At 35.4% G+C, this 576,716-nt stretch overlaps 1 protein-coding gene, 1 non-coding gene and 2 pseudogenes across 2 annotated transcripts; 1 reads left to right on the top strand and 3 right to left on the bottom strand.

Annotated features, from left to right (window-relative positions):
- Window positions 1-91,607: 91,607 nt before the first annotated feature.
- On the bottom strand, window positions 91,608-118,490 carry LOC130705516 (transforming acidic coiled-coil-containing protein 3-like; annotated as a pseudogene).
- A 39,285-nt stretch (window positions 118,491-157,775) lies between these two features.
- Window positions 157,776-562,406, top strand: CNBD1 (cyclic nucleotide binding domain containing 1). The gene is given in 10 exon segments (XM_057531908.1): window positions 157,776-157,863; window positions 177,671-177,743; window positions 223,975-224,133; window positions 450,878-451,023; window positions 459,314-459,507; window positions 502,577-502,714; window positions 503,946-504,078; window positions 559,132-559,241; window positions 560,826-561,035; window positions 562,305-562,406. Coding segments are annotated over 10 exon segments (1,353 nt in total).
- On the bottom strand, window positions 212,503-212,629 carry LOC114236945 (small nucleolar RNA SNORA40). The gene has a single exon (XR_003622788.1). It is a non-coding gene; the product is annotated as a small nucleolar RNA SNORA40 (small nucleolar RNA).
- On the bottom strand, window positions 415,722-416,618 carry LOC103012866 (ornithine decarboxylase-like; annotated as a pseudogene).
- Window positions 562,407-576,716: the final 14,310 nt, after the last annotated feature.

The raw sequence follows: 576,716 nt of genomic DNA, 5'->3' as shown, positions 1-576,716 counted from the left end.
AATTTTCCCCTTTTCCTTTTTTTGTGAGTGTATATGTATATGCCTCTGGGTGAGATTTTGTCTGTATAGCTTTGCTTTATAATAGCTTTATTTTACCTCACTATATTATATCCTCTTTCTTTGTTTCTTTCTATTTTTTCTCCCTTTTACTCTGAGCTGTGTGGATGAAAGGCTCTTGGTGCTCCAGCCAGGCATCAGGGCCGTGCCTCTGAGGTGGGAGAGCCAACGTTAGGACACTGGTCCAAAAGAGACCTCCCAGCTCCACATAATACCAAATGGCAAAAATCTCTCAGAGATCTCCATCTCAACATCAAGACCCAGCTTCACTCAACGACCAGCAAGCTACAGTGCTGGACACCCTATGCCAAACAACTAGCAAGACAGGAACACAGCCCCATCCATTAGCAGAGAGGCCGCCTAAAATCATAAGGCCACAGACACCCCAAAATACACCACCAGACGTGGACGTGCCCACCAGAAAGACAAGATCCAGCCTCATCCACCAGAACTCAGGCACTAGTTCCCTCCACCAGGAAGCCTACACAACCCACTGAACCAACCTTAGCCACTGGGAACAGATACCAAAAACAACGGGAACTACAAACCTGCAGCCTGTGAAAAGGAGACCCCAAACACAGTAAGATAAGCAAAATGAGACGACAGAAAAACACACAGCAGATGAAGGAGCAGGGTCAAAACACACCAGACCTAACAAATGAAGAGGAAATACACAGTCTACCTGAAAAAGAATTCAGAATAATGATAGTAAGGATGATTCAAAATCTTGGAAATAGAATAGACAAAATGCAAGAAACATTTAACAAAGACATAGAAGAAGTAAAGAGTAACCAAGCAATGATGAAAAACACAGTAAATGAAACTAAAAATACTCTAGAAGGGATCAATAGCAGAATAACTGAGGCAGAAGAAAGGATAAGTGACCTGGAAGATAAAATGGTGGAAATAACTACTGCAGAGCAGGATAAAGAAAAAAGAATGAAAAGAACTGAGGACAGTCTCAGAGACCTCTGGGACAACATTAAACGCACCAACATTCGAATTATAGGGGTCCCAGAAGAAGAACAGAAAAAGAAAGGGACTGAGAAAATATTTGAAGAGATTATAGTTGAAAACTTCCCTAATATGGGAAAGGAAATAGTTAATCAAGTCCTGGAAGCACAGAGAGTCCCATACAGGATAAATCCGAGGAGAAACACACCAAGACACATATTAATCAAACTGTCAAAAATTAAATATAAAGAAAACATATTAAAAGCAGCAAGGGAAAAACAACAAATAACACACAAGGGAATCCCCATAAGGTTAACAGCTGATCTTTCAGCAGAAATTCCGAAAGCCAGAAGGGAGTGGCAGGATATAATTAAAGTGATGAAGTAGAAAAACCTACAGCCAAGATTACTCTACCCAGCAAGGATTTCATTCAGATGTGATGGAGAAATTAAAACCTTTACAGATAAGCAAAAGTTAAGAGAGTTCAGCACCACCAAACCAGCTTTACAACAAATGCTAAAGGAACTTCTCTAGGCAAGAAACACAAGAGAAGGAAAACACCTACAATAACAAACCCAAAACATTTAAGAAAATGGGAATAGGAACATACATATCAATAATTACCTTGAATGTAAATGGATTAAATGCTCCCACCAAAAGACACAGACTGGCTGAATGGATACAAAAACAAGACCCATATATATGCTGTCTACAAGAGATCCACCTCAGACCTAGAGACACATACAGACTGAAAGTGAGGGGATGGAAAAAGGTATTCCATGCAAATGGAAATCAAAAGAAAGCTGGAGTAGCAATTCTCATATCAGACAAAATAGACTTTAAAATAAAGACTATTACAAGAGACAAAGAAGGACACTATATAATGATCAAGGGATCGATCCAAGAGGAAGGTATAACAATTGTAAATATTTATGCACCCAACATAGGAGCACCTCAATACATAAGGCAAATACTAACAGCTATAAAAGGGGAAATCGACAGCAACACAATCATAGCAGGGGACTTTAACACCTCAGTTTCACCAATGGACAGATCATCCAAAATGAAAATAAATAAGGAAACACAAGCTTTAAATGATGCATTAAACAAGATGGACTTAATTAATATTTATAGGACATTCCACCCCAAAACAACAGAATACACATTTTTCTCAAGTGCTCATGGAACATTCTCCAGGATAGATCATATCTTGGGTCACAAATCAAGCCTTGGTAAATTTAAGAAAATTGAAATCGTATCAAGTATCTTTTCCAACCACAATGCCTTGAGACTAGATATCAATTACAGGAAAAGATCTGTAAAAAATACAAACACATGAAGGCTACACAATACACTACTTAATAACGAAGGGATCACTGAAGAAATCAAAGGGGAAATCAAAAAAATACCTAGAAACAAATGACAATGGAGGCATGGCGACCCAAAACCTATGGGATGCAGCAAAAGCAGTGCTAAGAGGGAAGTTTATAGCAATACAAGCCTACCTCAAGAAACAGGAAACATCTCGAATAAACAACCTAACCTTGCACCTAAAGCAATTAGAGAAAGAAGAACAAAAAAACCCCAAAGCTAGCAGAAGGAAAGAAATCATAAAGATCAGGTCAGAAATAAATGAAAAAGAAATGAAGGAAACAATAACAAAAATCAATGAAACTAAAAGCTGGTTCTTTGAGAAGATAAACAAAATTGATAAACCATTAGCCAGACTCATCAAGAGAAAAAGGGAGAAGACTCAAATCAATAGAATTAGAAATGAAAAAGGAGAAGTAACCACTGACACTGCAGAAATACAAACGATCATGAGAGATTACTACAAGCAACTCTATGCCAAGAAAATGGACAATTTGAAAGAAATGGACAGATTCTTAGAAATGCACAACCTGCCGAGACTGAACCAGGAAGAAATAGAAAATATGAACAGACCAATCACAAGTAATGAAATTGAAACTGTGATTAAGAACCTTCCAAGAAACAAAAGCCCGGGACCTGATGGCTTCACAGGTGAATTCTATCAAACATTTAGAGAAGAGCTAATACCTATCTTTCTCAAACTCTTCCAAAATATTGCAGAGGGAGGAACACTCCCAAACTCATTCTACGAGGCCACCATCACCCTGATACCAAAACCAGACAAAGATGTCACAAAGAAAGAAAACTACAGGCCAATATCACTGATGAACATAGATGCAAAAATCCTCAACAAAATACTAGGAAACAGAATCCAACAGCACATTAAGAGGATCATACACCATGATCAAGTGGGGTTTATCCCAGGAATGCAAGGATTCTTCAATATACGCAAATCAATCAACGTGATACACCATATTAACAAATTGAAGGAGAAAAACCATATGATCATCTCAATAGATGCAGAGAAAGCTTTCGACAAAATTCAACACCCATTTATGATAAAAGCCCTGCAGAAAGTAGGCATAGAGGGAACTTTCCTCAACATAATAAAGGCCACATATGACAAACCCACAGCCAACATTGTCCTCAATGGTGAAAAACTGAAACCATTTCCACTAAGATCAGGAACAAGACAAGGTTGCCCACTCTCACCACTATTATTCAACATAGTTTTGGAAGTGTTAGCCACAGCAATCAGAGAAAAAAAGAAATAAAAGGAATCCAAATCGGAAAAGAAGAAGTAAAGCTGTCACTGTTTGCAGATGACATGATACTAAACATAGAGAATCCTAAAGATGCTACCAGAAAACTCCTAGAGCTAATCAATGAATTTGGTAAAGTAGCAGGATACAAAATTAATGCACAGAAATTTCTTGCATTTCTATACACTAATGATGAAAAATCTGAAAGTGAAATTAAGAAAACACTCCTGTTTACCATTGCAACAAAAAGAATAAAATATCTAGGATAAACCTACCTAAGGAGACAAAAGACCTGTATGCAGAAAATTATAAGACACTGATGAAAGAAATTAAAGATGATACAAATAGATGGAGAGATATACCATGTTCTTGGATTGGAAGAATCAATGTTGTGAAAATGACTCTACTACCCAAAGCAATCTACAGATTCAATGCAATCCCTATCAAACTACCACTGGCATTTTTCACAGAACTAGAACAAAAAAATTTCACAATTTGTATGGATACTGGAAAGACTCCGAAGAGCCAAATCAATCTTGAGAAAGAAAAATGGAGCTGGAGGAATCAGGCTCCCTGACTTCGGACTATACTACAAAGCTACAGTAATCAAGACAGTATGGTACTGGCACAAAAACAGAAATATAGATCAATGGAACAGGATAGAAAGCCCAGAGATAAACCCATGCACGTATGGTCACCTTATCTTTGATAAAGGAGACAAGAATATACATTGGAGAAAAGACAGCCTCTTCAATAAGTGGTGCTGGGAAACCTGGATAGCTACACATAAAAGAATGATATTAGAACACTCCCTAACACCATACACAAAAATAAACTCAAAATGGATTAAAGACCTAAATGTAAGGCCAGACACTGTCAAACTCTTAGAGGAAAACATAGGCAGAACACTCTATGACATAAATCACAACAAGATCCTTTTTGACCCACCTCCTAGAGAAATGGAAATAAAAACAAAAATTAACAAATTGGACCTCATGAAACTTAAAAGCTTTTGCACAAGAAAGGAAGCCATAAACAAGACGAAAAGACAACCGTCAGAATGGGAGAAAATATTTGCAAATGAACAACTGACAAAGGATTAATCTCCAAAATTTACAGGCAGCTCATGCAGCTCAGTATCAAAAAAACAAACAACCCAATCCAAAAATGGGCAGAAGACCTAAATGGACATTTCTCCAAAGAAATTATACAGACTGCCAACAAACACATGAAAGAATGCTCAACATCATTAATCATTAGAGAACTGCAAATCAAAACTACCATGCAATATCATCTCACACCGGTCATAATGGCTATCATCAAAAAATCTACGAATGGTAAATGATGGAGAGGGTGGGACGAAAAGGGAGCTCTCTTGCACTGTTGGTGGGAATGTAAATTGGTACCACCACTATGGAGAACAGTATGGAGGTTCCTTAAAAAACTAAAAATAGAACTACCATACGACACAGCAATCCCATTATTGGGCATTTACCCTGAGAAAACCATAATTCAAAAAGAGTCATGTATTACAATGTTCATTGCAGCTCTTGTTACAGTAGCCAGGATTTGGAAGCAGCCTAAGTGTCCATCAACAGATGAATGGATAAATAAGATGTGGCACATATATACAGTGGAGTATTATTACCCAGCCATAAAAAGAAAGAAATTGAGTTATTTTTAGTGAGGTGGATGGACCTAGAGTCTGTCATACAGAGTGAAGTAAGTCAGAAAGAGAAAAACAAATACCGTATGCTAACACATATATATGGAATCTAAAAAAAAAAAAAAAAAAAATGGTCATGAAGAACATAGGGGCAAGACGGGAATAAAGACGCAGACCTAGTAGAGAATGGACTTGAGGACACGGGGAGGGGGAAGGGTAAGCTGGGACAAAGTGAGAGAGTGGTAGTGTATATGTGGACATATATATACTACCAAATGTAAAATAGATAGCTAGTGGGAAGCAGTCACATAGCACAGGGAGATCAGCTCAGTTCTTTTTGACCAGCCAAAAGGGTGGGATAGGGAGGGTGGGAGGGAGGGAGACAGAAGAGGGAAGAGATATGGGGATATATATATACGTATAACTGATTCATTTTGTTATAAAGGAGAAACTAACACACCATTGTAAAGCAATTATACTCCAATAAAAATGTTAATAAAAAAAGAAAAACCAATGCAGCCAAAATAAATAAATAAATAAATAAATTTATTAAAAAAAAAAAATTGGGGCTTCCCTGGTGGCGCAGTGGTTGAGAATCTGCCTGCTAATGCAGGGCACACGGGTTCGAGCCCTGGTCTGGGAAGATCCCACATGCTGCGGAGCAACTAGGCCCGTGACCCACAATTACTGAGCCTGCGTGTCTGGAGCCTGTGCTCCACAAGAAGAGAGGCCGCGATAGCGAGAGGCCCGCGCACCGCGATGAAGAGTGGCCCCTGCTTGCCACAACTAGAGAAAGCCCATGCACAGCAATGAAGACCCAACACAGCCATAAATAAATAAATAAAATAAAATAAAATAAAAAATTAAAAAAAAAAATTGTCATGCCTCTTCAGTCTCTTTAAATCTGGAATGAGTCCTCTGTCTTTTCCTGTCTTTCATGGCCTTGACAATTTAAAAAAGTACCAGCCTGTCCTTCTATAGAATGGCACCATCTATTTTATACAACACTGTCCAATTAATATTTCTAAAAAGTTTAATCAAATCTCTCAGATAGTATCAGTCCAAATCAAAACACTGCCTCTCTTATGCTTACAGTTGAGTTTGGACGTCAAGGAGTTTCCAAATGTTGCTTTTGTAACTCATGTCATTTATTAGATATCGCCACAAATTATGCTTGTGTTCATCCATTTGTTGATTTATGGATTCATTTATTCAGTCATTAAATGATTCAGTAAATGCAATAGAGACAATGAAGGCCAGTCACTTTACATGTGTTATTTTACTTAATGTTCAGGATACCTTATCAGATAGTTTTTATTATTGGCCCCAATAATCAGATAAAAAAATAAAAAACGAAACTTACAAGAATCAAGTAATTTGCCAAAAGTCACATAGTTAATAAACAGTAAAGCTGGGACTCTGATGCCAAAGCTATAATGCTTTCAAGAGCTTATTTACTGAGCATTGGAGTTGTAGAAATTGAGACACACTGTTCTCCAAAAACTTGCAGCTTAGTGGAGGACACAGGCATGCAGATGAATAATGTAAGTATTTAGATGCGGGGAATATAATTCATCCATTTTGAGCCCTGGCAGTACTCTCTAATATGAAGGCATGCAGTATACCCAGCTAAATAAATAAATGCATTAATGGGAAGGGGTTAAAAAACATCCTGTTTAGTTACTTAATTATACCTAAGATTTGCAAATCCATTTTAATGTGAAGTATATTTTAATTTCAATATTCAGTGAAAATAGCCTACATTTAAAACTGTATGTAATTTTGAAACAATTGACACTTTTATGAGTAGTTGCAAACTGTGTCTACACAGGCAGACAAAAATGTAGAGAATTTTGATTGTTACTAGTAAATTTGTATAATAAATTATTAAATTAATCCTCTTGTGGGAGTCTATATTGAGTTAAATTATTGTATTTAATTCATAAAATACTTTCCAAATTCTACTCCTCACTCTATTTCTATACAGTAATACTAGCTATGTAATTTCAGTTATGTAAAGTTATGTAAAGTTTCTGTTATGCCCATTTCTGATTTCACAGAATAGTTGTAACTAAAGGGTTTATGAATGTCAATTAGTCTATTCCTTTCTTCCTAGGCTGCATCCCCAAAAGAAACTTGTCTGTATTATTGTGGAAATCTGTAAATCTATCCCGCTTTCTCTTAACATTTTGATATTTAGTACATATTATTTTCATAAAGTTGAAACATCATCATGAATCATTAGAAAGAGGCAAACTGACCTAGCAGGAAAAATAGAGTATTTGAAGTTAGAGAACGTGGATTGAAGAGCCAGTTCCAGCACTTACTGTGTGGATTTTGGCAACTCACAGCTTACATGAACTGTAATTTTCTCCTGTGTACAAAGGAGATAAGTGTGCCTCCTTCACAATATTTCCATTCATAATTAAATATTTTGATATTTAATTAAATAATATGTTTGTGATAGTAATCTGCAACTTTGAAAATGCTTGACAATAGAAGTTTTAATGGTAATTGTAAACAATAGGTTAAAAATAGAAATTAGCACAATATTGAGCACCTTATATCAGGAACACTAAAAATAGGTTATTCTGGTATACATATATATATACTGATTAATGGATAATCTTGTTAACCCTTGTTATTAAAGTACATCAAGATAATTACTTTAACATCATTTTCACCAAGATTTGCTCAGTATTTATTGAAGACCAGTAGCTTATTCTACAAACACATATTGAGACCACAGTGAGTTACCACTACATATTCACCAGAATTGCTGTGAAGCTGTGGAAACTCATATATTACTGATGGGAGTGTAAATGTTACAACCACTTTAGAAAACTGTTTGATTTACATATCTACTCTGCCTCAGCAAGTCTACTCCTAGAAACACACCCAAGAGAAGTGAGTGCTCTTGTCCACATAAAGACTTGTGTGGTAACGTTCAGAGCCCCTTTATTCATAATTAGCTCAAAACTGGAAATAACTCAAATGTCCATTGAGAAAATAGCTAAAATTATGGCCTAGTCATACAAAAAAATATCTCAAAGCAGTCAAAAGGAACAGACAACTGATGTATACAATAACACGAATGTATCTTAAAACCATTGTATTCAAAATAATAACGTAATTAATGATTTCATTTATATGAAGTGAAAGAAGAGACAAAGCTAATCTATGCTGATACAAATTAGAATAGCAGTTGCCTTTAGGTGGCGGGGTGGGATTGGGGGTTGGGGGGAAGTTGACCGGAAAGGAGCAGGAGGGAGTTTTCTGGGGTGACAGAAACGTTCTATATCTTGATCTGGGTGATGCTTACATGAGGTTATTGTATTTGTCAAAATTTAGCTGTCCACTTTTAATATATATGCATTTTATTATATATTAATTATAGTTCAATAAAGTACTATGAGCTACATTTATATCTATATTGAGTTCTGCTTTCTTTAAGGCAACATTTCTGTCTGGATTAATCAGATAAACTCCTGGACTCTGGTCACATCCTAGTGGAGGTGGAGAGTGAGGGAGCAGCTGTAGATATTCAATTATACTAATCCTTCAATGGAGGGATGTATACTGTACAGGGACAGCACAAAGGATGGAACAATTTACTTATTTGTTGCATGAAGTTTTCAGAAGTTTTCCCAGAAGCTGATTCTAGATGGCTGAATACAAACTTGTGGGGAAGTCAAGTAGGGGCAAGGAATAGACGTAAAGAGGGACTCTGTTGTATGGAGGTATTGAGGGGGAGCATTCCAGGCAGAAGAGGAATGATTATGAATTGTGAGGGACTGAGCTGAATATAAATGAAGATTAGACCAAGCTACCCTCTAGAATTTGCATTTCTGGGCTAAATTTCCTATTTGTTTTTTGGTCCTATTAAGGAAAGCAGATTAAATCTCTGAATTAGTTACCTTTTTAAGGTGATACAAAAATCACCTTAGCACTTAATGCCTTAAAACCACAATCATTTAATTTATCTCACAATTCTGTGGGCTGATTTGACTGATCTCTGGGCTCTTTCATGCATCTGTGGTCAACAGGTGGTCAGCTGGCCCTGGCAGCTGGTGGATTTAGTCTGATGGTTGGTAAGATGTTGATCTGGCTCCCTTGATTCTCTTGCATGTGCCCTGTCATTCTCCAGTTTCACTCTGTGTGTCTCTTTAGCTCTGGAGTGAACTTCTTGTAAGCAGCATATAGTTAGGTCTTGTTTTTTCATCCAGTCGGCCACCATATGTCTTTTGACTGGACCATTTAGTTCATTGATATTTAAAGTGATTACCAATAGGTATGTATTTACTGACATTTTGTTATTTGTTTTCTGTTTGCTTTTGTAGTTCTTCTCTGTTTTTATTCTTCTTTTAGCTTCTTCCCTTATGTTTTGAGGATTTTCTTTAGTGGTATGCTTATGTTTCTTTCTGTCTAGTTTTTGTTTATTTGTTGTAGGTTTTTGATTTGTTGTTACCATGGGGTTAATCTATGTTGACTTATAACTATATCTACTCATTTTAAATTGATAGTCATTTAAGTTTAAACACATTCTAAGAGATCTACATATTTTACTTCCCTCTCCCACATTTTGTGTTTTCGATGTCATATTTCACATCTTCGTATTTATCCCTTAATTGTTTATTGTAGTTATATTTGGTTTTATATTTTTTTGTCTTTTAATCTTTGTACTATTTTATTTAAGTGGTTGATTAACAACCTTTACTATATATTTGCCTTTACTAGTAGGATTTTTCCTTTCCTATAGATTCTTACTTCTGGTTGTATCTTTTTCTTTTCTTAGAGAAACTCTTTAACATTTCTTTTAGGGTCAGTTTAGTATTGATGAACTCTTTATTTTTGCTTGTCTGTGAAATTGTTGATCTCTCCTTCAATTCTGAATGATGATCTTCCTGGGTAGAGTATCCTAGTTGGTAGATTTTTCACTTTCAGCACTTCATATATATGATGCCAATCCTTTCTGGCCTGCAAAGTTTCTGCAGAAAAATCAGCTGATAGCCTTATAGGACTTCCTTTGTATGTGACTGTTTTTCTCTTGCTGCCTTTAGAATCCTTTCTTTATATTTAACTTTTGCAGTTATTATTATGATATGTCTTCATGTGGGTCTTTTGGGGTTCATCTTGTGTGGGACCCTCTGTGCTTCCTGCACCTGGGTATTTGTTTCCTTATTCAGGTTCAAGAATTTTTCAGCCATAATTTCATCAAATATTTTGAACCCTTTTTATCTCTCTTCTCCTTCTGGGACCCCTATAATGTTAATGTTGGTATGCTTGATGTTGTTCCAGAAGTCCCTTAAACTGTTCTCATTTTTAAAAATTTGTTTTTCTTTTTGCTGTTCTGATTGGGTGGTTTCCATTCTTCTATCTTCCAGATCACTTATGCATTCTTCTATATCACCTAGTCTGCTGTTAATTCTTTCTAGCATGTTTTTCATTTCAGTTATCTTATTCTTCAGCTCTGACTGGTTCTATTTTGTATTTTCTATTTCCTTGTTAAAATTCTCAATGCATTCATCTATTGTTTTCCCTAGTTCAGTTAGCATTCTTATTTACTAAGGCTTTGAACTCTTTATATGGTAAATTATTTATCTCTTGTTTCATTAGTTTTTTCCCCACGTTTTTTGTTGTTTTGAAACAAATTCCTCTGTCTTCTCATTTTGCTTAATTTTTTCTGTTTTGGTGAGATTAGGTGAAACCATTACCTATCCTGGTCTCGGAGGATTGTCCTTGTTTGGGAGCATCTTTATGCATTCTGCATGTGCCCATTGGCTTTGGTGGGAGAGCTGGATCTGATGTGAGCATCAGTCATGTCTTCCCCCAGGGTGTGCTGACAGCTATCTTCTAGGCAGGCAATGGGGCTAGAGATAGAGTGGCTAGAGCCAGAGCTAGGTATGAGCCTGGGCTTCTTCTTTGCTCAGTGGCAACACCATCCTGTCAGGGGTGAGGTCAGGTCCCAAGCTGCTGGAGCAGAAGCTCTGAAGGTTGAGTCTGAGCTGACTTTGCTCCCTCTAAGTTGTGTGTTTCCCCCCCTCCCAGCATTGGCACCTTCGCCCCAGCGTAGAGTAGTGCTGGAGCAAGAGAGGCCAGAGCAGGTGCCCTATACAGGCTGCGGTGCATGTTGGGGTATTCCTAGAACACCAGTCAGAATTCCAGACTGCTCCCTGTCTGCTGCTTCCATGAGCACCAGTGATGTCTGTCCTTGTCCCATTTGGATGCTATGCCAGGTCCAAGATGGCTCTGTCCCTCACAACTGTGCACTCTCTTTGTCCATGGTAGCCTTCACCCTAGTGTGGAGTTGCATTGTGGAGGGGCCAGAGTAAATGCTTGCCTTGGGCTAGGGTGGGTGCTAGGGCAATTGCAGGAAACTGCTCAGGGCCACAGAGCAGTTTTAGTCTGTTTCCTCTGCATTTTTTGGGGGGAGTAAGTCAGCACGTGTGTACTCTTCATGAGTGTAGCCTAGGTTTTCTAAAGCCCCACTGTCAGTCCCACTGGTTTTTAAACCAGCTAAGAGGACTCATCCTCCTGGCGTTGGACCCCAGGACCCCAACCCAATATGTGGTTCAAACTGCTCACTCCCAGGGAATCTCTGATCCCATGTAATCCCCCTCCTCTTCTGTGTCCACTTCTAGGGACACAGGTCCTGACCTGATCATTTCTCTTCTCTTCCTACCTGACTCTGTGTGGATCTTCTTATAGCCTTGGTTGTTAAGAGTCTTTCTGCCAGTCTCCCATTTTTTTTTTTCAGTGAGAATTGATCCACATGGAGATGTCTGTTTGATGTGTCCATGGTGGGGAAGGTGAGCTCAGCATCTTCCTATTCTGCCATCTTGATCTCCTCTCCTCTTTTCTCCACTTTCTTTTTTTCTTTTTTTTTGCTTTGCATAATATATATTTTCCTTTCTTATACTTCCAACTATCTGTATCATTATGTTTTAGATGTGTCTCCCATAAACAGCATATACAGTAGCTGGATATTATTTTTTATCCAGTCTTAACAATTTTTATCTGAACCATTTAGTGTATTTATATTTAATGTAAATTAGCAATATACTAGTTTGAAATGCACCATCTTATTTTGTGCTTTCTATTTGTCCTATTTTGTTTATTTACCTATTTCTTTGCCATGGAGAAGGAGAGTAGCAAGAGCAGTTTCTCTGCTGGTGAGGACTTTATTTTATTATAGATTGTTATTTAGCATTGTCAGTATATGATAAAAATAAAATTATTATTTTTTTAATTATCTAAAGACAATACAGCCCTCTTGTTGCCCACAAGAGCCTGTCAACTCGTATCACCCCTTCCTCCTTGATACCTCCATTTACCTTGTAATATTTTTTAGTACTATTTTTAAATTATATTCTTCTCCTTCTTTCTTTTTTCTTCCACTAATGGTTTGGATGATATTCACTCTGTTTCTATTCATTTTATGGTTACCCTAAACATTCCTTCATTTATCCTCAATCTACCAAACTTTGTTACACAATGCTTTCATTCCTCTCTAAGACAATACAACGACCTTAGAATATTTAACTACACTTACTCTCTTCATGACATAAATGTTATTGTTGTTTTATCTCTCATCTTTTTATTAAAACCCCATGAAACATTATTCATATTATTATTTTGCATAGTCAAAGTTCTTTTTAATTTACACACATTATTTATCATGTTTGGCCCTTCAATTTTTCCTGCATCTTAGACTTTTCATCTGACATAATTTTCTTTTTCCTGAAGTACATTTATTGAAGTTCCTTTCATGAGAGTTTGCTAAAGGCAAGTTCTCTCATTTATTTGAAAATGTCTTTATTTCACCTTCATTTTTGAGAAAAATTTTTCCTAGATATATTCTTTCAGCACATTGACAGGTTGTTATCCCCTGGCTTCCAGTGTTGCTTCTGAGAAGTAAACACTTACTCTAAATCTTGCCCTTTGAAGATAATCTTTAAAGATCTTCTATCTCGTATTGTTATTCTGCAGCTTCACAATGTGGTATCTAGGTGCACCTTTTTATTTATTTTTATGAGATTGTTTGGGCATCTTGAAACTATGGATTAGTGTCTGTGACAGACAGCCTCCAAGATGACTCCTGGTGGTCCCTGCCTCCTCGTATTCATGCCCTTATTTAGTCCTCTACCACATTTACCAAGTTGGCTTGTGTTGGCCAATAGAATATGGCAGAAGTGATGGAATGTTACTTCTGAGATTATGCCTTAGCCCCTCTCTCCATATCATTCTTTCTCTCTCTTGGATCATTTTCTCTGGGGAAGTCAGCTACCATATTGTGAGTAGCCCTCCTGATAGACCTATGTGATGAAGAATTGAAGCCTTTCATCAACAGCCATGCTGATGATCTTGGAAGCAGAGTCTCCACCCCAATCAAGCTTTCAGATGCCTGCAGCTCCAACAGACACCTTGATTATAACCTCATGACATGTTGTGAGCCAGAACTACCCATCTAAGACACTTCTGGATTCCTGATCTTGTCTTTGTGACATAGTAAATGTTTGTTGTTTAAGCCACCAAATTTTGGAGTAATTTGTTATGCAGCAATAGATAACTAGTACAGTGTTTTTCATAATTTCTGGAAAATTCCCAACTATATCTCTTCTAATATTCCTGCTTTGCTCTGCTCTCTTGCCTCTTTTGATCCTCTCATTTAAAAATCTATTTCTTTCCCTCTTTATCTTCCATTTTGTTTTGTCTCATTGTGCTGCATTCTAGATAATTTCTTCTGACTTACTGGACCTCATGAAATCTGACACCATTGATTTTAAAAGAAAGTCTGACAAAATGTTTTCTTATTACATTGATGAAATGTGTATACAATTTCAAAGATATTGAAGTGGAAAATATTTCTTTTAAAATTAACCTATAATTTTCTCTTTGATGAATATACATGCAAAATTCTCAACAAAATATTAGCAAACCAAATCCAACAACACATAAAAAAGATCATACACCATGATCAAGTGGGATTCATCCCAAGTTCACAAGTATGGTTCAACATATGCAAATCAATCAACGTGATAAACAACATCAACAAAAGAAAAGACAAAAACCACATGATCACCTCAATAGAAATTTTGTCAAATGCAGAAAAAGCATTTGACAAAATTCAACATCCATTCATGATAAAAACTTTTAGGAAAATGGGTGCAAAGGGAACATATCTCAACATAATAAAAGCTAATTTATGACAACCCCACAGCCAATATAATACTCAATGGTGAAAAGCTGAAAGCCTTTCTGCTAAAATCTGGAACAAAAGTGCCCATTCTCACTATGGGGCTCCTCAGAAAGCTAAAAATAGAATTCCTATATGATTGAGCAATTCCACTCCCCTGCATATATCTGGACAAAACTACAATCCAAAAAGATACATGCACCCCTATGTTCATAGAAGCACTATTCATAATAGCCAAGACATGGAAACAACCTAAATGTCCATTGACAGATTAATGGTACATATATACAATGGAATACTACTCAGCCACAAAAAAGAATGAAATAATGCCATTTGCAGCAACATAGATGCAACTAGAGATTATAATACTAAGTGAAGTAAGTCAGAAAGAGAAAGACAAATATCATGTATGTATAACTGAATCACTTTGATGTACAGCAGAAATTAATACAATATTGTAAATCAACTATACTTCAATAAAAAAATAAAACATAACTCCATTAAAAAAATAAAGTATGTTAACATTCAGTTCACAAATTCCATTTTCGGCTGTGTTTCATCTGTTTTTAAACTGAATGATCAAAATATTAATTTTGTTAATTAAATTTTAATTTTAGAAGTTTTATATTATTCTATTTTCAAGTATCCTAGGTCACTTGTTATATTTCCTTTTTTTCTGTAGATATCTTTAATTTTGTATTTTATTTGTGCTATTAGTATATATGTATTATTATAAGCAAAACTATTTTATAGTCTGTGTTGGAGGTTCATTGAACTACCCCCAGGTTCAGTAATTCACTAGAAGGACTCTCAGAACTCATCATATAGTTGTATTCATAGCTAATATTTATTACACTAAAAAGATACAAAGCAAAATCAGCAAAGGGAAAAGATGCATGGGGTAGTCTGGAGACAAACGAGCTCAAGCTTCCATGGATCCTCTCCCAGTGGAGAAACACAAGACGAGATTAATTCTCCCAACAATGAGTTGTGACAACACTTGTGAAACTGGCCAACCAGGGAGGCTCATTAAGGATTCCGTGCCCAGGGCTTTTATTGGGGGCTGATCATACGGGCACCTTCTGTTGGCAAATACTGACACTCCTAGAAAGAACAGGAGTTTGGCATAAGCCATATTGTTTACACAAACAGTTTAGGCACAGTGAGTTCTTCTTATAAATTAATGGTGGTGGGAACCCTTCTAAAATCCAAATTTCTGGACAGGATCCAAAAGCCAACCTTCTAAGCAGGTCTTCAGAGAATTGCACTCAGGCCTGCTATGTTAACTATTTTTTGCATGTACTCAATGTCTGAAGACTTTGTGCATTGTTTTAGGTACACTGTTTCTTGATTTTGCTGCTTCTTGCTCATGGGATCTAGTTTCCTGGTTATCTTTGTGCTGTTCCTGGTTATCTGTGAGTTTCTTATTGTTTTTGAAGAGTACTTTGTAGGACTAATTTGAGGCCCATGATGAAATTACTTCTTTTAGAAAAGACTTGCTTTTGCTTTGCTTCTGTCCTGGACCATCTTAAACTAAACTCAAACCTTGAATTCTTTGGATGCCTCTGGTGACTGGAACCTGAGAAGAAGAGCTATTCTACTTCTCGTACTGACAAAGATTCTCTCCTTGACCAAATTTTAGTCAGGCTCCTTTGAGCTCTTTTTTAAGTAGGCCTTGGCCTTAGGCACGTTCTCAAGAGCCCAATTTTAGCAAGAATCCTGCTAAGTCAGTTTAGCCAGAATCCCCCGCCTCCAATATCTGATTATCTTTATATCTGATCATCTTCCTCTCCCTCACTGTCCTCCAGGTAGTATCTGATCACTCTGGCCTTCCTTCACCAATAATCCTGTTAGATCAGTTAGCAAGAATTATCCTACCCTCTTAGTAATTTTCCATCCATTGACTCCCCCAGCCTGTTCCTTGACTATACAATCCCCACTTTTCCTTGTTATATTTGGAACTGAGCCCAATGTCTCTCCCCTACTGCAAAACTCTACCTATCATGACAGTTCCTTTGAACAAAGTCTGCTTTACAATTTTAACAGTGTCATGAATAAATTTTTTCTCTAACAGTTCACCTTTACGCCAAGGCATGGTCTCTGTGTCCCAGTTTATTGTGGTTCCTGGGTTCTGATCTTGACCACCCAGAGAAGCCATCCAAATGAAATTTCAAATTTTCTTGCATAGACAAATACCTTCAAGGTAAAGGTATCTTCTGAGTTTGTTTACTCTTCTAGATTCCCATTTTCTCCTCAACCTTGGCCTGACAATTTCCCACTATTTGTCAGCTATTTTTCAATACTTCCAAGAGAGTACTTTTCATATGCTAATCAGCATCCCTGGTCAAATTCATTTGGTAGGGTTTGCTCGCTTACCTTCAGTTTTCTCTCATATAAAATGAGAGCTATAATAGCACTTTTACAATGTTGTAACAATTATGAGATAACATATTAATAAAAAAAATATTTTTCAAGCTTTTGGACTAATTCTTCTTAGTGTAGACCCCCAAATGTAACCCCTGCCATTTGTTAACTTAGCTACAGTTCAGATGCATAAGAAGGTGCGTAAGGGGTTTTATTTTTTAACTGAATAAAGACAGAAGAGATTTTGGTTGAGAGAAAGTGCTCCCCCTACCTCCACTCTGCAATTATAAAAGGGAAAGGAAAAGTAGAAAAATGGGGAAGTTGTGGAAATGCCTCTTGGTCTGGCCATATGAAGTAGAGATGATCATCTGTGGTTGGCTGGGAGGGACAGAACCTGCTCTGTGCAGGAGGTTCTGTGGGACCGGCACAAAGAGGGCTATGCTGGGGCCCAGGGAACAAAGTCTGCATGATTCCACATATGAGCTCTCTCACCTTGAGAATCTAGAGTCCATCCATGTCTGAGGCATGGACAATGCAGTTGTCATGAAATGCAATGGCAGAGTGAAGCAGTAAGAAGAAATAGGCAGTTTTTGTAACAGTGCACAGGGATAAGGGCGAGCCAGAGCAGGGGATAACTTATAAGGAGTAGGCTGAATTACTTCTGTTGACAGTCTTTATTATGATGTACCACTTTTGGGACAATCAGAGATCAAGGAAAGGCCTTTGAGAGAGGCTGAGATGCTGCTGTGACACTAGAGGGGGCACTTGAGTGTTATACAGTTGAGATACTACTAATAGCAAATGTTTATGTGGCATTTGCCACATGCGAGGGGCTGCCCTAGATGCGTTATATGTATTTGAACCCATATAATCTCTGAGCCACTTTATGAGGTAGGTGTTATTTTACAGATGAGGCATGTATGAGGAAAAGGGAGGCTGAAGTGGGGTCTGAGTCTATGCTGTTAACCACCGCGCTGCAGTGAGATTCATGAATTCACATAAAGAACTCAGGAACCTCAAAGTCATTTATCAATGCAGCATCCGGTGATGGACTACATGCAGGTATTGAGCTAGGTCCATCACTGTTGCCCAAACTCTGCAAACTGAGCTTTCATTAAAAAAAGGTTAAAGAAAACTTAAAAAGTATGAAAGATGGGACTTCCCTTGTGATCCAGTGGTTAAGAATCTGTCTTCCAATGCAGGGGACACGGGTTCGATCCCTGGTCAGGGAACTAAGATCCCACATGCTGCGGGGCAACACGCCACAATTAGAGAGAAACCCACACACCGCAACTAGAGAGAAGCCTGCGTGCTGCAACTAAGACCCAATGCAGCCAAAAATAAATTTAAAAAAAAACGTATGAAAGATGAGACTCCGTCTCTCAGAAATCATGATTTAGTTAGTTTGGGGTACTTCCCAGGAAATCTAGTTTTCAAGATTTCCCCAGAGGATTCCAATTTGCAGTCAGTGTTCACAAGTGCTGTCTTAACAAGACTTTTTCCACTAAGTTAAATATACCTTGAATGATTAAGTCAGTGGTTCTCAAAGTATGGACCACCGACTGCATCAGCAGTACTGGAAACTTGCTAGAAATGGAAATCCTTTGACCCTACGCAGGCTTACTAAATCAGAAACTCCTGAATGGGGCCCAGTAATCTGTGTTTCAATTGGTAATTCTCTTGGTAATTCTGATGCATGTTAAAGTTTGAGAACCACTGATCTTAGGCAATTACCAAAACTCACTTGTATATAAGTTTTATTTTGAAGTCATTGATGTTAAATATTAGTTTGCCCAAATGATTTTCCCCCTTTTTGAAAAGTAGTATTGTTAGGTTACATTTTGTATTTATTTCTGCATTTTACCCATCTAATTTTCTACATTATTAGATAAGTTCTCAATATGTCCCTTGTAAATTCATGCTAATAGATTTGGTTTGTACAAGACTGCATCGTCTTAAGTGTTATACTGCATTTTCCCTTGATGAGACACACATAGGAATTATGAATAATTAATCATCTACCAATAGGCTGATAATATTTTAGTTAATTAACCTAAAATGTAGGAAAACAGAATAGCTTTTGATTAAGAAAATACCTCTGGGGAGGTAAAAACTAGTATATAAAATCTAGTCTCCTGTTACTTTTCTGACATTTTTTGTTATGTGAATTATAGTAATTGTTGCAGTTAGGAAGATAAACACTTGGGAATTTAGCTGGTGGCTTAGACAAGGTTGGAATCATTATTTGATAAGGTCACCACATTACCAGGTCTGGTTCTTAGCTCTGCAGGCTGAGAAATTAATTTTTCAAGCCTGCCCTTTGGTGACATCCTCTGGGCATTCTTACCACACCAAACTCCTAAGAGACTAGTGTGTTGTCCAGAGTTCTAACTTATTAACTTATCATTTTAAATATTTAACTTTCAGATAGGGTAGAGTGAATTCTCTTTCCTCTCAGCAAAGCTACAAGAAAAGACAAATTATAATTAAAAGGATGCTTGCAAGGAGCAAGTCCAGAGGGAATGAATTGAATGATAAATGTCTATTATATCTTTCTTTCACTTGGGGTATGTTTATGAGGTGAACTGGTACTTATTTCTAAAATCAGGATATTCCCTTCTCTGGATCATCCTGGTTTCTTCCTCTTTAGAGTCCCCATCCTCTTCTGCCTTTTGATCATTCACTTTTTATTAATATATTTTCTCTTCTTAATGGAGACAATGAAATTTGTTTGATTATATGTTCTAATAGTCCTTGTCTGCTGAGGCTATATACTAATCTCAATGAATACAATCTGAAATTTATCTAATTCCCCAGTCACCAGTTTATAGGCTGTTTTTTAGGGTGGATGATGATGATGATGATTTTTACAGAAAACTATTCTAATTTATTGCATGTTGATTTTCTATACTTTCATTTTATGTTCAAAGTATACTTTGAATGTGCATGTGTGTGTGTGCACGCTTGCTTGTGGAAATGGAGGTGAATAAGATATTTGACTGTCATTATGCTGTGTTTTATCAAATCTAGGACACTGTTATCGAGAAAAAATGTACTGTACTACTAAGGAAAAAGCCCTGCCAGTCATGACACAATGCTTTAGCACTTAGACCCTTTATTTTATATTTATAGAAAGAGCAATTTTAGACTCATTTAAACATAATTGAAAAATATCATATATAACTTCTTTCTGTACTTGAAATAATATAAAACATAAATTGATTAAAATATTTTAAAATGAGCTCAGTAATAGAATCCTATTCTTCTCAATCATTTTCCAACTTAGAGCCATTGACAGGTGTGTTTTCAATACAATATCATCATCAGTGCCATCAAAAACATCGATAATGCAATGTTTATTTAAAAGGTGCTCCATTGGTAGTCATTTTATGTTTTTTTAAAAAATTTATTTTGTTGAAGTATAATTGATTTGCAATGTTGCATTAGTTTCTGCTGTACAAGAAAGTGATTCAGTTATACATATACATATTTTTTTCATATTCTGTTTAATTATGGTTTATTATGGGATATTGAATATAGTTCCCTGTGATATACAGTAGGACCCTGTTGTTCATTTTATAAGTTTTGATGCTGATCTTTTTCTATCTGACTACTCATAATTATACTTTTTTTCCTCCATTGAATCACAAGTAGCTGGAAGGTAAGAGCTTATCGTCAAAGACAGCAGGAAGTTTTGTTTTTCTTCCAGTTTTATTAACATATAATTGACATGTAGCACTGTGTAAGTTTAAGGTACATAGCAAAATGATTTGACTTACATACATCATGAAATTACTACAGTAAGTTTACATGCATCATCTCATATGGATAAAAAATTAAAGAAATAGAAACAAAATTTTCCTTGTCATGAGAACTCTTAAGATTTACTCTCTTAATAACTTTCATATACAATGTACAGCAGTATTAATTATATTTATTATGTTGTACATTACATTCCTAGCACTTATTTATCTTATAACTGGAAATTGGTACCTTTTCACTGCCTTCGTCTAATTCTCCCTCCCTTTAGCCCCTGCCTCTGGTAGGACAAATCTGATCTCTTTTGCTATGTTTGTTTATTTGTTTTTGAAGTATAATTAACTACAACACTATGTTAGTTCCTGTTAAACAACATAGTGATTTGATATTTCTATACATTTCAAAGTGATCCCCATTATAAGTCTAGTTATCATATGTCACCAAAGATGTTACATAGTTAATAGTTATACTACATACTGTACATTTTATGCCCAGGACATTTATTTTGCAACTGGAAGTTTATACCTCTTAATCTTTCTCACCTATTTCTTCCCTTCCCCCACCCCCTTCCCACTGGGAAGAATCTGTTTGTTCTTTGTATCTATAACTCTGTTTTATTATGTTTGCTCATTTGTTTTGTTTTTTGATTCCACATATAATTGAAATCATACAGTATTTGTCTCAGCAGGAAGCTTTTGACCAATGATAGTCTTATGCAACATATAAATTGATCACACCACCTTTCTTTCATTGCTTTGAATTTTTTCCATTTACTTGGAGGGAACTGGCGATTTACCCCGCCTTCAGTTGCACTGCATGGTATGGAGAGGGAATATAGCACTTTTCAACATCAGCATCACCTGTGAGCTCATTAGCAATGTAGAATATCTGGCCCCACCCAGACTCACTGAATTAGAACCTCCATGTTTAACAAGATGCCTAGATGATTCAAGTTAGCCATGCATTGCAATGCATTACAACTTTATCCATCTGTGGGACTCTTCCTTTCTTAATTTCTGTAATGTTCTTGATTGCTCCTTTGCAAGAAAATATGGATTTGCAGTAATTCCTCTGACAATGATTATTATTTACTTAATCATTTCACCCACTCCTCTATTTCTATGTCTTTCTGCACATTTAATAAGTTAGTTTTAGTGATAAATCATAGTCTAGTTTTTTTAAGACATTTTATTTTATTTTATTTTTTTTAACATCTTTATTGGAGTATAATCACTTTACATTGTTGTGTTAGTTTCTGCTGTATAACACAGTGAATCAGCTATACATGTACATATATCACAATATCCCCTCCCTCTTGTGTCTTCCCCACCGCACCTGGCATCCCACCCCTCTAGGTGGTCACAAAGCATGGAGCTCATCTCCCTGTGTTTTGCGGCTGCTTCCCACTAGCTACCTATTTTACATTTGGTAGTATATGTAAGTCCATGCCAATCTCTCACTTCGTCCCAGCTTACCCTTCCCCCTCCCCATGTCCTCAAGTCCATTTTCTAGGTTTGAGTCTTTAATCATGTCCTGCCCCTAGGTTCTTCAGAACCATTTATTTTTTTTAGATTCCATATATAAGTGTTAGCTTACGGTATTTGTTTTTCTCTTTCTGACTTACTTCACTCTTTATGACAGTCTCTAGATCCATCCACCTGACTACAAATAACTCAATTTTGTTTCTTTTCATGGCTGAGTAATATTTCATTGTATATATGTGCCACATCTTCTTTATCCATTCAACTGTTGATGGACACTTAGGTGGCTTCCATGTTCTGTCTATTGTAAATAGTGCTGCAATAAACATTGTGGTAAATGACTTTTTTTGAATTATGGTTTTCTCAGGGTATATGCCCAGTAGTGGGATTGCTGGGTCATATGGTAGTTCTATTTGTATTTTTCTGAGGAACCTCCATAATGTTTTCCATCGTGGTGCTATCAATTTACATTCCCACAAACTGTGCAAGAGGGTTCCCTTTTCTCCACACCCTCTGCAATATTTATTGTTTGTAGATTTTTGGCTGATGGCCATTCTGACCAGTGTGCATGGGTTTATCTCTGGGCTTTCTATCCTGTTCCATTGATCTATATTTCTGTTTTTGTGCCAGTACCATACTGTATAGATTACTGTAGCTTTGTAGTATAGTCTGAAGTCTGGGAGCCTGATTCCTCCAGCTCCGGTTTTCTTTCTCAAGATTGCTTTGGCTATTTGGGGTCTTTTGTGATACCTCATTGTAGTTTTGATTTGCATTTCTCTAATGATTAGTGATGTTGAGCATCCTTTCATGTGTTTGTTGTCAATATGTATATCTGTTTTGGAGAAACGTCTATTTAGGTCTACTGCCCATTTTTGGACTGGGTTATTCTTTTTTTGATATTGAGCTGCATGAGCTGCTTGGAAATTTTGGATATTAATCCTTTGTCAGTTGCTTCATTTGCAAAAATTTTCTCCCATTCTGAGGGTTGTCTTTTCATCTCGTTTATGGTTTCCTTTGCTGTGCATAGGCTTTTAAGTTTCACTAGGCCCCATTTATTTTATTTTTATTTTTTTAAATTATTTATTTATTTATGGCTGTGTTGGGTCTTCGTTTCCGTGCAAGGGCTTTCTCCAGTTGCGGCAAGCGGGGGCCACTCTTCATCGCGGTGCGCTGGCCTCTCACTGTCGCAGCCTCTCTTGTTGCGGAGCACAGGCTCCAGATGCGCAGGCTCAGTTAGTTGTGGCTCACGGGCCCAGTCGCTCCGCGGCATGTGGGATCTTCCCAGACCAGGGCTCGAACCCGTGTCGCCTACATTGGCAGGCAGATTCTCAACCACTGCGCCACCAGGGAAGCCCTAGGCCCCATTTATTTATTCTTGTTTTTATTTCCATTTCTCTAGGAGGCGGGTCAAAAAGGATTGTGATTTATGTCATAGAGTGTTCTGCCTATGTTTTCCTCTAAGAGTTTGATAGTGTCTGCCTTATAATTATTTACAGGATATTGAATATAGTTCCCTGTGCTATAGAGTAGGACCTTGTTGTTTGTCTGTTTTATTTTATTTTATTTTTTTAAACATCTTCATTGGAGTATAATTGCTTTACAATGGTGTGTTAGTTTCTGCTTTATAACAAAGTGAATCAGTTATACATATACTTATGCCCCCATATCTCTTCCCTCTTGTGTCTCCCTCACTCCCACCCTCCCTATCCCACCCCTCTATGTGGTCACAAAGCACCGAGCTGATCTCCCAATGCTATGCGGCTGCTTCACACTAGCTATCTATTTTATGTTTGGTAGTGTATATATGTCCATGTCACTCTCTCACTTTGTCCCAGCTCACACTTGCCCCTCCCTGTTTCCTCAAGTCCATTCTCTAGTAGGTCTGGGTCTTTATTCCCATCTTGCCCTTAGGTTCTTCATGACCTTTTTTTTTTTTAGATTCCATATATATCTGTTAGCATACAGTATTTGTTTTTCTCTTTCTGACTTACTTTACTCTGTATGACAGACTCTAGGTCTATCCACCTCATTACAAATAACTCAATTTCGTTTCTTTTTATGGCTGAATAATATTCCATTGTATATATGTGCCACATCTTCTTTATCCATTCACATGTTGATGGACACTTGGGTTGCTTCCACGTCCTGGCTATTGTAAATAGAGCTGCAATGAACATTTTGGTACATGACTCTTTTTGATTTATGGTTTTCTCAGGGTATATGCCCAGGAGTGGGATTGCTGTGTCATATGGTAGTTCTATTTTTAGTTTTCTAAGGAAGCTCCATACTGTTCTTCATAGTGGCTGTGTCAATTTACATTCCCACCAACAGTGCAAGAGGGTTCCCTTTTCTCCACACCCTCTAGAGCATTTATTGCTTGTAGAGTTTTTGATGATGACCATTCTGACTGGTGTGAGATGATATCTCATTGTAGCTTTGATTTGCATTTCTCTAATGATTAATGACGTTGAACATTCTTTCATGAGTTTGTGCCAATCTGTATATCTTCTTTGGAGAAATGTCTATTTAGGTCTTCTGCCCATTTTTGGATTGGGTTTTTTGTTTTTTGGATATTGAGCTGTATGTGCTGCTTGGAAAGTTTGGAGATTATTCCTTTGTCAGTTACTTCATTTGCAAAAATTTTCTCCCATTCTGAGGGTTGTCTTTCCATCTTGTTTATGGTTTCCTTTGCTGTGCAAAAGTGTTTAAGTTTCATTAGGTCCCATTTGTTTATTTTTGTTTTTATTCAAATTTCCCTAGGAAGCGGGTCAAAAAGGATCTTGCTGTGATTTATGTCATAGAGTGTTCTGCCTAGGTTTTCCTCTAGAGTTTGATAGTGTCTGCCCTTACATTTTGGTTTTTAATCCATTTTGAGTTTATTTTTGTGTATGGTGTTAGGGAGTATCCTAATTTCATTCTTCTACATGTAGCTCTCCAGTTTTCTCAGCACCACTTATTGAAGAGGCTGTATTTTCTCCACTGTGTATTCTTGCCTCCTTTATCAAAGATAAGGTGACCATACGTGCATGGGTTTATCTCTTGGCTTTCTATCCTGTTCCATTGATCAATATTTCTGTTTTTGTGCCAGTACCATACTGTCTTGATTACTGTAGCTTTGTAGTATAGTCTGAAGTCAGGAAGCATGATTTCTCCAACTCCGTTTTTATTTCTCAAGATTGCTTTGGCTATTCGGGGTTTTTGTGTTTCCATACAAATTGTGAAAATTTTTGTTCAAGTTCTGTGAAAAATGCCATTGGTAAGTTGATAGGGATTGCATTGAATCTGTAGATTGCTTTGGGTAGTAGAGTCATTTTCACAATGTTGATTCTTCCAATCCAAGAACATGGTATATCTCTCCATCTATTTGTATCATCTTTAATTTCTTTCATCAGTGTCTTATAATTTTCTGCCTAGAGATCTTTTGTCCCCTTAGTTAGGTTTATCCTAGATATTTTCTTCTTTTTGTTGCAATGGTAAATGGGAGTGGTTTCTTAATTTCACATTTAGATTTTTCATCATTAGAGTATAGGAATGCAAGGGATTTCAGCCTTAATTTTGGAACCTGCTACTTTACCAAATTCATTGATGAGCTCTAGTAGTTTTCTGGTAGCATCTTTAGGATTCTCTGTGTATAGTATCATGTCATCAGCAAACAGTGACAGCTTTACTTCTTCTTTTCTGATTTGGATTCCTTTTATTTCTTTTTCTTCTCTGATTGCTGTGACTAAAAGTTCCAAATCTATTTTGAATAATAGTGGTGAGAGTGGGCAACCTTGACTTGTTCCTGATCTTAGTGGAAATGGTTTCAGTTTTTCACCATTGAGGACAATGTTGGCTGTGGGTTTGTCATATATGGCCTTTATTATGTTGAGGAAAGTTCCCTCTATGCCTACTTTCTGCAGGGCTTTTATCATAAATGGGTGTTGAATTTTGTCGAAAGCTTTCTCTGCATCTATTGAGATGATCATATGGTTTTTCTCCTTCAATTTGTTAATATAGTGTATTACATTGATTGATTTGCATATATTGAAGAATCTTTGCATTCCTGGGATAAACCTCACTTAATCATGGTGTATGATCGTTTTAATGTGTCGTTGGATTCTGTTTGCTAGTATTTTGTTGAGGATTTTTGCATCTATGCTCATTAGTGATATTGGCCTGCAGTTTTCTTTCTTTGTGACATCTTTGTCTGGTTTTGATATCAGGGTGATGGAAATGAGTTTGGGAATGTTCCTCCCTCTGCTATATTTTGGAAGCGTTTGAGAAAGATAGGTATTAGCTCTTCTCTAAATGTTTGATAGAATTCACCTGTGAAGCCATCAGGTCCTGGGCTTTTGTTTGTTGGAAGGTTTTTAATCACAGTTTCAATTTCAGTGCTCGTGATTGGTCTGTTCATATTTTTTATTTCTTCCTGGTTCAGTCGGAAGGTGGTGCCTTTCTAAGAATTTGTCCATTTCTTCCAGGTTGTCCATTTTATTGGTATATATTTGCTTGTAGTAATCTCTCATGATCCTTTGTGTTTCTGCAGGGTCAGTTGTTACTTCTCCTTTTTCATTTATAATTCTATTGACTTGAGTCTCCTCCCTTTTTTTTTCTTGATGAGTCTGGTTAATATTTTATCATTTTTGTTTATCTTCTCAAAGAACCAGGTTTTGGTTTTATTGATCTTTGTTATCGTTTCCTTCATTTCTTTTTCATTTATTTCTTATCTGATCTTTATGATTTCTTTCCTTCTGCTAATTTTGTGGTTTTTTGGTTCTTCTTTCTCTAATTGCTTTAGGTGTAAGGTTAGGTTGTTTATTTGAGATGTTTCTTGTTTCTGAAGGTAGGATTGTATTGCTATAAACTTCCCTGTTAGAACTGCTTTTGCTGCATCCCATAGGTTTTGGGTCATTGTGTTTTCATTGTCATTTGTTTCTAGGTAGTTTTTTATTTCCTCTTTGAATTTTTCAGTGATCTCTTGGTTATTAGGTAGTGTATTGTTTAGCCTCCATGTGTTTGTATTTTTTACAGATTTTTTCCTGTAATTGATATCTAGTCTCATAGCGTTGTGGTTGGAAAAGATACTTGATAGGATTTCAATTTTCTTAAATTTACCAAGGTTTGATTTGTGACCCAAGATATGATCTATCCTGGAGAATGTTCCATGAGCACTTGAGAAGAAAGTGTATTCTGTTGTTTTTGAATGGAATGCCCTATAAATATAAATTAAGTCCATATTGTTTAATGTATCATTTAAAGCTTGTGCTTCCTTATTTATTTTCATTTTGCATGATCTGTCCATTGGTGAAAATGAGGTGTTAATGTCCACTGCTATGATTGTGTTACTGCCTATTTTCCCTTTTATGGCTGTTAGTATTCGCCTTATGTATTGAAGTGCTCCTATGTTGGGTGCATAAATATTTACAATTGTTATATCTTCTTCTTGAATTGATCCCTTGATCATTATGTAGTGTCCTTCCTTGTCTCTTTTAATAGTTTTTGTTTTAAAGTCTATTTTGTCTGATATGAGAATTGCTACTCCAGCTTTCTTTTGATTTCCATTTGCATGGAATATCTTTTTCCATCCCCTCAGTTTCAGTCTGTATGTGTCCCTAGGTCTGAGGTGTTTCCCTTGTAGACAGCATATATATGGGTCTTGTTTTTGTATTCATTCAGCCAGTCTATGTCTTTTTGTTGGAACGCTTAATCCATTTACATTTAAGGTAATTATCGATATGTATGTTCCTATTATCATTTTGTTAATTGTTTTGGGTTTGTTATTGTAGGTGTTTTCCTTCTCTTATGTTTCCTGCCTGGAGAAGTTCCTTTAGCATTTGTTATAAAGCTGGTTTGGTTGTGCTGAATTCTCTTAGCTTTTGCTTGTCTGTAATGGCTTTAATTTCTCTGTCAATTCTGAATGAGGTCCTTGCTGGGTAGAGTAATCTTGATTGTAGGTGTTTCTCCTTCATCATTTTACATACGTCCTGCCACACCCTTCTGGCTTGCAGAGTTTCTGCTGAAAGATCAGCTGTTAACCTTATGGGGATTCCCTTGTGTGTTATTTGTTGTTTTTCCCTTGCTGCTTTTAATATTTCTTAGTTGTGTTTAATTTTTGATAGTTTGATTATATGTGTCTTAGCATGTTTCTCCTTGGATTTATCCTGTATGGGACTCTCTGTGCTTCCTGGACTTGATTAACTATTTCCTTTCCCTTATTAGGGAAGTTTTCAACTATAACCTCTTGAAATATTTTCCCAGTCCCTTTCTTTTTCTCTTCTTCTTCTGAGACCCCTATAATTTGAGTGTTGTTGCATTTAATGCTGTCCCAGAAGTCTCTGAGACTGTCCTCAGTTCTTTTCATTCTTTTTTCTTTATTCTGCTCTGCAGTAGTTATTTCCACTATTTTATCTTCCAGGTCACTTATCCTTTCTTCTGCCTCAGTTATTCTGCTATTAATCTCCTCTAGGGAATTTTTAATTTCGTTTATTGTGTTGTTCATTACCGTTTGTTTGCTCTTCAGTTCTTCTAGGTCCTTGTTAAAGGTTTCTTGTAGTTTTTCCATTGTATCTCCAAGATTTTGGATCATCTTTACTATCATTATTCTGAATTCTTTTTCACGTAGACTGCCTATTTCCTCTTCATTTGTTAGGTCTGGTGGGTTTTTGCCTTGCTCCTTCATCTGCTGTGTGTTTCTCTGTCTTCTCATTTAACTTAACTTACTGTGTTTGGGGTCTCGTTTTTGCAGCCTGCAGGTTCCTAGTTCCCATTGTTTTTGGTGTCTTTCCCCAGAGGCTAAGGTTGTTTCAGAGGTTGTGTAGGGTTTCTGGTGGAGGGGACTAGTGCCTGTGCTCTGGTGGATGAGGCTGGATCTTATCTTTCTGGTGGGCATGTCCACGTCTTGTGTTGTGTTTTGGCATGTCTGTGGCCTTATTATGATTTTAGGCAGCCTCTCTGCTAGTGAATGGTGTTGTGTTCCTGTTTGGCATAGGGTGTCCAGCACTGTAGCTTGCTGGTCGTTGAGTGGAGCTGGGTCTTGGTGTTGAGATGGAAATCTCTGGGAGATTTTCACCATTTGATATTATGTGGAGCTGGGAGGTCTCTTGTGGACCAGTGTCCAGAACTTGGCTCTCATCCCTCAGAGGCACAGCCCTGACGCCTGGCTGGAGCACCAAGAACCTGTCATCCAGATGGCTCAGAATAAAATGGAGAATAAAAAGAAAGAAGAAAGAAGAAGATAAAATAAAATAAAATAATCAAAATAAAAAGTAAAAATAATTATTAAAAATTTTTTAATAAGTAATAAAAAAAAGAAAGAAGAGAGCAACCAAACCAAAAACAAATCAACAAATCCACCAATGATAACTAGTGCTAAAAACTATACTAAGAAAAAACCCCCAAAAAACCCTAAAAACAAACAAAAACAAAAAAAAATGGACAGACAGAACCGTAGGACAAATGGTAAAAGCAAAGCTATACAGACAAAATCACACACAGTAGCATACACATACACACTCACAAAAAGAGAAAAAGGGGGAAAAATATATATATCATTGCTCCCAAAGTCCACCTCCTCAATTTGGGATGATTCATTCTCTATTCAGGCATTCCATAGATGCAGGGTACATCAAGTTCATTGTGGAGATTTAATCCTGTGCTCCTGAAACTGCTGAGAGATATTTCCCTTTCTCTTCTTTGGTCACACAGCTCCTGGGGTTCAGCTTTGGATCTGGCCCCTCCTCTGCATGCAGGTCCCCTGAGGGCATCTGTTCTTCGCTCAGACAGGACAGGGTTAAAAGTGAAGCTGCTTTGTGGGCTCTGGCTCTCTCAGGCCAAGGGGAGGGAGGGGTACGGAATGCGGGGCGAGCCTGGGGTGGCAGAGGTCGGCGTGATGTTGCACCAGCCTGAGGTGCGCCATGTGTTCTCCCGGGGAAGTTGTCCCTGGATCACGGGACCCTGGCAGTGGCAGGATGCACAGGCTCCCAGGAGAGGTGGTGTGGATAGTGACCTGTGCTTGTACACAGACTTCTTGGTGGCTGCAGTAGCAGCCTTAGCATCTCATGCCAGTCTCTGGGGTCCGCCCTGATAGCCGTGGCTCGCGCCCGTCTCTGGAGATCCTTTAAGCAGCGCTTGGAATCCCTTCTCCTCGTGCACCAGGAAACAAAGATGCAAGAAAAATTCTCTTGCCTCTTTGGCAGCTCTAGACTTTTTCCTGGACTCCCTCTGGGCTAGCTGTGGTGCACTCGCCCCCTTCAGGCTGTGTTCACACAGCCAACGCCAGTCCTCTCCCTGGGATCTGACTTCCGAACCTGAAGCCTCAGCTCCCAGCTCTCACCCTTCCCAGCGGGTGAGCAGACAAGCCTATTGGGCTGGTGAGTGCTGGTCTGCACAGATCCTCTGTGCAGGAATCTCTCCGCTTTTCCTTCTGCACCCCTGTTGCTGTGCTCTCCTCTGTGGTTCTGAAGTTTCCCCACTCCGCCACCTGCAAACTCTGCCCATGGAGGGACTTCTTAGTGTGTGGAAACTTTGCCTCCTTCACAGCTCCCTCCCACTGGTGCAAGTCCTTTCCCTATTCTTTTGTCTCTGTTTTTTCTTTTTTCTTTTGCCCTACCCAGGTACATGGGTAGTTTCTTGCCTTTTGGGAGGTCTGAGGTCTTCTGCCAGTGTTCAGTAGGCGTTCTGTAAGGGTTGTTCCACATGTACATGTATTTCTTATGTATTTGTGGGGAGGAAGGTGATCTCCACGTCTTACTCTTCCATCATCGTGAAGCTCTGTTCGGGAGCGCTCTAATTTCATTTTTTTACATGTAGCTGTCCAGTTTTCCCAGCACCACTTAGTGAAGGGGCTGTCTTTTCTCCATTGTATATTCCTGCCTCCTTTATCAAATATAAGATGACAGTGTGTGCATGGGTTTATCTCTGGGCTTTCTATCCTGTTCCATTGATCTATATTTCTGTTTTTGTGCCAGTATCATACTGTCTTGATTACTGTAACTTTGTAGTATTGTCTGAAGTCAGGGAACCTGATTCCTTCAGCTCGTTTTTCTTTCTTAAATTGCTGTGGCTATTCAGGGTCTTTTGTGTTTCCATACAAATTGTGAAATTTTTTGTTCAAGTTCTGTGAAAAATGCCATTGGTAGTTTGATAGGGATTGCATTGAATCTGTAGATTGCTTTGGGTAGTATAGTAAATTTCACAATGTTGATTCTTCCAAACCAAGGGTATGGTATATCTCTCCATCTGTTTGTATCATCTTTAATTCCTTTCATCAGTGTCTTATAGTTTCCTGCATACAGGTCTTTTGTCTCCTTAGGTAGGTTTATTCTTATGTATTTTCTTCTTTTTGTTGCAATGGTAAATGGGAGTGTTTCCGTAATTTCTCTTTCAGATTTTTCATCATTAGTGTGTAGGAATGCAAGGGATTTTGTGCATTAATTTTATATCCTGCTACTTTACCAAATTCATTGATGAGCTCTAGTAGTTTTCTGGTAGCATCTTTAGGGTTCTCTATGTATAGTATCATGTCATCTGCAACCAGTGACAGTTTTACTTCTTCTTTTCTGATTTGGATTCTTTTTATTCTTTTTTTGTCTCTGATTGCTGTGTCTAAACTTCCAAAACTATGTGAATAATAATGGTGAGAGTGGGCAACCTTGTCTTGTTCCAGATCTTAGTGACAATGGTTTCAGTTTTTCACCATTGAGAACCATGTTGGCTGTGGGTTTGATATACATTGCCTTTATTATGTTGAGGTAAATTCCCTCTGCCTACTTTCTGGAGGGTTTTTATCATAAATGGGTGTTTAATTTTGTCAAAAGCTTTTTCTGCATCTATTGAGACTATCATATGCTTTTTACCCTTCATTTTGTTAATATGGTATATCACATTGATTTGCATATATTGAGGAATCCTTGCATCCTGGGGTAAACACCACTTCCATCACGGTGTATGATCCTTTTAATATGCTGCTGTATTCTGTTTGCTAGTATTTTGTTGAGGATTTTTGCATCTATGTTCATCAGTGATATTGGCCTGTAGTTTTTTTGTGACATCTTTGTCTGGTTTTGGTACCACGGTGATGGTGGCCTTGTAGAATGAGTCTGGGAGTGGTCCTCCCTCTGCTATATTTTGGGAGAGTTTGAGAAGGATAGGTGTTAGCTCTTCTCTAAATGTTTGATAGAATTTGCCTGTGAAGCCATCTGGTCCTGGGGTTTTGTTTGTTGGAAGATTTTAAATCACAGTTTCAATTTCAGGGCTTGTGATTTGTCTGTTTATATTTTCTATTTCTTCCTGGTTCAGTCTCAGAAAGTTGTGCATTTCTAAGAATTTGTCCATTTCTTCCAGTTTGTCCATTTTATTGGCGTATAGTTGCTTGTAGTAATGTCTCACAATCCTTTGTATTTCTGCAGTGTCAGTAGTTACTTCTTTTACATTTCTAAGTCTGTTGATTTGAGTCTACTCCCTTTTTTTCTTGATGAGTCTGGCTAATGGTTTATCAACTTTTTTTATCTTCTCAGAGAACCAGCTTTCAGTTTTATTGATCTTTGTTATCATTTCCTTCATTTGTTTTTCATTTATTTCTGATCTGCGCTTTATGATCTTTCTTTCTGTTAAATTTGGGGTTTTTTTTTGTTCTTCTTTCTCTAATTGCTTTAGGCATAAGGTTAGGTTGTTTATTTGAGATTTTTCTTGTTTCCTGTGGTAGGATTGTAGTGCTATCATCTTCCCTCTTAGAACTGCTTTTGCTGCATCCCATAGGTTTGGCACCATTTTGTTTTCATTGTCATTTTTTCTAGGTATTTTTAAATTTCTTCTTTCGTTTCTTAAGTGATCTCTTGGTTATTTAGTAGCATATTGTTTAGCCTCCATGTGTTTGTAATTTTTCTAGTTTTTTTCCTGTAATTGATATCTAGTCTCATAGCGTTGTGTTTGGAAAAGATACTTGATAAGATTTCAATTTTCTTCAATTTATCAAGGCTTGATTTGTGATCCAAGATATGATCTATCCTGGAGAATGTTCCATGGGCACTTGAGAAGAAAGTGTATTCTGTTGTTTTTGGGTGGAATGTCCTATAAATATCAATTAAGTCCATCTTGTTTAATGTATCATTTAAAGCTTGTGTTTCCTTATTTATTTTCATTTTGCATGATCTGTCCATTGGTGAAAGTGGGGTGTTAAAATCCCCTACTATGATTGTGTTACTGTTGATATCCCCTTTTATGGTTATTAGCATTTGCCTTATGTATTGAGGTGCTCCTATATTGGGTGCATAAATATTTACAATTGTTATATCTTCTTGGATTGATCCCTTGATCATTATGTAGTGTCTTTCTTTGTCTCTTGTAATAGTCTTTATTTTAAAGTCTGTTTTGTCTGATATAAGTATTGCTACTCCAGCTTTCTTTTCATTTCCATTTGCATGGAATATCTTTTTCCATCCCCTCACTTTCAGTCCGCATGTGTCCCTAGGTCTGAAGTGGGTCTCTTGTGGACAGCATATATATGGGTCTTTTTTTGTATCAATTCAGCCAGACTATGTCTCTTGTTGAAGCATTTAATCCATTTACATTTAAGGTAATTATCAATATGTATGTTCCTATTACCATTTTTAAAAATTGTTTTGGGTTTGTTGTTGTAGGTCTTTTCCTTCTCTTGTGTTTCCTGCCTAGAGAAGTTCCTTTCCCATTTGTTGTAAAGCTGCTTTGGTGCTTCTGAATTCTCTTAGCTTTTGCTTGTCTGTAAAATATTAATTTCTCTGTTGAATCTGAATGAGGTCCTTGCTGCTTAGAGTCATATTGGTTGTAGGTTTTTCCCTTTCATCACTTTAAATATATCCTGCCACTCACTTCTGGCTTGCAGAGGTTCTTCTGAAAGATCTGCTGTTAACCTTATGGGGATTCCCTTGTATGTTATTTGTTGTTTTTCCCTTGCTGCTTTTAATATTTTTTCTTTGTATTTAATTTTTGACAGTTTGATTAATATGTGTCTTGCTGTGTTTCTCCTTGGATTTATCCTGTTCGGGACTCTCTCTGCTTCCTGGACTTGATTAACTATTTCCTTTCCCATATTTGGGAAGTTTTCAACTATAATCTCTTCAAATATTTTCTCAGTCCCTTTCTTTTTCTTTTCTTCTTCTGGGACCCCTATAATTTGAGTGTTGTTGCGTTTAATGTTGTCCTGGATGTCTCTTAGACTGTCCTCAATTCTTTTCATTCTTTTTTCTTTATTCTGCTCTGTGGTAGTTATTTCTACTATTTTATCTTCTAGGTTACTTCTCTGTTCTTCTGCTTCAGTTATTCTGCTATTGATTCCTTCTACAGAATTTTTAATTTCATTTATTGTGTTGTTCATCATTGTTTGTTTACTCTTTAGTTCTTCTAGGTTCTTTTTAAACGTTTCTTGTATTTTCTCCATTCTATTTCCAAGATTTTGGATCATCTTTACTATCATTACTCTGAATTCTTTTTCAGGTAGACTGCCTATTTCCTTTTTATATGTTTTGTCTGGTGGGTTTTTACCTTGCTCCTTCATCTGCTGCATATTTCTCTGTCTTGTCATTTTGCTTAACTTACTGTGTTTGGGGTCTCCTTTTTGCAGGTGGCAAGTTTTACTTCCCATTGTTTTTGGTGTCTGCCCCCAGTGGGTAAGGTTGTTTCAGTGGGTTGTGTAGGTTTTCTGTTGGATGGTACAGGTGCCTCTGTTCTTGTGTATGAGGCTGAATCTTGTCTTCCTGGTGGGCAGGATCGTGTCCAGTGATGTGTTTTAGGGTGTCTTTGAACTTAACATTATTTTAGGGAGCCTCTCTGCTAATGCTTTGAGTTGTGTTCCTGTCTTGCTAGTTGTTTGGAATGGGGTGTCCAGTACTGGAGCTTGCTGGTTGTTGCGTGGAGCTGCATCTGAGTGAGACAGAAATCTCCAGAAGAACTCTCACCGATTGATATTACGTGGTTCTAGGATGTCTCTGGTGGTCCAATGTCCTGAACTCGGGTCTTCCACCTGCGAGGCTCAGGCTTGACAGCCAGCCAGAGCAGCAAGACCCTGTCAGCCATACAGCTGCTAGTGCTGGAGGATCTCCTGCAGAGGTGGGAGGTGGCTGTGGCTCACCGTGGGGACAAGAACACTGATAGCAGAAGTTCTGGGAAGTACTCCTTGGTGTGAGCCTTCTGGGAGTCTGCCATTAGCCCCAGTCTAAGACGTTTTAAATTCCACTCCTAGTACCAATAGTGCACATAATTCAGTTGAAACAATAACAATATGCACAATTATGTTTATTATCTCTGGCCTAGAGTGATTTTAAAATGATGTAACTCACTTTCAGAATGTTAAAATATGAACAAAATGTGTGTGCATTAAGGTTAATGAAATATGGTAATTATTTCATTAAATTCTAGGTTTTTCCTACCCTTTGCTTTTTCACTCTTTTATCCTGAAAGAAAGGAGATGGCAGTGGAGTTGAGATTATAAGTTAAGTGTTATGTTTAGATGATGAGAGTTCTTGGACTCTGCAGAGATAGGAATACGGAAGACTGGGAGAAGACTTCCGGATGGCAGATCAAGCCTATGTCTTCAGAGCCAGTTTGTGAAAATAATTTTAGCATTCATTCTCAACACAGCAATAACAATTTCCTGTACTCTCTTGTAGTCATAGGTCTCACTTCTCCAGAATCTCCATGGCTCTTTGGATGGGCTTCTTACATTTGATATTTGCACTGCCATCAATGCCATCAGGTAGAGTCAGTTGCTAGTCCCACAGAGTGGCTCAGGGTCTAAGGCCAGAGATAAAATGCTCATCAAATTAATTTGGCTGGAGTAAAACAGGGATGTGGATTCAGTTTAGTGTGGAAATGTTAGATTGCTTACTTCATATTTTTTTCTGGGCAGATTCTCAAGTGGTTTGTGGCTACAGTATAGTCAAAACACTAAAAAGTTGGAATATTGAGCATAGGAAAATTCAAGTTCATCCACATGAAAGCTTCTAGATCTTAAATGCCTCTTTAATTTTCATACAATCATTTTTCCCCCTTTGTGTTACCAAATGCCTTGCTCATTGAAATTCTGTAACATTTCTGGGCAAATTTGACCTGTATGTCATGCATTGATGAAAAATGTATCCTTCTGAACTTTACTATGTCTTTCAAAATCTTTAGGATAATATTCGTGCTGAAAGGTAACCCATATAATATCTACTAGATTTAATTTTCTCAAATTGACTGGATAATCCTTGTTAATTTATTTTTCTATTCAGATATTTTTATATTTAGAGTCAGCAATTACTGGGGGAAAAATACACATCCATTTTGTGGACAAGGTCCTGTAAGCCTCAGGGCTCTTACACATCAAAGAAAGAAAAATAATGTATTTTTCTTTCCGTAGAGAATGAAAATAGGAGACCTGTTGTTTGCATCGACCTTTAGTAACCTGTAGCTCCCTGGGAATCTAAAATGTGCCATGTTATCAAAGAGATGTATTCTTTAACTCTCTCTCGTTGTCTGCACTTCGCCAATACTTCTTTATTCTGCATTGACACTGACTCCAGTTCTTTTATTGTGAATATTTAAAGCTTGCCACTATAAAAATCACATTAGCTAGTTATAGGTGGTACTTGGTTGTCAAAGGGTGGAACAGGAATAGTCAAAATTAAAAAAAAAAAACAAATAATCAGGTGGTCATTTACATATGAAATTCAAAATTTGAAAACAGTGTGGGTTTATTGTAATTACATTATTAAAGAGTTAGGCAGCTTTATTTTAGCCCAAATCATTACCTTTTTGAAACATTTGGATGGAAACTTATCTGTGCATCAACTGGGACCCTACTTGGATATTATTTGCTTACCTTAATGTGTAATGTTACACTACTGCATTCAACTGGTTCTCTTGAAAGATGTCTGTGAAGCTTGTCTGTTGTATAATTACAAGGTTACAGGACAGCAGGTCTTTTTGAGATTTTAGCAAAAAGCCAATAATATACTTTTACTTCCGTTTCATTGCTGTATTTTGGAACTAAATTAACACAAAAATTTGATAGTTATTTACAAGGTATAAAGCAGGCAGCTTTGCAATATGGCTTCTTAAATAAATAGCATTTAAGGTGAATTCAAAACCATGTTTAGTGCATAAATACACGTGAATATTAGAAACACAAGCAAGTTGAAAGGGCTATAACTAACTCAGGCTTCTACCCTTCAGAGCTAATTCCTGTAAAAACCTTAGTTATCAATCTCTCTCTCTCTTCATATGGGTAGATATGAATATAGATATCAATTGATAAATAGATGTAATATTTGGGATTATACAGTACATGCTTTATACTTTTTTATTTAGTAATAACACATCATGAACATCATTGTGTCAGTAAATATTACACTACAACCTTATTTCCAATGTTGTAATAATTGTATGAATTTAACAAATTAATTAAATTCCTTAATGTTGAACAATTTACAATGAAATGAAAACTTACTAAAACTGGTCCTAGTTACCTTGAACTTTGATTATTAGACTGTGTTTACACAAACAGGGAATTAAAATGTGTGGAAAAAGAAAAGTTTCAGGGGTTAATTATATGTTGCTTGTATGCAAGATATACTAGAAAATAAAGTGTGCTATCTTTCAGGTTAAAGAATGAAGATGATAATAATATATAATGGGATACAGTTTTCTTCACCACTCATACAGATTTAAGGAAAAGAACCACAAGGACCCTTGTCACTGACTTGTTCTTAAGCAAGACTCTGAAACATACCCACTGTGTATTTTTCTGCCTTTTGGAAATCTGGAGCTATTAATCATTCTAGAGAACTTTAGACTCAAACAGATTGTGTAAGGACAAAAGAATAAAGATCAGATTTTGAAAGTTGTTTAATCTTGAGTCTATATAATCATATGGAATTGTTGACAAGTAAGTAGTTCATACCATTCATGAACTAGAACTAGTTTGTAAACTAGAACTAGAACTAGTTTATGCAACCATGATATACCATAAGTAGATGGTAAAATGCTTTTTTTCATTTTCTTTTTTTAAATTGAAATATAGGTGACTTCTCTTTCTTTCTGAACTTCCACACTTACTGAAGGATATAATTTTTCTCCAAATGATAATTTCTACCTTTAATAAATATTCTTCATTTTTTATTTTAATAATATATCTTGAAATGACTAGATTTAAATATTCTATGAAATAATTCCCCACTTAAAGGTGTATAGATGTTTCTTGCAAGCTGTTCATGATGATTTTATATATAATTATATATATTTTATATATATATAAGATTTCTCATTTAGCATCTTGTAAGAATGAAGCTTTTAGTAAGCTGTTGTTCTCTTCAATTAAACATACCCTCCTACCTATTTATCCCCTACTATCTACACATTCTTCATCTTGTTGCTTTAATATAAATAGGAACAGAACAGAGTTATTTTCCTGCTGGGTCTTATAATTTATGCACTAAAGTTATACCCATGTAGATATAACAAATGCTAGTAAAAAAGCAGTTTATGACAAGGAAAAGTTTTAAGAAAGTTTTCTGGGAGCATTGAGAGGATAAGATGAATTTAGTTTTGATAAGGAAAGGTTTTTTGGGTAAGTCAAGATTTGAGTTACATCTTAAAGGAAGAGAAAAATCCAATAGGCAGATAAGAGGAGTATCAGGAGGAGAGGTCTTATAGCATAAGATTAAGTGTGAGGATGTTGGATTTAGACAGACTAGTTTCAAATTTGGGTTTTCTCAATTCTGACCATGATCTAAGTTCATAAACTCTTTAAATCTCAATTTCCTTTTCTAAATAATAGAAAAATACTATGAATACTATACAGATTTTGGGGAAGACTAGTGGGATAACATTTGTGCCAAATAGACTTTCAATAAATTTCCATGATAATTATTACTACAATCTAAGCTCCAGCACCTGGGATACAGTGTTTGGCATATGAAAAGGACTAAATAAATATTTCTTAAATGAAGGAAATTTCAACTTGAGCAAAGATATTGAGACATGTATGTAGGACAAGCTAGGGGAATGGTGACAAAATTTGTATGATTGTCCATAGGGAAAGCATTGATAGTGTTGATCAGATGAGTTTGTTTGTATGAGTGAGTGGCACTGAGAGAGGTAACAAGGGCATAAACTATGGCAATGTCAGTGAAGTCAGATGGAGGAGGTGGATTGAGACTGTAGAATATTTAAAGAATTTTATGATGGTTTGATGCAGTGTGAGGGAGGGGAAAGTATGAAAATGACTCTGATATTCATAGGAGAAATATTTCAAAGGTGGACTTAATACATTCTACTTATATATAATAAGTCTGTTCCTCTTAAGGGGCAATCTATCTATCATAGAATAATGGCATAAACACTGATTTTGGAGACAGAAAACTTATGCTTATTACTTGGTTATTCTACTTAATAAATTGTTACTTTAGGGAAGTTACTACACCTGTTAAAGCTTCAGTTTCTTAATTTCTAAAATAAGGATGAGAATATTCATATACATACATATATATGCATATATATATAGTAAACAGCAAAATACTTTACAGAATTAATTACTTTTGCTTGGTTTTGGTCCAGAGATTTTGAAAAAGGTAAAGACTAGAGGCAGATTTGGGAATATGTTACAATAATTGATTTTGCAATGGATGTTCTTAGAAGAAAAAAGTTGAAAGATCTATGTAGTACACCTACATTTAGATGAAGAAGCAAATCCAGAGACCAAATGGAGAAGAGATCAGATAATTGGAAGAATGTAGTCTCCACTGGGTAGCACAATAGCTGTTTCCTTTGTTGCTGTATTTCTAATATCTAGAACAGTACTAGGCATATAGTAGGTACTCAATAAATATTCACTGTAAGGATAAATAAATAATAACCAGGAGGGGCTTCCCTGGTGGCGCAGTGGTTGAGAATCTGCCTGCCAATGCAGGGGACACGGGTTCGAGCCCTGGGCTGGGGGGATCCCACATGCCGCGGAGCAACTAAGCTCGTGAGCCACAACTACTGAGCCTGCGCGTCTGGAGCCTCTGCTCCGCAACAAGAGAGGCCGCGACGGTGAGAGGCCCGCGCACCGCGATGAAGAGCGGCCCCCGCTTGCCGCAACTAGAGAAAGCCCTCACAAAGAAAAGAAGACCCAACACAGCCAAAAAAAAAAAAAAATATATATATATATATATATATATATATATATATATATATATATATATATATAAAATAACCAGGAGATTGTAGATTTGAAATAGAAAAAAAGAAAGCTTAGTTTGTATCCTAAAAAAAGGTTTATATGATTGGAAATAAATAGAACGTTGGTTATCCTCCAATATGACAGTTTTATTTAGCCTAAGGTGGAAGAAAGCACAGAAAATGAGGCAGAATAAACAAGTACTGACTAGTCATCTATCAGGTTTGTAGAAAATGGAAAGTGAGTACTAGGACTGGTAGCTCAGGGCGAAGAAGTTAGTGTTGGCCCTGTGCTCTTCTCATTCTGTACACTTTTCCTGGGTGAGAGCATCCATCCCATGATTTTAATGAATGTCTATTGGACATTCATTAAAATGCGACTCCAAAACCTTTTCCCCCAGCTTAAGTTTTTTCTTGAGGTCTAGACCTATATATCTACTGACCTACTCTTACATATTTCTATTTGGATTTCATAAAGAAAACACAAACTCGATCATAAAAAGTTGAACTAGTTTTCTTTCCCCAAATTACTTCTTCTATATATTTTCTATTGGAGGGACCAGAACCCTCCTTTACCTACTGCCCAAGTCAGAAGATTACCATTTCTCACCCCAGTAAAACATCTGTCTATTCACTGTGGTTATGAGAGACAGAATCAATGTAGCTTCAAAACATTATGGGGCTTATCATATGAACAAAGAACATATTTGTTGAATACAGGAAAATTAACAAGAATTCAAATGTTTTCTTAGAAATAAGATATTTAAGAAAAGATAGCTGGTGCTCTTCCTGAGATGTTATAGATTTAACACTTAGAGAGCAAGAACTCTGCTGATCCTTTACACTATTATTTCTCCAGTTCTTAGCATGGCGCCTGGCATATAGTAAGGGCTCACTGAATCTCACTGGGGATCAGAAGATACTTGGTAAGAACAGAAGAAAAAGAAAGTAGATAAACCAGTGAAATATTTTATTGAGCCTATTGTAAGAAGAACTATCCTATAAAAGCTAGTGGCCCTACTGACCAAAATTCTAATAATATCTCAGAGTCAGCATCTATCTTGCCTCCAGCTTGCTTCTCTCCCCACTTAGCCACCAACATAGATGGGTTAACCTAAGCAGTTCATGATTTTCCATTCTCTACTTCATGTTTTTCCATACCTTACATTAATGATATCTGACTGTTAATGATGAGCTGTCTGGAGGTATCCTGCACTTTCAACCCCTGACTGGCACATTCTCTAACCAGAGGCGAGCTCCACATGGAGTCACATTATACCATTCTTCCCCCTATGTGAAATAGTTAAAGCAGCTCTAGGGAGTGGGTGATTTATAGCTTTAAAAATTTTATCAGAAAATGAGAAAGATTGAAAACAAACCAGCTAAGCATTCAGCTCATGAAGTTAGAAATAGAGCAATAGAGCAAACCCAAATAAGCAAGAAGGAAAGAAATAATAAGGGGCAGACATCCGTGAAATACAGTACAAAAATAACACCAGCAAAAACAATAAAGAAGATTTCAAAATGGATCTTTGAAATGATTAATAAGATATGGAGATCTCTAGCAAGATTGATAAAGAAAAAAAAAAAAGAAAATGACATGCAGATAGACAAAATACAGAACGAAAAAGGGAAAAGTTAGAATAACACAGAGATTGAAACTAAAAGAAAATTAAAACAACTATAGCTAATTTAAAATTCAATGTGAAATATATACATACTTGAAAAAATATAAAAGGACACAAAATTGGAAGAAATGGAAAATCAAATAGACTAATAAACATGTAAATAAATTGAAATGGTAATCAAAGACTCCTCTTTCTGAAACCTGGGCCAAAATTCTACCAAACTTTCAAGAAGCTGTTAATTCAAAACTTATAAAAGTTTTTCCAAAATATAAAAAGTAGAAAAAGATGCCAAGCCTATTTTATATAGTTAGCTTAAGCTTGATTCTAAAACTGGGAATGATAGCACAAGAAAAGATGCCCACTTTACTTACTAACACAGATGTGAAATTCCTTAATAAAAAAGCATTAGCCAACTCAACTCAAAAGTGTATAAAAATAATACATTATGAAACAGATTTTATCTAGAAATGCATGGATGTCTGAATATATTAAAACACCTAAGAATTTAATTTATCCATTAATTGACCAAAGGTAAAAAATCATAGTTATCTTAAAATTGCAGAAAGATACATTTGATAAATTCTATATATTATAATACTCTTAAGGAACAAGGAATAGAAGAGAAAGTCCTTAATTTGGAGAGGTTATATATAAATTCTTATTGCAAGCACACTTGATGGAAAAAATAAACATAGTCTTTTGAAGATCAGGAATAAGATGAGAATTTCTACTCTCACTGTCACTGTTTTACACAATATTTGATGTTCGGACCAATACCATGAATAAAGAAAAAAAAAAAAGAGAGATGAGTCGTAAGCATTGGTAGGAGAGAAACTCATGTCATTATTTACAGATATATGATTATTTATTGTATTATTTTCCTGGAGCTGGCATAACAAATCAACACAAGCTGGTTGGCTTAAAGCAACAAAAACTTATTCTTTCACAGTTCAATAGGCCAGAAGTCCAAAATCAAGGTCCAAAATCAGCAGGGTTGATTCTCTCTGGACATTTTAATGGAGAATCTGTTCCATGCCCCTCTCCTAGCTTCTGTTGGTTGCCTTGACATCCCTGGGCTTATAGCTGCATTGCTCCAAAATCTGCCTCCATCATCACATGGCCTTTTCTTCATCTGTGTGTCTTCACGTGGCTTTTATAGAAGGACAACAATCATTGGATTTTGGGCACTCTTTAATTCAGTATGACCTCATCTCAACTAATTACATATGCACCGACCTTATTTCTAAATGAGGTCACATTCTGACGTTCTAAGTGAATATGAATTTTTTGAGAACACTAATTCAATACGTCTGAATAGAATAAAAAATCCAACAGAATCAAAAGATGAATTTAGAATGAATATAAAATTTCAGCAACATTGTCAGACACAAAAATCAATATTTAATAATCAGTGACATTCTTCTACACTGTATCTAGAAAATACAATCAGAGGTAAAATATTCACAATAGCAACAAAATTCATCAAGCTTATAGAAATAAATATATCAAAGAATACACAAGACATCTAAGAAGGAAACTTAAATATTCTTTTAAAGTATGCGAAAAAGATCAGAATAAAAAGAAAGATTTCCATATCCTTAATGGGGTGGCTTAACATTAAAAATGCATGTATTTTCTCATTAAAGTATAAATTCAATATAATCATAATAAAAATTCATCTAGTTTTTTTTTTTGAGGAACATGATAAACTAATTCTAAAATTTATGTGGAAGAATAGAGATCTAGGAATAGGAAAGCTAATTGTCAGAGAAAAAAGATGGGACATTTTATATTTTACACATACAAATAAAAAGGTATGCATTAATTAAACATATTAGATTGGATACTTATGCGAATTTAGGGAAATAGGATTGAGAAAGGCAATAAATACACAAATGAATGAAGAGGGACATTGTTCAGACAGATGTGTAAATAAACTGAGGCTTAAAATAAATTACTTTGTGAGCATAGAGTCAGAACAATGGCATACTTAAGGGGATTTCACTCTCTATAGAAGGGATAATACTTTTGTCATCATTTCCATGTATTAAGTATCTGTGCCAAGTCTGTACATCTCTGCAAAGTTTCTTCCTCCCTCCCTTCGTTCGTTCGTTCCTTCCTCCCTCCCTTCCTTCCTTCCATCATATCTATCTATCTACCTACCTACCTATCTATTTATCTATCTATCTATCTATCTATCTATCATCTATCTATCTATCTATTAATCTATCTATCATCTCTGTCTCTATCATCTATCATCTTTATTTCAACTTTAGGTGCCACAGCGTCCCTATTTGGTAAGTATTCTTTTCCAGCATTTAATAGATGACTAACTGTTGCTCAGGGAAATCTTGTGTCTTTCTCCCTCCTCACCTAGTGTGATCTGATTTCTGCTTCCTTTATTCTCCTGCAGTTCTTAGTTGCCTTGTCTGGTGTGTATTTTTCAGCCTTATCATTACTGGGTATATTTGCACTCTTTATGTTTTTTCCCTCTAATTGCTTACTTCTTTAGGCCAGGATCACCTACTTGTCCTCAGAGCTCTCTGAGTGCTGCTTATTTGTGTCCCTTGCTATTCCTTCACCTTAACTGTTCTCATTCTTTTCACACTTTTCATACTCTCCTCTTGGATTTGAACATATTCTCCTGAACTACTAGCTGTCTGGATAGATATAGAGATCTGGTAGTTATACTTCTTCTCACAGGGTCCACTCTTTCTCACCTTCCTGATATTGCTTATCCTCTCTCAGCCTGGACTGCCTTTCCTTTCAAACCCTCTGCTTCGTGACCTTTCTGTCCCCACTCTATGCACTCTCCTCCTGCTCCCAGGCAAACTCCTGGTTCAAAGAAAGCATTCCATAAATACAGTCAAATGAGGGAAGGGAAGGAACAGAAAGGAAAGGAGGAAGGAAGGGAGGTTGTCCCAGCAGACCACACAAGTAGGAAATGGCAGAGTTCAAATTCAAATCTAGAACTTTCAACTGCAAAGATTGGCCTCTCCAGTATGTTATTTGTTTTCCAGTACAAACAGCAAGACCTGCACAAGCCATTTTAGGGACTGGGTAAGGGTGAGGTGGGGCCATGCCTTGCTTCTATATATGTCTAACATATGTATATGTATAGTCTAGTGTGTAGATATGTGTCCAGTATTTGTTCATTATTGACTTTAGCTTTGTAGAGTGACATTTTCTATACTTATCCTGAAAGTCTGAGATTAATTCTTACTTGAAACCTATAATCTGTTGTCAATTGAATAGATTGGGTACCTCAACAAATCATGGCTATGTCTCTTAATCCTAACAAATATGTCTTCCTGTGACTCTAGCCAGTTTGGTTAGTTTTTTATGCTTCAAAATAGTCACTTATCTTCTCTTTCACATTCATTCATTGAACAAATATTGTGTATTTGCTGAGTGCCAGGGAGTCACTGGACACTGGGGATATTGCAGGGAACAAAACAGACCAAATGTCAACATTTAAGTAGTTAATGTGGGGAATTGCTGGGGAAGTCAGACAATAAATTAAAAATACAATGTAATATCCAATAGTGGTAACTGTCATGGAGAGAACTAGATCAGAGGATGGGGATGAGGGTAGAGTAGGAGGCTGCTAGTTTAGATGGCATAGCAGAAGACTCCTCTGAAGGTAACATTTGAATTGATACCTGAGTGAATTGATGGAGTGAAGTCTGCAGCTCTCGACAAGTAGGAGGAATAGCAAGTGTGGGTAGGAGTGTGCTTGGTGTGTTTGAAGGTGCTGAAAGAGGCCAGGTTTACCGGAATAGAGTGAGTGAAGGAGAGCAGTAGGAGATATATTTGAAGGAATAGCCAGATCAAGCAGTAAATTGTAGGTCCGGTAAGGGCTTTGAGCTTAAACTTCAAAGGGAGTATAATTTAAGGAGTCACTCTGTGTTAGGTTCCTGCACCTGATACCTCACTAGCCTCATCCCAGACCTGGCCCTGCCAGATTGTGTCTCCAGCCTCATCTTCTGTGTCTTTCCCTTGTGCTCACTCCACTCAAGCCACACTGGCCAATCTGTTGATTCTTGAGCATGCCAGACACAGTCCTGCTTTAGTGCCTTTGTACTTGCTATTGCTCCATAGCTCTGGAACATTCTTCACCTAGATATTGGAATGGCCTAATTCCTCACTTCATTAAATCTCTGGTCAAATGTCACCCTCTCTGAACAGCCTTCCTGATGATCCTAGTTGAAATATCAGCCTCCATCACTTTTTATCCCCTTCTTACCCTTACTGTTTTATTTTTTCCTCCTAGTGCTTACCACTCTTGACATCACATTATTGTTCATTTGTTTTCTACTTTTTCTGCTAGAATGGCAGAGTCTTTGACTTCAATACCATTTACCACCAGGTGTAGAAGTGTCTGGCATAACAAAGATGCTCAATATACACTTGTTAAATGAAAGGATCCTAGGAAAGACTTGGCGAATTTACTTCTATGAATCACACAGGAAACATTGATCAAATACTTTCTATGAGCCAGACATTATTCTAAAAACTCTAAGTATATTAACTCATTTCATCCTCTCTATATTTGCAGATGAGAAAACTGAGGCGGGGGAGGCCATGTAACTTGCCAAACTCACACAACTAGTAGCATCAGAACTGGTCTGAATCTAGATAATGTGGCTTCAGAAGCTGACACTCATCCACGTTTAATCTCACATTGTATTTTTATTTTTTTAATGCTTATTGAAGGATGTTAAAAATTACTATACACTATAGTATGCTATTAAATTTTAAAATTTACTACTGCTCTAAACATGATAACAAATTGTTTACTTAAATGAACTTTAATATTATTGAAAGTTTTATTAGGAGTTTCTGGATAAAATTATGGGAGAGGGAAAATTTACTGAGCATGTATTAATTGTTAGAGAAGTTAAATATTGTTTCCTTTCTGGTGTATTCATTAGAAAAGAATATTCATTTTTAACTTGATTATTCTTTTTTTCCAGTAAGTCCAGAATGAGAGAAAAGAAGGGAGTAACTCTCATGTGGATAAGCTTCATACGGTGGCACAGAATGAGAAACAGGATAAGGGCTAGTTTTATAAATTTCTAAAAATATGAACTTGGAAAAATTATTCTTAATAAGCAAGAGTGTTGACATTTAAGAAATGTGTGCCAGATGGTCTGATGGAAACTCAACACCATTTTTCCCCTCCTACGCTTTCTCCTGAATTCTTGGTAATAACATTTTTCCAAATTTATGCCAACAGGGATTCGATTCCACTGATGAGAGGATCTTGTGCAAGATTTGGAAGGTGGAAGAGCAGCAGAAGCCATTAATGCTCCTGCAGGCAAGTTCATGGGCTTCAGCAGAGGGGCATATGTGAAACCCTGCCAGCCGCTTTCCAGCATCCTCCTGTGAATCACCCACTTTGAGGTTGTGGGCAGTTGAGCTCACTGGTGGTGGTAAGTCTGCACTTCCTCACCTCCTGAAAATCAACAGAGGCTTTTCCTGACCTGCACTGCCCCAACCCTCTAATGGTTTTGTAAACCTCATTTTATTAAATTTATTTCTGCATGAACTACTTTAGACTGGCTTCTGATTTTCTGACCTGACTCCTAATTGCTCTACACACGTTTTCTCAGGAAGAATATTTTATTTGATATGGGTTTTATAATTTGTTTCCTTGCACAAGATATTTAATGGTTAGAAAATGAATGAAGACATTAGTGTCAATTACTGTCTTAAAATGTTTCATTTGGGTCATTAAAATGGGTAAGTCAAACCAGTTATTCAATAATTTATACTTATATAATATTTATAACTTTTTTAGTACTCTTACAGTTTTTAGAATAAAGTAGTTGGAGATTTCCTTGGTAAGTAAGCACTGGCAGATTTTCAATACAAAGAAGTGGAAGAGCTTTTCATATACAGTTAAAATTAGTTGGATGCAACTAATCTCTTCTTCAAAGGAAGATATTTGCACTATCTCTTGATTCTTCTGGCCGCTCCTACTTTCAACCATGTTCTATGTCATTAAACTAAGGACAGAAATAAAATGACTCATCCTTATACAGGGCTTTTAGTTTACAAAGCACATTCCATATATAGTAACAAACATTGGATCCCCACACGTTTAAGCTCACTTCCTCTATGTTTCCACAAATGTATTGCATTTACATTTTTATGCCTCTTTCACTACTTCTGTATTTCAAACTTTTTGAGAACAGGAATCATGTGCTAATGATCAATGTTTTCCTGATGATTAGCCCGGGGCCAACCTCTGAGCAGATACTCAGAAGAGGTATATTTAATGGATGGATGAAAGAGGTTGAGTTTGAGTTGATCCAAGGCATTTTGGATTCTGAAATCCATGACCTTTATATGATGTCACTTTACTTCTCATTCAGAGTATATTTATGATACCAAATAAATTGGTAAAATAATTGAAAAAAACCTCCCACCAAACCCCACAGCATATTTCAAGGAAACTACTATAAAAAGAGAAGGCGGTATTTGGCTTTATTGCTATTTTTAACTTGTATTAACCCCAATTTACCTTTTCACATATGTCTCCCTGATCCTTCCAACATAAATATTCCATGCCATCCAATAGCTGTGAATGACAGGGAGATGGTTAACAAAAATAATTCACGTATGTGCCTAGAAAACTTGACAAATGCTTCAATGTCTGAGAAATTCAGGGAAGCAGAGAAAAAGAAGTGACAGATGGGGTGGTTTATTTTGAGCCAAGTTTTAGGCAATCTTTATGTTGATGAAGAGTTATTCATTCTGGAACACTACTATATGCAAAGAGTTATACAAGTGCTTAGGAGAAGAACATGTGTTAGGCATGGTGTCTATCCTCAAGGAATGTAAGACCTTGTGGAAATGCCAGGTATTCAACAGGTACAATAGGGTGTGACAAGGGCTGAGTAGAAGACTTTATGATGGGACTTTATATTAAAGGATGCTCTTCACACTCGGATTATGCTGGAAGAAGTATCCACATGATGCCAAGTCAACAGACACAGAATCAAGGAGTAGGAAGGACTGATATTACCTCTACCAATCACCTGCTTCCAAGTATAAAGTACAGTCTACCCTAGAGGGCATTACCTTGGTTTAGAACAATTGGTTGGGAACAAAGTGTTCCAAGCACAGAAAAAAATTATTACTAATGCTTTTACTACTACTTTTTAAGGAAAAGAGAACTTACCCAACTACTTTTTAAGGAAAAGAGAAATTAATGTAAGTCTTTTCTTCTTCTTGCATGTCAGGGTGAAGTCATATAAAAACTGTGTATCTTCATTAAAATGTTTAATTTGCAGGAATAGTGCCCAAGAACAGGCTTTGGAGTGAGTGGGAAAAGTAGTTAAAGTGAAAGTGGACTTGGATTAAAGAATGGGGTTCCTTCATGAATGCAAGGCAATTTCACACTTCTATTTTGCACTGAATTGAATTCTTGCAGGTGTGTATACTAATGTTACATATTTTGGCTTGTATATCCATAGTAGGAAATTTTTAAAAATTATACATAATCTTGATTATAGCCAAAAGATTTCACATGATTTAATCCACTAATTTTTTTTTTTTTTCCAAAGCAGAGTGACTTTTTATTTTGGTAGACATTTCTTACCAGATAAAGCACACATTCATCAAGAATTGCTGTGATTGCCTAACAGAGAGGAAGAAAACCCAATCCTAAATTAAAAATGACTCATCTACTTTAATTATAAAGTGAGAATGATTACTACTATTACTGATTAATTAAATATTCATGAGAAAAAGTCTCTAAATTTAGATGGCTGTATTTAAAGATAAGGTATGTTCACATTTCTTATAAAGGGAATAGTTAATCTTTTTCCCCATGGTGTAGCTCTGGCAGAGCTATGGAATATGTCTTTCTTGCTTTCTGTACATTTAAAAGGTAGTGAGTGGCAGTGAGGGAGTTTTTCTCCTGAGTCAAATGGAATGGATCAGGATGCTTTGGCCTTCAATGCACAAAAATAATTTATTCTCTTATTCCTTTTGATTGCACATAATGCTTCAAATATTGAATATCTGAATTTTGAAATTTGACATATCTATTTTTAAAATATCCACATAGAGTGAATGGAATACTGCCTGGTGCCCAGGGGAATTCTGTGACTACCTGGAAAATACTGGAAGATCCCACACACCCTGGATAAACTGTTGTTCCAATGCTTAAATGTTAGAGCTGGAATTGACTCTAGGAATAATCCAGTCCAGGCCATAATTTTAGTGATAATGAGTTGAAGAGATAAAAAGTCAGATTTAGTGGCAGAAATGAGATCAAAATCCAGGCTTCCAGGGAACCTGTTTAATGCCATTTCTGATGTTTTGCAATCTTTGGGCTTTCTTAGACTTCAGGGATAAGCATTTCAATCCCTACATCTGACTTTTCCTCCAAGCAAGATTATCGATTAGGAAATGTGTCTCTGCCCACAGTATCTCTCCCTGTGACCTTTTTCCCAGTCCACTTTCTTACTCTGTTCCTTGTGCTTTGCCTTGTTCCTCTTTGCCTTTAGAAAATCTGTTATGCCATTAAAGGCTTACCTTTGAGACTGCCATCTAGTTAATTTGCTGATAAGATGGGATGGGATGAAATGGTATGGATGAGTAAAAAGACATTCGATGTCTTTTCCTTGACATTTTCTGAATGTTCTGTCTTGTTTTGATCAATATTTTTAATGAATACTACTATTACTTCCCCTACTAGGTTTTGTGCATCTGGAGGGCAAGGGCCTCAGCATTTTCTCATTTTTCTGTTATTTGGCAGGAAAAGATGAGCCCAACAAACATAGCAAGTGTCCATACATATGTATTTAAGTGGTACTTCAATCGAAGCAGCAGAAGAACACATAACACCACCCACAAGCTCAGTACCAAAGCTTTGTGACATAATCAAATGTGATATGAATGATATAAGGCTAAGGACACATTCCATTAATTTTTTTTGAACTTATAAAATCTGCTAACAAGCCATATGTCATCTCAGAAAAGTATAGCATACGTTGTCCAAAGTTTGGTCATGAAAACAAAAACCACTCAAGATATTTCAATCAGAAAAGTATTCTATAAATCAGATGATGAATTGAATTAAATTAGACACATTTAATTTAATAGATTAGACTAGATAATGAAGGTAATTAGATGCTTACAAAACCATTAGCAGAGCTGGAAGAGTGAAAGTCAGAACAGGACCATTTACTCTCAGGTGTTGTAGTTTTCAGAAAATCTCTGGAATTACAGGAAACTACAGGTTATGTTCACAGCTGCTTCCAGAGCTGACTCGGTGATTCCCAGGAAAATACCCAAAGGCAGATGTAAAGTATCCCATCTACTGAAGCTCTGTGGCTTTGTCTGCCTCCAGTGGATAAACAATAACATGGTTTCTGCTTTTCTTTTGCCTCTCAAATTTTATGCAAGTGCTCCTGGCTGGCACTCTCTAGCTTGCAATCCTGCTCACAGGAATTTTGAGAAATGTAGCTTCCGGGCTTCTAGCTTTGCAAAACCAAGGAGAGCATGGGGCAGGTGGGCAGAAATGGTGCCAGGAGTCTAACGACAATCTAATACATAACAATTTCCACAGCTTTTAATTCCTTTGCTTTCACCAATTATTTTAGATTGCATTAATTTAAAAAAATCCTCCCGGGTGTTTTTATTCATCTGGTGATTTGACTATGTAACTCATCTATGCATAATACAGTTCTGATTTTGCCAAGAACAGTAGTTTGAGTAATTATTCATTAGACTATCCTGTAGGAGAGAACATGATATTCGAGCCATTGAAAGAATTCTTCAAATGAAAAAAATGGTGTGGCTATACTCTGACAAAAACTCACCTCAGGGAAATATTTTGGCTTGAAAGAGTTTTATTTTTGAAAGGAAGGTATGATGAATACAAATCATTTTTAAAACTATTCCTTTTGCTTTAGGGAGAGACTATAACTTTGGGATCAGAACGTTGAAATAACTTACTAGTGTTACTTACAGGCATATGATTCTTCTTTGCTTGTACCAATGATGGTTTTCCAAGTATGACACATACCTCAAGAACTTTCACGGTAACATACAGAACTGCTGATACTTGGGGGATAATAAAGTTCCTTTTGTAGAAAAAAATACTATTTCCCTGACACTGACCATTATTTAAATAATTAATAATTTACAAATATTTAATAATTTACACTTGTCAAAGCTATCAACATATGGAAGTTAAATATATTTTATTTCCCAGAGAAAATATTATTTCCTAATGGATTTAGAAAGAGAGTCACAAAAAAAGATGATAGAATACCTGTATGAATAATAGCTATCTATAAACAGATCTTCCCACTATTGTTCTTGGAGGGAAAATTGTACTTTTGTGAGTGTGATAGGCTAAAATTTGTTGATGTTGTACCGATCATAGTTTATTAGCTTTGCTGACCCTGAAATTGTCAGTAACAGGATAGGGAGAAGATATTTGTAAACACTACATAGGCAGTCTAGGTAGAAGACAGAGTAGGGAAGTGTTTGGGAGAGAGAGGAATTGACAAACAGGAGTCTCTGGAGAGTGTGTGGGGAGGGTGAAAAATGTTGGAAGAAAAAGGATTAGTGAGTGATATGACCTGTGTTCCTTTAATGCCTTTGGAGAGACACGAGGGAGACTGAAATTCTGCTTTATTAATTATTGATATTAGTAATGTTATTATTTGCATCTTTGGACTGTACTTCTTTATTTATTTATTTATTTATTTATTTTTGGCTGTGTTGGGTCTTCGGTTCGTGCGAGGGCTTTCTCCAGTTGCGGCAAGCGGGGGCCACTCTTCATCGCGGTGCGGGGACCGCTCTTCATCGCGGTGCGCGGGCCTTTCTCTATCGCGGCCCCTCCCGTCGCGGGGCACAGGCTCCAGACGCGCAGGCTCAGCAATTGTGGCTCACGGGCCCAGCTGCTCCGTGGCATGTGGGATCTTCCCAGACCAGGGCTCGAACCCGTGTCCCCTGCATTAGCAGGCAGATTCTCAACCACTGCGCCACCAGGGAAGCCCTGTACTTCTTTAAATGTAATATTGATCCTGAATTGAACCACAGGGGTTATGGCTCAAACAAGTTTTATGAGTATGTGAGGTTTATAATTGGAAGACCACACGTGGACAGGAGTGAGCCTAAGAGAGCAAGATAATTTCTGCTCCCTACCTACTCGGCTGGTCAACTGCTATGCATCCTGACACTGGGGTCAGATTTTGGGGGCTATGTGCTCATGCAATGAACAAGTCTTCCTTGTGGTATGAAACTTCAAGGGCTGCTCATCTCATGTTTCATGGTTGGATAGTCCCACAAAGAGGAGACTGACTTCCGTAAATATCAAGCTCGTCAGTCAGGTAGCTCAAGAAAACCTAGCTTTTTGTTCAGCCATCCTCTTTACTTTGTGTGTTTGAACTTGTGTTTGAATACCCCATGAGTGTGATATCCTGGATACAGGGTCTCATTGTCTTGGCCTTAAGGGCCATCCTTACTCTTAGACACTTTTCATATGTATCAAGAAGTATGCTCAGTTTTGGACATACAATAGAGAAAAAGAAAGGTGAGGTCCCAATCTTCATGGAGCTTTCATTCAAGAGGGAGATATAGACATTTAACAAGTAAAAAAGCTAAAGATACTCACAGACACTGATAAGTACATTGTGGGCAATAAGTAAGGTGATGAGGTACAATAGGAGAGGACACCATAGGCCAAGAAAAAACTCTCTCTGAAAAGACATTCCCCAATAATGAGGAAGATGTATCTGTGGGAAAAGCTTACTGGAGAATATTTTAGGCCAAGGGATCAGCCAGTATAAAATTCCAGCAGCTAGAAAGAGGGGACCAGAATTTGTCAATATGGCTCCCAGTTTGCAAAGATTTACTTTGGAGACTCTCTTCCTTCTTTCTCTTCCATTTTGTAACTTTGGGAAATTTTACTTAATCTTTCTAAGCCTCAGTGTCCCTATCTTCATTGCAGAATGATAACATATTTTAAGATTGTTATGTAAATTAAATGAGACAATAAAACACCTAGCTTGGTCTCCAGCACCTAATAGGTGCTAAGTAAATGATCACTTTTATCATCATCATCACCATTATTATTAGAAAAATAAAAATATAAACTAAAGGTGATGATAAGTCTTCCAGCATTCTGTCTATATCCTTTTGGTTTTATCTAGCTTTTAGAATGGCTTAGGTTGCAACTGATGTTGATTGGAAGTGATCTTAGAGCTGTGTAACTGGGAAAACATCTGGGCAGAAACATTACAGTTGTTGCTATGAACCTCTCCCTGCTCAATCATGTGTACTGTATTCATTGAAGAAGTTTTAGAAAATCACTGCATGAGAGGGAAACACTTTTATCCCAAACCCCCGGCTGCCCAAATCCACATGCCATAAAAAAACCCAAACTGACTCTTTACCAATGGTTTGGGAAATTGGGGTCAAGATTTGTAAACATAGATATAGAAAACTTAATAGTACCCTATAAATAAATAATTAATTACCAGTATTTTCAGTTTGATTGTCTAGACTGCAATGACTAAACTGAGGACAGACTTTATACTTGGCATGTTGCCCTGAATATTTCCATGAACTCCAAAACAACTCCCCACTCAAATCAGCTTCACTGGAGTGTGCAGTTAGATAAGCTGATTTCTTCAACTGTGAAGTGTGGATTTCTTCTTATTCATTTCGCTCATGAGACACACTTGTGGAATTCTCACTTATTATTTAAGAAGTACTTTGTAAGAAAAGTAAAATGTACCAAGTTTGTATTTAAAACCCATATGTATGCAAGCCCTGCCTTACCTATCTATCCTTCTTTGAATATATCTATCCTTCTAAAGATAGCAATACTAAGATAGCAATACTAAATAAAGGAAATATATTTTAAAAGAGAATTTTCCTGAAAAAAGGCAAGAGTTTCCATATGGCTACTGGAAGCGGTTGCTGCAAACAGTATTGACTTCTGCATCAGATGAAAGCTTCAGTCAGTTTTCTTTTGCAAAAGGCAAAGGATGCCAGATATAAACTTGGAATAATAATAGTTTACCTAATTTGTGGAGTTATTGGAGGGTTAAATGTATGTGAAGTGATGGCACATAGCAAATAAAACCACCATGACAGACCAGGAGAGAAACTATGGAAGAAAGAGAAAGGTTTATGTTTCAGTACCTTTAATGACACATTTTCCCTGCTTTTTTGGACACATGACCCCACATTTTCATTTAGCACTGGGACCCTCAACCCTGTTCATCTCCATTCTTTCCTTTCTATTGCTATTACCAGTATCTCTCCTACCCAGGCCTTTGAAGTAAACTTCCAGCTGGTCTTTCTTACCATCATATTACTTTCTTCTCTCCATCATAGATACCATTTGCCATTAATATCAGTAGATGATTATCATAACTATTAATAGGACTTTCAACAATATGATAAAATACATAACATTAATAATGTGAACTGACTTGTATAAATTATAGCTTTAGTAAAAATAAGTTAAATATTGTTATGCTAATATACTAATGAGGGGTTTAGAATGAATGACTTTCTGTGCAAGTTGGTATATACATGTAAAAATGTATAAATCGAGATTGCTCTGAACAAGAGCTTCAATATTAAGAGAGTGCTTTGAATGTTGCTTAGGTGCAAGGTCTCTGAACTCAAGACATAAACTGAGAAGATAACTTGGCATCCAAGGAGCTGCAGTATAATATAGTAAGAAACTAACAGGCTTTGGTATTGGAAAGATGGGAGTTTGAATCCCCTGCTGCACCATTACTAGCAGAGTGACATTGAAAGAGTTACTTAACCTCTGAATGTTAATTCCTTCCTAAAAATTCTTTTCCTAAAAAAGGTGTCCTAAAAATTCTTACTCTCTCTCTCTCTCAGGAGGCTGTATCAGTTATCACATACAAATTTACAAATATGTTGTTAGGGAAGAAGAGAGTCAATAAACCATGGTTATTAACACAGCAATGACATGATATGAATGATATAAAGAATAACTGGTAAAGTTTTGACATTTTCCTGGACGTTGAGATGCATCAATATGGAATCATTTGTTAAAAACTGCTAGTTGCATCTGGGTAGAGGGAGAGCTGGATTACAAAAGAGATGGAAGAAAATTTAGAGAGAGAGAAATAATTGTGAACTTGATTATGGTGATAGCTTCATGGGTGTATACATTTGTCAAACTGACAGAACTGTACAATTTACATATGTGCACTTCACTGTAGTTCAATCATACCTCAGTTAAGTTGTAAAATTAATACATTTTGTCTAAGAAAAAACAAAACAGAACACTGCTAAGCAAAGGAAATCTTTTCGAAAAGCAGGTAATCTCTGTGTGCAAAAAGGAAGGTATGTCACATCTCTGGATTATGAACAATGGAAATGGAATTTCATGAGAGCATGCTATTGAAACTACAACTGGGACATTCTTTCCTTTCTCTTTCTAAAATACCCAGCCATTTCAGTGCATCCACCAATCTGTGGTAATTTATGAATTGAATGTATGAACTGTGTGACTAGGAAGGGGTGTGTGAGTTTATGTGTGTTTGTGAACATTAGTATTTCTCCATTTGGCCCTTCCCCTCCCCCTCGTGATTCTCTACTCTTCTCTGTTGGACCTGCAATCCTTGTAGACTGAACTCTAAGCACCACATTGCCTGACCTCCTTTGTCCTTTAGCTTTTATTTGGTTCAACCAGCGGTCACCTACTGGCAGGAGACGGAAGAGTGGGTGAGAACAAGATTGAAGTATTGATGTTCTCCCCACCCCGTTCTCTTCTTGCAGAGTCCCTGTTTGTCTGGGCCTCTCTTCCTTTACCTATGGACACCGCTCTTGTTAAGCTCCATTCCTATGGTGATAGATCTCACCAAGTTCAAATAACCCGAATTCTCCTTTTGCTCCTTCAGGACTCTGCGGATAATGCCTTTCTTCTGTTGCTGGTCCCTGGGTTCCCTTAACCTTGCCTACACTCTGGCAAACAGTCCCTTTGAGGACTATCTATACTCTTTGAATGTGTCATCTGTGGAACCTGACTGATATATTGTTTGCGTGTGTTTATGTAGGTGAATTTCAGAGAAGAAGAGAGAGGAAAAAGGTGATGATTAACTCCTCCATAAACGAAAGTCTGTGGACTACTGCAATTTGCCTTGATCACTTCTTACCAATATGTCATATTGCAAAGAAGATCAATGAGGGAACAGGGAAGAAAAAAAGATATAGGAAAGAGAAAAAAATAAATAAATGGAGGAAAGAAAGAAGTTTTAAATTCTAATTAAATTAAAAAGCACAATTTTTAGAGTGGATTCACTAATGGTTAAAGTAGTAATGAGAGGATAATAGATGGAAGAAACACTAGCTCTATTCATTGTTAGAGGAGTCCCAAGAAGTAGAATTTGTGAATTGCTATCTTTTTCTAGAGATTACCATTAGTAAATATTATCTTAAAAAAAAGAGTTCAGCCTTTTCATGATTGGTACAGAAATTCCATGGTTGAAGAGTTGTGAGTGAAAATGACAGTAATCTTTAGTTGTTTAGTTTTTAGAAACAGCAGCAAAAATCTGGACTTAACTCTTCAAACCAAAGTTGAATTTATTTGTTCTAGAGACACATTAGCTCAGATAAAAGAGCATGGATTAATAAGGGACTTTTAAATAATAGGAGCTCCATTTGTTAAGAGGATCATGTGGAAACAAAAATGATCTGTAATGTATTGTACCTACACCCTGCTGCTAGTGGTTGATTAGAAAAAACTGTGTATATATAAACAGGAAGTGAATATTATAATACTTTGCCTACTTAGCTTACATTTGATGAGGGAAAAAAATATATATTTTGCGTAGGGATACCCTTCTTCAAAGACAGACTCTAAGAGAATTCAAGTAAACAGAATCAGATTTCTCTTTTAGCACACTAAAAAAGAGATAGATTTATATAAAAATATTTTGAGCCCAAGATAAAAGATATTTTAAAATACTGATTTAGAATAATTTATAATATATAAATGTTGTGCAGAAATTATTTTGAGTCTAGATGTTTTGGATAAGGAAATGAAACTCTGGGTTTGTAAGATCTTTTATAATCAAACTTCAGCTCTTTGTAAATGCTCCCTAACCTTTAAATACTTCTGTTTGAAAGTATGAAATGTTTATTTTAAATGATATTTTCTAAATTATGAACCTACTTAACAGTCCTGGATAAGGTTATTCAGTGACTAGTGATATATTTTGATTTCATCTTTGATAAAGGCTGACTTAGAGAAGGAGAAAGGATATTGTTGAAAGGAGAGAGATATTTGTCACCAAAGACACTTTGTTGAGAGGATTTTGTTTTTTTCAGTAGGAAGGTAAGGTTTTTGCTCCAGACACTCTTCATTCTGCTTAACATCCATGAAGATTTAGCCTTTAGATTCATGTTGATCAAATTTTAGATCAAATTTTGGTGGAAATGGGTTCATCAATATGACACTTGATTAACAATTTTTTAAAAGCTTTTTCTTTCAGTCTTGAGGTGGAGGTTGGTGGAGCAGAATTTACTGAGGCTGGAGTACATCAGAATTTGGTGAAAAAGTTAACAATTACCCTACCTATTCCCTTTAAGATTTTACAGATTTTGATCACACTTTTAAAAATCATTAATTATTAAAATTAACTTTTTGGTCTCCAATTGTCCAAATTCAAAGTACTCAATTTTTTGGGAAACAAAATTTTTATGGAGTGATTTTTATTATTGACTTGAAGGTCTTAGTAGATCTTCTCTTAATTTTATCTAATTTATTAACATCCTAGCTATGTAGTAGTATAGGGTGTTATAATATATTTCCTTCTGATTATTACAGTTTTAGAAAGCTTGGATGTCTGGTTTGTTGGTTTCTTGTGATTGGAAGAATATTTCTATATGAGATATTTTTCACCAGGGGTTAATTGAATATTATTTGCTGTGTATATTTCTAAAGTATTGAACACTTCAATAATATAGTGATGTATATTTTATATCATAATCTATTAAAAATCAGGAAATATTTATTTAGCTCTAGTATACTGTTTTTTGCAAGTATATATTCTAACTACATGTTAAATAGGCAGCTATTTTGCATGGCAGGATTATGTTGTAACATCAGTGTGAAGGTCTATTTATTTGTATAAAGGAAAAGAGTCAATTTAAAGAACTTTTCTAAAATAATTCAGCTCGAGATTTACTTCTAGTTTGATTGTTTAAAAAAATCTCTTGCATATTTCTTCAGTTTTGTCTGTGCAAACGTAGATTCAGTTTGAGAATTTTGCTTCTACCTTTCTTCTAAGTCCTTCCATAATTTATATACTTACAGCAATACAAAGAAGTTACAAAAATATTTTCTCCTTATGTGCCTAGTGATGAAAAAATAGAAATAATCACAAGAGACTGATTTTCAGAGACTGTGTTGTACAATATTTTTTTCTTATTTGGATATAAATCAGTTTGTGCGTGAAAAAGCTTTTCTAAACCTCTATTCATTACTTGTTTTGTTTCTAGAAATGTTTGTTTGTTTTCCTAATTTCAGACACTTTAAGACTACTTACCAAACTATATGAGCATTTTCTAAAAATTATGATATTTACAAAGGCCAAATCTTGAAAATATTGCAAACCAAATTTATAAGCATAGGCACTTTAAAGATGAGTTGTTCTATCACATCCTTTGAAAAAGAAACTTTTAGTTTCTAAATAATTGTTCCAGAAGAACTTAGCAACCATTTGAAAACTTTCAGTTAATCCCAATTATCTTATTTTTCACATTATTTCACATGAAATTAAAATCATAAAACCACTTTAATTAAATGCTTAGTTACATTTAACAACATAAATTATAATTCATATTAGATGAATCATGTAGCATTAATTTTATTTATTTTACAACTTTTTTCATTAAAATAATACACATTCATTGTAGAAAATTTGGAAATAAAGGATACTGAAAAAATACAAAATGAAAAATTAATATCAATTAAAGATATTTTAATTGAACATTTATTTTAAGGAAAAATGTTTATGCTGTGGGTTAGAGTTCAGCTTTTTGAGATGAATGAGCATTACCAGGCATAAGAACACCAGTGGCCTTTTTAATTTTCTATTGTTCCTCATGTGTTTTATTATAATGGCAATAACAAAAATCAAATGTTTCTGCCTTAGTTTGATGCAACTATAAATTAGTAAACTTAGTTTGAGAAAAGGTATGTAATGAAAGAAAAGGACTGCATAGCACAGGGAGATCAGCTCGGTGCTTTGTGACCACCTAGAGGGGTAGGATAGGGAGACACAAGAGGGAGGAGATATGGGGATATATGTATATGTATAGCTGATTCTCTTTGTTATAAAGCAGAAACTAACACACCATGATAAAGCAATTATACTCCAATAAGGATGTTAAAAAATAAAAAATACAAATATTAGGAAAAAAAAAAAACCCAAAAAAGAAAAACAACCTTTATTATGTTGGTAAAGAAATCATGGACTTTACATGTTCAAGACGTTAGATGTTCTAAAATTAAAGAAACATTTTAATTCTATCATTCATAGAGGATTATGTAAGTGTAAGTAAATATTTTGTGTTAAGTTTTTAGAGAGGAGATGAGGACAAATATTAACAAGAGGAATTTTTTTTTTTTTCCTAAATGACCAAAACCATACAGTTCCCAAGTTCATTAAAGAAAGAACGGGGAGGAGGAACGAAGATGGCGGAGTACAAGGATGTGCTCTCACTCCCTCTTGCAAAAACACCAGAATCACAACTAGCTGCTGGACAATCATCAACAGGAAGACACTGCACCTCACCAAAAAAGACACCCCACATCCAAAGACAAGGGAGAAGCCACAGTGAGATGGTAGGAGGGGTGCAATCACAGTAAAATCAAATCCCATAACTGTTGTGTGGGTGACTCACAGACTGGAGAACACTTATACCACAGAAGTCCACCCACTGGAGTGAAGGTTCTGAGCCCCACGTCAGGCTTCCCAACCTGGGGGTTCGACAACGGGAGGAGGAATTCATAGAGAATCAGACTTAGAAGCCTAGTGGGAATTGATTGCAGGACTTCAACAGGACTGGGGGAAACAGAGACTCCACTCTAGGAGGGCACACACAAAGTAGTGTGCTCATCAGGACCCAGGGATAGGAGCAGTGACCCCAAGGGAGACTGAACCAGCCTTACCTGCTAGTGTTGGAAGGTCTTCTGCAGAGGCGGGGGTGAGGGGAGAGTGAGCTGTGGCTCACCGTGGGGGCAAGGACACTGACAGCAGAAGTTCTGGGAAGTACTCCGTGGCGTGAGCCCTCCCAGAGACTGTCATTAGCCCCACCAAAGAGCCCAGGTAGGCTCCAGTGTTGGGTTGCCTCAGGCAAAACAACCAACAGGGAGGGAACCCAGTCCCACCTATCAACAGTGGGTTAAAGTTTTACTGAGCTCTTCCCACCAGAGCAACAGTCAGCTCTACCCACCACCAGTCCCTCCCATCAAGCCTCTTAGATAGCCTCATCTACCAGAGTGCAGAGAGCAGAAACAAGAAGAACTACAATCCTGCAGCCTGTGGAACAAAAACCACATTCATAGAAAGATAGACAAGATGAAAAGGCAGAGGGCTATGTACCAGATGAAGAAACAAGATAAAACCCCAGAAAAACAACTAAATGAAGTGGAGATAGGCAACCTTCCAGAAAAAGAATTCAAAATAATGATAGTGAAGATGATACAGGGCCCTGGAAAAACAATGGAGGCAAAGATCAAGAAGATGCAAGAAATGTTTCACAAAGACCTAGAAGAATTAAAGAACAAACAAACAGAGATGAACAATACAATAACTGAAATGAAAACTACACTAGAAGGAATCAATAGCAGAATAACTGAGGCAGAAGAACGGATAAGTGACCTGGAAGACAGAATGGTGGAATTCACTGCTGCAGAACAGAATAAACAAAAAAGAATGAAAAGAAATGAAGACAGCCTAAGAGACCTCTGGGACAACATTAAATGCAACAACATTTGCATTATAGGGGTCCTAGAAGGAGAAGAGAGAAAGAAAGGACCAGAAAAAATATTTGAAGAGATTATAGTTGAAAACTTCCCTAACATGGGAAAGCAAATAGCCACCCAAGTCCAGGAAGCGCAGCAAGTCCCATACAGGACAAACCCAATGAGAAACACACAGAGACACACAGCAATCAAATTGGCAAAAATTAAACACAAAGAAAAATTATTGAAAGCAGCAAGGGAAAAACGAAAATTAACATACAAGGGAACTCCCATAAGGTTAACAGCTGATTTCTCAGCAGAAGCTCTACAAGCCAGAAGGGAGTGGCATGATATACTTAAAGAGATGAAAGGGAAGAACCTACAATGAAGATTACTCTACACGGAAAGGATCTCATTTAGATTCGATGGAGAAATCAAAAGCTTTACAGACAAGCAAAAGCTAAGAGAATTCAGCATCTCCAAACCAGCTCTACAACAAATGCTAAAGGAACTTCTCTAAGTGGGAAACACAAGAGAAGAAAAGGATCTACAAAAACAAACCCAAAACAATTAAGAAAATGGTCACAGGAACATACATATCGATAATTACCTTAAACGTGAATGGATTAAATGCTCCAACCAAAAGACACAGCCTTGCTGAATGGATACAAAAACAAGACCCATATATATGCTGTCTACAAGAGACACACTTCAGACCTAGGGACACATACAGACTGAAAGTGAGGGGATGGAAAAAGATATTCCATGCAAATGGAAATCAAAAGAAAGCTGAAGTAGCTATACTTGTATCACATAAAATAGACGTTAAAATTAAGAATGTTAGAAGAGACAAGGAAGGACACTACATAGTGATCAAGGGATCAATCCAAGAAGAAGATAGAACAATTATAAATATATATGCACCCAACATAGGAGCACTTCAATACATATGGCAACTGCTAAGAGCTAAAAAAGAGGAAATCGGCAGTGACACAATAATAGTGGGGGACTTTAACACCTCACTTACATCAATGGAGAGATCATACAAAATGAAAATACATAAGGAAACAGAAGCTTTAAATGACACAATAGACCAGATAGATTTAATTCATATTTATAGGACATTCAATCCAAAAACAGCAGATTACACTTTCAAGTGTGCAAAGAACACTCTCCAGGATAGATCACATCTTGGGTTACAAATCAAGCCTCAGTAAATTTAAGAAAATTGAAATCATATCAAGCATCTTATCTGACCGCAATGCTATGAGATTAGAAATAAATTACAGGGAAAAAAATGTAAAAAAACACAAACACATGGAGGGTAAACAATATGCTACTAAATAACCAAGAGATCACTGAAGAAATCAAAGAGGAAATCAAAAAATACCTAGAGACAAATGATAATGAAAACACGACAATCCAAAACCTGTGGGATGCAGCAAAAGCAGTTCTAAGAAGGAAGTTTATACCTATACAGGCCTACTTCAAGAAACAAGAAAATCTCAAATAAACAACCTAACCTTACACCTAAAGGAACTAAAGAAAGAAGAACAAACAAAACCCAAAGTTAGCAGAAGGAAAGAAATCATAGAGATAAGAGAAGAAATAAATGAAATAGAAATAAATAAAACAAAAGCAAAGATCAATAAAACTAAAAGCTGGTTCTTTGAGAAGATAAACAAAATTGATAAACCATTAGTCAGACTCATCAAGAAAAAGAGGGAGAGGACTCAAATCAATATAATCAGAAGTGAAAAAGGAGAAGTTACAACAGACACTGCAGAAATACAAAGCATCCTAAGAGACTACTACAAGCAACTCTATGCCAATAAAATGGACAACCTGGAAGAAATGGACAAATTCTTAGAACGGTATAACCTACCAAGACTGAACCAGGAAGAAACAGAAAATATGAACAGACCAATCACAAGTAATGAAATTGAAACTGTGATTAAAAATCTTCCAACAAACAAAAGTCCAGGACCAGATGGTTTCACTGGTGAATTCTATCAAACATTTAGAGAAGAGCTAACACCCATCCTTCTCAAACTCTTCCAAAAAACTGCAGAGGAAAGAACACTCTGAAACTCATTCTATGAGGCCACCATTACCCTGATACCAAAACCAAACAGATACTACAAAAGAAAAAAAAAGAAAATTACAGACCAATATCACTGATGAATATAGATGTAAAAATCCTCAACAAAATACTAGCAAACAGAATCCAACAACACATTAAAAGGATCATACACCATGATCAATTGGGATTTATCTCAGGGATGCAAGTATTCTTCAATATATGCAAATCAATCAATGTGATACACCATATTAACAAACTGAAGAATAAAAACCATATGATCATCTCAATAGATGCAGAAAAAGCTTTTGACAAAATTCAACACCCATTTATGATAAAAACTCTCCAGAAAGTGGGCATAGAGAGAACCTACCTCAACATAATAAAGGCCATATATGACAAACCCACAGCAAACATCATTCTCAATGGTGAAAAATTGAAAGCATTTCCTCTACGATCAGGAATGAGAAAAAGATGTCCACTCTCACCACTGTTATTCAACATCGCTTTGGAAGTCCTAGCCATGGCAATCAGAGAAGAAAAAGAAATAAAAGGAATACAAATTGGAAAAGAAGAAGTAAAACTGTCACTGTTTGCAGATGACATGATACTATACATAGAGAATCCTAAAAATGCCACCAGGAAACTACTAGAGCTAATCAATGAATTTGGTAAAATAGCAGGATACAAAATTAATGCACAGAAATCTTTTGCATTCCTATACACTAATGATGAAAAATCTGAAAGGGAAATTATGGAAACACTCCCGTTTACCATTGCAAGAAAAAGAATAAAATACCTAGGAATAAACCTACCTAGGGAAACAAAAGACCTGTATGCAGAAAACTATAAGACACTGATGAAGGAAATTAAAGATTACACCAACAGATGGAGAGATATACCATGTTCTTTGATTGGAAGAATCAATACTGTGAAAATGACTATACTACCAAAAGCGGTCTACAGATTCAATGCAATGCCTATCAAATTACCAATGGCATTTTTCACAGAACTAGAACAAATCATCTTAAAATTTCTATGGAGACACAAAAGACCCCAAATAGCCAAAGCAGTCTTGAGGGAAAAAAACGGAGCTGGAGGAATCAGACTCCCTGACTTCAGACTATACTACAAAGCTACAGTAATCAAGACAATATGGTACTGGCACAAAAACAGAAACATAGATCAATGGAACAAGATAGAAAGCCCAGAGATAAACCCACGCACCTATGGTCAACTAATCTATGAGAAAGGAGGCAAAGAGATACAATGGAGAAAGGACAGTCTCTTCAATAAATGGTGCTGGGAAAACTGGACAGCTACATGTAAAAGAATGAAATTAGAACACTCCCTAACACTGTACACAAAAATAAACTCAAAATGGATTGGAGACCTAAATGTAAGATCGGACACTATAAAACTCTTAGAGGAAAACATAGGAAGAACACTTTTTGACATAAATCACAGCAAGATCTTGTTTGATCTACCTCCTAGAGTAATGGAAATAAAAACAAAAATAAGCAAATGGGACCTAATGAAACTTCAAAGCTTTTGCACAGCGAAGGAAACCATAAACAAGATGAAAAGACAACCCTCAGAATGGGAGAAAATATTCATAAATGAATCAACGGACAAAGGATTAACTTCCAAAATATATAAACAACTCATGCAGCTCAATATTAAAGAAACAAACACCCCAATCCAAAAATGGGCAGAAGACCTAAATAGACATTTCTCCAAAGAAGACATACAGATGGCCAAGAAGCACATGAAAAGATGCTCAACATCACTAATTATTAGAGAAATGCAAATCAAAACTACAATGAGGTATCACCTCACACCAGTTAGAATGGGCATCATCAGAAAATCTACAAACAACAAGTGCTGGAGAGGGTGTGGAGAAAAGGGAACACTTATGCATTGTCAGTGGGAATATAAATTGATACAGCCACTATGGAGAACAGTATGGAGGTTCCTTAAAAAACTAAAAATACAATTACCATATGATCCAGCAATTCCACTACTGGGCATATACACAGAGAAAACCATAATTCAAAAAAACACATGCACCCAATGTTCATTGCAACACTATTTACAGTAGCCAGGTCATGGAAGCATCATAAATGCCCATCAACAGACGAATGGATAAAGAAGATGGGGTACATATATACAATGGAATATTACTCAGCCATAAAAAGGAACGAAATTGAGTCATTTGTTGAGAGGTGGATAGATCTAGACACTGTCATACAGAGTGAAGTAAGTCAGAAAGAGAAAAACAAATATCGTATATTAACGCATGTATGTGGAACCTAGAAAAATGGTACAGATGAACTGGTTTGCAGGGCAGAAGTTGAGACACCGATGTAGAGAACAAACATATGGACACCAAGGCGGGAAAATCACGGTGGGCTGGGGATGGTGGTGTGCAGATTTGGGCTATTGGGATTGACATGTATACACTGATGTGCATTAAATTGATGACTAATAAGAACCTGCAGTATAAACAAACAAACAAACAAACAAACAAAAACTGATACTAAACTTTCTTTGGATCATTTGTAGGAAATATGTTAATATAAATGTTTCAGACATTACATGAAATTTCTAAAAATCTTATATGTTCTGGTATAATGTTATGTCATAATTCTAGTTATTACTTTAGAATGTATATCTCAGAAATAACTAAATTTCCTTGTCAATTGCATTATTATGAACTTTCATCAAATCTTTAACCGTGGTCATTTTTAAGTCTTTTGTCATTTACAGACAGTTCTGGGTGTACTCTGATGCTTTTGCAAAAATGTTCCTATAAAAGAGTTTCATCTTCAAGGAATTCATGGAAAAGACTCTGACAAGTACAGGTTTCTGGTAATTGACTATACTGCTGAACTGAATGAAAAAGCATTTTCAGAACTCTAATGGGAAACTAATGAATTCATAAAAGTGCTAACAAACGATCAAGATAAAAAATTAATTACATGGGACTGAGTGAACTGATGAGGATGATTATAGTTTTTGTGACTTTCTGTTTGAATAAACATAAATAAATAAATAAATAAATAAATAAATAAATAAATCTCACAAGGACTCAGAGGCAAAAAATATACAAATCAATTTTCACTGCAAAGTAAAGGAGCTGTTACAGTGGGGGATTACTGGACTGAATGTGAATATTATGACATAGTACGAGTGTGTTTCGTGTTTTGTAATTGCAATCATTGTTGCTTTTGTTGTGCTCATCCATTTACAATGCTTGGTGTCAGTTTATTTATCTCTTGTAAAAGTAAAATACTGTGTGTGTGTGTGCGTGTGTGAAAAAAAATCTACAAACAATAAATGCTCTAGAGGGTGTGGAGAAAAGGGAACCCTTATGCATTGTTGGTGGGAATGTAAATTGATACAGCCTCTATGGAGAACAGAATGGAGGTTCCTTAAAAAACTAAAAGTAGAACTACCATATGACCCAGCAATCCCACTACTGGGCATATACCCAGAGAAACCCATAATTCAAAAAGACACATGCATCCCAATGTTCACTGCAGCATTATTTACAATAGCCAGGACATGGAAGCAATCTAAATGCCCATCGACAGAGGAATGGATAAACAAGATTTGGTACATATATACAATGGAATTACTCAGCCATAAAAAGGAATGAAATTGGGTCATTTGTAGAGACATGGATGAACCCAGAGACTGTCATACTGAGTGAAGTAAGAAAGGGAAACACAAATATTGTATATAAACGCACATATGTGGAATCTGAAAAAATTAGTATAGACGATCTTATTTACAAAGCAGAAACAGAGAAACAGACGTAGAGAACAAACGTATGGATACCAGGGGGGTGCGGTGGGAAAAAAAAAAAAAAGAACTGGACATTTCTTATGTTGTAGATTTTGGTGGGTTTGTGCTCAAGGTTTAAATCTTCATTAAAAAATAAAAAAATTCTAAGTCAATCTTGAAAAGGTACATAAAAAGAAGTTAATTCACAACTAAAATTAATATGGAACAATGGAACTTTGCTATCAAGACTCCATCTATTAATATTTATCAAGATAAATCATTTCTATATAGAAATGTGTATATAGCTAGCAAGATGTTTAATAAGTTTTTTTTTAAAGTTGCCTATGAAGATAGTTAGAAAAATTAAACTCATATATAAGCTCAACAAAGTTTTCCCTGGTAATAATCAAAGGCAATGAATGAAAGACTGAAATTATGGTCAGTAACATATTAGCTAATGTGTTGTAAATGTTCAACATGGTGCTAAAGAACAAACTATGAAGATACTATATTCTATTAAAAACTCAAGAAAAACTATATAAGCAGAATATAGCTATATTGTTACCGATGTTGATTTCCCTCTTGAGTTATCTTCACCATGGAGAAACAGAAAAAGAATATTTTCTTGAGCAGAAAATAAAGAGCAAGTTAAAGGACTATATATGGTCATCAATAATTGTGGTTATCTACAAGGGGATTAAAGGTGAATTTTCACAAAATGTAAAGACAAATTTTCAATAACTTCCAAATATATTTTTGTTACAATGGTTACTGTGGGATATTTCTTGAATTTTCTTTGTTAATCTTACAAGGACACTGTGAAATGTCAAACCAAAGAATTATACAGTAAATGTAAACATTTTTAGTAGTAGCCCATCTAGAATGTAAAATCTTTGATTTCCTTTCCTTTCCCTGTTTGATTAATTTGGAGTTAGTGGAGAAATTTGTTGTTTCCCATTACAAATTTAAAAAAAGCAAGATTCTCTATTTTGTTAATGGCGAACATTGAGTGTGTATTTTTTTCACATTATGGTTGTAATATTTTTCCTAGTTTTGATCTGTCACTTTACCTCTAAAGATTAGTTTTGGTCTTTTTTTATTGTGTAAGTTTCAGGTGTAAAGCATTATAATTTGATATCTGCATACACTACAAAGTGATCACCCCCTAAACTCTAGTTATCATCCGTCATAGTTTTGGTCTTTTTTTTCTTCAGAGATTCATCAGAGGCAAAATAACTCTATAATAATCTTCATAGGAAATCACAGATATATAAATTTTTAGAATTGGATACAGAAGTACTACTATGCTAGTCATCAAATATATAAATCCTTTTCAAATGTTCACTTTAATTCATATAGTCATTCAAAAATATTTATTAAATACCTCTTCTGACCCAGGCACTTGTGAGCCAGTTAAGATATGATCTGGTCCTCAATGGGTTTACAGTCAAGTGGGAGGATGGCTATACTTGCATATATAATAAAATGTGCAGAGAACAATGATAACATTAGTTTTAGGGTATTATGATAACATTTAGAAAGTTACCTAATTCCCATGCTTCTGTTGATGGAGAGGCCACTTCATTGTATAATAGTTTCATCTTCAGGCAGCTCTTATAACCAGAAATGTCTTCCTAATTTAATTTAATTTAAGTAATTTATTTTGGGTACCTGCATGTTTGTTCTCAACATTTTCCCCTTTCTTATTATTCTTGAAGTACACTGTCCGTTTCCATTAATAAAAATTATTTCATTAGTACTCAATGGGAAGAGATAGGAGCATATATCAAATAGAGGGTGGGCAACTTGTGTACTTTGTATCAGGCTACTTTCCCCACTTAAGGTGAAACCCATAATGTCAGACAACTTAGGGCTCTACAGTACCAGGAGAGGAAGAGATCCAATATTCACCCATTACCTGATACCCCTTGATTGAAGAAAGCTAATTGATGTTCTTTCTTTCCACCAGAGAGGGTTACAGGACCTGTTATGGGCAAAGATAAGGGGCCTATTGTCTGAGTTATAGGTACGTGACCCCTACTCCAGTGATTCTGATATGTCTCCTAAAAAGTGAGGTTCACTGGCTTATCTATTTATGGTACTATGTTAGGTGATACAGAAAAAAATACAAGACTATAAAAATGCCTTTTAAATATCCTAAAGAGTATTGAATGTTAACTATCAGTTGTGAGATAACTTGCCAGTGGCTTGTGATTGATATTACTTAGACTAATGACATCTCAAATTACTTAAAATATCAGGGTAAACTAAACTTAATTCAGTTCAATTCTCTACCTTTTTTCCCTGCATCTCAATTTGTTTTCTTGAGTGGGAGAGAAAGAAATAGAATGACAGAGCACAATGACATAGTATTGCACATGTGAACATCATCTGTTTATAATTGTTAAGTAATAAAATGGTGATAACCCACTGTGACAATGAGAGAAGACAAAACTATAGATGGGTATAATTTAAGGCTAAATGTTTCAGGAGACAGGAGTGAAGTTAGAACAGAGGAAAATGGAGTTCCTTATAAAAAAGCAATCACATTGTGTTGAGTAATGGGGGAGTTGAGAGAATCCAGAAGAGCTTTAGGAAAGGAAAAGAGGAAAAAATTCAAGATGCATCTTAAATATTGATAGGACTTAGACAGTTGAGGTAATGTGGGCATGCTGTAGGATGGTGAACCAGTTTGCAGGAGGCACAGACAACATAATAAATTGCAAGATAAAATCGAAAACGGAAGCTGAAGCCTGATCAGGGTGGAAGAAATCGTTTAGATTTTGCAGTCTTAACAATAGATAATCATTGAGGATTTTGGATTTAGGGAGCAGCTTGATTATAACTGGAAATCACCTGAATTTCAGCCTTATTTCTGCCATCTACCCCTTTCTCATGTCCCAATCTTTATTCTTTAATTTGATAAATATTTACCAAAGTCCTGCTATATACTGGATATGTTCTAGGCATTGTGACAATTCAGCAAACAAAACAGACAACAATCTCTACCTTCCTGAAGCTTACATTCTTTCCTTTCCCCGTGGATCCCTTCTTTGCATTGTTAACTTTGTTCCCTGAACACACCTCACAATTAAAAACCTCTTTAGGAATTTAGGAGTAAGAGAGAGCTGGGAAGAAAAGAGATGAGAAATGGCAAGCAATTGGTGGAATGCTGGAGATTGAGTAGGTAGGTAGAAGTGACTGAAGGGCGTCGTTTTGTTTCCTTGTTAAGAACAGAAAAATTTAGTCTTTACTCTTCAGTCATTCAGGTTGCCATAGCGTAAGCTCCCTACATTTCTGCTAACGTTCAGGAAGGCACATGCAGACAACGACAAAGGAAAAATAACAAATGCTTAACTGCAAACCTTTAAGGCAGCTGAGTTTTTCATACCCCGCCAAAGCACTAGTGAGGTTGTAGGTTTTAATTGTCAGTGCCTGACAATTCTATTGCCAGGAGCAATAGAATTTATAAAGTTTTGGATATACTGGATGTGAAAGAAAGGAACTTCAAATAAAAGCAGTTGACGGACTCTGCCACCACTGTAAATACTCTAAAATGCTGTGAGAAGACGTCAATGTTTCAAATACTAATCTTTGAGAGAAGTGACAGGATGCATAGTAAATATAGCATTGTAAATATTTAAAGTCTAAATTAAACTTCTGCTGAGAGCTTTTTCCAATTGAATGTAAGTTCACAGTCCTTAGATTCTGAATGATTGGCTTAAACTGACTGGCATGCTGCTGTGTCTGCTATGGCCTTTGGCAAAAGTAATGACTGTATCTTGGACATATTCTGCCTGATATAATCGTCTAGGGCTTGGGGACTGGTTACTTTCTAAATTTCCAGGATGGGGCCTTTGCAAAATGTGTTGTAGTAACTTGCTGGATTTTTTTAAAGTAAAGCATGTTAGTGACTTGGTGTTGAATGGATTCAACTGCCAATATCCTGAGGGTAATACACTGAGATGAGTTTCCTTAATTTATGTTCTCCTAGAACATCATCTATTTCATACAGGCTTTTGAATACATATGAGGGAAGTAACCTCTAATCTTGTCTTTTAGTCTTTTCTGATTAATGACTTCTCATTTTGTGCTTTTGCGTGCTCCTTTTCTTTTCTCCTTTCCCCTTGATTAGTTTATCTAACGACCTGTCTGCTAAAATTTTTTTTTCAAAAAGTTATTTCTTGCAATCATTTTCATTAATTTATATTTTAATTTTTATCAATTATTTTTTCTGCTATCATTGTATTGGTTTTCTTTATTTTTTTCAGCTTCTTGAATTGGATGCTTATTTGTTTTTCTTTTCTTTTTTCAAATGTAAGTATCAATATTTGAGGCTGTGACTGTTCCTCTCAGCACAAACTTTATCACATTGCTTCCAATACAAATTAGTTTTCTTATTATTTTCCAGATGTCTTTTAGTAGATTTTTTATTTCCATTTTGAATCAACAGTTTTTTTTAAACCAGGTGGTATGTTTTTCTTTTTTTCATTTTGTTATTAATTTCTAGTTTTATTGTTTTGTGATCCAAAGTATGTTGCCTTCATTGTTTCTACTTTTTGGAATTTGGTTGGGTTCTTTTTGCCTACTAAATGGACAAATTTTGTTAATGTTCCATGGACATGTAAGAAATAGGTATAGTTTTTCTTTTTGTTATGTAAGGGTTCAAAGCACAGTGATTACACGCTACATTATTAATTATGCTCTTTAGGATTTCTACAGTTTTACTTATTACTTCTCCACTTGATATGTCAAGGATGAGAGAGGTAAATTAATATTTCTTACTACTAATGCATTTGGCTGTTTCTCCTTGTATATCCTATATAGGCACACCTCAAAGATATTGTGGGTTCATTTCTAGACCACCACAATAAAGTGCATATCTCAATATAGAGTTAGACGAATCTTTTGGTTCTCCAGTCCATAAAAAGGTTATGTTTATACTATACTGTAGCTTATTAGGTGTGCACTAGCTTTATATCTAAAAATTGTATATACCTTAATTAAATAACACATTATTGCTAAAAATTTCTAACCATCATCTGAGCTTTCAGTGAGTAGATATTTTTGCTGGCGGAGTGTCTTCCCTGATGCTGATGACTGCTGACTGATCAGAGTGGTGATTGCTGAAGGGTGGGGTGACTGTGGCAATTTCTTAAAAGAAGATGACAATAAAGCTTGCTGTATCGAAAAACTCTTCCTTTCATGAATGGTTTCTCTGTAGCATGCAATGCTGTTTGACAGCATTTTACCCACAGTAGAACTTCTTTCAAAATAGGAGTCAATCCTCTCACACCCTGCCTCTGTTTTATCAATAGAGTTTATGTAATATTCTAAATCCTTTGTTATCATTTCAGCAATCTTCACAGCATCCTCACCAGTAGTAGATTCCATCTCAAGAAACCACTTTCTTTGCTCATCCATAAGGAGTAACTCCTCATCCATTAACATTTTATTATGAGATTGCAGCAATTCAGTCATATCTTCAGGCTCCTCTTCTAGCTATCTTGCTATTTTCACCACATCTGTAGTTACTTCCTCCACTGAAGTCTTGAGCCCCTCAAAATCATTCATGATGGTTGGAATCTGCTTCTTCCAAACTCATGTTAACATTGATATTTTGAATTTCTCTCATGAATCACAAATGTTCTTAATGGCATTTAGAATGGTGAATCATTTCCAGAAGGATTTCAATTTACTTTGTCCAGATCCATCAGAGGAATCACTATCTATGGTAGCTGTAGCCTTATAAAATGTATTTCTTAAATAATAAGTCATAATTCCTCCTTAATCCATGGGCTGCAGAATGGATGTCGTGCTAGTAGGCATGAAAACAACATTAATCTCATTATTATCTCCATCAGAGTTCTTGGGTGACCAGGTGCACTGTCAATGAGCAATAATACTTTGAAAAGAATCTTTTTTTCTGAGCACTAGGTCTCAATAGTGGGCTTACAATATCCAGTAAACCATACTTTGTTGTTCAATTTACAGAGCACAGGCAGAGTAGATTTAGCATAATTCTGAAGGACTGTAGGATTTTTGGAATAGTACATGAGCACTGGCTTCAACTTAAAGTCACCAGCTGCATTAGCCCCTAACAAGTCAGCCTGTTCTTTGAAGCTCTGAAGCCAGGCATTGACTTCTCCTCTCTAGCTAACAAAGTCCTAGGTGGTATCTTCTTCCAATATATGGTTGTTTTATCTACATTGAAAATCTATTGCTTTGTGTAGCCACCTTCATTAATTATCCTAGCTAGAGCTTCTAGATAGTTTGCTGACATTTCTGCATTAGCACTTAATGCTTCACCTTGCACTTTTATATTGTGAAGACAGCTTCTTCCTTAAACCTCATGAACCAACCTCTGTTAGCTTCAAACTTTTCTTATGCTGCTTCCTCACCTCTCTCAGCCTTCACAGAACGGAAGAGAGTTAGGGCCTTGCTCTGGATTAGGCCTTGGCTTAAGGGAATGTTGTGGCTGATTTGATCTTCTATCCAGACCACTAAAACTTTCTCCATATCAACAATAAACCTGTTATGCTTTCTTATCATGTGCATGTTCACTGGAGTAGTGCTTTTAATTTCCTTCAATAACTTTTTCTTTACATTCACTACTTGGCTAACTGTTTGGTCCAAAAGGCCTAGCTTTCAGCTTTTCCCAGCTTTAGACATGCCTTCCTCACTAAGCTTAATCAGTTATAGTTTTTGACAAAGTGAGAGCCTCTTTCTTTCACTTAAACTTTTAAAGACCATTGTATGGTTATTAACTGCCCTGATTTCAATATTGTTGCATCTCAGGGAATAGGGAGGTCTGAGGAGAGGGAAAGAGACGGAGAACAGCTGGTCAGTGGAGCGGTCAGAACACACATAACATTTATCGATTAAATTTACTGTCTTATATGAGGGCAGTTCAGGGCACACCAAAACAATTGCGACAGTAACATCAAAGATCACTGATCACAGATTACAAATATATTAATAATAATAATGAAAAAGTTTGAAATCTTGTGAGAGTTATCAAAATGTGACACAGAGACAGGAAGTGAGCAAATGCTGTTGGAAAATTGGCACTGATAAACTTGGTCTACGCAGTTACCAAAAACCTTCAATTTGTGAAAAATGTAGCATAATAAAATGTAGCAAAGTACAATAAAATAAAGTGCAATAAAATGAGGTACGCCTGTACTTTTAATTTTGTGAATATTACTGCTATGTTATTTGATCATAACTGTAATTCTGAATTTTGGATTGTACACATTTTCTTTTAGAACATGCTTCTTCATGTAGTTCATCCTTCTCAATGTGTGTACTTCAATTAAAAATGGTTATGGCATCTCTTTCCTTTTTGTTTTCATTTGCCTTGTATATATATATGTCCATCTTTTTATTTTTATCTTTTTGATTTGCTTTAGAAGTCTCCATGGTCAAGCTAATAGGTGAATTTAGCCCACTAGTATAAAAGACATGTTTGGTGTTTTGTATTTTATCCTATTACTGCAATTTTTTTGTTTTTACATTTTTATATTTTTGTTGGTTTTTGAAACCTGCAATATAGTTTGAATTTGTTTTGCTGCTTTCTTGTTTCATGTAGTTTATAACTAATTTGTAATTATTTATTTGTAATTATTGTGATTTTTTTCTAAAAATTATATTTCTAACTGTAACTTTATATAAGAACTTAGTTCTCTATTTTTGTATATCTTCTTTGGAGAAATGTCTATTTAGATCTTCTGCCCATTTTTGGATTGGGTTGTTCGTTTTTTTGTTATTGAGCTGCATGAGCTGCTTGTAAATCTTGGAGATTAATCCTTTGTCAGTTGCTTCATTTGCAAATATTTTCTCCCATTCTGAGGGTTGTCTTTTGGTCTTGTTTATGGTTTCCTTTGCTGTGCAAAAGCTTTTAAGTTTCATTAGGTCCCATTTGTTTATTTGTGTTCTTATTTCCATTTCTCTGGGAGCTGGGTCAAAAAGAATCTTGCTGTGATGTATGTCATAGAGTGTTCTGCCTATGTTTTCCTCTAAGAGTTTGATAGTGTCTGCCCTTACACTTAGGTCTTTAATCCATTTTGAGTTTATTTTTGAGCATGGTGTCAGGGAGTGTTCTAATTTCATACTTTTACATGTTCCTGTCCAATTTTCCCAGCACCACTTATTGAAGAGGCTGTCTTTTCTCCACTGTATATGCTTGCCTCCTTTATCAAAGATAAGTTGACCATATGTGTGTGGGTTTATCTCTGGGCTTTCTATCCTGTTCCATTGATCTATATTTCTGTTTTGGTGCCAGTACCAAACTGTCTTGATTACTGAAGCTTTGTAATATAGTCTGAAGTCAGGGAGCCTGATTCCCCCAGCTCCATTTTTCGTTCTCAAGATGGCTTTGGCTATTCGGGGTCTTTTGTGTTTCCATACAAATTGTGAAATTTTTTGTTCTAGTTCTGTGAAAAATGCCAGTGGTAGTTTGATAGGGATTGCATTGAATCTGTAGATTGCTTTGGGAAGTAGAGTCATTTTCACAATGTTGATTCTTCCAATCCAGGAACATGGTATATCTCTCCATCTATTTGTATCATCTTTAATTTCTTTCATCAGTGTCTTATAATTTTCTGCATACAGGTCTTTTGTCTCCTTAGGTAGGTTTATGCCTAGATATTTTATTCTTTTTGTTGCAATGGTAAATGGGAGTGTTTTCTTAATTTCAATTTCAGATTTTTCGTCATTAGTGTATAGAAATGCAAGAGATTTCTGTGCATTAATTTTGTATCCTGCTACTTTACCAACTTCATTGATTAGCTCTAAGAGTTTTCTGGTAGCATCTTTAGGATTCTCTATGTATAGTATCATGTCATCTGCAAATAGTGACAGCTTTACTTCTTCTTTTCCGGTTTGGATTCCTTTTATTTCTTTGTCTTCTCTGATTGCTGTGGCTAGGACTTCCAGAACTATGTTGAATAATAGTGGTGAGAGTGGGCAACCTTGTCTTGTTCCTGATCTTAGTGGAAATGGTTTCAGTTTTTCACCATTGAGGACAATGTTGGCTGTGGGTTTGTCATATATGGCCTTTATTATGTTGAGGAAAGTTCCCTCTATGCCTACTTTCTGCAGGGCTTTTATCATAAATGGGTGTTGAATTTTGTCAAAAGCTTTCTCTGCATCTATTGAGATGATCATATGGTTTTTCTCCTTTAATTTGTTAATATGGTGTATCACATTGATTGATTTGCGTATATTGAAGAATCCTTGCATTCCTGGGATAAACCCCACTTGATCATGGTGTATGATCCTTTTAATGTGCTGTTGGATTCTGTTTGCTAGTATTTTGTTGAGGATTTTTGCATCTATGTTCATCAGTGATATTGGCCTGTAGTTTTCTTTCTTTGTGACATCTTTGTCTGGTTTTGGTATCAGGGTGATGGTGGCCTCGTAGAATGAGTTTGGGAGTGTTCCTCCCTCTGCAATATTTTGGAAGAGTTTGAGAAGGATAGGTGTTAGCTCTTCGCTAAATGTTTGATAGAATTCACCTGTGAAGCCATCTGGTCCTGGGCTTTTGTTTGTTGGAAGGTTTTTAATCACAGTTTCAATTTCAGTGCTTGTGATTGGTCTGTTCATATTTTCTATTTCTTCCTGGTTCAGTCTCGGCAGTTTGTGCATTTCTAAGAATCTGTCCATTTCTTCCAGGTTGTCCATTTTATTGGCATAGAGTTGCTTGTAGTAATCTCTCATGATCGTTTGTATTTCTGCAGTGTCAGTGGTTACTTCTCCTTTTTCATTTCTAATTCTATTGATATGGGTCTTCTCCCTTTTTTTCTTGATGAGTCTGGCTAATGGTTTATCAATTTTGTTTATCTTCTCAAAGAACCAGCTTTTAGTTTCATTGATTTTTGCTATTGTTTCCTTCATTTCTTTTTCATTTATTTCTGACCTGATCTTTATAATTTCTTTCCTTCTGCTGGCTTTGGGGTTTTTTTGTTCTTCTTTCTCTAATTGCTTTAGGTGCAAGGTTAGGTTGTTTATTCGAGATGTTTCCTGTTTCTTGAGGTTGGCTTGTATTGCTATAAACTTCCCTCTTAGCACTGCTTTTGCTGCGTCCCATAGGTTTTGGGTCGTCGTGTCTCCGTTGTCATTTGTTTCTAGGTATTTTTTGATTTCCCCTTTGATTTCTTCAGTAATCACTTCGTTATTAAGTAATGTATTGTGTAGCCTCCATGTGTTTGTATTTTTTACAGATTTTTTCCTGTAATTGATATCTAGTCTCATAGCGTTGTGGTCGGAAAAGATACTTGATATGATTTCAATTTTCTTAAATTTACCAAGGCTTGATTTGTGACCCAAGATATGATCTATCCTGGAGAATGTTCCATGAGCACTTGAGAAAAATGTGTATTCTGTTGTTTTTGGGTGGAATGTCCTATAAATATCAATTAAGTCCATCTTGTTTAATGTATCATTTAAAGCTTGTGTTTCCTTATTTATTTTCATTTTGGATGATCTGTCCATTGGTGAAAGTGGGGTGTTAAAGTCTCCTACTATGATTGTATTGCTGTCAATTTCCCCTTTTATGGCTGTTAGTATTTGCCTTATGTATTGAGGTGCTCCTATGTTGGGTGCATAAATATTTACAATTGTTATACCTTCCTCTTGGATCGATCCCTTGATCATTATATAGTGTCCTTCTTTGTCTCTTGTAATAGTCTTTATTTTAAAGTCTATTTTGTCTGATATGAGAATTGCTACTCCAGCTTTCTTTTGATTTCCATTTGCATGGAATATCTTTTTCCATCCCCTCACTTTCAATCTGTATGTGTCTCTAGGTCTGAAGTGGGTCTCTTGTAGACAGCATATATATGGGTCTTGTTTTTGTATCCATTCAGCCAGCCTGTGTCTTTTGGTGGGAGCATTTAATCCATTTACATTCAAGGTAATTATCGATATGTATGTTTCTATTCCCATTTTCTTAAATGTATTGGGTTTGTTATTGTAGGTGTTTTCCTTCTCTTGTGTTTCTTGCCTAGAGAAGTTCCTTTAGCATTTGTTGTAAAGCTGATTTGGTGGTGCTGAACTCTCTCAGCTTTTGCTTGTCTGTAAAGGTTTTAATTTCTCCATCGAATCTGAATGAGATCCTTGCTGGGTAGAGTAATCTTGGTTGTAGTTTTTTGTCCTTCATCACTTTAAGTATATCCTGCCACTCCCTTCTGGCTTGCAGAGTTTCTGCTGATAGATCAGATGTTAACCTTATGGGGATTCCCTTGTGTGTTATTTGTTTTTTTTCCCTTGCTGCCTTTAATATGTTTTCCTTATATTTAATTTTTGACAGTTTGATTAATATGTGTCTTGGCGTGTTCCTCCTTGGGTTTATCCTGTATGGGACTCTCTGTGCTTCCAGGACTTGATTAACTATTTCCTTTCCCATATTAGGGAAGTTTTCAACTATAATCTCTTCAAAAATTTTCTCAGTCCCTTTCTTTTTCTCTTCTTCCTCTGGTACCCCTATAATTCGAATGTTGGAGCGTTTAATGTTGTCCCAGAGGTCCCTGAGACTGTCCTCAGTTCTTTTCATTCTTTTTTCTTTATCCTGCTCTGTAGTAGTTATTTCCACCATTTTATCTTCCAGGTCACTTATCCTTTCTTCTGCCTCAGTTATTCTACTATTGATCCCATCTAGAGTATTTTTAATTTCATTTATTGTGTTCTTCATCATTGCTTGGTTCCTTTTAGTTCTTCTACATCCTTGTTAAATGTTTCTTGCATTTTGTCTATTCTATTTCCAAGATTTTGGATCATCCTTACTATCATTATTCTGAATTCTTTTTCAGGTAGACTACCTATTTCCTCTTCATTTGTTAAGTCCAGTGTGTTTTGAGCCTGCTCCTTCATCTGCTGTGTGTTTTTCTGTCGTCTCATTTTGCCTATCTTACTGTGTTTGGGGTCTCCTTTTCACAGGCTGCAGGTTCGTAGTTCCCGTTGTTTTTGGTATCTGTCCCCAGTGGCTAAGGTTGGTTCAGTGGGTTGTGTAGGCTTCCTGGTGGAGGGAACTAGTGCCTGAGTTCTGGTGGATGAGGCTAGATCTTGTCTTTCTGGTGGGCACGTCCACGTCTGGTGGTGTATTTTGGTGTGTCTGTGGCCTTATTATGATTTTAGGCAGCCTCTCTGCTAATGGATGGGGTTGTGTTCCTGTCTAGCTAGTTGTTTGGCATAGGGTGTCCAGCACTGTAGCTTGCTGGTCGTTTAGTGAAGCTGGGTCTTGATGTTGAGATGGAGATCTCAGGGATATTTTTGCCGTTTGGTATTACGTGGAGCTGGGAGGTCTCTTGTGGACCAGTGTCCTGAAGTTGGCTCTCCCACCTCAGAGGCACGGCCCTGATGCCTGGCTGGAGCACCAAGAGCCTTTCGTCCACACGGCTCAGAGTAAAAGGGAGAAAAAATAGAAAGAAAGAAAGAAAGAGGCTATAATATAGTGAAGTAAAATAAAGCTATTGTAAAGCAAAGCTATACAGACAAAATCTCACCCAGAAGCCTATACATATACACTCACAAAAAAAAGGAAAAGGGGAAAAATTAATATCTCCTGCTCCCAGAGTCCACCTCCTGAATTTGGGCTGATTCGTTGTCTATTCAGGTATTCCACAGATGCAGGCACATCAAGTTGATTGTGGAGCTTTAATCCGCTGCTCCCGAGGCTGCTGGGAGAGATTTCCCCTTCTCTTCCCTGTTCGCACAGCTCCTGGGGTTCAGCTTTGGATTTGGACCCGCCTCTGCGTGTAGGTCGCCTGAGGGCGTCTGTTCCCCGCCCAGACAGGACGGGGTTAAAGGAGCAGCTGCTTCGGGGGCTCTGGCTCACCCAGGCCGCGGGGAGGGAGGGGTACAGAGGAGGCGGGGCGAGCCTGCGGCGGCCGAGGCCGGCGTGACGTTGCACCAGCCTGAGGCGCGCAGTGCGTTCTCCCGGTGATGTTGTCCCCGGATCCCGGGACCCTGGCAGTGGCGGGCTGCACAGGCCACCGGGAGGGGCGGTGTGGAGAGTGACCTGTGCTCACACACAGGCTTTTTGGAGGCGGCAGCAGCAGCCCCAGCGTCTCACGCCCGTCTCTGGGGTCCGCGCTGATCGCCGTGGCTCGCGCCCTTCTCTGGAGTTCGTTTAGGCGGCGCTCTGAATCCCCTCTCCTTGTGCGCCGCGAAACAAAGAGGCAAGAAAAAGTCTCTTGCCTCTTTGGCAGCTGCAGACCTTTTCCCGGTCTCCCTCCCGGCTAGCCGTGGTGCGCCAACCCCTTCAGGCTGTGTTCACGCTGCCAGCCCCAGTCCTTTCCCTGCGATCCGACCGAAGCCGAGCCTCAGCTCCCAGCTCCGCGCGCCCCGGCGGGTGAGCAGACAAGCCTCTCGGGCTGGTGAGCGCTGCTCGGCGCCGAGCCTCCATGCGGGAACCTCTCCGCTTTGCCCTCCGCACCCCTGTGGCTGCGCTCTCCTCCGTGGCTCCGAAGCTTCCCCCCTCCGCCCCCCGCAGTCTCCGCCCGCGAAGGGGCTCCTAGTGCGTGGAAACCTTTCCTCCTTCACGGCTCCCTCCCACTGGTGCAGGTGCCGTCCCTATTCTTTTGTCTCTGTTATTTCTTTTTTCTTTTGCCCTACCCAAGTACGGGGGGAGTTTCTTGCCTTTTTGGAGGTCGGACGTTTTCTGCCAGCGTTCAGTGGGTGTTCTGTAGGAGCAGTTCCACGTGTAGATGTATTTCTACTGTATCTGTGGGAAGGAAGGTGATCTCCGCGTCTTACTCTTCCGCCATCTTCTCCCTCCTCTAGTGAGTCCTCCCCTTGGCGCCCTGCGGCATAATCCTAGTTCTCTATTTTTAAATGGAAAGTCTATTGACTAGTTACTGTCTTTAATAATAAAATTATTATATTTTAATGTTTTATCACCTTAGATCTTTCCTTTCTGTACTTGATCTTCATTAATAGAAACACTTTTCTTAGTTTTTACACTTATCCTTTTTATTATTTTCAGACTTCAAGTATCAGCTTTAAATGATTCCTCTTTCCCTTATCCCAGATACAAAAGATATGAAAATAAGAACTTAACTCATAAATACCTTGGTGTTGGAAGTTTTGTCTGCATTTTTCCCCTGAGATATCCTATGTCCTGTGAATCCATAGATTTAGTATTTTTAAATTTCGGGATAATTTTATTAAACCAAAGCTTTTTATTTTTCTCTAATATTATGTTGGATTTCTTTTTTATCAACATCAATTTTGCATATAATGGAATCTCATTTCTCTTCCATATGTATGATTTTCTCTAATCAACTTGCTCATTTTTATCTTTTTTTCTTCCTTTTCCCAGTCCTGCCTTCCATATCTTTACTGTGTTTGCAGCAATATTTACTTTCTAAGTCTGCTTCCCACATGGACATCATTTCTATGATGGCACCATGAATTTTTTTCCCCCACTTCTTTTCTAAGTTCAACCATGCCATGTTTTACCTTATTCTGTTTTCCTACTATTTTTCTCCGGAGCTCATGTCTCTTTGTTTTGAGATTTTATTTTTTGGGGAGCAATTTATTCATTACTTTTAAAAAATTCATGGTGACATTGATGGTCACAATTTTCATTTGCTTCTTTTTTATTTAGGTATATTTGTTTTACAATATTATATTAGTTTCAGGTGTACAACACAGTAATTCAATACTTTTATAGATTATACACCATTTAAAGTTATTTGCTTCTTTATCAGTATTTTTCTAGTGAGTTACTAATTTCTCCTGTTTTTTCACTCCTCTTATTGTCTTTTGATATGTTAGTAAAGACTTGTACAAAGTCCTTGCATGCTATTACTCATTTTGTTTGACGAGGTGTGTTCTACCTGGACTACATGTTTTCCTTGAGAAAAAGGTCAAGGTAGTCTTCCAAGCTGGTAGAAGTTCTCGTTATAACATCAGCATGTGTATGAGTGAGGTATTTATAGGGTTTACTTCCTCCCAGTCATCTAAGATTGGCAGCTCCAGGGCTATCAATGATTCAGTCTCTTTCTTTCAAACTGTCTCACCAACAGACTGCTTCCTGACAATGCAGTCTGCTTGCATGAGTCCTCATCCATCTCTGCTGCCAGCTTATGTTTGAGGACAAGACATTTTGGAGATGCTCCCATAGCTAACCTGTGTGCTCTGTTCCTGTTACCTCCTAGTTATCTCCTACTTTAAGACATAAGGGGTTGTTTTTCAGGTTTTTCTTCCTCCTTGTTTTGGGTAATTTCTGAGATGAGAAGTGGTCAGCACTATTTTAAAATTAGAAGTCTCATGTTCACTATGGATCTTGCTTACCTAAATCTCTTCTTTATTTTCTGTAAATATGACACCATGATTAGTTGTCTGCATTTATTAATCCATTGGTGTATGCACGGTGTTGTATTTTAAAGCAGTTAGTCCTCTTTGTTCAAGGTTGGAGAAGTAGTGTGAGGGAGTCATCATTTTGCTTCTAAGACAGAAGCAGAAATTAATAATGTTATAATTAGCATAATGGCTTTAATGTAAGTTTTGGGGCCTCACTAGTAGGATTAGAAACGGGGTCCTATTTCTCACTGGTTATGAAATCTATGTGCCTCAGTTTCCTCATGTATAAAATGGTTTTTAAAAAAAGTCTTTCTCATACAATTGTTGTGGGGATTAAATTACCTAATACATATAATGTACTTATAACTGTGCCTGAACATAATCAGTATGTGATAAGTGTAGCTCTTATCACATCATCATCATCATCATTGTTATTTTCACTATTGTTATGCATGCTTGTTTCATTAAAAATAAGTTTAAATACTTATAGGAACCTCTGTTCACTAGGAAAACTTTTGAAGTCAGTTAAGAAGGAGGTGACCAAATTATAAATTTATAACATTCTAAGTGGTTAATATGAATCTTTTTTGGAAATATTTCACAGTCTTCACAACTCTGCATAAAAAATAATGCAGAGATCCTTGTGCTTCATACTTTGTCTAGTTCTAGTGCTTATATCTGACAGCCAGTGCTTCTTTATTGTCTTCTGTATATTGTTTTAGAAAAAGTCATAGATACATGTGGAAATCTGAGACAACAAGTGAGAGGTATATAATTTAAAAAATTATATGAAGGCATCTTGTTTTGGAGAACTATTTCATAACTGCAACAGAAGTTGAGTCTAAACTTGTCATATTGCACTTTAAAATCTAATTCTTCCTAGCAGCTTCCCTTCCTTTAAAAATGCTAATTCACAAAAGTGGTGCAAGATGTAATTGAGGTGTAATTAAAATCAAGTCTTAATGTAAGGTTTTGAAGAAATGATGTGAATACTAATTTGATATAGACTATGTTGAGCATTTATAAGATGTTTAAGAAAGCCAAATGCTTCAAATATCCCCTTGATTTGATAATGTCGAAGTGAAATAATCAACAAAGGACTTTTCAGGTAAGAACTGGTAGGAAAACTTTAGGAATAATATGATCAATGAAAAGACCAACAATATTAGTTGAACATCCAATCATTATAGAGTAGAGGTCATATTATCTGTTATCTTTTGGAATTATTTTACTGCACATATCTTTGTGCAGGGATCATCAATATTTATTGTTAGTTAAGTAATCATATTACGTATAGAAGAAAATCAAGATTTAACTGACTTAAAGTTAAAAGGAATTTAGAGGTCATCCAGTGCAAGAATTCTCTTTACAATACTCTAGGCAGGCAGTAATTCAGCCTTTGCTTAAATTTTACCTGAAAAGCAGGCCTGTCTAATTTGGGACATTTGTAATTGTTACAGAAACTATTGGACTAACATTTGTGTCTCTATTACTTAAGCCCTTGGAACCAATCTTTCCTCTTCTGCCACATTAAGTACGATCACTTTTCCACTGTGAACATGAGCTTTGGGTTACCCAGCACTGAATTAATATGCTCTCTGTTCTGTTCACTAATGGTATGACAGGTTGTTAATTTTTCTCAGTCTCATATGAATCAGAGTATCTTTGATTAAAGTCTGTTACCCTAAATGCCAGAGGTGGAAACATGGCTATTTTTCTCACAGTTAAATCCTGAGTGATGAACATAGTACTTGGAAAAAATTAGGGGCCTTTATGATGTCTGTCCACAGTAGATCATCAATTATAACTCATAATTAATTCATGAGAATCATTTGAAGTCACCTGATGCACAACTTGGCTTACGACTCAAAGTCTTTATTTAGAGATATTTTCCAGTGTATGCAATCCACATTCATGATGAGACAACCTTATTCTTGCCATTTTCTAATCGTAATAATCTTCTCTCTACCTTCTCAGATACTGTCTATTCTTCAAGGTCCAATTCAAATTCCACCATTTTCTTAAGCCTGTCTTGTCATGTACAGAGTCAGTAAGGACTGAGCAATTGAAGTAGGGTGACTGTTTCTTGGTGCACTAGACTCTTCTCTAGTAGTGGGCATTCTTCCTTTTTAGGCAGCTTCTTTGGGATAAGTGCTGTGATTTATGGTGTCCCATTGAGTAAGCCCCCAAACTTACTCCTTTTCCTTTCAGATTCTTTTCCTTACATCTTCTTGATCACTCTATTTCTTTCCCCAGTTCCCCATCACTACAATCATTCCATTCTCTTTTTATTTTTTCTTAGTAGATACTGAAGACCCATTAAGCTTGAATTATTAGCAAATGAAAACTAGAGGTCAAAAATGGCAAAATCTTCCAACTCTATCAGAAAGTGAGGGGAAATAATTGTATTCTATTTTTTTAATGCAATAGATAGAAGAAAAACTAAAACAGTTAAGTTTCCAGTAAAAACAAGATGAATGTTCATACCCCATCACGATTCTTGATATGTTTATATATTTTTAAAAAATTTAAATTCATGAGTGATATATACCTGTCTGTTTATCTCTCTGTCTCTCTACCTATCAATCATCTATCATCATCATCGTTTACTCTACCTATATAACTTGCCATCTTTTAGTAGCTATCCCTCACTTATGCAACATAAAAGAGTTTATTATATATATTTTGGGAATGGAAAATTTAGATTATTTTGACTAGCATTTTTAGCTTCTGTTAATCAAGGAACCTGGGAATTTTGGAATAAGAAAATATCTTAGGAAGCCCATTATAACATTTTTACATGCATAATCCATGTTGGTAACAACTGTTCCAACTGCCATCCAGAGTAATTTGGGTCATTTCTGTAAAATTGTAATGAAACAGGCGTTGTTTTTAAAGAATGCAGTCTGTTCATATCTCCTTGAATCATCTTGATTCCATAAGATTGTATATATGTGATCCAAAGAATTTTTTTTGTTTCAGTTATGAATCTTGAGCACATCTTCAACTCCTAAATATCAATTATTGCAACAACATGAACCCTGATTTTATATTTTGACTTTGCTGATAGTGGTCTGCTCAAAGTGAGTGATGCTCTTGTTATGCTGAAGTTCCTCTTTCCATCCATATGTACCTAAGCAAGGAGGACCAGTCCCTATGTAGTCATCAGCTCCATTGACACATTTCAGGAAACTGAAAAGACAGGCTTTCTGTGGTCAGGTCACAGTTTTCCAACTTTCTCTGACCTCAACTAAAATATCCCTTCATGAACTTCTGAACATGGAGGAAAACACAATAATAATATATATTTTTTCACTTTGGCATTTAGTCATGGTAGATTAGAATTCTGTTGTTTGGGATTTAGATTTTATGATTTCTTTTGATTTTTCATTTTTCCTGAGTTTTTCATCAGTGAAGTTTAGAAATAAAATTTGTATTCAAGTTTAAGCAAAGACCCTGATACATATTTTTTAAAAGTTCTAAATGTCACATTTGAATGACCCAATCTGCTTTTTTTTTTTCTGAAAAGAGTTTATGTAAGAATATCTAACATTAAATAACTAGGGAAAAGGAAGTAATATCTTCTAAGCTCAAAGAAGGTGTTTCCTTTTGCTTTTTACAAATGAGAACTGTTTTATTATGTAAGTATGGTGAGTTTGGGGACATAGAACTCAAAATGCACTTTTTTCCTTTTTCTTGGTAAAGATCAAAAGGCAATACTGTTTCTGAAAACATCAAAACTCTAGGAGTAGACTGATAATGTATTACCAGAAAGCTTTTCTTCCTGAATGTGTCTATGTGCTTTCTTGGGCAGCAAATCTCCGAGAATGTCTCCTAATGTTCATTGACACACTGGTTCTCAACAGTGCAGGCAGATCTATCAGGTTTTCTGTGTAAACTCTTTCTTTTATAATTACCTAAAACTATGTATATGTCCTCATGACAGCATGCAGTGGCTTGTGTATAATGATTGTAATTTTTTTGGTAAAATATATTCTTTTAAATCACAAAAAAGATTTCATTTGCTCATACATGTAGATATTATTATTTAAAGATGAGAAAAGTGAGTCTTTGAACGTTAAGTAACTTGCACAATCTCCCCCTGTAGAAAGCAGCAGAACTACTGAGTCTTTTCATTCTAGTGACAGGCTCTTTCCATCAAACCATTGCTGGTGCTTTGGGAAACTGAACCCAAAGGATACTCTAAATCCACCCTTGCTGTGATTGAAAGCTCTCTTTCTCTTTGACTTCTTTTCCCTCTTTTCCAAAGTGAATATTCCATTGTGAAGAACTTCTAGCTCCCATGGTGATCTCTAAATGCAGTGTCTGCTGCAGGGGATGGATGCACACAAGATAGAGAATGTTTCAAGAGCTCATGAAACCCTTTCTAGGAATAAAGAAAAAATATAAGCTTCTGGGGATATCACCAAGAAATTCTGCCAAAGCAGGGAATTAGGTCATTGATGAAGAATAGATTTTGCCAAGACACAGATTATTCAAGAGGGGTACTGATGACAATATTCTAAAAGTTTATAAACTCTTTTCCCTAGAAAAGAACTGTATATTTTAACAGATTGTTGGAGCAGATGGAGATTTGACATTCACTACCATAATTTACATTAACATGCTACAAGACAGATTTGCCTTGATAAGAAAAAAAGCCCAAGCCACTTCAAAGACTCAGGAACAGCTTTTCATCAGTTCATTTCATCTCATTGAAACTTGATTTGATTTAGTTGATTTTGAAAAGAGGGATGTCATAAATTTACACCAGGTATGATGATATACTGTAGCAGAATGCTTTAAAATGTCCCACCTTCAAAAAAGTAATGCATAAAAATGATGATCTCTTATTGCCAAATGTGTCTGTTTCATTATGATGTTCCCTGTTTACTGAAATAGAACAGTGAATGATGCATCTGTTCAAGGAAGCAGAGTAACATTTAAACATCTGTCCAGTATCGTCACATATGTTTAAACCTATACTGAAAATTCCTTTCTTTAATCTTGTAGGCTCACTTTAATGGAGTTAAAATTCTTTGTTTTAGATTTTTGTCAGACAACTTAACATTAGAATTCCTTGTACTTGACACGGATAATGTACTCAATCTAATTCAAGCTATTCTGTTATTAACAGTGTTTCAATTATTGAGAGGATTGCAGGAGTAGAAACATGATAGGGTCAAACAGATGGGATCTAATCATAATCAAAGTGTGAAATAATGTCTGTTCCTGAGAGGAAAATTATCTGGCAAGTCTCTATAGTCTGTTCAGATCATATTTAGATGTCCTATATAGGTGACTTTCTTACAGCACATGCTCAGTATCTTAGGTGATTTTGGTTTACTTCATAATGATTGGACATGTTTCCTAAAACTTAGGTAAACTAAAATTTTCTGGGCTTCAAGGTTAAAGATGGGCAAATATTACTCTCCTGAGTTTAAACTTAATACAAACAATGTTTGGAGTCTTAAAAATATGGGGCTGTTCCATAGCATAGTTCTAATTGCTGTTTCACAGTGGCCTTGTCTTAATTTACACAATAATGAGCTACTGGAATTTATTAAATTGAAACATGAAAATCCATTTGTAGTAGTTTATTACCATCAAAAGAAAATGTATATACCAAAATCACATGCATTTTTGTTTTTTACTATATTGTATACAAGCTCATTTTTTATTCAATCAGTTGAGACTTATATATGAATCATCTTTTCCAAAGCAAAGCAAGATTTATGAACTTTGACGCAAACAATTACGTGTGATGAGTCAGAATAAGATCAAATAAATTAGTCAGTATGTTCAAGTCAGTTTCACACATGGTCTGGGCTTTTCTGAAGCTGTGCCTAACTCCTGGGTAATATGAAAGAGCTTACAGCACTCTATATAAGGAAGCTATTAATTATCACCAACTACAAGAAAATGTTTTCATGAAATAAAGAATTTATACTCAGTGAGATGACAAAGCTCACAACTCCTTCAAGGACTTTAGTAGGAAATAAGGTATACTGTGGATAATCTTTAGGAGAGAAAGAAACACAGAGACTGAATATAGCTTTACTTGTTGCCTCTTTATTGGCATCTGTGCCATTTCCCCAGATATCATTTTTATATAGACTCCAATGATGGGTATGATAAAACTTTGTGAAATGCTCTCCCTGCAACAGAAATGCATAATTCAAAACTGGGCATATGTCACTTAGCCAGGAATTGTTTCTAACTCACAACTAAATACAGGCTGATTACTACTTCTTTGAAATGTCTGTCACAGCACTTAAAAGATCTCAATTGTTATTTATTCTATCGCATTGGTAAGCGTTCTGAATTTTTATCCTCTGGCCTGAAATATTCAGCTTAGTCCTCGATAGTTGGATTCTCATCCAAAGATGCTAATATTATATTCATTGGTTATCAAAGTGAAGATCTTTCTGCTTGTCTATCACCTAAATGTGAATAAATACATATAAAGGTCACTATAAAGAATTGTATGAGCTATGCCTGATGAGGAATATTGATGCTGATCCACAGGAAAATGGTAATCAGACCTTCCTGTATTCAACTAATAAGGAACTTTTTGTTTTTGGGAAAACCACTTACCTTTGCAGGCTTTAGTTTTCAGAGGGTGAGTGGGTACAGGACAGGGGGATCATGATGGTGAGGAAATGGGAAAAAGGTGACTTTAAGTAAAGGTTGATAGACTTGACTTGATAGAATTTAAAGACATTGGCAAAGGAATGTTTCAGGGATGTGTGTGTGTGTGTGTGTGTATGTGTATTTGTATGTGAGCATGGATATGGTGGGCATGAAGAAGAGGCTCCTGGAGGGGGGACATTATAATTGTCTTCAAATATTTAAAAGACTAATGCTTGGATGAGGGATTAGGTGGTTTGGCATAGGCAGAAAAAATACTCCTCAATAGGTAGAATTAACAGAGAGAGAACTAAATTTTGTTGTTTTTTTTAACATAAAGAAAAGATGACAAGCTTATCCTTATTCTAGGATAGAAGGTTCAAATATAAGTTTGAAAAACACTTGAATCATTAATGGTGGGAGAGTTATGAGCATGAACAATGATATTAGGCAGACATTGATTTGAATACTACCTTTACCACTTAACTAGTTTCGTGACCTTTGACAAATTCCTTAGCAGTTCTCAGCTTGCTTCACTTTCCTGCTTCATAACATAGGGGTAACATGGATTAACCACTGGACTTCTTATGAGGATTAAAAGAGGTAATACATGTGAAATTCTTCAACATTGTTAAGTCCTTGATACTTTTTTGTATTATAGGAAAGAGTGAATTAAGTATCACATGGGCGTGGTTGGATATCACACAGAAAATCATGACTAACAAAACCAAAAAATAGCCTATTTCAGCACCCAGATAAGTCCTGTCATTATTTAAAAAAAAAGTAATTGGTGTATATTGTTAGATACTTTAAATAATACAATAAAGTATAAGATTAAAAACTAAAGCTTCCCTCTTCCTGAGTTATTTTATCCATGGTAGCCACTGATGTGAGTCTTTCCCGAAAAATTTTTGGCTTATGCATAGAAAGCTTAGGATGTTTTTGGTTGTAAGCAAGGTAAAGCTCTACTCAAACTGGCTTGAATAATAAAGGGAATTTACCAATGTATAAAGCTAAAATATCCAGAAGGTCAAATTTAAGACAAGGGCTTCATCTAAAAGTTTATATTGTCATCAGGACCCCAGGTCTGAGTTTTGGGGGTTCTCAACTCTGTTCTTTTCCATGTGTTGAACTTATTTGCAAATTGGCTTCCCTCATAGTTAAAAAAAACAAATGATTTTAGCAGCTCCAAATTGTCCAGACAAAGAAAACACTTTTTACAGAAAATTCCAAGCAAAATTTGTAATATTCGCATGGAATATTAGAGTCTGGCTTAGTTCATGTGCACCTGCATGAACTAGTCTCTGCGACTAGGGGAAAACATTGACAATTAGATTACCCTATATCACTTCTCCTACCCTTGGAGCTGGGGGACGACTTGGTAGTCCCAGAGCGACATGGACTTCAAAGGAAATGGGGACATTTGGAAAGTGGAAAATGGGATATGCAAGATGGCGAGGCATTCTGGTTGTCTATTATTGTATTCCAAGCCACCTCCAAATTCTGTGGTTTAAAACAACTATCATTGCAACATGCTCACTGGCTCTGTGTATCAGGAATCTGGACAAGTCATGGTGAGAACAGCTTGTCTTCATAATGTCTAATGTGTCAGCTGGTAATATTTGAAAATTTGGGGACTGAAATCTTTTTGAGACTTCTTTACTCATGTTTCTGGAAGCTGAGCTGGAATGACATACAGGCTGGTCTCAGCTAAGACTGTTAACCAGAGCACTGCATAGAACCCCTCTCTCACTTTTTCTCTCTTTTGTTAACTTAAGGGAAATTTTACTGTCTTCTTTTTAAAGCAATCTAGTTCAAAAAGAAGTTGAGGTTAAGAGAAGAAAGAACAGGAAACCTTCTAATAACAGAGTAAGACAGACAGGAGGGAGGATAGCACGAGTCAGGGACCTCCATATCAGATCTTTTCCATCTTGGAAATGAAGTTGTCACAGATTCTGATCAGTTCATTGTTTTCGTTAGTCTTCTGCGCAATGTTCTTCTCCAGTGAGTGGATGTGTGTCTGCTTCTTCCTTAGGTTTTCCTGGAAGGCCCAGGAAAAGCTGGACCTGGGCAATTTCCTCATTTGCCAGCTTGCGCTTCTCTTCTGTGTGGGCCTTCAGTGCTGGATATCTTTGGCCTTCCTTTTCAATTCTTCCTATGTAATCCTCAACACACTTCTTCAGTGATTCATCATGTGTGTGGTAGCCTTCAATCACCTTCTGTTTCTCAAACTGCTTGAAGATGTCAGAGAAGATTTTTCCACAAAGTTCAAGTCTGTGGTAAGTTGGTCCTTTTCCTTCAGAACCTTCTGGATTTGGGGATGTACCAGTTCAAGACGGCCATGTAAGAGAATCCTGGGCTCAATTCCCCCCACAGGCGCACCAAATCCGCAGCTACATATGGAACAACTTCCTCTGAAAAAAACCTAAAAATTGTCTGAGCAACCCCTATTCATCTGGCAAGCAAGAGAAGGCCCACGTCAAAACGAGTAAGAGATGCTAGGACACAGTCTCACCATAAACTCTATCACTAGCACAGCGACCCACCATAGGGAGGGGACTCACAACCTAGAGACTCTCCCTGAGGAGCAAAGTGTTGGAACCTCACATTGGACACTCCAACTTTTAAGACCTGCACCTGAGAGATGAGACTCCAAAAGATCTAATTTTGAAAACTAATGGGGTTCATGTCCAAAAGAACCACAAGACTATAATGATCTGAAATGGCTCTTAAAGGGCTCCGGTGCTTGGATTCACCTGCCCCAGGGCTTAGCTCAGAGGCAGCCTATCGAGAGAGGCCCAGACTTTATGTGACTGCGGCTCATTTGCTAATCTTAAAGTGGCAGCCAGAGTGGCAGGCATCTAAATTAGGACATATCTAGGGGTCTGCTGGTCAGTGGGCACCATCTTGACACTCTTCCTCTATTTCATTCTAGCCAGCAGACACCATCTTTTCATCTTTTTTTGGTCTTTGTTATTGTTATCCTCTCTTTTCCTCGAGTGCCATCTATATGTCCCCCCTCTGCCTCATTCTAACCTGTAGGTGCTATCTTTGCACTCCAGCTGGTGGGCACCCTTTTTTTTCTTTCCTTTTATTTTCCTTTTCCCCAGTCCATCTACATGCATCTATATGCTCATCTTCTGCCACATCCCAGCCAGTGGATGGGGTCTTTGCTCTCTCCCTCTGCTGCACTCCAGAGTGTGATTATCTCCTAGTGGGGAGTTTTTACACATGTCTGGTACACTGGTTTTTGAAGCTGCCACCCAGAGGACACCCTCTGGATCGCCTGGCTCTGGAGGCCAGGGGAGTTTACAATCCTGGGTCCCAGGAGACTGTAACAATCTGAGAGACAGTTCTTGGCAGATTACCAACCCAGCGGACTGCACAGATAGCAGTCTGAAACACACCCCCAGTCTTTCTATGAAAGACATCTATTTGCTTATCCAAGAACTTCAGTCTGAGGGACAGGATTCTGGTTTTCCATATAATTAGGGGCCTATGGAGGTGCTCTCAAGGAATGGAGGCCTGTGGATGAATTCTTTGTGCTCTCCCTCTGCCTTGCTCAAGCTCACCTGTTTCTCCCAGAAAGGAGCTCATATCCATGTCTGGCACCCTCATTTTTGCAGATGCCACCAGGGGACACCTCTACATCACCTGTCTCTGGTGGCCAGTGGAGCTTATGAGCAGGGGTCCCACAGGACGGTAATGAAAAAATAGTTTTTAAATGGCTACCCCCTGCCCCCCAGGGCACAACAAGAGGCAACAGACCCAAGAGCTGTCTTTCTATGAAAGTGACCTATTAGACTAGCATCATAACTACAACCTGATGAGAAGGCTTCTAATTAAACACACATCTAAGGGATGACTGTAATCCTTTCCAGAGACCTCAAAGAGTGGGCACTATCTTCACACTCTCCCCCAGCCATGCTCCACAGCACCAGTACCTCCAGGAGGGGAGATTTTACATGCATCTGGTACTCTGGTTTTTACATAGGGTGCCCTGGTTTTTGCAGCTGTCATCCAGGGGACACCTTTTGATCACCTGACTCTGGAGGACAGGGGGGCTGTGTTCTTGGGTTCCATGGGGTTGTAATAATCAAAGAGACAGTCCTTGGCATGTTACCACCCCAGAGCACTGCAGAGATATCCAACTGAAACATATCCTCAGTCTTTCTGTAAAAGAGACCTATTTGCTTGTCCTAGAGTTTTGGCCTGAGGACCAGGCTTCAGGTCTGACACACAACTAGGAGGTGCTCTCAGGGAATGCAGTCTGATCGATGCCATTTTTTCACTCTCCCTTTGCCTCACTATAGCTTGCTGATCTCTTCCAGAAAGGAGCTGTCCAGAGCCCAAATTTTTGCAACTCCAATGGAGGGGATACCTCCAGATTGCATGGCTCTGTTGGCCAGAAGGGTTTATGCTTGCAGTCTCACAGAGCTATATATATTTGCATACTTTAAAAACTCTTGGGCTTCCCTGGTGGCACAGTGGTTGAGAATCTGCCTGCTAATGCAGGGGACACGGGTTTGAGCCCTGGTCTGGGAAGATCCCACATGCCGTGGAGCAACTAGGCCCGTGAGCCACAACTACTGAGCCTGCGTGTCTGGAGCCTGTGCCCCGCAACAAGAGAGGCCACGATAATGAGAGGCCCACGCACCGTGATGAAGAGTGGCCCCCACTTGCCACAACTAGAGAAAGCCCTCGCACAGAAACAAAGACCCAACACAGCCAAAAATAAATAAATAAATTTATTAAAAAAAAAAAAAACAACTCTTGTCTGAGGGTCTGGCTTCCACTCATCCTGAATCTAGGCGCTGAATGAGATCCTCCCCTTTGGGGCACTGGCAGGTCTTGGCACACCCCCAACTACTGAAAGTTACTAAAAATAAAAGGTTGCTTGGACAATTACAAAGGTTTCAGAAACAACTGAGAGTTAGGGCAGAGCTGAATGATAAGGTTCATCTCCTACACAAGGCCACTCCTTCAAGAATATGAGAGGTGGCTGTTTTATCTAACACATAGAAACCAACATGGAGAGTCAAGAAATATGAAGAAACAGAGAATTATGTTCCAAATGAAAGAACAAAATAAAACCTCAGAAAAAATCTTAACCTTATTGAAATGGAGATAAGTAATTTACCTGACAAAGAGTTTAAAGTAATGGTCATAAAGATGTTCACTGAACTAGAGAAGAGAATGAACACAATGAAAACTCCAACAAAGAGATAGAAAACAGATGAAAATACCAAATAAAAATCACATTGAAGAATGCAATAACTGAACCAAAAAGTACACCAGAGGAGTTCAACAGCAGACTAGATGAGGCAGAAAAAAGGATCAGTGAAATCGAGGACAGAGCAGTGGAACTCACCCAATCAGAACAGCAAAAAGAAAAAAGGAATGAAAAAATGTGAGGATAGCTTACGAGAATTAGAGAATAACATCAAACAGATTAACATTCACATTATAGGGGACCCAGAAGGAAAAGAGAAAGAGAAAGGGGCAGACCATTTATTTGAAGAAATAATGGCTGAAAACTTCCCCAACTTGGTAAAGGAAATAGACGTCTATATACAGGAAGCCCAAATACCTCCAAATAAGATAAACCAGAAGAGACTCACACAAAGAGGCATTATATATAAAATGTCAAAAGTTAAAGACAAGAAAATAATCTTACAGCAGCAAGAGAAGAACAACTTACTACCTACAAGGGAATCTCTCATAAGACTACCAGAAGATTTTTTAGCAGAAATTTCCAGGCCAGAAGGGAGTGGCACAATATATTTAAAGTACTGAAAGGAAAAATTTCCAACCAAAAACTAACAGGCAACAGTATCATTTAAAATTGAATGAAAGATACAGTTTTCCAGACAGACAAAACCTAAATGACTTCATCACCACTAAACTGGCCTTACAAGAAATGTTGAAGGGAATTCTTTAAGCTGAAAAGAAAGGGTGTTAATCAGTAACAAGAAAACATATGAGGGGAGAGCTTCAAGATGGTGGAAGAGTAAGACGCGGAGATCACCTTCCTCCCCACAAATACATCAGAAATACATCTACGTGTGGAACAACTCCTACAGAATACCTACTGAACGCTGGCAGAAGACCTCAGACTTCCCAAAAGGCAAGAAACTCCCCACATACCTGGGCAGGGCAAAAGAAAAAAGAAAAAACAGAGACAAAAGAACAGGGATGGGAATTGCACCTCGGGGAGGAAGCTGTGAAGGAGGAAAGGTTTCCACACATTAGGAAGCCCCTTCACGGGTGGAGACTGCAGGGGGCAGAGGGGGGAAGCTTCGGAGCCACGGAGGAGAGCACAGCAACAGGGGAGCAGAGCACAAAGCGGAGAGATTCCCGCACAGAGGAGTGGTGCCAACCAGCACTCACCAGCCCGAGAGGCTTGTCTGCTCCCCCGTTGGGGTGGGCGGGGGCTGGGAGCTGGGAGCTGAGGCTCGGGCTTCCGTCAGATCCCAGGGAGAGGACTGGGGTTGGCAGCACAAACACAGCCTGAAGGGACTACTGCGCTACAGCTAGCCAGGAGGGAGTCTGGGAAAAAGTCTGGAGCAGCCGAAGAGGCAAGAGACTTTTTATTGCCTCTTTGTTTCCTGGTGCATGAGGAGAGGGGATTCAGAGCGCCGCCTAAATGAACTCCAGAGATGGGAGTGAGCCGCGGCTATCAGCGCGGACCCCAGAGACGGGCATGAGATGCTAAGACTGCTGCTGCCCCCACCAAGAAGCCTGTGTGCAAGCACAGGTCACTATCCACACCGCCCCGCCTGGGAGCCTGTGCAGCTCGCCACTGCCAGGCTCCCGTGATCCAGGGACAACTTCCCCTGGAGAACAAACGGCGCGTCTCAGGCTGGTGCAACATCACACTGGCCTCTGCCACCACAGGCTTGCCCAGCATCTGTACCACTCCCTCCCCCTAGCCTGAGTGAGCCAGAGCCCCTGAAGCAGCTGATCCTTTAACCCCGTCCTGTGTGAGCAAAGAAGAGAAGCCCTCAGGCGACCTACTCGCACAGATGGGTCCAAATCCAAAGCTGAACCCTGGGAGCTGTACGAACAAAGAAGAGAAAGGGAAATTTCTCCCAGAAGCTTCAGAAGCAGCATATTAAAGCTCCACAAACAACTTGATGTACCTGCATCTGTTGAATACCTGAATAGACAACTAATCATCCCAAATTGAGGAGGTGGACTTTGGGAGCAAGATATATTATTTTTTCCCCTTTTCCTCTTTTTGTGAGTGTGTATGTGTATGCTTCTGTGTGAGATTTTGTCTGTATAGCTTTGCTTTCACCATTTGTCCTAAGGTTCTGTCCGTCTGTTGTTCTTTTTTTTTTTACATAAAAAATTTTTTTTTCTTAATAATTATTTTTTATTTTAATAACTTTATTTTATTTTATCTTACTTTATTTTATTTTATCCTCTTTCTTTCTTTCTTTCTTTCTATTTTTTCTCCCTTTTATTCTAAGCTGTGTGGATGAAAGGCTCTTGGTGCTCCAACAAGGCATCAGGGCTGTGCCTCTGAGGTGGGAGAGCCAACTTCAGGACACTGGTCCACAAGAGACCTCCCAGCTCCACGTAATACCAAATGGTGAAAATCTCTCAGAGATCTCCATCTCAACATCAAGACCCAGCTTCACGCAACAACCAGCAAGCTACAGTGCTGGACACCCTATGCCAAACAACAAGCAAGACAGGAACACAGCCTCATCCATTAGCAGAGAGGCTGCCTAAAATCATAATAAGGCCACAGACACCCCCAATCACACCACCAGACATGGACGTGCCCACCAGAAAGACAAGATCCAGCCTCATCCACCAGAACACAGGCACTAGTCCCCTCCACCAGGAAGCCTACACAACCCACTGAACCAAACTTAGCCACTGGCACAGATACCAAAAACAACGGGAACTACGAACCTGCAGGCTGCGAAAAGGAGATCCCGAACACAGTAAGTTAAGCAATATGAGAAGACAGAGAAACACACAGAAGATGAAGGAGCAAGGCAAAAACCCACCAGACCTAACAAATGAAGAGGAAATACGCAGACTACCTGAAAAATAATTCAGAATAATGATAGTAAAGATGATTCAAATTCTGGGAAATAGAATGGACAAAATACAAGAAACATTTAACAAACACCCAGAAGAACTAAAGAGCAAACAAACAGTGATGAACAACAGAATAAATGAATTTAAAGTTCTCTAGAAGGGATCAATAGCCAAATAACTGAGGCAGAAAAACGGATAAGTGACCTGGAAGATAAAATAGTGGAAACAACTACTGCACAGCAGAATAAAGAAAAAAGAATGAAAAGAATTGAGGAGAGTCTCAGAGACCTCTGGGACAACATTAAACACACCAACATTCGAATTATAGGGGTCCCAGAAGAAGAACAGAAAAAGAAAGGGACTGAGAAAATATTTGTAGAGATTATAGTTGAAAACTTCCCTAATATGGGAAAAGAAATAGTTAATCAAGTCCAGGAAGCACAGAGAGTCCCATACAGGATAAATCCAAGAGGAAACACACCAAACACATATTAATCAAACTATCAAAAATTAAATATAAAGAATACATATTAAAAGCAGCAAGAGAAAAAAAACATATAACACATAAGGGAATCTCCATAAGGTTAGCAGCTGATCTTTCCACAGAAACTCTGCAAGCCTGAAGGGCGTGGTGGAACATATTTAAGGTGATGAAGGAGAAAAACCTACAACCAAGATTACTCTACCCAGCAAGGATCTCATTCAGGTTTTACAGAGAAATTAAAACCTTTACAGACAAGCAAAAGCTAAGAGAATTCAGCACCACCAAACCAGCTTTATAACAAATGTTAAAGGAACTTCTCTAGGCCGCAAACACAAGAGAAGGAAAACACATACAATAATAAACCCAAAACAATTAAGAAAATGGTAATAGGAACATACATATTGACAATTACCTTAAAAGTAAATGAATTCAATGCTCCAACCAAAAGACATAGTCTGGTTGAATCGATACAAAAACAAGACCTGTATATATGCTGTCTACAAGAGAAACACCTCAGACCTAGGGACACATACAGCCTGAAAGTGAGGGGATGGAAAAAGATATTCCATGCAAATGGAAATCAAAAGAAAGCTGGAGTAGCAATTCTCATATCAGACAAAATAAACTTTAAAACAAAGACTATTACAAAAGACAAGGCAATACATAATGATCAAGGGATCAATCCAAGAAGAAGATATAACAATTATAAATATTTATGCACCCAACATAGGAGCACCTCAATACATAAGGCAAATACTAACAAACATAAAAGGGGAAATCGACAGTAACACAATCATAGTAGGGGATTTAACACTCCACTTTCACCAATGAACAGATCATGCAAAATGAAAATAAATAAGGAAACACAAGCTTTAAATGATACATTAAACAAGATGGAATTAATTCATCTTTATAGGACATTCCATCCAAAAACAGCAGAATACATACATCCTTCTCAAGTGCTCATGTAACATTCTCCAGGATAGATCATATCTTGTGTCACAAAGCAAGCCTTGGTAAATTTAAGAAAATTGAAATTGTATCAAGTATCTTTTCTGACCACAACGTTATGAGAGTAGATATCAATTACAGGAAAAAAATCTGTAAGAAATACAAACACATGGAGGCTAAACAACACACTACTTAATAACCAAGTGATCACTGAAGAAATCAAAGGGGAAATCAAAAAATACCTAGAAACAAATGACAATGAAAACACGACGACCCAAAACCTATGGGATGCAGCAAAAGCAGTTCTAAGAGGGAAGTTTATAGCAATACAATCCTACCTTAAGAAACAAGAAACATCTCAAATAAACAATGTAACCTTACACCTAAAGCAATTAGAGAATGAAGAACAAAAAACCCCCAAAATTAGCAGAAGGAAAGAAATCATAAAGATCAGATCAGAAGTAAATGAAAAAGAAATGAAAGAAACAATAGCAAAAATCAATAAAACTAAAAGCTGGTTCTTTGAGAAGATAAACAAAATTGATAAACCATTAGCCAGACTTATCAAGAAAATAAGGGAGAAGACTCAAATCAATAGAATTACAAATGAAAAAGGAGAAGTAACAACTGACACTGCAGAAATACAAACGATCATGAGAGATTACTACAAGCAACTCTATGCCAATAAAATGGACAACCTGGAAGAAATGGACAAATTCTTAGAAATGCACAACCTTCTGAGACTGAACCACGAAGAAACAGAAAATATGAACAGACCAATCACAAGCACTGAAATTGAAACTGTGATTAAAAATCTTCCAACAAACAAAAGCCCAGGACCAGATGGCTTCACAGGCAACTTCTTCCAAATATTTAGAGAAGAGCTAACACCTATCCTTCTCAAACTCTTCCAAAATATTGCAGAGGGAAGAACACTCCCCAACTCATTCTACGAGGCCACCATCACCGTGATACCAAAACCAGACAAAGATGTCACAAAGAAAGAAAACTACAGGCCAATATCACTGATGAACATAGATGCAAAAATCCTCAACAAAATACTAGCAAACAGAATCCTGCAACACATTAAAGGATCATACACTATGATCAAGTGGGGTTTATCCCAAGAATGCAAGGATTCTTCAATATATGCAAATCAACCAATGTAATACACCATATTAACAAATTGAAGGAGAAAAAGCATATGATCATCTCAATAGATGCAGAGAAAGCTTTTGACAAAATTCAACACCCACTTATGGTAAAAACCTTCCAGAAAGTAGGCATAGAGGGAACTTTCCTCAACATAATAAAAGCCATATGTGACAAACCCACAGCCAACATCGTCCTCAATGGTGAAAAACTGAAACCATTTCCACTAAGATCAGGGACAAGACAAGGTTGCCCACTCTCACCACTATTATTCAACATAGTTCTGGAAGTCCTAGCCACGGCCATCAGAGAAGAAAAAGAAATAAAAGGAATACAAATTGGAAAAGAAGAAGTAAAGCTGTCACTGTTTGCTGATGACATGATACTATCCATAGAGAATCCTAAAGATGTTACCAGAAAACTACTAGAGTTAATCAATGAATTTGGTAAAGTAGCAGGATACAAATTAATGTACAGATATCTCTTGCATTCCTATACACTAATGATGAAAACTCTGTAAGTGAAATTAAGAAAACACTCCCATTTACCATTGCAACAAAATGAACCAAATATCTAGGAATAAACCTGCCTAAAGAGACAAAAGACCTGTATGCAGAAAATTATAAGACACTGATGAAAGAAATTAAAGATGATATAAATAGATGGAGAGATATACCATGCTCTTGGATTGGAAGAATCAACATTGTGAAAATGACTCTACTACCCAAAGCAATCTACAGATTCAATGCAATCCCTATCAAACTACCACTGGCATTTTTCACAGAACTAGAACAAAAAATTTCACAATTTGTATGGAAACACAAAAGACCCTGAATAGCCAAAGCAATCTTGAGAAAGAAAAACGGAGCTGGTGGAATCAGGCTCCCTGACTTCAGACTATATTACAAAGCTACAGTAATCAAGACAGTATGGTACTGGCACAGAAACAGAAATATAGATCAATGGAACAGGATAGAAAGCCCAGAGGTAAACCCACACACATATGGTCACCTTACCTTTGATAAAGGAGGGAAGAACATATAGTGGAGAAAAGACAGTCTCTTCAATAAATGGTGCTGGTAAAACTGGATAGCTACATGTAAGAGAATGAAATTAGAACATTCCTTAACACCATACACGAAAATAAACTCAAAATATATTAATGACCTAAATGTAAGGTCAAACACTATCAAACTCTTAGAGGAAAACATAGGCAGAACACTCTATGACATAAATCACAGCAAGATCCTTTTTGACCCACCTCCTAGAGAAATGGAAATAAAAACAAAAATAAACAAATGGGACGTAATGAATCTGCAAAGCTTTTTCACAGCAAAGGAAACCATAAACAAGATGAAAAGACAACTCTCAGAATGGGAGAAAATATTTGCAAATGAAGCAACTGACAAAGGATTAATCTCCAAGATTTACAAGCACCTCATGCAGCTCAACATTAAAAAAACAAACAACCCAATCCAAAAGTGGGCAGAAGACCTAAATAGACATTTCTCCAAAGAAGATATACAGATTGCCAACAGACACATGAAAGAATGCTCAACATCATTAATCATTAGAGAAATGCAAGTCAAAACTACAATGAGATATCATCTCACACTGGTCAGAATGACCATCATCAAAAAATCTACAAACAATAAATGCTGGAGAGGGTGTGGAGAAAAGGGAACCCTCTTGCACTGTTGGTGGGAATGTAAACTGATATAGCCACTATGGAGAACAGTATGGACGTTCCTTAAAAACTAAAAGTAGAACTATCATGCAACCCAGCAATCTCACTACTGGGTATATACCCTGAGAAAACCATAATTCAAAAAGAGTCATGTACCAAAATGTTCATTACATCTGTATTTACAATAGACAGGACATGGAAGCAACTGAAGTGTCCATCAGCAGATGAATGGATAAGGAAGATGTGGCACATATATACAATGGAATATTACTCAGCCATAAAAAGAAACGAAATGGAGTTATTTGTAGTGAGGTAGATGGACCCAGAGACTGTCGCACAGTGTGAAGTAAGTTGGAAAGCGAAAAACAAATACTGTATGATAACAAATATATATGGAATCTAAAAAGAAAAAAAAGAAAGTCATAAAGAACCTAGGGGCAAGATGGGAATAAAGATGAAGACCTACTAGAGAATGGACTTGAGGATATGGGGAAGGAGAAGGGTAAGCTGGGACAAAGTGAGAGAGTGGCATGGACATATATACACTACCAAACGTAAAACAGATAGCTAGTGGGTAGCAGCCACATAGCACAGGGAGATCAGCTTGGTGCTTTGTGACCACCTAGATGGGTGAGATAGGAAGAGTGGGAGGGAGGGAGATGCAAGAGGGAAGAGATATGGGCACATATGTATACATATAACAGATTTACTTTGTTATAAAGCAGAAACTAACACACCATTGTAAAGCAATTATACTCCAATAAAGATATTAAAAAAAAAAAAAAAAGAAAACGTGAAATATATATTTCACTGGTAAGGGTAAATATATAGTAAATATAATATAATAATCACTTATATAGCTAGTATGAAGGTTAAAAGACAAGTGTAATAAAAATAACTGTAACTACAACAATTAGTTAAGAGGTAAACACAAAAAAATTGAAATGTGACATCAAAAACAAAATTTTGGGGTAGAGTAAAAATGTAGAGCTTTAGAATGTGTTCAAACTTAGTTGTTATCTATTTAAGTAGACTGTTTTAAATCTAAGTTTATATATGTAAGCAGCATAGTAACTACAGTGCAAAACCTATAGTACATACACAAAAGTTAAAGAGAAAGGAATCTAAGCATAACATAACAAGTCATCAAATAACAAATTAAGAGAGCAAGAGAAGAAGAAAGGTATAGAGAGAAACTACTAAGTGACCAGAGAACAATTAATGAAATGGCAATAAGTATATACCTCTCAATAATTACCTTAAGTGTAAATGAACTAAATTCCCCAATCAAAAGACTGAGTGGTTAAATGGATTTTAAAAAAAGACCCATCTCTGTACTGTTAAAAGAGACTCACTTCAGATCTAAGGGCACAAACTGAAAGTGAAGAGCTGGAGAAGATATTCCATGCAAATGGAAACCAAAAGAAAGCTGGAGTAGCAATAGTTTTATCAGACAAAATAGACTTTAAAACATGGACCATGATCAGAAACAAAGGAGGGCATTATGTAATGATATATGGGTCAATCCAATGAGTCTATAACATTTGCAAATATTTATGTCCTAATATAGAAGAACCTATGTATTTAAAACAAATATTAACAGGCTTAAAGGGAGAAATAGACAGCAATACAATAAATAGGGAACTTATATCAATGAATGGATCATGCAAACAGAAAATCAAAATGGAAATATCATCCCTAAATGACACGTTAGACCACATTGGCTTCCTCTCTCTCTCAAACATTCCATCCAAAAGAAACAGAATGAAAATTTTTTCTCAAGTGTGCATGGAATATTCTCCAGGATAGGTCGTATCTTAGGCCACAAAACAAGTCTTAATAAATTTAAGAAGATTGAACTCATATTAAGCATTTTCTCCAACCACAACACTAGAAATAAATAAGAAGAAAACTAGAAAATTTAAAATATGTGAAGATTAAACAACATGCTATTGAACAACCAGTCAGAAAAGAAATCAAAAGAAGAATCAAAAAATACCTTGAGACAAATGAAGACGGAAATGGAACATACCAAATATTATGGGATATGGCAAATGCAGTTCTAAGAGGAAAGTTAATAGCAACATACACCTATCTCAGGAAAAAAGAAAAATCTCAAATAAACAACCTATCTTTACAGCTCAAGGAATTAGAAAAAGAAGAAGAAATCAAACCCAAAGTTAGTAGAAGGATAAAAACAACAAATATCAGAGTGTAAATAAATGAAATAGAGAAAACTTCTTAACCAGAAACCTCTTAAGAAAAAAGAGTTCAGGACTAGATGGCTTCACTAGTGAATTTTACCAAAGATTCAAAGAATAATTAGTATCAATCTTTCTCAAACTCTTCCAAAATAACAGAAGAGAAGGAAACACTTATGAAATCATTTTATGAAGCCAGCATTACCCTGATAGCAAAACCAGAGAGGACACCACAAGAAAAGAAAATTACAGGCTGATATCACTGATGAATATAGATGCAGAAATCAACAAAATATTAGCAAACCAAACGCAACAATATGGTAAAAGGATCATACACCATGATCAAGTGGGATTCATTCCAGGGATGCAAGGATGGTTCAACATCTGCAAATCAATCAATATGATACACCATGTTAAAAAAATGAAGGATAGAACTCATATGATCAATTTGATAGATGAAGGAAAAGCTTTTGACAAAATTCAACATCCATTCATGATAAAAACTCTCAACAAAGTGTGTATAGAGGGAACGTATCTCAACATAATAAAGACCATATATGACAAACCAACAGCTAACATCATAGTCAATGGTGAAAAGGTTTAAGCTTTCCTCTAATATCAGGAATAAGACAAGTATGCCCACTTTTATTTAGCATATTATTAGAAGACCTAGCCAGGGCAATTAGACGAGAAAAAGAAATAAAAGGCATCCAAACTGGAAAGGAAGGTGTAAAACTGTCACCGTTTGCAGATGACATGATATTATATATAGAAAACCCTAGAGACTCCACCAAAATACTGTTAGAACTAATAAATGAATTCAACAAAGTTGCAGGATACAAAAATCAATATACAAAAATCTGATGCATTTGTATATACTAATAATGAACTATCAGAAAAAGAAACTAAGAGAACAATCCCATTTAGAACTGCATCAAAAAAAAAAAGTACCTAGGAATAAATTTAACCAAGGAGGTGAAAGTCTTCTGCACTGAAAACTGTAAGGCATTGATAAAAGCAAATGAAGAGGACACAAAGAAATGGAAAGATATTCCATGTTAATGGATTTAAAGAATTAGTATTGTTAAAATGTCCACACTACCCAAAGTAATCTACAGATCAAATGTGATACTTATCAATATGCCAATGGCATTAAAAAAAAAAAGAAATAGAGCAAACGATCTTAAAATTTGTATGTAACCATGAAAAACCCCAAAATGACTAAATAAATCTTGAAAATGAGGAATAAACCTGGAGACATTGTGTGTCTTGATTTTAAACTGTATTACAAAGCTATACTAATTAAAACCATATGGTATTGGCATAAAAACAGACATAGAGATAAATGGAACTGAATAGAGAGTCCAGAGATAAACTCGTGCATGTATGGACAATTACTTTATGACAAAAGAGCCAAGAATATACAATGGGGAAAGGTCAGTCTCTTCAATAAATGGAGTTGGGAAAACTGAATAGACACATACAAAAGAATGAAACTTGATCACTATCTTACCCCATAGACAAAAATTAACTTTAGTTGAATTAAAGAATTTAATGTAAGACCTAAAACCATGACACTCCTAGAAAAAAAACATAGGTGGTAAGCTTCTTGACATCAGTCTTGTTGATGATTTTTTAGATCTGACACCAAAAGCAAAGGCAACAACAACAAAAAATAAATAGGTGGGACCGCATCAAACTAAAATCTTTTTAGACAACAAAGGAAACCAGCAACAAAATGAAAAGGTAACCTATGAATTGGAGAAAATATTTTCAAACTGTATATCTGATAAGGGGTTAATATCCAAAGTATATAAAGAAATCAAACAACTCAATAGCAAAAAAAAGAAACAATTTACTTAAAAAGTGGGCAGAGGATTTGAATAGACATTTTTCTGAAGAAGATATACAAATGGCCAACAGGTACATGAAGTGATGCTCAACATCACTAATTATCAGGAAAATTCAAATCAAAGCCATAAGATATAATCTCACACCTGTTAGAATGGCTATTATAAAAAAGACAAGAAATTGCATTAATTGCAAGACCTTAAATGATGAAACTCTCAGAAGTAAACATAGGAGAAAATACTTGACATAAGCCTTAGTAATAAATTTTGGAAATCACATCTAAAGTACAAGCAACAAAATAAAAAATAAATGAGTGGGTCTACATCAAACTAAAAAGCTTCTGCACAGCAAAAGAAACTATCAAGAAAATAAAAAGGTAACCTATGGAAGGGGAAAAATATTTGCAAACCATATATTTAACAAAGTTTTAATATCCAAAATATATAAAAACTCATATACCTCAATAGTAAAATAAATAATCCAATTTAAAATGGGCAAAAGACCTGAATAGACATTTTTCCAAATAAGTTCTAAGAATAGCCAAGAGGTACATGAAAAAATGTTCTAAACTACTAGTCATTAGGGAAATCCAAATTAAAACCACAATGTTATATCACCTCATACCTGTTGGAATGGCCATGATCAAAAATACAAGAGATAGCAAATGCTGGTGTAGATATGGAGAAAGAGAAACAGTTGTGCACTGTTGGTGGGATTCTAAATTGGTAAAACATGGAGGTACCTCAAAAAATTAAAAATAGAACTACACTATGATCCAGTAGTTCCACTTGTGGGTATATATCCAAAGGAAATGAAAACACTAACTTGAAAAATTACCTGCACACCCATATTCATAGCAGCATTGTTTACAACAGCCAAGACATGAAAACAACCTAAGTGTCTATCAATGGATAGATGAATAAAGAAGTTGTGGTATATATTTAAAATGGTATATTATTCAGCCATAAAAAAAAGGAATTCCTACCATTTGTGACAACATGGATGGATCTGGAAGGCATTAGGCTAAGTGAAATAAGTCAGATAGAGAAAGATAAATACCATAAGATCTCACTTATTTGTGGAATCTAAAAACAAAACACCAAAAAACACCTCCTCCCCCAAAAATGGAGTTCATGGATATAGAGAATTGATTGGTGGTTGCCTATGGTGTTTGGGAGGGTGAAATGGGTGAAGGGGGTAAAATGGTACAAATTTCCAGTTATGAAGTGAATGTCATAGGTGATTATAGTTAACAATACTGTATTGCATATTTAAAAGTAGCTATGAGAATGAGAGTGGATCTTGAAAGTTTTCATCACAAGAAAAAAATTTTGTAACCATGTATGGTGATGGAAAACTGGACTTATTGTGGTGATCATTTTGCAATATACACCTGACCCTTGAACAATGCAGGGGTTAGGGGTGCCAATCCTACACAGTTGAAAATCTGAGTATAACATTACACTTGGTTCCCCTGTGTTGTGGGTCTTGTTTTGTGGATTCACCCAACTGCAGATTGTGTAGTACTGCAGTATGTAATTATTGAAAAAAATCTGGGTATAAGTAGACCTGTGAAGTTCAAATCCATGTTGTTCAAAGTTCAATTGTATACAAATATTGAATTATGTTGCATACCTGAAACTAATATAACATTATAAATCAATTATACTGAAATAAAAAAATAATAAATTCAGTTAAGAATGGAAAAAAAAAAAAGAATTAACTTTAGAGGTACTTATTTGTAAAAAAAAAGTAAGTAACATATTATTTAGCTATAAGTTTACCTTAAGTTTTCTCTTGTTTTGGACATGCTTGTGAATGCTCAAGTTGAAGAAATATTTCCCTCAGTGGAGAGGTGGTACAGGTTTGACTCAGGGGACATGATTAGCCTCACCATTATTTGGAGACTGAAGATACTTCCTGGACCCAAGGGGACAGTTTTAACCTTACCTGAGACACTTGAAAGACCATGGTGGGACCTTGTATAACAGCCTCAGAGTCCTTTGAGTTAGAGGTCTACAGGCACTTATATTGAAACACACTCATTTACTTTAACAAAGATAAACGAATTGAATGGAACTTTCATAAAAAAAACAGCAAATAAAGCAAGGTTTGAATGGTTTTAAGAAAAGAAAAGAGCCTTCTGGATTTACGCTTTAGCAAGTTCCTTCTGTTTCTGAACCTCCTCCATCCCCTAAAACCCATTTATGATTTTCCCCATTTCCTGGGTCTTCATGTGGAGCCCCTCACACTGGCTTTTCATCAACAGGTTCTCCTTTTATGTTGTTTCCACCACTGCATCCAGATCTTTCTGGCAGTCTGCAGCACATCCATGATGGGCCTCATAGGAAGTGGCAGACCCCCAGGCCTGAGGACACATGCACAGGGTGAACATGCACAGGAACAGCTGGAGCTCCTAATAAATCATGTTCCACCAGTTTTGCCTCAGGCAGAATTCTCGGGGAAGATGTGTCATCAGGGTACAAACTGCTTGTCTCAGGGAAATACCTTAGCTGATTTTCATGCAAAGGCAGCAGCAAGAGAATCTATAAAAATTATAGCACATGTAGATGAAGTCCATTCTGCCCCTTTAAAGATAATTTTTATAGATTCTCCTAGGAGGGGGTCAAGATGGTGGAGTAGGAGGATATGGAGCTCATCTCTCCTCACAAGTACATCAAAAATACATCTACATGTGGAGCTATTTTCACTGAAAGTGACTTGAGACTGGCAGAAAGATTCTTATATAACCAAGGCTGTAAGAAAGAACCACACAGAGTTGGGTAGGAAGGGAAGAGAAGCAATCAAGTTGGGACCTGTGCTCTTACGAGGGGACCCAGCAGAGGAGGGAGGTATCACAGGCTTGGAGATACTCCCTGGGGAGTGAGAATTTAGAACTACATATTGAGCACCCCAGCCCTGGGGAACACCAGGAGAACAAGTCCTCTTAGCTGGTTTGAAAACCAGTGGGACTACAGCAGTACTGTAAGAAACCTAGACTCTGCTCATGAAGGTTGCCACACATTTGCTTACTCCTGAAACAAGGTGGAGGAAGCAGATTGAAACTTCCTGGGACTCTGGCTGGTTTCCCATGACCAACTCAGGCACACTTCAGCCTGACCAAGGCACTTATCATGTCCTCGCTTGTCCCATGGTGCAGCTCCACACCAGGGCAAAGCCTGCAGTGGCTGAGGAGAGGGTACAATTGTAAGGGACAGAGCCAGGTCAGACCCAGCACAGTATCCAAACAGGGCAAGGGCAACCATTACTGGTCCATGGGGCAGCATATTGAGAGTGGTCTGGTATTTTGACTAGTGCCAGGACCTCTCCAGCTCATGCCCTGACCCAAACTGAATACCCACTCTGGCCCCTCTTCCTCATGGCATAGCTCCACACTAGAGTGAGTGCTGCAATAGCCATGGAGAGTGAGCAGTTGTGAGGGTTTTTGAAAACATAAACAACATCGATATACACATAGCCAGGCTCATCAAGAAAAAAAGAAATAAATAAATAAAATAAGAAATGGAAGAGAAGCAATGACAGCCAATATCACATAGATACAAAAAATCATAAGATAATTTTATGAACGATGATATGCCAACAAACTGGAAAACCTAGAAGAAAAGGATAAATTTCTATAAACATACACTCTTTCAAGACTGAATCGGGAAGAAATAGACCATCAGAACAGGCTGATCACTAGTAGTGAAATTGAACGTAGTATTTGTATTCCTTTTATTTATTTATCTTCCCTGATTTTATGTATGTTCTCTTTGTCAGAAATTCTGTATTCTCCAATCTTTGCCAGTTGAAATCTTATCTACCATTTGAGGCTCATCCAAAATCCCATTTTTTCTATGTTTCTTTCTCAGATTCCTTAATAAGTTGTCTCCCTCCTATGAACTGAGTTTTGAAAACTGCTTTTTGTAGAAACAAGTTATCTGGGCAAAATATTCCTTCTAATGCAATTACTTTCTTCTGCATAAGTTTATTAACGTACAAAATATTTGTGGCAACAGCCTAACTACATTTGGCTAGACTCAGAGAAAGTTCGGTTGTAAATGGAATATTTTGGACCTTATCAACATTGATCTACACAAGATCCCTTCTTTTTTATTTGTTCCCCTTCACACCCATTCCATATTTCCATTTCCCTGTGCTCATTCAACAAGATCAAATAAAACATACCCTTTTTTATATGTTCTTATAAGATGTTTGCTGGTGCTTGTGTGCAAATATATTTAATTTAAATGATATTCTGCTCTACATCTCATTTTATTTGTTATTTTCTTGATCTATATTGCTGTGTGAACATGTAGTCCACTTATACTAACTAAAGCATAGTACTCCACACAGGGCTGTTTTTCAGTCGGTATGCAGGTGTACGCTCATACAAGTTGTTAAAATATAGAAATGCTTTAACATGAATTGATGAATAGTCTCTATTTAGGGTCTCCTGAGGGCTCCTCTGATAGATGAATGGATTTCTCCACAATCCATCATTTACAGGGTTAACACCAAGCTATTTTGTGGGGAGGGGACTTGGGAGGTCTCCAGGACCCTGCTCCAGTGCTAAGGCTGGTATTCATTTTGACTGACTGAGACTGATGCCATAACATTTGTCACATATTTTGAGCATCAACCTGATTGGTATGAATCCACCACACTTTGCTTATCTGTTCTTCCAGTGACAGACAACTCGATTGCTTCCAAATTGCTGCTGCCTCAAACAATGGTTGATGAACATATTTGTAAATGCCCCCTTATGGACGTGTGTGAGAATTTCTTGGAATATATTGTCAGTTGCAGAATTTCTGGGTCATAGGTTGAGGCTGAGTTGCAGAGCCATCATCTTTCTCACAGGAATGAACAAACAAAGAAAGCCCGAGGAAAGCAATTTCCTTTTAAGCAATGGTGTGATTTTCATATAAACTGTTGGGGAGAAGTTGGCCACATAGTCATGATTAGCTGCAAGAAAAGATGGGAAACATTGTTTCTAACTGTCTTGCCATGTGCACAGAAAAAATTATTACAGTATAAGGAAAGGGAATAGATTTTATATAAAAAAGAGCAATCTGGAGGGAACTTCAAGATGGCGGAGGAGTAGGATGTAGAGATCACCATCCTCCCTACAAATACATTAAAAATACATCTATATGTGGAACAACTCCTACATAACACCTACTGAACACTGGCAGAAGACGTCAGACTTCCCAAAAGGCAAGGAACTCCCCAGGTACCTGGGTAGGGCAAAAGAAAAAAGAAAAAACAGAGACAAAAAATAGGGATGGGACCTGCACTTGTGGGAAGCAGCTGTGAAGGGGGAAAAGTTTCCACACATTAGGAAGCCACTTCACTGGCAGAGACAGGGGGTGGGTGGGTGGGTGGGAGCTTTGAAGCCATGGAGAAGAGCACAGCAACAAGGGTGCAGAAGGCAAAGCGGAGACATTCCCACACAGAGGATTGGTGCCGACCAGCACTCACCAGCCTGAGAGGCTTGTCTGTTCACCCTCTGGGCCGGGTTGGGGTTGGGAGCTGAGGCTTGGGCTTCGGAGGTCAGATCCCAGGGAGAGGACTGGGGTTGGCTGTGTGAACACAGCCTGAAGGGGGCTAGTGCACCACAGCTAGTCTGGAGGGAGTCTGGGAAGAAGCCTGGAACTGCCTAAGAGGCAAGGGTCCATTGTTTCGGGGTGCATGAGGAGAGGGGATTCAGAGCACTGCCTAAACAAGCTCCAGAGACAGGTGTGAGCCTCAGCTATCAGCGTGGACAACAGAAGCAGGCATGAAATGCTAAGGCTGCTGCAGCAGCCACCAAGAAGCCTGTGTGCAAGCACAGGTCACTATCCACACTTCCCCTCCCAGGAGCCTGTGCAGCCCGCCACTGACAGGGTCCCGTGATCCAGGGACAACTTCCCCGGGAGAACACATGGCACATCTCAGGCTGTTGCAATGTCATGCCTGCGTCTGCCGCCACAGGCTCGCCCCGGATTCTGTACCCCTACTTCCCAGTGACCTGCATGAGCCAGAGCCCCCTAATCAGCTGCTCCTTTAACCCCATCCAGTCTGGGCAGGGAACAGATGCACTCAGGTGATCTACATGCAGAAGTGGGGCCAACTCCAAAGCTGAACCACAAGAGCTGTGCAAACAAAGAAGAGAAAGGGAAATTAATCCCAGTAGCCTCAGGAGTAGTGGATTAAATCTCCACAATCAACTTGATGTACCCTGCATCTGTGGAATACCTGAAGAGACAATGAATCATCCTGAAATTGAGACAGTGGATGTTGGGAGCAACTGTAGACTTGGGGTTTGCTTTCTGCATCTAATTTGTTTCTGGTTTTATGTTTATTTTACTTTAGTATTTAGAGTTTATATCATTGGTAGATTTGTTTACTGATTTGGTTGTTCCCTTCCTTTATTTTTTATTTTTTGTATAGTTTTTAGCACTTGTTATCATTGGTGGATTTGTTTTTTAGTTTGGTTGTCCTCTTCTTTCATTCCTTTTTTTTAAATTAGTTTTTTATTTTTAATAATATTGTTTTATTTTAATAACTTTATTTTATTTTATTTTTTACTTTTTTCTCTCTCTCTTGTTTTTTTTTCTCCCTTTTCTTCTGAGCCGAGTGGCTGACAGGGACTTGGTACTCTGTCCAGGTGTCAGGCATGAGCCTCTGAGTTGGGAAAGCCGAGTTCAGGACATTGGTCCACCAGAGACCTCCTGGCCCCATATAATATCAAATGGCGAAAGCTCTTCTAGAGATCTCCATCTCATGCTGAGAAACAGCTCCACTCAGCAACCAGCAAGTTACAGTGCTGGACACCCTATGCCAAAAAACTAGCAATACAGGAACACAACCCAACACATTAGCAGAGGGGTTGCCTAAAATCATAATAAGTCCACAGACACCCCAAAACACACCACCAGATGCAGTCCTGCCCACAAGAAAGACAAGATCCAGCCTCATCCACCAGAACACAGGCACCAGTGCCATCCAACAGGAAGCCTACACAACTCACTGAATCAACCTTACACACTGGGGGCAGACACCAAAAACAATGGGAGCTAAGAACCTGCCACTTGCTAAAAGGAGACCCCAAACACAGTAAGTTAAGCAAAATGAGAAGACAGACAAATACACAGCAGATGAAGGAGCAAGGTAAAAACTCACCAGACCAAACAAATAAAGAGGAAATAGGCAGTCTACCTGAAAAAGAATTCAGAATAATTATAGTGCAGATGATACAAAATCTTGGAAATAGAAAGGAGAAAATACAAGAAACATTTAACAAGAACCTAAGAGAACTAAAGAGCAAACAAACAATGATGAACAACACAATAAATGAAATTTAAAATTTCCAGAAGGAATCAACAGCAGAAAAACTGAGGCAGAAGAGCAGATAAGTGACCTGGAAGACAAAAAACTGGAAATAACTACCACAGAGCAGAATAAGGAGAATAGAATGAAAAGAACTGAGGACAGTCTTAGACACCTCTGAGACAACATTAAATGCAGCAACATTTGAATTATAGGGGCCCCAGAAGAAGAAGAGAAAAAGAAAGGGACTGAGAAAATATTTGAGGAGATTATAGTTGAAAACTTCCCTAATATGGGAAAGGAAATAATCAATCAAGTCCAGGAAGTGCAGAGAGCCCCACACAGGATAAATCCAAGGAGAAACATGCTAAGACCTATATTAATCAAACTACCAAAAATTAAATACAAAGAAAAAATATTAAAAGCAGTAAGGGAAAAGCAACAAATAACATACAAGGGAATTCCATAAGGTTAACAGCTGTTCTTTCAGCACAAACTCTGCAAGCCAGTAGGGAGTGGCAGGGCATATTGATAGCGATGAAAGAGAAAAACCTACAACCAAGATTACTCTACCCAGCAAAGATCTCATTCAGATTTGATGGAGAAATTAAAACCTTTACAGACAAGCAAAAACTAAGAGAATTCAGCACCACTAAGTCAGCTTTAGAACAAATGCTAAAGGAACTTCTCTAGGCAGGAAACACAAGAGAAAGAAAACACCAACAATAACAAACCCAAAACAATTAACAAAATGATAATAGGAACATACATATCGATAATTACCTTAAATGTAAATGGATTAAATGCTCCAAACAAAATAGATAGACTGGCTGAATGGGTACAAAAACAAGACACATATATATGCAGTCTACAAGACACCCACTTCAGACCTAGGGACACACACAGAATGAAAGTGAGGGGAGAGAAAAAGATATTCCATGCAAATGGAAATCAAAAGAAAGCTGGAGTAGCAATTCTCATATCAGACAAAATAGTCTTTAAAATAAAGACTATTACAAGAGACAAAGAAGGACACAACATAATGATCAAGGGATCAATCCAAGAAGAAGATATAACATTGTGAATATTTATGAACTTAACATAGGAGCACCTCAATACATAAAGCAAATGCTAACAACCATAAAAGGGAAATTCAACAGTAACACAGTAACAGCAGGGTATTTTAACACCCCACTTTCACCAATGGACAGATCATGCAAAATGAAAATAAATAAGGAAACACAAGCTTTAAATGATACATAAAACAAGATGGACTTAATTGATATTTATAGGACATTCCATCCAAAAACAAAGGAATACACTTTCTTCTCAAGTGCTTATGGAACATTCTCCAGGATAGATCATATCTTTGGTCACAAATCAAGCCTTGGTAAACTTAAGAAAATTGAAATCATATCGAATGTCTTTTCTGACCACAATGCTATGAGACTAGATATCAATTACAGGAAAAAAATCTGTAAAAAATACAAACACATGGAGGCTAAACAATACACTACTTAGTAACCAAGAGATCACTGAAGAAATCAAAGAAGAAATCAAAAAATACATAGAAACAAATGACAAGGAAAACATGTGAAACAAATCCTATGGGATGCAGCAAAAGCAGTTTTAAGAGGGAAGTTTATAGCAATACAATCCTACCTTAAGAAACAAGAAAGATCTCAAATAAACAACCTAACCTCACACCTAAAGCAATTAGGGAAGGAAGAACAAAAAAAAGCTCAAAGTTAGCAGAAGGAAAGAAATCATAAAGGTCAGATCAGAAATAAATGAAAGAGAAATGAAGGAAATGATAGCAAAGATCAATAAAACTAAAAGCTGGTTCTTTGAGAAGATAAACAAAATTGATAAACCATTAGCCAGACTCATCAAGAAAAAAAGGGAGAAGACTCAAATCAACAGAATTAAAAATGAATAAGGAGAAGTAACAACTGACAATGCAGAAATACAATGAATCATGAGAGATTACTGCAAGCAACTATATGCCAATAAAATGGACAATCTGGAAGAAATGGACAAATTCTTAGAAATGCACAACCTGCCGAGACTGAACCACGAAGAAACAGAAAATATAAACAGACCAGTCACAAGCACTGAAATTGAGACTGTGACTAAAAATCTTCCAACAAACAAAAGCCCAGGACCAGATGGTTTCACAGGCAAATTCTATCAAACATTTAGAGAAGAGCTAACACCTATCCTTCTCGCACTCTTCCAAAATATAGCAGAGGGAGGAACACTCCCAAACTCATTCTACAAGGCCATCACCACCCTGATACCAAAACTAGACAAAGATGTTACACAAAAAAGAACACTACAGGCAATATCACTGATGAACATAGATGTAAAAATCCTCAACAATAAACTAGCAAACAGAATCCTACAGCACATTAAAAGGATCATACCCCCAATCAAGTAGGGTTTATCCCTGGAATGCAAGGATTCTTCAATATATGCAAATCAATCAATGAGATAAACCACAGTAACAAACTGAAGGAGAAAAAGCATATGATCATCTCAATAGATGTAGAAAAAGCTTTTGACAAAATTCAACAACGATTTATGAGAAAAACCCTCCAGAAAGTAAGCATAGAGATAACTTACCTCAACTTATTATGTTGACATAATGACAAACCCACAGCCAACATCATTCTCAATGGTGAAAAATTGAAAACTTTTCCACTAAGATCAGGAACAAGACAAGGTTGCCCACTGTCACCACTATTATTCAGCATAGTTTTGGAAGTTTTAGCCACAGCCATCAGAGAAGAAAAAGAAATAATACGAATCCAAATCAGAAAAGAAGAAGTAAAGCTGTCACTGTTTGCAGATGACATGATACTATACATAGAGAACCCTAAAGATGCTACCAGAAAATTACTAGAGCTAATCAATGAATTTGGTAAAGTAGCAGGGTACAAAATTAATGCACAGAAATCTCTTGCATTCCTATACACTAATGATGAAAAATCTGAAAGAGAAATTAAGGAAGCCCTCCCATTTACCATTGCAACAAACATAAAAATATACCTAGGATAAACCGACCTAAGGAGACAAAAGACCTGTATGCAGAAAACTAAAAGACACTGATGAAAGAGATTAAAGATGATACAAACAGATGGAGATATATATCATGTTCTTGGATTGGAAGAATCAACATTGTGAAAATGACTATACTACTCAAAGCAATCCACAGATTCATTGTAATTCTTATTGGTGTTTTTCACAGAACTAGAACAAAACATTTCACAATTTGTATGGAAACACAAAAGACCCTGAATAGCCAAAGCAATCTTCAGGAATATAAATGGAGTTGGAGGAATCAGGGTTCCCAACTTCAAACTATACTACAAAGCTACAGTAATCAAGACAGTATGGTACTGGCACAAAAACAGAAATATAGATCAATGGAACAGGATAGAAATCCCAGAGAAATACCCATGCATATATGATCACCTTATGTTTGATAAAGGAGGCAAGAATATACAATGGAGAAAAGACAGCCTCTTCAATAAGTGGTGCTGGGGCAACTGGACAGCTACATGTAAAAGAATGATATTAGAACACTTCCTAACACCATACACAAAAATAAACTCAAAATGGATTAGAGACCTAAATGTAAGGCTATACACTATAAAACTCTTACAGGAAAACATAGGCAGAACACTCTATGACATAAATCACAGCAATGTCCTTTTTGACCCACCTCTAGAGAAATGAAATAAAAACAAAAATAAACAAATGGGACCTAATGAAACGTAAAAGCTTTTGAACAGCCAAGGAAACCATTAATAAGACAAAAAGACAACCCTCAGAATGGGAGAAAATATTTGCAAACAAAGCAACTGACAAAGGGGTAATCTCCAAAATATACAAGCAGCTCATGCAGCTCAATATCAAAAAAACAAACAGTCCAATCCAAAAATGGGCAGAAAACGTAAAGAGACATTTCTCCAAAGAAGATATACAGATTGCCAACAAACACAGGAAAGGATGCTCAAAATCACTAATCATTAGAGAAATGAAAATCAAAATTATGAGGTATCACCTCACACCAGTCAGAATGGCCATCATTAAAAAAATCTACAAACAATAAATGTTGGAGAGGGTGTGGAGAAAAGGGAACCCTCTTGCACTGTTGTTGTGAATATAAATTGATAGAGCCACTATGAAGAACAGTATGGAGGTTCCTTAAAAAACTAAAAATAGAACTACCATATGACACAGCAATCTCACTACTGGGCATATACCGTGAGAAAACCATAATTCAAAAAGAGTCATGTACCAAAATGTTCATTGCAGCACTATTTACGATAGCTAGGACATGGAAGCAACCTAAGTGTCCATCGACAGTTGAATGGATAAGGAAGATGTGGCACATGTATATAATAGAATATTACTCAGTCGTTAAAAGAAATGAAATTGAGTTATTTGTATGAAGTGGATGGACATAGAGACTGTTATACAGAGTGATGAAAGTCCTAAAGAGAAAAACAAATACTGTATGCTAAAATGTATATATGGAATCAAAAATAAAATATGGTTCTGAAGAACCTAAGGGTAGGACAGGAATAAAGACACAGATGTAAAGAATGGACTTGAGGACACTGGGAAGGGAGAGGGTAATGTGGGAAGAAGTGAGAGAGTGGCATGGACATATATACATTAGTAAATGTAAAATAGATAGCTAGTGGGAAGCAGCTGCATGGCACAGGGAGATCAGCTCAGTGCTTTGTGTCCACCTAGAGGAGTGGAATAAGGAGGGTGGGAGGGAGATGCAAGAGGGAGGAGAAATGGGGATATATGTGTATGTATAGCTGATTCACTTTGTGATACAGCAGAAACTAACACACTATTGTAAAGCAATCATACTCCAATAAAGATGTTAAAAAAAAATAAAAAGGGCAATCTGCCATGCAGGGAAGTGTTAACCCAGCAGGCCAACATTGCTCAAATCCTGCACACTCCCAAGAAAAGGTTGTCTTCAGGACTGACCCTTGTCCAGCTCTTGGGAGATAAGCTCTGCATCCTTGGAATACTTACCTGATAAGAGAGTGTATCCCTAAGGCTGTAGGCCATGAGGTACCAGCTTGATCAGATAAATTATGTAAACAATATGATTTACGGTGAACATTTGTTTTTGCTCTGTGAGGGGCTACAGTCTGAGTAGCTGAGGTCACTCTTGCAAGCAAGCACCACATGCATGTGTTATTGAGCCCCCACTAAAACCCCTGGACTTCAGTGAACTTCTCTGGTTGACAATATTTGCATATTTCATCACACATTGTTGCTCAGAGACTTAAATGTATCCATGCCACTCCTCTGAGAGAGAACACCTGAAAACTTGTGTCTTGTTTTTCCTGGAGTTTGCCTCATAAAACCCTTTTCCCCTCACTGATTTTAATTGGTATCTTTTGTAATAATAACCCATAAATGTAAGTTTAACAGATTTTCTGAGTCTGGTGATCTTTCCAGTGAATCATTGAGCATGGGTGCAGTCTTGGTGATCCCTGACACAGACCCAAATGTCATCCTTAAAATACTGAAAAAAAAAAAAAGAAATTCAGTAATTTAGAATAGTTGCAACCAAATGCATAAATATATAAAATTTTAAGAAAGAGGTCCTCCTTTCCCCCTTTTTAAAGTTTCTGAGAACATATTGGGTATGTGAGAAGTTGTGTTAACTCTATCACAAGTCACAAGGATACTCTGTAGCTCAGTGACTCTGGCATTGAATCACATTAGAGAGTTTTACAGCATCAAATATATCCATCCAACTCAGTTAAAGTCAAGTTGATCAGGTCTCAGCAACTGAGGTTGGAAGGGGGCGGACAGGCATTGTCAAGCACCACTTTACCATACTTGATAAGGTTCATTGCATGAGAGAGCTATCTCAAGGAGAGAGGTGGAATAATAACACCATTTTACTACTCATCATTTGAGTTGGCATGGAAACATTGTTTCAACAAGTTGGCATGATAACCATCTTCTCCATGATCCTGAAGAACCAGAAGGGTAAGGCTTAAAGTTTTGGTACATAATTTAGAAGGTTGCTGATACTTGATACAATGCAATACTTATCTGATGTGGATTCTTACTTTTTCTTCTATTTATAGTTATGTACTTTTCTTGAAAATAAATACTTCCTGCTTACTATTCTGGATATATTACTCTAACTTGAGCACCTAACACAATCATTTTTCATGATAATTGCCTTTGTAAGCCATTCAGTTTACTATGTACCAGTCATAGAAAATTCTCCCTTGGGCTTATTCCCATTGGCCAAATAGTTCACTTTCTATTCTCCATGTTTATTTGCACCCTTTAAAATGTACTCATTTTAATAATATCAGATATAAAACATGCCTTAAAGTTATTTTGTTCTGAGTCTTCAGATGCCACTGAGAAAGGTAAAATAATAAAGGTGAATGCTTGAGTAAATAGAGGCCAATGCTGACAAACACACTATGCACACTCAGTTTATCATAACTACTATAAACTTAGGAAGGAAGGTTATAGGAATAAAAACTGAATATAAGCTGCCTATTGACTCTCAAGATTTGGTAATTTGATGGTTTATTATCTGTTTAGCCTACATTTTAGGTTGAACTGTGTGAAATTGTCATTTAGTTCAATCTTTTCAAGCTATAGTAATACAATGTGGTTCCAAAGCAACTATTTCCTCTGAGACTGTAAGTTTCTTAATGGCAGGATTCATATCCATTTCATCTTCTGCATCTCTACATTTTTTGAAAATAGCTTTGTATATAATATAAAACATATTTGTAAGGAATATTTATAACTTTTCTGACTGGATGACATCAATTTCGTTTCCTAATTGCACCCTGCTTTTGTTATGTAGAGTTGCCTCTCTTCCATCATATACAGTCTTGGTGGGCAGTGACACTGGTGACAATCTCCCCCTATGAAAGCAGAGGTATTGAGGACCTCCCTCTCTCTGCTAGGTGATGGGCTCATGAACCTAAGCCAGGTCAATTGACCACCTGGAGAACTTTAATACTCAAGCAAATAATACCAGAATGGGAAGAGTGTGAAGTAATAGTGGAGTAATCACCAGAATGTTTTACCTTCAAGGTTTGCTCCTTGGTTTCTGCTGCCTGTTCTCTGCAGCCCTTTGGCTCCTGCCCACCTCCCTTTGTGAGCCTCCAGCCTCTAGCCAATTCTGTGATCCTCCTAATACTCTTCCTAACAACTCTTTTTCTTTTAAGTTACAATTTATTTCTATTGCCTCTAACGAAGAACACTACTGATAGGGTATTTGTGGTTTTACTCATTGACTCATATTCATGAGTCATGAATGAATAAATATGAGTAAATAAATACATAAATAAAGTTCTATGAAAAGTGAAGAAAATACTGATTATCTAATAAGACTCCAAAAATATTTAATTTACCTGTAAATTAATCCTTACGGGAAAAATTTTAGCAATCCTTACAGAAAAAATTTTAGAGCAATAATCTCTTACTCAGATGTGTTGAAGAATGTTTTTTTCTTCAGTTTTTACAGCTTCTTCTTTTCTGCTATTTATTTCAGTCAGAAGAATATAGGCAAGGGAAAGATTAAATATAATCCAAAGCAGCTGAATGATTAACTATACTCCTACTTCCTAACATTCAATCAATTGATCATTCAGCAGACATTTATTGAGTTCTTAATATGTCTCAGGCATTATATTTTGCCTTGTAGGTACAAGGTTGAATAAAGACAAGATGATGACAATATACCTATCCTAAGGAAGAATCAGTCCATTAGTGGAGGGAGAAGTATATGAGATGAAATAGCATAAGCTCTGTGTTGGATTTCTGTTCAAATGTCATGGAGGCCTAATGAGAGAGCACCTAACTGGGAAGAAGGAAAGTAAGTATGTCAAAGCAGAAAAGATGATGCTTGTGTTCAATATTGAAAGAGGGAAGAGATTTTTACAGGTGGAAGGAACAAAGGTTAAGGGGATAACATTGATTAGTCATAAGGGGTATATCATGGAGAAGTAATATAGGCATTTTAAAATGGATGAGTGGATTGATGAATGACAGTGTGCAGGTTACACCAATATTTTGAGTTAACTGTGGTTTTTAAAGATTCTTACTCTCTCTTTTATTAATCCACATAAGTAAATTGTAAATTCAAGTTCAGGTATTTCCCTGACCATGTTACACAAAAGTAATGTAAATACATCATACATTTGCAGCATAAATCTGCAAATTTTCTGTAGAAACTCAGAACTTTATCTGAAAATGGAATTATCCTCTATGAACAAAACTGAATTTGAACACTAACCATGTTACGTGCTTATTCATTTTTATCCAACAAGGCATACTCCTTCCCATACTTTTAGCCATTAGGCCAGCTAACATCAATTTTATATAGCTTCCACATCCATCTCCAACATACTTGAGCCGTAGAGGTGAAGTTTAAGATGAAATTCTCTGGACTCAGCCTTGAGTATATGTGATTTTGGAGAGTGTGGAAGGGAACTAAGAAGCATTGATTGAGAGATTTTGCTATGCTGTCATCATGATGCTGCTAATGATCTTATGTTCACAGGCAATCAGAAAATGTCTTTCTCCTTAGATGTCTTTCTCCCTTATTCAATTCATTTGTGTTAAACATGTACAAGAACTTGTAATGATATTCTTTATTATGTACATCACACACTCACTTTCTCTATCCATGTTCTTTTCTGTCTTCTATTTATGATGTGGGAGGTTTTGTTTAGCCAAAACCATTTACTACTTTATCAGTCCTGTTTAAAAAGGTTTGTAAAATGTATGCAAATTACAGTTGACCTTTGAACAGCACTTGGCTTGAAGTGGGCACATCAGCTTATACATGGATTTTTTTCAGCAAATATATACTACAGTACCACATGATTTGCAGTTGGTTGAATAAGCAGATGTGGAATCTTGAAGACCACCTGTAAAGTTATATGGGGACTTTTGACCTCGTGAAAGGTGGGGACCCCTAACACCTGCTTGTTCAAAGGTCAACTGTGTATGAAAACATTGTAAGATTATCGTCACTAAGAGTTGAAGGCTTTAGTTACTATAACTATAATTGAATATGGCTGCTTACCTTAGGACAGAAGGAATGAAATGAGGTAGTGGTCAAAGGGACAACTCATGCTATAATTTCCAGATTATTTGTATTTGCACTCTAGGAATACAGGACACCTATTCTCTCAATTATGGGTAACATTGGAATAAAGCCACTGACTTGAATGCTATGTTTATTGCTGGTATGACTGGTTGTTATTCCTACTGTTAAGAGTGTGTTGTGGATCCTGCCTAAGATGTGGTAATTGAGCTACCTATGTCCAGCCATGGAGAACAGAATGGGATGATTTACACCAAGAGTTGTGGGTTGAGGCAGAAGAAAATACTTGAACAAATAGCCACCCTGCAATTTATTGATTGCCAGAAAAAAGACAGTAGTTTGCCCAGACACACCAGCTTTATTTGGTTGAATTTAACATTCTGAAATTAAGCTATCCTTCTACCCAAATGTTATAAGAGTGCTAATAACCCTAGCAAAAAGAGGAGTTCCTTATTGGGTACAGGAGCAGTGAGAACAGAACTTCTCTGAGAAAGAAGTAGTCATAGTGTGGTCTTTTGGGGACAAACCATCTGGGGGAGTATCACTCAGCTTACATATTTGCCTCCAGGGTGGAGTTTCATGTGTGTAATATTACCCAAGGTAGGTGTTTGGTGAACATGCCCTAGTGAAAAGGCAGCTGGAGTTTCAGTTGCCCAGAGAACTAAGTCTTAAGTGAAGACAATCTGGATTTATGTTTAAATAGATGTTGCTACCCCAGGCACTAACAAAGACAGAGGAAATATCAAAAGGACTATGTGCTCTGGGTTTGACTATATGTTGGGGGAATGGGAGAGATACTAGAACTTCCCCATTCTGAAGCAAAGATACCTCTCTATTCTCCCCTGGAGGCATAGAACACATTTTCACTGAACATCTTACAGAGAAAAACAACTCTAAAAAGATTTCTCACTTTTCTATGAAAAGTTTCAATTTGTTTTGAAATTTAGACAACCTGTCTCAATTTGTTCTGGAATTTAGATAGCCATCTTCATACAGTATTTTGCTACAATCTTCTTTTTGAGCTCAGAATCAGGAAGAAAGAATCTAATTATAAAAAGTTTCTTTTTTTAAAAAATTTCTGGTCAAAATAGTCTTTTACATTTTACTAACAACTCAGTTCTTTAAAAAAGTTATTTTTAATGCTCTTCTACTTTTAATTTTCTTCTGTCATGTTGTAATGAAAGGTATAATATCAGGAAATTGAATAGTTTTTCATAAGTAGGATTTCTGCACCTTAGGTTAGCAAATAAATGGTTTCTTGTTTGCTTCTCTCTCACTCATTTTTCTAGGATACATGTTATATATTTATATCTTATTTTTTATCTGAGATTAAATTCGTCTTTTATTTTCTTCTACGATTCATTTTAGCAAATGCCTATATTCATTTAACATTCTGCCTCCTTTTTAAAATTGAAATGTAGTTGACATACAATATTATGATGTTAGTTTCAGGTGTCCTACATAGTGATGTCATTTGCATACATTATGAAATGATCACCATAAGTCTAGTAACGATCTGTCCCCATAAAAATTTATTACAATATTATTGACCATATTTCTTATGCTATATATTATATCCATGTGACTTACTTATCATTTAACTGGAGGTTTGTACCTCTTAATCCCTTTCACCTATTTCATCCACCCTTCACCCCCTTCCCCTTTGAACTACGCATTTGTTCTCTATATCTATAGCCTGATTTTGTTTTGTTTGTTTTTTTAGATTCCACATATAAGTGAGATCATATGGTATTTCTCTTTCTCTGACTATTTCACTTCCATTTAGATCCACCCATGTTCTCACAAAGGACAAGATTTCATTGTTTATGGCTGATCAATATTCCATTGAATATATATATATATATATATATATATATATATATATATATATATATATACACATATATACACCACACCTTCTTTATCCATTCCTCTGTTGATGGACACTTAGGTTGCTTTTATATCTTGATATTGTAAATAATACTTCAAGAACATAGGGTTGCATATGTCTTTTCCAATTAGTGTTGTTGTTTTCTTTGGGTAAATACCCAGCTGTAAAATTGCTGAGTTATATGGAAGTTATATTTTTAATTTTTTGAGGAAACTTCATACTGTTTTCCACAGTGGCTGAACCAATTTATATTCACACCAACAGTGTACGAGGGTTCCCTTTCCTCCATATCTTCACCAACATTTTTTATTTGTTGTCTTTTCAGTGATAGGCACTCTGACAGGTGTGAGGTGGTATCTCACTGTGGTTTTGTTTTGGAGTTCCCTGATGATTGCTGATGTTGAGCATATTTTTGCGTGTCTGTTGGCCATTTGTATGTCTTCTTTGGAAAAATGTTTATTCATCTCCTCTGCCCATTTTTTTTTACTTGATTTTATTTATTTATTTATTTATTTTTGGCTGTGTTGGGTCTTCGGTTCGTGCGAGGGCTTTCTCCAGTTGCGGCAAGCGGGGGCCACTCTTCATCGCGGTGCGGGGACCGCTCTTCATCGCGGTGCGCGGGCCTTTCTCTATCGCGGCCCCTCCCGTCGCGGGGCACAGGCTCCAGACGCGCAGGCTCAGCAATTGTGGCTCACGGGCCCAGCCGCTCCGTGGCATGTGGGATCTTCCCAGACCAGGGCTCGAACCCGTGTCCCCTGCATTAGCAGGCAGACTCCCAACCACTGCGCCACCAGGGAAGCCCTCCTCTGCCCATTTTTAAATCAGGTTGTTTGGGGGTTTTTTTGATGTTGAGTTGTATGAGTTCTTTGTATATTTTGGATATTAACCCATTATTGGATATATTGTTTGCAAATATCTTTTTCCATTCATTAAGCTGTCTTTTTGTTTTGCTGATAGTTTCCTTCACTGTGAAAAACCTTTTTAGTTTGATGTAGTCCCTTTTGTTTATTTTTGCTTTTGTTTCTCCTGCCTGGGGAAAGATCCCCAAAAATATTGCTAAGACCAATGTCAAAGAGTATATTGCCTATGTTTTATTATATGAGTTTTATGGTTTCAGGTCTTATAATTAAGTCTTTAACCAATTTTGAGTTTACTTTTGTATATGGTGTGAGAAAGTAGTCTAGTTTTATTCTTTTGTATGACTGTACAGTTTTCCCAGGACCACCTATTGAAGAGACTCTTTTCTCCATTGCTTCCTATGTTGTAGGTTAATTGACTATATAATTGTGGGTTTATTTCTGGGCTCTCCGTTCTGTTCCATTGATATATGTGTTTGTTTTGCGTCAGAGCAATTCTGTTTTGATTACTGTAGCTTTATCGTGGAGTTTGGAATCAGGGAGTGTGATATATCCAGCTTTGTTCTTCTTTCTCAAGATTGCTTTCATTATTTGGGGTCTTTTGTGTTTCCCTATAGAGTTTAGAACTATTCGTACTACTTCTGCAAAAAATGTCTTTGGTGTTTTGATAGGGATTACATTGAATCTGAAGATTGCCTTGGGTTGTGTGATCATTTTAACAATATTAATTCTTCCAATCCATAGACACAGTGTATCTTTCCATTTGTTTGTGTCACCTTCAATTTCTTTCATCAATGTCTTATAGTTTCCAAAGTATAAGTCTTTCAACTATTTGTTTATTGTGTTTATGATTTTCTCTATATAGTATACTATTATGTCATGTGCAAACAGTTACACTTAAACTTCTTTCTTTCCAATTTGGATTCCTTATATTTCTTTTTCTTGTCTGATTGTTATGGCTAGTACTTCCAATACTATGTTGAATGAAAGTGGCAAGAGTGGGCATCCTTATTTTATTCCTGATCTTAGAGGAAATGCTTTCAACATTCTGCCTCTTTTTGCTAAACATCTTATTTGTGCTCTGCATTGTATTTGATGTTGGGCTGAAGATGTGGCCTATATTTGAGAAGAATTTGCAGGAGGTTAGATATATGTTTTCCTTTCTCAGCCAACAGAAGGGAAAAATCAATGGGATTTTTTTTTCTAACTTTGAACAATAGAGCTCTACCATGAGAGAAAAGGACTTAGATCCAAGAAATCTAATTTCTGATATTAATTCCTCTATTTACTGTAAGTCTGTTGGAAAAGTTACTGAATCTCTGAGTCTCAGTTTTTCACATCAATAGAATGATGATTATAGTTAATATTTACTTCAGAATGGCTTTGAAGTTCAAATGGGATAATACTGGTGGAAGTACTTCATGAAATGTAGTGTTATATACAGGTGAAACAGTATTGCTGTATTAGTTAATAAATGTCCATTAACAATTTTGAACCCATGAAAACATAGATACCTTTAATGAGTTATTGGTGTATTAAGTAAAAATATTTATTGTCTACTATGTACCAGACACATTTTTATGGACTGGGGATATAACAAGAAATAAAATATGCTCTCCAAGAGTTAGGCAAGATGATGTAGCCATAATTGCCTTTAAAGGATTAGAAATGATTTTCTTTTCCCATAGGGATTCTTCAGCAAAAGAGTGGATTTGTCCAATTAGGTTTAGTCTTCTGAACATAAAGGTCATAGTCTGTCCTCAACAATTCAGACTGGCTATTCTCCTGGAAAACAAGCCAACATTCTACATTTTTCCTGTGACCCTTTTTGTACCTGACTTGGGTTTTTTGGGTTGCAGTGAACTTTGTTCTCTTGACTTCAATACTAGCTTTTTCCACATGTCTTATCTGCTTTTGACTTTTTCTGATGTCACTTGTGTGTTTTTATCTACTAGTTGTCTGACTTCAATTAACAACTATGTAAGTCATTTGTTCTAACTTATGCTACAACTCAATTTCACAGCCTTGCCCTACCCCAATAATCCCAAGGACTTAACCTGTTCCCAATTTTGGAGTAATGAGGGGGTTGCAAGTTCACTATTGTTTCTTCCTTAAGGGTATTTATTTCAGCAGTTCAATTTTTGACATAAAGCACCAGATCACCTTAAGAACTATTGCAATTGCAGGGTTAACATACACTCATGCATTGAGGAGGAGGTAGTTAATGATTTCTTGAATACTCACAGTTTGATGTTTTCCATTTTCTCTGTACAAAAGTTGTATCATTATAATTTTTAAAGGCACAAATAGTAACAGGAGCCAGGATTATTTGTGGGAAAGAGTGATGGTATATCTTCTATTAAATTACATTTTTCTGAAAACTCAGATATTTATTTATGTTTCTCTATGTTTATATTTACCTATGAGAAAAATCATAAAGTAATTGGCTTAAGAAATACTTTCTTTATCAGATTCTTTGGGGACATGCCTAACCACCGATGAAAAATAGCGTCTTTATCTTAACAAATTTATTCCCAACCTTTCCTCCTATGTGAAGAATGTTGTATGGAATTGGAGGAAGGCTTGTCTCTCTTCCAAGATCAGAATTGTATGTTGCAAACACTGTCAAAGACACAGAAGAAGAAAGAGTGTCCACATAGTTAAAGTGATGGGTGTAACAGATACTTAGAGGTAATTAGAACTATCACTCTCTTGGAACTTTTCATTTATTGCAGTAGTAGCCATAGATGGTATCACCAAACCAAATATTTTTCGGTATTGCATTTACACAGAGGGTCAGGAATCATGTCAATGTGTAAGCCTGCCCTAGTTGGGCTGGCATTAAGTACACAGAAACCAGTGAAGACTTGGTTGTAATAAGTTCCTTCAGAAGTTTTGAGTTCAATTTTTGTTACTGATGCATTGTACTGGTTAAAAATTTTCTTTGACTTGCTTGAATCCTTATTATGTAGACTCTTGTCTGGACCCCCATTCTCTTGTGGCCTGCTTATCCTGTAAGTTCCAAGGTTCCTCTATGTCACTTAATAGCTAAGACTTCTGATGACTATTCTCCTTACTTTGGGACTCTTATGCTATAATGCTCCCTGAATTGAACTGCTGAAAAGAAAATTATTTATCAGAGTTGGTATTTTACCTCTTCTGCATAGTTTCTATTCAAAGTTAGTTACTTCTTTGGTATATTTTTATTCTCAAGATATTCTAGTGCTGAAAAGCTCTTCAGTGCCTCTTAAGTCAATTGGTCCATAAGTAGTAATTCTAAAACTGTAAGTCTTATGATTTTTTAAAGTTAAAATCGTATATTGGTTGACTTCTTAGTTGTTTCAGGTATCTGTTCTAATGTTTGAACTTATTCTGAAATTTGCTTTTATTGTAGAGCGTGTAATTCAGTCAATTCACTAAAAGGGTAAATGATCTTAGGAAAGAAAAAAATACACAACAACTTCTCTTTGACGAGAATACAAATTCAAAGGCCAAAGTTTATTGGTAGTTTTTTGATTTTTTAGCTTTTCGTGAATAGACAGATATGGCTGGAACCTAATAGCAATTCCAGACAGATTTGACAATTTACCAGGAGACTGCAGAATGACTTTGATGCTTTTGAAAATACAGCTAGCAGGCATCTCAACTAGGGTCATCATCAGTCAACTGTTCAGCTTGACAGTCTTTTTCAATGTTTAGTCAAGACTGTACTGGAGTATTTTTTTTTTTCTTTGAAGAATCTTTATGATATTTTCCCTAGAGCATCTGCTTTTAAAACTTACAAATAGATACGGCATTCTAAATTTGGGGCACAAAACCATGTCTTAAACTTGATGCCAGTCCAATAAGTATAATTTAATATGAAATAAGTGAGTAAAATATTGAGAAGCTTTTTAAGGTTTTTAAATAGTTCATGTACTGCCAGTACATGCTTAACAATGACTGATGCAAATATAGTCCTACTTATTTTCTCTTTGCCATGTAGCTCTCTCAAAATACTTTGACCATCATTATCATCATCATCATGATCAAAAAACTTTAAGACCAAATTACATGCATTGTATGTAGAATTTTTTAAAGCAAGTGATTTTTTTTTGAGCAGTGGACAATCTAATAAAAATATTATTGGCACAGGTTATTTCAAAATATCTTCATTGCAATATGATGATAGTGATGGGTACCAAGTTTCTTTCTCTATTCCATTGTGAAGCCACAACATGGCTAAGTAGAGGCAGCAAGTTTTCAGTACACAATTCATTTTAATTACTCAAGAAAGAAGTACACTCAAGTTCAAAGATGAATTTCATAACCTTAATTACCAGTTATAAAGACATAATAGAAAAATTATCTAAATCAGTTGTATTTGCTCAGAAGCACCTGATATAAAACTCCAATTGTGATGAAAGTCCTTTTAATTAAATTGCCAGTTAAGTAAACAGTAAAATTATTATTTATTCAAGAACCAACACATTTATATAAATTACAATGAAAATCATTAATAACTAAAAACTTTAAAAATAAAATCTGTTAGTGCTAAAAAATTTTAGAAAATCAATGTGGTATGTTCAGAACACAAAATAGTAATGCTTTGATAAGATAGGTTTCATCAAATATAATTAAATACAGCAAGTGTTGTGGTGATGTCTTAGGATATTTAGGTAAACTTTTCTCAAATAACCAATCAACCACCTGAAATGATGATATATCGTATATCATCTCTCTCTCACACACACACATATATGTACATACATACATACATATATCTATATATTTATCAGTTATTGGACACAAGCTTCCTTGGGAAGGGAGTACCCTTGTGAGTAGCAGCTTTCTCTGTAGCTGAGACTAAACCTGTTGCTGGGGCAATGAGTCCTCCATTGAAGGAACATTCTGACAGCTCATCTCCATGTTCATAAATACAATTCTATAAGCCAGTTTAACTGATATCCTTGGACAGTGCTGGTTAGAAGGAAAAAGTTAGAAGGGGAGAAGTTGTCACACTAACAGAAATAACTTTAAACATGTTAAAATTGGGAAGAATTCTCTGAAATTAAAAAATGAGTCCATTTAATAGTCTGGCAGATTTAACAACTTAACAGCTTCCAAAGACACTATTATAGTACTCTAGAATAATAATTGAAGGTTCTTACTGATAATCCTGAATCAACAAGCCAAAAAATCTATTCATCAGCTTCTGTTATTTTTTGTAAAATATTTTGGTGCTTTAAAGTTTAAGTTCAGTTATCTAGAAACATTTTTATTGGTATTTCTATCACCTTATGTTAGAGCTTTCAAATCTGGCTGTGGGCAAGGTGAAGAGCAGCAAGAATGGGCGGTGTTGCAGTGAATCAGTGAACCACACTGTGTGGCCTGTTCTCAAGAGAGGAAATAAAGGACAGAGTCCAGAACTGAGCTACTTGTTAAAGGGGCCAAACTGAGTGTGGGAATCAGTTTGGAAATGAAAAAAAAGAGCAAGAGTGGGTGGAATGGATGAACAAATATTGTTAGAGCATACACATACAGGGCAAATCTGAAGGAATTTGCAAGGCAGAGGGTGGGTGCCCATGGGGGCTTTTAGTACAGTTTACACAAAAACCTGAAGAGGGTGACCTAGAATGAAGAATATGTTAAAAGTTCTGGCATTTTCAGGAACCAAGATGGCGGAGTAGAAGGACATGCTCTCACTCCCTCTTGAGAGAACACCAGAATCACAACTAGCTGCTAGACAATCATCGACAGGAAGACACTGGAACTCACCAAAAAAGATACCCCACATCCAACGACAAAGGAGAAGCCACAATGAGACGGTAGGAGGGGCACAATCAGACTAAAATAAAATCCCATAACTGCTAGATGGGTGACTCAAAGACTGGCGAACACTTATACCACAGAAATCTACCCACTGGAGTGAAGGTTCTGAGCCGCACGTCAGGCTTCCCAACCTGGAGGTCTGGCAACGGGAGGAGGAATTCATAGTTAATCAGACTTTGAAGCCTAGTGGGAATTGATTGCAGGACTTCAACAGAACTGGGGGAAACAGAGACCCCACTCTTGGAGGGCGCACACAAAATAGTGTGTGCATTGGGAATGAGGGGAAGGAGCAGTAACCCTGGGGGAGACTGAACCAGACCTACCTCCTAGTGTTGGAAGGTCTCCTGCAGAGGTGGGGGGTGGCTCTGTTTCACTGTGGGGACAAGGACACTGGCAGCAGAAGTTCTGGGAGGTACTCCTGTGTGTAAGCCCTCCCAGAGTCTGTCATTAGCCCCACCAAAGAGCCGAGGTAGGCTCCAGTTTTGGATTGCCTCAGGCAAAACAACCAACAGGGAGGGAACCCAGCCCCACCCATCAACAGTCAAGTGGATTAAAGTTTTACTGAGCTCTGACCACCACAGCAACAGTCAGCTCTACCCAACACCAGCCTCCCATCAAGCCTCTTAGATAGCCTCACCCACCAGAGGGCAGACAGCAGAGGCAAGAAAGATTACAATCCTGCAGCCTGTGGAACATAAACCACATTCACAGAAAGATAGACAAGATGAAAAGGCAGAGGGCTATATACCAGATGAAGGAACAAGATAAGACCCCAGGAAAACAACTAAATGAAGTGGAGATAGGCAACCTTCCAGAAAAAGATTTCAGAATAATGATAGTGAAGATGATCCAGGACCTCGGAATAAGAATGGAGGCAAAGATTGAGAAGATGCAAGAAATGATAAACAAAGACCTAGAAGAATTAAAGAACAAACAAACAGAGATGAACAACACAATAACTGAAATGAAAACTACACTAGAAGGAATCAGTAGCAGAATAACTGAGGCAGAAGAACGGATAAGTGACCTAGAAGACAGAATGGTGGAATTCACTTCTATAGAACAGACTAAAGAAAAAAGAATTAAAAGAAATGAATACAACCTAAGAGACCTCTGGGACAACATTAAATGCAACAACATTCGCATTATAGGGGTCCCAGAAGGAGAAGAGAGAGAGAAAGGACCAGAGAAAATATTTGAAGAGATTAGAGTCGAAAACTTCCCTAACATGGGAAAGGAAACAGCCACCCAAGTCCAGGAAGCGCAGGGAGTCCCATACAGGATAAACCCAAGGAGAAACACACTGAGACACATAGTAATCAAATTGGCAAAAATTAAAGACAAAGAAAAATTATTGAAAGCAGCAAGAGAAAAATGACAAATAACATACAAGGGAACTCCCATAAGGTTAACAGCTGATTTCTCAGCAGAAACTCTACAAGCCAGAAGGGAGTGGCATGATATATTTAAAGTGATGAAAGGGAAGAACCTAAAACCAAGATGACTCTACCCGGCAAGGATCTCATTTAGATTTGATGGAGAAATCAAAAGCTTTACAGACAAGCAAAAGCTAAGAGAATTCAGCACCACCAAACCAGCTCTACAACAAATGCTAAAGGAACTTCTCTAAGTGGGAAGCACAAGAGAAGAAAAGGACCTACAAAAACAAACTCAAAACAATTAAGAAAATGGTCATAGGAACATACATATCGATAATTACCTAAAACGTGAATGGATTAAATGCTCCAACCAAAAGACACAGGTTTGCTGAATGGAAACAAAAACAAGACCCATATATATCTTGTCTACAAGAGACCCACTGCAGACCTAGGGACACATACAAACTGAAAGTGAGGGGATGGAAAAAGATATTCCATGTAAACGGAAATCAAAAGAAAGCTGGAGTAGCTATACTCATATCAGATAAAATAGACTTTAAAATAAAGAATGTTACAAGAGACAAGGAAGGACACTACATAATGATCAAGGGATCAATCCAAGAAGAAGATATAACAATTATAAATATACATGCACCCAACATAGGAGCACCTCAATACATAAGGCAACTGCTAACAGCTATAAAAGAGGAAATCAACAGTAACACAGTAATAGTGGGGGACTTTAACACCTCACTTACACCAATGGCCAGATCATCCAAAAGGAAAATAAATAAGGAAACGGAAGCTTTAAATGACACAATAGACCAGATAGATTTAATTGACATTTATAGGACATTCCATCCTAAAACAGCAGATTACACTTTCTTCTAAAGTGCGCATGGAACATTCTTCAGGATAGATCATATCTTGGGTCACAAATCAAGCCTCAGTAAATTTAAGAAAATTGAAACCATATCAAGCATCTTTTCTCACCACAATGCTATGAGATTAGAAATGAATTACAGGGAAAAAAACGTGAAAAGCACAAACACATGGAGGCTAAACAATACGTTACTAAATAACCAAGAGATCACTGAAAAAATCAAAGAGGAAATCAAAAAATACCTAGAGACAAATGACAGTGAAAACACAATGATCAAAAACCTATGGGATGCAGCAAAAGTGGTTCTAAGAGGGAAGTTTATAGCTATACAAGCCTACCTAAAGAAACAAGAAAAATCTCAAGTAAACAATCTAAACTTACACCTAAAGGAACTGGAGAAAGAAGAACAAACAAAACCCAATGGTAGCAGAAGGAAAGAAATCATAAAGATCAGAGCAGAAATAAATGAAGTAGAAACAAAGAAAACAATAGCAAAGATCAATAAAAGTAAAAGCTGGTTCTTTGAGAAGATAAACAAAATTGATAAGCCATTAGCCACACTCATCAAGAAAAAGAAGGAGAGGACTCAAATCAATAAAATTAGAAGTGAAAAAGGAGAAGTTACAACAGACACTGCAGAAATACAAAGCATCCTAAGAGACTACTACAAGCAACTCTATGCCAATAAAATGGACAACCTGGAAGAAATGGACAAATTCTTAGAAAGGTAGAACCTTCCAAGACTGAACCAGGAAGAAACAGAAAATATGAACAGACCAATCACAAGTAATGAAATTGAACCTGTGATTAAAAATCTTCCAACAAACAAAAGTCCAGGACTAGATGGCTTCACAGGTGAATTCTATCAAACATTTAGAGAAGAGCTAACACCAATCCTTCTCAAACTCTTCCAAAAATTTCAGAGGAAGGAACACTCCCAAACTCATTCTATGAGGCCACCATCACCCCGATACCAAAACCAGACAAAGACACTACAAAAAAAGAAAATTACAGACCAATATCACTGATGAACATAGATGCAAAAATCCTCAACAAAATACTAGCAAACAGAATTCAACAACACATTAAAAGGATCATACACCACGATCAAGTGGGGTTTATCCCAGGGATGCAAGGATTCTTCAATATACGCAAATCAATCAATGTGATACACCATATTAAAAAATTGAAGAATAAAAACCATATGATCATCTCAATAGATGCAGAAAAAGCTTTTGACAAAATTCAACACCCATTTATGATAAAAACTCTCCAGAGAGTGGGCAATGAGGGAACCTGCCTCAACATAATAAAGGCCATATACGACAAACGCACAGCACACATCATTCTCAATGGTGAAAAACTGAAAGCATTTCCTCTGAGATCAGGAACGAGATAAGGATGTCCACTCTCACCACTATTATTCAACATAGTTTTGGAAGTCCTAGTCACGGCAATCAGAGAAGAAAAAGAAATAAAAGGGATACAAATTGGAAAAGAATAAGTAAAACTGTCACTGTTTGCAGATGACATGATACTATACATAGAGAATCCTAGAAATGCCACCAGAAAACTACTAGAGTTAATTAATGAATTTGGTAAAGTAGCAGGATACAAAATTAATGCACAGAAATCTCTTGCATTCCTATACAATAATGATGAAAAATCTGAAAAAGAAATTATGGAAACACTCCCATTTACCATTGCAACAAAAAGAATAAAATACCTAGGAATAAAGCTACCTAGGGAGACAAAAAACCTGTATGCAGAAAACTATAAGACACTGATGAAAGAAATTAAAGATGATACCAGCAGATGGAGAGATATACCATTTTCTTGGATTGGAACAATCAATATTGTGAAAATGACTCTACTACCCAAAGCAATCTACACATTCAATGCAATCCCTATCAAATTACCAATGGCATTTTTTACGGAACTAGAACAAATCATCCTAAAATTTGTATGGAGACACAAAAGACACCGAATAGCCAAAGCAGTCTTGAGGGAAAAAATCGGAGCTGGAGGAATCAGACTCCCTGACTTCAGACTATACTACAAAGCTACAGTAATCAAGACAATATGGTACTGGCACAAAAACAGAAACATAGATCAATGGAACAAGATAGAAAGGCCAGAGATTAACCCACGCACCTATGGTCAACTAATCTATGACAAAGGAGGCAAAGATATACAATGGAGAAAAGAGAGTCTCTTCAATAAGTGGTGCTGGGGAAACTGGGACTGGGACAACTACATGTAAAAGAATGAAATTAGAATACTCCCTGACACCATACACAAAAATACACTCAAAATGGATTAGACACCTAAATGTAAGACTGGACACTATAAAACTCTTAGAGGAAAACATAGGAAGAACACTCTTTGACATAAATCACAGCAAGATCTTTTTTGATCCACCTCCTAGAGTAATGGAAATAAAAACAAAAACAAACAAATGGGACCTAATGAAACTTAAAAGCTTTTGCACAGCAAAGGAAACCATAAACAAGACGAAAAGACAACTCTCAGAATGGAGAAAATATTTGCAAACGAATCAATGGACAACGGGTTAATCTCCAAAATATATAAACAGCTCATTCAGCTCAATATTAAAGAAACAAACACCCCAATCCAAAAATGGGCAGAAGACCTAAATAGACATTTCTCCTAAGAAGACATACAGATGGCCACGAAGCACATGAAAATCTGCTCAACATCACTAATTATTAGAGAAATGCAAATCAACACTACAATGAGTTATCACCTCACACCAGTTAGAATGGTCATCATCAGAGAATCTACAAACAACAAATGCTGGAGAGGGTGTGGAGAAAAGGGAACCCTCTTGCACTGTTGGTGGGAATGTAAATTGATACAGCCACTATGGAAAACAATATGGAGGTTCCTTAAAAAAACTAAAAATAGAATTACCATATGATCCAGCAATCCCACTACTGGGCATATACCCAGAGAAAACTATAATTCAAAAAGACACATGCACCCCAATGTTCATTGCAGCACTATTTACAATAGCCAGGTCGTGGAAGCAACCTAAATGCCCATCGACAGACGAATGGATAAAGAAGATGGGGTACATATACACAATGGAATATTACTCAGCCATAAAAAGGAATGAAATTGAGTCATTTGTTGAGACGTGGATGGATCTAGAGACTGTCATCCAGAGTGAAGTAAGTCAGAAAGAGAAAAAGAAATATCGTATATTAATGTAGGTATGTGGAACCTAGAAAAATGGTACAGATGAACTAGTTTGCAGGGCAGAAGTTGAGACACCGATGTAGAGAACAAATGTATGGACACCAAGGGGGGAAAACCGTGGTGGGATGGGGATGGTGGTGTGCTGAATCGGGCGATTGGGATTGACATGTATACACTGATGTGTATTAAACTGATGACTGATTTAAAAAAAAATAGTGTTAAAAACAAAATTTCTGGCATAGGGCCATATTATGAATTATGCCGTGTGAGGAAGCATTGTTAGTGTATTAGATTCCTGGGGCTGCTGTAACAAAGTACCAAAAACTAGGTGGCATAAAACAACAGAAATTTGTTGTCTCACAGTTCTTGAGGCTAAAGTCAGAAACCAAGATGTGAGCAGGGCTATACTCTCTCTGACAGCTCTAGAAGAGAATCCTTCCTTACCTTTTCTAGCTTCTGGTGTTTTCTGGCAATCCTTAGAATTCCTTGGCTTGTAGATGCATCAATCCTGTTACCTGGCATCTTCTTACTTTGTTTTCACATTGTTTCCCCTCTGTGAATGTCCAAATTACCCCTCTTCATAAGGACAACAGTCATATTGGAGTTGGGGCCACCCTAATGACTTCATTTTAACTTGATTATCTCTGTAAAGACTCCATATACAAATAAGGCCATATTCTGAGGTACTGGAGATTAGGATTTGTTGAAATAAATTTCTAGGCCTAAAATGGAGCCACTCCTGGTGGGATGCCATGTCAGCAAACCAAAACTTAGATAACTTTCGTGTTCCTGTAAATACTCCCCTTTACCAGAAACACAGTATGTCCAGCTAGGCAATCCCCAACTGCCAAGAATCTGTAATGATTTCTTTGTTCTAAATAAGGTCAGATATGCAATTCCAGCCAACTAATTTAAGCCAAATACTCTTCTCTTATTCCCTGATTGCCTTCTTTTATTATAAAAGCTCACAGCCCTGTTCCTTGCCTTGTAGTTCTCTTGACTCTTGAGAGGGGAGACTGTCTATTTCATGAAGCAAAAAAATAAAACTTGCTTAGATCAGTTAAATTGTACTCTCTGAATATTTTAACAGATTTAAGCATATCATTTTGAGGGAACACATTTCAACCCATAACAGGTAGATTCTCATTAATCTTACTCCACATGCTTTAAAATTTCATAGCGTTCATTCAGATTTTGTCATCATGTTGTCTATCCCTTTTAATTTTTGATTTTATACACTTTGTCTTTTATGGAATTTTTATGACTTTTACTGAAAGCTTGGAAGCGTTATCCTGGAGTTGGTATCCAGATACCATTTTGAACAATGCTGTTGTTCTGCCTTCTTGAATGTGTACTGCTTGGTGATTTGGCAGTTTCTCTTAATATTTTTAGGAAAATGTTTAGAGGAAAAATGGAAATCAGATAAATTAAAAGTTGAGCCATGATTTGGTGAGGTGGATTTGGATTGTGTCACTATGTAAGCTCAAATCTCTATAATAAATCCCTTATTTCATATATCTCCTAGTGGTTCTGCTTCTCTGATCAAACCCTGACTGATGCAGTTGATAGAGGAAGCAGCAGTTCAAGCTTTGAAAATCAGTTAGAATTTTTTTTAGATCCAACCCATCAAAAAAGTGAATCAAGTACAATTTTGAAGGACAGTTTGATATATCACAGAAAATAGATAAAGCATCAGAATTGATGTGATCCAAAGCTGTGTTTCGGCCAGCTTTTGCTTGGTAGTTGTTTCTCTCTTGTATTTAACCTAATAAGGTCAGGGGTTTGCTTCAACTAAGCCATTTGTCATTACCTATAAATCTGTTCTGTGTTTGTTGCAGATACCATGTAACAAAGTAATGATTAATAAACATATTCAAAATGGACATCAACTCTCTCTTAGTGACCTCCAGTTTACTAATACATGAACACATATGCATGTTTTTTATTCAAAGACATTCCATCTGTTAAGGACTAAAGTGTAGTTTTAAACTATAGTAGCCACCAAACAACAACCAAAAAAAAAAAAAAAAAAAACCCAGAAAAATGTGATTCATACCAGGCTTTCTTTGTGAACAATAAAATGTGACTAATAGTTCTCTAGAGAAAAAATGCACAACAAGGCTATTTACCTAAGTAACATTTTATGCCAAAATAGCACAGTGATTTATAATATTATAGGCCATTTCAGAAGTTGCTACAGGACACCTCATGCAGATAGTGTACTGTGTGGTGCAAATTACAGTGATTTGTGGAAGTGTAGAGTGGAAGACTGGAGCAATAAAGAAGGAAAAATAATGTTCTTCCTTGAATCACTGGGGAAAAGCACAGCTCAGCACACATCCCCAGGCAACTTTGAATAGTTCACTGCGTTGAAGTTCAAGTCTCTGAAATGTTAAACCTAAATGGCAATGAGATTACGTTAGAAAAAAAATCAGGATGACAAGCAGTTCAGTTGATGCTGTGAATAGTATCTTCATAAAAATCACTTATGGTGTGGTACACTGGAAGCACTGCAAGTTATTAGGTGAGGGAAATAGTATTTACTTCTTAGATAACTGAGGGAAGGGGAGCCAACCATGAGGCAGAATTTGGCTGGGCATAGAATTTTTAATCTAGGCTTCAATCATGACCCATTTCTTGATTCATTATGTGACCCTCAGAAAGTTGAAGGTAGATTGGATGAAGTAGTGAGTCTAATTCTGTCTGCTGCACAAGTGAAAAGGAGAATCATATGTTCAGGAAGTAGGAGGCTCTCAATAGGCTCACCCCAAGAAAGAAGAAATGCCTCATGCCCTTCATAGCCTTTGTGAATGCTGCCATGTCTGTGTTTCATCCTCTGGCCGCATGATCCTGCAATTTAGAAAGTAAGAATGTGTAATGAATGGGCAGGATTGCGCAAGGAATCATGTTCCATGCACACCTCTGTGACACTTCTAGATACTTCTCTAGGCAGTTGTGAATATATCCAAGTGAATCTTTAGGATATCTAAGTCATATGAAAGAAAATGCAAGAGAGGAAGAAAGAGAAATGGACATATTTTCCCTTTTAAGTTAGGGGGACATGTTTCACATCCTTCTGGGTTTAAAGGGGATGTTGTACTTTTAAATTTGAATGACTTTTGAGCACCTGCAGAACAAAATATTGTGAATTCAGAGTAATATATCTGGAGAAAAGTCAAGAGAAAAAATAGATTGTGCATCTAAGGAACTCATGCCAGCCAGCATTCACAGCATGCAGGAACAGTCAGCAATGTGTGTCTTTGTTAAGAACACTTATTTGTTTAAATGGGGGCCTCCTTCTAATAAGAGGCACTGACATTTAAAGTAGGTTTGGGAAAGTGACTGCTGACCGTGTGTTCCTTTGCTTGAATTGATGCTGAACCAGCAGGCTGAAGAGTTTGGAGGAATTTGAATCCTGAAGGTGCATTTCAATGGCCAGAAGACCTGAGAAATTATTTATCATCATGAAGACTTTGTTTTCAACTTGTAAACTGGGAATAGTACCAGTCTCTGTCTCATAGACTTTTGCAAAGATTCAACTAAATAGGAGATAACGCATGGAAATCACTTAGCTTGGCAGTTGGAATATAGTCCACAGATGTTTTCTGTGATTCAATTATGCTCATGAGAATAGAAATTCAAACAGAAAGGCCATGAATTAATCTTCTCTCACAATGTTATTGAAGTAAACATTGATCAAATAAACTCAAAGAGCTTGGTAGTAAGTGGAGCACAAATGGGTTTGTGACTTTCAGAGTGAATTTTGAACAGACGTTAAGATACTAGGGCATTTCAAAATCCAGTAAAATAAATGGCTTAACATGCCACCTTGGTTAAAATTCTTCATAATGTAAACATTTTGTACTCTTTCCCTATTTTATTTAGGAAAAATTTATTTTCAATAAGGAGACTCCATCTGTTTGTGAGTGCCCATAAACGGAAAGAAATTTAAAGTCAGCAAGAGAAGATATTTTTATAGTTTTGTGATATATTGAATGTGCTTCAAATAATTTTACCTGAAAGCCATAAGGGGAATTGCTAAAGCCATCAAGTCTGACAAGGATTTCTGATCTCAGTACTTTTCCAGACTACATAGTTGTTATAATGTTTAATTATTTCCTTAAACAGTTGATTTCATTTAAAATGTATTTTGTTTACCATCAACAGTTGATAACATCTAGATCATTTTAAATAGTTATCCTTCAGTGTTCATATGCTCTGCACTTCCTGCTGAATATTTATATTTCATATAAGATGGGCTCAAAATCTTACCTTGATCTTTTTGGTTAATAATATTGAGTTATTTAAGAATGATAGTTTATTTGTGTGCTTTAAGAAAACATTTATGACAGCAACAGTCAGCTCTACAGACCACCAGAGCCTCCTATCAAGCCTCTTAGATAGCCTCAACCACCAGAGGGCAGACGGCAGAAGCAAGAAAAACTACAATCCTGCAGCCTGTGGAGAAAAATCCACATTTACAGAAAGATAGACAAGATGAAAAGACAGAGGGCTATATACCAGATGAAGGAACAAGAAAAAACCCCAGAAAAACAACTAAATGAACTGGAGATAGGCAACCTTCCAGAAAAAGAATTCAGAATAATGATAGTGAAGATGATCCAGGACCGTGGAAAAACAATGGAGGCAAAGAACAAGAAGATGCAAGAAATGTTTAACAAAGACCTAGAAGAATTAATGATCAAACAAACAGAGATGACCAATACAATAACTGAAATGAAAACTACACTAGAAGGAATCAATAGCAAAATAACTGAGGCAGAAGAACGGATAAGTGACCTGGAAGACAGAATGGTGGAATTCACTGCTGCAGAACAGACTAAAGAAAAAAGAATGAAAAGAAATGAAGACAGCCTAAGAGACCTCTGGGACAACATTAAATGCAACAACATTCACATTATAGGGGTCCCAGAAGGAGAAGAGAGAGAGAAAGGACCAGAGAAAATATTTGAAGAGATTAGAGTCGAAAACTTCCCTAACATGGGAAAGGAAATAGCCAACCAAGTCCAGGAAGTGCAGGGAGTCCCATACAGGATAAACCCAAGGAGAAACACAACGAGACATATAGTAATCAAATTGGCAAAAATTAAAGACAAAGAAAAATTATTGAAAGCAGCAAGAGAAAAATGACAAATAACATACAAGGGAACTCCCATAAGGTTAACAGCTGATTTCTCAGCAGAAACTCTACAAGCCAGAAGGGAGTGGCATGATATATTTAAAGTGATGAAAGGGAAGAACCTACAACCAAGATGACTCTACCCAGCAAGGATCTCATTTAGATTTGATGGAGAAATCAAAAGCTTTACAGACAAGCAAAAGCTAAGAGAATTCAGCACCACCAAACCAGCTCTACAACAAATGCTAAAGGAACTTCTCTAAGTGGGAAGCACAAGAGAAGAAACGGACCTGCAAAAACAAACCCAAAACAATTAAGGAAATGGTCATAGGAACATACATATCGATAATTACCTAAAACGTGAATGGATTAAATGCTCCAACCAAAAGGCTTGCTGAATGGATACAAAAGCAAGACCCATATATATGGTGTCTACAAGAGACCCACTTCAGACCTAGGGACACATACAGACTGAAAGTGAGGGGATGGAAAAAGATATTCCATGCAAATGGAAATCAAAAGAAAGCTGGAGTAGCTATACTCATATCAGATAAAATAGACTTTAAAATAAAGAATGTTACAAGAGACAAGGAAGGACACTACATAATGATCAAGGGATCAATCCAAGAAGAAGATATAACAATTATAAATATATATGCACCCAACATAGGAGCACCTCAATACATAAGGCAACTGCTAACAGCTATAAAAGAGGAAATCAACAGTAACACAGTAATAGTGGGGGACTTTAACACCTCACTTACACCAATGGACAGATCATCCAAAAGGAAAATAAAAAAGGAAACAGAAGCTATAAATGACACAATAGACCAGATAGATTTAATTGATATTTATAGGACATTCCATCCAAAAACAGCAGATTACATGTTCTTCTCAAGTGTGCACAGAACATTCTCCAGGATAGATCACATCTTGGGTCACAAATCAAGCCTCAGTAAATTTAAGAAAATTGAAATCATATCAAGCATCTTTTCTGACCAAAATGCTATGAGATTAGAAATGAATTACAGGGAAAAAAACGTAAAAAACACAAACACATGGAGGCTAAACAATACGTTTCTAAGTAACCAAGAGATCACTGAAAAAATCAAAGAGGAAATCAAAAAATACCTAGAGACAAATGACAATGGAAACACAATGATCAAAAACCTATGGGACGCAGCAAAAGAAGTTCTAAGAGGGAAGTTTATAGCTATACAAGCCTACCTAAAGAAATAAGAAAAATCTCAAGTAAACAATCTAACCTTACACCTAAAGAAACTAGAGAAAGAAGAACAAACAAAACCCAAAGTTAGCAGAAGGAAAGAAATCATAAAGATCAGAGCAGAAATAAATGAAGTAGAAACAAAGAAAACAATAGCAAAGATCAATAAAACTAAAAGCTGGTTCTTTGAGAAGATAAACAAAATTGATAAGCCATTAGGCAGACTCATCAAGAAAAAGAGGGAGAGGACTCACATCAATAAAATCAGAAATGAAAAAGGAGAAGTTACAACAGACATTTCAGAAATACAAAGCATCCTAAGAGACTACTACAAGCAACTCTATGCCAATAAAATGGACAACCTGGAAGCAATGGACAAATTCTTAGAAAGGTATAACCTTCCAAGACTGAACCAGGAAGAAACAGAAAATATGAACAGACCAATCACAAGTAATGAAATTGAAACTGTGATTAAAAAATCTTCCAACAAACAAAAGTCCAGGACTAGATGGCTTCACAGGTGAATTCTATCAAACATTTAGAGAAGAGCTAACACCTATCCTTCTCAAACTCTTCCAAAAAATTGCAGAGGAAGGAACACTCCCAAACTCATTCTATGAGGCCACCATCATCCTGATACCAAAACCAGACAAAGATACTACAAAAAAAGAAAATTACAGACCAATATCACTGATGAACATAGATGCAAAAATCCTCAACAAAATACTAGCAAACAGAATCCAACAACACATTAAAAGGATCATACACCACGATCAAGTGGGATTTATCCCAGGGATGCAAGGATTCTTCAATATTTGCAAATCAATCAATGTGATACACCATATTAACAAATTGAAGAATAAAAACCATATGGTCATCTCAATAGATGCAGAAAAAGCTTTTGACAAAATTCAACACCCATTTATGATAAAAACTCTCCAGAAAGTGGGCATAGAGGGAACCTACCTCAACATAATAAAGGCCATATACGACAAACGCACAGCAAACATCATTGTCAATGGTGAAAAACTGAAAGCATTTCCTCTGAGATCAGGAACGAGACAAGGATGTCTACTCTCACCACTATTATTCAACATAGTTTTGGAAGTCCTAGTCACGGCAATCAGAGAAGAAAAAGAAATAAAAGGAATACAAATTGGAAAAGAATAAGTAAAACTGTCACTGTTTGCAGATGACATGATACTATACATAGAGAATCCTAAAACTGCCACCAGAAAACGGCTAGAGTTGGGTTTCCCTGGTGGCGCAGTGGTTGGGAGTCTGTCTGCCAGTGCAGGGGACACGGGTTCGGGCCCTGGTCTGGGAAGATCCCACATGGCGCGGAGCAACTAGGCCCGTGAGCCACAACTGCTGAGCCTGTGCGTCTGGAGCCTGTGGTCCACAAAAAGAGAGGCCGCGATAGTGGGAGGCCCACACGCCGCGATGAAGAGTGGCCCCTGCTTGCCACAACTAGAGAAAGCCCTCACACAGAAACGAAGACCCAACACAGCCAAAAATAAATATATAAAAATAAATAAGTAGATAAAGATTACTATAAAAAAAAAAAGAAAACTGCTAGAGCTAATTAATGAATTTGGTAAAGTTGCAGGATACAAAATTAATGCACAGAAATCTCTTGCATTCCTACACAATAATGATGAAAAATCTGAAAGAGAAATTTAGGAAACACTCCCATTTACCATTGCAACAATAAGAATAAAACACCTAGGAATAAACCTACCTAAGGAGACAAAAGACCTGTATGCAGAAAACTATAAGACACTGATGAAAGAAATTAAAGATGATACCAACAGATGGAGAGATATACCATGTTCTTGGATTGGAAGAATCAACATTGTGAAAATGACTATACTACCCAAAGCAATCTACAGATTCAATGCAATCCCTATCAAATTACCAATGGCATTTTTTACAGAACTAGAACAAATCTTCTTAAAATTTGTATGGAGACACAAAGGACTCCGAATAGCCAAAGCAGTCTTGAGGGAAAAAATCGGAGCTGGAGGAATCAGACTTCGTGACTTCAGACTATACTACAAAGCTACAGTAATCAAGACAATATGGTACTGGCACAAAAACGGAAACATAGATCAATGGAACAAGATAGAAAGCCCAGAGATAACCTACGCACATATGGTCAACTAATCTATGACAAAGGAGGCAAATATATACTATGGAGAAAACAGAGTCTCTTCAATAAGTGGTGCTGGGAAAACTGGACAGCTACATGTAAAAGAATGAAATTAGAATACTCCCTAACACCATACACAAAAATAAACTCAAAATGGATTAGAGACCTAAATGTAAGACTGGACACTATAAAACTCTTAGAGGAAAACATAGGAAGAACACTCTTTGACATAAATCACAGCAAGATCTTTTTTGATCCACCTCCTAGAGTAATGGAAATAAAAACAAAAATAAACCAATGGGACCTAATGAAACTTAAAAGCTTTTGCACAGCAAAGGAAACCATAAACAAGGCGAAAAAACAACCCTCAGAATGGGAGAAAATATTTGCAAACGAATCAATGGACAAAGGGTTAATCTCCAAAATATATAAACAGCTCATTCAGCTCAATATCAAAGAAACAAACACCCCAATCCAAAAATGGGCAGAAGACCTAAATAGACATTTCTCCAAAGAAGACATACAGACGGCCACGAAGCACATGCAAAGATGCTCAACATCACTAATTATTAGAGAAATGCAAATCAAAACTATAATGAGGTATCACCTCACACCAGTTAGAAATGGCATCATCAGAAAATCTACAAACAACAAATGCTGGAGAGGGTGTGGAGAAAAGGGAACCCTCTTGCACTGTTGGTGGGAATGTAAATTGATAGAGCCACTATGGAGAACAATATGGAGGTTCCTTAAAAAACTAAAAATAGAATTACCATATGATCCAGCAATCCCACTACTGGGTATATATACAGAGAAAACCGTAATTCAAAAAGACACATGCACCCCAATGTTCATTGCAACACTATTTACAATAGCCAGGTAATGGAAGCATCGTAAATGCCCATCAACAAACGAATGGATAAAGAAGATGGGGTACATATATACAATGGAATATTACTCAGCCATAAAAAGGAACGAAATTGAGTCATTTGTTGAGACGTGGATGGATCTAGAGACTGTCATCCAGAGTGAAGTAAGTCAGAAAGAGAAAAACAAATATTGTATATTAACACATGTATGTGGAACCTAGAAAAGTGGTACAGATGAGCCGCGTTGCAGGGCAGAAGTTGAGACACAGATGTAGAGAACAAACGTATGGACAGCAAGGGGGGAAAACTGCGGTGGGGTGGGGATGATAGCATGCTGAATTGGGTGATTGGGATTGATATGTATAAAGTGCTGTGTATAAAATTGATGACTAATAAGAACCTGCAGTATAAAACAACAACAACAACAAAAAAGAAAACATTTATCTGGTATTATGATATCTTTTGGGAAATATTCTCAATTTTTAACAATCAAATTGCATCTGGATTCATCTTCATAGTGATTTATATGTTGAAATGACATTCTTATAAATGAGGTCCCAAAATTTTATAGATATTTCCCCAAGAATATTGACAGAGAAAACAACTGTGATTCATAGATAAAATACAGTTTAATTACTATGAGGAAGGAGAGAGGAACAGATATCCTATGTCCCTTCTTTTCCTAATCCACTCATTCTTTAATGAACTCCTAAAAATCCCTTTTTTAGGTCGAGCCTCTCTGGTCCTTTTGCTATAGGTTAAAAGTAAGAACTCTTCTGCCCTCTATGATCTTCTCATGTTAATTACCACTACATACCTCAGTTTTCTTATCTATAAAATAGGGCTAGTAAGTTGTACCTGCCTCATGGGGTTGTGAGGGATAAAGAAGTGTAGAGTGTCTGAATTGATGCCTTGCAAAAAAAGTGCTTATGAAATATTGACTGTGTCATCGTCATCACCATCATCATCATCATGTATTTTGGTCTTTATTTCAGTTAGTGTAGCTGCATCCACCCTAACACTAATGCAAAATCCTAGGAATCCTCATTCTTCTCCCCAGCCTCCATTTGTTATTAACCATTTCCTCTTTTCCTTTCCTGCCACACTGCCCTAGTTCAAACCTCCCTCATCACTACCCAGAACAGCTCCAACAGCCCCTTACCTGGTCCTCCTTCCTTCACCTTGTATTCTGCAATTTTTGCTCCCCTAGCCCTAGAGTTCCAGTTCTGAAACAGACCTCATTAAAATTCTGAGCTCACATGACACTCTGTGGTTTGGACAAACCCCTTATCCTCCATATTCCTTGGTTTCTTCATTTGAAAACAACTATTTGCATTTCTTATGTGGAAATGTTGCAATGCTCAAATGCATTCAGAACCCTTTGATTTCATAAAGCACCATGCAACACTGGTTATTATTAAGATGAAAACTAACAGAAGCTAGGTTTAGAATTGTTGTAAATAAATATTAGATACAATTGGGTTTATCTTTACATTTCAAAATAATTTACATCATTCATTAAATAAAATTACATATATGTAGTCTGGAGTAAGATTGGGCCACACATAAAAAAAGAGAATGTGTCAGGAAAGTGTAAATCACTTATTACATGATTATTTTTGTTTGCTACTATTTGCCAGAACTGAGGACACAAAGACAGGAGCTCAAAGTGTCTGTTCTATTTTTACTCTTAGTATAAAAATGGCACACTCAAATTGGGACTTAAATTAAGTAGTGGATTCTACCTAAAATGACAGCAGATTTATTAGCTGAAAAATCTTAAACTCAGCATATGGAACACTACTACCACTGCTGCTCTCACTGCTGCTATTGGAAATGCCTAATCACAACTACTTATTTTGAGTACTTACATGTGCAAGGCCATGTGGTAAGCATTTAAAAACATTGTCTCATTTTATTCTTTTTTTCATTTTATTTAATTTATTTTTTAATTAATTTTCATTTTATATTGGACCATAGTTGATTTACAATGTTGTGTCAGTTTCAGGTGTAAAGCAAAGTGATTCATTTATACATATACATATATCTATTCTTTTTCAAATTCTTTTCCCATTTAGGTTATTACAGAATATTGAGCAGAGTAGGTCCTTGTTGGTTATCTATTTTTTAAAAAGTTTTTTTATTTTATTATTTGGCTGTGTTGGGTTTCAGTTGCAGCACATGGGATCTTTGCAGCACATGGGCTTCTCTAGTTGTGGCACACAGGCTTATCTCTAGTTGTGGCACGCAGGCTCCAGACTGCATGGGCTCAGTAGTTGTGGCACGTGGGCTTAGTGGCCCTGCGGCCTGTGGGATCTTAGTTCCCCCACCAGGGATTGAACCTATGACCCCTGCATTGGAAGGAAGATTCTTAACCACTGGACCTCCAGGGAAGTCCTTGGTTGTCTATTTTAAAACTCCCAATTTATCCCTCCTCTCCACCTTTCCCCTTTGGTAACCATAAGTTTGTTTTCTAAGTCTGTGAGTCTGTTTCTGTTCATTTCATTTTAGGTTCTGCATATAAGCAATATCATATGATATTTGTCCTTCTCTGTCTGACTTACGTAGTATGATAACCTCTAGGTCCATACATGTTGCTGCAAATGGCATTATTTCATTCTTTTTAATGGCTGAGCTGAGTAATATTCCATTGTATATATGAATGGTAAACGGGATTGTTTTGTTACTTTCTCTTTTTGATCTTTCATTGTTAGTGTATAGAAATGCAACAGATTTCTGTGTATTTATTTTGTATCCTGCAACTTTACTGAATTCATTGATGAGATCCAGTAGTTTTCTGGTAGCATCTTTAGAATTTTCTATGTATAGTACGATGTCATCTGAAAACAGTGGCAGTTTTACTTCTTTTTCTTCTCTGATTGTTGTGGCTAGGACTTCCAAAACTATGTTGAATAAAAGTGGCTAGAGTGGACATCCTTGTCTTGTTCCTGATCTTAGAGGAAATGCTTTCAGTTTTTCATTGTTGAGTATGATGTTGGCTGAGGTTTGCCATATATGATCCTTATTATGTTGAAGTATATTCCCTCTGTGTCCATTTTCTGGAGAGTTTTCATCATAAATGGGTGTTGAATTGTGTTAAAAGCCTTTTCTGCATCTATTGAGATGACAATATGGTTTTTATTCTTCAATTTGTTGTTGTATCACACTGATTGATTTGCAGATATTGAAAAATCCTTGCATCCCTGAGATAAACCCCACTTGATCCTTTTAATGTATTGTTGGATTTGGATGCTAGTATTTTGTTGAGGATGTTTGCATCTATGTTCATTGGTGATGTTGGCCATAATTTTCTTTTTTTGTGTGGTATCTTAATCTGGTTTTGTTGTTGGGGTGATGGTGGCCTCATAAAATGTGTTTAGGAGTGTTTCTTCCTCTGCAATTTTTTGAAAGAGTTTCAGAAGGATAGGTGTTAACTCTTCTCTAAATGTTTGATAGAATTTGCCTGTGAAGCCATCTGGTCCCGGACTTTTTTTATTGGAAAATTTTAAATCTCTGTTTCAATTTTGGTACTTGTGATTGGTCTGTTCATATTTTCTACTTCTTCCTGGTTCAGTTTTGGGAGATTGTATCTTTCTAAGAATTTGTCCATTTCTTCTAGGTTGCCCTTTTTTTTTTTTTTTTTTTTTTTTAATGAGGATCTTGAATCAGATGCGTATGTTTTTGATTGATTGATTGATTGATTGATTTTGGCTGTGTTGCGTCTTCGTTTCTGTGCGAGGGCTTTCTCCAGTTGTGGCAAGCGGGGGCCACTCTTCATCGCGATGCGCGGGCCTCTCTCGTTGCGGAGCACAGGCTCCAAACGCGCAGGCTCAGCAGTTGTGGCTCACGGGCCCAGCCGCTCCGCGGCATGTGGGATCTTCCCAGGCCAGGGCTCGAACCCGTGTCCCCTGCATTAGCAGGCAGACTCTCAACCACTGCGCCACCAGGGAAGCCCTAGGTTGCCCTTTTTATTGTCATATAGTTGGTTGTATTTCTGTGGTGTCAGTTGTAACTTCTCCTTTTTCATTTCTAACGTTATTGATTTGAGTCATCCCTTTTTTTCTTGGTGAGTCTGGCTAAAGGTTTACCAATTTTGTTTATCTTTTCAAAGAACCAGCTCTTAGTTTCATTGATCTTTTCTATTGTTTTCTTTGTCTCCATTTATTTCTACTCTGCTTTTATGATTTCTTTCCTTCTAACTTTGGGTTTTATTTGTTCTTCTTTCTCTAGTTGCTTTACATATAAGGTTAGGTTGTTTATTTGAGATTTTTCTTGTTTCCTGAGGTAAGATTGTATTGCTATAAGCTTCCCTCTTAGAACTACTTTTGCTGCATCCTGTAGGTTTTGGGTCATTGTGCTTTCAATTTCATTTGTCTCTAGGTATTTTTTGATTTCCTTTTTGATTTCTTCAGTGATCTATTGGTTGTTTAGTAGAATATTGTTTAGCCTCCATGTGTTTTTGTTTTTTACAGCTTTTTCCTTGTAGTTGGTTTCTAATCTCACAGTGTTATGCTTGGAAAAGATGCTTGATATGATTTCAATTTTCTTAAATTTACCAAGGCTCACTTTGTGGCCCAGCATGTGATCATTCCTGGAGAATATTCTATGTGCACTTGAATGGGTATCCTGCTGCTTTCAGATGGAATGCTCTATAAATATCAATTAAGTCAATCTGGTCTAATGTGTCATTTAAGGTCTGTGTTTCCTTATTGATCTTCTGTCTGGATGATCATTTCATCATTGATGAAAGTGTGGTGTTAAAGTCCCCCACTATTGTTGTGTTACTGTCAATTTCACCTTTTATGGCTGTTAGTATTTGCCTTATCTGTTGAGGTGTTCCTATGTTGGGTGCATATATATTTACAATTGTTTTAACTTCTTGGATGATCCCTTGATCATTATGTAGTGTCCTTTTTTGTCTCTTGTAACAATCTTTATTTTAAAGTCTATTTTGTTTAATATTAGTATTGGTACTCCAGCTTTTTAAAAAATTTCCATTTGCATGGAATACCCTTTTTAAGGTAAATATTGATATGTATGTTCTTATTGCCATTTTGTTAATTATTCGGATTTGTTTTTCTAGGTTTTTTTTCTTTCCTTCCTCTTTTGTTCTCTTCTCTTGTAATTTGATGACTAACTTTAGCATGTATTTTGATTCCTTATTCTTTTTTGTCTTTGTATCTATTGTAGGTTTTTGGTTTGCGGTTACCATAAGGTTTTGATATAGTAGCCTATATATAAACAAGATTGTTTTAAGTTGCCGGTCTTTTAATTTCAAATGTATTTCCAATATCCTAAATTTTTACTCTCCTTATGATTGCAGGTTTTGATACCACATTTGTGTGTGAATGATTTCCTACCTTTACTGTATGTTTTCCTTTACCAGTGAGCTTTTCCATTGGTAATTTTCTTGTTTCTAGATGTGGCCTTTTCTTTTCTGCCTAGAGAAGTTCCTTTAGCATTTGTTGCAAAGCTGGTCTGGTTTTGCTGAATTCTCTTATCTTTTGCTTGTCTGCAAAGCTTTTGATTTCTTTGTTTAATATGAATCAGAGCATTGCTGGGTAGAGTATTCTTACCTGTAGTTTCTTCCTTTACATCACTTTAAATATATCGTGACACTCCCTTCTGACCTCTAGAGTTTCTGCTGAAAAATCAGCTGATAACCTTATGGGAAATCCCTTGTATGTTATTTGTTGCTTTTCCCTTGTTGCTTTTAATATTTTTTCTTGGTATTTAATTTTTGTCAGTGTGATTACTATGTGTCTCTGTGTGTTGCTCCTTGGGTTTATCCTGCCTGAGACTCTCTGTGCTTCCTGGACTTGGATGACTGTTTCCATTTCCATGTTAGGGAATTTTTCAGCTATTATCTTTTCAAATATTTTCTCCAGTCCTTTCTCTTGCTCTTCTCCTCTGGGACCCCTATAATGTGAATGTTGGTGTATTTAATGTTGTCCCAGAGGTCTCTTAGACTGTCCTCATTTCTTTTCATTCTTTTTACTTTATTCTGTTCTGCAGCAGTAATTCCACCATTCTGTCTTCCAGGTCACTTATCTGTTCTTCTGCCTCATTTATTCTGCTATTGATTCCTTCTAGTGTACTTTTCATCTCAGCTATTGTATTGTTCATCTCATAGTTTGTTCCTTAATCTTCTAGCTCTTTGTTACATATTTCTTGTATCTTCTTGATCCTTGCCTCCATTCTTTTTCTGAGATCTTGGATCATCTTTACTGTCATTTTCTGAATTTTTTTTCAGGTAGGTTGCCTATCTCCACTTCACTCAGTTGTTCTTTTGGGGTTTTTATCTTGTTCCTTTGGGACATATTCCTCTGCTGTCACATCTTATTTAACTTTCTGTGATTGCAGTTTCCATTCTGCATGCTGCAGGGTAGTAGTTCTTCTTGCTTCTGCTGTCTGTCCCCTGGTGGATGAGACTGTTCTAAGGGGCTTGTGCTGCCTTCCTGGTGGGAGGGACTGGTGCCTGCCCACTGGTGGGTAGAGCTGGGTCTTGTCCCTCTGGTGAGTAGGGCCATGTCAAGGGGTGCATTTATTGGGCAGCTGTGGGCTCAGGATGACTTTAGGCAGCCTGTCTGCTGATGGGTGGGACAATGTTCCCTTCCTGTTGGTTGGTTGGCCTGAGGCATCCCAACCCTGGAGCCTACAGGCTATTGGGTGGGGTCAGGTCTTGGTGAGAAAATGGCGGCCTCCAGGGGGGCTCATACCAATAAGTACTCCCCAGAACTACTGCAACTAGTGTCTTTGTCCCCTCAGTGAGCCACAGCTGCTCCTAGCCTCCACAGGAGACCCTCCAATACCAGCAGGTAGGTCTGGCCCAGGCTCTTATGAGGTCACTGCTTTTTCCCCTGGGTCCTGGTGTGCACAAAACCTTGTGTGCGCTCTCTAAGAGTGGAGTTTCTGTTTCCCCCAGTCCTGTGGAATTCCTGTAATCAAGCCCTGCTGGCCTTCAAAGCCAAATGCTCTGGGGGCTCCTCCTCCTGATGCCAGACCCCCAGGCTAGGGAGCCTGACGTGGGGCACAGAATTTTCACTCTTGTGGGAGAACTTCTGTGATATAATTATTTTCCAGTTTGTGGGTCACCCACCTGGTGAGTATGGGATTTGATTTTATCGTGATTGTGCCCCTGCTAATGTCACATAGTGGTTTCTTTGTTTTTTGATGTAGGGTATTTTTTTTGTAGTTTCCAGCAATTTTTTGTCACTGGTTGTTCAGTAGTTGTGATTTTCGTGTTTTTGTGAGAAAGGATGAGCTCACCTCATTTAATTCCTATAACAGTCCTGTAAGATTGAGCTATTATGGTCACTAAACAAGAACATAGATATATAAACATATAGAGAAGATTTAAAAAGATGAGCTAACACTAATTGGACAACTGTATTAAACAAGCTGCATTAAGTGATCTCTACTTTTTTCCATCCTTCAAAATAATCCTATGGATAGATATCTTTCCATTTTACCTACAAGGAAACTGAGGCCTGTAAATAACTTGTCATATAGGGCAGAGCTGGTTAATGGCTGATATGGCACCTGAACCTCTGTCTACTTGAACTTTCGTATGATAATAATATACATATAAGAGTGTTATGGTTTACTATAACTGATTCATTTCTTTCCATTCGTTATTGGTGAAGCCCTTATCAGTCTTATCAGTCTATATTCTTGCTTATCATTCTTTGTTCTTGTTTCCTAGTTTCTGAGTCAAATGTTGATCCACTTTGCTAGTACCTGGGGACTATTTTCTATGATTGTTCAGCCTTTTGCTTATTGCCTCTCTAGACTTTGCTATTTAAGAGTTACATGCCTGATCTAAGGGTTACACAATCTTTGGAAATGTGACTAGTTAATTTTATTCATCTAATAAACCTACTTGGATATAACATATACTTGTGAATCTCTAGACTGACAGGGAAATTGTTTTGGTAAATCTTTGAGATCCTCTATTAAATCATGCACATTTATCTTAAGTTGACTTATCTTTCCCAATAAAGTTTACAAATATACCATAATGAAACACTCAGAATAGGTCTCAGTTCACAGGTGCAGTGATTAATGCAGCTCTGGAGAAACTGCCTTAACTGCAGAGTGACAAATTACACAAATGTGTATAGCTACATCAGTTGAGAAATTTGATCCCCTTCTTCAGATAAATAAATAACCCATTCAAATAGAAGACCACAGTTTTGTGATTAAAATTTAATATACACTTAAAGAATATGTATATCTGTGGCAAGTGCTGTGAATATTTATACATGAATGTACTATTGCTTAGGTCTATATATGGCAAGAGACTGACATTAATCAAAACAAAAGATTTTTTGATTATGGGTAGTATATTATTTATACATTATAGATAAATAGATATTCATATGTGTGTACACCAATTTATCATTCACAATTGGTTCTGGAAAATAGATTTGTTTCTTTTTTTTTTTTTTAAAGAGGGTCTTAGAGGTGGCTGGGCAAAACGCTTCTTTTTCTTTTTTTAAATTAATTAATTAATTTATTTATTTATTTTTGGCTGTGTTGGGTCTTCGTTTCTGTGCGAGGGCGTTCTCTAGTTGTGGCAAATGGGGGCCACTCTTCATCGCGGTGCACGGGCCTCTCACTATCGCGGCCTCTCTTGTTGTGGAGCACAGGCTCCAGACGCGCAAGCTCAGTAGTTGTGGCTCACGGGCCTAGTTGCTCCGCGGCATGTGGGATCTTCCCAGACCAGGGCTTGAACCCATGTCCCCTGCATTGGCAGGCAGATTCTCAACCACTGAACCAACAGGGAAGCCCAGATTTGTTTCATTAGTAATGTATTTATCAACACATTATTCAACTTATCAGTTGGAGTTTAAATTGCTTATAAATTAATCTCACAGTAAAAATTACCATTTGTGAGGACATAAAAATTATACCTCAGAGCAATTTATAGGAAATGAAACAAAAGAATTTAAGTCATAAATTAATGACAATATTTTTGTAATGTGTACTCATTTTTTTATTAGCAAATTTGACACAGATTGAAGTAGGTGTACAAAGTTCCATTTAAGTTTCATTTCCATACATTTCTATATATGTATAAACAAACAAAAAATAAATACTGTACTTCATTAATTAGAGTAAGACTATATACAGATTATATACATTCTAGTTAATTTGAATATTATTTTTAATCATTCACATGAAAAAATATGTACATATATAAATATATTTATATATTAATGATTTATTTTGTTTTGCAGTTATTATGGGCATGTGCATATGTAATTTATAGACTGTCTTTCAAAGGACAGATTGGTCAATTATATGATGTAACACTTTATTTTACATAAATGAGTTTCGTAACTAACTAGTTTTAATTTATATAAATATTTTGATAATTATACTTTAAAATACAAATATACGTGTTGAATTGCTTTAATTTTAATTGAAGCATTATTCTCTCTGGAATTAAGTCATTTGAAATAGTAATAGTCTATAGAAAATTATCATGGTAAATTTGGTTATTATTATTATTGGTTTTGTGATATGGGATGGATACCTAAGGTGTATCTAGAAAAACAAACCTGTAATATGTTACTGTTGACTATGTAGCAGGAAGGGTTGAACCCGTATAAAATGTAAGTTTGAGCAAAACTATTTATGTATTTAAAACTTTTTTAATCCATGTACATTTCTCAAGGTTTACCTCTGTAATAATAATATTATTATTACTAGTAAAAAATGCTAAATGAGTGATTGCTATATCTAGAAACTGTGCTAGGACCTTTATATTCATTAAAATTTTTATATTCATTGAAAATTTAGTGTTCATAACATTTTTATGAGGTATTATCATTACCTTTATTGTGTAGATTAGGGTATTGAGACTAAGATTAAGTGACTTGCACAGGATAATTTTACAAGTAAGTATTTGAGAAGTGAGTAGACTTCTGAGGATTATCCAGGAACTGACAAAACATTTCATACATCTGTCTGTCAAAGACAAATCAGTGATTATGTTATTGTTCTTGGAATGAATTTTAAGACTATTCAGAATATATTGCAGGGACTAATCAAAAACATTTGGGGGAAGCTGAGTTTGTGATTTGTTGGATTCTCTTTGTACATATACCAGCAGATACTAACAGATGTTCACACAAAATCATGAAGATTACATAGACTTAGATACAGTGAAGTAAGATTTTTTAATTGCTTATTTTGCTATTTCTCCCTTAATGTTCTATGTTCTTGTTTACTTGCATTGTCACTATATACATATATATATATATACATATATATACATATATGTATATATATGTATATATATACATATATATACATATATGTATATATATATATATATATATACACACATATATATTTTTCAGTTGTTTTCAAGCAAGGTCCAATTGATGTGAAGTTATTATGATGCTAATTATCTTTCAGTACATATAGTTTTTTGTATATGAAATATAGAACAGAAAAAAGGTGAAAATTTTAAAAATAAGGACAAAGAACTAGAAAATAAATAAAAATAAGAACTTATGAAATTGGAATCAGAAAGGAAATTGATCAGTATGAACTTAGGGCCTTAGAAAACCTCTTTTCTTACATCATTTGATCAAAACAACTTGCCAAAGGAAAAAAAAAATCTAATATAGCCCCATCTGTTTAAAATCCATGAAAAATGCAGGAGTATTTTATAATTAACTTTTTAAAAGATGTCCTTGGTTCTTTGAGCTTTAAATGTAATATTGGGAAGAGAACTGATCTGGGATAGTCTGTCAAGTGAAGGCATAGGAATTCACAGGGGGGTACAGTTGGGATGGCTAGGTGCCATCTGAGGTGGGAGCCATACAGGTGAAGGTAGCTGGTTAGTGTAGAAAAAAATATAAGATTAAAAGCAATGATGAGCCTAAAAAAAATTGAGTCTACACTGAGTCCAGAGTTTATAGAACTGGGGACAAGAAAATATATTCAGCTGAAAAGTTATGGTGAAGTAATTTTATTGTGCAGAGACAATTCAATAGGAACTGTTGCAAGATAAACGTGTTACTTTTGTAATACAAGTGAAGTTTTCAATTCTTGTTATTAGTGTTTTCTAGATGAAGTTGATGTATAAATAGTTATCACTATATATCATGCTCAGGAGTCAGTCACAGTCTTTTTGTGCATAACCCATTATAGTTATGACCCCAGAAAATAATTTTAAAACCCTTCTGAGGTGATACACAGAAGGAAAAGATATATTAAGATTCTAAATCCTAGACATTGTAATGAACCTTAATTATTGTGAAGCAGCAGAAAATAAGAGAAACATATATCACATCTCGCAGAATATGGTGAGTTTATTGGTGTCTGATCGTTAGAAGGTATGTTTTACTCTATGTATGTAGCCATGGAAAGCAGTATTAATATCCTGTTGCTGCTGCTACAAAAATGGTCTCCAATACTCAATGTAGACATTTAGTAAGCTGAAAAAAGGCTCTGGACAATGGAAGGTCAATGACATGAATTCTTCCTTTACCTAACCTAGACTCATGTATGCTATTGATTCTGATGGATCTGCCTGTACAATATTATTTCCCTCTTCAGTCCTACTATTCACTATAGCTCACAAAGCCTCCTTCATAAGTTCCACTAGACTAGAATATCATTCTTCCTAGTCTAAGTTTCCCTCTCAGAATGCTGTACACACATAGAAGAACTGTGAACATGAAGATTCCATAACACTCAACCTATCAGTACCTTGAGGGTTCTGCTTTGTGACGCCTCAAGGAAAAGAGTGGTCATTTACCTCTCAAATAGCCTCTAGTTAGCTGCCTTTGAGCCGTCAAGATGCCTATGTCTTCTCTCCCAGCAGCCATTTTATCTCAAATGATAGCTGTAAGCAATGTGTCTTCTCCTCCACTTCTCAGTATTCCAAGTGAGTGGGGAAAATCTGGAGGGTCTGCCATAGTTTTCAGTGTACTTACCCCAGAGAAAAGAAGTGGGGCATTTGAGGGTTGGTAGACACACTGGGAGTCTTATTGACAGCATAGTGGAATGGAAAGAACATAGATGTGCAATTCCTGCTTTGTCCTCCTGAAGCCATTTCTATTCTGTAGGTCTCCAGTATTTTACCCAGTAAAATGAGGGTTTTTATGAACTCTCAGAGCTTCAAATAAAAAATACTTTTAAAGAGGAGAGAAAACAAAGGCTCAGAGAGGTCATTTGGCTTACCGATGATCAGGCCCCTTGTTTCTGACAGGTCTTCTTGTGCCTATCCAGAGTTAGTTTTACTGCCTTTCATAAGCTATCTAATACATAATTTTTACTAGGAGAATTCTTATTTAAATTTTTTAAGAAAAATAAGAGATAATTCCCATTATCCTTGCTCTGAAATTTATTCCCATTTTATTTTAATTTTGTAGTTTTTGATTTATGATATCATAAGAATTATAAATATAAATATTTTCAAGTTTATACAATTTACAGTATTTTCTTATTTTATACAGTCAACCTAACCCAGAATATTTTTCTCAACACTTTTCTTCATAGCCATCAAATTCATAGATCTATTATTTGGTCACCAATATACTGACTAATAATAGGTAATAGTCCCAGTGATAGTTGAGATTTTAAAAATCTTTCAGATACCAGCGGTAATAACTGTGACTCTTTCAACTTCAATAAAGCATTTACCTTATTATTTTAATATTCATTGGGTAGATTTCTGGTATTGATCTGAAAAAAACTAACCCATCTATTCTTTTATCTTCCTGTGAGAGTTGACTCTTTTATGTGTACATATTTTAAAATTAATGATTATAGTCTCCAGGGAAAAAGTTGCAACAGGCAGGAGTTGATACCCTTTGAAATGGGTAATGTTATACTTATGTCTTGAACAGCATTAGACAAAGTCCTTATGTTAAATCAAATTTATTCCTACACATGTTATTTTATATGTTTTTATTATTGTTATGAAAAATTTCTTGTATGTAGCCAAAGTTATATTTCAGTGCGAGTTGAAATAAATATTAAAAGTAATTTTGCCATAAAACACAGTTTCTACTGTGCAAAAAAAAGTCACCTTAAGATGGTTTCTTTTTTAGCAGCCTAGGAAGTGCAGTATCTGGGAGTTAAAAGATCAAATTAATTTAGTATCAATGGAATGAGATATGTGTTACCCTCTGTAGTGTCTCCCAAGGACACTTAACTTGTGTGAAGTGATTAAAAGATGAAAAATCAGCAGCAATTTAGGTCTCAGAACTGAATAGAGCATAATGGAAAGCAGTGGAGCTCCCAATTTTCCCTTCAGAGGTTCCTGCTTGATGTTCTATGTGTGACTTCTCTTTGGAGACGTGTCCTGCTTGCTCAGTAACTGTGTCTTTTTGCTAACTCTAGCAAGTCGGCAATTTCCCTTAGCGAACTCTATCGTCACTGCTGAAACAATGACCTCAGGAAAACATATGTGAGAATGTTTTCAATCCATAATACGACTGAACCTGAATGATAAAGGAGATATAAAAGGGACTGATACAAAATGTAATGGACATAAATAGGAAGGCTCAGTTAAGGACCTTAAGGAAAATCTAGGCATTATATACATTCTGGTTTACTTTGAATGTACTTAGCTAGGTTACATTTAGTGAGTCATGTCTATCTTCTCTATACATTTTATATGTGAATAATGTTTATTGAGGGCTTTCTATAAGCAGTTTGTGAGAATTTTGCATGTTATGTTGTTATTTCATTTATTTCCCACAATGAACCTATGAGCTCTGTTGTAGGCAGAACAATGGCCTTCAATGATGTCCATGTCCTAATCCCCTGAACCTGTGAAGATGCTATGCTTCTTGGCAAGTGGAATGAAGAGGAATGGAAGATGGAATTGAGGTTGCTAAACAGCTGACCTTGAGATGGGGGAGTATTCTGGATTATCTGCTGGTCCCACTGTAATAACAAGAGTCCTTCTGGGTGGAAGGAGGAAGCAGTTATGAGTCAGATGCAGGATGAGAAAGGTTTGACTGGCCATTACTGGCTTTGAAGATGGAAGGGAGCCATGAGCCAAGGAATTCAGGTGGCCCCTAGAAGCTGGAAAAGGCAAAGAAATGGATTCTCCCCTAGAACTTCCAGAAGGAATACAGTCCTGCTGACAGCTTGATTTTAGCTTAGTGAGACCTATTTCAGACTTCTGACTTCCAAAACTGTAAGATAATAATGTTGTGTTGTCTTTAAGCCAGTAGGTTGGTGGTAATTTTTACAGTGGCAATAGAAAACTAACACATGGTCTATTTTACAGTTAGGCATAGTGAGGCTTAAGTTTCATGCTAAAGTTCACATCGTTGTCAAGTGGTAGAGACTCTTCATAGTATCATCTATGTAATGAATTTTCTCTACTCGTGAAAACAACAACAAACCAGAGTGTCAGCAGCACTCTGGTTTCCTTCTTGCCCACTACCCTGAAATCCCCTGCACAGTTTACTAGTTAAATGATGGTTATGCATTTGTTGAATTTTGCCATTTTCACTGCTTTGACACTTTAGATTTAAGGAAGAGAATATATCCTCATCTTCAAACACCCCTCCAGTGCTGTCTGCTTAACTCTGAAGTTCAGACTCAAAAACACTCCAAGCAGTTAAGCTTCTTGAGTCACTTACAAATATTTTCTTTGAAACTTCCAAGTCTTCTCCTTCTATAGTCTCTCTGACTTGTGTCTCTGGATTCTTCATAGCATGTTTATGCTAGGAAAGAGGTGATTGTTCTCAAAAGCAAAAAAGTCATGCCATTTTTTACTCTGGATGAGAATTGTTTTAAAAACCTTGCAGTTAGCAAAACCTGCAGTAGTTTTACCACCTACATGAAATAGCATCTGGCCTAGGGACATGCTTGACCCATTGTTATTAGAAGTTGATTTCCTGAAGAGACAAAAGGAAGAAAGATGTCTTAAATTTTTTTTTTTTTTTAAGGAGACAGGGAGCTGTATTTTAGCATTTGGCTGGAGGAAACCCTTTCATACTTACGATTAGGAGTGTGGTCCAGTTAGATACTTTTTTTGGGTTAATAAGCTATACCTTTATTTTATTCATGCTTATTAGGCTTATCTTTCTAAGAGAGGACAATTTCAAAAATGTGCTTTACATTTTGCCTACTGGTTTATCTGGTAGAAAGAATTTCTCTGCTTTAACCAAAGGGTTTTTTGTTTGTTTGTTTTCCCAGTAACAAAAGGCTTTCAAGTTCACAAGATATTTGTAGGTACATTTTGCTTCTTCCAACATGTGAGGCTGTAGAAGAAGAAGAAAAGAAAAAAAAGCATTCAAGAGAAGACCAGAGACACTTGAAGGAATTTAGAAACAAGATACTACTCCTAAGTGAATGTTTTCCTTTGCTCTTTTCTTTCATGTTATGGGCATACATTTACAGAAAACCTGAGATAATGGTGCCATCATTCCTAAAACTTCACGGGCATTTCCCGTAATTTGAGCGTTTTCAGTTCTTTAGCAGCTAAAGATTAAAGGAGTTTCAAGATATATATTTATCTGGAAAGGTGAATATTGCTCCATTTTAAAGTTTTACACCATTCAGGAGTAAAAATAAGAAAAAGGGGGGGGGCTTTGTCAGTGAAGAAGCAGACTTTGTAATGTATAAAGAAAGCAAGGATGAAAAACAGCTGAAAGAGATGAGAATGGATATTCCAAGAAGGAATAAAAGATAAAAAAGTGTTTGAATGTTTGTGTATGTCTCTGTGTTTGTGTAATCAATAATAGTCCCTATGGAAACTACCATCAGATAATTTAGGAAAGGAAATATTTGAAAATTATTTTCTCTATTTTTCAGTGTAAAAGTCACTTTTATCTTTTTTTAAATCCCGAAGGAGAAAGGATGAATATTTTATTGAAAAAGCACTGTTTCTACTTTTTTTTCTTACCACCGTTATAACTATCTCAATGTGCTCGTACTTTCTGTTAGAAGATCTTGAATGGCCTTTAGAAATTGTTTTGTTAACTTAAACTTGAGCTTAATCATGACTGTGGTGTTCAGGCTGGAAACCTTGAAGGAATTGCAATGCATTGCAAATCAGTTCTCTCCACTAGAGGTCACACCAGGTCACCCCTCAGTGTCAGGCTGCTGTTCTGTTCTCAGCAGTCAGTCTCAGAAGTACCTCCTGCATCAGTCCTCTGTTATCAATCCCTCAGCCATCTGGATCCTCTATCACCTTCCTTCCAACATATATTGTGGACCAGATTTCCTTTCTGATATGATGATTAAAAAATGAATTTGATCATATTAATACTCTGCTCAAAAGATATCAGGGTCTTACTTGCCTCCAAAACTTAGATTACAATCCATTTCCCTCAATCTGACATTTAAACTTTTCATAATTTGGCTAAAATCTGTCTTTCATGTCCTAGACTTTACACTGCTATTGATTGAACTCTCCACTGTAGCTAAAATGTTTTGATTGACGTTCTTTAAACCCATCTGCATCACTGCTCAGGGGGACAAGAGGGCTTTCTCGGTCCAAGTAAACATTCACATGACCATATTTGGCACCTATGCTCAGAAAGATATAGGATAGAATCACAATCTTCCAGAGGGCAGAATCAGGTGTTTCCCTTTTGTGGAAGCAGTTCTCACAGCTGCCTAGGCAGTAGCCCACACAGTCCTCTTTGGCCCCCCCAGGTGGTAGTTCAGGTTCAAGGTAATGAGAGTCACAAAGGGCAGGTGATAAATAGCCTTGGCTTAAAATTCATACCTGCAGGAGCCAATTTTTATAACCATGGCCTATAAAAATTCCATAGGCATAGAACTTCTCAGTTACAAGAATCACTGTTCTCAGGGAAGCCCATTTCAGAGGCTCAGGTACTTGCAGATCATCACTAGTTTGTCTTAGTCCAGGTACAACTCATCAATCAGGCATCATTGTTATCATAAGCAATGTTCCCTAGCAATCTGGTTAACACTCTCTATCTGGTTTCTCGTAAATAGAGCTGGAGAGTTCTCATGCTGAGGGGAAAGTTACTCCTTGAGTTACACCATTATACTCCTCACCATACCCTCCTGCCTTAGCTCATGTTTCCTCTGGGGTTCCCTTCTATCTTGCTCTATTTGTTCCTATCATTCCAATTCTTCAAAGTTCTGCTCAATGACTTTAATCTCCATAAAGACTCTCCTGTCCTCTCCAGCAGAGATCTCCAACCCCCGGGCTGTGGACTGGTACCAGTCCGGGGCCTGTTAGGAACTGGGCCGCATAGCAGGAGGTGAGCGGTGGGTGAGCGAGCGAGCAAAGCTTCACCTGCCGCTCCCCATTGCTCGCATTAACACCTGAACCATCTAACCCTCGCAACCCTGGCACCCTGGTCAGCGGAAAACTTGTCTTCCATGAAACCGGTCCCTGATGCCAAAAAGGTTGGAGACCACTGCCCTCCGGTATGAAGTAATCTCTTCCATATCTCTGAACTCCTTTAGCACTTTCTCTACACCCTTTCTATCCTTATCACCTTTAACTTCACTTAGAAACCTCACATACTTGTGCCTTAGGGCTATGATTCTAATTAGATGAATATCTAGAAATAAGTGGTTATCCCTCACATTTGTTTCTCCAATGCCTAGCATACAAGTGTTTAGTAAATTGACAGAAAAATGAACAAGTCTCACAATATATGGGAATTTTGGTGAATAGTTCTCTTTTACAAATTATTACATAAATAACATATGCCTCAGGCACAAGAAAATATTAAACTTTGAGTGAGTCTTCCTCCCAACTCATACTCCTGATCTTATCCTCAGAAGTAACTATCATAAAAATATTTTTCTTGAAGTTTTCCATGCATATTCATGTTTATATGTGTATATATATATATATTTTAGTGGTTACATTGTAGTTCATTGCTTGAGTACACCAAAATGCTACTAATGGATGTTTAAATTATTGTGTCTCATCTTCAAGTCCACCCTTTTATATTCTGCTTCATGAGGTTGGGGCTGGGACTCTGCAAACCAGTTTTCCCCAGGAAGCCAGGTGGCTTCCTATTAAGCTCTGTCAATAGCAGGTGTTAGAGGGGGATTGAAAGGCAGGAGGAAAGTTACGGAAAGTGTTCATTCTTTTGACTTCTGTTTCTGGTTTGCTTCTTGTGAGTGTCTCTCCAGCAATGTCTTTTTCACCCAAGCCGTGGCTGTTTGTTCCAGCAGCAGTAGTTTATTCCATTTGCAGTTTTACCAACATTCTCAGAAATAGCCCCATTGCACCCCCTCAAAAATTCAGTGCCAGCTACTACTACATGTCCTGTCCTCAGAGGGACGTGTCTCAGCTTTGTAGGGCCATTTCTCCAAGCTTCTAAATTTTGGTAATTAAACCTCTTTCCTTTGTTTCATCAGCTGAAATAGGGGTGGTAGATGCTTTCTGCATGATATTTGGTGTTCCCTTTTTTTTTTCTTTTCAGTTTTCTAACACCTAACAGTTCTTTGTATCAATTTTTTTCCATAAAATATACTGATATGGTTTCTGTTTCCTGGCTACTGGATCCTAACTAATATGGTGGGAATTTGTTTCTAGCAAGTTTTGCTGTTTAAATCAAATAAACATTCTGTATGTATCTTTTTAAGTTGGTAAGCAAGTGTTTCAACAGAACTTCAAGGACAAAGAATGTGTGCATTTTAATTTGATAACTACTGACAAATTGTCTTCCAAAGAGGTTGTACTAATTTCTAGTTCTACCATCAGTGTATACGAACTTCTATTTTACAACGTTTATGCTAATATCATGTACTATAAAACACATGTTTTACCAATAAATTAATTGAAAACAGTTTTAATTGCTCTTTAAGTTCACTTTTCTTAAAGAGTGAAGTTTAGAATCTTTTCATATATTTGTGGCCATTTGTATCTATGTGAACAGCCTGTTTATGTCCCTTGACTATTCACTGAGGTTTATTTTTTCTTTTATTTAAAAAAAACTCTTTGTTTATAAAAGAAATTAGCCCTTTGGCATGGCATATACTTTACAAATATTCTTCTCAGTTTGCATTTTTCTTTTGTCTTTATGATTTTTGTGTCCTACAAAGGTTTTAGAATGTTTGTGTAGTTTTTGTCCTCTGTTATTGATTCTTGCTTAGGATGTCATTTTTCCATGCCAAGAGTTAAACATAATTCCTCCATGCTTTCTCTTAGTATTTATATAATTTTACGTTTCAATATTAAGCTTATTAAATATTTGGCACACCTGGAATTTATTTTGAATACATTTACATTAGAATAGTGATGTAAGGCTACAACATAATATTTTTGCAAGTGACCAACCAACTCTTCTAACACCATTTGTTGAGTAATTCTTTTTTTCCTGCTAATTTGAAATGCCAGTTTTTATTAAATACTAAATTTTTGTATGCATTCTGGATCTATTTCTGGAATATATTATTTACTTTTCCCACTAATCTCTTGTCTATATATGCATTCATGTTAAACTGTTGTAATTTTGAAGCATTATATTTCAGTATCTGGTAAGATTAACCTTTACTGATTACTCTTTTTTAAAAGACATTTTCTGGCTATTCTCCCATTTTTATTTTTCTGTGTGAACTTTAGAACTATTTTGGGCTTCTTCAGTAAGTAAACATTTTGGTATTTTAATTGGAAAATGTGCTAAATTTAAAAATAACCTAGGAAGAATTGACATGATATTGAGTCTTCCTACTCAGGAACTGGTATCTTTATTCAACCTTTCTACTTCCAAGTTATGCAAGTGTCCTTTTCATGACACTCAATAAAATTTATTCCTGGGCATTCTACATTTTTTCCTTACTATTATGAAGATCTTTTTCTCACTATATTTTCTAACTGTAAAAGTCATCATATGAGAAAGCTATTGAATTTTAAAAAATAAAAGAATTTGAAACCATAATTTTACAGAAATGTTGTAAATTCAATATAAAGAAATATATTTTTCCAGAGCCATTTGACACTCCATCATCCTTAAATATTTTGGTATGCATTTCTTAAAAACAAGGACATTCTCTTATTACATAATCACAATCCATTCATCAAAATCAGGAATTTAACACAGATAAATTACTGTAATCTAATCTTTAGACCCCGTTTAAATGTAGCCAATTGTTCTGTTAATGTTCTTAAGTAAAAGGATCCAATTCAAAATCTCATGTTGCATTTCATCGTCTTATCTCTTTGATCTCCTTTAGTCTGGAACAGTTTTTAAGTTTTCCTTGCCTTTCATGACCTTGATGCTGGGAGTTACAAACTATTATTTAGAAGAATATGCTTCAGTTTGGTTTGTCTGATATTTCCTTATGATTAGATTCAAGTTAGAAATCTTTGGCAGGAATGTCATAAAAGTGATTCTGTGTTCTCCTTCCTTCTTACCAGGTGGCACATAATTTCACTTTAATCAGTTGACTAAGGTGGTACTCAGAGAGCTTCTCTGCTGTAAATTTGCTTTTCCCCCTTTTGTAATTAATAAGTATTGTGTGAAAAGGTATTTTGAAAATATATAAATACCCCTTTTCTCATGAAATATTTAATCAATCAATGTAAATTTATGATATCCTAGTTTATTCAAAGGGTTTTAATTAATTACTATCATTATATATTTTGATGCCCAAATTGTTTAATTGTTCAGTCTGGCCACTGGGAGCACCTTTAAGGTGGTTTAAGCATTTCCTTGCTTTCTGCGCAGTAAGATTTTTCAGGCACATCTCAGTACTTTTCCCTACCTGATCCTGCAGACCAGCTCTTTTCCCAAAGAGCCCTAGTTTATTTTAATGCAGAATTAGATTTAAAAATCAAGCTCTGGGTACTATGTGTGTTCATTGATGTTAGAGTGTCACTGCTCCCAGGCCCTCTGAGTGGACAGATCTAAGCAATAAAAATGTACCTTTATGTTTGTTTGCATATCAATTTATATCTATTGAAAGCCATGAGTTTACACCAATTCGTTCAAGTCCAATACAACACTACAGTCATTTTCGCCTTCTGTATTTGCAACTCTCTTCTCTCAAGTAACAAACCTTGCTCCTATTAACCTTAACACATTTGATCAGTTCCACTGTGTGTAGCCAATCTTTCATACTAATGCCACCCCATCCCCACTAAGGGTCCTACACTCGACACTGGCACATCCTGTCCCCCTCCCACCTTTGCTCTCCTTACCCCTCTTGGCCTCTGATATTCTGCACAGGCCCACCCCACATGTGGATGCCCACCACATCCTGGTCTTGTCCATTGGGACACCCTACCATTCTCCCCAAACCTACAGCTGGCATTGATGCCTACTTTCCTCTAATACCCTCAGTGCTTTTGTAACTCATTTCTTCAGGGAAAGGGGCAAGCTACTGAATATTTGGTTACTTCCATAATCAACCACTTCAGTCAATACCCTAATGGATTTTCAGTCTATGCAATTCTGTTTTCTACTTATATAATTACAATATTATCAATTATTGTTGTTTCTCTTTTTTTTCTTTTTTTTTTTTTTTAACTGGCAGGCATACCTTGTTTTATTACACATTGTAGGTATTGTATTTTTTACAAAATAAAAGTTTGTGGCAGCCTTGTGTCAAGTGAGTCTATTGGCACCATTTTCCCAACAGCATTTGCTCAGTTCTCGTCTCTGTGTCACATTTTAGTAATTCTCACAGTATTTCAAACCTTTTCATTATTACTATTGTATTTGTTATGGTGATCTGTGATCAGTGATCTTTTTTGGTCTCTTTTTTTCTAATTTTTATAACTTGTGTATTTCTTTTATCAAATTGTGTTGCTTGGTACTTCCAGACATGTGTAGCACTAGTGGTATTTGTAAGCTGTTCCTGAATTTATGCTATTGCTTCTAGGGTTTCAACATTAAACATGATGCTGTCTTTTGGTTTGATATATTCATCAAATTAAGAAACGTTTTTCTACTTAAATTATTTAAAAACAATATTGAATTTTACTGAATACTTCTCTATCTGGAGATTATGCTTTTTAAAATGTTGACTTGTGGTAAGTTATATGGTTATACGTGGTAGTTGAAATTTCTTGGAATTACTAGGATAAATCTTACTTTTTTGTGTGGTATTACTGTGTTAATATGTTTCTGGGCACTATAAAATTATAATATTCATTTTTATTTATACATGAGATCAGTCTCTGGTTTTCTTTTTCCCACGGTTGTGACATTTGGGTATCATTATTTTACTTGCTTCATCAAAGAAATATGGAAGCTTTTCTTCTCTGTGTTCTGAAACATTTAACTAGCATTAGAATTATTTCTCCTATAAGGATTTGATGGAATTCATCTGTGATAACACCTTGGTTATGTACATTTGTGTGTGTGTGTGTGTTTGTGTGTGGGGTGTGTGTGTGTGTGTGTGAGAGAGAGAGAGAGAGAGAAACTACTGTGAGATTATTTTCCAATTTTTTCAAGACAATTTATTTATTTAGGTTTTCCCTCCCTTCTAGGGTCAATTTAAGTAATATTCATTTTCCTGAAAAGTCATTCATTTTTAATCAGAATTTTAATTATTTTGGCACATAGTTGTGAAAAATACTTTGATTACCTATATAATGATATTTATCATTAATTACTTCCCAGTTGTATTTCTGATATTGAGTACTTATGATATTTTTTCCTTGTTTAGATAAGCCAGTAGTTTTTTTCCCTTCAAAGAACCAGCTCTTGAATTTGTTTATCTTCTACAGTTTTTCTTGTTTTATAATTTCATTAATTTCTACTTTTCCATTTTCTCTCTTTTATTTCTCTTATTTATTTTAATTTTCTTTTCCTAACTTCTTGCGTTGAATGCTTAATTCTTTCTCCTTTCTTGTAATATAAATATTTGGGGAATGTACTTTCCCCAGAGAAAGACTAATTATATTCCATTGGTTCATGAAAGCAGTCACTGTTTTTAATTTCTTGATATTTTATAATTTCAGTTTTGATATGCTGTTTGATTTAAGAATAGATTTTATATATGATTAATATATCTCATTAATTATGTAGAATATTTATATCCTCAGTGATTCATTTTCTACTTAATTTTTGGGTAAAAAGGAAGGGCAGATACTGTGGAAGTTATTTTGTCTCCTGAGGTTTTTTTTTTTTTTTCCAATTTGCTCTTTTTTTTTTTTTAACAATTTTTAAAATTCAAGTACAGTTAATTTACAACTGCTGAGATTTTTGATTTATAAATTTTAAGGCCATATAATTTGGAACACAGAAATATTTAATAGTAAGGCTCCATACCTAAACCTTTCTTGGTTTAACAACTTTAGACAATGGATATTCACAATCTAGTATGAAATGAGAAAACTTTGTCTCTGCACATCTTAATTTGATTATTAATGTCTAATCTGAATAGTAAAATCTAAGTCTGGCTAATTTTATTCATACCTTCAAATATTATTATTAAACATCCATTATTTTAAAATATTCTTTAAACTGTAGCTATTAATTATTTGCTGTGTGAGGGAATCTATACAAATATAATTTATACTTCCACTTCTCTGTTGAAACTTCCAATTTTTACTCATTATTATTTACACTATTGCCACTAGAATCTATGAAGAATTTATTGTTTGTGTTAAGGTTTGCAGAGTTTACCTACTGTTTATTAGTATAGTCCATATTACTTAAGCCTTAGTTGTATCGTTATCAAATTGTATTTTTCAGAGAGCTCATGGTACTTTATATTCTCTGAGGTCTTATATTTATTTGTTACCTTTATATTTATTGGAGAATAAAACTCACGAGTCACATTTTTTCCCCCCTGAGATTGTCTTACTGTTTGCCAGGACTGTTCTGTGGAGAAGACTAAGGCCAAATTTAGTTTTCACTCTTGTAGGAGACTTCCTCTTTTGCCTGGGTGCTAAAATAATAGTTTATCTTTGAAAAAGTGACATTTAGTTATGAACCTAGTACATCTAAAACATCTAGTCTCTTTGTAAATCATGTACTATGATTTCTCTTTCCCTTTCTGGGTCATGGTATTATATTTAGTTCTTCAGACTCAGGTCTTTATATGAGAAAAGTGTTCTTGTGTAATATGTTTGAGCATATTTTGTCCTGTGCCATTATTACTATTTTCTTATTCAGGAACAATTTTCACATGTAGTGTTGCCTTTCTATCTTCATTTATCATTTTCTCCTTTTCTTTTCTCTATTTACTTATGTTTACCTCTATGTTCTGTGACTATATTTTCTTACATCTCTATTGCCATTTTTGTTATTTCTAATGTGGGTTTTGTCATAATTATTTTTCTCTTCTTTCCTGAATATAATCTATTCGTTTGTAATTTATTTCTATTTAATGCCTTATAGATCTTCGTTTTTCTTTCATCGTGTGTATGTGTGTGTATTTGTGTGTGGCCTTTCTTCTCATTTCCTGCCATACTACATCTTCTGATGTGTATTATTTGATTTTTGTTTGATAAGTTAATTGTTTTTCATGCTTTCCGTAAGAGTATGTTATGCCTAGGTGCCAGGATTATTGAACAGTGGTTATTTTTTGAAGGCAGTTTACTCGCTAGAAAAATAAATAGTGGTGGGGAATGAGCTGGGATAGCAGACAGATAGAATTTTCTTATATGTTAACTTTGAATACTTTCTCCTCAACTTTGTTCTGTACTCTTCCCTAAATCATATGTCTCTAATTAGTAATTCATATTCCAAGGTTTTCTTGGTAGTGATTTCTCCATTTCTCTTTAATGACTGAGATCAGCTGCTTCTGTGTTGAATGCCACCTAACATTTGTCCTCTATTTTATCACCACAACAACCTGACTCTTAAAAATCTATGAGTATAGGTAGGATCCTTTTGCAGCCCTACATTCCATATATATCATGGGCTTGGGGTTCCTCTTAGTGTGTCCAGTCTCAAGAACTTCCCATTCCAGGTAAGAGTTCATTGGTTTACCCTTCAGGGCTAAAGGAACCTACCTTTCCCTGGAGAACTCTGCTTATTTCCTCAAACAAGAGAAGTATGCATATCCTATGCCTCTTTTAAAATTTATTGAAATCACATCATTTGGCTGATATTCTTTAGAGTTTGTAGTAAGGGAATATTTTTAATCCTCAGTTTTAATGAAGATCAAAGTTTTTTCTTCTTTTTACACTTTGTTACTTAGTGAGCTCTTTGCCATGGTGTATAGGTTTTTAATGCCAAAAATGACATTGATATGATCTTCAATCTCATATAGAAAGGAGGTAAAATGATTAAAGTATTGCCTGCAAGGGGCAGAGGGTGTTTTGTTTGTTTTTTGTTCATTTATTTTTTATGAGTTTTTGGTGAATATTCTTTAAACACAACTTTATATTCCTCATATATTCCTGCCTTAATTACTTTTCCTTGATTTATTTTCCTTGCATACAACTAACCCTTGCCTGACATATTAGAGCCATGTTCTTATTATTTATTCATTATAATTTAACAAATAATATTTATTTAAATTGAAGCACAGTTATAAGTTCTAGTGTTTCATATATAAGCAGGTAATGAATCCTACCCTTAGGGGATAGTGATAAATAGAAAAAAAATTAGGTATAAATGAAAAACTCATAAAGAAAGATAATGCTTGCTTAAGGGCAACTATTTTCAGGTTTAGCACAACTACTTTTTTCTAGGGAAGAGAAGTTTAAATGTCACAGATGGGTTAACTTTTGAGGTGGATCTAAATGGATGGATACATTTTTTAAGTTGAGAAAGAACCAAAGATAATATCATATTGAAGGACAAGGTATGGGACTTCCCTGGCAGTCCAGTGGTTAAGACTTCACCTTCCAAGGCAGGGGGTGTGGGTTCGATCCCTAGTCAGGGAGCTAAGATCCCACTTGCCTCATGGCCAAAAAACCAAAACATAATACGGAAGCGATATTGTAATAAAATCAATAAAGACTTTAAAAATGGTCCACATGGGGCTTCCCTGGTGGTGCAGTGGTTGAGAATCTGCCTGCTAATGCAGGGGACACGGGTTCGAGCCCTGGTCTGGGAAGATCCCACATGCCACGGAGCAACTAGGCCCATGAGCCACAACTACTGAGCCTGCGCGTCTGGAGCCCATGCTCCGCAACAGGAGAGGCCGCGATAGTGAGAGGCTCGCGCACCGCGGTGAAGAGTGGCCCCCACTTGCCAGAACTAGAGAAAGTCCTCGCACAGAAACGAAGACCCAACAGAGCCCAAAATAAATAAATTAATTTAAAAAAAAAATGGTCCACATCAAAAAAAAATCTTAAAAAGAAAAAAGGACAAGGTATGTTCATGGAGCAGACAGAAAATGTGTTGTTGAGATATGGGGGAGGGCAAGGGAGATGAACATGGTGGTGGTATTTAATGAGGTTCAACTTGGGTATGATTATAAAAGGCATTGTATTCCATAAAAAGTTATGTAATCTCTATTGGAATTTTGGAAAGTACCGTGATAGTAGTGTGAAGGATGAGTTGGAAAGGAAAAGGTTCGAGTCCGGGAGACTAGAGAGGAGGTAATGGCAATAGTACAGATGAGACTCAACGAGGGTCTAAAACAAGGTTCTGACGTGTTGCATGCATGTGATAACACTTCTTCACAGTGTGCACACAGTATGGCCCTCTTCAGTGGCCCTGCCATTAGGATTGGAGAGGACATGTTTGAAGGATACTTAGGATACATTTGAAAAGAGGCAGAATTGATGGCTTTCATAACACCTTGGTCCTGAAGGGGAAAGAATAGAATAGGATCCCAAGGTTGGTGATAGAATTGTGAAAGTGATAGGAATTTTCTTAACCCAGGTGGAGAATTCAGGAGGAGGATCAGGTTTTTGAGGGAAAGAAGTATGAGGGGAATTTTAAGTGAAGTTTTTGTTATCGTGAGTCTGATTTTCCTGGATGACATTCATGTGAATATTAGTGGAGTGGAAGTTAGAGTTCTGGGCTGGAGAGTTTGATTTGAGGATCCGAAGTGTATGTGTGATAGCTGGTGATGTGGGTGCTGATAAAGTCATGCAAGAAGTGGGTCTAAACTGAGAAGAGAAGACAGGGATACTGAGAATGGATTGGTGAGCAACATCGATGCTCAAGAAAAGAAGACAGGAGTTGGTAGAGCAGTCTAATAAGGAAGAAGCAAGCAAGGAGAGAATGCTGTCACAGAAGCCTCGTGGGTAGAAACTTCACCAGTGTCAAATGTCACACAGAGGTTAGTACCATGAAGACTGAAAAGAGGTTATTGGACTAAAAACTACAAGATTTCCTATAATTTTTAATAAAACAAATTTTAATAAATAATGAATGTGAAAGATAAATTTTAGTGAGTGGAGAAGCGAATTTGAGTTGAGGAAATAAACATGAATGTAGATGACTGCATTCATCAAGATATAAAGGGAAGCTATTTCAATAATTTGTTGTATAACATTCCCTTCTATTTTCCCTTTTCAGTTAATATATGTCTATTTTAACATCTTAACCACTCAGACAAGGGGCAGGGACAATATAAGCCCACTTGTGTAATTGTCCATGTTGGTGTGTCAGCTTTTATTCATAGAAGTCCGTGATTGAGCACTATTCCTTTGCCTCTTGATGGTCTATTTAACTGAAATTTTTCAGGTGCCTTATGTTTATTGAATGTTATTTGAAGGAGAATTAACTTTGAGATTTTAGAAAACAACAAATTATTATTTGAAGGGAAAAGAATAAACACACTATTAACCACTAACATAGGTATGTTTAATTCTCTATTATTACACAAGTTTAGATTTATTTAAAAACATAGAACTGGATCAATTATCTAAGTATATAGGGGGAATTAATTATACTTATAGTCTCTGATGGATATTTTCTTTTTACTCCTATCCAACTCCTTGTTCTGTACTTTAGTCTTATGCTAGAATTCACCTCCTGCATATAAGAACTACTATTCTTACTAAAAGTTTGTTGATAATGTTTCTGTTGCTATTGCTGTTGAACTGTTTCTTTGCACTCTGAATACTGTGTTAAGCAATGTTCTACTTATCACTGGATTAGTCATTAGAGTGTGTGCTACAACTACTTTGAAGAGGTCTGTTTTCTAGCCTACCATACTCTGAAATTTCCACATGTTGTTGTCACATTTTCTCTTTGGCCCTGTGGTCCATCTCTTTTACCTTGCCCTATAAGCCACTCAGATGAATTTAGTCTCATAGTAAATAGTGGTTATTCATTTACAATATTGTTAAGTCTGCACTTAGTCTACTGCTTCCTCTTAGATTTTGCAAGGGATATTTATCTACTCTTAAGAGAGAAAGCTTGTTGGAGAAAAATAGTTTAGTTTTATTTTAACACTCACAAAACATATCTTTATATGTTTTAACATATCTTTATAACTCCTATCACAAACTTAATTCACCATACTGCACAAATATGAAAATATATATTACCCCTGAGAAAACATTAACACATGTAAACAAAAGGTCATCGTGTCACTCACATAAAACATTGGATTTTAGTTTCTCTATTTCAATAATACATAGTGGGCCTTATATCAATAAAGATAATTGCTTTTTTAATTTCACCATGAATTTCAAGTTTAAAATTCTTTATAACCACCCATTTATATCAGCTGCTAATCCCCTTTCAAACTTACTCTGGTCAAAATCCTTGATTTTTATCCCCATTATAGGATTAAGACTCTTCTACTCTGCCAAAAGCCCAAGTAAGACATATTCATGAGCAGAGAAAAAGACTGGAAAACAAACATAAGCTTAGTATTCTTTAAACTCTTTAAGCTTTATCCCTGTATTAAATTTGATCACCAGAGAAGCTCAACTTTACAATTTCATGGTGAAATCTTTTGGTTTTTTTCTTTTTAATGAAACTCTTCGAAGACAAGATCCAGTATATTGCTCAAGGGCCTTTATGTAAAGACCCTTGTGACAAACACCTCTTGGAAGTGAGGATCGGTGAAGAAATTTATTTTGTGAATTGTAAAGTGTCCTTCTAAGCTGTGAGTACTATCTAGCCTATTCTGTTTATTTATTTATTTATTTTTAACATCTTTATTGGAGTATACTTATTTTACAATGGTGTGTTAGTTTCTGCTTTATAACAAAGTGAATCAGTTATACATATACTTATATCCCCATATCTCTTCCCTCTTGCGTCTCCCTCCCTCCCACCCTCCCTATCCCACCCCTCTAGGTGGTCAAAAAGCACTGAGCTGATCTCTCTGTGCTGTGCAGCTGCTTCCCACTAGCTATCTATTTTACATTTGGTAGTTTATATATGTCCATGACACTCTCTCACTTTGTCTCAGCTTACCCTTCCCTCTCCCTGTATCCTCAAGTCCATTCTCTAGTAGGTCTGCGTCTTTATTCCTTTCCTGTCCCTAGGTTCTTCATGAGCATTTTTTTTTTTTTTAGATTCCATATATATGTGTTAGCATATGGTATTTGTTTTTCTCTTTCTGACTTACTTCACTCTGTGTGACAGACTCTATGTCCATCCACCTCACTACAAATAACTCAATTTCATTTCTTTTTATGGCTGAGTAATATTCCATTATATATATGTGCCACATCTTCTTTATCCATTCATCTGATTCTGGTTTAGAGTTTACTTGGCTGTGCCAAGCCCAGTGCAAAGTTGCACCCTCAGGTGACGCAGCTTTCCTCAGCAAGGTGAGTTTTCAATTTTTCTATTCTTTGCTGGCAATTCTTAGTCTTATAATATCTGTTCTGTGATTTTTATAATTTTGCTTTAACTGAAAGTTGAAGATATTTACTTTTTCAAAGCTCTTTTTAAAGTCAGAATTTCTCAAACCTTGTCCTTTTCCCAAATCTCTATGCCACCATCCCCCTTTTATGTCCACACCAGTCCCCAGGGCTATTTCTGACCCTGTTCTTAAACTGGGTTATGAAAATGGACTAAACCAATACTTAGTAGAAGTCTTTTCTTAACCCATGTATATAAAAACTACTGTATGACAGACGAATGGGTAAAGAAGATGTGGTATATATATACACAATGAAATATTACTCAGTCATAAAAGAAAGAAATAATGTCATTTGCAGCAACATGGATGTACCCAGAGATTATCATACTAAGTGAAGTAAGTCAGAAAGAAAAAGACAAATACCATATGATATCACTTATATGTGGAATATAAAATATAACACAAATGAACTTATCTGTGAAATAGAAACAGACTCACAGGTATAGAGAACAGACCTGTGGTTGCCAAGGGGGAGAAGGGATTGGGGGACAGATGGATTGTGAGTTTGGGATTAGCAGATGAAAACTGTGATATATAGGATGGATAAACAACAATGTCCTACTATATAGCCCAGCAAACTATATTCAGTATCCTGTGATAAACCATAATGGAAAAGAATATGAAAAAGAATATGTATATATATGTATATAACAATCACTTTGCTGTACAGCAGAAATTAATACATTGTAAGTCAACTATACTTCAATCAAATTTTTAAAAATGAAAAAATACTACTATAATTAAGATTTTATATACTATCTCATATCAGAAATATTACTATACTAGAAGTATTTTTTATATAATTTAGCTGTAACTTGGATAATCTAAAGTAATTATTCCATATAATGCTAAAATGCAATTAGGTAATTTTTTCTTTCTTAAGGCTTAACTGAGTAAAGTAAGTAAGAAAATACCTAAAGCATGTAATTAGTATTTTCAGGTTTATTAAATGGTAATGATTCATGTGGTAGCAACCAGTTTTCTGTTTATATTTTACTGATTTCAGTTTTGTATTTAGAAAGTGGTTATTTGTTGTTGATGATTCAGTTTTAGGTCACAAAAGGCTTAAATAAAAAGTTTTTGAAATTTTATGATTCAGTTACCTGGAATTAAAATGGATAAGTTTGGACATGTCAAATTCTAATTCTTCCTTATTGGGATGTGGTCAATGAATATGTCTTAAAAAGGTTAGAAATGCATTAGGCCACTGATTCTTTCAGTACCTGTTCACTAAGGGAAGGAATAATGTGCATCTTGGTATTTATTACTGCTTTCCGTTTTACATTTCCAACAGCATGCATTCTCCTGGGGTATGGAGAGTACATGTGATGTGAAGGCCTATCTTTGTAAAGATGCTTGTCGTCAATATTCTATTTTCCTTTTCATCTCCTTTGAAGGATGTCAGTTCTTTCTGGTACTGAAGGGGAATCACAATTAGCTGCTTTTAGCTATGACTACTATCTTTCTGCTTGTAAGGGAACATGTGTGATTTGCTTACACTTGAACTTCAGAAGGAATTGCGAACTGAATCCAGACACTGGAAGGTGCTCTGTAGAGTTCTGAAGAGGAGCTAGCCAAAGATGGGAACCTGCATAGGAATGAACAAAAATTACTAGTATTACGGAGAAGGAGAGGGAGAGGGAGACCTCAAGAAAACTCTTCTTTGAATTGTCATGTCTGGAGTTCTGGAACCATTTCACATTCTAAAGGTATAGGATAAGGATTCTGAAAGGCTTACTTCCAGAGAAGTGACATTATATGACACATGTTAGCACCAGCATTTACTGGAATTAAACAAATAAACAAACATAATATTCCAGACTAGATTTGACATCAATGAAAAACATTAAATTCTTTCCTCATTTTAATCACCCTATTCAATTCTGCTTGTGTAACAAAGACTGTTAATACCTCACTTCCATAGTCACTGAGTTCTTTTACTATGATGAATGTTTGCAATTAAACTGTATTTACAAACTTGGTTAATAAGATTACTGAAAATTACTCACATTTTTAATTGATTTTTTTTTTTAATTTTGCAGGCTGGCAAATGCCTAAGAACATTGATTATCATCAGTTGAATACATTATGCCACATGAGAGGAATACAATACAGGTAAGTTATCAAGCCTTTCTTTTCCTGTCATTCAAATGAATATGAATATGTTTGTTTAATGGATAAAGTATAGTAATAAACCATTGTTGACTCTCAGAGGTACCTGATTTACCACACAGATAAAAACATTTGAAAACCTGGAGGTTATTTCTCCAGATTGAAGGGGCAGAATATATATGTCATATTTTAAGGAAGCAATTTAGTGTGAAACAAACATTACTCATCCCTAGCTGGGCTCTTGGTAGTACTCAAAAACAGTCATAAGGGAAAAAAGCTTTAAATGGTTGAAAACACAAATCCTGAGTGAAACAAGTACTTTAGCAGTGTCTAGGAGATGCGTAGTTGAAATATAATGGAGCCAAAGAACTAAGAAATATCACAGTTCATAGCTCAGGGTTCCTAAGATATGTGACACTTGAAAATATAATTTTTAAAAATCTATTTTCTTGCCAACTCCTTTTCCCAAATTGAATTTTTGAAATTGTAAAACCAGTTAGTTTCTTTCCCATCCATCAGTGTCCATCTACCCTCCCACTTTTCTTCACTAAGAGAGGAACTTGCCTCATCTTAAGTCACATCCTCTTAACCACTTCAAATTATTTCTACATCTTCATGGACTTTTACACTCCTTTTTCAGAGAAAGAGAGAGGGTATGCTTTTTTTTTATTTATCTAAAGAATACTTTTTTTTATTATGTGCTTCTGCCCCTTCTTCACTCTTGGCACCTTTCAGCATAGGGTAAAGAATTAAATACATGCCCTCTGGAGTCAGGTTGCCTGGTTTGAATCCTGGATCAGCCACTTCCCAGCTGTGTGGTCTTGGACTGGTTACTTAATTTCTCTTTACCTCAGTTTTCTCATTAGTAAAATGGAGATAATAGTCATATCCATTTCAAAGATTTATTAGGATGATTAAATGAGCGAATATATGTAAATTAAACAGTGTCTGACACATGGTAAGAGCTACATAACTATTTTTATTATTGTTATTCAAAAAAGCTCACCCAAGTTTTTAACTGTTGAACTTATATGCTGGTCCCTTTTTTCACACGTAACAAGCTAGTTAAGGCTTTTGGAGTAGAACACCTTCTTTCCTCTTATTTTCCTTTTGCTTTCTAGCCCAGGCATTTTTTTTTAAATGTATTTCTAGATTCCCACCTTGCTACCACCCTTGGGGAATCATAATAAAGGAGATTAAATCATCTAGATCTGGGTCTGCCAAAGAATCCATTCTACATAAATTTTATCAGCCTTCATCTTCCTGGTTTGAGAATCCCCCCCAGGCAGTGTTTTCTCATCAGACCATCATCTGGTCCAGGCAGTCTGGTTGTCCTGCCTGACTTCCCTCTATTAAGTCTCACATTTACTGTACCTTCTCTTAGACACTCCCCTGAATTTCTTGGATGTTTTCTTTTGAGGCAGTGGCACACACCAGGGGCCTGGAAGGGGGCACGTTTTACAGGAACTGTGTATAGGTTTTGGGTCATTCTTTTAGAAAAAGAATATAAGATTACAAATACAAAATTGGATATTAAAATGAGTATTTATTTAGAATGAGAAAATAAACTACAACAAATTAATGAAGGCTTAGCAATTCAGGTCCTTTTTCCTCCCTGAGATTTCTTTAGGCAACTTATCAGAAATGTGTACATAGAAATTGTCTTTCAGATTACAAAGTTTTCAATTGATTTCAACAAATTGAGAAGAGATTTAAGAAAAATATGTTCCTCCATATTTATTCTATATGTATTATATGTTTAAAATGACCAATGAAATATACTTTTCCCCATAGTAAAAACAGAAAGGCTGAGAATTAAATGACTTAAGGATTGAAATTTTTATACACGAAACATATGAAGAGTCTTAGTTTTGATACTATACCATACACACACACACGTACATATGTATATTCATCTTCTTTGGATAGCTGTCCTTCCTCCCGGGTCCTTCATTTGGCCCAGGGTGGGAAGATGGAGGGGAGGCTGCTACTCTCTACCACTTCCCATGTACCTCTACCATGGGCTCCACTCCAGCTGCTACAACTGCTTCTGTCCCCTATCTGGGTACATGTGAGCACTTCTCACTGGATTACATATCTATATCTATCTATCTATCTATCTATCTATATCTATCTATCTATATATATATTTACATGTATATATGTATACACTTTGTACAAAAGGCAAGACGCACTGTTGTGGTGGCTGCTGCCCATATATGTGTGGTCTCAGTCAGCTGGTGTCTATCTGATATTTCTTCTCCTCAGAATAAAGGCAGTAGATTGGCATAGTATTCTGGGTTTTCTTTTTAAACCACATAAAAGAAAAACTGAATAACAAAGGGAAAATGATGTCACTTTGGATTCCTAAATTCTTGGATATAGAACTTTTTATCTCAGTAGACTATGTTCCATGAGAGGAGATTTGTTTTATTTTATTTTATTTTTTATTTTTTTAAATTAAATTTATTTATTTATTTATCCATGGCTGTGTTGGGTCTTCGTTTCTGCGTGAGGGCCCTCTCTAGTTGTGGCAAGCGGGGGCCACTCCTCATCGCGGTGCGCGGGCCTCTCACTGTCGCGGCCTCTCTTCTTGCGGAGCACAGGCTCCAGACACGCAGGCTCAGTAATTGTGGCTCACGGGCCCAGTCGCTCCACGGCATGTGGGATCCTCCCAGACCAGGGCTCGAACCCGTGTCCCATGCACTGGCAGGCAGACTCTCCACCACTGCACCACCAGGGAAGCCCATTGTTTTATTTTTAAATTTTATTTACTTATTTATTTTTTAAAAGGATTTCCTAATGTATTCATTTTTTAAAATTTTATTTATTTCTTTTCTTTTTTATTTTTGGCTGAGTCAGGTCTTAGTTGTGTCATGTGGGCCCTTCGTTGTGGCGTGTGGGTTTCTCTCTAGTTGTGGAGTGTGGATTTTCTCTCTCTAGTTGTGGCATGGGCTCCAGTGTGCATGGGCTCTGTAGTTTGAGGCATGCGGGCTCTCTCGTTGTGGTGCATGAGCTCAGTAGTTGTGGTGTGCGGGCTTAGTTGCCCAGCAGCATGTGGGACCTTAGTTCCCCGACCAGGGGTCAAACCCTTGTCCCCTGCACTGGAAGGTGGATTCTTTAACACTGGACCACCAGGGAAGTCCCAGGAGATTTGTTTTATCTTATTGCTTTCTACTCTTAGACTTTAGGCATAGAGTTCAATGTTTTGAATTGAATTATGTTCTGATGATCAGTAGAAATAAATATCTTCTTAATGCTTTAAAAAACATTATGAATTTTCTACTTGTGTTGATTATGAGGATAAATACACATTAATAGTTTTTTTTTTTTAGTATTGTCTAGATAGCTAATCTTTTTAAAACATACATTTTAAAACAAAAGAGTAGCTTCTGTTGGTTCAACATTCCAAATTTATTCTTGGACTATATGCTTTGGAGATAAACTTAAATATCCTTTGAAGATTTCTTTGGTTTGTCAAAGTACTCTATGACTTGATCAGTCAGCTCTTATGTTCTAAAGGTCAATTTACTTAGTAAAAAATAGAGCAATATGGTTTCAAAGGAATTTTATGTTCTAAGTTTCAAATAGAAAAAAAATGAGGCTACAGCTTTATAACTGCTTTTTCCTTTGTGGTCAAGTACTTTTGTAACTTCATACAGAAATCTTTAAACATTTATAAACTTGGAAGTATAAAAGAAAAACACAGTTATGATGCATTTGCATTTGTACATTTGTATAAAAATGGTCCTTGTCAAACAATTAGGTTTTTGACTAGGTTATAGCAAAAGCTCTATCTTTATTAGTGATTAATATTACCAATATGTAGCCATTTATATTCAAATATAGATGTAGTTATGCTGATTGTATATTTTTATACTTGCAGAGTCTATAACTCATAAATAGGTTTTAGCCCAAAGTTCACTTATAAGTTGATTATGTAGCATTCAGCATTTTCCCATAGACACAATATTGTAGAGTTAGAGGATTGTACAAGAAGAAATCAACTTAGAAATCATCTAGTGGAAACTCCTTAATTTATAGATGATTAAATGTGCCCAGTTTCCCCAAAATGTATCTTTAGATTATATACTTTTATGACAGAAAGAGAAAAATGATATTGCTTAAATTATAGTAATTAATTAAAACACGAAAACATTGAGTAATTATTTTTCTCTCATTGTTTCCAATTAAGGTAAAGTACATCAAATTAGTAGAAAAGTAAAGGTTGGTAGAGACAGTTATGATGATTTTAAGGAGGCTCCTGGACTTGGCTTATCAGACATGGACATTGTTTGACATAAACATGAAGATATGCAGAAATAGGTGATTTTTATTTTTAAGGAAAATAAGGTTTGGAAGAGAAAGGGGAGATAAGAAGAGCTTTAAAAAGATGGTTTATGTACACATAAAAAAAAATTAACTGAGCTGTCCCACAAACATTGCTCTGTCAGGAATGAAGTCAATTTTTATTTTGAATAGTTTTCATTGGTAGCTACCAGTTGGCACTGTCAATCAGAACAGACTTGTTATCTTTTGTGATGGCAGAAAATGTGGGCAGAGACTGATAGAATCTTACTTTTATTTAATAGATTGTGAACAAGTTGGAGGCTTGTGATTCAAGGTGTGCCTGTTAATGTTATTTTGCCTAAAGTTCATAGTCTTGTATTCAGTTGTCTAGAGCAGGATTCTCTAACTGAGGCAGTACCGCCCCTAGAGGGCATTTGGAAATGTGTACCCACTTATAGATTCCACAATGACTAGGAGGTAGCACTGACATTAAGTGGGTAGGGGTTGGGCATTGTAAACAGCAATGTGCAGTAAAATCCTGCATATTGCTCCATCCCAAATGCCAATAGCCCTCTGTGGCATTGTAATTTACAATAAGAAGTATATGTTTGGTCTTCGTCCCCATTTCTGGCATAGTGCTCCTAAAACTTTTGGAATTTCCTAACTGATGAGAGTGATACAGATATCTTTTGTTATGTTAATGAGGTGACTTTTGGACCCCATCTAAGGATCCAAGTTGCCAGGAAAACCAACAATGTGATTAGAAGGTTGGAACTTTCAGTCCCACCTCCTGACCTCTGGGTCAATAATTTAATCAATTATGTTTATGTAATGAAGCCTCTATCAAAACCCAGAAGGACTGGGTTCAAGGAGCTTCTGAGTTGGTGAACACATGGAGGTGCTGGGATAGTGATGCCTGGAGAGGGTGTGGAAGCTCTGCACCCATTCCCACATAATTTACCCTGTGAATCTCTTTTTTCAGGATGTCCGTCTGTATCCTTTATCATATCCTTTTGTAATAAACTGGTAAACATAACTAAGTAAACTGTTTTCCTGAATTCTCTGAGTCACTCTAACAAATTAATCAAACCTGAGTAGAGGATTGTGGGAACCTACATTTGCTTTGATAGTTTTCTAATGTTATTTCTTTGATACATTTAGGTTAATATATTTTACTATCATTTCATTGCTCAAGACTATCCAATGACTATTCACCACATAAAAGATAAAGTCAAATCCACTTAGATAGCAAACAGGCACCTCAAACTCTACAAATCTAGAACATAACTTTTGATTTTTTTCTTTTCACCTATTAACCTTCTGTATCCACATTTTAATAAATGGCAACTGTGCAAATTCAAGGTCAAGCTCCAAATCTTGGGGTCATCAGAGCCTGCTATCTTTCTTTTTTATACCTCATATTCTAACCTGAAAGATATCCTGATAGCTCTACCTTCAAAATGTATCCAGAACCTAACCATTTCTTACCACCTCCGCTAATACCATCCTGATCCAGAGCACCAGTGCTCTTGCCTGGATTACTGCAATAGCCTATTGATTGGTGTTCTTGCTCCATCCCTTGCCCTTTTACAGTCTGTAGCTGGCACAGTAGCCAGATGAATCTTGTTAAAATATACACCAGGACATTATTTGCTCAGAATATTCTAATGGTTTCCATATCACTCAAGGTAAAAGCTAAGAACTTCACTGTGCCCTGTAAGGTCATACATGATCACATCCTACTGCATCTCTGACCACTTCTTCTAGACAAGACTGTCTTGCTTATTTTGCTCTAGCCATAGTTGTCTCCATGCTCTGTTCCTATCGCACCAAGTATGGTCCTGCCTCAAGGCCTTCACACTTGTACTTTCTATCTGGAATGCTCTTTCTTCAGATGTCTACTCTCCTTTATCCCTTATGTCCCTCAGGTCTCTGCATTCTGTGACCAGCCTATATGAAACAGATACTCTTAGTACTTATTATCTCCTGATTTTTGCTTTCATTTCTTAATAGTATGTCTGACATATAGCTACAAATTTATTTTTATTGTTCCTCTCTCTACATTGAAAACTTCATGAGGACAAAACTTTTTTTATTTGCTGATGTATTCCCAGTGATGATAATGGTATCTGACACATTATTGGTGCACATTAAATATTTTTTGAATAAATCTCCTTTATCTGGCATTTAAAGTCTTCTAGAATCTGGGACAATCAATATATTCTTATTACTATTTGCTGACGTGAATTTTACTCCTGAGTAAATATCCCCTAAACCCCCAACCCTTATTTACAAATTCCTTTATCCTGATAAACTTATTAATCTCCCCTATATCAAGTTTAATTTTATTTATTTTTCAAGGTTCAGATTGTCTTGCAGCAAACTGCATAGCTTTTTATTCCCTATAAATCTGTTCCAAAAAACTTTAAGCTGAGAGTCTGAAGGAATTCACCTTCTAGCTTTTGCTCTGCTGCTAAATGTGATTGAGGTTATTGGAATATCAGTTAAACTCTCAGGGCTCAGTTTTCTCATTTGCAAAAGGAAAGATATAAATTTGATTTGACATAAAAAACTTTTAGTCTTATTACTGTATAAAGCTGAAGCTATATTTTTATCCACACTTTTATCTTAGTGAATGGCAAAATTATCTACCCAGCTGTGCAAGCCAGAAACTGTTAAATTGTAGAATCCCATCTTCCCTCCATATTAGACACACATTGGATAAATCAGTTATAATCACATTACTTACAAGAGCTTTTATAATGGGATGATTTTTACATCTCCAGCCTTGTCTCCCAGTGACTCTTCCTTTCCTCCCAGCCATGACATGACTGGTGGTTTCTTGACTATACCTGTACCATGTTATTGAGGGCTTTGTACTTTGGCTCATACTGATTTTTCTGTCTGAAATACCATCCTCCCATTCATCCCCACCTGCCAATAAATAGGTGAACTAATCTTCATGTTCAACCTGAAATCTCCTTCTCCAAGAAGAGTTGTCTTATCCATTTCCACTTGACTCTGTATTGTTTTCTATCAGAGCACTCCTGATAATTTCTTATGCATTTGTTTAAAGTCTCTTCCCCTCTATTTTAACATAGGCAGCTCCTTGAAGGCTGTGTTCATTAGATTAGGGTAACTGCCAGTATGATGTAACAATAAAACTAAAAAATACTGTGGTTTAAGTAAAAGGTTTTTCTTCCTTAGTCTGAAAGTGGCACTCCTGTTGTATGTAGAAGTTCTACCACATGAAATCATTCAGGGATGTGTGTTGGCCTCATCTTGGTGTTTTGATATCAGTTTGTCATTTTCTTTTCAATACAGGTGAAGAGGCCACTGCCACATCTGGTTTCCACTTCATGGAAAGGAAAAATATGAAGTCAAGGAAAGCAATTTCCTATTTGACAAAGGAGCCAGAATTTCTAGAATTACTTCTTACATTCTGCTGGCAAGAACTTTCTCTTAGGCTAATTTCAGTTGAAAGGAGGCTGGGAAATGTAATCTTTAGCTGGGCAACCATGTGTTTGGGAAGAAGTGGAGAGTGAATTTGAGTGGGGTCAACTAGTAGTCTGTCAACCCAAACAGAAATCCTATCTTATTAGTCTTTCTATTACTAGAGACTAGAATACCCTAGGGGCTCCATAAATTTTTTTAATTAATAAAAGAATAAATATTTTATAATTCTTTTTTTCTGTTTTGCACCTCCTTATTTCTCTATGAAGCATTTGGGAATATCTAAAGACATATTTTCAAGTTTATTAATTCCTTATACACCTGTCTCTAATCTCTCATTCACTGAGTTTTTTTATTATTAATTTTTATTGAAGTATAGTTGCTTTAAAATGTTATGTTAGTTTCTGCTTACAGCAAGTGAATCAGCTATATGTATACATATATCCTCTCTTTTTTTGATTTTCCTTCCCATTTAGATCACCACAGAACATTGAGTAGAGTTCACTGTGCTATACAGTAGGTTCTTATTATTTATCTATTTTATTCATAGTAGTGATTATATGTCAAGCCCAATCTCCCAGTTCATTTCACCCCCCTACCCCACCTTGGTATCCATACATTTTTTCTCTAGGTCTGTGTCTCTATGTCTGCTTTGCAAATAGGTTCATCTGTACCATTTTTCTAGATTCCACATAAAAGCGATATTATACAATATTTGTTTTTCTCTTTCTGACTTACTTCACTCTGTATGATAGTCTCTAGCTCCATTCATGTCTCTGCAAATGGCACAGTTTCATTCCTTCTTATGGCCGAGTAATATTCCATTGTACATATATACCACATATTCTTTATCCGTTCCTCTGTTGATGGTCATTTATGTTGCTTCCATGTCCTGGCTATTGTAAATAGTGCTGCAATGAACACTGGGGTGCATGTATCTTTTTGAATGATGGTTTTCTCAGGGTATATGCCCAGTAGTGGCATTGATGGGTCATATAGTAGTTCTATTTTTAGTTTTTTAAGGAACCTCTATACTGTTCTCCATAATGGCTGTACCAATTTACATTCCCACCAACAGTGTAGGAGGGTTCCCTTTTCTCCACACCCTGTCCAGCATTTATTGTTTGTAGATTTTTTTGATGATGGTCATTCTGACTGGTGTGAGGTGATACCTCATTGTAGTTTTGATTTGCATTTCTCTAATAATTAGTGATGTTGAGCATCTTTTCATGTGTTTGTTGGCCATCTGTATGTCTTTTTGGAGAAATGTCTGTTTAGGTCTTCCACCCATTTTTTGATTGGGTTGTTTGGTTTTTGATATTGAGCTGCATGAGCTGTTGGCATATTTTGGAGATTAATACTTTGTCAGTTGCTTCATTTGCAAATATTTTCTGCCATTCTGATGGTGGTATTTTCATCTTGTTTATGGTTTCCTTTGCTGTGCAAAAGGTTTTAAGTTTCATTAGGCCCCATTTGTTTATTTTTGTTTTTATTTTCATTACTCTAGGAGATGGGTCAAAAAAGATCTTGCTGCGATTTGTGTCAAAGAGTGTTCTTCCTATGTTTTCCTCTAAGAGTTTTATAGTGTTTGGCCTTACATTTAGGTTTTTAATACATTTTGAGTTTATTTTTGTGTATGGTGTTAGGTTTATTCCTAAGTATTTTATTCTTTTGTTGCAATGGTAAATGGGAGTGTTTCCTTAATTTCTCTTTCAGATTTTTCATCATTAGGGTAGAGGAATGCAAGAGATTTCTGTGCATTAATTTTGTATCCTGTTACCTTACTAAATTCATTGATTAGCTCTAGTAGTTTTCTGGTAGCATCTTTAGGATTCTCTATGTATAGTATCATGCCATCTGCAAACAGTGACAGTTTTACTTCTTTTCCAATTTGGATTCCTTCTATTACTCTTTCTTCTCTGATTGCCATGGCTAGCACTTCCAAAATGATTTTGAATAATAGTGATGAGAGTTGACATCCTTGTCTTTTTCCTGATCTTAGAGGAAATGGTTTCAGTTTTCACCATTGAGAACAATGTTGGCTGTGGGTTTGTCATATATGGCATTTATTATGTTGCAGTAGGTTCCCTCTATGCCCACTTTCTGGAGAGTTTTTATCATAAATGGGTATTGAAATTTGTCAAAAGCTTTTTCTGCATCTATTGAGATGATCATATGTTTTTATTCTTCAATTTGTTAATATGGTATATCACATTGATTTGCATATATTGAAGAATCCTTGCATCCCTGGGCTCAGTCCCACTTGATCATGGTGTATGGCCCTTTTAATGTGTTGTTGGATTCTGTTTGCTTGTATTTTGTTGAGGATTTTTGCACCTATGTTCATCAGTGATATTGACCTGTAATTTTCTTTTTTTGTGATATGTTTGTCTGGTTTTGGTATCAGAGTGATGGTGACCTCGTAGAATGAGTTTGGGAGTGTTCCTCCCTCTGCTATATTTTGGAAGAGTTTGAGAAGAATAGGTGTTAACTCTGCTCTAAATGTTTGATAGAATTCGCCTGTGAAGCCATCTGGTCCTGGGCTTTTGTTTGTTGGAAGATTTTTAATCACAGTTTCATTTCATTACTTGTGATTGGTCTGTTCATATTTTTTATTTCTTCCTGGTTCAGTCTTGGAAGGTTATACCTTTCTACGAATTTGTCCATTTGTTCCAGGTTGTCCATTTTATTGGCATATAGTTGCTTGTAGTAGTCTCTTAAGATCCTTTGTCTTTCTGTGGTGTCAGTTGTAACTTCTTTTTCTTTTCTAATTTCATTGCTTTGAGTCCTCTCCCTTTTTGTTCTTGATGAGTCTGGCTAAAGCTTTATCAATTTTGTTTATCTTCTCAAAGAACCATCTTTTAGTTTCGTTGATCTTTGGTATTGTTTTCTTCATTTCTATTTCATTTATTTCTGATCTGAACTTTATGATTTCTTTCCTTCTGCTAACTTGGGTTTTGTTTGTTCTTCTTTCTCTAGCTGCATTAGGTGTAAGGTTAGTTTGTTTATTTGAGATTTTTCTTGTTTCTTGAGGTAAGATAACATTGCTATAAACTTCCCTCTTAGAACTGCTTTTGCCATTTCCCCTACATTTTGGGTCATTGTGTTTTCTTTTCTTTTTTTTTTTTTTTTTTTTTTGGTTTCCAGAGTTTGGCTTTATTTTGCAGTACAGAAATCATTTGGAGCCATTGTGAGACAGACATCACTGAAGCAGAGGCTCTGTCAAATCAATGTGTTTTCATTGTCAGTTTTTTCTAAGTATTTTAAAATTGCCTCTTTGGTTTCTTCAATGATCCATTAGTTATTTAATAGCATATTATTTCATCTCCATGTGTTTGTGTTTTTTATAGTGTTTTATTTTTTTCCCTGTAATTGATTTATCTCCTAGTGTTTTTGTCAGAAAAGATGCTTGATATGATTTCAATTTTCTTAAATTTACCAAGGCTTAATTTGTGACCCAAGATGTGATCTATCCTGTAGAATGTTCCATGTGCACTTGAGAAGAAAGTGTATACTGCTGCTTTCAGATGGAATGTCCTGTAAATACCCCTTAAGTCTCTCTGTTCTAATGTGCCATTTAGGCTTGTGTTTCCTCATTAATTTTCTCTCTGGATGATCTGTCCATTGGTGTAAGTGGGGTGTTAAAATCCCCTACTATGACTGTGTTACTGTCAATTTCCCCTTTTATAGCTGTTAGCATTTGCCTTATGTATTGAGGCACTCCTATATTGGGTGCATAAATATTTACAGTTGTTATATCTTCTTCTTGGATTGATACCTTAATCATTATGCAGTGTCCTTCCTTGTCTCTTGTAACAGTCTTTATTTTAAAGTCTATTTTGTCTGATATGAGTATTGCTATTCCAGCTTTCTTTTGATTTCCATTTGCATGGAATATCTTTTTACGTCCCCTCACTTTTAGTCTGTATATGTCCCTAGATCTGAAATGGGTCTCTTGTAGACAGCATACATCCATGTCTTGTTTTTGTATCCATTCAGCCCATCTGTATCTTTTGGTTGGAGTATTTATTCCATTTACATTTAAGGTAATTATTAATGTGTATGTTCCTATTGCCATTTTGTTAATAGTTTTAGGTTTGTTTTTGTAGGTCTTTTGTGTGTGTGTGTGTTTTCCACCTAGAGAAGTTCCTTTACCATTTGTTGTAAACCTGGTTTAGTGGTGCTGAATTCTCTTAGCTTTTGCTTGTCTGTAAAGTTTTTGATTTCTCTTTCAAATCTGAATGAAATCCTTGTTGGGTAGAGTAATCTTGGTTGTAGGTTTTTACCTTTCATCACTTTGTATATATCATTCCACTCCTTTCTGGCCTGCAGAGTTTCTGCTGAAAAATCAGCTGTTAACCTTATGGGGATTCCCTTGTATGTTATTTGTTGCTTTTCCCTTCGTTGCTTTTAATATTTTTCTTTGTATTTAATTTCTGTTTTGTTTGATTAATATGTATCTTGGCATGTTCCTCCTTGTGTTTTCCTGTATGGGACTCTCTGCATTTCCTGAACTTGGGTGACTATTTCCTTTCCCATGTTAGGGAAGTTTTCAACTATAATCTCTTCAAATATTTTCTCAGACTTTTTCTTTCTTTTCTTATTCTGGGACCCCTATCATTTGAATGTTGTTGCATTTAACGTTGTCCCAGAGGTCTCTGAGACTGTCTTCAATTCTTTTCATTCTTTTTCTTCATACTGCTCCATGGCAGTTATTTCCAGCATACTATCTTCCAATGCACTTTTCTGTTATTCTGCCTTAGTTATTCTGCTATTGATTCCTTCTCTTGTATTTTTCATTTCAGTTATTGTGTTGTTCATCACTGTTTGTTTGTTCTTTAGTTCTTCTATGTCCTTGTTAAACATTTCATGTAAGTTCTCGATCTGTGCCTCCATTTTGTTTCTGAGATCTTGAATCATCTTTAATATCATTACTCTGAATTCCCTTTCAGGTAGATTTCCTATTTCCTCCTTCATTTATTTGGTCTTGTCAGTTTTTACCTTGCTTCTTCGTCTGCAACATATTTCTCTGTCATCTCATTTTGTCTGACTTACTGTGTTTGTGATCTCCTTTCCCCTGGCTTCAGGGTCATAATTCCTCTTGTTTCTGGTGTCTGCCCCTTGGTGGTTGAGGTTGGTCCAGGGGCTTGTGTAGGCTTCCTGGTAGGATGGACTGGTGCCTGCACTCTGTTGGGTGGAGCTGAGTCCTGTCCATTTGATGGGCAGGGCCGTGTCAGGGGTGTGTTTTTGGGTTTCTGGGAGCTTAGTTGGATTTAGGCAGCCTGTCTGCTGATGGGTGAAGCTGTGTTCCTGTCTTGCTGGTTCTTTGGCCTGAGGTGTCCAGCATCAGAGCTGCAGGCAGTTGGGTGGACGTGGGTCTTGGTGTTGAGATGGAGACCTCCAGGAGAGCTCATTCTGATTAATATTCCATGGGACCAGGAATTCTCTGGTGGTCCAGTGTCCTTGATTTGGTGCTCCCATCCCGGGGTCTCAGGCCCTATCCCTGGCCAGGAAACCAAGAGCCCACAAGCTGCGAGGTGCAGCCAAAAAAGATTAAAAAAAGAAAGGAAAAGAAAATAAATAGACAAACTAAACCCAAGACAAATAGCAAAAACAAAAACACAACAAAATAAAGAGAACAAACAGACAAACAAAACCCAAAAGAAATGTTAAAAACAAAACCAAACAAAAACAAAAGCAAACAAAAAACAGACAAAAAACCAAAAAAACCCTAAAAATAAAGAGAACAAAACACAAAACAACCAAGCAAAAGAACCCCAAAATGAAAACAAATGATAAAAACAAAACTAATAAAAACAAAAAAAACAAACAAAAGCAGAAAGCAAGCTATAAATAAGCAAAGAAAATATAAAACTAACACACAAAAATGATCAAAAAAAGTAAAAAAATCAAATCAAAACAAAGCAAAAACAAAAAAATCACAAAACAACAAAAAGTAAGATAAAAATAGAAAAATAAAAAATATATTAAAAACTAAAAACAAAAAAGAAAAATAATAAGAAAAAAACAGCAACAACAAAATAAAATGAAACAAAAAAAATTTTCTGGGGGCCTCTGCTGTCAGTGTCCTTGCCCCCACAGTGAGTCACAGCCATACCCTGCCTCCCCAGGAGGCCCTCCAATACCTCTAGGTAGGTCTCTGGACCCACTGTGGGCACTGTGGGGGCAGCTCAGATGCTGATGTGGTCAAACTCCTTTGTGCCCTTGTCCCCCAAATCCACAGCTTCTAAAGCTAGACCAGTCTCAGTTGTGGGAGCACTCGTCCATTCAGCCATTCCACAGACTCAGGGTTTACCAAGCCAATCATGGGGATTTAATCCTCAGCTTGCACAGCTGCATGGAGAGATTTCCATTCCTCTTCCTTAGTCACACAGCCCCTGGGGCTCAGTTTTGGTTTTGACCCCACCTCCACATGTGGGCCACCCTCAGACATTTGTTCCCTGCCCAGGCAAGAGGTGTCAAAAGCAGTGGCTAATTGGGGCACACTTGCTCACTCAGGCTGGGGAGAGATAAGGTTGCCACAACTGGGGTGCATGCACTTACTCCGATGGGAATCCCTTCTAGTGCCTGCGGTGGCAGAGACCAGCAGGAAGTTGCAACAGACTGGGGTCTACTCACTCTGGTGGCAGTCCCCCCCACTGCCCACGGAGGCAGAAGTTGGCATGTGGGGAGAAAGTCTGCGATGACAGCACCACCCCTTGTGCACCACTCAACGATGGTGCCTCATTTCCAAGGCTGACCATGCTTCCCCTAGGAGCATTCTCGGCCATGGAGCCCCTCACTTCCATCCCCTTAGGTTGTCTCCACATGGCTGAGCTCTTCACTCCCATCCCTTCAGGCTGTCTCCATGCAGCCAACGGCAGTTTGCTCCCTTGGTCCACTCTCTTAACCCCACACTTTAGCACTTAGCCCTCACCTGCACTGGTGGATTCCTCTCTCAGGCTGGGGCACCCAGGGCTGATTCCTGAGGAAGCTTTGGCATGTTCAGCACTCAGGACCCCAGAGCCTGCACAGGTGGAGGAAGTCTTGGCTTGAGGGGTGGGCCTCATTGAGTTTTTAATTTTAATAATGTAATGTTCATTTTTAGGTGTTCCACAAATTTGCCTGATCATTCCTGATAGTCTTGTTGTTCATTGTGATTCCATCATTTATTTATATAAATATTTTATACCTATATATTTTATATTCTATATCTAACACACTAGGATTTATAGGCTTTAAGAGTGTAAATCTATTGTTTGTTGTTTCTGCTGACTTGCACTCATGGTAGCTTGTCTTTGTAGGTAATCTTTCTGTGAAAGGTTTGCTTTTTCTTAACATGTAACAACATGTGACCTAAATTGTGACTAATTTTCTCCAGAAAGAATTTATATCTGTCTCTATCTAGAGCCAGTCTGCACCATCAACTGGGACTACCTCATTCTTTTTTCAAGAGTCTCTCTCCAAAGCAGGGGTCTCAGGCTGGGGTCCCCTCCTTTTTCCTGGGTCAAGGTTCCTATGTCTTTGAACAGTGCTTTTATTAGCAACTGCCCTCCACACAGCTTATCTTTCTTTCTGCTCACTGCTCACATTTCAGGTACTCACTCAGTTTCATTGACCTTTTCTTACATTTGGTAGTCCTTGGAGATCTTGATTACTTCTTGTAAGACTGACAATTCACCAAAAAGTTGTTATGCAAGGTATGTTCATCAAGAGGATTTTTCAGAGAATCAAGACTGCCATGATATAAATAACTTGAAGATTTTTCTTTCTTAGGTATAATATTCTACACTATAAGAAAATGAGTGCCAGAAATTTCCTCTTTATAATTCTGTTCCAATAATGACACGGCTCCCTTAAAGTCATTGTCTAGGTCCTTTTTAATAATGAAATCTCTTACTCATGGCTAGAATATTCTAGTCTTAATAACATTTAATATGACAAGAATTTCATTCATATGTAGTGGTATAGGAGATTTAATGTAGACTCAAATTCTTATCCTTTTTCCATTGAAAATGGGGTTTATATTCCCAAATTTTTAAAAAAATAAAAATTTTTTATTGACAATTTTTAAAAAGAAAATAATTATATATGCTATATATTCTGTATATCAATTTATATTAATAGTTATTATTTTAACATGTATAATATATTTTAAACAGTGAGCCCACATATACATTACTTCTAACAACTACAACTGTCCTAAAATGTTGGCAGTCATTTTCCAGAGATAAAAATATAAATGAGGGGTTTAAATACCTTAAATAAGGATAAAACACACCTTCACCTTTAAAATTTTTTTTATTATGTATTTCAGATATATAACATTATAGTTCAACATCTTTATACACTATGTAATGATCACCACACAAGTCTAGTTAACATCCATCACCATATAGTTGATCTTCTTCACCCATTTTACCCATTCCCTAACCCCTTCTTCTATGGTAACCACTAATCTGTTCTCTGTATCTATGATTTTATTTTTATCTTATTTTGTTTGCTTTTTTTTTTTTTAGATTCCTCATATGAGTGAAATCATACAGTATTTGTTTTTCTCTGTCTGATTTATTTCACATAACATAATACCCTTATGGTCCAACCACATTGCCACAAATGGCAGGATTTCATTCATTTTTATGGCTGAGTAGAATTCCATTTTTTGTATACACTGCAACTTCTTTGTCCATTCATCCACCGATGGACACTTAGGTTGGTTGCATATCTTGGCTATTGTAAATAATGCTACAGTGAACATTGGAGTGCATATGTTTTCAAATTAATGTTTTGTGTTCTTTGGATAAATACCCAGAAGTGGAATAGATGGGTCATATGATAGTTCTATTCAGAACTTTTTAAAGAATCTCTGTACTGTTTTCCATAGTGGCTGCACCAATTTACATTCCTACCAACAGTGTACAAGGACTCCTTTTTTTCCACATCCTCTCCAACATTTGTTATTCCTTGTCTTTTCAATAATAGCCATTCTAACATGTGTGAACTGATATCTCATTGTGGTTTTGATTTGCATTTCTCTGATAATTTGTGATGGTGAACATATTTTAATGATTCTGATGGCAATCTGTATGTGTTCTTTGGAAAAATGTCTGTTCAGATCCTCTGTCCATTTTTAAATGAGGTTTGTTTTTTGTTGTTGAGTTGTATGAGTTCTCTATATATTTTGGATATTAACCACTTATTGGACATATCATTTGCAAGTACCTTCTCCCATTCAGTACGTTGCCTTTTAATTTTGATGATGATTTCTTTCATTGTGCAGAAGTCTTTTAGTTTGATGTAGTCCTTTTTGTTTATTATTGCTTTGTTTTCCTTGCCTTTGGAGTCAGATCCACACAACATTGCTAAGACTGATGTCAATGAGGTTACTGCTTATGTTTTCTTCTAGGAATTTTATGGTTTCTGGTCTTATTTTCAAGTCTTTAATCCATTTTAAGTTAACTTTTGTGTGTGGCATAAGATGGTGGTCTAGTTTTATTCTTTTGCATGTCACTATCCAGTTTTCTCAACATCATTTATTGAAGAGCATGTCCTTTCTCCATTGTATGTTCTTTGCTCCTTTGTTGTAAATAATTGTTCATATATGTGTAGGCTTTCAATTATGTTCCATTGAACTGTGTGTCTTATTTTTGTGCTATTACCATACTCTTTTGATTACTATAGCTTTGTAGTATAATTTGAAATTAGGGCATATGATACTTCCGGCTTTGTTCCTTTTTCTCAAGATTGTTTTGACTATTTTAGGTTTCCTGTGATTTCATACAAATTTTAGAATCATTTGTTCTAGTTTTGTGAAATATGCTATTGACATTTTGGTAGGGATTGCATTGAGTCTGTAGATGCTTCAGGTAGTCTGAACATTTTAACAATAGAGATTCTTCTAGTTTTTGAGCATGGGACAGTCTTCCTTTTATTTTTATTTTTTTGGTGTTTTCTTCCAGTTTTTTCATCAGTGTCATATAGTTTTCAGTGTACAATTCTTTCACTTCCTTGGTTAAATTTATTCCTAGGTATTTTATGCCTTTTTTCTGCAAACATATATGGCATCATTTTCTCAATTTCTCTCTTTGATATTACTGTATAAACATGCCAAATATTTCTATATATTGATTTTGTACCCTGTGACATTACTGAATTCATTTATTAGTTCTACCAGTTCTTTGGTAGAGTCTTTAGGGTTTTCTCTATATAGTATCAGGTCACCTGGAAATAGTCATGGTTTCATTTCTTCCTTTCCAGTTTGGATGTCTTCTATTTCTTTTACTTGCTAACTGCTGTGTCTAGGACTTCCAATACTATGTTGAATAAAAATGACAGGAGTGAGCATCTTTATCTTGTTCCTAATCTTAGAGAAAATCTTTCAACTTTTCACCTTTGATATGATATTGGCTGTGGGTTTGTTATATGTGACTTTTATTATTTTGAGATATGTTTCCAACTTTGTGGACAGCTTTTATCATAAGTGGATTCTGAATTTTGTCAAATCCTTTTAATGCATCTATTCAGATGATCATATGATTTTTATCCTTCATTTTGTTAATGTGATGTATTACATTGATTGATTTATGGATGTTGAACCATCCTTGAATCTGTGGGATAAATCCCACTTGATCATGGTGTATGATCTTTTTAATGTATTTTTGGATTTGGTTTACTAATATTTTATTGAGGATGCTTGCATTTATGTTCATCAATGATATTGACCTTCAGTTTTCTAATTTTGTGATGTCTTTATCTAGTTTTGGTTTCAGGATAATGTTCAATTTGTAAAATGTGTTTGGAGGGTTCCCCACCCCTTCAATTTTTTGGAAGAGGATAGGTATTAAACCTTCTTTGAATGTTTTGTAAAATTTGCCAGTGAAGCTGTCTGTTTGGGTTTTTGTTTATTGTGTTTTGATTACTGTTTTAATCTTATTAGTAATCGGTCTATTCAGGTTTTCTATTTCTTCATGATTCAGTCTTGGAAGAGTTCCTAGAAATTTATCCATTTCTTCTAGTTGTTTAATTTTTCAGCATATAATCATTTGTAGCAATCTCACAATCCTTTGTTTTTCTGTGCTGTCAGTTGTAACTTCTTTTTCATTTCTGATTTTATTTATATGAGTTCTCCTTTTTTTCGGTGAATTTAACTAATGGTTTCTTCATTTTGCTTATCTTTGCAAAGAACCTGCTCTTAGTTTGGTTCATCTTATCTATTTTTTTGGACTCTATTTTATTTATTTTCACTCTGAGATTTATTATTTCCTTACTTCTACTAATTTTGGGCTTTCTTTTTCTATTTCCTTTAGGTATAAAGTTAGATTTCTTTTTGAATTTTTCTTGTTTAGGTAGGCATGTATTGCTATGAACTTCCCTCTTTTTCTGCATTCTGTAGATTTTGGTATGCTGTATTTCTGTTCTTATTTGTCTCTAGGTAGTTTTTAACTTCTCCTTTGATTTGTTTTATGACTGGTTACTGAGCAGCCTGTTGTTTAATCTCCACCTTTTTTTTTTTTTTTTTTTTTTTTTTTTTAGTTTTTTCCCCCTGTGTTTGATTTCTAGTTTCATACCACTGTGGTCAGAGAAGCTGCTTGATATGATTTCAGTCTTCTTGAATTTACTGAGACCTGTTTTGGACATAACATGTGATATATCCTGAAGAATGTTCCAAGTGTACTTGAGAAGAATGTGTATTCTGCTGTTTTGGATGAAGTGTTCTATATATATCTATTAAGTTCATTTGGTTTAATGTGTCATTTAAGTATGAAGTTTTCTTACTAATTTCCTGTCTGGATGATCTATCCATTGTTGTAAGTGGGGTGTTAAACTCCCCTACTATTATTTTATTGCCTTCAAATTCTTCATTTCAGTGTATTAATTTGTGCTTTATATATCTTAGAGCTCTTATGTTGGGTGCATATATTTCTTTTTTAACATCTTTATTGGAGTATAATTACTTTACAATGGTGTGTTAGTTTCTGCTTTATAACAAAGTGAATCAGTTATACATATACATATGTCCCCATATCTCTTCCCTCTTGGGTCTCCCTCCCTCCCACCCTCCCTATCCCACCCCTCTAGGTGGTCACAAAGCACCGAGCTGATCTCCCTGTGCTATGCGGTTGCTTCCCACTAGCTATCTATTTTACATTTGGTAGTGTATATATGTCCATGTCACTCTCTCACTTTGTCCCAGCTTACCCTTCCCCCTCTCTGTATGCTCAAGTCCATTCTCTACTAGGTCTGCATCTTTATTCCCGTCTTGCCCCTAGGTTCTTCATGACCTTTTTTGTTTTTAATATAAATATATCTTCTTGCAAGACTGACTCCTTTATCATTATGTAATGTCCTTCTTTGCTTTTTATTACAGTCTTTGTTTTAAAGTTTATTCTGTCTGTTATAAATATAGCTACTCAGCTTTCTTTTTATTTCCTTTTGCATGGAATATCTTTTTCCATCCCTTCACCTTTAGTCTGTGTGTGTCTTTACTTCTGATGTGAGTCTCTCATAGATGAGTCTTGTTTTTCAATCCATTCAGCTAGTCTATGTTTTTTGATTTGCAAATTTAGTCTATTTACATTTAAAGTAATTATTGATAAGTATGAACTTATTGCCATTTTGTTAATCATTTTCTGGCTGTTTTTGTAGTTTCTCTCCATACCTTTTTTCTTCTCTTTCTCTCTTCCCTTGAGCTTTAGTTGTTTTCTTTAGTGTTATATTTAGATCCCATTCTCTTTTTCTTTTGTGTATTTACTATTAATTTTTTTTCTTGTGGTTAATGTGATATTCACATATAATAGCTTATGTAAAGGCAATTTGTTTTAAGTTGGTGGCAACTTAATTTTGAAACAATTCCAAAGCTTTACCTTTTCACTACCCCCCCACCCCCGTTTTATATTTTTGAAGACACACTTTACATCCTTTCATGTATTCCTTAAGAGATTATTGCAATTTTTGTTAATTTTACTACTTCTGTTTTTTAACCTTCTGCTTGCTCTATAAGTGATTGATCCACTACCTTTATTACATATTCACCTTTTTTCCAGTGAGATTTTAGTTTTGTACACTTTCTTATTATTAACTAGTGCCATTTATTTTCAGCTGAAATAAGTCATTTTAACATTTTTTGTATGGATGGTTCAGTCGTGGTGAACTTCTTTAGCTTTTGCTTATCTGGGAAACTCTTAATCTCTCCTTCAATTCTGAATGATAACCCTGATAGGTAAAGACTTCTTGAAAGCTTTTTTCTTTCATCATTTGGAATATGTCATGCCACTCCCTTTTCTCCGGTAAGGTTTTATTTGCTGAAAACTCTACTGATAGGCTTATGGGGTTTCCCTTGTACATAAAAATTTATTTTTCTCTTGCAGATTTTGAAAATCTCTCTTTATCCTTAACTTTTACCATGTTAATTATAGTGTGTCTTGGTGTGTGTACCTTTGAGTTCATCTTATCCATAACTCTGTGAGCTTCCTGAACCTGGATGTCTGTTTCTTCCCCAGATTAGTAAAGTTTTTAGCTGCTACTCCTTCAAATAATTTTTCTGCCCTTGTCTCTCTATTTTCTCCTTCTGAGACCCTTATAATGTGAATGTGAATCTACTTGATGTTGTCCCAAATGTTCCTTAAGTTAGCTTTAGTTTTTTAAAGTCTTTTTTTATTTTACAATTCTATCTAGGTAAGTTTCATTGCTTTGTGTTCCACCTCACTGATTCATTCTTCTACCTCATCCAATCTGCTGTTGAACCCCTCTAGTGTATTTTCAGTTCAGTTATAACTTCTGTTTGATATTTTCTTATATTTTCTATCTCTTTGTTGAAGATGTTACTGTGTTCCTCCATTCATCTCCTGAGTTTTGTGAACATCTTTATTACCATTATTTTGAACTGTTTATCAGGTAGATTGCTTATATTCATTTTGTTTAGTTTTCTTAGGTATTTTTCCTGTTCTTTCAATTTGAACATATTTTTCTGCCTCTTCATTTTCCTAATTATGTATGTTTATTTCTATGTATTATGTAAATTAGCTACCTCTCCAAGTCTTAAAGGAATGGCCTCAAATAGGAGATGTCCTGTCAGATTGAGAAGTGCAATCCCTCCTGGTTACCAGAGCCAGGCACTCAGGGAGTGTCACTATTATGTGGGCTGCATGCAACGTCCTATTGTGGCAGGGCTATAGCTGCTGCTGCAGCATGCTTATGCATGGGGCTGGTCCCAGAACAACTTCAAGGCCTGGTCACTATGGCTGCCAGGTGCTGGTAGGCATGATTATCATCCAGCTGGTTGTGAAGACTAGCAGAATAGTAGGGGTGGGCGAGGCTTTCAACAGGGCATGCCTGCTGGCACTAATATATTAGATGGAAATTGCCAAAATGGTATCACTAGTGCCGATATGAGCAAGTTAACCAAGATCACATAAATGGTTCCCACTAGGTTCTCAGCCCCAGGAGGCATCCCAGTTGGTTCCACCCTCTCTAGCAGATGCTTCAAGATTAGTAAGTGGGTCCCCTTCACCTATTGCCCATGCATTTTTCAATCTGGTGTTTTTGCATTGGTTTTTCTGTCAAGTGGGGTTGAGTGAGCCTGTGTGTGAGCCTTTTAAGAGCAGGTTTACTGTTCCCTATAGATCTACAAGACCAGGTTTTTGGGGGCTTGTCTCTTCTGTTCAGTATCTAAGGGTAAGGGAGCCTAATGTGGAACTTGAATCCCTGGTTCCTCAGGGAAAATAACCATGCCTTGTAATCCTTCCTGATTATGAATTGCTGTGGCTGGGATGTGATTTTTTCATTGGTGAAACTGTATCTTTGTTTCTTCCACCCATATTGATACTTTCCTTTTACCCTTTGTTGAGGAGACTCTGTTCATCAAGTTTCCAGATCCCTTTCAGAGGGAATTATCCCGTATGTAGTTGTAGATTTTCTGTGTCCATGGAAGGAGGTTAGTTAAAAGTCTTTCTACACCACCATCTTGAACCTTCTCCTTCACAACTTCAGTTTTATATGTAATTCAGATATTTGTTCTCAAAATAGTGAGACTTTGAGTTATTTAACCGGAAGTAAAATCTTATGACAGATTAATGTCTCCCTAAAAGGTTTAGATCCAGTCTTCAAGTCCTATTTTGCAGTTTAACTTTGTCAAAAACCTTTGTCAAAGCAGACCTTTTAATTTTTCTTCAGGAACTTTATGAAAAGAAAAAGTTAGGGATTAATTTTTATGACTAACTAATTGCAATATCATCTAGAACTCCTTTGAAAAAAATGTAATTTTGAAGCCACAAAGTCATTGGCTAATACACTTTATCCATGGATAAGGAAGATGATTAAATGAATTCATAATTGGGGACTAACATTTCCAAAAATACAAAAAATAAGTATAGAGGAAACTGAATAAAGTGACACTTTGTAGTGGTATTATCTGAAGATTGCTGATTGCTCTATCTTTTCATTTAAGTCTAGGGCATGATGAATACATTGGCCTTATTACACAGCATTTCTTTCTTCAACTTAATATTGTAATAAAAGGATGAATCCATAATATATAATATAATATAAAATAAATAAAATAAAGGTATGAATGTATTATACATAATAAATTATAATATATAAAATATATATTATATCCATATATATCATAAACATTTCATAAATATTGCACCTGTACCTCCTAATGTGCAAAGATAACATTCATATTTCTTTCAATTTTCATCAAATAAATGTGTAGATGCTACAATACTTGTAAGACAAATTCAGGAGAAAAAATCTATGAAAGGTTGAATAGATTCAGATTTTATGACTTGTTTTAATTAATTTGAAATAAAAATGTAAATGCCTTAGGGCAATCACATAAATATAACTGATCACTAAGCATTTTATTAAAAACTTATTATGTCCTGAGACTTGTGAGCAGAACTGAATGGGATACAGAAGATATAATGTAGTAATTAGGATATTTCTAGCTGCTATAGATAAACCCTAAATCTCAGTGACTCAACACAATAGAAATTTATTTCTTTTTCACATCAAACCCCATAGGGCTATTTTTGATTGGTAGGCTGTTTTTCTGGGTTAGGAACTCAGGCCTTTTCCAAACTTTTGCTCTCCTATCTTTCTTGGTCTGTCTTCCAAGTCCATCCTACTCATTTGCTTCAAGCTGGAGGGGAAAAGATGGAGAATCTCTTGTGGAAAGGATTTTTTGGGAGGTTGGGGAAAGATGTTGATGGTCCTAGTCTGGAAGTAGTGCACATCCTTCCCACCTCCTCTTCCATATTCCATTGGCTAGAACTCAGCCAGGTACTACAAGGGAGTTAAGAAATGTAGTCTTGCTCTGTGCCCAGGAAGAAGGTATGGTTTGGGGGAGTGTAGAGAAGTCTTTGAGATAGATATATGACATTGAATATTAGACCTAGAGATGTTGTTATTATTTAGATATAAATCTATCATTTAATGGATAAGGAAATGAGACATATAAAGTTTAAACATCTGGCTAATTTTTATAAAGTATAAAAATTAGTACACAAATAGGTTATCTTGACCTCAAGAATAGATTCTGTTATTTCTCCTCATAAGCACAATCTAGTAGGGGAGGCAGGAAGTAACTACGTATTATACAGTCAGGGAACCCTTCCAAAGCCATTAGCTGGTATCCCCTTCCCCTGAGCTCAGATAGGTGTACAGCCCAAATACTTCTTTTGATTGATCCACAAATATTTAAACAAATTTTTAAGTAAGTTACTATTGTAGTCTGAATGGGCTGCCATAACATAATACTAATTGTTTTAAACAACACAAATTCTCACAGTTCTAGAGGCTGAGCAGTTTGAGACTAAGGTGCCAGCCGATTCGGTTTCTGGTGGGAGTTCTCTTCCTAGCTTGTATATAGGTGCCTTCTTGCTGTGTCCTCTCATGAGCTTTCCTTAGTGCTTGCATGTGGAGAGAGAGATATCCTTCTTATTCCTCTCCTTATACAGCCACCAATCTTATTGGATTAGATCCCAACTTTTACAATAACATTTAACCTTAATTATCTCCTAAAAACCCTATCTCCAAATACAGACAAATTGGGGACTAGGGCTTCAACATAAATTTTGTGGGAACATAATTCAGTCTATAGCAGTTACTAATATTTAAAAATCAGAAACCTTCACATGAGTGTTCAGATTTCTGGCTTCTTAAAAAAAACCCTGCAAGATCTGACCACTTTGGACTTCTCTTACTACATGACAAAAGTGGGCTTAAGAGAGGGGTCATGACTTCCACTTTATGGGCATAATATCTCCAGTTCACCACAGTCCCCAAATTTTGAAACCTGCTTGGCCACTGTAAACATTTAATTTTGTGATCCTTGAATATGTAGCATCCTGGAAGTGCTCTGGATTTCTGGTGTGTATAGCTATAGATTTGTTTCTTTATTTATTTTTATTGAAGTATAGTTGATTTACAATATTAAATTAGTTTCAGGTGTACTGCATAGTGATTCAGTATTTTTACAGACTATACTCCATTAAAAGCTATTCCAAAGGGGAGAGGAGAAGATGGCAGAAGAGTAAGATGCGGAGATCACCTTCCTCCCCACAGATACATCAGAAATACATCTAAACGTGGAACACCTACTGAACACCTATAGAACACCTACTGATTGCTGGCAGAAGATGTCAGACATCCCAAAAGGCAAGAAACTCTCCACGTACCTGGGTAGGGCAAAAGAAAAAAGAAATAACAGAGACAAAAGAATAGGGATGGGACCTGCACCAGTGGGAGGGAGCTGGAAAGGAGGAAAGGTTTCCACACACTAGGAAGCCCCTTCGTGGGCAGAGACTGCAGGTGGCAGAGGGGAGAAGCTACGGAGCCATGGAGGAGAGCGCAGCAACAGGGGTGCGGAGGGCAAATTGGAGAGATTCCCACATGGAGGATCTGTGCCGACCAGCACTCACCAGCCTGAGAGGTTTGTCTGATCCCCCGCCGGGGTGGGCGGGGCCTGGGAGCTGAGACTAGGGCTTCAGTCGGATCGCAGGGAGAGGACTGGGGTTGGCGGCGTGAACACAGCCTGAAGGGGTTAGTGAACCACAGCTAGCCGGGAGGGAGTCCGGGAAAATGTCTGGAGCTGCCAAAGAGGCAAGAGACTTTTTATTGCCTCTTTGTTTCCTGGTGCGTGAGGAGAGGGGATTCAGAGCGCCAACTAAACGAACTCCAGAGATGGGAGCGAGCTGCGGCTATCAGCGCGGACCCCAGAGATGGGCATGAGATGCTAAGACTGCTGCTGCCCCCACCAAGAAGCCTGTGTGCAAGCACAGGTCACTCTCCACACCGCCCCTCCTGGGAGCCTGTGCAGTTCGCCACTGCCAGGCTCCCGTGATCCAGGGACAACTTCCCCGGGAGAACGAACGGCGCGCCTCAGGCTGGTGCAACATCACACTGGCCTCTGCCACCACAGGCTTGCCCCACATCTGTACCACTCCCTCCCCCTGGCCTGAGTGAGCCAGAGCCACTGAAGCAGCTGCTCCTTTAACCCCGTCCTGTGTGAGCAAAGAACAGACGCCCTCAGGCGACCTACTCACACAGACGGGTCCAAATCCAAAGCTGAACCCCAGGAGCTGTGCGAACAAAGAAGAGAAAGGGAAATTTCTCCCAGAAGCTTCAGAAGCAGCATATTAAAGCTCCACAAACAACTTGATGTACCTGCATCTGTTGAATACCTGAATAGACAACTAACCATCCCAAATTGAGGAGGTGGACTTTGGGAGCAAGATATATTATTTTTTCCCCTTTTCCTCTTTTTGTGAGTGTTTATGTGTATGCTTCTGTGTGAGATTTTGCCTGTATAGCTTTGCTTTCACCATTTGTCCTAGGGTTCTGTCCATCTGTTGTTCTTTTTTTTTTTACTTAAAAAATTTTTTTTTCTTAATAATTATTTTTTATTTTAATAACTTTATTTTATTTTATCTTACTTTATTTTATTTTATCCTCTTTCTTTCTTTCTATTTTTTCTCCCTTTTATTCTAAGCCGTGTGGATGAAAGGCTCTTGGTGCTCCAACCAGGCATCAGGGCTGTGCCTCTGAGGTGGGAGAGCCAACTTCAGGACACTGGTCCACAAGAGACCTCCCAGCTCCACGTAATACCAAATGGTGAAAATCTCTCAGAGATCTCCATCTCAACATCAAGACCCAGCTTCACGCAACAACCAGCAAGCTACAGTGGTGGGCACCCTATGCCAAACAACAAGCAAGACAGGAACACAGCCTCATCCATTAGCAGAGAGGCTGCCTAAAATCATAATAAGGCCACAGACACCCCAAAACACACCACCAGACATGGACATGCCCACCAGAAAGACAAGATCCAGCCTCATCTACCAGAACACAGGCACTAGTCCCCTTCACCAGGAAGCCTACACAACCCACTGAACCAATCTTAGCCACGGGGGACAGATACCAAAAACAACGGGGACTATGAACCTGGAGCCTGTGAAAAGGAGACCCCAAACACAGTAAGATAAGCAAAATGAGAAGACAGAAAAACACAGCAGATGAAGGAGCAGGGTCAAAACACACCAGACCCAACAAATGAAGAGGAAATAGGCAGTCTACCTGAAAAAGAATTCAGAATCATGATAGTAAAGATGATCCAAAATCTTGGAAATAGAATAGACAAAATGCAAGAAACATTTAACAAGGATGTAGAAGAACTAAAGAGGAACAAAGCAAAGATGAAAAGCACAATAAATGAAATTAAAAATACTCTAGAGGGGATCAATAGCAGAATAACTGAGGCAGAAGAACGGATAAGTGACCTGGAAGATAAAATAGTGGAAATAACTACTGCAGAGCAGAATAAACAGAAAAGAATGAAAAGAACTGAGGACAGTCTCAGTGATCTCTGGGACAACATTAAACACACCAACATTCGAATTATAGGGGTCTCAGAAAAAGAAGAGAAAAAGCGGGGGAAAGAGAAAATATTTGAGGAGATTATAGTTGAAAACTTCCCTAATATGGGAAAGGAAATAGTTAATCAAGTCCTGGAAGCACAGAGAGTCCCATATAGGACAAATCTAAGGAGAAACACGCCAAGACACATATTAATCAAACTGTCAAAAATTAAATATAAAGAAAACATATTAAAAACAGCAAGGGAAAAACAACAAGTAACACACAAAGGAGTCCCCGTAAGGTTGACAGCTGATTTTTCAGCAGAAACTCTGCAAGCCAGTAAGGAGTGGCAGGACATACTTAAAGTGATGAAGGAGAAAAACCTACAACCAAGATAACTCTCTCCAGCAAGGATTTCATTCAGACTTGATGGAGAAATTAAAACCTTTACAGACAAGCAAAAGCTGAGAGAGTTCAGCACCACCAAACCAGCTTTACAACAAATGCTAAAGGAACTTCTCTAGGCAAGAAACACAAGAGGAGGGAAACAACTACAATAACAAACCCAAAACATTTAAGAAAATGGGAATAGGAACATACATATCGATAATTACCTAAAATGTAAATGGATGAAATGCTCCCAACAAAAGACACAGACTGGCTGAATGGATACAAAAACAAGACTGATATATAAGCTGTCTAGAAGAGACCCACTTCAGACCTAGGGAAACATACAGAATGAAAGTGAGGGGATGGAAAAAGATTTTCCATGCAAATGGAAATCAAAAGAAAGCTGGAGTAGCTATTCTCATATCAGACAAAATAGACTTTAAAACAAAGACTATTACAAGAGACAAAGAAGTACACTATATAATGATCAAGGGATCGATCCAAGAAGAAGATATAACAATCTTAAATATTTATGCACCCAACATAGGAGCACCTCAATACATAAGGCAAATACTAACAGCCATAAAAGGGGAAATCGACAGTAACACAATCTTAGTAGGGGACTTTAACACCCCACTATCACCAATGGACAGATCATCCAAAATGGAAATAAATAAGGAAACACAAGCTTTAAATGATACATTAAACAAGATGGACTTAATTGGTATTTATAGGACATTCCACCCAAAAACAACAGAATACACATTTTTCTCAAGTGCTCATGGAACATTCTCCAGGATAGATCATATCTTGGGTCACAAATCAAGCCTTGGTAAATTTAAGAAAATTGAAATCGTATCAAGTATCTTCTCTGACCACAACGCTATGAGACTAGATATCGATTACAGGAAAATATCTGTAAAAAATACAAACACATGGAGGCTACACAATACACTACTTAATAACGAAGTGGTCACTGAAGAAATCAAAGGGAAAATCAAAAAATACCTAGAAACAAATGACAATGGAGACACGACCACCCAAAACCTATGAGATGCAGCAAAAGCAGTTCTAAGAGGGAAGTTTATAGCAATACAAGCCTACCTCAAGAAACAGGAAACATCTAAAATATACAAGCTAACCTTGCACCTAAAGCAATTAGAGAAAGAAGAACAAAAAAACACAAAGTTAGCAGAAGGAAAGAAATCATTAAGATCAGATCAGAAATAAATGAAAAAGAAATAAAGGAAACAATAGCAAAGATAAATAAAACTAAAAACTGGTTCTTTGAGAAGATAAACAAAATTGATAAACCATTAGCCAGACTCATCAAGAAAAAAAGGGAGAAGACTCAAATCAATAGAATTAGAAATGAAAAAGGAGAAGTAACAATGGACACTGCAGAAATACAAATGATCATGAGAGATTAGTACAAGCAACTCTATGCCAATAAAATGGACAATCTGGAAGAAATGGACAAATTCTTAGAAATGCACAACCTGCCGAGACTGAACCAGGAAGAAATAGAAAATATGAACAGACCAATCACAAGCACTGGAATTGAAACTGTGATTAAAAATCTTCCATCAGGGGCTTCCCTGGTGGCACAGTGGTTGAGAATCTGCCTGCCAATGCAGGGGACACGGGTTCGAGCCCTGGTCTGGGAAGATCCCACATGCCACGGAGCAACTAGGCCCGTGAGCCACAGCTACTGAGCCTGCACATCTGGAGCCTGTGCTCCGCAATGGGAGAGGCCGCGATAGTGAGAGGCCCGTGCACCGCGATGAAGAGTGGCCCCCGCTCGCCAGAACTAGAGAAAGCCCTTGCGCAGAAACGAAGACCCAACACAGCCAAAAATAAATAAATAAATAAATAAATAAATAAATAAATAAATAAATAAATAATAAAAATAAAGGAATTCCCTTTAAAAAAAAAAATCTTCCATCAAACAAAAGCTCAGGACCAGATGGCTTCAGAGGCAAGTTCTATCAAACATTTCGAGAAGAGTTAACACCTATCCTTCTCAAACTCTTCCAAAATATTGCAGAGGGAGGAACTCTCCCCAACTCATTCTACAAGGCCACCATCACCCTGATACCAAAACCAGACAAAGATGTCACAAAGAAAGGAAACTACAGGCCAATATCCCTGATGAACATAGATGCAAAAATCCTCAACAAAATACTAGCAAACAGAATCCAACAGCACATTAAAAGGATCATACACCATGATCAAGTGGGGTTTATTCCAGGAATGCAAGGATTCTTCAATATATGCAAATCAATCAACGTGATGCACCATATTAACAAATTGAAGGAGAAAAACCATATGATCATCTCTATAGATGCAGAGAAAGCTTTCGACAAAATTCAACACCCATTTATGATAAAAGCCCTGTAGAAAGTAGGCATAGAGGTAACTTTCCTCAACATAATAAAGGCCACATATGACAAACTCACAGCCAACATCATCCTCAAGGGTGAAAAACTGAAACCATTTCCGCTAAGATCAGGAACAAGACAAGGTTGCCCACTCTCACCACTATTATTCAACATAGTTTTGGAAGTGTTAGCCACAGCAATTAGAGAAGAAAAAGAAATAAAAGGAATCCAAATTGGAAAAGAAGAAGTAAAGGTGTCACTGTTTGCAGATGACATGATACTATACATAGAGAATCCTAAAGATTCTACCAGAAAACTACTCGAACTAATGAATGAATTTGGTAAAGTAGAAGGATACAAAATTAATGCACAGAAATCTCTTGCATTCCTATACACTAATGATGAAAAATCTGATAGTGAAATTAAGAACACACTCCCATTTACCACTGCAAGAAAATGAACCAAATATCTAGGAATAAACCTACCTAAGGAGACAAAAGACCTGTATGCAGAAAATTATAAGACACTGATGAAAGAAATTAAAGATGATACAAATAGATGGAGAGATATACCATGTTCCTGGATTGGAAGAATCAACATTGTGAAAATGACTCTACTACCCAAAGCAATCTACAGATTCAATGCAATCCCTATCAAACTACCACTGGCATTTTTCACAGAACTAGAACAAAAAATTTCACAATTTGTATGGAAACACAAAAGACTCCAAATAGCCAAAGCAATCTTGAGAAAGAAAAACGGAGCTGGAGGAATCAGGTCAGACTATACTACAGTCTCCATTAATCAAGACAGTGTGGTACTGGCACAAAAACAGAAATATAGATCAATGGAACAGGAATGAAAGCCCAGAGATAAACCCATGCACATATGGTCACCTTATCTTTGATAAAGGAGGCAAGCATATACAGTGGAGAAAAGACAGCCTCTTCAGTAAGTGGTGTTGGGAAAACTGGACAAGTACATGTAAAAGTATGAAATTAGAACACTCCCTAACACCATACACAAAAATAAACTCAAGATGGATTAAAAACCTAAATGTAAGGCCAGACACTATCAAACTCTTAGAGGAAAACATAGGCAGGACATTCTATGACATAAATCACAGCAAGATCCTTTTTGACCCAGCTCCTAGAGAAATGGAAATAAAAACATAAATAAACAAATGATACCTAATGAAACATAATAGCTTTTGCACAGCAAAGGATACCATAAACAAGACCAAAAGAGAACCCTCAGAATTGGAGAAAATATTTGCAAATGAAGCAACTGACAAAGGATTAATCTCCAAAATTTACAAGCAGCTCATGCAGCTCAATAACAAAAAAACAAACAACCCAATCCAAAAATGGGCAGAAGACCTAAATAGACATTTCTCCAAAGAAGATATACAGATGGCCTACAGACACATGAAAGAATGCTCAACATCATTAATTGTTAGAGAAATGTAGATCAAAACTACAATGAGATGTCATCTCACACCAGTCAGAATGGCCATCATCAAAATATCTAGGAACAATAAATACTGGAGAGGGTGTGGAGAAAAGGGAACCCTCTTGCACTGTTGGTGGGAATGTAAATTGATACAGCCACTATGGAGAACAGTATGGAGGTTTCTTAAAAAACTAAAAATAGAACTACCATGTGACCCAGCAATCCCAGTACTGGGCATATACCCTGAGAAAACCATAATTCAAAAAGAGTCATGTACCAAAATGTTCATGGCAGCTCTATTTACAATAGCCAGGACATGGAAGCATCCTACGTGTCCATCATCGGATGAATGGATAAGTAAGATGTGGCACATATATACAATGGAATATTACTCAGCCATAAAAAGAAACGAAATGGAGTTATTTGTAGTGAGGTGGATGGATCTAGAGTCTGTCATACAGAGTGAAGTAAGTCAGAAAGAGAAAAACAAATACCATATGCTAACACATATATATGGAATCTAAAAAAAAAAAAAAAAAAAGGTCATGAAGAACCTAGGGGCAAGACGGGAATAAAGATGCAGACCTACTAGAGAATGGACTTGAGGATATGGGGAGGGGGTGGAAGGGTAAGCTGGGACAAAGTGAGAGAGTGGCATGGACATATATACACTACCAAATGTAAAATAGATAGCTAGTGGGAAGAAGCTGCATAACACAGGGAGATCAGCTCGGTGCTTTGTGACCACCTAGAAGGGTGGGATAGGGAGGGTGGGAGGGAGGGAGACCCAAGAGGGAAGAGATATTGGGACATATGTATATGTATAACTGATTCACTTTGTTATAAAGCAGAAACGAACACACCATTGTAAAGCAATTATACTCCAATAAAGATTAAAAAAAAAAAAGAAAAGGATCAGCCAAGGAAATAGAGATTGGTAGGGAAGGTTGAATTCATGCAATCATTTTTGGAGGCATTTTAATTATGTGGTATGTTAACTGGGACTAATAAATATGTGTAGCTCTCTGAGTTTTTTCACTAGCCCTATATAATAAACAGCTAGCCCTATATAATAAACATAATAAAATAAAATACTATTAAGAATGAAAAAGATAACATAATAAATGATGCAGAGAAAACTAAGAAAATTATAAATTATAATAGAATAATTTATATAACTTACAAATAATCTAGATATTGTTGGTTCGTTTTCTAAAAAATATGTACTACTGTATTTATTCAAGAAGATAGAAATAAAAAATAACTATGTATAAATAGCAGTTGTAAAGAGTACTCTTCAAAAATATTTTTTGAAGCAAAAAGAACAAAAGCAAAATTTAAAAACCCATAGTCCAAGTGATATCAGTATAAGTTTTATATTAAGAAAAGGTATTTTCTCTGCAACTTAATATTCTTGGAGTATAGAAAATGAAAAGTATGTTGTATATTTGTCATGCCTGTATAACTGATGTAAAAATTTAACAAGAATAACATAAACAAGAAATAACAATTTTAGTTTTGAGTATATAGGCATACATACAAAGTAAAGTATTAGCAAATGAAATAATGCAGTAGTTTCTTAGCAGATTTGTACATTATGGTTAAGTTGGCTTCATCTCATGAGTACAAACTAGGTTCATTAGAAAAGCTATTATTAAAATTTTATAATATTAGTAGCTCAAGGAGAAACTATATGATGATATCTACAGATGATGCAAAGGCTTTTCATGTAATTCAGTATCCATGTCTCATAGTAAAAGCAAAATGATGCAGGTAAAAACGTAATGTGTGCAGTCATGTGACTGTTAAGTAATACAAAACATTTATATTTTTTCAGCCAGAAAAAAACCTCTGCTCTAAAGTAGCAATAAAAATATCTTAAACTGAATTAAAATAAAATTACATAAAATATAATCAAGAAATCGTAGATCTCCTCTAAGCTTAGCTTACACTGGTCCCTCATGTAATGTGATAAACCCATATATGCCCAAGTGTTGGGAATAAAGCTGAAGTAATTCAGAGAAGCTTTTGGCAGAATAAAATCGATGAGAAAACATGAATCTTGGTAGACACTAAATACCTGCTCTATTAAAATTATTCTTCAGCAACCTTTACCTCTTATCATTGTCATATTCAACACTCTACAATTCATTAAATTCAAATGTCATGTGACAGATACAATAGTGAGACTGAAGCATGGCACCTGCCTGGCTGTGGGCAGCTGGTGAGAATGCCTGATACCAGCGCATTTGCTAAATATTGAAGTAAGACAGTCATGTGCAAGGAGAATAGAGGAAATGCTTCATACACCATTAAAACCACTTGGAGCAATGCTACACTAATGAAAATAAACGGAAGACCTGGTTGAGACATAGGGAAACATTTCTACATGAGCCAAACATGTGAGTAAATGACAAGAATGAGACCAAGGACTGCTTGGAACTGTGATCATTACCTAAAATTTATTTTTTTGGTGGATCATCTAGGCAGAAGGTGAACTTTTGGTATATTCACAGATACAGGAAATCAAATAGACACATTGTTTTAAAAAGAACACTGAATTTTGAACCAGAAGACGTGGATTTGAGTTTTTATTTCACCCAGTAGCAGCAATATGACTTTGGAATTGTCTCTGAACATTGACTGCACTCAGTTTTTACTCAGAAAAAGAGGATAACATTATCCTACTTGAGAGTTATGAACTGAAAGAGCTTTGTAATTGTACTATTTCACTGGTATCATGGACTATAGATGACAATGTTATTTTATATAGATTTATACCATCTCTCAAGAAGTTCTGCCTTTTTATTTAAACAGGTTAAGCAACAATCACCACCATCACAAATTAATAAAAAATCATTGCATTGCTTGCTTCAAACGTTTTTTTAAACAACAAGAAAAGAAGTAGACTTTTAATCAATACTTTTTTTTTTTATCATGTTCCTTCTTATCTGTATCAAAACTCATACTGAACAATGAGTTCTGGGTTGCAAAAGAGGATTTATTTTTGCACCTGTCTATAAGTCTTTGTCCACAAATTAAACAAAAACAAACACAAGTGCTACAATACATTTTTGCATCAGTTTATTTCCAGAGGAAAAGAAGTTTAAGGAAATGACAGTAGCTGAAGAAACAAATAATATGAACCCACAGAACTGTAGAAACCTATGTTAAAGATATATTTATTAAAGTTGTGATTTTTTAGGGAGATAGGAATTCAAGTATTTTCAAGGAAGCCTGCATTCTTATTAATACCTTACTTGATTTTTATAAAAATTCCTATTTAATGTTACAGATACTTTAGGGAGACATATGTAAGGAAGATAATATTTTGTATTCTCTTTTGATATATTCTCCTAATAATATGACCACTTCCCTTCCTGAACTCCATGCACCATCATGGTTTCAGAGAGAAGGGAAGGGTAAATACTACTTTGAGAAGCAGGAAGATATAAAATGTAGGCACTTGGGGAAAAGTAGTGATATAGAAACAGAGGAAGTTAGCTAAGCTCAAGAATTGTTGATCTTCATCCACTCCCATCCTTGGTATGAAACTCTCCATGGGGATATGAGGGTTGAAGAAACATCCAGATATCTACTGAAGAAACTGCATCCTCTAAGGCAGTGATAAACAACTTGGACTGCACATTAGAGTCACCCGGAGGGTTTTTACAAAATACTGGTGCAAGGTCTCTTTCCAACCCAGACTATTTAAATTGGAATCCCTGACTTGGGGCCAAAGCCTAAGTATTTATTTAAACAAATAGTCCTAGATGATGCTTGAACATTATTTTTACAGTAAGACCTAAATTGGACTTCATTCAACATGAAATGAGAATAATAGCACAACATTGGTGGAGAAGATGCTGAGAGATAACCTGGAACTAATGCCATTAGTTCCACTTGGCCTGTGTCAAGCATGTGTGAGGTCCAGAAATTCCTGTGAACACTGGTGAGGAGACAGTGAAATGCTGATAGGACTGAAGGGTTGTAGGATCCTGAAGAGGGGAACAGCTGGCTGCTGAGGTAGAAATCTGGATGACCAAGGGAAAGGTAGTCAGCAAGAGCAAATGACGTTGCCAAAAAATACAGTCTTTCCTCAACAGCTGCCAATCTAGGGGCCTGCATAGACCTGTAGCCACTCTGCAACAGGAACATGATGATGATCAGCTTGCAGCTCATAGGGAAGAGGAGCTTCTCCCTCCAATAGTGGTCATATTAGCAACCCCAACCTCTCCTGACATACACCCATACCCAGTTCAGAAAGGAAATGGACTGGGCAGAAAATGGGCATGACTGAGCCTTTATTTACTTGACAAAAAACAAAGCTATTTTAATCAAACTGTTTCAAATCAATGGGACAGACACCATATGATGGCATTGCAGGAAGAGAATCTGTGAGCTTATGGGAAAGTCTTAGGTTCTTTATAAAAAATAAGCAAGTTGTCTTCTTTGTACATGGTAGGGTTTAAATAAAATTAAATCCCACTAATCTACTTAAGTATTAAAATACCAAAACTGTATCCATATAAAAAGGAGCCAGAGGAAAATGTCCTTTAACAACGAGAAGCTGCAGGGGTTACTGTCTCTATAAACTACATTATTCTAAATGATCACATCTCAGGATGGCAGGGTTATGGCACAACTAACATGGAATCTGTCATAACTTTAGTAGAAAAGCACTTGGAAATCTAATTAGGACATTGTAAAAATGAAATTTCATGGAGTAATGATAGCAAAAATAACCTCATGTAAATAGATGTCTACATCATGTATCATCAGGGATGCAAATAGAAACAACGAGATACCACTACACAATTATTAGAAGGGCCAAAATCCAGAACACTGACAATGCCAAATACTGGTAAGAATGTGGAGCAACAAGAGCTCTCATTTATTGCTGGTAAAAATGCAAAGTGGTACAGCCAGTTTGGTGGTTTCTTACAAAACTCAACATACTCTTCCCACATAATTCAGCAATCACACTCCTTGGCATTTACCCAAAGAAGTTGAAACTTATGTCCACACAAAAACTGGTACACAAATATTTATAGCAACTTTATTCATAATTGCCAAAACCTGGAAGCAATCAAGATGTCCTTCAGTAGTTGAATGGCTAAACAAACTGTGCTACATCAGACAATGAAATATTATTTAGTGTTAAAAAAAAAGAGCCATCAAGCATGAAAGGACATAGAGGAAACTTAAATGCATATTACTAAATGAAAGAAGCCAACCTGAAAAGGACATACTGTATAATTCCAACTGTATGACATTCTGGAAAGTGCAAAACTGTGGGGACAGTAAAAAGATTAGTGGTTTAGACTTTAGATTCTAAAGAGACTAGGATATCCCCGCTGCTTGAATTGAAGCTTAGAATTTCACTTCCAGATCTAAATGCAGTAGTAACAAGTGGCTTTGTTTTGGGTTAAAATGATGTGGAACTTTGTAATATGTATATTTTCCCAAACATTTTAAAACAATCATTTGGTATAGTACATATATTACCTAGATGGATTATAAATTCTCTCTAAAAGTGTAAGTGCAGAAAATTTTGGAAATTAGAGATGAATATTTGGAGATAAAGAAACTGAAAAGCTAGACAAATGGATTCTGAAAGACTGACTTAAAAACATCTTTCTGCAAAATTGATTTTTTGCTTGTGATTTTCTTCTGAGATTTTGGACTCTATTTTGTTCTCTAACATTGTCAAAATTACCCATGTGCAACAGCTTGGATCTGGCCTCAGGATAATCAACCATAGGATATTTGGAAAATATGTATTTAACTTTAGAACAAATAAAACTATTCTTGCTATGATTGTAAAACCCATATTTTCACTGAAGTTCTGAGATCCATTGAATGAGATGTTCCCTGTATTTTTAAAAGTCCGAATTAGAACAATTCTGTTTCACTATTTTATTCCAAAAAGAAAAGTAAAATTTTACACACTCTGGAAAGAAACTTTATGAGACAGTCTTATTCATTTATTCATTTACTTAATATACTCTGAGCAGTGACCATGTGCTGAGTGTAGGTCAGGCAGGGTCTCTGTACTCAGAAGGTGCAGGTTGGTGGCACTGACAGACCCTGAGTAAGAGGAGATGAATGAAACGTAATGGGTGTCAGAGGTGATTACAGGATTGGGGGCTGGTTGCACTGAAAGTGCTTATACTAACAACAGATGGTGTCTTGGAAGGTCAGGGCAAGCATCCCTGAGAAAGGGATGTTTAAATTCAAGGATAAGTTAAGAGTTGGCTAGAAGAAGAAGGGAAAGAGTCTCTGAGGCAGAGAGAACTGCATGTAATAGTCTTCACACTGTTGATTATCCAAGTGCTGGTGAAGCTATCTTAGCTGATACTCTATTTGCCCAATTTAGTAGTTGTGAACAGAAACCTGAAAACAGTATTTTCAAAACCTGTCCATGATCTCCCCTATGGGTACTAAGATGAAAATGGTGGCTGGGAGGGATGCAGGAGGAGAAAGGAAGAAAGAAGGAAGGAAGAAAGAAAGAAAGAAAGAAAGAAAGAAAGAAAGAAAGAAAGAAAGAAAGAAAGAAGAGAGAGAGAGAGAGAGAGAGAAAGAAAGAAAGAAAGAAAGAAAGAAAGAAAGAAAGAAAGAAAGAAAGAAAAAGAAAGGAAAGAAGAAAGAAAGAAAGAAGGAAAGAAAGGGAAAGAGAAAGAGAAAGAAAAGAAAGAAGAAAGAAAAGAAAGAAGAAAAGAAAAGAAAGAAAGAAGAAAAGAGAAAGAGAAAGAAGGGAAGAGAAAGAGAAAGAAAGGAAGGCAAGAAAAGGAGAGGGGAAGAGAGAGAGAAGAAGGAAAGAAGGAAAGAAAGAAGAAGAAAGGAAGAAAGGGGAGAGAGAAATACAAGGGAGAAATGAAAGACTGTCATGCCAGTTCAGGAGCAATATTTTGACCTTTAGGAGAATTCTATGAAGGGAAGAGGAGGTAACTTTATAGAAATCTAACTGGTTGCCTCAGCCATGCTCTGGTGTCATCCTTTGTGGCCCAAATTAAAGATTTTACTATGACATAAAAATGAAACTCTGGATGGCTTGGGCATTATTGTAGCAAAGTGACAGTGATTTGTAGAATTTGCCTACATGTATAGGATTTCCCTGTATCAAAGTGGAATGATACACAAAAGTCTTAAGCCTGAGTCTAAAGAAAATGTCATTTATGTTTATGATTACCACTGAGGAATGATAGATTTTGCAAGAAGGAAGGAACTTTTATCATGCTTCTTTCCTGAAGTGTCTGGGAGTAGGTGCTGAGGAAGGCTGGAGTGCTCTGCCCGGTAGAGGCATTCTAATTTGGAGTTGTGGAGCAAGCCAGGTGTGAGGAAAGGCAGACAAAAATGGGGTAGAAAAGAAGCAAGAATAGCCAGGAAATAATTGAAGGAAGGTGTGCACTGAGTGAGGAGAACCCACTGGTCCTGGGCATGGGGGTAAGGACATTTAAGAAAAGAAAGATCTATTAATGGATTTCAAGTACCTGTGTCATATGTGATACAAACATCTAAGATAACCCCAGGATTTGATGAACTCTACTATACTTACAAATGCTCTGAATACTTGGTTTAATTTAATTTAGTTTTGTTGAGGAGATATAAGAAAGGTTGGTTTTACTTCTAGATAAACAAGACATGGAATAAAGAGAGTATTTAAGGAAGAAGCACAATGGCAGAGGTAACATCAGAATGTAATCTCCTAGGAAATTGCTGAAATTTTAGGAAGAGCTTTTTACTTGCATGAATTTTCATGGGAACTTATTTAGATTTTAAGGGGTCAGTAGATCCCTGCTAATACCATCTGTATTGCGTGGAATTACCGACTAATATCCCAATAATGGAAAAATGTGATACCATCAGTTAAGAGTTAGGTAGTGGACATGGTGAAATTATGAGTTCAGCTGAAGAAGTAATGTAGATGGTGATGTCTTATAAATCCTATTCATCAAAGACCATATGCAACTAAGGGAGAAAAGCCATCTTTGATTCAAAGGGAGTCAGTTCTGTGGTTCAAAAGGATATGGTTGAAAGTTTGGAGTTTCTTCCAGGTTGTATAATATTGTTGGCAGGAAATTTGCCTCTCTGTCTCTAAATTGGTCCTTCCATTTCCCCAAATTAGGGGTTCCATTCATTACTTAGATTAGCCCTATGGAGTTAAGACTTACTTGAGGAGATTAGTATAAAATCAAAAGAGAAATTCGGAAAATTCACAGGCCACATTTTCTCTGCATTTAATTCTTCTCTTCAATAAATCAAAGTTGATCTAAGAATGAAATTGTTTTTATAAGGAAAGCTGTTTTGCTATAAGAGTGAAGGTGTTGCATCAGGAGAGCATCATGGACATCTGAGGCTGCTGATGAAGCACTCTGTAGCTCAGCTGCTGAGGGGTACCACCGGGGGCTGATCAATAAGAACAAATGAATAAGCAACTATGGTGAGGGGACATTTAGACTATAAATACCCAGAATCGTGAGGACTGAGAATGTTTGGCCTCAGCAAGGCGACTCTGCTCATCAAAATAGGTCTCTGAAGACCTTGGGGCATTAGCTTCCTGTCAGGGTAAGACCCTTTACCAGCAACGGTGAAAACAGTGCAGCGGCCCCACCAAGATCATTTAGCCGGTCAACACTTGAGTCTTCGTTCCCTAGCAGTGTGCTCCAACAGCAACATTAGACTTTTGCTTTTGTGCCTTCAGCTTGTGGTTTACTAAGCCAACTCTCCTGGGAACCAACTGTTAAAAATTCGGACTCACCTAAATTTGGACTTTTTAAAAAATTTATCATTGGTTTGGAGAATATTTATTTATTGGCTTCTTAAGAGACATTATTCTGGGACTTCCGTGGTGGTCCAGTGGCTAAGACTCTGTGTTCCCAATGCAGGGGGTCTGAGTTTGATCCTTGGTCGGGGAACTAGATCCCGCATGCCACAACTGAAAAAAATGATCCTGCATGCCGCAACTAAGACCTGGTGCAGCCAAAATAAATAAATATATTTTTTAAAAGCCTCAACTTAAAAAAAAAGTGACATTATCCTGTATGCTATTGGCTTGTGAAATTATTATAATTCCTGCAGTAAACCTGTGTTAAAATATTGGCAAAGACAAATCAATCAATCAGTCAATCGATCAAAATTAGGTTCAGCTTGAGTGACACTACAGCTGAATAACTGGAATGGGGTTTATCATTATTTCTCAACAGTCAATAATAATCATTAATTCCTATATAGAGGTCAGGTAGAGAGCATTAGTACTGAAAAAAACCTGTCTATAGAATGTGGAAATGGGGCTGGAAAAGGAACTAGACGAAAGCCATTGAGGTGACTGCATGAGAGCTTGACAAATAGCTAATTTAAGAATGCTGAGCAAATCAAAGATCAGTTAAAATTAGATAATGTAGGTTTGTAATCACTCAAGTGTGTGACCAATTCAGCAATGTTCTGTGCGTGGAAAAAGTAGAGTGATTAAATGGAAAAATGGAAATGATTCATACCTGGGAGCTGAGATAATGAACACAATGAACTCTGCTTGGGCTGGGTGTTCAAGAAATGTTTGCTGAATTGAATTGTGACTGGAGGGAATTTAGGTTATAAGGAAAGGCAGAACATGGTATTTGATCATTATTTTAAAAATATATGTTAATATACTGCTATGTTAACAGTTGTCTTTAGATATCCCAAGTTTTTGATTTGAAGCTCAATTTTAATTAATCCTTAGGAGGTAAATCTGTGAAATAATCTTCTCCAAACAACTTAACTTTCTTGCATATTTGTATAGCTTGTCATATATTCAGGAAAATGTATTGCTGCTTTAGTCTGTAGAGTACATTAAGTCTAACTGTTCATTTTTTTTTTTTTTAATTTATTTATTTATTTATTTTGGCTGTGTTGGGTCTTCGTTTCTGTGCGAGGGCTTTCTCTAGTTGCGTCAAGCGGGGGCCACTCTTCATGGGCCACTCTTCATCGCGGTGCGCGGGCCTCTCTCACTATCGCGGCCTCTCTTGTTGGGAGCACAGGCTCCAGACGCGCAGGCTCAGTAGCTGTGGCTCGCGGGCCTAGTTGCTCCGCGGCATGTGGGATCTTCCCAGACCAGGGCTTGAACCCGTGTCCCCTGCATTGGCAGGCAGACTCCCAACCACTGCGCCACCAGGGAAGCCCTAACTGTTCATTTTTAACTGTGGAATTTCTATTGCTCTTTGGAAATGAAAGAGAAGACTTTGAGTTTGTCAAGGACATTAATTTAGTAGAAACCAGGGAAATATTGCTTACCTCTGTCTAACCTTAAAATATTCTTTCTTATATTATAAGAGATGACAGGATTCCAATGTTGACTGTCAAGAGTTTAAAATGGAACTTGCCTTCAACTCTCCTCAATTTTAACTTTAGGTATGTTGGCAATGTGTGGGACAAAGTCAGCACTCTTGCTCAGTGCAAAACAAAGTCTGCAATTCACCAACTTTCATCCTGGGGGTGGAGATTTACCCATTGTTATTTCCCTGGTTTGACATTAATGACAATTAAGCTAAAATCAACAGATAGAGTTAACTTAGTGTACTTGAAGTGACTGAATTTAATTTTTATTTTTATGTCAGGATGACTTCAGTTCCTTAAAAAAATGATTGAAGAATCCTACAGAAAATATCTTCAGAAAGAGTACATATATTACTCTGGCTCTAACTACTACTTAGTAAAATTATATGCATTTACAAAAAAGTGGTGGAGGGGGTTAAAGAAGGATTTTGAAGAATGACAAAAAAAGCTTGTAAGAGCTCTGATGCAAGGATATATAGAGGATAAAGTTCTGTGATGGCCTCTGGACTAATCAGATCTGGGTTTGAACTTCAGTTCTGCAATTTGGCAATTATGGTACCTTAAGAAAATTACCTCAAACTTTGAATCTTAGTCTCTTCATCTAAAAATGGGGACAATAATACATAATTTAGAGCGATGTTGGAGGATTGGATGAGATAATGCATGCAAAATTTTACTTTATTTTGCTTAATGTTGGTGCTAATCCCAATCACCTGAATTTACTGAGGCATTTAAAAAAAATCTAGAATACAGCCAATTTAAAAACATTTTTATCTATAAAAACTATATTTTGCATTATGAATGGCTCTTCACCAATGTACGATTTTGTAATACATACATTGGCCATTTGGAAAATATTGGCCCATTGAACTATGCAGATCTTGCAAATGTAGACATGTTTCTTTATGTAATATTAGAAAAAAACACAATTGTGATATTGTTAATATCACAACTGATGTCCACAGAAAAGCCTTTAAGTACTGGGAAGCTTTCAAACTTACAGAGAGAGGTAAATACAAGTTTTCCAAAATTCTAATTTTCACTTGAAAGCTTGCATTTTATCATTGGCAACATATGCTGTCTCTTCCTCGAAGTGACAATCCCACTTCACTCATTTTTGAAAAAAATATATCCTAAACATCCAATTCAATTATTGTAGCCGGTTGGTTGTTCTTTCAAGTAAATATACAGCACAATGAAGAAAGTGGATAATTCACCTTGCAACTCTGTAGTAGAAGCACTTTTATTTGAGACAAATATTTCTTTAGAATGCCACAAAAATACTTAATCTGCACTTCTCATTTTGTCACACAAAGTATCACAAAGAAGTGTACTCAAGGTTCAAAGGGTTCAGATTAAATAAAATTACTATTCTCTGGTTTTTTTTTAAACTGCAGATGTGTGGGAATGAGGAATTAGATGCTACTAGTTTGATTCCATTGTCTTGATTCATGCTTACGTGCAAAACAATGCCAAAAACATTTAAAAGTCGATAGCAGAGAAAGGAATAGAGTTACAAAATTACTAGCGTTCTATGTTATCTATCCAATTCTATAAATAATTTCATGCATCCATATCATTTACTTGGAGTAAAAATTAATTCACAAATAATTGTACATGGTGATGCCAAAAAAGTATGAATAGATTAATAGAGAATATTTATCTGTTGAACAGTGGCTATGCCTATTTGGCAGGGTAAAAATATTTTTGAGTAAAATTTAGCATCTTTAGAAGTTTCTTCTCCAGAAAAATTCCTTTTATCTTCTTACTGGAATATTTTTTGTCTAACTCTTTGTCATCTTACATGTCTCAGCTTAAATCTCTCTCTCTGAAAGATACTGTCTTTTCCTGGCAAGCAAAGTTTTTATATTCTTTTACACTCTGATAAGCACCCTATGGTTGTTTTCGCCACGTGTATAAATTCTTTATATCACTTTTAACATCTTTCAATAGTACATTTACAAGACTGATTATTCTATTAGTGCCTTCCTGCATTAGATATTAAGGAACATAAAGACAAATACAATAGATGTTTTGTATATTAAACTTTTACTCAGCATCTTTACTGAATTCTCTTATTGATTCTAGTATCTGTAGATTCATTCGGATTTTCCATGTATATAATTTGTCATCTGAAAAAATAATACCTTTACTTGACCTTTACAATTCTTATACTTTTAGTTATTTTAATTTTAATGCCCAGGACCTCCACAATAGTATTAAATAGGTTAGAACAGTATGCAAATTTTGTTTTTGATTCCAGAGGCAAAATTTTAATATTTCACTCTAAGTATTGTAATTTTTGCAAGTACTTTTGTCATATTAAGAAAATTCACTTGTGTTCAGTTTGCTAAGATTTTGATTACAAATGAATATTGTATTATATTAAATATTATTTAGTTATTAATGATTTTTTCTCTGAAAAAATTTTGACTGAAAATTTTAGATAATATATATTGAATTGTTGCTAGTTTTACTATATAAATATAATGATGAGGATTATTTTCTACCATTTCCCAAAGACAATAGGACACAACTTAATCAATCAGTTAATTAATTAATATATATGACCATCTATTTCCTCCTGTTGCTTTTGGTGGTTTGGTATCCCCTGCTTGGCTTCAAATATCTTATATATCATTGGGGACTATTCTGAATCCTTTGGCTGCCTTGAGATTTTCAATGTAAAGGCAGGAATTCCAGGAATCTCTTGCCTTGGGCAAATATGATGAACTTGAGCCAAAAGAATACTGGGTCCATGGGGACTCACTTTCTAAATTTCCCTCACAAAGTTTGCCATATCTACCTCCACCTTGCCCTCCAGTCCACAGACCTCTCTCCTCTAGAAGATAAGAACTCTATTCCATTTGCATTTGAGAATCAGAGCTGGGTGGAGGAAAGCAGCCAATTGTTTATATCTGAATCTTAACCATTGCTGAGTTTTACTGTACTTACTATTTATAGACATAACTAGGAATAGAGTTTTAAATAGTGTCTTAGGTCTCTATAGATAGAATGGCTGAGCTTCTGTGAAAGTGGTAGAAGGGTAAATGGATTTTGGCTCTTAATTTTATCTTTGTAAGTTATGCTAAAGTATCTTTTTTCTGTATATATCAGATAAGTAAGGTTTGCTATTAAGTTTTAATATTCTGTGAAATTTAGATTGCAAAAAACTCTTTCCAGCTCTACTGGAAAGTGGATATGAGTGGTTAGACAAAATATAAACTGTTTAAGCTGCAATTTCATCATCTTATTAAATTGGGGATCATATTGTTTATTTCACTTAGTTAATGTTAATGAGATATATGTATATAATGTTTAATAGAGTAGCCAGCACTTTTATAAGGACTCAGGTATATGTTAGATGTTAATGTGATGATTGTTATTGTTATTCCACATAATGTTTATCTTATATTTAACTTAAAAAAATATTTTCATGTATAAAATTAAAGGTGACTAACCTATGATCATTTGGATTTTTATCATCTCCTCCACTATTTTTTTTCTTAAAGATGGACAACATTTGTTAGGTTGCTTTTCCTTAGGTTTTTAGTGACCTCTTAATAGGAAAGCTCTGAGCTGGAAGGATAAATGGGAAATGGTCATTCATTCACACATCTCTTAGGGACTTAGTTGTGTAACATACTATAGCACAAGAATGAAGTATGATGGCTGCTTCCAAGATGTTCATAATTTACCGGTTGTAAGCAAAAGTTAAAAAAAAGTACTTTTATCATTGGTGCAAAAAAAAAAAAAAAACACTGAAAAACAACTGTAAGAGTGTAAAAGAAGGGTGACCATTGACTTGAAATATTTCCCTAAATATATGCACCTAATTTATTATGGAAGATGTTTCAATCACTTGAGACTGTGGTATAATACCTATAATCAAATTCTGTACATAGAAAATATTTTATATATGTGTTTAATTGCATTATTAATGACTGGAAAAAAAACAAGCATTGAGAAGGAATATATTATTAAAATGCCAAATTACTTCAGAACAGTGCATTTCTACTCTTGAAAGTAAACAGTCATGTCAGTAATTTTTATACAAAATACAACACCATAAAATATTATGCTTCCTTGTTTAGAAAACCTGCTGAAGGCACAGCAGAAAGTAAACCCCAACAACCTGATGATTCTCACAGCATATCTGTCCATGTTAAAAAAGCACGTGGTGGCCGTACTTTATATGGACGAAAAAAGTCTGAAGAGAAGTTAGTAGAATTCATGGCTATCTTAAAAAAATTGTAAGTATTTTAAATATATTACTTCTTGTAGTTGAATAATTCTTTTGAATAGATTTTTTAAAAAGTTAGTTGTTTGCAGCTAAGTGTACTTTATTTACAAACTAGCACTAATGATTGATTCAGGAGAGCTGGAAATACTGGAGACTGATTCTAGATCAGTGCAATTTTCATCATTCAGACTTCATGGCATAGAACGGATGTGTTGGTACTATATCCAATTGTGGCACATCATTTTAATTTTAAGTTGCAAGCAAAATATTATTTTATGTTATTTAATGATTATGCTAAACCAAAATTATGTTTAAGATTTCACTAACTTATGGTTAGGCAGTCCTTCACAAATTTAAACTGTCTTCCCCAACAAAGAGCCTTTAAATAAGCTTACCTCATATTCTCTTTAATTTTCTGGAGTGCTTTGTGCTGTGACTGGGGTACAACTGCCTGAAGAAGATGAAGTTGGAGAAAAGGGGGATTAAATCTGGGTGGAGGCTGGTTATTAAAGATGGTATTGGATTTGTGAATACAGCTAAAGTTGAAAGGAAACCATGGAACAGTGTTGGATACTGGAATTGAGATTGACAATAGAAACAAAGCCAGAAGTAAAAGTATCATGCTAGAATTGAGGCTAAAAGACCAGTAGCGTGGATGAGAAATGAAAAATCTGGTATTTATGTTTAGAGAAATACACTAAGAATTCTATGCCATAAGTACTTTTCTTCAATTGTAATTGCAAGTTTGAGAAAATATGGTCAGAGCTTCCAGGAAATTTGAGAATGGTCAGATTTCTGATGCTTTTACTTATAAGAATGACAAAAAATAAACACAGCAAAGACTAGTTACTTTATAGGAAAGCATGTGTGAGGGAATTGTAGAGAGGGACATCATAACCACCTGCCATACAGGGGTACCGTTAAACTGGTAAGCTGTAAAAAATAGGAAATTTAACTAGAATGTGTTCAGTGAATGTGTTAAAAATATACTTGATAGAAAAATCACTAAAGCACTGAAAGTTATTGGAGCTATAGGATGCTAAGGCCATTTTCATTCTTAATGAAATGTCAGCCATAATGTTGAATAAAAATGTACTGGATTAAAAATTTTAAGTGTCTAGAAACCCATGAATCACTCATTGCTGATTTCAGATTGTGCTGGGCTGCAGAATTTTCAATGGATTTTCAATCCTCATCTTTCTGAAAATTAAAAGGTAGCAGTTTCTGGATAACAAAATTTCTTATCTTAGATACAGGAGGAGCTCAAGTGGCTATGGTTCTCCAGCAAGGTGTCAAAATACTAGGAAGTAAATCTACATTCAAGTCAGGATGGAAACAAGAAATGGATGAGAGCCAAGCACCATGTGAGCAATGGACTGAAGTGAAAAGGGGTCATGATAGAAGGTTATCTAAACACAAGGGAGAATAAACAAAGAAGCTACTGCTACATCCTGATGTGGACCTCGGTGGAGTCCATATAACAACCAGTCTCCAAATACTGTAGACAATAGATGCTGGGACAATGGTAATCTCCAGAACCCACTCTTCACTCACATGTGACACAATGGGTGGGTGGGTAGGCAGAGGAGATCCTGAAGTACTTCAAGCTCCCACTTTCAGTGGCTCAGAATTGTCCAAATGTGACTCTTCAGAATGAGGGTCTTGACTGCTGCCAATGAGTGGGGCTGTGACACCCACTGAGTTAAATAGCAGAGTAAATGAGGAGGAAACTCACTTTTATGAGATGTTTAATATTCGCACAAAGCCTTAAAATCTACACATAAAATTTCTGATTGAATCCTCACATCAGTGCTTTGAAGTGGATATGATAAACTAGTAAGTAAAAGAGCAATGAATGTGCTAAATCCACAATCTATGACTGTTCTACAGACATGATTTTTATCTTCTTGTCTCCTTGGTATATGAGTGAATTTTTTCTATTACTGTGTAACAAATTACATAAATATAGTGGCTTGAAACAACATACATTTATTATCTCTCTGCACAAAGTTTAACTGCTCATGTCTCAGAAGGCTTCAATCAAGGTATCTGCCAGACTACACTCTTTTCCAGAGCATGAGGTCCTCTTCCAAAATCACATGTGTTGTTTGCAGAATTTAATTCCTTTTGGTTCTAGGACTGAGGTCTTTACTTTCTTCCTGGCTCTAGTTGAGGGCTCCTCTTAGCTCCTAGAGGTCACGCAGGTCCTTGCCATATCATTCTCTCTCAGACCTTCTCACAACATAGAAGCTTAAATCTTCAAAACCAGCAATGGAGAGTCTCTCTCTCTCTATGTCTGTGTCTCTGTCTCTCTCTCTCTCATTCTGCTAAGATGATGTCTTATATAACCTAATTAAAGGCATTCATATTCCATCACCTTGGCCATAGTCTATTGGTTAGAAACAAATCATTGCTTTTGCCTCCACTCCCCTAAAATGCAGGGAGAGGTGATTGAGGGTCCCCTTGGGGTATGCTAGCCATATTTGGTAACATTGTGACTCTGTTAATCACATTTGTAATGGGTCTGTATGCTTTATGTATTCACACAAAAGTAGTTCAACTAAAATCTGTTTAATTGATGGATAAGTTGTCTTGTCTATAAGCCCTCTGTTTATCTTTAAATGAACCATGATCAGGTCCACAGACTACTTGAGTGATGTCATTTATACATGTAAAAAAGTAACTACCTTATACTCTCTAAAATTCTTCACTTTGTCATCCTACTTGAAAAATATTTTAAAATATTTATTTAATTAATAAATTTATTTGGCTGCACTGGGTCTTAGCTGTGGCACAAGGGATCTTTAGTTGCGGCATGCAAACTCTTAGTAGCAGCATGTGGGATCTAGTTTTCTGACCAGGTATCAAACCTGGGCCCCCTGCATTGGGACCGTGGAGTATTAGCCACTGAATCACCAGGGAAGTCCCCCTATTTGAAATTTTAACAAATTAATTTTGAGTAACAGTAGCCTCTTTTTAAAGAAATGCAAATATGCTTGACAAGATTAAGAATATTGATTATTGATAACTTGGTGTATTTTGGCTTAATCATATCGATTACTTCTTAACTTATACTTCAGTTCAGCAACTCTGAGTAAACAGTGCTAGATGGGAGGAAGGATAAATGATGTTGAAACATTAAAATTGTTGCAAAGGGCACGTATGGGGAATGTCACCAGAGAGGAAGGGTTTGAGTAACTACAGTACACTGTAATAGGGAAGTGTGTGTGGAGAACAGACAATGGGAGGGAGAGATGAGAGAGAGAAAACAGAGAATTGAGAAACTTTCTGTTAAATTTTGTATTTTGAGGTATATAAGATTGAATATAAGCTTATCATATGTGTTAGTTAAATTTTGGATTGTAAATGACAGAAACCGATTCTGGCTAATTAAAACAAACAACCAAAAAAAGGGAGGAGGTAGAGGGGGAACCTGTGGAAGAATATTGGACAGCTCCCAAAATGGAGAAGAAGTATTCGATGCTGGATATGATATGCACCTCTGGGTATCTCTTTTTTATTTTTAAACGTTTTATTTTATATTGGAGTATAGTCAATTAACAATGTTTTGATAGATCCAGGTGTACAGCAAAGGGATTCAGCCATAAATATACATGTATTCTTCCTCACCCAAACTCCCTTCCCATCCAACCTGCCACATAACATTAAGCAGAGTTCCCTGTGCTCTATAGTAGGTCCTTGTTGTTTATCCATTTTAAAAATAGCAGTGTGTACATGTCAATCCCAAATTCCCTGACTATCCCTTACCCCCATCCTTCCCCCCGGTAATCATAATTTCCTCTGTCGAAGGATATTGAGGTTGCTTCCATGTCTTGGCTATCGTAAACAGTGCTGCAATGATCACTGGGGTGCATGTATCCTTTCGAACCATGTTTTTCTCCAAATATATGCCCAGGAGTGGGATTACAGCATCATATGGTAGCTCTATTTTTAGTTTTTTAAGAAACCTCCATATCGTTCTCCATAGTGGCTGTACCAATTTACATTCCCACCAACAATGTAGGAGAGTTTCCTTCTCTCCACACCCTCTCCAGCATTGGTAAAACATTGGACTCAATCAGATACTACTATTTTTGATTGAGGGTTATTAGGCTCACACTTTAGTTTCAGGGATAGGGAGTCAGATTGTTGTAGTTTGTTTTCAATACTCACCTCTTGAATAAATGCTGATGCGGGCTGTACATTATAATTTACAATTTTATTGAAGTTATATTCAATTGGTAAGAGATAGCATTTCAAAAGAGAAAGTATTTCAGAAAGAGGGGAAATGGATCATGAATAAACAATATTAAAAGCAATGAATTAATATATGGCTTGGAATTTTAATTTATAAATAATTTTGATTTTATTTTTCATTTATTAATGAATTCAATATATACTTTTGAATTCCCACATGTTTCTGAAAATACTCTTGGTATTGGGACTGCAGTGGTGAACAGGCAATATTTTTGCCCTTATGGGGAGCTTATGTTCTAATGTAAGAGAGATAATAAACACATATATATTATGTTAGTGATAAGTATTAGAAACAAAAACTAGTGCTGAATAGGTGTATAGGGCATGATGGAAATGATTAGAGAAGTCAGATAATTTAATGAAATGAGAGAGATAGTGAATCAAATATCTTGGAGAAGTGAATTCCAGGCAGAGGAAACACAAGTACAAGAGCTCAGGATGGCAATGTGCTTTGCAAATTGAAAAAAAAATTAGCAAGGGAGGCCAGTGTTGTGAAAGTGCCTGAATGAGGGGAAGAGTTGGTGGAAATGAGGCTTCAGAGGTAGCTGAACAAGATCACTACTTAGGGTTTGTAGGTTGTGGTAGATTTTTAATCTTGGTGTGATAGGCAAAATGGGAATGATGTGTTTTGATTTACATGGTAATGGGTCATGTGTGGAGAGTCCACTGTGGGTGCCAGGAGGAGATTTGGGATGACTTGGCAGAGACTATATGAAATTGGTCTAGGCAAGAAATGACTGTGGCCTGAATTCTGTTTTAGGGAGTTCAATTTGACATGTAGAATTTGACTTACTTTTTTAAAAAGACATGAGCTAGTTGATAATGGATGGCGCTGGAGCATAAGGCCCATACCTGGCCATCACAAGACAACTCTCAGAATGGGAGAAAATATTTGCAAATGAAGCAACTGACAAAGGATTAATCTCCAAAATATACAAGCAGCTCATGCAGCTCAATATCAAAAAAACAAACAACACAATCAAAAAATCGGCAGAAGATCTAAGTAGACATTTCTCCAAAGAAGATATACAGATTGCCAACAAACACATGAAAGAATGCTCAATATCACTAATCATTAGAGAAATGCAAATCAAAACTACAATGAGGTATCACCTCATACCGGTCAGAATGGCCATCATCAAAAAATTGACAAACAATAAATGCTGGAGAGGGTGTCGAGGAAAGGGATCCCTCTTGCACTGTTGGTGGGAATGTAAATTGATACAGCCACTATGGAGAATGGTATGGAGGTTCCTAAAAAAACTACAGATAGAACTACCGTATGACCCAGCAATCCCACTACTGGGCATGTACCCTGAGAAAACCATAATTCAAAAAGATACATGTACCACAATGTTCATTGCAGCACTATTTACAATAGCCAGAACACGGAAGCAACCTAAGTGTCCAGTGACAGATGAATGGATGAAGAAGATGTGGCACATATACACAATGAAATATTACTCAGCCATAAAAAGAAACAAAATTGAGTTATTTGTAGTGAGGTGGAGGGATCTAGAGTCTGTCATACAGAGTGAAGAAAGTCAGAAAGAGAAAAACAAATACTGGATGCTAACATACATATATGGAATCTAAAAAAAAGAGTGGTTCTGGTGAACCTAGGGGCAGGATAGAAATAAAGACACAGACATAGAGAATGGACTTGAGGACACGGGAAGGGGGAAGGGTAAGCTGAGATGAAGTGAGAGTGTAGCATTGACATATACACACTACCAAATATAAAATAGATAGCTAGTGGGAAGCAACCGCATAGCACAGGGAGATCAGCTCGGTGCTTTGTGACCACCTAGAGGGGTGCGATAGGGAGGGTGGGAGGCAGATGTAAGAGGGAGGGGATATGGGGATATATGTATATGTATAGCTGATTCACTTTGTTATACAGCAGAAACTAACACAACATTGTAAAGCATTATACTCCAATAAAGATGCTAAAAAAAAAAAAAAAAAAAAAGCTGAACAGTTTTCAATTGATGTTCCTGGAAGTACATTACATTACTTGCTCAACTTGACCACCAACAAGGAGAATGCTGGGCAATTCATCTAATGCTCTCACATGTTCATATTTGATTACATTGTCTATAGCATCACCAGCTTTAAAAATACAATTATGGATTTCTTTGGTAAAAATAATTGGTTTCTTTATAAATGGCTAATTTCTGGGAAAAAAAGTGATGTGCATATGTATTTGTGGGGGCTGTAGAAAGGGTAGGAGAAGAGACAAATTTATAAATGAGTGGTGAAAAGCAGTGTAAGATCTTCTGAGAAAACTTGGCCCAAATGTTTTTTCTCCTACTTTCTCCAATTAAAGATGTTTCCTTTGAGGGAATGAGGCATCTGAAGATCTTTATGTTTCAGTGGAGCAGTGATGCAAAGCCACTTCTCAGGAATGACTCAGAGGAATTGCTCCCTAAAAGGACATGAGGACTTTTGCTTTTTAGATTCAAGCTTTTTAAAATCCAAAGGCAATATGGTTCTTACAGTGCTGTTTTCTAGTGAAATGGCGTATAAGATGAGGAATTGTCATCTCAAACTATGTTTTAGGGCTACATGCTACTGAGAGAAAAACACTTTGTGGGTTATTAATTCTGTTAAAAATACAGAATCAGGTTAAAAACTAAGTGAAGTTGGAAAGGTCCTCTCCTCTAGAAAAGAAAGTCTTTATTTGAAGCTAAAAGAGAAAGTAAGACAATAACGAATTGTGTAAATGCTAAAAGTAATTTAGATTTCTGACAGAAACAGTGATCATTTATAAGAATAGAAGCTAAAAAGAGAGCTATCTGTGTTAAGGAGATGAGTTAGCCAAGGACAGAGATTAAAAACTCCTTGACCGTAGATTTACAGTATAGAAGAGCAAGGCACTGAATCTTGGCCCACCAATGACAGAGTTAAAGTTACATTCGGGATGCACATATTGCAAAATGCCTGGACTTTGGAGTCAGGAAGAAATGTGTTCTGAACTGGACTCCTCTAGTTATTAGTTGTATGACTTTGGGCAAATTTCTACCTCTTGATACATAATTCACTAATCTATAAAATGGGCACAATTATTAACCTCAGAGGACCATTGTTGTTGCGAAGCCTAAATGAAGTTAAAAATGTAAAGCCCCACAAATATTACTTGGTCCATCATAGGCCCTTTGTACAAGTCAATCTTCCCTTTCCCAAAGAATCTTCCATATCATGATAGAATTTTTTTATAAAAGTAGCCAGTGATATTTTTGTACTGGAGTTTCAGAAGTTACTAATTGGTCACAAATTAACTAGTGTTTAAGAAAATTATATCTTGTGTCTTTCTTCTATTGTTTGGAAATAAGCAAATGCCCTCAATTACATAGTTCTTGTAAAAAAATTTGTTTTCACTGTATAGTTACGTCTTAGTCCATTTGAGTTGCTATAAAAAAAATACAATAGACTGGGTGGCTTAAATAACAGAAATTTATTTCTCACAGTCAGTTCTGGAGGCTGGGAAGTCTAAGATCAAGGCACCTGCAGATTCCTTGTGTGGTGAAGGCCCACTTCCTGGGTCATAGGTGACCCTCTTCTTGCTTTGTCCTCACATGGAAGAAGTGGTGAGAGCTCTCAGGGTCTCTTCTTACACTCAGTGTCCAATGTGTGAAACGGGGGTTCCCTGAACCAACAAGCAGTTCAACTCAATTTTGATGCTACCTACTCAGAGATAGCAACAGATTTCACAGCTTTTGGGTTCAGTCCTACAACTACTGTCTTTTCTCCATCCCATCCTCCCCTTTCAGACACCAGTTGAAAGCCTGTGCTTCTGACTGACCTACTACAGATTAGAGGTTCCCACAACCCCCTTCTTGGACTTCAGATACCAGTCACAAGTCCAGATTGTTACCTGTACTTCTGACAAACTGACTATAAATCACAGGTTCCCATGGTCCCTTCTTTGGGTTCAATTAATTTGCTAGAGCAGCTCATAGAACTCAGAGAAACAATTTGCTTACTAGTTCACTAGTTGATTATAAAAGGATATAACTCAGGAACAGCCAGATGGAAGACATCCATAGGACAAGGTATGTGGGAAGGGATGTGGAGCTTCCATGCCCTCTTGGAGCACACCATTCTCCCCAAATCTTCACGTGTTTATCAACCTGGAAGCTCTCCAAACTCTGTCCTCTTGGCTTTTTATGGAGGCTTCATTACATACTCAAGAGTGATTAAATCATTGGCTATTGGTGATTGATTCAACCTCCAGGCCCTCTTCCTCCCTGGAGGTTGGGGTGGGGTGGAGAGGTGAGGTGCTGGGGGTTGGGGGTGGAGGGTAGGACTGAAAGTTACAACCCTCTAATCATATGGTTGGTTCTCCTGGCAACCAGCTCCCTTTCTCAGGTGAAGTCCAAAAGTCACTTTATTAACCTATCAAGAGACATTTTTGTCACTGTCAACACTTAGAAAACTCCAAGGGTTTTGGGGGTTGTGAGCCAGAAACTACAAACAAAGACCAAACATATATGAGAAATAGCTTTTGGTCATCTGAATGACCAAATCTATATTTCTTATAAATCACAATATTGAAACCACTAATCCCATTCATGAGGGCTCTACCTTCATGACCTAATCATTTCCCAAATGTTCCACCTCCTAATACCACAAAACATTGGAGCTTGAGATTTTAACATAAATTTTGGGAGGACATAAATATTCAGTCCATAAGGTATATGTTATTTCAACATAGATGTGAATATTAAAGCTGAGACTTATTGCCTTGGGTGACTATTCATTTGTGCATTTCAAGTTAGAATCCTTTTTTTCATAGAAATATTTTCTAAGTATTTGGTATAAGTTCTTTCTTACTATATTAGATTTGTAAGTGTAATAGAAAGCACACATCATGCATTGAGAGATCAGAATGAATAACTCCAGTGGGAGTTTTTATCGTGTGATGTATCACAGATTTAATGACAAAATAGAGTATGATGCTTTTAAAATATTTCTTATGACAATTGCTGACATTATGACAAGATGCAAATTTTTGTTAAAAATTTAATGTCTGGACATATAAAGAACATTACTTGCTTTCCTAATGTAATTATTTAACAGTCTATTAAAGTCATCTTGAAAGTTAGTTCTAACTTTATCAAGTAAGGTGTCTTAGTTACATATGTATGAAACTGTGGATTATACATTTGGACAGAATGCTTTTATACCCAAGGAGCTGTTATCTCATAGTATGAAGAACCATTTTGGAGAGACTTAAAAAATAAGTCCAGGCTTAAGTAATACCTTATTAGAAAATCTTGGAAAGATTGATTGTTTCTAACAGAGTGTGGGTCTGCATAGTAACTCTTGTTTGTCACCTCCTGGGTCTAACTGCAGAGAGGTAATAAACAATTTGGTAGTCTTTAAAAGCCTGAAACATATTTCCTTATGTGTCTTTCCTCTCATCCATTAAACATTTATTCTTACAAAATAATGGTTTAGTTAGTTCCCTTAATATTCAAGGATGACATGATAGGCTTCTACATGTCTTGGTCTGGCTAAAGAGATAGTGGTCAGTAGTCTGTGGTGTGTTTACAACATCTATGTGTGGCTCTCAATGGATTTGTGACTATACCTCCTATCTCATGGTCTGCATGAAATTTAGTTTCAAAATGAGCCACTACATTGGGTTTGTTGCACAGCAAATTATACCATCAGGATATGGTTCAATATTCTTTCTTCAGTGTATTAGATCTTTCTTCAGTGTTCAATGTATTAGATCCTTGTCAACTAGCTGAAAACTATGCTGGCAAAAATTCTCTTAAGCATTCATTCTCTGTTTGGTTAATTGATAATTATTCTCATATTCTAGCTAAACATTTCCAAACATTACTTCTCTTCTGTTTGCTATTTGGTGTCACAAACTTAATAATTTTAAAGTTAATTGCTATTTAAGTTTTTAACATCTAAAATTCTTATTTGAAGTCAACAAAACCTGATTCTTTAGCTAAGAGAAATTATCAAATTTCTGGTTTTTAGAATGATTTCCTTGAAATAGAATTACTAGTAGATAAAAGACTAAGATATTATAATTATTAATATTTTAAGCCACATTTATTTTTGTAAGAATGAACTAATTGATATTGCCCTTAACAGTGAAATTAGCTTTAAAAATTTTTCCAATTTCATAGGACACAACAAAAGACATCACATTTGCCTTTGTTTTTGCTTCCTTCTTAAGCTGAGGTTTTCTTCATTCATTTATTGGATATTTGTATTTATTTGTGTTGGTGTGAGCTATCTGATCTTAACCTTTTCCTGTCTTTTCTATTGTGCTTTAATTGTGTACTGCTAATATAAAGAGCTTTGTTATATATTGTAGACATAAATATAATATGGATTGAGTACCATTTATGCAAAGGAGAACAAAAGCTTCAGAAAAGGATTTTGCCTAATATGTATATTTACCCCCAAATATTTGATATTTGTCCAGAATATATTTGCAGGTCATGATAGATTTTGACAAGCATCAAATAAAGAAGAAAGAATGACTTTATGTATACTATTATTGTGTAATAATATACACAATATTAGTATATAATATATATCATATCTTATTAATATAAACAGCTTTATTGAGGTATAATTTACATACAATAAAATGTGTATTTTAAAGCATTCAGTTTAATGTCTTGATGCATGAATACATCTATGAAACCATTATCACGATCAAAATAATGAACATATTCATCATTCTCAAGAGTTTCCTTGTGCAACTTTGTAGTCCTTTTCTTTTACCCAACCATATACCCAGTGCCCAAGCAACCACTAATCAGCTTTCTGCCACTATAGATTAGTTTATGTTTTCTAGGATTTTATATACATGGAATCATATAGTATATACTGTATTTTAATCTGGCTCTTTCACTCAACACAATTATTCTGGAGATTCATTCATGTTGTTTTGTGTATCAGTAGTTCATTTCTTTTTTTTTTTTTTCTGAATAGTAATCCACCCTATGAATATACAACAGTTTATTCATCTGTTGATAGACATTTGGTTTGTTTTTAGTTTTTGGCTATTACATAAAGTTGCTATGAACATTCATGTACAAGTATTAGCATGGGCAATTTGTCTTCATTTCTATTAAGTAAAAACCTAGAAATGGAGCAACTTAGTCTATGGTGAGTGTATGTTGAACTTTTTAAGAAATTGCCAAACTGTTTTCCAAAACTCTTGTACCACAAGGCATTTTCACTATTAGTTTATGAGAGTTCTAGTTCCTTTGCATTCTTGCCAAATCTTAATTTGGCCATTCTTTAAATTTTAATAACTCTAATAGGTGTGTAGTGATATATCATGATTTTAATTTGTACTTCCCTAATGACTAATGATGTTTAATGTATTTATTTGTCATTCATATATATTGTTTGGTGAAATACTTGCACAAATACTTTGCACATTTTAAAAGTGAAAACCCAATTTTAAAAAGGGAAAATATTTGCTCAAATATTGAGGATTCTTTATATATTCTGAACATATTTTTGAACATATATCAGATATATGCTTTGTAAATATTTTCCTGGTCTTTGGCTTCTCTTTTTACATTCTCTTCACAGTGATTCAAAAACTAGAAGTACTTAATTTTGATTAAATCCAATTTAATAATTTTTCTTTTATGAATCATGCTTTTGGTATTATATCTAGGAAATGTTTGCCCTACTAAAAATCTCAAAAGGTTGATCATATGTTTTCTTCTACAAGTTTTATAGCTTTAGGTTTTGCATTTAAGTCTATTATCCATTTTGAGTTAATTTTTGCAAATGGTATAAAGTATGATTAGAAGTTTTCTATTTATTTATTTATTTGTTTGTTTGTTTTGCTCATTGATATCCAATTATTCCAGTATATTTATTGAAAAGAATACTCTTTCTGGATTGCAATGCCTTTGTAGTTTTGGTGGAAATTATTTGTGCATATATGTGTGGGTCTACTTCTGGAATTTATATTTTGTTGACATATGTCTATGTTAGTCTACTATTACAGTGTCTTGATTACTATAGTTTTTAAATATGTCTTGAAATCAGGTAGTGTGAATTCTTCCATTTTGTTGTTCTTTTTCCAAAATTGTTTTAGGTTATCTTTAGTCCTTTGTATATTCATATGAATTTTAAAAATCAGTTTGTAAGTTGCTGAAAAAGAAAAGCCTGGCTGGCATTTTTACATATTTATTGCTATTTTTCCTTCAATTTTTCAATTGATTTTTTAATGTTATTTTTGTTTTAGGTAATAGAACTTATTAAATCTTACTGGGTTTTTAAAAAGTCTAGCTGTAGAGCTCATTTCAAAATAAACTTCATACAGGTAAATAATGTGTTAAACAAATAAAAACATGACTATTTTGGTTGAGAGATGGTGGGATCTGGAAATCTTTCTACTCTGTGTATAAATCCTACAAATCAGTATTACTAAGACTTCAAAGAATCTTTTTTTTTTTCTCAGTTACCCACAGTTTTAACATTTTCATCTCTTCATTTTTTTTCTGCCTGAAGTATACCCTTTAATATTTTCTTTAGTGTGGTCTGCTGATGGAAAATTCTTTCAAGTTTTGTTTGTTAGAAAAATGCCTTTATTTATTCTTCATTTTTGGATTTTTTTTTTTTTTTTTTTTTTTTTTTTTTGCTGAGAATGGAATTTAAGATTGTCAGTCATTTTCTTTTATATCTTTATGGCTTTGTTTCAACTACAAAGTCAGCTATCTGTCTCGTTGTTATGCCTTTGTTCCTCTTTTGAAAGTAATAAGACTTTACTTTTTCCTAGATGTTTTTAAGATTTTTCTCTTTGGTTTTAAAATTTTTTACTGTGATTTACCCAAAATTTGATTTTTTTTTCATCTTCAGTTTGTAGTTCTTCTTCTTTTTTTTAAAATAAATTTATTTATTTGTTTGTTTTTGGCTGCTTTGGGTCTTCTTTGCTGCGTGTGGGCTTTCTCTAGTTGCGGCGAGCAGGGGCTACTCTTCATTGCAGTTTGCAAGCTTCTCATTGTGGTGGCTTCTCTTGCTGCAGAGCATGGTCTCTTGGCGTGCATGCTTCAGTAGTTTTGGGCACATGGGTTCAGTAGTTGTGGCTCATGGGCTCTAGAGTGCAGGCTTAGTAGTTGTGGCGCATGGGCTTAGTTGCTCTGCGGCATGTGGCGTCTTCCCGGACCAGGGTTTGAACCCATGTCCCCTGCATTGGCAGTTAGATTCTTAACAACTGTGCCACCAGGGAAGTCCCTGTAGTTCTTCTCAAAGTTCAAGTTTGATGTCCTTAGTTTTGGAAAAATTTTAACCATTAATTTATCAAATGTTGTTCCTGATGAGCTCTCTTTATGCTACCCTTCTGGAACTCCACTTATTCATATGTTAGAATTTCTTATAATGTCTTATATGTTTTCTATCTTGTTTCCATCATTGGAAAATATCTTGTATTTGCCATCATTTTGTCTCATCTTGTGTATTTTTTTGCTCTTATTTTCCTGTTCACCAATTCTCTTTAGTTCATTCATGGAGTTCTTAATTTCAGTTATTGCACTTGTCATTTCTAAAAACTTCACTGGACTCTTTTTTATAGTTTATGGTTCTTTGCCAAAATCTTCATATTATCATTTAAGTTCTTGGACATTTCAGTCATAATTATTGATTTGTTATGCAATTTGGTCACATGTTAACCTTATTATATACTTGGGCTAACTATTGTTTTATTGATGTCTACTCTTATGCCAAATTCATCTGAATTAAAAATAACCTTAGCTTTATGATGTGTGTTGATAACTGGTAAGATAATTTCTTACTACTTTTATAGTTCTTACTAGTCTTACTATTTTGTTAATTAATTATATATATATAAAATAATACACATATATATATAAAATAGTAACTTTCTCATTCAGGAGCATGGTGAATATTTTGCATTTTTTTTTAGTCTTCTTTTGTGACTCTTAATAGAGTTTCATAAAGATTCTATACTTTTCTGGGGGGTAATTTCCTAGCTTTTATATCTTTTTGTGAATGTTATAAATGCATTATTTTCTTATTGTATTTTTTTCAAGACCAGGCTCAAAGGAAATTAGGGGGCACAATTTAAGAAGTACTTTTTTCTTTCAGCTTTATTGAGATATAATTGATATACAGCACTGTATAAATTTAAGATGTACAGCATAATGACTTGACTTACATGTATTATGAAATGATTGCCACAAATTTAATTTACATCCACAATCCCATATAGATACAATTTTTTTTTTCCTTCTGATAGGAACTTTTAGGATCTATTCTCTTAAAACTTTTCAAATCATTATATCTTCTGAGTATTGCAAGTATATGGGAAAGCTATTTAACTAGGTTTATATATATTTGTAACTGACTGCCTTACTGAACTAATATTTATTCTAATATATTTCAATTGACTTTATTTTAATTGTTTTAATTACCATAATACTGTCTGGGAATAATGATCATTTTATCTCCTTTCAAATAGATATACTGTGTTTTTACTTATCTTAATGCATTAAATATAACATTACAATAGTATTAAATAAACAATTGTAGGGATAGTGAGAAGCTTTTTCATGTATTTTATTTTAATAGTATGCTTCTAGCAATTTATCGTACTGTGTGATACTGTCTCTTGGTTGAAGGGAAAAAACATTTTAGAGTAGAAGCATTCTTTTAAAAAAGTCTTGAATTGCGAGATTAACCAAGATGGCGGAGTAGAAGGACGTGCTCTCACTCCCTCTTGCGAGAGCACCAGAATCACAACTGGCTGCTGGACAATCATTGACAGGAAGACCCTGGACTTCACCAAGGAGGACACCCCACGTCCAAGGACAGAGGAGAAGCCACAGTGAGACGGTAGGAGGGGCGCAATCAGAGTAAAATCAAATCCCATAACTGCTGGGTGGGTGACTCACAGACTGGCGAACACTTATACCACAGAAGTCCACCCACTGGAGTGAAGGTTCTGAGCCCCACCTCAGGCTCCCCAACCTGGGGGTCCGGCAAAGGGAGGAGGAATTCCTAGAGAATCAGACTTTGAAGTCTAGTGGGAATTGATTGCAGGACTGTGACAGGACTGGGGGAAACAGAGACCCCACTCTTGGAGGGCACACACAAAGTAATGTGTGCATCGGGACCCAGGGGAAGGAGCAGTGACCCTGGGGGAGACTGAACCAGACGTACCTGCTGGTGTTGGGGGGTCTCCTGCAGAGGCGAGTGGTGGCTCTGTTTCACCGTGGGGATAAGGACACTGGCAGCAGAGGTCCTGGGAAGTTCTCCTTGGCGTGAGCCCTCCCAGAGTCTGCCATTAACCCCACCAAAGAGCACGGGTAGGCTCCAGTGTTGGGTTGCCTCAGGCAAAACAACCAACAGGGAGGGAACCCAGCCCCACCCATCAACAGTCAAGTGGATTAAGGTTTTACTGGGCTCTGATCGCCACAGCAACAGGGAGGGAACCCAGCCCCACCCATCAACAGTCAAGTGGATTAAGGTTTTACTGAGCTCTGACCGCCACAGCAACAGTCAGCTCTACCCACCACCAGAGCCTCCCATCAAGCCTCTTAGATAGCCTCAACCACCAGAGGGCAGACAACAGAAGCAAGAAAAACTACAATCCTGCAGCCTGTGGACCAAAAACCACAGTTACAGAAAGACAGAGAAGATGAAAAGGCAGAGGGCTATGTACCAGATGAAGGAACAAGAAAAAACCCCAGAAAAACAACTAAATGAAGTGGAGATAGGCAACCTTCCAGAAAAAGAATTCAGAATAATGATGGTGAAGATGATCCAGGACCTCGGAATAAGAATGGAGGCAAAGATTGAGAAGATGCAAGAAATGATTAACAAAGACCTAGAAGAATTAAAGAACAAACAAACAGAGATGAACAATACAATAACTGAAATGAAAACTACACTAGAAGGAATCAATAGCAGAATAACTGAGGCAGAAGAACGGATAAGTGACCTGGAAGACAGAATGGTGGAATTCACTGCTGCGGAACAGACTAAAGAAAAAAGAATAAAAAGAAATGAAGACAGCCTAAGAGACCTCTGGGACAACATTAAACGCAACAACATTCGCATTATAGGGGTCCCAGAAGGAGAAGAGAGAGAGAAAGGACCAGAGAAAATATTTGAAGAGATTATAATCGAAAACTTCCCTAACATGGGAAAGGAAATAGCCACCCAAGTCCAGGAAGCGCAGAGAGTCCCATACAGAATAAACCCAAGGAGAAACACGCCGAGACACATAGTAATCAAAGTGGCAAAAATTAAAGACAAAGAAAAATTATTGAAAGCAGCAAGGGAAAAACGACAAATAACATACAAGGGAACCCCCATAAGGTTAACAGCTGATTTCTCAGCAGAAACTCTGCAAGCCAGAAGGGAGTGGCATGAAATACTTAAAGTGATGAAAGGGAAGAACCTACAACCAAGATTACTCTACCCAGCAAGGATCTCATTTAGATTTGATGGAGAAATCAAAAGCTTTACAGACAAGCAAAAGCTAAGAGAATTCAGCACCACCAAACCAGCTCTACAACAAATGCTAAAGGAACTTCTCTAAGTGGGAAACACAAGAGAAGAAAAGGACCTACAAAAACAAACCCAAAACAATTAAGAAAATGGTCATAGAAACATACATATCGATAATTACCTTAAACGTGAATGGATTAAATGCCCCAACCAAAAGACATAGACTGGCTGAATGGATACAAAAACAAGACCCATATATATGCTGTCTACAAGAGACCCACTTCAGACCTAGGGACACATACAGACTGAAAGTGAGGGGATGGAAAAAGATATTCCATGCAAATGGAAATCAAAAGAAAGCTGGAGTAGCTATACTCATATCAGATAAAATAGACTTTAAAATAAAGAATGTTACAAGAGACAAGGAAGGACACTACATAATGATCCAGGGATCAATCCAAGAAGAAGATATAACAATTATAAATATATATGCACCCAACATAGGAGCACCTCAATACATAAGGCAACTGCTAACAGCTATAAAAGAGGAAATCGACAGTAACACAATAATAGTGGGGGACTTTAACACCTCACTTACACCAATGGACAGATCATCCAAAATGAAAATAAATAAGGAAACAGAAGCTTTAAATGACACAATAGACCAGATAGATTTAATTGATATATATAGGACATTCCATCCAAGAACGGCAGATTACACGTTCTTCTCAAGTGCGCACGGAACATTCTCCAGGATAGATCACATCTTGGGTCACAAATCAAGCCTCAGTAAATTTAAGAAAATTGAAATCATATCAAGCATCTTTTCTGACCACAACGCTATGAGATTAGAAATGAATCACAGGGAAAAAAACGTAAAAAAGACAAACACATGGAGGCTAAACAATACGTTACTAAATAACCAAGAGATCACTGAAGGAATCAAACAGGAAATAAAAAAATACCTAGAGACAAATGACAATGAAAACACGACGACCCAAAACCTATGGGATGCAGCAAAAGCGGTTCTAAGAGGGAAGTTTATAGCTATACAAGCCTACCTAAAGAAACAAGAAAAATCTCAAGTAAACAATCTAACTTTACACCTAAAGAAACTAGAGAAAGAAGAACAAACAAAACCCAAAGTTAGCAGAAGGAAAGAAATCATAAAGATCAGAGCAGAAATAAATGAAATAGAAACAAAGAAAACAATAGCAAAGATCAATAAAACTAAAAGTTGGTTCTTTGAGAAGATAAACAAAATTGATAAGCCATTAGCCAGACTCATCAAGAAAAAGAGGGAGAGGACTCAAATCAATAAAATCAGAAATGAAAAAGGAGAAGTTACAACAGACACCGCAGAAATACAAAACATCCTAAGAGACTACTACAAGCAACTTTATGCCAATAAAATGGACAACCTGGAAGAAATGGACAAATTCTTAGAAAGGTATAACCTTCCAAGACTGAATCAGGAAGAAACAGAAAATATCAACAGACCAATCACAAGTAATGAAATTGAAACTGTGATTAAAAATCTTCCAACAAACAAAAGTCCAGGACCAGATGGCTTCACAGGTGAATTCTATCAAACATTTAGAGAAGAGCTAACACCCATCCTTCTCAAACTCTTCCAAAAAATTGCAGAGGAAGGAACTCTCCCAAACTCATTCTATGAGGCCACAATCACCCTGATACCAAAACCAGACAAAGACACTACAAAAAAAGAAAATTACAGACCAATATCACTGATGAATATAGATGCAAAAATCCTCAACAAAATACTAGCAAACAGAATCCAACAACACATTAAAAGGATCATACACCACGATCAAGTGGGATTTATCCCAGGGATGCAAGGATTCTTCAATATACGCAAATCAATCAATGTGATACACCATATTAACAAATTGAAGAATAAAAACCATATGATCATCTCAATAGATGCAGAAAAAGCTTTTGACAAAATTCAACACCCATTTATGATAAAAACTCTCCAGAAAGTGGGCATAGAGGGAACCTACCTCAACATAATAAAGGCCATATATGACAAACCCACAGCAAACATCATTCTCAATGGTGAAAAACTGAAAGCATTTCCTCTAAGATCAGGAACGAGACAAGGATGTCCACTCTCACCACTATTATTCAACATAGTTCTGGAAGTCCTAGCCACGGCAATCAGAGAAGAAAAAGAAATAAAAGGAATACAAATTGGAAAAGAAGAAGTAAAACTGTCACTGTTTGCGGATGACATGATACTATACATAGAGAATCCTAAAACTGCCACCAGAAAACTGCTAGAGCTAATTAATGAATATGGTAAAGTTGCAGGTTACAAAATTAATGCACAGAAATCTCTTGCATTCCTATACACTAATGATGAAAAATCTGAAAGAGAAATTATGGAAACACTCCCATTTACCATTGCAACAAAAAGAATAAAATACCTAGGAATAAACCTACCTAGGGAGACAAAAGACCTGTATGCAGAAAACTATAAGACACTGATGAAAGAAATTAAAGATGATACCAACAGATGGAGAGATATACCATGTTCTTGGATTGGAAGAATCAACATTGTGAAAATGAGTATACTACCCAAAGCAATCTACAGATTCAATGCAATCCCTATCAAATTACCAATGGCATTTTTTACGGAGCTAGAACAAATCATCTTAAAATTTGTATGGAGACACAAAAGACCCCGAATAGCCAAAGCAGTCTTGAGGCAAAAAAATGGAGCTGGAGGAATCAGACTCCCTGACTTCAGACTATACTACAAAGCTACAGTAATCAAGACAATATGGTACTGGCACAAAAACAGAAACATAGATCAATGGAACAAGATAGAAAGCCCAGAGATTAACCCACGCACCTATGGTCAACTAATCTATGACAAAGGAGGCAAAGATATACAATGGAGAAAAGACAGTCTCTTCAATAAGTGGTGCTGGGAAAACTGGACAGCCACATGTAAAAGAATGAAATTAGAATACTCCCTAACACCATACACAAAAATAAACTCAAAATGGATTAGAGACCTAAATATAAGACTGGACACTATAAAACTCTTAGAGGAAAACATAGGAAGAACACTCTTTGACATAAATCACAGCAAGATCTTTTTCGATCCACCTCCTAGAGTAATGGAAATAAAAACAAAAATAAACAAGTGGGACCTAATGAAACTTCAAAGCTTTTGCACAGCAAAGGAAACCATAAACAAGACGAAAAGACAACCCTCAGAATGGGAGAAAATATTTGCAAATGAATCAACGGACAAAGGATTAATCTCCAAAATATATAAACAGCTCATTCAGCTCAATAGCAAAGAAACAAACACCCCAATCCAAAAATGGGCAGAAGACCTAAATAGACATTTCTCCAAAGAAGACATACAGACGGCCACGAAGCACATGCAAAGATGCTCAACATCACTAATTATTAGAGAAATGCAAATCAAAACTACAATGAGGTATCACCTCACTCCTGTTAGAATGGGCATCATCAGAAAATCTACAAACAACAAATGCTGGAGAGGGTGTGGAGAAAAGGGAACCCTCTTGCACTGTTGGTGGGAATGTAAATTGATACAGCCACTATGGAGAACAATATGGAGGTTCCTTAAAAAACTAAAAATAGAATTACCATATGACCCAGCAATCCCACTACTGGGCATATACCCAGAGAAAACCGTAATTCAAAAAGACACGTGCACCCGAATGTTCATTGCAGCACTATTTACAATAGCCAGGTCATGGAAGCAACCTAAATGCCCATCAACAGACGAATGGATAAAGAAGTTGTGGTACATATATACGATGGAATATTATTCAGCCATAAAAAGGAACGAAATTGAGTCATTTGTTGAGAAGTGGATGGATCTAGAGACTGTCATACAGAGTGAAGTAAGTCAGAAAGAGAAAAACAAATATCGTATGTTAATGCATGTATGTGGAACGTAGAAAAATGGTACAGATGAGCCAGTTTGCAGGGCAGAAGTTGAGACACAGATGTAGAGAATGGACATATGGACACCAAGGGGGGAAAACTGCGATGAGGTGGGGATGGTGATGTGCTGAATTGGGCGATTGGGATTGACATGTATACACTGATGTGTATAAAACTGATGCCTAATAAGAACCTGCAGTATAAAAAAACAAACAAAACAACTAATACTAAACTTTCATTGGGTTATTTGTATGGAAATATGTTAATATAAATGTTTCAGACATTACATGAAATTTCTAAAAATCTTATATTTGTATTTGTATGGAAATATGTATGGAAATATGTTAATATAAATGTTTCAGACATTACATGAAATTTCTAAAAATCTTGTATTTGTATGGAAATATGTATGAAAATATGTTAATATAAATGTTTCAGACATTACATGAAATTTCTAAAAATCTTATATTTGTATTTGTAGGGAAATATGTATGGAAATATGTTAATATAAATGTTTCAGACATTACATGAAATTTCTAAAAATCTTATATTTGTATTTGTATGGAAATATGTATGGAAATATGTTAATATAAATGTTTCAGACATTACATGAAATTTCTAAAAATCTTATATTTGTATTTGTATGGAAATATGTATGGAAATATGTTAATATAAATGTTTCAGACATTACAGGAAACGTCTAAAAATCTTATATGTTCTGGTATAATGTTATAAGTAATAATCCTAGTTATTACTTTAAAATGTATATCTCAGAAATAACTAATTTTCTTGTCAACTGCATTATTATGAACTTTCATCAAATCTTTAACCATGGTCATTTTTAAGTCTTTTGTCATTTACAGACAGTTCTGGGTGTACTCTGATGATTTTGCAAATATGTTCCTATAAAAGAGTTTCATCTTCAAGAAATTCATGGAAAAGACTCTGACAAGTACAGGTTTCTGGTAACTGACTGTACTGCTGAACTGAATGAATAAGCATTTTCAGAACTCTAATGAAAAACTGATGAACTCATAAAACTGCTAACAAAAGATCAAGATGAAAAAAAAGAAATTAATTACATGGGACTGAGTGAACTGATGAGGATGAGTATAATTTTTGTGACTTTCTGTCTGAATTAAAAAAAAAAAATCCCACAAGGACTCAGAGGAAAAGAATATACAAATCAATTTTCACTGCAAAGTAAAGGAGCTGTTACAGTGGAGGATTACTGGACTGAATGTCAATATTATGACATAGTATAAGTGTGTTTCATGTTTGGTAATTGCAATCATTGTTGCTTTTGTTGTGGTCATCCATGTACAATGCTTGGTGTCAGTCTATCTATCTCTTGTAAAAATAAAATACAGTGTGTGTGTGTGGAAAAAAAAAAAAAAAACAAACAAACAAAAAAAAAAAAAAAAAAAAAAGTCTTGAATTGAAAACCCAGCTTGTGACTTGCTTATATGATCATAAATATTTTATCTAACCTGAGTTTACTTATTTTTAAACAGGTGATAAATATATCTAGTCCCCAGGATTTTTATGAAACTTAAGGAGAGAGCATATGAAGTGCATACTCCAATATAAAATAAAAATTTAAAAAAAGGTTATGCACATAGTAGGTAATATACACACACAGGTGCATGCACACACACATACACTTGTTTCCACCTTGCTTTATGCCCCAAAAGGATGACCTGTATAAACTGTGTCAGTTACTCTTCCTGGACATCTTTTCTGGTTGAATTTAGTATTATACAATGGGAGACACTAGGAGATAAAAAAGGATAGAAGAAGTTTGAAGTCAGAGTAACTATTCCTTTGGGTCTTTTCTTGCTGAGTAGGCAAGGTTGGCTGTGTCCTTCTACTGAATGCCATAGTAGTCCCCCTTCTACAACTATAGCCTGCTCAATATAAAAAGGACCCCTCCTTTCCTTAGTGTAGATATTGAACCATTCTTGCATCCCTGGGATAAATCCCATTTGATCATGGGGTATGATCTTTTTAATGCATTGTTGAATTCAGTTTGCTAATATTTTGTTGAGGATTTTTTGCATCTATGTTCATCAGCAATATAGGCCTGTAATTTTCTATTTTGTGATGTGTTTTTCTGGCTTTGGTATCAGGGTGATTCTGTCTTCATAGAATGAGATTGGAAGCATTATTTCCTGTGTAATTTTTTTTGGAATAATTTGAGAGGCATAGCTGTTAGCTCTTCTCTAAATGTTTGGTAGAATTCACCTATGAAGCCACCTGGTCTTGGAGCTTTGTTTTCTGGAAGTTTTATTTTTCTTTTTTTAATTACTAATTCAATTTCATTACTGGTAATTGGTCTGCTCATATTTTTCTATTCCTTCCTGGTTCTGTTATGTGAGATCATACGTTTCTAGGAATTTGTCCATTTCTTCTTGGTTGTCCATTTTTTTAGTGTATAATAGTAGTACTCTTGTAATCCTTTGTGTTTCTGCAGTGTTGGTTGTATCTTCTCCATTTTTGTTTCTAATTTTATTTATTTACACCGTCTCCCTTTTATTTTTTTGATGAGTCTGGCTAAAGCTTTATCAGTTTTGTTTATCTTTTCAAAACATCAGCTATTAATTTCATTAATCTTTTCTATTATTTTTGTAGTGTCTATTTCATTTATTTGTGCTCTGATCTTTATGATTTCTTTCCTTCTACTAACTTTGGGAGTTGTTTATTCTTCATTTTCAAGTTCCTTTAGGTGTAAGCTTAATTTGTTTATTTGAGATTTTCCTTGTTTCCTGAGGCAGGCTTGTATCACTATGAACTTCTCTGTTGGAACTGCTTTTGCCGCATCACATAGCATTTCAGTCATGTTTTCATTTTTATTTGTTTCCAGGTATTTTTTCATTTCTTCTTTTATTTCTTCAGTGACCCCCTTGGTTGTTTAGTAGCATATTGTTTAGCCTTCATGTGTCTTTTTTGCAGTTTTTTTTCCTTGTAGTTGGTTTCTATTCTCATAGCATTTTGGTCGACAATATGCTTGATATAATTTCAAAATTTTTAATTTATGGTAATTTATTTTGTAGCCTAGCATGTGATCTACCCTAGAGAATGTTCCATGTGCACATGAAAAGAATGCTGTTTTTGGATGGAATGTTCTATATATATCTATTAAGTGCATCTGGTATAATGACTTATTGATTTTCTGTCTGGATGATCTGTCCATTGATGTTAGTAGGGTGTTAAAGTCCCTTACTATTATTGTGTTATTGTTAATTTCTCCCTTTATGTCTGTTAATATTTGCTTTATGTTTTTAGGTGTTTCTATGTTGGGTACATATATATTTACAATTGTTATACCTTCTTTGATTGATCCCTTGATCATTATGTAATATCCTGCTTTGTCTCTTGTTAGTCTTTGTTTTTTGCAAGCAAAGAATAGAAAAATTGAAAACTCACCTTGCCTGAGGAAAGCTGCAGCACCTGAGGGTGCAACTTTGCACTGGGCTTGGCACAGCCAAGTAAACTCAAAACCAGAATCAGATGAATGGATAAAGAAGATGTGGCACATATATACAATGGAATATTACTCAGCCATAAAAAGAAACGAAACTGAGTTACTTGTAGTGAGGTGGATGGAGTTAGAGTCTGTCATACAGAGTGAAGTAAGTCAGAAAGAGAAAAACAAATACAGTATGCTAACACATATGTATGGAATCTAAGGGGGAAAACAAAAGGTCATGAAGAACCTAGTGGCAAGACAGGAATAAAGACACAGACCTACTAGAGAATGGACTTGAGGATATGGGGAGGGGGAGGGTTGAGATGTGACAGAGTGAGAGAGTGTCATGGACATATATACACTACCAAATGTAAAATAGATAGCTAGTGGGAAGCAGCCGCATAGCACAGGGAGATCAGCTTGGTGCTTTGTGACCACCTAGAGGGGTGGGATAGGAAGGGTGGGAGGGAGGGAGATGCAAGAGGAAGGAGATATGGGAACATGTGTATGTGTATAGCTGATTCACTTTGTTGTAGGGCAAGACTAACACACCATTGTAAAGCAATTGTACTCCAATAAAGATGTTAAAAAATAAATAAATAAATAAATAAAATCTATTTTATCTGATATAAGTATTGCTACCCCAACTTTCTTTTCATTTCCATTTGCATGGAATACCCTTTTTTCCATCCTTTCAATTTCAGTCTGTGTGTTTCTTTAGATCTGAAGTGAGTTTCTTATAGGCATCATGTATATGGGTCTTGTTTTTTTTTTTTTTTTTTTATCCATTCAGCCACTCTACGTGTCTTTTGATTGGTGCATTTAGTTCATTTACATTAAAAGTAACTATTGATAAGCATATACTTATTGCCATTTTGTTAATTGTTGGTGGGTTGTTTATGTAGTTCTTTTCTGTTCCTTTTTTGTTTTTCTCCCTTCAGGGGTTCTATCTTATTCCTTTTTATAGAACATATTCCTCTGTCACCTCATTTTGCCAAATTCATTGCTTTTATTTCTGTGTATTTGGTAGGTGGGTTATGTTTCCCGATCTTGGAGAAGTATCCTTATATAGGAGAAGTCCTGTGTAGCCTAACAGCACACTCCTCTCTGGTGATTAGAGTTATATGTTTTATGGGTGTCCTCTATGTAGGGTGGGTGGGCCCTCCTGTTGTGGTAGGATGACAAGTGTTGAATGCAGGTAGGCATGGCTGGCACACAGTTTGTTTAGTTGCCAGGCCCTGCCTTGTGTGGAGGCTGTTGGCTGCTGGTGGTTGGGGCCAGGTCCTGGCACAACTTGCTATAAGGATAGGGGAGTCTTGGTCCTGGTGTTGGCCTGCTCATGGCTAGGGCCAGGTCATAAGGTGGCTGGCTGCAGAACCCTGATGGCTCCTGGGGCTAGTGCTGGCCCACTGGTGGGGAGACCCAGGTTTAGGGCTAGTTGGCTGTGGAGTCAGGGGTTCCAGAGCCAGGGTTGGTCTGCTGATGGACAGGATCATGTTCCATGGTATCTTGGGGTGATGCCAGCCTCTTGGTGGATAGGCCATATCTTAAAATCACTGGCTGTGGGGTCCAGAGGGTTCCTAATCTGGTCTCTACCCACTAGTTGGTGAGATCAAGGCCCTGGGGGTCCTGGGGCTGGTCCTCACCCTCTAGTGGGTGAGGCCAGGTCCTGGGGCTAGTGTCAGCCCATTGGTTAACAAAGGTATGTCCTGCATCCACTGGCCATGGAGCACAGGCGTCCCAGAGCTGATGTTGGCCTGTTGGTTGGTTGGGCTAGGACCCAGTGACTTCTGGGTCTAGTTCTGGCCCACTCATGGGTGGTGCCAGGTCCTGAGGCCTCTGAGGTTAGATTCTGGGATGGTTGGGGGCTCAGGGTGTCCTATGGTAGCTGGCCTGCTGGTGGGTGGGACTGTGTCCATGCCTAGCTAGCTGCTTGGTCTGGGATGTCCCTGGACTGGTGCCTACTGGCTGGTGGACAAGGCTGGGTCCTCACATTAAAAAGCTAGAGTGAGGTTTCCAAAATAGTGCTTACCAACATCAGTGTCCTCATGGTAGGATGAGTTCCCCAAAGTGACTTCTGCCAGTGTATATGTACCAGGGTTAATTTCAGAGTTGCCTTCTGCCTCTTTGGGAGGCTCTCCAAGATCAGTGAGTGAGTCTGACCCAGGATCCTTTCAAATTATTGCTTCTGCCTTGGGTCTCAGAGCATGTGAGATTTGTGTGTGCCCTTTAAGAGTAGACTGTCTATTTCCTACAGCCCTCTTCTTCTCCCTAAAGTAAGCCCTGCTGGCCTTCAAAGCCAAATGCTCTGGGGGTTCTATTCCTGGTGCAAGACCCCTGGGCTGGAGTGGCAAATTTGGGACTTGGACCTCTCACTACATGGGGAGAACCTCTGCAATTGTAATTATCCTCTCATTTGTGAGCCTCCAACCTGGTAGTATGAGTATTGACTATACCACGTCTCTGCCCCTCCTACTTTTCTCATTGTGGTTCCTTCTTTGTATCTTTAGTTGTAGGATACCTTTTCTGCAAGTCTTCAGATCTGTTCTCAATGATAGTTGCTCTGTAAATAAATGAAATTTTGTTGTACTCATGAGAGGAGGGTGAGCTCAGGGTCTTCCTGCTCCACTATCTTGGTTACTCCCAGATGTTCCATTCTTGAGCTGGATGATGAATATATGGGTGTTCAGTTTATTTTTATTGTGTTATTGTTTAAAATATGCATATGCATTGTTTTGCACATAGCTGACATATTAGATAGGAGAGTTTAAAAAGTTAAGTAGATCATCTTAAAATAAGTCTATTCCTATATTAAAATGAAAAAACTAAAAATCCATTCAATGGAAGCCTAAAAATTTGAGAGAAAAACTATTGGGAAAACTCCTCTATGAACAAATAAAATGAAAATATTCTCTGTGTTTGGACATATTACATTGGTATACATGAACTCTATATTAAAGTAATCTATACTGCTTATGAATTACCTTTTAATGTCTGGTCTCACATGTTGAGACTGTACTATTTCATTCTTCCTATTTTCTTGTCATTTGAGCTTATGCTTGTCATTTACAGTCCCTTTAAATGTTCAGTAGATAATTTAGAGAAGATAAAAGCCATTTTTCACTAAAGTTTACCTCAAGACATTAATCTAATTTACAGAAAGCCAATCTCTATATTGACCTTCATTTCTTTATGTGTCAGTGCAGGTGGATGAGCTTCCTCTTGAGGAAACAGCAATAATAATAATAGCGATACGAATCAAATTTTAATTCTATCTTCTAAAAGCAAAAATGAGACAGGAAATAATCTAGATGTAGTATTTGAAAAAAATTGTGTCACTAATTCAAAGTTAAATTTACTTTGGCTATTATTTGAAATTAGATTTATAAAGTATTATGAATTTTGTGTTCTTAATAAGTATGTCTGTTTTACTTACACAGTAACCCATGCTAATTTTTGTGTTTGTAAATGACATAATTTTCGTTTTAGTAACATATATTCTGAGTATAGCCCTCTTTGTAGTAAATGAATATTTTTTGTAGAAAAAAGTGCAATTTATACCATAGCCTAGGAATATTTTGAATATGAGTATATACACTGAACATTCCAAATAACAAATCACACTAACTATGTAACTTTTCATTGCCTTTTTTGCCACTTATGGAAATGTTAAGATTATGTCTTTAAATCAGTTCAAGTTTTGAATCCATCAGTGAGTTATTAATTCATAAAATAAAGTTAAAACTCAAATCACATTTTCTCTTTGTAGTCAACATTGTCCATATCATTCATCACTAAATAACAAGAGTGTTTGTTTTCTTGTGTATTTGTAATATGGACAATATATTTTTCCTTAGTTTAAATAAGAAAATGTTAGAATAAAAACTATAATAAATAACACTGAATATCTAATTCCAAATGATTATTCTCCTAGAAATATCTCTTAATACAGAGGTATTTCAGATAAATTAGCTCTTCAGGATAGAAAGAGCCTTTTTTAAAAAAACATCTTTATTAGAGTATAATCACTTCACAATGGTGTGTTAGTTTCTGCTTTATAAGAAAGTGTCTCAGCTATACATATACATATATCCCCATATCACCTCCCTCTTGCCTCTCCCTCCCACACTCCCTATCCCACCCATCTAGGTCATCACAAAGCAAGGAGCTGATCACCCTGTGCTATGCAGCTGCTTCCCACTAGCTATCTGTTTTACATTTGGTAGTATATATTAGTCCATGCCACTCTCTCACTTCATCCCAGCTAACCATTCCCCCAACCCTGTCCTCAAGTCTATTTTCTACATGTAAGTCTTTATTCCTGTCCTGTCCCTAGGTTCACAAGAACCATTTTCTTTTCTTAGATTCCATATATATGTGTTAGCATATGGTATTTGTTTTTTTCTTTCTGACTTACTTCACTCCGTATGACAGACTCTAGGTCCATCCACCTCACTACAACTAATTCAATTTCGTTTCTTTTTATGGCTGAGTAATATTCCATTGTATATATGTGCCACGTCGTCTTTATCCATTCAAGTGTTGAAGGACACTTAGGTTGCTTCCATGTCCTGGCTATTGTAAATAGAGCTGCAATGAAGATTGTGGTACATGACTCTTTTTGAATTATGGTTTTCTCAGGGTACATGCCCAGTAGTGGGATTGCTGGGTCATATGGTAATTCTATTTTTAGTTTTTTAAGGAACCTCCATACTGTTCTCCATTGTGGCTGTATCAATTTACATTCCCACCAACAGTGCATGAGGGTTCCCATTTCTCCACACCCTCTCCAGCATTTATTGTTTGTAGATTTTTTGATGATGGCCATTCTGACAGGTGTGAGGTGATACCTCGTAATTTTGATTTGCATTTCCTGTGTTTGTTAGCAATCTGTATATCTTCTTTGGAGAAATGTCTATTTATGTCTTCTGCCCATTTTTGGATTGGGTTGTTTGTGTTTTTGTTATTGAGGTGCATGAGATGCTTGTAAGTTTTGGAGATTACTCCTTTGTCAGTTGCTTCATTTACAAATATTTTCTCCCGTTCTGCGGGTTGTCTTTTTGTCTTGTTTATGGTTTCCTTTGCTGTGCGAAAGTTTTAAGTTTCATTAGGTCTCATGTGTTTATTTTTGTTTTTATTTCCATTTCTCTAGAAGGTGGGTCAGAAAGGATCTTGCTGTGCTTTATATCGTAGAGTGTTCTGCCTATGTTTTCCTCAAAGAGTTTGATAGTGTCTGGCCTTACATTTAGGTCTTTAATCCATTTTGAGTTTATTTTTGTGTATGGGGTTAAGGAGTGTTCCATTTTCATTCTTTTACATGTAGCTGCAAAGTTTTCCCAGCACCACTTATTGAAGAGACTGTCTTTCTTCAATGTATACTCTTGCCTCCTTTATCAAAGATAAGGTGACCATATGTGCATGGGTTTATCTCTGGGTTTTCTAACCTGTTCCATTGGTCCATATTTCAGTTTTTGTGCCAGTACCATACTGTCTTGATTACTGTAGTTTGTAGTATAGTCTGAAGTCAGGAAACATGATTCCCCCAGCTCCATTTTTCTTTCTCAAGATTGCTTTGGCTATTCACTGTCTTTTGTGTTTCCATACAAATTTTGAAACGTTTTTTTCTAGTTCTGTGAAAAATGCCTTTGGTAGTTTGATAGGGATTGCATTGACTCTGTAGATTGCTTTGGGTAGTATAGTCATTTTCACAATGTTGATTCTTCCAATCCAAGAACATGGTATATCTCTCCATCTATTTGTATCATCTTTAATTTCTTTCATCAGTGTCTTACAGTTTTCTGCATACAGGTCTTTTGTCTCCTTAGGTAGGTTTATTCCTAGATATTTTATTCTTTTTGTTGCAATGGTAAATGGAAGTGTTTCCTTAATTTCTCTTTCAGATTTTTCATCATTAGTGTATAAGAATGCAAGAGATTTCTGTGCATTAATTTTGTATCCTACTACTTTATCAAGTTCATTGATTAGCTCTAGTAGTTTTCTGATAGCATCTTTAGGATTCTCTATGTATAGTATCATGTCATCTGCAAACAGTGACAGCTTTAATTTTCCTTTTCCAATTTGGTTTCCTTTTATTTATTTTTCTTCTCTGATTGCTGTGGCTAAAACTTCCAAAACTATGTTGAATAATAGTGGTGAGAGTGGGTAACCTTGTTTGTTCATGATCTTAGTGAAAATGGTTTCAGTTTTTCACCATAGAGAATGATGGTGGCTGTGGGTTTGTCATATATTGCCTTTATTTTGTTGAGGTAACTTCTCTCTATGCCTACTTTCTGGATGGTTTTTATCATAAATGGGTGTTGAGTTTTGTTGAAAGCTTCTTCTGCATCTATTGAGATGATCATACAGTTTTTATCCTTCAATTTGTTAATATGGTGTATCACATTGATTGATTTGCATATATTGAAGAATCCTTGCATTCTTGGGATAAACCCACTTGATAATGGTGTATGATTCTTTTAAAGTGCTGTAGGATTCTGTTTGCTAGTATTTTGTTGAGGATTTTTGCATCTATCTTCATCAGTGATATTGGCTAGTCGTTTCCTTTCTTTGTGACATCGTTTTCTGGTTTTGGTATCAGGGTGATGGTGGCCTCGTAGAATGAATTTGGGAGTGTTCCTCCCTCTGCTATATTTTGGAAGAGTATGAGAAGAATAGGTGTTAGCTCTTCTCTAAATGTTTGATAGAATTCACCTGTGAATCCATCTGGTCCTGGACATTTTTTTGCTGAAAGAATTTTAATTACAGTCTCAATTTCAGTGCTTGTGATTGGTCTGTTTATATTTTCTATTTCTTCCTGGTTCAGTCTCAGAAGTTTGTGCTTTTCTAAGAACTTGTCCATTTCTTCCAGGTTGTCCATTTTATTGGCATATAGTTGCTTGTAGTAGTATCTCATGATCCTTTGTATTTCTGCAATGTCCATTGTTACTTCTTTTTTCATTTTGAATTCTGTTGATTTGAGTCTTCCTTTCTTTCTTGATGAGTCTGGCTAATGGTTTATCAATTTTGTTTATCTCCTCAACCTGCTTTTAGTTTTACTGATTTTTGGTATTGTTTCCTTCATTTCTTTTCCATTTATTTCTGATCTGATCTTTATGATTTCTTTCCTTCTGGTAACTTTGCTTTTTTTGTTCTTCCTTCTCTAATTGCTTTAGGTGTAATGTTAGGTTGTTTATTTGAGATGTTTCTTGTTTCTTGAGGTAGCATTGTATTGCTGCAAACTTCCCTCTTAGAAATGCTTTTTTTTTTTTTAAAGGATTTTCTTATTTATTTATTTATTTATTTATTTATTTATTTTTGGCTGTGTTGGGTCTTCGGTTCGTGCGAGGGCTTTCTCCAGTTGTGGCAAGCGGGGGCCACTCTTCATCGCGGTGCGGGGACCGCTCTTCATCGCGGTGCGCGGGCCTTTCTCTATCGCGGCCCCTCCCGTCGCGGGGCACAGGCTCCAGACGCGCAGGCTCAGCAATTGTGGCTCACGGGCCCAGCTGCTCCGTGGCATGTGGGATCTTCCCAGACCAGGGCTCGAACCCGTGTCCCCTGCATTAGCAGGCAGATTCTCAACCACTGCGCCACCAGGGAAGCCCAGAAATGCTTTTGCTGCACCCCATAGGTTTTGGATAGTCGTGTTTTCATTGTCATTTGTTTCTAGGTATTTTTTAATTTCCTCTTTGATTTCTTCAGTGATCTCTTTGTTATTAAGTAGTGTATTGTTTAACCTCCATGTATTTGTATTTTTTAAGATTTTTTCCTATAATTGATATCTAATCTCATAGCGTTGTGGTCGGAAAAGATACTTGATATGATTTACCAAGGCTTGATATGTGACCCAAGATATGATCTATCCTGGAGAATGTTCCATGCGCACTTGAGAAGAAAATGTATTCTTTTGGTTTTGGATGGAATGTTCTGTAAATATCAATTAAGTCCCTCTTGTTTAATGTGTTATTTAAACCTTGTGTTTCCTTATTTATTTTCATTTTGGATGATCTGTCCATTGGTGAAAGTGGGGTGTTAAAGTCCCCTACTATGATTATGTTACTGTCAATTTCCCCTTTTATGGCTGTTAATATTTGCCTTATGTATTGTGGTGCTTCTATGTTGGTTGCATAACTATTTACAATTTTTATATTTTCTTCTTGGATTGATCCCTTGATCATTTTGTAGTGTCCTTCTTTGTCTCTTGTAATAGTCTTTATTTTAAAGTCTATTTTGTCTGATATGAGAATTACGACTCCATCTTTCTTTTGATTTCCTTTTGCATGGAATATCTTTTTCTTTCCCCTCTTTTTCAGTCTGTATGTGCCCCTAGGTCTGACGTGGATCTCTTATAGACAGCATATGTACAAGTCTTGTTTTTGTATCCATTCAACCAGTCTATATCTTTTGGTTGGAGCATTTAATCCATTTACATTTAAGGTAATTATCGATATGTATGTTCCTATTACCATTTTCTTAATTGTTTTGGGTTTATTTTTGTAGGTCTTTTCCTTCTCTTGTGTTTCCTGTCTATAGAAGTTCCTTTAGCATTTGTTGTAAGGCTGGTTTGGTGGTGCTGAATTCTCTTATCTTTTGCTTCTCTGTCAAGGTTTTAATTTCTCCATCAAATCTGAATGAGATCCTTGCTGGGTAGAGTAACATTGGTTGTAGGTTTTTCTCCTTCATCACTTTAAGTATATCCTGCCACTCCCTTCTGGCTTGCAGAGTTTCTGCTGAAAGATGAGCTGTTAACCTTATGGGGATTCCCTTGTGTGTTATTTGTTGTTTTTCCCTTGCTGCTATTAATATGTTTTCTTTATATTTAATTTTTGATAGTTTGATTAATATGTGTGTTGGTGTGTTTCTCCTTGGATTTATCCTGTATGGGACTCTCTGTGTTTCCTGGACTTGATTAACTCTTTCCTTTCCCATATTAGGGAAGTTTTCAAGTATAATCTCTTCAAATATTTTCTCAGTCCCTTTCTTTTTCTCTTCTTCTTCTGAGACCCCTATAATTCGAATGTTGGTGCGTTTAATGTTGTCCCAGAGGTCTCTGAGACTGTCCTCAGTTCTTTTCATTCTTTTTTCTTTTTTCTGCTCTGCAGTAGTTATTTCCACTATTTTATTTTCTAGGTCACTTATCCGTTCTTCTGCCTCAGTTATTTTGCTATTGATCCCCTCTAGAGTATTTTTAATTTCATTTATTGTGTTTTTCATCATTGCTTGGTTCCTCTTTAGTTCTTCTACATCCTTGTTAAATGTTTCTTGCATTTTGCCTACTCTATTTCCAAGATTTTGGATCATCTTTACTATCATTATTCTGAATTCTTTTTTAGGTAGACTGCCTATTTACTCTTTATTTGTTAGGTCTGGTGTGTTTTGACCCTGCTCCTTCATGTGCTATGTGTTTTCTGTTTTCTCATTTTGTTTATCTTACTGTGTTTGGGGTCTCCTTTTCACAGGCTGCAGGTTCGTAGTTCCTGTTGTTTTTGGTATCTGTCCCCAGTGGCTAAGGTTGGTTCAGTGGATTGTGTAGGCTTCCTGGTGGAGGGGACTAGTGCCTGTGCTCTGGTGGATGAGGCTGGATCTTGTCTTTCTGGTGTTCACGTCCACGTCTGGTGGTGTGTTTTGGGGTGTCTGTGGCCTTATTATGATTTTAGGCATCCTCTCTGCTAATGGATGAGGCTGTGTTCCTGTCTTGCTAGTTGTTTGGCATAGGGTGTTCAGCACTGTAGCTTGCTGGTTGTTGAGTGAAGCTGTGTCTTGATGTTGAGATGGAGATCTCTGAGAGATTTTCACCATTTGGTATTATGTGGAGCTGGGAGGTCTCTTATGGACCAGTGTCCTGAAGTTGGCTCTCCCACCTCAGAGGCACAGTCCTGATGCCTGGCTGGAGCACCAAGAGCCTTTCATCCACACAGCTCTGAATAAAAGGGAGAAAAAATAGAAAGAAAGAAAGAAAGAGGATAAAATAAAATAAAATAAAATAAAGCTATTATAATAAAAAATAAGAAAAAAAAATATTAAGAATAAATTTATTAAGTAATTTTTTTAAATTTTATAAAATAGATTTATTAATTTTTTATAATAAAAATAGGAAAAAACTTATTAAGAAAAAATTTATTAAGAAAAAAATTTTTTTAATTTTTTAAAATAAAAAAATATGAAAATACGTAAGAAAATTTTTTTTTAATTTTTAAAAATATAAAATAAGGAAAAAAATTATTAAGAAAACATTTATTAAGAAAAAAAATTTAAGTAAAAAAAAAAAAGAAAAAAAAAAAACAGACGCACCAAACCCTTGGACTAATGGTGAAAGCAAAGCTATTCAGACAAAATCTCACCCAGAAGCATACACATATACACTCACAAAAAAAGGAAAATGGGAAAAATTAATATATCCTGCTCCCAATGTCCACCTCCTGAATTTGGGATGATTTGTTGTCTATTCAGGTATTCAACAGATGCAGGTACATCAAGTTGTTTGTGGAGCTTTAATCCGCTGCTTCTGAGGCTGCTGGGAGATATTTCCCTTTCTCTTCTTTGTTCGTACAGCTCCCGGGGTTCAGCGTTGGATTTGGACCTGCCTCTGCGTGTAGGTCGCCTGAGGGCGTCTGTTCCCTGCCCAGACAGAATGGGGTTGAAGGAGCAGCTGCTTCCGGGTCTCTGGCTCACTAAGTCCGGGGATAGGGAGGGGTATGGATCCGTGGTGAGCATGCAGCAGCAGAGGCCGACATGACGTTGCAGCAGCCTGAGGCGCACTGTGCATTCTCCCGGGAAAGCTGTCCCTGGATCACGGGACCCTGGCAGTGGCGGGCTGCACAGGCTCCCGGGAGGGGCAGTGTGGAGAGTGACCTGTGCTCACACACAGGCTTCTTGGTGGTGGCAGCAGCAGCCTTAGCATCTCATGCCCATCTCTGGGGTCCACGCTGATAGCCACGGCTCGCGCCCATCTCTGGAGTTTGTTTAGGCGGCGCTCTGAATCCCCTCTCCTTGTGTGCCGCGAAACAAAGAGGCAAGAAAAAGTTTCTTGCCTCTTCAACAGCTAAAGACTTTTTCCTGGACTTCCTCCTGGCTAGCTGTGGTGCGCTAACCCCTTCAGGCTGTGTTCCCGCTGCCAACCCCAGTCCTCTCCCTGTGATCCGACTGAAGCCCGAGCCTCAGCTCCCTGCCCCCGCCTGCCATGGCAGTGAGCAGACAAGCCTCTCGGGCTGGTGAGTGCTGGTTGGCGCCGAGCCTCTGTGCGGGAATCTCTCCGCTTTGCCCTCCACACCCCTGTGTCTGCGCTCTCCTCCGTGGCTCCGAAGCTTCCCCCCTCTGCCACCTGCAGTCTCTGCCTGCGAAGGGGCTTCCTAGTGTGTGGAAAGCTTTCCTCCTTCACAGCTCCCTCCCACTGGTGCAGGTCCCATCCCTATTCTTTTGTCTCTGTTATTTCTTTTTTCTTGTGCCCTACCCAAGTACGTGGGGAGTTTCTTGCCTTTTGGGAGGTCTGACGTCTTCTGCCAGCATTCAGTGTGTGTTCTGTAGGAGCAGTTCCACATGTAGATGTATTTCTAATGTATCTGTGGGAAGGAAGGTGATCCTATAGGATCACGGGGCAAGATGGCGGAAGAGTAAGACTCCGCGTCTTACTCTTCCGCCATCTTGCCCCGTGATCCTATAGTCTGTTCTTATCATAGTAGCCAGAGTGGTCCTTTCAAAATAGAAAGTAGATCATGTCTGTCCTCTGCTCCAAATCCTGGATGGTAAAAATCAGAGTTCATTAAATATTCCACGAAGCAGTATGTTTTTACCTCCTTCCGTTACTTCAAACTTCATCTCTTAGTAATAACTCCAATGTTCATTCTATTCCAGCCACATGGTCTAGCTGTTTCTCAAAAATGTCAAATATATTCTCTCCTTTGCATTTATGGTTGCCTATCTTGAAACCCCATCTCTCACAATATTCTCATGCTAACTCCTCATTCAAGCCTTTGCTCAAATGTCACCTTTTCTGTAAAGTCTGTCCTGGTAACCCACTTTATTTAGTTATTTATTTATTGAATTTAATTTTATTTATTTTTTTATACAGCAGGTTCTTATTAGTCATCCATTTTATACACATCAGTTTATACATGTCAATCCAAACATCCCAGTTCATCTCACCACATCACCCCCCATGCACTTTCCCTGCTTGGTGTCCATAAGTCTGTTCTCTACATCTGTGTCTCCATTTCTGCCTTGCAAACCCCTTCATCTGTAACATTTTCCTACATTCCACATATATGCGTTAATATACAATATTTGTTTTTCTCTTTCTGACTTACTTCACTCTGTATGACAGTCTCTAGTTCCATCCACGTCTCTACAAATGACCCAATTTCGTTCCTGTTTATGGCTGAGTAATCTTCCATTGTATATATGTACCACATATTCTTTATCTATTCATCTGTCGATGGGCATTTAGGTTGATTCCATGACCTGGCTATTGTAAATAGTGCTGCAATGAACATTGGGGTGTATGTGTCTTTTTGAGTTATGGTTTTCTCTGGGTATATGGCCAGTAGTGAGATTGCTGGGTCATATGGTAATTCTATTTTTAGTTTTTTAAGGAACCTCCAGATTTTTCTGCATAGTGACTGTATCAATTTACATTCCCACAAACAGTGTAGGAAGGTTCCCTTTTCTCTACACCCTCTCCAGCATTTGTTGTTTGTAGATTTTCTGATGATGCCCATTCTAACTGGTGTGAGGTGATACCTCATTGTAGTTTTCATTTTCATTTCTCTAATAATTAATGATGTTGAGCAGCTTTTCATGTGCTTCTTGGCCATCTGTATGTCTTCTTTGGAGAAATGTCTATTTAGGTCTTCTGCCCATTTTTTGATTGGGTTGTTTGTTTTTTTAAAATATTGAGCTGCATGAGCTGTTTATAGATTTTGGAGACTAATCTTTTGTCCGTTGACTCATTTGCAAATATTTTCTCCCATTTTGAGGGTTATTTTTTTGTCTTGCTTATAGTTTCCTTTGCTGTGCAAAAGCTTTTAAGTTTCATTAGGTCCCACTTGTTTATTTTTGTTTTTATTTCCATTACTCTAGGAGGTGGGTCAAAAAAGATCATGCTGTGATTTATGTCAAAGGGTGTTCTTCCTATGTTTTCCTCTAAAAGTTTTATAGTGTCCAGTCTTACATTTAGGTCTCTAATTCATTTTGAGTTTATTTTTGTGTATGGTGTTAGGGAGTATTCTAATTCCATTCTTTTACATGTAGCTGTCCAGTTTTCCCAACAACACTTATTGAAGAGACTGTCTTCTCCATTGTATATTCTTGCCTCCTTTGTCAAAGATAAGGTGACCATATGTGCATGGGTTTATCTCTGGGCTTTCTATCCTGTTCCATTGATCTATATTTCTGTTTTTGTGCCAATATCATATTGTCTTGATGACTGTAACTTTGTAGTGTATTCTGAAGTCAGGAAGTCTGATTCCCCAGCTCCGTTTTCTTCCCCTCAAGATTGCTTTGGCTATTTGGAGTCTTTTGTGTCTCCATACAGATTTTAAGATTTTTTGTTCTAGGTCTGTAAAAAATGCCATTGGTAATTTGATAGGGATTGCATTGAATCTGTAGATTGCTTTGGGTAGTACAGTCATTTTCACAATATTGATTCCTCCCATCCAAGTACATGTTATATCTCTCCCTCTGTTTGTGACATCTTTGATTTCTTTCAAAGAAAGAAATTTTATAGTTTTCTGAGTACCTCCTTAGGTAAGTTTATTCCTAGTTACTTCATTCTTTTTTTGCAATGGTGAATGGGACTGTTTCCTTAATTTCTGATCTTTCTGATCTTCCCCTTTCTGATCTTTCATTGTTAGTGTATAAGAATACAAGAGATTTCTGTGCATTAACTTTGTAGCTGCAAGTTTACCAAATTCATTGATTTTCTCTAGTAGTTTTCTGATAGCATCTTTAAGATTCTCTATGTATAGTATCATGTCATCTGCAAACAGTGACAGTTTTACTTCTTTTCCAATTTGTATTCCTTTTATTTCTTTTTCTTCTCTGATTGCTGTGGCTAGGACTTCCAAAACTATGTTGAATAATAGTGGCAAGAGTGGATATCCTTGTCTTGTTCCTGATCTTAGAGGACATGCTTTCAGTTTTTCACCATTGAGAATGCTATTTGCTGTGGGTGTGTCATATATGACCTTTATTATGTTGAGGGAGGTTCCCTCTATGCCCACTTTCTGGAGAGTTTTTATCATAAATGGGTGTTGAATCTTATCAAAAGCTTTTTCTGCATCTACTGAGGTAAAAATATGGTTTTTATTCTTCAGTGTGTTGATATGGTGTATCACATTGATTGATTTGTATATATTGAAGAATCCTTGTATCCCTTGGATAAATCCCACTTGATCATGGTGTATGATCCTTTTAATGTGTTGTTGGATTCTGTTTGCTAGTATTTTGTTGAGGATTTTTGCATCTATATTCATCAGTGATATTGATCTGTAAGTTTCCTTTTTTGTAGTATCTTTGTCTGGTTTTGGAGATTGGGAATTTTCCTTCTTCTGAAATATTTTGGAAGAGTTTGTGAAGGATAGGTGTTAGATCTCTAAATATTTGACAGAATTCACCTGTGAAGCTATCTGGTCCTTAATTTTGGTTTGTTGGAAGCTTTTTGATCACAGTTTCAATTTCATTAGTTGTGATTTTTCTGTTCATATTTTCTATTTCTTCCTGATTCAGTCTTGGAAGGTTATACTTTTCTAAGAATTTGTGCATTTCTTCCAGGTTGTCCATTATATTGGCATAGAGTTGCTTGTATTAATCTCTAATTATGCTTTGTATTTTTGCAGTGTCCATTGTAACTTCTCCTTTTTCATTTCTAATTTTATTGATTTGAGTCCTCTCCCTCATCTTCTTGATGAGTCTGGTTAAAGGTTTATCAATTTTGTTTATCTTCTCAAAGAACCAGTTTTTAGATTTACTGATCTTTGCTCTTGTTTTCTTTGTTTCTATTTCATTTATTTCTGCTCTGGTCTTTATGATTTCTTTCCTTCTACTAACTTTGCGTTTTGTTTGTTCTTCTTTCTCTAGTTCCTTTAGGTGTAAGGTTAGATTATTTATTTGAGATTTTTCTTGTTTCTTGAGGTAGGATTGTATTGCTATAAACTTCCATCTTAGAACTGCTTTTGCTGCATCCCATAGGTTTTGGATCATTTTGTTTTCATTGTCATTTGCCTCTAGTTATGTTTTGATTTCTCCTTTGATTTCTTCAGTTATCTCTTGGTTATTTAGTAATGTATTGTTTAGCCTCCATGTGTTTGTGTTTTTTACATTTTTTCCCTGTAATTTATTTCTAATCTCATAACATCATGGTCGGAAAAGATGCTTGATATGATTTCAATTTTCTTAAATTTTCCGAGGCTTGAGTTTTGTCCCAAAATGTGATCTATTCTGGAGAATGTTCCATGTGCACTTGAGAAGAAAGTGTATTTTGCTGTTTTCGGATGGAATGTCCTATAAATATCAGTTAAATCTATTTGGTCTATTGTGTCATTTAAAGCTTGTGTTTCCTTTTTAATTTTCTGCTTGGATGATCTTTCCATTGGTGTATGTGAGGTGTTAAAGTCCCCCACTATTATTGTGTTACTGTCGATTTCCTCTTTTATAACTGTTAGCATTTGCCTTATGTATTGAGGTGCTCCTATGTTGGGTGCATATATGTTTATAATTGTTATACCTTCTTCTTGGACTGAGTCCTTAATCATTAAGGGCCTTGTCTCTTGTGACATTCTTTATTTTAAAGTCTATTTTATCTGATATGAGTATTACTACTCCAGCTTTCTTTTGAGTTCCATTTGCATGGAATATCTTTTTCCATCCCCTCACTTTCAGTCTGTATGTGTTCCTAGGTCTGAAGTGGGTATCTTGTAGACAGCATATATAAAGGTCTTGTTTTATATCAATTCAGCAAGCATGTGTCTTTTGTTTGGAGCATTTAATCCATTCACATTTAAGGTAATTATCTATAAGTATGTTACTATTACCATTTTCTTAATTCTTTTGTGTTTGTTTTTGCAGGTCCTTTACTTCTCTGTGCTTCCCACTTAGAGAAGTTCCTTTAGCATTTGCTGTAAAGCTGGTTTGGTAGTGCTGAATTCTCTTAGCTTTTGCTTCTCTGTGAAGTTTTTGATTTCTCCATTGAATCTGAATGAGATCCTTGCTGGATAGAGTAATCTTGGTTGTAGTTTCTTCCCTTTCATCACTTTAAATATATTGTGCCACTCCCTTCTTCCTTGTAGAGTTTCTGCTAAGAAAACAGTTGTTAACCTTATGGGAGTTCCCCTGTTTATTATTGTTCGTTTTTCCCTTGTTGCTTTTAATGATTTTTCTTTGTCTTTAATTTTTGTCAATTTGAGTACTAAGTGTGTCGGTGTGTTTCTCCTTGGGTTTGTCCTTCCTGAGACATCTGTGCATCCTGGACTTGGGTGGCTATTTCCTTTCCCATGTTAAGGAAGTTTTTGACTATAATCTCTTCAAATATTTTCTCAGGGCCTTTCTCTCTCTCTTCTCCTTCTGGGACCCCTATCATGTGAATGTCATTGCATTTAATGTTGTTCCAGATGTCTCTTAGGCTGTCTTCATTTCTTTTCATTCTTTCCTCTTTATTCTGTTCCATGGCTGTGAATTCCACCATTCTGTCTTCCAGGTCACTTATCCATTCTGCCTCACTTATTCTGCTATTGATTCCTTCTAGTGTATTTTTCATTTCAGTTATTGTATTGTATTGTGTTACTGTCAATTTCCTCTTTTATCTCTGTTTGTTTGTTTTTTAATTCTTCTAGGTCTTTGTTAAACATTTCTTACGTCTTCTCAATCTTTGCCTCCATTCTTTTTCCAAGGTCCTGGATCATGTTTGCTATCATTATTCTGAATTCTTTTTCTGGAAGGTTTTCTATCTCCACTTCATTTAGTTGTTTTCCTGGGGTTTTATCTTGTTCCTTCATCTGGTACATAGTCCTCTGCCTTTTCATTTTGTCTGTCTTTCTGTGAAGGTGGTTTTCGTTCCACAGGCTGCAGGATTGTAGTTCTTATTGCTTCTGCTCTGTGCCCTCTCGTGGATGAGGCTATCTAAGAGGCTTGTGCAAGCTTCCTGATAGGAAAAGTTCTCTTTCTGATTAAATATATTTAATGTTAAGATTTTTGTTGAAATATTTTAAAAGATGGATGAACATAAGACCTAAAACTGTAAGTTTTGACTTTGGCAAAAATTTCTTAGATATAAAATCAAAAGCACAGGTAACAAAAGCAACATAAACAAGTGAGACTACACCAAAGTAAAAAGCTTCTGTACAGCAAAGGAAACCATCAACAAAATAAAGAGACAACCTGTAGAATGGGAACAAAAATATTTGTAAGCCATATATCTGACAAGAGGTTAATATCCTAAACATATAAAAAAAAGTCATACAATTCACCAGCAGAAAACCAAATAATCTAAGTAAAATATAGGCAAAGGAACTGAACATTTTTCCAAAGAAGACTAAAAATGGTCAACCTGTACATGAAAAAATGCTCAACATCAGTAATCATCAAGATAATGCAAATGAAAACCACAGTGAGATATTATCTCACACTTGTTTGGATGGCTATTATAAAAATAAACAAAAGCTTAGTGTTGATGAGGATACGGAGAAAAGGGAAACTTTGTACATTGTTTATGGTTGTGTAAATTGGTGCAATTGCCATGGAAAAATTGTACGGAATTTCCCCAACAAATTAAAGATAGAGTTAACATATGATCCAAAAATTCAACACTTCTGGGTATATATCTGCAGGAAACAAAATCAGTATTTCAAAGAGATAGCTGAACTTCCATGTTCATTGCAGTATTATTGATGAGAGCCAAGATATGGAAATACCTAAATGTCCTCCTAAACACCTAAACGTCCATCCACCAAATGAATAAAAAAGTAGTATATACATACAACAGGATATTATTCATCTTATAAAGAAGGAAATCCTGTCATTTGTTACAATTTGTAACAGAGAAACTTGGAAGGCATTATGATACATGAAATAAGCCAGACACGGAAGAAAAAATACCACATGATCCCAGTTAGTTATATTAAGAATCTTAAATAGTAAAACTCATAGAAACAGAGTAGTTTGGTAGTTACCAGGGGCTTGGGGGGGCAGGCAGAATCAGGGAGATGTTGGTCAAGGGTATAAGTATCAATTATGCAAGATGAATAAGCGCTAGACATCTACTGCACAGCGTAGTGCATATAGTTAATAATACTGTATTTGTTGAAGGTAGTCCTTATGAGAAAAATGTTCTTACCAAAAAAAAAAAAAAGAGGGAGGGAACTTTTAGAGCTGATAGTAAATTTATTGCATTGTATATGGTGATGGCTTTGTGGGTGTATACTTATCTTCAAGCTCATCAAGAGGCAGATGGAGGACAATGGGTGTGTGGGGGTCTATTCCAGGAAGGCCCCATAGGGTCCTGCTCAGTTACAAAATGTATACATTAAATATGTACAACTTTTTTATGTCAATCATATCTCAATAAAAATAAAATTATGACTTTTAAATAGAGAAAGGAAATCTTTGGGTCACCAAGGCTATAACTTTTGATAATAACAAGGAAGATTTGAAATTATCAATTTAACTTAATGTTCCTTCTAGTTAAAACATAGTAGGACCCCTGGATGATAGTGTATTAACTCTTGTTACTCATGTCAGAAATGAAATGTTAGTTCCATAATTTCTATCCACATTTTTGGCAGTTCAACTTGCTTATTTATTGAGCAATAGATACTCAGTTCTCTTATACCTGTAATTGAATAGGACCACAGTGTCAAAGAAAAATTGCACCAGACATGTTAAATAGGTAAATAAGATTTTATTCAAGACTATTGCAATAGAGGAGAGAAAATAGAATGCAAGCCTGTTGAAAAAAAAGGTGGGAGAGTTTTTGAGCACTGGGGTGAGCTAGTGGAAAAGTACCAGACAACTAACAGGGAAGAGGTTGGTCAATGTCATTAGGCCATCTGTGTTTGCTAATTGGTGCTTATCTAAGTCTTACCCTCCCACAGAGGCTGAGAGGTAGGGGCCTTATATTTTTGGATGGTTACATTTCAAAGGGATGGCTCCCAGGTACTTGGAAAAGACCTTTCTGGGTTGTAGAATATTTACATATTTACATCTCAAAAGGGTAGAAAAAGAATTTATAGTTGCAAGTGTTCTAAAGTAAATTCTCTAAGAAAAGGGAGATTAGGGACTTATAGGCAGGAAAAATCCTGTCTAAAGTTTAGTCAAACTGAGGGGAAAATTAAGGCCCTCTTGGTCAAGGGATCCTACAAGCACATTTTGGATCTGAGACCTCAGTTAAAGGTAAGACTGTGAAACCTACCCAGGCAACTCTTTTACCAAAATTCTATCTAGGTTCTGATTGACCATTTTCATTCCAATACTCTGAATCTGGGAACAAGAGTGACCTTCTTCAGTGAGTCTCCCTGTTGTCCATCTCCTCAGCCCTTCCTTAGTTCTAAGTGAGGTTTCTGGAAGGAAATAATATTTCCCAGATAGAAGGCACCACCAGTCTCATTTTCTTTATAATTATAGCAAGTGTGAAATGAACAAGCCAAGAAGAAAACAATTAACCTCCTTATTTTCTTACTTTAAATGTTTTACTTCCTAATGTAAGCTAATGTAAGGTAAAGATATGTAACTATTATGATTTTCTTATGTTGGCATTGAAATGAACATTGTGAAATAAAAATTCATATTATTACTGATTTTCCTAAATATATTCCCTATTTATTTTCATCTTTTTATGCTATAGAGAATGCAGAAATATTAAACTTGTTGGAGACTTCATTCTCAGCAAACTGGAAAATATTTTCTTAAAAAATCTTTAAGCTCTTATTTTTATATTTTCAACTAACATATGCTTTTGTATTATGTAACAATTTTCCCTTGGTTTATAATTCATATCTTTTGGATACAAAAGTATTTTTGAGCTTCCAGTGCTGTTTCAACAACTGACATAATAACTTTGCTCTATCTGAAATTGTAACTTTCCATTTTTGTCCATTGAGCTAAGTTACCTTTGTCTCTTTCCCCATGTTACTTATGATATTTCATTACATGAAGAAATGGTTTCCATCTTGATATTAATTTTCTCCTAACCTGTGAAATTTAGTTCCCCTTGCTGTACTTCAGTAGAATGAAAAAACTTATTACTGGAAAATATGTTTTAGATGGATGACATTCTTAATATTTTCCTTACAAATTTGCAAAAGAATGTTTAAATATTCCTACTTATATGTTTATGGAAAATCAGCATTTTTCTACTTATTTTATCTTACTTTTCTTTGAGGTTGACTCAAAGAGTTTGACTCAGGGCTTGAGTTGCTTTTATTTATTTTTTTAATTAAAATTTTTATACAATTTTTTAAAATTTTAATTAATTAATTAATTTTTATTTATGGCTGTGTTGGATCTTTGTTTCTGTGCAAATTCTTTTCTCTAGTTGCAACAAGTGGGGGACACTCTTCATCGCCGTGTGCAGGCCTCTCACTATCGTAGCCTCTCTTGTTGTGGAGCACAGGCTCCAGATGCGCAGGCTCAGTAATTGTGGCTCACAGGCCTAGTTGCTCCGTGACATGTGGGATCTTCCCAGACCAGGGCTCAAACCCGTGTCCCCTGCATTGGCAGGCAGATTCTCAACCACTGTGCCACCAGGGAAGCCCTTTATACAATTTTTAAAGTTTACATTCCATTTACAATTATTACAAAATATTGACCATATTTCCTATCATGTACAATACATCCGTGAACCTATCTTACACCCAATAATTTGTGCATCTCATCCCCCCACTGCTATATTTTCCCTCCCCGCCTCCCCACTGGTAACCACTAGTTTGTCCTCTACATCTGTGAGTCTGATTCTTTTTTGGTTATATTCACTAGTTTGCTGTATCTTTTAGATTCCACATATAAGTGATATACAGTATTTGTCTTTCTCTGACCCATTTCACTTAGCATAATGCCCTCCAAGTCCATCCATGTTACTGCAAATGGCAAGATTTTGTTCTTTTTTATGGCTGAGTAATATTTCATTGCATGTATATGTGTGTGTGTGTGTATATCTATATATCTATATATCTATCTCATGTCTTCTTTATCCATTCATCTGTTGATGGACACTTAGGTTGCTTCCATATCTTGGCAACTGTAAATAATGTTGCTATAAACACTGGGGTGCATGTACCTTTTGAATTAGTTTTTTGTTTGTTTTTTTTTTTGGAGGTGGATCCAAAAAAATTTACTAATTTTAAAATTTATTTATTAAATTTTCAAATGTCTAGATAAGATATTAAGCAAATCAATTTACTAAACTTTTTTCTTAATAAAACAGCACTCATAATCACTAAAAGACTCTAAAAGCACCATTTGTACATGAATATTCTTAAGTGATATTTGAGGTGAAGGATAAGAGTAGAACTTATCCTAGTAAACTAATATTTTGGTCTACATATTTACTTTCATATAGATTTAAAAAGCATCCAAGTTTGACATATTACATTAAGCTTTTGGAATTTTATCTACATAGAAAACTTCTATGAGATGGAGACTTCTCTTACTGCCTACTATTTTGAAATGCACATCGTTAATTTCTTTGTGTTTTAAAATGTCAATTCAGGGCTAATGTAATGGGTTGGTAAAAAGGCCTATACGAGCTCTCAGGTTATCCTAGTTTTTTTGTTTTAAATGTCAATCTTTATTTGAATCTATTTACATTTGTTTCTAAGCATATTGCTTGATGTTCTCCTAGTTTAATGTGTTTTTTTATTATATGATTAATTTTAGGAACACTGACTATAGAAATCTGGTGGTGAGTATCACTGTACTGGTGTTTCTCAGATGTTTTACATAGTATTGCTTTCCTTGTCATAACCTTTGTATTTTTTTAGTCTTAAAAGTGCCTCCTGAAGAATTTATCCAGTAAGAGTTAGTTTTAGTTATACTGGGGTTTATTTTTAATGTACATCTGAATGCTCAGTGTTGACAAGTCAAATGTATCTCTGCATGTAAGGCCCTGCTGAGTGAAATGTTTTGCCACAGCTAGAAGTCTGGAAAGAAAAGCAGAAATCATCAGGGAGTTAGCTTGATGTACGAAAAACCCACAGGAAACAAAATTGAATTGATGTTAGCCAATAGTAGCAATTAAGGAAGAATGGGCTTGCGCCAAAATGTCCCTGTAAGCTTATTTGGGTAACCTGTATTTCTTTGTTTTACCAAACAACATTTATTCATCCTTTTATAAACAAAATGTCCCATTCATAATTGCAAACACATTTTCCTTCAATGCAAATAAAGTTTTTTGTTCACATTTTCAATAAATTTATATAGATAATTTTTTACTGACTGAGAGTCTTTGTCTTAATTATGACATTTATTCTATTTATTATTTAAAGTAATTATAATATATTTGAGTTGAAATCTGCCATTGGTTTTCTATTTTAACTATCCATTTTTTTTTCTTATTTCATACTTTCTTTCCTGTACATTATCTTGTTAGCCATGTATTCTTTCATTTACTTCCTTAGTAATTATTATTTAAAACCTTGATTTACTAGAGTCTATGATAAATTAATGCTTTTCCACTTTCAGAAAATTGAAAGGATCTTAGAACGGTTTAATGCCATTTAACTCTCTTTGCCTTTTGTTCGTTTTTCATCACTTTATTTAATTCTACATATATTTTTCCATTGGTCAAATGTTATTATTATTATTTATTATTTAGGTTAATATTCATTTCAATTCACCCATCTATTTATCCTTCCTTGTACTCTTCATTTCTTCCTCATTCCCATGCCTTAATCAGATCACGTTTCTTCTTCAGGAAGAATTCCTTTCAATATTTCTTTCTAGCTTAGGTCTGCTGGTAAAAAATTCTCTTGGCTTTTATTTATTTGAAACATTTTATTTTATCTTTATTTTTAGAGGATAGTTTTACTAGTTAGAAAATGATAAGTTGCAGTTATTTTAAATGCATTAAAGGTGCCACAACAGTGTTTCAGGCCTCTGCTACTTCCTCTTTGTCCCCTCCCTCTCCTCTTCCTCACCTCCCTCCTCCTCATCTTCCTCCCCATCCTCCTTCTTCTCTTTGTTCTTTTTCTTTGAAATAAAGTCAACTGAGAGTCTTATTTCTCTGTTTCAAGGGGATATCCTCTCATGACTCTTGCTACTTTTTTTTTTTTTCTTCCTTATCTTTGATTTTTGGAATTTTTTCCTGTAATATATTAATTTGTTGTTTGTTGGTACAGATCTTTCATGTTAATAAAATGTAAAGCATCTGTGGTCTTTTATTACTTTTGGAAAATACTGCACACAGAATTTCCTCAAATATTGCTTCTATCCCCCCCACCTCCATTTTTTCATTCTTTGCCACTTTAAATGCATGTATTAGACCTATAATCAATGGCTTACATGTTTCTGAAACTATTTTGGTTTTTATCTTTTCATTTCTAAAAGCTTTAGGCTGGATGTTTTCTATTGATCTAACTTCCAATTTACTAATGCTCTATTTTGTGTCTAATCTGTTGTTAAATCTACTTACTAGGTTATTTTTTCTGTTATAGCATTTTCATTTCTAGAATTACATTTTTTTCCTTTTTTATAAATTCCAGCTCTGTGGTAAGAGTTTCCATATTGTCATCTATCTTCTTGAATATATTGAAAACATTTATTTGAAATCCACGTCTGAAAACTATAATATCTGAATTGCTTGTAGGTATGTTTCTGTCTTTACCCCCCCCTCCCGCCCCCTTTTTCTCTGTCTTGATTTTTAATCATTTGGTTTATTCTCCTGGCATATCTAGTAATGTTTGTTTGTAAGCCAGTCATTGAGTGTGAAACATTGTAGAGACTGGATAATGACATCTTTGCAGGGAGAAGATTAAATTCTTTTCTGGCAGAGAGAATAGGAACAGATCACCATGTTGCAGTCATAGCTGGAAAATTTACGACTGGATTTAGTCTTTCCTAGGACTGGTTTTTTTTGTTTTTCATTTTTTCCTAAAGTATAGCTCTTTAGGGTTTTCAATTGAAAACATGGGATGTTTACTAAGGTTTATTTCCTTCTTGGCAGTCTCTGAATTCCAATATTTAATCTCCCCAGCACCGTGAGACTGTAGAAAACTCTGCTTAGATTTCCTGTTAAATTTTATATTCCATTTGGCTTCGTAGCCTCTTGCCTTATGTAACTTATGAATCATCAAATGCCTTGAGGGAAATACACCAAAAACTGTTGGGCTCATTTCTGTGAGTTTCCCTCTCTGCAGCACTTTGGCTCCTTTCTTTGTTACATTAAAAAATATGTTTTTGTTTGTTTGCTTTTGTTAAATTTACCCAACTTTTATGATTTTTCTTGTTGGGGGGTAGTTAACTGAGAAGAGCTACTGTATCATAGCCAGAGCAGAGTACTTGTTTAAATCTTCACCTAATATCTTCCAGTTAAATTTTAAAAACACTTTATTGAGTGAGTTAAATCTTTATTTTCTTTCATTTGAATAATAACAAAGTAATCATTTGATTTAAGAAACATATTTTGTTAAAAGATCGTGTTTTCTTATTTTCTGTTTTTAGAGTTAATACCAGCTATTGTCAGTTTGATCCAGGAAAATAATTTAAAGAATAAACATGAGGATCGTACTGTTTTCAGGGAAGACTAGTTGAAACTCCAGAGAAGATAAACATATTAGAAGAATAGCTCAGACAATTGACACTAAGAAAAATTGTACATGGAAAAATTTGTGCTTGAAGGAGGTGGACAAATTAATTGGAGTATAAAAGCTAAGGAACATCTGGGAACCTTGTTTTTGTACTTTTTTTCTGTGAAGCAAAAGAAATTTTAGTATAAATAAAACCATGTAGGTGAAATTCTCTAGAGGACATCTAGATCTTTTGTGAGACATGTTCATTGTGATTTTTAAATTTACAAGCTGTAAAGAATTAGAGAGTCACTAAGTGAGCACTGAAAAAAATGCCATCTCTAACAGCAGATGAATGAGCAGGAAATTTGTGTCCAGCTTTATAGCAGACATCTCTGGTTGCAGAAATGTTAGTGATTTTGTTCGTTGTTCTTGTTGCTGATTTTTGTGAGGGCAGGACTGTACACAATAGGTATAGCTTATTGGACATCTTTCATTCTTTCAAAGTACTTTTATAAATGTTAGTTTTGAGAAGTTTTCCTACAGTTGGGAAATGCTTTTGTAGTGCATTATTCATATTGCATAGACACAAGAAGTGTGTATAGATAATTAGATGTGATTTGGGAGCTGTATTTCTTACATATTTGAGTTACTTTGAATTACAGACTTTCTAGTTTTTAGCATTCTGATGACTACATTTTCTTATCAAAAGTTAAAATTTAGATTCATGGATTTAAACCAGTGTGTCTCAACTGGGGATGATTTTGCCTCCTAGGTGACATTTGGCAAATCTGGAGATATTTTTGGTTGTCACAACATTGGGTGAAGTTCCCATTGTCATCCACAGGGTAGAGGCCAGGTAAGTGCCTTAATACACTTACAACAAAGTATTTCCAGTCCAAAATGTTAGTTGTGTCAAGGTTGAGAAACTTCGATCTAAAGATAAAATTAATATAAGTAAAATTTTAAAGAAAATACAGATAAACACACTTATTCAAATCAGTAAACATTATGAGTGTCTAATATTTATCAGATATGTACATTTTCAAAGGTGAATAGTTGCAGATCATAAGTGAGAGAAAACTTAATACACAAATAAATGTACATTTTAATAAATGAAAATCAATATTTTTCATGAAAAAGATTTTTTTTTTGTATTAGAAACAGCAATAACAGCAAGAATATGTGCATGTCAAGGCACGTCCATGTTTTGACTTATAATTGGAGTAGCACTGTTTACAATTGCCAAGACATGGAAACAACTCAAGTGCCCATCAATAGACAATTGGTTTAAGAAAATGTGGTACATATATACAATGGAATATTACTCAGCCATAAACAAGAATGAAATATTGCCATTTGTAGCAACATGAATGGACTAGATAATATCATACTTATTGAAGTAAGTAAGACAAAGACATATATTATATCACTTATGTGTGGAATCTAAAAAATAATACAAATGAATCTGTGTACAACACAGAAACAGACTCACAGACATAGAAAGCAAACGTACGGTTACCAAAAGGGAAAGGGAAGGTGGGAAGGATAAATTAGGAGTGTGGGATTAACAGATATAAACCACTAACATAAAATAGAAAAGCAACAAGGATTTATTGTATAACACAGGGAACTATATTCAATATCTTGTAATAACCTATAAAGACAACTAATCTAATATATATATACATATATACATATATGTATATATGTATATATGTATATAACTGAATCACTTTGCTGTACACCTGAAACTAACACAATATTGTAAATCAACTATGCTTCAATAAAAAAATTATTGTGGAGAGGTATATCTTTCTCTTGGTGAGAAGAGAAATAAGAGATTGCATCAAATGAGTCCAGTGAGGCAAATAAAGTGAAAAATAGAAGTTTATTTCAGATGATTTCAAGTGGGGTATCCTACCATAAGGAAAAAAAAAAAAAAATTGGATGCTCTGTGCTTTAAAGTTTCTGCTTCAAGTTTCAGATGACTTTGGTTACACTTTGTTTACTCTGGCCCTTAAATTTATTAAATCCACAATTTGAATACACATTTATACTGCAGCTTTTTGTAACCACTATTACTGAGATAATAGTTTCGAAATTATATTGCCTGTTTTTATTCTGAACATTGTCAAATCTACTGCCCAACCCCCAGAAAAGTGAATAAAATAGCAAACTGATTCTCAATAAATATCTAATAATTGCTGGAAACATTTTAATAGTTTATTTGATAGAGATGATTTGAAATTTAAAGACAACTTGAATTTCCTTGCTTGAAGTCACAAAATTTGAATTCCAAATTTGAAAGTAAGGAGGGAAGAAAGAGACAGTTTAAGAAATGACACTGTGAGCCCAGCCACCTTCAAATATTATAGTACTTAAATCTTATAGTAACCCTTCTAAGTGGATGTTATTATCACTTTTATGTGAAAGGAAACTGAAAGTACTGTTATTAGTGTCACTCAGCTCCTAATTAGAGAGATGAAACCTGAATTCAGATCCTTTGAAACAAAAGTAAGTGGTTGTTATGGAATGAAAGCTTAGGGCCCCCCTCCTTCATAGTTAAAGCTAAATCCCCAAAGTGGTGTTATTTGGAGATGGGACCTTTGGTAGATGACTGGGTCATGAGGGTGGAGCCCTCATGAATGGGATTAGTGCTCTTATAAAAGAGACCCCAGAGAACTCTCTAGTCTCTTCCACCAAGTGAGGACATGACAGGACAGCTGTCTATGAACCAGGAAGTGGGCTCTCTCCAGACCCTGTACCTGCCAGTGCCTTGATCTTGGATTCTTCAGCCTCCAGAACTGTGAGAAATAAATTTATATTGTTTGTAAGCTACACAGTTTATGGTATTTTGTTATAGCAGCCTAAGTAAACTAAGACAGTGGTCTTTCCTCAAATCATGCTTCCTCTATTTGACAGAATACTGTATTTATGTTCATGACTTCATTGAATCTCTTTTGTATGGGAGATTTTGCTGAGGATAACAAATGAACAATATACAAAGAATACTGATAAGGGGCTTACAATGCAGACTTTATGGATCTTGTAGATTGAACACAGCAACATGTTAAAAATATAGAATATTGCAGTAAAATATATCTTTAAACATGTCTGAAACCTGTAAAATAATCATCTCAAATATAATTATAGAATTTGCAACCTACTTTATTTTATATTGTACTTTTATTCTCTTAGTGTGATCTTTGAATCTGAAAATGAGTGTCACAGGTCCAAAAACAATTTTTACACTTTGACCTTTTGTACTATTTCCTCATCCTTAGAAACCCTTAGTACTACTTATTTATGCAAAACAGTAATCAGATCATATATTTCCTTAGTAAAATTTTAATTCAAGTATTCAATTGCCATCATAACCATCTCTTCCTTGTAGTCCTGAATACCTAACAGGCTATAATCATGCTGAATTAGTATTCCTAACCACTTGCTTAATGGGTGAACATGCTTTGTTAGTGTGGTTGAATGTCTTCAATCCAGAAAACCTAGACTTTATCATTTTAAATATTTATTATGACATTTAAAACTTTTTTTGAAGTTACCTATTTTGATCATTAATTAAAACAGATATTATCAGGTATTTTAGCTTCAAATTATAAATTTTCTTTATGTTAAAAGATAGGTTATCCCTGAAAAATATTTCACAAAGAAATAGAAGTGTCCATGAATTATTACAATACATAAAATATAGAAACATTTTTTTAGAATCAAATATTTCATTATGTTTCTTAGTGTTGATGAAGCATAGCATTTTAATAGCTACAACTTCGTTTTGTCTGTTTTGTTTTAAAGACTTCCTCAACTAGATAACAGTGAGATAATTTTGTAACTTAGATGATTCTGCAACAATTTCTATGATCCCAAATGGCAGCTGACCATATAAAACTGTATAAATAAGAATAACCTTGAGAAATTGTTTTATGAGGATGAAAGAAATGTTTATAAAATCAAGTTAAATCATTTGAAATATGACAAGTTTACTTGAATGCATAGGAAGTGACTAAGAAATAAACAAAAAAAAAGAGTTGACATCCTTTTGTGTTTATTGGGGTAAGTTGTTGGGTGGGATGAATTAAGTGCGGGGTAGGGAGAATGGATTGATGAAAAAGGAGGGAAAAGAGATAGTTAAAACCTATGATCCCAAATCATATGATTGATATTTTTTCTTTTACAGAGGGCATTTTCTAAGTTTTCCAAGAGGAACACTCTTATGTTTTTAAATAGGTTTATGAGGTATTAATATTTTGCCATAAATCATCTTTTATTTAATACCAAATGTTTTGCTTTTGTTTTAAAGTAGAATAAATTGATGTTACAAAACCATTTCTTTTGAAACATCTTTTCAATCCCCACAAATCAATGAGACCTATTTGGTCCTCCACTGGGAGGAACAAATTCTGTCTTTACAACTATGATTTTCTTGCATTTAATAGAACCAGAGAGCCATGATTAAGAGAGTTTTCTTTTCTCTTTTGTTTTGTTTTCTTTTTCTCTTCTCTTCCCTTCTCCTTCTTCTCCTCCCCTTTCCTTTCCTTTCCTCTCCTTTTTCCTTCCTTCCTTCCTTCTTTCTTTCTTTCTTTCTTTCTTTCTTTCTTTCTTTCTTTCTTTCTTTCTTTCTTTCTTTCTTTCTTTCTTTCCTTCTCCCTCTCTCTCTCCCTTCCTTCCTTCCTTCCTTCCTCTCTTTCTTTCTTTCTTGCTTGCTAAGAGTATAGAGTACTTCTACGTGTGGGGAAAATGTGGTATTTCTAATCTTTAAAATCTATGTGCATAAAACCTCTGTTCTACAATCTGCCTAATCTTCAGATTATGGATTTATATTTCAAAATGAAATATGGGGTCGGTGGAACTATTTTATGATTTGGAAGTTTTGGAGGCCTAATAGTTACTCATGATTTAGAAACAATATTATGAAGCAGAAGACTAATACTAGAATATTAAAATAAGTCTAATTGAAATGACTATTCTATGTATGCATGAAAAGACACATATAAAAAGTTCTTTTGTAATATCTATTTATTCTAATTTAAAACATAAGTAAAATATTTGATTTTAAATAGAAGGTGAATAAAAAGCATTTGTTTTTCTTGCAAAATTTTTCATGAAGAAGAGAAGTGTTCTTATCTCTCCTTCCCAATCTCTATTTTTTTTTTCTTCATTTGAAACCTCAGTATGTTTCATTTAAAAATATCATTTCAGATTTACTTACATGAAGAATGAAACACAGTTCAAAATCATGCAGGAGAGAGCAAACAAACAGACAACTAAACAACAAAGGAATCATAGCCATGGTACTCTTCAAAGGCATATTAATTTAAACACTAAATACAGACTCAACCATAATTATTACAATTTTTGTATAGTTATATAATTATTAGAAAGTGTAGGAGGTAAATCAGTGTAAATAAGGAAGGTAAAAATAGTCAAAAGTGGTTGAGTTATGTGAGAGGGACCAAGGGAGAGGTGAGAAAGTATCTCAAGTATTTTGTTATAAGTTTTTAAAAATACTATTTGAAAAAGAAAATTGTGTCATTAGGAAAAAGATTTATAGAAAATAATTTATATATTATTATTTTGCATCTTAATTTATTTGTTAATTTGTTTATTGGTATAACTATTATATTTATTTGTTATAAATTTATTTATTTTTGGCTGCATTGGGTCTTCATTCCTGCATGCGGGCTTTCTCTAGTTGTGGTGAGCGGGGGCTACTCTTCATTGCAATGTGCAGGCTTCTCATTGCGGTGGCTTCTCTTGTTGTGGAGCACAGGCTCTAGGTACGCAGGTTTCAGTAGTTGTGGCACGTGGGCTTAGTTGCTCCACAGCATGTGGGATCTTCCCAGACCAGGGCTCGAACCCGTGTCCCCTGCACTGGCTGGAGGATTCTTAACCACTGCTCCACCAGGGAAGTCCTAACTATTATATTTAAACTGTAAGGTTATGAGGTGTTGTTTTTAAGATGTATTTTCACTTTGAGGGATTAATTTCCTGAAATACCAAGTCTGAACCTATTTAAAAATAAAATAATTATAATCTGCCATTAAAATGAAGACCTTGAATAATTTATGTCAATCTGATTTTTAATATACTGTGGCAGGGACATATATGTGTGTTCAGCATTCCACATACAAATTGCAGTCACAAATATAATCAATTGGAATAAAAGTGAAATAAATTTAGATACACATTTTCTTAGTGAATTCTGTACATTGTTCACTGAATTTAACACATCTGCTGAGTTTTCAGAATTATTATCATCATACAACAGAGATGATTAGTAGTCAAGATAAACACTTCTAAAAGTTTTTTTTAAATGCTGATGACACTAATTTTTTTTAAGCATCCTGATAAATGTTTTATGGCTGCTGGAGTTAATAGAAGTAACCATGGAAACTGTCTTACAATGGTTTGTGGTTGAATGGGATTTAAAATATCCATTTTAAAACATAAACACTTTGACAGCTGTGAGAATATTTACATTTCCTAAAATTTTTATTTGATGGCACTTCTTGGAAAATGGGAGAAACAAAAACTAAAACAGAAGCAGTTTTAGATATTCCTAGAATTCTTATGAAGTACTCCAGTACTTTGGTTTATCTTTATAAATTGGCCTACTTTTGGGGAGGTAGTGAAGGACTAGGTAAATTATGAAATTCCAGACATCCTATCCAGGTACATGGAAATCATCTTTTCCTTTTCGTTCTCTCATCTCCATATACTATATTCTTTTGGCTCTTTCTTCCTATGTCCTCTCTTCCTAATCTACCTGACTAAACAAATTTTGAATACTTGAAAAATTTTTGAAGTAAAATTGTCAGTGTACTTTTATGCTCTAGAATTTATTCAGGGATGCAGTATACCATTAGTATTCTTAGTAAAAATGCACACGTTTGCCATGCTATTTGAAGTGGGATGTTCAGTGTTTTGGCTAGAACTCAGGATATGATGGAGGGAAACAGCTCCAGGCATAACATCCATTTTGAAGGCAAGAAGAGGGAAAGATGATGATGACCATGTGTTCCTCTTTTTGTCTGAAAGAAAATGTAACTTTCCCAGAAGCCTCTTCACCAAGCATATTTTTGGTTATGTTTCATAGTTGGGTCTTATGGATGCTCTTAGCCTTTAAAAAAGTTTGAAAAACATAAACATGCCTTTCTATCTTCAATCTGTAATGAGATATGGCAAGGGATGGGAGGTTGGAAATGGCATTTTTATAATCAATCAACAGTGTCTCTCCCAGGGAATTAGAGATGGGAAAACGGAGAAAGAAAATGTCATAAGCACACATTTAAATTTTAGTAGAAAATTACCAAATTATTAGCTTGGAATACACTGTGTCATGGAAATATGTCCAAAGATCTCTGGCTAATTAGACATTTGTGGGTTAAGTAGTCCAGTATCAGGTAACAAAGAATGAAGCTCTAAAATCCATGGTTGCTTCAACATGAAGTGTAAGGAAATTTCTTTTATAACCAAGAGGCAGAGAGCTAGTCTGTATTTTTAAGGAAGACACTAGAAAGCTATCACTTGACATATCTACTGGCCAGAACTCAGTTCTGTGACTGTACCTGGGAGCAAGAGAAGTGGGGAAATACAGTCTTTATTTTGGGCACCTGTGTGCCTGCATAGCCTTCTATTATTGCTATGGAGAAATGTGTGTGTGTTGGTAGGGACTGGTAGTCTCTGGAACACTTTTATTTTTTGATTTTTCAATTTTAGACATTCTCTATTGACTTCTTATTATGGAAATTTAGGGTATCCCTCAAACCCCATGTCCTGCTCCCTGTCCCTACCATTCATGCTTTTTTTCTCATAATTTTTGATTAAATATCTGATGTTTTCATTATTTTCACAGAGTAAATATTAGTCACAGCTGTTCCATATACTATCACATTTCCTTTCTCATACAACTGTTTGCTTTTTCTGGAGATAATAAAGTCTTTGAGTTTTTATTTACTCACTTGTTTTTATATCTATCATTAATTTACTTCCAAACTGTTCAAAAAAGAGTAAAGCTCTCTTACTAAGGTCAAATATATCAAGTCTATCTATCTATGTGTCTATCTATCTATCTATTTATGTATCTATCTATCTATCTATCTATGTATCTATCTATCTAAAATTTTTGGGGGGCAAGTGTTTGAGGCAAGCTTCCTGGAGACCTCTGTCCTCCTGCTTCATTTATAATAAATGCTGCCCAAGCCTGATGCTCATCTGGTATCCTGGGACTTTCTTCCCCTTCATCCTGTCAAGTCCCTTTAACTTTTACTTGTTCACATCAATCTGTCAAAAGCTGTGTCTTCCCTCTTTATTTACTTCCTCCTTTGAAGGGCGGCCATTCCTCTGTGAACTTCTAAGAATGTGTACATTTTTGGGGACCTTGAATATAAAAATATGCTTTTTATCCTACTCTCACTTTAATTACTAGCTTGACTGGATGTGGAATTGTACAGGTCAAAATGATTTTACTTCAAAATTTTGTTGCCTTGTCTTTCAGCTTCCAGGTTGCTTTTGTGAGGAGTTTGATGATATTGTGATCAACAATTCTTTGAAAATGCCTTTTTTTCAAAAAAAAAATTCTTCCTGGAAGCTTTTAGGATCTTTCTTTCTGGAGTTCTGAAAATTCACAATGGTGTAACTCTTGTGGGCATTTTTTCGTTCATTTTGCTGGCCACTTGATTGACATTTTCAGTCTCTAAGTCATAACCTTGTACAATACAAAAATTTCTTATATTATTTCTATAATAGCTGCCTCACTTTTTCCACTTTATCATTTTTTTGGAAGGTAAAAATCTTTCAACTTTATCTCCCAACCCTTCTATTGAATTTATATATCTGCTTTTTTTTTTCCAAATTTATTGTTTGTTCTTCAAACATTTCTTTTTCATGGCATCCTTTTATTTTAAGGATTTAGTATTCTCTTGTCTTTCTTGGATTACTAGTTTTTAAAAAATGTATTTCCAAATCCTTCATAGAATACTTTTTGATTATTCTAAAAGTTTGTTTTGTGTTTATGTTTTTTTGTCACTGCATTTCACGTTGGAAACTTTTCTCAATTGTCTGGTTATTACCTGTTGCCCATATTTAAGAGTGAGACATTAAAATGCTGATTTAAAATTGTATTTGTAGGCCTCACATAGGATGAAATAGCTTGTTTCTGGGGGATTTCAGTCTCTCTGTGTCATTTTCTAGGGCTGTGTTGCTTTGAAAACTGGTCCTTGTACAAGAAGACAAGGAGAGACTGAAGAAAGAGTCAGACCACTGCAGATTAATAGGTGGCAGGTTTAACAAGCCAGAATTTACATACAAGGCTTGTCTTGGGCAGCCTCAAGATGAATAGATCTCTGCACAGGCTCAGTAGTCTTAAATATTTTTATAGGGGCCTTAACTGGGTTCAGTCACGTATACTGTCCAGATGGTCTCAGCAACACATCGCTTTCTCAAAGCTGTGTTCTTTGAAAACGGCTCCCACTGTGGGACATTCCAAGGACAGGGGAGGGAGTAAGGAGCTTCCGATTGCCTTAGTCCAGCTTGAGGGTTACTGACGGTCATGTCCTCTCGATGACTTCCTCCAATAAGCTGGTTAGTTTCTCCCAAGTGTAATCTTTTAATCTCTGGTCTGTTGGTACTGTGGGTCAGAGCCTCGCAGCCAGTGTTCCTGATGATGGAGAGGTGAACCGAGGGGGTCTCACAGTTCAGTATATGGACTTACATTTATATCTCCCTGTTTTCAGTAACATGACTTACTCTGTCTTCTGCTGCCCAGAGCCTGAACAAATGGTAAACATTCTGGTGTCACTTGTATGGCAGGAGGGAGGGAATCTAGTGATATAATATCTAGCACAGGCTCATGTTCAGTCAGTATCCCTTTCTGTAGCAGTCCCACCTCCAATTCCCATGAATGCCCTTAGTGAAACAAGTTGCCTCTGATTCCTGAGATTTTCCTGGTGTTTGTGTAGTAAATCTTTTACTTTTGTGGGCTTCCTCACAAGTATAAGCCTTTAGCAGATCAGAGAAAGTTGAAACTTAACTCAATTACTATTGTCTTTTCATTTTCTAAAATTTTATTTTCCTCTCTCATCTGCTGTTAACTTTTTTCCATTATTTGTGTAAGTTTGGATTTATATATCTTTTTAGATTCTTTCACTTGTATTTTAGTGATAGTTCAGGAGGAGTGACGATATCTTCAACCTGTTATGTTCAATTGGAAGTTGATTATCTATTACATATGCATACTTTAATAATCACTAATGATTTTTATGGGTGTATGTCCTTGAAATTCAAAACGGATTTTTCTATTCAAGTTTTCTACTTCTGGGAGGTTAAGGAAGATGGCGGAAGAGTAAGACGCGGAGATCACATTCCTTCCCACAGATACAGTAGAAATACATCTACACGTGGAACTGCTCCTACAGAACACCCACTGAACGCTGGCAGAAAACGTCCGACCTCCAAAAAGGCAAGAAACTCCCCCCGTACTTGGGTAGGGCAAAAGAAAAAAGAAATAACAGAGACAAAAGAATAGGGACGGCACCTGCACCAGTGGGAGGGAGCCGTGAAGGAGGAAAGGTTTCCACGCACTAGGAGCCCCTTCGCGGGCGGAGACTGCGGGGGGCGGAGGGGGGAAGCTTCAGAGCCACGGAGGAGAGCGCAGCCACAGAGGTGCGGAGGGCAAAGCGGAGAGGTTCCCGCACAGAGGCTCGGCGCCGAGCAGCACTCACCAGCCCGAGAGGCTTGTCTGCTTAGCCGCCGGGGCGGGCGGGGCTGGGAGCTGAGGCTCGGGCTTCAGTTGGATCGCAAGGAGAGGACTGGGGCTGGCGGCGTGAACACAGCCTGAAGGGGTTAGCGCACCACAGCTAGCCCGGAGGGAGTCCGGGAAAAAGTCTGCAGCTGCCGAAGAGGCAAGAGACTTTTTCTTGCCTCTTTGTTTCGCGGCAGGCAAGGAGAGGGGATTCAGAGCGCCGCCTAAACAAACTCCAGAGAAGGGCGCAAGCCACGGCAATCAGCGCGGACCCCAGAGACGGGCGTGAGACGCTGGGGCTGCTGCTGCCGCCTCCAAAAAGCCTGTGTGTGAGCACAGGTCACTCTCCACACCTCCCCTCCCGGGAGCCTGTGCAGCCCGCCACTGCCAGGGTCCCGGGATCCGGGGACAACATCCCCGGGAGAACGCACTGCGCGCCTCGAGCTGGTGCAAAGTCACGCCGGCCTCGGCCGCCGCAGGCTCGCCCCGCCTCCTCTGTACCCCTCCCTCCCCGCGGCCTGGGTGAGCCAGAGCCCCCGAAGCAGCTGCTCCTTTAACCCCGTCCTGTCTGGGCGGGGAACAGAGGCCCTCAGGCGACCTACACGCAGAGGAGGGTCCAAATCCAAAGCTGAACCCCGGGAGCTGTGCGAACAGGGAAGAGAAGGGGAAATCTCTCCCAGCAGCCTCAGAAGCAGCGGATTAAAACTCCACAAACAACTTGATGTACCTGCATCTGTTGAATACCTGAATAGACAACGAATCCTCCCAAATTCAGGAGGTGGACTCTGGGAGCAGGAGATACTAATTTTTCCCCTTTTCCTTTTTTTTTGAGTGTATAGGTGTATGCTTCTGGGTGAGATTTTGTCTGTATAGCTTTGCTTCCACCATTAGTCTTAGGGTTAGGTCCGTCCGTGTTTTTTTTTTTTTTTTTTTAACTTACAAAATTTTTTTTTCCTAATAAATGTTTTCTTAATAATTTTTTCCTTATTTTCTATTTTTAGAAATTAAAAAAAATCTTTAATAAGTTTTTTCATATTTTTTATTTTAAAAAATTAAAAAAAATTTTTTTTCTTAATAATTTTTTTCTTATTTTTTACTATAAAAAATTAATAAATCTATTTTTAAAAATTAAAAACAATTTTTTTTCTGAATACATTTATTCTTAATAATTTTTTTTCTTATTTTTTATTATAATAGCTTTATTTTATTTTATTTTATCCTCTTTCTTTCTATTTTTTTCTCCCTTTTATTCTGAGCTGTGTGGATGAAAGGCTCTTGGTGCTCCAGCCAGGCATCAGGGCCGTGCCTCTGAGGTGGGAGAGCCAACTTCAGGACACTGGTCCACAAGAGACCTCCCAGCTCCACGTAATACCAAACGGCAAAAATCTCCCAGAGATCTCCATCTCAACATCAAGACCCAGCTTCACTCAACGACCAGCAAGCTACAGTGCTGGACACCCTATGCCAAACAACTAGCTAGACAGGAACACAACCCCATCCATTAGCAGAGAGGCTGCCTAAAATCAAAATAAGGCCACAGGCACCCCAAAATACACCACCAGACGTGGAAGTGCCCACCAGAAAGACAAGATCTAGCCTCATCCACCAGAACTCAGGCACTAGTTCCCTCCACCAGGAAGCCTACACAACCCACTGAACCAACCTTAGCCACTGGGGACAGATACCAAAAACAACGGGAACTACGAACCTGCAGCCTGTGAAAAGGAGACCCCAAACACAGTAAGATAGGCAAAATGAGACGACAGAAAAACACACAGCAGATGAAGGAGCAGGCTCAAAACACACTGGACTTAACAAATGAAGAGGAAATAGGTAGTCTACCTGAAAAAGAATTCAGAATAATGATAGTAAGGATGATCCAAAATCTTGGAAATAGAATAGACAAAATGCAAGAAACATTTAACAAGGATGTAGAAGAACTAAAGAGGAACCAAGCAATGATGAAAAACACAATAAATGAAATTAAAAATACTCTAGATGGGATCAATAGTAGAATAACTGAGGCAGAAGAAAGGATAAGTGACCTGGAAGATAAAATGGTGGAAATAACTACTACAGAGCAGGATAAAGAAAAAAGAATGAAAAGAACTGAGGACAGTCTCAGGGACCTCTGGGACAACATTAAACGCTCCAACATTCGAATTATAGGGGTACCAGAGGAAGAAGAGAAAAAGAAAGGGACTGAGAAAATTTTTGAAGAGATTATAGTTGAAAACTTCCCTAATATGGGAAAGGAAATAGTTAATCAAGTCCTGGAAGCACAGAGAGTCCCATACAAGATAAACCCAAGGAGGAACACGCCAAGACACATATTAATCAAACTGTCAAAAATTAAATATAAGGAAAACATATTAAAGGCAGCAAGGGAAAAAAAACAAATAACACACAAGGGAATCCCCATAAGGTTAACATCTGATCTCTCAGCAGAAACTCTGCAAGCCAGAAGGGAGTGGCAGGATATACTTAAAGTCATGAAGGAGAAAAACCTACAACCAAGATTACTCTACCCAGCAAGGATCTCATTCAGATTCGATGGAGAAATTAAAACCTTTACAGACAAGCAAAAGCTGAGAGAGTTCAGCACCACCAAACCAGCTTTACAACAAATGCTAAAGGAAATTCTCTAGGCAAGAAACACAAGAGAAGGAAAACACCTACAATAACAAACCCAATACATTTAAGAAAATGGGAATAGGAACATACATATCGATAATTACCTTGAATGTAAATGGATTAAATGCTCCCACCAAAAGACACAGGCTGGCTGAATGGATACAAAAACAAGACCCATACATATGCTGTCTACAAGAGACCCACTTCAGACCTAGGGACACATACAGACTGAAAGTGAGGGGATGGAAAAAGATATTCCATGCAAATGGAAATCAAAAGAAAGCTGGAGTAGCAATTCTCATATCAGACAAAATAGACTTTAAAATAAAGACTATTACAAGAGACAAAGAAGGACACTATATAATGATCAAGGGATCGATCCAAGAGGAAGGTATAGCAATTGTAAGTATTTACGCACCCAACATAGGAGCACCTCAATACATAAGGCAAATACTAACAGCCATAAAAGGGGAAATTGACAGCAACACAATCATAGTAGGGGACTTTAACACCCCACTTTCACCAATGGACAGATCATCCAAAATGAAAATAAATAAGGAAACACAAGCTTTAAATGATACATTAAACAATATGGACTTAATTGATATTTATAGGACATTCCACCCAAAAACAACAGAATACACATTTTTCTCAAGTGCTCATGGAACATTCTCCAGGATAGATCATATCTTGGGTCACAAATCAAGCCTTGGTAAATTTAAGAAAATTGAAATCGTATCAAGTATCTTTTCCGACCACAACGCTATGAGACTAGATATCAATTACAGGAAAAGATCTGTAAAAAATACAAACACATGGAGGCTACACAATACATTACTTAATAACGAAGTGATTACTGAAGAAATCAAAGGGGAAATCAAAAAATACCTAGAAACAAATGACAATGGAGACACGACGACCCAAAACCTATGGGACACAGCAAAAGCAGTGCTAAGAGGGAGGTTTATAGCAATACAAGCCTACCTCAAGAAACAGGAAACATCTCGAATAAACAACCTAACCTTGCACCTAAAGCAATTAGAGAAAGAAGAACAAAAAAACCCCAAAGCCAGCAGAAGGAAAGAAATTATAAAGATCAGGTCAGAAATAAATGAAAAAGAAATGAAGGAAACAATAGCAAAAATCAATGAAACTAAAAGCTGGTTCTTTGAGAAGATAAACAAAATTGATAAACCATTAGCCAGACTCATCAAGAGAAAAAGGGAGAAGACTCAGATCAATAGAATTAGAAATGAAAAAGGGGAAGTAACCACTGACACTGCAGAAATACAAAAGATCATGAGAGATTACTACAAGCAACTATATGCCAATAAAATGGACAACCTGGAAGAAATGGACAGATTCTTAGAAATGCACAAACTGCCGAGACTGAACCAGGAAGAAATAGAAAATATGAACAGACCAATCACAAGCACTGAAATTGAAACTGTGATTAAAAACCTTCCAACAAACAAAAGCCCAGGACCAGATGGCTTCACAGGCGAATTCTATCAAACATTTAGAGAAGAGCTAACACCTATCCTTCTCAAACTCTTCCAAAATATTGTAGAGGGAGGAACACTCCCAAACTCATTCTACGAGGCCACCATCACCCTGATACCAAAACCAGACAAAGATGTCACAAAGAAAGAAAACTACAGGCCAATATCACTGATGAACATAGATGCAAAAATCCTCAACAAAATACTAGCAAACGGAATCCAACAGCACATTAAAAGGATCATACACCATGATCAAGTGGGGTTTATCCCAGGAATGCAAGGATTCTTCAATATACGCAAATCAATCAATGTGATACACCATATTAACAAATTGAAGGAGAAAAACCATATGATCATCTCAATAGATGCAGAGAAAGCTTTTGACAAAATTCAACACCCATTTATGATAAAAGCCCTGCAGAAAGTAGGCATAGAGGGAACTTTCCTCAACATAATAAAGGCCATATATGACAAACCCACAGCCAACATTGTCCTCAATGGTGAAAAACTGAAACCATTTCCACTAAGATCAGGAACAAGACAAGGTTGCCCACTCTCACCACTATTATTCAACATAGTTTTGGAAGTGTTAGCCACAGCAATCAGAGAAGACAAAGAAATAAAAGGAATCCAAATCGGAAAGAAGAAGTAAAGCTGTCACTATTTGCAGATGACATGATACTATACATAGAGAATCCTAAAGATGCTACCAGAAAACTCCTAGAGCTAATCAATGAATTTGGTAAAGTAGCAGGATACAAAATTAATGCACAGAAATCTCTTGCATTTCTATACACTAATGACGAAAAATCTGAAAGTGAAATTAAGAAAACACTCCCATTTACCATTGCAACAAAAAGAATAAAATATCTAGGAATAAACCTACCTAAGGAGACAAAAGACCTGTATGCAGAAAATTATAAGACACTGATGAAAGAAATTAAAGATGATACAAATAGATGGAGAGATATACCATGTTCCTGGATTGGAAGAATCAACATTGTGAAAATGTCTCTACTACCCAAAGCAATCTACAGATTCAATGCAATACCTATCAAACTACCACTGGCATTTTTCACAGAACTAGAACAAAAAATTTCACAATTTGTATGGAAACACAAAAGACCCCGAATAGCCAAAGCCATCTTGAGAACGAAAAATGGAGCTGGGGGAATCAGGCTCCCTGACTTCAGACTATATTACAAAGCTTCAGTAATCAAGACAGTTTGGTATTGGCACAAAAACAGAAATATAGATCAATGGAACAGGATAGAAAGCCCAGAGATAAACCCACACACATATGGTCAACTTATCTTTGATAAAGGAGGCAAGCATATACAGTGGAGAAAAGACAGCCTCTTCAATAAGTGGTGCTGGGAAAATTGGACAGGAACATGTAAAAGTATGAAATTAGAACACTCCCTGACACCATGCACAAAAATAAACTCAAAATGGATTAAAGACCTAAGTGTAAGGGCAGACACTATCAAACTCTTAGAGGAAAACATAGGCAGAACACTCTATGACATACATCACAGCAAGATTCTTTTTGACCCAGCTCCCAGAGAAATGGAAATAAGAACACAAATAAACAAATGGGACCTAATGAAACTGAAAAGCTTTTGCACAGCAAAGGAAACCATAAACAAGACCAAAAGACAACCCTCAGAATGGGAGAAAATATTTGCAAATGAAGCAACTGACAAAGGATTAATCTCCAAGATTTACAAGCAGCTCATGCAGCTCAATAACAAAAAAACGAACAACCCAATCCAAAAATGGGCAGAAGATCTAAATAGACATTTCTCCAAAGAAGATATACAGATGGCCTACAGACACATGAAAGAATGCTCAACATCATTCATCATTAGAGAAATGCAAATCAAAACTACAATGAGATATCATCTCACACCGGTCAGAATGGCCATCATCAAAAAATCTAGAAACAATAAATGCTGGAGAGGGTGTGGAGGAAAGGGAACACTCTTGCACTGTTGGTGGGAATGTAAATTGATACAGCCACTATGGAGAACAGTATGGAGGTTCCTTAAAAAACTACAAATGGAACTACCATACGACCCAGCAATCCCACTACTGGGCATATACCCTGAGAAAACCATAGGTCAAAAAGAGTCATGTACCAAAATGTTCATTGCAGCTCTATTTACAATAGCCAGGACATGGAGGCAACCTAAGTGTCCATCAACAGATGAATGGATAAAGAAGATGTGGCACATATATACAATGGAATATTACTCAGCCATAAAAAGAAATGAAATGGAGGTATTTGTAATGAGGTGGATGGAGTTAGAGTCTGTCATACAGAGTGAAGTAAGTCAGAAAGAGAAAAACAAATACAGTATGCTAACACATATATATGGAATCTAAGGGAAAAAAAAGAAAAAAAAAAAAAAGGCCATGAAGAACCTAGTGGCAAGACGGGAATAAAGACACAGACCTACTAGAGAATGGACTTGAGGATATGGGGAGAGGGTGGGGTGAGATGTGACAGGGTAAGAGAGTGTCATGGACATATATACACTACCAAATGTAAAATAGATAGCTAGTGGGAAGCAGCCGCATAGCACAGGGAGATCAGCTCGGTGCTTTGTGACCACCTAGAGGGGTGGGATGGGGAGGGTGGGAGGGAGGGAGATGCAAGAGGGAAGAGAAATGGGAACATATTGTATATGTATAACTGATTCACTTTGTTATAAAGCAGATGCTAACACACTATTGTAAGGCTATTATACTTCAATAAAGATGTTTGAAAAAAAAAAAAAAAAAAAAGTTTTCTACTTCTTCCCAAATTTGCCTTAATATTTCAGTTAGTGGATCACAAATTCCTTAAATATGTTTGTATTTACAGGTTTCAATCTTTTCCTTAGCCCTTTTCTCATTATTATTTCTGAATATTCATGAGTCCTCCAATTTGGGGGGGCAGATTTATCAGAGATTTATCTATTTTACTTTCCTTTTCTAAGACACTACTCTTGGTTTCATTTCTCACTTTTACTGTTTCTTTTTTTAAAAAAGGATTATAATAGATTAACTTTGTCTTATTTAGTTCTTAACAAGTAATTTTCTTAATACTATTTTGTGGTTCTTATCCTTGATTATTGAGTTGAATGTTTAACTATTTTTTCTTTTTAACATCTTTATTGGAGTATAATTGCTTTACAATGTTGTGTTCGTTTCTGCTGTATAACAAAGTGAATCAACTATATGTATACATATATCCACATATCTCCTCCCTCTTGAGTTTCCCTCCCACATTCTCTTTCCGACACCTCTAGGTGGTCACAGAGCACCAAGCTGATCTCCCCGTGGGATGCAGCTGCTTCCCACTAGCTATCTATTTTACAATTAGTAGTGTATATATGTCAATGCTACTCTCTCACTTCGTCCCAGCTTACCCTTCCCCCACCCTGTGTCCTCAAGTCCATTCTTTATGTCTACGTTTTTATTCCTGTCCTGCCCGTAGCTTCATCAGAACCATTTTTCTTTTTCTTTTTTTTTTAGGTTCCATATATATGTGTTAGCATATGGTATTGGTTTTTCTCTTTCTGACTTTTTTCACTCTTTATGACAGACTCTAGGTCCATGCACCTCACTACAAATAACTCAATTTCGTTTCTTTTTATGACTGAGTAATATTCCACTGAATATATGTGCCACATCTTCTTTATCCATTCATCTGTCGATGGACACTTAGGTCACTTCCATGTCTTGGCTATTGTAAATAGTGCTACAATGAACATTGTGGTACATGACTCTTTTTGAACTATGCTTTTCTCAGGATACGTGCCCAGTAGTGGGATTCCTGGGTCATATGGTAGTTCTATTTTTAGCTTCTTAAAGAACCTCCATACTGTTCTCCATAGTGGCCCTATCAATTTACATTCCCACCAACAGTGCAAGAGGGTTCCCTTTTCTTCACACCCTCTCCAGCATTTATTGTTTGCCGATTTTTTGATGACAGCCATTCTGACCAGTGTGAAGGGATACCTCACTGTAGTTTTGATTTTCATTTCTCTAATAATTAGTGATGTTGCACATACGTTCATGTGTTTGTTGACAATCTGTATATCTTCTTTGGAGAAATGTCTATTGAGATCTTCTGCCCATTTTTGGATTGGGGTTGCTTGCATTTTTTGATATTGAGCTGCATGAGTTGCTTGTATATTTTGGAGATTACTCCTTTGTCAGTTGCTTCATTTACAAATATTTTCTCCCGTTCTACGGGTTGTCTTTTTGTCTTGTTTATGGTTTCCTTTGCTATGCAAAAACTTTTAAGTTTCATTAAGTCCCATTTGTTTATTTTTGTTTTTCTTTCCACTTCCCTAGGAGGTGGGTCAAAGAGGATCTTGCTGTGATTGATGTCATATAGTGTTCTGCCTATGTTTTTCTCTAAGAGTTTTATAGTGTCTGGCCTTACATTTAGGTCTTTAATCCATTTTGTGTTTATTTTTGTATATGGTGTTAAGAAGTGTTCTAATTTCATTCTTTTACATGTAGCTGTCCAGTTTGCCCAACACCACTTATTGAAGAAGCTGTCTTTTCTCCATTGTATATTCTTGCCTCTTTTAGCAAAGATAAGGTGACCATATGTGCATGGGTTTATCTCTGGGCTTTCTATCCTGTTCCATTGATCTATATTTCTGCTTTTTGTGCCAGTACCATACTGTATTGATTACTGTAGTTTGTAGTATAGTCTGAAGTCAGGGATCCTGATTCCTCCAGCTCCGTATTTCTTTCTCAGAATTGCTTTGGCTCTTTGGGGTGTTTTGTGTTTCCATAAAAATTGTGAAATATTTTGTTCTAGTTCTGTGAAAAATGCCAGTGGTAGTTTGATACGGACTACATTGAATCTGTAGATTGCTTTGGGTAGTAGAGTCATTTTCACAATGTTGATTCTTCCAATCCAAGAACATAGTATATCTCTCCATCTGTTTGTATCATCTTTAATTTCTTTCATCAGTGTCTTATAGTTTTCTGCATACAGATCTTTTGTTTCCTTAGGTAGGTTTATTCCTAGATATTTTATTCTTTTTGTTGCAGTGGTAAATGGGAGTGTTTCCTTAATTTCTCTTTCAGATTTTACAACATTGGTGTATAGGAATGCAAGAGATTTCTATGCATTAATTTTGTATCCTGCTACTTTACCAAATTCTTTGATTAGCTTTAGTAGTTTTCTGGTAGCATCTTTAGGAATCTCTATGTATAGTATCATGTCATCTGCAAACAGTGACAGCTTTACTTCTTCTTTTCCAATTTGGATTCCTTTTATTTCTTTTTCGTCTCAGATTGCTGTGGCTAAAACTTCCAAAACTATGTTGAATAATAGTGGTGACAGTGGGTATCCTAGTCTTGTTCATGATTTAGATGAAATCGTTTCAGTTTTTCACCACTGAGAATGATGTTGACTGTGGGTTTGTTATATATGGCCTTTATTATACTGAGGTAAGTCCCCTCTATGCCTACTTTCTGGAGGGTTTTTATCATAAATGGGTGTTAAATTTTGTCAAAACTTTTTCTGCATATATTGAGATTGTCATATGGTTTTTATCCTTCAGTTTGTTAATATGGTTTATCACATTGATTGATTTGTGTATATTGAAGAATCCTTGCAATCCTGGGATATACCCCACTTGATTATGGTGTATGATCCTTTTAATGTGCTGTTGGATTCTGTTTGTTAGTATTTTCTTGAGAATTTTTGCCTCTATGCTCATCAGTGATATTGATCTCTAGTTTTCTTTTTTTGTGCCATCTTTGTCTGGTTTTGGTATCAGGGTGATGGTGGCTCATAGAATGAGTATGGGAGCATTTATTCCCTTGCTATATTTTGGAAGAGTTTAAGAAGGATAGGTGTTAGCTCTTCTGTAAATATTTCATAGAATTCACCAATGAAACCACTTGGTCCTGGGCTTTTGTTTGTTGGAAGATTTTTTAATCACAGTTTCAATTTCAATGCTTGTGATTGGTCTGTTTATATTTTCTATTTTTTCCTGGTTCAGTCTCAGAAGGTTGTGCTTTTCTAAGAATTTATCCATTTCTTCTAGGTTCTCCATTTTATTGGCACATAGTTGCTTGTAGTAATCTCTCATTAGCCATTGTATTTCTGCAGTGTCAGTTGTTACTTTTCCTTTTTATTTCTAATTCTGTTGATTTGAGTCTTCTCCCTTTTTTTCTTGATGAGTCTGGCTAGTGCTTTATCAATTTTGTTTATCTTCTCAAAGAACCAGCTTTTAGTTTTATTGATGTTTGCTCTTGTTTCTTTCCTTTCTTTTTCATTATATCTGATCTTATCTTTATGATTTCTTTCCTTCTGCTAACTTCAGGGTTCTTTTCTTCTTCTTTCTCTAACTGCTTTAGGTGTAAGTTTAGGTTGTTTATTTGAGATGTTTCTTGTTTCTTGAGGTAGTATTGGATTGCTATAAACTTCCCTTTTAGAACTGCTTTTGCTGCATCCCATAGGTTTTGGATCTTCGTGTTTTCATTGTCATTTGTTTCTAGGTATTCTGTGATTCCCCCTTTGATTTCTTCAGTGATCTCTTGTTTATTTAATAGTGTATTGTTTAGCCTCCATGTGTTTTTATTTTTTGCAGATATTTTCGTGTAATTGATATCTAGTCTCATAACGTTGTGGTTGGAAAAGATACTTGATACGATTTCAATTTTCTTAAATATTCCAAGGCTTGATTTGTGACCCAAGATATGATCTATCCTGGAGAATGTTCCATGATCACTTGAGAAGAAAGTGTATTCTGTTGTTTTTGCATGGAATGTCCTATAAATATCTATTAAGTCCCTCTTCTTTAATGTATCATTTAAAGCTTGTGTTTCCTTATTTATTTTCATTTTGGATGATCTTTCCATTGGTAAAAGTGGGGTGTTAAATCCCCTACTATTATTGTGTTACTGTCGATTTTCCCTTTTATGGCTGTTAGCATTTGCCTTATGTATTGAGGTGCTCCTATGTTGGGTGCATAAATATTTACAATTGTTATATCTTCTTCTTCAATCGACCCCTTGATCATTATATAGTGTCCTTCTTTGTCTCTTGTAATAGTCTTTATTTTAAAGTCTATTTTTTCTTATATCAGAATTGCTACTCCAGCTTGCTATTGATTTCTATTTGCATGGGATATCTTTTTCCATTCCCTCACTTTCAGTCAACATGTGTCCCTAGGTCTGAAGTGGGTCTCTTGTAGACAATATATATACGGGTCTTGTTTTTGTATCCATCCAGCCAGTCTATATGTTTTGGTTGGAGCATTTAATCCTTTTACATTTAAGGTAATTATTGATATGTATGTTCCTGTTACCATTTTCTTAATTGTTTTGGGTTTGTTTTTGTAGGTCTTTTCCTTCTCTTTTTTCATGCCTAGAGAAGTTCTTTTAGCATTTGTTGTAAAACTGGTTTGGTGTGCTGAATTCTCTTAAATTTGCTTGTCTGTAAAGGTTTTAATTTCTCCATTGAAGCTGAATGAGATCCTTGCTGGGTAGAGTAATCTTTGTTGTAGATTTTCCCCTTTCATCACTTTCAGTATGTCCTGCCACTCCCTTCTGGCTTGCAGAGTTTCTGCTGAAAGATCAGCTGTGAACCTTTTGGGGATTCCTTTTTATGTTATTTGTTGCTTTTCCCTTCCTGCTTTTAATATATTTTCTTTGTATTTAATTTTTGATAGTTTAATTATTCTGTGTCTTGGTGTGTTTCTCCTTGGATTTATCCTGTTTGGGACTCTCTATTCTTCCTCGACTTGACTGACTATTTCCTTTCCCATGTTAGGGAAGTTTTCAACTATAATCTCTTCTAATATTTTTTCAGACCCTTTCTTTTTCTCTTCTTCTTCTGGGATCCTTGCAATTTGAAAGTTGGTGTGTTTAATGTTATCCCAGAGGTCTCTGAGACTGTCCTCAATTCTTTTCATTCTTTTTTCTTTATTCTGCTCTTCAGTAATTATTTCCACTATTTTATCTTCCAGGTCACTTATCCATTCTTCTGCCTCAGTTATTCTGCTATTGATTCCTTCTAGAGAATTTTTAATTTCATTTTTTGTGTTGTTCATCATTGTTTGTTTGCTCTATAGTTCTTCTAGGTCCTTGTTAAACATTTCTTGTACTTTCTCCATTCTACTTCCAAGATTTTGTATCATCTTTACTATCATTACTCTGAATTCTTTTTCAGGTAGATTGCCTATTTCCTCTTCATTTGTTTGGTCTGGTGAGTTTTTCCCTTGCTCCTTCGTCTGCTGCATGTTTCTCTGCCTTCCCACTTTGCTTAACTTACTGTGTTTGTGGTCTCTTTTTCGCAGGCTGCATGTTCATATTTCCCTTTGTTTTTGGTGTCTGCCCCCAGTGTGTAAGGTTGGTTTAGTGACTTGTGTAGGCTTTCTGGTGGAGGGGACTGGTGTCAGTGTTCTTGTGGGTGGGGCTGGGCCTTATCTTTCTGGTGGATAGGGCTGCTTCTGGTGGTGTGATTTGGGGTGTCTTTTAACTTAGTGTGATTTTAGGCACCCTCTCTTCTAATGAGTGGAGTTGTATTCCTGTCTTGTTAGTTGTTTGGCTTAAGGTGTCCATCACCGTAGCTTGCTGGTCGTTGAGTGGAGCTGGGTCTTGGCGTTGAGATGGAGATCTCTGGGAAAACTCTCGCCAATTGATATTATGTGGAGCTGGGAGGTGTCTGGTGGTCCAATGTCCTCAAGTCAGCTCTCCCACCTCAGAGGCTCAGGCCTCACACCAGACTGGAGCACCAAGACCCTGTCAGCCACACGGCTCAGAAGAAAAGGGAGACAAAAAGAAAGAAAAAATATTTTAAAAAATAATAAAATGAAATAAAATAATTAAAATTAAAAAAAATATTAAAATAAAAAAAGTTTCAAAGCAATAAAACAAAGAAGACAGCAATGAAACCAATAAAGAAATCCACCAATGATAACAAGCACAAAAAACTATACTAAGATAAACATAAAAATCAGAAAAAAGTCAGTCGCATACAGCAAACCCCAAGTCTACAGTTGCTCCCAAAGTTCACCACCTCAATTTTAGGTTGATTTGTTGTTTATTCAGGTGTTTCACAGATGCAAGGTACTTCAAGTTGCTTGTGGGGATTTAATCCACTGCTCCTGATGCTGCATGGAGAAAATTCCCTTTCTCTTCTTTGTTTGCACAGCTCCTGGGGTTCAGCTTTGGTTTTGGCCACACTTTTGCATGTAGATTGCCCTCAGGCATCTGCTTCCACCCAAACAGGAAGGGGTTAAAACAGCAGCTGATTAGGGGGCTCTGGCTCACTCTGGCCAGGGTGAGGGAGGGGTATTGTAGTTATAATTGGAATGTGGGGTGAGCCTGTGGCGGCAGAGGCCAGCATGACTTTGCAACAACCTGAGACATGCCATGTGTTCTCCTGGGGATGTTGACCCTGAATCACGGGACCCTGGCAGTGGCGGGCTACACAGGCTCCAGGGGGCGGGGGTGTGGATAGTGACCTGTGCTTGCACACAGGATTCTTGGTGGCTGCAGCAGCAGTGTTAGCTTTTCATGCCCGTCTCTGGTGTCTGAGCTGATAGCCAAGGCTCGCGCCCATCTCTGGAGCTCATTTAGGCAGTGCTCTGAATCCCCTCTCCTCGAGCACCCCGAAACAATGGTCTTTTGACTCTTAGACAGTTCCAGACATTTTCATGGACTCCCTCTCAGCTAGCTGTTGCACATTAGCACCCTTTAGGCTGTGTTCATGCAGCCAAACCCAGTCCTCTCCCTGGAATCTGACCTCCGAAGCCTTAGCTTCAGCTCTAAGATCCCACCCACCCCAGCAGGTGAGCAGACAAGCCTCTCAGGCTGGTGAGTGCTGGTCGGCAACAATCCTCTGTGCAGGAATCGCTCCACTTTGCCCTCTGTGCCCCTGTTGCTGTGGTCTCCTCCGTGGCCCCGAAGCTTCTCCCACCCCCTCCACCAGTGAAGAGGCTTCCTAGTGTGTGGAAACTTTTCCTCCTCCACAGCTCCCTTCCAGAGATGCAGGTCCCATCCCTATTTTTTGTCTCTATTTTTTCTTTTTCTTTTCTCCTACCCAGGTACGTGGAGAGTTTCTTTCCATTTGGGAAATCTGAGGTCTTTTGCCAGCGCTCAGTAGGTGTTCTGTAAGAATTGTTCCACGCGTAGATGTATTTTTGATGTATTTGTGGGGAGGAAGTTGATCTCCATGTCTTACTCCTCTGCCATCTTGAAGGTCTCCTCTAATAATTTATTTTTAATATTTTTCATTTAATAATGAAATAAAAAAAACTTTTAAATCTTCTAGTGAGATATGATAAAATATTATATGTTCTATTTGAAAGTATTCTTCCTATTATTAATTTCTATGTGATACATCATTATGGTTTCTAATTAAAATAACTTATTGTTTCAGATTATAAGAGTAAAACAATATTTTAGAATTCTCAAACATAGGAAAGAGATTATATTGTTTTGGGAGGTTGCAGGCAGTTAAAAGGTACAAATAAAAAAATAGTGTAGTCTGAAGTTGTGATAAGTGCTTTGAAGAAACATAAAGAAGGAAGAGGGACTAGCAGGAGGAGTGGGAAAGGCTAGTTTAGACATGGTGTTAAGGAATGGCCTCTTTAGGAAGGTGACATTTGAAAAGATAACTAAATGATATATAGGAGTGAGAAATGTGAGTGTCTTTTGGGGGGTAGGGGGTTGTGGGAGCATATGTGAGAGAGGAAACAGCAAATGTAAAAGTCTGAGTCAGGAATTAGGTTATTTGCAGAAGAGCAAGAATATCAGTGCAAGTGAAATGGCATGAGGGAGGAGGAAATTGCCATTAAATGAGAGAGAAAGAGTATATTAGTCAGAGTTCTTGAGATAAGCTCTTTCTATATCTATCTATCTATCTATCTATCTATCTATCTATCTATCTATCTATCATCTATCTTTCTATCTATCTATCTATCTAATCTAACAAGGAGATTTATTGTGAGGAATTGGCTCACAAAATTAGGAGACTGAGAAGTCCTGTGATCTGCCACATGCAAGCTGGAGATCCAGGAACACCTGTGATGTAATTCAGTCAGAGTTGGAAGGTTCCATCAGGAGAGACAATGTTGTACATCCCAGTCTGAGGGAAGAAGAAACTAAGATGAGATGTCCCACTTTAAGCAGTGAGACAGGAGGAAAAAACGGGACAAATCACTTCGTCCTCAGCCTTTGATTTATTCAGGTCCTCAACGTATGTTGTGATGGCCACCCACATTGAGAAAGCCATCTACTTTACTGAGTCCATGGATTCAAATGCTGATCTCATCTGGAAACACCCTCACAGACACCCCTAGAAATAATGTTTAGTATAGTCACTCTGTGGTCAGTCAAGTTGACACATAAGATTAGCCGTCACAAAGGATGAGAAAGCTCCATTATATGATGGTTCATGGAAAATTGAATTTGAAAGATGTTGAAGGGTGTTGAACAAGCAAGGGAAAGTTCTGACATAAGTATTACAAGTGTTACGACTGTTTCTCCAGAGACCACACTGGAGGAGTAAAGAAAGAAGTGATGACAGGTATGAGGGTATTCCTGGAACCTAGGAGTGCAATGATAGCAGTGACTTTATCAAGGTTGAATTATTGCAAGAGATGGTGAGAAGTGGTCAGATTTACCATACAATTGTAAGTTGATTTTTTTCTAGCCAAGCATTTTACTTATTTATTTATTTAGTATAGTAGATTTGCAATATGATATTAGTATTAGTTGTGCAGCATAGTGATTCAGCATTTTTATAGGTTATACTACATTAAAAGGTACTACAAAATAATGGCTGTAATTGCCTGTGCTGTACAATATATCCTTGCTGCTTGTCTATTTTTAATACATAGTAGTTTGTATCTCTTAATCTCCTACTCCTTTCCTGCCCTTCTCCCACTTTCCTTTCTCCAGTGGTAATGTGTTTGTTTTATTTTTCAGATTCCACATATAACTGTTATCATATAGTATTTGTCTTTATCTGTCTGACTTATAGGGCCTGAGGGGAAACAGTGAATTAAAGTTATTTCTTAGCCTTTGGCCTGAGCTGTGGTGGTTTCTTTTACTGAGAAGGAGAAGGCTCGGGGAAGAGCAGAGTTTTGACAGATGAATCAAAGAATCAGTTTTCAGTATGTTAATCTTCATAAACCTATTAAATATATCTCAGTTGAGAAATTGATTTGACAATGGAATCTAAGCACCTGGAGCTCAGGTGAGGGCCTAGAGCAAGAGATAAAAATGAGCCATTAACTCATGGATAGTATTTAAAATCATGTACCTGAATGGAATCAACTGGAGTGATTCTTTTAGAGTATAAACAGAGAAAAGAAAGGAGCTTAACAATAAACTATATCCAGTGATGCTGTGGGGAATATGACTTAGTTGGCGATTTCAAAAAAATTAAATGGTGGAGAAGAAATCTTGATTGAAGTGGATTAAAGAGAGATTGGGCAACAAGGAGCCAGCAAAACTCCTTTTGAGGAGTTTTATGTGAAATAATGCTTATAAATATTTTATGGCCAACAGAAGTTATGTTAATCTGTTTTCAGAGAAAAATTTGGAAATACATAGGCAGATGTATACTATCACTAACAATTAAGTGTTATAAATAATAATTATACAGTGAACATATAAATTTAATAATATATACTGCACGAAATATAAATGACAGAATTATAAATATACTCATTATATTTTTATATCTTCATAACCTCAGAAATTACATATAATCTGAGATTTATTAAAATAATTCATTCTAAATTTGGTTTTGCCAATTTCTTCTTATGTTTTTCTATACATAGAACTCTTGATTCAACATATTTTACATATAACCTTTATAAATGTTATTCTAATGTTTCCTAATTCTTGACATTTTAGTTTTATTGTCTAAGTCAGCTTGCATCTTATACACAGTGGCCTTTGGGCTCTGATATTAGGACCCAGGTCGGTCCCCTGGACCTCCAAGCCCCTTGGTTTTCTTGGCAGGGTGGGAAAGAATCTCTGGATCACATGTCCATCATGTATGGGCTATAGGTAACCAGAAGTGTTGCCTCAGAAAACTCACCACCACCTCTGTAAAACTCTGCAGCCTCCCCTACTTCCCTGGCTACTGCGAAGTGAGTCGCTATCTCTAATGTGCTCAGTTTTGCTTCTATCTCTCCTGATGTTTCTAAAAACCCCTTCTCTCTTCTTGGGGGATAACAGTGAGAAACGTAGTATTTGACTTCATTGATATGTCCCTTGCCATTCTTCTGTCAGAAAGGATTTCTCCTTCTTCTTGAACAGCAAACTCAATTTTTTGATGTCTTCTAGAAAGAGTCACACAGTATAGAAGATCTCATGATCTGTGTCATTCTTGTTCTTTATGTTAAGGCAAGGTAAACAATTTTAAAAGGATTCTAGTTTTACTTTCGAGATTGCTATTTTTCTTCAAAATCCAATTTTGGTTGTCTACGGAAACATACTTCCCTTGAATCTAATGAAAATTGAGTTTCAGGGTTTCAGGGTTTCAGTCCTTCCAAGGCCCTGGGAGGAACCCTAGCAATGTGTTCACATGGTTATATATTTTTGTAATTTTGCAAATTAAATTATTTTTGTATTATTTTTATTAAAAGGGGACCCAATATGGTATAAGTTTTATGCTCCCATAAAATCTGGATATGCCCTTGGACATTTTTTTCTTCCAGGTTTATTGATGTATAATTGACATACAGCACTGTATAAGGTGTACAGCATAATGATTTAACTGACATACATCATGAAATGACCACAGTAAGTTTAGTGAACATCCATTTTCTCATATAGATACAAAATAAAAGAAAAAAAATCCTTTTGATGAGATATCTTAGGATTTATGAGATCTCTTAACAACTTTCATATACAAGGTACAGCAGTGGTATTATTTATCATATTGTATATTACATTCCTAGTACTTATTTATCTTATAACTAGAAGTTTGTACCTTTTGTCTGCCTTCATCTAATTTCCCCCTCCTTGCCCCTTCCCTGTCCTTGGATATTTTAAGTCAAATATTTTTTCTTTCTTCTTTCTTTCCCTCCCTCACTCCCTCCTTCCCTTCCTCTTTTCTCATTGCTTTGTTCCTTCTTCTTCTTCTCCTTTTCCTCTTCTTTATTAAACTCCTGTTCTGACAATCCTAAATGTTCCTGAGAAAAAATGGAAAACTCAAGGAGAACAAAACAATAACAAATGAGAACAACTATAATGAAAATTTATTAAACATTTACTAAGAGCCAGGAACTGTTAGTTTACACAAACTGATAATTTATGTAGTGGGTACTATTATTACCACCACTTAACAGATGAAGAAATCTAGGCACAGAGAGGTTAAACAACTTGCCCAATGTTATGTAGAATAGGAGAGATAACAGAAATGTTATTAGCCTATACAGAGACATTAGACAGTTTGTAAAAAAGCACCTCTACCTCTGAGCACAGAGATTACAAAACACCTCCCTGAAGGGAGGGAACACTTTATTTTAAAAAGAGGTCTCTTTTTCCACAGCTATGCATCTCTATATCAGGCATACCCCTAAACAAGTAGGGCAGGAATGGACGTCAGGGTCCTCCTGTATCTTTGCCTTGATTCCTTTGGGCAAAGAAATATACAGCCATACACAGTGGCCTTAGCTTTAAGTACAAGGAAATGTAAAGGAAAATGAACATTAACACTCATATTAAAAATATTATCCTAGAAATCCACAAAGAATTTATTAAAAATTATATTAGAAAGAACAAAATATTTCAGAAATGTGTTTATATCCAATAAAAATAGTTATAAATCAATGTATTTCAATACCTGAGAAATAAATAATCATAAAATTTAATAAATAAAAATCTTATTCTTAGAGTGCAATTGCTGGGTAATAAAGTAGTTCTGTTTTTAGTTTTTTGAGAAAACTTCATACTGTTTTCCACAGTGGCTGCACCAATTTACATTGCCACCAACAGTGTATGAGGGTTCCCTTTTTTCCACTAATTCAAAAAGATACAAACACCCCAATGTTCATAGCAGCATTATTTACAATTGACAAGATATGGCAAAGTAAGTGTCCATCAACAGAAGGATGGATAAAGAAAATGTGGTGTATATACATATATGATATCACTTATATGTGGAATCTAAAAAATACAACAAACTAGTGAATATAACAAAAAAGAAGCAGACTCACAGATACAGAGAGCAAACTAGTTGTTGCCAGTGGGGAGAGGGGAGGGGGAAAGGCATCACAGGGTTGGGGGATTAAGAGGTACAAAATATTATGTATAAAATAAGCTACAAGGATATCTTGTACAACATGGAAAATACAGCAAAAGTTTTGTAATAACTATAAATGGAGTATAGCCTTTAAAAATTTTGAATCACTATATTGCATACCTGTAACTTATAAAAATATTTTACATCAACTGTACTTCAATAAAAAATAACAGTAAAAAAATCTCACTCTCACTGGCCTTTAACATCCAAAAATATTCTTGATCAAAAAAATCCTTCAACCAGAATATATATAAACTATGTGAAGATAGCTATAATACTTTAAAGAGATAACGTGAGCATTTGAGTATACCTATGAGTATTTAATGTTTCTAATGGGGAGCATTATATATTTTAGAGGTAACATTTTCTTCCAAATTAAAATATACGGTACATTCAAACAGATATTCATCACAACTAGAAGACTAAGTTCATACAAATATCAAACACATATTTGAAAAAATATTAAAACTTTTTATTTTATTTAATTTATTTTTGGCTGTGCTGGGTCTTCGTTTCTGTGTGAGGGTTTTCTCTAGATGTGTCAAGCCAGGGCCTCTCTTCATCGCAGTGCACGGGCCTCTCACTATCGTGGCCTCTCTTGTTGCGGAGCACAGGCTCCAGACGCGTAGGCTCAGTAGTTGTGGCTCACGGGTCTAGTTGCTCTGCGGCATGTGGGATCTTCCCAGACCAGGGCTCGAACCCGTGTCCCCTGCATTAGCAGACAGATTCTCAACCACTGTGCCACCAGGGAAGCCCTAAAACTTATTTTAAAGCAAATTTGTGGTAGGTAAACTTCGATGACGGTCTTCATGATCTCTGTCCCTGTTGTTATGTGTGTATCTATCTCCATTTGTGTGTGAATGGAAGCTGTGACTTACTTCTCATCAATAGAATATGGCAAAAGTGATGGGATAACACTTTCCCAATTCCATTGCATTTTGTTTTATTGGAATAAAATTGCTTTACAATGTTGTGTTAGTTTCTGCTGTACAATGAAGTGAATCAGCTATATGTATACTTATATCCCCTCCCTCTTTGACCTCCCTCTCACTCCCCCCATCTCGGTCATCACAGAGCACCATGCTGCACTTCCTGTTCTATACAGCAGGTTCCCACTAGCTATTTTACACATGGTAGTGTATTTATGTCAAACTTAATCTCCCAATTCGTTCCACCCTCCCCTTCCCCCATGTACACATGTCCGTTCTCTATGACCATGTCTCTATTCCTGCCCTACAATAGTTTCATCTGTACCATTTTTCTAGATTCCACATGTATGCGTTAATATATGATATTTGTTTTTCTCTTTCTGGCTACTTCACTCTGTATGACAGATTTTATAAGGCAAATTAGCAGATTGGAGGGGAAGACTCTTCACTTTGAAGAAGTGACCTGTTATGTTGTGACTGCATATGGAGAGGACCACATGTCAGGGAACTGCAGGTGGCCAGTAAGACTGAAGGGCAGCCTCCACCTGGTGGCCAGTAGGAATTGGGGCCTCCAATCCCACAAATGCAAGAAAATTAATTCTGCCAACCTTGAATGAGTCTGGAAGTGTGTTCTTCCTTTGTCAAGCCTCCAGATGGAAATGCAGCCCAGCAGACACCTTGACTGCAGCCTTGCGAGACCTTGAGCAGGGGATTCGGTGAAGCCATGACCAGATTCTTGACCCATAGAAATGGTGACATAATAAATGTATGTTTTTTTTAAGCTGCTGAGTTTGTGGTGATTCATATATAGTGATAGAAATTAATACAGAATACATAGGAAAATATTAAAACTGATATTATAACAACCCTTACTGAAAGTAGAGTATTGGTGCATAAACCAACCAGATCAATGGAAAAGAAGAGATACTTTTGGCTTTATCTTATTATATATAAGAACCTAATATATTACAAAGGAACATCTCAGATTACATATAAGTATGTACTCACACCTGAATGTACTGATCCCTAGCTCTTGTCTCAATTTGAGAATCACTGTCACATCTTTGAAATAAATAACAGATAGATTAGGTGTATTGTATTGAGAAAAATTAAATCAAAATAAAACTAAATATTTTTCAAATCTTAGTCTATTGTGAACTTAGGACTGATAAAAATACGTCACAGGAAAAAAGATAATCTACATAGCCATTTAAAAACTTCTGATCATAACAATATTAAAACTAAAATAAAAATTTTAAAAATTAAAATCTCCATTAAATATTAAAAAGGATACTACGTTTATTATATGATGAGCTAACAAAATCTGAAAGAGATAATGGGTAAAGAATATAATTCACATAAGATAAACACAGTTTGTAAACTTTATATAAAAAAAAATTTACCCATGAAGGAAGAAGCTGATCAGCACTAGATATTTCTTCTTTTGGTTAAAGACTGAAGAGTGTGAGCAGTGGGTATAATGCAAGGCTGAGTCTGCGAAAGTTTTGCTCTCTGCAACTTTTGCCCCTGGATCACCACAAGAATTATTTGCAGAGACCAGGTTTCAGTAGTAGTGAAACTCAAATTCCTCTTTCAGTGAAAAATTCCTTTTCAAAATGCCAAGTTCAGGACTGTCAAACTGGCTATAAGACCCCGTGGCTGTTTGCAATGTGTAAATAGTGTACTCGCTTCTCTTGTACTAGTGGAAAAAATGTTCTGTTCAACACCTACCACTCAGTGCTGGCTTGCCTGAACTTTGTACCATGCAAGAGACAAGCAGGACACTGGGAATTAAGAAGTCACTAAATAGGATTAGTGTCCTTAATCAGGGTAAATCAATCACTTCAGGTAGAAAATTCATTTGGATCTGGCTGACTAGGGCTGTATTGACAGCAGATTACACAATAATAACTGCAAACAGATTTATTTTCAAGATACTCTATAAGCCCCACAAATGACTGATTTACTTTTTTCCTTCTGAACTTTTCTAATCACAAAGATTTAATTCTCTTATTCTCCATCCTCACTGACCTCCCAGAATAGCCTTCCTAATTGTTTACACTCATGTTGAATTTACTAATTTAAAAAAAAATAGAGCTTCTTTCGCAATTTGAAATAACTATTTAGTGTGAATTCACCAAGCCTGAATATGTTATGTGTATCCTATTCTGAGATTTGTTTAGGAATGTGGGAGTTAGCTGATGATGTTTCTACTAGCTTAATTTGTCTTTGTTTTGTGTGTTCCAAGCAAGTGTATTTCAGAGAATATGAAAATTGCGTAAGAAAATATGTTTTTAAAGTGAAATGTGCAAGCACATTTCCCCCAATAGTTATATAGCAGAAGAAACAGTAGCTCTGACAGAGGCCACATAACTCTCCTAATGGCTTCTCTGCAGTCATCTTCATAGTTATTCTACGCTGTGGGATATCCTGTCAGCACAGCTAGGTTTGACAGAGAAAATGAAATGATCGATGTTATTCAGGATCTATTTTCAGCTGAGCAATGATTGCTGAGCACAGATAGTCAATTATCTATTGGTGAGAGTAGGCCATTAGTGACATTAAGGTATGATGCCAGCTGAATGAAAAGTGAACTGAGATTTTTGCTAGCCAGCAACTCAACTCCCACACAAGCGATAATATTCATTCAAAAATATTAGCCTACAAGCAACCATATGCCAATAAAATGGACAACCTGGAAGAAATGGAAAAATTCTTAGAAATGCACAACCTTCTGAGACTGGACCAGGAAGAAATAGAAAATATGAACAGACCAATCACAAGCACTGAAATAGAAACTGCGATTAAAAATCTTCCAACAAACAAAAGCCCAGGACCGGATGGCTTCACTGGCGAATTCTATCAAACATTTAGTGAAGAGCTAACACCTATCATTCTCAAACTCTTCCAAAATATAACAGAGGGAGGAACACTCTCAAACTCATTCTATGAGGTAACAATCACCCTGATACCAAAACCAGACAAAGACATCACAAAGAAAGAAAACTACAGGCCAATAACACTGATGAACATAGATGCAAAAATCCTCAACAAAATATTAGCAAACAGAATCCAACAGCACATTAAAAGGATCATACACCATGATCAAGTGGGGTTTATCCAAGGAATGCAAGGATTCTTCAATATATGCAAATCAATCAATGTAATACACCATATTAACAAATTGAAGGAGAAAAATCATACAATCATCTCAATAGAAACAGAGAAGGCTTTCGACAAAATTCAACACCCATTTATGATAAAAACCCTCCAGAAAATAGGCAGAGGGAACTTACCTCAACATAATAAAGGCCATATATGACAAACCCACAGTCAACATCATCCTCAATGGTGAAAAACGGAAACCATTTCCACTAAGATCAGGAAAAAGACAAGGTTGCCACTGTCACCACTATTATTCAACATAGTTTTGGAAGTTTTAGCCACAGCAATCAGAGAAGAAAAAGAAATAAAAGGAATCCAAATTGGAAAAGAAGAAGTAAAGCTGTCAATGTTTGCAGATGACATGATACTATACATAGAGAATCCTAAAGATGCTATCAGAAAACTACTAGAGCTAATCAAAGAATTTGGTAAAGTAGCAGGATGCAAAATTAATACACAGAAATCTCTTGCATTCCTATACACTAATGATGAAAAATCTGAAAGAGAAATTAAGGAAACACTCTCATTTACCACTGCAACAAAAAGAGTAAAATATCTAGGAATAAACCTACCTAAGGAGACAAAAGACCTGTATGCAGAAAATTATAAGACACTGGTGAAAGAAATTAAAGATGATACAAACAGATGGAGAGATATACTATGTTCTTGGATTGGAAGAATCAACATTGTGAAAATGACTCTACTACCCAAAGCAATCTACAGATTAATTGCAATCCCTATCAATCTACCAATGGCATTTTTCACAGAAGTAGAACAAAAAATGTTACAATTTGTATGGAAAAATATAAGACCCTGAATAGCGAAAGCAATCTTGAGAAAGAAAAATGGAGCTGGAGGAATCAGGCTCCCTGACTTCAGACTATACTAGAAAGCTACAGCAATAAAGACATTATGGTACTGGCACAAAAACAGAAATATAGATCAATGGAACAGGATAGAAAGCCCAGAGATAAACCCACTCATATATGGTCACCTTATCTTTGATAAAGGAGGCAAGAATATACAGTGGAGAAAAGACAGCCTCTTCAATAAGTGGTGCTGGGAAAACTGGACTGCTACATGTAAAAGAATGAAATTAGAACACTCCCTAACAACATACAGAAAAATAAACTCAAAATGGATTAAAGACCTAAATGTAAGACCAGACACTATCAAATTCTTAGAGGAAAACATAGGCAGAACACTCTATGACATAAATCACAGCAAGATCCTTTTTGACCCAGCTCCTAGAGAAATGGAAATAAAAACAAAAATAAACAAATGGGACCTAATGAAACTTAAAAGCTTTTGCATAGCAAAGGAAACCATAAGCAAGACAAAAAGACAATTCTCAGAATCGGAGAAATTATTTGCAAATGAAGCAACTGACAAAGGAGTAATCTCCAAATTTTACAAGCAGCTCATGCAGCTCAATATCAAAAAAACAAACAACCCATTCCAAAAATGGGCAGAAAACCTAAATAGACATTTCTCCAAAAAAGATATACAGACTGCCAACAAACACATGAAAGGATGCTCAACATCATTAATCGTTAGAGACATGCAAATCAAAACTACAATGAGATATCATCTCACATCGGTTGGATGGCCATCATCAAAAAATCTACAAACAATAAATGCTGGAGAGAGTGTGGAGAAAAGAGAACTCTCTTGTGTTGTTGGTGGGAATGGAAATTGATACAGTCACTATGGGGAACAGTATGGAGGTTCCTTAAAACTAAAAATAGAACTACCATATGACCCAGCAATCCCACTACTGGGCATATACCCTGAGAAAACCGTAATTCAAAAAGAGTTTGTGCCTCAATGTTCATTGCAACTCTATTTACAATAGCCAGGGCATGGAAGCAACCTAAGTGTCCATCAACAGATGAATGGATAAAGATGTGGCACATATATACAATGGAATATTACTCAGCCATAAAAAGAAATGAAATTGAGTTATTTGTAGTGAGGTGGATGGACCTAGAGTCTGTCATACAGAGTGAAGTAAGTCAGAAAGAGAAAAACAAATACCATATGGTAACACATATATATGGAATCTAAAAAACAAACAAAGAAATGGTCATGAAGCACCTAGGGGCAAGACGGGAATAAAGACACAGACCTACTAGAGAATGGACTTGAGAATATGGGGAGGGGGAAGGGTAAACTGGGAGAAAGTGAGAGAGTGGCATGGACATATATACACTACCAGACGTAAAATAGATAGCTAGTGGGAAGCAGCCACATAGCACAGGGATATCAGCTCGGTGCTTTGTGACCACCTAGATGGGTGGGATAGGGAGGGTGGGAGGGAGGGAGACACAAGAGGGAAGAGATATGGGGATATATGTATATGTATAAGTGATATACATACATATGCTTTTTGTTATAAAGCCGAAACTAACACACCATTTTAAAGCAATTATACTCCAATAAAGATGTTAAAAAAAAAATTAGCCAACCACAGGAGTCTGCAATTACAACTTGGGTTATTTCCAGTTGCCGTGTAGGTTTATAATTTTTTGTTGTTCAAGGCAAAGTTAATTTCAGTGAGTAATTCTTGATAATGGCAGCTTCTTTCAGCACTGTAATTTTAGGCATGAGAAAAATGGACACATCTATGTCTGGGTGTGTATTTGTGTTGTGTGTTTGCATGTAAGTGAGCTTTGTTTGTCATCTTCCTAGAAGGTGCCTAAATTATTAAGGAAAATATGACATTTTTTAACAGTATTTTGATTGCTCGCTATAAACCAGGTACCACATTAAAGTGCTTTATACATTATGCCTCATTTTCCTCTTAAGTTTAATGGATTTATTGTTAGGTTAAAAGTATTGTGCAACTCCCCAATGCATAAAGGAGAAGATAGGTCTTAATATCCATATAATATATGTGAAAAAAAAGGATTTTGGTTGATTGTAATTTTAGTACAAGTCATCTACTGATATGTTTGCTGAGAAAATTAATATATATCTATATTAATAGTATAACAACTGAAACACAAGAAATTATACTGCAGATCAGATCCACTAAAAGCATGTATTCACTTTTGGTTGAGTGTTTTGAAAGAGAGACTGGAAAATTGTGGCCTATCAAGATGAAGGTAACAGTAACAGTGAATGGCCTAGAAGCCATATCACATGATGAACAGTTCAAGCGACTTTGGAATTTATCTAGAGACAAAACTACGTGAGAGAGGTACAATAGTGATAGTTGCCTTTAAATTCACTCAAACCAGGACTTCACTGGTGGTGCAGTGGTTAAGAATCTGCCTGCCAATGCAGGGGATACGGGTTCGAGCCCTGTTCAGGGAAGATCCCACATGCCACAGAACAACTAAGCCCGTGTGCCACAACTACTGAGCCTGAGCTCTAGAGGCTGTGAGCCACAACTACTGAAGTCTGCACGCCTAGAGCCTGTGCTGTGCAACAAGAGAGGTCACCACAATGAGAAGCCCACTCACCGCAACGAAGAGTAGCCCCTGCTCGCCGCAAATAAAGAAAGCCCATGCACATCAATGAAGACCCAACACGGCCAAAAATAAAAATAAATAAATTCACTCAAACCTCCTTAAGACAGGGACTGTGTTCCTGGAAAAAGAAGTGTTGATTGGATCACTGTTCCAAGAATTGTAATGGCAGGGTCCATATGGCCCCATATAGATATCTAGTTGCTGAAGGACCATTTATTGAAAAGACCATGGGTTTTCCAATCTTCTGTAGTACTATCTTTGCTCTAGTGAAGTGTCATATATTCGAGTGGTTGGTTCTGGCCTCTATTCTCTTACAGTCTATTGGCATAGCTTTATGCTGAGATTGTATCACCTTAATTACTTAATTTTATAATTAGACTTAATATCCAAAAAGTTCTCAAATCTTGTTCTTTAACTTTAATAGAAACATAGCTATTTTTGTTCCTTGAATCTCCACATAAAGTTTAGAATCAAGATTTGGAATATTAATTGAGATTCCATCATCAATATATTGATTTGAGGAAAACTGACATCTTTTCAGTATGTCTTCCAACTCATGAATAGTTTGTCCTTTCATTTATTTAAATTTTTCAAAATTTATCTCAATAGCATTTATAGTTTTAAAAGAATAGGACGTTATATCTTTTGTTATAATTACTTGGAGGAGTTTCATATTTTGATGCTATTATAAATGGTATATTTAAAAAATTTTTATATTCAGTTTACTTAATGCTACTATATGGATATGCCTGATTTTGGTATATTGACCAAATAGCAATATATGTAGAACCTTGTTAAACTCACTTGTTAATTCAAATAATTCATCTGTAACTCTCTCTGTTTTCACTATACACAATCTTATCATCTGTGAATGTTGAGAATTTTTTTCCTTCTTTCCAATCTTTATACCCTTTTCCCCATAACACTATTACTACACTGGCTTTTATCTTCAGTAAAATCTTACCCTTGGAAACAAGGTTGAAGATTCCCGCTCTACCCCATGCAACCTTTACTCCATGTAACCTTTACTATAGGGGTTAGTCCTTTGATATATACCAAAGTATTAACATACCTTGTTTTAAATCAGCTATCTCACTTGTTTTCTGCTTAAAATTTTCTATATTATGTTTTTCTCCTGTCTTGTCCTCATTTGGTTATTTCTTATTATGTAATTTTCCAGTATATTAGCTTGAAAGTCATTATTTTATATTTATTTGTTTCTCTAGAAATCACCACATGTATCCTTGACTTGTCAAAGTGTAATGTTAATTGACATTTTATTCTCTTCCTAGGTAAGAAAAGGGCCTTAGAACACTGGAAATCCACTGTACTCCACCCTAAAAAACATGCTATTTTTTCATGTCTTTTAAAGTCTCCATATTTTTACTACAAAAGATGTTATTATTTTAAAAAGTCAGTATTATATTTTTGTTGCCTTTTACTTCTATTCATATATCCAATTTTACTTGTCTGAAAAACACCCGTTTGGTTTTTTTTAGCTCAGGTCTTCTAGTGACAAATTTACTCAGTTTGTTTGTTTGTCAAAAAATGTTATTACTTCACTTTTAAAGGACATTTTCTCCAGGATTAGATTTCTAGATTTTGCTGTGTTGTAGGTAGGTTTCTTATTACTAATTCTGTTTTATCTTCCATGGGCTTTTAAAATCTGTGGCTTGCCTTTTCTTGCTCAGTAAAACAGGCACTATCTATTAAAAATTTGTTTCTGTTCCTTTCACTCACTTCTCTTCTTCTGCAGCAACAATTACATGTATGTTAGACCTTCTCAGTGTATCATCTGTAACTCTTACTCCCTATATTTTTCATTCTTTTTCTGCATACTTCAGTCTGCCTATTTTCTTTTGATTATTTTTGGTTCATAAATTCTATATCTATGTTTATTCTTCTGTTACTACCATCTATTTAGTTCTTAATTTGGCTGTTGTGTTTTTCATTTTTGTAATTTCAAATCTTCCATATGCTTTTTATAGATTTTCCAGTTCTCTGAAGAAGTCCAAGTCTCTTTGAAGCATAGTAAGCAAAGTTTATTTTACAGCCTATGCCTGATAACTCTAATATCTAGAGTTGTGGGTTTATTTCTATTGTCTGTTTTTCTGCTGTTTTGTTTTGTTTATGGTGTCTTTCTCCAACTGGGCCTGATTTTTTTTTTAATGTGCCAACCACTGTATTTGAAAAATCGTAGAAACTCTGAGAGCATTAGAGATGTTTTTTCTCTCCAGACAGGATTTACATTGCTTCTGGTGGGCTTTGAGGAGCACTAGCAATATGGACTTCTTAATCCAATTTAAGGAATTGAGATGATTCAACAGTGGGCCGTAGTCCCTCTGTGGTCTTAATTCTAACTTACGTTTACTCTGAAAATTAACCTTTTGGGCTACCAACCAATTTGTAGCATACTTACTAGGCACATTTTTAACAGGCCTGGATTCCAATTTTTGTTCTCCATTTTCCGTCTCAAAACTATAGGAATTGAGAGATTTATAAGGGAAAGGCAACTCCAAATACTGAGTGCACTTTTCTTCATGGCATTATTAACCCTCTGATGCCTTCATGTATATATTTTTATATTTTTTCCAGGCATTAAAGTTGTCCTCCAAAATTTCCACCAAATTTAGGAGTAAATTGGTCCTTGCCAAAAGACACATGCCTATAAATGTGTATGCTGGACTCGAATCCATCTCTCTCTAGTTCTAAAGCACATATTCCTAACTAATATGTGGCTTTTTCCTACTAACTCTATATCTAAGTTTCAAAGAAAAAAACAAAGTGATTCCTAGAGGTCATGAAGGAAGTAGAGATTACTGGAGGTTATGAACTTCAGTACAGTCCTGCAACAACCTTTGGGAATTCACTACAACCAGGGCTAGACTTCATCCTTTCAGTTTTAGTGACGCAGTGTTGTCAGCATGATGGTGACAAATCCTCGGACATAGAGTCACAATAGCAATCTCATAGAACGTGATGTATAAATCCAAATGCCAACCTACTCAAAACGGTCATGAAAACTAGGTTTATATCAGTCAATTAATGATCTTTATTACTGTTGTTAAGTGACTGGAAAAAAAAGATGAACTATAATCAGAAGGTTGTATGTAATTAGAACAAGAGTTATTTGGACGTTACATAAGCTATCCTACTCCCAGGACAAAGAGAGCTGAAATCCATGGTTCAGAACATTCTCTTCCCTGGAGGAGTGAGTGCTGCTGCCTTATAAATTTGGTGAGTTTCCGTTTTTTATCCACTAGGGCGCCTCATCTCTCTTTTTATTCCAGTCCTTCCTCCCTAAAGAAATATCCCAGATAATTTGATCAGAGTTTTAGGTATTCCCAAACCTTTCAACTGAATAATTACAGACATTCTTGTTTTATTACTAGCGTAGTTGTTACTTTGATAGATTAGGCGGGTGTCGTTGTTTTTTTTTTAATTTAATGTACAGCCTTATGTATCTTTTTTTTAATTAATTAATTAATTAATTAATTAATTTTATTATTTATTTTCGGCTGTGTTGGGTCTTCGTTTCTGTGCGTGGGCTTTCTCCAGTTGCGGCAAGCGGGGGCCACTCTTCATCGCGGTGCACGGGCCTCTCACTGTCGCGGCCTCTCTTGTTGCGGAGCACAGGCTCCAGATGCGCAGTCTCAGCAGTTGTGGCTCACGGGCCTAGTTGCTCTGTGGCATGTGGGATCTTCCCAGACCAGGGCTCGAACCCGTGTCTCCTGCATTAGCAGGCAGATTCTCAACCACTGTGCCACCTGGGAAGCCCCTTATGTATCTTAATTCCAGATGGAAGTTATACACATTTTTATTGCCTGATTTATTGATAAACTCATGTATTTAGAATTTTACAAATTCTGGAAACTGCCTCTATTAGATTGTAATTTAATATTTTGAAAACCAATAATTCTTTCAAAAAGCGTGAATAAATCATATATCTGTATGTTTGTATATGTTCATACAATTGTTAAAATGTATTTTATTTTTACTTCCTATGATCTACTAACTGTGTTACAATTTAAAATATGATTACATCTTCATGTCTTCAAGTTAGGGAATTTGCATTTCCAGGTTTTGTTTGTAAAGTAAAAGTTTTGGATTAGATAATATTGATGGTTCCTTCCAGATCTAAAATTTCATGACTCTGTGATTCATGTAGGTTTGGAAAAAATGACTCTACTGGCTGCATTTTTAACTTAGGTACAATCCACTTGTTTGCTGCCATCATTGGTCGGGGCATCATCTCTTCTACATGATCATGCACTTGAGAGTTGAGCTCATTTGTCTAGAGATGGAATATTAAGCATGTCTACAAGTTGGCCTCATATGTGAACAAAGCCTTTAAAAATTGATAATTTGACTGTATTAATTCCAGTAAATAAGCTTGAGGAAAAATGGGTAAAGAGTACAAGGAGAAAACACAAGCATTTCTCAATGTGTATATATGGTATGCCTTAAAAATAAAGGTCCACTCTAATAATTGTGCAGTTTTTTGGCATCACTAATTCTACTGTTGGTCTTTTGACTTTGCTCTTGAGATCTTAACCTCCTTGATGTTACCAGAAAACATTTGCTGTGCATAAGTATAACATTTCTACTTTGATTTTTGAAGATGTTACTGATGGCAGTTTTAAATGACACACAGTGTTCCTTTACAGATTTTTAATGTTTGAAAAATTTAAAATAAGACCAATAAAGGAGATTTAAAGTGAAAGCAAATTGTATTTAGTCACAATATTTAAATCTTTTCCCCACCTTTCTCCAGGGTAAATATAGGCTTTCTTTTAGAGATTTCAGAGCATTCCTTTCTTTTTTCATTCATCACAAATTAAAATTACTGAACAAAGGCCATCTGTTTTTACTCAGTACTTAACTCATAACCTTGTATTTTTAAAATTTGCCTCTTTAAAATGTGATTGATCTCTACCAGTGTGTTATTTCTCTGTGAATTTTTTTTCATACCTCCTAATATACTTAGGGTTTTCATCTGAGGAGAACTAAGACTATCCTTTCATTTTCATGTTTCTCTCCAATAAATAATTTAAATAATCACTCACAAATAGGAGAGACTAATTTGACCTAAGAATAGTTATCAACTGAGCTTGTCTTGGAAATAATTATCCAAAAAAATACTGAGTAACTATTATACAGTACTCTAAAAAGATGTAACAAATAATCTCCTCTATAGCTTTAGCAAATTAGACTTTGATAATACATTAAGCATGCTGAGGTGTGAACAATTAATCATGTGTTCTTGCAGTGTTTAATTGCTTTTTAAATTGCATCTGTGATTTTGACCTCCAACAAAAAGCAAGCATGACTTATTGGGTTACTCATAGAGCAGCAGAATCACTTGTAGATGGATGCTATCTAATTCATCACATTCTGATAGTTTTTAGTTAATTTACAAATCATTTGCATGTGGGGGGCACTTAAAATGTGTTTTCAATAAATGCATGTAATAATGTTTTAAGTAATATGTTCTTAAAATGGTAAGAAAAAAATCCTAGTTTTTTTTTTTTTTTTTTCATTTTGAATGGGTTAAGGGGTCTGAGAAAGAAGTATTAGTTGATTTTCCACTTTCACTTAATTTTAGTCTTCACAACAAACCTTTGTGTTCATATTAAAAAACATAAGAAAACCAAGGTTCCAGGTGATTAAATAACTTACCAATGTGCCAATGTTTATATGTGCTCAGTTTACGTGTGTTTAGGCCAGGATGTGAGACTAAGCTTGTGTAGTTACCCTAGTTTGTGTTTTGATGAGCTAATTTCAAATCTTTTCTAGAGCAAAGGGTCGTATTGATCAATAAGTTCATCTATGAACTTAATAAATAAGAGGAAAAAGATAATTTGTCAGAACCTGTTTAGGGTTTGATGTTCAACATATGTAAAACATCATTAAAAATGTACTTAAAGAATCTGAAAATAAAGCTATTTTCTCTTCCCTTCTCAGCCAAGCCACTTCCTCTCACTTAATTTTTCCCTTCTCCTAAAGTATTCTTGGCCAGGAAAGCAGTGCACTAGAAGGATATAAATATTGTACCCTTGAAGTAGGTAAAGCTCCAGATCTCTTAGCCTAATGTAAGACCTTCTCACACAGAAAGAAATATAGTAAGCACTTTTGGGATTGCCCAGGAATATTGCAAGTGCAGAAATTATCTTCAACAAAACTGTGTGTTACTCGAGACATGTGAACCAAGAAAAGACCTGGTTGAAGTGAGAAAAATGGACTGGTCTTGTTCTCAAATTAGCTACACCTGCTAATTTGGTGCAAAGATGAAGGATTTTTAGAATGAATAAACAAATCTCTTCTTTGTAAACTTATCTGTTTATATCTTTTGTTTTATCTAAATGATTTTGGTGTTATTTCATCATTTATTTGTTGTTACCATGGCTGCTTTTGCTGTTGTTACTGTTTTGAAAAACTAGTTTTGAATAATTACAACCACAGGGAAGACATTTTGTGGATGCTTATGTCAGGCAGTAACAAATATAGTGAACAGTGGAAACTTGGAATGAAAAGTTCTAGGGATCCACTGGAGTTGCCATTTTCATTTCACTTCAACTTTGTCTTAATCTTTAGTGCTTTTGAAATTTAGCATTTTAGGTGTAGGTAAATCTCATATCGGCATTTATGTGAGATTTACTCTGTACTCAAATGTTCCAACTTCCTCTGCTCATTAACTCACTCACTCATTCCTAAGAGAGGTGTTGTGTACACAGCTGCTAAACTCCTAGGAGAGCTCCCATTTGGTTCTATCAGTTTCAGTTTTGTTGGAGGGTGAGGATTTTATTTGATGTCTCAATCTCCAAATAAATGTGTAATCCTTTACTCTCTGTTCAGGAGGTGTCAGAGAGCTGGATGCTCACAGACAATAAATAAGGGGGTGTCCAAACTTCTGGACATTTGGGTATGGTGTTCCCTTCACCACCTAGTCCTTGTGAGAGAAGAGACTTCTCCTGCTGCCTCTCTGATTATTCTCTGTTTACACCCTACTCTCTGGCTCAGTCTTTGTTCCATTATCTTCTTTCTCTTTTCGCAGCTCTAGTCCTATCCAGCATATATCAGATTATTCTCTTTTGAATAGCATTAAAGCTTTTTAGAGTCTTGTTTCTGTCTGGCATGCGGAGGGAAAAACTACCTTTGGTATTGTTGGAGGAAAAGGTGAGAGGGAGAGAAATAAACATAAAATACAGTGATTAATAATTGCAGAGAATTCTGCAATTATTTATATATATATATATATATATATATATATAGAAAGAGAGAGAGAGAGAGAGAGAGAGAGAGAGAGATCAGTTTTTAATTTTAACCATATCGTTGGGTGTGGATATATCTCATTGTTTAGTTACTATGACTTTCTCTGATGATTAGTGAGTTTGAGTGCCTTTTCACTTGTTTATTGACAAATGAAATATGAATTTTAATGAAAACTGTTCAAATATTTTCTTCATTTTAAAAATTAGATTGTCTTTTTCTTATTGAGGGTATAAGCCCCTTGCTGGTTATATGTGTTGCAAATATCTTCTCCCACTGTGAGGCTTTACTTTTCAGTCTCTTAATGTTATCACTTAATAAGCACTATCTTAAATTTTAATATACTCTAATGTATTGATCTTTTCCTTTCTGGTTAAAAATTTCTGTGTCTTGTTTAGGAAATCTTTCTCTACCAGAGTTTTAGAAAACATACTTTGTTACCTTCCAGAGCTTATGGTTTGTCTTTCACATTTAGATTTACAATCCACCTGAAAATATTTGGGATTTCATTCAATCTGGAGATTAATCAGGGGTGAACTTGCAGTTTTATAGTAGTCTTCCCATGTATGAAAATAATTTGTTTCTCCACTTATTAGGCCTTTTCTATTTTCTCTCAATAATGTTTTATTTTTCTATTTGAATTTGTTAATTTTATTTAGATCTATTTGTTATTTTTGATACTGCTGCACATAGTATCTTTTAAAATTTTTTTGTTTGCGATAAAGAAGTACAATTAATTCAGATATTGACCTTGTATCTAGTAATGTTAACAGTTATTTTATTAAATTTTATTTAGATAATTTTGTATTTTTTAAAATTAATTAATTAATTAATTTTTGGCTGTGTTGGGTCTTCATTGCTGCGTGTGGGCTTTCTCTAGTTGTGACGAGCGGGGGCTACTCTTGGTTGTGGTGTGCGGGCTTCTCATTCCAGTGGCTTCTCCTGTTGTGGAGCATGGGCTTTAGGCGCGGGCTTCAGTAGTTGTGGCTCACGGGGTCTAGAACACAGGCTCAGTAGTTGTGGCACACGGGCTTAGTTGCTCTGCGGCATGTGGGATCTTCCTGGACCAGCGCTCGAACCCATGTCCCCTGCATTGGCAGGCTGATTCTTAACCACTGTGCCACCAGGGAAGCCCCTATTTTGTATTTTTTACAAATACAAAATCGTACCATTTGCCAATGAAAGCATTTTTTCTATTTCCTCTTTATATAACTTTATTTCTTTTCCTTATCTTACAATATTGGGCTTAAAATCCACTCTCATTAGGAATGATGACAACTATCAAATGCCATTGTGTCTTTTAGAGGGAAAGCTTTCAGCTTTATGTATGATGACTGTTTTAAATAGATATGTTTACCTTATCATAATAAAGATACTCTCTTATATTCCTGGTTTCTTAATGTTTTTTGTTAAGATTGTTGAATTTGATTGAAATATTTTTCTATTATGATGATAATATGGCTTTTTTCTTTCTTTATTCAATGGTGAATTATGTTGGTAAGTTTTTGAAGATTAAAGCATCATTGATTCTTATTATACACCCAGCTTGGTCTTATGTATTATCTTTCTGATTATTGCTGGGATAAATTTGCCAATATTTCATTTAAAATTCTTCTGACTCATTTTCATGGGTGAATTTTGTATTTTATTTTCCTTTCTGTACAGAGTCCTGGTCAGGTTTTATTTTTAAGCTTATACTGGCCTCATAAAGTGAATTATGAAATGTTGCCCCATTTTCTGTTTTCTGGAAGCATCTATGGAAGTTTGGTTCCTCTTCTTTTTAGCTCTAGAGATTGAGTGGCATTATAAGTTTGTAGTTAGGAGCATGCATCTTGGCTCTTCCAATTACTTTATTCTTTTGGAAAAAATACATAACTTCTGTATGTCTCAATTGCTTATCTATATATACGGGAATGATAATTATAGCTATCTCAGAGATTTTATGAGGATTAAACACATTAATATTTGTAAAACTCTTAGAACACTCTGACACATAAAAGCACATAATACAAAATGCTTATATCTGTACATCTCAATTGTTAATGAGGTAAAAGCATATAGTATACCCATATGCCATTTCTATTTCTTCCTTTTTGAACTGCATGTACATAGGATTTTGGAATATTTTTCTGTTTATCTTGTTATTTTGACCTTAATAGCTCTCTGAGAGAGACTTCTTTAGCCCATGGGTGTAGCCTCTGTCTTTCAAATTTCCACTGACATACGCAAGAAAAATACACATATCAGTGGCATAAATCAGTATACATTAAACATGCAGCAACTTCAAGACATTTCTGAAAGTGCAGTTAGGCTGAGAGAGAGGAAGGCAGAGATTTACCCCTTATGTAGAAAAAGGTATAATATTCCTAGCATGAAGTGAGTGAGAACTACAGAGGAGGTTGAGTGACAGGGAAGGGAGTAGCTCTTATTAAACCTCTGAGAAATGCCCTGGTTTCTAGAGTCCATACAGAGTGGTGATTCCATAACAATAATTACAGCCTACATCTGGATGGTATGTTAATAGGGCCTGATACAGTTTGTCCCAAAGATATAGTCACTCTCCAAATAGGACTTTTGACTGATATTATTGGTGGTTTGTATTTTTATAGCTTAAATTATTAGGTATCCTAATTATAATGAATATTAGATAGTGTAAGGAAATATTAATTAGAATTGCAGTTATAATTACAGCTACTAACCTAGTTAAGTACAATAAAGCTCTGAGTGACTTATGTCAGGAAAATGTAACTGAGAGATTTAGTTGAGAAATTTAGGGACATACATTCATGGTGAAAAATATAGAGATTATATAAATTGGTTTCTTTGAAGCTGTTTTGATCAGTGTCCATGATTTGAATGAGGAATTGAACATTCTGAAGCTGCTTTACTTTGTTGATGTCAAAAGCTGTTAAATGCTTGTTTTTTGAAAACACCACCAAATAACCTGTTGAAACAAATGGCTTACCACAGAAAGGGAGGTATCTATCTTAATAGTGCTTAGTAGTGTCTCAGAACGGGGAGGGCAAAGGCAAGATATTTATGAGGCTTTGAGTGACATGGCTTAACAAGGTTCTTTTCAATGATTGGGCTTGGTTAGGATTGGGCAAGATTCAGGATATAATATTTTTATAAATGATAGACCCAGAGAGACAAGAATAATGAAGCAAGAATTTCTAAGTAAGTCTTGAAGAGTCCATGAGACTACTTGAGCTATCTTTTTTTTTTTAACATCTTTATTGGAGTATAATTGCTTTACATTTTTGTGTTAGTTTCTGCTGTATAACAAAGTGAATCAGCAATATGTATACATATATGACTATATCCTCTCCCTCTTAAGTATCCCTCCCACCCTCCCTACCCCACCCCTCTAGGTGGTCATAAAGCACAGAGCTGATCTACCTGTGCTATGTGGCTGCTTCCCACTAGCTATCTATTTTATATTTGGTAGTGTATCTATATACCTGTCACTCTCTCACTTTGTCCCAGCTTACCCTTCCCCCTCCCCGTGTCCTCAAGTCCATTCTCTACATCTGCGTCTTTATTTCTGTCCTGGCCCTAGGTTCTTCAAAACTTTTTTTGTTTGTTTTTGGTAGATTCCATATATATGTGTTAGCATACGGTATTTGTTTTTCTCTTTCTGACTTACTTCACTCTGTATGACAGACTCTAGGTCCATCCACCTCATTACAAATAACTCAATTTCGGTTTTTTTTTTTATGGCTGAGTAATATTCCATTGTATATATGTGCCACATCTTCTTTATGCATTCATCTGTTGATGGACACTTAGGTTGCTCCCATGTCCTGGCTATTGTAAATAGTGCTGCAGTGAACATTGTGGTACATGACTCTTTTTGAATTATGGCTTTCTCAGGGTATATGCTCAGTAGTGGGATTGCTGGGTCATATGGTAGTGCTATTTTTAGTTTTTTAAGGAACCTCCATACTGTTCTCCATAGTGGCTGTATCAATTTATGTTCCCACCAACAGTGCAAGAGGGTACCCTTTTCTCCACACCCTCTCCAGCATTCATTGTTTGCTGATTTTTTGATGAGAGCCATTATGACTGGTGTGAGGTGATACCTCATTGTAGTTTTGATATGCATTTCTCTAATAATTAGTGATGTTGCGCATCCTTTCATGTGTTTGTTGGTAATCTGTATATCTTCTTTGAAGAAATATCTATTTATGTTTTCTGCACATTTCTGGATTAGGTTGTTTTTTTTTTTTTTATATTGAGCTGCATGAGCAGCTTGTGTATTCTGGAGATTAATCCTTTGTCAGTTGCTTTGTTGACAAATATTTTCTCCCATTCTGAGGGTTGTCTTTTCGTCTTGTTTATGTTTTCCTTTGTTATGCAAAAGCTTTTAAGTTTCATTAGGTCCCATTTGTTTATTTTTGTTTTTATTTCCATTTCTCTAGGAGGTGTTTCAAAAAGGATCTTGCTGTGATTGATGTCATAGAGTGTTCTGCCTATGTCTTCCTCTAAGAGTTTGATAGTGTCTGGCCTTACATTTAGGTCTTTAATCCATTTTGAGTTTACTTTTGTGTATGGTGTTAGGGAGTGTTCTAATTTCATTCTTTTACATGTAGCTGTCCAGTTTTCCCAGCACCACTTATTGAAGAGACTGTCTTTTTTCCATTCTATACTCTTGACTCTTTTATCAAAGATAAGGTGACCATATGTGAATGGGTTTATCTCTGGGCTTTCTATCCTGTTCCATTGATCTATATTTCTGTTTCTGTGCCAGTACCATACTGTCTTGATTACTCTAGCTTTGTAGTATAGTCTGAAGTCAGGGAGCCTGATTCCTCCAGCTCCGTTTTTCTTTCTCAAGATTGCTTTGGCTATTTGGAGTCTTTTGTGTTTCCATACAAATTGAGAGATTTTTTGTTCTAGTTCTGTAAAAATGCCATTGGTAGTTTGATAGGGATTGCATTGAATATGTAGATTGTTTGGGTAGTATACTCATTTTCACAATGTTGATTCTTCCAATCTAAGAACATGGTATATCACTCCATCTGTTTGTAGTATATTTAATTTCTTTCATCAGTGTCTTATAGTTTTCTGCATACAGGTCTTTTGTCTCCTTAGGTAGTTTTATTCCTAGGTATTTTATTCTTTTTGTTGCAGTGGTAAATGGGAGTGTTTCTTTGATTTCTCTTTCAGATTTTTCATCATTAGTGTATAGGAATGCAAGAGATTTCTGTGCATTAATTTTGTATCCTGAAACTTTAGCAAATTCATTGATTTTCTCTAGTAGTTTTCTGGTAACATCTTTAGGATTCTCTATGTATAGTATCATGTCATCTGCAAACAGTGACAGTTTTACTTCTTTTCTGATTTGGATTCCTTTTATTTATTTTTCTTCTCTGACTGCTGTGGCTAAAACTTCCAAAACTGTGTTGAATAATAGTGGTGAAAGTGGGCATCCTTATCTTCTTCACAATCTTAGAGGAAATGTTTTCTGTTTTCCACCACTGAGAACCATGTTGGCTGTGGTTTTTTATCATATATGGCCTTTATTATGTTGAAGTAAGTTCCCTCTATGCCTGTTTTCTGGAGAGTTTTTATCATTAATGGGTGTTGAATTTTGTTGAAAGCTTTTTCTGCATCCTTCGAGATGATCATATGGTTTTATTCTTCAATTTGTTAATATAGTGTATCACATCGATTGATTTGCGTATATTGAAGAATCCTTGCATCCCTGGGATAAATCCCACTTGATCGTGGTGTATGATCCTTTTAATGTGTTGTTAGATTCTGTTTGCTAGTATTTTGTTGAGGATTTTTGCATCTATATTCATCAGTGATATTGGTCTGTAATTTTCTTTTTTTTGTAGTATCTTTTTCTGGTTTTGGTATTAGGGTTTTGGTGGCCTCATAGAATGAGTTTGGGAGTATTCCTTCCTCTGCAATTTTTTGGAAGAGTTTGAGAAGGATGGGTGTTAGCTCTTCTCTAAATGTTTGGTAGAATTCACCTGTGAAGCCATCTGGTCCTGGACTTTTGTTTGTTGGAGGATTTTTAATCACAGTCTCAATTTCATTACTTGTGATTGGTCTGTTCATATTATCTATTTCTTCCTGGTTCAGTCTTCGAACGTTTTACCTTTCTAAGAATTTGTCCATTTCTTCCAGGTTGTCCATTTTATTGGCATATCTATTGTTTTTTGATGAGTACTTTCAGAAAGTTCCTGAAACACCAATTGAATTCATATGCAATTTTACTTTGTTGGGAAGAGTTTGCTGGGATAGTACTGTTGAGGTGAATTACAAGCTGTATGAATGTAGCTGGTTTCACTTCCCAAAGCTGTGCATTTGTAGATAAAATACCCATTCCAAGCAAAGTAACAAGGAACACATGCCATGAGGGTAATTTAAGAGACCTAGGAACCATTGCAGAGACCAGACTCTGGTTTTAATGTCTCCTTTGAGAAAATAAACACAATTAGTTAGAGATGAATCATTGCACTGGATCCCTGAATTCTTCATCAAAGATACTCATATGCTTGGGTTTCTCCAGTTATGAGAAGTCCACTATAGTTGGGACTAGGTGGCTAAAAGGGCCTAATATAGCCTTGGTTGCTTTAACTCCTTTGTTTGTGTTTAAGAACGTCCTTCCACAGAAAATACCATTAGAGATCCTAGTATGTGAAAGAGTTGTGAATTTTCTAAAGCTATTCCTGCTTGATTTGGGGTTATTCCAGAATACCATAAGTAAAGTAGTGTCTATGGATCTGCATAGTGTCTGCTCTTAGGAATTTATTGAGAATTACTTTAATATCAATTTTAAGTAGGCATAAGTTCCAATAAACTGCATGCATTTAAAATATATAATTTGATAAGTTGTGAAAATATTATAAACTCTGAAACTACAAACACAAGATAAAAAAAAATCACTTCTAGTGTGTGTGTGTGTGTGTGCCCACAAAGCACTGTGCCTGGCTTTAATTATTCAATAAATAACAGCTAATATTATTTATCAGGTTGGGACACTTTGCACAATATTCCAGCTTCCTCCAGGGCTCCTTCAGTTTCACAGTAAATTTTTATCTTTCTTGCTGACAAAACCTCTAATGAAAACTGTCTTTGTCGGCTTGGGCTGGATAACAAAATATCATAGTCTGGATGGCTCAAACAACAGAAATTTATCTTCTCACTCTTCTGGAGGCTGAAAAGTCCAGGGTGGAGGTTCCAACAGGGTTCATCTCCTGGAGAGGATGCTCTTCCTGCCTTGTTGCTGTGTTCTCTCACAGTGAAGAGAGATTACTCTCTTCCTCTTTTTGTCGGGCCACAGTGCTGGTGGATTAGAGCTTCGCCTTTATGACCTAATTTAACCTGAATTAACTCCTGAAGATCCTGCCTCCAAGGAAGAGTCATACTGGAGGTTAGGGTTTCAACATGTGCATTTTGAGGAGACACAATTCAGCCCATAGCAAAAGCCAAGCTCTCCTGGGAAAGGATATCCTTGACGAGGCAGTGGGGTGTCCCCAATTCACAGAGACCTTGGGTTCTGGCTTCTGGAGTGTCCCTTCCTAGTTATTATTTGAGTCATTGTCTTCTGATCAGGGAGAGAAAATCGGGTGTTAGGACCTTGAGCTCTTCATATAAAATCATGTTTATATGCATAACAGTAGAACTTGAATTCGTTTCTGTAATCAGATTCTCTCTCTGGGGCATGGGGAAATGGAATAGTAGAAGAAACCTGGGTGCTGGGGCCTCTCCAATGCTTCCTGAAAGCAGAGGGATAGAAAACCAGGGTGAGGGCTTCTGAAACCCTGTTCCCTAATGCATGATGTTGCCCCTGGTCAGTCGAATGGAACTTTGTGCACAGTTCCCATAGGAAACTGGCACTCAGTCAGTGTTTGTGGGATGCATGAGTGAACATCCTTACAGATCTGCTTAGTGGAAATACAAACACCCGCTTCTACTGTTACTATATCACAGGAAGTCTGGCTTGAAATGGTGGTCCTGGCTGACTTGTATGTGAAAAGAGAAGGTGGCCCACGTATATAGTGTCTTATTGTGAAACCTTTGCTTGATTTTATTATAATAGCTGTAAATAAGATGAAAAGTTTGAATTAAAACAAACATGACTGTAAATTGGCAATAATTATATAATAAAGTACCATTTTATCCTTCAAATATTTATTTCCAATAGTGTTGGAGATGTTATGGAAAAACCTGAATGAACTTTTTGGCCAACCCAATAAAATAAAATGTATCCTAAAAAAAAAAAAAAAAAAAAAAAAAAAAAAACCCAAAAAACTTCTAAAAGTTTCATTATCCCCATGGGCTGACAGACAGTATATTCCTCCCTCCTCTCTTGGTCCCAGGAAACCACCCATTGCTTTTTTTTTTGTCATTGTGATTTGTTTCCATTTGTAAGATGTTTATATAAATGGAATAATACAATATGTACTATGTAGTGTCTAATTTCTTTCACTCAGCATACTGATTTTGAGATCATCAATGTTTTATAGTAATCTGTTTGTTTTTAATACTGAATTATTTTCCATTGTCAAGATATATTACATTTTGTTTTTTCATTCATTGTGTATTCATGTTCATTCCAATTTTGGGGCTGTGAGTAAAGGTGCTATGAAGAATTGTGTACAAGTTTTTATAAATACTTATGACTACATTGCATGGCAAGGGTATTTTTTAACATTTTCAAAAATGACCAAATACTTTTCTAGTGTGGCTGTACTCTTTTACATTTCCATTGTCAGTGTATAAATCTCAGTTGCCTTCACATCCATATCTACACTTGGTAATGTCACTCTTTAATTTTAGCTATTCTAATGCATGTGTAGTGGAATCTGACTAAGCGTTTAATTTGCATTTCCCTGATGACTCCTGGTCACTTTTCATGGGCATATTGGCCATTTGTATATCTTCTTTTGTACGTGTCTTCAAATAGAGTTTTAAATTTTCTTATTGGGTTAGGAGGAACTCCTTAAATGGATATAAATCTTTTGTCTGACAAATGTATTGCAAATATTTTCCTCATTCTATGGCTTGCAATTTCACTTTAAAAATGTGAAAGAGCAGAATATTTTGATTTCAATGTAGTCCAATTTATTAGGTTTTTCTGTTATGCTTTGTGGTATTTATGTCCTTTCTAACAAATATTTGTCTAACTCAAGGATGCAAAGAGTTTCTTCAAGATTTTTCCAGTTTTAACTTTTACATTTAGATTTTTGATACATTTGGAGTTAATTTTTATGTACGATGTGAGGTAAAAGTCAGTGTTGATATTGTCCATATGGGTATCCAATTGTTCCAACAATATTTATTGAAAAATTTTCCTTTCCTTATTGGCAGTTCTTGGCACTTTGTTGAAAATCAATTGAACATAAATTTTATGTCTATTTTTAAACTCTGTATTCTACTTCATCGATGTGTATATTTATTCTTTTGTGAATATCACACTGTCTTAATTTTGTGTCTTGCAATTAATTAGGGTAAGTCTCCCAATTTTGTTCCTTTTAAAAATTAATTAGGATATTTTAGGGCACTAAACTTTTATATAATTCCTAGAAATAGATTGTCAACTTTCTTCTGTTGTTTTGGAAATGATTATGTAGGATTTGTATCATTTCTTTGTTAAATATTTGGTTGAATTTGCCACAGCAGTGAACTTTCTCAGAAGTCTTCTTTGTGGGATGATTTTGAATTACAAATTATTTTTCTTAACAGATATATCCAGGTGATCTATTTCTACTTCTGTAAGCTGAGGTAGTTTGAGTCTTTCAAGGAATTCCTCCATTTCAACTAAGTATTCAATATGTTTTTACCATAATGTTGTTCATAATATTAACTGACTATTCTTGTAATGTCTGTAGGATCTACAAGTACTAATGTCTTTTCTCATTCTTGATATCTATAATTTGTGCCTTCTTTCATTTTTCTTTGTTGTGGTTAAACATTTGTCAATTTTCATAATTTTTCAAACAACCATCTTTTGCTTTCATTCATTTTCTCTATTTTTATATTATCAATTTTATCTGTTTTTACTCCTTTCTTCTTGGTTTGTGTTTATTTTGCTCTTTATTATCTTGTTTCTTAAGATGGATGTTTAGATCATTGATTCAAAACTATCCTTGTTTTTTAAATAAGCATTTATTGCTCTAGTTTTCTCTAAACACTGCTTTAGTTGCATCCTATAATTTCTGATATGTTATGTTATCATTTTTATTTAATTTAAAATATTTTCTCATTTTTCCTACTGATTCTTCTTGACTCAGGTTATTTAGAACTGTATTGCTTAGTTTCAAAATATTTGGGATTTTCCAAATATCTTTCTGTTATTTATTTCTAATCTAATTCCCTTGTATGTTTTCAGTTTGGTTTCTAATTTAGGTTTGCTTTATTACTTAAATTATAGTTTATCTTAGTTAACATACCATGTGCATTATGTTGTTATTGGATGGATTATTCTATAAATGTAAATTGGTTCAAGTAGTTTGATAATGTTATTCAGGTATGCAATGTCTTCTCTAATTTTTTTTTCCCATGTACTTCTTTGAGTACTGAGAGAGGATTGCTGAAGTTTCTAACAATAATTGTGGATTTGTTTATTCCTCCTTTCAGTTCTATCAGTTTTTTCTTCGTGCATTTTAAAATTTTGCTATTAGGGGAATACACATTTAGCATATTAATGAAATCTTGATCCCTTTATAATCCTGCAATATTCCTCTTAACCCTGGTAATATTCCTTATTTTGTTATTTACTTTGTCTGCTTTAACATAACCTCTGTAACTTGCTTTTGATTAATGTTTGAATGGTATATTTTCCACCTTCATTTTACTATTAAATTATTTATGTGTTTTTATTTAAAGTGGGTTTCTTGTATACTGCATATACCTGAATTCTACGTGTGTGTGTGTTTAATTCAATCTCTATATTTTAATTCAGGTGTATAGACCATTTACGTTTCACTTAAGTATTGTTGTAGTTAGAATAAACCTACCAATTTTCTACTTGTTTTCTACATGTTCCATCTGTTCTTTTTTTCTTTTTTCACATTTAGAATTTTCTTTTGGATTCAATTTTTTAAATGATTCCATTTTACTTCCCCTATAGGTTTATCAATCATAGATCTTTTAAAAACTTTTTAGTGGTCCCCTAGGGTTGACAATGCACAATCTTAATTTGTCACAATCTACCTTTAAATATTATTTATACCACTTCACATCGTGTTAAAGTATTACAACAGCATATTTCCATTTCCATATAATTCTTTATGCTTCTATTTTCATATACTATATCTTATATGTTTCAAAATCCACAATACATTGATACTATTTTGCTTTAGATAATGAAAGTGTCTTTTAAAGCAATTAACAAAAAATTTTATATTTATATTTGTTATTTTCAGAACCCTTCATTTGCTTATGTAGATCCAAATTTCTGTTTGGTATTATGATACTTCTACTGGAAGAAACTGAGTTAATATTTCTGGTAGCACAGGACTGCTGATAATAAATTATTTCAGCCTTTGTTTGTCCCCACATATGTTTATTTTACCTTTGTTTCTCCGTTTTGAGAGATGTTCTCATTGATATAGAATTCTGAGTTAATCTTTTCTTTTAATTGTACATTTTATTTATGTTATCCTGCTGTCTTCTGGTTTGCATAATTTCAAATTGAAATGATTACAATTTTTGTATGGGATGTGCTATTTTTCTCTGGCCAATTTTTAGATTTTTACTTTTCAAAAAATTTTCCACTGTTTGACTACAATGTGTTAGGTATCTTTAAAAAATTATCTTGCGGGGTGTTTTCTGAAGCCTCTTAAATCTGTATTTTGATGGCTTTCATTATTTTTGAAGACTTGCCAATCATTACCTCTTTAAGTATTTTTTATGCCCCATTCTCTTTCTCTTCACCTTTTGGAATTCTTCCACAACTCCTGGATATTCTATTCTGAATTTTTTAAAATCTTTTTTTCTCTTTGGGTGTTAGTTTGAGTAATTTCATTGACCTGTCATCAAGTTCATTAATTATTTCCTCAGCTATTATGAGTTTCCAGTGACTCAGTTGAAAGTGTTCTTCTTATCTGTACCATGCTTTTTATTTCAATCATCACCTTGTTAATCATATGGATCGTATATGGGTCTGGTTCATTTGATTTCTCTGTCTTCTACCAGTGTTTTGCTTTTCCTTGCTACTTCGTGTTTCTCAAAATTTGTACTTGGTAAGCTCTCATGTATGTAAGATGGAGAGTAAATAGTATTTATGCTGGAAGTAGGGCTCACTTTTTTCTTTGTTCAGTTTTTGGAATGGAAGATTGAGCTGCATTTGGAGTTTTTATTGCTATGGTTACCCGTAGTCTGTATGGTTACCCTCAGTTTCTTTATTCTGTGCTGCCACTAGACTCTTTCCCAAGGTCCTGGTGAGATCAATGAAGAGTCGGCAAGTGAATGTGAACTGTCCTTGAGTCTGAAGCTCTTAATGGTTTTATAATCCCACCATAGTCTTCACTCACATCCTTTTAGAATATTTTAAATGATTTTTCTTATCAGTATAGCACCCAGTGCTTCTTCTTTCTCTCATCCTCTGCCTCACTTATGTGCTTATCTCCTTTGACACAGTTGGCTTTCCTTAGATTTTAGGTGTGTTTTTTGTCCTGCAACCTCAGCTCTCTAATTTATTAAAAAATATACTTTTATAGATTGTTTGGCTTTTTTCTGATTGTTAGAGCATGAGAGAGACATTCTTTCTGGTTTTATATATGCTGAGCAGAATTCAAATAGGATTTGAAAAGTAGAAAAATAAGGTATATAGGTAGAGAATAGAATTTTTTTTAACAAGAATATGGAGATATTTCTGAAGCAATGATTATTATATTCAGATTTTCAGATATTACTATTTTGTAATATTGTCCCTTGAGCAATACAAATATTATAAGCCTGCTTTTAAGGCCAAAGCATTATTTATTTTCAAAATGGTTTTATGAAAAATGAAAGAACTCCTTAAATTATGAGATTATATTTGCTGAAAGTACAAATTATAGAATTGATGTTAAACCATAAAACAAAACAAAATAGTTTAATAACATATGTCATATAGTCAGTATTTGAGAGTTCCATGAGGTGTTACTAATCGGATCCTTTTAATGTTCATTAATTACCTGCGTTTGAATACTTCTGTTGCAAGTAAAAGAAAATCCAACTTAAACCACCTTAAACTGAAAAGTAAATGAGCTTTCTCATAAAACCAAAAATCCAGAGGCAGTAAGAATTTTATGCACCAATTGAACAAGAGGCTCATAATGTTTAACAGTGCTCCAGTGACATTCCTCTGCAATTGCTCCCCTTTGGCCTTCCTTTGAGTGTCAGCTTAATCCTTTGTCCAGTCAAGCTATTCAGACCTTACATTTAGATATGACACTGTCAAAGGAAGGAAGAGGGCCCAGCATTCAAGGCAAAAACTCAAGAGTCATTCTGTTCAATTCAGGTTTGGTCACATGCCTACCCCTAACCAATGACTGTCCCCAAAGGGATGTAATATGCTTCCTGGATTTGTCTAAATCACAGAATTCTTTCCTGGAAGTGCCATTTATTTGAATGAATATCAGGAATACTTGGGAGGCAGAAAACTGCTTGCTAGTAGAACACTTCTTAGTATCCACTCTACATAATTTTTGAGTGCCCAGTGGATATAAAGTACCAAACGGGACACTTTGGAGATTTAGAGTGCATGGAGAAAATTCACTATCTACATTAAAAAATAGAGCAAAATATGACAATATATGGCAAAATATCGGTAAGCATGTTGTTGAGGGACTATCATAAGAGACAAATTTTGGAAATTCTTCTATTGAAATATATTCCTGAGAGTCAGGATTTTAGAGCTTAGAATTATGTGAGAGATCATTGAGTTCACCTTTCTCATTTTACAGATGAGGTAACAAAGACCAGAGATGCTAAATGATTTGACAGAGGTCATGTAGGCAGCAGGTGGTGAAGCCTGGGAGAGAATACAATTCTTTGGCTTTGAGCTCTTTTCATTACCTCATATTTATTCTGAAACAGAAAATGTTTGTGATCACATTATGTGCACATAAAGTCATTTGTCACTATATAATGGTTTTTTTCAAGTGATAAATTGATTGCAACAGTTCCATCCTCCTTTCCAAAGGCCAGATTGTATGTATCCCTGCTTATGAATGTAACTTTCAGATTAAAAGCATATTAGTTTTTCCCCCTCTGTTTCAAAGACATTTTTCAAATGTTTCACCTTTGACACCACTACCTATTAACATTTATGAATATTAAGTAATGTTAGAGGTTAATGCACTGCTAATGATAGGTTGTTGTAACTCAGTTGGCCCCTTTGGCATGAAATGCCCAATAAAATGCTCTTTTTATAGCAAAACTAAGTAGTCTTAGTTATATTGTGCCTGACTGAGGACAATAGGATGTTTTGTATATTCATATGGCCTATGTCTGTCATGATAATATGAAAAGAGCACTTGTGATTTTTATAAATCATTTTATAAATTATTGTTGAATTTACCACTTCTTCTGTACTGTGCCATTCATACTTATGACTCTTTTTAGTAGTGCTTGCTTTTAAAAATCAAGCTAAATTAACTTATAATAGTATTTAATTGAGAAAAATTTAAATCACACTTGAAGGAAATAATTTATATGTTAAAAGTAGCAGTAGTTGTATGATTAAATTTATTAAGGAGGAGACTTCCCTGGTGGTCCAGTAGTAAAGAATCCACCTTCCAATCCAGGGATGTGGGTTCAATCCCTGGTCAGGGAACTAAGATCCCACATGCCATGGGGTAACTAAGCCTAAGCGCCACAACTACCGAGCTCACACGCCTCAACTAGATAGCCCATGTGCCACAAACTACAGAGCGCATGCACTCTGGAGCCCTCACACCACAACTAGAGAAGAGAAAACCCGCATACCACAACTAGAGCAAAGCCCACGTGCCACAATGAAGAGCTCGTGCCCAGCAACGAAAAATCCAGCATGCCTCAACGAAGATCACGCGTGCTGCAACTAAGACCCAATGCAGCCAAAGAAATAAAAAATAAATAAATAAAATAAAATAAATATTAAAAAATTTATTGAGGAGGAGTAAATTTGACACTGGTTTTACTAGCATTTTGTTATAAAATGTCTTCAGCAACCCCATCTCTTTATATTAAAGGTAAAGTGTATTTTAAAAAAAGATAAGTCTATAAGCCAAGTACTCTTGAAAATAAATTGAAAATTTTAATGTAATATAACAAAAATAATTAAGCACTTATATTGTTCTAAGTATTTTGGTGGACAGAAATATGACCAAAAACGAATTTCTATCTTAACAAAGCTGACAATCTTGTAAAAGAAATATGGCATGAACATAAGTAAATATATATAGCTAAATGTGATATGGGCTACATGAGTAACATATAGTAACTAGTGAACACAGGAGAAGATATGACTTTGATGGAAGAGATTTAGGGAAGACTCTATATAGAAGAAAGTAGTTCAGTTAAGCTTTAAAAAGGCTTAGTATAAATTGGACAGAAGAAACATCAAAGCATGAAATCAGGAAGGATCATAGAATTTTCAGGGAATGGCAGGGAGTCTTCATTATGGGAAAGATGGATCTATGAAGTGAAGTAGATGGAATCACAGATGAAAAAGCAGGTGGAACTAGATCTAATAGTGCTGTGAATAGTATTAGGCAGACTATAGACTTGATTCTATAGTCAGTGACTGTCACTAAAAGTATGATCTTGAGAGTCACATGGTCAAAGTATCTAAGTATAAATAAAAAATATTATTTTCCAACCGTATTGGATAGACTCAAATGTGTGTGCATGTGCGTGTGTGCATGTGTGTGTATGTGTGTGAAGAGATGGGACAGGGGGACATGGAAAAAAATCGAATGATATTATTGCATATTCCTAACCAGAGACCTTAAGTTCAGTTCTGGCAGTGGGCAATGGAAAGAAGAGGTTAAGTAAAATTAGCCTATAGAAATTGACAGGACAGAGTGACTTACTGAAGGTATATCTGAATTTGTCAAGGATTAAGGAATATATTTGAGAAAAAAAAGTGTCAGTTAATTTACGGAAAGTTGGAAGAATGAAGACTGAAAGCAGCTATTGAATTTGGTAACTGAAGACCCATCTTTCTGTAAAGATCAGTTTTATAGAGTCATAGGGCTGAGATAATATTGCAAAATTTGAGGATAGGTGAGGGGTGAGAAAATGGGTTTGGAGTTACAATTTATTCTTGCTTTTTCCCAAAGGATTGATTTTTCTTTCCTTCTATTTAAAAATATTTGTATAGTATTAGACTTTGATAGTATTGAAAATGTCACTTGTTCATACAAATGTCTTTTCTTAGTAATGTTTAGTAATGTGTAGATTTTGATAATATAGCTAATCAATTCCTCAGATTGGATATTCAGATAGTCTTAATTTACAGATATAAATAGGAAATTCTGGTTGGACATATTTCTTTGTTTTTAATTTGTCCCATTCTTCTATTTTATTGTTTTTTTCAGAAATACAAATGCAAAGTGAATACTCCTTTATAATATTTTAATTTTTAATCACATAGTTCTTCTGGTACACACTTTCAAGGATTGTAAATTTTTTATTTCATTTAATTACAGTTTAAACAGTGTGTAGTTTGTGAGTGAGGGGGATTAGTAATTCACAAAAGATAAGCAAGCAGTGATTTGAGAATGTGCAAGACAGGACATGTTTTAAAAGATAGCTTGAAATAAGATTATTTCCTTTCTGTCATTCTCTAATATGCCGTCTGGAGAATGTTAATTTGTTGTGAATAACTGCCTTGTGCGGAAGTTAATAACCTTCTAAGATGGTTGACTGATGGCAATGCTGTGTTCACCGACATCTGTCAAAAATGAGGAAGTGATTGGAACTATATTAACTCATCAGAATACATCAGTTTCCAATATTCTACTGCATTAACAGCTGAGGTGCTTTTAGAGTAACATAGTTATATGCAATTGATTCTATAATATAATATATATATATATATATTCTATAACAGAATATATGTATAAAATAATATTCCCCTCCCTCTCACCTATTTGGTTGTTCACTTTTATCTCTTGTGCTGGCTCCTCTTCCTGTACATGACTACTAAATTTTGGAATTTTTTAGAGCTTATTGGTTTTTTCTTACTCTATTCATTTTTCCTAGACCACCAATGACTTAGATAAGAGTCTATAAGTCATCATCTCATAGACTTATATCTCCAGACATTACCTCTCTTCTGACCTCCAGATCCATCTATCAGTTCTAAAATTGGATGTTTCATGGCCACCCATATTCAACATCCTCAACAGTTAACTTTTCATCTCTCCAAAGTCTTGTGACTTCAAACCTATTACTTCCCTAGTAAAGTGAAGTGCATTTTTTTTTCACTAACAATTACATAAGACAGAAACCTGGGAGTCACCTCTATTCCTCCTCTCTCCCTCATTCATGTCTGCCATTTTGATTTTATCATTGAGTCTTTTGCTTTTATCTCCTAAATATCTGCGACAGGGACTAAGGATTATTAATGTATGAATAAACATGGTATTTTCACCTTCTGACTTCTAGGATAAATTGTATATTATTTTCTAAAGCTGTTAAAAAAATTGTATATTATTTTCTTTGTGAACTCTTGACAACTCCTTTCCTGTACAGAATTTGGTAAAAGGGCCAGTTCTTATAGGAAATGCATTAAATAAAACGGCTTCCCATATGTGGGGAATTTGGCTTGTTGTTGAGGATGAGTGGAGCTGTTAATTTTCTGGCCACCTGTGAGCAGCAAAAGGCAGATGGGAATAGAAAGCCTGAGGCCCCTTCTGGCTGGGAGAAAGTGAGTAAGTAGCCTGGCATGGGCAGTGGTTAGGGACTTGGCAGAAGGAAGTGAATGGAAACTCTCTATGGCTAGGAGACAGCAGCATGTTGACAGGAAAAACCGATTGCCATGGGTAGAAAAGAGAGTGTATTAGTCGTGATTCTGCAGAGAAGAAGAGCCAATAAGATGTATGTATTTAGAGATAAGGATTTATTTTTACGAAACTGGCTCATGTGATTGTGGGAGCTGGCAAGGCCAATATCTGACTAGAAGACTAGAGACCTGGGAGAGACTTGATGTTGCAGTTTGAGTCCTATTTTGTCTTTATCTATTCCCAATAATAGGGAAGTTCTTGCTTGTCCCACATAAGGCAGCTGGAGGCAGAATTCCTTCTTACAGGAAGTACCTAATTTTTTTTTCTTCATACTGTCAACTGATTAGATGAGACCTAATCACATTATGAAGGGTAATCTGTTTTATTCAAAGTCTACTGACCTTAAAGTTAATCATATCTAATTAAACTTAAAAGCTTTTGCACAGCAAGGAGAACCATAAACAAGGTGAAAAGACAGCCTTCAGAATGGGAGAAAATATTTGCAAACGAAGCAACTGGCAAAGTATTAAACTCCAAAATACACAAACAGCTCATGCAGCTCAATAGCAAAAAAACCAAACAACCCAATACAAAAATGGGCAGAAAACCTAAACAGACATTTCTCCAAAGAAGACATACAGATGGCCAACAAACACATGAAAAAATGCTAACTTCACTAATTATTAGAGAAATGCAAATCAAAACCACAATGAAATATCACCTCACACCAGTCAGAATGGTCATCATCACAAAATCTACAAACAATAAATGCTGGAGAGGGTGTGGAGAAAAGGGAACCCTCTTGCACTGCTGGTGGGAATGTAAATTGATACAGTCACTATGGAGAACAGTATGGAGGGTCCTTAAAAAACTAAAAATAGAAATACCATGTGACCCAGCAATCCCACTACTGGGCATGTATCCAGAGAAAACCATAATTCAAAAAGACAAATGCACCCCGATGTTCATTGCAACACTCTTTGCAATAGCTAGGACATGGAAACAACTTAAATGTCTATTAACAGAGGAATGGATAAAGAAGATGTGGTACATATATACAATGGAATATTACTCAGCCATAAAAAGGAATGAAATTGAGTCATTTGTAGAGATGTGGATGGACCTAGACACTGTCATACAGAGTAAAGTAAGTCAGAAAGCAAAAAACAAATAATTGTATATTAACGCATATATGTGGAATCTGAAAAAAATTGGTATAGACAATTTTATTTACAAAGCAGAAATAGAGACAGAGACGTAGAGAACAAATGTATGGATACCAAGGAAGAAAGGGGGTGTGGAATGAATTGGGAGATTGGGATTGGCATATATACACTATTGATACTATGTATAAAATAGACAACTAATGAGAACCTACTGTATAGCACAGGGAACTCTACTCAGTGCTCTGTGGTGACCTAAATGGGAAGAAAATCCAAAACAGGGGATATATTTATATGTATAGCTGATTCAATTTGCTATACAGTAGAAACTAACACAATATTGTAAAGCAACTATACTCCAATAAAAATTTAAAAAAAAATAAATAAAGCAAATGTTCACAGCAACTTCTAAATGGTTGTTTGACCAAACAACTGGGTACCATAGTTTAGCCAATGGACACATAAAATTAATCATCACAGAGAGGGAGCATATCTACAGGGGATTTTAAAGGAAATTTCCATGAGAAGTAGTGTGCAAAGCTCTCAAGCCATTCCTTCATAAAATTCAGTAAAGAGCGCCATGGTTCTCAAAGCTTTGATTAATGTTTAATGCAGTCCTAGGCCATGTGGGGCATCAACTTCATTTAAACAACATATTTAATACATCCATTTCTTTTCACCCCATTGCTGCCATACTTCTATTTGGAGGGTTGCTTCTTACCTGAAGTATGGTAATCGTTATCCAGTTAGTCTCCCTACAGTAACTCTTGTCCTCCTCCCCAGTCTTTTTTCTCCATGTTCAGTTTATGACGTTTATGTGACTTCTAAAAAATGAGAGTCAAGTGTTTCACTCTTAGCCTGAAGAGCCCAGGACTTAGCACTGACTATAAGCCTCTTGACTATATTTCCAAATTCATCTTACGTCATTTTCTTCTCCTATCTGTGCCTTAGGTGTTCTAGGTCTATTCCATTCTGGCCTTCTTCTTCAGTTCCAGTAATTCACTTTTTAAAAAATTTTGTCCAGTGACCTCTCACTGTCTCTCCTCTCAGCCCCAGATATTATTCTTCTACCATATTTATGATAGGAAACCATTTCCATTTCTTTAGTTCTCAATTTGAATGTCATTTGATCTATACTAACTCCAAGGACTAGGTTAATTTCTCTTTAAATGCTTCCTTAAAACCCTATTATCATTTGTTTAAAAATCTCTATCCCTTTCTAGGCATATTAGCACATACTAGGCCTGCAATAACTATTGAAATCATGGCTGGATCCACTTCAGAACAAACTTCTACACAGTGTCTTTCATAAATTTCTGCTTGGCTGAAGGTGACATCTATGACAAGCCCCCTTTCTCATCTCTCCCTTTAATTACAGAGGAAAAGGATATCTTGGGGGTTGGGCTGGTCTACTGATGATTGTGCTAGGAATCTCAAAAAGCAAAGATATTAAAGGCTCAGGCTTCCCAGAATAAGGTGCTAGTGGATTCACTTTTTAGATTTTCTTTTCTCTTCTTTACAAGGTGCTGCTATAATGAGAAGAACTGAAGGTTACTACAGGTAGGAAGGGCCCAAGTTACGCTCTTAGGTGAAGCTCTTCTCAGGTGTTAGAGCAAATGCTTCCTTTTCCTGTTACTTTCCTTGATGTTTCTTTCTTCTCCAGTACTTTTTAAAATTTAAATTAGGAGGACCTTCAAGACAGCAGAGGAATAAGATGTGGAGATCACTTTCCTCCCCATGAATACATCAAAAATACATCTACATGTGGAACAACTCCTACAGAACACCTACTGAATGCTGGCAAAAGACCTCAGACTTCCCAAAAGGCAAGAAACTCCTCATGTACCTGGGTAGGGTAAAAGAAAAAACAGAGAAAAAAGAATAGGGATAGGACCTGCACCTCTGGGAAGGATTGGTGAAGGAGGAAAAGTTTTCACACACTAGGAAGCCTCTTTACTGGTGGAGACAGTGTGTGGGTGGGGGGTTGAAGCTTCAGAGCCATGGAGGAGAGTGCAGCCACAGGGGTGTGGAGGGCAAAGTGGAGAGATTCCCACACAGAGAATCGGTGCCAACCAGCACTCACCAACCTGAGAGGCTTGTTGGCTCACCTGCCAGGGCAGGTGCGGTCTGGGAGCTGAGGCTTGAGCTTCAGAGGTAGAGCCCAGGGAGAGGACTGGGATTGGTTGCATGAACACAGCCTGAAGGGAGTTAGTGCATCACAGCTAAATGAGAGGGAGTCTGGGAAAAAGTCTGGAACTGCCTAGGAGGCAAGAGATCATTGTTTCAGGGTGTACAAGTAGAAGGGATTCAGAGAACTGCCTAAACGAGCTCCAGAGACAGCCGTGAGCCACGGCTATCAACAAGGACACCAGAGACGGGCATGAAACACTAAGGCTGTTCCTGCAGCCACCAAGAAGCCTGGGTGCAAGCACAGGTCACTATCCACACCTCCCCTCCTGGGAGCCTGTGCAGCCAGCAATTGTCAGGGTCTTGTGATCCAGGGAAAACTTCCCCAGGAGAAAACACGGCACACCTCAGGCTGTTGCACACTGACCTCTCCCACTACAGGCTAACCCCGCATTCTGTACACCTCCCTGCCCCAGGCCGCAGTGAGCCAGAGCCCAGTAATCAGCCACTCCTTTAACTCCCTCATGTCTGGGCGAAGAACAGACGCCAGAGGTCGACCTACATGAAGAGGCAGGGCCAAATCTAAAGCTGAACCACAGGAGCTGTGGGAACAAAGAAGAGAAAGGGAAATTTCTCTGTGCAGCCTCAGGAGCAGTGGATTAAATCTCCACAATCAACTTGAAGTACCTGGCATCTGTGGGATACTTGAATAGACAACAAATGATCCCAAATTGAGGCAGTGGACTTTGGGAGCAACTGTAGTCTTGGGGTTTGCTGTATGCAACTGACTAGTTTCTGATTTTTATGTTTATCTTAGTTTAGTTTTTAGCATTTGATATCATTGGTGGATTTGTTTATTGGTTTGGTTGCTCTCTTCTTTTATTTATAGTATTTGAAATTTTAAAAAAAAAATTTTTATTTTAATAAATTTATTTATTTTATTTTATTTCTTTCATTCTTTATTTTCTCCCTTTTCTTCTGAGCCATGAGGCTGACAGGGTGTTGGTGCTCCAGCCAGCTGTCAGACCAGAGCCTTGGAGGTGGGAGAGCTGAGTTGGACATTGGACCACCAGAGACCTCCCAGCCCAATGTAATATCAATTGGTGACAGCTACCCCAGAGATCTGCATCTCAATGCTAAGACCCAGCTGCACTCAACGACCAGCAAGCTCCAGTGCTGGACATCCCACACCAAACAACTACTAATATAGGAAAACAACACCACCCATTAGCAGAGAGGCTGTCTAATATCATAATAAGTGCACAGACACCCCAAAACACACCACCAGATGCAGTCCTGGCACCAGAAAGACAAGATCCAGCCTCATTTACCAGAACACAGGCACCAGTGCCCTCCACCAGGAAGCCTACACATGCCACTAAACCAACCTTACCAACTGGGGTCAGACACCAAAAACAATGGGAACTACAAACCTGCAGCCTGCAAAAAGGAGACCTCAAACAGGGTAAGTTAAGCAAAATAAGAAGACAGAGAAATACACAGCAGATAGAGGAGCAAGGTAAAAACCCACCAGAGCAAACAAATGAAGAGGAAATAGGCAGTCGACTTGAAAAAGATTCAGGGTAATGATAGTAAAGAATATCCAAAATCTGGGAAATAGAATGGAGAAAATACAGGAAACGTTTAACAAAGACCTAGAAGAACTAAAGAGCAAAAAACAGTGATGAACAACACAATAAATGAAATTTAAAATTCTCTAGAAGGAATCCATAGCAGAATAACTGAGGAAGAAGAATAGATAAGTGACCTGGAAGATAAAATAGTGGAAATAACTACCACAGAGCAGAATAAAGAAAAAAGAATGAAAAGAGTTGAGGAGAGTCTCAGAGACGTTTGGGACAACATTAAATACACCAACATTCGAATTATAAGGGTCCCAGAAGAAAAAGAGAAAAAGAAAGGGACTGAGAAAATATTTGAAGAGATTGTAGTTGAAAACTTACCTCCAACAGGAAAGGAAAGAGTCTATCAAGTCCAGGAAGTACAGAGAGTCCCATACAGGATAAATCCAAGGAGAAACACGCCAAGACATGTTAATCAAACTATCAAAAATTAAATACAAAGAAAAAATACTGAAAGCAGCAAGGGAAAAGCAACAAATAACACAAAGGGAATCCCCATAATGGTAACAGCTGATCTTTCAGCAGAAACTCTGCAAGCCAGAAGGGAGTGGCAGGACATATTTAAAGTGACAAAAGGGAAAAATCTACAACCAAGATTACTCAACACAGCAAGGATCTCATCCAGATTTGAAGGAGAAATTAAAACCTTTACAGACAAGCAAAACCTAAGAGAGTTTGGCACTGACAAACCAGCTTTACAACAAATTCTAAAGGAACTTCTCTAGGCAGGACACAAGAGAAGGAATAGACCTACAAAAACAAACTCAAAACAATTAAGAAAATTGTAATAGGAATATACATATTGATAATTACCTTAAATGTAAATGGATTAAATGCTTTAACCAAAAGATATAGACTGGCTGAATGGATACAATTCAACACCCATATAAATGCTGTCTACAAGACACCCACTTCAGACCTAAGGACACATGCAGACTGAAAGTGACAGGAGGGGAAAAGTTATTCCATGCAAATGGAAATCAAAAGAAAGCTGTAGTAGCAATCCTCATATCAGAAAAAATAGACTTTAAAATAAAGAGTATTACAAGAGACAAAGGACACTACGTAATGATGAAGAGATTAATCCAAGAAGAAGATATAACAATTTTACATATTTATGCACCCCCAAAAGAAGCACCTCAATACATAGGGCAAATGCTAACAGGCATAAAAGGGGAAATTGACTGTAACACAATTATAGTAGGGGACATAACACCACACTTTCACCAATGGACAGATCAGCCAAAATGAAAATAAATAAGGAAACACAAGCTTAAATGACATATTAAACAAGATGGACTTAATTGATTTTTGTAGGACATTCCATCCAAAAACAACAGAATACACTTTCTTCCCAAGTGCTCATGGAACATTCTCCAGGATAAATCATATCTTGGGACACAAATCAAACCTTGGTAAATTTAAGAAAATTGAAATTGTATCAAGTATCTTTTCTCACCACAATGTTATGAGACTAGACATCAATTACAGGAAAAAAAAAAACTGTAAAACATACAAACACATGGAGGCTAAACAATACACTACTAAATAACCAAGAGATCACTGAAGAAATCAAAGAGGAAATGAATACCTAGAGACAAATGACAGTGAAAACACGATGACCCAAAACCTATGGGATGCAGCAAAAGCAATTCTAAGAGGGAAGGTTATAGCAATAAAATCCTACCTCAAGAAACAAGAAACATCTGAAATAAACAACCTAACCTTGCACCTAAAGCAATTAGAGAAAGAAGAAGAAAAAAAACCCTGAAGTTAGCAGAAGGAAAGTAATCATAAAAATCAGATCAGAAATAATTGAAAAAGAAATGATGGAAATGATAGCAAAGATCAACAAAACTAAAAGCTGGTTGTCTGAGAAAATAAACAAAATTGATAAATCACTAGCCAGACTCATCAAGAAAAAAAGAGAGAAGAGACAAATCAATAGAATTAGAAACGAAAAAGGAGAAGTAACAACTGACACAGCAGAAATACAAAGGATCATGAGAGATTACTACAAGCAACTCTATGCCAATAAAACGGAAAACCTGGAAGAAATGGACAAATTATTAACAAAGCACAACCTTCCAAGACTGAACCAGGAAAAAATAGAAAATATAAACAGACCAATCACACGCATTGAAATTGAAACTGTGATTAAAAATATTCCAACAAACAAAAGCCCAAGACCAGATGGCTTCACAGGTGAATTCTATCAAATATTTACAAAAGAGCTAACACCTATCCTTCTCAAACTCTTCCAATATATAACAGAGGAAGGAAGACTCCCAAATTCATTCTACAAGGCCACCATCACCCTGATACCAAAACCAGACAAAGATGTCATAAAAAAAGAATACTACAGGCCAATATCACTGATGAATGTAGATAAAAAATCCTCAACAAAGTACTAGCAAACAGAATCCAACAGCACATTAAAAGGATCATACACCATGATCAAGTGGGGTTTATCCCAGGAATGCAAGGATTCTTCAGTATATGCAAATCAATCAATGTGATACACCATATTAACAAACTGAATGATAAAAACCATATGATCATCTCAATAGAGGCAGAAAAAGCTTTTGACAAAATTCAACACCCATTTATGATAAAAACCCTCCAGAAAGTAGGCATAGAGAGAACTTACCTCAACATAATAAAGGTCATATATGACAAACCCACAGTCAACATGGTTCTCAATGGTGAAAAATGGAAACCATTTCCACTAAGTTCAAGAACAAGACAATGTTACCCACTCACACCACAATTATTCAATATAGTTTTGGAAGTTTTAGCCACAGAAATCAGAGAAGAAAAAGAAATAAAAGGAATCCAAATCAGGAAAGAAGAAGTAAAACTGTGAATGTTTGCAGATGACATGATACTATACATAGAGAATCCTAAAGATGCTACCAGAAAGCTACTAGAGCTAATCAATGAATTTGGTAAAATAACAGGATACAAAATTAATGCACAGAAATCTCTGGCATTCCTATACACTAATGATGAAAATCTGAAAGAGAAATTAAGGAAACACTCCCATTTACCACTGCAACAAAAATAATAAAATACCAAGAATAAACCTACCTAAGGAGACAAAAGACCTGTATGCAGAAAATTATAAGACACTGATGAAAGAAATTAAACATGATACAAACAGATGGAGAGATATACTATGTTCTTGGATTGGAAGAATCAACATTGTGAAAATGACTCTACTACCCAAAGCAATCTACAGATTCAGTGAAATACATATCAAACTACCAATGTCATTTTTCACAGAACTAGAACAAAACTTTTCACAATTTGTATGGAAACACATAAGACCCCGAATAGCCAAAGCAATCTTGAGAAAGAAAAATGGAGCTGGAGGAATGAGGCTCCCTGACTTCAGACTATACTACAAAGCTACAGTAAACAAGAGAGTATGGTACTGGCACAAAAACAGAAATATAGATCAATGGAACAGGATAGAAAGCCCAGAGATAAACCATGCACATATGGTCACCTTATCTTTGACAAAGGAGGCAAGAATATACAATGGAGAAGACAGTCTCTGCAATAAGTGTTGTTGGGAAAACTGGACAGCTACATGTAAAAGAATGGAATTAGAATACTCCCTAACACCATACACAAAAGTAAACCCAAAATGGATTAAAGACCTAAATGTAAGGCCAGACGCTATAAAACTCTTAGAGGAAAACATAGGCAGAACACTCTATGACATCAACCACAGCAAGATTCATTTTTACCCACCTCCTAGAGAAATGGAAATACAAAAAATAAACAAATGGGACCTAATGAAACTTAAAAGCTTTTGCGCAGCAAAGGTAACCATAAACAAGATGAAAAGACAACCCTCAGATTGGGAGAAAATATTTGCAACCGAAACAACCGGCACAGGATTAATCTCCAGAATATACAAGCAGCTCATGCAGCTCAATATCAGAAAAACAAACAACCCAATCCAAAAATGGGCAAAAGACCTAAATAGACATTTCTTCAAAGAAGATATAAAGATTACCAACAAACACATGAAAGGATGCTCGACATCACTAATCATTAGAGAAATGCAAATCAAGTCTACAATGAGGTATTACCTCACACCAGTCAGAATGGCCATCATCAAAAAATCGACAAACAATAAATGCTGGAGAGGGTGTGGAGAAAAGGGAACCCTCTTGCACTGTTGGTGGGAATGTAAATTGATACGACCTCTATGGAGAACAGTATGGAGGTTCCTTAAAAAACTAATAACAGAACTATTATGTGATGCAGCAATCCCACTACTGGGCATATACCCTGAGAAAACCATAACTCAAAAAGAGTCATGTGCCACAATGTTCATTGCAGCACTATTTACAATAACAAACACAAGGAAGCAACCTAAGTGTCCATTGACAGATGAATGGATAAAGAAGAAGTGGCCCATATATACAATGGAAATTTACTCAGCCATAAAAGGAATCAAAATTGCGTTATTTGTAGTGAGGTGGATGGAACTCGAATCTCCCATACAGAGTGAAATAAGTCAGAAAAAGAAAAACAAATACCGTATGCTAACCCATATATATGGAATTTAAAACAAAAAAATAAGTGGTTCTGAAGAACCTAGGGGCAGGACAGTAATAACGACGTAAACGTAGAGAATGGACTTAAGAACACGGGGAGGGGGAAGGGTAAGCTGGGACAAAGTGAGAGAGTGTCATGGACATATATACACTACCAAATTTAAAATAGATAGCTAGTGGGAAGCAGCTGCACAGCACAGGGAGATGAGCTCAGTGCTTTGTGACCACCTAGAGGGGTGGGATATGGTGGGTGGGAGGGAGACGCAAGAGAGAGGGGATATGGGGATATATGCATACATACGGCTTATTCACTTTGTTATACAGCAGAAACTAACACAACAATGTAAAGCAATTATACTCCAATAAAGGTGTTAAAAAATAGAAAAATAAAAATAAAATAAAATTTAAATAATTATTTTTTTATTTTACTGGTTAGGGTTACTTAAAATGGTTAAATACCCATCAAAAAAGAGAAATAAATGCCATATTTATGCATTTATTCATTTCATAATGAGAACGCTAATTTTTAAAATTTTCAAATTATGTCTAGCTCTCTGAAATGATGGATGACCTAGTCCCGTTGTTATGACTATTAATTGTTTGATCCTGTAAACCTTGTGTGAACAGAGACTGCTGGAACCTAAGAGTTATTCCAGAAATCAGCTTATTAGTGAATTTTGCCCTGGCCAGTTGTGTTATATCCATGAAAATAATTTATGCATTGTCATTAGATGTCTATAACCTACTAGAGCATCATATTCACAGTAGCATACCCTCTTCACCTAAATAGTGAAAGCTTCAGATTAAATGAAGGTTAATTTTGTTTCCTACTATGTTTGTTTTTACAAACTGAAAAATGCAAAACAAAATAACCTAGAAGCTGCAAATTGGAATTACCTTTCACTCTCTTTTGGGGGTTAGGAGATTGTTTAGTTTAAATTTGGATTCTTGGAAAACCTCTTGCTTGCTTAAGATAATACACTTGATGGTCTATATTGAACATAGTAAACTGATTAGAAGACAAGCCTGTACTTTTTTGATACCTTCCTATTTGAATATCATCTTTTTTCTTATTTTCCTTTACTCTAACTATAGTATATGTTTTCTTCTCTGCTATTATAACAATCAACAAATAAGTTTTATTTTTGATTTGTTATTTTTCCTCATAATTACTAGATATGTGTATGTTCTTTACTAAATTGCCTGTTGGTTAGTGGTAATCTTATTGTGCTTTTTACTAGGCCTATGACAACTGCTCAATTATTACCTTCTGAGTGAATGAATGAATGGTTATGTATTTGCTTTTGTCTTTGAAACATCCCTTGCTTTTTTGTGTTATTGAATGAAACTTCAGAGTTTCTTAGGTAACAAGTATTAAGCAATTTGTCTTTTCCTGCCTGTAGACTCACCCTTATACTCTGAGGTAATTAGTCCTTTCAGGTGTTTTTAAATATCACAGAAAGGAACTGTTTTGTGGGAAGTCAAACAGCAGCTATATTAGTCACTCAGGTTGCTATAACAAAAACTATATAGACTGGGTCGCTTAAACTGCCGAAACTTATATTCTGACAGTTATGAAGGCTGGGAAGTCCAAGATCAAAGTGCTGGCTAACTCAATTGCTAGTGAGAGCTCTCCTCCTATCTTGCAGATGGCCATCTTCTTGTTGTGTCCTCATATGGGGTGGCACTCTGGTGTCTCTTTTTATAAGGATGCTCATTTATCAAATTAGAGCCCCACTCTATGACCTCATTTACCCTTAATTACTAACTCCAAATACGGTCACATGGGAGTTAGGTTTCAACACAGGAATTTCGGGAGTGCACAATTCTGTTCATCGCAGGGACATTGAATAATTTTTAATGTAAATGTCTATTTTTAATGCTGAAAAGCATAATTAAATATGAGGAATCTGAGAAAGAACTTAGCAAAGCTACAAATGTGCAACAGGGCACTTCCCTTCTACAAGTTCTCTGCCCTCCACATGGAAAGAGAATAGGAAAACCATGCATCTTACTTCCAGTATGATCAATTAGCTGCTGAGTTACAGATCACAGGCCAGAAAATGGAGTCAGTGTGGTAGAAAAGTTCACAGAGCAGACCAAGATGAGGGAGCTTTGTTTCTTTTGATTCTGCTTTTTTTTTTCTTTAAGTCTTCAGTTTACAAAGATGTGCATAGTGGTGATAACATATTAAAAGGAAATTTGAGAGAAGGCAAATTTAAGTGCCAAAGAGTAGTGCATGAAGCACCGGATGAAGTGGAAATTAATGCAAGGAGAAGAGGGTGTTCAAGGTATACCAGGAAGCAGATATAGCTCCCTTAATCACATGACTTTCTCCTCATTTGACATTATCCTTTCCAGAGCACTTCCTGAGCATCAACAGTTCACTTTTAGTGAGGAAAAAAGTTTATAGGCTATTTTGAACTTTTTGGGGTAAAGGAAAGTGCTGGGTTTTCTTTTATTTCCTTATGCAATGAACCTTGTGTATATAAACTTCATTTTGCTTTTCCATTTCTATTCTGATTTTGATATCGTGTAAGTTTTTCTTTTAATCCTGTACTTATATTGTTTAAAACTAATTTTTGATGTATTAGTTGGACCTAAAAAAGAGTGTGAGGATAAAAATTTTTCTGTAATTTGCAAAAGAAGAAACTGAGGCTCACAGTTTATGCAACACGTATGAGATTACATACTTCCCACTTGGTAAAGTTGATTCATATCCAAGCGTGTCTGCCTCCAAAGACTATTGTCTTTTCATATAAAATACTTCAATGTATACCTAGAAAAACATTTATGTTTCTTTACTTGACAAGCACAGACCCTGTCTCTAGAGACCATTAGAAATAATTATAGTCTTCACAGTGGGTCAGGAAGCAGTGTTCTGCTTTGATGTATGTCTTGTAAGGAAGAGTAACATCTTAACTCTGATTTTTGACTTTGTTCTTCAGTAGTTTACAACATGTTGAGCTTTTTGTCTTTTTGTGAAGAATTTTAGTGCAATGCATGCCACTACAAATTTGATTAGATTTACTGACTTTTGATTGTGCTTTGCCTCAAACTTTCCTCCTTCCTGCCTTCGGTGCTTTTTAGTTTCCTGCAATGATCAGCAACTAAGGAGATTTGCACTCTTGACACCTTAACAGGTAAATTAACTTCATGGTCTGTCAAATTCCACTGGAGTCATCATAATTCTGACTGTGTTGTGACACACAATCCTTAAAAAGTATTTTAAATGGTTTGAAGATTGATGATACATAAATATGTATCTAAAGATGAATATAACATAGTTATGCCACCCTTTGCATATTGCTATAGGGAAAAAACTCATTTTGTCAATGAAAAATTCCCAAGGATGATCAATAACTTATACTGGATCAATAACTTATACTGTAATATATTATGATAAATTTTTATTAAAACACTCTTATAAGAAAATTATATAGGGCTTTCCTGGTGTCGCAGTGGTTGAGAATCTGCCTGCCAATGCAGGGGACATGGGTTCGAGCCCTGGTCTGGGAAGATCCCACATGCCGTGGAGCAACTAGGCCCATGAGCCACAACTACTGAGCCTGCGCGTCTGGAGCCTGTGCACCGCAACAAGAGAGGCTGCGACAGTGAAAGGCCCGCACACCGCGATGAAGAGTGGCCCCCGCTCACCACAACTAGAGAAGGCCTCACGCAGAAACAAAGACCCAACACAGCCAAAAATAAATAAATAAATTTATTTAAAAAAAAAAAAAGAAAATTATATAACTCATGAATATTTCATGTGGAAAGAATATGGTGTTAGAAAGACTTGGGTTCAGATACTAGTTTATTCACATCATGGTTTTATAGCCATAAGCAAATCTTAGTTTACTCACTTCTAAGAACTTCAGGTTAACAATAACCACACATTTCAAGTTTTATTTTTGACAAATATTATATCTGACAAACTATTTGGAATAAAATAGTTCATAAAAGAGAGGTGATCTTGCTATGAATGACTTACAGTTTTAAGCTTTGGTTGAATAAACAAATACTACAGTGAGTAACAGGTATTCTGGGAACAAGATAAAACTAATCTAGACTGGGGTAAGATGGTCCTAAAAAAGTAAGAGAAAACTTTTTGAAAGATGAAACTTAAATCATCCATGTGAGGAGAAAGACTACTTTAGAGATGAAGCTCTTTGGAGGTACATAGAAACAATAGTATGCTGAAGATTATAAAACATTAGGATTTTGGACTATTTCCAAAGATCAGAGAGAAGTCAGGTAGGATTTTCTTCATTTATTTAGTTATTCATTCAACAACTATTCATTACCAAACTTGTGTTAGGCACTATTCTAGATTCTAAGAATATAACAGTAAACAAACAAGCAGCAAGCGTAAAAATTATTACCCTCATGCTTACATTGTAGTGGGAGAAAACAAACTAAATATAATAAATAAATAGATTGTATTTGAAATAAGAATATCAGTGTTGTTGTGGAAAAACAGATTTAAAATATGGCACAAAGTTAAGGGAGTGTATTTTTAGAAAAAATTATCCAGAATGACAACCACATACTAAACAGATAGGAGAAAAGTTGAATCCGTCAGAGACAGACCAGACCATATGGGACTCTTTAGGTCACTGTGAAGACTTTGGTTTTTACTATAAATGAAATGGAAAGCTTTGAACAGAGAAATAATATTTCTGTTTTATATTTTTAAAAATAATTTTTGGCAGAGAAGTAATATTACCTATTTTATATTTTAAAGGAATGACTTAGCTACTGACTTGAGAAAAATAGTGGAAGAGCAATGGTAGAAGTTGATAAATCAATAAGGAGGAAGTTGCAATATCAAAATAAGCAATAATGACCAGGGTGGATTTGACCAATTTCAGAGGCAATTAGTACACATATTCTTTGTCTACTATGTTTTGAGGGTTGAGCACTTAATATTTTCTGATATTCTGAATGTGAATATGAGAAAATAGAACATCCGAGGGAGATGTTTCACGTGGAGATGGTAAGCAGGGAGTTAGATATGTATGCCTGGAATTCAGGGAGAATAGCTATACATTTGGTTATTTTTAAAGCCACTACATTGGATGACATCACCAAGGAAATGCTTGTAGATATAAAATAGATGTTGCAAAGTTGATTCATGGCATATTTTTAAAGCTAAGAGGTCTGGAAGAAGATAAAGAATCAGGAAAAGAGCCTAAGAAGAAAAGGCCAGTTAGGTAGATGGAAGACAGGAGAGTAAGAAAAGTGATTCTAGGAGGAGGACATGTAAAATTCTGCTGAAAGTTTAGGTTAAGATAAGACTGAGAATTAACTATTAGACCTAGTAATGTGGGGCTATTGGTGGTGCTAACAAAAGTAGTTTCTGTAGAGTTGGGGCTATGGCTTTTGGTACTAGATAAGCTTTGTCATTCTAACAAATACACAGATAACAATAATCATATCTGGATAAAGTATTTTAAGATGTTTTAAAAGAAAACATCTGTTTGAAGGACTGGAGAAAAACCAAAAAACAGGCAGAAACTGGAGGGAATTTGACTTTAAAAATGAAAACAATATCAGATGAGATTTGTGTATTTGCAACTTTTTTTTGTCCTGATAGAATTTTCAATCTGAGGTCAGGATAGAAGAAATCCAAGTCTTAAAGGTTTAAGTTGTCAGCAGCGAGAGTGCAGAGCTGGCAATGTACATGGAAAATTTAAGTGGAAAAGTAGAGTGGGTGAGCCTCAAAGTCTATGTAGTAACTCTACCAAAATCTTTGTTTTCCCACTGAAATATGCATGTAGGGAAGTTTCCAGTTCTACTAAAATCAGTAGCTGTAAGAAAGAAATGAACAGAAATTTCAGCTTCTGCCTATTGCAGGAGATAGATTTTGCAATTTGAATCTGACTGCCTATTAGAGCAAAACCTCAAAACCTTTCAGAGGAAAGTAAATACAGAGTATCTACAATGTATACAACACAATGCCAAACACACAATAAAATATTACTAGCCAAAAAGTAGCAGGAAAAAGTTACTTAATAAAAATATCAGTCAGTAGAAACTCTAAGATGATACAGATGTTGGAAATAATAGACAAGGTCTTTCAAGCAATTATTATTAATATGTTCAAGAACTGAAAGAAGGGGCTTCCCTGGTGGCGCAGTGGTTGAGAATCTGCCTGCTAATGCAGGGGACACGGGTTCGAGCCCTGGTCTGGGAAGATCCCACATGCCACGGAGCAACTGGGCCCGTGAGCCACAATTGCTGAGCCTGCGCGTCTGGAGCCTGTGCCCCGCAACGGGAGGGGCCGCGATAGAGAAAGGCCCGCGCACCGCGATGAAGAGCGGTCCCCGCACCGCGATGAAGAGTGGCCCCCGCTTGCCGCAACTGGAGAAAGCCCTCGCACGAACCGAAGACCCAATACAGACAAAAATAATAAACAAATAAATAAATAAATAAATAAAAGAAAAAAAAAAAAAAAGAATGACATATTCTGTTTAAAAAAAAAAAAAAAAAAAAAAAAAAAAAAAAAAGAACTGAAAGAAAAAACAGAATCATAATGAATTAACAGATGGGGAATCCAAACAAGGAAACTATGAAAAAGAACCAAATTAAAATTCTAGGATTAAAAACAAGTAATATTGTGACATCAGCATCATGGCAGCATGAGAAGCTCCCTTCCTCTCTCCCCTTTAATCTACAACTAGTAAAATATCCATAACTCAGTAAAGGTTCCTCTCCAAAAAACACCAGTATGCTGGATAGATCTAAATGTCGGTACATCTGAAGGTTGGTGGACTGGAACACACAGAGGAGGAGGAATGGGGGAATAGTAGTGGTGCTAACCATGATCTCAGACCCCTGGTTATGGTGGCTGAGTTCACAGCCCCAGAGAACCCAGTAGCAGCACCCAGCCACCTGGCTGCAGTGGTGCCTGCAGCCACAGGGAACTGGGAAGCAGTGGCAGTGGGATCTGTGACCCAGGTCCTTCCAGCCTTGGCAGGCCCATGACACTAGCCCTTGGCAGTAGCACCTGTAAATCTGACAACTCCAGGATGGCAGAGGTGCCCACAACCCAGCCTACTTCCCCTAACTGCCCCCCTCTCCAAAATGCAATGGCAGTGCCTGGACCCAGGCAACTCTGGATGTAGCCGAGGTGCCTGCCATCCTGGTGCCTCCAGCAGCAGCACCAGTGACAACAATGACACTGCCAGCAGCAAGGCACCAGTGACCCCAGAGGCACAAGCAGTTCCAACAAAATCACCAGCAATATCTCTGGCAGAGGTGGTGGAGGGGCAAAAGTGCAGACCCTCAAATATAGCCAGAGGCAAGATCAGGTAAGAGAAACCAAAAACTTGTGCTATATTGACACCTACCGAAGAGAAAAAGAAGGGCCTCTAATTACAAACTTGTTGAAGTTTTAGAATCAAGTGTTAGAATCAAGTGAAAAAATTTTACCTAAATAAGAAAGGTGTTCATTACTTCAAATGTGCCAGCAGTGGAACACAACTCATTAAGCACCATGAAAAAAACATGGGAACATGGTGACACACACACACACACACACACACACACACACACACACACACACACCAGAGATCATTCTCCAGGAACCAAACTTAGAGTTATGGATGTTTGCAATCTAACTGATAGACAAATAAAAATAGCTGTCATGAAGAAACTCAATGAGCTACAAAAGAACTCAAAAAGGTACATCAACTGTAATTCAATTTAAAAAACTATTAAAAAGAACTTTCAAAAAGGCAATTCAGTGAACTCAGAAACAGAAGGAATACTTTACCTAAGAGATTGAAACTAAACAAACAGAAGTTCTGGAACTGAAAAACTCAATAAATAAGATGAAAAATGGAATAGAAAGCACTGAATTACAGCAGACCATATGAAAGAGAGAATCAGCAAGCTTGAAGGTAGAAATCTAGAAATGATTCAGGTAGAGGAGGAAAGAGAACTACGATTTTTAAGAAATGAAGAAAGTATACAAGATTTATTCAACTCCATCAGGTAAGACAACATAAGCATAATGAGTATCCCAGAAAAAGAAGAGGAGAGAGAAGAGAGCAGAGAGTTTATTTAAAGAAGTAATAGCTCAGAATTTCCCAAACTTGGGGAAGGAACTGGATATTTAAGCCTATGAAGCTAAAAGAACACCTAATTATCTCAAAGCAAAAAGACCTTCTCCAAGACACGTTATATTAAAACTGTCAAAAGTCAATGATAAAGAATCTTAAAAGTAGCAGGGAAAAAAGGATAGTAACCTACAAAGGAACCCCTGTGAGGCTATCAGATTTCTCAGCAGAAATTCTATAAGCCAGGAAGAAGTGGAATGGCATTTTAAAAATACTGAAAGATAAAAGCTGTCACCCAAGAATACTCTATCCAGCAATGTTATCATTCAGATATGAAGGAGAAACAAAGACTTTCCCAGACAAACAAAAGCTAAGGAAATTCATCAACACTAGACCTGCCTTACAAAAAATGTTGAAAGGAGTTTTTCTACCTAAAACAAAAAGACAAAAGTACACAGAACTTTGAGTAACATTATAAATAAAGAAGCAGAATCAGAAATTACAGATTTATATCAAAAGAGGTTGTTAAGCACTTAATTATAGCATAAAGGTTAAAGAGAAAAATAAGAGCAAAAATAACACCTTCAATCTGGTAATAAGCTCACAACATAAAAAAAAAAAAAACCCAGTAATTTGAGACAACAAAAACATAAAAAGAGAAGAAGAAAAGGACAGAACCCATATAGGCAAATGAAGAAAAATTCTATCAGCAGAAAAGGACTGTATTATCTATGAGACATCTTATCCAATCTTATGGTAACCACAAAACATAAATGAAGAGCAGAGACATGAAACATTAAAAAAAAAGAGGAAACTGAGAAAAACATCATAGATAACTATCAAATTAAAATGGCAGAAACACAAGGAAAAAGAAACAATGGAGGTATAGAGAAACAAGGAAATAAAAGATAAAGTAACAGAACTAAGCCCTCATCTATCAATAATCACCTTATGTAAATGGATTGAATTCAGCAAACAAAAGACACAAACAAGACCTGACTATATGCTGCTTCCAGGAGACTCATTTGAGCTCTAAAGACAAAATAGATTAAAAGATGGGAGACGACACTCAAAGCAAATTGCAGCCAAAAGAAAGAAGGGGTAGCCATACTTATATCAGACAAAAGAGACTTTAAGCCAAAAAAGAAAAAGACAAAGATGGACATTATACAATGATAAAGGGGACAATCCATCAAGAAGACAAAACACATTAATATATATGCACCTAACATAGGAGCATCAAAATACATAATGCAATTATCATCAGACCTTTCATAGGGTGAAATTGACAGCAACACAGTAAGAGTAAGGTAATTTAATGTCTTGTGTACATTAATGGACAGATCATATAGACAGAAAACCAACAAAGAATCATTGACCTTAAATGAAATATTAGACTAGATTGACTTGATAGATTTATACAGAACATTCCCATACAAATGCAGCAGAATACACATTCTTCTCAAGTGCACATGGAACATTCTCAAGGATAGACCATATGTTGGGACACAAAACACATCTCAAGAAATTTAAGTAGATTAAAATCATATCAAATTCTTTTCTGACCACAATGATATAAAACTAGAAATCAACTCAAGAAAAAAGTTGGAAAAATCACAGATTTGTGGAGACTAAACAACATACTGAACAACTACTGGGTCAATGAATAAATCAAAAAATATCTGAAGACAAATGAAAATAAAAATACAGTATACCAAAATCCATACAGGCCTACCTCAAGAAATAAGAAAAGTCTCACATAAGCAATCTAACCTACACCTGAAGGAACTAGAAAAAAAAAACAAAGGTCAAAATCAGTAGAAGGAAGGAAAAAATAAAAATAAGAATGGAAATGAATGAAATAGAGACTTAAAGGACAATAGTAAAGATCAATGGCACTAAGAGCCAGTTCTTTGAAAATATAAACAAAATTGCAAAACCTTTAGCTAAATTCACTAAGAAAAAAAGAAAGAAGGCTCAGGTAAATAAAATCAGAAATGAAAGAGAAGAAGTAACAATGAATACCACAGAAATACAAAGAATTATAAAAGAATACTGTGAAGAGCCAAAGGTCAACAAATTGGACAACCTAGTAGAAATGTATAAATTAGAGTCATACAACCTTCTAAGACTGAATCACGAAGAAACAGAAAATCTAGTAGGGAATTTAAACCAGTAATCCAAAACATCCCAAATAACAAAAGTCCAGGAGTAATTGGCTTCACAGATGAATTCTATCAAACATTCAAAGAAGATTTAATATCTGTTCTTTTCAAACTCTTCCAAAATATTGAAGATGAAGAAATGCTTCCTAACTGATTTTACAAGGCTGACATTATCTTGATACAAAAACGAGACAAAGAAAATATGAAAAATAAAATTATAGACTAATATCTCTGTTGAATATAAATGCAAAAATCCTCAACTAAATATCAGCTAACTGAAAACAACAATACATTTCAAAAATCATACATCATGATCAAGTGGGATTTATTCCAGAGATGCAAGGATGGTACAACATCAACAAATCAATCAATATGATACAGCACATTGACAAAGTGACAGATAAAAATCATATCATTATCTCAATAGATGCAGAAAAAGCATTTGACAAGACTCTACACCCATGTATGATAAAAACTCTCAATAAAATGGGTATAGAAGAAATGTACCTCAACATAATAAAGACCATATATTACAAACTCACATCTAAAAACATATTCAGTGGTGAAACACTGAACACTATCCCTCTAAGAGCAGGAAGAAGACAAGGATGCCCACTCTTGCAACTCTTATTTAACATAGTATTGGAAGTTCTAGCTAGAGCAACTAGACAAGAAAAACAAATAAAAGGCATCCAAATTGGAAAGGAAAAAGTAAAATAGTCACTACTTGCTCATGACATGGGAAACTCTAAAGACTCCACAAAAAAAACTATTAGAAATAATAAATGAATACAATAAAGTTGAAGGAAGCAAAATCAATATACAAAATCTGTTGCATTTCTATACACTAAAAATAAACTAGCAGAAAGAGAAATCAAGAAAGCAATCACATTTTCAATCTCAATAAAAAGAATAAAATACCAAGGAATAAATTTAACCGAGGAAAACTATAAGATGTTGAAAGAAATTGAAAGCACAAAGAAATAGAAAGATATTTTGTGCTCATGGATTGGAAGAATTAACATTCTAAAAATGTCCATGTTACCTAAAGCAATCTGTAGATTCAATGCAATCCTTAACAAAATGCCAATGACATTTTCACAGAAACAGAACAAAAAATCCTAAAATAATTATGGAACCATAAAAGACTCCCAAATAACAAAAGGAATCTTGAGAAAAAAGAACAAAGCTGTAGGCATCACACTTCCTGATTTCAAATTATACTACAAAGCTATAGTAATCAAAATAGCATAGTATTGGCAGAAAACAGACAAACAGATCAATGTAACAGAATTGAGAGCCCAGAAATAAGCCCACATATATATGGGCAATTAATTTACAACAAAGGAACAAAGAACATACAATGGAGAAAGGAAAGTCTCTTCATTAGTGTTGGGAAAATTGGACAGTGACATGCAAAAGAATGAAACTGGACCACTGTCTTACATCATACACAAAAATTAAAATGGACTTATGATTTGAATGTAAGACTTCAAACCATAAAATTCCTAGAAGAAAACATAGGCAGTAACCTAATTGACATTGGTCTTAGCAACGTTTTTGTGGATTTAGTCCAAAGGCAAGGGAAATAAAAGAGAAACAAATGGGTCTACATCAAACAGAAAAGCTTCTTCACAGTAAAGTAAATCATGATCAAAATAAAACACAACGTACCAAATGGGAGAAGATATTTGCAAACCATATATCTGATAATGGGTTAATATCCAAAATATTTAAGAAACTCATACAACTCAACCACAAAGAAACAAAAAACCCAAATAAAAAATGGGCAGAAAATCTGCATAGATATTTTTCCAAAGAAGACATACAGGTGGCCAACAGGTACATGAAAAGATGATTTACATCACGAACTATCAGGGAAAGGCAAATAAAAACCACAATGAGATATCACCTCACACCTGTTAGAATAGCTATTACCGAAAAGACAAGAAATAACAAATGTTGGAGAGGACAAGGAGAAAAGGGAACGCTTATACACTGTTGGTGGGAATGTAAATTGGTGCAGCCACTATGGAAAACAGTATGGAGATCCCTCAAAAAATTAAGAATAGAACCACCATTTGACTCAGCTATCCCACTTCTGAGTATTTATCCAAAGAACACAAAAACACTAATTCAAAAGATGTATGATTCCCTATGTTCATCACAGCATTGTTTACAATAGCCAAAATATGGAAACAACTTAACAGCCCATCAATGAATAAGTGGATAAAGAAAATACGGTATGAATATACATACACACACAGTTAGACACACACACACACACACACACACACACAATGGAGTACTACTCAGCCATAAAAAAGATGAAATCTTACCATTTGCAAAAATATTGATGGATTATGAGGGTATTATGCTAAGTGAAATAAGTCAGACTAATACAAATACCATATGATTTCACTCTTATTTAGAATACATTAAAACAAACAAACAAACAAACAAAAAAACACATAGATACAGAGAACTGATTGGTCATTACCAGAGGGGAAGGACAAAATGGGTAAAGAGGGTCAATTGTATGGTGACACATGGAAATTATACTTTTTCTGGTGACCATACTGAAGTATGATATATTCAGAAGTCAAATTATAATTTTGTACACACGAAACTTACATAATGTTATAAACCAATGTTGCCTCAATTAAAAAAAAAGGAAGGCAAACAAAATGAAAGGATAGTTGCAATATATATTTTATATATAAAAGTTTTAACACTGTTGTAAATCAATTTTTTAAATCTCAAGAATAAAACAAATAGTATTACTAGAGATAAAAGCACTTCATAAATATAAAAGGGTCAATATCTCAGGAAGGTACAATTATAAATGTCTATTCACATAATATTACAACTTGAAAGTACTTGAAGAAAAACTGACAGAACTAAAATGGAGAAATAGACAAAATCATATTTATAATTGAAAACTTTACAAATCTCTCAGCCAATTATAGAGCTTGACAAAATGTCAATGATGATATTAACTATACGAATGGCTCTACCTACCACCTTCATCTTTTTGACATTTATAGGACATGACAACTGCAGAATCAACATTCTTTTTAAGCGTATACAGAATTTCATGAAAATAGTACATGCGCTATGCCATTAAGAAGTCTCAATTTTAAAAAATCGTCTGTTAAAATCTTACAGAATCTGCTCTTTACCCACATGGAATTAAATAAGAAAATCAAGATAATAGTAGAAGAGGCATTGAGACAGTACTTTTGGAGGTAATTTGTTGTTGCAAGGTAGACAGAAAGGGAAGTGGAATCAAAAGATTAGGGTTTTTTATGCTGATGGATATAATCAGTTGGTGACAGCAAACTTGACGATAGAAGAGAGGTCTTTAGGTAGGTGAATGGGACATGGGCTGACTTTATATAGGAGTAGACATAGTCTACTTGTAGAAATAAGAGGGGAGGTAGTTTATATATGTAAAGATGCTGAAAGATAGATAGATGGGATGGTGGGAATTTCACAATACTACCTTATTGTAGTTTTGATTTACATTTCTCTGATGATTAGTGTGTGTGTCTTCATGTGTTTGTTGGCAACCTGTATATCTTCTTTGGAGAAATGTCTATTTAGGTCTTCTGCCCATTTTTGGATTGGGTTGTTTGTTTTTTTGATATTGAGCTGCATGAGCTGCTTGTAGATTTTGCAGATTAATCCTTTCTCAGTTGCTAGGTTTGAAAGTATTTTCTCGCATTCTGAGGGTTGTCTTTTCGTCTTTTTTATGGTTTCCTTTGCTGTGTAAAAGCTTTTAAGTTTCATTAGGTCTCATTTGTTTATTTTTGTTTTTATTTCCATTTCTCTAGGAGGTGGGTCAAAAAGGATCTTGCTGTGATTTATGTCATTGAGTGTTCTGCCTATGTTTTCATCTAAGTGTTTTATAGTGTCTGGCCTTACGCTTAGGTCTTTAATCCACTTTGAGTTTATTTTTGTGTATGTTGTTAGGGAGTGTTCTAATTTCATTCTTTTACATGTAGCTGTCCAGTTTTTCCAAAACCACTTATGGAAGAGGCTGTCTTTTCTCCATTGTATACTCTTGCCTACTTTATCAAAAATAAGGTGACCATATGTGTGAGGGTTTATCTCTGGGCTTTCTATCCTCTTCCATTGAGCTTTATATCTGTTTCTGTGCGAGTACCATACTGTCTTGATTACTGTAGCTTTGTAGTATAGTCTGAAGTCAGGGAGTCTGATTCTTCCAGCTCCTTTTTTCTTTCTCAAGATTGCTTTGGCTATTCAGGGTCTTTTGTGTTTCCATACAAATTGTGAGATTTTTTGTTCTAGTTCTGTGAAAAATGTCATTAGTAATTTGATATGGATTGCATTGAATCTGTAGATTGTCTTGGGTAATATAGTCATTTTGACAATATTGATTCTTCCAATCCAGTAACATGGTATATCTCTCCATCTGTCAGTGTAATCTTCGATTATTTTCATCAGTATCTTATAGTTTTCACAGTGCAGGTCTTTTGTCTCCTTAGGTAGGTTTATTCCTAGGTATTTTATTCTCTTTGATACAATGGTAAACGGGATTGTTTCCTTGATTTCTCTCTCTGATTTCTCATTGTTAGTGTATAGGAATGCAAGATATTTCTGTGTATTAATTTTGTATAATTCAACTTTTCCAAATTCATTGATGAGCTCTCCTAGTCTTTTAGTAACACATTTAGGATTTTCTATGTATAGTATCATGTCATCAGCAAACAGTGACAGTTTTACTTTTTCTTTTCCAATTTGGATTCCTTTTATTTCTTTTTCTTCTCTGATTGCCATGACTAGCACTTCCAAAACTACGTTTAATAAAAGTGGTAAGAGTGGACATCCTTGTCTTGCTCCTGATCTTAGATGAAATGTTTTCAGCTTTTCACCTTTGAGAATGTTGTTAGTTGTTGGTTTGTCACATATGGCCTTTATTATGATGAGGTACATTCCCTCTATGCCAACTTTCTGGAGAGCTTCTATCTTGTCAAAAGCTTTGTCAAAAGCTTTTTCTGCATCTATGGAGATAGTGATATGGTTTTTATTCCTCAGTTTGTTGATGTGGTGTATCACACTGATTGATTTGTGGATATTGAAAAATCCTTGCATCCCTGGGGTAAATCCCACTTGATCATAGTATATGATCCTTTTAATGTATTCAGGTTGCTATTATTTTGTTGAGGATTTTTGCATTTATGTTCATCAGTGATATTCGTCTGTAATTTTCTCTTTTTGTGGTATCTTTGTCTGGTTTTGGTATCAGGGTGATGAGGGCTTCATAGAATGAGTTTGGGAGTGTTCCTTCCTTTGCAATTTTTTGGAAGAGTTTCAGAAAAATAGCTGTTAATTCTTCTCCAAATGTTTGGTAGAATTCTCCTGTGAAGCCATCTGGTCCTGGACTTTTGTTTGTTGGAAGTTTTTAAATCACAGTTTCAATTTCAGTACTTGTGGTTTGTCAGTTCATATTTTCTATTTCTTCCTTGTTCATTCTTGGGAGATTGAACCTTTCTAAGAATTTGTCCATTTCATCTAGGTTGTCCATTTTATTGGCATATAGTTGCTTGTAGTAGTCTCTTATGATCCTTTGTATTTCTGTGGTGTCAGTTGTAACTTCTCATTTTTCATTTCTAATTCTGTTAATTTGAGTCCTCTCCCTTTTTTTTCTTGATGACTCTGGCTAAAGGTTTATCAGTTTTGTTTATCTTCTCAAAGAACTAGCTTTTAGTTTCATTGATCTTTTATCTTGTCCTGTTCATCTCTATTTCATTTATTTATTCTCTGATCTTTATGATTTCTTTCTTTCTACTAACTTTGGGTTTTGTTGTTCTTCTTTTTCTAGTTGCTTTAGGTGTAAGATCTGGTTGTTTATTTGAGATTTTTCTTGTTTCTTGAGGTAAGATTGTATTGTTTCCTGCTTAGAACTGCTTTTGCTTCACCCGTACATTTTGGGTCATTGTATATTCTTTTCCATTTGTCCATCTATATTTTTTGATTTCCTCTTTTATTTCTTCAGTTATCCATTGGTTGTTTAGTAACATATTGTTTAAAATTTATGTGTTTGTGTTTCTTTCAGTTTTTTCTTGCAGTTGAATTCTAATCTCATAGCATTGTGGTCAGAAAAGATGCTTTATATAATTTTAATTTTCTTAAATTCTCAAAGGCTCACTTTGTGGCTAAGAATGTGGTCAATCCTGGAGAATGTTCCATGTGCACTTGAAAAGAATGTGTATTCTGCTGCTTTTGGATGGAATGCTCTGTAAGTATCAATTAAGTCATTCTGTTCTAATGTGTCATTTAAGTCGTGTGTTTCCTTATTGATTTTCTGTCTGGATGATCTCTCCATTGATATAAGTGGGGTTTTAATCTTTCCCACTCTTATTGTGTTACTGTCAATTTCTTCTTTTATGGCTGTTAACATTTGCCTTATATATTGAGGTGCCTTATGTTGGGTGCTTGTATATTTACAATTGTTATGTCTTCTTCTCAGATTGATCATTATGTAGTGTCTTTCTTTGTCTCTTGTAACCATGTTTATTTTTTAGTCTGTTTTGTCTGATATGAGTATTTCTACTCCAGCTTTCTTTTGATTTCCATTTGCATGGAATACCTTTTTCCATTCCCTCACTTTATGTCTGTATGTGTCCCTGGATCTGAAGTGGGTCTCTTGTAGACATCATATATATGGGTCTTGTTTCTGTATCCATTCAGCTAGACTATGTCTTGGTCGGAGTGTTTAATCCATTTACATTTAAGCTGATTATTGATATGTATGTTCTTATTGCCATTTTTTAAATTGTTTAGGATTTGTTTTCATAGGTCCTTTTTCTTCCCTTCCTCTTTTGTTCTCTTCTCTTGTGATTTGATGACTATCTTTAGTGTGGTGTTTACATTGCTTTTTCGTTTTTGTGTGGCCATCTATTGTAGAGTTTTGCTTTGTGGTTCCCACAAGGTTTTGATATAGCAGTCTGTATATATACAGGACTGTTGTAAGTTGCTGGTCTCTTAATTTCCAATACATGTCCAATATCATGCATTTGTACTCTCCTCTTCTCATGATTGCTGGCTTTGATATCATATTTGTTCGTGGATGATTTCCTACCTTTACTGTATATTTGTCTTTACTGATGAGTTTTTCCATTAATAATTTTCTTGTTTCTAGTTGTGGGCTTTTCTTTTCCACCTAGAGAAGTTCCTTTAATATTTGTCGTAAACCTGGTTTGGTTGTGCTGAATTCTCTTAGCTTTTGCTTGTGTGTAAAGCTTTTGATTTCTCCATCAAATCTAAACAAGAGCCTTGCTAGGTAGAGTATTCTTAGTTGTAGGCTTTTCCCTTTCATCACTGTATCATGCCACTACCTTCTGGCCTGCAGAGTTTCTGCTGAAAATCAGCTGATAACCTTATAAGGATTCCCTTGTATCTTATTTGTTGCTTTTCTCCTGTTGCTTTTAATATTTTCTCCTTGTCTTTCATTTTTGTCAATTTGATTAATATGTGTCTCAGTGTGTTCCTCTTTGGAATTATCCTGTATGAGACTCTCTATGCTTCCTGGACTTGAGTGTTTCCTTTCCCATGTTAGGGAAGTTTTTGGTTATTATCTCTTCAAATATATTCTCAGACCCTTTCTCTCTCTTCTCCTGGGACCCCTATAATGTGAATGTTGGTGTGCTTAATGTTGTCCCAGAGGTCTCTGAGGCTGTCCTCATTTCTTTTCATTCTTTTTTCTTTATTCTGTTCCATAGCAGTGATTTTCAACAATATGTCTTCTGGCTCACTTATTTGTTTTTCTGCCTCATTTATTCTGTTATTGATTCCTTCTAGTATATTTTTCATTTCAGTTATTGTGTTGTTCACCTCTGTTTGTTTGCTTTTTAAATCTTCTAGCTCCTTTTTGAACATTTTTTTTTTTTTTGTATCTTCTCAGTCTGTGCCTCTATTCTTTTTCTGAGATCTTGGATCATCTTTACTATCATTATTCTGAATTCTTTTTCAGGCATATTGCCTATCTCCACTTCATTTAGTTGTTCTTCTGGGGTTTTATATCATTCCTTCATCTGGAATATATTTCTCTGCTGTCTCATTTTGTCTAACTTTCAGTGTTTGTGTTCTCCATTCCTCAGGCTGCAGGATTGTAGTTCTTGCTTGTGGTTTCTAGTCCCTGGTATGTGAGGTTTGTCCAAGGGCTTATTCAGGCTTCCTGGTGGGATGGACTGGTGCCTGCCTATTGGTGTGTGGAGGAGGATCTTGTCCCTCAGGTGGGCAAGACTGTGTCAAGGGGTGTGCCTAGATTTGGCTGTGGGCTCAGGATGACTTTAGGAAATCTGTCTGTTGATGGGTGGGGCTGTGTTCCCAACCTGTTGGTTGTTTGGCCTGAGGCATCCCAGCACTGGAGCCTGTAAATTGTTAGGTGGGGTCAGGTTTCAGTGGCAAGATGGCGACCTCTAGGAGAGATCACACTCTGGAATATTCCCTAGGGGCCTCTGCCACTAGTTTCCTTGCCTCAGCAGTGGGCTATAGCTGACACCCTTCTCCACAGGATACCTTCCAATGTCCACAGGTATGTCTGGCTCAGGCTCCTATGGAGTCACTGCTTTGTCCTGGGTCCTTGTGCATGTGGAAACTTATGTGCACCCTCCAAGAGTAGAATCTCTATTTCCCCCAGTCCTGTGAATTTCCTGCATTTCAACCCTGCTGGCTTTCAAAGTCAAATGCTCTGGGGGTTCCTCCTTCTGTTGCCAGGCCCCCAGGCTAGGGACCCTGACTTGGGGATCATAACTCTCACTCCCTTGAAAGAACCTCTGTGATATAATTATTTTCCAGTTTGTGAGTTGCCCACCTGGTGGGTATGGAATTTGAGTATATCACAAAAGCACCCCTCCTACCATCTTGTTGTGGCTTCTTCTTTGTCTTTGGATGTAGAATATCATTTTTTGGTAGGTTTCAGTCTTTTTTGTCAATGGTTGTTCAGTAGTTAGTTGTGATTTTGGTGTTTTTGTGAGAGGAGGTGAGCTCAAGTCCTTCTACTCTGCCATCTTGTCTCTGATTCCATGTATCTGAGGCCACACAGAATTTTTATACCTCTATATATGGACTCTGCTGGAATATGACTTAAGCATATGGGTAGCTTGGACGTGCTTCCATACTCTTTGTTGCCCCACTCAAAAGTGACATTCTGCAACATCTAAAAAATAGATCAGAAGAGGTTTACTAAATACTTCTTTCTTTTTGGTGGGTGAGACAAGGTGTAATGACTGGTTTTTTACATGGGAAGCATGCCCCAGACCAGGGAAATCCTGAAATCTTTACTGATTTAGCAGCTATCTCCTGTCCTCTGAAGCATTTATCTGACCAGGTATCCAGAGTGCATGTCACTTCCTGCTCATCAAGTACAATTCACATGATACAATTAATATCATGGGCCTATCTGATGTTCTGTGCAGTATCCAGATAATTTAGGTCCTTTTGCACTACCTTGTGACAGAAGGTTAAAATTAGCCCTTGGGCAAAACAACAATAAAATATATATGTTATACATCACATGTGAAAGTAATGTTTTCTGATCTTCCTAATGGATATGGAAAAGGATGCATTTGCTGGCTGAATAGCTCCACACATTATACCTGGGCAATATGAATCCATTCTAGTAAAGATATCACATCTGTTATGTCAGCTGCTTTAGGGCTATCATGAAGCTGAGTTTTTAGCAGTCCATTTTCATTCACCATGATCTATCTCTTTAATTTTTTTATTTTTACATTTGCATGGGACAGATTGATGAAATAAATGAGATATGATGACGACCACCACTCCTGCCTCTCAGAGGGTAAAACTAAGCTCTGTAACTAACTCCAGGATTTGCTATGTATTTTTTTTATTTACTAACTTGGTCTGTTTCAGGAACTTCCACTTATCTTTTCCTACAACAATAATCCTTAAACCACTAGCCAAAGAATCAATGTGAAGGTTCTGACAGCTGCTATGAATGTTCATTTCAAAAATACATTCAAGAGCTTGGAAAATGACCACTAAGTGGGCCCATGGGCCCAGTGAAAAACTGTGAGGTAAACCTTGGCCAGGACTCCATTTATTTTCTGATCTCATAATATCATTATCAGCTAAAATCCTATATCCACATGCTCTTGAAAAATATAAGTATTCTCCTTAACACTTCCTTGGTTATGGGGCATCTTTGGTGATGGACTAGGGGGGATCATTTCTGTATACATTTACCAAAGTATTCCTGAGTATTCTTCAAAGACATCTGGCTCTCTTTCAGTCAATGCAGTCTTCGTCTGAGAACTGATACAGGTTTGAGAACTGGGCAGTAAACTGATTTTCTATTGGGGAAGATGATCAGCCTTCTGTTCATTCATTCTTGATCTCTGTTGATTATATATTAAGCAATACTCTTGGTGACTGCTCATCTATACTTCCTCTAGGAACATCATGCTCTCTGAGTCATCTCCATAGATCTGTGTGTCAGGTCCAGCCCTGGCTATCATTAAAATCATTTTGTCTGCAACAGTAATTACTCTCACATTTTCTCTGACAATTAAGTGATGTCATATGTCCTCTCATATTCTGGGAAGCTATTGTCCCCATTAATAGCAGGGAGACCAGTTCTGCAATTTTATCTCTACACTACAGAATTTTCAAAAATATTGGTGCTTCCCTCAAGAAGACATTCATTACTGCCTTGATAAATAGAATGTCTTCTGGATGCTCCTGAGAACAGCAACAGGTGCAGAGTCTTTCACTCTTTTATAATGGATCCACTCTAGCACACCCAATTCTCTGAGGCTTTTCATTCTTGCTTCCACAGTTCTGAAATCTCTTCTGTATTTAATGTAAGCCATTGCCTTCTGACCTTCTAGTGGAGCTTCTAGTTATTAAAATGTCTCTAAGGGCCATTGCCAGGGAATTAAATTCAGAATCATGGGAGAATGACTTATTTCTGACAGTATTTCTTCTATCCCATTTAACATTCTACTCAGCACTCTCAGGATACATTTCCAGGTAAGCTCCTGCAAAACTACTGCAAAATTCATTAGATCGTACAACTCCTTCATCATAAAATTTCTTTCTCCCTTAGTGGGCTCAGCAGTTCATCTACTGTCAGGCTATTTGACCCTCAGAAGGTTTGACCCTCACGATTGGTCTGGCAGACAGAAGAAGAGGTGCAACATTATAGATGGAAAGCATTGTCTTATAAGACATCTGCTTTGAGGCCTTTTCATAGTTTTAAACAAGAGGAAGTGGGGGTATTTCTGCTAGCTCATAAGACTTAAGGTAACCTAAAGTTGCCCATTTCTTCACTGCAGCTATACAAGTATCCACATCTCAAATTTCAAGGTTCCAGTCTTTTCTAGTAGGTCCTAACTTTGGCATATGAGCATTGCTTAGGTGAAAATTCAGCTTTTTCTGATGTTTGTTACTTTTACAATTAATTCCTATGATTAATTAATAGCTTTCCAACTGCAGTAGATTACAGTCTCTTTAAACCATGCCAAGGAGGCACTCTGACTCCCAGAATTTGCTTTAAATTGTTGATTAACTGATTGGAGCCTGTCATTCCTCTCTAATGCATTAGTAGCTCTCAGCCATATCCACTCAACTGCACACTAATTTTAGAGTTACTTTTCCCCCTGTATCTATCAAACACCAAAGACACTAAATAAGCTAGTTCATCTGTAACCTGTATCCTGTCCTAGATCACTACAGTGAAAGTCTCAGCAATTATCCTGCTTCATCATGCTTCAAATGCCAACTGTGATCAGTGATGGGGCTATTTCTATTTGGCCAATGAGAAATTCAATTTTAAAATCCTATCCTCAGAGTCTACTCTCTAGACACTCCTGCCACCAACTGTCTTTGGTCAGGTTTTTTACTCGTGAAGCTTGGAAAAGGGATTCCTATGTGAGGCAGGGCTGTCAGGAAAAGCCTGTAAGGGAGTGAGGGAAAGAGGTCAGGATAAAGGAAGAAGCTAGGTAATGATATGGTTTCAAATATAGTTCAGCCTGATTTCAAAGGGGGTTCTGATGCATAATTTGCACTAACGAGATTGTACTGTCCAGGAGCAAAGGAGATGTGCATTAGCCATGGGTTACCCCAGGCAGAGGGTAGACACAGAACCACCTGTGTATCTTTGGGCAAGTTGACTCATACCTGTCAAGAACAGTTCTTCAAGAAGAGTTTCAGTGTGAGCTATTGGCAGTAGCTAGGGATGGGTGCAGCAGCCAGATAAGGGGAGTCTAGTGGGAACACCCACAGCATCTGTAACGCCCCATGATAGAATATTGGGCGATAATGTAATGTTAATAGCTTGACCTTTTGAGTTTTATAGACCTGCGTTCATTTGGGCAAGGTAATTAACCTTTCTGATTTTGTTTCCTCTACTGTAAAATGAGGATGATAACTCACCTTAAATTTGAAAGTATTAACTGAAGATGAATTTGTAAAGTAGCCAGTAGAATACTTGGCTTATAATAAGTGCTAAATTAATGTTATGTTGACTAAGCAAGTAGAACTTGGCTATTTTACAAGGAAAAAAATGTATGTTTATCTAATTCTATTTAACATAGAAAGTTAATCTGTAACTCTTAATTACCTCAGAAAGAAAATGTGACACTGTACCTCTTAGTTCAGTCCAAAATAAATCAGAAAAATGTAACATTGACATCACTTGTAGGAATAAAAGAGTGTAATATTTAGCCAAGATAAAGAAGCAGATATTACATATACATTAATCAATGTGATTAATGTTCAAAGAAAGTGAGCTACTATTAGCATTTCTTTTCAGCACACTACTGAGTAGCTTTTGGAAAGGTTATTGGTGAAAAAGTGTGCATGATGTAAAATTCCTCATGTGCATATACATTTCTCTACAGAGTTCAGGATGTCATTTTGTTTCACTAGTTGTTCTTTGGGCACCTTAGTGTGAGTGCCTTAAATTAAGTTCAGGTTTTCAGTCAAATGATGTGATCTTTTTTATAGAACAGCTGAGCATTGTCAACTACTGCTATTAGCCCAGCATTAGCTATACATAAGCAATTCATTAAATTGCAAGACAGTGGATGTATACAAGGACTGTTTCTTAGTTCTTTTTCCCTCACATCTTTTCCTTAATTCAATATCATTTCATCTCTCAAAGACTGCTTTTTATCTGCTAATTCTTATTTTCTAGTTCCCTTTGGTAGAAGGACCTTTGCAAATACTCTCTGTACTTGAATTTCTTCATCTGATTATAAGATTATTTGCATATAGTGAACGACACCTACTTACCCAAGAGCTTTTGGATATCCTTTGTAACTGCCACTTGTGCCCCTCCAACACAATAACACACATGTTCACATTCACTGTGAATGTAATTCTTATTGTTAACCACTTCACTTTGAGGCTGTCCTCTAGGTAAGCATATTTGTTTTGTATTTAAAATAAATACGTAATAAATATGCAACCAACTCTTAAAGTTATAGCATAATATGATGCAACAGAGCAATCATAAAGTTAAGCTGCAACATGAAATTATTTTCAAAAGGCATTGGTCCTTAATTATAATTTAATCTATGTAACCTGTTCTACCAGAGGTGACATGTAACGACTAATCTATTGAACCCATCAACAAATGGGGTTAGGAACTGTATATATAGACAGTGGCTTTCCAAATACACATCTCTCTCAGGCATACACCTTTTTTTTTTCACGTAAAAATTCTTTACACAATAGCAACAATAAAAAATATAAGATATATGCAGTACACAGCATAATTAATGCACCATTATTTATATCAGTTTCTAAGAGCATTTAGAATTGTAATGTGCTGTACAATAGGTCCCCTACATACGAACCTTCAAATTGTAAACTTTCAAAGATGCGAATGTGCATTCACATGTTCAATCATGTAAGTTAGTTCACGTGGCTGGCATACATTTTCATGTGTGTACATCCTCTACAAGTGGTTGTGATTTTGTGTACTTTACAGTACTGTATAGAGCACAGTGGTATAGTATGTTTATTTTGAGCCCAGGATGTCTGGAAGCAAGAGTAAAAGCCATGATGAGGTAGCTGGTACTGCTAAGAATCACCAAGCTATAACGATGGAAACAAAAGTGAAAATCATTCAGAGAGTGGAGCGAGGCAAAACGATGGTAGATGTTGCTCACTCTTATAACATGAATCATTCTACCATCGGCACGATTCTAAAGAAAAAGGACAAGATCATGGAATATGTGAAGTCTGCTGTGCCGATGATGTTGACGATAATATCAAAGAAGTGTGGAAAGGTAATGGAGAAACTTCTCTGTATGTGGAGTCCCCCTCAGCTTCATGCTGATTCAAGAGAAAGCCAAAAGCCTTTATGAAGACTTGAAGAAGAAACACAGTGAAGAGTCAGAGGGCACATCTTTTAATGCCAGCCATGGCTGGTTTCATTGGTTCAAGGCTAGTGCCAACCTTCGTAACATAAAAGTAAGTGGCGAGGGGGCAAGTGCCACAACAGTAGCTGCCCGGGAATTTCCTGAAATGCTTCGGGAAAATATTAATGATGGTGTGTAGTTTTTTAAATTAGTTTTTATTGGAGTATAGTTGCTTTACAATGTTGTGTTAGTTTCTACTGTAAAGCAAAGTGAATCAGCTATACGTATACATATATCCCCTCTTTTTGGATTTCCTTCCCATTTAGGTCACCACAGCACATTAAGTAGAGTTCCTTGTGCTATGCAGTAGGTTCTTATTAGTTATCTATTTTATACATAGTATCAATAGTGTATATATGTCAATCCCAATCTCCCTTTTCCTTCCACCCCCTTCCCCCTTGGTATCCATGTTTGTTCTCTATGTCTGTGTCTCTATTTCTGCTTTGCAAATAATAACATCTATACCATTTTTCTAGATTCCACATGCATGCATTAATATACAATATTTGTTTTTCTCTTTCTGACTTACTTCATTCTGTATGACAGTCTCTAGGTCCATCCATGTCTCTACAAATGATCCAATTTCGTTCCTTTTTATGGCTGAGCAATATTCCATTGTATATATGGAATCTTATAGTTTTGATTTGCATTTCTCTAATAAGTAGTGATGTTGAGCATCTTTTCATGAGTTTGTTGGCCATCTGTATGTCTTCTTTGGAGAAATGTCTATTTAGGTCTTCCGCCCATTTTTTGATTGTTTTTATTTTTTATTTTTTGATATTGAGCTGCATGAGCTGTTTGTATATTTTGAAGATTAATCCTTTGTCAGTTGCTTTGTTTGCAAATATTTTCCCCATTCTGAGTGCTGTTTTTTCATGTTGTTTATGGTTTCCTTTACTGTGCAAAACTTTTAATTAGGTCCCATTTGTTTCTTTTTATTTTAATTTTCATTATTCTAGGAGGTGGGTCAAAAAATATCTTGCTGTGATTTATGTCAAAGAGTGTTCTGGAAGGAGCATATTTACCCAAGCAGGTTTTTAATGTGGATGAGACAGGACTGTACTGGAAGAGGACGCCAGACCAAAGGAGGAAAGTTGATGCCAGGCTATAAAGCAGCAGAGGATAGGTTAACTCTATTGTTTGGTGGCAATGCTTCTGGTGATATGAAGCTGAAGCTTCTTGTAATCTATCATTCAAAGAACCCAAGAGCCCTTACAAACATAGCCAAGGGCTCTCTTTCTCTTGTGTGGAAGAGTAACTCCAAAGCCTGGGGCACACAGGCCATTTTCCAGGACTGGTTTTTCCACCACTTTACCCTGGAGGTAGAGAAATATTGCTTGGAGAAAGATGTCCCATTCAACATTGTTTTTCTGCTCAACAGTGCTCCGGACCACCCCCCATTCATGGACGACTTTCATCCCAATGTCAAAGTAGTGCATCTGCCATCGAATACTACATTACTCATCCAAACTATGGACCAGGGAGTTATAGCAACTTTCAAGAAATATTATTTGCGTCACACTTTTTGTCAGGCAATAAAGGCGAGTGATGAATCAGGCACAACCTGTGACAGTTTTGGAAGGGCTGTAACATCTACAAGGCCATAGAAAATATAGACTTTGCTTGGCATGAGGTTATGGCCATCACCATGAATGGGGTTTGGAAGAAACTTTGCCCACAGTTTGTTCATAATTTTCATGGATTTGAGAAGGTGGATGAGGTCTTCAGCAACTTAGTGACCCTCAGCGAGAAGCTGGAGCTAGATCTGCAAGAGGACAACTTCATTGAACTCCTTGTTGTGTAACACAAGGAGCTTACTAATGAAGACCTGATGGAATTGCAGGCCCAGAGAAAGGACAAAGAGACTAGAGGAAGAAGCAACTGAAGAACCAAAGAGATTCACGATGCTGGAAACTGCAAAGGGATTTTCTTTATTTGAGGAGGCACTGTTAGTTTCTGAGGCTCAGGACTGGAATGTAGAACAGTACATGAAGGTTGCAACAGCTGTTCAGAATGCAATCCAGTGCTACCGTGTTATCTATGATGAGGAAAAAAGAGCTACCACCCAGATATCACTGGATCATGTTTTCAAGAGGATAGATAGAATTGAATCCAGCAAGCAACCAGAACCTGTGCCATCAACAGCAGGCATGAGGGAAATTGCAGCTTGCCCTCCATCTCTTATTGCTGATGATCCTTCAGCTCTACCATTTCCCACATTCTCTTCCTCCTCCAGTCAGTAACTCTTCTTGCCTGTTCACTTGATGTCAGCCCCTGTATGCCAGCTGTTGTACTATACTACTGTGCTTTTCAAGGTACTGTACTGTAGGATTTAAAATATTTTCTTTACTTTTTGTTTGCTTTTTATGTATTATTCGTGTGAAAAGTATTATAAACCTATTACAATATGGTACTATATAGCTGATTGTGTTAGTTGGGTACCTAGGCCAACTTTGTTGGACTTACAAACAAATTGGACTATGAATGTGCTCTTGGAATGGAACTCATTCATATGTAGGGGACTTACTGCATACACATATGTATGTGTGTGTGTGTGTGTGTGTGTATGCACACATATAACCTTGTCTCTGTTTACTGTGTAGATTAGGATATCCACTGCATTTAACGTTAATTTCAACCCCTTTGAGATTATTATATTTGATGGTAATTAATAAATATGAAAGTATGAAAGGAAATGGGCAGATTTTAAATTGCTCCTGGTTCCTGAAGTTTTCCTTCAAAAAAAAAAAAAATATAGTGGAACGCAGAGTCCACACCATAGATGTGAAAAAATAGCCATGCATATTTACAGAGTGGTATTAAGTGGAAAGGAACAAATACACGGTGCTTGGACATGTGAAATGGTTCTTAAGATAGGAGTTCCCACTAGAGAGCTTATGGCATAGGTACCCAGAATTTGGGATCCAATAAATTTGAAATGATAAGAGTAGGTTTTACTTGCTATTTATTATCTTTTCTCATACCTCTCAAAGGCCAAAGACATTGCTTAAGTCCTAGAGGGGTGTCTCTGCAATTGTCCATGTTTGACATTACCTTCGATGAATTGATGCCTTTACTTTCTCACTATCCATCAACCCCTCCTATTGTTGTGTCCCTCCATATCCAGCTCATCATTACAAACATTTTTTATTGCCCAGTACCACAATCCTTAGATATTTTTGCTTGTCAAAACTCCAGGGCTTCCCTGGTGGCGCAGTGGTTGAGAATCTGCCTGCCAAGGCAGGGGACACGGGTTCGAGCCCTGGTCTGGGAAGATCCCACGTGCCGCGGAGCAGCTGGGCCCGTGAGCCACAAATACTGAGCCTGCACATCTGGAGCCTGTGCTCCGCAACAAGAGAGGCCGCGACAGTGAGAGGCCCGCACACCGCGATGAAGAGTGGCCCCCGCTTGCTGCAACTAGAGAAAGCCCTCGCACAGAAACGAAGACCCAACACAGCCAGAAATGAATAAATAAATACATAAATTAAAAAAACAAAAACAAAAACTCCAACTCTGGATGAATCTAAAACCCCTCTCCTTGGAACACTATCCCCATTTGTTTCTGTGACATTTTCCTAACTCACTGGCCATTTTTATTAGCCTCTTTTGCTTGTTTTTCTTTCTCTACTAACTATAATTTTGTCCTGGGTCTCTTTCTCTTCTCTGTCTATATTCCTTTGCTATTCCATTCCCATATCTTATACAATCTTTTTAAAGTTTGAGTACCAAAATGATATTTTTCATTGCATTTTTGACATGTTGACTTAAATGTCTCACAGGTCTCAAAATTCACAGGCTCAGTTTTATCTCCTGCCACCCAAATCTGTGTGCCTTTCTTCCTCTGATGCACACTGTTCTTCCCATATAATCCTCCAATTTCAGTAAATGACATTAATCTGGGGGCTTAAAATAGAAAACAGTCATATTTGATATTTACTTTTCTTCATGCCCATATCAACCTATCAGAGATTCATATTTTTTTATATCTGAAAGTATTACAAATCTGGTCAGTCTAACTCGACCACCTCCTCTCCAGTCCAGGAATCTTATTTAGGCCAATGCAATAACCCTTATCTTTACTCTTTACAGCCTTCCAATTCACTTTGCACATAGTACGAAGAATGTTCACACCTGCTATTATCTCTTCTCTAATTTCCCAATGCCTCCAGGACAGATGGAAAAAAAAAGGAAACTTTCCACCATGGCCTTATAAGCCTTTACAAGTTTGGTCTTTGCTCACCTCTCCAACCTTTACTGATATCGTTTCTCTTTCACTCACTATACTCCAACAAATTGTCTATTTTTCAGTTTCTCAAGCAGTCAAATTTATTGCACACACTTTGCTCACATAGTCCTGTCTGAATAGAATTTGTTCTTTCAACTCATTTCCCTTCAGCTTTGAGCTCAACTGTACATGCTAGTAGAGTCTTCCATTAACATTACTGAAAATAATGCCCTTTAACTTCTCCCGCTCAAAACAACATACATACACACACACACACACACACACACACATGCACACACATACATTTTTCACCTCTTTAAGAATCCTAGTTCCTTAACAGTTCTTATTTCAGTTTATTATTATGTATTTCTTATTTTCTTGTTTTTTTCTGTTTTTCTTACCGGAATTCTTGAGAGCAGGGAATTTGTCCTTTTGGCTATATATATCTTCATCACCTAGCAACTTGTGTGGCACATAGAAGGCACTAAATAAACAGCTTTGAGTAAATGGCAGAATGAACTATCTGGACATAATTTATAAGAACGATTTGAAGAACTGAGATCACTTCAAATGTAGATAACGAACCTAGGAGGGTTGGACCTGCTGTGAGACACTTTTTAGAGTTATTGACCTCAAAAGTGGGGCCAATGGAAACTGGGAGCATCATCAACCTAGGGCCACCTTATTTCCAAGACCAAATGTGACCAATCTTCCACCTCCTTTTTAATTAAAAAAAAAAAAAAAGTTATATACTGGAGTGTGTAGATATTATTGGTCTTTCATCACATACTTCACTGAATTACAGAGAGGAACAATTTCTTACTAGCAGAGTTAGGAATCAAATAAGTGAGAGCTAAGATAAATGGCAAATACCCCAACTATTAACATAGTCCGTGGATTGATAGTTGGAGGATACACCCTGGTAACTGTAGGCAAAAGATATTCCAGATGTTTGGCTATTTTTTTTCAAATACATTTAGACTATTAATAATTAAATTTTTCAGTATATTTTATTTATTTAAACATATTTATTGAGCATTTGCCATGGAGTAGGAACTTAGTATACGTTAATGAACAAAACAAGACTTCCTGCCCTAGTGGTATTTGTATTTATATTCATTGGTTTTGAGGAAGTGTAGTACATGTTTAATAGGATGGTCAGGGTGAGCCTCACTGAGAAAATATTATTTGGGAATAGCTTTGAAGGAGGTGAAGGGAGTTCTGCCAATATATCTGAGAGGTTAGTCCACCAGGCAGACAGCACAGCCTGGGTGCAGAAGACACAGAATTCCTAAGGCAGGAGCAGGCTTAGCATTTCTAGGAGGAGCTAGGAGGCCAGTTGTTGCTGGAATGGAGTGAGATCATAGGTGTAAGGTGTAATTACTTTGGCTTTCATGCGATTGGGAGCTATTGCGTGATTTTGTATTTAATGAACATCCATTGTATATGTTCTAATTTCTGTGGTCCTGCTGCCCAGTATTGGGCTTCTTAACTTGATAAATAGCTATTGTCACTTTTGCCTTCACTTTTACAAGTTTGTAATTTAACACACCTGATAAGGGCATAGTTGTATGCTTAACTAATTTCCTGAGTACAACTTCTGTTTGGCAACGGCCCTGAATTTTTTACTTCATACTTGCCTTTTCACAGAAATATATTTGAAGCTTTACTCACAGAAATAAGTAAAGCCTCATGTACAGGTTTCCATTTTCATTTTTATCATTTACACTTATACTCACACAGTTGTTCATAGCTCTATTGTTTATGAACTTTTCATTCAACAAATGTATTCAGCACCTGCTGTGTACCAAATACTGTTAAGTGTCTTGTCTACATGGGGGCACAGAACACCTTCAAAGCATAAATCTTCACCCTTTGTTGCATGAGTCCAGTGGCTGGCAATGATGTTTACACAATAGGAGAAATCTTAAAATATAGATCCTGGAGTTAAGTGATTCTCATAGAAATAAATGACATTATTTATAGAATTTATATAACCCCTATCTTTAAGATAATCTTAAACTATCTTAAAGATAGTTTAAGAGAGTCAGAAGCTATTTTAAAGAGTGAAATAGTTGTAAAGCTTTTTTAAAAAAAGCTTATATATTTGTAATGTATCTATCTATCTATATATATACACACATACATACATACATATACAAATCTGTGTATATATAAAATCTATATATACACATAAAAATATTTCAAAGTTTCTTAGAAGAAACAAAACTCTCTTTGCTTTGGAAGTCTGTATTTTTCCCACACATGGCTCTGATTTGTTCTGCTGCTCACAAGTTATGAGATTTTACTAATGCTGTCAAAATATTTCTCACATCACACAGACATAATAATGGAGAAACTCCAATGACTTTTGACAGCTGTATAATGGTTTCTAATAATATAGATTATGTTGGAGGTTTAAACTATTATTCAAATCAATAGCACTACTCTGATTTTTCTATTTTGGTTCTGCTTTTCATTGAAAGAAGACTGAGTATGTATGTGTCTTGTTTGCAAGAAATATTTTAAAATGGGCATAGCCATAATATGTGAATGTGTAAAGGGAGCTTATTTACCTTAACACAATTTTGCTCTTACCTCTGGTGTAACTATGCTGAGCACATAAGATTTGTATCTTCATAACAATGAAAATTAAAAACAGGCAAAGAAGGAAGGAGAGGAAAGAAAACATTGACATTTAACATAAAAATGTAGATTTAAATTTTTATCAATACATTAATGATGATAACAGCTATTTATTATGTAACTATATTTAGACAGAGTGAATGCTCTTCCTACACTGCTTTAACAAACTTCCAAAATTTATGTTTTCATATTATCATTCAATTTAAAATATTTAAAAATTTCTTTCTTGAGTTTTCCTTTGACATGTGGACTTTTTAAAAGTGTGATTTTTTAATTGATACATATTTGACCTTTATTCTGAATACATTATTTTCATTGAATTGTAAATCATTTCATTATAGTCAAAGAACATTCTTTCAGAATTTAAATATTTTGAAATTTATTTAGACTTGTTTTATGGCTCAGTGTATGGTCTGTCTTGGTGAATTTTCCATGTACCCTTGAAAAGAATGTGTATTCTGTGGCCTTTGGACATATGTGTTTTATAATTGTAAACTAGGTCAAAGTGGATGATAGTGTTGTTCAGCTTTTCCATGTCTTGTTTCATTTTTTCTCTTTTTCTTTTTTAAATTCTTGAGAGAAGATTGTTAAACTATGCTACTAAAATTGTGAATTTGTCTATTTCTTCTTTTAATTTTGTCAATTTTTTCTTCATGTGTTTTTAAGCTCTGTTGTTAGATGCCATGGATATTTATGATTTTTTTGCCTTTCTTCTAAATTTACTACTTTCTCATTTTTAAATATTTCTTTTCCTCTGACAATACTTCTTGCCTCAAAGTATACTTTAATTAATTAATTAATATTAATATTAATATGCAACTCTAGCTTTCTTACATGATTTACATGGTTTACCTATCCATTCTTTTCATTTCAACCTTTATTTTTACATTTAAAGTGTGCCTCTTGAAGAAAGTATGTAGTTATATCTTGCTTTTTTATACATTCTGTATACATGTCTATATTTTTAAATTGGGATCCTCAGTTCATTTGCATTTAATGTATTCGTGTTTAGATTTTTGCCTACCATTTCATTACTTGTTTTCTATTTTCCCCATTTTTTTTTGTTTCTATTGTCTTTGTTTCCTGACTTCTTTAGGTTTAACTGATTTTTGAAAATAAATTTAACTTATATAATGGCTTTACAATACTATTTCTCTGCAATATTTTCAATGGTTTCTCCAAGGGGTACAATATATGTTTTTGACTTTTCACGTTCTATTTAGAGTTAAGTATTATATTATTCCACACAAAATGTAAAAACTTTGCAATCAATATTAGACCCATTTTCTCTCACTCCACTTTGGCTGCAGTTGTATATACTACATCTATAAGTGATATTACTATATATATTGGACTTACACTCCTTAACTTTTCTTATTAAGCATTTGAAGCTGTTTACCTGTAAGCGTTGCTTTAGCAATTTCTCATAATTTGTTATTTTCTATAATTCAATTCAAGATATTTTAAAATTTCTCTCTTGTTTTTCTTTGATCTATAGAGTAATTATTTTGTTCTTGTTTTAAATATTAGAAAACATACATACATACACACACACATGCGTGTGTATTTTTAAACCCCATAGTATAATACTATGTTTTACTTTAGCTAGTCATAAGTGGTATTATTAAGTAAAGAGAAAAACATTTGTGTTTAATAACTTCAACTCCATTTCTGATGTCTTGATTTCCTCTCTAGGTTTTGAGTTTTCATTTTCCTTCATTTAGAACTTCCTTTATTATTTCTTATAGTTTTGTTCTGCTAAGGATGAATGCTCTTAGATTTATTCATTTATTCATTTTGTTTCCCTCTATGCTTGCAGGATATTTTCACTGGATTTATAAATCTGGGTTGTCAGTTTTTCTTTTTGCAGCTTAAACATTTGTTTCAGTTTCTTCTGGCCTTGATTTTTTTATGAAGAGAAATGGACATTTGCATTTTTTTTTTTTTTTTTTTATCTGTAGGTAATGTCTTTTGGGGGAATTGCTTTTAAGATTTTCTTGTCACTTTGGAGTTTCAACTGTTTCACTTTAGTAAGCTTCACAATAAATTTTTTTTTTGAATTTATACAGTTCAGGGCTTCCTAAGGTTACTGAAACTATAAATTTATATCTTCCAAAATATTTTAGAGGCCTCTTGCCACTATTTATTCAAATTTTTTTTCTGCTTTATTTTCTCTTTTCTCTCTTTATAGGACTCCAGTGCATGAATGTTATGACTTCATAATATTCTACAAATCACTGAGATTCTGTTCAGTTGTTCTCAATCTTTTTTCTCTGCTTTCTTCAAACTGGATAACTTTTATTAATCTATCTTCAAGTCTGCTGAATTTATTTTTTTCACATTCAGTTGGCTACTACTCCTTAATGAGGATATATTTTTTTAAAATTTTAGATTTTTTTAGTTCTGTAATTTTCATTTAACTTATTTTTATATTTTTATTCCTCTACTGAGATTTCTTTTTTTATTCACTACAATTATGTTTTCAAATACTTCTTGACAATGGTTTGACTTGCTGCTTTAAAATTCTTTCTGCTAATTTCAACATCTGTGATATTTTAATGTCAACTATATTGTTTTTTAATCTGTGTACTAGTAATTTTTTTCTGTTCTTCATATGTCAATAATTTTGAATTGTACCTTCAATATTGTGAAGACTCTTATTAGCTACCTGTTTTATATATAGTAGTGTGTATATGTCAAACCCAATCTTCCAATTCATCCCTCCCCACTTTATCCCCTGGTAACCATAAGTTTGTTTTCTACATCTGTGACTCTACTTCTGTCTGTAAATAAGTTCATTTGTACCATATTTTTAGATGCCACATATAAGTAATATCATATAATATTTGTCTTTCTCTGTCTGACTTACTTCACGCAGTATGACAATCTCTAGGTCCATCCATGTTGCTGCAAATGGCATTATCTTGTTCTTTTTTATGGCTGAGTAATATTCCATTGTATATATGTACCACATCTTTATCAAAGGAACCATAAACAAAACAAAAAGGCAACCCTCAAAATGGGAGAAAATATTTGCAAATGAAGCGACTGACAAGGAATTAATCTCCAAAATATACAAACAGCTCATTCAGCTCAATATCAAAAAAACAAACAACCCAATCCAAAAATGGGCAGAAGATCTAAAAAGACATTTCTCCAAAGAAGACATACATACAGATTGCCAAAAACACATGAAAAGATGCTTAACATCACTAATTATTAGAGAAATGCAAATCAAAACTTCAACGAGATATCACCTCACACTGGTCAGAATGACCATCATCAGAAATTCTACAAACAGTAAATGCTGGAGAGGGTGTGGAGAAAAAGGAACCATTCTACACTTGGTGGGAATGCAAATTGGTACAGCTACTATGGAGAACAGTATGGAGGTTCCTTAAAAAACTAAAACTAAAAAAAAAAAAAAAAAAAAAATCTAAAAATAGAATGACCATATGACCCAGCAATCCCACTCCTCGGCATATACCCATAGAAAATGGTAATTTGAAAAGATACATGCACCCTAATGTCCATTGCAGGACTATTTACAGTAGCCAGGACATGGAAGCAACATTATTAGTACTCTTTGGGTTTAGACATTTCATAAATCCTCATAAGTATAGCTTATTTCAGTAACTGATTCTATATTGGTCTTTGTGTATAATATTTTCAAATAATAATGGTTCTAAAAGGTGAAAATATAAAATATTCATAATATTAGATAAATTAATAGCAACATATGTACTATTAACCAAATGTATAAAATGAAGAACAAGATCAATTAGTAGAGGTCCTATAGGAACACTCATAAAATTTTTAATTTGACCTTATGTCTAATTATATTTTATATTCTGGAAAAATAGAAACAATCTCTTTTTAAATTTTACAGTACTCAGGGCTCACACTAAATATTTCATATTTTTAATACCAGTCATGTGCATAAATTATATTTAAAATGCAATTATTTCTTTAAAATTGGATAGATTCATCTGGTGGCAAAAGTCAAAAAAACAGAACAGAAGCAAGAAAAACTACAATCCTGCAGCCTGTGGACCAAAAACCACAGTTACAGAAAGAAAGAGAAGATGAAAAGGCAGAGGGCTATGTACCAGATGAAGGAACAAGAAAAAACCCCAGAAAAACAACTAAATGAAGTGGAGATAGGCAACCTTCCAGAAAAAGAATTAAGAATAATGATAGTGAAGATGATCCAGGACCTTGGAATAAGAATGGAGGCAAAGATTGAGAAGATGCAAGAAATGATTAACAAAGACCTAGAAGAATTAAAGAACAAACAAACAGAGATGACCAATACAATAACTGAAATGAAAACTACACTAGAAGGAATCAATAGCAGAATAACTGAGGCAGAAGAACGGATAAGTGACCTGGAAGACAGAATGGTGGAATTCACTGCTGCGGAACAGACTAAAGAAAAAAGAATGAAAAGAAATGAAGACAGCATAAGAGACCTCTGGGACAACATTAAACGCAACAACATTCGCATTATAGGGGTCCCAGAAGGAGAAGAGAGAGAGAAAGGACCAGAGAAAATATTTGAAGAGATTATAGTCGAAAACTTCCCTAACATGGGAAAGGAAATAGCCGCCCAAGTCCAGGAAGCGCAGAGAGTCCCATACAGAATAAACCCAAGGAGAAACACGCCGAGACACATAGTAATCAAAGTGGCAAAAATTAAAGACAAAGAAAAATTACTGAAAGCAGCAAGGGAAAAACGACAAATAACATACAAGGGAACTCCCATAAGGTTAACAGCTGATTTCTCAGCAGAAACTCTGCAAGCCAGAAGGGAGTGGCATGAAATACTTAAAGTGATGAAAGGGAAGAACCTACAACCAAGATTACTCTAACCAGCAAGGATCTCATTTAGATTTGATGGAGAAATCAAAAGCTTTACAGACAAGCAAAAGCTAAGAGAATTCAGCACCACCAAACCAGCTCTACAACAAATGCTAAAGGAACTTCTCTAAGTGGGAAACACAAGAGAAGAAAAGGACCTACAAAAACAAAACCAAGACAATTAAGAAAATGGTCATAGGAACATACATATCGATAATTACCTTAAACGTGAATGGATTAAATGCCCCAACCAAAAGACATAGACTGGCTGAATGGATACAAAAACAAGACCCATATATATGCTGTCTACAAGAGACCCACTTCAGACCTAGGGACACATACAGACTGAAAGTGAGGGGATGGAAAAAGATATTCCATGCAAATGGAAATCAAAAGAAAGCTGGAGTAGCTATACTCATATCAGATAAAATAGACTTTAAAATAAAGAATGTTACAAGAGACAAGGAAGGACACTACATAATGATCCAGGGATCAATCCAAGAAGAAGATATAACAATTATAAATATATATGCACCCAACATAGGAGCACCTCAATACATAAGGCAACTGCTAACAGCTATAAAAGAGGAAATCGACAGTAACACAATAATAGTGGGGGACTTTAACACCTCACTTACACCAATGGACAGATCATCCAAAATGAAAATAAATAAGGAAACAGAAGCTTTAAATGACACAATAGACCAGATAGATTTAATTGATATATATAGGACATTCCATCCAAAAACGGCAGATTACACGTTCTTCTCAAGTGCGCACGGAACATTCTCCAGGATAGATCACATCTTGGGTCACAAATCAAGCCTCAGTAAATTTAAGAAAATTGAAATCATATCAAGCATCTTTTCTGACCACAACGCTATGAGATTAGAAATGAATTACAGGGAAAAAAACGTAAAAAAGACAAACACATGGAGGCTAAACAATACGTTATTAAATAACCAAGAGATCACTGAAGAAATCAAACAGGAAATAAAAAAATACCTAGAGACAAATGACAATGAAAACACGACGACCCAAAACCTATGGGATGCAGCAAAAGCGGTTCTAAGAGGGAAGTTTATAGCTATACAAGCCTACCTAAAGAAACAAGAAAAATCTCAAGTAAACAATCTAACATTACATCTAAAGAAACTAGAGAAAGAAGAACAAACAAAATCCAAAGTTAGCAGAAGGAAAGAAATCATAAAGATCAGAGCAGAAATAAATGAAATAGAAACAAAGAAAACAATAGCAAAGATCAATAAAACTAAAAGTTGGTTCTTTGAGAAGATAAACAAAATTGATAAGCCATTAGCCAGACTCATCAAGAAAAAGAGGGAGAGGACTCAAATCAATAAAATCAGAAATGAAAAAGGAGAAGTTACAACAGACACCGCAGAAATACAAAACATCCTAAGAGACTACTACAAGCAACTTTATGCCAATAAAATGGACAACCTGGAAGAAATGGACAAATTCTTAGAAAGGTATAACCTTCCAAGACTGAATCAGGAAGAAACAGAAAATATCAACAGACCAATCACAAGTAATGAAATTGAAACTGTGAGTAAAAATCTTCCAACAAACAAAAGTCCAGGACCAGATGGCTTCACAGGTGAATTCTATCAAACATTTAGAGAAGAGCTAACACCCATCCTTCTCAAACTCTTCCAAAAAATTGCAGAGGAAGGAACTCTCCCAAACTCATTCTATGAGGCCACCATCACCCTGATACCAAAACCAGACAAAGACACTACAAAAAAAGAAAATTACAGACCAATATCACTGATGAATATAGATGCAAAAATCCTCAACAAAATACTAGCAAACAGAATCCAACAACACATTACAAGGATCATACACCACGATCAAGTGGGATTTATCCCAGGGATGCAAGGATTCTTCAATATACGCAAATCAATCAATGTGATACACCATATTAACAAATTGAAGAATAAAAACCATATGATCATCTCAATAGATGCAGAAAAAGCTTTTGACAAAATTCAACACCCATTTCTGATAAAAACTCTCCAGAAAGTGGGCATAGAGGGAACCTACCTCAACATAATAAAGGCCATATATGACAAACCCACAGCAAACATCATTCTCAATGGTGAAAAACTGAAAGCATTTCCTCTAAGATCAGGAACGAGACAAGGATGTCCACTCTCACCACTATTATTCAACATAGTTCTGGAAGTCCTAGCCACGGCAATCAGAGAAGAAAAAGAAATAAAAGGAATACAAATTGGAAAAGAAGAAGTAAAACTGTCACTGTTTGCGGATGACATGATACTATACATAGAGAATCCTAAAACTGCCACCAGAAAACTGCTAGAGCTAATTAATGAATATGGTAAAGTTGCAGGTTACAAAATTAATGCACAGAAATCTCTTGCATTCCTATACACTAATGATGAAAAATCTGAAAGAGAAATTATGGAAACACTCCCATTTACCATTGCAACAAAAAGAATAAAATACCTAGGAATAAACCTACCTAGGGAGACAAAAGACCTGTATGCAGAAAACTATAAGACACTGATGAAAGAAATTAAAGATGATACCAACAGATGGAGAGATATACCATGTTCTTGGATTGGAAGAATCAACATTGTGAAAATGAGTATACTACCCAAAGCAATCTACAGATTCAATGCAATCCCTATCAAATTACCAATGGCATTTTTTACGGAGCTAGAACAAATCATCTTAAAATTTGTATGGAGACACAAAAGACCCCGAATAGCCAAAGCAGTCTTGAGGCAAAAAAACGGAGCTGGAGGAATCAGACTCCCTGACTTCAGACTATACTACAAAGCTACAGTAATCAAGACAATATGGTACTGGCACAAAAACAGAAACATAGATCAATGGAACAAGATCGAAAGCCCAGAGATTAACCCACGCACCTATGGTCAACTAATCTATGACAAAGGAGGCAAAGATATACAATGGAGAAAAGACAGTCTCTTCAATAAGTGGTGCTGGGAAAACTGGACAGCCACATGTAAAAGAATGAAATTAGAATACTCCCTAACACCATACACAAAAATAAACTCAAAATGGATTAGAGACCTAAATATAAGACTAGCCACTATAAAACTCTTAGAGGAAAACATAGGAAGAACACTCTTTGACATAAATCACAGCAAGATCTTTTTCGATCCACCTCCTAGAGTAATGGAAATAAAAACAAAAATAAACAAGTGGGACCTAATGAAACTTCAAAGCTTTTGCACAGCAAAGGAAACCATAAACAAGACGAAAAGACAACCCTCAGAATAGGAGAAAATATTTGCAAATGAATCAACGGACAAAGGATTAATCTCCAAAATATATAAACAGCTCATTCAGCTCAATATCAAAGAAACAAACACCCCAATCCAAAAATGGGCAGAAGACCTAAATAGACATTTCTCCAAAGAAGACATACAGACAGCCACGAAGCACATGAAAAGATGCTCAACATCACTAATTATTAGAGAAATGCAAATCAAAACTACAATGAGGTATCACCTCACTCCTGCTAGAATGGGCATCATCAGAAAATCTACAAACAACAAATGCTGGAGAGGGTTTGGAGAAAAGGGAACCCTCTTGCACTGTTGGTGGGAATGTAAATTGATACAGCCACTATGGAGAACAATATGGAGGTTCCTTAAAAAACTAAAAATAGAATTACCATATGACCCAGCAATCCCACTACTGGGCATATACCCAGAGAAAACCGTAATTCAAAAAGACACGTGCACCCGAATGTTCATTGCAGCACTATTTACAATAGCCAGGTCATGGAAGCAACCTAAATGCCCATCAACAGACGAATGGATAAAGAAGTTTTGGTACATATATACAATGGAATATTACTCAGCCATAAAAAGGAACGAAATTGAGTCATTTGTTGAGAAGTGGATGGATCTAGAGACTGTCATACAGAGTGAAGTAAGTCAGAAAGAGAAAAACAAATATCGTATATTAATGCATGTATGTGGAACCTAGAAAAATGGTACAGATGAGCCAGTTTGCAGGGCAGAAGTTGAGACACAGATGTAGAGAATGGACATATGGACACCAAGGGGGGAAAACTGCAATGAGGTGGGGATGGTGGTGTGATGTGGAACCTAGAAAAATGGTACAGATGAGCCAGATTGCAGGGCAGAAGTTGAGACACAGATGTAGAGAATGGACATATGGACACCAAGGGGGGAAAACTGCGATGAGGTGGGGATGGTGGTGTGCTGAATTGGGCGATTGGGATTGACATGTATACACTGATGTGTATAAAACTGATGCCTAATAAGAACCTGCAGTATAAAAAAACAAACAAAACAACTAATACTAAACTTTCATTGGGTTATTTGTATGGAAATATGTTAATATAAATGTTTCAGACATTACATGAAATTTCTAAAAATCTTATATTTGTATTTGTATGGAAATATGTATGGAAATATGTTAATATAAATGTTTCAGACATTACATGAAATTTCTAAAAATCTTATATTTGTATTTGTATGGAAATATGTATGGAAATATGTTAATATAAATGTTTCAGACATTACATGAAATTTCTAAAAATCTTATATTTGTATTTGTATGGAAATATGTATGGAAATATGTTAATATAAATGTTTCAGACATTACAGGAAACGTCTAAAAATCTTATATGTTCTGGTATAATGTTATAAGTAATAATCCTAATTATTACTTTAAAATGTATATCTCAGAAATAACTAATTTTCTTGTCAACTGCATTATTATGAACTTTCATCAAATCTTTAACCATGGTCATTTTTAAGTCTTTTGTCATTTACAGACAGTTCTGGGTGTACTCTGATGATTTTGCAAATATGTTCCTATAAAAAGGTTTCATCTTCAAGAAATTCATGGAAAAGACTCTGACAAGTACAGGTTTCTGGTAACTGACTGTACTGCTGAACTGAATGAATAAGCATTTTCAGAACTCTAATGAAAAACTGATGAACTCATAAAAGTGCTAACAAAAGATCAAGATGAAAAAAAAAAAGAAATTAATTACATGGGACTGAGTGAACTGATGAGGATGAGTATAATTTTTGTGACTTTCTGTCTGAATTAAAAAAAAAAAATCCCACAAGGACTCAGAGGAAAAGAATATACAAATCAATTTTCACTGCAAAGTAAAGGAGCTGTTACAGTGGAGGATTACTGGACTGAATGTCAATATTATGACATAGTATAAGTGTGTTTCATGTTTGGTAATTGCAATCATTGTTGCTTTTGTTGTGGTCATCCATGTACAATGCTTGGTGTCAGTCTATTTATCTCTTGTAAAAATAAAATACAGTGTGTGTGTGTGGAAAAAAAAAATAAAATAAGTCAAAAAAACAAAAACTCTACCCATGAAACAGATTTAATTGCATAAAATGAATTGGAACATTCACTTTTTGCTGTTTCATTAGTTGTCTTTATTTTCCCTTCAATGTGTCTATTTATAAATATATTTGTCAACATTTATTGAAATCCAATTATTTGGCAAGAGAGAGCAAAGACAAGAAACAGGGTTACAAATTAATAAAGTAAGGCCAGTGGGTCACCTTTAGAAATGAGTGGTATGGTTGTTTTGAGGAGTAGCTGTTACTTGGCTTTTTCACCTAGGGTTACTCAAGTCCCATTAGAAATAGGCAACCCATTTCAGTTGCAATGTTTTCCACCTGCTTTTGTAGCCATGATATACCCAACACTTAATGCCTAACTTCAAGTCTTCATACTCCTTTGTCCATAATATGCCCAGGAGCGTCAGAATCTCAGTTCTTCTAAGTATTGGTTCTAGGTTTGTGCTAATTAACCAAGCATACCATTAAGCCTGCAGGCTGCCTATTAAAAGCACCCACGTCAACACATTTAGCTCAATCAAGGACTCTAAAAATCAGTATTCATAAATACGCTCTAGTGCTTACTATTAAACATGCACACATTTCTATTTATATCAGTCAAATAAAAGTAATTTACTTCTATTTGTGGTTTTTAAAACATCATTTTAATACAACAATCTAGTTCTACTTCTTGCAGTGCCACAGAATAGATACTCCCAATAAAATAACTGCTAAAGTGTTTTTCTGAAAAATTAAAACATATCATGGGTAAATTATAAAAAAAATATAAATTTTAATGCACTTTAAGTGTTGCTAAAATAAGTTAATTCTCATAGAATAAAATAATAAAATAAAATAAAGTGAGGCAATATCAGAGGAGAGAAATCTAAGGATTAAGCTAGTAATAAAATTGTGAGAAATAAGAAGAGAAAGTGGCTATTCAATGGTGTGGTGGAAAGAAAAGTCCAAAAGAGTTCAGAAACGTAGGGAGTTGAACTGACATTTTTCCATTAAGCTTGTGAAACTTGAAGAGACAAAAGTATTCCTAGGTTGGCGATATTCCCTGGAACTCGAAAAAGAAAATGCAAATTCACCTTTAAAAGACAGCATCCTAGTAATATTCCATTGTATATATGTGCCACATCTTCTTTATCCGTTCATCTGTTGATGGACACTTAGGTTGCTCAGCCATAAAAAGAAAAGAAACTGAGCTATTTGTAGTGAGGTGGATGGACCTAGAGACTGTCATACAGAGTGAAGTAAGTCAGAAAGAGAAAAACTACCATATGCTAACACACATATATATGGAATCTCAAAATAAATAAATAAATAAATAAATAAATAAATAAAAGCTCTGAAGAACCTAGGGGCAGAACAGGAATAAAGATGCAGATGTAGAGAATAGACTTGAGGACATGGTGAGGGGGAAAGGTAAGCTGGGATGAAGTGAGAGAGTGTCATGGACATATATACACTACCAAATGTAAAATAGATAGCTAGTGGGAAGCAGCCACATAGCACAGGGAGATCAGCTCGGTGCTTTGTGTCCACATAGAAGAGTGGGATAGGGCAGGTGGGAGTGAGATGGAAGAAGGAGGACATATGGGAATATGTGTTTATGTATAGTTGATTCACTTTGTTATACAGTAGAAACTAACACACCATTGTAAAGCAATTATACTCCAATAAAGATGTTAAAAAATAAAATAAAATAGAATAAAATAAATGTTGGCATTCCCTTATCATCAAAAAAAAAAAAAAAAAAGACAGCATTCTCAATTCAGGCCTAAAGCAACCCACATTAAATTAAAAAAAATTTGACTTTCATTAAAAAACAAAATCACCATGCATTTAAGAAAACAAGTCACCATTTTTGAGATATAAGGAAACAATAACCATAGATTTATTCCTCAAATGACTTCAGAGATGTAATGTCAGATTCAAGATGTAAATTACTTTGACTGAAAGATTTAAAAGGATAAAAAGTTATATAAATTAGTTAAATACAGGGAACAGTAGAAAAATGTCTTGATAGATTTGGAAAAAAATCCCAATAGATATTTTAGAAATTTAAAAAATAATAATAATTATAGAAGTAAAAGCTCACAAGGTGGATAAAAAGTAAGACAAATAAATTTTAATAGAGAATTAATAAATTATATAGTTCAGTTTCAGGAGGTAATAATTTTAAAATTTTTATGGAAACACAAAAGACACAAACAGACAGACACTTAGATCAATGGAATAGAATAGGGAATCCAGAAATAAACTCACACACTTATGGTCAATTAACCTACAATAAAGGAGGCAAGAATATTCAAAAGAGAAAATTCTCTTCAATAAGTGGTGCTGGGAAAACTGGACAGCTGTATGTAAAAGAATAAAATTAGAACATTAGAACACCATATATGAAATAAACTTAAAATGTATTAAAGACCTAAATGTAAGGCTGGAAACTGTAAAATTCCTAGAGGAAAACATAGGCAGAACACTTTGTAACATAAATCAGAGCAATATGTTTTTTGGATCTTTTTCTAAAGCAAAGGAAATAAAAGCAAAATAAACAAATGGAATCTAATTAAGCTTAAAAGCTTTTGCACAGCAAAAGGAAACCATCTACAAAAGCAAAAAGACAACTTAGTTAATTGGAGAAAATATTTGCAAATAATATGACCAATAAGGGGTTAATATCCAAAATATATAAACAGCTCATAGAACTCAGTGACAGGAAAAAAGCAACCTGATTAAAAAATGGGCAGAAAACTTGAATGGACATTTTTCCAAAGAAGACATGCAGGTAGCCAACAAGCACTTGAAAAGATGCTCAACATTGCTAATCATCAGGGAAAGGCAAATCAAATGTAAAATAGATAGCTAGTGGGAAGCAGCCACATAGAACAGGGAGATCAGCTCAGTGCTTTGTGACCAGCTAGAGGGGTGGGATAGGGAGGGTGGGAGAGAGATGCAAGAGGGAGGAGATATGGGGATATATGTATATGTATACCTGATTCACTTTGTTATAAAGCAGAAACTAACACACTATTGTAAAGCCAATAAAGATGTTAAAAAAAAAAACACACTGAGATATCACTTCACACCTGTCAGAATGGTTATCATAAAAAAGAATACAAATAACAAATGCCGACAAGGACGTGGAGAAAAGGAAATGTACACTTTTGGTGGAAATGTAAACTGGTGCAGCCACTGTGGAAAACAGTATGGAAGTTTCTCAAAAAACTAAAAATAGAACTACCATATGACCCAGCAGTTCCACTCCTGGGTATATATTTGAAAAAAAAAAAACAACACTAATTCAAAAAGATATATGTACCCCGTTGTTCATAGTAGCATTATTTACCAATTGTCAAGGTATGGAAGCAACCTAGTGCCCATCAACAGGTACGTGGACAAAGAAGATGTGGTATATATATACAAATGCAATACTACAATATTACTCAGCCATATAAAAGAATGAAAAAAATGCCATTTGTAGCAACATGGATGAATTTGGAGGGCATTATGCTTAGTGAAATGTCAGACAGAGAATGACAGATACTGTATGATATCACTTATATCTGGAATCTAAAAATACTCCATACTAGTGAATATAACAAAAAAGAAGCAAACTCACAAATGCAGAGAACAAACTAGTGGTTACCAGTGGGGAGAGGGAAGGGAGGAGGCGCAATATAGGGGTAGGGAATTAAGAAGTACAAGCTATTATCTATAAAATAAGCTATAAAGATATACCATACAACACAGGGAATATAGCCAATATGTTATAATAACTATAAATGGAGTATAACATTTAACAATTATGAATCACTATACTGTATGCTTGTAACATATAACGTTGTACATCAACTATACTTCAATTAAAAAAAAAAAAAAGAATGGGCTGAGGGTAGATATCTCAAAAACATAATGGATACCAAAGAATAGTAGGCTAAAAACCTCTAAATTTCCAAGAAAAATTAATTTCAACTTTAGAACTTATACCTATCAAAAATATCTTTTACAGATCAGGGCCAAATAAAGACATTTTCAGACACATCAAATTCAATACATGGTCACCGAAGGAACTCTTAAAGGATGTATTTTAGGAGGAAGTGAAATAATCCCAGACTCCAGGTTTAAGATGAAAGAACTCATAGGCAAATAATCTGTATTAAATTCATGTAAATAAAATATTATCTGTATAAATTTATAATAATCATAATTGGAATAATAATCTTCAATTAAATATACAGGGATAAAAACAAAGTAAACAAGAGTATGTAAGATGAAGGCTGAGTAGGTTTAAAGTGTTTGAAAATCCTTTTAATTATTTCTGAGTGTTTAAGATACTGATTAAACTCAATGAATAGAGATTATTACATCTTCATTAAGAAAGAACAAATTATAGAGAAGGTTTTGGGATTTCTCGGTTCTCAAAGTTTGTGAATCTTTCCTTTAATTCCCATTCCAGTTCATGGGGTACCAGATTTTCTCAAAAAGACCCAATTAATATTTAATCAAAATGGTGAGGCTCTGTATTCAATGTAAATTAAGAGACTGTAGGATATTACTTCGCTGTCTACTATTGGCTACCCCAGCTGCCTTATCATTAAAATAGAAAATTATCTGGTTGTAGTTACTGTCTTGAACTGAAAATTTAGAAATGTTATTTTCTAATCCCCCTTGCCTCTACATTGGAAAGTGGAGTCCTGTCCCCCAATATTTTGGAATTTTGTTTAAATATAAATAAAATTTAGATTATGTATTGCCAAAGTGTAACAGTGTCCAGTGTCCACTCTCCATCTTATAATTATTATAATGGACTTTTTCTTTTTCCAAGAGAGATTAAATTTCTGTTGCTACTGCTCACTCTTCTAAAATTCCTAATATATTTTCATGTAAATACCATTTCTATATACTGTCATTAAATCATTTAAAAAATATTAAGCAAATTCTCTGTACTAGAATTAGGCTCTCAGTTTATATTTATTTCTATGTTTTTACTTTTTCAATTTTCTAATATGTGATTTTGAAACTTTTCTTAAAAGGTATCATAAGATAATGAAATGGCTATTTGTAAATCATTTCTCCAACGTCTTTAGTCTCAGGTTTTCAAATTGTAGTTTCAACTTCTCATATGTTGTTTAGTGCCTTCATTGCATCCCATGCCTTTAAATGTTATCTTTATGCTGATAAACATATAAGGACCAAAGCAAATTTTCCTCTCCTACCAGTCCTGTATTCCTTTCTTCTCCACTTTGGTAGTCAGCATTGTGCCATCATCTTACTTGCTCCAGCCAAAGCATAGGAGTTATTCATGTATTCCTCTTTTTGCTTTTCTTTTGCCTCCATTAGCAAGTCCTATGAAATATATGTTCAAACAATGTCCTCAATGTTTTCATTTCATTTCATCTCCATTATGATTACCATTGTGAAGGTCACTATCACCTCTCACCCATGTCACTGTGATAGGCTCCTAGTTTTTTCTCTGCTTCCACCCTTGCTTTCCCTTAATCCATTTTTACCAAAGTAGTTACAGTGATTTTTTTAAAGTCCATTTTAAAAATGCAAATCAAATTATGTTTATCCTCTCCTTTAAATCTTCTAGTGGCTTACTATGACAGTCAAAATAAAATCCAAAAATTTTGCATGTCTACAAAATGCTCCCTCCCATTCCATTTCTTCGAACACCACTATACGTTTGGTGTTTTCTGTTCCTTCTTACTGAAATTCTCTTCCCCTATCTTTATAAGACTAACTTTAGTGCTCTCTGTATATCAGGCTAATGCCATTTTTTTAGAGGTCTTTTGACTATCAAAGTCAATCAGTTTTGTCTACATAACATGTTGAGTTACCAGATATTTTCTTCTCTGTATACCTGTCTGTCTATCTATCTATCTATCTATCATCTATCTATTGATCTATCTAATATTTTCTAACTGCCATTCCCAGAATACAATATTTTCAGTATATAATATAATCCATGGGAGCAGCAATCTCATATTTATTTTTCATTGGTGTATCTGCCCCGTGTATATTGCTCATTAAATATCCATTGTGTGTACAAAAATTGCTTTTCTGCCATTTTTAATTATTCCATTTTTTATTTCTGTGACAAATTTTGTTAATATGATTGTTCATTGATAACAGCTGGTGGTCTTATCATCCAAGAATTTCAATGTATATTTCTAACTAAATTTGTAAATGTCTTATTAAATTTTTGAATTAACTTAAAACTGTCTGAAATAATTCTCAGAGTAATTTCTATTAGATTGGTTGAACCTTGAGAAATTCTAAAAACTGTACATGAATAATAATTTATTTCTATCAAGTCAAACAAAATTTAAACCTGATACAATCTGGCTTATTTTTTAGTACATGGAACTATGAACAACCTCTAGAATGATAAATTTTTCATTTTGAGCACCCTAGACAAAAAAATGAAAATGTCAGGGCAGATGCATTTATAAGTGAATTGCTTTGCATTGAAGGATTGATAGAAGTGTGTTTTTTAAAGGTGTATTACCCTCTGAGGTTTTCACTTTTTTACTCTCTATTTGTGGAACAATTCCTCTTCTTGTTTTTATATTTTCAGTATAAATTTTCTTTATCTATTTCATGCAGAATATTTTTCTGAAAAGGGTATCTGAAATTTCTAGACTTTTTTTTTTAATTGGGGTATAGTTGTTTCACAATGTTGTGTGAGTTTCTACTGTACAGCTAAGTGGAGTTCCCTGTGCTATACAGCAGGTTCTTATTAATTATCTATTTTATACATATTAGTGTATATATGTCAATCCCAATCCCCCAGACTCCAGCTTTTTTTTTTCTTTTAACATGTCTAATTAGTTTTTCCTTGAAATTTTAACACTATATTGAAGGAAATACACCATGAAATAGGTAATTTTCATATATATTTGAATAGCCAACAGATTAACTTTTGTGTAAGTATTGTAGGAAAATATTTTATTATTCTGAATAGTACCTTTAAAAATTAAATTTATGTAAATGAGTTATATTTCTTACTTACAAACATGTCAGGATTTAATCTTTATCTTCCTTCCACTCTGGTTTCATGTTAGGTAGTAGTTTTTTATAAAAACATTTACATTTTTCAAAAATTTCCTTGCCTTAGGGGTGGTTTGTTTTGTCATTAAATTAATTTGGATTACTACATGTTGGATTTGATGAATAAATATGAATATATAATTATACATTTAATTTTGGTCATTCCCTATTGCAGTCCTGTAAAATAGATTTTTCAATATTGTTTATTTTACAGAACAGAGATTCAGATAGGTTAATGAACTTTCTAAGACATAAACTAGGAAGAAGCAGAATTAGATTTGAAATCAGAATGTTATGTGTCAACCAAGGAGGAATACTAATCTAGAAGCATGAATAGAATAACATCCTGCAATCTTTAATTTATAGACTGCAGAATCTCTGTGGAGAATACTGACATATAACCCAGCATGCTTTTGTGAGTCATGTACTGCCAGAATTCTCCAGTCCTGATGAAGAGGGATCTGAATCTGACTCATAATAATTGGTATATGTCCTCAGTCACTCAGACAATTTCCAGATCTGAGTATAAAAACAACAATTTTGAGCCCATATTTTCAGAAGTCTCTGCAAGCTAGATAATACCACCCTGAAGTGCAGTGCTGTGACAGTCAGCTGCTAACCATAAGAGATCAGTTTCCATGGGAAACTAAGACAATCTAATTGACTAAACGATTCATTTCACTCCAAACGGAGTGAGGCCCCAATCTGTCTCCTTACCATTCCCAGTTACCACAGTCATGAGAATCTCTATTACAAGTATGTGGTGCTGTTTCATGAATATTTTATATGTTTTGAATCAACACTCTTCTTTTTCTCCACCCTGTCCACAGCCTGAACACCTGTACTTAGAAATCTAGGGGTAGGTTGTTTTTCTTTCTATGCTTATGTAGAACATATTATTTATTTGTTATTGTTACTAAATATATAGTATGTGTTGATTGTAATTACACGTAACACTGAATTCACTGATTTCAGAAAAAAAAATAACATATCAGTGGTATTATGACTGTACTAGAGGAGAAATGGGACTCCCCTGGATTAGGATCATAAGACTACTGGCAAGAACCTTTTCAAGTAGCTTTATGGCATTTTCTCTATCTGAAGAAGACTTGTATGATTTTGCATTATTACTTGATTGAGAGTAGTAGGGTTGTATTTATAGTTGAATTATGATAAGAGATCATCCTAGGTAGGGAGCATCTTCGACAGTACGTGTATAAAGGAAAGGTATGTACAACTGGAAATTGAAGGATAAGCTGTACTACATATGTCCATCAGAGTGTCTTCCATTGTCATACGCCACACACTTTCCTGACTGAGTAGCCATAGCTAAACATGTTTTATTTTCATGTGCCTTGATTCCTCTGAGCATATGTAATTGGATTGGGGGGGGTGGGTAGAACTCAATCCAAAGGCAGCCAATCCATAGATTGGCCAACAGGGAACAAGGTAGATCTTTGTGAAGGGATAAAATGGGTCTTTCTCTTGACAATTCAAGTTAGAAAATGGTAGTGTGAATCAGGCAGTAATGGGAATAGACGCTGAAATGATGCAGCAAATTAACAGAGTAAGAACATCAAGGACCATTGATAAGCCAGAATCATGAGGGAACAGAAGTAACTTAATAAGGAAAAATCATGAAGTAGAGATCAGCTATACAGAATAGAAAAATAAAAGTATTTTGTTTACAAAGCCCATAGCAATAGGAATAGAGAAACACTGAGTCAAAAAATGACTGTGCTATAGAATGAAGATCTATATGGGTTTCCACATCTGCTGTCGTTCCTAGAGTCCCTTGAATTCTAAATGGGGTTTCAGTTCTAGTTCCTCTGGGGCGCAACCATATTTGATTAAGATTCTTTGTCTCTTTGTGTGTGAATTATGTTCCCTTTCTCTCAAGTAAGAGAACTAAGTCTGACTAGCTTAAGCAAAATACACAATTCATTTCAAGATTATGCCAAAGCAAAATTGCACTGGACAGAATCAAACAGGGAAGGAATATTTCATTCAGTTGCAATAGAGGTCAAGACCATTGCGATAGAGGAGAGAGATTAAACTTAACTTCTCTGAAACAGATGTAGGAGAGTTTTTAAGTGCTGGGGTGAGCTAGTGAAAACGTGTTGGAGGGCATTGGTGAGAGGTTGTCAATTTGATTAGACCATTTGTCTTTGCTAAATGGCACTTACTGAAGTTAGACTTCTAATTTCCCACAGAGACTGGGAGATAGGGGCTCTGTCTTTCTCGATTACATTTCAAAGGGATGGCTTAAAGGTCCTTGAGAAAGACATTCCTGGGTTGTAAAACAGGCAAGAGGTTGGGAGATTTACATCTCAAAGAGCAGTGAAAGAATTTACAGTTCCTGTCTTCTAAAGTGAATGCTCTAAAAAAGGAGGTTAGGGGCCTATCATCGAGAATAAACCTGTCTAAAATTTAGTCAGGCTGAGGGGACTGTTAAGGCCTTCTTGGTCAATTACCTGAGTATTCAAAGAGCTAAAATCTTGACAACCAAGCTTTAGGAAGGCAAGGAGCAGAAAAGTTGTAGTAACATTGGCAGCAAGAGATCTGTGTTCTCCAAAAACACCATCATGAAGGTAACACAATTCCAGCTACCTCTTGGCTGTATCTTTGCAGTTAGTTGAAAACTACCAAGAGCATCATTTTGACCCTGTTTAGATAGGGTGCACATATATTCATTTAATCATTCATTTATTCAACAAATATTTATTGAGTATCTACAATGCACCAGCCACTTTCTAAACACTAGGTATTTATTCATCAATGAAGAAAACATTCAAAATTCTCTATACTTAAATTCATAGAAAAGCAACAGATAATGACCAAAATAAGTAAACAAAATGTTTAGGAGTGACATCAGCAAGATGGTGGAATAGGAATTTTCTACTATCATTTCCCCACAGAACATCAATTTTGTCAACCACCTAAAGATGAGAGTACCTTTTTGAGAGTTCAGGAGTCTAGCAGAGAAGTTCCAGCATACCATTAGAGCAAAAAAAACGTAAGAATGGATGCATTGAAGAGGGTCACTTCATTTGCATCATCCCTTTCCCAAGGCAGCCTAGCACAGTGCCATGTAATTTCTCCTATGGGGGAATGTAAGAACTTAGTGAATGAGTGCCTTTCCGCCAGCTGTGCAGAATGCTGCTAAAGAGGCTCACTTCTTTCTTGCTGCACCCAGAATACTGAGGTTATAAAAATGAGAGGGAGGGAGAAAGACGCTGGTCTCAGAATTCATCAAAGGACAAGCAGAAGGTTTGTGGACTCCATCAAAAAGCCCACCCATGAGCCACTTAGGATGCCTCACCTGTGACTCTTCCAACTGGCACATGAGCACCCTTACTACTTGTGTTCCTCACCCTTACCCCAATTTTAGATTCTCCATGTGGCCCATGGACAATGATAACAAGCCTTTGCAGATGGTTAACAAGCATGCACAGAAAGCTGGCCAACTCTGTGGGATTGGGAGAAGACACACACACTTAAGCATTTCAGGCACTGCCCTAAGGAAAACAAATGGGAGGCTCTCAATATCCAGTCTGGTTTTGCAGGATTGAGAGAAGGCATACAATTAAAAATTCCCTCTCAAGAGGTAACAAGAGGTGTGGAGCAGGTGCATTCATAGATAAGGTCTGAGAAAGCCTCAGAATCTCCAGCTAGGCTGACTAGTGAAGGTATTTCTCTATGAAAACCAAAACCAATCAGTAAAGACTGGAGGAGTGACTGCCTTTTCAAATGTAATGACAGTAATGCAAGACTTTAAGGAACATGAACAATCAAGGAAATATGACACCACCAAAGGCACACAGGGGACACAGTAACTTTTTAGTAACTCACCCTCTAAAAAGGAAATCTACAAAGTACCTGACAAAGAATTCAAAACAATTGTTTCAAGGACGTTCAATGAGTTACAAAAAACGACAAATAGACCACTCAATGAAATCAGCAACGAATACATAAGTAAAATGAGAAGTTCAACAGACAAATAGAAATCATTAAAAATATAGAAATTTAAGAACTGAAGAATACATTGAATGAAATGAAAAATAGAATAGAGTGTCAGCATCAGATTTGATCAAGCAGAATAAGAAAATCTAAGAAAGCCTGCAAGATTTATAGTATACCATAGAGTGAACTAAAGCTTGCATATGGGAGTTCCAGATGTAGAAGAAAGGGAGAAAGGGGTAGAAAATTTATTTAAAGAAATAATGGCTGAAATCTTTCCAAATCTGGAGACAGATATGAACATGCAAGTGCATGAAGATCAAAGGTGCAAAATAATATTCAACTCAAAGAGGATTTCACTGACAAATCAAACTGTCAAAAGACAGAGAATTTTGAAAGCAGCAAGAGAAAAGAGACACATCACACAAAAGGAAACACCCATAAAGACTACCAGTGGATTTCTCAGCAGAAACCTTGCAGGCCAGGAGACTGTGGAATGATATATTTAAAGTGCTGAAAGAAAAAAAAAAAAGTCAAGCAAGAATATTTTAGCTGGCAAAGTTGTCCTTCAGAAATGGAGAGATAAAGACTTTCCCAGACAAAAAAGAGCTGAGGGAGTTCATCATCACTAGACCTGCTTTAAAAGAAATTCAAAAGGGAGAAATGAAACTGAAATGAAGCTAATTTAGTAACACGAAAACAAAAGTACAAAACTCACTGGTAAAGACAAGTATATAGTCAAATTCAACATACTGTTTTAACGTAATGGTGGTGTGTAAATCACTTTTAATACTAGTATAAACTTGAAAAGAAAAAGTACAGTTATAATAACTTGTTGATGAATATGTAATTTAAAAGATGTTAAATTGTGCCATCATAAACAAAATAGAGCAGAAGTAAAATAGTTTTGTATGAAATTGAAGTTGTTATTATCAGCTTAAAATAGACTGTTATAACCACAAGGCATTTATGAAAGCGTCATGTTAACCACAAACCAAAAACCTATAGCAGACACACAAAAGATAAAAATAAAGGAATCAATGTATGTCAGTATGGAAAATCATCAAATCACAAGGGAAAACAGCAAGGGAGAAAGAAACAAATGAACTAAAAAAAAAAAAAATTAACAAAAAGACTATAGAAAATCCTTACCTAGCAATAATTCTTTAAATGTAAATGGACTAAGTTCTCCAATCACAAGACATTGAATGAATGAATTTAAAACAAACAAACAAAAACTGTATGCTACCTACAAGAGATTCATTTAAATTTCAAGAACACATTGGCTTAAAGTGAGGGGATGGAAAAAAATACTCCAAATTCTCCAGGCAAATGGAAAGCAAAACAGTGAATAAAGCAGATGTGATATATATATACAATGGCATATTACTTAGGCATTTGTGGCAACATGGATGGACCTAGAGGGTATTAGGCTAAATGAAATAAATCAGACAGAGAAAAACAAATCCCATATTTTTTCACTAATATGTGGAATCTAAAAACCCAAACCAACCAGCCAAACCAAACCAAACAGAAACAGACTCATGGTTATAGAGAATAAACTGGTGGTTGCCAGAGAGGAGGGTTGTAGAGGGACAGACAAAGTAGGTGAATGGCTTAAGAGGTATAAACTTTCTGCTATAAAATAAGTCAGAGGACGTACTGTACACAAAGGGAATGGAGTCAATAATATTTCAATGACTTTATATACTGCAAGATGGTAACTGGTCTTATTCTTTTGATCATTTCATAATACATAAAAATATTCAATCACTATGTTGTCCACCTGAAACTAATGTAATATTGTATGTTAATTATAACAAATAGAAAAGAAAACAAAACAAAACATACTACTTAAGGCCAATGGATCAAAGAAGAAATCAAAAGGGAAATTAAAAGATATCTTGAGACAAACAGAAATGGAAACACAATATACCAAAACATATGGGATGCACAATAGCAGTTCTAAGACACAAGTTTATAATAAATAATTTCAGTAAGAAAAAGGAAAGAACTCAAATAGCCTAATTTTGCTTCTAAAGGAACTACAAAAATAACTAAGCCCAAAATAAGTAGAAGGAAGGAAATAAAAATCAGAGCAGAAATAAATGAAATAGAGGCTAGAAACAAAATACAATAAATCTATGAAACTGAGTTGTTTTTTTGAAAAGATGAACAAATGGCAAACCTTTAGGTAGACTAAGACAAAAAGATAGATGTCTCAAATTCAGCAATGTGACAAGGAACATTACAACTGATATCACAATACAGTGAATCATAAGTGACTACTGTGAACAATTATACACCAAAAAATTGGATAACCTAATAGAAATGTATACATTTCTAGGAACATACAATCTAACAAGCCTGGATCAGAATGAAATAGAAAATTTGTACAGACCATTAGTGAGTAAGGAGTTTGAGTCAGTAATGAGAAACCTCCCAAAAAGAAAAGTCCAGAGCCAGATGATTTCTCTGGTGAATTTCAACAAAACTTTAATGCAGAATTAACACGAATACTTCTCAAACTCTTTCAAAAAATGGAAGAGGAGGATACACTCCCAAACTCATTTTGTACAACCAGAATTACCTGATAACAAAGCTGGATAGGATGCCACAAGCCAAGAAAACTACAGGCCAGTATTTCTGATATATACAGACACAAAAATCCTTAACAAACTACTACTAAACTGAATTTGACAGCACACTAAAAGGATCATGCAACATAATCAAATGTGATGCAGGGATGGGGAATCAATCAACGTGATACCCTACATTAACAAAATAAAGGATAAACATATGATTATCTCAATAGATTATGAAAAAAATATTTGACAAATTGAACATAAAAACTCTCTACAAGGTGCGTATAGAAGGAACATACCTTCTATAATAGGTATTATATAAGAAAAGCCCACAGCTACTACCATACTCAACGGTAAAAAACAGGAAACAGGGCTTCCCTGGTGGCGCAGTGGTTGAGAATCTGCCTGCTAATGCAGGGGACACGGGTTCGAGCCCTGGCCTGGGAAGATCCCACATGCCGCAGAGCGGCTGGGCCCGTGAGCCACAACTGCTGAGCCTGCGCGTCTGGAGCCTGTGCTCCGCAACGAGAGAGGCCGCGATGGTGAAAGGCCCGCGCATCGCAATGAAGAGTGGCCCCCGCTTGCCACAACTGGAGAAAGCCCTCGCACAGAAACGAAGACCCAACACAGCCAAAATCAATCAATCAATCAATCAAACATACGCATCTGATTCAAGATCCTCATTAAAAAAAAAAAAAAAAAAAGCTTAAAAAACAGGAAACATTTTATCTAAGATCAGGAACAAGACAAGGATGTCCACTCTCACCACTCCTATTAACAATACTGGATGTTTTAACCAGAGCAATTGGTCAAGAAAAAGATATAAAAGGGATTCAAGTTGGAAAGGAAAAAGTAAAGCAGTCTCTGCTGAATATAATCTTATACAAAGAAAATCCTAAGGTTTCACACACACACACAAACACACAAATGATAGAACTAATGAGCAAATTCAGTAAAGTTGTAAGATACAAAATCAACCCCCCTAAATTTGTTGTGTTTCTATACAATAACAAAGAACTATCTGAAAAGGAAATAATGAAAACAATCCCATTTACAATTACATCAAAAATAATAAAATACTTGGGAATGAATTGAATCAAGGAGGGGAAAGATACATACAATGAAAAATAGACTTTGATGAAAGAAACTGAAGAAGATTCAAATAAATGGAATGATATCCCATGTTCATGGATTGGAAGAACTAATATTGTTAAAATATCCATACTATCAAAAGCGATCTGTAGATTCAATGCAATTCCTATTTAAATTTCCATGGCATTTTTCACAGAAGTAGAATTTTTTCTTTAAATTTGGGTGGAACCACACCAGACCCCAAATAACCAAAGTAACCCCGAACAAGAAAACTGGAGGACTCACACTTTCTGATTTCAATCTATATATATATATATATATATTTTTTTAAGCATTAGAGGTCGTTTTTTTTTAAATTTTATTTATTTATTTATTTTTGGCTGTGTTTGGGTCTTCGTTTCTGTGCGAGGGCTTTCTCTAGTTGTGGCAAGTGGGGGCCAGTCTTCATCGCAGTGCGCGGGCCTCTCACCATCGTGGCCTCTCCCGTTGCGGAGCACAGGCTCCAGACGCGCAGGCTCAGTAGTTGTGGCTCACGGGCCCAGTCGCTCCGCAGCACGTGGGATCTTCCCAGACCAGGGCTCGAACCGTGTCCCCTGCATTGGCAGGCAGATTCTCAACCACTGCGCCACCAGGGAAGCCCTGATTTCAATCTATATTTAACATCTATAATGATCAAAATGGTGTGGTACTTGCATAAAAATAATTAGATGAATGGAACACAATTGACAGCCCAGTAATAAATCTATGTGTATATACAGTAAGCTAATACTTGACAAGGGAGCCAAGAATATACAATTGGGAAAGGATAGTCTCTTCAATACACAATGTAGGGAAAACTTGATAATGACAAGCAAAAGACGGAACCTGGACCTATATCTTACACCATACATAAAGTGAACTAGAAATGGATTAAAGTCTTAAACATAAGACCTGAACTATAAAACTCCTATAAAAAGGCATAGTAGAAATGCTGCTTTGTATGGTCTTGGGAACGATTTTTTGGATATGACACCTAAAAGCACAAGGAACAAAAGAAAAATAGAGAAATGGGACTACATCAAACTAAAAAGTTTCTGCACAGCAAAGGAAACAATCAACAAAAGGAAAAGGCAACTTATGGAATGGAAGAAAATATTTTCAAACCATATATCTAATAAGGGGTTAATACCATATATATATGTGTGTATATATATATATATATATATATATATATATATATATATATGTAATATCTGATATATCATAAAACTCAATATAAAAAAATACCCAGAAAAGAAATGTGCAAAGAACCTGAACTGACATTTTTTCCACAGAAGAGATACAAATGGCCAGCAGGTATATGAAATATGTTTAACATCACTAATAGCCAGGGAAATTCAAATCAAAACTACAATGAGATGTTACCTCGTTCCTGTTAGGATGACTTTCATTTAAAAACAAAACGAAACAAAACAAAAAGTTTGATGAAGACATAGAGAAAAAGGAACCATTGGACACTGTTGGTAGGAATGTAAACTTGTACAACCTTTATGGAAAACAGTATGGAGGTTCCTCAAAAATTAAAATAGAACTACAGTATGATCCAGCAATCCCATGCTGGATATATATCCATAGGAAATAAAACAAGTATCTTAAAGAGATATCTGAAACTCCCACATTCTTTCCAGCATTATTCATAATAGCCAAGATATGGAAACAACCAAAGCATTCATCAACAGGTGAGTATAAAGAAAATGTAGTATATATACCGAATAGAATATTATTCAGTCTTAAAAAATAGAAAAATCCTGCCATATGTGACAACATGGATGAACTTGGTGAACATTAGGCTAAGTGAGATGGCCAAACACAGAAAGATAAATACTGCATTATCTCCCTTATGTGTGGAATCTAAAATAGTTGAACTCATAACAGAGACTAGAATGGTGTTTATCAGGGGTCGGGGGCTGGGCTGGTGGTGGAAATGAGATGTTGGTCAGAGGGTACAAAATTTTAGTTATAAGATAAGCATGTTCTTGGGGGCCCAAAGTATAGCATGGTGACTATAGTTAATAATTTATCACATATTTGAAATTTACTAAGAGGTAGATCTCAAGTTTTCTCACAACGTACACAAAAATATGGTAACTATGTGAGGTAATGGAGATTTTAATTAGCTTGACTGAGGAAATGATTTCACCTTATATACATATATCCAAACATCCTACTGTACACCTTAAATATATGCAATTTTTATTATTAATCATACTTCAATAAAGCTGCGAAAAAAGTGTAGTATGGCTCCATCCTCATGACTTAAGCACCTCCCAAAGGCCTCATCTCTGACACCATCACATTGGGATTTAGAACTCCAACATGTGAAATTTGGGGGGACACAAACATTGAGACCATCGTAATGGTGTTAAGTGCCATAAAGAAAATTAAAATCAAGGAAAGGAAATATACAGTCTCTACCTACCACAGTCACATATGCCCAATGCATGGTCCCCTAGCCACATTGGAGGATGCTTATATTGAATACATTCCCTAGGTAATTACCAAGTATGAGGGAACCACTATGAGGTGGGGAAATACACAAATTACTGTTTATCATGTACTTTTCATATATATTTCTGTGCCCCATACACTCTCATTGTTTAAATTATCATAAATGTTTTTCTGCCCCTTTTAAATTAAATACCTTTGTTAATTTAGACTACATAATTACATATGAAAAACAGATTGTGGAAAGCTGTATTACAACGTATTAATAGTGGTTAACTTTGGTTGGGAGAGTGTGGGTCATATTCTGTATATCTTTTTGTACATTGTAAATTTTCATCCAAGGTCATATTATTTTCACTTTAATAATTGGAATTTTTTTAAAAATTTAAAGATTTATCTAACATCTTCATCATTATAATAATAGTTATTATTACAATAACTATTTCTAAAGCTTCAGTGAGTTCATTTTCTTTGTCTTATTTAAACCCTGAAAAATTAGGTTAGAGAAGTCAAGGTTAGAATATCAAAGACCTAGTACGTATATCAAAGAGTTGACAATAGCAGATTTAAATGTGTTTAATGTGAAGACTGACACCATCACATTGATTTTGAAAAAGAAAATCTGTGAGTTATATGCAGGGTGAATCGATGTGGGGAGAATCTGGAGTTGGCCATGGCATGGGTGGGTGGAGATATAAGTGTAATTACAGAAGGAAGGAATTATTAAGGCTTAGCTAAAGAAGAAGGCTAAGGAGACATTTTAGAAATTAGGATAACCAAAATTTCACTTAATTCACTATTTTGTATAGAACTAATCCTATATTCCTTGTCAAGAAGGCTCCAGGTTGATAACTCTCAACCACCCTCCATACTAAATCGCTTATTCGCTATGTATTCCAAATACGTACACATAATTCCAGCCCCACATGGTTCTAACATTTCTATAGTGGGTTTTCAGATGAATTTTATTTCACAAATTTTCATTAATAAACGTATGTTACAGGAGAAAATAATAAAAAAATAAGGTCTCAAGTTTAAATAAAGCAGTATATTTTTGCTTTGTGGGAACCGTTGTGGTTTCAGGAAACTGTGTCCTATTAGTTTTGCCCCCTTTAAGGTTTTTAACCTAACCATGTTCCTTATTTAAAATAATATCAAAACAATTTCCAATAAACACTAGATGAACAGATAATAAATATATTAATAGGATTTCCTTCACATTTGTTGAGGAGGGTATTCCATAGCTTTCCTGTATGTGGTCAATTTTGAAAAACAGTGGTTCAGGGTTATATGCTCACATATGTTTCTAACTTGACTGGTTAGCTATTTACTATTCAGCTTGTTGAAGGTCTGTCTAATTGGATAGAAAAGGTGTAGTCACTCACCACAACATAAAATATTGGAAGATGACATGGGCAAAGCATTTTACTAGTCCCTTGGGAAAGAAAATTGCTTGTCTGTAATTGTTTTGCTCTCTGAAGAAATATATCAGACTGCCATTTCCACATGGATTTTCTGGATATAGTGTGACCTATTATTTTAATGTCAATGGAAACAAGCCATTGCAGAGTTTCTCAGCCTTTTGTATGCTCTAGTTAACCTGAGGAAACTTTAAGCTATAATTTGTAGAGGAAGACTGCGGCATGACATGGAAGAAGTAGGGACTGATTTGTAAGTCATGTCCCAGCATACAGGTGACAAATTATAGACAGAAGCATTGGGAATAAGAAACAAGAAAAGTAAAAGTAAAATATGCACCTATCACCTTACCTAAAAACAGACAGGGTAGTGGGACATTGATTAAATAAATGTCATAAAATTTCAGACTATTGTCTGGAGCCTGGGTGAGAAGCATAAACTAATTGTTCATTCATTTAATGACTAGTTGTTACTCACCTACAATGTATCAGATACTGTGCTAAGCAATGGAGACATATTAGTGAGCAAGATAGACATGGTCCCTGCATTTACATAGAATATACAATTAAATAAGCAATTGCAATAACATATGTTGGAGATAGATAAACTGGACTTTGAGACCCGTACAAGGTCATCTTATCTCATTATGGGAGATCTTAGAAGGACTAAAATGCATGAAAAATAAATAAGGGGTTCAGTGGACAGAAGCTTTAGGGGGTTCCAGAAAGAGAGAACAGTATATGGGAAAGCCAGAGAGAAAAGAAACAGGGCTGAGCGGAATTAAGTTCAGGGTGACTGGAATTTGGCACTGGGCAGGTGGTTGAGACAAGGGTTGTGAGCCAAGCAAGTAGCAGGCACAGAGCATCATGTTAAATTAGAACTGACACCCAAGTCCGAGTGCATTCTTCTTTCTACAATGATTTAGCAAATGCCTAACATTTTAAGATACAAAGATAAAATATTTTCTAAACTCTAGTATCTTCAATTTGGTAAGATGGAAAATCAAATGAAACCAACAGTAATACAAAGTGAAAATTCATGATTGTAAGAGTCTGAAGCTCTAAAGAAATACAGAAGTAGGAAAATAAGGAGGAAAGTCTAAGGACTGAAAAAGGTTAAAGAGGTGATTCTTGGATCTAGTCTTAAAGAGCTGTGGGGAGTTGGTTAAGGACCGGAAGCAGTGGGGACATCATGTCCAGTGGTTTAGAGACATGAGAGAACAAGATATATTCAGAACTGTGAGTGGAATGTTTTTACTACAGTAGCATTTTCCAAAGTACGCCTCAGAAAACATCCTGTAAGATGATCTGGTAACACGTGTATTGTCTATCCCCTTCCTGGAAAGTCACAATACCCATTAGTATATTAAAAGATCTGAAAATACCTACAGTGAAGAAAGCTCTTTATCTGATCCAGCACTTTGCAAAATTGCTTGATCACAGAATTTCCTCTATTACCATCCTTTTTTTTTTTTTTTTTTGGTTTATAACCTTTTATCAATCTATGAAGCACACTTTGAAATTGATAGCAGAACTTACACTGAGTGACAGGGAGTGTCAGAGGATGAGGCTATAGGAGTAGCTGCTAGAGGTCAGATCACAAAGGCCTTGGTCTGCCAGACTCCTTGTTAGGGAAGAGCATACCTGATTTTTCTTCCAAGTGACAGGAGCTCCACCGGGTGACATACCCAGCCTTACTAACTCACTCTACTCTAAGGAGGTTGTGTGGAACCACCTCTTTGAGAGGTAAATTTAGATATATTTAAACGGAAGTATTGGCATATCTTCACCATTCCTCCTCTTTTTAAACTTAATTTTTTTTCACTGTCATAAGATTTTTTCACTGTGGTAAAGATCTATTTTCTTTACAAATTTTAAGTGCAAAACACAGTATTGTCAACTATAGAATCAATGCTATACAGCAGATATCTAAAAGCTAATTATCTTGCATAACTGAAATTTTGTACCTATTGAAAAGCAACTCCCCATTTCCCCCTCCCCTAGGCCCCGAGAAACCACCATTCTACTCTCTGTTTTTATGTGTTTGACTATTTTAGATAACTCATATAAGTGGTATCATGCAGTATATCCTTCAATGAGTGGTTTATTTCACTTAGCATAATGTCCTCAAGATTAATCCATATTGTCAAATATGGCAGTATTTTCTTCCTTTTTTCAGGGCTAATATGTATACTACATATTTTCATTTGATATGTATACTACATTTTCTTTATCCATTCACCCATTGATGGATAATAAGTTGCTTCCACATCTTGGCTACTGTGAATAATTCTGGGAACATGGGAATGCAGATATCTCTTTGAGACAGTTATTTCATTTGTTTTGGATAAATATCCATAATTAGGATTGCTGGATCATATGGTATTACTATTTTTAATCTTTTGGGGAAACTCCATACTGTTTTCCATAGTGACTGCACCATTTAAATTTCCACCAACAGTGCACAATTTCTCTACATCCTCATCAACACCTGTCATTTCTTTTTTTGTTGTTGTTGTTTTGTTTTGTTTTGTTGGTAACAGCCATCCTAACAAGTGTGAGGTGATATCTCATTGTGGTTTTGATTTACATTTCACTGATGATTAGTCATGTTGAGTATCTTTTCATGTGACTGTTGACCATTTGTATATCTTCTTTGAGAAATGTCTATTCAAGTCCTCTGCCCATTTTTAAAAATTGTGTCATTTATTTTTTTACTATTAAGTTGGAGGGGTTCCTTGTGTGTTTTGGTTATTAACCTTTTCTCAGGTATATAGTTTGCAAATATTTTCTCCCATTCCATAGGCTGCCTTTTTATTGTGTTCATCATTCTTTGCTTTGTAGAAGCTTTTTGATTTGATGCAGTCCCACTAATCTATTTTTTGTTTTTGTTGCCTATGCTTTTGCTGTCATATCCAACAAGTCATTGCCAGACTAATATCTGGCATAAAGACAGACATATAGACCAATGCAACAGAATAGAGAGCCCAAAAATAAACTCAGGTGTACATCACGAGTCAACAAGGGAACCAAGAATACTCAAAGGATAGTCTCTTCAACATATATTGTTAGGACAACTGGATATCCACATCCAAAAGAATGAAATTGTATACTTATATTAAACCATACACAAAAATCAACTCAAAATGGATTAAAGACTTAAACATAAGACCTGAAACTGTAAAACTCCTAGGGGAAACCATTGTTCCTCTTGTAGTATACTGCCAGCAGGGAGCACCTTCTCCAGGGTGGGAAGACTTGCTCTAGTTTAGCTCTGCCTGGGGCTGGGAGGGTAAATTTTCTGATTATAGGATTCAAGGTTAAGAGACACACTTGACTGCTAGTATAAACTATATATTCATCATAGCTTCATCAGTAATAAAGGAGGTGTTTTAGTTACCTATTTCTCATTCTTGTATTTTATTTCTTATTATCTTTCCAATTTGGCAGGTAAGAAGGTGATATTTATTGTCTTCCAAGAGATCCAGACATTAAAGAATTTGATCTCTATTCTGTAGGTAATTGGGAGTCACTGAAGTATTTTACCAGTGAGTAACATGGTCAGATTTGCATTTGGCAGCTTTAGTGGCAGTGTAGAAGATATGTTGAAGGGGCCACACATGGAAGCTGAAAAACCAATTAAAAAGGATGGCAGGAATCCAGGCAAGAAATGATCAGATCTTGAACTACACCAATGGCAGTGGTAATATGGATAAGGAGATATAGACATGGAATATACTTAGAAAGTTCAATCAACAGGAGACATTATGTGTGTGATGTAAAAGAGAGAAAATCTAGGACAACTCACAGATTTTTGAATGGAGGTGAATTATATTTGGTTTGATGAAAATGTAAAACTCTATTTCCAGCACACTGAGCTGCGCATGCTTTAGAAACATCCAAGTAGAGATGTACAGTTGTCACATATATATTTTTCTGAAGTTCAGAGACATTTATAGTCTAGAAATGCACACGTGGAAGCTGTTCATATTTAGTGGTACTTGGAGTCATAGTGTCAATCACTCTTAAGGAGACCATGTGGGTAACAGTCCTACTCAGTATCAATACTTAACACTTGTTATGTGCCCAGTGTGTACCAGCACTATGTTAAATACTTTGCACACATGGTCTCATTTAATCCTCATGATAGCTCTTTAAGGTGAATAATATTACCATTATTTTACAAATGAAACTGAAGAGTTTCCACTTGTTTTGCAACTAATAATTTGTTTGCTTCATAATTATTCCCATGATAGTTTAAATGTATCTGATAAAATACACTTGAAATCAGACACATAGATATGTCTTTGTGGTCTGCTATTGAAATTATTTTTTGCAGGGGTATATATATTCAAAGAATGTTGCTGTGTAATGCCTTTTGACAAATTTAATTTTAATCAGGGTTGGGGTTTTTCAGTCTGTTATGGGAATAAAGAATAGAAAATCATGGTGCTGTCATTCTCTTTTTGTTTCTCTATCAAAGGTCAAATTCAGAAGCATACTGCTATAGCAATTATGAGTCAGAAACGCAGTTCCCTGCTAGAATTCTAGTCAGGAAGTAAGTAAAAAAAGGAAGAATATACTTATTTTCTACATGCATTTGGGGGAAGGAAGTGGTCCAAGATCTAGAATTTGATGAAAATCACTTACTTTGAAGTCTAAGGTACAGAGCTAAATTAGTTTGTGGCCCCTTGCATAGGGGGAGTTATTTGGATAGTAAAGCTTAGAGAAAGCCTCTGTATCCATGAGTTTTAATGGCAGATGTACCAGCAGATGAACATTATCTTAAACATCAATCCACTCCAAAAAGCAAGTTAATGTTGCAGAGTTATCAGCAATTGTTTATGTATCATTTGATTTCTGAGCTTTAAAGTTGATTAACAATAGTATTTCTTTTCTAATCAGCTTTTTTATTATTGGTCTGTCTGTCTGGCTTTGAATAATTTATGCAAAAATAATTCTTTTCTGTGTACATATATATACGTTCCGAAAAATCTGAAAATAGAAAAATAAATATGGAGCTTACCTAGTGGGAAACAACATTGAAGAAAAACCTTAACACCAGTTGGTGACTTGATGTCAGCTGTAATTACAGAATGCAGGCCAAAAGTAACAGTGATAAGGTGACCATCTTGGTCAAAGTTAAGAGATACATTGGTACCCCATATTATGGCTGCACTGTTACCTGGAATCATTGATAACTGACTACATATAGAGATACAGTTGATTTCTTTTGCATTCTGCAGCATGCAGTAGAGAGTGCTTTGGCTGACATAAAAAAAAAAAAAATATTGATGTTCTTCTCTTGTCCTTCCCCATCTCCTTTTTGAAGTGCCTATACACAGGGAGCTTTGCCTGGAGGCTTGAATGGACTCCCAGTGCCAGTCTTCCTCTTAACCAAGCTCAGGCAGGTCAGAGGGATTTCAACACCCTGAGGGTTTGGTTGTAATTTTGGAGTCTGTATAACTGATATATTTTCATTCCTAGCACATTTGTCTATTTTTCCTTTTACTGTGCAGTCTATTTGATTTTTGAAATCCAAATAAAAAGAAAAAGAAAAAAAAAAGTTTGACTTGGGTAAATAGCTGTGATTTCTCTATTTAATACAACTCATAAAATTGGAGTAAACTGAAGCTGGCCGTACATTCTCCTTGTCAGTAGCACGGGCTTTTGAATCAGGCAGATGGATTCAGGATTCACTAATTATTGCATAATATGACTATAAGCAAGTTACTAAACTTCTGATACTTTTTTCTTTTTTAAATTCTAAAATTGGGTTAATTCTGTGTAATAGGTTTTTTTTTTTTTAACTTTTCTTTAATGGAGTATAATTGCTTTACAATGTTGTGTTAGTTTCTGCTGTACAATGAAGTGAGTCAGCTATATGTATACATATATTCCCTTCCTCTTGGACCTCCCTCCCACCCCCCTACCTCACCCATCTAGGTTGTCACAGAACACTGAGCTAGTCTTCCTGTGCTTTATAGCATGTTCCCACTAGCTACCTATTTTACGTATGGTACTGTATATATATCATTCTTAGTCTCCCAGTTTGTCCAACCCTCTCCTCTCCCACTGTGTCCACATGTCCTTTCTCTATGTCTGTGTCTCTATTCCTGCCTTGCAAATATGTTCATCTGTACCATTTTTCTACATTCCACATATATGTGTTAATATACAATATTTGTTTTTCCTCTTTCTGGCTTACTTCACTCTGTATGACAGACTCTTGGTCTAACCACATCTCTACAAATGACCCAATTTCATTCCTTTTTATGGCTGAGTAATATTCCATTGTATATAGGTACCACATCTTCTTTATCTGTTCATCTGTCAATGGACATTTAGGTTGTTTCCATGTCCTGGCTATTGTAAATAGTGCTGCAACGAATATTGGGGTACATGTGTCCTTTTGAATTATGGTTTTCTCAGAGTATATGCCTAGTAATTGGATTGCTGGGTCATATGGTACTATTTTTAGTTTTTTAAGGAACCTCCATACTGTTCTCCGTAGAGGCTGTATCAATTTACATTCTCACCAACAGTGCAAGACGGTTCCCTTTTCTCCACACCCTCTCCAGCATTTACTGTTTGTAGATTTTTTGATGATGGCCATTCTGACTGGTGTGAGGTGATACCTCATTGTAGTTTTGATTTGCATTTCTCTAATAATCAGTGATGTTGAACATCCTTTCTTGTGCCCCTTGGCCATCTGTATGTCCTCCTTGGAGAGATGTCTATTTAGGTCTTCTGCCCATTTTTTGATTGGGTTGTTTTATTGATATTGAACTCCATGAGCTGTTTATATATTTTGTAGATTAATCCTTTGTCTGTTGATTCACTGGCAAATATTTTCTCCCATTCTGAGTGTTGTCTTTTCATCTTGTTTATGGTTTCCTTGGCTGTGCAAAAGCTTTTAAGTTTCATTAGGTCCCATTTCTTTATTTTTGTTTTTATTTTCATTACTAAATGTAATGAGTTATTGTGTGCAAAGTGCTTAGGACAGAGTCTGATCCTCAAGAGGTAAACAGAGTGTGCCTAGAGCATTATCCATTTGGCCTTAGATTTGATCTCTCTTGAGTCAAACTGCCTGGCATAAAATATAGACTCCACACTTTAGCAGCTTTGACCTTGGATAAGTTACATAACATCTCTCTGGCTCAATTTCCCCTTTTCCTAAGAGCGGTTCATAATAAGATCTAGTCTTTAGGTTCATGAGAAGATTAAATGAGTAAAGCTCTTAGAATGGCTTTAAACACATGTGGAACCCTCAATAAATGTTTTTGGTAAAATGGATTATATTATATATCAAAATTACCATCATTGTGTGGTGCTGTCAAAGATATCATGGGAAACTGTAATGAGAGCTTGATTTTTTATCCAATGAAGTTTATGCTCAATAGCAAGTTATGTTAGTTATCAAGATAAATTGGAGAGTTGGGGGTCTGTTCAAAGACAGAGCTGTCTGCAGTCATACAGCAAAGTAATGAATACTCTGGTACTGTATTTAAATACCTTTTACTCTGAGTCTAGTGCTTAGTCTAAACAGTTCATAGTACTACATGAAGATGGTCAGCATAATATCAATCTAAGGGTTTACATTAAACACACTTTCTGGAGTTAAAGGGAGTGAACAAGAACTAAAGCAGAAGCATTCCTTAACAAACACTTTTCATTGTTATGCAAGTTACATTATGCAGAAAATAACATACCTCATTTTTCACGCAGTTTAATAGTCTGCCAGTTATCATTTGGCAGATCAAACTATAAATCTTTTACACAATTTGAGGAGGCTTATGGCATCCATTACTTCTTTCAATTATTTAAAAAGCTTCTAGTAATCTTTTTTCCTTTGTAGTTAATGAGCTGCCAAACTCTAAGTTTTACAGTAGAAACTGAGTGTATCATTTTACTTGTATTTCAATAGATGTTTATTTGCATTAGATTATGAAAGGTTAGTGCTGAATTCCAAATAAGTATAGAATCAGGTTTTATCCGTACTTGCCAAAATTCTTTCCAGTTCATGATCTTTCAAACTATATCTTATAAGCACAAGTGGCCTTTGTTGATTTAAATGAAGCATAAGAATATTTTTTAGTTTAGTCCCAAAGCTGTACATTAAAAAAAACCCTCATATAAGTTCTATAAATTTTCATAGGAAATAAAAATATGTACTGATTCAGAAATTATTCTTCTAGTCTCTACAGGAAGTGAAATTAAAGCAGTCTCAATTGATGAAATGCAGCATGGTGCAGAGGGTGGCAGGGCTCTTGGCTGTGGCTCTTCTGTCCTTGTGGCTTTGTGAGGCAGGAGTAGGATGGTAATTGAAGGACTTCTCACTTCTATGTCTGCCTTCTTCTTGGGTATGTGACAAATTTCTGTCATGCCTTTTGAGGTTGTGTTGCTGGGTGACTATCTTTTTCATCTGTCATAGTGTGGAAGTTGCTCTCATGGAAACAGTTTCTGATGACATCTGAAGAGTACCTCTGCAAATAACCCAAGGCAGTTTCTCCATTTCTTCAAAGCATCATGGCTGTGCCAAGGCCACTGGTTCTTAGTTCTGTATTTTTGCTTCCCAAATTACTTATGCACTTACTTCTGGCTATTGGAGCCTCCTATGATCAAGGCACTGCACTAGGATACCCTTATTCCAACAAATGGCATAATAACACTTATAAATAAAAGTGAGTGCCTATATTTTTAATATGTCAAAAAAAAACCCATATATACATCGAACACAAACAACAAGGGAACTCTTCTCCATGCTTTGGGCTCAAGAGAGTAGTGTGCTAAGTGAAATAAGTAAGACAGAGAAAGACAAATACCATCTGATCTATCTTATATGTGGATTAAAAAATAACAAAACAAAATAAAAAACCAAGTTCATAGATAAAGACAACAGATTGGTGTTTGCTGGAGGCAAGAGGTCAGGGTAGGAGAAATGAGTGAAGGGGATCAAAAGTTTAAAAAAAAGAGAAACATCAACATTGATTCACAAGTACATTCACAATTAAAAATGCATGGGCTAATAAATACATTATAAAAAAGCTTAACCTAACTGGTAATAAAAAAGAGAAATTAAAAAAATGAGATACTAGAGTGTCTGGATCAAGATGGTGGAGTAGGAAGATCCTGAGCTCACGTTATCCCAAGAACTTACGGAAACTACAACTACATATAGGACAACTATCTCTGAGAACAACCTGAAGACTAGCAGGACAGATTTCCTACAATTAAGGACCTGCAGAAGTCCCCCGAAGAGCAAGGGGTCTAGCCCCATGTTGGGCTCCCTACCAGGGGAGACTTGCACTGGAAGATGAGCCCCCATACTTCTGCCTTTGAAAAATATAGGGCTTATATTTGGGAGAGCCTGAGGGTTGTGGGAAGCCAAGACTCTACTCTTGAAGGGCTCATACACAAACTTACTTGCTCCAAGTCCCAGCACAGGGGCAACAGCTTGAAAATACATCCAGGTCATATAAGAAGGAGATTCATTTGCTAATTTTAGGGAGTGTGCCAGAAGGGCAGGGATCTGGTGGGACTTTCTCCATGGACAAAAATGCTGGCAGGCTCCATTTTTTTGGAACAGTCCTTCTGCCTAGCTTGCCTGGTGCTGGTGGGTACCATTTCTCTCACTCTTCATCAACCTAACACCATGTGCTCTTTCCCGGCATTCCCCTGAGGACTCCCCCACCCAAACCACCCACCCTGGCCAGCTCCTCCTAAGTGACTCCCCCCAGACCTGGCAGGCCACCCTGGTCAGGACTAGTGCCTCTTCAAAGTGGCTTCTGCTCCAGGGAGCCAGCCTTGCTCCACATGGTGGGCAACCTCTGCCAGCACTGGTCTCCCTCCAAAGTAGCTCCCACTCTGGTCAACCCCCCACACCAGCGTTCCTGTGACAGATGTCATCAGGCCTTGCAGCCAGTCATTCAGGGCCCAGCCCTGCATTATCAGCACACCTGCAGCAGTTACAGCCAGGTCTCATAGACAGCTGGCTGGGGGCTAGTCCCTCCCACCAGCATAATAGCAGTAGTTGAGGCTGGGCTTTGTAGCCAACCCCACCCACCAGCATGCCTGAAGGAATCAGCTCAAACACAACATCCTCAGATCCGGAAAAGCTACCACCAACATCAAGCAAATACATGTGGAAATAAACCTCAGCTACCATGTCAAAGACACAGCAGGCATCAGAGACGGCTTGCATGAAAGTCTCAGGATCAGTACAGACATTTTCCATGTGGAAACTGACACCTATGAAGTCAATATTTAGCTCTTTTGTCCATTCCAAAAGGAGCCTGCTAATTTTGACTCTGGTGCCAAATTTCACACTGAGGTGACAGACTGCTTTGGAATCATCAGTGGCAACACACAAAACCAACTTTGCCTTTGGATGTGCCCTGGCAACTTTCATCAACTCAACTTCACTATCAAAAGTCATCATCTGGATTCCATTATCAGCAACATACTTAATCTGAGACACTTGTTTACAAGAATTCACATGTCTCTGGAGGCACCCTGAGACTCTGCACCAATTGTATTTCGGTCATGCAGGCACAGTCAAATCCTGTTCTGATGGAAGCTAAGGGCTTCACTGTGGTTCTGCTATCATTGCATTTGACTGCATAAAAGGGGATGACCAGAGGAAGAGCTTTTAACAATCTCAGTTATTTCTTTAGAATGTTTCCCAGGTCTACAACATAGAAGGCAGTCTTATTATCAGAATGAGAAATTTCATTAATTTTTTTTTGGTCCAGAATGTCCTTGCAGTAAAGCCTTTATTCAGGAAATGGCAGTCAAACTGTTCATTACCAAAGTTGTTCATAGTTTCTTGATGTCTTTCTGAAACACAACAAAACAGAAAATTAAGACATGGATATTAAAGAAATTGTTGCCAGCTTTTTACCAAAAGCAGTTCTCCAGGAATTTCAAGTCCCACTGAAAATGCATGTGTCCTCAGTACAGCAGTGGAAGTGTTCTGATAAACACAGAATTTGCTGTTCACCTTAGAATGCGTGGGTACTACAGGCTGGCCCCATGGAGATGTCACTTTCTAGTATGCAGGACCACAGGCTGCCCCACTGCTGTCCCCATTGTCCCCGTCAGCTACCCATCCAGCCACTGGCCGCTTTGCTCCCTCCCACAGAGGATTGCTGGCCCAAGGTTGTGCTGGAGTGCTGGCAGAGGGGTCATGGTGGTGGAAGCTGAGGGTATTGACCTTAAAGGGACTTCTTTAAATGGAAAAGAAAAGGCCATAGCTGGAAACAAGAAACTTATGAAAGAAAAAAAATCTCACGATAAAAGCAAACATACAGTAAAGGTAGTGGATCAAATATCTATAAAATTAGCATGAAGGTTAAAAGACAAGTACAGTGAAATCATTTATCCCTAAAATAGTTGAGTCACACAAAATAAAAAGATGTAAAATATGACATCAAAAGCATTAAATGATGGAGGGGCAGTAGAAATGTGCTGCTTTGAGAATGCACACAAATTTAAGTCACTATCAACTTAAAATAGATTGCTATATATATAGGTTGTTATGTATGACCTTCATGGTAACCACAAAACAAAAAACTATAACAGATATACAAAAAATAAAGAAAAAGAAATGTAGACATAACACTAAAGAAAGTCATCAAATCACAAGGGAAGATAAAAAGAGAAGCAGAAAGGAACAGAGAAGAGCTACAAAAACAATCAGAACACAAGTAACAGAATGTAAATAATTACATACCTATCAACATTTATTTTTTAAATTTTTAATTATTTTTGCAGTTGTCACCTTTTATTTATTTTTATTTTTATTTTTTTTAACATCTTTATTGGGGTATAATTGCTTTACAATGGTCTGTTAGTTTCTGCTTTATAACAAAGCAAATCAGCTATACATATACATATACTTTATACATTTACTTTAAATGTAAATGGACTAAATGTTCCAATCAAAAGACAGGGTGGATGAATGGATAAAAAAATAAGATAATTAACTTTTGTCATTTTGAAGTATTTCTATATTTCAAGTTATTTTTATGCAAATAGTATTATAAAAATTCATTTCCAAATGCTGCTTAAAAGAACAAACCCTTATGTGTTTTAATTTTATACAAAGTTTTTATATTTTTCTGAAACATGGTATTAAAATATGTAAATATATTGTTTATCATAGGTATAAACAACAGAAGGAAGGAAAAAGTACAAAGAGCCTTCTATAATACATTTTTCTTCAGCTCTAGCTTGTAATACTAACTTTATCATAAAACAATGCCCTTAGCACCATCTAACAAGTCACCAAATCCTGTCTGACTTTTCTTTGTAGTATCGTTTATTATTTATGCACATTCACCTAATTTCTTTGCTATCATGTATGATGAAACTATTATAAATGAATTTATGTCCACTTTTTTATTTCCTAAATATAACTTTCTACAGGTAAAATTTCCAAGTAAAATGTTATGAACTTGTAAAACAAAATTAGTTTGTAGCCATTGGGAGATTACAAAAACAAATAAACCGTGACCTTTCTCTGAACTCTACATTCAAGTACTGAGCCATCTTTTTGGCATCTTCTACTTACCATACCCAAAATAGAACTCTCAGTTTCCTTTGCCCACCTGCCTCATTCCCAATGACTCTAAAGCTGTTTCTTTTCCATTTCCTTCTCTCTCCATAAATCAGACAAGGATTCACTGAAGTGACAAGCGTAGGCATTATACTTAATACTTTCTATTCCTTTTACACCTGAATATCAGTAAGTCTTTTCAGGGTTAACTCCAAAATATACCTTGGTTTTGTCTGCTTCATTCCCTTCACACTGACGTCAATCTCTGAGCAAGTCACCATAACTTCCCACTTGGGTACTGTGATAGCGTCCTTTGTAGGTTCTCAGCGTCCACTACTTCTGCCTTCCAGTCTGGTATTTACATAGCTGCTGGAATACTCTTTTCAAAACACAAACTGAAGTTCATTTGTTCTCCAGTTAAATCGGCTTACTGATTTACCATTGCTCTTCTAATAGCATCTAAACTCAAACAAACAAACAAAAAAAATTAAACTCCTTAGCAAGTCCACAGGTACCTTGGGGGATCTGGCCCTGCCCATTCTTCCCAAAGTCCAGACTTCTCATTGTTCTCTGGCTATCCAAATCTCTGGTCAGCTTCTCTTTTCTCCCTCAGGATTTCTGATCTTTGCACATGTGCTTATTTCTATTTGGACAGTTCTTTTCCAACTATTCTTGTCACAAAAATATATGGCTGGCTCCTCCTCATACTTCTGTTTACCCTTAAATATTCTTCTCTGAGAGAAGCTTCCCATGAACAACCAGTGTCAAGATTATACATTTAATGTTTATTTTTTAATACTGAGGGAATTACAGCTCATGCTCAGTCTGTCATTCTGAACAAAGACCTCAAATTCATTTTTGAAACTCAAATGCAGTTGCTGCTATGTGATCTTATAAAATATTTAAAATTTGGTCATAGAAATAATATATATTAATTGTGAAAAAATTCAACATTTACTTGGAAAACATTTACCTTAATTCCCACAACTTTGATGTCATCACAGTTAACATTTTTGTGACCATCATTTCAAGTATCTCTTCAATACCATATTCAAACACATTTACACTTATATAAATGAAATCATAACATGCATGCTCTGTATGGACATTTATTTTAAAATGTCATTTAGAAATTTGACTTATTTCCACCTTTCCTTCCTCCTTTTCTCTTCAAATATAACTTTTTAAAATGTTACACATTGTTGTATAGATATGTGTATGATCACAATGATTTATTATCATTAATTTTACAATATTAGCATAATACTGATATACTTTGGATTGTTTTTCTCAGTTACGTACTATATCATGGAAATGTTGCCAGGTTTATGGTTATAGAGTTAATTCTTTGTAATGTATCTATAGTATTTCTAACAATAATCTCCAAGTTGAGAGACATCTTCTCTAAACTATGCTGCAGTAATCATCCTTGTGACGTTGCTTAAGTTGTGAAGTTAAGATTTAGATTTAGAAGTGTGACGTAAGAACTCATTAGCTTAATATGCTATGGTGTAATAGAACATGCACTTTTTGTTGTTGAGGTAGATTATTTCAATCTATAGTTACAGCTTTTCAGTCATCTTTTTTCAGTGATACTTATAAATGTACCTGGAGATAGGGCTGGGATTAAGATGAGGTGCCAGATTGAAGGGCGTGTACCAAAAATCTCAGTAAACAAGATAAAATATTTTTAATGAAGTATTTTGAAAAATAAAAGTTAATGTAAAAATCTATGATAAAATATCAAAATTTTAAATAGACAGACTTGTTTTCTTGGTTTGTTTTATGATACTGCATTTTTGTTCAATGACAAGTACTGTTGTTTTCTATCTTCTCACAGTTTCTGAACCACTGGGTGGTCGGGTCCCTGATAGGTGGATTTATGAAGGTTGACAATGGTGTGTGAACAGTTTGTGGAATGCAGGGCTTTACACGTACTCATTTTTTTGTTATAGAGCTTTTTATTAATATTTTCCACTTGGCTCAAAATATGGGGGGCTATTTTGGTAACTATACATACAGGGGGCATATTTTTCTTTTTGCTTCATTTCCAATATAGCTGCACATGACAGTGCTAAATAAATATATTGTGATTTACTCATCCAGAAAATATGATTGTATATCTTTATTATGTTCCTTTAGTCTTCAGTTATTTGAATATCTAGTCCAGTAGTAACCTTAATTAAATCCTGCTTGCACTAAATGCAGTCTGTCAAGGATTATGTCAGTTTGTTAACTCAGATTAAAACTTACTTTTTCATAATTCTTACTAGGAATATTTCTGAATTTTAAGTTTTAATTTAATATTTGTAATACAAGATACAACAGATATCATTTGTTTATTCACCTTATCATTGATGTCTTCATAGATTATGAAAAATAAAGATAACCATAAACAACAGTCATTTGGATAAAATTATTTTAAAAACATGTTATTTCTCTATTCTTATGCAGAGTGACAGGACAGGGAAAAATGATATCCAGAACTAGGCTTAAGTTGTGTCTGACACTATCAGCATTATCTTGAAATCGGGGGCTCATCACATTTTTTAAATAATGAAAAAAAATCAACTTACAGCATTGTTGTTAACATTAAATGAGGCAATATAAGTAAAACTGTTTTGAAAATGTCAAAATGCTATTCAGATGTTAATTATTTTTATTATTATATGTAATCATTTTTTTTTTCCTGTGGAGAGAGTAGGAAACAGTAAAGGGATATAAAGTGAAAGTATAATGTAAAAGGGAATATTTAAGAAGTAATTGTCATGATCCCGATTGTAATAGTATGGCTAGTTCTGCTAAGAATAGACTCTTGCTATGACAATAGTTTTATTCCTAAGAAACCTCAGAATGTTGAAAATCATTTTATAAAATCATTGTTCCAATGGAGAGAAAGATTAGGATTTAGAGTATTTTATCCTCAAAATAATGGTGTTATTTTCCATAAGAATGCCAATACTGGAGTTTTTTTGTTTTTTTGCTTTTTATAGTACAATTGCATAATTCTAAATCCTACCACATCACTGAACAAATCTGCATTGTTCTCATTTTTATCACACATTTTTATAAAAACACAAAACACAAGGTTTTATTACTACCCATAAGTTCTGGCTTTCTATTTTATTCACATTGTAACCGGTAATTATGAGATAAATGCAATTCATATTCCTTAATTAATTGATCATGTTATAGTAAATGAAGTTATAAAACCTTATATTGTAGTAGAATTACATGTATTATAAAAAACGATCAGAGTTTTCTAATATACTAGAAAGAAGACAGATCTGAGCATAATTTGAATAAATAAAAGGTTTGGATTTAGATGGCATGTGTGGGTAGTTGTAGAAGGTATACAGAGAGATATGTAACATAATGTGGTAATGATAGATATTAAAGTAAAATTCACTTGCTTTAAGCAAATTGATAGTCATGAAGCTTGAAAGCAATTTGGGGAATGTATCAGCAGGCAGAAGTAGCCTAAGAAAATGGTGAAATAATTCATTTATTCCACAAATATATATTGAGCATCTTAGCACTGTTCATAGTACAAAACCTAATACAAACCTTGCCTTTCTTTGCTTATATTCTAATAGGAGATAATCACCAACAGCAAAAAAAGAAAATACATGAGGTATTGGAATGTAATTAGTATTATGAACAAAAATTAGGGAGTTATGGGTCTTAGTAGGAGCTGGGGTGGATAATTCAATTGTATCTAGAAGTATTCAGAGAAAGTTTTACTAAGAAGCTGACATTTGAGGAGAAACATGAAGTGAGGTAGCATACAATATATATACCTTGAAAGAGAACTTTTGAAGCAGAGGAAATAAGAAATGCAAAAACCCTAAGGTGGGAGTTTACTTGGCATGTTTGAAGGGTACCAAGGAGACCATTGGTTATGAAGAAGTGGGGGCTTTAGAAGGTGAGGTTAAAGAGATAGCTTGGCTCATTGTAAAAGACTTGGACTTTTACTTGGAGCCTAGTGGAATCCAAGGACAAAACCTGACATATTTGCAAAGGACTCTTCTGTCTGCAGTATGGAGTAGGGGTGAAATAGGGGGAACATTTATAAAAATATTATATTAATCCAGAAGAAAGATAAGGATTGGATCATATTCATAACAGTGAAGTATAAGAAGTGGTCATATTCTCTAGACACTACCCTCAAAATATACCCAGAAGGCACTAGTGTTTCACCGAACCTAAGATGGAGATTCAGTTCAATGGCAATAAATAACTAGAACCAAGGTCTTGAACATTTCTAGAAAAGTAATTAAATCCCTGAATAATTAGTTTCCATAAAGCAGAAGGATTAAAAGCTTCAATAGAATAATTGAGTTTAAATAAGTAGGAAACATTGAAGAAATAATTTTATCACATTTGGGTTTAGTTGAAACCATAAGATGTTAATAAGAATGTATAGAATTTGCTTTGGAAACTGCATTTTAAAGCATCAGATATTGGTATGAAGACTATTAAAATGTTATGATTATAGTTTTCAAGAGAAAGAATTATTTTGAAGAGATTTAAAAATCGACTAAATTTAATTTTTGCTCTTTTAAAGAAGAGATTAAATGTAGTTCTACTCTGAATATGAAGAAAAAGAAAACATGCTTAAATAGCTCCAAAGTAAGCAATTTAGAGTTGACATGAATGATTTATTTTTTGTGATTAATTAGTAAGACAGCTAAGCAGAGAAATCTATAAAATAGTTGAGAGAGAGAAGAGGTGAAAACCTACATCTCAGAGTCACTGCCTGCAAATAGAAATCAAGGCAAACATGAGACTGCCAGGAAATGCAGGTAGAAATTTTAAAAACCCACAGATTATAATATTTTCTAAAAATATTAGAAAAGATAGGGTGAAGGAAAACAACTTATTTACTGTGTTTTAAATACAAGTTGGTTGTTTTCAGAAATAATGATGAATTTATTCTACAGATAAATTTTTAACATGTATTTTGGAAAACATTGTACATTTTGGTTAACAACAATCACTGAATTACCACTTTGCATCAGTTCTGAAAATATTTCTTAAAAATTACACCAAATATGTTATGTTATGTTATGTGATGTCTCAATTATGACTTCTTACCAATTACATGCATCCGTTTTCGTTCTAGTTTAGCAAATAATTTGCCGAATAATGACCTTCAACTAACCCTTCTGTTTGCAACTCCACTTCTATTTTTTTCCTTCATTTTATTTGCTAGAGACATCTCTAGGGTCTCTTTGAGTTCTACAAAGCATGCAGATCATCTCCTCTGATGCAGCTGCCTCTCCTATGACTGATCTAGGCTGTGTATTTCTCCACTTTGCTTCATTTGTCTCTACACTTCTATATACTTTTCCCTCACTCATAGAAAAGTGATGGACCCTCTTATCCGCTAACTGATGACATCCTCCCTTATCTCCTTGATGTTTTGTTATTGTTTTTGTATTCCTATTTTAAAGAGTCATTCTGGGGGCAGAATGATTAACACAGCTATTTCCAGATTTTGCAGCATGCTGTTTAGTCTCCATGTATTTGTGTTTTTCCCATTTTTCATCCTGTAATTGATTTCTACTTTCATATTGTTGTGGTCAGAAAAGATTCTTGATATAATTTCTATCCTCTTAAATTTGTTGAGATTTGTTTTGTGGCCTAGCATGTGATCTATCCTGGAGAATGTTCCATGTGTACTTGAAAAGAATGTGTTTTATGCTGTTTTTGGATGTAATGTCCTGTAGGTGTTAATTAAGTCCAACTGATGTAATGTGCCATTTAAGGCCTCTGTTTCCTTATTGATTTTCTGTCTGGATGACCTGTCCATTAATGTAACTAGGAAGTTAAAGTCCCCTACTATTATTGTATTATTGTCAATTTCTCCTTTATGTCTGTTAATATTTGCTTTACATAATTAGGTGTTCCTATATTAGGTGCATATATGTTTATGAATCTTATATCCTCTTATTGTATTGGTCCCTTTATCATTATATAGTTACCTTCTTTATTTTTTTATTATTGACTTTGTTTTAAAGTCTACTTTGTCCGATATGAATATTGCTACCCCAGCTTTCTTTTCATTTCCATTTGCATGAAATATTTTTTTTCATCCTCTCACTTTCAGTCTTTAGCTCTGAAGTGAGTCTCTTAGAGGCAGCACGTAGGGAGATTTTTAAAAATTCAATCAGACACCTTATGTCTTTTGATTGGAGCAGTTAATCCATTGATGTTTAAAGTGATTATTGATAAGTGATAGGTTTGAATTATTGCCATTTTATTTGTTTTCCAGTTGCTTTTGTAGTTCTTCCACATTCTTTTCTTCTTTTAGTCACTTCCCGGTCGTTTGATGATTTTTTTTTAGTGTTATATTTGTGTTTCTTTCTCTTCAGTTTATGTGTATCTATTGCAGGTTTTGATTTGTGGTTACCATGGAGCTCATATATGTTGCTCTAAAATTATATCTACTTGTTTCAAGCTGATAGTCAGTTTAGTTCAAATGCATTCTAAAAGCTCTACATTTCTTATGCATCTCTCCCATTTTGTGTTATCAATGTCATATTTTACATTTCCATGTCTATCAACTATTTATTGTAGTTATAGTAGATTTTATAATTTTTGTCTTTTAACCTTTATACTAGTTTATTTAAGTGGTTGACCCACAGCTTTAACTATATATTTGCCTTTATCAGTGGATTTTTCCCTTCCTATAATTTCTTTCTCATTGTAGCCTTTTCTTTCTTTCTTTCTTTTCATTTATTTGGCTGCATTGGGTCTTAGTTACAGCACTCAGGATCTTCTTTGCTGCATGCGGGATCTTTCATTGCGGCATGTGGGCTCTTCAATGTGGCACGCAGGCTTCTCTAGTTGCAGTGCATGGGCTCCTCTCTGGTAGTGGTGCACAGGCTCAGTAGTTGTGGCACACTGGATTAGTTGCCCCATGGCATGTGGGATCTTAGTTCCCCGACCAAGGTTCCAACCCATGTCCCCTACATTGGAAGGTGGGTTCTTAACCTTCCAATGTAGGGGACCACCAGGGAAGTCCCAGCCTTTTCTTTTTTAAAGAAGACACTAAACACTTCTTGTACGATTATTCAGTATTGATGACCTCTGACCTCTTTTTGTTTTTGCTTGTCTTAATAAGTTCTGTATCTCTCCTTAAATTCTGAATGATAACCTCACTGGATCCTAGGTTGTAGTTTTTTTTCCTTTCAGCACTTTAAATAAATTATGCCACTCTCTTCTGGCTTGCAAAATTTCTCCAGAAAAGTCAGCTGATAACCTTATGTGGGTTCCCTTGTATGTGATTTCCCTTATTCTATCTTCCAGATCACTTACATGCTCTGTGTCCCCTAATCTGCTATTAACTCCATCTGGCATACTTTTCATTTCAGTTATTGTATTCTTCAGCTCTGACTAGTTCATTTTTATATTTTCCAGTTCTCTGTTAAAATTTTCACTGTGTTTATCTATTCTTTTCCAAAATTCAATTAGCTTTCTTATTACTATTGCTTTGAACTCTTTGTCAGGTAAATTACTTATCTCTGTAAATTGCTTCTTCACGGTTTTTTGTTTTTCAAGCATTTTTTTCTTGTTCTTTCAGTTGAAACATATTCCTCTGTCTTCTCATTTTCTTTAACTTTCTATCTATGAATTTAGGTGAATCAGTTAGCTTTCCCAGTCTTGAAGGTGTGTTATGTGTAGGAGAATCCCTATACAGTCTGTTTGTGCCCAGTGGCTTTAGTGGGAGAGGTGGATCTGAAGTGAGCATGGGCAGCATCTTCTCCTGGGGTGTGCTGGCAGCCACTGACTTGGTGGGAGGTAGGGATGGAGCTGAAGGTGTTAGAGCCAGAGCCAAGTTCAGGCAGGGGCTGGTTGTATGCTCAATGGCCATCACCACCCTACTGGTGGTAGGGTCAGTGTACAAGGGACTGGAGCAAGATCCCTGAGGGAGTTCTGTCCCTCTAGAGTGTGATGGCAGTCTCTGCCTTGGTTGGGGTCATGGTCAGAGCTTGAGGACTTGGGGTTGCAATTCTGTATTGTTTTCACTACCCCCCCACTCCCTGGTGTGCATGCATTTGTTACAGGTTGGACTGGGGCCAGAGGGGTTGGTGCCATGCTACTTAGCTGGTTTTGCTCCCTTCTAAGTCTGTGCAGGGATGTGTGCTCCTGGGGTGGTAGTTTCCCCCACCCTGGTCAGAGGCAGGTCTAAGCTAGCTAAGTTCCCTCCAAGTATGCACACTCTTATTGGCAAAGGCAGCATCTGCCTTGGTGGGTATCAGCACCAGAGCAAGAGAGGCTGGAGCAGGAGCCTGGTGCAGGTTGGGGGGCTGGCTGGTGTGGTCTGGGAAATCTGGTTAAAGCCCCAGGTAGTTTTCAAACTGCTGCTTCTTTGCTGTTACTGGGAGTAAGCAAGTTTGTGCCTGAACTCTTCAAGAGTGGCGTCTCAGTTTCTTAGAGCCCTCCAGTAACCCCACTGGTTTTTAAACCAGCTAAGAGGGGTTCATCTTCCCAGTGTCAGACCATAGGGCTGGGTTACCTAATATGTAGCTTGAAACCCTCACTCCCCAGGGAGGATCCCCAAGCCTGTGATATCCCCCTCTTCTTATCTTCATTTGTATCTTGTTTCCAGGGATCACTGTTTTTCTTTGTCTGATGCTCAATGTCTATAAAACCATTATTTTATATATTTTATTTTTTAGTTGTTTCAGGTAGGAGGGTAAATCTAGTCCTTGTTAGTACATCAGATGCCTACAAACATTTATTTACTTAATTGTTTTCCTGTAATGATTTGGATTTATTTATAATTTATTACCTACTTGATGTGTTCACTTGGTATATCTTACTTTCTAAATCTAAAACTGAACCCTTGTTCATTCTACCAAACTTTCATCTTCTAAAGTATCCTCCATCTCAATACATTCTGCCAACTTATAATTTTATGTCAGGAAACTGGTGGTCTTACAATAATTTTTTCTCTCTCTTTACCCAATCTAATCAAGAACCAAAAATACTTCCTGATCCACTTCATTTCATGCTATAGTCCAAGCCATCACCCTATATTCATTTCCACTTCAAACCTCTCCAAAATTAAAAAACAAAAAACTCCCACAAAAAACAAGGAGGAATTTTTCTAAAACCATTGTATAACACTGCTGAAAAAAAAAACAAAAACAAAATAAGATCTGTCCATTAAATCTCATTTTAGTCAAAGGACCACAATACAATATTCTCATTTGAAATTTACTATAAATTTGATTACTATTTAAAATTTAATCTTGAATTCCTATCCTATTTTTAATTTATTTAAATAAATTCTTATTTCAAATTTATTATTGAAATTTATATTGTAACTCATATTACATAAATGTTTTGTGTGGCTTCTACTAAAGGCATAATTATGACAAGGTTGTTACGATGGAAACAAGCAAGCAAAGTTTAGGAAAGAAGACATAATAACCACCTTGACTAACTTACTTGCCATGTCTAAGTATTAAATTTAGCTCAAGCCTTTTTATGCATCCTAGAAAGAAATAGAAATGCATTAATTATCATCAGTTTAAAAAATCAATCCCAGTGTCAAATTTTTTCTGCCAAAAAGCAAATATTGAAGTACATAATTGACAACATCATGCATTTGAGTTTCTTTTACTCAATGCCTAACCTAAGAGATTTTCTCCATATTGTCATTTTTATTACCAGTCTTCAAATTTTTTTTTTATTTTTTAAAATTAAAACATTTATATAACAGCTATCTACAGATATATGTATATATTTTGTAAATGAATATATAGATTTCAATTACATATGTAGATATAAATTTCAATATCAATTTCAATATCTATCTATATACATCTACTTCAGATATATAGATATATAAATATATATCTATAGATAGATAGTGAAATACAGCTATATAAATATTATATATGTATATCTATATGTCTATTGTCTGTGTATCTACCTGCCCATCCATCCATTTGATACATATAACTATTTGTGGCTTTGCTAAGCATATACTTTCCCTCTGATTATGGAAAAGTTAAAACTAACCTAATAAAATTTAAGTTTGTAGATTTCCTTGTTCCTAACATTAGATGAGGATAGAGAATATGCTAAAATATTTTCTAAAGTGGGGAATGATAGAGTATTTCTTATATTTTATCTTTTTCTGGCTAGCATTTTTTTTTTCCACACACACACACTGTATTTTATTTTTACAAGAGATAAATAGACTGACACCAAGCATTGTACATGGATGACCACAACAAAAGCAACAATGATTGCAATTACCAAACATGAAACACACTCATACTATGTCATAATATTGACATTCAGTCCAGTAATCCTCCTCTGTAACAGCTCCTTTACTTTGCAGTGAAAATTGATTTGTATATTCTTTGCCTCTGAGTCCTTGTGGGATTTTTTTTTTTTAATTCAGACAGAAAGTCACAAAAATTATACTCATCCTCATCAGTTCACTCAGTCCCATGTAATTAATTTTTTTTTACCTTGATCTTTTGTTAGCACTTTTATGAGTTCATCAGTTTTTCATTAGAGTTCTGAAAATGCTTATTCATTCAGTTCAGCAGTACAGTCAGTAACCAGAAACCTGTACTTGTCAGAGTCTTTTCCATGAATTTCTTAAAGATGAAACACTTTTATAGGAACATATTTGCAAAATCATCAGAGTACACCCAGAACTGTCTGTAAATGACAAAAGACTTAAAAAGGACCATGGTTAAAGATTTGATGAAAGTTCATAATAATGCAGTTGACAAGAAAATTAGTTATTTCTGAGATATACATTTTAAAGTAATAACTAGGATTATTACTTATAACATTATACCAGAACATATAAGATTTTTAGAAGTTTCCTGTAATGTCTGAAACATTTATATTAACATATTTCCATACATATTTCCATACAAATACAAATATAAGATTTTTAGAAATTTCATGTAATGTCTGAAACATTTATATTAACATATTTCCATACAAATAACCCAATGAAAGTTTAGTATTAGTTGTTTTGTTTGTTTTTTTATACTGCAGGTTCTTATTAGGCATCAGTTTTATACACATCAGTGTATACATGTCAATCCCAATCGCGCAATTCAGCACACCACCATCCCCACCTCATCGCAGTTTTCCCCCCTTGGTGTCCATATGTCCATTCTCTACATCTGTGTCTCAACTTCTGCCCTGCAAACTGGCTCATCTGTACCATTTTTCTAGGTTCCACATACATGCATTAATATACGATATTTGTTTTTCTCTTTCTGACTTACTTCACTCTGTATGACACTCTCTAGATCCATCCACGTCTCAACAAATGACTCAATTTCGTTCCTTTTTATGGCTGAGTAATATTCCATTGTATATATGTACCCCATCTTCTTTATCCATTCGTCTGTTGATGGGCATTTAGGTTGCTTCCATGACCTGGCTATTGTAAATAGTGCTGCAATGAACATTCGGGTGCATGTGTCTTTTTGAATTACAGTTTTCTCTGGGTATATGCCCAGTAGTGGGATTGCTGGGTCATATGGTAATTCTATTTTTAGTTTTTAAAGGAACCTCCATATTGTTCTCCATAGTGGCTGTATCAATTTACATTCCCACCAACAGTGCAAGAGGGTTCCCTTTTCTCCACACCCTCTCCAGCATTTGTTGTTTGTAGATTTTCTGATGATGCCCATTCTAACAGGAGTGAGGTGATACCTCATTGTAGTTTTGATTTGCATTTCTCTAATAATTAGTGATGTTGAGCATCTTTGCATGTGCTTCGTGGCCGTCTGTATGTCTTCTTTGGAGAAATGTCTATTTAGGTCTTCTGCCCATTTTTGGATTGGGGTGTTTGTTTCTTTGATATTGAGCTGAATGAGCTGTTTATATATTTTGGAGATTAATCCTTTGTCCGTTGATTCATTTGCAAATATTTTCTCCCATTCTGAGGGTTGTCTTTTCGTCTTGTTTATGGTTTCCTTTGCTGTGCAAAAGCTTTGAAGTTTCATTAGGTCCCACTTGTTTATTTTTGTTTTTATTTCCATTACTCTAGGAGGTGGATCAAAAAAGATCTTGCTGTGATTTATGTCAAAGAGTGTTCTTCCTATGTTTTCCTCTAAGAGTTTTATAGTGTCCAGTCTTATATTTAGGTCTCTAATCCATTTTGAGTTTATTTTTGTGTATGGTGTTAGGGAGTATTCTAATTTCATTCTTTTACATGTAGCTGTCCAGTTTTCCCAGCACCACTTATTGAAGAGACTGTCTTTTCTCCATTGTATATCTTTGCCTCCTTTGTCATAGATTAGTTGACCATAGGTGCGTGGGTTAATCTCTGGCCTTTCTATCTTGTTCCATTGATCTATGTTTCTGTTTTTGTGCCAGTACCATATTGTCTTGATTACTGTAGCTTTGTAGTATAGTCTGAAGTCAGGGAGTCTGATTCCTCCAGCTCCATTTTTTTGCCTCAAGACTGCTTTGGCTATTCGGGGTCTTTTGTGTCTCCATACAAATTTTAAGATGATTTGTTCTAGCTCCGTAAAAAATGCCATTGGTAATTTGATAGGGATTGCATTGAATCTGTAGATTGCTTTGGGTAGTATACTCATTTTCACAATGTTGATTCTTCCAATCCAAGAACATGGTATATCTCTCCATCTGTTGGTATCATCTTTAATTTCTTTCATCAGTGTCTTATAGTTTTCTGCATACAGGTCTTTTGTCTCCCTAGGTAGGTTTATTCCTAGGTATTTTATTCTTTTTGTTGCAATGGTAAATGGGAGTGTTTCCATAATTTCTCTTTCAGATTTTTCATCATTAGTGTATAGGAATGCAAGAGATTTCTGTGCATTAATTTTGTAACCTGCAACTTTACCGTATTCATTGATTAGCTCTAGCAGTTTTCTGGTGGCAGTTTTAGGATTCTCTATGTATAGTATCATGTCATCCACAAACAGTGACAGTTTTACTTCTTCTTTTCCAATTTGTATTCCTTTTATTTCTTTTTCTTCTCTGATTGCCGTGGCTAGGACTTCCAGAACTATGTTGAATAATAGTGGTGAGAGTGGACATCCTTGTCTCGTTCCTGATCTTAGAGGAAATGCTTTCAGTTTTTCACCATTGAGAATGATGTTTGCTGTGGGTTTGTCATATATGGCCTTTATTATGTTGAGGTAGGTTCCCTCTATGCCCACTTTCTGGAGAGTTTTTATCAGAAATGGGTGTTGAATTTTGTCAAAAGCTTTTTCTGCATCTATTGAGATGATCATATGGTTTTTATTCTTCAATTTGTTAATATGGTGTATCACATTGATTGATTTGCGTATATTGAAGAATCCTTGCATTCCTGGGATAAATCCCACTTGATCGTGGTGTATGATCCGTGTAATGTGTTGTTGGATTCTGTTTGCTAGTATTTTGTTGAGGATTTTTGCATCTATGTTCATCAGTGATATTGGTCTGTAATTTTCTTTTTTTGTAGTGTCTTTGTCTGGTTTTGGTATCAGGGTGATGGTGGCCTCATAGAATGAGATTGGGAGTGTTCCTTCCTCTGCAATTTTTTGGAAGAGTTTGAGAAGGATAGGTGTTAGCTCTTCTCTAAATGTTTGATAGAATTCACCTGTGAAGCCATCTGGTCCTGGACTTTTGTTTGTTGGAAGATTTTTAATCACAGTTTCAATTTCATTACTTGTGATTGGTCTGTTCATATTTTCTGTTTCTTCCTGATTCAGTCTTGGAAGGTTATACCTTCCTAAGAATTTGTCCATTTCTTCCAGGTTGTCCATTTTATTGGCATAAAGTTGCCTGTAGTAGTCTCTCAGGATGTTTTGTATTTCTGCGGTGTCTGTTGTAACTTCTCCTTTTTCATTTCTGATTTTATTGATTTGAGTCCTCTCCCTCTTTTTCTTTTTTTTTTTTTTTTTTTTATAGTTTTTAATACTTTATTTATTTTATTTATTTATTTATTTATGACTGTGTTGGGTCTCTTAGTTTTCGTGTGTGGGCTTTCTCTAGTTGCGGCAAGTGGGGGCCACTCTTCATCGCGGTGCGGGGGCCGCTCTTCATCGCGGTGCGCGGGCCTTTTCACTATCGCGGCCCCTCCCGTTGCGGGGCACAGGCTCCAGACGCGCAGGCTCAGTAGTTGTGGCTCACGGGCCCAGTTGCTCCGCGGCATGTGGGATCTTCCCAGACCAGGGCTCGAACCCGTGTCACCTGCATTGGCAGGCAGATTCTCAGCCACTGCGCCACCAGGGAAGCCCCTCCCTCTTTTTCTTGATGAGTCTGGCTAATGGCTTATCAATTTTGTTTATCTTCTCAAAGAACCAACTTTTAGTTTTATTGATCTTTGCTATTGTTTTCTTTGTTTCTATTTCATTTATTTCTGCTCTGATCTTTATGATTTCTTTCCTTCTGCTAACTTTGGGTTTTGTTTGTTCTTCTTTCTCTAGTTTCTTTAGGTGTAAGGTTAGATTGTTTAGTTGAGATTTTTCTTGTTTCTTGAGGTAGGCTTGTATAGCTCTAAACTTCCCTCTTAGAACCGCTTTTGCTGCATCCCATAGGTTTTGGGTCATCGTGTTTTCATTGTCATTTGTCTCTAGGTATTTTTTTATTTCCTGTTTGATTTCTTCAGTGATCTCTTGGTTATTTAGTAACGTATTGTTTAGCCTCCATGTGTTTGTCTTTTTTACGTTTTTTTCCCTGTAATTCATTTCTAATCTCATAGCGTTGTGGTCAGAAAAGATGCTTGATATGATTTCAATTTTCTTAAATTTACTGAGGCTTGATTTGTGACCCAAGATGTGATCTATCCTGGAGAATGTTCCGTGCGCAGTTGAGAAGAACGTGTAATCTGCTGTTTTTGGATGGAATGTCCTATATATATCAATTAAATCTATCTGGTCTATTGTGTCATTTAAAGCTTCTGTTTCCTTATTTATTTTCATTTTGGATGATCTGTCCATTGGTGTAAGTGAGGTGTTAAAGTCCCCCACTATTATTTTGCTACTGTTGATTTTCTCTTTTATAGCTGTTAGCAGTTGCCTTATGTATTGAGGTGCTCCTATGTTGGGTGCATATATATTTATAATTGTTATATCTTCTTCTTGGATTGATCCCTGGATCATTATGTAGTGTCCTTCCTTGTCTCTTGTAACATTCTTTATTTTAAAGTCTATTTTATCTGATATGAGTATAGCTACTCCAGCTTTCTTTTGATTTCCATTTGCATGGAATATCTTTTTCCATCCCCTCACTTTCAGTCTGTATGTGTCCCTAGGTCTGAAGTGGGTCTCTTGTAGACAGCATATATATGGGTCTTGTTTTTGTATCCATTCAGCCAGTCTATGTCTTTTGGTTGGGGCATTTAATCCATTCACGTTTAAGGTAATTATCGATATGTATGTTCCTATGACCATTTTCTTAATTGTTTTGGGTTTGTTTTTGTAGATCCTTTTCTTCTCTTGTGTTTCCCACTTAGAGAAGTTCCTTTAGCATGTGTTGTAGAGCTGGTTTGGTGGTGCTGAATTCTCTTAGCTTTTGCTTGTCTGTAAAGCTTTTGATTTCTCCATCAAATCTAAATGAGATCCTTGCTGGGTAGAGTAATCTTGGTTGTAGGTTCTTCCCTTTCATCACTTTAAGTATACCATGCCACTCCCTTCTGGCTTGCAGAGTTTCTGCTGAGAAATCAGCTGTTAACCTAATGGGAATTCCCTTGTATGTTATTTGTCGTTTTTCCCTTGCTGCTTTCAGTAATTTTCCTTTGTCTTTAATTTTTGCCACTTTGATTACTATGTGTCTCGGCGTGTTTCTCCTTGGGTTTATTCTGTATGGGACTCTCTGCGCTTCCTGGACTTGGGTGGCTATTTCCTTTCCCATGTTAGGGAAGTTTTCGACTATAATCTCTTCAAATATTTTCTCTGGTCCTTTCTCTCTCTCTTCTCCTTCTGGGACCCCTATAATGCGAATGTTGTTGCGTTTAATGTTGTCTCAGAGGTCTCTTAGGCTGTCTTCATTTCTTTTCATTCTTTTTTCTTTAGTCTGTTCCGCAGCAGTGAATTCCACCATTCTGTCTTCCAGGTCACTTATCCGTTCTTCTGCCTCAGTTATTCTGCTATTGATTCCTTCTAGTGTAGTTTTCATTTCAGTTATTGTATTGGTCATCTCTGTTTGTTTGTTCTTTAATTCTTCTAGGTCTTTGTTAATCATTTCTTGCATCTTCTCAATCTTTGCCTCCATTCTTATTCCAAGGTCCTGGATCATCTTCACTATCATTATTCTGAATTCTTTTTCTGGAAGGTTGCCTATCTCCACTTCATTTAGTTGTTTTTCTGGGTTTTTTTCTTGTTCCTTCATCTGGTACATAGCCCTCTGCCTTTTCATCTTCTCTGTCTTTCTGTAACTGTGGTTTTTGGTCCACAGGCTGCAGGATTGTAGTTTTTCTTGCTTCTGTTGTCTGCCCTCTGGTGGTTGAGGCTAAGAGGCTTGATGGGAGGCTCTGGTGGTGGGTAGAGCTGACTGTTGCTGTGGCGGTCAGAGCTCAGTAAAACCTTAATCCACTTGACTGTTGATGGGTGGGGCTGGGTTCCTTCCCTGTTGCTGTGGCGATCAGAGCTCAGTAAAACCTTAATCCACTTGACTGTTGATGGGTGGGGCTGGGTTCCCTCCCTGTTGGTTGTTTTGCCTGAGGCAACCCAACACTGGACCCTACCCGTGCTCTTTGGTGGGATTAATGGCAGACTCTGGGAGGGCTCACGCCAAGGAGAACTTCCCAGGACCTCTGCTGCCAGTGTCCTTATCCCCACGGTGAAACAGAGCCACCACTTGCCTCTGCAGGAGACCCCCCAACACCAGCAGGTACGTCTGGTTCAGTCTCCCCCAGGGTCACTGCTCCTTCCCTTGGGTCCCGATGCACACATTACTTTGTGTGTGCCCTCCAAGAGTGGGGTCTCTGTTTCCCCCAGTCCTGTCACAGTCCTGCAATCAATTCCCACTAGATTTCAAAGTCTGATTCTCTAGGAATTCCTCCTCCCGTTGCCAGACCCCCAGGTTGGGAAGCCTGACGTGGGGCTCAGAACCTTCACTCCAGTGGGTGGACTTCTGTGGTATAAGTGTTCGCCAGTCTGTGAGTCACCCACCCAGCAGTTATGGGATTTGATTTTACTCTGATTGCGCCCCTCCTACCGTCTCACTGTGGCTTCTCCTCTGTCCTTGGACGTGGGGTATCCTCCTTGGTGAAGTCCAGGGTCTTCCTGTCAATGATTGTCCAGCAGCCAGTTGTGATTCTGGTGCTCTCGCAAGAGGGAGTGAGAGCACGTCCTTCTACTCCGCCATCTTGGTTAATCCCTCCCCTGGCTAGCATTTTGATAGTTACTGAAACGTAGTCACAAATTCAAGATACTAAACATAACAGATTATTTTGGACTGGAAAAATTTTAAACTGGCATTATCAATCAGTCATCCTGACAAAAGGAGTCTCTCCAGTTATGATATTGATACTACTGGTGATACCAATGTTACTCCCGTGGAAGAGTGTTCTTGACATGGAATTGTACTGTTTTTTCCTTGACCTATTAAGCTCACTAAATATATTCCAAACTAATTTTTAAAACTTGACCTGCTAGATGGAATTGTTCATTGTACAATCTGCTGTAATAGCCTTCTAACTGATCTCAGTGCATTAGTTTTACAATACTCTAACCCACCCTCCTCTGCATAGCCAGAGTGAACTTTCAAAAATGTAAATCCTTGTAGTTATTACTCTTGGTGAAAGCCCTTGGATGACTTTACCTTTTCTTATGACACAGTCTAAAATTCTTAACAGAGTTTACAATGCCCCCTAGGATTTTGCCTTTCCTGTCACTTGGGCCTCATTTAGTGTCCAATTTCCTCATTGTCCTCTCTGATCTGATTCCTCTGGGCCTTCAGTGTTTCTTGAATACTTGACTCTGGACCTTTGGACATGCAATTCCTTATACCTTCAACACTGATATCCTCCCTTTCCCCATTGCCCAACTTATTCTTCAGGTGTCAGTTTATATTGCTATCATTTCTGGAGAATATTTTTGACCCAACTAGACTAGATATGTCTCTCTATTACTTTCCATTTTCTATTACTTTACCTTTTATAGCAGTTTTATAGCAGTTTCACAGATATGTTTCCTTTAATATATGATTTCCCCACTGGATTTTATGTTGTGTAAGGTAAGGAACATATTTGTCTTTTTCTTTGTTGTATGCCAACATTTAGTATAATACCTGAAAATTAATCTTTGCACAAAATTATTTGCTAAATAAAGAAATGAATGAATGATCAGAGAATAGGGGCTCTTTTTTAAGCTGACCTCAAAAATCCAAATGTCGGTAGAAGCTATTTCTTGCCTTCTGATTCTGACATGTAGTAATTACATTCTTCTGAGCACCAAGAAGAGAAATAAGGTGATTAAGTTAAGAATAATTAAGATTCCTGACAAAATTGCTTGTCTGTCTCTCTTACAGAGAAATCCATCACATCAGTTTTGTGTCTTAGAAACAGCTTTTTCAAATGTGTAAGGAGAAAAGATGTAGAGAACCTTAAATAGAATTTCTAAACATCTGTCTATTTTGGTAATCCATGGTTATCTTATTTACTGCTGCTGACTGTGTTTAGGAAGTGAGAATGCAGATGACTTTTGAAATATTTTGAGGCCTTACTTATGCCCTTTTTGTGTTGCTACTGTTAACTTCTCAGGTCTCAGGAACTGAGTGTGTGAAAGAAAGTGCTCTTTGATGAGGTACCTTTCCTGAGGATTCTCAAAATTCTCAAATTTGGTGTTGGGTTCATAAATATGTAGATAAATTAAGTTCTTTGAAAATTGTTTTATGATCCCTCCTCCTAAAAAGTTCAATCAACAGACTAGTTTATTATTTTCTTCAATCATGTCCCTGTGAAATGAAAGGAGATCTGCTATTTTATTTTGGAGGTATATGTCTTTTAATTTCTCTCCCATGGAAAAGCCCAGCTCATCCACTTCAAACAACAAGGAGAGACATTTTTTTAAAAAGTCTATTTTCTAATCAAAAAATATATATGTTTTAAGCTTGAAAAGAAGAGTTACAGTTGCTGTCACTAATCTTTTAATTTTCAACTGTGTATAAGAATAACAAAGAGAATCCAAATCATACTGTAACTCTGATGTCTGCTCTTCATGAATGACCAAACCTAATTTCTGGAAAAACTGATAATGATCAACATTTGTCATCTGAATTTGGATAAGCAAATAAAATATATTGTTATTCTGTTCATTCATCCTTGACTGATTCAGCAATCCAATTTCAAGTCAGACAGAAGGTGATGTACATATTAATGATACAAGAAAAATTCAGGTACACACTAGATTCCAGGAAAATAATTTTATAGTGGACTACTTGAAAGCATAATGGGAAAATGGATAAAAATAAAGGACATTTGGGGAAAAATCACATTTTTAACTGTTTTAAATAATATAGCTACTGTCATAAATGCTGCTTTTAAAACTATTAAGGAGGTCCAAGCATATGTGTGTAGGCATCCTTTAATTAAAGTGACGTTTCCAGCTGGATTTTTCTATCCCAATAATCTGTGGTTCACAGAACATTTGATCAAATGTTATATTCTTGCTAAAACCTAGGAATTTTAGCTGTGAAGCCTCTGAAAATGTTTTTGTATTCCCACACATAATACCATCAAATTACAGCAAGTTTTTGGGTACCTTGAGGAACTCCCATGGCTTGGTGCACCGGGTGTGTGCTCTAGGGGCAGATATAAACAAATGGAACACACTCCCTGGTATTCTACTCCCAGCTGATAATCCACACTATAATTTCCACCATTTTTTCCCCCAAATTGTAAATCTGAGCAAATTCCTCCATGGTCTTTGATTTAAGCCCATACCTTTACTTTGCTCTGTGTTCCTCAATTTCATGCCTTTATAAAATTTCTACCTCTTTTCACTCCAGATTCAAAGACTTCAGTTTTAAATCCAGTCTGATTATAATGCTATTTTCTTTGTACTGTTTCTTTCGCTTAATGACTAGACCTTAACTCAGACCATAACCTAAAGGTAATGAAGCTTAAGCTTTAGGCCTGTCATTTGATTTGCATAGGTTCCTTCCTCGGACCTGAGAGAGGCCTTAGAAATGTATTCACATGCTCATAAATTTTTGTAACGTTTGAAAAGGAAGACATTTTAACTTTAATCACTTGTTTTCTCTTAGCCTGTCAACTTTCTTTTCTTACACATTCATGACACCTGGCACTGGAGTGGCTTCTGGCATTTTGTGGATTCAGTTTAGGGAAAATTGAGTTAAAGATACTTTTCATTTCGGTCTGGTGGGATTTCATTTTTGGTTCTTAGTCATTGCTGTACATGCAAGTTATTATTGCTTGCTGTCCTAGTGTATGAATGGCTGTCAGGATTAACCCTATCACTCACTGACTGGACCCAACAGCATCTTGACATGGGTCAGAGCTGTCATCACCATATACAACCATTCTATGGCAACCTGGTACCAGAAACATGTTGGCAGTCGAATGGTACATACTTTGAAATGTATGATGAGAGAATTGAATCCATGGAAAAGCTTTTCAAATCTTAAAGCCCACACATGAAAGAAATGTGGACTTAAATTTTCCTAAATTTGACAGGAATTCTAATGTTTAAAAAAGAAACATTTCGGGCTTCCCTGGTGGCACAGTGGTTGAGAATCTGCCTGCTAATGCAGGAGACACGGGTTCGAGCCCTGGTCTGGGAAGATCCCACATGCCACGGAGCAGCTGGGCCCGTGAGCCACAGCTGCTGAGCCTGCGCGTCTGGAGCCTGTGCCCCGCAACGGGAGGGGCCGCGATAGTGAAAGGCCCACGCACCGCGATGAAGAGCGGTCCCCGCACCGCGATGAAGAGTGGCCCCCACTTGCCGCAACTAGAGAAAGCCCTCGCACGAACCGAAGACCCAGCACAGCCAAAAATAAATAAATAAATAAATAAATAAAATAAAAAATAAAAAAAAAAGAGTAAATTCTATTTAAAAAAAAAAAAAAAAAAAGAAACATTTCTAAATTATTAAGAATAATTAAAAACATTTTACCAACCAAGCTTGAGAGAATATTCTTTTCAATAAAAATGATATAAAATTGATGTCATACAAAGAGGTAAAAATATATAAGAAATGTAGTAAAAATTTTAGAAAAGTAAATATAATAGATATACAACTAATTAATAAAAATACTATATTATTTTTCTGGATTTTGTGGTGTTCTGAAATTGTGTAGCTTTTAAAAATTTGTAATGATAATTTATTGTCCTTGCTTCCCTTTCTAAATAAATATTCACGTTTGTTCCAAATTTTTAATTTATAAATTTATGTTCTTTATTTTATTTGTCAGACTCAGCAAAACCTGGAATAAAATCTGCCCTAACTCAATTAGCCCAATAACTCAAAAAAATGAAAGCGACTATAATGAAGATTTGGCTAACTGTGGTGGCTAAGTGGTTGGGAACCCTGAGGGTCCAGAGTGAGACTACCTGGCTCTACAATTTATTATCTGTGTGACCTTGAACAATTTACTTAACATATCTAAGCCTCAGATTTCTTACTTTAAAAGGAGGAGGTTGGATTTAGAAAATACAATTCCTTGTAAGTGTATGATAATATAAAGAATTTTAAAAAATAGTGGGCAATCAACTAAATAAAATAATAGAACATCCATGTTGAAAGGAACCTTGATTTTCCCATAATTCTATATCAGCTCTGTGGATTTCTCACTGCTCCTTCAGATGTGTAGGGGGAGACATGGGTCTGGTATGGAAACTGACCTATCCTCCCACTCCTTAAACTACTGTAGTTCTTATTTATATACAGTCTATGTAAGATTTAGTTTGAACAAAGTGCTCTGTGACTGTGTGTGTGTGTGTTTGAACGCCACTGCTCTTGTCCAATCCTTGTAAGAGAATTACTTGATAACATTAGTGAAAATATTCAAAATTAAAAACAAATGGTAATCTGTTCTCTATCTGATATGAATATCATATGTGGGAAAGATAAGACGTTTTTCAAAAGTAAATAAAATAAAACTGACCACAGCAAATTCTGCTGTCCAGAACAGAGCTTAAGTATTCAGTGAAAATAGGAGAACAAAAAGAAGCAACTGGAAGAAACATAAACTTCCCCCAAATTCTCAGGGATATTAGAGGATTATCAAGTTTCCCACAGTACATGAGACTGAGCCCCCTGTTACTTTCTGTTTGGTTGGTTATTTTTAACTATTATTAAAAGAAAATTTGAACTCAAACGGCAGGAGGACTTTGATAGGGAGCTAATATTTGAATTTGTATATACATCCCCAAGGGTATGTTTTATTTTCTTTAATATTTTATTTGTGCTTTTTAATTCGAAAAAAGTGACCTCTTTATACCTTCTACTCAAAATGCCAGACACAATAATATTAATCCTTCTTTAATTTGACAGCTCTTCAAATACATGAATCAACTCTATCTCCAAATATATTTAATTACAGTTAAAAATTGATTGCTTTATGACAGCACCTAAAGATATTTTCTTTGATGTCTATAGGTCACTGAGAAGTAAAAAATTAATCAGCATCTCTGAAGTTTATTTTCAATTTTAGAGACCTTCATGGGCCTTTTGGCAACTCCTCCTGAATGAAATCTTTCTTGTATTCAGAATTCCTCCTCTTTGTGTGTGTGTGTGTGTGTGTGTGTGTGTGTGGGTGGGTGGGTGGGTTAGCATGATTTCTTCTTCACTTAGTAATTTTCAGTATTTCATTTTCTTTCTAATCACCATTAGCTATGTGTCCTTGAAGAAATAAAACTCTTTGTTTCTCAGTTAAATGCTGTTTCTTTCTTTCTTTATATATTGATTGATTGGTCGATATTTTAACATCTTTATTGGAGTATAATTGCTTTACAAAGGTGTGGTAGTTTCTGCTTTATAACAAAGTAAATCAACTATACATACACATATGTCCCTATATCTCCTCCCTCTTGCGTCTCCCTTCTAACCTCCCTGTCCCACCCCTCTAGGTGGTCACAAAGCACTGAGTTAATCTCCCTGTGCTATAGGGCTGCCTCCGACTACCTATCTGTTTTACATTTCGTAGTATAGATAAGTCCATGCCACTATCTGACTTCATCCCAGCTTATCCTTCCTGCTCCCCAAGTCCTCAATTCCATTCTCTATGCCTGCGTCTTTATTCCTATCCAACACCTAGGTTCTTCAGAATATTCTTTTTTATTTTATTTTTTAGATTCCGTATATATGTGTTAGCACATGGTATTTATTTTTCTCTTTCTGACTTACTTCACTCTGTATGACAGACTCTAGGCCAATCCACCTCACTACAAATAACTCAATTTCATTTCTTTTTAAGGTTGAGTAGTATTCCATTGTATATATGAGCCACATCATCTTTATCCGTTCATCTGTCAATGGACATTTAGGTTGCTTTCATGTCCTGGCTATTGTAAATAGAGCTGCAATGAACATTGTGGTACATAACTCCTTTGATTTATGGCTTTCTCAGGGTACATGCCCAGTAGTGGGATTGCTGGATCTTATGGTAGTTCTATTTTTCGTTTTTTAAGGAACCTCCATACTGTTCTCCATTGTGGCTGTATCAATTTACATTCCCACCAACAGTGCAAGAGGGTACCCAGTTCTCCACAACCTCTCCAGCATTTACTGTTTGTAGATTTTTTGATGATAGCCATTCCGACTGGTGTGAGATGATACTTCATTATAGTTTTGATTTGCATTTATCTTAGTGATGTTGAGCATCCTTTCACGTGTTTGTTGGCAATCTGTATGTCTTCTTTGGAGAAATGTTTCTTTAGATCTTCTGTCCATTTTTGGATTTGGTTGTTTGTTTTCTTGATACTGAGCTGCATGTGTTGTTTGTAAAGTTTGGAGATTAATCCTTGGTCAGTTGCTTCGTTGCAAATATTTTCTCCTATTCTGAGGGTTGTCTTTTCATCTTGTTTATGGTTTCCTTTGCTGTGCAAAAGCTTTGAAGTTTAATTAGGTCTCATTTTTTTTTATTCTTGTTTTTATTCCCATTTCTCTAGGAGGTGGGTCAAAAAGGATCTTGCTGTGATTTATGTCATAGAGTGTTCTGCCTATGTTTTCCTCTAAGAGTTTGATAGAGTCTGGCCTTATATTCAGGTCTTTAATCCATTTTGAGTTCATTTTTTATATGGTGTTAGGGAGTTTTCTAATTTCATTCTTTTACATGTAGCTGTCCAATTTTCCCAGCACCACTTATTGAAAAGACTGTCTTTTCTCCATTGTATATTCTTGCCTCCTTGATCAAAAATAAGGTGACCATATGTACATGGGTTTACCTCTGTGCTTTCTATCCTGTTCCATTGATCTATATTTCTGTTTTTGTGCCAGTACCATACTGTCTTGATTACTGTAGCTTTGTAGTATAGTCTGAAGTCAGGGAGCCTGATTCCTCCAGCTTCGTTTTTCTTTCTCAAGATTTCTTTGGCAATTAGGGGTCTTTTGTGTTTCCATACAAATTGTGAAATGTTCTGTTCTAGTTCTGTAAAAATGCCATTGGTAATTTGATAGGTACTGCACTGAATTTGTAGATTGCTTTGGGTTGTATAGTGATTTTCATAATGTTGATTCTTCCAATTCAAAAACATGGTATATCTCTCCATCTGTTTGTATCATGTTTAATTTCTCTCATCATTGTCTTATATTTTTCTGCATACAGGTCTTTTGTCTCCTTAGGTAGGTTTACTTCTAGGTATTTTATTCTTTTTGTTGCAATGGTAAATGGGAGTGTTTCCTTAATTTCTCTTTCAGATCTTTCATCATTAGTGTATAGGAATGCAAGAGATTTCTGTGCATTAATTTTGTATCCTGCAACTTTACCAAATTCATTGATTAGCTCTAGCAGTTTTCTGGTAACATCTTTAGGATTCTCTATGTATAGTATCATGCCCTCTGCAAACAGTAACAGCTTTACTTCTTGTTTTCTGATTAAGATTCCTTTTATTTCTTTTTCTTCTCTGATTGTTGTGTCTAAAACTTCCAAAACTATGTTGAATAATAGTGGTGAGAGAACGACGTTGGCAGTGGGTTCTCTTATAAGGCCTTTATTATGTTGAGGTAATTTCCCTCTATGACTACTTTCTGGAGGGTTTTTATCTTAAATGGGTGTTGAATTTTTTTGAAAGTTTTTTCTGCATCTATTGACATGATCATATGTTTTTTCTCCTTCAATTTGTTAATATGGTTTATCACATTGATTGATTTGCGTATATTGAAGATACCTTGCATTCCTGGGATAAACCTCACTTGATCATGGTCTATGATACTTTTAATGTGCTATTGGATTCTGTTTGCTAGTATTTTGTTGAGGATTTTGCATCTATGTTCATCAGTGATATTGACCTGTAGTTTTCTTTCTTTGTGGCATCTTTGTCTGGTGTTGGTATCAGGGTGATTGTGGCCTCATAGAATGCGTTTGGTAGTGTTCCTCCCTCTGTTACATTTTGGAAGAGTTTGAGAAGGAAAGGTGTTAGCCCTTCTCTAAATGTTTGATAGAATTTGCCTGTGAAGCCATCTGGTCCTGGGCTTTTGTTTGTTGGAAGATTTTTAATCACAGTCTCAATTTCGGTGCTTGTGTTTCATCTGTTTATATTTTCTATTTCTTCCTGGTTCAGTCTCGGAAGGTTGTTCTTTTCTAAGAATTTGTCCATTTCTTCCAGGTTGTCCATTTTATTGCCATAAGGTTGCTTGTAGTAATCTCTCATGATCCTTTGTATTTCTGCAGTGTCAGCTGTTTCTTCTCCTTTTTCATTTCTAATTCTATTGATTTGAGTCTTCTCCCTTTTTTTCTTGATGAGTCTGGCTAATGGTTTATCAATTTTGTTTATCTTCTCAAAGAACCAGCTTTTAGCTTTATTGATCTTTGCTATTGTTTCCTTCATTGTTTTTCCATTCATTTCTAATCTGATTTTTATGACTTCTTTCTTTCTGCTTACTTTGGGGTATTTTTGTTCTTCTTTCCCTAATTGCTTTTGGTGTAAAATAAGGTTGTTTATTTGAGATGTTTCTTGTTTCTTGAGGTAGGATTGTATTGCTACAAACTTCCCTCTTAGAAGTGCTTTTGCTGCATCCCATAAGTTTGGGTCATCGTGTTTCCATTGTCATTTGTTTCTAGGTATTTTTTGATTTCCTCTTTGATTTATTCAGTGATCTCTTGGTTATTTAGTAGTGTATTGTTTAGCCTCCATGTGTTTGTATTTTTTTACAGATTTTTTCCAGGAATTGATATCTAGTCTCATAGCATTGTAGTCAGAAAAGATCCTTGATACAATTTCAATTTTCTAAAAATACCAAGGATTGATTTGTCATCCAAGATATGATGTATCCTGGAGAATGTTCCATGAGCACTTGAGAAGAATGTGTATTCTGTTGTTTTTGAATGGAATGTCCTATAAATATCAATTAAGTCCCTCTTGTTTAATGTATCATTTAAAGCTTGTGTTTCCTTATTTATTTTCATTTTGGATGATCTTTCCATTGGTGGAAGTGGGGTGTTAAAGTCCCCTACTATGATTGTGTTACTGTCAATTTCCCCTTTCATGGGTGTTAGCATTTGCCTTATGTATTGAGGTGCACCTATGTTGGGTTCATAAATATTTACAATTGCTATATCTTCTTCTTGGATTGGTCCCTTGATCATTATGTATTGTCCTTCTTTGTCTCTTGTAATAGTCTTTATTTTAAAGTCTATTTTGTCTGATATGAGAATTGCCCCTCTAGCTTTCTTTTGATTTCCCTTTTCATGGAATATCTTTTTCCTTCCCTTCACTTTCAGTCTGTATGTTTCCCTAGGTCTGAACTGGGTCTCTTGTAGACAACATATATAGGGATCTTGTTTTTGTATCCATTCAGCCAGTCTATGTCTTTTGGTTGGAGCATTTAATCCATTTACACTTATATTTATTTATCAATATCCATGTTCCTATTACCAGTTTCTTAATTGTTTTGGGTTTGTTTTTGTAGGTCTTTTCCGTCTCTTGTGTTTCCTGCCTAGAGAAGTTCCTTTAGCATTTGTTGTAAAGCTGGTTTGATGGTGCTGAATTCTCTTAGATTTTGCTTGTCTGTAAACGTTTTAATTTCTCCGTCAAATCTGAATGAGATCCTTGCTGGGTAGAGTAATCTTGGTTGTAGATTTTTCCCTTTCATCACTTTCAGTATGTCCTGACACTCCCTTCTGGCTTGCAAAGATTCTGCTGAAAGATCAGCTGTTAACCTTATGGGGATTCCCTTGTATGTTATTTGTTGTTTTTCCATTGCTGCTTTTGATATATTTTCTGTGTATTTAATTTTTGATAGTTTGATTAATATGTGTCTTGGTGTGCTTCTCCTTGGATTTATCCTGTATGCGACTCTCTGTGCTTCCTGGACTTGATTATAGTTTTCAACTCTAATCCCTTCAAATATTTTCTTAGCCCGTTTCTTCTTCTCTTCCTCTTCTGGGACCCCTATAATTCGAATGTTGGTGTGTTCAATGTTGTCTCAGTGGTCTCTGAGACTGTCCTCAATTATTTTCATTCTTTTTTCTTTATTCTGCTCTGTGATAGTTATTTCCACTATTTTATCTTCCAGTGCCCTTATTCATTCTTCTGCCTCAGTTATTCTGCTATTGATTCCTTCTAGAGAATTTTAAATTTCATTTATTTTGTTGTTCATCATTGTTTGTTTGTTCTTTAGTTCTTCTAGGTCCTTGTTAAAGGTTTCTTGTATTTTCTCCATTCTATTTCCAAGATTTTGTATCATCTTCACTATCATTACTCTGAATTATTTTTCAAGTAGACTGCCTATTTCCTCTTCATTTGTTTGGTCTGTTGAGATTTTACATTGCTCCTTCATCTGCTGTTTGTTTTTCTGTCTTCTGATTTTGCTTAAATTATTGTGTTTGTGGTGTCCTTTTCGCAGGCTGCACATTTGTAGTTCTCATTGTTTCTGGTGTCTGCCCCCAGTGAGTCAGTTTGGTTCAGTGTCTTGTGTAAGATTCCTGGTGGAGAGAATGGTCCCTAAATATTGTTTCTTATAGCATATTCCACCACTTTCTCTCTCTCTCTACTTGCACCTTAGTGTTCCAATTTACTACTGTTTTGTTGGCAAACATCCTACACATGTTAAGTGGCTCTATTTATGTGCCCTGTAATATGTTGATTTTATTTCTTCAACAAAATTTTCAGCACATGCTGTCCAACTGTTCCTCTAACGACTGCCACAAGGACCCAATAAATCCCCTTATACACTTGAATCCCTTCCTGGGGAGAAGTATTGTGAGTGGAGTAACTCTGGTAGACTAAGCAGTTTTACTAAAGAGTCTAAGTCCTTTGAAAAAGACCATGTGAGGCAGCCAGTGTTGGAACTTTGTGTAGTCTCAATATTTAAATTGAATAGAGAGTATATTACAAGATTTGTCATATTATTAAGAGACAGTGCAAGGATTTTTTTGTTTGTTTGTTTTGCTTTACTCTTCAACCTAGTAGATTAGGGATTCTAAAAAAACTAGATTAATTGAAGAAAAAATTCAGAAACTCCATTTAATGTACACATCTGAGTAAATTATTAATATTAAGGGTATAGACACTTTAAGAGAGCCCTAACCATTTTCCCCAGCTGCAAAGATATTTCCTGAAACAATCAAGCTCTCTCTTTATTTGCAAGAAGTATGACATATTAGTGGAGAGTGAAAAAATCAACAGGTTTACAAGAGCTTTACAAAATATAGATCATGTGTACCTACAACTTGAAACATTTAGGAATTCAGTGAAAGCATGGATTCCAATGGCTATACATAATAGTTAGAACTCAGCAGATGTCAATGCACATAAGTGCTGGTTATCAGAAGCCAGTTACCAACTTATCATGACTCTTTATAAGCTCCTAGGTTTGAGATGATCACCAGGAGAGAAAGGAGTAGAAAAGGAATCCTATAATTATTTTATTTCCATTTGTAATGCCTGAAATACTTGGAATATTTTAAAATGTTGCTTTTTGTCATCAGTTGGAATTGGGGCTAGAAATAGAAATAAAGGCGAGTAAATGAAAATACAAGGGAAATAACATTTTTTTCACACCATTGTAAGTGGTCTGATAATTCATAATGATGATAATGATAAGAAAGACACTATTAAACAACTCTTTATTTACTAGTAATAGTTTGAACATTATAGTTTTTCTCAATATATGAATTTTTCCTTTTTGTTAATCTAGTTTCTTTCACTGCATTAAGAGTAGGTCAGGAAGATGTGGTAAGAAGGAGTGGGTATGATGTATGTAAAAGTTCCTGCCAAACAAGAAATGTAGAGATTGAAAGAAAAGTGAAGTCCCGTTTAAAGAGTGGAAGTGGAGGCCAAGTTTTCAGACCTGAATATTTTGTTTTACCGTCAGAGGGGTGTATGTTAGACTCCACTGAAAAATTTCTGGGGGAATTTCAGAACTGCACATCATTTGTCAGGGCGGACCCTCAGACAACCTTAAGACCAGTGCCCAAGTGGGGCAGCAAAAGCAATGTAAGAATAGTGGTAATTAAAGCAGTATGTTACAGTTCCTCTTGTTTCTTCCTTTTCCAAGTATGGTAATCCAAGTATTTGAAGGTTCTTGAGTGCCTATGTAGGAAAGGCAGAAGTAACTAAAAAATAGGAATTTAACAGGAATAAGATTTTCAGAGCAAGATTAAGTTAGTTGAAGGAAAAAATGTTTTGCATTTTTAGTCAGAATATGTAAATTACAAGCCCATTCTTTTTTTCAAACTAATAGTTATAATTTTTGAGTGACTTCCAGACTTTTAAATATTATTTTTTTTAATATCTTCTGTTAGTAATGTTATTTCCAAAATATTTTTGATTGTCCCTCTCACAGTGGTCACATGAACTTCCTACTGTTTGTCATCTATGTTGACTTTGATCTGTGGGAAGAAATTAGGGGTGTTGCTATCCATCAGGGGATTTAAGATTCAATGTGGAGTGCAGGGCTTCTAGAATGACAGAGTGAAGACCTCTGTATATCTGCTCCTTCATACAAGCAATGAAGTACTGAAAAAGATTGTCAAAACAAAATTTTCAGAACTCTGAAATTAATCAGATGCATGAAACCACATGAGGCATACTTATTCAAGAAAATTAGCAGGGTTTGTAGCTTTTTATTTTGACCTATTTTAATCCTCCTGTCTCCAATTCTGTAATAGCCTTTAGGAGTTAGCAGCTCTGCAGCTCCTAAAGGGCAGACTGGTTAAGAGATCCTCAAAAAACCCACTCCCAAAGCACTGCCACACTGTGATTTGTCTGGCAACTCCCTTAAAAAACCACATTCATTGTGCATTGTTGTTATTTGACCCTGGAAAGGAGGGGAAAGGTTATTCCTAGATTTGCCACATTCACTAAAATGTTCAATTTTAAACAAAAATTATGAGACATGCAAAGAAACAACAAAGTGTGTCCCATATGCAGGGAAAGAAGCAGCCAAGAGCAAACAATGTCCTGAGAGTATTACAATGTTAGACTTAGTAAGACAAAGATTTTAAATCTACTATTATGATAGGTTCAAAGAAATAAAGGAAACAGTGTCTAATGAATTAAAGTAGAGCACGAAAACACACAGCCTGCCCATCAGCAAAAGTTGGGGGACTTAATGGTTCAGGCATTTAAGAAAATTTCCAAACAATTATTAGATGACTACTAAGTGAAATAAACAGAGATTTAGGTAGCTGCACACAGGGAATACAGACTTTGTAGAATTAAATGAAAGTATGACAATAATGTCTTACCACATAGATAATATCAATAAAAAGAAACTGCATAAAAAGGTCCAAATAGAGATTATGGAGTTAAAAAGTACAATAACTGAAATAAAAACTTCACTAGAGGTTCAACAACAGATTTGATCTGGCAGAAGAGAAGTTTGGCAAACTTGAAGAAGATATATCAATTGAGATTATCCAGTCAGAGAAGAGAAAGAATAAGAATGAAAAACATGAACAGAGCTTCAGAGACCTATGGGACACCACCAAGTATACCAGAATCAACACAATGGGAATCCCAGAAGGAGAGAAGAGAGAAAAGGGACAGAGAATATTTGAAGAAAGAATACCCAAAGCTTCCCAATTTGATGAAAAACATTAGTCTACTCATCCATACAGGTAAAAACGACTATTATATTCATCTAATGACATGGCTTTTAAAATCATGCCACACATTTCTGGATCTTCTCTATTCCTTTTCATTTATGCTTGGTAACTGGTCAGTTTTATCCAGCTAATAATACATTGCTACGAACAACTAACATTGAGCAAACAAAACCCAATAACTTTCTAGCTTTTTCCAACTATTTTCTGTGAAGCAGCCGGTTTCTTAGGCACTTGGTCTACCTTCCAAATTACTTCAGGCAACTGATATTTCAAATGTTTTGCCACTAAAAATGTATGTCCATTTAAAAATCTGTGATATTATTTCCTTGTCATCCCCTGTTTGGTTGCTAAATCAATGGCATTTTTTAAGGATTTGGTTATAATACCATGCCATTTCTGAATACTAATTCTTTATTATTACATCTGAAGTACACACTTTTAAATGATATTAAGTGGGGAGCTAGTTTTGTCAAAAGTATTTCTTAAATTATCTACTAAATTAGTGTTTTCCAACTTTTTTTTGCTACAACACACAACAATACTAAAAAAAAAAAAACCCAATTTATAATGTGATCAGTAAACATGCACACATAAACACATGCATAACAGATGAGCCAATAGAATATCACACCTAAACTGGGACTGTTTCTGGCAAACCTACATATACGTGAGTACTCTGAATTCCCTTACTACTGCTAAACTGATTTTTCACAATAGATTTTTTAAAAATACTGAGCATTTAGCAATGGCATGTAGCTGGGTTAGTCCCTTGAAAACTTAGAATCAACATGAATTTTGTTTCTTGATTATGGTATTATATTTATTAAATAGTGAATTTAATGATTAAAAGTAAATAAATGTCATCCTTCATAGGAAAACTGTGTTTTATTTAAAATTACATATGCATCTTTTCACTTAAATTTTGTATTCTCAAATGTTAAATTACATATTCATTTGCTCTAACTTTAATAGTACCTAAAAATCAAGAATAAAATAAGACATCAATCATTTTATTGTCTAAAAGAGGTCTTTATTATTATAATGACTAATAATGAGAGGTATAATCTTAAAATTGAAACACTGAGTTTTACAGAAAAGGAAGGTAAAGGCACTATGTAATATCCTAAAGTTTAAAGTTTCATGGAGGTACCTCTTTATCTTGGAAGGAGAACAAATTATAAAGATTACTAAGACAAAACAGAACATCATCACTTATCCTTAGCAACGCTGAAAAAAAAGGAAATACAAATTTGGAAGCTCAAAAATTGAAGATTTCTTGGTTTGTTTGTTTCTTTGTATTTATGCGGTAGTCTCAGTTTGCAATCTTTTTTTTTAAGGCCCATTCACAGGACGCCATCTGAACACAACGCTGTGTGGAAGATGCTGAGAACAATTCCAGATTTAACCTCTCATCTAATTGATGAGCATCTGAAAATACTTAGTAAGAATGCCATTTCTGAAACCTGGGTAAAAGGAAGCACAGGTAACAGACTAATCTGGAGGGAAATTTGGCAAGACAAAACGTGCATCACTATTTTGAGTTCTCTATCATTATAATATTCATAATTTCACTTGACATGTTAAAATGTACTGTTTGGATGTATTTCATTTGTAAAGTTATAAGTAGTGAAATGAATAACATTTCACATTTTAGTGTTTATGTTTTAAAGATATACAGTGGTGTTTCTCCACTTTGAGCATGCATCAGAATCCCCCAGAGGACACACTGAAATGTGTTGCTGTATTCAACCCCTAAGGTTTCTGGTTCAGTGGGTTTAGGATGGAGCTTAATTTGCATTTCCAATAACATTCCAGAAGATGCTTCTAGTCTGCGCACCACACTTTGAAAACCACTCGTTGATATACACATTTAATAACAATCTAGCTTTGGTTTTCACGGTTAAGACAACAAGTGGACAAAGTGATTATTTGACTGATCCAGATACTGTGAAAAAAACTCTTCAGACAGATTTTAGTTTAGTTTCCCAATTTTAATTTCTAGTCCCTTTACTAAGGATATATTGGATGCATTAATAGAAGTATTTTGTATTTTAATTTTTTGGGGGGTGGCATACAAATAAACAACACACAGAGTCACACACAAACCTAAACCAACAGACTTCAACATCATTTTTTTGCATTTATTGGGTGTCTATTAGAAAAAAGAACTAAATTTATTTAATACATCTTTGGGTGAGGAACATTCCTTATTTATTCCACACAGTATCAAATAAAAGTAGATATTATTATTATTATTCTCTGCAGATGAGGACCCTAGGGCACAAAATGTCATGCGGAGTGTTCCTGATTAGAACTGAGCTTCAAACACACTTTAGCCTTAATGCTAAATTATTCTCCATTCACTATGCCACTGTTTTTATAAAGCAGTTCATCAGGATCATGGCATTTAAAATCAAACTGGAATTTTGGAGAACATGTGTCTATTGAAAATACTTACATATTTTCAGAGTTTCCCCAACAGTCCTCTCTCATAATTAGTTTCATTTAATCCAACATCAAGCAGTGAAAATTAAATCATAGGAGTTTTGCAGAGGATAAATGATTCTGAAAGGGAAGAAAGGACAAACATTCAACAGTGTTTTGCCATTAGCTTGAGGTTAGTAATTAAAAAATTAATTTGCTCTATCATAAATCTCTGAAATTATACTTCTTATGGTAAAAAATATGTAAGCAACCTAAGTATCCTTTAATAGAAGACAATATATTGTGATACATTTATTCTCTACAATTCTAGTCAGGGGTTAAAAAGAATGAGGTAGATTTATATACATTGATGTAGAAACTTATTAAGGACAATAAATAAAGACAGAACAATTGCAGAATTATATAAATAATATGATAATATAAAACTTGAAATTATATGTGCATGTATACACATATAAAAATACACAGTAAAAACTACATAGAAGTAGATCTAGAAGGATACTCCAAAAATACATATTTACAAAAATTGTTACCTTCATTCAGGGGAGAGGAATTGAGGAACAGTGAAGGGGAACAGTTAACTTTTTCTTCTACATATACTTGTGTTGAATTTTCCACAATGAATGTATATTTATGTGTTAGTGTTTGTGAGTAGTTATTTATTTTTTTCAGAAAGCTTTAAAAACTATAATTAAATGTATTCTCAAGTTATCTTAAAAACATGTGTGATTAACTATTAAAATATGAACTTTCAACCCTTGACAAATACCAACTTTAATTTGATCATTTATACTAAATAAGACTTTGTAATTCATATTTCAATAGTGCATATTTTCAAACACATTAAAAATTTTTGAAATTCTCTGTTTACCCCTACCTGTGCTCCAACCCTTCTCTTGAGTTTTAAGACATCTAATTCTGACAGCTCAGATCTGTTTCACTATCAAAGCAGTCAATTCATTAAATATCTGACCTTTGCAAATCTCTTGTTCATCCAACTTAAAAAACAAGTCTAACCAGGTGTCTTTCTTTTTCCCTTTTCTTTATTCATGTGTGCATTTCCCTCCCTCTGCTGTTATTTAAAGTATTCCCCGTAGTAACTCCTCATCACCATGCTGCTGACTTTCAATCTGCTGCTGAGGCTTTGGTTTCTTTCCTGCAATTCCACACAGCTGTTTGCACCTTCTGGTCTCTTTTCTGGCCATAAGTTCTTTGGAGCTTCATTATTTAAGGCAGCATCTTAAATTTACCATTTCTCAGCCTCTCGTGCATTGTTTTCTTAAACAATAAAATATTAACAAGGATAACAATTTTATGATTTCAAATACTGAATAACACACTTACATATTTTTAGTTTAAGTGAAAATGGTACTAAAACATGATTACTATAAGATCACTATATATAAAGCTTACTTATGTCACTATAATAAAATACTTTATACAGTGTATATTAAATATGGTAAACTCTATATGCCATATAGATGTATAGATATAGATATAGCTTACTTAATTCAAATTATCTCAAGAGTTTTCCATTGGATCTCATTTTATGGCCTGGGCAGAGGGTATTTTTATGATTGATAACATAAAACTCAGAAAGCTAAAAGAATCAGGAAATAGAACCAGGAATTAGATGCCAGATAAAAAATTTGTTAATATCTGCCTTTATATTAACCTTGAAATATTTCTATGAAATGACTGAATAGGGGTTTTTGTCTTTTAATATATATATGTCATGTTTACTGTTTTCTTTACTTGAAGTCCACTGAGTCTTGCAGTGTTATTTCTCTCCTATTTCTTTCATTTTATCATTTTACTCTTACTTTTTTATGAGGTTATATCTCAAAAACACTATAACTCCTCATTAAAAAAAAATACTATATTTATTTTTAATGCTGAAAAATATTTTTTGATTACTAAAACTTTAACATTTCTTAGCCTGCATAGACTTTATTTTCTGTCATGGTTTAAATTTCATATAACATATAAAAATACAGTAGCTAAATCTCATGAAAAATTTAGTGGGCATCTTTTCCATCTATAAATTAACCATAGTCCAAACAACATGCTTTTACAATAGAAGTAATAAAATATTTAGTCCTACTGTAAAGACCATGGCTCCCTTAAAGGCAAATATGGCCTTGAAGAGTGTATATTGATTCTAAAGTGTGGATATGCTTTCACTGCACTAAGGTGTTCCCTATGGTTCATGAAGATTCATCCTTGAAAGCTGCATTAACTTTCTCAAAACTTCACAATCATCTCTTGGATAAGGGAAAGTAGAAATGGAATTGGGACCTCAAAATGCAGATAAACACTTAAAACATTTCTCTGGAGATTTAATATGAGATTTAAAGTATTTTAAACTAATTTAAATATTGTAATTAGGTAAGTCTTTTTCACCTGTATTTCAAAAAGTTCATTAATTAAAGTTAGCCAAAATTTTTACAAATAATCTTTCCATTGGTAAAATTTTCATTATTTATATTTGTTTTGAAATTTATAATTTATTTAAGCTTTTTAATAGTAATTCCAACAACTTAAAAATGTATTATATTCACTGAATAATTGGCAAAATAAAACATTTAATACATGTAGATAATTTGACCTAGCATGACAATTTTTAAATTGGAAGTTGAACCTAGGAATATATGACTCTCCCAAGATTACATAATGAACACAAAAATTGGACTAAATCCAGGCCTCCTAAACCAGCACTTGATCCATGTATAGTACCTTATTTTGAAAAGAAAAAATAATCAATATATAGTAGACCGTTTAAAATGGTATCTACCTAATGACCTAAATGTAAGACTGGAAACCATAAAATTCCTAGAAGGGAACATAAGCAGAACACTCTTTGATATAAATTGTAGCAATTTTTTTTTAATCTGTCTCCTAAAGCAAAGGAAATAAAAGCAAATATAAACAAATGGAGCCTCATTAAACTTCAAAGCTTTTGTACAGCAAAGGAAACAACTGGCAACACAAAAAGACAACCTACTGAATGGGATTAAAAATGGGAAAAAAAATATTAAAAATATTTAAACAGCTCATACAACTCAACATCAAAAAAAAAAAAAACAAAACAACCCAATTAAAAAAATGAGCAGAAGACCTGAATAGATATTTTTCCAAAGAAGACATACAGATGGCCAACAGGCACAGGAAAACATGCTCAATATCATTAACTGTCAGGAACTGCAAATTAAAACTACAATGGCTATCATTAAAAAGACCAGAAATAACAAATGTTGGCAAGGGTGTGGAGAAAATGGAACCTTTGTACACTGTTAGTAAGAATGCAAAATTGTGCAGCCACTATGGAAAACAGCATGGAGATTTCTCAAGAAACTGTAAGACCCCGCAGTTCCACTTCTGAGTATTTATCCAAAAAAAAAAACCCAAAACACTAATTTGAAAACACTAATTTGAACACTGCACCCAGTGTTCCTAGCAGCATTATTTACACTTGCCAAGACATGGAAGGAACCTAAGTGTCCATCTACAGATGAATGAGTAAAGAAGATGTTTTATATATATATATATATATATATATATATATATATATATATACACACACACACACACACACACACACACTCACACACACACACACAGTGGAATACTATTCAGCCATTAAAATAATATTTTGCCATTTGCAACAACATGGATGTAGTTGGAGGTTACTATGCTAAGTGAAATAAGTCAGAGCAGGAAAGACAAATATTATATGATATCACTTATATGTGGAATCTAAAAAATAAAACAAACTAGTGAATATAACAAAAGGAAACAGGATCACAGATATAGAGAACAAACTAGTGGTTACCACTGGGGAGAAGAAAGGGGAGAGCAGTAAGATAGGATAGTGATAGGGGATTAAGAAGTACAAACTACTTTGTATAAAATAAATAAGCTACAAGGATATATAGTACAACACAGGGAATATAACCAATATTTTATAGTAACTAGAAATAGAATATAACCTTTAAAAATTGTGAGTCACTATGCTGTATATCTGAAAATTTATATAATATTGTACATCAGCTATACCTCAATAAAAAAGGAAAAATGTTATCTAATATTAATAAAATTTTTTCTTTTAAAATACAGCCCCCTTTGCCATTTCAAATACAGGCATCATCTTTTATATAAATGGAGTTAGCAGATTCCAGAATAGCTTTATTTGACTGCTTTTAAAAGTAACTTGAATATTCATGAGATATTTTCTGACCAAAAATATTTTCTATGGATCTCAAATTCCCTATATTATTACATTCCTTAACGGCCTCCTTAATATTATAGATATTTTTATAATGTAAATGAGAAAATTAATGCATTGTAAGCAGAAATTTAGTCAAATTCACTGTCACTGGGCCAAGGCTGAAGGAAGATTTTCTCTAGAGGAACTGAATAGTTATATTCCTCAGTAGGTGAACATATTTTATGGATAGAGTTAAGTGAAATTCCGACAATATCCACACAGAAATTGTGTTCAGCTGTGAGTAATAGAGAACTAGAGGACACTAGTTTATAAAAATTTTCAGGTTTGTTTATGTTACATAATGAGAGGTCACATGGTCTCAGGTGAGGCCTCTGAAATTCTCCTTGCATTTTCCTTAGTGGTAAGATGCTTGCTTCAGCTCCAATATCCTATCATTGTTCTTGGTAGCAGGGAAGAAGGGATGGTGTGCGTATGTGGAAAGCAAAGATACTCTCAATGTTTTATCAATCAGAATGATGTCACGTGGCCACACAAGTAAGAGTTTCTGGGAAATGCAATTTTTAAACTGGCACATACAACACCCCATAAAATTGTGGTTTTGTTACTAAAGGAAAAGGAGATAATTCATATTGGGTAGGCAACTAGCAACCCTTGCAATAAAATTATTTCCCACAGTGGACTTCTTTCCATAGCTCTTATTCTATACTAAGACGTGTCAGTTACTCTATTTAAAAAAACAGAATATAAATGTATGTATTAGAATACACCCTTTCCCCAACTTGTTTTCTCCTCTATGTAATTTCTCAAGACCATTACTAGTCTTACTAACTATTATTATCTTTTCCGTACACAGTGTACTTATTACAATGTAGTTCTCATACAGCTCACACAATAGCTATTAAAAAGCAATGTTTCTGGTACATGACTCTTTTTGAATTATGGTTTTCTCAGGGTATATGCCCAGTAGTGGGATTGCTGGGTCATATGGTAGTTATATTTTTAGTTTTTTAAGGAACTCCTATACTGTTTTCCATAGTGGATGTATCAATTTACATTCCCACTAACAGTGCAAGAGGGTTCCCTTTTCTCCACACCCTCTCCAGCATTTATTGTTTGTCGATTTTTTGATGATGGCCATTCTGACTGGTGTGAGGTGATACCTCGTGGTAGTTTTGATTTGCATTTCTCTAATGATTAGTGATGTTGAGCATCCTTTCATGTTTTTGTTGGCAATCTGTATATCTTCTTTGGAGTACCAAGATATTCATTGTAGCACTATTTACAATAGCCAGGACATGGGAGCAACCTAAGTGTCCATCGACAGATGAATGGATAAAGAAGATGTGGCACATGTATACAATGGAATATTGCTCAGCCATAAAAAGAAACGAAATTGAGTTATTTGTAGTGAGGTGGATGGACCTAGAGTCTGTCATGCAGAGCGAAGTAAGTCAGAAAGAGAAAAACAAATACAGTATGCTAACACATATATATGGAATCTAAAAAAAAAAAAGGTTCTGGGGAACCTTGGGGCAGGACAGGAATAAAGATGCAGACGTAGAGAATGCACTTGAGGGCACAGGGAGGGGGAAGGGTAAGCTGAAACGAAGTGAGAGAGTGGCATGGAGATATATACACTACCAAATGTAAAATAGATAGCTAGTGGGAAGCAGCTGCATAGCATAGGGAGATCAGCTCGGTGCTTTGTGACCACCTAGAGGGCTGGCATAGGGAGGGTGGGAAGGAAACACAAAAGGGAGGTAATATGGGGATATATGTATACGTATAGCTGATTCACTTTGTTATTCAGCAGCAACTAACACAACAATGTAAAGCAATTATACTCCAATAAAGATGTTAAAAAAATAAAATAAAATATATTATTTTCTCAAAAAATAAAAATAAAATTAAATAAATTTTTTTTAAAAAGTGATGTTTACACAGTGCCCTTGCCACACACATTAGAAGTTTAATAAGAAGTGATATTGTGCTACCCAGGAAGAATCTATTTTAAGCCCCAGCATCCAAACAAACACAACCCTTGCTTTAGAGAAGACAAAAAAAAAAAAAAAAAAATCAATCTATATTCACGATGTATAGATGGTAACCAAAAGAAACCCACTAGTAAGGACTCAGTTTAGAAAAAAGCAGAGAAGGCAAGAAGTTGGCATGTCATAGGGCATAAAAAGAAACACAACTGTCCATTAAAATCAATTTGTAAAGTTTCTATTTACAGCAAGTTAATAAGCAAATTGCAAGAAAAGATCTTCTCACAGCACTTGAACAATTTGCTCTGATCCTTTGAAGAAATGTAAAGGACTGAGAAATGGAGAAACACCATCCAGTTCCCACGATCTTCTTCTCCAAAATGACAGGCTTCAGAAGAACAAAAACTGATTTATGTTTCATTCAAAATGCTAAGTGAATAAATCTGTCAGACCTACAGTCACATAGTTGAACTTTATGTAATGGGATTAGATGACAGATTGTGGACAGTAACAATATGAAGTAGGAGATATACTGAAAACAACCCTTTTTCCTACTAACGAACAATTTCCCTTTTCATACTATATTCTTTACTCAGTTCTATGAGTGATCATCATTCTGTCCAGAACAAAGATAAATGAAGATTAATAGTAGGTATATATTGTTACTTATATAAAATAGGAAGAAAGGCACTTTTTTGTGGGGTGGGGGACATTTTAAAAAGTTCAAGGACTTTTCTGGCCCTGTTTTTCTCATGATGTCTTAAATCTATTAATCTTGATATGGCACCATGGTTCTTTCCTAGAATTTATCAGTTACATAAGAGGATTTATTACTATAAATAACTGTCAGAAAATAGTATTCTAAATGTGTAGACATGTCTTTGTTATATTTCTTATTTGACTAAATTATTTGTGATACCTTTGTTATATTTGTTATTTGACTAAATTATTTGTGATGCCTAAGTGCCACATTAAAGTCACTGTTATTGATTAAACTAAAAGAAATCTGCTAAAAGCGAAGCAATTTTAATCTGTATTGTAGTCATACTTATATCAAAGAGTCTGGGAAATAAAGTCTACAGTATATCTTGTTTGGTTTTGTTTTCTTTCAGTGATAGGAAATGATGGATTTTATGTGATACTGAAAGGCCTAGCTCGACCATGAACACAGATATATAAAAATCTGATTGAAGAAAATGAGTCTACAACCTCTTTCATACCTCAGAGTTTCCACAGCTTTGTTTTCAGTGAAGACTTCAGAAACTCTATACTGGCTGGGATACACATACCTTCAATGGACCCAATGGTAAGAAATGAATATTTGCTTTTTCAATAAGCAACAATGTATCATTATTGTAAAATGTTATCTCTTCCAGATATTTAAATCTAAATATATCCCTCAGTGTATCCTGAAATATTCAAGATAATACAGCTTTTAAAAAATAAAAATTATACTCTTAACACAACTTGAAATGTGTTTAAAACAATTTAATGAGGGATGCCTTCCAAAACATATTGCCCACTGGCTGGTGTTTTGTGGTATGTTTGACTACTGAGACAAGGCCAATGTAGTTGGATGACTGAATGAAGAAGGAGGGTTATTTTGAGATAAGGGAAAGGAAACGTGATTTGAGAAAGGGAACACAAAGGACAGATCATGAAGGGCCTTTTAAATCAAGTTAAGAATGTATGCTTATGCTGTTTATCTCAAGGGCAATGCTAAGGTAATCAAGGTGTTGATTCTGTTACAATCAGAAAGTCTCGCTTGAAGAAAATCCTTTGCCTATATGTGTTTCAAGACTATCAGCTGGTAAAAAAAAAAATAAATAAAGTTTAATATCTTTCTGAATGTCTAGATACCCCACATGAGGGTCAGGTCTGTTTCAACTAGAATTGTGGCTAAAAAATCCAATTTTGGATTTAGGGTGGTCAAGACGTTCAGAGGAGAAAAGAGCCAAAGAAACCAATTAAAACTTATTTAGCAGCATGGATTGAAGTCAGGAAAACTTAGAATATTCTCAGATTCAAGAAGAATGAGTATGGATAAAACCAATAAAAACAAACAAGGATAAAAAATGAGTCAAGAACATAAAAGTATATTGTTGATCACACATGAATGGGTAATGTTTCTAATCTATCTCGATAAGGATGGTAAAGAATACACTCACCACTCAGTGGCCACATACCATGTACCCAATACTTTTTCAATCTTCTTTAGAAAAAAATACCACCTCTGGCAGAGCAGCTATAATTAGGGCTATTTCTTTGTTGACTTTGTAGTAATCCACTCCAATCTTCTAGGGTCTAGTTGTTTGCTTTTAAGGACAAAACTCATGAATTAAATGAGAATAAGATGGGACTGCCACCTCTGAATCCTGAATTAGGTTTATGAGGGCAGCACTGAGTCATTCTACCTGTGATGTAGTATTATTTTTATTCCAGCTTTACTGATGTATAATTTACAAGTAAAATTTGTATATATTTAAGGTATACATCTTGATATTTTGATATATGTATACATTGTGAAATGATCACCACATTCAAACTAATTAACATATCCCTCATATCACATAGTTAGATTTTTGTATGTTTGTGGTGAGAACACTTAATATGTATTCTCCTAGCAAAGTTCAAGTATACAACACAGTGTTGTTGACTATAGTCACCATGCTACACATTAGATCTCTAAGACTTACTCATCTTGCATAGTGGAAACTTTGTACCCTTTGACCAATATCTCTCCATTTTCCCTACACTTGACCCCTTGTCGCCAACCTTCTACTCTCTTCTTCAATGAGTTTGACTATTTTAGATTACACATATAAGTGAGATCATACAATAATTGTCTTTGTATGTTAGGCTTATTTCACTTAGCATAATGTCCTCCAGGTTCATTTGTGTTGTCGCAAATGGCAGGATTTCCTTCTCTTTCAGACTGAATAATATCCCATTGTTTGTATGTATATCATATCTTCTATCTCCATTTATCCATGGATGAACACATAGGTTGTTTCCATATCTTGGCTATTGTGAATAATGATACAATAAATATGGAAATGAGGATATCTCTTCAATATCTGTTCTCATTTCTTTAGAGGACTACACAGAAGTGGTATTGCTGGATCATATGGTAGTTCTGTTTTTAATTATTTTTTTGGGGGTAGCTCCATACTGTTTTTATAATGGCTGTACCAATTTACCTGTCCACCAACAGTGTACAAGGATCACCTTTCCACCACATCTTCTCCAACATTTATCTTTTCTTTTTGATAATAACCATTATAACTGGTGTAAGGTGATATTTCATTGTGTCTTTGATTTTCATTTCCTTGATGATTAGTGATGTTGAGCACCTTTTCATGCACCTGTTGGTCAATTTTATGTCTTCCTTTGAGAAATGTCTATTTAGGTCCTTTTCCCATTTTTAAAGTTGGGTTATTTGTTTCTTTGCTATTGAATTGTGTGAGTTCCTTATATATTTTGGATATTATCCCCTTATCTGACATATGGTTTGAAAATATTTTCTCCCATTATATAGGTTGCCTTTTCATTTTGTTTATTATTTATTTTGCTGTAAATAAGCTTTTAAGTTTAATATAGTTCTGCTTGTTGATTATTACATTTGTTGTTTGTACTTTTGGTATTATATCCAAAAAATCATTGCCAAAACCAATGTCAAGAAGCTTCTTCCCTACATATTCTTCTAGGAGTTTTATGATAGCAATCTTATATTTAAGCCTTTAACCCATTTCAAGTTAATTTTTGTACTGTGGTGTAAGATAAGACTTCAATTTCTGCATGTGTTTTTCTGGTTTTCCAAGCACTATTTATTGAAGAGACTTTTTTTCCCTATTGAGTTTTCTTGGCACCTTTGTCAAATATATGTTGACTGTACGTGATGGCGTTTATTTCTGAGCTCTCTTTTCTGTTCCATCAGTATGTCTATTTTTATGCTAATACTATACTGTTTTGATTACTATATCTTTGTAGTATAGTTTGAAGTCAGGACCTGTGATGCCTCTACCTTTGTTCTTTATTCTCAGGTTTGCTTTGGCTATACAGGGTCTTTTGTGGTTCCATACAAATTTTAGGATTGCTTTATTTCTGTGAAAAATGCCATTGGAGTTTTGATAGGGATTACATTGGGTTTGGATTATATGGCTTTGGATAGTACAGACATGTTAATAATATTAATTTTTCCAATCCATGAACATGGGATATCTTTCCATTTGTTTGTATCTTCTTCAATTTCTTTCATAAAAGTCTTGCAGTTTTCATGATACAGGTATTTCAATTACTTGGTTGAAATATTTAATATTTATATTTTATATTTTTGATGCTATTGTGAATGGGATAGTTTATTTCTTTTGCAGAAGTTTTGTTGGTATACAGAAATGCCACTAATTTCTGTATGTTGATTTTATATCCTGAAACTTTATTTAATTCACTGATTATTTCCAACAGCTTTTTGGATTTTCTGCATATAAGATCACATCACCTGCAAATAATAAAAATTTTACTGTGTCCTTTCTGATTTGTCTTGACTATATCTAACTAGGACTTCCAGCACAATGTTGAAAAATAGTGGTGAGAGTTGCACCCTTGTCTTTTTGCTGATGTTAGAAGAAAAGCTTTCGATCTTTCACTGTTGAGTAGGATGATAGCTGTCTTTGTGTTATATGGCCTTTCTTATGTTGAGGCATGTTCCTTCTATACCCAATTTGTTGAAGGTTTTATCAAGAAAGGCTGTTATATTTTGTCAGATTTTTTTTCTCTGTATATACTGAGATGATTATATGATTTTTATTCTTTCATTCTGTGAATGTGGTGTATTGCATTTATTGATTGCATATGTTGAACCATCCTTGCATTCCAGGGATAAATTCCATATGGTCAATGTATATAATTCTTTTAATATGTTGTTGAACTTGAGTTGGTAGCATGTACATTTTAACTATATTATTTTTTCCTATCTATGAACACAGAAGGTCTCCATTTGTCTGTGTTTTCTTTAATTTCTTCATTACTGTTTTATAATTTTCAGAATATATGTCTTTCATCTCTCTGGTTAAGTTTATTCCTAAGTATTTTATTATTTTTGTTGTTCTTGTAAATGGGATTGTTTTCTCAGTTTCTTTTTTGTGTAGTTTGTTCTTGTGTATAGAAAAACCACTGATTTTTCATGTTGATTTTGTATTCTGCAACTTTACTGGATTTATTTATTATTTCTAACATTTTCTTTGTGGAGTTTTTGGGGTTTTTTACATATAAGATCATGTCACGTGGAAACAGGTAATTTTACTTCTTCCTTCTGACCTGGGTGTCTTTTCTTTCTTTCTTTCCTTCTTCTGCTTCTCCTTCTTTTCCTCCTTCTTTTTGTACAATTACTCTGTCTATAATTTCAGTACTATTTTGAAGAGAAGTGGAAAGAGTGGGCATCCTTGCCTTGTACTGGATCTTAGAGGAAAAGCATTTAGGTTTTACCACATCAATTATGACATTTACTGTGGGCTTTTAAAAATTGTATTCCAACACTCTATTTTTATTTGTGGATAGTTATTAAACTGTTACTTTTGTGAGGAATGAGGGCTGGGTTGTAACTTCTTCCATCTTGCTGATGTGTGTGATATTGTTTTGGTTTACTATCTTGGCTAAGGTGGAAGAGGGTAGGGAGAGAGCAATTTCAGAGGTCTCCACTTGATCTTCCTTTCTGATAGTTTTTACCGCAAAGGCCTAGAAACCAGTGTGGGGCCTCCATCAAGTATCCATTCAAATTACATGTTTAAAATCCATGGAAATTGCCATGAGGTGGGTCTATGAACCCAGTGGAGTTACTGTGAAGCAGACATGGGACAAACTCAATTTTTTTAATGCATTCATATATTTTCTCACTGAAAAGTGGCAATTATGATACTTTATGTCCTAGGTTTTAAAGTCTGTATGCCAAGTTTCAGGGTTCAGTAGAACATTTGCTGTGGTTGTAAGTGCAAAGTTATTTGGCGCTATGGTATCCTTATAATTACTGAGTCCAATCCTCAACTTTTCTGACTTCCAACTATAGGAAATTTTCTTTATATGCTACCATGGAGCTCTTGGATTACATCACTTTAAGCTGATGACTGATTTTCCTTAAACTTTCATTGTTTCTCCCCATTGTATTGATATTGTTATTGTATAACAATATTGTGTATTGTTATTCTTTTTTATAGTTGTTAATACTTATTCCCCAACACCTGCCTCAAAGATCTGAGATACTGTAGCTTCCTGAGCATTCTCTTCTGACAATACCCCATGCCTATTCAACACCATTAAAAGTTTTATCACTGCCACAGCATGCCAGGAACTATCAGTGCTACAGTGATGTATTTTTATTGCAAGCTGGATGATAAGCAGTTCACAGCTCTAAATCATTCTTTTCCTTAGTTCTGATAGAATATTTTGAAAAAATAATAGAAATAAAAGCAGACAGGTTTTGGTAGAAATTAAAGGTTGCTTTATTCAGAGTTCCAGCAACCTGGTGGAAGGTAGTTCCGTGTCCCAGACCAACTCCGAAGAGTCTGCTCAGCCATGACTGTTTTTAAAGAATCTCAGTGACTCATCAAGGCAGGAGGTTGTGTTCTGCATCATTTTCCATTTATGCAGACTGGCTGACTCCTCATGATCTTTCTTCAGATCTTATCTTGCCCTCGTGGTATGCCGGCAGGATGGTGAAGCAGGCTTCTGGGAGTAGAGAGCTAGTCATTCTTTTTTTTTTTTTTTTTTTTTTTTTAATTTTTTAATTTTATTTATTTATTTATTTTTGGCTGTGTTGGGTCTTCATTTCTGTGCGAGGGCTTTCTCCAGTTGTGGCAAGCGGGGGCCACTCTTCATTGCGGTGCACGGGCCTCTCACTATCGCGGCCTCTCTTGTTGCGGAGCACAGGCTCCAGACGCGCAGGCTCAGTAGTTGTGGCTCACGGGCCTAGTTGCTCCGCGGCATGTGGGATCTTCCCAGACCAGGGCTCGAACCCGTGTCCCCTGCATTAGCAGGCAGACTCTCAACCACTGCGCCACCAGGGAAGCCCGCTAGTCATTCTTTAACTACTTAATTCTACATTCTTACTTCTTTCAATCTAGGAAAAGAATCAACAGGTTAGCAAGGCATCCTGTGCATTCGGTGGAGCATTGGTCAGGAGTTAGGTTAAATTACCTAGTGATCTCATTCCTATAATTAAGTTCTTTTAAAGTCAGAGGGCAAAAAAGTAGGCAGACAGGAAATGGGGAAAAGAGATTCTTTCAATCCTCACTTTGAGCTTTGGGGAAAGCGGAAAAAGAGGAAGGGAGATGACTGCAGGACCCTGGCAACCCTCACTAAACAGACTTCTCTCAATCTTTTCCATCAATTGCCTGACCTCAGTTTATAGTCTCTTGAGATGGAAAATGAGCTAAAGTTCACAAAACCAATTTTATAATCTCTAGATCTCTATGCAAGCAAGCCCTGGAAATTTTAATTTCTAAAACTCTGAAGCAACAGGAAAAGTCACTTTTACAGCAGGAAAACTACACAGAGCACTCTGTTACATAAATATCTATATATCAATCTATCTAATCTTTATATATATACATATATGTATATATATTCTATTTTATATCATTTTAATTTATATAAATGTAAGTTTAACATCTTGGAGTAACTGGAAAAATTGCACTTAATATTCTGTGTGTTATGGGTATAACACATCCCATGTAATGTATGGATCCTATGATATAGCTGATATGTGTAATATGTCTATATGTATGTAATAGCATGTTGTTTGTATACATATAGAATACACATAACACATAGAATGTAATAGATTATATATATTATTTGTTTCCATGTGAAATCTTACATATAACTTTATTTATTTATTTTTGAAACCCCCCAATTTGGGAAAAATTGTGATATTGAAATATACCTCTTTAAACTTGGGTTTTGCCACACAAAAAATCAGTTTCAACAAGCTAGCTTTAAAAAGAAATTTTTTTCTTTTTATTTTGTGTGTGTGTGTGTGTGTGTGTGTGTGTGTGTGTGATGCTACAGAATCAGTTAAATTGACTAGTTTTATAAAGTACTTACTATGTAAGAATTTTTTTGTGTGTGTGTTAAGTGCTGTGGTGGGTATACAATATAATCTTGAAATGACTAGAGGTATCAATTTTGAAATTGTCTACATAGAAATGTGATATTAAATCCATAAAAATATAAATAAAGTCTGAGAAAAACAGTATTAAAAAGAAAGCTGAACTCAAGGAGCAAATCTTGAGTAAATTCCACATTTGGGAAAAAGGGAAGTAGCCACCAAAGAGCAAAGGAGCGGAACTAGAATAGCGACAGCAAGAAGAAAATTTCCCCAAAGGTGAGGTGATTAAATAGATACTGATATTTTGAGGCCCTTCCTTTTACAATGAGAACTTTGCATGAAGCCCTATTTTTGCCTGGTTGTATCTTGTGAACCATTGTGAGTATGTGTTATATGACTTGATAACATCCTAGACTGGAGAAAATATGTTTCCTTTGAGCAATATAATATAAAGTTAAAACCTTTAACCTGAGAATATTTTGTGTTTTACTTTATCAAGTTAGCTCGTTAACTCTAAAAATAAAACATGATTGACTTAACTAATTGCTCGTTATCCTTTAGCAGATTGGATCCTTTGTTGCCTTGATGTTTCTTACAAAATTAATATTTCACAATAATAAAAATAATAAAACATAAAATATGTATTCTTTCCCATCCTCCTGTTCTTGTAAATATTGAGACAATTATATGCTATTCATGTCTCTTACAGATTTGGCCCTTTGTTTTTGAATTTTGGTAAGCACATCTCCAAACAGGCATAAAAAATCAACACACACACACACACACACACACACACACTCTATGATTTGACAACATTTTGATGGAGGCAGGGCATCACTGAAATAAAACGTAAGAAATGTTCCTTGTCCTTAATAGGGGAACAGAACTAACTCTTGTTACAAAAACGGGGAAGACAGTCCAGAATTAGATGATTAGGTGGGAGCTGGTCCTGACAAGGTGAACTATGACATTTGGAGAAGAGCAAGTTCATTGTGGGTTAGAGCGGCCATGGAGTTAAGAGAAGGCACTGTCCCCTTATTTTATAGAATTCTATAGACTATAGCATATACTGAAGAAGTAGTGAGCTATGTTTGTGCCCTGTCCACACTGTGTGACCATGATACCCCCATTTTTAAGAGCACAAGTGATGGAGTCAGAGCATACACTTTACAGCTATAGAAACATGAGCAATTTACTTAGACTCTAGGCTACAGGTCCCTTATATGTAAAAACTGAGCTAGTAGCAGTACCCACCTCATCCATCATTGTTGGTATTAAATGAGATAGATTATATAAAACACAGAACAATTCCTAGCATATTGTGAGAGCTCAATTTTTACCTACTGTATTATTGTTAATGATGTTGTTTTTTTTCATTCCATCCCTTCTACCAATTTTTACTTTCAGGCTCTTATTATTTTTGGTCAATACATTATAATCACCTCCTATCCTTGTATATAATCTATAGACTTCCTCAGTTCATCATCCACATTGTCACTACAGTGACTTTTGTAAAAGTCAAATGTGATTATGTATTTCCCTTGCATAAAATGCTTTACTTATTTCTAGTTCCTTACAAGATAAAATTTAAATTTCTCTGCATTGTTTTCAGGGCCCTCCATGAATGAGTTCAGCTCTCCAGTGCATGCTTTTTGTTAGCCAGGCAAGACTACATATAGTTCACTGCAGGTTTATGTTGTCTCCATGTCTCTACACATCTTGTTTTCTGCACCTGAAGTGACAAGCTCCTTTGGGGTTTCTTGGAAGTCTCTCATGCATTCTCAAGAAACTAATTAAGCTTCATTTCCTCTGACTAAAGTCTCTCAATCTCCCCTGTGCCCTCATATATTTCGTATATGTCCTTAGGTTATGCTGTTGGTTTTTGTCATGTGACTTACTTTTTTGTTTGTTTGTTTTTAGTTTCTATTTTCATTTGACTATAAACTCACTGAAGTTTATTCTTCCTTATCACACCCCCTGTTCATAGGTATAGTGATTGGTATGATACATAGGTCATTTAAAATAAAGGCATTTTAGATAGGATGACTAAAAGAATGGACAAGTAGAAGAATGGAAATATCCCAAGTAGGAAAAACAATGTGGACAGGAAGAGGTAGTATGGGCAGTGAGGAAATGCTCTGGTCCACTGGACAGAGAAGGTAGTTATTGGTCACTTAGGCAGGTTCAGGTAAGTGGTTTGTTTTTAGGCTAGTTGGAAGATTTCATCTTTGATGAAAGCATAGTAAGGAACTATACCAGTCACTTGAAGAGAGCACTAAATTCATGAATTTTAGGAAGATGAATCTGGCAGTTTGTGTTATACTCTTGTGTCTTTTGATTACTGTTGTTTTCAAGAGATTTGATGCATGCCTACAGAAAGCTAGTCTTTGTAATCTTTTGAGCAAATTTAATATTTTTATGTCAGAGCCAATGGACTTCTCTGCATATTTAACTACTTTGCTGTATGTCAAAGGATGTACTTTTAAAATTAAACTTTTCCTCTTATTCCAAGGAAGTCTTACTAAATTTTGCACCAAAAAATAAACAACCTAACTAATATACACTTGATATTCATAAAACGTAAGATTTCTGGTGAAATAACCCCTTTGTAGTAGCTTTTGCTACTATTCCACATTTTTTAGTAAAAAAAAAAAAAATGATATTTCCAAGAAACAATCAAATCATTTTTTGAGGTTCCATTAATTCTTTGCTTGAATATGAAAAGCACAATGCTATGTTTTAAATATCTACCAGCCTTTTTTTCCCCAAAAGCAAGGGAGTACTATGATATGGAAAAGTCATTTTGGCTGTCATGGGTAGAATGGAGTGGATCTGGGTATGTGGTTCTGGAGGCAAAACAGAAATCAGTGAGGAGGTTCTGGTAATTAAGTACATTAGTAACGTTATTTGCCTGGACAGTGTTGCTTTAGTGGATGCTATAGACATAGATGGCCTTGGGATACATTCTGGATGTAGAATTGACAGGACTTGCTTATGGATTAGAAATGAAGGGGGAATTAAAGAGAGGATTCAATGATCGTTTCTAAAATTTTGGATAGAGAGAAATGGTGGAGGATAACACTGGGATTAGGAAGGCAGGTAGAAGAGGATTTGGGAAAGAACTAATTTGGTCAGTTAGTTTTGAGATGCCAATTATGTATACAAGTGGAGGGTTATGTTAACAACTTGTAATATGAGTCTAGATCTTAAGAGTGTCATGTTGTTGCAGTAGTTACCTTTAGTTGCTCAATCGTAGTCAATTGTATGAATATACGACAACTTATTCATCCATTATTCTGTTTCTAGACATCTCAGTTATTTCCAAAGCAATGAACATTCATGTGCTAGCGTTTTTTGTGATAAATGTTTTTATTTTTCTTGGATAAATACCTAGGAATGAGGTTATTTGTTCATAGAGAAGATACATTTAACTTGTTATGAAATTGCTAAACATTTGTCCAAAGAAGTTGTAACATAAAAAGTAGAGTATAACAAATAATATTGTTATTGTTAAATATAAGGCCTAACATTTTGTTATTTATTCATAATGCTAAGTGCAATGAAGGGGGTAATAAGAATGGATAACATATAGAGACATAATTTAGACCTTTGAGGATGATATGGGTTTTTATTTGAAATATTTTTTAAATGGCAAGACTTGTCTTTAGGATCACAAGCTCACCTAGAGGTCAGAGGAAACATGGATTTTGCATTTGGTCACTTGAGTCCTAGAAACTGAGAAAAGCTACAGTGAGAGGTTGAATAAGGAGAGTCTGGAATTTCAAAAGGGAGTCTGGAATTTTATATAAAAAACTCCAGGACATTTCCACCTCCTCTACAATTACTGGAGAAGGGAACAAACCTGTATGTGAGATTGTTACTCATGGAAAATGCTGGTTTAATTAAGATAATTTGTATGTTAATTAAAGTGTGCAACATTAAAAATAAATTAAAATATAGGTTTTAAAATTATGTTGTTATTGTTAAACATAAGACCTAACATTTTGTTGTTTATATTGCTAAATATAACTTGAAAAATATAATATATGGATTGGCTTGATTACAGTGCTAGATGAGACTAAGAAGTATACTTAACAACAGTACAGTCATAAGCCTGATGATGATAATGATCAGAAAGATGATAAATAATAATAGCAGCTGTTATTTAATGAGTGTTTGCTATGTACTTGCACTAAGTTAAGACTAAGTTAAAACTTTTATAGAGTATTTCAGATAATCTCCACAAAAACATTATGAGGTATATAATTTTATCTCTGAGAAATGTAACACTTTAATTATTTGTCACATAGGTGGTAAACACTAAATTAGACCAAAGTAGAACTCAGTCTTGTTGATTTTAAAGCTCACACTTTTAATGACCAGGACTTCCTGTCTTTCTAAGCAAACATTGCTTTCTTGAGTGAAATTTTAAAATAAAATAACTAGAAATAACATTTAGAGTTGACTTTAAAATAAGAGTTCCAGGTCACTGAGTGACAAATATGCACACATATGATGACAAACAGGAATTATGAAATACTAGCAAGTAGAAATGCTGCTTCTTTGTCCTGTGCTGCAGTGGCTGAAAATGCTGTCATCAAGGACTTGGCTAAAGTTAGACTATTAACCTTCGGACATCTAAATAAATTCACTAGCCCCAGAAGCTGGCATCACTTAAGTGCTAAGAAACCAGAAAAAAATATATCTTTGCTGATATATGAATATTCACCTTTAGCAGACACTTTTATATGATACTAGATCTTTAATATTATGATTGTAAGTTAATGACAAGCCATTATGGTGATTCAAACAGCCATGCGTAGTTGTACTGGGCTAATTTACCACAATTTTACCTTTCATTTTGCCACCACTGGTGTGTGTAGCAGCAAAGACCTACATCATAAGATCAGTAGTGTAGCATAGATTTTTTGAGACCAGCTTTTTAAAACAAGCTTTCCTTGTTTGACCACTTACTAATTGTGCTACATTGGACAAATTACTTGAAACTGAGTTGCTTCATCTGTAAAGTGGGAATAATAATAATATCTACTTTAGGAAATTTTGTGAAGATTAAATGAGAAAATACCACCCTGTTTCTGGCATAGAATATAAGTTTAATAAATAATAGTGTATTATTATATTATTGCAATTGCATCAAATTAAGAAAACAATATTAAGAATATTGGTGCATAATGCAGGATAATTAACTCTTCTCCAACTTTTACCATGGCTATTAGGCTGGAGTCAGTCAGTATGCTAAACATTCCTAAAACATTTCTACCAAATCAGATTCTACTAGGAAGATCATTTCTCAGGTATGATACATGCAGCCTGTCTTCCTCAGCAGTGAGTTTACTCAGTGTGTCAGGAATTAGGTATTTTCATTTTCATTCCCACTTGAGAATCTCTGCCTCTTGAGTAACATTTTCAGGAGCTATAAGCATAGGAGGAGAAGCGTATATACAGTATGGAAACACTCTGTTTTTTCCTCTCCTCTCCTTTCTTGCCTCCAAATCATGTCACAGATCCTCCTTCCTATGCTCCCATTTTTATTGAGTCAGGTACATAGCATGTACTATCTCACTTTACCAGTTAATTCATTAGAAATTATTTACTTCTAGTTTATTGGTTAGACTACATGAAAGCTTGTCAGTTTTCCAATAGGGGTATCTGGCTAACCCATGATCTTGAAATTCACCTTTGGTTCTTGTTTTATATGGTTATTCTGTGTAACCATCATTGCTAATTAACATGTGTTTTCTGTCCACAATTTAGTTTTGCTATAGCTATCTAGCTTTGTTATAATCTCCAAAATTTCATTTCACTACTTACCAAATAGAAGTATATATCTCTATGTTGTAGAAACTTGTATGCTTACCAGAATGCATAGGACACTCATATATATCCAGTTAAAGAGAGAAGGTAAAAAAACAAGGGAATTACTAATTGCGGTTTGAAATAATAAAAATAATGATAAAAGAGCATAGAACTTGGTATGAGACAATCCTAGGCTTGAATCCTGGCTCAGCTATTTATTAGTCATTTAACCTTGGATATGTTCCTTAATTTTTCTAAAGCTCTGTTTCTGTATCTGTGAAATAGATTTAGTGGTAGTAATAGTACTAATAATATCCTCCTCATAGCAAAGTTTTGAGGATTAATAAGATGATTTATGAAAGTGCTTAACACAAAACAAGGGCTCAATACATTTCTGTTTTGATTATTATGCATTAGTAATAGATATGAATTGCCAAATAAGCTTTGTAAGCGAGCAATTAATATTTAAACTTAAAGGAAAGAGTAGTAGTTTTCTGAAGGCAATAGGTAAAGAAGATAGATTGAAAAAAGTTAAATTTTAAATGGATAGAACAAATTAAGGAAGGCATTCTCTGTGGTTATAAAGGGCTGCTAAGAAAATATAGTCAAAATTCACAAAATGTTTTTGGTGTCAATGAATAAACTATGTGACTAAAATGATAAATTCATCTAAGGGCATATTTTGGAAATAGTGCTGAAAATAGTGAGGAGAGTAGAAGATCTTGAATTTGAGGTTTAAGGAGTTTGTATTTATTTGGACACTGCTTGAAATCATGTACATTGGCTTATATGCACAACAGCATTTAACAAACAATTTATATGTGGTATGTTTTTGAAAAAATAACAATAGAAGTATCTAACATGGTATCTGGTAGATGAAGAAAGAAGAATAATTAAATGATCACTACTGTGGTTCAGTAGTAATATTATAACAGCTGAAATACACAGTGGTTAATGTGCTTGTGCCTGTGTAAATCAAACACTGTAAATAATATGATACCATTACCAGTACATAAAGGAAAAAAATGAGGTTTATTTGCAATCATTTTAGGAGCTATAATTATACCATTTATACTCTTGTTAAAATAGGAGAAGGCAATGGGTCTACCTCCCTTTGTCATGGAATAAATTGGGTAACCAGAGATAATAGACACATGTGCATAATTTAATTGCTTGCTGCATAAATTTAATTGTTGATATTTACATTAATTTCTAGGTTTTATGGGAATAAATCCCTTCTCAGAGATCTTCTTTCTTGGCTTGTATCAGTTGCTAGCTAGTCAGTCAATAACAAACTGTGTGAGTGAGGATTAGGTGGTGGGGATGGGGTGGAGGTAGGAATTGATAAAAATTTGATAAAAATTTGCTGTCAGAATGTATGTATCCTTAAGTTAGAGTGAAAATATTTTGAGCAAGTTAATTACTTGATCACTGAATCCCATTTTTTCAATCTCCCAACTCCTAAGTACTTCTAATCTGTGTTATCAGCATAGATTGTATCTTTCTTGCATCTGAGGGTAATTGAGCCATGAGGATCTTATTCATACTGCCCAATACATTTCATGTTTTATCAGGTATTTAGATAAATTTGGAGAGCCTTCAGAAACATTGATAAATGGTTGCTCCCACTGGAGAAATAATACATCTTTTAAATATGATAGTTGAATAGCAATTTCATCTCTAGATCAAAACTCAACCAATAATTTCAAATGAGAACTTATTCCAATTAATTTTAAACTATGATCAAGAAGATATTGGGATATCCTGAAGAGTAAAGACAATGTCATGTTTGATAAACATAAGGAATTTATCTTTAGGATATCTAATTCCTAGGCTTCCAGAATTCTGAGAAGGAAAGTTGCCTGTTTTTCTGGGTATGCTGTTTTCTAAGCTAGTTGTCCTCTTTTTTTTTCTTGCCTCTCCATATCAAAGCATGCCTCAAGGATTCATTCCTTGTCCACACTTCTACTGATCCCTTCCATATCTTATTTCATTTATCTATAGACTGTCTTGGATGACTTTCTGCTGTTATCTTAGATGTTGGTCTCTCTGAATGCCTGTCTCAACTCCCAATGTGAAGGTGACTTCCTGAGGTTGGGGAGCTTATTTTTCTCTGATGCCTAGTATTCCAGGAATTTTAAGGTGTTTGATAAGAATACATATAATTTAATTTGTATTTACTGCTGCTGTTTTTATGTACTGCATTTGTTTTATCTAAATTGGTATGTTTAAAATATGTGCAATATTTTGTTCTTAAAAATAAAGTGTATCAACTATAGCCCAATATAAAATTAAAAAAAAACTTTTTAATAAAATGTAAATATTAGAATATTTAAAAGTTAAAACCCAGAAAGTCACTCAAGAAATATTTTTGCTATAAATAATGGGATTGGAACTTAGCATCAAATTGTTTCTCCAGTCATTAAAAAATTCAATACAAATAGCTGTGATGGATTTGAAACATGAAGATATTTCTTATCACTACTACATGTAATGACCTTTTATTTTCACAGAGTTAAAATGTGTGATGTAACTAAAAATAAGCCTTAGGTCATAGAAAATTTACTATCATTTGAAAATAAATAGATTGAAGAGTAAAATAAATAGAAAAAGAGTAAAAATTACACTGTCTATAAGATGTTCTTATGGCTCTTTTAATATAAAAGCAGTAAAGAAGAAATGTTTTGGTACGTATTGCCTGTTTATCAATAATCTTTTAATAGCATCTTAAAATAAAAGGACTTCATGTGTAAGCATTACAGATATATTTTATTTCCAAAACAGACACTTCAGAGAATTAAAGCTTTCAATCAATTTGTTTTATATTCCCCCAATCGGTTTTTTAAAAGGACTGTTTCTTATTTGACTACTTTATTTATTTGAAAACACCAAAATACATTCAAGTATGCTATTGTTTTTCTAACCTTTTCAAATACTGGCTTTAAGAAGCTTAAATGATAAAGAATTTCAAGTTGATATATGATTTAAAATAGGTATTAATCTTATAACACTTATTTGGAGGTAGAGGAATAAGTGTAGTTTCTGATTTACGGATGTTTGCCCATTTTCTGTGAAATGCCTGTTTCAAGTTGTGCTTATTTTACTAGCAGGTTTTCTTTGTGCTTTTGCTTATTAACTTATGAGATCTTTGAGTATAGTACTGTAAAGATTCAACTTTTTTTCTATTACATGCGTTGCAAATATGAGCTTTCAATATATTATGTTGTTTATGCTTTAATTTATAGCTCTTTTATCATTATAGTTATATAATATATTATGTAGTCAAATGTCTTTGGTTTCTACCTTAAAGGCCTCTAAGTTTCTCTGTCACCATTACTTTATAAAAATATGTTTAAAAAATCCATACCTTTATTAATTTATTTTTACATTAGAAGATTTTAAACATCTGAAATATATTTTTCATGTAGTTTGCCATATAGCTTTATGGTTTTTCAATTGGGAGTCCTACTGACCCAACACTACTACTAAATTTTGAAATAATTGTAATTTCTGCTTTGGCTTCCTTAATTGAATTGGAAATTATTTTTTAAAGCATTTTAAAATGTCAGTTGCATCTTTATATTCCTTGCTATTATTACATATTCTGTCTGCTTGATTTGTCAATTTCTCAAATAATTTTATTAGAATTATCCAAATTACATTGTGAGTTAATGAAACTGTGCTCATAGTTTTAAGGGATTTTGTCTTACATTATACACTCTTAAATTAAACATTTAAAATTTTTTCTTTTCTCCCAAGTACTTTTGGAAGAATTACTATTTATATTTATTTTGATAATGTTTACTTTCCCATTATTAATATTACATATGATTATAAGGGTGCTATTAAATATTGAATGCTTACCATAGTGCCAAGAGTTTATTTAAAAATCTTGATAGGGATTAAGTAATTAAATATTTTGATCATATTAATAGAAAATACAACTGTGAAGTAGGTATTATTATTTATATCTTATTTTATAGTAGAATAAGCCAAAGTAATTAAAAAATCAGAATGTTCATTTTTTAAAAGTCCAACAGATTCCTATAGGTTTGCTTTAATTTAGTGCCTATTTCATCTCTAGAAAGTTTTCTAGAACTACTACCTTAAGATTGCAATTTATTCTTTTTTTTTTTTTTTGCAATTACAGTGGGATTTTTCACTATTTTGATTCTTAAATTTTTCTAACAGACAGAAAATGGTGAAATGATGATGGTAAATACACTGGCAAGCCTGATGTGTAATTTTTCCATTACTTCTAGAAGAAGCTTATTTACACTTTTCCATTTTCCAAGTTATAATTTCTCTGATTTCTTTCTGTCATTGATCATACTGGGAATGGGAAGCTTTTGTGTTTAGCTATTAACAAACTAAATGATGCCAATAACTGTCAAGTTTTTTACACTAACATAAATTTTGAATATGGTCTGTAACATTCGAATGTATAAATTATTTTTCTTACAGTTGAAGTCTATTTCATAAAACTTGGTTAGAGAATTTGATCTTAACCTCTGTATCATTCAAGAGAGTTTTGAATGTGTGTAATCTAAACCCCTATCAATAACGGCTTAAGCAATAAGTATATTTATTATGTCACATAAAGGAAGTCTGGAAATAGATGGCTCATGGATTCATTAATTGAGGGCCCCAACAATGTTACCTGACTCAGGGCCTTCCCCATATTTCCATCCCGCCATTCTTAGAATGCTGCCTTTCTTCCTCAAATTTTCATCTCAGTTGTTGTCACTATTCCAGACTTGGGATGAGGTATCATGTGCCCTTTTATCAGTGAAGAAAACATTTCCACAAAATCCACAGAAGGCACAAACTTCCACTTCTCTCTCATTGGCCAGACTGGGTCATAGGCCCGTGGTCTGAGTGTTTGTATCCCCTCAGAATGTATATGTTGAAATATCAAGACTAACTCCCAAAGTGATGGTATTAGGAAGTAGGGTCTTTAGGTTATAAGGGCAAAGCCCTTTGAATGATATTGGTGCTATTATAAAAGAGGTTCCGGAGAGATCTCTCACCCCTCTTCCACCATGTGAGGAGACATGGAGAAGTCTGCAATACAGAAGAGGGTTTTCACTCCCACCCTGATCTTGGACTTCCAGCTTCCAGAACTGGGGCAATACCTGTCTGTTCTTTATAAGCCACACGGTCTATGGTACTTTGTTACAACAGTCTGAATGGATTAAGACAGTCCACCTTTCAACTCAAAATTGATAGAGGTGAATGTGATCACCATTATTAGCTTAGAACAATCAGAATTCAGCACCAAGGGCTTAATCCATGATCTCGGGGTACTTTGCAGCTTCTTGCCTTAAAATCAGGCTCTGTTAGCAAGAAAGGCAGGAGTGAGGAAGTGCTGTTGAGAAGATGAATATGTTTCTGACACAAAATTCTCAGGAATTAATTTGACGTTATGTAAGACAGTTTCATAATTCTGCAGATCGGCAAATCTCTCCATAAAAACAAGACCCTCTAGACCATTAACGTAATTTCAGTTCTTTAGTTTTGTGGTATTCTCTTCCTAATATTTTGAGTGTTGAACATGGCTGGTGCTTTTGTAATATGAGATTCTTTCTTAGAAATTGAATTGATCACTTCTGTCTAGGCAACTTTTAGGTGCCTATATCCTTAATAAGTAGTTCCTTCATTACATTCTTTTCATATTACCCAAGTGGCATACGGTATCTCTCCCCTGACTGATAAAGAGGTAAATATTGAATTAATTGTTTTAGGGAGATTAATATTACGGCAGGGAATCAGAAATAGATTGGCAAACTAGAACTGTGGAGAGAATTAATGAACAAATTCAGGTAATAAATATACATAACTGCTGTAAAAGGAGTAATGACAGAAAGTTATGGACAATAAAGATGATAACAAAATATTAAATATGAATTGAATAGTCATGAGGATTGCAAACATATGGGAATTAGAAGGGAATAAGAATTTAGTTAAATAGGGATGTTAACAAATCAAGGGTTTTGTTTGAATCATCGGTAAATATATTTTATCATACACAAAACAGAAAAGAATAAGAATCTCTAAATTAGAGTAGACATTTAAATTATGAGTTTAGATTATGAGTTTTACATGTATTATATTTATGGGGAAATGTCCAGTAGGCACTTTGAGATGTGATTAGCATTACAGATATAGGTCGGAAATGGAGAGCACTGTAGAAATATTCTAAATAGTGATGATACCATGCCATTAGTGTTGAATTCTCAGATAGTAGAGTTACCTAATGTGTAGAGTGGAGACCTGAAAACTAATCCTTAGAAAAAGCTCCTACCCACCCAGTGTGAGCAGAAGGAGGAGGCAAAGAAACAGAGAAAAAGATTCCAGAGAGATAGTTGGAAAAGGACCCAGAGACTAAAATTTAACAAAAAGCCTATTTCAGTGCTGTCTATCTTATCCATATTGTTCAATCAAATTAATTTCTGTTATAATCGATAGTAACTTACACTATAATAAAATTATTACGTGATTTTTTTTTTTCTTAGAGGAAATAAAAATAAAATACCTTTTTCTCTCTGGTCACATTTCAGTGACCAATTAAAAAAAAAAATCTCTGCTGCATTGATTAAGACAAGATGTTTACTACCTGATCCTATATATATTCAGTATGGCCTAGGCATCTACAGTCTGAGCAGGCATTGGATTATAGATCGTAATGATGCAATCGTATTCTGCAGAAGACAAGTTCTCTCTACACAGGTTAGTACTGATTTTACTTTTCTTCATTCAATCAAAGATTGATAGTCACAAACATATTTTTAAATCTATAGAAGAGAAAGAAATATGTTAAAATGGAAAGAATTAGTGTGAATTACAGGACTCTGCGGGGAAGTCACTTAAAACCCTTGGAGCTGTAGTTAGATTATGTCATCTACTTCACAGAATAGTAGAAAGTAAGCAGGGGCAGTTCTGCATGTGAAGAGTGTGGAAGCCACTCTCCTAGCAAGTAAAAAGGTGAACAGACTGTAATATCTACAGCTCTTCTTGTATCCACGACAGAAGGAAGGGCAAAGGACAAACAATAGCCTGCAAGATTGGAGACGAGCAATACAGGGAGTCAGGGTTTACCAGAACAGAGACTCAGGAGTGGGAACCTCCTTGGGAATCAGTGCCAGGGTACAAAAAGCTGAACTCTGACAAATTGTTGGAAGCCCAGTGCAGACAACTCTTCAGGGGAACCAGTCTTGTGGGGACCTCCATAGCATCGTGAGATTTACCTCCAGGATCTTGCCCAGGTTTCCATAGGAAATATCAGAGAAAACTCTCCTTGGGCTTCTGGTCAGGGGAGAAACCATTTTGAAATACACAACAGCATTCTGATCTTAACAACGCCTGACCTCAGGGGAAACTAGTTAACCAGAGCCTAACCTGCTGGAGTATTATCAGAATATAACTGAACTGGGGAAAGGGAAATACCCAATATAGCACCCTCTAGCCATCCTGTGGGAAGAAAAGCACAGAGAAACACTTGTGAAATTCACAACCCAGAGGCACAGGTTCACTAAAAGACTGACAGTTAATTATAGACTATAGACTGTAGAATGCTTCCTCTCTCCCAAACCTCACCACTACATTACTAAGGATCTATTTACAGCAGTTTCTTTTACCCAATTCATCATGTCCAACTGCTGAGAAAAAAAAAAAAAATTACAAGGCATACCTAAAGGTAAAAATACAATTTAAAGAGACAAAGCAAGCATTAGAACCAGACATGGGAGGGATGTTGAAATTATCAGACCAGGAATTTAAAACAACAATTAATATGTTAAGGTCTCTAATGGATAGACAGCTTGTAAGAATACATTGACAATGTAAGCAGAGAGGTCGAAATCATAAGAAAGAAACAAAAAGAAATGTTAAAGGTCAAAAACACTGCAACAGAAATCAACAATGTTGGACTTCCCTGGTGGTGCAGTGTTTAAGAATCCACCTGCCAATGCAGGGGACACGGGTTCAAGCCCTGGTCCGGGAAGATCCCACATGCCACGGAGCAACAAAGCCCATGTGCCACAACTAATGAGCCTGCGCTCTAGAGCCTGTAAGCCACAACTACTGACCCCACGTGTTACAACTACTGAAGCCCATGCTCCTAGAGCCCCTGCTCGGCAACAAAGAGAAGCCACGGCAAGGAGAAGCCTGCTCACTACAATGAAGAGTAGCCCCCGCTCGCCACAACTAGAGAAAGCCAGTGCACAACAACAAAGACCCAATGCAGCCAAAAATAAATAAATAAATTTATTTTTTTAAAAAAAGATATCAACAATGCCTTTGATGGGCTTAGCAGACTGGGCATGGCTGAAGACAGACTCTCTGAGCTTGATGATGTCTCATTACAAATCTACAAAACTGAAAAGCAAAGAAAACACTTAAAAAGAAAAACAGAAGGGAATATTCAAGGACTGTGGGACAACTACAAAAGATATAATATATGCACAATGGAAATAACAGAAGGAGAAAAAAGAGAGAAAGGAACAGAAGATATATTTGAAGTAATAATGACTGAGAATCTCTCCAAATTAAGGTCAGACACTAAATCACAGATCCAGAATCTCAGAGAATATGAAGCAAGATAAATGCTCTCCCACAAAAATGAAACAAAACAAAACAGAAAACCTTACACATTGACATTTTAGTTTCAAATTACAGAAAATCAGAGATAAAGAAAAATAATTCTGAAAGAAGCCAGGGTGGGGTGGAGCCTTATGTATATAGAGGAATAAATAATTTCATCTGACTTTTCAGAAGCCGTAAAAGCAAGAAAAGAGTGGAGTGAAATGTTGAAAGTGTTGAGAGAAAAAAACCACCAACCTAGGTGTCTGTACCCTGGAAAATTATCCTTCAAAAATGAAGGAGAAATAAAGACTTTCTAAGACAAATTAAAAATGGAGGGAATTTGTTGCCAGTATACCTACTTTGTAATAAATCTTAAAAGAAATTCTTTAGAGAGAAAGGAAATAATATAGGTCAGAAACTTGGATCTACATGGAGGAAAGGAATAGCAGCAGAGAAGGAATAAGTAAAGGTAAAATAAAAACTTTTTTTCTTCTTCTTTTTAAGTGACCTAACAAATAAGAGTTTGTTTGAAGTAATAATAGAAAGATTGTATTTGACTATGTATGTTTATGAGTATATATATATATGCTTAGCTATGTCTAGGCACAAGTGAAGAGGATGGCAGCAATAATAAAAAGGATGAGAGGAAGGAATTAGGATTATTTTGGTGTTATAAGGTGCTCACACTATCCAAATCCAAAATAGGATAAAAAGAGTTACATACCACAATCAAGTAATATTTGTCCTAAGTGTGAAAGGCTTGTTCAACATTCAAAATCTATTAATATAATCCATCACATCAACAAACTAAAAAAGAAACATTACATGATCATATCAATAGATGCAGAAAATACATTTGACACAACCCAACACCTCTGTATGATAAAAACTCTCAGTAAACTAAGAATAGAGGGGAACTTTCTCAATTTGATAAAAACTACCTACAAAACTTAAAGCTGACATCATACTTAGTGATGAGACACTCAAAACTTTCCCACTAAGATCAGATATAAGGCATAAATTTCCCCTTTCACAATTTTTTTAAACAATGTATTGATAGTCCTTGCTAATTCAATAAGGCGAGAAAAAAGGATAAAAGGTATAGAGATTGAGATGGAGAAATAAAAGTGTCTTTTACAGATGATATGATTATCTATGTAGAAAATCTGAAAGAATTGATGAAAATACTTCCAGGAACTAATAATACAGCAAGGTTACAGAATACAAGGTTAATTTAAAAAGTCAATAGCTTTCCTACATACCAACAGTGAACAACTGGAAATTGAAATTAAAAACACAGAACCATTTATGTTAGCATCTTCAAAAATGAAATATTGGGGCTTCCCTGGTGGCGCAGTGGTTGAGAATCTGCCTGCCAATGCAGGGGACATGGGTTCGAGCCCTGGTCTGGGAAGATCCCACATGCCACGGAGCAACTGGTCCCGTGAGCCACAATTACTGAGCCTGCACATCTGGAGCTTGTGCTCCACAGCAAGAGAGGCCGCAATAGTGAGAGGCCCGCACACCAGAATGAAGAGTGGCCCCTGCTTGCCACAACTAGAGAAAGCCCTTGCACAGAAACGAAGACCCAACACAGCCATAAATAAATAAATAAATACTTTTAAAAAATGAAATATTTAGGTATAAATCTAACAAAATATATACGAGATCTGTATAAGCAAAACAATAAAACTCTAATGAATAAAATCAAAGAAGAACTAAATAAATGGAGAGATAATCCATGTTTAGGGTAGGAAGTCTCAATATTGTCAAGATGTCAGTTCTTCTCACTTGATCTGTAAATTCAATGCAATCCCAATCAAATTGTCAGGAAGTTATTTTATAGATATAAACAACATGATTCTAAAGTTTATATAGAGAGGCAAAAGACCCAGAATAGCCAACACAATAATGAAGGAGAAGAACAAAATAGGAGAATTGATGCTACCCAACTTCAAGATTTACTATAAAGCTACAGTAATAAAGACAGTGTGGTATTAGTGAAATAAAAGACAAATAGATCAGTGGAAGAAAATAGGCCAGAAATACAGCCCCATAAATATGGTCATCTGGTCTTGACAATGGTGCAAAGTCAGTACAAAGGAGCAAAGATAGTCTCTTCAACAAATGGTGCTGGAACAACTGGATGACCACTGTCAAAAATATGAATGTAGACATAGACATTACATGCTTCAAAAAATTAACTCAAAATAGATCACAAACCTAATTGTAAAACACAAACGATAAAACTCCTAGATGATGACAGGAGAAAACCCAGATGACTTTGGGTATGATGATGTCTTTTTAGATAAAGCACCAAAGACATAATCCATGAAAGAAATAATTGATAGGCTGTTCTTTATTAAAATGAAAAATATCTGCTCTGCAAAAGATAATATCAAAAGAATGAGAAGACAAGCCACTGATAGAAAATATATGGAAGAGATGCATGTGATAAAGGTCTGTTTCAAAATATACAAAGAACTCTTAAAACTCAATAAGAAAACAACCTGATTAAAAAATAGGCCAAAGTCCTTAACAGACACCTCACTAAAGAAGACATACAGATGGCAAATAAGCATATGAAATGCTACTCCACATCATATGTCATTAAGAAAATGCAAATTAAAACAACAATGAGATAGCACTACACATCTATTTAAATAGCCAAAATCTGGAACGCTAACACCACCAAATGTTGGCAAGGATGTAGAGTAACAGGAACTCTCATTCATTGCTGGTGGGAATGCAAAATGGTACAGCCACTTTGGAAGACTGGCAGTTTCTTACACAACTAAATATAGTCTTATCATTGTGCTCCTTGGTATTTACCCAAAGGAACTGGAAACTTATGTCTACACAAAACCCTACACAAATGTTTATAGTAGCTTTATTCATAATTGCTAAATCTTGGAAGGAATAAGATGTCCTTTAGTAGGTAAATGGTTAAACAAACTGTGGTATATCCAGACAATGGAATATTATTCAGTGACAAAAAGAAATGAGCTATTAAGCCATGATCACACATGGAAGAAGCTTAAATGCATATTACTAAGTGAAAGAAGTCAATGTGAGAATGCTACATACTGTATAATTCCAATGATATGACATTCTGGAAAAGATAAAATTATGGAGACCTTAAAACAATTAGTGGTTGCCAGTGGTGTTGGTGAGAGGGGAAAAGATGAATAGGAAGAGCAAAGAGAATTTTTAAGGCAGTAAAAATACTCTACGATATAATAATAATATATAATGATGCCATTATATATTTGACCAAACCCTTAGAATGTACAACACCAAGAGTGAACCATAATGTGAATTTTGGACTTTGGGTGATTATTATGTGCCAATTCAGATTCATCTTTGCTAAGAAATATACCATTTTTGTGAGTGATGTTGATATTGGGGGAGGGTATGCATGTATGGGGGCAGAGGGTACATGGTAAATCTGTACCTTCTTCTCAGTTGTACTGTAAACCTAAAATGGTTCTAATAAAGAGCCTCAAAAAAGGTATTTGGGGCATAACAGTTGTGACCCAAGGAGCCAAGGGACAATCTGAAGTTGGTGAAGTGAGTGGGAGAAAATAGATACTGTAATTTTTAAAATTTAAAATTACACTAATGTCATATCTTAGTAATACTCCTTTATATTATATAGCATATCACAGAAAATCTTACCGTTATTATATGTTAAATATTAAAGACCATTTTCACAATATTACAGCATAATTATATAATACGTGTTTAAAATTCAAAATAATAATAACAAAATTATAGGGACTTGATAATATGAATGAAGCTCTATTTTTGAGGTTGGCAAACTCAAGCTCTTGGGCAAAATCTGTACTACAGCCTTTTTTTGTGAATAATGTTTTATTAAGACACAATCACACCCATTTGTTATATACTGTTTTGTGACTACTTTCCTCTACAATGGCAGAGTTGAGTAGTTGTGACAGACACTAAATGACCTGCAAAACTGAAAATATTTGCTTTCTAGTCAATTATAGAAAAGGTTGATCAGTCCCTTCTCTAAATGGAAAATACTAAAGAACAGATTAAAATAAAATAAAACATCATTTAAACACATTGTTGATTTGAAAATAAAATTAAAAATTCACAGAATTATAGGTAATAATCAGAAAATATCATTAATAAAAAAACTTCAAAAATAGCAAAAATTTTGTGGCAGTACTTTTTAGAGAACACTATACATTTTCATTAAAAGATATTGCAGAAGTCTTTTTTTTAATATCTTTATTGGAGTATAATTGCTTTACAATGTTGTGTTAGTTTCTGCTGTATAACAAAGAGAATCAGCTCTACATATACATATATCCCCATATCTCCTCCCTCTTGCATCTCCCTCTTACCTTCCTTATCCCACCCCTCTAGGTGGACACAAAGCACCGAGCTGAGCTCCCTGTGCTGTGTGGCTGCTTCCCATTAGCTATCTATTTTACATTTGGTAGAGTATATATGTCCATGCCATTCTTTCACTTCATCCCAGCTTACACTTCCCCCTCCCGGTGTCCTGAAGTCCATTCTCAACGTCTGCGTCTTTATTCTTGTCCTGACACTACGTTCTTCAGAACCTTTTTTTTTTTTTTTTTAGATTCCATATATATGTGTTAGCATACAGTAATTGTTTTCTCTTTCTGTCTTACTTCACTCTGTATGACACACTCTAGGTCCAACCACCTCACTACAAATAACTCAGTTTCTTTTCTTTTTATGGCTGAGCAATATTCCATTGTATATATGTGCCACATCTTCTTTATCCATTCATCTGTCGATGGACACTTAGGTTGCTTCCATGTCCTGGCTATTGTAAATAGACCTGCAATGAACAATGTGGTACATGACTCTTTCTGAATTATGGTTTTCTCAGGATATATGTGCAGTAGTGGGGTTGCTGGGTCAAATGGTAGTTCTATTTTTAGTTTTTTAAGGAACCTCCATACTGTTCTCCATAGTGGCTGTATCAATTTACATTCCCACCAACAGTGCAAGAGAGTCCCCTTTTCTCCACACCCTCTCCAGCATTTATTGTTTGTTGATTTTTTGATGATGGTCATTCTGACCAGTGTGAGGTGATACCTCATTGTAGTTCTGATTTGCATTTCTCTAATGCTTAGTGATGTTGAGGATCTTTTCATGTGCTTTTTGGCTGGGTATGTCTTTTTTGGAGAAATGCCTATTTAAATATTCTGCCCATTTTTTGATTGGGTGGTGTGTTTTTTTGATATTGAGCTGCATGAGTTGTTTGTGTATTTTGGAGATTAATCCCTTGTCAGTTGCTTCATTTGCAAATATTTTCTCCCATTCTGAGGGTTGTCTTTTTGTCTTGTTCATGGTTTCCTTTGCTGTGCAAAAGCTTTTAAGTTTCATTAGGTCTCATTAGTTTAGTTTTGTTTTTATTTCCCTTTCTCTAAGAGGTGGGTCAAAAAGGGTTTTGCTGTGATTTATGTCATAGAGTGTTCTGCCTATGTTTACCTCTAAGAGTTTTATAGTGTCTTGCCTTACATTTTGTTCTTTAATCCATTTTGAGTTTATTTTTGTGTATAGTGTTAGGGAGTGTTCTAATTTCATTCTTTTACATGTAGCGGCCCAGTTTTCCCAGCACCACTTATCGAAGAGGTTGTCTTTTCTCCACTGTATATTCTTGCCTCCCTTATCAAAGATAAGCTGACCATATGTTCATGGGTTTATCTCTGGGCTTTCTTCCTGTTCTATTGATCTATATTTCTGTTTTTGTGCCAGTACCATACTGTCTTGATGACTGTAGCTTTGTTATATAGTCTGAAGTCAGGGACCGTGATTCCTCCAGCTCTGTTTTTCTTTCTCAAGAGTACTTTAGCTATTTGGGATCTTTTGTGTTTCCATACAAATTGTGAAATGTTTTGTTCTAGTTCTCTGAAAAATGCCATTGGTAGTTTGATAGGGATTGCATTGAATCTGTAGATTGCTTTGGGTAGTATAATCATTTTCAGAATGTTGATTCTTCCAATCCAAGGGCATGGTATATCTCTCCATCTATTTGTATCATCTTTAATTTCTTTCACCAGTGTCTTAGAGTTTTCTGCATGCAGGTGTTTTTTCTCCCTAGGTAGGTTTGTTCCCAGGTATTTTATTCTTTTTTTTTTTCAGTGGTAAATGGAAGTGTTTCCTTAATTTCTCTTTCAGATTTTTCATCATTAGTGTATAAGAATGCAAGAGATTTCCGTGCATTAATTTTGTATCCTGCTACTTTACCAAATTCATTGATTAGCTGTAGTAGTTTTCTGGTAGCATCTTTAGGATTCTCTATGTATAGTATCATGTCATCTGTAAATACTGAAAGCTTTACTTCTTCTTCTCTGATTTGGATTCCTTTTATTTCTTTTTCTTCTCTGATTGCTGTGGCTAAAACTTCCAAAACTATGTTGAATAATAGTGGTGAGAGTGGGCAACCTTGTCCATTTCCTGATCTTAGAGGAAATGGTTTCACTTTTTCACCATTGAGAATGATGTTGGTTGTGGTTTTGTCATATATGGCCTTTATTATGTTGAGATAAGTTCCCTCTATGCTGACTTTCTGGAGGGTTTTTTATAATAAATGGTAGAGAAATCTTAAACATAGTTATATTATGTTCACAAACAGGAACTTTCAATATTTTAAGATGACAGTTCTCCCAAAATGATCTATAAGTTTCATGCAATTCCAATGAAAAAATCCAATTTGTTTGTGGAACTAGACAACGTGATTCTAAAAATTATACTAAAGAGCAAAAGGCTAAGCCTAGGGTAGATAATCCTGAAGAAGACGGTTGGAAAAAGGATACTTGTCCTACCAGATATCAAGACTTAAAATAAAGCTATATAATCAATATAGTGCTTTTATAGCCAAATAGTGGCTCATAGATGACATACTGACAGCCAGAGTCCAAAACTTAGGTGCACATATATTAGCACTCAGGTGAAACAGTGTCATGAAGAGCAGTGGGGAAAGTGGTGGGATGATTCATGAATATAAGCTAAGGCAAATAGTTATCTACATGGATAGAAAGGATAAAGCTACATGTTTATTTCCCATTATACATAAAAAGTAATTTGATATCACAAGCTTATTTGTGAAAGGAATAAGCTCAAATATTTTAGCAGATGGTGTGACAATTTCTTCATGATGTCAAGATAGCAAAAACTTAAGTATCTTTTTAAATAAGATACTTATAGAAGTAAACTATAAGAATATATATTTTTTTAATCAAGAACTTTTTATTCATCTCTTGATACCCTAAGTAAGTGAACAGACAAGGCATACATTGGGATAAGATATTTTCAACATACATAAAAGGCAAAAGATTAATATCTGGAGTATATAATGATCCACAGGTCTAAAGGGAAAATATAAAAAAAAATGCAAAACATATAAATCGATCTTTTACAGAAGAGAAACTAAGAATTAAAGATTAAGCAAATGCAAGGATGCTTGACCATTTTAGCAATGTAGGAAATACACAGCAAATAATTTTTACATTTAAAAATAAATACAACTAAATAACAAAAAGTTCAATCAATAGTATTACTTACTACCAAATTGGAAAATATTAAAAAAAATAGACAATATGAAATATTGGAGAAAGTGTGCAGAAACAGACGTTGCATGCATTTATATTGCAGGTAAGTTAGAACTTGCACTTTAGAAGAGTTTGATATTAGATGTTAAAATGCTAACACATCCTATAGCACAAAAATTGCTTCCTTAGGTATATATCTTAGAGAAATAGTTATATTTGAAATGCAGACTCATGGACAATAATGCTTATATCATCACTGTTTTATAGCCAAAGACTGATAACAACACAAATGTTCATCAGCAAAAGAACGAATAAATAATTTGAGTATAGTCACGCAGCAGTGAAAAAAGAAATAAGCTGCATTAACATGGTTGCATTTCAAAAACTTAATATTTGGCAAAAACACAGAATACGGTTTACTCTAGTATTATTTTAAATAATGTGAAGAAATAGATAAAACCATCTATTTTTTGGGTTATATACAATTGTACCAATATAAAGGTTAGAAATTAATATCCTGATAATTAGTATAAATGACTGACTTTCTATTGGAACACGAAAGTTCATTTTATCATTAATTTAATTTTTATTGAAACATAGTTGATTTACAATTTTATATTAGTTTCAAATGTGCAGCATAGTTATTCAATATTTTTTATAGATCATTCTGCATTTAAAGCTGTTTCAAAACAATAGCTATATTTTCCTGTGCTGTACAATATATCCCTGTTGCTTGTCTATTTTATACATAGTAGTTTGTATCTCTTAATTCCACACCCCTGTCTTGCCCCACTGGTATCCATTATTTTTACTCTATAGCTCTGAGTCTGTGTCTGTTTTATTATATACATTAATTTGTTTTATTTTTAGATTCCACATATAAGTGATAATATAAGAGTATTTGTCTTTGTCTGGCTTATTTTACTAAGTGTAATACTCTCTAGGTCCATCCACATTGTTGCAAATGGCAGAATTTTATGCTACTTTTATGGCTGAGTAATATACATATACATATATATATATATATATATATATATATATATATATATATACACACACACACACACACATATACACTGCATCTTCTTTACCCATTCATATGAGATGCATGGACTTTTCAGTATTCATAAATCAATCAATGTGACACACCACATTAACAAAAGGAAGGACAAAAATGACATGATCATCTCAATTGATGCAGAAAATGTATTTGACAAAATTCAACAACCATTCATGATAAAAACACTCATGAAAGTCGGTATAGAGGGGGCATATCTCAACATAATAAAAACCATTTATGACAAACCCACAGCTAACATCGTATTCAACAGTGAAGAAATGAAAGACTTTCTTCTAAATCAGGAGCAAAACAGGGATGTCTGTTATCACCACTTCTATTTAGCGTAGTATTAGAAGTCTTAGCCACAACAATCAGACAAGAGAAACAACTAAAAGGCATCCAAAACGGAAGGGAAGAAGTAAAACTGTCACCATTTGCAGATGCCTTGGTACTGTATATAGAAAACCTTAAAGTCTCCACCAAAACACTATTAAAACTAATAAATGAATTCAGTACAGTTGTAGGATACAAGATTCATATAGAGAAATCTGTTATTTTCTACACACTAATAATGAACTATCAGAAAGACCAAACAAGGAAACAATCCCAATTAAAATTTCATCAAAAATAATAAAATACCTAGGAATAAACATTTTATCACAATTTTTATATAATTACTATACAGTTGACCCTTGAACAATGCGGGTCTTAGGGGCACTGACCCCTGTGCAGTCGAAAATCCGTGTATAACTTTTGATTCCCCCAAAACCTAAGTACTAATAGCCTACTGTTGACTGGAAACCTTACTAATAATATAAGCAGCCAACTAACACAAATTTTGTATGTTATATATATTATATACTGTATTCTTTTAATAAAGTAAGCCAGAGAGAATAAAATATTATTAGGAAAATCATAAGAAAGGGAAAATACGTTTCCGTCCTCTACTGTATTTATCTATACCATAAGTTTACATCATCTTACAAGATGTATCATCTGTCAGTACCTACATCACTGTAGATGTTATATACGTTATTAATACTAGACCTCAAAAATAAAAATATAATGTGAAAAAGACATTCATATTTATTTACACGTACAAAAATTCATGAATTGATAATGAAGAAGCAGCAATATGGTTGCTTTAGGGTGGCCTAGTTAATCTATACAATTGCTTCACAGTAGCCTAACCTATACATTAATGAATGAATTACTATAAATTTTTAATGGCATACAGTATAAAATTCATATTAATGATAGAGGATTGGAAACATTGTTACATTTTTTTAAAAACTACTTGACTGTGATATAGGCTGATGTATCAGTTTCTCCAATTATGAGAGAGGCATATTGTATGGTAATGTAATTCTTTGAAAGCAAAGTTATAAAACAGTAAAAAAAGAACCTAACACATTATTAATTTTATATTAAATACCACTCACCTTATACCTATGTAAGGATAGTTGAGTATCTACATATATGTTATTCATTTATGACATACCTAATTTTATCTTAATTATTTGATATTTCTAGGTTATGTGGTTTGTGAGTTTTTCAAATTGTCACAAATCTCCCCCAAATTTTCCAATATATTTACTGAAACAAATCTACATTTATATGGACCCATGAAGTTCAAATCTGTGTTGTTCAAGGGTCAACAGTACATTGAAAAGTTTAAAAAATAGGCTATACAGTTATAAAAGTAAAGAGTATACTTAAGAAACATATTTCTTTAACGGTGAATATGGAAAAGCCCAAAATGCAATTCAAAGTACTTATTTTTACTATAAGGAAAAATGTAGATGTTAAATCATTTTCATTTTCAGATTAAGCTGACACAATTATTTCACTTCAAATCTAAGCTTATTCAACTGAATCTTCTTTGTAAGAACACATTAAACTCAGAATAAAGGGATATTTGAACAATTGAATTCAGCGTTATGTGGAGGAAGTGTCCTATTTTGAATATAAAATCAGGAAGCAGTGTTTCCGGCTTATTAAAAAAAAAAGTCTACTATAGAAAGCTACCAAAATATATCATATTTTATATAAAATTCAAATCACATCAAAGCACTTAATTTAAAAATTGATAAACCATGTAACACATGAATGATATTAACTCATTAGGGCACTCTAGATTTTATACCTACAATAGCTACTGGACATGTGATGAGCACTCATGCATGAATACCTATAAAATATTTATTTTAACATATGCTCTATTAGCTTTTTTCTAAGCTTTACATGCTAATTTTCAGAAGTTTATGACTATTTAAAGTAGAAGTTAACATTTTCTTTAATTGACATTGAATTTCATGGTACAATACAGAAATATTTTTAGTTCTTAGTGCCTACTCAAATTATTATGACTATGTCACTCATATTTTTTTGCAGTATAATATCTCAGTATAGAAAAGCAATTTTTACTAAATAACATGTTGAAATGATTATTTCTAGTGGTTGAATGGTGCACTCTTACGTATCAGATAGATTAATTTCTCTCTTGTAATAAGAAAATTTAAAAATATGAAATAATATAGGTATAAAAATTTTCTCACTTATAACTAGTCAGCAGTATTAATTACACATCAAAAGTGTTTAGAAAATTACAAACTATATTTATTTGTCCAAATGTTATTTTTTAATTAATTGGTTTAATTTTTGAAAAATACTTCTGATTGAAATGAACTCAGTATTTCCAAATTAGGTTTGTGAAATTGCAGAATCATACTGGGTGAATCCTTCTGAATTCAGTTTAGTCAACTAGGACCTTCTGAGGACATAGAAAAAAAAAAAAAAAGTCATATCTGCTAAGCATAAAGTTAGAAGTCCAAATCTAACAACACAGAAAAAGGAGGCTGTTGTTCTTGTCAGTGCTGAAGATATTGTATGAGTTGGTCTCTTGGAAACATAAAAAAATTAATGCACAAGGAAATAACTGGGATCCACTTGAGGTACAGTTTATGGTTATCAGCTGAGCTGTGCCCATGTGCTTAAAGAATGCAGTCTGGGCTGTTCAGGAGAATTTACATTATGAGTGGTGTGACACATATCAAGAACACTTTTCTTATGAGTTCTCCAGGCACTTGCTTTCTTTGCTGATTTACTCCATTTCTGCACTTCTAGATGTATCTGTTATGAACTAGAAAATGTGTAACTAAGACTTTGAAAATAAATTTAACTCAGAGAGAGAAGTAAACAGGACACACACACATTTATGAAATATAACCTGCAAAGTACAATCAATACTAAGTACTCACTCTCATTAGTGTCTGATGTCTATGAATAGATGAATAGTTCAGGCATTGGAGATTCTCTGTTATTAATAAATATATTACTATTCATTGACTTGCTTATCAACTACCATATATGGATATATAGATATATTGCTTGGATGTTACTAATTCCTTTCTTCTTTTAAGAAGGTATCATCTGATATCTCTCTCTGTTGTTTTATTTGGGGAAAAGAAAGTCAAAATCAGGATCAAGATCTTCTTAATACTTTTCCTATTACAGATTCTAATTCTTATGTGCCAGTTTCTGGATTTTCTTGCCAGAATCTCCACTCTTCCTCTGTCTTCTAAAAAGTTTTGGATATCATTGTCCAATTGATTATTCTGAGTGATTTTGTCACTCCCTTCATAGAGGGATGATAAGGACCAAAAAAAAAAAAAAAAATCCAGACAATAGAAAGTGAAGTAGATTTTGCTTTAAAAAAAAAAAGCAGTCATTTTAGTCTGCTTAACCTCTGTCTGCTTTTGACCATGAAGAGTAGCTTGCATCAAACAAATCTCCTTGCTGAGAACAATTACAAAATCTGGATAAAACCAACCAAGCAAACAACTGTTTTGAAGGTATCTGAGAGCAATCAAAGGAACCAGGATTTGAAGGGCCATGATTCAAGCAAGAAGAGAAATACATTGTTTTGATCCAGACATTTCCTGTTGCTTATTCTTTGAGGCATCTGGCAATTTGTAAGCATAATAAGGATGAACAACTAAGAAGAAAGTAGTGAATCAGAACTTTCAGGAGTCTTAGAGTACCAAAGTGACAAAATCTTGAGTTCAGTTTACTTAGGCAGTCAAGACATAAGGGGCCAATGTTGCTGATATTCAGGAAGATCAGTTTGAAAGCCAAAGGGCAGGAAAATTCTTCCTTGTTTGGGGGTGGGCCAGTCTTTTGTTCTACTCAGGCCTTCAATTGAATAGATGAGTCCACTACATTAAGGAAGGCAATCTGCTTTACTCAGTCTACTAATTTAAATGATCATCTCATCCAAAAACACCCTTATAGAAACATCCAAAATAATACTTGATCAAATATCTGGGCACTCCATGACCCAATCAAGTTGACACATAAAATTAATCATCACAGAACCCAAGTAAAATTATGCAGCTACAACTTTAACAGAAGAATTGTCATCAGTCTCATAACACTTGACAGATAGAAATTAAGAGTTCTGTATCTGCAAAGAATAAGAGGTTCTCATAAACATATTAGTCTATCAGTAGAAAACCAGAACTAAAATCAGCCTCAAATTACCTCAGTTCTTGATTGGATTATGTTAATCTGCTCTATACTAATTGACTGTCAGCACAAAAGTAAAACATCTAAGAGAAAGATGATATCATCTAGACCCATGACAGTTTTTTTGTACTCAGTGTCCGGCATTGAATAAAAAATTGCCAAGAATATCCATATATAGGACAAAATACCAAAAAATCAATAGAAAAAAGCAATAAAACTAACACACAGGTGATACAGCTATTGAAGTTATAAGTTAAAAATAACTGATTGTATTTTGAAGAAAATAGATGAGGGGAGAATTTCATTATAAATCTGAAATTTTAATAAAAAACCAAATTGTAACTTTGAAACTTAACAATATAATAACAAATTAATAACTCAACAGACGTGTTTATCAACAGATTAGATAAAACAGGAGAGTTACTGAATTGGAAAATAAATTAGTAGAAAATATTACAGGTAAATATGAAGATAAAAAGATGAATGATATGGAAAAGAGCATAAGATATATATGAGGTGATGAAAAATTCTGACAAGTTTGTAATAAAATGTTTAAGAAAAAGAAGCATAAGAATGGGACAGAAACGATATTTGGCATTGCCTGAGGTAGAACTGGTTGAAATTTTTTCCCGACTGTGGAAGGACATCAAGCAACAGATTCAAGTTTCTGTATGAATTACAAGCTAGGTAATCACACCTAGACACATTAGAAAGTAATGAAAACCAGTCCAAGAAAAATCTTAAAATTGAAATAGCTGGAAAGGACACAATATGTTCAAAAGTAAATTTTAATGCTCTCTCAAAAAATAATTATGTCAGAAAACATGGAATGATAATTCTTTAAGTATTGAGATAAAAATAGCTGTCAATCTAGACTTCTATAACCAGATAAAATATCTTTAAATAAAGACAGAATAAACATGTGTTCAGACAAATAATAAAGAGATATCTCATTGCCGGGAGACCTGTGTAAAAAGGAATCCTAAGGCAAATAACTTCAGGCAGAAAAAAAATATTATTCCAAATAAACCACAAGAATGTAGAAAGGATTGAAGAACAAAGAAACCTGGTGAATATGTGGTTGATTTAAATGTTCTTTGACTGTGTAAGAGTGTTACCTGTGGAGGTCTACATGTATATAGAAATAAAATATATCAAAATTGATAAAACCAAAAAAGAGGATAGGGTAAATGGAGTTAAAGATTTTTTGTCTTTGCCTTTCTGGAAAGTGAAAAAAATTAATAATTTAGAGTATACTCCAGTAAGACAAGGATGCATTTTATTATTACTAGAGTAACTGCCAAAAGAATAAAAAAATACTTTAAGCTAAAAAATGACATACTAAAATAATAGAGAAATGTTTGATTAATTTAAAATGAAGCAATGAATGAGAGAAAATGACACAAAAGTAGATAGCAAAATAGAAAACAAATATTAAGATGTCATATTTAAACACAAATATATCAATAATTACATCATATATAAACAGACTAAATACTTCAATTAATAAACAAAGATTGTCAGACTAAGTAAAATAAAACCCTGTATGCTGACACACCTCATTATAAATATACCCGAATTTTCAAAGAAAAATAATGGAAGATAATAAATAAGATCCCACTAACCAAAAGAAGGCTGGGGTAGCTATACTAATAGTAGGTAAAGTAGATTTTATTGCAAGGCCATCATTTAAGATAGAGGAATATTTCATGATGAGTGTGAAGTTTATGTGCACTAAAGTTATGACCTCAAAAAATATAAAGTGAAAATTGATGGGGCACAAAGAAGAAATAAGCAGATTCACAACTATAGTGGGAGTTTTTTTTAATAGAATCGGATAAAGAACTAGACAAAAAAATACATCAGCAAAGATATAGAAATTCTGAATAACACAACAAATTTGATCTAATAGACTTGTATTCAACAATGCAAACAACAATTGCAGAATGCACATTCCTTTTAAATGGTCATGGAACATTTTTAAAAATTGATTTAGTGCTAAGTCACAGGTTGAGTCTCAACAAATTTCAAATGATTGATTCAAATGATTCAAATTTGAAATCTTCTATAACCACAGTGAAATTAAGTAAGGAAGGCGTCAGACAAACTTTTACCAAGTTCAAGATTTACCTATAGAGCAATTATTTTTTTACAACTGGACTTTTTAAAATTAAGGACATTTGATTAGAATACTACTGGTCTTAAAATGGCAACACGTGATGATTATGCAACTCAGGCTCATTTGCTGCTGAAAAATCTCCCTATATTAGGGGGAAGGAAACAAGTTTCTTTATCCTCACAGTTTTAAGATAGTAATATAATAGTATCATTAATTTTTAGAGTGCCCTTACTTAGGAAAGCATTGCATGTTATATAAAAAAACAATAGAGTACATACTTTATTATAAATCAGAGGGATGACTGTGATGAACCAGGTGACTTTGCGAAAAAGATGAGATTTAAACTGGACCTTGAAGCTGGGTAGTATTGACAAGCAGTCAGTGTGCTAGATATTTCAAACAAGTGTTTCATGTGAACAATTGAAGAGGTGGAAATACCCTGAGGGTGTTTGAAAGAACCGTTCTGTTTTAGAGGAAATAAAAAGAACTTCTACTTCTCTTATTCATTATGATGTCTAGACTCTTCTTGCTAAAATGTGTGAGGGGACATAAAAGGATGTCTTGTTTAGCCAAATTTAAAGAGGAATTTATTGACTATATCTAAAAATCGACTTGGTTTGTAGGTTTCACTTAGAGACTGCAATATTATTAATATAATATTAAATGATCAATTATTTTCCTATAATAGGAAACATCTTGTTTGACTCAGCATACAGGTTTGGAACAACTGTACCCAAATAATTCCTACAGAATCACACAGTCCAATCTCTCAGCCAGTGAGATGAGTTCCCAAGCAAATTATCCTCACCTTAAGTTTGTGCCTGCTTCTACCTTCTAAATATCACAATTCAACCCAAATATGGCCAAAATCCTCTGAAATATTATAAAATGCAACATCTTTGTATCCCTCTCTTATTGTATAACATTGGTTATAAGAAAGCAGTTCCTCCATAAGCCTTTTAAAATCATAGGGGAAAAGTAATATTTTTCTATTTAGAGCAGTTCTTTTTAACCTTCTTTGGGCACACAGACAACTTTGAAAATCTAATGAAAGCGATAGAAACTCAAGAAAAATGGAAATTTACAAATAATCACATACTGGCATAACATATTAGGAGTTTAAGAGTCTTTAAAAGTCAATCCTTAGACCTCAGCCTTGAACCCCTGATCTATAGAGGCTTTGTATTTTCTCTGTCTGCCTCTTCAGCCCCTTAGAAAAAAGAAAATGTTTCATAGTGTTAAGAACAAGACCCTTCCTTGGCTTAAAAATAGCAGCTGTAGTTTTAATCATTGATCTTGTTTAATGTGTCTGGAAGCTAGAAGCAATGGAAAAATAATACAAAAACAAAAATTATACTTATAAAAGTCTTCTGTTTTTCAGAAAAGTTTATTCTTGCAAAATGCAGTTTAAAACAAAGCTTAACATGATGTTTTTATTCAAAAGAAATTGTAATTGGTTTACCGACTCATAATATTCAGAGACAAGTTGTTTGGGTTATGCATTTTTAGAGAAGTTAATTCTTAAATCATGTGAATATATTATTTCCCAATATAGTTATCTATCAATTTATTTTTCAATAAAATAACATGAGAGTTTAGAAGTGAGAGAAACTGTTTCCTTTTGTGCAACTCTACTAACTATCCCCACCAAAATAGGATTATCAACATAACCTTGATAAATATTTTCAAAAAAATTAAGATTGAGTTGTAGGTCATTAAAATAACTTCAAAATGTTGTCTAGTTTTAAATTATATTTATGGAAAAATTTAGAAAATGCAGAGAGGTACACAATAATAAGGGGAATTATCTGAAATTCCATCATCTAGAGATAACAGCCATAAACATTTGATGTGTATAATTTAAGGTATTTTATGTATCAATATAAAGATATTAAAAGAGATAATACAAGCATGAAAAATAACAGAATTTTTTAAATTGAAATATACTTGGTTTATAATATTGTGTAGTTTCAGGTGTACAGCAAAGTGATTCAACATATACATATATGTATATCTATTTTTAAAATTATTTTCCATTGTAGTTTATTACAAGATATGGAATGTAGTTCCCTGTGCTATACAGTAGACCCTTGTTGTTTATGTATTTTATATATGGTAGTGTGTATCTTTTAATCCATATTCCCAATTTATCCCTATCCAACCCCCCCTTCCTCTTTTGGTAACCATAAGTGTGATTTCTATGTCTGTTAGTCTTTGTAAATAAGTTAACTTGTACAATTTTTTTAGATTCCACATACATTTCTGATTTATTTGGCTTAGTATGATAATCTTGGCATTTGCATTCTTTTTTATGACTGAGTAATATTCCATTGTATATATACACCACAACTTCTTTATCCACTCATCTGTCGATGGACACTTAGGTTGTTTCCATGTCTTGGCTATTGTAAATAGTTCCTCTATGAATGTTGGGGTACATGTATCTTTTCAAATTAAAGCTTTTGTCTTTTCTGGATATATGTCCAGGAATGGGATTGCTGGATTATATAACAACTCTATTTTTTAGTTTTATGAGGAAACTCCATACTGTTCTCTATAGTGACAGTACCAGTTTAGATTCCCACCAGCAGTGTAGGAGGGTTCCTTTTTCACCACACCTTCTCCAGCATTTATTATTTGTAGACTTTTTAATAATGACCATTCTGACTGGTGTGAGGTGATACCTCATTGTAGTTTTGATTTGCATTTCTCTAATAATTAGCTATGTTGAGCATCTTTACACGTGCCTCTTGGCCATCTGTATGTCTTCTTTTGAGAAATGTCTGTTTAGGTCTTCTGCCCATTCTTTAATTGGGTTGTTTGTTTTTTCATTGTTAAATTGTATGAGCTGTTTGTATATTCTGGAAATTAAGCCCTTTTCAGTCACATCATTTGCAAATATTTTCTCCCACTCTGAGGGTTGTCTTTTTGTTTTGTTTATGGTTTCCTTTGCTGTGCAAAAGCTTATAAGTTTGATTAGGTCCCATTTATTTATTTTTGCTTTTTTTTCTATTGTCTTAGGAGACAGAGAATGTTGTTTTGAACCTGCATTTTAAATGTCTTCAAAAATGTCTAAAATTTAATCCATACTCCCTATTATCATTGAAAAAAATACAAGGACGTTTGAAGAAAAACTTAATAAATCATTTGTCATTTTCACTCCATCCCTCCTCTGAATAGCCTTTTACACTTGTATATGTTTCCCTGAACTGACACCAGGATATAAACAATTGTATACACTTATACAAATTACTGTTTCTGTAAATGTTCACTTTATAAAAACAGATTTTTAATATAAATTTTCACCTTTTACTTTTTTTTCATTATAAGGAATCTTAGGTTAAGATGTATAGATGTTACAAATCATTAACAGTATGTTAAAACTTAGAGTTGTTTGAATATATGTATAATTTACTCACAAACATATATATATATATATACATATATACATACATACATAGACACACACACTACATACACATGCACAAACACACACACATATTGATCTAAGTAGGTGAACGTTAAGGAATATTCCAGTCAGGGGTTGCTAAAAAGTACTGCCTTAACATCTTTAAATGTATCCTTAAGAAAGTATTTATTTACTTAAGGTAGATTCCTAGGGAATGGGTTTCTGGATAAAGTATTTCACACATTCTTTGTTTATTTTATTATTTATTTCCCATTTTTGAAGATTTTTACAGTTTCTAGAGTTATGTATTAAAGTATCTCCCCAGTCTCATAGGTTAGAGTAATTTAATATTTTCATTCGGATGGATGAATATATGTGTGTACCATATACATCTCTGTTTTCTAGTGAGGTTGAGCATGTTTCTTTTGTGTGCGGTTCATTTGGCTGTTCTCTTCTGGAAATTTTACAAATATTTTTGTCATCTTTATAATCATTTGCCTTTGTTGTTGTTTTTATTTTTTAGGTCAAATTATTGGTGTTTATTAGACATTTTAGGTACATAAAAATTTTTATCATTTCTTTATTTTTATATCATTGTATTTATTTTCTTTTTTCCATTTAAAAAGTTCTAATTCCTATATTAAATTTGTGATTTGAACTAAGAAAATTTGCGTAAATCTTTTTTTCTTTCCTAGTTCCAGAGCATAGACATTTTAATTCTATCTTCCTGCTCCTTTCTTTGGAGTTTCTGTTGTAAAATTATTTTAAATTTATCTCATTTTAAAGGCATTCTATATTAGTCATTTAAAAATTATTATATATAAGTAAATGTTATTTACATTTACCAATTTTTATCAACTTCTTTGCATCCCTTTTCTTTGGATTCAATGCTTTTCCAGCTAAAATTCATCTTTTAGTAATTTGTTTCACATGCTGCCTAAAATTATCATCTTGTTGTTTGTTTTACTCTCACTCTATATTATTGTTATTTTAAGTAAATACACAATTCTAGTTCTTCAAAAGTTCTTTTTCCTAGCATTTTAAAGATGACCATAGTTATAGAACAGAATGGAAATGTTATAAATGTTAATTTTAAAATTAATTCAACTAAAATAAGTGGGTATGTAAAGAGCATTGGAAGTTGAATACTGTCCTAACATTGTTAGGTTGTCTGATGATATTGGTTAATGAATGAAGAAAGAAAGTCTTAAGAAGGTTGTTCAAAATCATGGAGGACTTATGCTTTCATAGTAATTTATTAGGTAACTCAGACTAAGTCTTATACTTAAAAAAAATTAGAAAATCTGGAAAAATATGTAGAGAACATCTGCTTGAAATTACTGATAACTAATACGATGATGAAGGGGGATTTGGAGGAGAAAGGTTAAGGAAGTATACAAAATTTTGAGCAGTGATATAAAATACAAATATGTATCTAGATTTTGTGTCCTCCTTCATTTTCAGGACTCAACTCTTCTCTCAGTTCTGGAAATTTGCAGCCATTGTCACTTATGTATCACCTCACTCTCATTTTTTTTTTTTTTTTTTTTTTTTTTGCTTTCTTCTGGAAATCCTAGTAGATATAGGCTGAATGGTCTTCATTTATCTTCTATATCTTTTAAAATCTCCCACTTATTTCCATTCCTTCTATATTTTTCATAGTTAATTCTGGATGTTCTTCTCATATTTTGTCCATGTTCTGAATTCTTTCTTTAGTTTAAATTTACTAATTAATACATTCATTGTGTTTTTCTTTCAATAACTTTATTTTTTACTTATAGAAATTTAATTTTGTTATTTCACAAAATGTCTCTTTTTGCCTCCATAATGTCATGCTCTGGTTTTATGGTCTTAATATATTAAACGTGTACAACTTCTTTTAAGTTGTTCATTTTTTTTCTAGTTCTTTTTTTTTGTTGACTTTCCTCACAGGGGTTTGTTCACTTGTGTGGCTTGCAATTTTCTATAGTGATTTTTGTTATTATCAGGGATTGCATTCCGTGGGAGTTCCTTGTCTTCTGAATTCATACATAGAGTTTTAAAATTGAACCTTCCTGGATCCTAGGGTTTTTTCAGTTGTGTACCAGGCTTTACATTAGCTTTGGGTCCTGTACTATGTGTGAATGTATACTCTGCACCCACACAAGTTGCAGACCTAGGATCCTGATTTTATGACAATTCTACCCAGTTCCACAGCTAGATTAATGGGTAGAGTTTTTGTTGTTTCCATTTAATATATGGGACAATCCTTCAATGTCCTAGGCTTCAGGCAAAAAGGTCCAACTCCAATTCCTCACCTGTATAGTCCTGAGTTTCCTATTCTAATATGGTTGACAACCCCAGAACTCAATCCCTTAGGCCCTCCTCCTAGTTTGATATCACTGTGGACCACTTTGGCTTCAGCAGTAATTGTTTCAAGTCCTTTATTTCCAAATATTCAATCTCAGCTATTCATTCAACTAAAAACAAAAAATATTCAGCCTTTTTAAGGATATGAAGTGGAAGAGTGGAAGATTTCCTATATCATCATTAGATAGCCATATTGACCTGATGTTTCCTCTGAGAAGCTTCCCTTGCTTTTCTAGATGTCCTTCAATTTTCCCAGGCAAACATGAATACAAATCCTCTTTGTAACTGTACACATTCTCACTACATCCTAATAACTTACAATATGTATTCTAGTGGTAACATTTTTGCCATGCTTAATATTTATTTTTTAACATAGTAAATTAGGAGACCATACATGAATACATATATATGTCAGTGATTTACACCTGCCTAACACTGTATTCATTTCCATTATTACTTACCAACATATGAGTATAATAAAATAAATGGAAGACCATGGATATAAGTACACTATTTTCCTCATTCTAACAACAAATATGTTTTGAATGGCTACTATGTACCAAGCACAATTTCAGGCACTTAAAATGAATCAGTGAATAAAACAGAAGATCTATTCTTATAACTAATGAAAAAATAAATTAAAAAAATTTTCTTGCTTTGGGAAAGTGACATTGGACAAAAGAAGTATGACATCCATACAAGCATGTTTAGATCCCCTTATTTCAAAGAGCAGAGCGTGATCTACCGTTTACCCTTTTGCTGGCTCTCCTAGATTGATCCTTTCACTATCATTGGTATTTTTATGTTGACAAATGATAATGAAGTTTAAGTAGCTTTTGGTGTTTTTACAGCTTGGACAATGGAGTACCTTTGGAACCCTGGAAGTTACAGCTCAGACTGAATCAGAAACAAAGGCGTTCTCAGTGGTGGCAGAAGAAGATTGTGAAATTCTTAAAATCCCTGCAAAGAATTATGCAAAGTTAAAATCGGTATGACCATATCTAATCTATTTATTAACACAATATGGGTGTAAATTAACACTAAGTTTTGCCTCTCTAGGCAGAAGATGTCCATATCTCTTTTATATTTTAATTTGTCTTGAACTGGAGACCATAAAAATATTATTTATTTGATGAACATCACTTAAGCCTCTGATGAGTAGTTGAAGTGGAAAGGTCTCTATGGATATAATTTGTTATATGTTTGAGTGCATTTGGTTTTTCATGAATTTAAAATTCATCCATTCGTTCACTCATTCACTTATTCATTCATTCAACAACTGTATGTTTTGGGTGTCAACAGCATGTCATGTATGAGGGATACCAGAATGATCAGAGATCTCTAAACCTCTACAGTCTACCTTAGGAGGAACAAATACTTGAGAATTATCTGCACACTATTTCATATGTATAACATACATCAAGACCGAGAGCTGCATGAGTAGGTGATCACAACTTAATTCTGAGCCCCTAATTCTGCTGCATTAGGATAACTTATTTTCTTCAATTTTAACAATATTCTCTTTTAATCAAATCCCCAAATTCCCCTCTCTTCTATTTCTTCTCCCCTGGATGGAAGAGGAAGTTTGTATAAATGACGGATTGGGAGCCCACCATGGTCATGCTCTGTCAGCTCCTCTTGATAGGGTTTAACCATGGTGCAGGTGCTGCAGAGCTCTGGAATCAGCCACAGTGAGGTGCTCATGCTGGAGGGAGATGGGGAGACATCCATCTTCTTGATTTAGGTCTTTAATAGTTGGGATTTCTTTAGATAGAGTGGTCTCAGTGTTGGTGATACAGAAGACTTTCCCAGGATTCAACTTCCTTCCAAATCTCTGGTTTCAGAGTGGCTGGCTTAAAAAAAAGTTTCATATGTTTGTTTTTATTTTCAAAATGTCAGTATCATTTATTTGGTATTATCAAACACAACTTTTGAGTGTAGTCTTGACTATGATAAGTTTTTTTTTTTTAAATGCTAAAACATTTATAGGAGCCTAAAAATATTTTGAAAGGTGGGAAAATATTTTAGTAGCAAATCTGAAGATTAAAATTTCAATATGGTTATGTGGTCATGCTCCCATAAAATTCAAATAAATTTTATACTAAGTTACATCCATATAACCTTTATTTTTCTTTTACTGCCATTTATCTATCTTCTATATTTTTCTCTCTTTTTTTTTTTAATTATGTAATATAAATTTTGATAATGACTTTTTTTCAGGAAAAAACAAAACTGGAAAATAAAAATAAGGTGAAATTAATCCATAAGTGTCCATATTATGTGGAGTGGCCTACTTTACCCATATATGAGCTAGTTACACTCACTAAATAGAAAAAGTTTCCTCCAGGTCATGGTGAGTTAAAGCAATTTTGGATTATTTTCTTTATATTACATTACATTATTGGAATTTGTAATTTGTCATAGATTTAATATTTTATATAATATTTCTTCACATGTATTTCTCTAATATATTTAATGTTACCTTTCAATTGGACATTTAGATTGTTGTTTTTTTAATTAAAAATCATTCTGTATTGACTTGAAGAGTGATCTCAGAAGTAGACTTACTTCCACATCCTCCTATTTCTCCCCACAGCCCCTACCCTTCTTGCCCCACCCTAGCAGTCAATGTAAAGACCAAACTATAAAGGATAAAGGCAGTGAGAAGTTACAGTCATTATTTTTTTCTTTTCTCCTGGTAGAACAACTACCTAACCTGCATGTTTGCTTATCTGTACACATTATCAGGGAAAAATATAATTATAGAGAATAGATAAGACTGAGATAAGGAGTAGCAGCAGTGAAGCTGCCTACATTTCCAATACTCAGCATGACAATGACACATGCATTTTCTGGGTTATGTATACACAAAAAGTGTAGGTGGTGTTGAGTCATTTTGTACAATATTTCCATTTATGAGAAGCATACTAAATAAGAGATGCCAACTGCTATGTACTGATGTTTGTGTCCCACAAAATTCATATGTTGAAGCCTTATTCGCTAAGGTGATGTTATTTGGATGTGGGACATTTGGCAGGCAATTAAGTCATGAGAGTGGAGTCCTTGTGAATGAGATTAGTGCCCTTAAAAGAAGAGATGAGAGAGAAAGCGTTGATCTCACTTTCTTGGCTATGTGAAGATACTGCAAGAAAACAGCTATCTGCAAACCAGAAAGAGGGCTCTCATCAGACATTGAATCTATTCACACCTTGATCTTGGACTTCCCAGCCTTCAAAATTGTGAGGAATGTTTGTTGTTTAAGCCAACCCAGCTGATGCTATTTGTTATAGTAGCCAAAACTAAGATACCAACACAAGAGGAACTATGGTAGGTGTGTCAGAATCTTCAGTCAGGAATCACTATAGTGACCTACCTCAAACCCGCAGATCCATAATTGTGGTGAGAGATGTGGTGCCAGGAGGAGGAGAACATTTCTGAATTAAGTTTGAAACTAAAGTTCTAAAAAGAATGAGTCTAAGTTATAAATTCCAAAATGTGACTATTCTAACAATAAAAATATGGTGAAGAAATTACAGAATCTGGCTAAGCTATCCTTTGAGGGAGCCGTTATATAATAGAAAAGTGAGGTTAATATAGCACCATACAGAAGATTCATTTATTGGAAAAAATAAATACCTATGCTTCAAAAGCTGAGACTCCCTAATAAACGTGTTCAGTTTAGTGAGACTATGCAACCTTTCCTGAATTTGTTCCAAATTTCTTTCCTGTGCTTGTTTTTATATTTTATTTATCATCTTTTGAAATACAGTGTGTAGCCCATATTTAGCCAAATATATATTTTCTTCTTGCTTATAAAAATTGAATGTCATGTTGTATTTTTGTTCATGAAACATTTTTCCTAATGCTGTATTCATTTTTTGGCCAAAAGTACACTTAGAAGACAAGTAGTAAACTGACGTGTAAAAAACTGGGAATTAGCATTTCTAAACTCAGTATATTTATTGTATAGAATTTTTTTTTTTAATTGGGTGCTTGGATTTACCATGGGCCTCCATTCTGTATTTGAAATTTAACTCTTGGTCCATGCCTCAGTTCCAGGGCTATTTTATAAAAAAAAAAAAATCTGAAACTTGCCAATTTATCAGGACATTAATATTTTTGAGATGGTTTTAGAGGAAGAAAGAAACCATAATCAAAGATTTTTTTCAACTACGTAAACCAAAAGAATATGGGATTTGGAATAGGGGAATAATTATGTGTTTTAATGTATTTGATTACTAATGATGAATAATATGTGTTTCGGTCTGAAATATCAATCTAAAATATTTAAATTTAGCATCAAAAAGTTAAGAAAATGTGGGCACATAGTTTCTTAGACATGCTGGGTTCAAGTTCTTTTTTGGTAAATGCTTTTAAAATAATGGTGGAAACTATCACATTGAACAATCTGTGATTATATCGTATAAGTCAAAAGTAACATAATTCTTCCACTGATTCCCGGTTGTTTAAATATTTGGTCCTTACACGTATACAGTTTAAAAAACCATTTAATCTCCTTAGGGAAGAATGGCAGTTTCACTAGATGATTCTCAAGGCTTCTTTCAGCTCTGAAATACTATGTTCTTATAAATAAACATTCCTAGGTGAAGAATAAGTTCTTTCAACCTAAACTAATTGTCTTTTATGGTGGTGACAAACTTGATATATCAAAGAGAAACATTAGATATAATACTTCTCCACTTTACTCAAGATTTATTTTGAATTTTTATCAGAAAATGTAGGGCATAGCTCAAATTATACTTTCATTATCTATTGATAGGCTTAAAATTAGCAGTAGTATGATTTCCAAAGCATAATTACTTGTGTTTTGATCTTATTTTAGAAAAATATATTGGATGAAGTTTCAGAGACATCTAGGAAATTATTCAAAAGATTGATAGAATTTAGGATTAATACCTGGAAATCTATGAAATAAATAAAACTTATTTCTGACACTATTCCTCTGTTAACTTCTTAAGTCTTCTTACTTTTGCTTCATATGCAAAGGGAGATTGAGTTTAATGGATGTGTACAATGTTGCTTGTTATTTGGGTCTGTCTGGTTTGTATCACACCAGCTAAAGTCTGCACAGGTGATATTTTTTCCAGGTGTGACTGGATGGAAAATGGAAACCAGTTGATCTCACTAATCAACCTGTTTCTATGTGTATCATGTGTATAAGAAAAAATGGTAAATTAACGACATTAATGAACCATTTGTATACATTTTATTGTTATCCTGCTTATGTCAGTATGCTCCATCTTTTCTAGGTTGGATACAATATAGCAAACATAATCATTAGAGATACTAAAAATGTAGTAATAAATTTAGTTTTAAAAGATAAAATATGCAAATATAGGAATTGTAAAAAATTTTCTAGTCTTCACAAGCCAAAAATGGAGAGTTTCAGTCACAGAATTTATACAAAATGGAAATTTGAAGTTCTAGGCTCTAAATCCCAACTTTTTGACATCAGTCCTTCTAGATCAATTAACTCTGCAGGGTATCAAAACTTTTAGCCCCAAGGACACTCTTGAGCATCCCAGAAGCAGGTTTGTGTCTAGGGGTGCCATTGATCATGATGCGTTTTTCTTCCTCCTTTCTTCTTTTGCATAAGTGAATATTTTGTAATATAGCATATTAATTCATTTAATTATTTTTAATAGGTTTTATTGTTTAGAGAAGTTTTCAGTTCACAGCAAAACTGAGCAGAAGGTACAGAGATTTCCCATATAACCCCTGGCCCCAGTCTTGCACACTATCCCCTACTATTAGCATACGCCACTAGAGTGGTTCATTTGTTACAATTAATGAACCTACATGGAAACATCATCAACTGAAGCCCATAGCTTACATTAGGGCTTACTTTTGGTATTAGATATTCTGTGGGTTGGACAAATGTATAATGATATTTATCCACCATTATAGTATTGTACAGAATAGTTACTGCCTTAAAAATTCTCTGTGCTCCACATTTTCATCTCTCTCTCCTCCCTAACCCCCTGGCAACCACTGATCTTTTTACTGCTTTCTTTTGATTTTACCATTTCCAGATTGTCACAGAATTGGAATCATACAATATATATGTAGCCTTTTCAGATTGGTTTCTTTCACTTTAATATTTAAGTTTCTTCCAAATCTTTTCATGGTTTGATAGCTCATTTCTTCTTAACACTGGACAATATTCCATTGTCTGGCTGTACCACAGTGTATTTAACTATTCACCTACTGAAAGGCATCTTAGTTGCATTCAGGTTTTAGCATTATGAATGAAGCTGCTAAAAACATTTGCATGCAGGATTTGTGTGGACATAAGTTTTCAACTCTTTTGGGTAAGTATCAGGGAATGAAATTGCTGGATAGTATGATAGAAGTATGTTCAGTTTTGGGGGGAACGGCCAAACTGTCTCTCAAAGTGGCTGTACCAGGACTTCCCCGGTGGCTCAGTGGTTAAGAATCCACCTGCCAATGCAGGGGACATGAGCTCAATCCCTGGTTTGGGAAGATCCCACATGCTGCGGACCAACCAAGCCCGTGCCCAACAACTACTGAGCCTGTTCTCTAGAGCCTGCGAGCCACAGCTACTGAAGCCTGTGTGCCTAGGCCCGTGCTCCACAACAAGAGAAGCCACTGCAATGAGAAGACTGCATGCCGCAACGAAGACCCAACACAGCCAAAAGTAAATAAATAAAATAAATAAAAAAAATTTAAAAAGGTTGCAAAATAATCTACTTCAAAGTGGCTGTACCATTTTGTACTTTCACCGCAATGGGAATTCCTGTTGCTCCATATCTTTGCTAATATTTGGTGTTGTCAGTGTTTTAGATTTCGGCCACTCACATAGATTTGCAATGGTATTTTGTTGTTTTAATTTTAATTTCCCTGATGACATGTGACTGGAGCACCTTTTCATGTGCTTATGATCTATATATCTTCTTTGATGAAATGTCTGTTAAAGTCTTTGGCCCATTTTTTTATCAGATTTATTTTTCTTATTGTTGCGTTTTAAGTTATTTGTATATTTTGGATAACAGTGTTCTTCAGATGTATCTTTTGCAAATACTTTCTCCCAATGTGTTCCATGTCTTCTCATACTCTTAATGTGTATTTTGAAGAGCAGAAGTCTTTAACTTTAATGAAGATATCACTATACACAAGGTCACCTAGATTTTTTTCCTTATGTTACCTTCTGGAAGTTTTATAATTTTGCCTTTTTACATTTATGTCTATGATTCATTTTGAGTTAGTTTTGTGAAAGGTGTAAGGTCTGTGCTTGGATTCATTTTTTTGCATGTGGATGTTCCAGCACCATTTGTTGAAGACACTACCTTTGCTCTATTATATTACTTTTCTTCCTTTGTCAAAGATCTGTTAGATATATTTATGGGGTACATTTCTCGGCACTCTATTCAGTTTCATTGATGTATTTGTCTATCATTAAGTCGATATCACACTGTCTTGATTACCGTTGCTTTATAACAAGTCTTGAACTTAGATAGTACCAGTCCTCCAACTTTGTTCTTCGCCTTCAATATTGTGGTGGCTCTTTTGGATCTTTTGCCTCTCCATATAAACTTTAGAATCAGTTAATCAATGTTCACAAAAAAAACTTGGGAATTTAATTTGGATTGAATTGAATCTATAGATCCAGTTGAGAAGAAATGACATTTTGACAATAATGTCTTCCTATCCTGAGCATAGAATATCTCTCCTTTAATTTAGCTCTTTAATTTCTTTCATCAGAGTTTTATAGTTTTCCTTGTATAGATCGTATACATATTTATTAGATTTATACCTAAGTATTTCATTTTGGGGGATGCTAAGGTAAATAAGATTGCATCCTAAATTTCAAATTCCCCTTGCTCATTGTTGTTTATAGAACCAGCTTTTGATTTTGTTGATTTTCTCTATTGATTTTTGTTTCAATTTCATTGATTTCTGCCCTATTTTTTTAAATTTTATTCCATTTGCTTACTTAAGATTTAATTTGCTTTTCTTTTTCTAATTTCCTAAGTTGGAAGCTTAGATGTTTTTATGTTAGCTACTTCTTCTTTCCTAATAAATGCATTCAATGCCATAAATTTACCTTAAAACACTGCTCTCACTGCATCCCACAAATTTCGATAAATTGTGTTTTCATTTACATTTAATTCAAAATATTATTAAATTTCTCTTGAGATTTCTTCTTTGACCCATGTATTATTTGGAAGTGTGTTGCTTAATCTCCACATATTTTGAAATTTTCCAATTATCTTTCTGTTATTGATTTCTAGTTAATTCCATTGTGGTCTAAGAGCACACATTGTATGATTTTTATCCTTCTAAATTTAAGTCGTGTTTTATAGTGCAGAATGTGGTCTCTCTTGGTGAATATTCCATGTGACCTTGAGGAGAATGAGTCATCTGCTGTTGTTGTAGTCTATAGATATCCTCTATTCAGTTCACTGATGGTGGTATTGAATTCAACTCCTGTTGGATCTTTCCCTTTTTGAGAGAGAGGAGTTGAAGTCTCCAAATATAATAGTGGATTTATCTATTTATCCTTGAAGTTCTATAATTTTTGCTTCACATATTTTGACACTCTGTTGTTAACAAATATATGTTAAGGATCATTATGTCTTCCTGGACAATTGATCTCTTTATCATTATGTAATGCCCTCTTTATCTCTCATAACATTCCTTACTTTGAAGTCTGCTCTGTCTGAAGTTAATATAGCTATTTGCACTTTCTTTTGATTAGTGTTAGTATGGTATATTTTCTCCATACATTTATTTTTTATCTATATGCGTCTTTATATTTAAAGTGGGTTTCTTGTAGATAACATATTGTTGGGTCTCTTTTCTTTTTATACACTCTGACAATCTCTGTCTTTTAATTGGTACATTTAAACCATTGATATTCAAAGTGATTATTGATATATTTGGATAAAATTTGCCATATTTGTTACTGTTTTCTAATTGTTACCCTTGTTCTTTGTTCTCTGTTTTTGGCTTCTACTCATTTTCTGCCTTTTGTGGTTTTAACTGAACATTTCATATGATTCCATTTTCTCTGTTTTCTTAGCATGTCAGTTATACTGTTTTTAGTAAAAGTTTTTTTTACTGTTTTTAGTGGTTACCCTAGAGTTTAGGATGTACACTTATAACTAATCCAAGTCCACTTACAAATAACACTTACTGATTCACAGGTAGTGTGACTACCTTATAATAAAATAATCCTCATTCCTCCCTCCTATCTTTTGTAGCATTGCTGTCAGTGATTGTACTCATACGTAACATAGCTAGGCATATATATATATATTCCTAAGCATACATAGTCAAATACAGTGTTGTCATTATTATTTTGAACAAACTGTTATCTGTTAGATCAATTAAGAAGAAGAAAAATAAAAGTTTTTATGTTACCTTCACTTTATTCCTTCTCTGAGACTTTCCCTTTCTTTATATAGAGCTGAGTTTCTGGCCTATATAATTATCTTTCTCTCTAAAGAATTTATTTTAACATTTCTTGCAAGGCAGATATAGAGGCAACAAATTCCTTAAATTTTTCTTTGCCTGAGAAAGTCTTTATTTCTCCACCACTTTTGAAGGATAATTTCGCAGAGTCAAGAATTCTCCATTGATGGATTTTCTCTCTTAACATTTTCAATATTTCACTACTCTCTCTTCTGGTTTGCATAATTTCTGAGGAGTTGGTTGTAATTTTTATCATTGATCCTCTACATGTAAGATGCTTTATCCTCTGGTTTCTTTCAGGATTTTTTCTTTATCTCTGCTTTTCTATAAATTGAAAATAAAATGCTGAGGTGTAGTTGTTTGGTTTTTTGTTTGTTTTGTTTTTGTTTTCTGGGGGGACATTTATTCTGCATTTATCCTGCTACATGTTCTCTGAGCTTCTGGATTGATCTATGGTTTGGTGTCTATTATTAATTTAGAGAAATTCCCAGTCATTACTGTTTCAAATATTTCTCCTGTTCCTTTCTCCCTTTTTTTTTCTTCTGATAGTCCCATTAGGCATGTTGTACCTTTTGCAGTTGTCCCACAGTTCTTGATTACTCTATTTATTTTTAAGTCTTTCTTCTCTTTGCCTTTCACTTTTTGAGGTTTCTGATTAGATATCCTAGAGCTCACAGATTCTTTCTCAGCTGTGTGCAGTATGCTGATAACCCTATCAATGGTGTTCTTTATTTCTGTTATATTTCTTTTTAATTCAAGCATTTATTTTTATTATTTTTTAATAGGACTTCCCTCTCTCTGCTTCCATTGTTTATTTGTTCTTGCTTGCTGTCTACTTTATTCATTAGAACCCTTAGTATATAAATTCCCAATCTGATAATTTCAACATCCCTGGCATGTCTCATTCTGATGCTTACTCTGTCTTTTCCATCTGTGACTTTTGCTTTTTAGTATGTTTTAAAATTTTTTTCTTGATAGCTAGGCATGATATACTGGGTACCAGATTGCTATTATATATTTTAGTAATATGGTCGTAAGGTGTAGGGGGAGGAGGTCTCAGTCTTATAGCGAGCCTATGCCTCTGGAATGTGAACTTCATACATACTTCTCAGTCCTCCCTCCCCCCCACCCCCATTAGATAGGGCAGGTTGGCCAGAGTGGACTGGAGTTAGGAATTTCCCTTTCTTCAGTTCAGTTAACCTTTTATAAAACCCTGTTAGGTTAAGCTCGACCAAACTAGGTTTCTCCTAAAGGCAGGTCTTGTTAAGAACAAAGTGTGCTGTCCTATCTCATGCCAGAAGCATGAGAAATTTTTCTATATATTTACTGTAGGAACCTGGTAGAGATCCAGGAGGTAAAAGTCATAAAAGAATGAGGATTCTCTGTTGTCTGGGTCCTCTTGGAGTTTTTAATTCTCAGATTTGTCTGCAGTGAACCTTCAGCATTTTGTCAATTACAGTTCTGATCTTTCTACCTCAATCCTGGTTTTTATTGAGGTTTCTGCTCTAGTAAGTTGTGATTCTCTGTATTTGCTTGTTAGTCCCTTCAATTTTGTGGGCAGCAGTTTGACCTATGACCTCATATCTCTTATGAGTTAAGAATTCTTGATTTTTCAGTTTTTTTAGCTTTCTACTTGTTGTTAGGATGCAGTTGTGTCTCCTAAGCTCCTTACTTGCTGGACTAGAAAAACTGATTTTTTAATTTACTATATTTGTTATTTCTCTAATATTTGCTCTAGGGCTAACCATATACATCTCAATTTATCAGAACCTACTTCAAATTTTTACTAACTTATTTCCAGTTAGATATAGAAATGCTACAATATATAGCTCTATTTCCTTTTCCTTCTTTGTGCACTATTATTGTACATATTGCATTCATATATGTTACAAACTGAACAATAAATTATCATTATTATTTTATGTAGTTTTATGTCTTTTAAAGAAACTCTGAGAAAAAGAGAGGGCAAGTATGTATTTATAGTGTTTGCTATATTAAACACCTTATTTACTCTATCAAGTTATCTTCATTTATTCCTGTAAATTCGAGTTACCATCTGATATCATTTCCTTAGTCCATTATAAGTTTCTCCTATCTACCTCCTTGCGCTGTTATTGGCAAGTATATTACATTTTTATATTATAGACCCAAATCAGAATTATGCACTTGTTATTTCACAAATCATTGTTTAAGATAGGTAAGAGAAGAAGGATAATAAATATATGTTTATGCCACCTTCTGTAATTACATATTTACCTTTAGTGTCACTTTTTGATTTTTCAAGCAGATTTGAATTATTGTTTGGTGTTCTTTGCTTTCAGTCTGAAGATCTTCCTTTAGCATTTCTTTTAAGGAGTATGTGTTAGCAATGGATAATCTCAGGTTTTATTTAACTAGAAATGCTTTTCTTTAGTTTTGAAAGATATTTTTGTTAGATATAGAATTCTTTGTTGAAACGGTTTTGTTTCATTTTTGGCACACTTTGAATATATTATCCCATTGTCTTCTGGCTTCAAATAGTTTCGGATGAGAAGTCAACTGTTAATCTTATTATGGTTCACTTGTCAGTGATGAGTTATTTTTCTCTTTCTGCTTCAATATATTCTCCTTGTTTTTGGCTTTTAGGATTTGTACTATGATATGCCTGTGTGCTTATTCCATCTTACCCAGAACCAGATTTCTGTCACCACTTTAAATTCTTTTTTTCCTCTCCTCTCTTCCCACTCTCCTTTTCCTCAGTTATACTATACCCTATACATTCAGCTATACTAACTGGTACTAAAGTAAAGTTTATCTTATCATTCATCTCCTTACCAATATTTCTTCTTCCCATCATCAATAGATTAAAATATAAAATCCTTAATATTGTTTAAAAGTCCGTTTGCATCTGGGCCAGGTCTGAGTCTCCAAGTTTACATTGAATCATTCTTCTCCTTTCTGTTCATGTTTCAGATGTTCTATACTTTCATCAGTTCTAGTGGTACTCTCTTCCTCTAGGTTTTTACACATGCTGTTCCCACTTCCTGGAGAAGTTCCTTAACCTTCATCTCACCAAATTCATTTATTGTGAAGACAATTTTTCCAAGACCAATTAGGTTATACTTCTGTATCTTTGCTTCTAGAGATCTCTGTTTATCCCACATCTGAGGATTCAGCAAACTTTTTCTGTAAAAAAAGTAGTAAGTATATGTTTTGCTGGTCATGTACAGTCTCTGTTGCTGTTTCTTCTGCTTCATCTTCTACTTCTTCTCCTTCTCCTTCATCTGTTTCTCCTCCTCCTCCTCCTCCTCCTCCTCCCCTTAAATATGTAAAATATGTTCTTAGCTGGAGACCTGTACTAAAATAAGCCTTGAGTGAGATTTAGCCCATGGGCCAAAATTTACTAACCTCTGTTTTATCTTAACACTAATCATGCTATGTCACAATTAATAACTTAAGACTCAGTTTTCCCAATAGACGTAAAATTCCTCTGGAATGTGTTCATCTTATTTTTCAGTGTCCAAAGGAGTGCTTAGACTTTGTAGGTGCTTGATATATATGTTGAATGAAAAAAATGAATGAATGTTTTGATGTTGGTGTGTGCCTTTAGACCAAAGTTATCACATATTACTTCCAGAAGTAAATAATTTAACTCTTTACTGCTCAGTATAAATGGTTTGCATTAACACTTACCATATATTTTCTTTAATTGAGAGAAATAGTATTTGCTGATTTAATCTTAGTATATTTAAACTTACTTTCATTGTTAAATTTTGATTAAAACAAAATTTTTTGCTTTACTATCATTGAGTAGAAATTTAAGGAAATTATATCATTGCAATCAGTCAAACACTAAGAATTATGGGAGAACACTGTGTTTTCAATTCATAATCCAGGTAAAATAAAAGCCAGTTTAAATTAGACAAACATTAGCATGGTACTATGAACAACACTAATTAAAGGCAGTTTGGAAGTCTGTTCTTTTCAAGAAATCACCAGGAGTAAAACATTTTGAATCTATCAACTAATCATTTTTATTTTTAGTCATTATGTTCAACTCTCACTATATATGCAACCAGCTTTCTATAATATAAGGCAGTGGAAATGGGATAATGACTGAAAAATATAAGTGTAATCTCCTTCTTACTTTTAAAATTTGTCATAATACACATTGTTGTTATAAATATTTCTGTGAGAAATAATTTCTGAGTATGGTAGATTCTGCAGATTATATTCCTCAATGCCTCTTCCAGACACTTCTAATCTGCCTTCCTCTACTGTGAAGGCTAAGAAAAGCTAAAGACTACACGTCCTGGATACAATGTGGCACTTTAATTTTGATTATGGCCTGAGCTTTGCTTTGCAGATATGCTTATACAACATTTGGAAGTAGTCAGGGAGCAGCTCCTCTTATAAGCATGGTGGTTCTGATTTCACCCTTAGCATTACTACCGATGATTGGCAAGAGACGGATTTCTTCTAAGAGCTCCATGCTGTGGGTGGACTTATTCACTGGCTGATGTTTTTTTGACTCTATAGTTTTGAAACCATGTTCCATGGCTCTTCTATAGCCTTTTAACATCTTCTAATAAAACTTTTTCTGTTTAAATTTAGATAAAAATAGTTTATTGCCTGTATTCAGAAACCAACAGAAATGCCCTGGTTGTGCATTGTATCAAAGATGATCTCCTTTGTAAATAAGTGCTTTTACAGAATTTCTTCTTGACATTTAGTCAATTAATATTTTTACTAAACATTTATTATGTGCAAAACACTAAAGTAGTTGCTTTGTGGAGGTGAAAAGAAATGGATTTAAAATCAAATAAACTCAAGTATTTGAGGAGCTAAATGTAAGGTTTTGGTTTGATCTCAAAGAATTAACAATTAGAAAAAATATATAAAGGTGTGTTTTTTAATTTAACATCTTTATTTGAGTATATTTCCTTTATAATGGTGTGTTAGTTTCTGGTGTATAACAAAGCAAATCAACTATACATATACATATATCCACAAATCTCCTCCCTCTTGCATCTCCCTCCCACCTTCCCTATCCCACCCCTCTAGGTGGACACAAAGCACGGAGCTTATCTCCCTGTGCTATGTAGCTGCTTCCCACTAGCTATCTATTTTACATTTGGTAGTGTATATAGGTCAACGTCACTCTCTCACTTCGTCCCAGCTTACCCTTTCCCCCTCCCCAAGTCCTCAAGCCCATTCTCTACATCTGTGTCTTTATTGCTGTAATGCCCCTAGGTTCTTCATAACTTTTTTTTTTTTTTTTTCTTCTTAGATTCCATATATATGTGTTAACCTATGGTATTCATTTTTCTCTTTTGGACATAATTCACTCTGTACAAAGTCTTGAGGTCCATCCAGCTCACTACAAATAACTCAATTTCGTTTCTTTTTATGGCTGAGTAATATTCCATTGTATATATGTGCCACATCTTCTTTAACCATTCATCTGTCAATGGACACTTACGTTGCTTCCATGTCCCGGCTATTGTAAATAGACTTGCAATGAACATTGTGGTACATGACTCTTTTTGAATGATGGTTTTCTCAGGGTATATGCCCAGTAGTGAGATTGCTGGGGAGTATGGGAGTTCTATATTTAGTTTTTTAAGGAACCTCCATACTGTTCTCCAGAGTGGCTGTATCAATTTACATTCCCACCAACAGTGCAAAATGGTCCCCTTTTCTCCACACCCTCTCCAGCATTTATTGTTTGTAAATTTTTTGATGATGGCCATTCTGACTGGTGTGAGGTGATACCTCATTGTAGTTTTGATTTGCATTACTCTAATGATTAGTGATGTTGAGCATCCTTTCATGTGTTTGTTGGCAATCTGTATATCTTCTTTGGGAAAATGTCTATTTAGGTTTATTTCCCATTTATGGATTGGGTTGTCTGTTTTTTTGATATTGAACTACATGAGCTGTTTGTGTATTTTGGAGATTAATCCCTTGTCAGTTGCTTCATTTGAAAATATTTCCTCCCATTCTGAAGGTTGTCTTTTCATCTTGTCATGGTTTCCTTTGCTGTGCAGAAGCTTTTAAGGTTCATTAGGTCCCATTTGTTTATTTTTGTTTTTATTTCCATTTCTCTAGGAGGTGGGTCAAAAAGGATCTTTCTGTGATCTATGTCATAGAGTGTTCTGCCTATGTTTTCCTCAAAGAGTTTGATAGTGTCTGGTCTTACATTTAGGTCTTTAATCCATTTTGAGTTTATTTTTGTGTATGGTGTTAGGGAGTGTTCCCTTTTCATCCTTTTACATGTAGGTGTCCAGTTTTCCCAGCACCACTTACTGAAGAGGCTATCTTTTCCCCATTGTATATTCTTGCCTCCTTTATCAAAGATAAGGTGACCATATGTGCATGTGTTTATCTCTGGGCTTTCTATCTTGTTCCATTGATCTATATTTCTTTTTTTTTGTGCCCATACCATACTGTCTTGATTACTGTAGCTTTGTAGTATAGTCTGAAGTCAGGGAGTCTGAATCCTCCAGCTCTGTTTTTCTTTCTCAAGATTACTTTAGCTATTTAGGGTCTATGTTGTTTCCATTCAAATTGTGAAATATTTCTTTCTAGTTCTGTGAATAGTGTCATTGGTAGTTTGATAGGGATTGCATTGAATCTGTAGATAGCTTTGGGTATTATAGTCATTTTCACAATATTGATTCTTCCAATCCAAGAACATGGTATATCTCTCCATCTCTTTGTATCATCTATAATGTCTTTCATCAGTGTCATAGTTTTCTGCATACACGTATTTTGTCTTCTTAGTAGGTTTATTCCTAACTATTTTATTCTTTATTTTGCAATGGTAAATGGGAGTGTTTCCTTAATTTCTCTTTCAGATTTTTCATCGTTAGTGTATAGGACTGCAAGAGATTTCTGTACATTAATTTTGCATCCTGCTACTTTACTAAATTTATTGATCCACTCTAGTAGTTTTCTCATAATATCATTAAGATTCTCTATGTATAGTATCATGTCATCTGCAAACAATGACAGTTTTACTTCTTCTATTCTGATTTGGATTCCTTTTATTTCTTTTTCTTCTCTGATTGCTGTGGCTAAAACTTCCAAAATTAGGTTGAATAATAGTGGTGAGAGTAGGCAGCCGTGTCTTGTTCCTGATCTTAGTGGAAATGGTTTCAGTTTTTCACCATGGAAAACGATGTTGGCTTTATATATTGCCTTTACTATGTTGAGTTTAGTCCCTTCTCTGTCTACTTTCTGGAGGGATTTTATCATAAATGGGTGTTGAATTTTGTCACAAGCTTTTGATTTAGATGATTATATGTGTTTTCTCATTCAATTTCTTAATATGTTTTATCACATTGATTTGTGTATATTGAAGCATCCTTGCAACTCTGGGATAAACCCCACTTGATCACAGTGTATGATCCTTTTAATGTGCTGCCAGATTCTGTTTGCTAGTATTTTGTTGAGGATTTTTGCATCTATGTTCATCAGTGATATTGGCCTGTAGTTTTCTTTCTTTGTGACATCTCTGTCTGGTTTTGGTATCAGGGTGATGGTGGCCTTGTAGAATGATTTTGGGACTGTACCTCCCTCTTCTATATCTTGGAAGAATTTGAGAAGGATAGGTGGTAGCTCTTCTCTAAATGTTTGATAGAATTTGCCTGTGAAGCCATCTGGTCCTGGGCTTTTGTTTGTTGGAAGATTTTTAATAACAGTTTCAATTTCAGTGCTTGTGTTTGGTCTGTTTATATTTTGTATATCTTCCTGGCTCAGTCTCGGAAGGCTGTTCTTTTCTAAGAATTTGTCCATTTATTCCAGGTTGTCCATTTTATTGGCATAGAGTTGCTTGTAGTAATCTCTCATGATCTTTTGTATTTCTGCAGTGTCAGTTGTTACTTCTCCTTTTTCATTTCTAAGTCTATTGATTTGAGTCTTCTCCCTTTTTTTCTTGATGAGCCTGGCTAATGTTTTATCAATTTTGTTTATCTTCTCAAAGAACCAGCTTTTAACTTTATTGATCTTTGTTATTGTTTCCTTCATTTCTTTTTCATTTATTTCTGATTTGATGTTTATGATTTCTTTCCTTCTGCTAACTGTGGGGATTTTTTGTTCTTCTTCCTCTAATTGCTTTAGGTGTAATGTTAGGTTGTTTGAGATGTTTCTCATTTCTTGAGGTAGGACTGTATTGCTATAATCTTCCCTCTTAGAACTAGTTTTGCTGCATCCCATGAGTTTTGGGTCATCATGTTTTCATTGTCATTTGTTTCTAGGCATTTTTTAATTTCCTCTTTGATTTCTTCAGTGATCTCTTGATTATCTAGTAGTGTATTGTTTAGCCTCCATGTGTTTGTATTTTTACAGTTCTTTTCCTGTAATTGATATCTAGTCTCATAGTGTTGTTGTCAAAAAAGAGACTTGATACAACTTCAATTTTCTTAAATTTACCAAGACTTGATTTGTGACACAAGGTATGATCTATTCTGGAGAATATTTCATGAGCACTTGAGAAGAAATTGTATTTTTTTGCTTTTGGTTGGAATGTCCTGTAAATATCAATTGAGTCCATCTAGTTTAATGTATTATTTAAAGCTTGTGTTTCCTTATTTATATACATTTTTGTTGATCTGTCCATTAGTGAAAGTGGAGTGTTAAAGTCCCCTACTATGATTGTGTTACAGTCAATTTCCCCTTTTATGGCTGTTAGCATTTGCCCTATGTATTGAGGCACTCCTATGTTGGGTGCATAAATATTTACAATTGTTTTCTCTTTTTCTTGGTTTGATCACTTGATCATTATGTAGTGTCCTTCTTTGTCTCTTGTAATAGTCTTTATTTTAAAGTCTATTTTGTCTGTTATGAGAATGCTCCTCCAGCTCTCTTTTGATTTTCATTTGCATGGAGTATCTTTTTTCATCCCCTCACTTTCAGCCTGTATGTGTCCCTAGGTCTGAAGTGGGTCTCTTGTAGACAGCATATATATGGGTCTTGTTTTTGTAGCCATTCATCCAGTCTATGTCTTTTGTTTGGAGCATTTAATCCATTTACATTTAAGGTAGTAATCAATATCCATGTTCCTATTACCATTTTCTTAGTTGTTTTGGGTTTGTTATTCTAGTTCTTTTTCTTCTCTTGTATTTCCTGCTTAGGGAAATTCCTTTAGCATTTGTTGTAAAGCTGGTTTGGTTGTGCTGAATCATTGCAGCTTTTGCTTGTCTGTAAAGGTTTTAATTTTTCCTTCAAATCTGAATGTGATCCTTGCTGGGTAGGGTAATTTTGGTTGTAGGTGTTTGCCTTTCATCACTTTAAATATGTCCTTTCACTCCCTTCTGGCTTGCAGAGTTTCTGCTGAAAGATCAGCTCTTAACCTTATGGGAATCCCCTTGTATATTATTTGTTGCTTTTCCCTGTTGCTTTAAATATATTTTCTTTGTATTTAATTTTTGATAGTTTGATTAATATGTGTCTTGGCGTGTTTCTCCTTGGATTTATCCTGTATGGGACTCTCTGAACTTCCTGGACTTGATTAACTCTTTCCTTTCCCATGTTAGGGAAGTTTTCAACTATAATCCCTTCAAATGTTTTCTCAGTCTCTTTCTTTTTCTCTTCTTCTGGGACCCCTATAATTCGAATGTTGGTGTGCTTAATGTTGTCACAGAGGTCTCTGAGACTGTTCTCAATTCTTTTCATTCTTTATTCTTTATTCTGCTCTGCAGTAGTTATTTCCACTATTTTATCTTCCAGGTCACTTATCAGTTCTCCCTCACTTTTTCTGCTATTGACTCCTTCTAGAGAATTTTTAATTTCATTTACTGTGTTGTTCATCATTGTTTGTTTGCTGTTTAGTTCTTCTATGTCTTTGTTAAACATTTCTTGTATTTTCTCCATTCTATTTCCAAGATTTTGGATCAGCTTTACTATCATTACTCTCAATTCTTTCTCAGGTAGACTGCCTATTTCCTCTTCATTTGTTTGGTCTGGTGGATTTTTTCCCTGCTTCTTCATCTGCTGTGTATTTCTCTGTCTTCTCTTTTGCTTAACTTACTGTGTTTGGGGTCTCCATTTCACAGACTCCATGTTCATAGTTCCCATTGTTTTTAGTGTCTGCTCCCAGTGGATAAGGTTGGTTCAGTGGGTTGTGTAGGCTTCCTGATGGAGGGGACTGTTGCCTGTGTTCTGGTGGATGAGGCTGGATCTTGTCTTTCTGGTGGGCAGGACCATGTCCTATGATGGGTTTTTTTTTTGGTGTCTGTGAACTTATTATGATTTTAGGCAGCCTGTCTGCTAATGGGTGTGTTTGTGTTCCTGTCTTGCTAGTTGTTTAGTATAGGGTGTCCAACACTTTAGCTTGCTGGTTGTTGAGTGGAGCTGAGTCTTAGCATTGAGATTGAAATCTCTGGGAGGGTTTTCGCTGTTTGATATTACTTGGGGCTGGATGGTCTCTGGTGCACCAATGTCCTGAATTCGGCTCTCCCAACTCAGAGGCTCAGTAGTGACTCCCAGCCAAAGCACCAAGACCCTGTCAGCCACATGACTCAGAAGAAAAGTGAGAAAAGAGAGAAAGAAAGAAAGATAGAAAGAAAGAGAGAAAGGAGAAAAAATAATAACAAATTAGATAAATTTATAAAAATAGAAAAAAAATTATTAAAAAAATAAAAAGAATAATATGAAGAAAAGAAAGAGAGAAAGAAAAAAGAGGGCAACCACACCAAAAAACAAATCCACCAATGATAACAAGTGGTAAAACTTACTAAAAAAACAAAAAAAAAAAAACAACAGACAGAACCCTAGGACAAATGGTAAAAGCAAACCTATACAGACAAAATCACAGAGAGAAGCATACACAGACACACTCACAAAAAGAGAAAAAGGAAAAAATATATATACATATAAAAAAAAAAACGGGGGTTTCCCTGGTGGCGCAGTGGTTGAGAATCTGCCTGCCAATGCAGGAGACACGGGTTCGAACCCTAGTCTGGGAGGATCCCACATACCGCAGAGCAACTAGGCCTGTGAGCCACAATTACTGAGCCTGCACGTCTGGAGCCTGTGCTCTGCAACAAGAGAGGCCATGATAATGAGAGGCCTGTGCACCATGATGAAGAGTGACCCCCACTTGCCGCAACTAGAGAAAGCTCTCGTACAGAAATGAAGACCCAACACAGCCAAAAATAAATAAATAAATAAACCCAAAAGTTAAAAAAAAACAAAAACAAAAACGGAAGAGAGCACCCAAATCAATAAACAAATCTACCAATGATATTAATCTCTAAACACTAAACTATGATAAACATAAACCAGAAACAAATTAGATGCAGAAAGCAAATCCCAAGTCTCAAGTTGCTCCCAAAGCCCACCATCTCAATTTTGGCTTGATTTGTTGCCTATTCAGCTATTCCACAGATGTAGCGTACATCAAGTTGATTGTGGAGATTTAATCCACTGCTCCTGAGGCTGTTGGGAGAAATGTCCCTTTCTCTTCTTTGTTCGCATAGCTCCTGTGGTTCAGCTTTGGATTTGGCCCACCTCTGTGTGTAGGTCAACTGAGGGTGTCTCTTTACTGCCCAGGCAGGATGGGGTTAAAGTAACAGCTGATTAGGTGGCTCTGGCTCACTCAGGTCAGGGAGAGGGAGTGGTGCAGAATGCAGGGTAAGCCTGCAGCAGCAAAGGCTGGTGTGATGTTGCACAAGCCTGAGGCATACTGTGTGTTCTCCCAGAGAAGTTGTTCCTGGATTATGGGACCCTGGCAGAGGCGGGTTGAACAGGGTCCTGGGAGTGGAGGTGTGGATAGTGACCTGTGCTTTCACACAGCCTTCTTCATGGCTGTAGCAGCAGCCTTAGGATTTCATGTCCATCTCTGGTGTCTGCTCTGATAACTGTGGCTTGCACCCATCTCTAGATCTCTTTTAGACGGTCCTCTGAATCCCCTCTCCTCGTGCACCCTGAAACAATGGTGTCTTGCCTCTTAGACAGTTCTGGACTCCCTCCTGGCTAGCTGTGGTGCATTAGTCCCCTTCACACTGTGTTCATGCAGCCAACCCCAGTCTTCTCCCTGGGATCTGACCTCCAAAGCCCAAGCCTCAGCTCTCACCTCCCATCTGCCCTGGTGGGTGAACAGAGAAGCCTCTCAGTCTGGTGAGTGCTGGTCAGCACCAATCCTCTGTACAGGAATCACTCCACTTTGCCCTCTGCACCCCTGCTGCTGTGCTCTGCTCCATGGCTCTGAAGCTTCCCACCTGCCACCGACCTTCCCACCCCATCTCTGCCAGTGAAGAGGCTTCGTAGTATGTGGAAACATTTCCTCCTTCACAGCTCCCTCGCAGAAATGCAAGTCCCATCCCTATTCTTTTGTCTCTGTTTTTTTCTTTTTTCTTTTGCCCTACCAGGCACGTGGGGTGTTTCTTGGCTGTTGGGAAGTCTGAGGTCTTCTGCCAGCGTTCAGTAGGTGTTCTGTAGGAGTTGTTCCTCATGTAGATATATTTTTGATGTATTTGTGGGGAGGAAGGTGATCTCCACGTCTTACTCCTCCACCATCTTGAAGGTCTCCCCTTAAAAGTGTGTTTTTAAATTAATAAGATGATATAAAATAATTATTTTATATCATTATGGGTATATCTCCCCTAGTGTATTTATAATATACAAAGTGTATCACCCTCAAATAGATTTATATGATTTACCCCCCCAAAATTAATAAGATGCATCACAAATATCACACATTACAATAAATTTCAATGTCTCATGGACATATATATTACCTATGAAAATATTCTTAAATTACTATTTTCCAACAGATGCAATAGAAACTAAATGAGAGAGAGGATTTTTTGGACATGGTTGGACAGTAGCTGGGAGTGATAGTTGCAGGCAGGAAAAATAACATAAGTCAATACAGGGTTTGCACATCTTGATTCAAGAGAGCAGTTCAAATAGCCCAATTCAAGTTCATAAGTTAATAAGGTGCTTATTCATCAGCATTGGTAACACAGTCAAAACTATAGAGAATCCAACGCATTTTAAATGCCATATTCATGTGCATGTGCCTAATTTTATTGCTAATGTGGTATCATTAAAGGTTTTGAATAGAAGAGGTCCGAAGAAGTAAAAATTTTAGAGGAGTGAATCAGGCAGAGAAATATGAAGTATGGTTAAAAGGAGAGAGGCACTAGAAAACCAGGAAAACAAGTAGAAGTCTATTTTGGTATGCAAGGGAAAGAGACAAAAGGCAGTAGTGACACTATTAATGGAAGGAATTTATGTGAGTGATATTTTAATTGTTCTAGGTATTGAATGGAATATAACCTTTCAAGTACATTTTCAGTACTCCCTAGCACTGCTAGAATTCTACACCATGTTTTGTTTTGTGTTGGTGTTTTTTTGTTTTTAATTTCAACCAGAATACTTTGTTGCTGCGTGTGTATATCTGTGGATGTTAGCCTATGTTCATACTCCAGTCACCAGGCAGTATTCTCAAGCATGGATTTAAATGAACCTGTGCTCTCACCCAACACCTCACAGGTAGAACAAAGTTCTTCTAGTATTTCCCAGAGGTATTTAAATGCAGACCACCCCATCCCCACTCCCAAGACATTTGTGAATGTAAATAAGCCAATATTTTAAATGTTCATGGGACAGTTGCTTTCTTTTCCTACCCAGAACCCAAGCTAATCATAACTTTCTAAATGACTTGCTGCATCTTTGGACAGATAGTTTTAATTCATGTTATCATTGAGAATCTTGGTATTATGTACGGTGTTTGTTCTTACTCACTACCTTGTAGAAGCACAAAATTTTCCTTCCCTCTAAGTTTGATCATTAAAGCCCAAGCTCATAGGATGTTGCCATCTGCAAATGTTCCTAAAGCTGCTGAAGGACCTGCTTACCACTTGACTTTTAAGCTTCATTATTAATTTGTATTTCTACTAAAGGATTTAAACTGATATTGATCACCTAAAGATACAAATTCAGAATATGTGCATTTTCATTACATAAATTTATTTGTCAAGATCACTTAAGTATAATCCAAAATTTTTATGTTATAATTTCTTTCACAATTCAAGAAACTTCTTTTCCACGAAGCTGCTGCCTCTTTTTTTTTTAAATTGTTTCCTCATGGTGTCATAATACACTTGTTTGTTAGAGTAATAATTAATAATGGAAATGGGTAATGACTGTGTAAAATTTATTAATTTTATTAACATTCTATGAAAAAACCTTTTACTGTTTTTATCATAGAAGCTTTAATAATTTACCTCAAAAATACTATTGCTAGCATATCATTAAATATAATTTTTATTAATATTTTTATTATGACTTTTTTTATTTCATAACTATTTACCCATATAAAATATATGTGAATCTAATTCCATGTAGATGAGATCTTTGAAATTAAGCTTTAAGTTTATTAGATTCCAGATGCAATATTCTGAAAATTTTGCCAGTAGAAAATAAAACACACTGCTATTAAAATCCGAAGATATTTGTTGCTTGAAAAAATCGTTTCAGAGAAGTTCTTATTTGTTTGACATAACACTCATGCTTAAAACATTGTGCACATTTTGAACAGCTTGATCAATACAAATTTAAATATTGCAGTTAGACTATTTCTTTTATTATTATGATAGGAATAAAAATAACTCCCCAAAGATATATTCACTTCCTAATTGTGGAACCTGTGAAAATTACCTTATATGGCAAAGGACGTGGTAATTGTGAGGTTCTTGAGAGGAATTTATCCTGGATCATCCAGGTGGGGCCTATATGCCAGCGCATGTATCCTTATAAGAAGGATGCAGAAGGAGATTTGACAGAGATATAAACAGAGGAGAAGGTGATGCAAATAGATTGGAGCAATGTGTCCAGAAGGCACTAAATGCCAATGCATGCCAACCAACAACTACCAGCTAGGAAAGGGAAGGAATGGAGTATCCTCAAAGGGGAACTCCAGAGGGAGCACAGCCATGTTGACACCTTGATTTCAGACATCTGGCCTCCAGAACTACCAGAGAATAAATTTATATTGTTTTAAACCACCTAGTTAGTGACAATTTGTTACAGCAGCCACAGGAAACTAGTACAACTATACACTATAAAAAACATTGATTTTGTTCTTAATTGATTTTGCAGTTTGACAAAATCCCCACAGAATAAATCCAAACAAACTTTGTAGGAAGTATGCAGTTTAAATTTTTACTCAGAATTTATTTAATTATGGTAAGATAAAGATGAACAATATGTTAAACAATTATGTAAAGTAAAAAACAATTACTGCTAATTTAAATAATTATCCAGCTACTAGATAGTAATAAAAATAAATCAAGCATTTATTTAATTAATGCAAATCTTTGAAAATAGATAGGATTCAATTAAACATCATTTAATAATAAAACATTCCAATTCTATTCACATTCCCAGTAAGTAAATAGAAGTTTTCATGAACAACCCAGGCAATGCTGGAGCTCTTTATGGAATACTTTATCTCTTTCTACTTCCCATATATGACCATTGTATTTTCTATTTTGTCATTACAAACTTATAATCTTTCCTATGAACACAAATTAATTTTTGGCATTCTAGATCATGACATTTAGCAGTAAACCTGTACTTTGCTCCACATAAAAAAAAAAAAAAAATGACCTAGCTCCATTTTCTCACATTTTAAGTAAATCAAGTATATGAAAATAAATTTTATTTCCTCTAAGCAACCAAATATGTGGACACTTAAACCTATAGAAATTCAGAATTATAATACTATTTGCTTTAATCAAAATTATCTCCAAAAATTTCAGAGCAGAATTTCTTTAAACACTAACTCTTGTACTGTAATATAAATATTATTTATAACCAATGCTTCAAAGTATTGATTTTTTTGTACTTTTCAGTATATCAAACATATTCTATGATACCTAGTTATTTTTATAAATAAATAAATAAAAATAATTATAATTTATTTTCAAAAAACCAAAATCAATCTAATGAATAAAAAGCAATCTATATTAAATCTTGTGATGCACCATCCAATCTCCCCACCTGAGGGAGTGCATTAATATAAGTCCTTGCCAGTTTTCATTATATTTGAAAATATATGTTTTATGGAATGACTTCTGTTTGGAAGATTCTTTCACATTTGGAGAGATATGAAGAACATAGACAAGACACCAGAGTAATGGAAGTAGTTAGTTAGGTATTTAGTGTGTGATGTGTTATAGATTTTAAGGGAGAAGAGAAGTGAAAATAAAAAAGAGGTTATTGAGGAGGAGTCAAGTTGGCAGTGTGGGAAGACACAGAGTTAGCATCTCCCCACAACTAGAGCATTTGCTGGCCACTGGTGGGGAACTCTGAAGCCTAAGGAGATGGAAGGAACCCCAGAGTGAAACGGTAAGATGTAGGGACACTGAGGGGTGAGGAGAATTGAAGGTCAGACAAGATTGGTGCTCCTGAGGCCAGAGAGATTAGGAGTGGCAGGCAGGAGGGGCCCTCTGGGAGGAGCAAGAGAAGAGCTGGAGGGCAACTACCCCACCCAGTCGAGCCCAGGGAGACTGCTGAGCTCCCAGGCCGATCCTCTGCCCTCCAAAACCCACTCCAGGTTGGGTGGGTCCTTGGGGACATAGGAGGGAGGCCAGGGAGATCAAGAGGGGCAAGCAGGAGGGGCCCTCCCACACCCCAGACCAGAGGAGCAATAGAGGAGAGGAAGGCATTTGCCTTGTCCAATCAAACCCAGGAAAACTACTGGGCTCCCAGGTGATGTCCCCTGACCTCTGAGACCAGGGTGCAGGGCAAGCCTGGGCCCCTTCTTTTCCTTGAGCCTAAGCCCCACCCCCCACAGCCCCCAGAGTCTCTTCCAGCCCTGTGGGTCCTGAGCATTGGCCCCGCCAACTGTTCAAACCTCACCCTTGCTTAAGCCCCACTCTCCACAGCCAAGGTCGTCCCCCCCCACCTTTTTTTTCTTTTCCCTCCTCCTCCTTTTTACTACTGTGGTACTGATGTACCTTCTGGTTGTTGATTCATCTATATTTTTATTTTTACATTCTTTCTAACATATCTGTTAGTTTCCTAGTCTAATTTTATTTTTTACTTTGCTATTGTTCTTTTCTTTTTCACCACCCCAAGTGGCTTGCTGGACCTAGGTTCATGAGCCTGGGGTCAGGCAGAAGCTCCTGCAGTGGGAACTCTGGGTCTGAAACACTGGAATAACAGGGAACCCCAGACCCCAGGGAATATTCATTGGAGTGAGGTCTCACAGAGGTCCTCATCTCAGCATCAAGACCCAGCTCTACCCTATAGCAGACAAACTCCAGTGTTGGAAGCCTCAGGCCACACAACCAGTAAAACAGGAACACAATCTCACTCATTAAAAAAAAAAAAAAAAAAAAAAAAAGATGGTGAAAAAATATGTAACAGATGAAAGAGCAAGGTAAAAACCAGCAAGACCAAATAAATGAAGAGGAAATAAACAATCTACCTGAAAAAGAATTCAGAGTAATGATAGTAAAGAAGATCCAGAATCTTGGAAATAGAATGGAAGTACGAAATGAGAAAATACAAGAAATGTTTAACAAAGATCTAGAAGAACTAAAGAACAAACAAACAGAGATGAACAACACAATAACTGAAATAAAAAATACACTAGAAGGAATCAATAACAGAATAACTGAGGCAGAAGAACGAATAAGTGAGCTGGAAGGCAAAATGGTGGAAATACCTGCCAAGGAGCAGAATAAAGAAAAAAGAATAAAAAGAATTGAAGACAATCTCAGAGACCTCTGGAACAACACTAAACACACCAACATTCGAATGATATGGGTCCTAGAAGAAGAAGAGAAAAAGAAAGGGTCTGAGAAAATATTTGATCAGATTACAGTGGAAAACTTCCCTAACATGGGAAAAGAAATAGTCACCCAAGTCCAGGAAGCACAGAGACCCATACAGGATAAACCCTAGGAAAAACACACCAAGGCACATACTAATCAAACTAACAAAAATTAAATTCAGAGAAAAAATATTAAAAGCAGCAAGGGAAAAACAAAAAATAACATATGAAGAATCCCCATAAGGTTATCAGCTGATTTTTCAGTGGAAAACTGCAAGCCAGAAGGGAGTGGAAGGATATACCTAAGGTGATGAAAGAGAAAAACCTACAACCAAGATTACTCTACACAGCAAGGATCTCATTCAGATTCAATGGAGAAGTCAAAAGCTTTTCAGACACAGACCTACTAGAGAATGGAGTTGAGGATATGGGGAGGGGGAAGGGTAAGCTGTGACAAAGTGAGAGAGTGGCATGGACATATATACACTACCAAACATAAAATAGATAGCTAGTGGGAAGCAACTGCATAGCACAGGGAGATCTGCTCGGTGTTTTGTGACCACATAGAGGGGTGGGATAGGGACGGTGGGAGGGAGGGAGATACAAGAGGGAAGGGATATGGAAACATATGTATATGTATAACTGATTCACTTTGTTATAAAGCAGACACTAACACACCATTGTAAAGCAATTATACTCCAATAAAGATGATAAAAAAAAAAGCTTTTCAGAGAAGCAAAAGCTAAGAGAATTCAGTACTATGAAACTAGCTTTACAACAAATGCTAAAGAAATTTCTTTAAGCGGGAAACACAAGAGAAGAAAAACATCCACAAAAACAAACCCAAAACTATTAAGAAAATGGTAAAAGGAACATACATATTGATAATAACCTTGAATGTGAATGGATTAAATGCCCCAACCAAAAGACACAGACTGGCTGAATGCATACAAAAACAAGACCCATATATATGCTGCCTACAAGAGACCCATTTCAGACCTAGGGATACATGCAGACTGAAGGTGAAGGGATGGAAAAAAATATTCCATGCAAATGGAAATCAAAAGAAAGCTGGAGTAGCAATACTTGTATCAGATAAAATAGACTTTAAAATAAAGACTGTTACAATAGATAAGGAAGGATGCTACATAATGATCAAAGGATTAATCCAAGAAAAATATATGGCAATTATAAATGTTTATGCACTCAACAAAGGAGCACCTCAATAAATAAGGCAAATGCTAACAACCATGAAAGGAGAAATCGACAGTAACACGATAATAGTAGGGGACTTTAACACCCCACTTACACCAATGGACAGATCATCCAAACCGAAAATAAATAAGGAAACACAAGCTTTAAATGACACAATAGACCAGATAGATCTAATTGATATTTATAGAACATTCCACCCAAAAGTGGCAGAATACACTTTCTTCTCAAGTGCACATGGAACATTCTCTAGGATAGATCACACCTTGGGTCACAAATCAAGCCTCGGAAAATTTAAGAAAATTGAAATTGTATGAAACATCTTTTCTGATCACAACACTATGAGATTGGAAATCAATTACAGGAAAACAAAACTGTAAAAACCACAAATACATGGAGGCTAAACAGTGTGATACTAAATAACCAAGGGATCACTGAAGAAATCAAAGAAGAAATAAAAAAAAAAACATGGAAACAAATGACAATGAAAATATGATGACCCAAAACCTATGGGATGCAGCAAAAGTGATTTTAAGAGGGAAGTTTATAGCAATTCAATCTCACCTCAAGAAACAAAAAAATCTCAAATGAACAATCTACCCTACACTTAAAACACCTAGAGAAAAAAGAACAAAGAAAACCCAAAGTGAGTAGAAGGAAAGAAATCATAAAGATAGAGCAGAAATAAATGAAATAGAAATGAAGAAAACAATAGCAACGAGCAATAAAACTAAGAGCTGGTTCTTTGAGAATATAAACAAAATTGATAAACCCTTAGCCAAACTCATCAAGAAAAAAAGGGAGAAGACACAAATCAATAAAATTAGAAATGAAAAAGGAGAAATCACAACTGACACTGCAGAAATACAAAGGATTATAAGAGAACACTACAAGCAACTATATGCCAATAAAAAGACAACCATGAAGAAATAGACAAATTCCTGGAAATATACAATTTTCCAAGACTGAACCATGAAGAATTAGAAAATATAAACAGCCCTATCACAAGTAATGAAATTGAAACCGTAATTTAAAATCTTCTAGCAAACAAAAGTCCAGGACCAGAAGGCTTCACAAGAGAATTCTATCAAACATTTAGAGAAGAGCTAACATGGATCCTTTTCAAACTCTTCCAAAAAACTGCAGAGGGAGAAACACTCCCAAATGCATTCTATGAAGTCACCATCACCCTGATACCAAAATCAGCAAAAGGTATAACAAAAATAGAAAATCATAGACCAATATTGCTGATGAACATAGATGCAAAAATCCTGAACAAAATACTAGCAAACAGAATCCAACAGCACATTAAAAGGATCATACACCATTATCAAGTGGGGTTTATCCCAGAGATGCAAGGATTCTTCAATATATGCAAATCAATCAATGTGATACACCACATTAACAAATTAAGGAATAAAAACCATATGATGATCTGAATAGATGCAGAAAAGCTTTTGACAAAATTCAACACCATTTATGATAAAAACTCTCCAGAAATTGGGCATAGAGGGGACCTACCTCAACATAATAAAGGCTGTATATGACAAATGCACAGCAAGCATCATAGTCAATGGTGAAAAACTGAAAGCATTTCCACGAAGATCAGGAAAAAGACAAGGATGCCCACTCTCACCACTCTTATTCAACATAGTTTTGGAAGTCCTAGCCACAACAATCAGAGAAGAAAAAGAAATAAAATGAATATAAATTGGAAAAGAAGAAGTAAAACTGTCACTGTTTGTCAATGACATGATATTATACATAGAAAATCCTAAAGATGCCACCAGATAACTACTAGAACTAATCAGTGAATTTGGTAAAGTTGCAGGGTACAAAATTAATGCACAGAAATCTCTGGCATTCCTATACACCAACAGTGAAAAATCAGAAAGATAAATCAAGGAAACACTCCCATTTACCATTGCAACATAAAGAATAAAATACCTAGGAATAAACCAGCCTAAGGAGGAGAAAGACTTGTACTCAGAAAACTATAAAACACTGATGAAAGAAATCAAAGATGACATAAACAGATGGAGAAATATACCATGTTCTTGGTTTGGAAGAATCAATATTGTGAAAATGACTATACTACCCAAAGTAAACTACAGATTCAGTGCAATCCCTATCAAACTACCAATGGCATTTTTCACAGAATTATAACAAAAAAAATTTTACAATTCGTATGGAAACACAAAAGACCCCGAATAGTCAAAGCAATCTTGAGAAAGAAAAACAGAGTTGGAGGAATCAGGCTACCTGACTTCAAACTATACCACAAAGCTATAGTAATCAAGACAGTATGGTACTGGCAAAAAAACAGAAATATATCACTGGTACAGGGTAGAAAGACCAGAGATAAACCCACGCACATATGGGCACCTAATTTATTTACAAAGGAGGCAAGAACGTATAATGGAGAAAAGACAGACTCTTCAATAGCGGTCCTGGGAAAACTGGATAGCTACTTGTAAAAGAATGAAATTAGAACACTACCTAACATGACACCTAAAAGTAAACTCCAAATGAATTAAAGACTTAAATGGAAGATCAGACACCATAAAACATTTAGAGGAAAACATAGGAAACACACTCTTTGACATAAAACACAGCAAAGATCTTTTTTGACTCACCTCCTAGAGTAACAGAAATAAAAACAAAAATAAACAAATGGGACTTAATTAAAGGTAAAAGCTTTTGAACAGCAAAGGAAACCATAAACAAGACAAAAAGACAATTTTCACGAAGGGAGAAAATATTTGCAAATGCAACAACAGACAAAGGATTGATCTCCAAATATACAAACAACTCATGGAGCTCAATATCAAAAAAGCAAACAATCCAGTTAAAAAATGGGCAGAAGACCTAAAGAAACATTTCACCAAGGAATACCTACAGATGACCAAGAGGCACATGAAAAGATGCACAACATCACTAATTATTAGAGAAATGCAAATCAAAACTACAATGAGTTATCACCCCAAGCCAGTCAGAATGGCCATTATCAAAAAAACTAGAAACAATAAATGCTGGAAAGGGTGTGGTGAAAAGGGAACCCTCCTACACTGTTGGTGGGAATGTAAATTGATACAAGCACTATGGAAAACAGTATGGAGGTTCCTTAAAAAACTAAAAATAGAGCTACCATATGACTCGGCAATCCTACTACTGGGGATATACCCTGAGAAAACCATAATTCAAAAAGAGACATGCACCACAATGTTCATTGCAGCACTGTTTATAATAGCCAGGGCATAGAACCAACCTAAATGTCCATCAACAGATGAACAGATAAAGAAGATACAGCACGTATATACAATGGAATATTACTCAGCCATAAAGAGAAACAAAATTGAGTTATTTGTAATGAGGTGGATGGACATAGAGTCTGTCATACAGAGTGAAGTAAGTAGGAAAGGGAAAAACAAATACCATATGCTAAGGTACATATATGGAATCTAAAAAAAAAAAAAAAGGTACTGATGAACCTAGTGGCAGGGCAGGAATAAAGAGGTAGACATAGAGAATGGACTTGATGACATGGGGTGGGAGGGTGAAGCTGGAGTGAAGTGAGAGTAGCATTGACATATATACACTACCAATGTAAAATAGTTGGCTGGTGGGAAGCAGCAGCATAGCACAAGGAGATCGGCTCGGTGCTTTGCGATGACCTAGAGGGGTGGGTAGGGAGGATGGGAGGGAGGCTCAAGAGGGAGGGGATATGGGGACATGTGTATGCATATGGCTGATCGCTTTGTTGTGCAACAGAAACTAACATGGTACTGTGAAGCAATTATACTCCAATAAAGATCTATTAAAAAAGAAAAAAAGAGGTTATTTATTTACTTCCAAATTCTAAGGCCCAGCTCATTACTGTATGAAAGCAAATCACAATTCTTCTATAAGTCTATCCAGGAAAAGAACATGGATTAGACCAAAGGACTCCTTTTGTGTATGGTGAGATCTTGAGTATGTCTAAGAAGATGAAATAAAAAAGTAAGAATGACTCGAAGTAGAAATCAGTGGAAATGTCTATATAGTTTGGTAAGACTGTAATGACCAATGATGACTGAATTCTTTTCCATTGTACTCCCGATGGCTATATAAAGAGAAATAGGATTTAAAAAACGTAAAACTGAGCATATAATTCATAAAGGGTTATAATGTGATTCATATATATATGATTACATGAATCATATATATATAGGATTTTGAAGAAGTATAAATCTTAGAACAATACTGTCTAATAGAAATATAATAGAAGACATATAAATTTTAAATTTTCTAGTAGTGACCTTTAAAAAAAGTAAAGAGAAACAAATGAAATTAAATTTAATATACAGTAGTCTCTCCTTATCGATGGGGGAATAAAATCCAAGACCCACAATAGATACCTGAAACTGTGGAGAGTACAAAACCCTATATATACTATGTTTTTTCCTATACATACATACTTATGATAAAGTTTAACTTAACAATTAAGTAGAATAAGAGATGAACAACAATAACAAATAATAAAATAGAACAATTGTAACAATATACTACAATAAAAGTTATGTGAGTGTTGCTTTTCTCTCTCAAAATATCTTGCTGTCCAAATTTAATACCTTTCCCATCCTAACTAAGCACTTATCGAACACTGTGGCTGTAAATTTTGCAGTTTGAGGTGTGACAGCAAAACTAGCACAAATTTCTTTTTCCTTCCTCACAATTTCACAGACAGAAGATTCGTTCTTACCATAGCAACCTCAGCATAGTATATTTTTTCATTCTTTATTAATTCAGGAACTTTTGCCTGTTCACCAAAAGGAAGCACTTATGGCTTCTCTTTGGTATATCTGAATTGCTAGCATCAATACTCTTGCACCTTGGAGTCATCATTAAGTACAATAAGGGTTACTTGAACACAAGCACTATGATAACACAACAGTTGATCTGATAAGCATGAGGACTACTAAGTGACTAAGGGGCAGGACACGCCCATACTGGGCAGGACAGAGCAGGGTGGTGTGAGATTTCATCATGCTACTCAGAACGAGGTGCAATTTAAAACTTATGAATTGTTTATTTCTGGAGTTTTCCACTTAATATTTTCAGGCCATTGTCGATTACAGGTAACTGAAACCACGGAAAGCAAAACCATGGATAAGGGTGAACTACTGTATTTTTAACTAAATATATCTAATTTCAATCGGCAATCAACATAAAATTACTGATTATATATTTTACATCATTTTATTAAGAATAAATGTATATATGAAATCTTCAAAATCTACTGTGTGTTTTACACTTCCAGCAAATCTCTGCTTAGCTGCTCTGCTTTCCAGTTCTCAACAGGTGCCCATGGCTAGCGCCTCCATGTTGGACAGCACAGATTCAAAACATGCAATACTATTCCTGCTATTGCAAAACATGAAAAGAGGAAAAAATCTTGGTGTAACAGATTTACAGAACTGGATTTTTAAAACTACTGACAGTAAAGATGAACTATATGGCTGCTTTTTAAAAGATCTTATAAATCATTATGACTACTTCCCAAAAAGTGACTATAGCTAAGAAGGTAAACCATGTCATTATAGGTTTGTTTTCCTAACTGTGACATTTGAATGTCCTAAATTTCTCTGGAATTACACACTTACAGATGAGTGAAAGCGTGTGTGTATGTGCATGTGTGTGGGGGAGGTAAGATTACCTCAGGAAAATGAAAATATATTTACATGTAATATTGTATTTTCATTTTTAAAGACTATATTATGCTAATAAACAGATCTAGTGAGATACCACAAAACTTTATCTTCATAGATGTTAATGGCCTGATAAAGTGATATTTATAATATTTCTAAAATTATTAATGTAGAATTTATACAAATGAAATTGTATTCTATAAGCATCAGGGAACTTAATATTAAAAGGCATCCTATAACATCCTATAACAATTATAAAGGCATCTTTTATTTGAGAAAAGAATATTCAAAACATTTTATAAATAATTTTTAAATAAAGGGAAACTTTATTAAGGGAAACTGATATTAAGGAAATCTAAAGTTCAAAAATGTATTTTTCAAAGATTAGACTTTTAGTAAATATCATATTTGAAATCCAGAATGGATTAATGAGAAAATGAATCCTCTTTCCATTATATTACATTATTCCTCCAAGATGTGTTTTGATGTTAAGAAAAGTCAAAATCAACTGCCTATGTGCTAGCAAAGTTAGGTGTGTCAGACTCCAGGCAGCACAAAATTTGTGATTGTGAGCTCTGGGGATTAATCTCCCTTCATCAATGTTTACTACTCTGCATCTGCTTCTGGCCAGACTTCTCTAGAACCCATGCTCTGGTTAGATCACATGCCATTTATAGAATGTACCCTGTTTTCTCTTTCAGAAGGAAACACAAAACTGATGTTTTAAGAAACTTTTATTGCTGTAATAAATACTGAGAAATAGACATATGGTTAAAAAGATCCTCATAACATTCTATCCCCTTCTTTTTTTCATTTAGGCCATAAGAGTGTAGCGTAAATGAAACTATTAAGTCTTTGGGTACACACAAGCCTGAATTAGACTCAAATACTTTACCCAGAAAACAATAGATTGAAGGGAGTTTGGATTGTATATTTGGTAAAGATTATTGGGTCCCTGGCTTGTTTGAGAACAGAATGAGGACAGAAGACTCAGTCTAAATATGAGACAGAGTGATGATTAGCTACGGAAACTACCCCAGACCATAGGTCACCACTGTGTAAACTAAAAAAGGCACAACTTTCTCTTGGCAGATGCAGCCCTATGCCAGGGCACACAGCATGGTGATGGAGACATGAGACGGATTTCAGCCACACTAACCCCTGCAGTGAGGTGGCAGTGGGCTTCCACCCCTCCCTCCTTTTCTCCTTGTACTTGTAACATCACAGCATCATAGACCTGATCTTGGATTAGCATTGTAACTAGGAAAAAATGAGGGCTCTTAATATGGAGAAAAAAATGAGAAACAAAAAACAGTTGAAGAAATAGGTGAGGGAGATTAAGAGGTACAAAATTCCAGTTGCAAAATAAATGAGTCACAATTATGAAATGTACAGTGTGGAGAATATAGTCAATAACTATGTAATATCTTTATATGGTGACATATCACAATGACTTATCGTGGTGATCATTTTGAAAAGTATAGAAATATCAAATCACACTATGTTGTGTAATAGGAGCTAACAGAGTGTTGTAGGTCAATTATAATTCTAAAACAAACAAACAAACTCATAGAAAAAGAGGTCAGATTTCTGGTTATCAGAGGTGGGGGAAGGGGAGGGGGAATTGGATGAAGGCAATCAAAAGGTACAAACTTCCAGTTATAAGATAAATAAGTGCTAGGGATGTAATGTATGATATGTAAATATAATTAACACTGAAAGTTGTTAAGAGAGTAAATCCTAAAATTCTCATCACAAGAAAAATATTTTTGTTTCTGTTTCTTTAATATTGTATCTATATGAGATGATGGATGTTCACTAAACTTGTGATAATCATTTCATGATGTGTGTGAGTTACATCATTTTGCTGTAACCTAAAACTTACACAGTGCTATATGTCAATTACATCTCAAAACTAGAAGAAAAAAATAGTGGAAGTGAAACAAGACATTTTCTTAGCCCCTTGGACACTTGATTTAACTACGTGAATGTTAATATGTAAAGAACATATGCAAATCAGTCATCTATAAGTCAGCACTACTTGCAGTTTAAAAAATATAGGTATGCATCAAAAGTTCAATATAATTATACTTTTTATATCAAAATATTTAAAATATTTATGGATTAATTTTATTAATATTATTCTCAAGAAAGGAAGCTTATTTTTACAAAAAATTATTTCTTCGTGCACAGAGACTAGACATAAAAAATGTTATAATGAAAATGATTCATATCTGAATCAGTAAGTATTTACAATATATAAAACCCAGAACTCTTTAGTCTTTAGAAGTAGTACCTGTCCTCACTGAGTTTAGAATCCATATTGAAGAACTGAAAAAACTTATTTAAAGTTATACAGTAAATTGTTGAATTGAAAGCTAGGCATATTAACTTCTAAGAGGCTGAAAATTTATAGATGTACTGGTATGTTAGGACCAGTAAGTGGTAATTTAATTGAAACAAAATTAGAGAATCATATAAAATGACTTATCAGCAGTTTAAGCCTTTTATTTCATTTAAAATTTTTACCACATAGTCCTTATTTCTCATGTTTTGATGGAGGGAGAAGGCCTCTTCATATTAATATGGATCTACATTAGAGATGTGTATGTTTTTTGTACACCCGTGAATTCTAGTATTAATTCATTTAAAGAGGAACAAGAAATAAAATCTTTTGTGAAGAGTAAATTTTGTTTTGCTTTACTCAGGCTCTGATCTACATCTAATTAGGATATTTTCTTTTGCAACTCACAACTGTTAGTATTTCTGATAGATTCATCTTTAGATAGATAGATTCATCTTTAGATTTCATAGAAACATGAACTCTTTCACACATAGAATATTTATTGATTTAATATTTGATAAAATTTTAATTACAATGAAAAATGCAAACAATATGAACAGCATTTGTTAACAAACACAATTGACTGTTGTCAAGAGAACAACTCATTTGATGGTAATTGAAGCACATGAGGCTATTAAAGTACCACTTACTAGCCACAGATATTCAATTAGACAAGGGCATGTGTTATGTTTACAGAGTCACTTAGCTTGGCACACATGTTAAAAGGAGTCTGTTTAAGAGAACTTTGGTTACAAATTTAAGTGATCAGAGCCTAGCAAGGAAGATCAGTGCCCAGGAAGACATTATGGTTTCTAACTTTAATATATTTTATTAGGTATCTTTGCATTTTAATTACAGAAATCAAACTCAGTGAATCAAGAGTAAAAAATAGTAATAAACAAAAAATAATTTATTGATACTTATAACTGGGAAGTTAGGAATTTACTTTTCAGAAATACCTGGATCCAAGATCTGAACTAATTTCACTGTGATTATTTGTTTTAGTCCCTCATTCTGTTTTGCTTTCTGTTTGTTTTCTTCTCTAGCAAGTTTCTCATGTTATGGCAGAAAGAGCTACAGGATACATTTTTGTTACAGCCAACAATCCCTGTGAAAAAGTCTCTTTTCCTGATTGTTCCAGGAAAAATCTGGTATGACTCACTGGCTGGGCTTGAGTTGCATGTACACTCTGAACAATTCACTCTGGATAGGGGTTGGAATTTATTGTTCAGCTGGAGCTGGATCACAGCCCTGCCCCTGGAAAATGGTAAAATCCTCCTTGAACCACTTGGACTGCGAAAGGGGATAAGTGTGTTTCTACAGAGCTGCTGAGACAACAAAAACACATGCTTCATCCAAGTGGGAGTGTGGTATTACATAACTTTCTTTAAAGTATTTATGCAGCACTCAGGCAGAATTAGTGAGAACTGCCTCATTTTGGGCCCAGCTATGCTTTGTCTTCTTTGTGATTCTATTTCCTCATGATCCCAAATCATTTCTGCTTCTTCATCCCCCTGTAACCCCCATAAGACCTGTCATTTCCTGGTACTTAAAAAAAGAGTTATCTTGCTATTAGGTTTCGTCTTTAAATTACAAACTTTCCTCCAAATTTCTCAGAGGCCATGTTTCTAGTGATATGCTTCATGTATTTATATTTGCAACTGCCTTCATATGATTTCACGAAATGTAATCCCCTGCATGAATTTTCTGGAATCTCTAGAATGACTCTTACTCGTGCTTATTATAAGAAGAGCTTTGTAAGCTTCCATGCTTTCAACAAAGGAAAACTCTACATCTATCATCTATATTATTTCTTGGAGTGAGTGATGACTGGAAGATTTTCCCCATTTTTTAAAAGCAAGTTACTCTCCTGCACTTTCTACCTCCTCAAAATGCCATATCAGGGCTTTGAGATAATAATCTATTTTTAACAAATTGATACCTTACTCCAAGGTTGCAGTCTTTTTGCTTTAACTATTTCTCATGCCTGTGTGTGAGTTACACATGCACAACCTTCTTTATTCTTTTAGGATAATAACCACATGATTAGTTTTATCTCTTTAAATATTGACACTACTGAATTTATATCTGTGGTATTGCTATATACTTTGGATCCCAAACAAATGTTTATTCAAGGTTTCCCAAAACTACTAGTTAATGACAAAATGATCAGATTTTCAGCTTCTATGAAATATAGTGGATATTTGCTTGTAAAAAGAAAGAAAAATAAGACTGCTAGGGGCAATCTACCTGTGACTACAGTGTTCTTATTTCCTATTTTAAATTTTTGGCATTTCTACAGCCAATGACAGCCACGTGGGCAATTAATTACTCTTCAAGTCCATATGTTGATTTACAAACTTCAATAAAAAGAGTGTTATTTGTATGTTTTTATTAAACCTAAAATTCTAGAAGACTTAGAAGTTTCAAATACTCCATAAAAGTCCTTTGTTGAAACAAGACAAATCTTGGATCAGTAGAGGGCAGCCATGTCAAAGACCTGTATTTCTCGTCTGATCTCTTTAGGTTCCCAAATTTTACAGGAGCTTTTAGGAGATAGCTACAGCTATGAGATTAATATTTGCTCTGAGAAAAATATAAATTTAGGCTTAAATGCTACAGCGGTTCTACTTAAACTTCTCAAATGGCATACTTTTTTTAAAAATTATTTTTATTATTTAAATTTTCACCATGCTTATGAGGAAAGTGCCATTTTCCAATGTTTATTGTAACACGTAGTCAATTCTTCACTCAGAAAGTTTGGATAGGCTTTATATTAAAATACCATGTACCTAAATTCTATTTTAGACAGGACTAAGTGTTATTGAACTTGAGAGGCTTGCTTCTTTTTAGACATACTATATTAATATTAATCCACTTATGTTTGCTTGACAAATATTATTTTAGAAAATATTGCTGAAACTTATCTGGAGATAATATTGGCCAGAGAATATAAAATATAAATCAAATTTACGTTGCTATTCAAGAATGAATGACATATGTTTGAATAATATGACAATAATTATTCAGGCATTTTACACAGAACAATTTTATGTGCATAAGCAGTTATTCTCAAGAAGTACTTTGGCCCCTTATTTAATTCATGCATATTTAATTTAATTCATGTAAATATTTAATTTAATTTAATTCATGCAAATATTTAAGACACAGTTTTAAAGGGTAGAAATATACAATACTTGAACAAATCTTTCAATCATGAAGGTGCTATCAATAGTTTTTAATGTATGTGAACCACAAGAGTATCACTTATAAAACACCTAAACTACTCATTCAGTGTCTTGCATAACCTGGGATATCTTTAAGAAGAAAGTGATATTTTTGTTTATCACAGGGAGCTCTGATACCTTATATTTTGTTCTGATGTTCTCTTTACTAGATTAAAAAAAGTTACATGCAGCTTTTAAAAATTATTTTTTAAATGGAAAGAGATAGAAAAATAGATTAGTTATATAAATTTAACATTTTTAACAGGTTAGTCACTTTTCCTATAAAATGACATTAGAAAAGATATGTCAGCAATAGAAATAATTTGAGTAATATACATCAACAAAAAAAAAGTCTTAACTTCCATTTTGTTTTATGCATTGTCTGGTATAAACTCTTGTTTTTGCTTTGTCTTTTTTTTTTTTTAAAGACTGATCATAGCAGCCTCTTCTAGAATATTGGAGAGATCCTTGCTGAGTACCAGAAGCACACTGTAATAATATTATGAATATTTTAATATGCCTAAAATTGGTTAATTTGATTAAGTTTTCAAGGAGCAGATGATACCAATGCTCTCTATCAAATTCAGTATAACATGGAAGCTAAAACTGACAAAGATAATTTTTAAAAATGACTATGTAGGGATCTCAAATGTGAATATCAATATAAAAACCCTAAAAGTTAAATTGTAAAACATAATCTAGCAGTACTTTAAAGAATAATACAGCAAAAAAATTGGTTCATTCTAGGAATTCAGTGAGAACTAGCTCAATATTTTTTAAAATGTTATTAGTGTATTTCACTAAAATATAGATCAAAGGAGAAAAACCATAATATCTTCATGGCAGTTAAAAAGCATTTGAGGAAATTCTGACACACATTCTTAATAAGATAAGAATATATGAATATTTCCACAACATGATAAAATTATCTGTCTCAAAAAAGAAGTTAGGTATATTCTTAATAGTAAATACCAGAATCATTCTCATTAAATTAATGAGTTTACTAACATTTTTAAGTAAAGTAAATAATAAGCATGAACTTGAAAAAGAAGGTGAAATCACTATTATTTATTCATATTATTATATAGTTGAATATTTGTGGAGAGTCAATGAGAAAATCATTAGAAAACATGGAATTAAGTGAGGTAATTAGTTGCAAGATTAATATTTAAAATTTATTTCATATTATTTGTAAATTTTAAATGAAGAAGAGGTTACATATATAATAGTCAAAATATCAAATGTATAGAAATAGATAAGAAATATGAAGGTATTTTATAAAAAAATAAATCTCAACTGTGTTACATAAAATAAGAATAAGAATAATTGAGTCATAACTTGTACTTGAATAGGAAAACACATCACTGCAAATCACAGTAAATTTATTAGCCCAATGTGAACTTAATAAGAAATAGCAGTAAGACTTTTTTGAAAGCTGATTATGTTGATACTAATGTCTACAAAATATTAAACGAGTAAAAACTTAGATACATTTAAAATACTGAATGTAATATAAATCAAATATTTTATTAGGTAAGCAGATTAATCAAAAAACTAAGGATGTAGAAAAAATATGGCAATTTAGTATAATATAGAAGAGTTATTGAAAAAGAGTAGAGAAAAGATAGTTTATTAAATGCCTGATTGTTGGACAAATAGTAAACAGAGGCAAATACATTCAGGTGGATTAAAATCCTCTGTGTTATCTAGGATATCATAACACTGTTATAAGAAAACATTGGCGGGCTCCCCTGGTGGCGCAGTGGTTGAGAATCTGCCTGCCAATGCAGGGGACACGGGTTTGAGCCCTGGTCTGGGAAGATGCCACATGCCGTGGAACAACTAGGCCTGTGAGCCAAAATTACTGAGCCTGCACATCTGGAGTCTGTGCTCCGCAACAAGAGAGGCCGCGATAATGAGAGGCCCACGCACCGCGATGAAGAGTGGCCCCCACTTGCCGCAACTAGAGAAAGCCCTCTCACAGAAACGAAGACCCAACACAGCCATAAATAAATAAATAAATAAAATGTTAGTTTAAAAAAAAAAAAAAAAGAAAACATTGCCAAATGTATTTCCTAACCTTTGGTGGGGGAAGCTCTTTTAAACACGACTAAAGAAAAAGGTAAAATACCTTTTTGAAACTGAAATTTCAAAATTTATATTGAAATATTAATTTCAGAGTAATAAAAATTCAGTATTCTGCATGAATATGATCCATAAAGTATTAATATACAGAGAGCTGATAAAGTTGTTGTACACCTTATACAAAAGTTATTTTTAATATAAAATGACTCTTACCAATCAATTGTAAAATCTCGAGTGGTCAAAGAGAGAGAGAGAGAAAGAGAGGGAAAATGAAGAAAAGAGAATGAAAAGACAGTTCTCAATAAGGGAATGAAAAATCCTGCATAATTTACCTTTGCTAACTAATCATTTCAAATATTCATTTTTATTTAATTAACATTTTTCACTTGTCACGTTTGTAAACATTCAAAATTTCACTAATAAAGAAGATTTTCTAGCATTGGTAAACAAGAATCTTATGCACTTTAGATAGGCATATCAGTTGGTACAACATGCTTCAAGACAAATTTGGCAAAATCTATAAAAAATAACAATCTTTATACAACAAATTTTATTTCTGAAAATGTATACTACCAGTAAATGTGTTCTTGTCTATTCAAAGATATATGTGTAGTAATTTTTATTGTACTTTTTTTGCTCTGGGAAGCAAATATCCATCAATAAGGGGATGGTTAATAAATTATGGAACATTAATAAATTATGGTGGGAGTCTGCCACTAATATAAAGAATGAGGGATACCATATATGCAAATGCATAAAGATATCCAAGATACACTGAAAAGTGAAAAAGTGCCAGAAAGTGGGTAGAGATTTATTTTATTTGTGTATAATTATTTACTATATCATATCTATATACAATGATATAGCTATACAAATATTGATAGAATTTGTAATTATATAAATATACATTATAAAATAAAATATATATTTAAAATCATGGCTGGAGGAGGAAGATAATTTGGGTTTGAATTCTGGATGTACTACTTTCTAATTGTGAGGCATTGAGCAAATCATGTAACTTGTCTGTGTATTATTTTTCTCATTTGTAAAATGGAGGTAATAATAGTACTTATCTGAGGGTTGTTATGATAATTTTTTTGTGCTCTGTCTGGCTAGAGATATCTCAACGTTATTAATCTGCTCAAAGAACCAGCTTTGGTTTTCATTGATTTTCCCTATTGTTTTTCTGTTTTCTCTTTCATTGATTTCTATTCCTACATTTATTAGTTCCTTTCTTCTGTGTATTTTGTGGTTAATTCATTCTTTTAGTATCTTAAGCCAGAAGCTGAAGTTTATGTTTTGAGATCTTTCTTCTTTTTTAATATAGCCATTTAATACTATTCTCTCTAAGTACTGCTTTAGATGTATATGCAAATTTTGGTGTGTTACTCTTTTTGTTTTCATCCTATTCAAAATTCTTTTTAACTTTCCATTTTTATTTCTCCTTCACCCATTGTTTATTTGAAAATATGTTATTAAGTTTCAAAATATTATAGATTTTGCCAGCTAATGAATTTAAATTTAATTCTGTTTTGGTCAAAGAACATATTTTGTATGATTTGAATTTCTAGGTTTATTGAGACTTTTTTTTTTTATGGCCCAGAATATGGTCTATGTAGTACATGTTCCATGTACACTTGTAAAAAAAAAATATTTTGCTATTATGTGGTGGAATATTAGTTTTAATTAAATGTGGAATATTTTACACATGATTTCTTCAAGTGCTCACTCATTCTTTTTTGGGTATGCAAATAACATGTATATTAGATGAATTAAACCTATCATATATCTCAATATGTTCTGTTCTGTGTGTGTGTGTATGTATGTGTGTGTTTGATTCTCTTTTTTTTTCTTCTCTGCTCCATTTTGGATAATTTCCTTTGTCATGTCTTTAAGGTTACTAAACTTTTTGTCTGCAGTGTCTAACCTATAAATTATATCTATTATATTTTTCATATCAGACATTTTAGTTCTCATCTCTAGAAATTTGATTTGCATCGTTTATATATCGTCCATGTTTCTACTTAAAATGCTCATTCTTTCCACTAGTTTATAGGATGCATATATAATAAGGGTTTTAATGTCTTTGTCTTCTTATTCTATCATTTATATGACTTCTGGTATGCTTTCAATTAATTTATTTTTCTCTTCATTATGAGTTATATACTCATTGTCTTTTTCTGCATGCATGTTTTGTAATTCTGCATTGTATTTCAAGTATTCTAAATTTTACTTTTTCAGTGATGAATATTTGTTTCTATTGCTCCAAATTTTCTTGAACTTTGCTCAGGGCCCAAGTTTAGTACTTGACAGCAGTTCAATATTTTTATATCTTGCTTTTAATCTCTCTTAGATTTAGCTTGGTTCTAATTATTTCCCCACTAATGAGGCAAAACTTCTGCATATTCTACCTGATGCAAAATAACATTGCTCTGTGAGAAAGAAATTAACAGTAAAAATTGTAGAGTTTGAAAATAATAGAGAGTGAATCAACCAATCAGGAAAGAGATTCTGTGTAGCTTATAAATGTTTGTATTACACTGAAATAGGTGATAAGGTTAATGTGTATGAATCTGTATAATTTATTTTGATGTCCTTTCAGGTTTTTATGTCTTTTTTCTTTTTGAGTAGTAGTTCCACTATTCAAAATGATCCGAATAAAATTAAAAATGATCTGAATAAAATTTTTAAAAAATGTCTACCAGCTTGAAAGTTTCTTAGAATAATGACACCTTCTAAATCAAGTTCAAGTTTCACATGATGTGAACAAAAAATTTTGATTGCTGCTTGCTTTTTACATATGTGGCACTGTGTAGATGTTCTTTTAACTCTTAAAGACATAAATGAAATATTTTGAATTAGAATCCAGTAAATTTCTCTTATATTTACTTTACTTTTCATTTTTTGCCTTGTCAAGTCAACTGTATTTCAGACGTTTTAAAAAACTTGTGTTTGTTCAAGAAAGGAGGTCCAAGCTAATCATTTAATTAAATTTAATAATTTAACTGGTTAGTTTTGTTTCTACAGTTGCATTTTTAGATAGAAGGATGAGTCTTCAAACTTAGAAAAAAACATATTTTCAATACCTCTAGAAATTTGACTAAAATATTTCTGATACTACTTTCAGTTGTCTCTGTAAACACATCTTATGTAATCATAATTTTTGAGTTGCAACAGAGAAAACTATTTTGTCAAAAGTTAAAATTACATGCCATCTACCTTAGGTCAATGATTGATTAACAAGATCTCAATTGAGACTTTTTGTTCATTGGAGATTTTGTGTGTGTGTGTGTGTGTGTGTGTGTGTTTGCATATTACTCAGGGTATATTTTGATGGAGAAGTAATAAAAAAAAACTGTTAATAACTCAGAGGCTAAATCTTAAAAACACTATATTTTTATTGTGTAAGAAACACAAACCATGAGACCTACACAACAATTTTTAAGTACTTTATTGTTAATTATAAGTATAATGTTGTACAACAGATCTCTAGAACTTCCTTGTATGTGATGAGTAGCTTTTTATTGCTGCTTTCAAAACTCTCTCTTTGCCTATGACTTTTAACAGTTTTATTATAATGTGTCTTTGTGTAGGTCTTCTTAGATTTATCCTGGTTGGAGTGAATTGAGCTTCTTGAATTTGTATGTCCATTTTTTCTCAAATTTGAAAAGTTTTTAGCCATTATTTCTTCAAATAGGTTCTCTGCCACTTTCTCTTCTCCTCTGGGATTCCTATAGTGTATATGTTATTCCATTTGATGATGTCCCACAAGTCTGTTAATCTCTCTTCATTTTTTTCTTTTTCTTCTTTTTCTTCTTGCTCCTAAGCCTCAGTAATTTCAAAAGTCCTGTCTTCAAGTTTGCTGATTCTTTCTTTCTTCTGTCTAGTCAAGAGCTGTTAAGGCCCTGTAGTGAATTTTTCAATTCAGTTATTTTATTCTTCAATTCTAGAATTTCTATTTAGTTCTTCTTCATAGTTTCTATCTTTGTTGATATTCTCATTTTGTTCATACATCATTTTCCCAATTTCTGTTAGTTATCTGTCTGTGCTCTCTTTTAATTTATTAAAAACCTTTATGATGGTTATTTTAAATGTTTTGTCTGCTAATTCATATTTCTCCATTTCTTTAGGGTCATTTTCTTGGGATTTAATTTGTTCCTTTGAATATCCCATATTTCCCTGCTTTTTGTATGTCTTGTTATCTTCTGCTGGAACTTTGGAATTTGAAAAATCCACTATTTCTCCCAGTCTTTGTGGCATGGTTCTGCACAGGGAGGAACTTCTTCAGTCAGCCCAGCTGGATATTCTAGAGATTCTTCAAGCCTTTTCTGGGGATGTGTTCTGTTTAGGCTTGTGTGTCTAATCGCCTTGTTGGCCAAGTTCTAATCAGGAGTGCCACATAGTGTCTATATATGGTACTGTAGATTCTGGTGCACACTGAAAAATTTTTGTTCTCACTGGACCTCAACCTGGTATCCTATTCCTGTTAGTGCTTAGATTCAGACAAGATATAAATCAGGCAACCCACTGAAAAGCCAGAACTTTGTATGCATGCACCACTCTTCTCTTTCTCCTGAGGGAGAGGCCATCAAGCTGTTCTGGAATTTGTCTGCTGTACCATGTGTGTTCTGAAGAAGTGGCATGCTACCCAGCTCTTATTTGTTCTCAGAGACCACCAGGCATCTAGAGTATGCTGAGTTCTGTCAATGATCTCAGAGAGACAAGGCAGAATCCAATCCCTCAGGCAGCTCCCCGGAAAGGTCAGAACTTTGTACATACAGTCCAGCCTTCTCTTTCCCTTCCTAGGAATAAATCAGGAGCTGGGAGTTTTCTCCTGATTGTATGGAGCTTCACTGGTGGGGAGAGACTATGGCACGAGGGTGCCATGAATTTTTTTACCAGCTTTGATGCAGCTGGTTTTGTGCTCACCTGGAGTACAAGAGCCTCTTATTTAGTTTCTGGATTTCTCACAAATGGAATTGGTCCATGGATTGTTGTAGAATCAGTGTCTCTGTGGGAGAAATGAGGGTCTCAGGCTTCCTATTATACCATATTGCTCAAAAGCAATTTATTTTTATTCTGTAATTATGGTATACCTCTACCAGAGACCACATTATGAATCAGTTGTTCTAAAATTATTTTAGAAAATGTTTTATTTAATGTGATTATGAAAATAATATATAAACAATGTGTACATTTATTGTACAGAAGATTACAAAGCATAAGTTACTTATAATTATACTCTTAAAACATTGACTGTTACAGATGTCAACCTTTTCCTATATTTTTCCAAGTTTTTAATTCAGAAACAAATGGCTTTTGTATATTTTTAACCAAAGTTGGATACTATAGAGTTAATGGAACTCATTTCCACTGGCCATTATAAAATTAGCATATTCCATGTCAGTAACAGTTTTTAAAAGTTATGAATTTTAGTGGAAACATAATATATCCAATGGATTATCATACTTTATTTAAACATTTCCCTATTGATTGTCATTTAAGTTGCATAAAATATCTTACACACAGGGTTTTGAATACTTATATACTTAAATACTTACCTGATTATTTCCTTAAGAAAAATTCTTAGAATTAGATACATTTCATCAATGTGTTTAAAAGATTACATCATTTTTGACACATGCTGTAAATTTATTTCTTATAAAAGCTCTAACAACTTTTTCATTTCATTCCATTTAGACTGTTAGCTTATAAAAGAGCCCAGTGTATAGGAGAATAGTATATAGTATATAATGGAAGAAGTATCATACATCAGTGGGGAAAGGCTAGTATTTTTTTAAATAAAAAGTGTTATTAGAAAAACAGATTTGTTAACTTATTATGTAGAATATATTAATCAGACCCTACCAATTCTAAAATTCAAATATGGCATAGGATAAAAGTTAGGTTTTGAGTATGTTGAATATATCTGACAAAATAAAAAAGGAAATTCTGTAAAAAAACAAAAAGTGTTAGAAAATAATCTGTACCCATGGGAGAAAACTTTAGTCAGCTATTTAACCTGACATCATGTGACAAAAATTATGTAAGATGGATTAATTATTAAGTTAAAGATAGAGATAACAATAAGAAGAAACTATGGGTATGAAATTTATATTGAGTTGTCTAACATGTGAAAGTAATGAGATTAAGAGGAAAACAATAGTTTCAGAAAAATCAACAAATGATATAAAAGAGGATTAATATAAAGAATTCACAAAATCTAATTATCAAACATTAATATTCCATTTTAAAAAATGAAAATAGGATTTATCACATCTTTTTAAAGTTGTTTTGAAAAATATTAAAAAATAACTTCACACATTTTTCTTGTCAGAATAGTGTGTACAAAAATGAAGCTGGATCACCAGTAGGTGTACTGAAATGCACTTTTGCATAAATATCTTATAGAGTGATTGAACTAATTTGAGTATAAATAACCAGTGTTCTGAAGGTATGTAATAAAATAAATTTCTTTACTCAAACAATTTACCTACACTGTCCAAATTACATTAAGATATACCAAATGGAATATTATCTTGAATCAAAATTAATTATTGTGAAATTAATGAGGTAAATCAGTATTTCAAATAATGAATAAATTTAATTATAATCTGTACTATGTACAAATGTTAAATGCATCATACTATTCATGTACTTTGTTGGCCAGTCCATTTAGTATGTGATTATTAATCTCTAAAATAATATTGCTTAAGTAATTGAACTGAAATCAATGTAGATGTTTAGGTAGTGTCAGAATGAAGTCACTAATCAGTGTATCCTTGTTAAATGGACAATTACCATGGTTAACTATAATTTATGGCTAAAATATATGATTGTCAGGTGAAAACAAAGAAACTTTTTCTACACAAATATGAAAATAATTTTCTTCTATTAATTTATTGCTATTTATAAAGATTATCTCTTTGGTCCTCTAAAGAACACTGTGAGATAACGTCAATTTGCCATTTCAGCAGAAAATAGAATCTGATTCCGAAAGTCAAGCTAAACACATACACACACACACACACACACGCACACACACACACACACACACACACACACATATATATATATATGCATGTTTTTCCTAGCATCATGGTGCTAGGTAAAAGAAAGAATGGTATCAGTGAATCAGAAATATTTTTGGAAGATGATAGTCTTACATTTATTATGTTATTTGAAATGTTTTCTTTTAATGTTTCTGTTTACTTAGCATATATATAGTCAATCATTGGCAATGTCATATAAATTCTTCTTTGGTGATCAACCCCTACTGCATAGAAAGAAATCCTCTGTGGATCTGGCACCTGACCCAAATTTGCTCACTACTACTTTTGTGGAATAAAAATCCTAAGTATGGCAATTATGAAGCTTGATTTATTCTGACTCTGGCACCATAAATGTAATTGACTTTGGGTTAAATGTCAATCCTTTCTTCAAAACTTTCTCTTTTACTACACCAACAAGAATCAATTTCCACTTCTTAAGTCAACAATTCATAATTTATATAAGCACCAAAAACTATGCAAAATAATGGGACACATCACTTAAAATATCAACAGACTTTTAAATGTCCAGAAATGAACTAAGAGAAAAATGCAAACCCTTTATGAGACAAACTATATAATTCGGGGGGATGGTATTAAAAAGACCGGGAAAATAGAAACTAGACTGGAATATGATAAACATATATTTCTACCTAAATTAATATATGAATTGAATAGAATGGAAATGAAAATGTTGTCAGAATACTCTATGGGACTTGACAAGAAAATTCTAGGTATCAGTTGGGCTTCTGGCAGTAAATAGACAGCATATTAGATGGGAATGATGAAAGAGAGTCTAAGGAATGGACTACTTAAAAAAGTGAGGGTAAGATTTTGGGAAACTAGCGAAAGATGGTGAAGCACCTAGGGACTTCCAATAGTAGGAAATCATTACAAAGTCTAAGTCTGAAGGGGAAAGGGGAGGGAGGAATTATCAGCATCTGACTACACATTGTATCTACAGGTTTTTCCTGTGGCAATTGGGGTCTTCGGTACAGGTGTTCAGCCTCTGCTACACAGTAGTCCATCAAAATGGAAGATGGGGGAAATAACTACCTCAAATTCTCTCATTTATTATCTCCTTCCTTTGCCTCTCATTGGCCAAATTCAACAAAAAGCCAACAGAGTAGAGAAAGTTAGAAAGGGAATCTGAAGGGGACAAACATAAATATTCAGCATCATAATTTTGTATGGAAGAGCAAACATTTAATATGTTCCAAGAAAATCTGGTAAAATTTCAGTGGGAAAAGTTATCTCACAGTTATCAAAACATACTCTAATAGTAAAATAATTTAAAAAGTGCATTACAATAAAGTTCAGAAAAACCTTCATAACTTTATATCAATTTATACATGAAATCAAGGACATTTCAAATCAATGAGGATAAGATAGAATTTTCAACAATTGTTTTTGGGACTTCTATCCATTTGAGATGAAAATTCTTAGTTCATACATTATTCAAATTGTAAATTATAGGAAGTATTTAAATGCAAAATCCTATAAATCTATTGAAACCATATATAATCATTTTTATTAGTAATAATCTTCTCAATCCATATGTTATGAAGAAACTCTTAACAGATTTGACCACAAACAAAATCATAAAAATTATGTGGTAAATTGTAAACAAGTAAAATCATTCTTAGGAAACCAGAAGTAAATATTTGCAATGTATATAATGATGAAGATTAAAGAACCATAATATATAAAGAGTTACTACAGATAAAAAAGCCAAAAGTGTCAAAATTGAAAATGGACAGTATGTATGAGCGAAAATTCATAAAAGTATGCAAGTGGTAAATACATAAATAAATGAACTTTAATCCTCAGTAAATATCAAAGGCATGCCAATTAAAACAATATTTAGATTTCATTTTCTGATTTAGCAAAATTTATCAGAATTTATTATTACATGCTTTTTAAGGAATTTAATTTATAGAAAACTGTGCACTTATCTGCAGATGTCCAGGAAGGAAATTTATTGTAGCATATTTTTAAATAGCAAGACTTGGAACCGTTTAAAACCTCAACTTTAGAAAAATGATGACCTAAATTATGATACCTCCATACTATGGAGTCTTTCAAAAATAATGACATTAATTTATACATACTAAAATGGAAAGCTGACTAGGAAATACTGACAAGTGTAAAAGAGGAAAAATTAAAATAGAAGATCTTGCCACAGAAAAATATTAATGGTATGATGCATTTATTTAAATTATGTGTGTTAAGCTGATGAAAGAACTGTAATATATAGCAGGATAGAATGCAGTGTAAAACTATTGTGATAAAAAAAGAGAAAGAATCATAATCATTGTAGTTTGGTTACACAACTTTCTCAGGAAATGAGACACCAAATAGATTAACAACTGTAAACTGAACATTACAATTTTAAAAAGTCAAAATTTTATATACATGAAGAACTCCACATCAACAGAACTTTTTCCCCAGCATGTAAAAAATAAGGAATAATTACAAAAATATATTGTATATAATGGTCACACAGAGTCAAGTGTAAAACAAAACAAAACAAGAAAACTTAAAATTGATTTAAAAGAATAGAAAAAGTATAGTCCCAAATGTTGGAAATGAAATAAATACATGTTGCTGTACCCCACTGATTAAAAAAGGAAATTAAGAAATAACTCTCAAGCAAATCATAATAAAATCACTATATTTCAGAACGTATGAGGTATAGTTAGGCCAGTAGAGAGAAGAAATGTGTAGGGTTAAATACATTTATTAGAAAACAAGAAAAAAGAATTTAAAAAAATAATGAAATAAAGACAGAGATCAATGAACTAAGAAGCAATATTTACACAGAAACAAGCTATCTGTGAAATAAAATGCTGTTTAGAAAAAATCATTTTGGAAAAAGCATTATAAGCACATGAAATATAATAAAGACACAATAAAGATTTCAGAAGTATGTGTCATAAACAAGTCTATTCTAACGTATGGAAAAACTAGACGGAAAGAATACATTTCTAGAAAATATAAAATGTCAAATGAAAGAGAAGTATGAATTAGAAAACTAGAAAATACCAAAAGGAATTGTTGTAATAATCATAAAAAAACCAAAAACACACTCCATCAGTTGATCTAATGAATTTTCCCAAACTTGTAAGAAAAATTTCTATTTTACACAAGTCCTTCCAGAAATTACTTTTGTATTATTTAGCGTTTCATATATAAGCATTTTACATTATGGTAATTCTAGTCTTTGAGGTATTTGGAGGTCTGTATTTATAGTTTTGAGTTTATGCTGACTCTTGCTCATGGTGCTTTCATTCCTTTAGAGATTTTTTATTAAGAGCCCAGATATGGTTGGAATATCTGGAAAGCCTGAGGGTCAAAATTTAGTATGAAAGCAGCAAACTTGCATACAGAATTTACTTTGTGGTAGACACAGTTAAATACATTTCCTATATTTACTAAAGTAATCATCAAGCATGATGGAAATTAAATTCAGTATTACAAATTAGTGCTCCAAATTCAAAGAAAAAGAGAAAACTAAATGTGTGATTCTGAAAACAGCAGGCTCACTAAAGTCTACGTAAGGAGAATAGCAACATTAACCTTAATCTGTATAGCAGATCTCTGAACATCATGCAAAATACCATGAAAAGACAGAGTATATGTAAAGAAGAAACAGAGAAATATGGAATTCCATGAAATATTTTATATACACAACCCCTACACCTATATACCCATATCCATATATTCATACCCCTCGTTTTGAATATCTGTGTTCATAAATATGTCTATAGAAAATCTATCTATCTATCTATCTATCTATCCATCTATCATCTACTGAGAGAGAATGGAAAAGTAAAGAGAATTCAAAGTTGGACACTAACACCAGTTTAATTAAATAAGTCTAAGATTTAATCCAATATTTTAAGGGAGGGGAATTGATGTTTAATACCAGAAAAATACCAGTTTGTCCATTTTTTGGGAAAATGGAAGAGACATTTTTTAGGGAAGAAAAAAACTGACTCTTTCTGTACAGTACATAGAGGATAGTCTGAGGGTATCCTCAGCACTAAGAAAAGGAAGTTCTTATGAGAAGAGCAAAAAAGTGTGTCAAGAACAGGAGAGATTAATTAAATCTGTTGACTACTGAAGATAAAGAGTAGTTAAGGACTATTGGTACGTTGCCTGAAGAGGTGACTGTTTTAATTTTTAAATTTTGATGCAAATAAACTAATATTTAAATTCATGGCCATTTGAAATGTGACCTTAATTATAATGCAAAAAAAAAAACATGTAATGCTAAATTTTAATAATAAAATTTTAGGATATAGCATTAGTTTTTTAGTTTAATATTTAATTAATTTAATATTTTTGTTTGAATTGATTATAGTTTTTCCGAAAGCACTGGATAATTTTGGTAATCAAACTGATTAATTCTGTCTCTTGCTTTTTTATAAATATAGTTTTATTTTATATTTCCTAATTCTGATGTTGCTATAAATGTGTATATATCATGTGTACATAAATACATAAAAATATCTATAGTAATGTAAGTATATGTATAGTTATGTTTATAACAGTATGGTGACTATAATTAATGGTGCTGGTTTGCTAACATATTTGGTAACACATATTTTATTAAGGGCTCATTTTCCCTAAAATAGTATCTTCATATCTGTTAGACTTCTTTGAAGCCTGGATAAACATTAATTTATCCAGAAAGAATTTTTTCCCAGGCATTTAGAGTTGCAAATCAACAATATAATTTAAAAATAAATCTTTGATGCCTCACAGGTGGTGTAGATTCTAGCCCCAATATCATGAGCTATGGTTAGGAATTTTCAGAGAGACTTTCTCTTCTCTTTTTCCATTCCTTTTAGCACCAGAAGTAAGAGAGGAAAATATCTTCAGGAACTCTCTTTGTAAGGTGGGCTTTTTCAAGTTCACCCCCCAAGAATATTGTTCTTGAAGGTTTTATGAAGGAGGATGTCCACATCTGATCTCTCAGACAGACTTTGCCACTGGTTCTAGGGCTTTCTTACCTCTGTGACTGCACTTTCTTTTTATTTCTGGCTTTTGAGGGTTTTTTTGGGGGTTTTTTTGTTTTGATTTGGGTTTTTTTGCCTTTTACCACCTCATATATTTAAAAGTATTTTAGCCAGAATTTTTAGTTGTGCAAGTTGGTTCCATAAAAACCTAAGCTACCATATTCTGAGCTTCCTCTCGTGCTCAGTTAACCTTTTGAGGAAATTGCAATTTGATATTGAGACCTTGCATTTGTTCATCAAATATTTATTGAACGGCTACTTTGCAAATACATGAGTGAAAGAAAGATAAAAATAAAAATCCTTGTCTTGATGGAGCTTGCATTCTAGTGGCTAGAGGATGTAATACACAGTAAGCACAAGAAATAAATCAGTAAATTATATAGTATGTTAGATGATAACAAAACCACGAGGAAAAAAAGCAGAGTAGGGTAAGGGAGCTGGAAAGAGCAGGTTAAACTGTAGGATAAACTAGCAGAGTCATGAGAGGGTGAGATTTGAATGATGATTTGAATCTGGTAAGAGAGTTGAGGTGAGGGTATGGCTTTCTTGGCTATCAGGCTGGGCATCAGATCTCCATAATCCCTTCTGCCCTGACTTGTAAAAGGCTCTAAGCCCCAGTATTTGTCCTATCTTGGAGCGTGGGATGGAGGAAAGGGGAAAATAGGGGAAGAAGGGGAAGGAGAGAGGGGTGGAGGGAATTTAACACCAAGTCTGGACCTTCTTCATCTGCCCTAATTTTCAATAAGTAACAAGCCATACTCTGTTATTTTCTGTGAAATTCTATAAATGTATTATATTAGTAAATTCTTTTCTTGGAATAGTTTCTGAGGTGTGTTCAAAATTTAAATTTCTTCCACCCATATTTCTCTGGATTTCCTCTATCAATAATTAGTACAACTTTTTTCCAAATCTCATGTTTGTGTGATTAGAGAAATGCTCACTTATTTTTAATTTCTTATGCAAAGTGGCAGGTATTTAATATGCATGACAGTATTTTACATATAGTACTCATACTTTAGAAGAATGACTTATCTTAATGTGCCATGAATTCAGAAGGTGTAGTATAAATGGAAATTAGATAATTAATCAGTGTTCAATTTTTCTGATATGCACTTCTATTCAGGATTTGCTTCCATTTAGCCATAAATGCTATTTATCTTCATATAAATATATATTTTAAAATAATAAATAAGTAGTGTTTAATATTGGTTAAAGTTTCATTAGTATGGACCCTTATAGAAATACTCAGTAAATGCAAGGTCCTTTCTAACCAAGATCTTTCTTAACACATTAGGAAAGCAAAAAATATATTCATAAGGAAAACATGTTCAAAAATGCTTCCCCAAATTGACATTAAAATTCAAAAATAGCATTCATTAGCACCTTTTTTTTTTTTTAATATTGTTCTTTTTCTAGTACTCTAGTTTTACAAGGAGAACTGGTATCCATTAAGCTAATGCATGTTCTGCTTGAAGCTGCATCAGTCTTGCTGATACTCAGACACACTTCTGCTCCAAAACTGTGTTTTGGTCTGTTAGGTTAATGGACTTGAGTGTATTAAGTTTATTAAGAAGATGTCCTTTAACAATCTTTCTAATCACTAGTTTCCATTTAAACTGAGACCTTAACTGTCCCAGTGCTGATGCTAATAGCCAGTTGGGAATTATCCTTATCATGACTTCTTCTAACTGATCTGAAAATTGGAATAAAATAGTTTTATTAGACTTGTGACTATTTCCTGGCACATGAAAAATAACAGGAAGGAAAAGAACAATACATGATATTCACTTTCTATGAATCCTTCTGGTTTTCTTCTCTTTCTAATTTACTTTTAAGATAAAGTCAAGTTTGTTCTTTTCATAAAGGTCTAATGCTTTCAAGTTTTAGAATATGAGTTTGAGTTTTGATGAGATTCTTTAAAACCTTATTTAAAAAAAATTATTTTTATTGTGGTAAAAGTCACATAATATAAAACATACCATTTTAACCATATTTAACCATATAGTTCAGTGACACTACATTCACATTGTTGTGCAACTCTCACCATCATCCATCTCCCAAATTTTTCACCTTCCTAAACTGAAACTCTGTTTTTAAATATAAATCAACTTTATTTCCTGAATATTACCTTTAAATAATAATGAATAAAATGTCATTTATATAGTCCATGACTAAATATTTTCATTTAAAATTTTGTTATAATCCTTTGGATCTTTCTATGTTGTTCATAGTTTTCTATGTATCCCAAGAGGAAAGGGTATGGAGATGACAACATTTATCTTGACATCACTGGCATAAGTTCTTTGTAATGGGAAACAGGTTCAGAGGCTGAATGCATAAAATTAAGAAACACAAGAGAAAGGTGTTAAGTCTTTACAGGCATTGGTATGATTCTTTTTCTAGTCAAAAAAGTAATATTTAAAATTTCTTAAGTGTGATGAGACATTTTTTTAATGTCATTAAATTCAGCCTGCTTACCTAGATGAAAATGGTTTTGCTGTGTTGTCTTCATTAAGATAAACATTTTCTATGATTAGTACAGAGACCATAGACAATTACTGAGGCAGCAAATGTCCCCTGTAAGGAGTGAGACTGCCTCATAGATTTTGCTGCAGTGATTCAGCTTTTCCATTGTTGCCTTACTTTTAATACAAATTCCCATGATCTTTATTCACTTTGATATTATGTATACTTCTCTATGATCTATGTAAGGCTTGACTTTCAAGAAAAGATTTACAGTAGTGCAGCTCTAAAAGTTAAAAATAATGGGCTTCTTTACTCTCTAAGTGCATGCTTCTCTTACCTGTAACAATTTCCAGGAGACTCTATACCTTTCTTTATGTCCTGCTGATTGACTAAAAGAAGTAAAACAGCCTCTACTATCATATAACATCTTGGCAAAACACTACTCTTTACTTTTAAGAGTAGGATCTATGAAAAAATTCCCATGTCTATACAATTTAAACATAATTCTACAGCTATATTATACTTTGATATTTGAAGATAACTTTATATTATTATTGTTTGGCTGTAAGAAACAAAATATAAGACAGTAGAAGAGTTACCATAAATTTTTATTTAAGCAAAATAAATGACTAGTGACAATTAAATAACCTTTTATTTATTTTTTTATTATACACTTTGAGTTCTGAAGATCCAAATGATAAATATTCAGAGTTTTTTTGAGCCAGTTGTTAAACCATTGGCAGTTTCAAACTAGCTATGGTAGAAATAACTACACTGTGAAAATCAGCAAATGCTACGGCTTGGGGCTTGCCCCACACTCACCTTCCTCTCCCCCACTATACAGTTTACTAGCACACCATTGATTTTACTGCCAAATTCTTGTCAATATTTACTTCTATATTAGTTGCTGATATAAATATCATATGTAAATTTTTATCACATACAGAGGACTGCCTATAAACTGTCATTCATTAAGAAATTTACTCAATAGTTGTTGAATTAAATGTCAACTTTTATTGTCATAATATCTAAAATAATTTCTTATAAAAATGTGTGAAACAATGAATTGTCTCTTGTTTTCAGTGATAGTGGAAAGTGGAAATATAATCTCTTTTGTGGCTTATATTAATTCTGGATATTGTAAGGTTTACAGAAGTATTGTAGGACTTTCAAAACCACAATCAAGAAAAGTGGTAAGTTTTAAACTTATGTATTCTTTTTAATCAATTAGCCTATCTTAATGAATAGGAGATACTGAACATGTTTTCTTGTGTTTATTGGTCATTTATTACTTGTCTTCTTTTGTGAAATAGCTGTTCAATTTTTGACTAATTTTTCTTGCATTTATTTTCTTCTTTTTACTGAGTTGTAAGAAGCAGGAATGTAAAATAAGTTGTAAGATATATTGAATTGTAAGACTTAGGAACAAACTAGAAGCACATTAAAAGATGCTTGACATCATTATTTATCAGAGAAATGCAAATTAAAACTACAACAAAGCACTTCTATAAGCATATTAGATTGGTTAAAATACACTTAATATATGACCCTGAAATTCCACTCTAGATATTTACTCAAGAGAAATAAAATATATGCTTACAAAAAGACTTACATGAATCTTCATAAGCCAGAAACTGTAAGTAATCTAAATATCCATTGACAGTTGAATGGATAGAAAAAGTGTGGTATATTCATTCATTGGAATGTCATGCCTCAATAAAAAGAATTTATGATACATACAAGAATATGGATGAATCTCAAAGCCTTAAGTTGGGCAAAAAGGTAAACCTCAGAACAGTGCATTCTGTATGATTCCAGTTTTATGAAGTTCTAGAATAGGCAAAGCACTAATACATAGTGACAGAAAAGTTAGAACTAATCCATTTTGGCTGGTTAGGCAGTCTTCAATGTAATTCAATTTAATATGCAGACTTCATTGAATTTTGCTGTACTAGTCATATTCAGTGTAAAGATTTGTCATTTATATAAGTGGCATATCAATTCGTTAGTTATTGGCTTTTGACCCCAGGATACTTAGTAAAGGCTTTCACCTGTTCTGAGTTCTGTCACTGTCCTACCCTGAGGGCTACATTCTTTTTTTTTTTTTTTTTTTATCTTACTGCTCAGCAGCTCATTCTTGTTTTAATACTGTTGGGCTCTCCCTGAAAAGATAATTTGGAGTTTCAATTTTTTCTCCAGAACTATGCATATTGAAACTACTGTCAGCTCCTTTCCACAAAATTCCTTATTTGGACTTAAATTGCTAGTTCCCTGAGTCAAACTCACTTTCCATTTTTCCTTTTTTTATTTATACAAAAAAGTTAGGGTAGAATCTCATCTTTTGCAGTTAATCATCTCATCAGTACCATTCCTGGCACTCTCTGCTTATTTTCATTATTCTCCGTTAGTTCAACAACTGTGCCTTGCAGCTGGAACTGAGGTAACAAATGGTGGTTCACAAAACATACTAAATTATGCTTACAAAACAGTATACTAGGACCTTAAAAAATGGAATGAGTTCAAGATTTCATAAACATCTTGGTGTATTAACACATTTAATTTCTAGATCACTAAAGTACAGTGCCTTCAGCTGTCTTAGATATGCTGAAGTTCTCATCAATCTATTATTTTTCTAATATAATTTAAATACATGTATGAATAAATGTTCTCTGATTTGCCTGAAACTGCTAATTTATTTTAAATACCATATACCAAAATTATTTATCCATTATATGGAAGTGGTTTCATTAAACATCAGTTATCTATATCTCTTACAGAAAAAAATACGAAGACTTGTGTATATGGGTAAACTTAAGGAGAAGGAGTCTTTTGGTGAGATTAGTGTTCTTCTTCAAGTTCCTTTCACATACACAATAGTTACTGGAAAAGACGTTGAGATGGCAATTATTGAAGATAAGGACCTACTTGGTAAATACATAAATGTCTTTTATTTCAACTGTTATACCATTTTATTTGATGAGTTTTTGGTAAGAGTAGACATATTTTGCAGACAAATTGGGACACTCAAGTAAGTATGGGTGTATGCATATTATTTACAGAGACAGCATATCTATAGATAACCCCCTTTATAACTTCATAGTCCATCTGACTTAATTGTGCTACTTTTAGAATATATTAGCAATATTTTAAAAGACATTTTAAATTACTAAAATCTCTCTGCCAATTCCCAAGTTACCATTAATAGCAACATTTTCTCCTTTTCTGGAATTTTTTTTTTTTTTTTTTTTTAAATCATTGCTTAAGTGTTTCTGGTTCAGGTCAAGTGTGTACTTTCCTCCAATTGGTCAAGTGTATATGAAGCTCCATGGATTGCAGTATTTAAACTTTTATATGAAATTTTATTTTATTTAAAAAAAAATTTATTGGAGTAGAGTTGATTTACAATGTTGCATTAGTTTCAGGTGTACAGCAAAGTGAATCAGTTATACATATACATATATCCACTCTTTTTTTTTTTTTTTTTTGATTTTTTTCCCATATAGGCCATTACAGAGTATTGAGTAGAGTTCCTTGTGCTATGCAGCAGGTTCTTATTAGTTATCTATTTTATATATAGTAGTGTGTATATGTCAAACCCAATCTGCCAATTGATCTGCCTCCCCACCTTAACCCCTGGTAACCATAAATTTGTGTTCTACATCCGTGACCATAGTTCCGTTTTGTAAATAAGTTTATTTGTATCCTTTCTTTTTAGATTCCACATACAAGCACTATCATACGATATTTATCTTTCTCTGTCTGACTTACTTCATTCAGTATGACAATCTCTAGGTCCATCCATGTTGCTACAAATGGCATTATTTTGTTCTTTTTTATGGCTGAGCAATATTCCATTGTATATATGTACCACATCTTCTTTATCCATTCCTCTGTTGATGGACATTTAGGTTGCTTCCATATCCTGGTTATTGTAAATAGTGCTGCAATGAATATTGTAATGCATGTATCTTTTTGAATCATGGTTTTCTCTGAGTATATGCCCAGGAGTGGGATTGCTGGGTGCTAAGATAGTTTTATTTTTAGTTTTTTAAAGAACCTCCATACTCTTCTCCATAGTGGCTGTACCAATTTACATTCCCACCAACAGTGTAGGAGGGGCCCCTTTTCTCTGCACCCTCTCCAGTCTTTACTGTTTGTAGATTTTTGGATGATGGCCATTCTGACCAGTATGAGGTGATACCTCATTGTAGTTTTGATTTGCATTTTTCTAATAATAAATGATGTTGAAATTTTAGAGCTCTAGTGATATTAGAATAATAATTGTGCAGTCACCTGTGATTGACCCTCCAAACATTATAAATATTCAAATAGGATATGCAATTGAATATGAAATATAAATGGTTAAAAGATCTAGAAACGTATAGAAATTAACATGGGTGAGAGATTTGCTTTAAATAAGCTCAATTAGAAATTTTTCCATATTACTTGTGTATGATTTGACTGAATTCTCTTTTCTGAATTTCAAGGTTTGTTTTAATTTTAATGTCTCTGAGAATATGTATGCTCTACCTTCTTAACTCTGACTTTGTTTAACTTCAAATTCATGTATCCATTTTTAATAGGTATACATTTGAAATAGCATTGATTAATATTCTTTCCTTCTGTGAAATTCAAATACCAAACCCCTCAAGGTACATATCACTTAAAAATAATTACAGACCACCAGTTATATTTATAATATTCTCACTTGACATAGGCTAGGTTTTTCTTTTCCTGTACTAATTATGTTAACTGCTGCAAGGTAAATAAATACACTGTGGACTCTTTTATGTAAACCAACATTTCACAAATGAAAGTGCTTCTTTCAAGCATGTATCTGAATCTTCTTTGTCATCCGACAAACAAAAATTCAAATAGATGGCGTAGTATAAGCTTCAGTTGCATTTTTCTGTGTGTTGTTCATATTTTAAATTCCATTCTATAATTTGTTCATTTGGGACAGATGTTATAAAGCTAGTGACATGTTTTGTGACTAATTAAACATTTAGTTTTCTAGTAATCCATTTTACAATTCCAAAATTTTTTTACTATAGTTAGCAATCTTTTATAGATTAGAATGTGCAGGCAACGTAATCCACATATGAGAAAAAGACATTTTCTCAGGTATATAGTTCACACTCTATCTGCACCTATATAAAATACATTGAAGAGTTAACATCACTTAAATGATCCAGTTTATCAATAATATTTAGAAAATACCTAAAGGAAGCAATAAATTCACTATACCTCAACCTGGGATAAGTAGAACAGAATCCAAGGAACATAAAAGAGTGCATAAATGTTACATATTGTATCTGGAGAATTATATATACAACTATTTATATATAATCTTAGAAGATGTTCAATAATTAGTTTGACAGTATTTAAAAGGACTTGAAGAGTGATTCCTTTGTTCATTTAGTTGTTAACTTTTGGAAAATAGGAAATAACTTGTTTTGTAATCTGTGTACATGCTTCTCAGACACTACCTTGAGCATCTAAAGAAAAATGAGAACAGGGTTATTAAGTTTAATCAATATAAGTATATTCTTTTTTTTTTCATATAATGCCACTGGTAATTTAGTTTATCTGATCACTACTTTTATGAAGGTAATATATTTTTGTCCAGATGCAGAATTTATACCTCACGTCATTTAGATTAAAATTATGCATACCAACTACCTTAATTTTACTGATATCTGGAATTCTCATGTACCACAATGTTCACTGCAGCACTATTTACAATAGCCAGGACATGGAAGCAACGTAAGTGTCCATCAACATATGAATGGATAAAGATGTGGCACAAATATACAATGGAATACTACTCAGCCATAAAAAGAAACAGAATTGTGTTATTTGTATGGAGGTGGATGGATCTAGAGTCTGTCATACAGAGTGAAATAAATCAGAAAGAGAAAAACAAATACCATATGCTAACATATATGTATGGAATCTAAAAAAAAAAAATGGTCTTGAAGAACCTAGGAGCAGGACAGGAATAAAGACGCAGAGTAGAGAATGGCCTTGAGGACACAGGGAGGGGGAAGGGTAAGCTGGGACGAAGTGACAGAGTGGCATTGACATGTATACACTACCAAATGTAAAATAGATAGCTAGTGGGAAGCAGCCACATAGCACAGGGAGATCAGCTTGGTGCTTTGTGACCACCTAGAGGGGTGGGATAGGGAAGGTGGGAGGGAGACGCAAGAGGGAGGGGATATGGGGATATATGTATACGTATAGCTGATTCACTTTGTTTTACAACAGAAACTAACACAACATTGTAAAGCAATTATACTCCAATAAAGATTTTTTTAAAAAAATTAAAAATAAAGCATAAAAAAGAAAAGAAAATAACAAGTAAATAAAAATTAAAATTAAAAGAAAAATAAAAAAAGAACAACAACAACAAAAAAGAAGTAGTAATATTTTCCTGTGGCCTTAGCTGTCAGTGTCTTTGCCCCGTCAGTGAGTCACAGCCAATCCCTACCTACACAGGAAGTCCTCCAATACTTCTAGGTAGGTCTATGCACCTGCTGTGGCCACTGTGGGTTCAGCTCAGACTCTGATCTGGCCTTACACCTGCATGTACTTGACCCCAAAGTCCACAGCCTCGACTCTGGGAACTCTCATTGTATATTCAGATATTACATAGATGTAGGGTTTACCAAGCCAATTGCAGGGATTTAATCCACTGGTCATGCAGCGGTATTCCGTTTCTCCTCTTTGGTTGCACAGCCCCTGTGGTTCAGCTTTGGTTTTCACCCCGCCTCTGCGTGTGGGCCTCCCTCAGGCGTCTGTTCCCCTCCCAGGCAAGAGGAGGTGAAAGCAGTGGCGGATTAGGGCTCACTTGCTCACTGAGGCTTGGGGGAGGGAGGGATATGGCAGTCACAATTAGGATGTGCAAGGAGTACCTGCGGCAGCAGAGGCCGACGTGAAGTTGCAAGAGTCTGAGGCGCACCGTATGTTCACCCAGGGAAGTTGGCCCTGGATGGCAGGATCCTTGGCAGTAGCTGGCTGCACAGGCTGCTGGGAAAGTGTTGGCAGTGACCTGCCTTGCACACAGGACGCTTGGTGGCAATGGTGGCAGCCTCTGTTGTCCGAGATAACAGCCGCGGCTAGTGCTTGTGCTCACGTAGGTGTTGCCCTGCCATCTGTGAGCACACAGCAGGAAGCTCCTATGGTGGGCCACTTATTGAGCACACCACAACAAAGGTCTCCTGCCTCTCCACGATGCCCAGGTTTTTTCCCGGACTCCGTCCTATCTAGCTTTGGCACACTAGCACCCTCAGGCTGTCCTCATGCAGCCAATCCCAGTCCTCTCCCTGTGGTCTGACCTCTGAAGCCCAAGCGTCAGCACCCAGCCCCCAACCCCCCACCCCGGCCAGCAGGTGAGCAGACAAGCGTCTCTGGCTGGTGAGTGCTGGTTGACACCAATCCTCCGTGTGGGAATCTCTCCGCTCTGCCTTCTGCACCCCTGTTGCTGTCCTCTCCTCCAAGGCTCTGAAGCTTCCCCCCATCCCTGCCAGTGAGGGGGCTTCCTAGTGTGTGGAAACTTTTCCTCCTTCACAGCTCCCTCCCAGAGGGACAGGCCCCATCCTGATTCCTTTGCCTCTTTTTTTTTTTTTTTTTTTTCTTCTTTTTTCTTTTGCCCTGCCCAGTTACGTGGGGATTTTCTTGCCTTTTTGGAAGTCTGAGGTCCCCTGCCAGTGTTCTGTACATGTTCTGTAGGAGCTGTTCCACATGTAGATGTTTTCTTGATGTATTTGTGGGGAGGAAGGTGATCTCCATGTCTTACTCCTCCGCCATTTGCCCCTGGTCCTCATAATACTTTATTTCTCCACAAATATGTGGTCTCTTTCATTTTCTGATACTCTTACATATCAATAATGTATCCTATTATTAAAATTCCTAATATTTTAATGATTTAAGTTCAGTTAATTTACTTACATTAATTTTTCATTAGATTTTCAGAACAAGTTCCTCTCATTTTGTGAACTGGCATGCTTCCTTTTTAGAGACAGTGCAATTCATGATATTTCTACTTTTCCTAGATTCCCAGAAAGAACAATGTCACTTTTGGGACTTCCCTGGCAGTCCAGTGGTTAAGACTCCATGCTTCCACTGCAGGGGGCATGGGTTCAATCACTGGTCAGGAAACTAAGATCCTGCATGCTGCGTGGTATGGCCAAAAGAAAGAAAAAAAAAAGAACAATGTCACTTTGTCACTTTTGACTTTGTGGTAGCTTCCTTACCTAGATAAACTCATGTTATTATTTCTTCATTACTTTCCCTATTTTTCATTTCTGCTACTTTAATCAATTTTAGTTATGATTACATATTTACCTGATAACAGAATTTAAAATATATTTTGAATTTAAAAATATATAAATGCATCAAGTATCTTATATAGAAGTAGATGGATGAATTATTTCAATAGTAAAAAAGACAGAATTTACATATGTTTTTGATTAATGGGGTTGTATATTGGTTGGTATTTTTCTCTCAAGAAAAAAACAAGTGTTACTGGAAACTAGATTTTTTTGAAGATGATGATTAATGACCAGTACTACTTCTACTGACCCAGAATTATAGAAGTATCAGCTCAATAGATTTAGGTGAAGCCACCAACCACATAGGTGATATTGAAATAATTGACCCTGACTACAAATAACAATTTGAAATGAAGCCAGGCAGAATTTTGGCTTTAATGCGTTATCACAAACAGAGTTCATCATGCATCTTTTGCTTACCTGGACATGAAACATTTTGATAACAATAATTAGTTCAGTTTTAGTCTTTAACTTTCATAGGTTTTGAGCCTTCAATCTTATAATTATATAAGACCTTAATCATGAATTTCTTTTCAGCAAAAATTTGACAGATCATATAAAGTTTTAGGCAGTGTATTGTCTTAACATAGAAAATGTTTTGTATGCTTCATAATTGAATTGTAATTGTCTGTAAATTAAATGATATTATTACAAATTTTTTGCTAATAGAATAGGAAATTACCAAGCCTTGCCAGAGTGCCTTGCTGGTTTAGCAGATAATACAATATTAATCAGATATCAAGTTCAAACCTACCCCAAAATTGATGAAAGTCCTGTATTTTTTAAACATAGTTTTCAAATTAGTTCACATAAAATTTCAGGCCAAGTTTTTCCATAAACCGTATGCTTCAATATTTTTAGAAGGGCTCCAAATCTACATATACACAAATGTAATTTTATAAACTTATAATTGGATTACATTTCTGATGTCTTAATATTTATATTGCAAAAGCTTACTTAATTATTGGAAAACAAAATAGTTTATACTTGATTAATTCAGTGTTACAGCTTCTGATAATTCCAAACATGCTTTCATAGTATAGTATTTTTACCTTTTGTCTATTTATATTATTTGGCAAAACTAATCCCCTACAAAATACTGATCTCTTACAAATAATTCATGAAAAAGAAAATCAAAATATAGGCAATACTGTGCTTTATCAATATGTACAAGGCAGTTATATCCAACATGTATTATAGCCACTGAAATATAATAATTAAAGTGAATAGTTATTTTGCATTTTATATGTCTTGTTTCAGAGTGTTTTTCAGAAGTATTTCTGATATTACATCTTGTCTACTAAATATTGGCTGTCACTCATTTTTCAGGAAAGCATTTAATTGAGTAAAATATGTCTTGTAAGTAATTCGATAAAATCACTTTTATGTACAGTTATGCACAAATAATGAAAATACTACATTTTAAAATCTGATTTTTAAACCAACATCCTAATAAGGAAAATTTCAGTAAAAGAAACTATCACTGAGGATTTTTATTCTCATTGCCAATATTTACTTCTTTTACCATGTTCTAGAACAATATGCCTGTGTGGCAGAGTTTGACAGAGGTTTAACAATCTCCCTTTTCTCTTTCTAAGCATAGAGGAAGGTCAAATTCCAGAGTCTCTCTTGCAGTTATGTTGGAGACATGTAACTGGTTCTGGTTAATAAAATAGAGGGAAATTGTTATAGCCTGGTCATGAAAGATATTATCTTTCATGATCTCACTCACTGTCTGGAAGTGAAGTGCTCCAAGATATCAGAATCACATGATGGTGGGAACTTGTACTCTAGGATCCTCTTCTTGGATGGAGCTGCCCATAAGAATAGCTCAGCCAGGAACATCAGTATTAGACTTGTGCAAGTGATATATATTTGTTGAATTAAGCAACCAGAATTTTAGTTTGTTATAGCAACTAGCAAGTGCTACCCTGAGTCTTACAACTGACAACAATGCAATATTTTCTGAGGAGTTCTTAGATAAGTAAAATTTCCCAAATTAGGACATAAAATGAATATGTCTTTCATTATAATTCTTTTATGCTTAGCATTTAAATATGTACTCAAAAATAAGTTCAAGGCACATTTAGGAATAAGAAAATGTATGTACATAAAGAAGATATATGCTAAGTTTTAGAATAAGATTTAGAATTATTTTGGTATACTTTTATAATAAGAACATTGTATATACAAGAGACGGAGGAAACATAAATTCAGCTCTTTAAAAAAAATTAGTTCACTTAAAAATCCCCTAACAAAATATTTTTAAATCAGCTTATCATTTAGTTACATATTTCCAGAACATAACATGTGCCCTAGAGTATACTGTGTGGTGTCTGTTAACACACAGAGAGGTAAGTAGAATTTAGTACATTTCAAAGAGAAAGCAAAAAGTTAGACAAATCAATAATCAAAATTAACCCCAATAGACTATGTCAGATAAACATCCACCAAGGTTTAATAGAAAATGACCTAGAAATACTTGCAGGCAAAGTTATCTGTAAATCTGCTGAGAATGTTCATGATGGTCATCTTTTCCAAGGCATAGAATTCACTGTAAGCAAGTATTTATATTCAGTATAGTTATTACACAGATTCTCTTTTCTTAGGCTGTTATATCTTAAATACTGAATTAAAGCTATTAGATTGAAATATCAGTTTAGAAACCATTCCAAAGTCTCAAAGAAGAAAATGAAATACATTATAACATGCAAAACAAAACTTTCATCCGTTATTTACTTTTTAAATGTCTTAGTGCATATAAAATCCCACAAAATTGCTTATAGTTACCATATATTAGAAGGATAATTTGACTTAAAAGTTTCAAGGTTCATTCCACAACCGTACTTGATTTCTTCCTTCATACTTTCCTGATTTGCTTGTAGGAAATACATTCATGATCCTATGTCCATCTATTTTCAGGCCTTAGATCTACTGGAAAGGTGTTGGTAAGAGGTATGTAGATTTCTTGAAGGAGAAATTGTTCTTTCTCTGTAAACATTTAATAGCTTATCATTTAACTATATGTTGGCTGAAAATGTAGGAAATTATGTAAGGAAAGGAATCATAACATCAAATAATAACAGAGGTGATATTTCTGTGGCTGCTGAGATTCTGTGTTGTGTGTTGTGCTGTGCTGCTGTGCTAGATCTTTCTGATAGGCTTATTCAATATTTACAACAACACTGGTGTGTTGGTATTTTATTGGAACTGGTAAAATAAGACAAATTTGAAAAAAATAACAGAATATCTAAAGATAAATTAACAAATATATAAACAAATACAGGGATTTAGAACTAAGGTGCTCTGGGAATGTAGGCTTTGCTGGGACTTGAGAGAAGATTGAGTCAGAAAGTGAATAGGGAGAAAGCAGATACTCAGTTGGTGAATCAGAGAAGTCAGATGCAGGAATCAGGAATGCATAATAAGAGAATAAGAGTTAGGACTCCAGAGAAGATTATCTGGGAAGCACAACATCAGGAAATGAGATTAAAATTGATGTGGAAAAATAGGTGAATGTCTTGTCAAGGGGCTTGAAAAATCAAAATGGAGCAAAAGCGATAAAACAAAATTTGGTAGTTTGCCGAAGTCTTTGGTGACTGAGATGCTGTCTACATATTTTTACAGAGTATGGTCAGCTTCCAATTCAAAAGGTGAATGAATTTAACTTTGCAGGCAGAAGATGTTCTTGTCACCTGGTCAGAAGGAGTAATTCAAGGGAAAATTAGAAAGACACCTTTTGCCATTTTCTAATTTGCAAATGAGGGTTGAATAAAGGATTTCCAAATTCATCCATCCATCCATCCATTCATCCATCCGTTCATCCATCTATCATTTGGTCAGTTAGGAAATAATTTTGAGCACCTGCATTATCCAGGCATTCTTCCAGGTGCTAAGGGAATGACATCTGAAAAGAACCCCAATCCTATCAGTTCATATTATGATGCGAGAAAAGATAGACAATACACAAGTAAACACAGAAATGGGAAACCCAATGATTATTTCAGATGAGTGAGAAAAAAATAACAGGTGATAGTCTAGAGAATGCTTAGAGATACTTCTTTAGCTGTGGAGTCTTCTTCCTCTCTGAGAAGGTAACATTTGAGGTAAGACCTGCATGTTGAAAAAGAGCTAGTTAGTAGCATGAAGATCTGGAGATGAGCATTCTAAGCGGAAGGGAGAAGCACAGGCACAAAAGTTTTGAGAAGGGAACAATTATGGCATGAATATCAGAAAGAAGATTGAAGCAGTTATAAGGAGGGAGTAAAGAGAGAAGTCTGGAGAGGTAGACAGTGGTAAGAAGATGTAAGGTTCACCAGACCATGATAAGGTATAGGATCACTTTCTAGTTGTAAGGGAAAGGCTCTAAGAGAGTTTAAGAAGGGTTTCTACAGGAACTGTGATCAATAAGCTTGGGAAACTTCACATGCTGTAGAGATATATTTCAAATTATCATATTATAGGCTCTAAAAATTAGTTAAGAAACTATTTAACTTTTAACTCAGGGTCTTTCAAATTAAGAACCCATTTGTTTCTAATGAAGTCTAGACTTTCCAGTTGAGAATGGTACAATTTGTTATTACTTATCTGCATTATGTATTCTCTCCATCTCAAAGCATATTGTTTGATCCAATCAGGTTGAACCCTTAATGTCTCTTCCCCCGTAGCAGACATTCCCATTCATTGCTATAACCCTTTGCTCAATGCTAAAAGACCTTTTTCTCTCCTAACTTCATATCAAAATCATATCTATCTTCTCTCCTCTATGACCTATATAAAAATCACTTCATTAATTTTCTCCTTTGATGAAGACAGTATGATATGGTAAGAATATCATGAGTGTTTCAGTTAAAACTTCAGTGCTCTAATTTGTGTTCTATCATCTACGTGAATTATGATTGTAAGAAGTTACCCTAACCCTTAGAGCCCAACGTTCTAACAGTAAAACTTGGTATGAAATAATTATTTTCTAGAAATATCCTGACACAGGTAAAAACACTTAGAAAAGTGTCACACATTTTAGACATGCATAGTCATATTTGGATAATTTACTAGAAATCTGCATATTAGTAATCAAAATAGCTAACACTAGTGATTATTTACTAAATTAAACTGCTTTATTTGCATTATTTCATTTAATCCTAATGATAATGCTTTGAGTTAAGTTTATTAAACCAATTTTACAGAAGAGGAAACTAATGCTTATAGAGCGTAAGCCACTTGTACAAATAAACAGGAATTTGCAGTGATGGAACCAGAATCCAGGCCCAGTTCTGTCCAAAGCCCATGCTCTTAACTAGGCTTCTCATTTTATAGAGGAGAAATTGGAACCTTAGAAAGAGTAAAAAATTTAACTGAGGACATATGTCTAATATGTGTCAGAGCACATCTTGGATACCAGCTTTCTAGGCCCACAGTTATATAATACTAAACACTGGTATTTATTCATTTAATTTATGTACGGATAGCCCTGAGAAGTAGTATCATTCTACTCTGCATGTAATACAAAAATACATGCTATATTAAATACTATTTATGGGAGTAAAGTGGGTTTTTTTAATAAAAAAATATAAATAAGTAAAAGATTTTGAAATAAAGTAATTTTTGTTTAGAGGAGCAGCTTTAATATAGAGATATTAAAGAGGAGTTCTTTAAACAAGGAAAAATCAATGAAACATTGATATACCATTATATATAACTTTTATGAGAAATACTCATTGTTGTCTATTTAGGGATAATTTACTCAAAATAAAATAATAGATAAAACATATTTCATAATTCTTAAGAAGTTTTGGGGAAAAAAATGTTCCAGAATAAAAACTTTCTGATTGTTCATATATTTATTTTTTTAAATAGGAATAATTTGGTGCAATGATTTTCAAACTGTTTTGAAAGCACAATTTTATCAGGGGAATATTTTTTGAAGGTGTACTTCAATAAATGTATACTTAGTCATATATAATATGTATATGCTATTGTATTAATATATCATGGTCATAATAAAACACAAAGAAGATTGTTTTAAAGTATGAGATTAAAGTAAAAACAAAAGGAAATTCTAATATTTTCTTTCCATACCATATTGGATGATCTTGTGTAGGAAACCAGAGCATACACCTTCCTTCAGAGAGCACTGGTTTGTATATACAGGTAAGAAATAAGAAGCAAAGATGCAGTCAGGTTTTAGCCTAATGATGCAGATGCCAATGTGTTAAGTTTTGAGAAATATAAATTTTGAATTATTGTGCATCAATGGTAAATGAAGAAATCAGATATAAGCATGAAAGTATCTAGTAAGGCTGGTGGATGAGATAATATTTAGAAAGCAGGAAATAGTTAATGATTGTGTACAATGTAGGAAAAGTACTCATGGCAGAAGAACTTGAGCTCTGTTACACACATCTGTGTCTTGAACAGTTGAGAGTTTTACAAATATTTCTGAATGGGTTTGCATATGAGTCAGATAAGGGGAAATCGTAGTGCTCTAATAATAGAATTATGTCAGTGGAGATAACGATGTCTAAAAATGCCATTCCTCAGTTCACCTGAAACAGAATTGCTAGGAATTACTTTTGTCATGTGAGGTAACTGTAACCAAATTCATGTAACAAACAGTAGTTTGAATGGGAATTTCTATTTCTGTACCTGAAATGCCATTGTGTTTATCCAGCTATAACTAAATTGTATCAAGAGAGTGACAGTTCTGAAAAACAAAACAGACTTAGGAGTTTCCTGGGGTTGTGGGGAGGAAGGAGGTAAAACAATTGCCGTGTAATCTATTTATCTTTATTGGAGAGACGATTTAAAGGAAAGAAAGAAGGCAGATGACCCAGTCTAATCTCCTTGGAGGTCTTAAGAAATAAACTATTGATATTTGGTAGGAAGAGTCCTTATCAGTGGGATGCTCTTAGAAGGATGTCTTTGGCTAAGATTTCTTATGGTAAACAAACCTAGGATATGTGAGGTTTAATTTCATGGGAAATATTAAATAAGATCACCTATCTAGATATAAACTAAAAATTCTTCATAACCTTAATGCTTCTTGCTCTGTGGAATAACTGACATATCTTATATGGAAAACTCATCTGGTATTCTGAGTTAGAAATTACATGTCTAATGAATGACATAATGGCCTGGGGAACCGTCATTGATGTCCAAATCTCTCCCTGCTCTACTTGTGCTTGCTACTAGCTTGTATCATTGAACTATTAGTAAACATATAAGTCTGATCTGACAAATATGATTCTTTGGTTAGCTCAGAGGAGAGAAGAAGAAAGAAAATAAAATAAAATGTAAGAAGTGGAAGTAGAATAACTTGAGAAAGAAAGAAACTTGAAGTTGCTAGAATAGCTGACTTAATCTGGAAGAAAATAAAAACATAACCATCTCTATCTTATTGCAAACATAAAAATTAAAATTCTAGATGCTATGTAGAGTTGGCAGTAAAAAAAATCTTTCAAAATTTTCTTTAATAGTGCCTCTTCTTTTCTCTTTTCATTTTTTAGATATTTAACATAGCAACTCACTTCCAGGTATTAAATCCTATTGTTTTTGGAACAAATTACTGCAAACTTAGTGGCTTCACGAGAAAAATTTGCTATCTTACAGTTCTGAATGTTGGAATTCTGAAATAGGTGACACTAGGCTAAAATCAAGGTGTCAGAAGGTTTTATGTCATCTAGAGGTTCCAGGAGAAAATGTTTCCTTCCCTTTTCCAGATTCTAGGGGCCTCTTACATTCCTTGATTTGTAGTCTCTTCTTCCATTTTAAAGCCAACAGTGTCCTATCTTCAAATGTCTCTTTGACTTTGACACTCTGTCTCATTCTTCCACATTGTTTTTAATTACAGAAGGAATTTTATTTATTTATTTATAAATTATTTATACAATTTTTAAAGGTTGCACTCCATTTACAGTTATTACAAAATATTGGCTATATATCTTATGTTGTACAATACTCCCTTGTAACCTATCTTACACCAAATAATTTGTACCTCTCACTCCCCCACCCCTATCTTGACCCTCCCCCAACACTGGTAACCACTAGTTTGTTCTCTATATCTGTGAGCCTCCTTCTTTTTTTATTATATTCACTAGTATGTTGTATTTTTTAGATTCCACATATAAGTGATACCACATAGTATTTGTCTTTCTCTGTCTGACTTATTTCACTTAGCATAATGCCCTCCAAGTCCATGCATATTCCTGAAAATGGAAAAATTTCAGTCTTTTTTATGGCTGAGTAGTATTCCACTGTATATATATATACCACCTCTTCTTTAACCATTCATCTGTTGATGGGCACTTTTAGGTTGCTTCCATATCTTGGAAATTGTAAATATGATGCTATGAATATTGGGGTGCATGTATCTTTTTGAATTAGTTGATGGTGAACTTCTTTTCATGTGCCTCTTGGCCATCTGCATTTCCTCTTTGGAAAAATTTCTATTCAGTTCTTCTGCCTATTTTTAATTGGTTTTTTTTTTTTTTGATATTGAGTTGTATGAGCTGTTATATATGTTGGATATTAATCCCTTATTAGTCATATCATTTGCAAATATTTTCTCCCATTCAGCAGGTTGTCTTTTCACTTTGTAGATGATTTCCTTTGCTGTGCAAGAGCTTTCCAGTTTAATTAGATCCCATTTGCCTCTATTCCAAAAAAATATTGCTGTGCTTTATATCAAAGATTGTTCTGCCTATGTTTTCCTCTAGGAGTTTTATGGTATCTGGTCTTACATTTAGGTCTTTAATTCATTTTGAGTTTATTTTTGTATATGGTGTTAGAGTCCACTTTTGAGGACCCTTCTGATTACAATAGGCCCACCTGGATAATACAAGATAATGCCCCTATTTTAAGGAGGGATGACAAGCAACCTTAATTCCAACTGCAACCTGAATTCTCCCCTACTCCATTGCTATGTTAACATAATATATTCACAGGCTCGAGGGATTAGGAAGTAGGGCTTTTTGGAGGAGAGCATCATTTTGCCTACCAGAGATACCATATCAAAATGGTTTATATTAAAACAAAATATATACATACATATATATTAACTTCTATATTCAAATGAGTTCTTACAATGGGTAGGTGGTATTTCTTGTCACCTATATTTTGTTCATACCCATGGGAGGATTATATGTCTCACTCCTAGTGCCCACTCACTCAGGCATGGTCATGTGCATTACTTAGGCCAATGAAATGTAAATGCAAGGATGTGTGTCATGTGTTAGCAGAAGTTTTAAGTATCATAGTATGTTCCAACATGTTTCTTTTTTCTCTATATAATGATTTCTGAAATATTGCAGAAAATGGCTATTTCACCAGCCTGGGTCTAGGGGTGACACTGTAACAAACCTGTGAGGGATGTGGAGCTTGAGTTAAGAAACAATCTTCTTAACTATTAGCTCTTCAGACAATGCAAAACTTAATGAGAAAAAAATGGGAAAAAAATCACTAAATAATATAGTAATCCTAAAACTTAAAATTGAATTAGTTTAGAGATAATTTCACCCTCAAAAGATGAGCAGAATTTTTTAAAAGCAAATGTATTATTTGTGAATTTATATTAATGTATGAATCTGCTTGTGTATGAAGAATGAAAATAATATTAAAAAAGGAAATAAGGGATCTAAAACAGAATTATAGAAACAAAGGCAAATAGATATTTTCTAGAATCTGGTAGCAATGTCTAAGAAAAATTCTTAGTAAAAGGAAAATACAAGAAAAAATACTTAGATGTGATACAGATAATTTACCAGAAACCAATTGGAAATATCTCAAAAGTGATGGGATGCTGAAGCTATTGTAGATAAACTCTAGATCAAGACAAAAACGTCTAGCATCACCCACTAGTACTTTTTGGGAGATTTTAGATAATATAATAAAACAACAACATGAAATAGTAGGAAAAAAGAACCAACTTTCTTTATATGCTTGCTATGATTACATACATAAATAAGGGTGCTCATTTAATTACTAGCTCAGTACACCAGATCAACATTACCATATCAATATAACTTAATAATTAATACTAAATTTTAATAGTAATTTAATAGTAAAATATTTAAACTTAAAACTTAATAGTTTTTATAATAAAAATTATCTATTTAGAAATGGAAATGACAAGATAAAATATAAAATAAAAATGAGCAATTTAATAACAGATTTTTGGGTCTATATGAAGTAAACTAAAAAAATATTAAAGAATGAAAAAGGAAAGACACATCATTTGAGCTGAGGCTCGGGCTTCAATCGGATCACAGGGAGAGGACTGGGGTTGGCTGCGTGAACACAGCCTGAAGGGGTTAATGCACCACAGCTAGCCGGGAG

This window comes from Balaenoptera acutorostrata, chromosome 17 (assembly GCF_949987535.1).
Source record: "Balaenoptera acutorostrata chromosome 17, mBalAcu1.1, whole genome shotgun sequence".
Taxonomy (NCBI): domain Eukaryota; kingdom Metazoa; phylum Chordata; class Mammalia; order Artiodactyla; family Balaenopteridae; genus Balaenoptera; species Balaenoptera acutorostrata.
This window is presented reverse-complemented; position numbering and strand designations above follow the sequence as displayed.